Below are 484,765 nucleotides of genomic sequence, written 5' to 3'. Positions count from 1 at the left end.
GATTCTTTGTAGTATATTTATCAATTCATTTGATATGTTAGTATTATTAATAATTTATTTTTATTTTTAAATTTTCCCATTTGGAAAGTATGGACCATTTTTGCCTTAGCAAAAAAAAGGCTAAACATACAAACAACACCACGTTGTATGTACTATACATATGAATTAATAAGAAAGTTACAAATGCAATGATCTCAAATTATTGCATCAAAGTTTTCACCTCACCACACAAAAGATGATAACAAAGACAGCATTTGAAATGACAAGAAAGCCCCTATAGATAGAACCTCCATTAATCTTATCCTTTATCCATCCCATAAATTTATTTCTGTAATGAGATGGACAACTTTTACATAAAAACATAAGTGGGAGTACTATATATACCATGCACATCCATATATACTTTAGAATTTCAAGACCCTACCAATTAAAAAATCGTCATTTTGATAATTAAGTACACTAATCTCACTACAACAACTTGCATAAATTTGGTGAAATCTTAGCTCATTGTATGATCACTTCACGAGGATTACGAAAGCGCACTTAAGATCGATCAGTTCAAGGTTTTGCAGAATCTGCACATGATGAAATACACTATGTATTACACATAACACACACATTAATTTATATGTATGTGTATTTAGTGGATACTTATTTATGTAGATCTACGGTTTAAACAACAACTAGAGTTCAACATGTTTAATTAGGTTAATTTCACTTTATTCATCTAACAATAGTATTTGTGGTATCAAGATTTTCTCACATAGAGTTATATTAAACATTATTATGGTTATAAAAAAAATGTATAATTAATTAAATCGACATGTATATGACTTTGAACGACGACCGGAGTACGTAATTCATATATATACTTGCCATTTTTAGAGAGAGAGAGAGAGAGTGATGTTATATTGAATGCTTTATTAGTAATAATGTTGGGAAGAAATGTTGGGGAAAAACAGCAAAGGTGGCCGGCAAATTTAAAGTTGGCTGCTGCCTTATGTCCGGTTAGCGGCCAAAAGTGGGGGACACAATTTTGTTTCATATTTTTGCTGCTATTATTACTACTTCATCCTTAATTATTCACTAATTATATATTATTCAGTGTAGTGTATATATTTACTATAGCTAGATTTTCTACTGTGAAAGTTTGTTATATATATGTTGCAGAGAATTTGTATTAATGGCGGCCACAGCCCCCACATGCATCATAATACTTCTGAAAACTTGTATATTATACTTTAATAATGAAGACATAATGTAAGAGAATAGGCGTGTATGTATATGTTGTACGTATATTTAAATGGCCTTTAATTAAGAGATTCTCCTGAATTTGTATCTTCGTTTTTTAATTCATTATTAAATGAGTTAATTGAAAAATTGTTATTGGCTGAAACTGAATATAATGCGGGTGAATGGTGATAATGGGAAGAGAGTGAATAAGGTCAAACACTAAATAGCGTTTAAAAATTAAATTATTTATAAACTTATTACTAAATTTGCAAGTTGGCAAGAGCACTTAATTGCTAGTAGTGGTGGTCCAATTAGAAACATAATAAAGTAGTGTCTGCCTCAAAATTAGTGACACAAGAATTGGACATTTGAGTTATTAAGTGTTCATCACTTCATCTTGTAAGTTGTAACACCTCTTAATTATGCGTTAACCTAATCACGTGTGACATGTTTTTACGATTTCACCTAACAACCGTTGAAAAGATGATTCGAATAATCTGAGTCAATTAACACATGTTTACTTGCTGAAATCACTAGGTCATTTTTTACGGGACTAATCGCGACTTCCCTTAAAGAGTGATTACTTTATAATAATTGTTATACTATTATTTAAATTAATTTGAGCTTCCAAGGATATTTTTTAAGGGCAAATGGCAAAAAGGCCCATCACATGGGACTTAAATGCATTTTAGTTCAAAAAAAAAACAGTCTCTCAATTAAGCCTATCCCCATGTCTTTAGTCTAAAATACCCTCAATAATATAATTCTTAACAATTCCACCCATTATGCTCTAACTTCCTTAATATTACACATTGACCCCGGATTTAAACAAATATATCACATTAACCCCCAATACTTTTTTTTTTTTTCAGAAAATAATTTTTTTTCTGAAATTTTTTTTTCCGGCCAGATTCCGGCGTTGACCGCCGGAGACCGCCGGTCTCCGGCGTTGACTTTTTTTTTTTTTTTTTTGGAATTGTTTTTTCTTAGAAAAAAAATATTTTAATTAATATTACTGTCTTGACTACTAAATTACTGTCTCATACAGTAATATTACTGTTTGGGACAGTAATATTATGAATATTATTTTTCCGAACAGTAATATTATTAATATTATTGTCTAAGACAGTTAAATTACTGTTGGAGACAGTAATTTAACATCCAAGACAGTAATATTAATTAAAATAAATTTTTTTGTAAGGACAAAAAAAAAAATAAAAAAAAAAAAGTCAATTAACAGTTAAATTACTGTCTCCGACAGTTAAATAACTGCTGGAGACAGTAATTTAGCAACGAATACAGTAGTATTAATTAAAAATATTTTTTTTAAGAATAAAAAAGTCAATTAACAGTTAAATTACTGTCTCCGGCAGTTAAATAACTGCTGGAGACAGTAATTTAGCAACGAATACAGTAATATTAATTAAAAATATTTTTTTAAGAATAAAAAAAGTCAATTAACAGTTAAATTACTGTCTCCGACAGTTAAATAACTGCTGGAGACAGTAATTTAGCAACGAATACATTAATATTAATTAAAATATTTTTGAAGAAAAAAAAAAAAAAAACAGTCAATTAATAGTTAAATTATTGTCTCCGACAGTTAAATAGCTGCCGGAGACAGTAATTTAGCAGCCAAGACAGTAAAATTAATTAAAATATTTTTTTTAAGAAAAAACAAAATTATAAAAAAAAAAAAAAAAAAAAAAAAAAAAAAAAATCAACGCCGGAGACCCGGCGGTCAACGACCGTTGACCGGCCGGAAAAAAATTTCAGGAAAACAAAAATTCAAAAAAAAAAAAAAAAAAAAGTCAACGCCGGAATCTGGCCGAAAAAAAAATATTTCAGAAAAAAAATTTATTTTCTGAAAAAAAAAAGTTTTGGGGGTTAATGTGATATATTTGTTTAAATCCGGGGTCAATGTGTAATATTTAAGAAGTTAGAGCATAATTGGTGGAATTGATAAGAATTAGGGTTAAAATTGGGGTCAAAAATTGAAATTTGGGTTAAAATTGGTTAATTGATAAAATTGGGCTAAATTGGGGGTGTAAATCATGAAATTGGAGTTGAATTGGGTTTCAATGAATTGGGGGTAATTTTGGTATATATATATATAAAGGGATTTTCCTTATTTGCAAATAAGTTTGAATGGGATGGATTTATTTGAAAGACAAAAAAGTTGGATGTCCCTCTTTTAATTAAGTGCCCTTGTCATGGGCCTATTTGCCATTACCCCATTTTTTAAAGATAAGCTCAACGCCTAATAATTAACGTGTATGTATAATGTATTGCGTAGGCATGTGTAGTTTATCTTCTTCATTATCCTTAAAAATACATTTGAAATAATACCAATAATTAATTTGCTGCAAAAGAAAAAAAAAACAAATACCTAATTATTAATGGCAGATAAGAATAAATGGCTTTATCTAGAGCTGCCTAACATAGACGAAATATTCCCTTATTTACGTATTCTGAGAAAGACCAGTTCGTTATGATCACAGTGTTTGAATGTTTGACATAACTATATATGTATCTGAAATAAAAAATAATAATTTATCAAAAAAAAATGAAATAAAAAATAATTAAACTAACTAGTCGGATCAAGGAAGTTATATGTTACATCGGATATTTATTAATCGTAAATAACAATCCACTATGCAGAAATACAATGTGTGTAATTATATGTAGCTCTACGATTAACAAATACCCAGTATTAATCACCGATATAATTTTCCGGTCAACTATATATATCTGATAATTTTAGATACTTTACTTGAACAAATTGAAGAACACAAAACAAAGTTCAATTCATTGAAACGAGTCTGAAAATAAAGACCTAATGACTTTCAGACATCTCTTTCTACTTTACACACCTAATCACAATAACCCACAAAAAAAAATTAAATGAAACTAAACTTTCTTAAATACCAAAAAAGAAAAAAAAACTAAAGGGAATCTTTTCATGGCATTGACTTCTCTTTTGTTGGTCGGTCACTCTCAAATTATTTTATCCTTTTTTTCTATTATATTACCGACGACGTTCAGGGGTCCAACGTGGCAATGATGGGCTGAAGTGAGTTGACACGACTCGCGAGTCAAGAAGCTCCATGATTGGCGTGAAGCTCACGCACCTGGGCACTTTGTACTGGTTAATCGACGCGCCTCTTGATATCGCGTAGTCCATTAGCTCCTCGAACGTGCCGTTTCTCACGACCCGGATCTCCAGCGGCCCGATCGAGTTGTCCGCGACTCGGCACTGACGGTAGACCGAGTTGAGCGATTCCTCCATGGCCAGGCAGCACCTGTCCAGCACGCGCCCGCTCGGCGACTCGCCGGAGTCCTTCCCCAGCAACTCCCAGTATATGACATAATGCCCCGGAATGGTTTTCGTATCCGCGTAGCTAGTGTACTCCACAACGCTGGTGTTGGACTCCCGGAGGAGCCTCGACGCGTTCTCCACCGCCGCCTGCAGCTCCGCCTCGTCGGTCTTGTCGGAGTCGATGCTGAGCAGGACATTCTTCCGCCTAATGAACTGGAACTGCGGCGCCGAGTTGTGGTACCCGGTGACTCGGAGTATGTCCCCGACTCGGTACCGGCACAAACCCGCGTATGTCGTGATCACCAGCTCATACTCCTTGCCGATTTCCACGTCGGCAAGGTCAACGAGTCGCCGCGCGGGCGAGTCGCGAGTCGAGTTCGGCTCGTGCGGCAGGAACTCGAAGTAGGCCATGTTCGGCATGATTGTGTACGAAACTTCCGAAGGCTTGCACATGGGGTTGAGATTCAGCCCGAAGTAACACTCGGAAGATGCGTACATGGTGCAAGCCTTCGGCAAACCGCCGCTGTAGTAATCGAGCGTCGGAATATACTGCGCCATAGCGCCGGTAACGATCACATCCAAGTACTTCGTGTTAGGCCAAATCCGTGTTATAATCCCCTCCCAATTCTCCTCGGAGCATTCCCGGGCAATGAAATCAGCCAGCTCCGGGTCGGGTTTGGACATCATCCGGGTCATGCATTCGCGGACAGACGGGTCGGTTACTTTCGGGTTGAGCGACCCTGTCCGGATGTCCTCGGCCAATTGCTGCCAATTCAGCTGGAGGAAGCGGATTGCGCGGAGGAGGCCGGAGGCGAACACGGCTCCGACACGGAGGACTTGTTCGCGTTGGTAAAGGCCGCAGAGCATCTGTGTGTACATGCTCTGGAACGAGTCGGGGCAGAGGATGGCTTCATTGGGGCTGGTGTAGACGTTGTACGGGTCGTGGGGCCGGGTCTTGAAGTGCTCGCTCTTGTAGTAGCTTGTTAAAACGGGTCGGGCTACGAGCCCGCCCGGAGTCTCGGTTTCGGATTTGATGAATAGGAAGTAAAGTCCTTTGCCTTTGTCCAATCCCTTAACGTATCTGTTCCATCAAAAAAACACATGCATTCGTCAGAACAAAAGAAAAAAAAAACAAATTAAATTAAACGGACTCCATTTCATATATATGTATCTATATATATAGATATACTTACAGGTTCATAACAGGCATGAGAAGACTGTAGAGAAGCTGGCGACGGTCCAATTCTTCTTTGATTGTTGGCATAAGCTTTCTCTCTCCAGCTGATGTTCCAGAGCTGTTCATAAAACCAAAATTAAACAAAATAAAATTAGCCTCCAAAATATATTTCGTAAGACTGAATAATTTACTTCATAATGAATGAAAGTAAAATTAGTATGTGCTTAATCATATATTAATGAATTTTACCTGGTGAGGAATTCTGAAACAGGGTGAGAAGACAAAATTGGGGAACGATCGCCGTCGGCGATTCTCTGGATCAACGGCTGGAGATCTTCGTAGGTAACCATCGGAATTTTCGATTTGAAAGTTTCACGGTCGGTGGCTCCGTTGAGGTTGAAACCCTTGAGGTATTCGGTTTCTGCATTTCGGGTCAGGATTTGGGCAAGCACGTTCTCCTGAACCGAATCGGCGTTTCGGGTCATTTCTTCAACGAATTGAAGTGCCTTTGCGTCTTTCTCGCATGCCGGAGGACCCAACGGAGACGAAAGGATCGATTCGACCGCCATTGATGGAACGAATGTAGCTAAGGAAAAAGAAACAGAAACTGTATGTGTATTTTTAGAGAGAGGAGAGAGAGAGGGGAAGTAATTAAATTCAATTATTTATATTGTGAAGAAGGGTGTGAGAAGTTTGGGGGGAGGGGAACTGCTATTTATAGGAAGGGGAACACGGGTGCCATCTCACGTGCCATGTCACTGTAGGGGCCGAAGGCGAAAAACGTGCGTTGTACGAAGAAAGTCAGACTCGGAGGGGGCAAAATGGTAAAAGAACACAAGTAGGGGTATTACCGGAAATATGTTGTGCAGCCGGGGGAGGGGACAAGGTGGGGCCCGCACACGTCGTCCTTGTTCCACAGGAGGGGTGACGGTAGGGCCCGTTGGCACACGTCAGCAAGTCACAGGGCAGGGGTATTTTGGGGTTTAGGACCACCCTGTGGACTGCGTCAGCCAACAAAGCAGGCCTATTTCCGGTAAAAGTGTTGGTCCACGACAAAGATGGGCTGCCGGCGGGAGAGGCAATTTAGCACTGTTGCAGACGACAGTGTTACGTGACGTCTTTTAGATTCGTCAGACTTGTTTATTATATTCCTTTTTTTTTAAATTATAAAAAATAATGTATTTTTTAATTTTTAAAACAATTAATAATATTATCTTCTCGTATTTCTTTTCTTTGGATTAATAATAGTATTTGCATATGCATTTGTTTAATTTGTGTATGTGTGTTGTAGGAAGATGATAAGTTTGCTTTTTGTTGTTGTTATATGGATGTATGAATTATGATCAACATTTCGTCAATGGTGTGTTAGTATAATTTAGAAGTTGTCGATTAGTTTTTAATTTTTTTAATAAATGATGTTGTAAAGATGCTATAATTGCTAAATTACAAGCAAACACCGTTGAAAGGGTGTGTAATAGCTCACTGATCGAGTGTTCTTGCGCTAAAGATGAAGCAATTTGCAGAAGAAGTAGAATATAAAAATACATCGGTAGGGGAGCATTTCGCCTAATTCAGTTAGTTTTCTCATCTTTGATTTACAAGCTCACACACATATACATATAATTACATATAACAATATGTACAAATATATACGCGTGTATGATACGATGTACCGCATTGCAGCACATAATATAACATATCATAAAAATCTTTTTACTTTGGATAATGTCAAACTAATTTGGTGGTTGATGGCATAAATGCATGAATTGAACTAGACTTATGCTTCACCTAAAATAGCATAGTGGGGATAATTTGTACTCATTTTATTGGTAAAACGTCAAAAACATTTTGATGAGCACAACAATTGTCACCACATTTATAATATTGTCCCCTCTTTTTTTATAATCCTAACTACCAAAGCCTAGACATACATATTTTAGATAGATAAAATAAAATGATAAAATTCGAGCATGAAAGGAAAGTTTATCTTATTTGTTGCACTTGATTGCCAATTAATATTATCTAATCAAACATCATAATTGACGAACGATCGGGCACACTAAGACCAAAATCAATTGACTTAGGTCACAACTGGTTACGTATGATAAATTAGGATAAAATTGCGGGTTACTTCAATTTTCTGTACCTATCAAACATCAAATAATTAATACCATAGACGACCAATTTGATTTTTAAAAAAAATACATGTCATGGAGTTGATGATTGTTTGTTTTATAAGTATTTTTTTAATTTATATTATTGTGTATAATACACCAAATTAGAAGCTAGTATAGTACGTAGTTCCTAGTTTAGCTAGGGTAGGATTGTGAATATAATAACATATAGGTGTGGAAATTAATTTAAATTTATTTTTGAGAGAGAGAGAGAGAGAGAGAGAGAGAGAGAGAATTAATCACGTGGGTGGTGATTTCCAGCACAGTTCCTGGAATTTGTGTACAGCATTCAGCAGATGAAATCTCAGGAGTAGATTGTTGCTGGAATAATGATATACACATTTATGCGCACGGAATGGAGCCCTGTCTCACTCCCCCTTATTACGGAATTAATAATAATAATTAATATTAATAATAATGAATAACACCTACACCCCTGATGTATTCTAAAATAACTTTAAGGTCCTTGTAGTATCGGTAATTACAACTACCCCCTAAAACATTGTTAGAAACCCTAACGGAATTGTGCATTGGATAATTTATTAGGGTTCTTAACGGACTATTAGTTTCAGACAGTGGTGGAGACAACATAGAGCTAAAGAGTGACATGGTTCTCCTAACATTTCTTAAATCCTTATTATTTTAAATAAAATTTATGAATTTTCGTCTATGTTAGACTTAATGGCCCGTTAGGAAACAAATTAAGTGCATATCTGTCCCCAGGACATGAAATTTTGGTTCCGGTAATTGTTTCAGGGATATGGCTGTAATTACCACTACCACAAGGATCTTAAAGTGATTTTAACATATCTCAGGGATTTAGATGTAATTTACCCTAATAATAATAATAATTTTGAGGGAATAGAATCATTTTGATTTAATTATGCATACTAATTGTACAGTCATGACTGTTGAACATATAATTTGAAGCAGAACGTGTGTGTGCATGCTTTGTTATATTAAATTGAGATTATTATTATTATTTATTTATTTATTTATTTTATTTGTTTCTGAAATTGGATAAAAGGGAGAGGATAATGTAAAATCATTATTGTTGTAACAAATAAATCAAAAATAAATAAAATAAATTTTATTTATGTACTATGTTGTCAGCTTCCACGAACTGAATATCTAAGCCAATTGATGATTAATCTTTAAGAAATAATTAGCTAGTTATACTAATTAATTATTAAAAATATGTATTTTCTGAAGAAAAAAAATTGTACGTACTTTCCTGCAACCAGACAGCTTAGATAATTTAAACTACAGACTGGTAAAAAAAATTCCATATTGTATTAAACTTTGCTTAATAAACAACTGGTCCTAAGTATTAATTAGACAGAACTAATTGTGTTTAATATTTAATTAGCAGCTGAATTATATTAACAACCGCCCTAATAATGCAACCGACTGTTCAGAATAAATATAATTAATAAAATTACAACAACATGTAAACTGCTGCATACATAATCTTTGGTTTAACCAAGAAATATACCTGTTTATGCGGTTGGCTCTTTAAATGCACATGATTGCTAATCTTTAGATTTGACCTGACAGATAATTAGTCAGCTAATTATATTCGACCCGTTTTCGATTTCGTATTCAAATACGAAGTACCCAAGAAATGCACGAGCTCCGGTTAATTCGAGTAGGTTTATTTGATGTTACGCCTCGTGAATTTTTTTCGACATGTTGTGTTATTAGTTTAAGTATTCCAAGGTTTGAGTAATTAGAGGAGTACTGTTATTATCACTAATAATAATAAAATTTCCGTTTTCTTGATTAAGTGTTACTGTCACTAGTCAACGATGCAAACAAGTTTACTTGAAATGTGATTAATAAAATGTTATTAATTTATTTCGTGTACGTACATAATTAATATGTTGAAATATAGATTAGAATTATATCCTAACTTAGGGTTGGGCTCGATTTATCGGCCAACCGATCACTTTCAACCTGCTTTTTTTTTAGCGATAATTTTTTTGTCGGACCGGTGATTTTGACCGACCCACATGTAAATGGGCTGGCTGGTAGTTTTCAATTTACTCAAAGTCGATTGATCGGGTAATATTCGGTCAATCAACTTTTTTAATAATAAAAAAATATTATAAATATTATCAATATTCAATAAAATCAGGTGGTCAAATCGGATAAGTAATTGACTTATAATTGCCCGATTCGACCCATTCACAACCCTATTCTAATTAACACATTTAGTTTAGTGGGTTTTTTTCCTCTAAAAGAAATCAAAACTATATATATACACCGACTGTTGAATAAATATCGTTCTCGTACAATAATTCACAAATCAAACCATACAAGCTAATAGATAAATGTTAGACTGAAAAATTGTGACAAAAAAAAAAATCTAATTCTACTTAATTTGGGATTTTTTAAATTTCATGGGAAATGTGCAGCATTTAATTTCGCTTTCTTTGACTTTAATAAGACATTGAGAAATTAGCACGAAACAACTAAATTTGATTTGGCCGAATTAGACGAGTCAAAAAGATTGTCCACGAATTTCAAAGTAAACCCTAATTATTGATACTAATAATTAAATAAACTTCTACTAATAGTTAATCAATATCTCAAACCACAAAAATTGAAATAGTTCCATTCAAAGTAATTAATTAATTAATTAATCAATCTGGTGTGACAACGTATCCCATCATGCACGCAAAATAGTTTCTTGTTCATGTCAAACACTCCATTTTGCCAAACATGTAATAATCACCTACCCTTGTGTGTGTGCGTGTGTGTGTTAACCAGTCAAACGTTAACTGCAGTTAATTAATAAACAAAGTTTCATTTTTCCACAGTTACATTAGTTTTGTTTTTCTCCCTTAGAGTTAGGCTTTCGTTGAAAATTGTTGCATGGGGAGGTTGACTGTGTTAATCGAGGTCTACGAAATGCTACACCTGATGAAAAATATCGGATGATTTTGCACCCGTGTATCTATACAAAATTACAAATAATCATCCAATAAACACACATATACACGTGTATATCTGTGTGTGTGTGTGTGTTATTATTTGTAGAACAATGGTGCATTATCGCTCGATGTATTTAATTGGGTGTAGCGTCTACAAAACTGTTAATCGATTAGAAAACTTCTACCATATATATATTCCAGAGTTTCAAATTATATTATGGAGTAATTTTCATTTCGATTTTCACTTATTTTTCCAAAGAAAACAAAAGGGGTGGACTCGAATGAAATTGGGAATTTTTATTTAATTATTATCCTGTTTTTATTTTCCAAAATAAATTCGAAAATTTCTAGAAAATATAATTAATTTTACTTAATGACCCATTAAATAAATTGGAAAACCATACTACCGAGCCTAGGAATCGGGACGATGTTTTCTACAATTTGATCAAAATTATTGAATCGAATTAAAAGTTGGAATTAATTTTCACCAAAATAAATATTGGAAATTACAGTAATTCGTTATGCCGACTTCCACCCCTGACTCCGAGTGACGATGAAAATATTATTCATTACAACCAATTTATTAACTCTAAAGAAAAAAAAAAGGCAAGAATGTGACATGGTAAAGGTTTGTTATTAATTTGTTGTTGAATCATATTTGGATATTTGATTTTTAATTTACCAAACAACAAATTGAAGTGTGACATTTAATTTAGACGAGATGTTGTTGTCGTTACGGGTGATTTATATTAATTAAATGGAACTATTCCGAATTAATTGATATAACATGAAACTATTGCTATCATGCTAATTAATTGGTGTCCCCTCCAATTTCATAAATACATTCACATGCTCTCATTATCTATGTTTAAACAATATAAAGCTAGTTTTTGCATGTTACATTTTTTCTGAGCCCTAAGTTATGTATTTAAATGTCTAATAGAGCTAGTGTTATGTTTTAGAGTAAGTTCAATTGCATTATTACTAAATGATAGTAGAGTGTGCATGTAGGTTTAGATAGAATTACTAGATACTCGATTCAAGATCGATCATTGAAAATTAAATTTGAGTTTCAATTATTAGCATGACGAACACATATATTCCGTTTTTTTATAAGATACAAAGCTCCAAATAGAATCAAAATAAGATGATAAAAGTATAGTTAAAAATAAAATCGAACTTTCCAAGCTCGTTTGGTATTATTTAGAGGTATAGACTGTTCCAGGTGTTTAGTAAATTTAAAAAAAAATATCTTAAAAATTATAAAATAAGCTGTTGAAGAGCAAATAATAAGATATTTTTTAAAAAGTACATACACCCCCACATTTTGATTTAAGGATTTTAGACATAACAACTTATCAGCTCTTAAAACATGTTATCAGACGTACGTTTAGCCAAACGCCGCCCTTAGATGAAGGGTTTAAGCTCATTTATGGTCTCCTTGACTGTAAACTATACCAAACTCCGTCTAAATCTCTAAAGTCGACTCAAATTCAAGTAAATTTACGCAAAATACACCACTTGGTCAGTAGTTTATACAATATTTATTTTTATACATCCTTCTTTTTATTTATTAAATCATTAATTTTCTTTTAGCATGAGAAAGGAAAGAAAATTGCAATTGGAATTACTCTTGTATCATAAATAATAGGACATTGTTATTAATTTGATTTGTGCCCTTGTAGCATATCACTGTCATTTTCTTCTCTCTACACAGAAGACCAATAACAAATTATTCGACAAACAATTAGGCTTTCTTGATAGGTGCATGCAACAAAAAAAAATAATAATAAAAAAAAAAAAGAAAAAAAGATTAATCAAATTTCAAAAGTAAGTGCCCTTTTCCTTCATCTTTTTTCCTAATTTGAATTGTTACGTTCCAATCAAATTAAAGGAAGAAAAACAAAATAATTAAATAAATAAATGGTCCACCAAATAATTTGGTCTGGTGTAAGGATATATGGATAGTCGTACTGTACTGCTAATGGGACAAACGTGGTGCTTTAATAATTCTTCTTTTCTTTTATTTTTTTTATTTTATTTTATTATTTTTTATTTTTTTGTTGATAGTCAAAAGTCTACATATATAGAGAGATGCACACGACTTTTGGGCACGTGAAACATTTCAGGAGGCAGTCACTATTCGATTGGAGCCGAGCCGACCGGGGTCTAGGAAACTTCCCTTTCTTAATATTTTTTACACGTATTTTTTTTTTCTTTTCCAATTAAATTTTAATATAATTGAGCTGATAAATTATATATAATATATGGTGATCAATCTTAATTGCATATCTACAATTAAAAAAAGATACAACTCATTAAGGAAAGAAAAGGAGAAAGCGGTTTTAATTGCAGGCACATTGTTTTGTCTTCATTTTTTATTTATAATATATTATTTTTTCATTTAAAAAAATGGTTATAAAAATCTAATGTCACAACGTTTTTAATGGGAAATAAGATGTTACTTCTGGTTAATTACACTTGGTGGATTTGAACCATAGATCTACAATTTGTATGTATATTTGTATTTAGTGAATAGTTACTTAAATAAATCTACAATTTAAATTTACCCAATGTAAATAATCAGATATAACATTTATCGTCTCTTTTGTAATTATTAGAAAAGAGTAAGAAACAAATATTCCGACAAAAGAACAATCAAACGGACCCTTTGGTTTCCCCTAAAGTTCAAATAGTATAAAGCTAAAGTTATATTTAGTGATGCTTCTTCGGTATTTACTTCATTGGCTGTGAATTTTCTAAGTCAATTCCTAAATATCTATGCAAAGAAGTGATGCATGAACCATATACAAGAAGATAAAAAAATCAAATCAAAGTAGAGAAAAAGCTACTCGAGTCTGATTTTTGTTTGGCTCGATTAAAATTCATTCAAAATCGGTTCGATTGCTTATAACAAAATCAAGCTTACACAATTTAGAAATTCAATAAGAATTCAAAAAAAAAAAAAAAAAACGAATCTCATGCACTCGGCCCGACTTAGTTGTTTTTTCACAATTTATTGTCGATCAGAACAAGGTCGACCAATATATTTAATTAGGTCATAAAGTGCACCCCTCTTGAGTCTTCTTTAGTAATTCCGGTTACCAACAAAAAAATATCTTGGCCTAAAACTCAATTTACAAAAATTGAGATGGTTTCATATCTCACCGAATAGATAGTGATGGAGGTCGATTTAAACCTCACCAAAATTAGCTCTTCTTAAACAATTTTTCCAACTCTCAATCGATTAACAGTTGCTACGGTCGATTTAACCCTAACCAAAATTGACTCTTCTTAAACAATTTCCCCATCCCTTGATCGAAGAAAAATTGCTCCATTTATCTGAAATCTCAGAGCCTGAACACTGTGTGGATATTCCGATCAAGTTATAACAAGGAAAACAAATAAATAAGATGATGTGATGTTTCACTTCACATGAAATCCCGGGGCTTGAACCCCGTTGGGATACTTTGATCGTGTGTTTTTGTGTTTGTGGAAATAAGAAATTACGACGCGTATAAGCGTGTCATTTTTGTGGAGGATAAACTCGTAATTATAAGAAATACTTGGGAGTCTTTAACGAGTCCTCAATTGGACCAAAATTTGACGATCCAGTTAAATTGGACCGGGTTGGCGGGTTTTAATACGACCCATCAAACAACTATAAAAAAGATTAAAAAAATACGACCCATCAATATAAGGCCACGAAAACTCCACGACCCGTTAACCCATTTATAAAATGGGCCGAAACCCGAGCCCAATAATTTTTTTTTTTTTTTTGATAAGACCGAGCCCAATAATTTCGATGCAGTCGATAAGTTTATTTAAAAATAATTATTAAATGGACTCTGGAATAATCGGGTGCGCACAATAGCGGTTTGCCGAAAGCCCACCTCATTTCTCTGTGTCAGCGGTGAGCGGAGGGAAGGAAGCTCGTCGCTAAAATAAAGGATTAAAAGCGCGCACACGCACTCCGACGCGAAAAAGCACACACACTAATTTTGAGAGGCGGTTTCGCATTTTGCTCTGCGGTGAGAAGAATCTTCGGGTGAGCAAATCTTCTCAGCCGGTAACTTTACTTTTCCTCTCATTTTGCTTTTCATTGTTTTCGTCTCAGCTTTTGATAGGAAAAACTTAGGTAATTTGAGTAAAATTGTAGAAATTACAAGCATATGTGTTTATATACTTGATCTGAGACCGTAGGTAACTGTACGAATCAAGTTTTTTGCGTGTATATGTGTCTTTAGCAGCTTGGATACGATGTCAAAATTAAATTTCCTTTTTTTTTTTTTTTTTTTTTTGTAATTCAAGTTGTAGAAACTTTGGAAACTAAGAAGCTGTGTTTGTTGTTTGCTTTTGTTTAAGGAGTTGTAGGTGACATTGGAATAGCAAAGTGTTTGTGTTTGGTTTTTCTGTGGCATTCGGGCTTCGGGCTTTTGGTGGAGCTGGAAGGTGGAGTTCACTTAACTGCTAATCTTCATGATTGAGTTTGGGTTTTGGTGTTCTAATATTTGAAATTACGGAGGTGGTAAACGGGATATATAGTTGCAAGAGTACGGCGGGAATTCATTAGCAACCTGCAGTGGAAGGGCTGGGAGGAATATAGGTGGAATAGGGCTTCTTAGTTTTAGGGATACAAGTCTAGAAGCTTCGAACATTCAAATGGGAGGGACAGACAACAAGACTCATGAACTCGAGCCTAACGTGATAGAACAATCGAAAAGTTCTGAAGTTTTGACTCGAGATCCAAATTATAATGGATCGATACCAATGGAATGTGACAGATTGGTTACTGAGACAGTGGAGCAAAAAGAAGTGACTGCACCTCAGACTATCGTAAATGTATTAGTATCTACAGTAGAAATATCAGATAAAACTACAGAAATACAACCAAAGCAGGAAGATATTTCCCTTAACGCAGGTGCAGAAAAACAAGAACCGTTATTGGAAAATGTAGAAGAGTTGCCAGGTTTTGAAAATACGGAAGTAGCCTCCAATGGGTCGACAAATCATGAAAATTTGGGTACACCTCTTGGCGCAGCTTCTGATGATCCTAATTGTGGAAAAGTAGAACCAGTGCAGATTGATTTCACTAATGATTCTGGTCAGATTGACAATGAAGATGGCGCCGCTTCTGGGCAATCAAGAAAGAGAAAATCTAGAGTGAAAGGTCCAGTGATTAGTTCATGGTCTTTGCGTTCAAAATCGCAAGAGAGACCCAAGGCTCCTGAACCTGATGAAACTGTTAAAGCTGATGAAACTGTTAAAGCTGATGAAACCGTTAAAGCTGATGAAACTGTTAAAGCAGGAAGTTCTAATGGAGAAAAGAAAAAGAAGGGAAGAAAAAAGAAGCAGGTGAAGAATAATACTACTGTCAATGAATACTCAAGAACAAGGACACATCTGAGATATTTATTACACCGGATAAAGTACGAGCAAAGTTTAATTGATGCTTATTGCACTGAAGGTTGGAAAGGACAAAGGTTCGTGTCATTTTGGATTTTTTTTATGCATGATGCTGGTTTACTATTTTTTAAATTTCTGGCTGCTAGTATTCTTTATAAAGCAACTCTAATTGAATTTACGGTTGTGAATGTGGTATCTACCTAACGTGTTGACAACTTGGAAACTCTGATATAATATGGTCATGATAGATTTCTGAAATGAATTACTTCCATCTATTTTGTAAGATAGCTTCATATGCTGGCTTATCACTCCTGCCGTATGAATTTATTTTATCATCAAATCTTGTTTCAGATTACATGTTTATCCATTTGTGTTGATTTATATGCAGTCATCATTTCTACCTCGATTTGGCAGTTTCTGGTTTAGTTTTAATTTGTTTTAACGCTGATGGATATCTGTCTGGGGGTTATAACACAAGCATGTAATTCATAATACAATAATTTGATGCATTGTAGATGAGACAATGGATAAATTTAGAATGCAGTAATCGATGTTGGATGGACTTTTATCATGTCAGTCGATTTTCTTTGTTCTTCAACTTTGTCTGTTTGATGCCTGGCTTCTTCTTCAAAACATTTCTCATTTCTGCACATTTTACAGCTTGGAAAAGTTGAAGCCTGAGAAGGAGCTCCAGCGGGCAAAATCTCATATTTTACGTTACAAATTGAGAATAAGAGCATTGTTTGAGAACCTTGATCTGTCACTTGCTGTGGGAAAGCTTCCAACATCTCTGTTTGACTCTCAAGGAGAGATTGACAGCGAAGATGTAGGCAATTCAGTGTAATCTGTAGCTATAACTTTTCTTTATCTCTATTACATTGAACTGAGAATATGGTCACGTTGCTTAAATCCCATTGAACTATCTTGTGCATGTAGTAGATTCTGCATGCAGATTGTGCTAATGCTGCAAATCTGTTTTTTCAGTTATCCATTTTCCAAAAGAATCACTTGGATTAGCTTTTCTACTTGGCTATGTACAGAGTGTTCTTGTAGAGGAGTTTTAAGTTTCGGGGTTTATTTTGGAGAGTGGAAATAGTAAAAGAACAAAAAAATAGTCAAGGACTTCTCTTTAATCAATCTGTGGGTTCTTTTCGTTATCTTTGCCTCTGTATTGGACTGGAAAATATTATGTTTCTTTCATTTGTGCCCATTTATTATACAAAAAAGGAAAATATTTATCAAATTATTTGGTTGAAGTTTTTATCCATCATTTTCACGTCCAAATATTTATAGTCTTTTTAATACGACCATGTTCGTTTTCCGTGTGCATTGATGTTTCTGATACAAATGCTGCAGCTTTCTGTTAATGTTACATCTGAATATTATTTGGGTACTTGATGGTTTATAAAGATTCATTTCTACACCGATTGCCATTGTGAAAGCCTCACAAAGGTAGGTTTGGCTTGATATTATGTCGACAATTTCATCTAAAAGTAAATAAATTGAAGCAAAACTTTCCTGGTTTGCTAAAAAGTGTTATGTAGGCCAATGAATTTGAGATTTTTAAGTCCCATCCTTTAGGTTTGAGCCTTGTCTCGCAATAACTGGTATGCTTAGTTTTGCTTCTACAAAAAGCTTCCTTCGTTGGTGATATATCTTCGAAGAGGATTTGATGTTTACATTTTTATCCTAAATTTGGCATTTAGGAATCTTAAAGCCCTCTTTTCATTCTTGCAGATTTTCTGTGCGAAATGTGGCTCCAAGGAACTGCCACTTGATAATGATATCATTCTATGTGATGGTGCCTGTGAACGTGGATTTCATCAGTTCTGCTTAGACCCCCCTCTGTTAAAAGAACAAAGTAATTCATGCCCAGCCAGTTGATTGGTTTTCTTTCCATTATCTTAATTCATATCTAATTGTTCACTTTTGTTCCCTTTTTTTTTTCTTTTCGTTTGGGTCGTGTATATACATACAGTTCCTCCGGGCGATGAAGGTTGGCTTTGCCCTGGATGTGATTGTAAAGTTGATTGCATTGACATGCTTAAGGATTTCCAGGGAACAAAAATCTCTATCCTTGACAGTTGGGAGGTCTAGTTTTTTCCACTTGACGTGTTTTTTCCTATAATTGTCGAAATTAGTTGCTTATTGTTATGCTCTCTCTCGTCCACAGAAGATCTTTCCCGAGGCTGCTGCAGCTGCATCTGGAAAGAAACTTGATGACTGTTCTGGGTCTTCATCAGATGATGCTGAGGATGATGATTATGATCCCGATAAGCCCGATGCGGACGAGAATAATGCAGACGAGAAGGTTGAAGGAGACGAATCAAGTTCTGATGAATCTGACTACTTTTCTGCATCTGATGGTGTAGCAGCTCCTCTTAATAACGATAAGTATGAGGGGCTTCCTTCTGAGGATTCGGAAGACGATGATTTTGATCCATCTGCTCCAGATGAAGACGAACAGGTAAAGCAGGACAGTTCAGGTTCTGATTTTACCTCTGATTCGGAGGACCTAGATGCTCTACTTGAAGAAAATGCCACTGAGCCTGGTCAAGATCCTGGACAAACAGCAGATCAAAAGCAACCCTCCACAGGCTCTAATGATGAAAATCCTAAAGTGGGTAGGATGAAGAGGACATCATTAAAAGATGAGCTGGTTTACCTTATGGAGACCGATGCCCAACCTGTGGCTGGCAAAAGACAAGTGAAACGGTTGGATTACAAGAAATTGCTTGATGTGAGTTTCTTCTCCTAAGACTTTTATGTTTGACGTATTGCACTCGCAACATTCGATATTTATTTACGCTCCATAGTGAATTGTAGTATTAGGTTCAGTTTCAAGGTTGCTTGCTTATCTTCGTTGTCATTTTTACTGGATTTTTAATGGGATTCAGAAGTTTTTGTGGCACAACTTCCGTTTAATTATATTGTCTTTGTTAGTTAGAGTTTGGCCTACTCGACATATTCTGATAACCTTTATAGATATATCCAATCATGTCATTAAAAGTAAAAGTTATGAGGGTCTGATGACTTTTTTACTGAAATTAGGAAAAGGTAATTGTGGATAATGAGAGTCTGCACGTAAATAAAATTAGGAAAAGGTAATTGTCAGATGGTTGGTTTTTTTAACTGATTCACAAGGTTTTTCCGAAACTGATGAAGTTCGAAATAGTGGATAGTGCATTTGCATCAAATACAGAGGTCTACATTAGGTAGGATATTTATTCTTAAACATAGTACACTAGAGGCCTTGGTATAGTGTAGGACAAATTATGTGTTGTGTACTTCCCCATCATACATAGCAGAGCAGGTTCACAAGTTTCTTCTTTGAGAAATTCTGAGGTTTCATGTTGCGATGGTAAAGCAATGTGATAATATTTTGTGGTTCAGGATTATTGAAGACATAGAAATCGAGATGTCTAGCAGATGTTAATATTACATGACAGAAACCTAGGAATTGACTTGCTCTTTTGATGAAGTAGTGATTCGGAGTGAACAAAAAAATATGATGTTAATGGAAATTGCTAAGGTTACACAACTATACACCATTTCCTTCTGCCTAATAGAGTTACGAATAAATTTGTTCTAAGATAAATCATGATCGACGTGAAACTTGATATAAGACCCAAATACCCGAACTCCGTAAAATAGGTGCTGAACCAAACTTACTGAAATACCCTTGGCCTCTTCTTTGGAAAAATCTGGCTTCTTCAAGCACTTTTTAATTGTAAAGTTAGGACATTATTTTGTCCTAAAACTTTTCAAATCATGTAATTATATATTTGTTTATTGCATTTTGTTATTGTTTTAAGCACATGAAACTTTCAGTGGAAGTACCCCTTTTCTATGGAAGGAGGTACTTGATTAGTAATCCTATTATTTTACACAAGTAGCGGGAGATTATATTATGCTATGAAATGGATAGTCATAATTAAGTGCCCTTTTCTTGTATATCGACTAGCACATTACCTTTAGAAGTTCCGTCTTTATTTAACAATACTTCAATTTAGTACGTCCAGTTTGTTCCTTCTGTTTTATTTTCTAATTTCACTGGGTTCATCCTTTTACGGAAACTGTTGCGCTCTATCGAAGGAAACATATGGAAATGCTTCTTCTGATTCAAGCGACGAGGACTTTGATGATGGCACCACTCGAAAGAGAAGGAGGATTGATCCTGAAAAATCTGAGCGGAAGTCCCGTGATAAAACTCCAATTACAAAGAGTAACACGAACACCACGGATGAAAACCAGAAAGCAAGCAAACGTTCTTCTAAGCGACCTCGAAAAAAAGTTGCTGATGGGGGAACAAATGAGTCGCCAGCTAATAATGGTTCCAGTACGACCTCTAAAAAACGACCACTGAAACGGCTCGGAGAAGCAACAACTCAGGTATTTATCGCCAAAATGAGTGTGCTTCTAAACGCAAGCCATATCTTTTACAGCCATGGTGATTGTTTTCCTAATTTTATTGAAAAATATTTGTTTAAAAAAAGATATATGGACGAAAATATGGAAGGTACCTGTAGTAGTGTCCGTGATAGCTACACTATTAACAACTCTGTGAGCAACCGCCATTTGCTCTTTTGTTTTCTCAGCTTTTAGGTATATCTTGTGGTGATTTTCAATGATGGATATGTGTTGATGCAGAGACTTTATGTATCCTTCAGTGAGAATCAATACCCCCAAAGAGCTGCTAAAGAAAACCTGGCAAACGAATTAGGGATCACAGTTCGGCAGGTCTGTATATTTATATTCTGATTTCAGTTTTATATATTCAATTTTATCTGATTTTTTTTTTTAATTTTTTTTTCAGGTTAGTAAATGGTTCGAAAATGCTCGTTGGAGCTACAATCATAGACCACAAACGGAATCAAACTCAACTGAGAAGAAGCCACCCGAGCCTCAGACAAGTGTCGGCACAGAAGGTAACAATTCCAATCAGACTCTGGGATTGGAAAACGTGGTAAATAATGCCAGTGGAGAAAATTCCGGAATTCCGTAACTTTTCAATGGCAAGTTAATTAGCCTTTTTTTTTTGCTAATGAATCACCTTTTCTTATTTCTGAACCCATTCACCTTTCTCTCTAACTTCCGCCACTTCTCCGCCGCTGCTCCGGTGAAGATTTTCCGGCGGTGTGATTCCCAGCCACTTCTCAGCCTGCCAAAAAAGCCTGTTCTGTAAGCCTGAAAATTTATTTTGAAATAGTCGTATAAGTGAAGTTAAAAATATTGCCGGTGAGTGTTGTCATAGTCCGATGAAATTTGAAATCATGCAGAACTTGTTTGTTATGTTACGACGATCAAATCACGCTGCCTCTATAATACAATGTAGACCTGTAAAATTTTCGAGGGCATAGGTATTAGTTAATATTATTTCCGCTGACGTTTTGAAGTTATGCATAAATATTTATAATTTTTCTGATCCTCGTTTGATTGCCGATGGTTAGCGCTACCAGTTCAGGCAGACCACGTAAATACCAAGAGTCTGGGGACTGATTTGGAATAAGTGGTAAGTTTGATAGCCTGCTTACTGACTTGTATAGCTATTCTATACTTAACTAAAACCCAGACTCACTCGACATTGAACTCATTTCCCTTGGTTTGATATTTTAATTAAACATAAATCTATTATTTTGTAATCTACCCATTATACCCTTCTATTACATATCAATACACCATCCTACCCCAAATATTATCTATTTTTTTCAGAAAATAAAATCTTCTTTTGAAAGTTTGGAAAGCAATATTGTTTTGTAATTTCTATTGAAGTTATTTATTTATTTACTTTTTGTATTTTCAGAGACAGATTTAATCAACTACTGAAATCGTGGTCGATTAGTGTAGCCGACTGTTAAAATCATCATATTATTCAACTACTGATTCGTGGTATTACGCTACTAAAGTATAATAATCAACTACTAAATTGTGATAGTCGACATAAAATCATAGTTGAATACCACAAATTTGTTGCTCAATGCAGTGGTTTCAGTAGTGGTTTCAGTAGTGGGACTAAGCTAGTTAATTACGATGTCAGTAGTTGACCAGACCTGTCTAAATTAAAGAGAAAAAAAAAATAACAAAAGGACTAATAAATAAATTAAAAAGAAAAAGGTAAAATTAAAATTTCGATTATGGAACATAAATTGGAAAAAATTGTTGTGTGGAAATGGAAAATATAAGGGCAATGTTGGGATATGCAAAACGAGTATTCCAATTAAGCAAAATATGTTGGGTTTGGTGCTAGTTAATAATTAACCCCTATTCAATAGAAAAATAAAAATAAGCTTGAACACAGTAATCACTAATTTCTAGTGCAGAGCTGGTGGCTCAACGAAAATATTATATTTGATCCGGACCAAGACCTGACTCACAAGGCCCAAAGTCGAAAGTCCATTACAAGCAGTCCAGGAATGGCCCAACCAGCCCAAAGGAAAGAAAGGAGCCCAAATCGGGAAAAACCCAACCTCATCCCGACGGCTCGACTAGGGCTAAAAACAAGGGGAAGGATCAACGAATTGAGAACGGCGCTCGGGAATTCCGTCCCTACTTAAAAAGGTCTGGGAAAGTACGAAAAGGGAGATATAAATGCGCTGGCATGTTCGTCCAGGGGCACGTTAAATGTTCTGACAATGGCATTTAATGTTCGAATGACTAAGTGCGACCAATGACTTGGGGAAAGAACAGGCTAGGAGTTCTTTGCACTACATAGATGTGGTAAAGTCTGGAGTGTTCTGTCAATGACATTTAATGTCCGAATGACTAAGTGCGACCAATAAATTATGGAAAGGACATGCTAGGAGTTCTTTGCACTACCTAGATGTGGTAAAGCCTGGAGAGTAGAGATATCATCATGGCCCGAGCCACCCGGCCGAAAGGCAAACAGAACGGCCGAAGCAGGCCCGTCTAACCGGAATTCAAGGACACTCGGAGAGCGAGCCAGAGGGATATTATAAATATGCATGTGCCCACAAGAGGGCCAGATTCTTACGTTTTTCCTCATAATTACACATTATCTAATATCCTACAAAAATATACGTGATCCAATACTGACTTGACTGTCGGAGTGCTAACTCCGGCGTCAGTCCAGTCTTTTTCGCAGGTCCGTCCCAGAGCGACGAAGGAAGTCATTGGGCCACGTTGTTTTTGAGATGATCAATATTATATATAATTTTATACATTATTTAAATGTAACTAGGTATTTAGTATTTACAGTGTTAAACTAATGGGACTGAGATAAGAATCCGAGCCCAAACCTTAAAACTATAGCATCAATATCCAAAAAGGCTCAATATGAAGGAGATGCCCATCATTAGTTTTAGGCTTCCAGCCCATAATTAAATTAATTAAGTTTATAAATAATTTTTAATAATTATCAGATGTAATTAATATCCTTAATGTTTTTTGTTTGATTCGATTTAGCAAAATATACTATAAAAAAAAAAACTAAATTTATTAAATATTATAGTACAATTCCTCCCAAAAAATTAAAATATTATAATACAAATAGTAACAGAGAGACTGCGCGGTAAAACAGCTTTTTTGAAATCATAAAAATGGCGGCATTTGCAGGAAGTCAAACAGAAACAAAATCAGAAAAAAAATTCCGCCGCTTCTTCACCTCAGTTTTCCGTCCACCAAAACCCACTATAAAAATCCATTCACCTCTCCCACTCAAGCAAACGCACAGTAATCAGCGCCGGCACCTGGCTAAAAACCCTAATCCCATTTCCCGCAAGCTCTTAGAAAAGAGGGGCTTTCGATAAATGGCCGGCATCGAAAACCAAGTCCCCACGAGAAACAGAGCATCTCGTAAGAGACCCAATCAATCCGCCGGAACCAATCCGGCGAAAAAGAATCGGGTTGTATTGGGTGATCTCACGAACACCTCCTCCAATTCGTTGTCTCGGAACCCGGGTCTGGGGAAAACTCGCAAACTCAAACAGGATCCGGATCCGAAGAAGAGGGAAAATGAATTGAATCTACAATTGGTGGCTAGCCCGGGACCCGATGAGCAGCCGCCGCAGAAGTCGGGATACGCTTCTTCGATATTTCGACATCTACACTCTTTGGAGGTAGTATTCTACTAGGTTTTACTTTTCTCCTATTGCATTTACAATTCCCGATTTCGATTTCATTTTTCGCCTTTCGATTCAATAGATGGACTGTTGTATAAGTAGTCTTATGGATTTTAATTTTTTGCTGAATGAATCTGTTTTTGGTGCTTTCGGTTTGCGCGGTATTAGGTCGAGGCGAAACGAAGGCCGTTGTCGAATTACATCGAAAAGATTCAAAACGACATCACCCCAGTTATGCGATCGATTCTAGTCGACTGGTTGGTCGAAGTTTCGCAAGAATACAAGCTCCTTTCAGACACACTGTTTCTCACCGTAAACTGTATAGACCTTTATTTAACAGCCCATAAAATTACCAGGAAAAACCTTCAGCTTCTCGGTGTAGCTTGCATGCTTGTCGCATCGTAAGCCGATTATTCCCTTGTCCGATTTGTATCGTAATTTGTAATTTCAAAATTTCTTATATGGTTGACAAAAAAACTGCAGAAAATATGAAGAAATTAGTCCTCCGCGTGTCGAGGATTTTTGCTACATAACAGACAACACGTACACGAAAGAAGAGGTCTGTTTGTCTATGTAAAAAAACATATCCTATAGTGTAGTTTTAAGGTTATTGCATTACGTTTATTCACAAATGCAACGTAAACAGGTAGTGAATATGGAAAAGGATGTCCTTAATTTTCTCGATTTTCAGATGGGTAGCCCGACAACTAAAACATTTCTCAGGTTAGAATCTTTTATACACAGTCGTCCCTTTTCCTTTTCGTTTATTTCAGTTTTCAATGTGAAATCTCGTTCAGTATGTAACGTGTGTGTGTGTGTGTGTGTTTTTGACAGAATTTTTACGACGGCTGCTCAAGATAAACCTGTGGTGAGGCTATAAAAATCTATTCTCTTTTCTTGAAAATGCTGAATGTAATGCTAATAACTTGGTTATCGTCTTTTTTTTTTCCAGTTCTCGAATCTCAAATTCGACTATTTTTGCTGCTGTCTGGCTGAGCTGAGTTTAGTCGATTACGATTGTGTTCGACACCTTCCATCTAAGATTGCTGCTTCGGTCGTTTTTCTTGCGAGATTGACTATCGACCCGCATTTTCACTCATGGGTAAGTTTTTCATAGCCTTTTCTTTAGTTCTCACCATATTAAATGGTGTGATCGAACTAACTTAAAATTGTTTAGAACAAATGAAATCGATCGTATTTCTGATGATTTAAAATAATTTGCAGACACTGGATCTACAACAACATACGGGTTATAAACCGTACGAACTCAAAGATTGTGTACTCAGACTCCAAAATCTGCTACTCAGAAGTGAAACTTCTGCAAAAGCCGTTCGACAGAAGTATATGGATCACAAGGTATCTCGATTTTTATTTTATTTTATTTTTTTATTTTTTTTTCCTTTTTTTGAGATGGCAATAATGGAGTTATGTTTCTTCTTGGAACAGTTCAAATGCGTCGCCTCACTGAGTCCGCCCGGCGAAATTCCCGCATTATTATTCGAGGTTTGAAACGAATCAACTTTTTTTTTTTATTCGAAGTTTTGGATTTTAGGCTTAGCTATTATTGATAAGTTAATTATCGAAAACTGATTCTATGTTCCTTCTTTCTTGTTTCTCCAGGAGGGATTTCGGACACGAGCAATACCAGACTTTGTTGGTACACGTATGGAAGACATTGACTGAAATGCCCCTCTTTTTTCTTGACATATATTTTTTAGATTTTGATCTTTCTGGTGTTTCGAAATCGTCTCACACAGCGTTCCTGTAACAAACTTGTTACTAATTAAATAAAACTGTTGGTTTGTTTGGTGTTCAAGAAAAGGAAAGAGAAGACATTCTTGTAAGAAACACTGGTGATGTATATGATATGATATATATCCTTTTGGTGAAATGAATAAAGATTAGATTTATGAATAAGTGAACACCTTTGTTTTGAATAGTTTTCTTTATGTTTAAAGGGTAATATAATATGAAGAAAAAGGAGACGCGGTAGGTGACGAGCTGACTTCAAGACCATTGGAATGCTCGATCCGATGATTTCTCGAATAAATGAATTAAATAATTGAAAGGTCTCACGCGGCAATTGTCTAATAAGGATCAAATCTTGAACTAATTAAGGAGCTCTCAGATAAGAAATCTTGAACTCATCTTCTCCGGTGAAAGACCGGCGTTCAGTGCGCTTTTCCGACTATCAAAGGAATAAGTAAAAAACAAAAAGAGAAGGAAAAAGGAAAGAATATTAATGTAATGGGCTTTACTTCATTCGGCCCATTGTAGCAATCAACATTGGCTTGGGCCCGAACGATTTGTGACTGTTTTAAAAGCGTTAATCACTTTTAGTCAAAAAGCGTGATAAGCAAAAGGTCAAAATTAGAGTAACCCCAGAAAAGAACAGAGCGAAGAAAACTTTTTTCTTTTTTTTTTTCTCAACTGAAATTAATCGAAGATGGAGTATGAAAGCGACGAGACGGAGTTGAAGGCGGCCGGCGCGGTGGCTCTCGGCGGCGGACGACTAGGTTTTCTGATTCGTGGTTGGGAGATCGAGACTCGCAAACGTTCTATTCTCACCTCTTCTCTTGTCCAAGAGTACTGTTCTCTTACCCCCTCTCCTCTGTGTGTGTGTGTAGAAATAGTAAATGCTTGAATATGATCGTTAATTTCCAGTAAACTGCTGCGATTTCTCTATTTTAAACCAGTTGTTACTTGATCGGCGATGCTACTACTGATTAAGAATGCCTCACTGAACCATCACGTTGTTGGCTTCGTTTTTTTTTTTTTGCTGATGATTAATTGTTTCTGAAATTGGAAATATCAATTTTTCAGAATAAAATATGGTAATCTGGGTGTTAACTAAGTAACAGATGCAATGGAATTAATCATAATTTGACTGGTAAGATTACAATGTTTGTTCGATTTCTATGTAGGAAATTATATGCATACCACTGTTTCTTGTTGAGCAAATGCAACATCTATCATTAAGGAACCAAAAAAAGATTAAAAATATTGGAGTTCCACTCGGTTAAACTACGATTTTGTTACTTTAGTACATCTTCGCACACTGGTAGAAATATGTCATTTGTTCTACCATTAGTCTAGGAATAGTACTGGTTTTATTTTTTAAGTTGTTCAGCTACCAATAATATGTTAATTCTCGATATGACTCTTTCTTTGGATTAACTGCTCTTTCTCAAGCGTCATCACTCCGAATGATGTAGAATATATTATTCTTGTTAATATAAGCATTGCTCAGCAGGAATTATTATAAGTGCTAAATGTACCTGTAGGTGGGAAGAGAAGCTTAAGACATCTCACTTGCCAGAGATGGTTTTTGGGGAGAGTACTTTAGTTCTTAAGCATGTGAGTAGTGGCATTAAGATTCATTTCAATGCATTTGATGCTCTATGTGGCTGGAAGCAGGAAGCATTGCCTCCAGTTGAAGTTCCAGCAGCTGCCAAATGGAAATTTCGGTGGTATGCATATCGTTTCTCCATAAGTCATTTGAATAAAAAAGTTTTTATTATGTCCAAGCTAATTTATTTTGAGGTACTGAGATAGAATATATTAAGGTAAGTACCTCAGTTTCATGATCATAGTTCCCAGAGTTGAAGCAGATTTAGAAAAATCTTTCTTGGTTCCGAGAGTTGCCAAGACGAGTCAGACACATGATTGCATGCCTGCACCTGTCGAAAGAATCTTAACTGTCCTAGTGGTGTGATCACTAAATGTTAGGAGCATGCTCGAGGTTTTTGAGAAAGTGACTTCAGTTTAGAATAGAGTGGTCACTTTAGTGCCTTTGTGCAATTGTGTAGAGAGTATGACGCATATTACGCATGATTAAACTTGGGAAAATAATGGCAAATTACGCATGAAATAATGTCACGTATGCCATTCATCTCGCTATATCTCTTCTCATTACTGTTTTTTTCTAAATCCTGCAGCAATCCTACGGATCAGGTGATACTGGATTATGATTATACATTCACAACACCATACTGTGGCGCTGCTACTGTTGAAAACAATCCTGAGGTGTACTTTCTTTCTCTGGTGCACCTGATCTTAGTTTTGCCTGAAGTAAAGAGTAAAGTATTTTATTTTTATTGAATATGATTTAGTCGTAGTTTTAAAAATAGCAACAGAGATTAGTTGTCTGTTTTTTTTCTTGTTGGTTATGCTAATTGCACCTAATAATTATTTCTGGTGCAACTTTATATAGGCTAGGCTTGCCAGTTTTGCTAACCACATATTGATCTTAACGTTGATCTAATTGCTTTATACATTGAACTCCTAAGATATATTATTCTTCATTTATTAGTCTGGAGGAGATCCCGCGAAAAGCAGCTGTAATCCTCGTTGGGAAGACTGCCAAGAGCAGATCAATATTGCTGCATTGGCAGCTAAAGAGCCCATCCTTTTCTATGATGAGGTATGTAATTAGTTAATGAGTCATTTCTGGAGTTCCTAGGATCGGATGCTTCAGATGTGAAATTACTGTCTCAATTTACTTTCTCACACCATGGACAACTTACTTTATGTTTCAACAGGTTATATTGTATGAAGATGAATTGGCTGATAACGGTGTCTCTCTTTTGACTGTTAAAGTGGTAAAGTAACACCTTCGATTATCCATTATATTCATGTTTCCTGACAGAAAGGAGTGAGGATAAATTATTTCCTCTTAATTTGTGTGATAATATTGCAGAGAGTCATGGCAAGTGGATGGTTTCTTCTCTTACGCTTCTGGGTGAGTTTGTAAAACAAAATCTCATAAGATAATTCCTTGACAAGGGAGCATGCAGAAATTAGATATCTCTTGTTTTTTAATCGTCAGAAGTGTGCATCAAGCTTATCAGTAAATATTGTGTATCTTTTATATGTGAACTCTAGAGTCTCTAACTGTTATAGGATGATATTATTTTGAACTTATATTTCCCTGGTTATTCAGTATTTGACATTATCTTGCAGCTCAGAGTTGATGGAGTGCTTATGAGATTGAGGGACACTCGTATGCATTGTACTTTCAAGGAGGGTAAGGAACCGGTTATTCTTCGAGAAATCTGCTGGAGAGAAGCCACCTTTAAGGCCTTGTCTTCTGTGAGTGATGTTCTGTTCTTCCTTTTGATCAGTTCACAAATTATGATTTTCCGACGCAACCTCTTGAAAGTTTTAAGAGTTCTTTATTATAGCCTGGGTATCTGTAATTTCCATCTCTAGAAGTATTTGACAAGGTAGTTCTACTTTTAGGTTTACTATATCTGTTGCTGCTGTAATTAATTGTGAAGTACTTTTAAATCAATTAGCCTGCAAAGTATAAAGTTTTGGTCTCGTTATCTAAACTTGCATTCATTTTAGTAGGCCTCTTTCTATATTAATTGTTTTTTTCTTGGAAAGTCAATTTTTATTAATTTTTGCAGAAAGGATATCCTGCTGATTCTGCTGCATACAATGATCCTGGTGTCATCAGTGAAAGGCTCCCAATTGTCACGCGCAAGACCCAAAAGCTTATATTCACATAAATACTGTAAGCTGTAACGAGTCCTCAACATTATTTAACTACTGAAGAAATACTAGCGGATCTGCTTGAGAATTAAGAGCGACATATGATGTAGATCTTATATTAATGTGAGGAATCCATAATGTATTTGATGGAACTAAGATGGTTATTTATGACGTGAAAGTCTCTCACTGTAATTACTTTACTTAAAAGTTTTCTTAATTAAGTCATTTGCAATTTGGTGAACATTTGAGTTACTACCGAGTTGACTAAAGAAATCAGTTGCTACGATGGGGAATGTAATTATATATGTCTGTGCAACTGTGATTAATTTTTAGATTGAAAACACGAAACGGAAGAGAAATGTGATGAGTGTCTCTAAATTGGCAAAGTGGAATGGAGGACCGCTAGCCCATACACGAGAAAGTATGGCACTTCGGTCGACAATCGAAACCATTTATAACAGATATGCATGGCTAAGGGCTTCGCTTGAGATTCTAAAAGGTGAATAAGTGGAGAGGTAAGTTTTTTGTATACCCCACAGGTAATTTGGTATATTGGCCATGGTGCATCAGATGAAATGATAGTTTGTTGGCAACTTAACTAATTAATGAAAGGGTCTCATAAGAGGAGCCAATAATTATTTAAGCACATGCTTGTCAAGTCAAAGGCATACTGACTAAGTGGTGTTCTCTGTCATGTATTATTCATTAATATGAAGGGCCTTATGTGTTTGTTTTGGTTGATGTGAACAAATAAGGTTTAACAATAGTAGTAAATCCAGCGCTCCCCGCACTTATTTAGTCAGGATCGTATACTGAGCAGATTAATTTTTAGATGACTGGACTTCCCTTCATTTACAGCTAGTTCCTCAACTAACCAGCATTACCCTGTGCCACCATTATCATTTTCTTTCACTTTTCACTGCCACGACCTGCTACCTGAAATACTGGTAATAGCCAGTCGCCTTGCTCCTCACCATGATCAACCACCTCATTTTCAATCCTTGAAAAACCTGTTAAAGATAACATGCAATTGTGTATAAGTTTCCAAATAGGGGATACGTTGGGTGTGTGGTAATATATTATCCTCTGTTAATTACTCTTGCCGAGACGACTAAAATAAGATATGCATTTGTCATAAAGAACTAGGCAGATGTGCCAATTGATGGACATTCAGCTTGTTAAACTGGAGTCAGTCTTTGTTTTTCATATTTAGGGGTTCGTAACGCCTGCTTGCCTGCTTTACCTTCTATTTTCCGTCTTGCTGTGAATATCATCATGCCATCGTCAGAGTTTAATGCACAATTATTTTTACTCCTCTAGTTGATGACCGTGATGCAATGAATGCATAAAAATAGATATTTAATCTACTTTAATGTAGCTTATTGTATCTTATATGCAGAAGGTTAGAGATGCTTATTTGTAACATTGCACTTGCACCTAGGTTTATTCTTGCTATTATGCTTGTTTGGAAGTTTGTAGGGAATGAACAATTAAAACTTGCTTCATTAATTTGGTTGTTCAAAGGTGGGGTAGAGACCTGTGTATTACACATGTCTTCTAGATTAACCAGTTTTTGGAGTGAAGTTATGCTGGAGATTCTTCAAAAGCCTTTAAGATTTCAAATAGTTCATCCCCACTCAAAATATATGTTTTTCTCAGCCACCTTTTATTTGTAAGGGTAGTAGTTATAGTCATGAATCATTGAAACAGCTATCTACTCAAAATTTATGTTAGTTTAAGCTTCCTTTTCATTGTAAAGATAGTTATAGTCATGGATCATGGAAACAGCCACTGTTTTTCAAGATGATGTTCTGTATGAATTGACAAATAACATAATAAAACTGGAACGCAGGATAAAAAAGACTCAGCCAGAAATATAGTTCAGGTGCTTGGGATTAGAATATCTATAAACAGCCTGTAACTTATTGTTTTACTCATTACACATAAATAAAGAGCTGGAAGTTTTTTTTTCATCAAGTGGCATAATAAGCACCTCTGTTGGAATATAATACTGGGGCTCAGCTTTAAATAGCGACAGGCAAATCTCTGGAAGCATTATAGTAAGTTACAAGAAAAAGAAGAAAAAAACCCAATCGATAACAGATAAATAGCTGATTACAGTTTGAGATTCAAGTCGAGCAAATTCGAGTTCGATGATTTCAGCTCCGGTTGTGGTGGTGGATCCATCCGGAAACTTCCAGGCCACATAACATCTGCCGCCTCCACTGTGCCAGGCTGCCACGCCATTTCGTATCTCGTGTCAGCCTCGCCAAATCTCCCTGCAATCACCGTTCCATCTCTGCCTGGTTTGTGCACGAGGGAGTGGGCCCGCACCCCAAGTGATCTGAACATGGAAGTATGGATTGGCACTGGCAGAGTCATCATTTTGTGTGACTGGTAATGTCTTACTGCTCCTCTCTCTCTCTTGTGAGCATTCTGATGCCCACCCAATGCTTGTGAGCTGTAGAACTTTCTCATGCAGAAGTTGCACGAGAAAATCTTGGCTGAAGAAGCAGTTCTTGATTGTGCATCGCTGGTTTCCGTAAGTGTTTGTGACTGATTACTCCCTAGGCTCAGGTTCAGCCACTCTCCTGGATTTTTTTGTGCTGTTTCTTGATCACTAATTTCTTGCTTTGGCATCTTTTTATTTGTTCTAGCTCTGCCGATTGATTTCTTCGGTGCAGAGGAAGAAGAGTCTTCTTCTCGTTTGGATTCACTTGGTGGGATTTGAGGTACTCCGTTGAATTCCTACTCTGTTAAGACTCTTTAGATTGGTTCTATATATTATGAGAGATGGGAATAAATTGAGACTGACAAGATGAAGGAATTGTGATATAAGACATTTTTAGATCTATCATAGATGTCTGTTCACTTGTCCCCACCTAAACGATGCTTGGTTTTTCCCAAGGGGGATGCTTACGTCATCTTTCATTGTCGCCCTCTGTCAAAGCTTGAGATTCCCACTCACCATTTTTTTTCCTTTTTTTCTCCTTATCTGTTGAAACCACATCAACTTTCCATTGCGATTAGTTTAAACTATACTTATGTTGCCAATCTAATGACAATTCATTCCATTATGCAGTCATGCAGTCAAAAAACAAATCATCATGGTTTTTTTTATCTTTTTTTTTTTTTTTAACTTTTTATTGTCTGCCATGATTTCTGCTTGCCTACTCGATATCTCTTGTTACACTTTATCCGATGGTAAGGCAAAGATCTTTTTATCTGAATTTTATCGGCGGGCTGCTTTAGAACCTGATCTTGATCTGGTATGATATGGTAAATTCTTCTAACAGTTTTCATTTTTTTTTATTTTCTTTCGGAGGCTGACTATGGTTAGTTGTGAAATAGGGTATTGAGATATAATGGTGACAGGTCCCACGTAAGTTCAAAGTGTTCCCTATGGTAACGAAAAGGTGAGTGTGAATGATAAGCTTTGATCCAGAATATAGATTGTTGGAGCTAGTGGCTGCAGTATTATACCCATAGTGGGGTGTGTTCTGATATTGATACATAGAAAGTCTTTGGGAAAGTGGTAGGGTCTTGAAAATTAGGCAATAATGGTGGATATATAGAAATATTTGCGCGTATCTATTACCAGTTTCTATTTAGTTTTATGTGGAAACATGAGTATCTATGTGGGTGTCTTAGTGTTGGGTTTTCTTGGCAGTTTTTTTTATGCCCTTCTGGCATTTAAAATGGCCTGTGTTATTATATAGTGCAATGATGAGAAGAGGACAAACAAAACCTATTTGCTTACTGTGTGGGGGTGGGTGGGTGGGTGGGGTGGGGAGGTTATTTAATTTCTTACATATGCATACATACATACATTGGTTATCAACTGTGTTCTGTAGTGAGTGTTGGTTGCACTACTGACTTATATCCCTGTGTGAATATGTACATTAGACACACACACACTAACATGTGTGTGTGACAGTGTTGTGCACCTTTGTAAAGCTTTATGTGAAGGGATCTTTACTACTTACTAGAGTCAAAACTTGCTAATTTTAGGCAGGCTGAATTATTTGGATTGAAAAATTAAACAATACCTGCATGTTTACCTTGTTTGTAGGAAATGTGATTGTGTCAATGTATATGTAAATATGGTTTTTGTTCAGTAAGTTAGTTTCTTGATTGCTTCCAGGTAAAAAAAACCCTTCAAAAGTGCAAAGACGAGGTGATGTTGTGTTGACTTTCGCAACACTTTTGATTCTTTTATTATAAATAAGATATCTTGATGAAATCATTATGAATTAACTTTTTGAAATGGAATATGAAAAATTTAAATATCGTTTTGGGATAGAGAATCGGAAACGAGGTTAGATAAGATTAAGAATAGCGAAGTAAACTAACTTCGTCCACGGAACTGGTTTGTGTTCAAAAGCAAACGAGGAAAACGAAAGGGATTAGGTTAGCAGAATCTCCAAAGCTGATAGACTTTTTTTTGGTTGGCAACTTTTTCAACAGTTCTATGTGAAACTGAGCTATACGCATTCAAATTGAACTGCAAAATTCTCCTTTATCCTTTATGTATGTGTTAAATCATATTCTTACGTTATTATCTTGCTTTCGAGTAGCGCCACAATATTAAATTTTTAAAATAAAATAAAATAAAATATTCCATGGAAATAACCAATGGGCAATTATGGGTTATTTTTTTCGTTTTACGAGTTGGGTTCTATAGCGTAGCCTTACGATACACGCACCTGAAAGAATTTGGGAGATGCTCCGATGCTGCTACTTGTGCTGCTAAATAATAACTTATAGTGGACCCAGTGTAGAGGTTTTGTTCCATTGTGATAACTACTTAGCAAGAAGAATCCAGATTTTCCCTACAATGAAATAATTGAAGGCTAACTAAACAACACCTGCAAGGAAGAAGATGCTTCGTTACATGTGTTTTTTGGCCCAATATATTAATAATAATAATAATAATAATAATTTCCTCATATAACTATTACACCTAATGCCACAAATTTCACAGTTTATTTATAAAAGCTGTGGCCCCAAAATTATTGACAATGGAAGCTTACAGAAGAACCACTTTAATTGTACACATTATATTGCAGCCCTACAACAACTATTCATATCAGGGTTCCTTGTTTTCATGCAACTTGACAGTGAGTATATGTACTTCTTTTTTGACTTATACATTAAACAATCAAGTTCAAATTTCATTCTTTTTTTCTTGTGGAAGAAAGAGAATAGGAAGCAAGTTCATGCAATTTCCATTCTACCAGTAACCGTACTTGGTTCTTACTAGATCGAGTCTTAAGAGTCGGTAATATTAGCTAAAGCTCAAACTTTATACGATGCTAAAGCGTTAGATAAGATTAAAAACTATCAATTATTGCCAAGTTCAAGAAACTATTGCAGCAGGAATAATGAACATTTGTGCATAAATTGTTCAATGATTCACAAAATGAAGCATTAAAAATCGTATTTCCATATTCAGGTCAAATTTTGGCTATAACTAAGTCTCGTCCACAATTTAAAAAAAAAATGAAAATGCATAATCATTCTTTTATTGATATTTTCCGTTTCTCCTGAGGGAAATTCCTGCAGGATACCCCTTGCTGACAAATTTCCAGTTCTTTGAGCACTCACTGTGTGCTTATACCCCCAACAACAAGTTCAAGTACCTGCACCACAATGAAACACGGTTAATTCAATCATGTGAATGATGATTATAGAGAACTTAGAAAATCGTGTGTTTATTTGTCTGATATACATATCATTACATTATAAAAACATAGAGTTAGTCTTGTTAAGAAATGCTTGGTGAGGTGTCAATCACTTCAAGAAGCATTAGCATGTGTAGACCACTTTGTTTCGCACTAGTATAGTGGAACTGAAACAGACATGCTAAAGGCGACATACCATGTTACAAAGGTGAAGAAGCAACCATGTCCATTTCTCATTTCTTTGTCCAAGTTTCTTGCACCCACATAATGGGTTCAAGTAAGAAATGGAAACAGTTGGTTTTACCAGACTCTTGCAAATTTTTAAGGTTCTGGTCATAGATCAAGATACACATGAAAGGGCCCGTAAAAAACTGATATTGATGAAAAATCTATTAATTCACATACAGTTATTTGACTTGAATTCTCAATGACAAACATTATGCTAATATAGGATAACAAAGGTAGAAGGGCAACGGTTAAGACATACATAAGCTTAGTGGGCACATTCTGATAACGTTACTCATGTCTTACTATACAATGCCCGAAAGCAAATAATTTCATTTGAAAAGTTAAAGACATTAGAACCAGTTGAAAACTTGGAATACAAGCCAATTACACGGGCCACAGAATAGTCTGGAACGAGATATCGAACTTTAGGACCTTAGGCTAAGTTTGTGTTATTTCTTTCCATTTTGCCAAACATTTAATGTTCAAGGACAACAAAATAAAAAATAAATAAAAAAAAGTTGAAATTGAAGGAACAAAAAAAAAGTGAAAAGACTAATAAAATGTATGAAAGTTTGACTTCCACCTCACGCCATTCAGTTTCATTAGTTTATCACCGTTAAGTGTGACAAATAGAAGGAAATGAATAAAAGCATCGTAAAAGGTGCATTGCGAAAGTGTAGATTCCTAAATATTTGTGGATTTAGATTATTATATATTTAAATGTGCACATGAGTGTGTGTGTGTATCTGTTTAGAGAACATTAACAGTGAAACAAAGTAATTTTATGCCAGTATTCTACAAGTGTTCAGAAAGCTCTACTGTTGTATTTTTATTTTTATTTCCAAATTCCAACACAAGTAAAAAGACCCCAAAATCAATAACCCTCTTTCCAATTCAGTAGCATCAACCATTAAAATAAATCTACACTAGATCCAACTACAGACTCAGGAGAAAGTAAAATTCAACCTAAAAAAGTGGTGTCCTACGTTCGATTGCGGGAAAAATTGCTGACATCAATATCTTTCGATTCCTCCCAAACGATCCAAATTCTTCTAACTCTTAATTATCAACCAATCCTAATAAAGCCAAGTATTATAAATCACTTCACCGTCTAATTCATCGAATTATCTCGCAGGTGGCAATATTAGACTATCAGTTCAAATCAATTAGAGAAAGAAATACTCACAAACATATAGCAAATTTTTCAGTTTCTATAGGAGCAATTATTACGCCTAGTGCTAGCCTAACGACAATAGTATTATCAGACTCACAAAGAGAATACTAGCGATCCTGACAAGAACGTTGGAAGGTACCATTGTACAGCTCACAGTAAGCTCGCACATTGACCGCCAAGTGTGATGTCAGCCCTAATCCTGCCACCATGCTATGCATCGGCAGTAGCGATTGAGCGCAACCCAGCTCTCCCAGTGTCCTGCATTTCATTATCAACACTAATGTAACTCCTCAGCCAGAGAAACCGCATAATTTCATTAATTAGCGTTAATTAAACAATTTTTCGAAGCCAACAAAATAATTGAGTGTAATAAATCAGGCTAAAATCAATTAGCATCTCAATCATACATAGCTAAATCGAGATTTTAGGTTTTGAAACTACGGAAAATAGAAAAAAAAATAGAACAATTAGAACATGAGCAGTGAGATTAAGGCAATAAGTGAAAAATGAAAGCAGTGAGATTTGTAATTTAGGACCTTGGATTGGAAAAGGAGAGGCGGCGGGGGATGGGACGGGAGGACGGGGCGGAAGAAGGATTGAGGCGGCGGGGGGCGGAGAGCGGCGTCGACGAGCGGAATGCGGAAGACCTAGCGGTGGACATGAGCGACCTGGACACAGAACCACGCCACGCCATTGTTGCTGTTGATGCGGGATTTGGGAGAAATGGCGAGGGTTTTTACTTTTTTCTGACGAGGGTTTTTGAGAAATGATACAGTGCTACGCAGGAGAAAATAACTTTAGGGGTGTATCTTAATCTTTTCTTAGAATGAGTATGGAAAATTAGAATGTTCACTCGCCCGTTAAATCAAGGAATCGAATCGAATCGAATCGAATCGAACCAAAAATTCAGTACTAGTCAAGTACTAATTTGGTTCGATATTTGGTAAATATTTTTTGGAATTTTAGTATTTGGTATATATTTTCGATTTTACCGTTATCGAATCAAAAAAACCAAATTAATTCGGTAAAAGTCGTACCGAACTGAATAGTTCCATTCGATAAATGATACAAATTTTTGAAGTACCAAAATTTACCGAAATGAAATTTGGTACGATTCGGTAAAGGATTGTTTCATGTAAATTAATATCCAAATAATTGAATTTAAATCAAGTAACACTTCAAGTTCCATCAATCGTCAAGATTGCTTGCTTTCTTTATACAAATTCAGGAGAAAAAAAAAAAGTAATAATAATAATAATCAAGTATTTCGAAGTAATGATTCTTTGATTGTTTATAAGATCAACAGAATAAAATAAAATAAAATCGAATGATAAATCAATCACAAGAGTGCAGAAATCCTCGAGCATTTCAACTGCTTATCGAAAGTATAAACATTGCCAGACGAAATATTAGCCATAGCAGTAATTCCTCTGTAATGCAATCTCTTGAAAATATCTCCATTAATCGAAGACCAAAGGGCGAATTCGTAAAGATGGCCTTCACTCCAGCAAACACTGACCGTAACTCCACCGCGTGCCTTAATACCTTTAACGCAGCCGTTAGCCCATTTATCGCGTGGAAGTGCTGGAAGCAAGTACAAGTCTTTCACCGTGCTTTGAACCAGCATTTCTGCTACTGCTGCTGAAAATCTTTCACCATAAACAAAAAAAAATTGCATAATCAGAATATTTTTTTATGTTCGAGTTTTTCCGCTTTTGCAAAATCACTAGAGGAGCCGGGATTTTAAGTCTGAGGGGGCCGACTGCATTAGAAAAAATCTTGTTGGGGGGTGGGGTGGGCGTTAATGCTATTGTACACGATTTTTTTATTTATTTTTTCTATATAAAATAATAGAGATTTGAGAAACGTTGGGGGCCATGGCCCCCCTGACACAAATTTTGAATTCTCGAAATTTGGAAATTTTTTTACCCGAAATTTGCATCAATTTGGAAAGGTGGATGAGCAGTGAAAAGATTGGCGTATAGCCCTCCTTCGAAATCACTTTCGTGTTCGGGATCGACCAAATCAAATATATGCTTCACCATTCTATATGCATGCTCGGAGTTATGCAGGCGGGCCCACAGTGCCGCTTTCCATGTCGTTGACCATCCTGGACCCTCCTCTCCTATTCCATAACAAAATACTTCAAAATTATGATATATTGAAGAAGAAAAAAATCTTTTTTTTATTTATATTATTTAATAATGAATTGGAAACCTCGTTTATATAAGGTATACTCTGCTGCTTTACACAAATCGGGAGTTTGTTCGATATTGATAGTGTGCCCTGGGAATAAGCCAAACAGATGTGACAAATGCCTATGGTGCGTATCGGAATCGTCGAAATCTTGCGCCTGCTCATTTATTATAAATGAAAGAAAATTTAATTTTTTTTCTAGCAATCCAATATTTTTATTATCAACACGAAAACGAAAAAAAAAACCGCCAGCTCACCCATTCCATGATGGAACCATCCTTTGCGATTCTTGTCGGATAAAGACGCGCCTGCGCTTTACGAACTCTTGCAATCAAATCAGTGTCACTTCTCCCCAGTTCCTATATTTCAATATTTTTATTACCTTAAACACGAGATAGTTCATTCGAAAACGAAAAAGAAAAAAAAATGAAAAAATTAAGAGAAATTAATTTACCTCGGCAGCTGAAACGATGTTGTTAAAAAGCTCTCTCGCAATCTGCATGTCCATTGTAGACGAATTGCTAACACTCGCGAGTTTACCATCGGGAGCCGTAAACATATGTTCGGGCGAAGTCGATGGATTAGTTTCGAGATATTCTCCACGCCCTTCGATTAACCAGTCCAGTAGAAACGAAGCGCAACCTTCCATTAACGGATATGCTTTGTTCCTCAGAAATTCCTATATTAAAAAAAAAAAATTACATAAGCAATTTGTCTCATTAAATTCCGAAAAGCTACAAGCTTTTCATAAAATGGTTATAAAATCATTGCATTTCAAGAAAATCGAGCGATTTAATTTTTCGTACTTTGTCAATAGTGTAGGTGTAATGGTCCCATAAGTGTGTACAAAGCCAAGCACCGCCCATTTGCCATAGGGCCCACACAGCTTGACCGCGATCGGGCGATGTTTTCGCCCATATATCCGATACCTGATGCGCAACCCAACCGTTTGCTCCATAGTTCACCTGTAACATTCTGCACATAAATGCATTAAATTTGTACAAGCTAAATAATACTAATGCTTTTTCTTTTTTTTCTTTTTTTTCCTGTATTTAAAAAAATTTAGTGTTTTCAAGAAAATTAAATTTGTTAATTCTTTATTAGAAAATGTAAGATGAATAAATTAAAATTTGGAGAAAAAAAGAGGTCTTCACCTTTGCGGTTTTATTTCCGTTGATGGACAGAGACGAGATATAGTCGAATAAAGGCTCTTGGCACTCTTTTAAATTGCAAGATAATGAAGGCCAGTAGTTCATTTGTAGATTGATATTCAAGTGAGGAGCTCCACTAAATATTGGAAAAAACGAAAAAAAAAATTACGATTTATATTGGAAAATCCGAAAAAATGTATTGAATTAAAAAAAAAAAAACGAGAGCATACTCCCATGCAGGCTCGATATCCTTGTTCCAAATTCCTTGAAGATTCGAAGGCTGAGTCCCGGGTCGCGAACAAGCAATCAACAAGTATCGACCGTATTGAAATAGAAGCTCCACCATTGACGGATCTTCGTAAGTTTTGAATAACGTAACCCTCTGCGCAGTAGTAATCACCTCGACCTCGTTTTGCGTGCTGCTATTCGAGCTTCTAGAAAGTTGTAACGAGACACGATGAAAAAGTCCTTGATAGTCATTTACATGTCGCGCGTAAAGATCCGTGTAGGAATATCCTTTCGCAGATTCCATCGCACTTAAAGATTCTAAACCAGGATCCCTTTTCGAATCGATGGGATTAGTAAACGGCCCGTCGAACGACGACGACGCAGTGAGACGGATAACCGCCCAATCACAGCCGGACACCTGTAACTTTCTACCGTCAACAACACGAACCTCACACGCACTGTCACTAATCTGCAAATCAAGAACGGATGAAAATTGGATTCCTTTGGGATTTTCGTCTTCCGAATAAAAAGGGCTTCTTTTCGTTGGATTCTCGTTTCCGTATACTTGTGGCGGGATTCTTCTGCCCGGACAAGAACCTTCTAGAAGGATTTGGTTCTTGGCGTTTACGTACGAGTGGTGGTGCAATTTGCTGTCTAGAGAGACAGTGAAATTCAGCGACGACGTTTTGTTCGTCGAGAGCTTTATCACAATTGCTTGATCGGGTTTCGATGCGAAATACTCCCTCGTGTACTCGATTTTATCGGCCGAGTACTGCATTGTTACTGTAGCAGTGTCTAAATCAAGTACTCTTCGATAAGTTTCTTCGATATACGCTGCGTGAGAATCACTGAATTCGAGTTTTATGTCTCCCAAGAGCTGGTAAACCTGTAAACATTTATCCAAATATAATTCCGCATTCGGCATTTTCGAAACATGAACAAAATTGCTTTGATTTCATCATCATCCATTGCTCTTTTCATTAAATTTAAAAATTGAAAATTCAAGTAAAATAAGCAAAACATACATTAGAGGGCTCTCCGGATAAATTGAGTGCAGCTGAAGTAGCCTCTGCGTATAAGCCGTTATCGACTAGCTTTCTGACCTCCGATAAGGCGGTTAGAGCACCGGCGCCGGAATATTCGCCAGGTGTCCCTGTCCAGAGTGTGTCCTCTGCACAAAGTGAAGAAAATTTATTTATTAAAAAAAATTATAAAAAAATAAAAATAAATTTTTTTTTTTATTACCGTTGAGATTAATGGTGTCATTAGCAACACCACCCCAAATCATGGCACCGAGGCGGCCATTGCCGATGGGCAGAGCATCGGTCCAGTGCTTCGCAGGCGCATTGAACCTGACCTCGAGATTATTAAACCTCGTACTTGTGTCTTCTTCCAAACTCGAACTCCACACGTCACTATCTTTCACGGGAAAACCCACAGAAAATGTTGACTGGACGACAACAACAAAAACAAGAAACAAGAATACAGAAAACCCTTTTGGAACTATCATCATAAAAATTTCAACTTTTTAATTTTCTTTTTTTTTTTTTATAGAAACTCGGTTCTTGAAATGCAAAACCCTTTTTGGGTAGGCAAATCTTCGGCTCTGTATTTATACATAAAAAAAAAATATTGCGAGTACCCCTTGAGCAAATGGGCGGTGGTAAAATGGGATGTGAAGAGATGACAGCCATTTTGATTTGAGTGTAATGAGATGGGGCCCACCCACCCGGATTCTCTCTCTCTTTCTCTCTCTAATGTTGCAAAAAAGGCATGTGCAGTAGGCGGAGCTTTTACCCAGACATGCCTCATTTGTGGACCAATGGTGGATTTTTTTCATGGGACTTGGCTATTTAATTTCTTGTTGGGAATTTGTTAAAAAATTCATTCTTTTTGCATGAACGCATATTACTTTGTTTTTTAAACATACATCAAATGACTGACTATATGTATAAATACTATAATTATGTACTCTTATGTTGATCCTCTACCATTTCATGTTAATTATCGACTAAACATGCTGTTTGGTTAATAAACTCTTCGAATGTGAGCTTGTTTAGTGGACTGCCGTCAACAAAATATCCATGTTTCAATCAAAAGTTGATAATTTTATAGTAATATAATCTAATTTTGTTACGATGAACTTAGGGTGTAAACGAGTCGAGCTCGAGTCAAAGTCACCAGATTTTTTCGAGCTCGAGCTCGTTGAGCTTTCATTTTTATGAGTTCGAACTCGAGCTAGAGCTCAAGCCGGGTTGAGTCTGTCGAGCTTGAACTCGAGATTGAGCTCAAGTCGAGTTGAGTCTGTCGAGCTAGAACTCGAGTTTAGCTTATTTGATTATTCTTTTATTTTTTACATAATAATAATAATATTATATTTTATTAAAAATATTTATAATCTAAAAAGAAGGTTATGAATAAAAAATAAAATATAAAAAAACTCGTGAACTTATGAACAACTAATTTAAGGGCGGGCTCGAGCTCGAGCTCGAACTTTTATCGTACTGGCTCATTTACACTATATGATGAACTTTATTAAAAATAAAAATCTTGAATTTTTAAGGTTTACATTTATTGTAAATCCCTTATCATTATTATTTATTGATCCATCTATTGATATCGGTCTTTGTGTGCTTGGTCAAAAAAATTGCGTAGAATAACAAATAATTTTCTTATACATGCATATTAAGCTTGATGATGACATTCTCGAGAGAGATCAAAGAAAATCATTTTTGATTAAAATAAAAATTAACAAACGCAATTTCCCGAGAAGAACAATAATGGATGGTAATTATTAATTAATTAATTAAATGGAATAACAAGAAGCAAGGGGTGGTGATGTCATGATGAGATCATGACCTCAATCTCACACCGACAGTTTTCCACAACAGTTATTACCTCGACTGCACCAAATCTTTCTGGGATTCTTACACCACCACAACAACAAATAATAATACTAATAGTAACATAAATGAGATTAGGACAATAAATAATTGCAATCTGGGGTCTTAAATACTAGTTCTACTTCTTAACTGTACTAATTAAAGATAGTACATGTAGTGTGGGAATTAAGGATGCAAGATTTGATGGATAAGCTGTCATGAGATCCAAAACGCGCTTTCTAACCACGCAAATTAGTCCCCCCATCGTCCTATTGCCACGTAGCAGTGTAAATCAATCGAGCCGACTCGAGTCGAGCGGAAGTTTATTTAAAATTATTTGAGCTCCGTTTCAGAAGCGACCATGTCGAAGTTAAAGGAACTTTAATCAAATGAATCAATCTCGAGTATTCTTTTGTCATTTTTTTTCCTGATCGATACCCCGTGCGAGGAATCCTCATAACTTATCGAACAAAAATATGTATTTGAATTTTCAAATTCAAATTGGTCTCGATTATTATTATTATTATTATTATTATTATTATTATTATAAGCAAGCTAATGAATAATTGAGCCTAGAAAAATAATTAAAAGTGGATATATATATATATATATATATATATATATATATATATATATATATATATTGGGCCTTTGGTTAATCAACATAAGTTTAATATAAAAATTGGCCCAAATTCAGCCCAATTTTTGCATGGCTACCCAATTTTAGCAATAAAATAACTGAAATGCTATTCATAGTGCGGTTTTTACCGGCTTGCAGTGCGATTTATTTCATTTGTAACTTTCCTAAAAAAAAACCAAATTCGCCCGCTATTTCGTGTATTATTACACGAAATACACTCAATAATTTCGTGTCTTTTCACACGAAATAGCGGTGTTTATTGTTATAGAACACGAAGGACGAAACTGTTAGATTAAAAAAAATCGTGTATTTCGTGTAAACGTACACGAAATGGAAGAACATATTTCGTGGAGTTTTCTACGAAATGGAAGACCATATTTCGTGGAATTTTCTACGAAATGGAAGACCATATTTCGTAGATTTTTCCACGAAATATGAAGTGACATTTCGGTAAATTCAGTACGAAATAACTAAAAATTCAAATACAAATACAAATTGAACTAGAATTCAAATGCAACTAAAAATTGAACTAGAATTCAAATACAACTACAAATTGAACTAGAATTCAAATACAACTACAAATTGATCTAAATTTCAAATACGAATAAAATTGAACTAGATTTCAGATACAACTACAAATTGAACTACCGACCAGACTTTAATTGTTCGTACAAGAGTAGTCGGGGTTTGTACGTTTTGAGTAAGTGCCTCAAGTTTTTAGCTCTATGGTGTACCCATGCCGGATGGATTGGTGGTAGTGGACTATTTGCGACCAAATTAACAAACATGAAATGATTGTTGTGCAATGTCACAACAATCATACATGATAAGTGACCACTGCCAAACATAGGAAGGTAAGTCATACTCCCTACTTGAGTCAAAAGTACCACTAATGCACTGTATCTGGTAGCAATGGCCAATCCCATTTCATTCATGTCCATCCAATAAGCTTGTGGACAAGGCCCTGAGGTCCAGTCACACTTGCGTATGACCTCAACGTATCCGGTACTGCCAAACATCGCCGTGTAGACACTAGCATGCTCGTATAACTCAATAAGCAACTCCCCTCTCACTTGCGGCCATCTTTCTTGATCCCCGTACACGGCTTGAGCAACGCACCGGTACCCACAGTTGCCATCCGCCATCACGTTAACATAATCTTGAATAAGACGGACCATAAATCTGGGCACGAAAGAATAAAAGTCGATTCCTTCATGTGCAGGTATTGTAGGGGCAGCAGATTCTTGTGTGGGAATACGAGAACCACGACCTTTCATCTTCGATTGAGGCGTTCCATCAGTGCTTCTCTCAACCTTTGTTTTAGGAATCTTTGCACCAGATGAGGTTTGGCGACCCTTGGAACCACACGACGACTTAATTGTCTCCTCATCAATATGATACTGCCATCCAGAAGGGTCTCTCTTTGTCGAGTTATTCTTTGGTCGTCCTTTGGTCTTAACAAATGATGGCTCGGACAGATGCGACGTAGACGGATAAACGATGCCACGCAATGAGGCCACGGCATTTATCTTACTCGTGTAATTCATCTTCTTCAAATTGCAATTCAGGTCATCAATCTGTCTATCCACAATCTCCTCGCGGTTTACTTGATACTCAGGTAGCTCCGAAGGCTCAACTGCCATGGTACTCCAGAATGGATGCAAGTCTGAAATGACGAACGTGTCATTATCTTCCATTTTCTGCACAATTTTGCACGCGCATGGGAGCCCATGAGTATTCCAAAGATAGTGTGTGCAAATACTCGGATCTTGCATCGCCGGGGACTCCATCTCTTCATCCAATTTCTCTAATGCCAGATGCGTAACATAACAAATCAAACCCTGAAAACACGGCCATGCTGCAGTATGCTTCCTTATCTTGGATGATAATGAAAAATCGCACTTCAGCTCACTAATTTGGATATAAACTTGGTCCCGAAGTTTGCCTTGCACGTTATCCAGACCTCCGGTCGAAGCATTTAACCAACCCTTCGCTGAAGAATGAGCGCTCTCCACCCTATCCAATTACAACAACAATCAGAGCATACAACGACAATCAAATTACAAAATAAATATTATTTTTATATAATATCTTTTATCATTTAAATAACTAAAACATGTAATACCTGTTGGTGCTCGTGTTGCCAAAATGATACACATTGCGAGTATAGGCACGAACAAACTTCTCCTTGTATATCAACCACGTATCATTCAAATACTGTATCAGCCTAGGATACCCTGCATACCGTCCAACAATTTCATTGTAATTGTAATGATACTCTTCTTCGGTTTCTGATTTCACCAGCTTAGCCCACAGCACACGTCGGAATATTAGACCTTGGTCCTTGTTGCCTCCCATAAATTTCGTCGCATTTGCCTCAACATTTCTGTTTATATGGAATATACACAACATATGATACGAAAATGGGAAGACATTTGGCAGTGCTTTCAAAAGACCCAACTCTCTGTCTGTCAAGATCGCATCAGGTTCGACACCATCTAGCAACTCTTTCAAACAATTCAAAGTCCACTCGTAGGTGTCTGCATCTTCATGCGACATAAATGCAACAGCAATTGTATAATTCCTCCCAACTGGAGTTATCCCAATTATTTCCAAAAGAGGCATTCCATACCTACAACAATGTTGTTTTTACATATTTAAACAATACAAGACATTAAAACACAATAATCATAATTTGAACAATCGTAATTTTTACTTACTTATTGGTTTTGTATGTGCAGTCCATCAATATAACATACGGGAACAACCGTAATAACTGAATAGATTCGGGACATGCAAACATAATATCTGTAATCGTGTTGCTCGTTTCACTATCGACGCGATGCCAATATCGATACTCGCCTTTTTGAAAGTTATGCATCATAAACTGAATAACAGTCATGCCCTCCATTTCCTCAGATTTAATCTTGGCCAACTCATTGTAAACATGCTTCATAGAGGTTTGTATCGTCGGATCATCTTTTCTCAGTCTATCCATGATCAGCATTGGCTTCACGTGAGAATTTCGCAATTCTTTAATTCTTGCTTTCTGTTGCGGAGTTATACGACTAGTCGTACCTTGTCCGTGAGGAAACAAAGTCGGACGATGACTATGCCTGCCATCGCTGACAGTCAACCGCCATAATTCATCAAACCTTGACCTTTTGCCAATCAATTTGAACGGACAACCACATTTTTTTGTTCCTGAGTTTCTAGGATCTTCCACATCGATATTCGTTTGTCGGCCATGTCCGTATTTGTCACACGTCATGTACTGTGCATTCTCCCTTCTAGACTGACAAATCAAACGGTGACAATGACTAACTGCAGTTTCTTTCGCCCAGTTGATTAATTCTTCCCTACTGCCGAACACAATATCAACTTGGAAGAAGTGAGAGAAATCTTCATATTCCTTTTTATCCAAAACCGAGGGATCAAAATACAAATTGTCGTCATATGGCTGCGTAAATACAAAAAAAAGGTTAGATACTTGCACAAAAAAAATTAATAACAATACTAGGTATTTCGTGTAAAATCACACGAAGTATATGCATACATTTCGTGTAATTTTACACGAAATGTATTCATACATTTAGTATAGTACTGCACGAAATGAATAACAAAACAGTTTTACTGCTATTTCGTGTGACTTTACACGAAATAATAGGTATAATTTCGTAGTATTGTACACGAAATGACTGGAAAACACGAATAAAGTGTTCATTTCGTGCAAAACAACACGAAATGACTTGAATAATTTCGTGATATTCTACACGAAACGACTGAAAATCGAAAAAAATCACACTAAAACGTATTTTTTTACCTCATTTACGGGATCGATGTTGGCCATCTTGATAATCGTTGGGTTTTAACTGATTTCTACGAAAACAAATCACGATCTACGAAAGTCGAAATATTTGGATGTTGAGAGGATTTTGTAAAAGGTTAAAGTGTTTTTTGACAAATGAATTATTTCGCACTGTAGCTGGAAAAAACCGCACTGATAATAGCAAGCCCCTAAAATAAAATAGGTAGTTTAATGGGAAAATTGCAATTTTCGCCCCTCAAGTTTGCACCAATTCTACATTTGACCCCACATGTTCACAAAAAACACATTTGGTACCTAATATTTCCAAAATTAAACACTTAGGTTATGTTTGTTAAGCTTTCCAAATTCTTTTCACACTTTCCCCAAAATGAAAATTATCTTTCCACACTATTTTCAAAAAAATTCTCCAAAACAAATTCAAATATTTCTCTCTCTAACAAACATGATTTGACCGCTACAGTGAAAATTGTCTTCACTAAAATACAAAATCAAATCATTTTATCTTTTAATTTTTTCTTCCAAAATACCTGTTCCCAACACCTTTCAGACATGATTTGACTTGCTACAGTACAAATTGTCTCCTCTCAAAACACAAACAAACTTTATTTAATTTTCAAAATTTTATCCCAAAACATCTTTCCCCAAAATAAAATGGAAATGGAAGCCCAAAAGCTTACCAAACACAGCCTTTTAGTCTTTTCCGTCAATTTTCCGTTAGTACTAACTTTAACAGACATACTAACGGTAAAATGATGGGATCGACCAAAAGTGTTAAATTACTCAAACACGAAGGACCACACTTGATGGATGAAAATTGAGGCAATGTTTGGAAGTGGTTCCATTTTATTTTCATTGATTCCCCAAAATAAAATTTTATTAATTACTCTTCTCAAATCATTTTCTCAAAACAATATCAAAAATTTATCTCTCCTTCAGACATGATGCGACTGCTACAGTAAAATGATTTGACTGCTACAGTGAAAATGTCTTCACTAAAAAACAAATAAACATCACTTCATCTTTCAATTTTTTTTCTAAAATACATTTTTATAACACCTTTAAACATGATTTGACTGCTACAGTATATTCTGTCTCTTTCCAAAATATAAACAAACATTACTTTCATTCTCAAATTCTTTACCCAAAACATATTTTCTCAAAATGAAATCAAAATAAGTTCCAAAACACTTCCAAACATAGCCTGAATTTTCCCCTAGTTTAATTATATTTATTTATGTACACGTCCAATAATTATATTACAACAAAGTACATTATAAAATAAGAATAATATATAAAATAATAGAAAGTCTCAAGTTTTACTAGGAATCAAAGGCAAATCAACCTCGTCACACCACTCAATACACCTTGTCTCATAGTAAGAACATGCCACGTCATTAGGAAGATAGGTCACACAAACTTCCCCACCAATCCTCCACTTGAGCACACTCCCTTCCATCTCCTTGCTCAGCCTCCACCCCACACCTTCGCCGTACTCTTCGCCGGCGAATATCAGCCCCCCTGATTTCGTAAACGGCCGGCCACTTCCCGTGTACCGGCCCCGGAAGTTGAACCCCATTACCCCGCCCCCGCCGACGGGAGGCCTCCACGTGGCGATCTCCACTCCGGTGGTGTTGTCGCATAGAATCGCATCGAAAACGGCGGCGTTTCCTTCCACGTCTTGCTCGCACCTCCAGTTCTTGATCTTCGTCCTCGTCGCCATCTTCGCCGTCTCTGTCACACTGGGGACCTTTGAATTTCCGGAAGTTATACCCTTCAACGTCTTTTGCATCTCCATTTCTCTCTCGGTGTTGTCCGTGGACCGGGCCAGGCTAAGCCCGCCAACGTAGCCCGCCCCAATCTCCGGCCCGACCCATACTCGGATCCTCGATGGGAAATGCTTCTCGTCCGCGAGATTCTTATCGTGATCCGAGTTATTCTTGAACCCTAATTTCACCACGTGGATTCTTATATTGTCCACGCGCGCGTTGACTTGGATGAAGTTATCGAAGAATCGAACCGTATACTCCAGTTGGATTACAGCCTCGAGTTGCTGGTGGGCTAAAGCGTATTTCAGCAGGGATTCTCTGGCCTCGATCACGCCGGGGAACTGGCGATTTTTTTGGCCGGACGACGACTGCATGCACTGCATGGATTTCACCGGAGAGTAGCCCTTCAAAATCCACAGCCCGTGGGACTCGACGGCGTAGGAGAATCCGAGATTCTTGGAGGGCAAAAGCGTCAGAGATTTCAAACCAGCTTCGACGTCTTTTAAAATGAGCCACTTTGCTAACATGTACCCGAAGGTGCGGACGAAGCAGAGCTCCACGTCGGTCCCGACGGTGAGGAAGAAGTTCCGCAGCACCGGCGCGTGCTTGCACGAGAAGCCCTCGAGGTTGGGGGTGAGCATGGAGTGGAAGTAGAAGGAGCCGACTTCCGACGGCGCGTCGCACACGCAAGTCCAGAAGAGGCGCGTGAGGAAGATGAGGCTGAAGAAGCTGGAGAAGGACTCCGGCGAGTGGGAGTCGAGTATCCACGACACCGGCTCGGGCTTCAGCTTCTGGAGCTGCGAACGTGGGCAGGTGCTATCGTGCGCGTTGGGCGCACGCGTCACGATTTCCTGGAGGAGCTGAAGTACGAGCGGCAAGAAGGTGGGTTTGTCCTCGTCGGAGGACAGAGGACACGTGTCGGAAGACCAGATGACCTTTTCATCTCCATCGTCAGAAGAAGAACACTGAAACCCTCGGAGACAAACGGAGAAGACAACCGAAGGTTCGGAGTTCGAGCCGAGGGTGCGCTCGGCTCTGAGATGAATCGACTGAGTCGAATCGTTGTTCTTGTATGAACTCGGGCTGGAAGAAGCGAGTTGGAAAGTGAGCTGAGAATAATTCAACTCGTCCGAGTTGGGAAGGTCAGATATCCATGACCAGATATCCATTTTTAATTAGTTTTCTGAATATATTTTTTTGAGTGTTAGTGCATGTGAGTGTGGTGGGATATAGAAGTGGCGGAGGGAGGGCGGATTTATACAGAGAATGGGTGGCGGAGAGAATGCCAACACGGTGGTGGTTTTTTGTCCGCTGAGAAAGAAGGAAATTCATGAGGGTTACATCTTGGATGTATTAAATGCTGGAGATATGTATCTACATATGCATCGTTTTTCTTCATTTTGTTTTATATTCATTCTACCATATATTTTTCTTAGCAAATAAATAAAAATAAATTAATGAATGAATGGCCTGAATCATTATTATAATATTACTTACTAAAATATTACATATGTATACAAAATCGACATATCATGATTTGTACAATAGTAAACAAACATTACTTTCGTCTTTCTTTTTATTTTTGCAGAATAAATTGTTACTTACAAACAAAAAATCCCCAAGAAAGAGTAATTTAAAAAAAAAATGAGAAACTAATTAGAAAAGAAAAATATCTGTTTATATCAATATAAATGTACTTAGAGAGTGTAGCTGTGACATAAATTGGTAGAAAGCAATATATTACTAGCGGTGTATAGCATTGCACGCAGCGAACAAATTAAAGTCCTTGGGTGAACGGTCAACTCGTGAACAATGTACCTAATTATCCCCAATTCAACAACGTTGTACATTTCATACCACGCAAACCAATTTATATTGATTTTTGTGATCAAATATATATATATATATATATATATATATATATATATATACTCTAGCTCTAATGAATATAGTTATGTAGTACGGACACAGAAATGACGATACGGAACACGGCATGTTTCAAAAATGGAGATACGAGAATTTGGGGAAAATGTGTAAATATTAGAAGTATAGTGGTATATTCATAAATATGTTATATTAACATATATAATTTTTTTATTATCAACTATTAATTTTCAATTGATCATTAAATAATGTAAATAATTAGTGAAGCAACAAAAATATTTTGAAATTTGCTATTCAAACATATTTCGCAGAAACTGCAAAATGAATCATAAAGTGTCAAACAAATGTACTCAAATGTCGGACACAAAATATTTTCGAGACGCAAATACGTACACTAAAGTTTTCGTGCTGCGTAGGCAAATAGTAATTCTTTGGGCTACAATTGTTAGGTAGTGATTAAAGTGAGTGGACTGTATTTCCTGAAATAGCCCATACCGATGAAGCCCAATAGGACCATCATATAAATTAATATTATATTTTTATTTTTTAGATGAATTAATATTCTATTTGACTTGTAAGAAAAACGTTCTTCATTCAAATCCTCGTCGAAGTCGATCGCAAAATCGTCTCCTTTGCTAAGCAATTAACGTTACCGGGAAATTCAATTTGTTGAATTTGTGCTAATTAATTGATGGTGTACAGAGAAATGCAGAAGGTGTTAAGAGCGTACGGGGAAGTGCTGAGGCTGGTGCGCCGCCTGCCGGAGGATTCGAGGCCGTACTACGCCAAATACGCTCGCGAAAACTTCGTCAACTACAGAGAAGTCGATCCCGGCGATTCCGCCGCCGTCGAAGAATTGCTCGCCCGAACTTACAAGCATTCTCTCTGGATCCTCAACAAGGTCGCCTTTTTTTTTATCATTTCTGCGTGTCTGTATACAGATCTCTCTCTCTCTCTCTCTCTCTCTCTCTCTCTCTCTCTCTCTCTCTCATGTAGAAACTGATGATCAAATGTTTTGGGATTAATGGCAATTTGCAGTACTCGGTGGATGAATCTGCTGCGGGTAAGCTGAAGGAGATCTGCTCTGCTTGATGAGTTTGGTTTCTGCCTACAAACTGTTTGTTTTTATTCCTCACTGGAATTCGTTTCTTCTGTTTTGGGCTTGGATTTTGCCAACTTTTAAAATATTGGGCTTGTTTGGATTTTTTTTTGTTGTACGGTTCAATGTTGAATAACCCATTTCAATTATGGGGAACCCATTTGTTTTTTTTTTTTAGTCGTAAAATGTTGAATTTTATCAGCTTTATTCAATTTTAATTATAACCAAGTGTAAATTACGGCCACCTTAAGGTAAGGATAAATTACGAATAAAAAATCTTTCTATTTGGATGATTACAATAACCCTTTAATTATGAATTTTTTTACATGTCTACTCTTGCAATATCAAATTTAGTGGAATCTTTTACACTATGCGGAATATTCTCCAGTTTGTACCCGTTTTATCAAATTCTAACTCCACATTTAGATACAAGATGATCATCAGATGTGTATATTGGCTTGTAAACATCAGATTGTGGTGCATCATAAAATGTTGTTTTGCGCAAAATAAGTACTAACTAAAAAATATTTCACCGAATCGAGAAGATTATGTTGAATATATCTGACACCATAAAGTTAGACGTGTAAGAAATTTCATAGTCGGGTGGTTGTAATTACTCAAACATGAGGAGTTTTTCGATAATTTGATCTTATCTCGAGGACCGTAATATACCCTTATAACTAAATATATTATAGAACTTCATAATATTATAATAAGGTAAATATCAATTAATTCTTTATTTTAGCTATATATCAAGGTGCCACATACACATAAGCGTAATTTCCTACTTCAAAAGGGATATATCATCGTCCATAACTTCATACTTCACAGCACAGAAAAGGAAGGTTGTCAATACTGCGGTGGGTTACCTAAATTTATTCCAATTATCCTCACTACATAAATCAGCATTTCACACACAATAATAAAACCTAAAAGAACTACATTGAAACCCCAAAAACTACACAGCCATGGCAAAAAAATACCAATATCTCATCCTAATAACACTCCTCCAAATCACAGCACATTTTCCGGCAACAACCGTCGCCGTGAAGTACCAAGCAATCAACTCCGCCAAAACCACCCCCGGCGGGTCCCGCTTCGAATCCGAAATCGGCATCCCCTACACCCAAAGCATAATGCGCACAATCAACTTCTTCATCTGGGACATGTTCAAGCAGTACAGCGGGGCCGACAGGAAAAAAGTCGAAACCGTCAAAGTGTTCATCCACCAATACGACGGGGCGGAGGCCATAATGTACGGCGACACCATCAACGTGAGCTCCATTTACCTACAGGGCTACCAAGGCGACCTCAAATTAAATGGGAGTTCACCTCTCTCCTCCACCACGAGATGACGCACGTGTTCCAGTGGGATGGTGAGGGACGGGCCCCGATCGGACTTAGTGAAGGAATGGCGGATTACATGATATTGAAATCGAATTACTATCCGGCCGGTTTCGCGAAACCGGGAATGGAGGATAAATGGGATCAAGGGTACGATTTCACGGCGAGGTTTTTGGAGTACTGTGAAGAGACGAAGTCGGGGTTTGTTGCACGGCTTAATAATATGATGAGGTTTAATTATAGTGATGATTATTTTTTCGAGCTGACCGGTAAACCGGTCGGGCAGCTCTGGAGCGAGTACAAGGCCAAGTATTCGTCGTCGCTATAGTTATTATTTATTTTTACGTACGTATAAATTAATCGTGAACGCAATTTTATATGAATAAAAATACACGAGCAAAAAGATCAGAATAAAAAGAATTAGTCTTGCTATATTCTTAGAAATAATATAACTAACTATAATTATTAAGAATTAGTTAAGAAGATTATTTAATGAAAGAGTAAAAATCAGTTTGCCCCCTAAACTAAGGGCCGTTTTGCACTTTACCCCCAAACAAAAAAAAATTGCACGTTTTTACCTAAACTTGTTAATTCGTTGGACGGTGCCTCCTAAACTGAATTTTCCGATAACTTTGACCGGAATGCTAAAACATGTGCTTTGCACGTGATATTTGCAGGGATAAATTTGTCCCTTCACCTACATTCTATATATTAAATATAAAAATAATAATTGAAATAAAAAAAAGCATGTCATCTTCTTCCCTTCACCCACCACCCCCAAACGCATTCCCTGCCAAAAGTTTCGTCTGCCACCGTAAACCGGAACAATAGGAAAAATCGTAGGCTGCAACAAACCGATCAGAAAAATCCTAAATCCCAAATTCACCAAAACAACAACAAAATTCGAAGTCGAATCAACATTAAAATAAGCATTACAGGCCCAACACAGACAAACCACCGCCTCCGACCCTCTTTCTTAACAAACTCTGCTCACCTCCAAACACAATCAAGCTGATAAACGAAAGTGATATTTCGAAAGCGGAAGAGACGAACAAGAGGAAAACGGAGAAGATAAAGGAAAGAAAAACGGTGGTAAAAGGGGAAAAGAAAGAGGGTTTTGGAGAGAAAAAATAGAGAAGACTGATTGGAGAATCTACCATAGTAAGAAGCTATGGAATTGTTTCTTGATGATGGTCGTACGGGAGCCGCTGCCACCGGCACCGTCTTTATTCTTGAACAGTCTCCGGTCTATGGCGGCGGAGATTGACATGTAGTAGATTTGCTCCACCTCCATCGCCGCCGTCCTTACAATCCCTTTATCGCGGTTGCAGTCCTCTCAATCTCTCCAGGGCGGCGGAGAAGATTGACTTTTTGATTTGAGTTCGGATGTTTTTGGCAGGGGCTTGGGGATGGGTTGGGGTTTGGGATTGGGAGAGTGGTGCTGTGAGTTACAGCGCTTTTTTTTTTTTTCTTTCTTTTTTTTTCTTTTTTTTTTTGCTTATTTATTTACTTAATTTATTTAAATAATTAATTTATATTTAAAATATAGGATGTATGTGAATGGACGAATTTATCCTTGCAAATCTCACGTGCAATGCACATGTTTTACCATTCCGGTCAAAATAGTCGGAAAATTCAGTTTAGGGGGCACCGTCCAACGAATTAACAAGTTTAGGTAAAAATGTGCAAATTTTTTTTGTTTGGGGGGTAAAGTGCAAAACGACCCTTAGTTTAGGGGGCAAACTGCTTTTTACTCTTTAATGAAATGTATACTAATCTAATTTATCGGTGTATCGACAAGAAAAAAAGAATAACATATAAATAGCTAATTAATATACCTATGTAGTAGACTAGTATCCTACCAATTCAATTGGACGTATTTATGTCATATTTTAAGGGGTCTTTACAAATAAGTCAATCAATGGATACTTATTTATAAACACATCTACACAAAAAACTCTTTTACCAATAAGTCCACACATGGTTCAGATTTTTGTAAATGACTAAAATAACCCATTATACTTTAATATGCTCCAATTTCATCATTCAGTTTATTTAACCTCAATTTGACCCCAAATTTCACAAATTATTCAATTTTGACCCAAAACTTTTTTTTTTCAAAAAAAAATTTTCCCGCCGGATTCTGGCTTTGACCGGTCTCCAGCGTTGACTTTTCAAATTTTTTTTTTTCCTTCCAGATTTTTTCGCCGGTCTCCGGCGTTGACTTTTTCGATTTTTTTTTTCTTCTTTTCTTTCTTTCTTTTTGTAATTTTTTTTTCGTTTAAACAACAATATTGCTGTGATTGACAGTAATATTAACTATCTTACTGTTAAACACGGTAAAATTAACTAAACTATAGTTTAACACAGTAATATTGCTATATTAATCTCTAGCACAGTAATATTAAAACAACAAAACTCATTATTATTCTGTAATAGTAATATTACTATGTTGACCGTTCAACAAAATAAAAATAAAAACCAAAAGAATTAATATTACTCTGAGTGACAGTAATATTACTATAACAACAGTAATATTACCATCAAACACAGTAATATTATTACGTTACTCCATGAATAACACAAACAAACAAAAAATACAAACAAAATAATTATATTGATGTGTTTGACAGCAATATTACTATAACAACAGTAATATTACCATCAACCAAAATAATATTCTTGTGTTTACAGTAATATTACAATAATAGACAGTAATATTATTACGTTACTCCGTGAATAATTCAAACAAAACAAAAAACCCAAAAAAATAATAATATTAATGTTGTTGACAGTATTATTGTGTTTACAGTTATTTTACTGTCAACGACAGTAATATAATTACGTTGACTTGTCAACAAATCAAACAAAATAATAAAAACAACAAAAAATAAAAAATAATAATATTACATTAATTTACTGTCAACGGCAGCACAATTACATAAATGTATTGTCAACGGCAGTACAATTACGTTAATTTACTGTCAGTGACAGCACAATTACGGTCAACGTTTAGCGGCGGACGTAAAAAAAAACCAAAAAAAAAAACTTAAAAAAACACTAAAAAAAGTCAACGTCGGAGACCGCCGGAAACTGGCGAAAAAATCCGGAAGAAAAGAAAAAAAAAAAAAAAAAAAAGCAAAAAAAAAAAAAAAAAAAGACCGCCGGAAACCGGCGAAAAAATCCGAAAGAAAAAAAAACAAAAAAAATTTTTTTTTTTTGAAAAGTCAACGCCGGAATCCGGCGGCAAAAAAAAATTTGGGTCAAAATTGAATAATTTGTGATGTTTAGGGTCAAATTGAGATTAAATTAAGTTAATGATGAAATTGGAGCATATTAAAGTATGCTAAAAAAAACGCAAAATTGAATTTTTGTGGTCAAAATCGGATTTTTGTGGACAAAATATATTAAATTGAGGTTACAATTAAGAATTGGATATAAATGGTTGAGGGTAATATTGGCATATACATTAATGTTTCCTTTATTTATAAAATATATTAAAAGGATGAACTTATTAGTGAAAGAGATATAACCCCTAAAGCTAGAATAATAAACATGCTTGGTTGATGACTTGTGCACAAGAGCCCCTATTTTAAATGGGACGAGGGCGATGAATAGGTAACTTTGTGTATATTAAAGTTATATATACATAATTAAAAATTAAAGATAGAAAAACCGCATCGGACCTCGGTGATGAATAATTTTGTGTATATTAAAATTACATATACATAATTAAAAATTAAAAATTAAAAATAGAAAAACCCCGTCAGACCTCGGTTGTTCCCGTTCAATGTCTAGTTCGATTTTCAAGACATTGAATATTTCTCACAACTTTACATAAATTCTTACCAACGAACTTTCCTGATACTGTTCCACGTTGTCACGTTGACCAAGTCAAGATAACCAAGGGGATAACGTTAAGCTCAAAGATGTCTATATAAATGAATATTTGCAACTCCACATACATATTCACAACATAAGAAAATATTTATTTAGCAAATAAAAATGGCCAACTTAGGTTTAATTACGGCCTCTTCTTTGGCAATATTATTCCTATCATCAGCCATTCAACTCAGCTCCGCCATGGAATACAGTGTCACCAACACCGCCGCAGATACTCCCGGCGGTGCCAAATTCGAAACGGATATCGGCGGCGAATACAGCCTGCAAACCCTCGACGCCGCCACAACATTCATATGGGGAATATTCCAGCAGGACAATCCTTCCGACCGGAAAAGCGTTGACCGGGTCAACTTATTCATCGATGACATGGATGGGGTTGCCTATGCTGTCAATGACGAAATCCATGTCAGCGCCAGGTATACATATATAATATAATTTTGAGAAATTATAAAAACTATCCTGAACTTAGGCAAAATAACGAAAAACACCCCACATATCCGTAATATAACCAAAAACCCCCTCTAATTAACTGTTGATCGAGTTTTTTAACAGAAAATGTGTACAGTCAATTATACCTTCAGTTAAATATGTGAGAAATAAAAGAAAATGTCAGAAATTGTGTAAAACCTATTCCCTGAAATCAAAATAAATCCGCGAAAAATCACGCTGTAAAGGGTTGGTGTAACATGGAAACAATCCTCAGGGGTTTTTTGGTAATTACGAATAGATAGGGGCGTTTTTTATTATTTAGCCTAAGTTCAGGATTTTCGTGATTTACCCTATAATTTATGATTTTTTCCTTTTTCTGTATTTTTTTCCAAATAATAATCTGAAAAAAAATCTCCGATGACGGCAGGTACATCGGAGGTTACTCCGGCGACGTGAAGAGAGAGATCACCGGCGTTCTATACCACGAAATGACGCACATCTGGCAGTGGAACGGAAACGGGCAGGCGCCGGGCGGCTTGATTGAAGGTGTGTAGCCGATTATGTGAGGTTGAAAGCCGGCTACGCGCCGAGCCACTGGGTGGCCCCGGATCAGGGTGAAAGGTGGGACCAAGGGTATGACGTCACCGCTAGGTTTCTTGACTACTGCGATGAGCTCAGCAGTGGGACTTTTGTTGCTGAACTCAACAAGAAGATGAGAGATGGTTACAGTGACGGTTTCTTTGAGGACTTGCTTGGAAAATCTGTTGACACCCTCTGGATGGACTACAAAGCTAAATATAACAATTGACGGGGTCAATTTGAAACAAATTAAAAAGCCTTATATATGCTTGGATTTATATTTATTTATCAAGTAAGTATAAATAAATATTTGTAGAATTTTGAAATAAAAGTGTGCTAGTACTATGTTAGTATTTCTATGTCTTTCACATTGTATATACTATATATATACTTCGAATAATGCATTTTCATTCTTGTGTACTATTATTATGATGTAATTAAGGGAAAATTACAGTTTTCATCCCTCAAGTTTGCACCGATTTCATATTTGGTTTCTCATGTTTTCAAAAAACACATTTGGCCCTGTATGTTTTAATAATTTAACACTTTTGATAATTTTCGTCATTCACCGTTAGTTTGTCAGTTAAGGCAGCCATGAGAACACGCTTGGTTCCGTTAGTACAAACGAAAAATTGATGGGAATAACTAAAAATATTGATTTTATTGAACATGAGGTACCAAACGTGTGTTTTGAAAACATAGCGGACCAAGTGTGAATATATGTAAACTTGAGCGGCGGAAACTGTATTTTCCCAATTGTAAAATAACACAAAGTTAAGACTAAGGGGTCATGTGTTTATGTTGAAACTACAAGGGAGTCAAGTGCACAAAGGTCAAACCACATGTGTTTAAGTGCTATTTACCCTTAAAAAAATTAATTAAAAAAACTCTTTTTTCATCCAATGTGTTTGAAATTGTTCTGACCCAAGTTAAAATGGGCCGAATAATCACAATACAAAATGGCAAGGCCCAGTTCTAAAGGAAAGTCACGTGCGACATTTGACGCGCCCTTTGCTGCGCGTGTGAAATAGTTTTCAAAACCACGAAAATGGATCAGATGATGATGATACAGCCACCACAGCCGATCATCACACGCCACACTCCCCAACTGTTTCCACTGCGTCGTTGGAGGAGAGATCTCTTCCCGCCACCAGGAAACACCGTCCGATGGGAGTCTCAACGGCGGCGGCGGCGGCGATTGCTTTGACGGCAGCTCTCTTCATCTCGATATTCCTATCTACCGCCGTCAAGGCGGATGGAGATCTCATCGCCGCCTTGGACCTCCGTCGAAAGTCGCCTACAGTTGGTCTGTGCGCTTCCGTTATAGAGCCGTCGGGATTTCCTTGCTCCGAACACACTGTAAATTTCTCGCTTCAAATATACTTCACTTCGCTGTCAAATTTTAGTTCTCCATCTACTTAATTTATCGATTACTCTATTTGTTGGTGAAGAAGTTGTTTGATCCAAAATTGCCAACTATTTTCTGCAATAAATATTATTCAGATTGGGTAAAATTAAATATTGTATATTTATGTTTGCTTAAACCATTTATTTGTTGAATTATTGGTTAATAAGAGTAATATATATCTTTCGAATTGTTCCAGACTCAAACCAAAGATGGATACGTATTGGGACTTCAACGTGTTTCATCCCCGTCTGTGATTGTCGGGCAAAAGAGCTCTCCGGTTTTGCTAATTCACGGACTTTTTATGGTAACTATTGTTTTCGCTTAATTTTTTAGTGAATGAATATATGTAGTCGATGAATTTACATGGATATTATACGTAACGGAAATGCTTGTTTTGATTACTTCCCTTCTCCATCATGTATTATTCGTAACTATATTCAATTGTGGTTAAACCGTTGTTCTTGGTAGTAGGGGAAGTTTCTTTATACTATAATTTAGTTTGTCGTATAAAAAGCGCTCAATAGTATTTGTATTTATAGTATAAATCTCTGTTTTTTTGTGTAAATTTACCATGTTTTTGATTGTTGATCAAATTGTGAACAAACAAGTGAGATTTATGTGCTGATGTTTTCTATTTTGTGATTGTCCGTTTGTAACTCTGATAATCAAACAGGCTGGTGATGCATGGTTCATGGATTCCGCAAATCAATCATTGGGTTTTATTCTTGCCACACAAGGTTTCGATGTTTGGGTTGGAAATGTACGCGGGACACGTTGGAGTCATGGTCATGTGTCTCTATCAGAGAAAGATAAGGTTTACGTTTTATCTTTAGTTCTTCTTACATTGTCGATGTAACAAAAAGATAGAAATAATGAAACTTATATTTAGGTTCTGGTCCTTTATATTTTCAGGATTTTTGGGATTGGAGTTGGCAAGAGCTAGCTCTTTATGATCTGGGAGAAATGATTCGTTACGTGTATTCAGTTACAAACTCGAAAGTATTTGTTGTTGGACATTCTCAGGTCTTCAGTCTCTCGATACAACAATTTTTTTTTTTTCGTGTAATAGTGTGCTGATTGTTCGTCTGAATTCTTCGTTTTCTTCTTTTGTACTTACACAGGGAACTATCATGTCTCTGGCTGCGTTAACTCAACCAGATATAGCAACAATGGTTGAAGCCGCTGCACTTCTTTGTCCTATATCATACTTGGAACATATAACTGCTCCATTTGTTCTTCGATTAGTTAAAATGCATCTCGATGAGGTTTGTTAACTGCCGTCAAGTCATTTCTGTTTGGAAATGTTTCTTTCATACTGAAACAAATTACATTTTTTTCTAGGTAATTGTGGCGATGGGCATTCATGAACTCAATTTTAAAAGGTGCCACAATATTTTGATCTTTTGTCAATTCATTGCGTATCATTAGCCAGCTCTTTCTAAGATTTATTTCAGCTGATTTTTCAGTGACATGGGCACTCGGATAATGGATATGATGTGCGATGGACACTTGGAATGCGGTGACTTGCTTAATTCTATTACAGGTACTCGATTCTTACTGATTTTTCTTATCTCTTGTTATAGGATTAGAGACGGTTCCTTTAAAATTTCTGCTAGCTAGTAAAAAAGGAGAAGCTATCTTAATTTTTTTTTTTTACTTTTCGCGCAGGCGAGAATTGCTGCTTCAATAGCTCTCGGATTGATTTCTATCTCGAATTCGAGCCTCATCCCACATCCTCTAAGAACTTGCGTCACCTCTTCCAGAGTATGTCCTTTCTATATACCCTCTGTCTCGTCACCATCTTTACTCAAAAACCAATTGCAAGCTTCCTTTTTTTTACGACGAAAAAGTTTCCAAAATTCTGTTTATACTGCAGTGATCCGTAAAGGTACTTTTGCAATGTACGACTACGGGACATGGAAAAATCTGATATATTACAGCCAAATAAAGCCACCGGCATTTGATCTGAGCTCAATTCCGAGTTCGTTGCCGATATGGATGGGTTACGGGGGCAAAGATGCATTGGCAGATGTTTCAGATGTACAGCACACTCTCAAGGAACTGCCATTGAAGCCAGATTTGCTTTATCTTGAGAATTATGGGCATATTGATTTCCTTTTGAGTGTTAAATCAAAGGAAGATGTTTATGATAGCATGCTTGCCTTTTTCACCTCCCACGTGGGAACTTCTTCTAGCAGCAGTTATTGATTGCTGGTATATATCATGTGTATTGTTGTAAATTCAAAATTTCTCTACTCCTTTGTTGTATTGTACATATTTCATAATATAGAACATGATAATGGATATATATTTTATATTGTTATCCATTATTTAAACATCGTATGTGGTAGGGGTGGTAAACGAGCTGAGCTGGCTCGTGAACTCAACGAGTTGGCTCGATAATAGCTCGAACTCGAGCTCGGGCCCAATTATATATAGTTGTTCTACAGCTCACGAGCTTCTTATTTAATTTATTTTATATATATATATTATTATTATTATTATTTAAAGGTCGAGCTCGAGCCAAAAAATTTAACTGGTCGAGCTGGGCTTGTTAACAACTCTGGTACTGACACTAAATGGTACTATGGAGGCTGTGTTGTTATATCTGTATTGAGAAGAAAAATATGCACATAAACGTATGTGGTGGGTTTATTTCTATTTATATTTTTATTTTTATTTTTATTTTTGACCCCTTTTGTGTATTATGATATTTAAATATAGATTCGCATGGACAATTATGTCAAAAGTCAATGTACATCTTTTACTAAAGTTATCGTGCCGTGTTGTATTTGTGCAACGACAATATGTGTTGATTTATTTCTTCTGATAAATATAATGTGTGCTGATTTAGATTAGCAGCACTTAATAGACTTTAGAGAGCAATTACTATATCCTATCATTTTAGAAACTTGGGTAAATAACAATTTAACTTTGTGCACTTGACTCTCTATAGTTTGAATTTTGTACATATAACCCCTTGTACTTTTAATATACACACATAAACTGCCATATAGTAATTTAGTTGATAAATAATTAGATTTGTAATTTTTTTTGTTTTGTAGGGACTATTTACATATTTCATAACTAAGTTTCAAACAAAAAGTCAAAAAGAGAGTTTTCATATTTTATACATACTTCATAATTATTTTTGGTTTACCTAATTAAATGCTCCATAGATTCCAAAACTACAAAATCCATGCACTTCAAATTAAATAACAAGGTGTCGTATTACATTTATGATTTATCTTTAATAAAAACAAAAACGGTGTCGTATTGCATTTTGCATGAATAAGACAAGCCAATTAAAACAAAAAAAAATAACTATAGTGAATCTCGTGATCAATCGCTACCTACAATGTGGACAACAACCTCGTCCACAAAATCTTGCATGTTTCTATAAGACGAACCACCCTCCGCCACCGCCTCCTCCGCCGCCTTCTTCCACCTCAGCGCATTCGCCTTCATCTCCGCCGCCTCCGGGCCGGCGGTGGCCGCCCTCAAACACTTCTCAACCTCATCCCGGCGGACAATCCTACCCTCAGCCGCACCCCTACACATCCTAACCCCAACCTTAAAAACATCAACCAAGAACTTCGCGTCCGTCACCTGATCCCCCCACTGAGGAAACGCCACCACCGGAACCCCGCCGGCCAGCGCCTCCACCGTCGAGTTCCACCCGCAGTGCGTCACGAAACACGCCGTCGAGGGGTGCGCCAGCACCTCCTCCTGCGGTGCCCACGTCACCACCCTCCCCCTATATCCAACCCCCTCCAGAAACCCCACCGGCAGTACACGCGGCGCCGCCGCCGACTCCTTCGCCGGCGGCCGTAGAACCCAAAGAAACGAAACCCCAGATGCGAGAAGCCCGTACGCAATCTCCTCCACCTGCTCCTGCTCCAAACTCACAACACTCCCAAACGAAACGTACACCACCGTCGCCGCCGCCTTCGTATCCAGCCACCCAACACAACCATCCTCCGCCGTGAAAAAATCCGCACGGATAATCTCACCATCACCGCTGAAACCACCGAGTTCCTTGAAAAGAGGGCCAATAGTCCTGACGGGGCGGCCGCAAATTTCGGACACGTGGCAGATAATCTCACGCTCCAGCTCCTCAAAAGTGTCCATCAATACACAAAAAGTTTTGGACAAATTTTCAAACTGTCCCAAAATTGCCCTTCTCAGACAAGGGTAATCGGTGCTCGGATGCAAGAAACTCGGAACTTCGTCGTGCTTCAACAATGGCAGAAACGGCAACTGAACATCGATCTCTGGTTCTTCTTCACTAGGGAAAGGTACGAGGTTATGGCAGTAATGGTAATAAGCCGAGAAACTCGCGCAAGACTGAACCCAAAGCATCGCGCTAGGAATCCCCAGACTCTCGGCTACATCCGTAACCCACGGGATAAACGGGTTGTTGATTAAGCAGGAAACGGGTCGACCCGTTTCCTGGTGGTTACGGATCATCTGGGGGAGTTTCTCCCGGCCGACGAGCTCCAGCTGGGCGATGTACGCGTCGAGGCCGTTGCTGCTTTTCGGGCGGGTCGGGTCCCACCCGTCGTCGAAGAATTCGAACCGGATTTCGCCCCGGCCCGACCGAACCGGCTCGCCGTCGCTGGATTTACGGATGGTGACTCCGGCGGATTCGGGGGCGGCGAGAGTGACGAAGAGGCCGAAACCGGCGAGACGCTTGGCGAGGCGGAGGAGTGGGTTCACGTGACCCTGACCCGGGAAAGAAACCATGAAAACGTGTATGTTTTGCAGAGGTTCGCCGGAGTGAAGTCGGCTGCTGCCCATTTTTCCTCTGTATCTATAGTTTAGTGGACTAGGCTTGCTTGACCTATTATATATATATAATTGGGATAAGTATATATTATTACATATTAAATGAAAACAACTTGGATTTTATTTGTGTATCTCCCAAGGCCTATTTTGGACAATATTACCCCTGCAAAGTTGTACAATAGTCTTTCATTTTCCAGATCATTCCAAAATTTAATCAGATTTTTTTCTTTTTTTCATCCGTGTTCATAAAAAATAAGGAAGATGATTTTTTTTCTTTTTTGATTCTAATACTTAAAAAATGAGTAGCATTTTACTTATTCAAATCTCCAGATTATTTTATTTTAATCAATCAATTCATTAATTCATGCACAAAAATAATAAAATTCAATTCCACTGAATAAAAAATCAAAAAAAAACAACAACTTTCAATAATATATGATTGTCTGAGAAGCTGCATGCAACGTATGAATAAATTGTTTGTAGTCTACAAATTGAATAGAATAACCGGTCTAAAAATATTATGCAAATATTTTCTATTAACTTCGAAAAACATATACTACAACACATCAGACTGTACAAATAAAGTAATAACAAATATTTCAGCTGACATCTCCAGTACTCATATTCAAATAGTCTGGATAAAATGTGTTTCACATATATAAGGCTATTTCTTTAGACAAATAGATGATGTCAATAGAGATGTTTTCATCTAAATAACATAAATTAATTAACAAACTCAATCTAGGAAGTCAACCAATTAAGGGTATATATAATCGAGTTCAACGATTAAGAAATAACATGCGAGAAAAATCCACATGCTATTATTTATTTATAACACAAATTACAATCCAACTATTGGCAACACAAGTAATGTTCAATTTATTAGTACTCAGACTCCTCAAGTAATGTTCAATATTTTTTTTTATGTATTTTATATTTATTAAAAATGTAATGTATTATGCTTTTTTTAAGAATTACTAATTTAGCACATTGGCCATGAATCGAGATCGGGAATTTTTTATTATTTAAATAAGATATTAATTTATTGAAATTCTGTTGTATACAAATTAAAGGTAGAGATTCATGTAAGGTTGTCCTAATTATGCAATTATTTTTATATTTAGTGCATTAAAATTATTAATTTAAATTGATCTAATTCATGTGACGAAACAAAATTATAGTATTGGATTTCTTTATTTACTATTGATCCATGTCCACTTTATCTCTCTAGATTGAAGTTAAAGCCCAAACTTCTGGGCCTTGATTTAATGCCCGATATATGTTGAATAGGTCATATGGTCGTCGTGGGCTTAAGAACTTAAGCCCTTTTAAAATACTTTTAATTTTCTTATACTGTTTAAATTCGGTGACGATATAAGTGCAGTGGTAAATCTACACTATCGTATAATAGTTTGTAAATTTACGAAAGACGTAAACTGCACTAGGCAAACTATTTGTGAGAAGCTCGACTTAGCAATCGTTGACGAATGGTCAACTAACATAGACTCACTTGCTCCGACCGCTAATTTATTTAATGGGCAAATTTAGAGAATTGAAAGAGTTTTTTGAGAGGCAAAATACTTTGTGCCTCCATTAATGGTATTTCAGGGTATTTATAGGCAGAGTCGAAAATCAAACCAAACTACTCGATACTCGATTCAAAATCGATTGTCGCCACAACCCTAAACAATTCAACCAAACACAAATTGTCACATTTAAAAACCCAAATTAAATGTTTCTTTTATTCTTTAATCATTTTCTCAAACATAATCTTATATTGTATTAAGCCAACTACTTTTTTGCAATAAGAATAATTAATTATCCCTAAATAGATAATGATCCCATCAACTCCAGTAGTACTTCATGAAAACCCTTTAGTGCCTGAAAGTAATAAATAAAAAATAATAATAATAATAATAATAATAATAATAATAATAATAATAATAATAATCAAAGTGATATATACATACATACTATATATCATAATTACATATATGTATTGGCGGCATGCATATATCAGAGTCGCTTTGCCTCAAAGAATTCTAACCACCAACTGGGACCAACATTTTGGATTATGGCCATTTTTTTTTTATTTTTTTTTATACATTATTCGATTATGGTAAATACCAAATAAAAGAAATTAAATACATAATAAAACTCTTCCTTCGTTGTGAAAGAGTGCTGACGACTGTGTGACGTTGCATTTGACCTAACGATCTTATTATCAAAATTCAAAAGTAATACTCGATACTTTGCAGATTCTCATTTATATAATAGAAATTCTACTCTGAAAATTTAATTTAATTTAATTTAATTAAGTAAAATCAGCATATGAAATAAATTTCAAATATTTCCAGTCAAAACAGATAAAAGATTCATGCAATATTTTTTTTTTCTTTCTGAACTTAAAATCGTCATATTTACTAACATTCTTCAACAAATTGTTTACCTAATTTCCAATTGCGATAAATAAATAAATAAAAATAAATAAAAGGAAAGCAGCATTCACCAACCCCAATTAGCCCAACTGTACTTTGCTGAGATGTCGCACATTTGATTTTCTGTAAAAAAAAATAAAAATATTTCTTTTCCCATCTCTCTCTCTCTTTCTATATATATATGTAATAATAACATATGTCTGTACAGGCAGCATAACTGAGAAAATAAAAATAAAAAAAAAAATCAGAGAAAAAGAAAAAAAATGGGAAGTATAGAAATGGAGAGGAAAACAGTGGGATGGGCTGCACGAGATCCTTCTGGTGTTCTCTCACCCTATTCATACACACTCAGGTTTTTTATTTTCTATTTATTTCATTTTTCAAGATTGCTCCTTTTTTTTTGTTTAATTGGTCATTGATAAATAAATAAATATATATATTTTGTTTTATTACAGAGAGACGGGGGCTGAAGATGTATATGTGAAGGTGACATGCTGTGGGATTTGTCACACAGATATCCATCAGATTAAGAATGACCTCGGCATGTCCAATTACCCCATGGTTCCAGGGTATATTCTCCCTCTCTCTTTTTTTTATTATTATTTTATTTTAATTCAGCACGCAGTTGACGGTGTGGTGTGTGTGTTTTTGGACTTAATTCTGATTTCTGAGTCTAAGATTTTATTGACTTAATTAAACCTGCTAGGATATATATATCATTCGTCGCTGGTTGTCTTGGGGGTGGGTCCCACTTCTCTCTCTCTAACACTCCTTTCTCTCTCACGCACGCGCACACACACACACACATTAATCCTATTAAATGGTCATAGTTTACAGATTAATATAGATACACATTTAATTATTTTGTGTATTTGTGTAATTAATAATTAACATGAATGACAGTCATGAAGTGGTGGGAGAAGTGAAGGAGGTGGGATCAGGTGTGAGCAAGTTCAGGGTAGGAGATGTGGTGGGAGTAGGGTGCATCGTAGGATGCTGTAGGAACTGCAGGCCGTGTAATGCGGATATAGAGCAATACTGCAGCAAGAAGATTTGGTCTTACAATGATGTTTACACTGATGGCAAACCCACCCAAGGTGGTTTTGCTACTGCCATGGTTGTTGATCAAAAGTGAGCTTTTTTTTTTCCCATTTTGGAAAAATTATGTTTTTCACCCCATGTTTGCACTGATTTCACATTTGGTCTCTCATGTTTCAATAATTTGACACTTTGGGTCATTTTCGTTAATTTACTGCTAGTCCGTCTGTTAAGGCAGTGTTGGACGCATGCTTGATTCCATTATTATTAACGGAAATTCGATGAAAATGATTAAAAGTGTTGAATTTTTGACACCGTAGGGACCAAATGTGTTTTGAATGAACACGAGGGACCAAATGTGGAATCAATACAAACTTGAGGGATGAAATTTGTATTTTTTCGTTTCCAATTTCCATTATTTAATTATTATTTTTAATTATTTTACTAGCTTATTTAATGTTTTGAAAAACACACACAAAAAAAAGTTCATTTAGTACTTCTATTTTTTATATTGAATTATTAAAAAAGATCCTCGGAAAATTAAAAATAGTGAGCTTTTAGGGTGTAATTTGATGAAAAAAATTGACTCACGGGTAAATTTTGCTATTAAAGTAACAATGGAGGTCTTTTTGCAATTTAAAAAAAACACAGGGTGTTGAATGCAATAAACACCTCATTTTTTTTTACTAAAATTAACTTTAAGACGGAGGTTTATTTCCAACTGTACAGATTCGTGGTGAAAATTCCAGATGGGATGGCGGCGGAGCAGGCGGCGCCGCTACTATGCGCAGGGGTGACAATCTACAGCCCCCTGAACCATTTCGGGCTGAAATCGAGCGGGCTGAGAGGCGGCATTTTAGGTCTGGGAGGCGTGGGCCATATGGGGGTCAAAATCGCCAAGGCGATGGGCCACCACGTCACCGTCATAAGCTCCTCCGATCGGAAGAGGGCGGAGGCGCTGGACCACCTCGGCGCCGACGACTACCTAGTCAGCTCCGACGCCGATCAGATGGAAAAAATCGCCGACACCCTCGATTACATAATCGACACGATTCCGGTGTTCCACCCATTGGAGCCTTACCTTTCGTTGCTGAAAATCGACGGCAAGTTGATTTTGATGGGGGTTATAAATACTCCCCTGCAATTCGTCACTCCCATGGTTATGCTTGGTAAGCTTTTTTTTTTTAATTCTTGGGTTTAATTTAATTGCATTTAGCACCGCTGAATATACGTAAATTATGAAAACCCCCTAAACTTTAGACTAAATTATGAAAAATACCCACAACTATCCGTAATTACCAAAATTTTCCCAATGTTTGTTTCAATATAACATCAACCCTTACAGTGTGATTTTTTACGAAATGTTTTTTACTACAGGGATTATTCCACGAAAAAACGTCGACATCTATTTTAATTGTTGAAAAACTCCTCTCATTATATATATATATATATATATATATATATATATATTATCAAAATTTCCCCTTGTGGTTCAATTTTATTAGCAAACTACCCCTAATTGTTGCAAAAAAAATGCACAGTAAGGATTTATTTGCAATTCGAATTCGATATGGCACATGGTCGATATTTTTAATTTAATTGCCAGAAGTTACCTAACTTGCAACTAAATTTGTTGGTTTATTTAATTTTAATACCAACTGATCTTGACTATATTATGATTTATCACAAATGTTTATAATTTGGTGACATTAATTTTTTGAAGGGAGGAAAAGTATAACAGGGAGTTTCATTGGAAGCATGAAAGAGACAGAGGAAATGCTGGAATTTTGCAAGGAAAAAGGACTAACTTCAACAATCGAGACCGTGAAAATGGATTACATCAACACCGCTTTCGAGAGGCTCGAAAAGAACGACGTTAGGTACCGATTCGTCGTTGATGTTGCCGGAAGCAAACTTGATCATATCACTGAATAATGATAATAATAATAATAATTCCTAAGAAACACAAACACTATTATTTGGTTATTGTTTCATTATATATGTATTGGGACACATGTGTCTTTTTACATATTGAAGTCTTCTTCTTCTTTCTGGATCTCTGAGCAATTAAATTGATGTTCTTTTTTTTCAATGGAATGTGGCTTTTGTTTATTTTATTGGAAGTGGGATTTGGTTTTACATTGTATGAGTGGATAGAAGTTGGTGTGATTGTGAAAGCTAAGGTGGGGAAATATGTAGATATGGTTTCTTTGACTATATAATCAAATCCTTTTGGTTGGTTTGATTTGGATTACTTGTCTTTGTGAGTTTATCAACATAACAAGCTTGGGCAATGTTTGGAACCATTTCTATTTTGTTTTCATTGTTTCCCCAAAACAAAATGGGATTTATTAAACTTTTCAAATCATTTTCTCAAAACAATTTCAAAATTTTCTCTCTCCTTCAGACATGATATGACTGCTACAGTAAAATATGTCTTCACTAAAAAACAGATAAACATCACTTTATCTTTCAATTTTTTTCTTATAAAATATTTTTTTCTAACACCTTTAAACATGATTTGACTCCTACAGTGTATTTTGTCTCCTTCCAAAATATAAACAAACATTACTTTCATTCTCAAATTCTTCCCCCAAAACATATTTCCTGAAAATGAAATCAAAATAAGTTCCAAAACGCTTCCAAACATTGACTTGGCATCTACGTTTTCTTTGATAACTACACCAACCCCAAAAAAGGAAAAAATAAATATAAAAACGAAATTGAATTATTATTATTATTATTATTATATAGATGCAACCAAATTTATATTCTTTTTCAGATTTGGTGAGTGGGTAAGGTTTGTGATTGTGGTGTCATCATCTTTCCAATACGTGGGGTGCCCCACCACTTGATAAACTCTCACTTTTATCCACGTGTTAAAGATAATGTTTTGAATATTTATTTAACTTGTATTATTAATGGGTTAATAGAAATAAATAAAACATTTTGGATTTGGGCTTCAGTTGAGCGTTATGATAAACGGCCCAGTCGATATTAGGCTTTGTGAGTGCAAAACCCCAATAGCAAAAAACTACCCGAAAAAAAAATAATGGGCTTACAAGTTACAACCATCTCAAATTTAATTTACCCGAAAACTATAATAAATTATTTATATAAATATAAATATTTGAAAGACAAAATATTAAAGAATATTTATTAATACAATTGAGTAATACAGAATTACAGACATCTCACTTTATTTTTGAAGAAATTGAATTTATTTTGAAATTTGAAAATATACATAAATAAAAGACTAAACGAAAATATATACAAAAATATAATCACACTTACGGATGTAAATGGAATGGACCGGAACGGCATAAGCCTTCTAGAAAAACTCTGATTTTTTTACAAGTTCAAAACTAGTTCGAATTCCGTTCAAAATGGAAGGAAAATTGAAATCAGAATTTCCAAAATTGGAATTGAGAAAAATGAAATTTTTGGAGTCCAAATTATTTCAGAAAAAATCGAAGCTTGATATTTCAGAATTCAGATTGAAAAATATTGTTCCAAATCGCGGAATTTTCGAAAATCAGAATCGGCAGAAATCGAAAATCCCGGCCTACCAGCTACACCAAAACACATTCACATGAAACAAATTGCTCTCTTAATAAATTTCAACTAATTAGAATTCAAACAAATCAGGAATTTCTTCCTAAAATTTCCAAACCAATCCCAAACTTTCATCACTCCTAATAACCATTCTCACACTCCCTTCCGCAATTCAAGAAAATAAGATTTTTTCTTCATCTTATCTGCAAAAGCAATTAAAAAATGAAAAAAAAAAAAAAAAAAAAAAAAAAAAAAATAGAAGAGAGAATTTCAGAGGTGGTGGTTCTTTCAGGGACTTTTCTGTCAATACTAAAAAATTAATCAATAATCCTGCTTATGCCACTGCGTTTAATTCCGGGGTTAATCTCTCCATGTTCTGAAAGGTAATTTCTCACTTCCTTCCTGATTAACTCTTGCATTACCACGAGTAACTCCGGTGCTAAAGACGGCGGTTTATTTTCCTCTTCCTCCGCCGTGATCGGAAACTGGCTGCTCTCGCCGGAACCCTGACTCCGTCGAGATTCTCTAACACCGATCGACTTTTCAGATGAATCGCTCCTAGTTCCTGGCAGACCAAGAGTTAACGCCGTTAAATCAGTGTCGTTTATACTTTCCACATCCACCACCGTGGGTGGCGGTTTCCTCTGAGGCGCCGCCAATTCGCTCCTCGTCACCGGAAAATACAAGTTCGCTTTGTTATCGGAGTCGCTGGATTCTGAATCTGAATTGCTCTCGTGACTGATCAAATTCAATCCGTGCCTCATCGCCGCGGAAATATCTCGGCAGCCGCTCCGCCTCAAAACCTGCGTCCGCCGCTCCTCCTCCCCGCCGCCGCCGCAGGCCGCCGCATCCGCGGCGAATTTCCGCTTGAGCGTCGAGTTCCAGTGGTTTTTTATCGCGTTATCGGTGCGGCCGACGAGCAGCCTCGAGATCGACGCCCACTTGTTCCCAAACTCGGCGTGCGCCTTGAGAATAGTCTCGTCCTCCTCCGCCGTGAACGGGCGGTGCTGCACCTCCGGCGAGAGCTGATTGCACCACCGCAGCCGACACGACTTCCCCGATCTCCCCGGAATCGACCGGCATATCAACGACCAATTCCTAGCGCCGTGCCGCTCAACCAATTTCTTCAACAACTCGTCCTCCTCCGCACTCCACGGCCCCTTGATCCTGTCGCTAACCTCCTTCTCCGCCGCCATAGATCAAATCAACGCATACACAAGCCGGTAAATCCCTAATCGGAAAAAAATCTGAATATTTGATTCGAGCAGTTATATAGATACAGAGTCCTCTGTATATGTAATAGGGGTTTGAGTATATAAAGGGGATTTGGCAACTGATTGAACCGGTTAAGGAGGAGGAGCGGGGGAGCGTTATGTTGATCGGTTACGATACCTAGGCGGTTGGGTTATATAGGTGGAAGGACACGTGTCGGTTAAAACAATTTCGGAGGTTTATATTTAAAAAAATTAAAAAATAAAATCTCGGCGGTGGGGCGTTATATATACCTATTTGGACTCGTGCCGTTATGGAAGTTGCTTTAGAATTGAATGGAGGAGTCGTCCATATTAGGGAACCAAATATTGTTTCTAGTCGTTGGGAAAACTTTCCTATTTTTATTTAACTTGCTAACTAATTTCAAATTCAAATTTACAAAACTAATCTTATTAATTAATTAATATTCATATTGAAACAAAATAAAGAAGCAACATGGAACAATTTGTAAAAGAAAATAAAAATACATGTCCTTGTTCACAATTTTCTTCACTCACAAATGCATTTTTGTTTTAAGCCTTACATTACATCATCTTAAGATGTTTCAGTAACATTTTAAGGCAAATTCCGCGCCAAAATAAAGTAAATAATACGTGCCGTTTCAATCAACTCATATTTCGTCTTCCTCAAAAGGATCTCGTTCTGGAAAATCGCCAACCTGGAAATTGTGATAAATAAAACAACGATTACTGTATTGCCTCACCGAAAAGAATCGGGGTTTTTATTTTAAGGGTGTGGATAAAAATGGCAATTTGCAAAAATGTGTAGTTATTTAGGACAAACCTTGACTTTATCTGGTCTGACTATTCCTCCACAAAGAGGGGGGCAATCAAAATAACGCTTTCCTTTTACCCTGTAACCAAAAGGTTTAGTATAATTTACTATATATATATATATATATATATATATATATATATATATATATATATATATATATATATATATATATGTGTGTGTGTAGGAGATGCAATAGAGTTGAGAATTACATACATGCCATCGTGTTTACCCAAAGGTTCATCGTACTGAATCCCAACCCAAAAGCCAGGTGCAAGCGTTTCTGCTCGACCGACAAATTTGACAACACCTCTTTTCTCACCTGGTTCAACTTGACATCTCTCTCCAACCTTTTTTTTAAACCAAAAAAAATAGAGTTATAAAAAATAAGAAAAGCAATAAATAAAACCGAAATGAGTATAAGAGAAAATAGTGAACCAACCCTTATGTTCGTACAAAGATCCTCCATGTAGTTGTCCGTAATCTGCATGTAGGAAAGAAAACTAAGATAATGAGAGAGACAGAAATAAGAAACCAATTTAGCAATAATTTTCGACAACGTAAGAAATCATTACTGGTTGCATTGTAAATGATAAGTCTATAAGCTTCTTCACAGAAATGTGATTTCAGATTTAAGACGAACGGAATTCAAAAGAATTTACAGAGTAACGAGCAAAGAAATAATATATTTCTTTGTTAAGGAAGACAGGATAATTCTGAACCAATGAAATGAAGCTTGGGAAGAATCAGAAGATTATAAGCACATAGAGAAATGCATACTTTCGATTCGGGATTTGAATGTTGGGATCCCATTCTTTCCTTAAACTTTTTGTAAGTACCTGAAACAAACAATAAATTAATTATTTTGCATCCTGCCCTCATCAGTAAGCAAAATATCGGAAATAAAAGGCTCACGACTTACATGCATATTCTAGAAAATAAAATTTTAAGCAAGAAAAACGAGAGTAAATGTAGAACTATTATGATAGTAAAATTAAACATGTAGACATATAATCAAGCACCAAAAAAAATCAAGTAACTTGGCCAATTCCACAGCTAATGATTATACAGTAAAAACTAAATGCTATCTTACCCCGTATCATCTCTATTTCTACAACTTACCAACGAAGAATTTGTAGAAAGGAATAAGTTCTAACATGTTTTATCCGAGGCAAAGAATGTTGTGTGTAGACTATAGATGAATAACCAATGACCCAATGTGGTCCCAATTATTCAGACAAGGGTATAAGATAAAGAATTATCCCACCCGTTAAAGATTAAAACATACCATCAAGTTTGCCGTATGCTTCATCAGAAATTTTGTATTTCTCCACAAGGGATGTATCTTCCAACCAACCACCAGATGTTACCGATGATGGATCAAGATCAATGACGTGCAGCCGGAAACTAAGAAACAGCAAACAAATACTTAGAACAAAAGAAACTGTAGCAAGAATATTTTGAAATAATTGTGGTCACTATGGATAAAGATTCTTTTTATACAGCCAAACAACAGTTGTAATCTTATGTTATTAATCATGTACCATGAGTGACGAATGGCCAATGAACTGTGAAAAAAGGGCTGTCAAGTAAAACTAAGACACAAGCGACCCCAAATATGGCAACTAATACGAATAACGATTTAGCGAGAAATGATATTCACAATAAATTAATTCGACCGAAGATATTAAAATAATTGTCAAAAAATCGGAATATAGTTCAGGCGACGAGAGAAGAATGCAGGAAACGTGAAGTTTCTAAACTAACCCATCTTGTGGAGAGTAGAAACCAAGAGGTCTTGTGTCGTCGACTAGATCTGCGACTTTAGCACCTATTTCATCATAAAGCTCGAGGCGCATTGACTCAACAGAAGTGCCACACTTTCTCCATAATTTCTCTTTTACAGCTTCTACGGTCATCTGATAAAAAGTGAACATAATTACGCATCAGCCCATAAGAAGCAAGCTGAATAACTAATCTGTTTGGGATTTCAATTTTGTCGATTTCATAAATTGGTCAACACTGAAATCACAAATCAGATACATGTAACAAGAGCGGAAAAAAACAATCAAGCATCGGACAGTTAAAAGAAGATAGATAAAACTCCCTTACTTGTAGAGAGAACCGAACATCAGCAGAAAAACTCTTGATGTTGGAATGAGTGATACGTAAATGAACCGATTCATCCCCTTCAATCTGTAACTTGTTAGACATATCGTTCCTCTTTTGTTCACTTTGTATAACCTAGTCGACAAGCAAAAACAAGAAAATGTTAACCACTAACCTTCCTAATTACTGCTACTAATATTTTATTTTATTTTATTTAATTTTTGCAACCGAAGAGGTGAAGAACCGACAAATTTGAATCAAATGCCATAGAAATAAACATAGCCCTGCTTCAAAAGAAATTAAGGCAGTAAGCCAGTGGAAGTAACCCTAATTAAGGATTAACAGTCAATTAGTCATCCATAGTCAATTAACAGCTAACTTATTCATAAGCACAAAATCACCAGAATGAACGATGCCTCTCAATCTCAAATCTGGCGTTCGAACCAGTTTAAACTAAAAGTGAATCCTAGTGGTAACTGGTAAGCATATAATTAATATTTTACTTTATTTAAAAAAAAAATTATAGTTGAATCAATCGTTAATAAAAAATGCTGATTGTGAACAGAGAGCTGCTTCCGGATTAAATGATAGTGGTTTTTCGACTGTTCAACTGCAGGCGGGAAATCTCGAAAGATACGGCCAAACAATTAAAAAAAAATTTGAAGAACAATAAATGTAGATCGGTGCAAAGCATACCTGGAAATTTTCCGGTAGTGAAGAATTCCGGCCGGTGTTCTTTGGAAGGGGTGCCCGCAACCCTCCGTTAGATCGCTGCGAATTTACATATGAAGGTTCTTTTCTGCTTTATATTTCTTCACTTTTGAAAGGGTATATTTGGAATAAAATAGAAAGAAGTTCTTCTTTTATTTATTTATTTATTTTATTTTACCATTCTTATTTGACGAGAAAAATATTTTATTTTGCCCCAAATCATTATTCGGTGGGTTTGGATTCAGGTTCCCGCTGAACTCGTTGAGACTTCGGAATCAGTACAAAATCAATTCCCCAAATTTTGATTCTGGCCGACACTCTTACCGTGTAATCCCCAAATTCGAAACCCTAGGTTTCAGAAAAAAAATCGCAAATGTCATCGTCATCGGGAAGGACTTCCGTCGCTGCGGGAGATTTGCAGATGGTTCCGGTGGCGGAGAGGGCTCCGCCCGGTCTCCCGCCGCGTCATCCGCTGACAGTTCCTCCTATTTCTGCTTCATCGTCGGCTCTAGTTGAGTACAAAGCGCCTGCCGCCAACCCCGAAGACGAGGACCTTGAAATTAAGCTCCGGCGCATTCTGGAATGCGTCCCGGTTCGCGTCAGCAACACCTCCGGCAGTTCCGCCGGTTCCGGCTCTGGTGACTTCCATCAGGTACTGCTTGCTCTGTGTTCATTTTGAACACTATATGGTATTCAACGATTCTGATTCTCACAGCTTTGGCAAAGTTCGTTTGAAATTAATATTCACAGTGTTTGATTTTGACACTCAACTATCTTTTATTCCATTGGCTTAATTATGTGAACTGGTGTGGTTATTGATTATGATATTTCAAGGTTTCATTATTGATTTATACATGTTCTTATGGTATTATTGTGAACCTTCTTATTGATGTAAGAAAATGAGTATAACTATGTCTGTTTATTCCTTGAGATTGTCGAAAATATAATCGATTTATAAGCAGTAAACTTTTATGTCATAACTTAGAATCTTCTGAATTGATTTAGTGGTTCCATTAGTTTTAACGAGAGTAGTTGTTTCACTTCAATGTGAGGAAGTTCATTTTAGCTTCTTGTAGATATTACATTGAACAACTTTGGAAGGAATGGAATTGGTCGAAGATAATTCATTTGTTTTCTCCTTGACCAAACTAACCCTTGAGCAGAAAGGAAAAATTATGTGAACAGTCAATGTATGGAGAAGAGCCTATATAGAAGAATGAAAGGTGTGTTATGTGGACTATATAAATGTGATCGTTTTAATAGCTCGAATCCAGAAATTTTAGTGCGTGTGGGGAATATTGTGGTTGTATTATGTACAAAAACTGTGTTGCATATTCATGTATAACTATTTTATGCCTAGAAGTTGAAAAAAATTGTAGTTTTCAATACATATTTCGTTAAATAAATCGTGAACAGAATCATGGCTCATTCACGTCTAGTGCATCTCTTGGTTCATTTCGTTAATGTAGCCCCATTTAAGTGAGGGAGGGGTATAAAACAAATCTTGACTCTCTTTTTTTTTTCTCTCTTTCTCTTTCATAGTATCGTCAAATGAGACGGAAAGAACAAGATCGGCTAGCAAGAATGGATGTTGACTTCCTGAAAAGGAAAGAAGCAACTGAATTCGCCCAGAGAAGAGATGAAAGATTAAAAGCTGCAGAGGAGCGTACAGCGAAAAAGAGGTTGAAACGTCAGAAGAAGAAACAGAGGAAGAAAGGGAAGAAGACCGAACCAGATGGAGTTGTCGGTGAAGAGCATCAGAAGGAACAATCTTCAGATGAGGATGGAGATTCGGACAATTACTAATATCTCCAGGTTCTGTGTGTAGTTTACACAAATGTCATGTTGATTTTAAACAGTAGATTCGAGGAAATATTAACTAGTGTTTGGTTTAGAGTCATTATCATCGTATCTATCAAATGGCAAATGCATTGTCTTTTCGATTTGGTGAATTTTTTGTATCCTCTCAAATCTGCACTTAATTCGTGCATGTTCCGTTGCGTTTATTAGTAATATACTGGTGAATTGGTTCCAAATTATGTGTTGTGCTCTTGTTAATATGCTTTCTTTCTTCTTTTTCCACCCCTCGTTTTTTTGGTGATTTGATGTTGTTTACAGAAGCATTGGTTGTTCTCTGAACTATTTTCTGATAAATGAGAATAGATCGTTGAACCAGTTGCCCAGCATACACGCAGTAAAGCTCATGTATGCATGAAAGTTGAGTAAACTCGAAACCACCGTATGTTGGTTCAGCTTACCAAATGTCACTTGGCTTTAACCATTTTCTGGTGACAGGGCAATTTTTCACTTCACGCTTTCTTGGTTTTTCGAAGTATTGTGAATAATGATTTTGTATTTTTTCTATTTAAATATTTTTTGGAAAAAAGAGAATTGTCTGAAATTCTTCACATATAAAATAAAGATATTGTAAAATATAAATTTCGAAAAAATGGAATGTTTGAAATTATTTCAAAAATTTAAATCGGATGGAAAACAAGAATCTTGTATACATATTTCAATTTCGATCCTAAAATCGGAACTCTTTTGGTCAGATCTAATATGGATCATACATTGACTTTTCTGAATTCCTATTTCAAAATCTTTCCGATCGAAAACTGATGCAAATTGAAACTTACGATTCGATTCACACTCCTATACGAGCTATAGACGTATGAAATTCTACACCTGGCGAAATAAACTATGTGATTTTATGCTATAGATCTACATAAATAACTAACACATACACGTGTGTGTTATTTCACCAGATGTAAGTTCTACAAAAAACGAACCGTACTAGTAGACCATATTAACACGGAGGAAAACGTAGTGAAGAACAAACCAATACGAAGATGTGTATTTCTCTTTTTGCCAAATTACGGCCGACCCCTAAGGTAGATCAAATTACGAAACCCCATGCTTGGGTAATTACAACCATCCCTCAAGTTCACTTGTACGGTTGTAATTACTCAAACAAGAAGAGTTTTCGTAATTAGGCCTTACCTCAGGTTTTTTTTGTTTTTTTTTTTTTCCGTAATTTAACCTTACCTGAAGGTTTATTTTCGTAATTTGTATTAAATGATAAATAATTATGCTTCTCTTTTCAATGAGTATTTCTTTTCATTTAATCCTATTAATTATACTAAAAGTTGCCATACTTTACAACAAAACAAAGCTTTATAAACAGGGGAAGATGCTATTTAGCTCTGGAGCAGAAATTAATTAAAATCACACCTAATTTTACTACTCCCAGAGTAAAATTTCCTCTTTCCCCTTCAAATTCTCCCTCCCTTCGTCGTCTCAATCAAATCCCCCTTCCTAATCGAAGTATCCATTTTCAATCATCGGAAACCCTAATCGCCATGGGAGAACCTCATCAGTTCTCTGTTCATCTCGCGCTTGGTGGTGGCTCAGGTATTTTTCTATATATGCATGATCGTACCTTACCATTCAGTTACAATTCACCAGATTCATCGAAATTATATATGCGTACATTGGTTTGGTGCGTTTTTGATTCAATGGGCTGTTGATCCGTTTCAATTAGTTGCAGTCTTCTTTAATTATTAATTTTGAGCAGCGTTTAAGAATAATTGTTTCATTTTCTGTATTGCGTGATGCAGTAGCTGACGTGTTGTTGTGGAAGAAGTGGCACCGGAGCGTCGTTTTGCTTGTTACTTCGACTGCGTTTTGGTTCCTATTCGAGAGAGCGGGATACAATTTGTTATCGTTTATATCGAATGTTTTGTTCTTGCTCGTTGTGATCTTGTTCCTTTGGGCTAAATCTGCATCACTTCTCAATAGGTAGATTAATAATTTGTGCTTGTTTTATTATGATTGTTATATTCCTTATTCTTTACTCTTTAGATCTTGTTACTGATTTTGTTTTTTCGAGTCTTACTCTGCAAACTAATTCATGCTTCTTTCTTAAAATGTACAAGGGTTTTCGTGTTTGGGGGTTTTTCATTGGTTTGGTGTTGTGATTTGTAGTTTGTTTTGTTCGATTCTGATTGAATGAATTTGTCTCCATGGATTTAGACCTCTGCCACCTCTCCCAAATCTTGATGTTTCCGAAGAGATTGTCGTAAAGGCTGCCGACGAGATGCTAGTATGGGTAAATTCTGCATTATCAATTGCGCACGACATTGCAATTGGTGGAAACTTGAGACTCTTTACTCAGGTGCTACATTTTTCTCGTCTTCTTGAATTACTTCTCAATAATTTATCGATCGAGTGGTAAAAATTATTCGGTTTCTTTATCAGCTTGCAATAGGATTGTGGATTGTATCCTACATTGGCGGTTTATTCAACTTTCTTACACTCCTCTACATCGGTAAGTCCGAAATTTCTCTGCCGTACAATATTTACCTTTTCGGTTTTTCGATTAACAGTCTGTATTTTGTGATGTTGCTAAAAAAAACAGGTGTTCTGCTTTGTCTATCGCTACCCGTAGTGTATGACAAATACCAAAGTGCAATTGATATCAAGCTGAGTGCGGCATATAAAATAGCTCTGGTACAATACCGCATGATTGACGACAAGTTACTCAGCAAGGTTGTATGGCCTTCAAACAAGGAGAAGAAGACTCAGTAGATTCACTGTAATATCTCTATTTCCTCTCTCTCTCTATATATATATATCAATCGCTCTATCTGTACATGTGTTTTAGGTGAGCCTTGTGCTTGTGTTTTATTACAAGATTGCCATAGCTTACTTTGTATGCTTCGATGAAAGGATCTACGTTTGTTTGATTTGCTTAAACTGAGTACTGGAAACTTTGCATTTACAAGTGTGTAATTTGCTTCAGATTACATATACACAACAGTTTATTTATTTTATTAATGCAACTGTGGTGTATTTGTGTCTGGTGTGTTTAATATGTCAAATGCGATTTGTAGGTACCTTTATGCTGATTGCCTAACATTTTAGCCTCCGATGAAATCGATATTGAGATCCTTAGCAGAAGAAGGCTGTAGCCTGTATGCGTGTGCGGCTTGTAAAGATTTCAACTTTCACGATTTTTGAACTCCTCTTGATTGTAATTTTTGTCATTCTAAGCAATTTACTGGATATGTTGTTGGTGCTAATGTGAACATTAGTATTGATTCTGCAGTTTTGCCGCTTCGGGTTACTCCGGAATTTTCTTTTACATCCATAACCCTGAATCACAACGAAAAAAAAGAGTATTTCACGATGTTCGAGTCCTATGTTATTAAATTCGGAAGGGTCTTTAACTAAGCGCTTTTCCGGTTGTAAAAAAACAAAATTAATTATAAAATATATTATGTTTCAAGTTATGAAACTTGAAACATGATTTTTTTTTTTTTCTAATAACGCGAAGCAATTTATTTCATAAGCTGAAACAGTTTGTAGTTTCAAATGTTCTCTACTTCTCTTTTGTTGGGATTGTCTTTCTTGAGGTTTTTCTATTTGATTTCAAAGGGAATATTACAGGAACCTCATTTTCTTCAACAACACTATTGCAATGTCGGTACACTTCTTGGATTGCTAATATGAACTACCATGGTATACATAGGCAATTTTTTAAAAATTTGCGCCCAAATACTTTCAACCTGTTCCACGTTGCAGGGGTAGAATTGGCATTTTTCAGTGAATATTCTCTGGTATAAAAAAGATTCCGTGAAACACCACACCACAATGGGGCATGTGTAAGATGGAAACAAATATCGGGGGGATTTTGGTAATTACGGATATGTGGGGGCATTTTTTCGTAGTTTAGTAAGTTCGAGGGAAATTTTTGTAATTTACCCTAAATCATACTCTAGTAAAATCTTATTGGGCTGTAGCTAATTGCTTTTTTCTTCAAATAATTAAAGCCCATGTGTACCTCAAAACCCAGCCAATTTTTTTTATCGTTGTTTTTTGCAACCCATCCCTACTCCGATCGGTTGTAAATTAGACAGAACTAAAACCTAGTCATCAGCGATTCCTGCCAACACGAAACGGCGGCGACCGGAGCGAACGACGGCGACCAGTGCGTAAGGCAGGGAACGGTGACTTATCCGAACGCCGGTGAGCATAAAAAATCTTCTCGTTACGTTTTACAAAATACTTTTCAGTTCAAACGATTTCGATTTTTCTATTTTACATAGAATCCCAATTTTGACTACTTGTTCATGCGGAATCAATTCAAACTCTTCGATAATTCATTTTCAAGGAATCGGATTAGGTTGCATGTACTGGAATTATTTTTTTTTTTTTAATTTTTATTGTTTGTCAAAGCTAAGCAATTGTTAACTATGCGTTGCAGCACAGAAAACAGCGGCATAATTAAACCATTGAGATGAACTCAGAAGACATAAACAGATGCCAGATTCAAGAATGGTACCCGAAATTCAAACCCGTATCCGTCAAAACCAGAATCCACAAGCTTCCGGAGTCATTCATCCAGTACCTTCTAGATGATTCCGGCCCCTTCCTTCTCCCTCTTTCAATCACGAACGACGACGCCCTTCCGAACAGACTCCACAAACCCGAAGAGGAAGAAGATTTCGTTGTCGAAGAAGGATCAGAAGATGAATCTGAACAACCCTCACCACCCCCTTCTTTCCCCGAATTGGAAGCCGAAATCAAAGCATCCATCGAAACCCTAGGCGGTGCTGTTTTTCCTAAGCTCAATTGGAGCGCACCGAAGGACGCCGCTTGGATAAGTTCGATCGGGAATCTCAAATGTAAAAATTTCTCCGATATTGCTCTTCTTCTAAAGTCTTCCGATTCTATTGTCCACGATCTTTGCCATGCATACGACGCGTGCGTGGATAAGGCTTCGTCTAGGCCGTCCAGTTTCTTCCTTGCTCTTCGTAAATGGTACCCTTCTCTTCAGCCGGAGATGGAGTTTCGTTGCTTTGTGTTGAATAAACTACTTGTGGGGATTTGTCAAAGGGAAGTGACCAACTTTTATCCTACTCTTCTTGAAAGGAAAAGTGATTTAAAAGCTATGATTTTGGATTTTTTCGTGGAGGAAGTGAAGGGGAAATTCGGGTCGGAGAGTTTTACGTTTGATGTTTATGTCACGAAAGATGGGCGGGTTAAGGTTTTGGATTTCAATCCGTGGGGTGCTTCGACTCTTCCGTTGATGTTTAGTTGGGAGGAATTGGAAGATGAGTCGAGAGAAGAAGGTGATGAATTCGAATTGGAATTTAGGATTGTGGAGAGTAGATGTGGTATTCGACCGGGTTTGAAAACTGCGGTTCCGTATGATTACTTGGATACGAGTCCCGGGAGTGGGTGGGATGAGTTTTTTAAGAATGCTGACGTGGAATTGAAGCGCCAGTTGTCACTTACCGAAGCAGGGGCTTGAGCTTGAGCTTGTGCTTCAACATTTGTTTTTTTTTCGTTTCTGTTTTGTTTTGTCGAATTCAACTCAGGTAGTTAAATCATATAGTTGGGATGTGGATGGTGTTGATTTTTGTATGCAAATTGAATGGATTGTAATGATTTTTTATGGCTCGAATTTAAGCTACCAAATGAAAATTTGGCATTACAAGATTCCGAATCAGTTCTTACTTAAGATCAAAATCTAAAGCAGAATTGGCATTGAAAACAAAGTCAATAATTGCATAAAAATACAAGATCCCCGATTGGTACAATTTAAAACGAATTCAGACGTGTTGCGAACAGCTCCATTTCTAAGTACCTCATGCAATCCTAGGAATAGGAACACCTTCCGAAGAAGTTGGCAATGTAACCGAACGCAATAGCTCCAACGAGCACACCAGCCCTATAAAATGCGAAAGTATGGTGTTTGCAGATGCCTGCAAAATCCAGCACACACGAAATGCAGATGCCAATAGTTAGCAAAATTCAAGAATGATTTCAAGTGCAAATATGCGATGAATTAAATAAAGGTTCGGAATTGTGTTAGTGAAGGTATATTATATTATACCTGGACCAAGAAGACATCCAATGCAAGAACAGGACTGCTCCCAGGAGAGATGCCCTGGTAATAAGGAGTGGCTGAAGTAGTGAGGGCTTTCGCCACCAACAAACCTACTGTTGCTTGCATGCCAAGTATAGCAGCACCCATGCCCAATAGATTTACGCTTATACCGTTTTTCAGGCTTCTTACAACCTCTGCACGAGGAGGTGCCTGAAACCACAAGATTTGCTTCGAGTTAAATTTAAAAGAAAAAAAAAAAGCAAGTACATTGAGTTATTATGACACACTGCATCTACTTTCTTAAACTGCGACCAAGTTGTTATACTAGTGGGAGTTAGAGAAAATTGGCCAGTATCAAAATCTAGTTAACTAGTGGTAAGAGAGTGTGCAAGGACAACTCTCTTCTGAATAGTAAAAGTCAAAGTAGAGGTCAAGAACGGAATTGCCATGACTAGTGACGCTCAGAAACGCCATTGATTGGGAAATACTAATAAACTTCACTTTCTAGTGTAATAAAAGAATCAATTTTTCCTTTAACTATGGAGATTTATTAAATCTTGATACTTTGCAGGAATTCAGTATCTTAGTAATTTGTGTTTGTTGTTAGGACCTATTCATGTGTAATTTAAACAGAGTGCCGAAATACACTAGGATCTTTAAAATCTGCCGTAACTTACCTTGACAGTTAAAACTAGAAATTTTAATTCGATTTTCTTTCTTCCGAGGACCCTCAATCACACATCTTCAAACCAAAAGAACCGAAATCCTGGAATATGACTATCACCCTCTTTACCAAAATAATAACCAATTCAAGAGTAATGCCCCGTGAACATAAAATGGCTACGCTATGATATGCTACGATAAGTGGATCTTGAAAGAACGTATTCCTTTCAAAATGAAGCTAAAATTCTGGAATCTAAAAGCAATGCAAAAATTTGTGATCGTTAATTACCTTGGAAGGGTCATTGGCTGTTTTTCGAAGTCTGTCCGCTAACCGAATGTAGCCAAATGACCAAAACACAGAGACGAATGCCGCTGCAACGCCGCCAGCAGTTGCATAGAAGGTAGCAGGTGAAGTGATTTTCCCAGTAATAACTATAGAGAATGAAAGTATTACAGCAGCAACAACTGTTAAAACTAGCTGTCCCCAAAATCCGAAACTCCCCAATCTCTTGAAAGATCTCGAAGTTTTCTCTAATCTCTTTGCAACCTAAACAAATATACAGTTTAAAAGAGGTGCTGGTAAGGGCAAATCAAAGATTTAGGTTAATACCTAGCAACAATAACTGAGGCGTGTGGTTTAAATCCTGGATCATAATCCGCTTCATAATTTCGGGATAACAAAAGCATCATTGATAATTAAGATCGCCAGCTTGAACTAATTTATGTATCCAATTACTGTACCAAATTAATTATTATCTACACAAGTTAATCATGTTCTAAGGGGAACACACTTGCATTCCTTGAAATGCTCAGAAAAACTAACCAAATTATGAGTTTCAATCCTTGTAAAACCACTAATCAGTAATACTAGTGTCGCTCAACACACACACACACACACAACTTAAACCCTAGATTTAAATTATACAATTCAAAAAACAGAAAATTCTCAGCTCAGAAATCTCGTAAAACACGCAATCGCGAATTTCGCATTCCCCAATTCACAAAATTACACTGTTCCAACACACAGAAATACCTGAGCAAGTTTCCCCTTTTCAGACTCATCACTCGGAGAAGTGTAAGCAGCGGCAATGGGCGAAGAAGATAGGGTTTTTACGCGGCGGCAATTGAGATTTAAGTAAGGTGAGGATAAACTTTTGAGTGATTCCGATGAAGAAAGAGACGAATGAGGAGAATCGCGGTTGCCGTTGAAACGGACGAAAGTAGGAGGCGAATTGCACAGTGTGATTTTCGAAACCGCCTCCCTGTACGGCGGAGCTGGTGGTGCGACGGAGGAGCGACCTGCCGGAAGCAGAAGGGTTTGCATTGTAGCTTTTTTCAAGTACTAAATCGTTTTTGGGTAGGAAAGTGTGTTCTTAGCTATATATATATGATATATATATCGATAATTGATATATAAATATCAACACACCTGTATAAAATAATAGATTTTAAAATTGAATTTCACAAAATTAAATTCATTTAGCAAATATACATAGGGCTGTGCGTTGGTTGGTTTGGTTAAAAACCAGGCATAAAACCAACCCAACCCATCCAACCAACTTTGGTAAATATTGGAAACCGTTATCGACCCAACTTACATGGGTTGGATGATGGTTGAAAACCAATTTAATGGGTTGGTTGGTGGTTTGGTTGATGGGTCATCCATCTAAATATTTTTTAATTTTTTTTAATATTTTATTACTTGTTACAACGCTATATCTTTTATAAATTAAATGCGACTAGTTCAATAATATTCAAATAAAAGATTCAAAACATTACGTGCATATATATTGCAATTAAACATAACTAGTTCAACAAATAATAATCGTCCAAATATTTAGATTGTATGTCTTAAAATTAAAATAGTTCAAATTAGATAATTAAGTTAGATTTATTGCTTTTGGGATTTTGGTCAATATTAAACAATTTAATAAATGTGATATAAAATAGAAATTTGAAATTAAAAATATTAAATATTTTAATTAAAATTAACAAATAATAAATTAATGAATAAAGTTGGTTGGCCGATATTAACCGACTAACCAACTTTTTAGCATATTAGAAACCATTATCGACCCACCTATACATGGGTTGGTTGACATTATCGACCCAACTTAAATGGGTCGGTCGATGGTTGATTAACCATCATAAATTGTGGGTCGAAAATGGGTTGGTTGATGGTTAAAACCGATCCATGCACAGCCCTAAATATACATAATCAAATCATTATTATTTTATAGTTTCATTTTTTTTTTGTTCACCCAAAATTAAGAATTGGGCTGATCCATAAAAGGGCCCATTTACAAAAGTATCAATTGACTGGGGGCCAGTTTGGCTCATATTTATGTTTTGCAATTTTGTATAATTGTACACTTCATCTAGGTAAATAATACACAAAGTGACTAAAACAAAATTTTGCATTAATTATTCTCTTACTTAATTTCAATGATTCTATATCAGTTAATTAAGAGTGATTTACTTATCAAAAAAAAAAAAATTAAGAGTGATGAACGGCAAAATCGAGAGAAATACAATTAAAGCATCACTTAGCGTGTGGATGTGGAAAGATATGAAAACTGATCACATGCGTTGGATCAAGGTTTTTTTTTTTTTTTTTTTTTTTTTTTTTAATCTCTTCTCTTAAATACTTTCTACTCCTCTCATTTTCTCTCTCTCGTTTGAAGCCTCACAAACTCAACCCGAATTTCTGTCTTTCTCCTCTTTTCTAACGACTCCGTCAACTGCGAGTCAAACGTCGTCGTACGACATAGTTTGAGTCTCTGGTGATACCTTCACCGGCTACTATTGACTCGAGTCCTATATATAAGGAAATAACACTGAGTGGAGGCGGTGAAGATACAGATAAGAACCCTAATAAAACCCAAATACTGAGGCTATGTTTGGTAACGTTTTCGAATTCTTTTCTCATTTTCCCCAAAATGAAAATTATCTTTCTACACTATTTTCAAAAACTTTTCCCAAAACAAATTCAAATATTTCTCTCTCTAACAAACATGATTTGACCGCTACGTGAAAATTGTCTTCACTAAAATACAAAATCAAATCACTTTATATTTTAAATTCTTCTTTTTGACTTGCTACAGTACAAATTGTCTCCTCTCAAAACACAAACAAACTTTATTTTATTTCTAAATTCTTCTCCCAAAACACAATAAATGGAAATGGAAACCCAAAAACTTACCAAACATAGCCTGAGTTGTTCAAAGCTCAATCTTCTCGTTTCTATACAGTCCTTTTCTGCTTCACCGTTGTAACATTATTGCATGCTCTGTAATTAATAACTATATTATATATTGAGTTGCTTTGTTATTCAAATTAATATGCAAAACTTGAATGGAAACCCAACATGCACACATTAAGAAGGTGTTTGGCTAAATTATTTTAAACAACTGATAAACTCTTACGTCTGATAAGATGTTTTTAGAGCTAATAAACTGTTACATCTTATTTTTAGGATAAATTTTTAGGGTGTTTGGATAATGAGCTTATTTCCTATTTTTACTCATTAAAAGATCTTAAATAAAAAGGTGGGGTAGAGGTACTTATTTAAAAAGATCTTATTTACTCTCCAACAACTTATTTTAAAAAAAAAATAAGATCTTTTTTTTTTTAAATTACATCTTATAAGCTCTAAAACATCTTATAAGCTCATTTTAACATTTTATAAGCTATAGCCAAACACCCTCTAACTAACTAATTTATATATTAAGCTTGTTTTAGATTAATTTATTATTACATTCCATTTGAAATTCCTAGCTAGTTCGAACTAATTCTAACGTTTGAATGAATACGGTGAATTTGGAGACCGTCACTTCACCGTGAACGCATTGCCCGCGAGTGGCGAGTAGTATTTTGATTAAGTGAGGAGGCTAATATCTATTAGGTCAATGGTTCTATATTCTCGTCGGGTTCGTGATCGTAAGCCAATTTATAAGGCCAAAGTAAAGAAAAAGGGTTGGAGACTTCTTTAATTTTATGGAAATATTACAGCAATTTCTTCAAGATTTGTAATCAAAATTATATTTTTCCAACCCAAATATATACAACCCTAGAAGGGTTTCTTTAGTCTTATAATATGTGTGTGTATATAGGGTTTTAGGTAGGATGAATTGTCTATTTGAAAAGGAAAAAAGATAACATCGAGTTGACCCTTAACAACCTATACTAACTTATAATTATAAGGATGCATTTGTATTATAAATTATTAAAAATGTATGGGATAATATCAAAATCATAGGCAGGTGAGGTGAATTATTTAACCAAAACCACTAATTATTTAAAATAAATTAATTAAATAATATATTTGAGATCTCCAAACTAATTTATTATTTAATGTCTCACCTAAACCATTCTAAGTTTAACAGCAAATAAACTGTACTGTACGTTGATAATTGTGCAGATGCTGTACAAAATATGTTTGATGGACGTTGTCTTTTGAATTAGATTAGTTAGCCAAATCACATGCACGTGAAAATTCAATTAATTAAATAATTAGAGTTTGACGTAGGTCTCTCTCTCTCTCTCTCTCTCTCTCTCTCTCTCTCTCTCTCTCTCTCTCTCTCTCTCTCTCTCTCTGTAGTTCTGTTGATACGCGAAAAAAGATAAATAAAATATAGTTTACCTGCTAAGTAATATTTGTTTTATACTCCTGATTTTTTATGAAAATATATACTTTTTGACATTTTATTGTTTTCAACTACGGTGAAATCACCAGCTACATGATTGCACTACCACCAAATTTCATTCATTTATCGATGAATTTTTCAAATTTCAAATATATACGAGGGTTTTGAATTTGAATTTAAAGAATCAAGTAAAATATGATTCTTGAACTCACTATATTATTTATTTATTTATTTTCTGATAAATATTAATACTTGTATATTAATTATTAAAACTCACCCAGCTTCTTCAAAAGACGCCCATAACCTACTGCATGAAATATGCATGGGCTGTAAAACAAATTTAATTTTTAGGGTTTCACCATCATAAATTTAGGAGCATGGTTATTAATTACATTAAATTTTGATCACTTTTTACAAAGAACACTCCCATATTGTACTTTGTCTACAATACAAGGAAAATTTCAATCTGCTGTCAGCCCCCACGAGCTACACTAAATTATATTTAGTAGTTCCAAGAAAAAAAAGACACTGCAAAAGCCTAAAAAAAGTCATCAAAACTAAGCAATATATAGAGTACAAGGTTGTCTTGAAGTATTTTGTTTAGAATTTTTTTTTTAAAACATAGGCATCGTTCGATGGTATAATATATTAATGGTATTAGAGGGCGTTTAATTTGACTAAGAGGGTGTTTGGCTAAGCTTATAAGATGTTAAAAGGAGCTTATAAGATGTTTTAGAACTTATAAGCTCTTCCAAAGTGTTTGGTAAATTTAAAAAAAAAAATCTTAATTTTTTAAAAAATAAGCTGTTAGAGAGCAAATAAGATCTTTTTAAAAAACTACATCTACCCCAATTTTTTATTTAAGATCTTATAATGAGTAAAAATAGGAAATATGTTCATTATCCAAACACTTTAAAAATTAATCCAAAAAATAAGATGTAACAGCTTATCAGCTCTAAAAACATCTTATCAGACTTAAGAGATTATCAGCTGTTTAAAATAAGCTTAGCCAAACACCCTCTAAACTTATAAGATGTTTAAGAGCTTATAAGCTCTTTCAAAGTGTTCGATTTTTAAAATTCAAAAAATAAGTTGCCGAGAACAAATAACTGAATAAGATAATTTTTTAAAAAGTATCTCTATTATAATTAGTAAAAATAGCTTATAAAATCATTATAATTCAAACACTTTAATAATAATTTTAAAAGTAATTCCTAACAGCTTATCAATTCTTGAAACATCTTATCAGATATAAGAGTTTCTCATGTATTTAAAAATAAATTTAGTCAACCAGACTCTTGATCTGAATATTATTGAATTATACCAACTCCCCTACTAGTTATTTATTTTTCTCATATTAGAATATATATGTATTAAATTTATCCAAACCTATTTCTAGATGCAATTTATATAAAATTTATTGTTTAACAATAATTTGTATGATATTTTATGGACAAAATTGTCATTTCGAATCCTCCTTAGCCAAATATATATCCTTTACTAATTAGTTAATCATATTCAATAACAACAATCAAACAAAATCATGGTAAAAAAATTATTATTAAAAAAAATAATTTTTTATTAAAAAAAAAACGGACTAGTGGTATGGGGGAAAAGAAAAGTCATTAGAATCTGGACTTGAGCTACTCCACATATAATCTGGTGGGGCCCAAACTCATCTGTCAATGTCTTATTACAAGAACACAAAAAATACTACAAAGATTCCACTTTCTGCTTTTCCTTCCTAAATCAATGCAACTAGAACTAAAGTTCTTGCAACAATTCAACAGAGTATTGACACCAATAACTACAAATATTTCAACACTAAAATAAAAATAAAAATATATTTAATAGCCATTAAACTCCAACACATTTCACTTTCAAATTATCCTTCATCTCTTATTATTATTAATTATCCATCTCTTCACACCAACTTTCTCTATCATTCCCCATCTCTTCTTTTTCTGGTTCACCAAAACAAACATCTCAAGTAGTTGTTTACCCTCTCTCTTTCTTCCTCATCAAATAGGGGCTTTCTCTCACTATGCATTTCTATGTGCTTTAATCTTCTTGAAAAAAAAAACAAAAAACAAAAAAAATGAACTCGAAAAATGTGCATATTTGCACTTTTTTTCCTCTGTTTTTCCTCGTCTTGGTTTCGCCTGCATTCGGGCTCAACTTCGACGGGAGTCTTCTTCTCTCTTTCAAATACTCAATCATCGACGACCCTTTGTCGGTTCTCGACAACTGGAATTACAACGACGCCACTCCATGTTTATGGACCGGTGTGACGTGTGCCGAGGTTCAAAGCTCCATCGGCGTACCTGATATGTTCAGAGTCGTCGGCCTAACTCTCCCGAATTTCCAACTCCTTGGTGTCATACCAGCTTACTTAGGTTTCATCCCGCATCTGAAAAAACTCGATCTCTCGAGCAATTTCTTGAACGGGACTTTGCCTATTTCACTCTTCAACGCCTCGGAACTCGAGGTGCTTTCTCTGTCGAACAATGCGATCTCCGGTACGATTCCGGAGTTTATTACGGCCTCGAAAAGCAACCTCAAACTTCTCAATCTATCAGATAATGCATTCACGGGGACTATCCCTAGTGGGATAACTTCTCTGCAGAATCTCAGTGTGGTTTCGTTGAGGAGTAACTATCTTACGGGCTTCGTTCCTAGTGGGATTCGATCTTTCGAAATCTTGGACTTGTCTTCGAATCTGTTGAGCGGGTCTTTGCCTGTCGAATTCGGTGGGGTTAATTTGAAGTACTTGAATCTTTCTTCGAATAAGATATCTGGTTTGGTGCCTCAAGAATTTGCCAAGAAAATTCCTGCAGATGCTGTTGTTGATCTTTCGTTCAACGATCTTTCGGGTGAGATTCCAGAGGTAGTGCCTTTGACCAATCAGAAAACGGAGTTTTACGCAGGAAACGAAGGCTTGTGCGGTAAACCGATGAAGAAACTCTGCACGATTCCTTCAACACTGTCGACACCACCAAATGGCATTTCATCAAACACTTCATCTACGTCTTCGCCGGCAATTGCAGCTATACCTAAGACAATGGATTCTTCTACGGTTCCGGATTCTACCGGAACAACGGCGGCCGGGGCTGGAATTCCGCCGGCGAAAGGGCTGAAACCGGCGGCGATAGCGGGAATCGCGGTGGTGCCTTTGGCCGGAGTTGGAGTACTTGCTGCCATTTTTCTGTTCATCCACCAAAAGAAGAAGAGGAAATTGAACGAAACTGAAACCAAACAAGGCGCAAGCTCAATTACAACAATCAAGGCGTACGAATTCGAGAAAGATTCCGACCAATCAACGGTGAAGGAGACGAGAAATCTGCCGACGTGGACTTGCCTGAGAATAACGAACGGCGAGGAAACGTCGGAGGAAGCAACAACGGAATCAGAAAGCGAGGATCAGAGCAGCACAAACTACGCCGCCGAAGAAGAATCAAGTAATCGAGAAATTAGGTCACTCGTGATGGTTGACGGCGAAACCGATCTGGAAATGGACACGCTGTTCAAGGCTTCCGCTTACGTTCTCGGATCGAGCGGCGCCGGCGTCGTCTACAAGGCAGTGCTTCAGGATGGGACGGCGTTCGCCGTGAGGAGAATCGGAGAGAGCGGCGGCGGCGCTCGGAGATTGAAGAAATTCGAACAACAAGTTAGGGCGATTGCTAAAATGCGCCACCAGAATCTAGTCCGTGTCAGGGGTTTCTATTGGGGAGATGACGAGAAGCTTGTCATCTGTGATTACGTCAGCAATGGCAGCTTGGCCAATATTGGTTACAGTAAGTTTTCTTTTTTATTATTATTATAATTCTATTTATTCAAATTATATTCAAATTCTTCAAATTTCGGAATTAAAACATTTTTTTAATTTTTTTTTTTTGATACATAATCATAGAGAAACATTCTCATTGTAGGCATTGCAAAGTCTCTTTCAAACTATAGTATCCATATTTTAATTTTGATTTTGTGAGAAAAAAATAATAATAATAAAAAAAAAAAAAATAGATAAGACAATATTTTGGGACCTCATACTAAATACAGTGTGTTCTTCCCCATGCGAGGCTAGCTCCATGTGAGGTGCAAATAAGGTTGAAAATCTCTACACAGACAAAACACATAGTAAGCCAAAAGCATGACCTACCTTACCTCGTAGCCCTCCGTGCCCACGCATTCACTGTGTGTGTGTGTGTGTGTGAGAGAGAGAGAGAGGGAGAGAGAGAGATGCATAACTGATAACTAGTTATCTAATTAGGAGAATGATTATTAATGGAAATATCGAACAAAAATAGAGATTTTTTCGGGTAATCTTCTTATTATCTGAGTTTGAAAGCAAAATGGTGATCAACAACACTCTTTGAGCAAATCTTGAGATGCAAGTCGAGTTTTCCACGATCCACGTCTTTTAGGCTTTCAAAACGACATTTTTGCTATTGTAGGAAATATTTGAAAATTTATATATAATCGGATCGATTACAAATCCGTGTTGTTTCTAGGAATGCTATTAGAATTATGACTTTTCTTGTTTTTTTGCCATTTTTCGTAATTTTTCTAGTTTAATTATCATTTTCAGTTAAAATAAGTGTTTAGGGCTTGTATTCAATAGATATAATTTTGAATTTAATTAAAAAAAAATAAAAAAAATTGAGAGTTTTATCAATTTTCTGTTGAATTCTAGGGGTGCGTAATTTTATACATCTCTAAAACTATATTGATATAACAATGCCAATAATATTGATATATTTCATGATCAAATATATTTCAGGGAAAATCGGGTCATCACCGTACCACTTGCCGTTCGAAACGCGGCTCAAGATAGCAAAAGGCGTAGCCAAGGGGCTAACCTACATCCACAGCAAAAACAACGTCCACGGCAACATCAAACCCAGCAACATTCTCCTAACCCCCGATATGGATCCCATAATAAGCGATTTCGGGCTGCACCGCCTCATCCACGGCAAGTACACCCGCAAATCCGACGGCCCGGCCCGGCATTACGGCAGCATGAGATCAACCGACCTGCCGGTTCACGGCAGCCCGAATATGGGCCGGGCCGGGTTCGTGGGCTGCACATCTCCGTATCACGCGCCGGAGTCGCTCAAGACCCTCAAGCCTAACCCCAAGTGGGACGTCTATTCTTTCGGAATCGTGCTGCTGGAGCTGCTGACCGGGAAGGTCTTCTCCGACCGGGAGTTGGGCCAGTGGACCGCCGGTTCGGCTGCGGAGGATCCGGCCCGGGTTCTGAGGATGGCTGATGTGGCGATAAGGGGTGACGTGGCGGGCAGGGAGGAGGCTGTGTTGGCATGGTTTAAGCTAGGGTTTAGCTGTGCCTCGTTGGCCCCACAGAAGAGACCCTGCATGAAAGATGCGGTTCATGTGTTGGAAAAGATTCCATGTTGTTCGAATTAATTAATGATTGTTTATTTTTAATTTTATTTTAAGAATAATTAATGATTGTTGTTTGGGAGGAAGAGAAAAAGGGCATAAAAAAGGAGTCTCCTCCTTTTTTGACTTTGGAGTGTGAGAGTGGTGAATTAATCTTTTGTTCATAATTAATTAATTAAGGTGATTGATTAGATTTGTTAATTAATTTAGGGTTATTGAGATGGTGAGTGTCATTAAATATTTGCTTTGTTGTTAAGAAAGTAAACATGATTATTAAAGTTTATTGCATTTTCTTTGTGAGAGTTGTTGGTCAATGTGTTGTGAAAAAAAGAGGAGGAAAGTTGATTAGTTGATGGCAAGTTTAAAAGCATGTGAATTTTCCTCTCACTTCTTTTGTCTGATTAATTTGCCGACAAAATAAATTATTCCATTTTATGTTAATATTTATTACCCTTTTCTTTTCAAATTAAATATTGTTTAAAATTTCGACGTATGTATTATAAAAATTGATCCGGATAAGAACGCGGCTAGGAGGCGAAGCCCACTAAGGCCCATCGAGAGGTCCAACCCAAAAGATAGCTCATGCCAAGGTCCCCTCATCGTCTCATCAAGTCCGAACGAGGGGAACTGGCCGCACCGGCCCGAATGAGTATATGAACTACGGTGCTTGTAGAGTCGCCGTGATAGGTATGTTCAGGGTATTAATGACCATGGCAGGTACGGAGGGGCGCATTAATGACTCTGACAGGTGCATTGTGCGTCTTACGCATACGCTGGCAAATTAAATACGCTGACACCAACATTTAATGCCCGAGTGACCAGTGATAGTCGAAAAAGGGTAAAAGCCTAAGAAGACGTGGGGAAAGGCTACCCACCTAGGAATCTTACAAGGCAGGGCCGACTGATTAGATGAGAATGATAACTTAGGCTGTCTGAAGAAAGAAAAAATGGTAGGGAGGGCAACCGAAGCGGCAGCAGGTATAAGCTCGCCCCAATTTTTAAGAGCTTGCCCCCTCCTATGTAAGGTAAGTTTTTATATACATATCAAGTCCAATCCATTTTCTTTCTCCTAAAATATACACAAATTCATCCTTAAAGTATCTATAATTCCCTACTGACTTGACTGTTGGAATATTAATTCTATCGTTAGTCCGGCTCTCCTTTCTTAGCAGTTTGATCACAACTTCTACTGCAGTTGCAAATGGGGCTCACTATGGTTGAAGTGTTTTTCGTGCGGATCAAAAACTATTAAATATGTATGAAGCTTAAATTATATATAATAGGACCGAAATATTAGAAATCTCTCTTTATTGATTGCTATTTTTCTTTGTGATAATTAATATGAGCAAAACTGAAAATACAGTAATTAATTGCATTAAATTGCATTCTTTGACCCAATGTTTGATCCTTCACTTAGAATAATAAAGCCCATATTGTTTTTTTGAATTCAATAAAGCCCATACTCGAGTGAGCTGCTAGTCCAACAACTTTGGGGCTGTCAATATAAATTACAAATAGCATCACAATCGAATATATATTGCTATATCATATTCCTATTACCAAATTTAGAATGGATGATTTCCCCCCTAAATAAACTTCACTTAATTTTTAATTTTTTTTTTCTAATTTTTGTTTTTATTTTAATTTTAATTTTTAATTTTTAATTTTTAATTTTTAATTTTTTGAGAAGCCACCAACTCCCACCATTAATCATAATTGATAAATCAACTTGAGAAGAAAGTTGATATTTTGGACCTCCACCATCTTTTGTGGGTCCCATTAGATTTTCCAAAAAAACAAATTATTTTAATTCGGAATAATTCGTTTAGCAAAATAGGGAAGGAAATTAACAATAGTATCTTAAGAAAAAGAGCTTCAGTCTAAGAATTTAGAAACTTCATTCAAGATTTAATATTGGAATATTAAATTAACCGATAGGAAAAAAATTAGTCAATAACAATAAAAATAACAATTTCATTATTTTTTGCTAAACTAATAATTATTTTAATAATTTATTTCATTTTTATTTTGTGAGTAAAACAAATTACTAGATTACATGTAGTGATAATTAAGAACAATTTTTTATTTTAATTTTTTGGCATAAATAGTGAAATACTTCTCTCTTTGCCTACAAAACCCCAAACAGCATATATCCCAATTGCGCATCTCATTTCTAAACCCACACACACACACACACACTTTGCATTCCGGCGCAAGTTAGCTCACACCACCGTACGAAGCAGATTCTGAAATGGCGGCATCAGCTTCGTCGACGAGCCTTAAACCCTCAGCCGCATCCACCAACGGCTTATGGCTGAGCCAGCGGCGCCCCCTCTCCACCACTTTCGGCGTCACCGCCCTCTCCTTCCGCGACCAACCCCGCCGATTCGTCGTCCTCTCGATGGACGCGAAGCCAACGATTCTCGTAGCCGAAAAGCTCGGCGAGGCGGGGGTGAAGCTCCTCAAGGAATTCGCTAACGTGGACTGCTCTTATAACCTCAGCCCCGAGGAGCTCTGCACCAAGATCTCACTCTGCGACGCGCTGATTGTCAGGAGCGCGACCAAGGTGAGCCGGGAGGTGTTTGAGTCCTCCGCCGGTAGGTTGAAGGTCGTCGGAAGAGCTGGCGTTGGTATTGACAACGTAGATCTGGCGGCGGCGACTGAGCACGGATGTCTTGTGGTCAATGCGCCGACTGCTAACACCGTCGCTGCGGCGGAGCACGGTATCGCTCTAATCACTGCCATGGCCAGAAACATTGCTCAAGCTGATGCCTCTGTCAAAGCTGGTTAGTAATTAATTCTTAATATTTTGCCTGATTCACTTTTTGCTTCTGTTTCCGGTGATGTTATTCGAGTGCCAGAACTCTGTCAGGCATTTCTTCGAACAGTATGCTTTAATTGCTTTTAGGATTATTCTAATGAGGTGGATTTTACTTTTGATTTGTGAATTTTTTGTATTTAGATTAAATTGGAAATGCGGGTGGTTGTTCTGTTAGATCTGACTCCTTTTGGAATTTGCAAAAGTTGTAAAATAAAAAGATCCTCAAAAGTTTTTCTATTATAGTGAGATGGAAGATACTATAATATAATCTGTAGATCAACTGCGGAAGTAACTCTGCTTATATTTCTTTCGACTCAAATTTAGCATGTGATAGTTGAATCGTGGGTGCGACTGTCTTTTTTATTTTCAACCAATGTCATTGAGCTTTCGAATATCTCACATAGTAACGATTCATTTTACACGAGAATACCTTTGAATAATCGTCATTCATACGAACTTTATACCCTCTCATATGCTCCATATATCCTTTGTTTTGTACCGTGTCATGCATCTCTATCTTTCTCACCCAAAAATGCAAAACTGGATTATAATGTTTGTCTAACAATTGGATTGAAAATACAGAAATATAGGAATTATACATCAAGGGTTGTTGACTCTTTTTTTTCCATGATACAATTTATTGGACTTTACATATTAGCCTATTAGGTGTAGTGGTTGTGGGCACTTGTTTTTTAATTTTTTTAAATAATAAGAAATGATATATTGGAGAAATTTCTCAAGTTATTATGTTGTAACTAAACTAGGTAAATGGTTGAGGAGCAAATATGTGGGTGTATCTCTTGTTGGCAAGACACTAGCTGTGATGGGATTCGGTAAGGTTGGATCAGAAGTTGCCAGGCGTGCAAAGGGGCTTGGTATGAATGTCATTGCACACGATCCCTATGCCCCTGCTGACCGTGCACGCGCCATAGGTGTAGAGCTCGTGAGCTTTGATGAAGCTATTGGAACTGCTGATTTCATCTCCCTTCACATGCCACTTACCGCCGCTACCTCGAAAATTCTGAACGACGAAACTTTTGCAAAGATGAAAAAGGGTGTTAGAATCGTTAATGTTGCGCGTGGAGGTGTGATTGATGAGGATGCACTTGTGAAGGCCATTGATGCTGGCATTGTGGCTCAGGTTTGTTCTTTGTACTCGGAGAAGAAGAAAGAATCGTTTATTTTATACTAGAGCTCCAAAAAATCCTAAAGATTTTAAAATTCTTTGTTTTCATTTGCTTTTGCATTTTCATTTTCCTCGTTTCAAAATCCATGAACTAAACAGAGCCTAATGCTAATTATGCACTGTCATTTCAGGCAGCACTTGATGTGTTCACAGAAGAGCCTCCGGCAAAGGATAGCAAGTTGGTACAAAATGAAAATGTAATTGCAACTCCACATCTTGGTGCCAGTACAATGGAAGCTCAGGTATGCTGAATGCAGCTCTCTTTCTTTCTCTCTCTCAAAATATTTTTTGTGATGATTGTGTTTGAATATATACACAGGAAGGGGTTGCCATTGAAATAGCTGAAGCTGTTGTTGGAGCTTTGAAGGGGGAGCTTGCTTCCACTGCTGTCAACGCACCCATGGTTCCTGCTCAGGTACACCTTCAAATTACTTTTATGTCCTTCATTCATGCCAACTCTTACTTGTTTCTATTGAAGGGCGAGATTTTCTCTGTCTTGTTAAAACATCCCGAACCCCAATATTATACAGATTTCGTAACAGGAACATATATGAATCATAAACTTCTGAACACAGTGTTTACTGTCAGGTCAGAGGTAGTGTATCTTTAATGTACTGGACATTTCAACCTTTCGTTTTGTACATCAGATATTGGTCTTAGGTTGAAATATGTAGTACCAAAAATAAAAGTTATTGGACTAACCAAACATCCAATAAGGTCCAATTATTTAATTAACCATGGCTAATCTTACCAACTAAATGAGACCTAGATGGATTTGCATTATCAAGAAAATCACTGAATTTTTTTTTTGTAATATAAATCCCAGGTCCTCACAGAGCTGAAACCCTACGTAGCCCTCTCCGAAAAACTCGGCCGCCTTGCCGTCCAACTAGTTGCCGGAGGCAGCGGGGTCAAAACCGTAAAAGTGACCTACGCATCCGCCCGAGCGCCCGACGACCTCGACACAAGGCTCCTCCGAGCCATGATCACAAAGGGTCTAATCGAGCCAATCTCGAGCGTTTTCGTAAACCTAGTCAACGCAGATTTCACCGCCAAACAAAGAGGAATCCGAATAACCGAAGAAAGGGTCACCCTAGATGGTTCCCCCGAAAACCCACTCGAACTAATCCAAGTCCAGATCGCAAACGTCGAATCGAAATTTCACAGTGCCATGTCAGATTCGGGTGAGATTAAAGTGGAGGGGCACGTGAAAGATGGGGTCCCACATTTGACTAAGGTGGGGTCGTTCGAAGTGGATGTGAGCTTGGAGGGGAGTATTATACTGTGCAGGCAAGTTGACCAGCCAGGTATGATTGGGAAAGTGGGGAGTATTTTGGGGGAGGAGAATGTGAATGTGAGCTTTATGACTGTGGGGAGGATTGCTCCGAGGAAGCAGGCGGTTATGGCTATTGGGGTGGATGAGGAGCCGAGCAAGGCGGCATTGAGGCGGATCGGCGAGATTTCAGCCGTCGAGGAACTCGTTTACCTCAAATTGTAGGGTGTTTGTTTTGTTTTCGCCAATTTTGATGGATTTTTTTTAGTTTGTGAAATTAAATAATTGAAGTATGTGTTTTGCTTTGTTGGGGGTGGTCGTTGTATCAAGTTTTGCAATTAGACCCTATTTTAATTTATTAGTTCTCAATTTGAATTACTTCTTAAAATTCGTATTTGGTATGGAGTTAATTTAAGTATGTTTGTTTTAAGCATTGTCTTTATCAAGAAACACTAAATTTATAATTAATTCTAAAATAATAATAATAATCATAATAATAATTAAAAGAAAAAAACAGGAAATCACAGACAAATGCAGGCATTCTTGAACAATCTTATTTTTACACAACAAAAAAGTCGATGTTACATTTCCACAACAAAATTTGGAGGGCTTTTTCGTAACCGACATCTTCGCTTATATAATGTACGGTTTTGCCCTTGCTCTTGCCCTTATTGAGTGTCTTTGTCTAAGCAAAAAATATACAGACAACAAGTTCACTATAAAGTATAAACTACAGAATTACATACTTTTGCTACAGTTGATAACATTAACAGATCAACTCCCTTCGTTATTTACGAACCAGAAAGAAACGGAATCTCAGCTAGAGTTGTCGGAACCGAAATACTCAGACTATGAACAGCAAGATATGCAGCAATCCCAGCAGCATAACCAGCAAAAGCAAAGCCAGTTACCTATTAAAAAGATAAAATCAAAAATCAAAAATCAAGAAATTTCATTTAGCCACAAGATGATATTATTGCGTACATCAATCAAAATATATATACCTTCTTGAAGTACCAAAAGAAGTCGATTTTCTCCATCCCCATAAACGCAACACCAGCAGCAGATCCGATGATTAGCATGGACCCACCTGTACCGGCACAATATGCCACTAGCTGCCAAAATTCCGAATCTCGAGGAAAAGAAGTTAAGTCATACATTCCCATTGTTGCAGCAACTAACGGCACATTGTCTATAATTGCTGATACAACCCCGATCGAACTAGCAATCAGTTCTATATTCGGAATATGCGAGTCGAGGTAATTCGCTAGTTCCCGTAAAATACCTGCTGCCTCCAGGCTGTCAAATAAAATAAAATAAATTATATAATATAATATTATATATATTACTCATGGTATATAACGGGCGAAGAGTACCTGCTGACAGAGAGGAGAATACCGAGGAAGAAAAGAGCTCCTTGAGTGTCGATTCTTGATAAAGCCTGTGGTACTTTCAAACGTTGTCTCTCGGATTCACCGTAGTGAATGGCATCTGTGAGGATCCAAAGAACTCCGAGGCCAAGAAGCATGCCCATGTAAGGGGGCAATCCCGTTAAAGATTTGAAAACGGGGACAAAAACAAGAGCACCGATTCCTACGGAGAAAACGAGCTTGCCTCGTGGTGCCATTTGTTCGGTTGCCAATACATCTGCTGCATCCTGCCCTTTCCCATTTACTTCACTGGATCAAGATAAAAGAAAAAAAAAAGATTATAGCTATCTTCTTTTATCAAGAATTTATATTACTCGAGAGATTTTTTTTGAGAACTTTGCATTTATTATGCTTTCTGAAAGGGAAAAAGTACCTTGTGAAGGACATAAGAGCCAGAGGAACAGCCAGTGAAACGATGGATGGTATTACTAGGTCCTGTAGGCCCGTACAAGAAAACGGAAATTAAAGACTATTTTTTTTTGTTAATTTCGAAATAACAAAGCAAAACGAAAGTTATACAAGCTACAGCTGGAAGAGTCAACACAGAACAAGATGTGAAAACGGGAGTGATTTTTTACGAACTTCAACGGATTGAGAGAATTTCAATTTTCTATACCGCGAGTGAACCTAATTCATTTTGGTTCATCGAAATGGTGAATTTTGATTTTTAATATATGATTTTTGCGTTTGTTTCTAGTAACCCGATTTTACGAAACCAATTTCAAAGATTCAATCAACATCAAATAAAATACTAAACGAGATCTGCTAAAGAAAGAACCGAGTACACGATAACATAACAAAAGTACCTTCATCGTCTGCAATGTGGATATTTGACCATGTATCCAAAGCATAGTAGTGGTTACATCACCTATAGGTGTCCAAGCTCCACCCGCATTTGCTGCTATAACAACCACAGCACCCAAAATCCTGTCAAACAGATTTATTCAATAAAACCCCTTCCTTTTATATATATATATATATATGTATATATATATATATATATATATATATATATATATATATATATATATATATATATATATATATATATATATATATATATATATATATATGTGTGTGTGTGTGTGTGTATTAATTGAATTGAAGAACTAAACCGAGTGGCTTTGAGGTACATACTTTCGATATTCTGAAGGAGGCACCAACTTTCTCAACAATGACACCATTACAATGGTAGATGTCAAGTTATCAAGAACTGAGCTGAGGAAGAATGTCACAAAACCTATCTGAAGTTTAGTAGCAACACAATTAGCAAACACCGTACGATAAAATCTCGTTCACAAACATGAATTTTTTTAGCAAACTAATTAAAAAATTCTTGCGTTTGTCAAGAAACATTTACCACCCAGAGCAGAGTCCTCGGTTTGCGAGTGGTGATATTATCCGTGACCAGCTTGAATCCTTGATGAGCATCAACTATCTCGACAATCGTCATCGCACCGAGCAAGAAAAACACTATTTCGCTGACCTCAGCAGAAGCATGAGATAACTCCGAAACAGCTACTTCAGTTGAAGGGGCCTGCCGAAAATTTGTTCTATTCCGTTATTTCATTGAGAGCGCACGAAGTTTGTAAGGCCGTACATAAATTAAGTTCAACATTATATTTAAACGACGAAGAAAAAAAAACTTACCCCAATGCTTCTTATAACCCACAAGCTAACAGCCATCAAAAGCCCGACTCCACTTTTATTGAAGGCGAGAGACTCTTCGAATATTATTCCGGCGTACCCGAGTCCAAATAACAATGCCATTGCAAGATCCTGATTCACCCACCGAACAATTATTCCGACAATTGAATTATCATCAAACGATTTTCTTCCCCCTTCTTTCCATTCATGGGGGAAATTAGAAATTACGAGACAGCTGGCGACAAACCTGATTTTCTGCCACCCAAGAATGATTGATTGCGACTGCTCCGGTACCCGCAGCTGCTAGAATCGCAAAAGCTTTCAACGAATCTGTCTTGGCTTGGTTAGTGGTGACTTCGAAATCTTCGGAGCTTGTTTCATCGACGGAACACAAAGGGTCACATGTTCCAGATGGATTCAACTCCTACGTCGACGTGGTTTTACAAACTTGCTTCAATCAGATTCGAAAAACAGGACTCCAAATTGAATATTTGAATCATATATCTTTTTTATTTATTTTAATTTTATTCATGGTAAACCATATCAAAATTTCCTATTTATCCCCAAAAAAAGAATCTCGGATTAGCATTCATTCACCAATTTCATACCAAATACATATACAGATACACTGGATCAACTTATCATCAGAGCAATGAATAAAATAAAGAAATTCGAATGTGAACTATACTTTTAGAGAAATAAAAAATACGATCTGCCGAGATAATTAATTGAGGAAATAATTTAAACAGAGATAATAATAAATTAGGACCTCAAGCTGATTGTCTGAGTCGGATTGGGGTTGAGTAGAAGAACTACCACGGGCCTTGTCTTCGGCCCGAGCTATAAAAAGCCCATTTCTACGCGACGAGAATTTTGGGCAGTAATCTCTTCGCATCAACAAAGTCGACGGCGGAGGTAAAACAGCCGCCGCCGCCGCCGCCGGCGGTGGGTGTTTCTTAAATTTGTAAATTGATGAATTACAGAGATGGATTCTGACTGGATGGGGAAGAATAACAGACATTGCTATTGTGAATTTGTTTCGAATAAATGGATTTGAAGCTTCTGAAGGTGACTGATATGGAGGTGTGGATGGGATTTTGGAGTGGGCTTTTGTATCATGAGAGAGAAAGAGAGAGAGGAGAGAGAGACTATATATACTGTACATTACTCGGCATATCCGTCCGTTGGCCGTTGCAAGTGTCGCTCTTTGACTAAATAGCGTTTCTTCTTCTTTCTCAGCAAAACGCGCTTTTTAAATAAAAGAAAAACAATAATACACTTTACTCCCTGAACTATATTATTTTTATGAAATACTCCCTCAAAAATTTAAGTATTATCAAATAAACCCCTACACTTAAATACACATACAAAATACCCCTTATACAACTAAAAAACGCACCAGCTATTATGCGACTTTAGTTGTTTTAAAACGAGTATATAACTTACACGAAAGCGCGCGATTGAGGGCCATAATTTTTTAAGTGCCTCCAGACGTGACACGTGTCCACATCCTCTTCTTTCTTCCTGGTGGTCTTTCAGTTTTCTACAGAAGTAAAAAAAAAAAGCAATTCCACCGGATTATCAATTGAGAGGTCTCAGCTGAAATGGCCGCCGCCTCCACCGCCGCCGCGGCGCAGATTTGTTCCTCCCCCCGCTGCTACTACTCAGTCCGCGGTGAGATTCGAACTCCTCCCCTCCCCAATTCCTTCCGTACAACACTCGATGCTTCGCGTACTACAGTTTCAATTTCACGCATTGCGCTGTAATTATATACATATTGTACGTTCAATTGCAGATATTTGTTCCCTGAATCCATCAATAACTGCTTCCTCCGCTCGTTTCCCGCGCAAATTTGGAACCTCTTTCGCCACCGGTTCCCCTCTTTGTAAGCACTGTTTTTTGAATTGGTCCTTTTTCAAATCTCTGCATCTTCTGAATTTTATGTAGCTGTCAACTGTAGTTTCCAATGGTGGAAAATATTAATTTTTCAAAAAAAAATAAAAATTGATCTGCTGGTAATTGCCAAAATAATTGCCCTTTTTCAGTGATTGAGAAACCCTTGCACCAGAGGAGAAACTGTGTGTACAAGTACAGCAATTCAAAATCAGTTTCCATAAGATGTGAGCAGAGCAGCAAAGAGGGCAGTGGTATAGACGTATGGCTCGGCCGATTCGCAATGGTCGGCTTTGTTGCTGCCGTTACTGTTGAAATCGCTACTGGCAAAGGACTCCTCGATGTAAATAAAACTGTCTGATAACCCTTATTTAATATATTTTTTATTTAACTCCCCCGATTCTGTTAAGTTACGTCTCGGGTTATATTCGATATTTCACTCTGTCGTTTATCATATGCTATTGCATATACTCTAATTGTGTTTGAAATGTAGCATTTTGTTGCCGAGTATTTTGAGGTATTGCAGGTATTTCTATGCCACACCGAGTGAAGGTTACACTGGGTGGATTTTTACCATTGATCTACACACACCAATGTGTGTGTGTGTGTGTGTGTGTGATTGTGTGTATACGAATGGTAAAGATCTACCGGTGTATTTCACCTGGTGTAGCATAGTATAGACCAGGTGATGTATATTGCTTAAGAATCTAAGTCTACTGATTTTGGTGTAATAAGCTACATGATAAAATTAGGTTGCAGGCAATGAATGATTTCCATGATATGTTATTGTTGTCTCGTTTTCCTATTCGATCTTATAGATAGATAGATGATGAAGTTATATCATTTACTTTGTTCCGTTTTGGTGTTTTACTCAGTCAAATTTTTTCGCTTCAATTGCAGAATTTTGGGCTCACAGCTCCATTGCCGACAGTAGCATTGGTTGTTATAGCGGTGGTGGGAGTTCTTACTGCAGCTGTCATCTTCCAATCTGCATCCGATACTTAGACGAATCGGTTCACATTTTCCGGTTTGGTTTTTGTAAAATGCTTTCATCTGTGCCTGTAATTTTCATTTTCATTTTGATTACCAATTTTGTCGTATATATAATGATCGATCACAAACGCTATTCTTTTGTTTCTTTGGTAAATTATGCAGACAATTTGTTGCCAAACAGTATGCTTCAACCTCTATTCTATATGTGAAATCATTTTAATCTCATTGCATCTATTAGAGATGAAAATAGGATGGATTAAACTTTTTTTCTGATATTCCGTTTATTTCAAATTCCATTTCTAAAAAGATTCTGAAAGTATCTAGAATTAGAATCTTGAAAATTGAAATATTTATTTTTTAAATTATAAATTTTGGATCTAAATTGTTGGAATTAAAAAAAATAAAAAAAATTAAACCTCACACCAATAATAAATCACCTTAAATTTCTAAAAAACAAGTGAAACAAGTTCCACTAAATAAATACCAAAAATAGAAAACAGAAAAACGGCAAACTAAAAAAAAAAACCAATATCATTCATTCATTCATTCTTCCGCCATATAGGAGGAGAAAAACAAGAATAATCAAACCACCCACCCACACACACCTCCGCTCTTTTCCCGTGGGACACGATGGCGAACCCGAGGAATCTCACCGCCCTAGCGACGGCAGTGGTGGCGGTGGCGATTCTCTCGTCCTCCCATCGCGCGGCGGCGTTCGACCTCTTCCCTGAGCTGGAAGTGACGCTGGCGAACGACGGAACGTACCCGATTTGGTTCATGTGCCAAATGACGGACAAGAGCAATTCCCTGTTCCAGCTCCAGCCCAACGCCACCTACCGTTTCAGCTTCCTCCAGGTTGCTTTCCCGATGCGTTGGTGCTACCTCTACATCAGCCCTAAAAGCCACGGTTTTTTCTGGGCTTACACCGTTCGGTCCAGGTGCACCAAGTGCTTCTGGAGCATCAACAAGCACCCGTCGTTGTACCGTGGCGACAAAGGCCGTTGGGAACGCCAGAAGCTTTTTATGCCACCTGGCTTCAAGATGGATCCTGTTTCCAATGACAAAGATAAGCCCGCTGTTTCCGCTCGCCCCAACACGTGACCGTTTATTTTATCGTTTCTCATTTTTTCAATTTTTTTTTTGTTATGGAAATTGATTTCATTTTCTATGATAATGGAAAATTTTCTATCGAAAGGTCGTTGCGTACGGGTTTAATTTATTATTCGAAATCGTTGTGTCTAAATGAATACTGATGAGCCGTGTGGCGAGAAAACTTCAATTTTTCGTGTCTGATACTCGATGACACATGCCGGACAACTTATGATTAATTAATGATAGATATTTGCATCCATAATATTATAATTAGAAGTTTGTTAGATTTTATAATTACCAAAAGATGCCATGAATTGATTGGAGAATCACAATGCACCAAACCATAATGAGTAAAAGAAGACAATGGCATGTGCTTTCATATCTATAAAGATATCTTTGTTTCTGAGTCATGTAAAAAATCTTCCCTACCAAAACAATTATTAATTTATTAACCCCCTTTATAGTTCAATATGTATTGATAATGTTTGATTGTTCAAAAGATATAATTATTTTTCAAAATATGTGCAGTTAGATATCTATAAATCAATACATTAGGATGAGCTCGAAATGTTTTTGAACATACAATCCGTGAGTCTGGAATCGATTTTTATTTTATTTAAATGAAATAATTAATTTATCAAGATTTTACTGTATTTTGATCATATTTATTAGAATAGTTGGAGATAATATTGCGTAACAACCCACTAGTCTGTTGACATTCAATATTCGTAATACATATGGCTTACATTTAAGTTACGTTGTCGTACACGGAAATTTATGTCCTGAATAAATACTTGTATATATATATTTGAAAACAAAATTTGAATTGAGATTTATTTTATTATTTAAATAGCAGCATCTGGCTGTTATAGATCGAGTCCCTACCAACTTTCTTGAGGGAATACAAATATACATTTGTTGCAGTGTGTGTATATATAAACTTGGAGATTCTTCATACTTCAATTAATAAAATGTTTTAGTCAGAAAGGTTTGTTTTGTTGGTAATTTAATTGGTCACTGCAATTATCAGAGTCTTCTGACATCCAACACAATTATAATTTAATGATTAATTAATTACTACACCATATAGAGACTGATTTTTTTCAAAAAAAAAAAAAAAAAGAGTAAATAAATAAAATCAATAGTTAATAATTAACTCAGCGAGTTAAAGAAATTATTTTTGAACTTTTATAATAGTAATGCTTTTGGATAAAATTTTGAATATTATATCACAAATATGAAATTTGTGAAATTATAGACAATTAGAGAGCGAGTCACAATTAAAGCGAGCGCTCTCAAGTAGAGATGTTTGATTTATACTATGTTACATAGAGTGAATTACATCGATTACATCTTTACATTCATATACACACTAACGAGCGCTCTCGTAAGTATATGTAGATCGACGGCAAAATATCAACTGATGTAACATTTATTGGACGATGTTATTGTTACAACATTAATAATATCTATAAACTACATAAAATCTTAGTCCTAACAGCTACATTTGTAATAAATAAATAAATAAACATTTGTACTTACAATACCTAACAAAAAAAAAATTTAAATATTTAAAAAATAAAGTAAAAGAAGAAAACAAAAGCACAGACAAATTGACTGACACAATCAAGACTTTGGTTTCCCACCATATGCTTGCTGGCAAATCGAAACTGGTTTCTGTGATTTCAAGCAAAGCTCCGACGAAACCGGGCAACTCTGCAAGCAGTTGTCCCCCAGGCTGCCGGAGATCGGCCCCTCGCCGGAGAAAAATCCCGACGGCGGAGACCCGTTCAGGTAGTTCCCGTCGAGGTATAGTCTTTGAAGAGACAATCCTTTCTTGCTGTACTGCCATGGGATTGGTCCCCGGAACTTGTTGTAACTCAACGCCAGTGAGCGTAGCATCGAATATTCCGCGAAGTTTACGGGGAGCAGCCCTTCTATTTTGTTGTAGCTCAAATCCACCGCCACCAGCTCGGTGTTGGGGTTCGCCGGCGCCGGCGCCGGCTTGGAGACGGATACGCCGGTGAAGGCGTTCTTCGCTAGGTCGACTTGCTGTAGAGAAGGGAGGAGGAAGAGCCATGGCTCCACCGTTCCGGTGAACGAGTTTTCGCTGAGTTCCACCACCATCAAACGAGTTAACCCGTCGAACGAGGACTGAGTGAGGGGCCCTGAGAGCGAGTTAGCCTTCAGAGCTAACTCGTTCATGTTCGGTGGGAGCTTCGGGAGTGATCCGGTGAGTTTGTTGTAGCTCAGGTCGAGCCTCGTTAGTCCGGCGAGTGAGTTCAGGTTCGGCAACGAGCCGGAGAGCGAGTTCCGGGAAAGATCGAGGGTTTGGAGGGACTTGAGTGCGGCGATTGACGGCGGAAGAGCGCCGGAGAACGAGTTGACTCGGAGGATCAGGTTCTTCAGATTGGGCAGAGATGAAATGGAAGAAGGGATTGCGCCGTAGAAACTGTTGTCGCCGATGTCGAGGTTGATGAGCTGGGTGAGCTTGGAGATGAGCGGGGTGAGTTTTCCAGCGTAGCCTTGTGAGTCGAGGGTGAGTTGAACGACTCGGTCGCCGGAGCAGGTGACGCCGCAGGTGAAGTGGGTGATCCTGGGGACGGCGCATGGATCGGCGGAGAAGTTCCACGTGGCGAGGCAGGAGGTGGCGGGAATGGATGCGGGTTTCACGGCGGATTTGAAGGCGCGGAGGGCGGCGATGTCCGCCGGAAAAGTGGCTGATCGGACTGTGAGAATAGATGAGAGAGAAAGAAGGAAGAAGAGTGAGAAAGTGGGTTTGGGGTTTGGCATGGTGGAAAAAATTAGTTGGGGGCCGGAAAAGAATTAGTGGGAAATTATTATTATGGTGTGTTTGGTTCGTTTTTATTTATTGTGTTTCAAGTGTGTGGGGCTTTTTGCCTTAGTTGGACACAGCAATGTACCACTACTTAAAATTTTGTAAAAATAAAATTAAACTATTAATTATTTTATATTTATTTATATTTCTAGTACTCTCCTCAAAATATACAAAATTATAACTTAACATACAAAATGTGTCTAATGTAATATTTAGTGCTAAGAATGACTTCTAATCATTGATGTAGACAAATTACTATCCACTAAGTATCCTTACATTTTGGTAAATATGTGTGATTATGTGTAATAATCATTATCGCCCAGCGTATTTCACTTTATCGAGTGTAGCATCAAATCTTTTCGAAAAATAAAAGGTAGAAAGTGATGACGAGTCAAATAAAAACACACAATGTTGACTGGGATTTATCTAATCCGTACCAAATTACCAATATTATTCTTGCGGAATCGAATGAGCTGGCTTAGACGCTTAGTAGTTAGTTCAACGACTTTATTCCATTTTTCAGTTCAAATAACTTTTATTTCACAATCAAGAGACAATTAAAAAATAAAATCAAATAAACAATTTATTTTCTTTATTTCAAATAATAATTAAAAGGGAAAAATAAAAGTGCCATTTCAATTTGGTGTAAAATATATATTTATTATTTAAAGGACATATCGTTTTCGGACAAGCACTTGGAAGCTGGATGCAAAAGTCCTTGTCTTAACCCCATGTCCCTGTAACTAAGATATTTCAAGCTTTTTGCATTTATTTCCCACCACCAATTTCATTTTCTCCAAATTCCACCACACATTTTTTTTTTTGCTCTTTTTATGTATTTTTATTTTTATTATTTTTACGTATAAATAATTGGGATGTACCAAAAACAATAGATTAGGCCCCTGACCCAAAACTGTATGATGTTCATATTATTTTGGCCCAACGATTATTGGACTTCATATTATTATTGATGTGGGCTAGACGAGCCCACATCAGTCCCATATACTGAAATGCAAATATGGTTTTAACTCTTGAATTTGAACGTGATTTTGATCATTTTATAATGATTTTAGCATGATCCAAAAAATAAAAAGTATAGTCATTCGTGTTAACTTTCTATTGCAACTTGAATCAGCTAGATTGGATGTAGCGTGAAGAAATTATGCATGGAACAATGACATTTTGAATTTTACATATATCAAAACATCAAAGTTGTGAACATTGTTCAATGATTCATTCATATATTTCTCATCCGATATTCAATCTTGGTGATTCAAGTTGCATTAGAAATCTAACTCAAAGAACTACAAATTCCGTGTATAGAGATTTGCGAAATACGAACTAAATAATGGTTAAAATCATATTTGAAGTCGAAACAGTATTACTAAAACTGAGAGAACATTCATCACGTCCCTCGCATATATCATCTATTAATTTTTATTTGAAACTAGTTATATCTATTATAATACCACATAAAATTACAATTAATTATATGTTAATTTATTATTAATGTTTTGTTTTAGAATATTATTTATATAATTAAGTGGTGCTTATCTTAGGGCCCAAAATTTCAGTTCAAGTTATTTAATATTGCAAAGCCCAACCCAATTGTTGGATAAGGTTCACCTGAATAGTTGACCCGACCCGTTCGAATTAGAAGTTCCACTGCACATTTTCACTATCCCCAAATTCTTCTACTTTTGCCGGCCAAAATTTTCCGTGATGACGCCGTTGCAATCCTTCCTGCTAACGTGCGCACTGGCGCACGCGCTGCTGCTTCCGTTCGCCCTCGCCACCTCCAACGCGGCGTATCCTCCTCCGTACGGCCTTGATCAGACCTTGACCACTACTACCGCGGCCACCATCTCCGCGGCCGATGACCTCGTCCCTGTCCGCCGTGAAGTGTACGGAGGTGGTCGTATCATTGACATCAGCCACAGGTACCATTCGGAGATGCCGTCGTGGGAGTCTGACGGCGGCGTAGGGCAACTCCTGTGGCTTCCTAAGAGCATGAAGAATGGCTCGCTCGCTAACAACTCGGAGATGAAGCTCCCCACTCACACCGGGACACACGTCGACGCGCCGGGGCACGTGTTCGATCACTACTTTGATGCTGGTTTTGATGTCGACACGCTTGATCTCGAAGTTCTTAACGGTATGAATTCAGCCGTCGATTGGTTATTTTTTTTTTTCAATTTTTTTTTTTGTTTTTGCTTTCGCGCCAATTTTCATCTAGTAGACTAGCTTTTGGCTCCCATAGCACCACCACATGGATAGATTGCAGCTCTTGTTGAAACTTCAGTTCGCATGTGTTGTCTGTGTGTACGCACTGGTGTTACTAAACTAATCAATTTATTGAAGGCCAAGTGTTCGATGAAATTACGCAACTAAATTAATCATTTTTCAAGGTCATACTTACCTGATATTCTAATTATGCCGGAGATAGAAAGATGCCTGTAAATCTTTTTTGTAATGACGCAATTGACCCAAATTTTGTTTTGTTCTGTGTATTAATGAGCCCACGTGGTTTGATATTGGACAAGAGATCTTATTGTTGAGATCCCTAGCCAAGTCCAACTTGTCTGCGCTGAATTTTTTTATGTTGAAAAATCTTCTTAGACTGCTACCACTTATCGACAACAATATATACAAGTCAATACTGTATTCAAACTTCAGTAAGGAAAAAAAAGAAAATTCTGAATTTGCTTCAGAAGGGAGATAGAAAATGGGATCTCTGCAATTTTTGCTGATTTGTGCTGTTGTTCAATCAATTCCTTTCCTTTCTTTGGCTGTACCGTCACCCGATTCTGCATACCCGTCTGCGTATGGTGGTGGATCGGGTACTTGTGTCGGAGTTAGTGACCCGAAGTTGCAGCATATCACAAGAGAAGTTTATGATAATGGATGCATATTCGATATTACTCATAAATTCACCCCTCATACTCCGGTGGGTATTTCTAACGAGGGTATCGGCCAGTTTCTTACACTGTTGTTCAGTATGAAGAATGGCTCTCTCTATAATTTTTCCGAGTTGAGATTACCTGCACACGCTGGTACTCACGTGGATGCACCTGGACATATGTATGAAAACTACTTCGAGGAAGGGTACGATGTTGATACTCTTGACCTCAAAGTCCTCAATGGTAATATATGGTGGTTAAGGGTGTTTTGTTATATATTGATTTGTTTCCATGTTCTTCTTTGCAGTTCTTTCGCTTGTGCCTTGTTGTGTATATATTATTCATTTGTGTTGCTTTAAAATGATTTAATTGCCTTATTTCGTTCTTCATGACATGTTTTTGTTTAACAGGTCCTGCATTACTTGTTGATGTTCCAAGAGATCAAAATATAACCGGTAAGCAGAGTTCCTTGTTTTGTGGCTAACTTTTGAATTGCATCATTTGCATGCTCAAAATGATTTAATTAATTAGTGATCATGGTATAGCTGCTGAATTTAGCATAAAATATCTGTTTGAAGTTTGGCATCTGTATTATGTGAACCAGAAGATTGAAAACAAATTATGAGAGGCACTAATGCTTTTTCACCAAGTCTTTATTGGTTGATCTGTTCCAAGTTGCGATGATATGAGCAGCAGCAGTTGAACATGTTTAACTCCGATTGTAGCTTTGCTCATGCTTTATACCATGAACCGTTTGTTGCTAAAGTGAACTCCATATATATATATATATATATATATATATATATATATATAAGCTGTTTTTCTGATGATCTGTTTCCATGTTTTACCTTGAAACAAAGCAAAGGCTTCTGAAATATATCAATATATACTTATATTTATATGCAGTGCAGCACGTAGGTGATGCGCTTTACCATGCTTATATAAAATTTTGACTTGTCTCTCTCTCTCTTCCATTTTCAGCTAAAGTTATGAAGTCCTTAAACATTCCTAAGGGAGTAAAAAGAGTACTTTTCAGAACACTAAATACAGACAGGTAATTATATCAATAGCAAAGTATGTGTATCTTGGATATCTCCTTTGACATCTGATTAATACATATTATTGTTCTGTAAAACTGTATTTGTCTCTATGGTTAAACATAGACAAACAGTATTTTCAGTATTTCTCATTTGTCATTCGGCATAACTTAGATACAAGACCTAAGTTCTGTGAAATGTACTATTTTTCTTCTGTTGAAGCTTAAGATAGTGGCAGAATTCTACTTGAGCAGGGTATATACATATGGAATCTATATATATATATATATATATATATATATATATATATATATATATATATATATATATATATATATATATATGCTTTATTGATATGTGTTGTGTCATGGATTGTTTTGGTTGTCTCTGAGAGAGTTGCTAATTGAGAATATACACGTGAATATTAGGGGTCTCATGTACAACAAGGCATTTGACACAAGCTATGTGGGATTCATGAAAGATGGAGCACAATGGCTTGTAGATAACACTGATGTCAAGCTCGTGGGTAAGATTTAATATTATTTTCAAATTACTCTTTTTTTTCTCCTGCGAATCGGGTTTCGCTTGTTTGTAATGGATAAATTTGTCGCTAATTGAACATTTCCACCCTTTTGTTTTATCTTCCTTGTAGGAACCGATTACTTGTCCGTCGCTGCTTATGATGATCTAATCCCTGCTCATCTTGTTTTCCTCAAAAGCAGGGTAAGCCTTTTCTTCAACTAGATATTTGTTATTCGGACAACATATTTTACCAACAAGATTTCTCTGCTAATAAATCACCAACAAATTTTCCTCCACGTGCCACAGGAAATCATCCTAGTCGAAGGGCTGAAACTTGATGACGTTAAAGCAGGAATATATTCAGTGCATTGCTTGCCGTTAAGATTGGTCGGTGCTGAGGGATCACCCATTAGATGCATCCTCATTAAGTGAAGCACATAATTCTCGTAGGTAATTCCAATCCCACATCGTTTTTATTTCCCAAAATTCGTCTGCTCGATCATTTCATTTGGTTTCTAATATATAAAAAAAAATTAAAAAAAAATCTTAAATAGTAGCTAATTCGATTTTCGTTTGTGCAATGGTGCAGGAAAACCGAAGGAAGAACTGCAAGGTTTTGAGGTGGAGGAAAGAGCAATGGGTTTTTGTGCAGATAAGCTTATAATAGCTAAATCACAGATATTTATCAGACTCTCTCACTCTCGTTTTATATTTTTAATGCAATAATTTGTGGTGGTGGACCAAATATAATAATAAGCTTATTTTCAGTATACATAAATAATAATGCTCATTCAGGATGGCAAAAATGTGTTTATTTTCTTTTCATCAACTTGCTATTTATTTTTTTCTAAAGCTTTTGCAAGCATCACTTAAATACGAGATAAAATATTAATAAAAAGAAGAATTTAGCTGTGAGGTTTGAAAATTGGGATATTGGTTTCAGGAGGTGACGTGGCTTCTTGGGGATCAAACAGGCAGATTTAGTTTAGTAACAATAACAGTAGGAGACTTTTATCCAATTTTTCATACATACTATTAAATTCAAAGTGAGTAATTAAGGCATCTCTACAGGTTCATAGGTTTATAAGGAGCTACACTTGGTGTGATTATTAACTACTGATCTGATCTGCACATAATCATACATAATTTCACTGGGTGATTACTAAATGTGATATGCACACAATCATACACAATTTTTTCACTATGTGATTACTTACTGTGATCTGCACATAATCATACACAATTTTACCAGGTGATTATTAACCGTTGATCGATACATAATCATAGACAAATTCACTGTGTGATTAATTATTAACGATCATCTGCACATAATCATACACAATTTCACCGGTTGATTATTAACCATTGATCTCCACATAACCGTACACATTCACATGCATGTGTGTTTAGAGGGAAATTATTTCACCACATTAACGGTTAACAATTATCCCATGTATTTCAGCGAATACAACATCTTACACATCCTTAGGCGCTTAAGATGGCAATTTAATAATTTGATAACATGTGCTGGAAACATTTAAATAAAAATAAACATGTGCTGGAAAGTGTTCATTTATGAACTTGATGGTGAAGTGATGCCAAATTCACTTCAAAAGCAACTGCCCCCAAAAAAGGTTGGGTTGGCTAACCCTAAAATTTAAAAACACCACACTAATAGAAACGTTGACTTTATTAGAAGATGGCCATTTGAAGAAACTAAACCCCCTTACTCAATCCATTAACAATGCCAAGTATTGATCCACAATATTAGGAACCCCACACTATCACTCACAAGTACGTACTCCTATAAATATAGGCTTATTTTTGCCTATTTCAAATATCCCATTCATAAATATTATTGCAAACATACATACATACATACATACATACATAATAGGGAATATATATACTATTGATTAGGGTTAAACACTAGTTAGTCTTTTTATTGATTTGATTTGATCAATGGCTAAGCCATTGATGAGTAAGAATGTGTATTGGGTGTTGTTGGTTTTGGTGGTGATTGCATCGATGATGGCGGAAGCAACTCCGCCGGGGATAGCGAACAATCCGAGCCATGCAAGGTGCTTGATCAAGAAGTATAAGCTTTGTTATAATTTGGAGCATGTTTGCCCTAAATTTTGCCCCGATTCTTGCTCCGTTGAGTGTGTTTCGTGTAAACCTATTTGTGGGCCGGCTGCTCCGTCTCCGCCGGAGGAGAGGGGTGAGGGAAAATCTCCTCCACCTTCTGACGATGGGGGTGATAAAGAAGGCAATGGTGGGAAGGTTCCGCCACCGGAAAATGATAAGGGCTCGTCTGGTGATGGCAAGGGAAACGGAAAAGGAGACGGGGGTGATGGCAAGGGAGATGGCAGTGACGGGAAGGGAGACGGCGGTGATGGCAAGGGGAATGGCGGTGGCGATGGCAAGGGAGACGGTGGCGACGGGAAGGGAAATGGAGGAGATGGAAAGGGAGACAGCGGGGATGGGAAAGGAAACGGGAAGGGAGACGGCGGCGATGGCAAGGGAGACGGTGGCGATGGGAAGGGAGACGGCGGTGATGGCAAGGGGAATGGCGGCGATGGAAAGGGAGACGGTGGCGATGGGAAAGGAAACGGAAAGGGAGACGGCGGCGATGGAAAGGGGAATGGCGGTGGCGATGGAAAGGGAGACGGCGGCGATGGGAAAGGAAACGGGAAGGGAGATGGCGGCGATGGCAAGGGAAATGGGAAGGGAAATGGCGACGATGGCAAGGGGAATGGCGGTGACGGCGGTGACGGGAAGGGAGACGGCGGCGATGGCAAGGGGAATGGCGGTGACGGGAAGGGAGACGGCGGCGATGGCAAGGGAAATGGCGGTGGCGATGGAAAGGGAGACGGTGGTGATGGGAAGGGAAATGGAGGAGATGGGAAGGGGAGTGGCGGCGATGGAAAGGGAAATGGAGGAGATGGGAAGGGGAGTGGCGGCGATGGGAAGGGAAATGGAGGAGATGGGAAGGGGAGTGGCGGCGATGGGAAGGGAAATGGAGGAGATGGGAAGGGGAGTGGCGGCGATGGGAAGGGAAATGGAGGCGATGGGAAGGGAGACGGCGGCGATGGGAAAGGAAATGGAGGAGATGGAAAGGGAAACGGTGGTGACGGAAAGTCGCCTCCACCTACCCCAATAGCTACACCACCATCTCCACCACCACCTCCAACGCCAACCACACAAGCATCTCCGCCGCCACCAACAACACCAGCATCTCCACCCCCACCTTCTGCAACAACACCAGCATCTCCGCCGCCACCTTCTGCAACAACACCAGCATCTCAACCGCCACCAACAACACCAACAACACCAGCATCTCCGCCAACGCCAACTACACCAGCATCTCCGCCGCCACCAACGCCAACCACACCAAGCTCTCCTCTTCCACCTGTTCCAGTGACACCATCACCCCCATCTCCACCACCAACTATTCCATCTCCGCCTACCCCTACTTCAAGTCCACCACCACCCCCAACCGATGATTCGTCGGAAGCAGCCGCCGGACAAAGAAAGAGGTGCAAGAACAAACTCTTCCCCACTTGCTTTGGTTCTGAACACGTTTGCCCTGCCTCTTGTCCCAACACTTGCCAGGTCGATTGCGTCACCTGCAAACCCGTTTGCAGTAAGTCTCTCTCTCTCTCTCTCTCTCTCTCTCTCTCTCTCTCTCTCTCATCTTCATTCATGCATGCATGCAAAAATAAAATACATTTAATTAATTAATAATTGCATGGGTGGAGTGCAGAATGTGATATGCCAGGTGCAGTGTGCCAAGACCCACGTTTCATCGGCGGCGACGGCATCACCTTCTACTTCCACGGCAAGAAAGACCAACACTTCTGCCTCCTCACCCAACCCAACCTCCACATTAACGCCCACTTCATCGGCCGGCGTAACGTCAACATGCAAAGAGACTTCACCTGGGTCCAATCCATCGGAATCCTCTTCGCCAACAACCACCGCCTCTCCCTCTCCGCCGACAAAACCTCCACCTGGAACGACGCCGTCGACCGCCTCTCCCTCTCGTTCAACGGCGACCCCATCCCCCTCCCCGCCTCCGAAGGCTCCACGTGGACACACGCGGCGTCGTCAACCACCGTGGAAAGAGACGCCGCCGCAAACAGCGTCGTCGTCAGAGTGGACGGGCTTTTCGAGATTTCGGCGAAGGTGGTTCCGATCACACAGCACGAATCGAAGGTCCATGGTTACGGGATCACCGGAGAAGACTGCTTCGCGCATTTGGAACTGGGTTTCAAATTCTTTTCTTTGAGCGGTGCGGTGAACGGAGTTCTTGGCCAGACTTACGGTGATGGCTACGTCAGCAGGGTGAAGATGGGAGTTCCGATGCCGGTTCTCGGAGGAGAGAGAGAGTTCGCCGCTTCCGGCCTTTTCGCCGCCGACTGTGCTGTTTCTCAGTTTTCCGGCGGTGAAGATTTCATGCAGCGTGATCGTCAGGTTTCTGGTTTGGAGGTGATGCCGAGCATGAAATGCGGCGGCGGTGGAATTGGTGGGAGAGGAGTTGTTTGCAAGAGATAGAAGATTTTTCGATACTGCTACTAATTAAATAAATAAATGAATAAATTGCATGTTGATGAATAATTCTCATTCAAATGTGAAATTAATCTGTGCTTTCTTGTTTAATAAGTTGTCTTTGTTTGTAATTTGTGAAACTAGTATTTCACCCGTGCGATGCACGGGGCATTGAGTTCTAACAAATATTTGATATTAAAAAAGTTCTTGAAATAGTAAGATGAATGGTTGATATGCAATACAAAGTATTAGAAAAATATTTAATAAAAAACTATTTCGTATGGTGTAAGGGATCAATTAAGCCAAAATAAGTGGAAAAGTTAACAATCGAAGGTTTTTTTTCCGTATACAAAGAGTGAATACATCGTTGGTCCCAAACTTATACAACCATAAGGAACAATTAATTCAAATTCTTAATCTGATCCAAACAATTATTGTTATTGCGTTTGATAACAACCGCCATAACGCATGTATCCAATACAATGCGAGTAGCCTACATATTTTGTACAGTGGTCATACGAAATAACTAACAATTACCAAAACAACAACAATATAAATGTTTAATGAAATAAAATCATTTTACGCTAAATTTACCTTGATAAAAAATCTTGAGTGGAAGCGATAGTAAGTTCATAGTACAATACAAATTACGAATAACCGATACATATAAGTAATAAAAAATTAAAGGTTGTTATTTAATAATGTATACAATTTTACATAGTTACCTTAATATATGCTGAAAAGTTTCAAGGTGTACCACATTGTTTGTAACGTTGGTCGTATCGGCAGATTCCTACTTGATAAAAATCTTACATAGGGGTTATTTAATTGAACAGGTTGCACACCAGATTGGAATAAACAAACTCGATAAGATCCAAAAAATGATTCGAAAGAATCACGAATCAGCAATGTCATCGGGAATTTCAATTCCAGTACTGTTTTTATATATCAATCCTAATCATAATCCTCAATTTATTTTATACTACACCCAATAAAATACACCTGGTAGATCTTTATTCATTTATATGCGCAAACAAACAAACACACACATTGGTGTGTGGATCAACGGTAAAAAAATCACCCATTGTAGTTTTCATCGGCTGTAGCAGAGAAATAACCCATAATCCTTATACTAATACTAATACTAATAATATTATTACATATATCATATGATAATGCTAACTTTAATATACTAATGTCAATAATAATACTAATATTAATATACCAATAACAATAACAATAACAATATCAATACCAATAGCAATACCAATACCAATACTAACACCAATAGTAATACCAACACCAACACCAACACCAACACCAACACCAACACCAACACCAACACCATTACCATTACCATTACCAATAACATTACCATTATTACCGTTACCATTGCCCTTACCATTGCCGTTAAAATTGCCATTACTATTGCCATCACTACTACCATTATCAATACCATTATCATTGCCATTACATGTACCATTATCAATACCATAAAAATACTAATACCAATATCAATACCAATACTAATACCAATACCAATACCAATATCAACACAAATACATATATCAATACTAATACCAATATCGATACCAATACTAATACCGATGCCAATACCAGTATCAATACTAATACCAATACCAATAGAAATATCAATAACAATAACGATACCATTACCAATACCATTACAATTAACATTACCATTACCATTACTAATAATCGTAATCCTAATCCTAATTGAAATTCAATCCTAATTATAATGCTAATGTTAATTATAATACTAATCATAATTCCAATCATAATAAAAATACTAATCATTATCCTAATTATAATCATAATACTAATGCTAATGCTAATACTAATACTACTACTAATACTAATAATAATATGAATATCAATATCAATACCAATATCTTTACCAATAGTACTAATTTCATTATCAATACCATTACCATTACCATTATCATTACCATTATCATAACCATTACCATTATCATAACCATTACCATTACCATTAACAATACCATTACCATTACCACTACCATTACTATTACCATTACCAAAGCTAATATACTAATGACAATCATAATGCTAATCCTAACATAAATGCTAATGTTACTCCTAACCCTAATCATAATTCTAATACCAATTCTAATTATAACTATAATCCTAATCACAATCCGGATCATAATCATAATCTTAATCATAATGCCAATGCTAATCTTAATCCTAATATTAATTCTAGTCATAATCCTAATCCTAATAATAATAATAATATTGATCCTAATAAAAATCGAAATATGCTAATGATAACAATATTCTTAATACCAATCCTAATATGCTAATTCTACTGCTAATCATAATCTTAATTCTAATCATAATGCTAATACTAATACTAATACTAATTATAATTATAAAGCTAACCCTAATACTAATATGCATACTAATACTAATTATAATCATAAAGCTAACCCTAATACTAATATGCATACTAATATTATATATGCTAATGCTAATGATAATATTAATGCTAACAGAATGCTAATATTAATACTATTACTACTAATACTAATACTAATACTAATACTAATACTAATACTAATACCAATACTAATACCAATACCAATACCAATACAAATACCAATACCAATACCAATACCAATATAATACCAATACCCAATACTAATACTACTAATACTAATACTAATACTAATACTAATACTAATACTAATACTATTACTATTATTAATACTAATACTAATACTAATACTAATACTAATACTAATACTAATACTAATACTAATACTAATACTAATACTAATACTAATACTAATACTAATACTAATACTAATACTAATACTAATACCAATACTAATATTAATATTAATACTAATACTAATGTCTAATATTAATACTAATATTAATACTAATACTAATACTAATACTAATACTAATACTAATAGTAATACTCATTTTAATATTGTTACTCATACTAATATTAATACTGATATTAGTACTAATAATGCTACTGATACTGATATATACTAATACTGATACTGGTACTAATACTTATACTAATACTAATACTGATACTTGTACTAATACTAATACTAATACTCATACTGATATTAATATTAATATTAATACTAATACTAATACTAATACTCATACTGATATTAATATTAATATTAATACTAATACTAATACTAATACTCATACTGATATTAATATTAATATTAATACTAATACTAATATTCATACTGATATTAATATTAATGTTAATACTAATACTAATACTAATATTCATACTCATACTGATACTAATGCTAATAATAATAATAATACTGATACTGATACTGATACTGATACTCATAGTAATATTAATATTAATATTAATATTAATACTGATACTCATAGTAATATTAATATTAATATTAATAGTAATACTAATATAATATTAATATTAATATTGATACGCATACTGACACTCATACTAATACTGATTCTCATACTCATACTAATACTCATATTATTACTAATATTGTTACTCATACTAATACTGATACTAATACTGATAATGATACTAATATTGGTAATGATAATAATAATATTGATACCTATATTAATACTGATACTGATATTAATACTGATTCTGATACCGATATTGATAGTGATGTTAATACTGATATTAATACTAATATTAATACTAATACTAATACTTATAATACTAATACTAATACTAATACTAATACTAATACTAATACTAATACTAATACTAATACTAATACTAATACTAATACTAATACTAATACTAATACTAATACTAATACTAATACTAATACTAATACTAATACTTATACTAATACTAATACTAATACTAATACTAATACTAATACTAATACTAATACTAATACTAATACTAATACTAATACTAATACTAATACTAATACTAATACTAATGCTAACACTATTACTATTACTAATACTAATATTAATACTAATACTATTACTAATATTAGTACTAATACTATTACTAATACTAATATGTTAATATTGTTAATGTTAATGCTAATGTACTAATGCTAATACCAATTTTAATGCTAATGCAAATCTGGATATGCTAAAGCTAATTATAATTGTAATCCTAATATTATCTAAATCATTATCGTATTCTTAATCCTATTCATAATACTAATCATAAATCTAATGGTAATTCTAATCATATTCATAACACTAATCATAATTCTAATCATAACCCTAATAATTTTAATACTAATAATGCTAATGGTAATGGTACTGCTAATGTTAATTATAAATATAATTCTAATTCTAATCTTAATTCTAATCATAAACATGTCACTGTAGTACTAATCATAAGCATAATTTCAATTATAATTCTAATAGTAATATAAATCATAATCATAATTCTAATATTAATTATAATACTATATTAATCCTAATTATAATTCGAATCCTAATCCTAGTATTAGTACTAATACTAATTCAAAGAATATTAAGTATAATCCTAATACTAATCACAATCCTAATTTTGTTTTTGCATTATTTTTTTTCCCAATGATCTATTATTTTGTATCAAAAATAATTTTATTAAATCACGCGACTTTTATTTCAATCCTTATGCGTGGTAGCTGAAGCATCAAAAAACACATATTAAATATATTAGAAAATAATATTTAATTATATTATCAAAGTGACGTTAAAATTATTTAAAATATTATCAGGACATAAGAAAATGTTAAGACGTAAAAAGAACAATAATCGTTGTTAGTAGGATAAATTATGAAAATCCTCTTCAACTTAGGCTAAATTATGGAAAACACCCCACTAATCGTAATTATCAAAATCCCCTTGATGTTTTTTTCTGTCTTACAGGACCCCCTTATGGTGTGAGTTTTTACGGAATATTTTTTATTCCATGTAATTAATATCCCAAAAAAATGTGGATTCTACTCTTGGCGTCGTGAAATTTATTTTATCCTACTTTTTAAATACAAAAAAATATGATCAAGGGAGGTAATGGTAATACTTAAAAGTTGTGAATAAGAAGAATAAATATTTCGTGTAAAGTCCCATGAGGGCAATTTGTGTATTTAAAAAGTACCATAAAGAAATGTCGCCTGTGCAGAGTAGAATTGGCATTTTTCAGGGAATATTCCACGTAATAAAAAAAATTCGTGTAAAATCATATCATAAGGGGGTCGATGTAAGACGAAAACGAACACCCGGGGAATTTTGGTAGTTACGAATATGTGGGGTGTTTTTCTTAATTTAGTCTAAGTTCAGGGGTTTTTTGTAATTTATCCTTGTTAATATACAACTTAAATTGATTTACACGTATGATCATATGTTAGAAACTAACATAAAGGAAAGGCTGATGCTAATGAAAATAGATCAAATTTCAAGTAAGCAAAAGTCATTATAAAGTGCTTATAAAAATAATAAATGGAAAAAAAAATTAATTGGATTTTTGTGTAAGTCAGTCGAATATATTGTGATATCAAAAAATAAAAAATGAGATATAAAATAGATATTAGATTATTATAAGTATTATAAAATATATAATTTTATTTTACAAATATTTTAAAAATGGAAATTAAGAAAATAAACTTATCTTATTATATTTGATGGGGAAATAGCAAACTTAAGAATATTTCACTAACTTAGATACATAACTTGTAAGTTAGACAAAAGAATTCATGTATTATGATATGAAAATACGGTTTTAAAATATTTAAAAATCAATTATTTACGCTATAATGCCCTACATTAATATTTTTATTTTCATATGGTTTAAAATTTTAATTTTAAAAAGTAGTCAGCATATTAGTAGCTAAACATATTTTTTTTTGCAATGATAGGTTGTATATATGTTTACCAACACTATAATGGATCATAGTAAATCTCATATAAGTTCGATTTGGTACCAATATCGTACCAAATGAAATGATAACCATTAATTTTGTTTTTGTTAGATAAAAACTTTTGTTGGTATACTATGATATTTGATAACTTTTTCCATTCATAGCCACAATATTGCATCAAAACTTTCTCAATTTGAAAAGACACACACATACTTATGCAATTACATTTCATATAATTGTAGTCTTTTATGTAATATATAAATATCTTATTGAGTTTATAACTAAAAATGGATCATAGAAACTACTGATTTGCCAATTGATATTGTATTTGTTAATGTAAATTATCAAAACCTTTAATCACCATTTTCATATTAAAAAATAGTAATTTTTAATTCCAACAGAAGTATGAAATGAGGATTGTATTTTGATATTTCATCTTTCGGATTGTAAAAATACATCATGCATAATAAAATATCAACCATGAGTTATGAATTTAACCACTTCAGTGTCCATTTAGAAAATGACATGTCGCAATTAGATATATAAATCAATTTAATTATGTTTAATTAACATCAATATAATATACACATATGGTTGGAGCAAATACATTTAGATAAATATCAAAATAAAATATTAAATATCACATAAATTTTTGCAAACTCATTTTGATATTTTTGGGTTGGAGTTACTCTAGATGTGTACTTCATTATATTTATCACAGTGAAATAATTATTAGTGGAATACAATATATAGTATATACGATCATTATACATTTTAAATAAAACAATTGGTATTCTTAATCTTTTTTTCTTTCAGAGAGATATTACTAATCTTTGGTATTAAATAAAGTGAATAAATAAATAACACCAAAGATTTAGAATAACATTGTTATATTTTGAAATATATAAAATCAATTCATATTTTTTTTTATCAACTAATTAAACTTAACTTAAGTTATTTAATTTAGTAGTATAATCATAAGAAAGTTTGTATGTTAATTAGTATATAATTAAAAAGTTAAATCAATCATACATTTTTGTCACTGGATTCAATGAACAAAAAACAAAAGTTAAAACAATGACATGAAATTCAAGTAGTATAATTTTCAATATGGTAAATAATTGACAGCATGTTAGTGTACACATGGCAGACCAAAAAATGAGTGCCAATTTTCACATTATTTATAATATGGTCATGTTTATATAAAATATATAACATCAAATGATTTTTTTTTCAATATCTTTTTTTTTTAAATATAAATCCATGTTTTTTTTTAATATAAATCCATCTTTTTTTTAATACCAATCAAGGAATTAAAATAAGGGAAGATTTGAAATTGCATTTAACTAAATTCAAATAAAATTAATTATTATTAAAATTAAATTAAATTAAATTCAATCATAAATCTATTTAGAGTTTGCCAAGAAAGTTGATATATTTAGAACATTTTATAAATGATAGGATATAAATACATTAATAAAATAATTAAATATATTTAATTATCTTTAATTTTAGAAAACGGTAACATATTTTTTGATGATTTATTTTCACCAATTAATTTGCCACATGGGATGAAATTGAATACATGCCAAATGTCAAGCAATTGAGGATGAAATTCAATTTTTATATATTATATAACATAAGTTACATTAGATCTTATTATATAATGAAATATTACAATAAAACATAAACAGAACGAAAAAAAGAAAAACATCCATTGAACAAACTAAATGAATTTTTGTACAAACAACATCACACACTTGTTATATAAATTACGGAAGGGAAAAAAACACATGACTATATCATGTGAAAGTAAAAAAACACTATGTGGAGTAAGGATGCTATGTAATGGGTGAAAATGGAGGGTATTATACTTAGTTCTCTCTCACCCATTTTCTAACCAAATCACGTAAAAGTTGTGTTTTTTATATATAAAAATCCATCAAATATTTTCACCAATTGCAATAAAAGATCTACCAATTGGATAATTTGATAATAAAAGTTTATGAGAATTTCTTTTATATCTCACGTGAGAAAATAAAAATTTAAGTAATTTAAAGAGACTTTTTTTTTGCCTTGTTCGCTCGAAATTAGGTTGTACTCAATTAGAATAAATGATATTCTAATTTTGTATAATGTATCTCGAAAAACAAAATCACCAAAAATATGACCATTCCCTCATAAAATTTTTAAAAAAAATATTATAGTGTGCAGTGTGAATGATATATTGTGGTTTGAGTGTGAAAAATACTAATAAATATTTTTTGGGGTGCAAAATGCCAAAAGACTACATGTTTACGGGTGAATCAATGAGTTTTAAATTTCAAAACTATTTTGCCAACTAACATATTGCGGTAGTTAGCATGAATCATATTATAATGAATATGTATCTAAAACATAAATTTATAAAAATAAATATTCGAAAAATCCGCAAAAAATGACTATATTGTCAAAAACCAAAAAAACTCAATCGATTTGATTAAAATTAAATACCTTTGAAATGTTTATATCAATTTACAAATGTATTCTACTTTATTAACATATACTAACACTACATTCTAAAACACAAACAAATCTAGAAATGGAGAAGAACAAAGTCATGTAACCATAAAGTGTCTCCTTAAATTAGTAAGAAAAAAAAAATAGAAAACAATAGAAGAAGATTTAATAGCAAGCGTCGTGTGCTCTCTTTCATCTCTTGCATGTGGAATCATTAATTTTGTTGATAAATTTGATCAACATGTTCCTCCTATTATAATCAAAATAAAATAATGATATTGGTATTTATAACGGAACATTTCGAGAAAAAAAATAATATAGAAAAAAATAATATGCATCGAACGAACTAAAATAATAATTACACAAAAATAAATGTAAATCTCTATAATTGAATACAAATATGAAAAAAAAATTGTGTTGAATCTATAGTGTTTTCGTGTGATTCCAAAAAGTGGGGTGTAGAGTATGAATGTGATTGAATGTGTTAGGATGGAGGGTTTTTATACTAATTTTCGGAGAATAAAAAAGTAAAAGAAAATTGTTATGAAGGAAAGAGAGATTTAATGCCATATATTTAGAAGATAATTGAGGAAATTAATTTAAATTACACTTAGTGAATAATGACTAATTGACAAAATAATCAATTCCTGTGATATTCCTTGTGAAAATAAATTTCCGGAGACTTGATTGTAATAAAAAAGATTTGATTTTGATATTAATAATATATAGGATGTAAATACCATTATGAAAAAAATGAGGATAATTAATTTTAAATTAAGCATTCATTTCATTATTACAATTTACAACATTGATTTTGATTTTATAAGGAAATATTTTAAATGTTTAGTAATTATAGAAATGTGCATTGAAGAGCTTACTAAACATTTAAAACCAATGTAAATTGATTTGATTCAAATTATCTATAAAAATAATTGACACCACTTAATACACAAATCCGGATAATTTTATTTTTTTTTTGGGTTGAGTTTTCAGTTTTTTATTTGAATTGAAATTGTAGGATTTTTAATCCGGAAATATAGTTAAAAAAAATCAAATTCTATAATGGACGACAATCTATAAATCGGAATTAATGACAATTATTAGTTAAACACATTTTATGAAAATCAAAATTGAATATTTTACATATTAAATTAATATGATAAATATTTTAATTGATATTAATTGATTACGATTAAAGTTTGATACCATGGAATATGGAAAAGATTTTAAATATATTTGGTAAATTGTTATGACATAAGATATTATTTCCATGTTAAAATACTAATTAATGATTCGGATAATATTTTTGGCAAGTTTAGCCTAATCATCAATTAATGATGATAAATAAAAATAGAAGATATCAAAGTAATAAATAATGACATGTGTAAAATGAGTTGGATGCCATGTAGATTCACACGTGTCGATGACATGGATGCCAAATGTCGGATTTCTAAGCTATGAGGGTTTCAATTTATATATTATATAGATTCAACAATTTGAAAGTAATTAGGGTTTGCTATTTGCTAATGAATGTTCATCATGCCTTTTGTTAAAACAAATTTTATTTAAAATTGGGCCCAACGGGCTTAAGAACGGGCTCTGAGCTTCTAAGTCAGTGTTGGATCCGGCCCATCTAAAATACTTTAATTGCTACAAATTCTATATCTTAATTTTCAGAAGATTTAGTTATTTTTTTCTTTTTTATTCATGTCAATTTAATTTTTTTTTTTTAAATCCAATCTAGTTCAGAAAATAAATTAAAAAATTAAATTTAAGAAGAATCTATGCTATTAATGGAAACCAGACGATCATCGAAGCTGTCAGAAATTTTGCACGCCTTCAACCGCGCCGTAACTCCCAGACACTACACGTCACATCCGAAAAGACGGCATTACGAAGTGAACAAACACCCGCCATTCCCCAAAAAAATCTAAAATAACCCGTGAAATTTTAACTTTGGAAAAAATCAAAAATCAAAATATTAAATAAAAGTTGGAAATATTTGAATTGAAATTCAAAAAATAAATTAAAAAATCCGGGTGGTGGATGGTGACACTTATCTTTTTTCCATTACTGATCAGTTGCCAGTTTTGGAGGTTAGACCTTTATTTAAAGAGTGGGCACTGTACTGTATATATTTTTGTAAATTGAATTGAAGGGTGGGTCCCACAGAAATAGAGCCTGGCCAATAGATGCCCAGATCTTTGTCCGATAGACTCAGACATGCATAATAGCACCCACCCAGTTTTAGGACACCCCCACTCAATTCTCTTGTCTTCTTTTCTTTCCTTTTTTAACCTTTCATTTTTCACTATCTACATTTCAAGTAACCACATCCTATATAGCCTACTCTTCCATTAAATTCCCACTTTATTACCATCTAATTTCAATTTTCAATTAGTATTTCCTATTTTATAATATTTTATATATATACACACACGTGTGTGACAATTTATACGTGTGTATATAATGAGAAATATAAGATTTAGTTACAATCTAAATAGAACTCATAATCTAAATATAAATCTTTAAATTCTATACTAATAAACTCCTAATCATATATTAACAATCCACCTCAAAGATAAGGTGGGCGATAAACCAACTTGAGGTTGTCAACCAGATCACAGTGACATTTTTTCAGATGAGGCGCGTAGCATCTGATGCTTGCGGGCGCTGAATTTCTGAAAACTCAGATAATCGTTTGGTTTTTATCGATCTGCGTAGATCAACTAACGACGATCTCGACGGTAGCTTGATCACTATGTTGATTGGAACGTCGAGAACATGGATGAATGTAGGACAATAATATAGTATTAAGATATATTTGTGACTAGGGGTGGTAAACGAGCCGAGCCGGCTCGAAAAAAGCTCGAACTCGAGCTCGGGTTTTTCGAGCTCGAGCTCGAGCCTAAAATTAGTTGTTCGGCAGTTCGCGAGCTGCCTTCTCTCTCTCTTTTTTTTTTTTTTTCTTTTTACATATATATATATATATATATATATATATATATATATATATATATATATATATATATATATATATATATATATATATATATATATATATATATATATTATTCTTATTCTTATTATTATTATTATTATTATTATTATTAACTAAATAGTAAATAGTCTATAATAATAAATATATCTAGTATTTAAATAGAAACAAATCTATATTACTTTTTTAATAATAATAATAATAATAATAATAATAATAATAATAATAATAATAATAGAAAAAATAAAAAATATATATAACTAGAGTTCATTATTTATTTTTTAATTTTTTTTATTTTCCTATGAATAATTTTTAATAAAAAAATGATTTTAATATATATATATATATATTAAATAAGCTCGAGCTCGAGCCAAAAAAATAGGCTCGATGAGCTCGAGCTCGAGCTCGAGCTGGCCAAAAGAGCCGAGCTCGGCCTGAGCTCGGCTCGTTCCCACCCCTATTTGTGACATAGAAAGATAGATTGTGGTTTTGTTTTGAGAGATAATGCAATATTTGGACCACATATATACCATAAAGAATATGAACTTAAAATTCATTTAATGTTTATCGTCGTCTTCTTTATCTAACCCAACATTCTCTTTCTCAAATTGAGTCGACAAAACTCTTTGTATTTCTTAGGGTTCCATTTTGTGGGCTCTATGTATATTAATTTATGTCTCACCCTATGTTTTCTATATATATGTATATATATTATTATTTAATTTTATGTCCCTCAGTTTTATTTAATTTTCAGGAGTACTACTACTCTATCTTCTGATCTTCAAGTATTAATTAATGTTTCTTCTGTCACGGAAAAAATGGCATATAACTAAATGAGGCATTTAATGTATGTTCTTGATGATCATATTGGAATCCTTATCTACGTTATTCATAACCAAATAACCAAAATTAATAAATAAATAAAATAAATGAATTAGGGGATGGAGTGTAGTGAAAAAAGATATTGGAAGGGCAATTTTGGAATTAGAAAATATCAAGGGTTCATTTCCAAGAGAAAAATATGAATGGACATCTCCATGTTATAGTAATGTTTGAGTAATTTTTTCGAGCCCTATTATTTAAGCCTCGAGACTGGTTATAACTATTTGGTTAATCACACTTACCCTATGTAGCAGGGACACATGTCGGACATCTTATGGGTCATTTTATAATTTTTGAAAAGTTAGAAACATGTTTGAATAGCAAATTTTCAAAAAAAAAAAAAAAATCTTCTCTAATTATTTACATAATTTAATGAGCAATTGCAATTTGGTTGATAATAATATACATTTTGAATATATATGTATATATCAAAATGTATATAAAATAAACTCACATATGTTATACCCCTATACTTTTAATATTTACACGATTCCCCTAAGTTTTTATATCCCCATTTTCGGGACATGCCGTTTTCCTGTGTCCATTGCTAGTAATGATAAGAATATTTTATTCCCTTTCAATGTTATTTTTTATAATTTATGCATATACATTTAATCATTTTCTTAATTACACTCAAATATGTTGAAGTAAAAATATAATAAAATCGAGACAATAGGGCCTGTTTAGAAATAAAAAATAAAATAAAGGTCCCACATAGAAATAGTAGAAAATGATATATGAGAAGTGGGGCATGATTTTCTGAAGATTGGAAATCCAAAAAATAAATGCACGAACAAACCAAACCGAAGCTTCTTATCACGCAGAAAATGGCATTTAGCTAACTATGCTCTTCAATGTGCTTCCTGTACCATCATTTTCCACTCTTTTTTTACCCTCTTCCACTTGCTGCATTTATTCATCAATTAATAAAACAGTGGTAATTTTTTTTTTAATTTCTTGCAATATTTATCAGTAACTTTTCAATATATATACTCCATCTGTGTTATTTTAGTAATTTTACAAAAAATACAATCTCATATTATATTTATGATATGTCGTTTTGTACAAAGAATAATTTTGAATTTTCTTGTTGGACTCAAGATTTTATTTAATGTAGGGGTAAATTGCGGCCAACCCTCTGAGGTAAGGTCAAATAGCGGAAAAACACCTTCTTGATTTGGTATTATAATAACCTCCCTCAACTATCTATTTTTTTACGAAAAAGCCCATCATTTAGTTGGTAAATTTGATACCGTAAAAATAGAAGTGTAAGACAATACATAATTAAAGGGAGTGGTTGTAATCATCCAAACAGAATGACCGTTTCCGTAACTTGATCTAACCTGAAGAACTCGACTGTAATTTGCCGGCCGTTTTGACATGTTAACGTATGTTTTGATATTTTTTTTTTAAAACGAAAGAACAGTTACTTTTGTCTCGAATAAGATTAATCATTCAACTAATATGTATAGTTGATATTGGAAAATAGTTTTCCGATCTTGGAATTTAATTCGAATAATTAATAGAATGTTTAATAAATGATTGATAATGTTAAATGTAAATTGTGACTAAAAAGAATAAGACAAAATGGTGAGTTAGATTGAAAATAATTGTCGTGGTTGACGATTTCATAGGATGCCGCTTCTGTCGCACATATCTCAAACAATAATTAAATGTACGTTCAAATTTGAGACACAAATAAATACAAATTATTTTTAAATAATATATAAATAAATTTAAAAATAAAAACAATTATTTGACTCACGCGAGGTGTGTGAGGTCAGTTTCCAGATACGTTGTGGGCCCACAGACAAAGCCCAACTGGGTTATGGGCCCATTTGGATTTCCCAATTTAATGCTTAATAATATTTTATTCATTATGCTGTTTCTTTTTTTTTTTTTCAAATAAATTGTGCATAAATGCTGTTTCTTTTTATTTAATCTTTTAATAATTATTTAAAATTTATATATGAGGTGTTATTATGGTTGAGGCATTAAATTTTACGTTGTACTGATCGTACTCAATTAAGATCATCAAAAAATTACTAATATAATACTTCATCAAATTAAATATTTTTTTTTACTAATGTCAGATATATGTATGTATATGGAAAATAAAGTATTTAGAATTAAATTTTGAATTCTGATATTTTTTGGAACATAAATTAGAACACATTTTATACTTTCGAAAAAAAAAATCAGAAAAACTATTTTCAATTTGTTCAGTTCGATTTCCGCCCCTACATAAAACAAATCCTTAAATTATTGTCACTTTCCCAATAATCATATATAAATATATAGCTCAAAGAAAATATTATTATGCTTCTTATTACAAAGTCAAAAGAAAATAATTCTGACCATAGTTATGTATATAAAAAGGTACTGACTTATGAACTGCCAAACAAATCTTTCCTTGTGAGAGTGAAAAAATCAATAAGTAGACATAAATTGAGGGACCAAACAAAAAAGTCATATTATTTGGAATTTTGTTTTTATTTATTTACTTTGATTTTTTTTTTGGGACTAAATTTTGATTTAATTTCTGTTCTTTACAGCTTTACAGCTGTAAGTGGAAGGGAAAAGGTGAAAATTCCATCAAGGGTTTTTTTACTTTATGTTCTTTATTAATGATACAATAACAAGCAAAGTTAAAAAATAATAATTAAATTACAAAAAAAGAATAGAAAATCAGGTCAATAAAAAAAGAAAGTTTTAAGATGAATAATAATAATTAATTATACAATTATTCTACAATTATTGTGTGGGGGACAAAACTGACCTTGTGATCTTTCATTGTTTGGACTTCTCTATTGTCATTCTTTTTCTTTTATTATTTTTGTTGACTTTAATCTTCAAAATGTGATTTTTTTAATAGCATTTTTTGTATTATTTTTTTATTTTAATTTGGTATTTATCTTTTAGTTTATAGACTTTTGACCCCCCAAAATTTATTTTATACACTTATAGTCCAATTTTTATTTTTATTTTTCTTAAATCACCCCATGTACTAGCCCCAAACAAAAAACCCTAAGTCCTCCCCTATATACCAACTCTTTGTGGTGATTGGTCAACAAAATTTGAATACTTAAAATCATTATTGTTCAAACTTCAAACCACAATCATAATATATTTTCCATGAACGACTATCACAAGCATGCATCTCTCTCTCTCTCTCTCTCTCTCTCTCACACACACACACACACCATAAAGAAAAATGAAATTAAAGGTGGGACAGAGGACATATTCCACAAAATCAAAGATTTTGTCACCCAAATTCAAATCTTTTTTTAATTTATAGGAAGAGCCAAATTCAAACCAATACATTTAAATAAAGGAGATATTTTCCCTCAAAAAAAATAAACAAAGGAGAGATTTTTTACAATATTTACTATCATAAAAATATATATTATATAGGACAAGGTTCGTACTTAACTAGTGTGGATGATAAATTAAATATTTTATTTGGTGTGAAATATTATTTGATGCATGATGTAAATTAGGTCACATTGCCCAAACATTTGGGCATGAAAATAATCAAAAATTGAGACGTGGCTCAAGAATTATAGGTAGATGATGATCATGTAATCAAGCCAGTTGTCACCCACGAATATGTATATATAATATATAGTTAATTAAAATGAAATAGATTTCTTGTAAATAAAATTGATTTTGAGCAAAACACGTGAAAAAAGCTAGAGCCAAATAAGAAAAGGCCAAAAGCGTGATTTGGCACGCTTCACATTCTCTACACAAATTTACTACATTTGACAAAGCCAAAGAGGGTTTCAACCTTTTATTCTAGTGCTCCAATTAAAGGGTAAAAAAGAAAAAATAAATAAATAAATAAAGGAAATAGTATTGCTAAAGCGAAAGTTTAGGTTATTTTTACCAATATATTTTTGTTTTTGATAATGAACTAATAATAGCTTACAAACCCGACGTATAATAACTTGTAAATCATGAATAGTACTAATATGACACAAGATATTTATTTCATTAATTAATGTAATAATAACAAAGAAAACGAATAGTCAAATAAATATCCTTTATTCTCAATAACAGTAGCATGCGCATGCAACAAATTTCATACATAATCATCATCCACGCATGCATGCATGCGTTAATACATAAAAAGCTGCAGAAATATATATATATAGGTTAATCAAAGATTTAACACAAATCTAAGAAAAGTATTTTCATTTGGGAATTAGTATATATATATATATATAATGTCAGAATTATATTTAGCTTTAATAGCTCTTGGAAAATAAAAAAAATGGTTACTGTCATCTACGAAATACTGACACAACTAAAACGAAAGGCAGCCATGGAAAGAGAAGACAAACATCATTAGAACAGAAGAAATATATATATATACATTATATATATATAATTACAGAAAAGGGACCATATATATATATATATATATATATATAAAATTGATAAATTGAAATTTGGAGCTAGGTCAAAACCCACTGACCGACAGCTCTTTATATCAAATTTCTTCTTTATTTGTTGCATGTTTCGTTTTCACATCACATGCAAGAGAATTTTGCAACAAGAGAGAGAGCTTAAAATGGAAACAGAAGATCTATTATATCTTACAAACTACATATATTATTTAACATTAATATATATATAAATATGGTCCAATAATAATAATTCTTGAAATATATATTGTACGTACGTAGTCTTTGATTCTTGAAAGAGACAAAAGAGATGGATCGATGAAAATAAGGAATTAAAAACATAAGTAGATAGAAAGAGAGAGAAAAAAAGAAAATAAAGAAAAAAAATTGCAGATATACTTCATTGCTTCTGTGGCCTCTTCTCTTTCTCTCTCTTCTTTCTCTCTCTTAATTCTTTCTGTGTCTGTAAATTGCATGCCAGCTGCTCTTTCTGCAGCAGCCAATACTACCAACTCTCAGCAGTTTCTTCTTTTCTCATTTTCTTTCCCTTTCTCTTTCCTCTTCTTGCGCGCAGTTTGCAGAGTTGTTGACGAAAGGCGAATTAATATATTAACTTTAATAGACAAATGATGAATATAGAAAATTCTAGAGAGAGAGAGAGAAGAGAAGAGAGAGAAAGCAAGCTTTGATTTGATTAATGAGGAGTGACAACAGCGTCCACAAAAACTGATCTGCTCAAAGATGGCAACTGATGATTAATGGCAGCACCAGCACCAGCACCCCTTTTTATTTTCTTGTTCGGAATAATAATATTTGAAGAAGACGATGAAATGCAAGACAACGATGATTCTTGATCATCAACTGATGATAAGATTCCCCATGAATTATTAGTATTATTATTATTATTGGTTTCTTGATGAACTCTGCAACTTTTACGTTTGAGATGATGATTAACGTTGTTGTTGATCGAAAGTACTTCAGATATAACCTCGTAACACTCATCAACTTCCTCCTGTTAAATAAACAAAACCCACAATTTAATTTTAGAAATTCATAAATAAATAAAACACATAATATAATATGAGAGAGAGAGAGAGAGAGATCTAGCTAGAGAGAGAAAGTACCTTGCTGATGTTGAGAACACTGAGAAGCTGGTTTTCATAGGCAACAATGGCGTTATTACAGGGCTCAACACGACGGATAACGTGCAGCATTGTCGCAGTAGCCAATACAGACGGCATGTAAAGCATGAATCTTGGATCTGTATTATGTATGTATACATCACATATTAAAATTAAAAATCTCTTCTCTTTTTTTTTCTTTCATAAAAATTCAATCTTTAATACTATTTAGCAATTACTTACCGGAGACGAAAGAGAGAAGAAGATTTTCGGAGTTCCTAAGGAAATCCCAATGAAGATTGCTCTTCAGACCAAGCCTTCTTATTACATGATCAAGAAACGAAAGTGGTGTCACCGGATTCATCCGCCATTTCAGCGACGAAAGCACCAAAATCTCCATTCTTTGTATCGTTTTCGCCTCAAACACATACTTCGTACCCTCCACCTGCAATTTAATAAAAAAAAAAAAAATAAATAAAAAATCAGAAGAAAAAAAATGGAATCTTTTTTTATTTTTTGAATTTCAGAGAGAGAGAAAGAGGCAGTACTTGAAGGTCTAAGAGAAGAGGGACATGGGTTTCTTCAACTTTAGCAGCAAGAGAGAGACACGTGGCAGCACAGAGCTGCATCATCCATGGCGGCTGCTTCTTCTCCTCATTAGAGAAGCCCTGCAGACTTGAAAGAAACCTATCCAGATAGTTGACCGCAAGTATGGCGGTCAACGGCGAGAACCCATAACGGGCATTGATCTTGAGAATCCATTCCACAGCTTCTTTTCTTTCAGAGGAGAGAGAAGAAGAAGCAACAAATCCTGCTTCTCTGGGTTTCAGACAAGTTTCTCTCTCCTTGCAGAATAGGGTTTGCAGTTCTTCGTCGTCCCAGAATAAATCCTGCTCCAATAAAAACAGAGGACGACGAAGAACAGAAATATTATTATTAATATTATTTGATGTGATTTCGCTCTCTTCTTCTTCCCATTGTTCTTCTTCTTCACAGTAGAGAGCGTCGAGCATTGATTTTTGTGGGGTTTGGTCAATAGCCATTGTTTGTTGTGTTGTTGTTGATAAGAAGAAGGGTTTGTATTTCTTCTTCTTCTTCTTCTTCTTTTCTGTTCATTGTACAAGAAAAGAAGCGGAAAGTAATAAAGCGAAACCCATTCTTTGATTTCTTTTTTTTCTCTCTCTCTCTAGATTAAGCTTTTTGTTGGTTTCTCTCTCTAAATCTGAATGGTGGGAGTGGAATGGAGTGATGAGGGAGGAAACTCGGTTCTCGAAAAAACAGAGAGAGATATAAAGGAGGAGATTTTATTCAGACTAGTTTTGTCACGCTTTGTCTTTTCTCTTTTATGCAATATTTTACAAGGTAAATGTAAATGTGAATTTACTTGTATTATTAATTAATTATTTAATTATTGTTTTTTATTCCTCTTTTACTTTTTTACAAACTTAAAAAAAAAATTTGATGCTCGATTCGAAATCGTTCATTAGGAATTTGAAAAGTTTCATTTGTAATAAACGAATCGTTTTGAGTTCGAACCCAGGCTCGATCAGGACTAGCATTACTTGTTCAATCTCGACTCAGATATCGCTTATCAAACCAAACTCAAACACAATTTAAAAAAATCGATAAAGATTCAAATAAACTTGAATAACAATGTGCATGTTCGGCTCGATTTGATTCGTTTTACACCCTGACCCACATGTCGCAACCGCATATTACTAATGGGTAAATACAGCTCTCGTCTAAATCACACAAGATATGTAAACCGACTGGGAAAATCGAATCGGAATGGCTAATGTTGCACTATTTTTTACTCCAACAATTAGGTAATTCTTATTAAAATAAAAAAAAAAAAAAAAATTAGTGTGTGTGGTGAGTGTGTGTTTAAGGTGTAAAATTGTTGGCGGGAAGAGAAGCAAAGGCACACATACCAAGCAGGCCCCGCGAAAAGTGCCTGTTATGGAAGCAAACATTAAGAGACACTGCACAACCAAAAAGATAGATCTATTACTATTGCCTAACCCAAATACTCCTACTATTTTTATTTATTTATCTCTCCGATATACACAATTATAAATTTATAATTACCAAAATATTAATAAATAAATAAAGAATTAAGAAATCTTGTCAATTAAAATACGAAAATGTATATTTAATCCATCGATTTTTAAATTATCGATTTATGTTTTTCAGGTTTTTTATTATCGATTTTCTTTTTCGGGTTTTTTATTGTAGATTTTTTTTAATAAATATAATAATTAACCACAATTTTCTTGAGCCTTGACCGATAAAAGTAAAGGAACTTTTTATGGTGTGAATAGTGATAGGTAGAGTCATGTGGCTATGGCTTGTGTCTCTCACTTCTCAATTTTGGGCTTAATGAAAGCCATTAATCATGCCATCTTGTCTCCTCATTTTTGAGCACTAATAAATATAACAAGTGGGAGTAGGCTTTTATAATTTAGAACCAAACATATATATAGCCCAAATAATAGGTTGAAGCTTTAGCCTTGTAGTTTTTTTTTTTGTTTTTGGTATATATATATATATATATATATATATATATATATATATATATATATATATATATATATATATATATATTCTAAGGAGTAATTGCACATTAATTGCTTTTAACATCTAAAAAATGCTTGTTAGTCACTATAGATGTTACAAAAGTGTATCGGTCCCTAACGCAGAAGTTTATCATGCACTGGATAAATCTATACTCTCGTATAATAGCTTATAAACAATACGAGAGACGTACACCACATTAGGCTAACCATAGGAGTATATGATAAGCCCCACCAAACGATAGTTGACTGAGGAATTCGAGCTGGTCAATTGATACAAGCTCACTTGCTCCAACTGCTAAATCATTCTTTAATCGCACGCACTCTGATTTGTTATGGTGGCTGATAGTTAAAGCTGAATTTCAGTGGGGTTTTTTTCCCCCAATTACATTACAATGGGGTTTATATTGTCAAGGATGCCAACTCAATCCAACTAAACATGAATAAACAAGAGTAGGACCATTGAATTAAACAGAGTAGCTTTAGTTGTTATCCATTTTAATCCCCCATTAAACCACTAATTATTACTCCCTCTGTCCCATATTATATGTTTTTTTAGAGAGTTCTTTTTGTCCCAAATTATTTGTCATTTTAGATTTTCAATGTATCATTAATTGCACTATTTTCAATTTTACCCTTTATCACTCTTAATTACTTAGTGTAAAATAATTAATGTCAGGGATATATTAATATTTTCCTATGATTTTCACTATAATCTATGCACATTTATTGATTTTCTTAATACGTGTGCAACAACCCAAAACGTCACTTAAATTGGGACGGAGGGAGTACAAGATTCTATTTATTAAAAAAGTCAAAGTCAAAGCGAGCCCCATGTTACTTATTTTCTGTCTTTAATGATAATTAGGAGCAACCTCAAAATGAGCCGGCCCCAATTGCTTTTTTTTTTAATCATAATAATCTCCAATCATTTCTCCCTACTTTCCACATCCCAAAATACTAATTGCTTTAGCATTATTGTTTTTGTACAATTTATATACAAATAAGTACACAATGATAACAATTAATGTCGATATTGTAATTATTGTATATTTCCCTTGTACGGGAAATTAATATATTTCACAAAAAAATATTTATTTCCTTTTCGTTAAATAACTTCAGATGTAAAGAAGAAAAAAACACAAGAAATTGAAATTCATTATAAAATGATTTCATGCTGCGAAATTCAATAAATGTGTTTTTATTTCATATTAATACTAAAACGTCATGCAAATATACATTTATTTCAGAAAGCATCAAATATTGAAAAAGCCCAACATAAAACCCTGGAAAACTTTGGGCCTAATATAAAATTTGGAAGAGAAAAAAAAAATGGAAGATCACAAATTCTTAACTTCTATTATCAACATTTTTTCCTTGCATAAAAACAAATTCATCAACCAAGAACCACAACAAAACCGTAAAGTTACAACGAACAAAGAAATTACCAAGCAACTAACCAATCACACAACACAATCAGACAGTGATTGTCTGATTTTCTCGACTGCCTCGACAAAAGTGTGTCTTAGTAGTGAGGAGGTGGGTAAGGAGCCGGAGGATATGAACCTGCAACAAAGCAAAAAAAAACATTAATCAGTATTTCGCTTTAAAGATTACGAAGAATGTCGATTCTGTAAATGTAAGTGAGAGAAACACTTTAATTTAAATATTACCTGGAGGATAATTGTAAGTGTTGTGAGGTGGCGGAGCAGGATAAGTCGAATGTGGCGGAGGAGGATATGATGAAGTGGGAGGGTAAGTTGGAGGGTATGCGGATGGCTGAGGAGGGTATGCGGATGGCTGATAAGGGTATGGTGATGGAGGATATGGAGAAGAATTTGGAGGGTATGAATGAACGAGTGGTGACGAGGCGAAGCTCGTTTGATGGTAGGGTGGTAATACTGGAGGTGCGGAGTATAGCGGAGCATGAGGCGCTGGTCCACCTGTATACGGTGGAGCTGATGGAGTTGGTGCTGAAGCCTGTGGTTTGGCTGGTTTCTGAATTGGAAAATAAAAAATAAAAAGTTTATATTCCACAATTATAATATTCCCGAGGATGTAAATAATCGAATGACAAAAGAAAATATATGATAGGAAAAAAGTTGGTCTAGCTTACACTGGCATCAGCGTAGTGCATTATTAATCGAACTTCTCCGGCGTGCCTATAGATATAGAACACATATTATTAGATGTATGATCAGCAAGATTTTACAATGATATTCCCGAGATTAAAACTGACACGTACCGCAAAAACAAAATAAATTGTAGTTTTACATATTTTTCTCGAAAAATGTCGAAGACATTTACGAGCGAGAAGATCGATTATTCATTGACCTTCTAGAAGGTGTGATAATTCCTCATTTGAAGCCATGGGATCAAGAATAAGTTATCATTTTCGTAATTAGGCTAATTAATTCTTAATTCATCAATCACCTTAACTAATTGTAGAGCAATAGAACCTTCTTAAACACTACAAAGCAGTTAATATTCTTAAAATACAGAGAACAAACACAACTCGAGAAAAAAACATTATACACATATGATATACCACTTGTTCACAAAGCTCGGAAAGTATTTAGTGATGTAGATCAGTTCAAATTTATTATTTATTATACCTTCCGCGTTTATCCTGAAGAGACCACGAGCTATCGTCGTAACCCTGAGACAGAACTTTCTGCAATTGAATCCTGAACAAAACCGAGATCGTAAATTAAGATTCCGCAATCAAATAATACATAAAAATCGGAAAAAAAAAAAAGGAAAGAGGTTAAAATATTACTTTCCGGTGCCAATGAAATCGTCGAAGGTGAGAGTATTGCTGTTCCAGACTACAACGGAAAATTCACGCAACCCTTCGATCAAGGTGAACACGAATTTCTCTTGAAACGTGGGATTTTTCCCTCCATCTAAACAAATTTTAACCCCAAAAACAAAATAAAAAAAAAATTAAAAAAAACCTTAAATCATGATTCTTCTTCTACAAAATCAAACTAATACAAACGAATTAAGAGTTGGTGTGAATTTATAAACAGTAGCTCTACCTGTGTGAGTGCGAGTACGATGCTTGGTGGTCGCATATTCGAGACAAACGTAGGGATCCTGCCTAGAAATCCACTCGGTGTTTTTCAATTTACTACAACCAACAACTGAGATCCAGAATAAAAAACCACAAATCAATCGCACAAACAGAAAATTTCACAGCATAATCACTAAACCAATAAATCACCCAAAAAAAAAAAAAGGAAAAAAAAATGAACAAAGGAACATACCAGTAACTTCGAGAAGTTGACCATGGATGCCAGAAATCGACATTGGAGGAGAATTAGAATATGAGGAAAATGAGGGTTTAACGTGATTATGTAGCTCCAAGCGCAAAAGAGGGCAGACTTTATTTATTGAAATTTTTTGAAGTCAAAAGAGATTATTTAATTCAGAAGAGTTGAGGAAATCAAATCTGGATGGAGAATTTATTGAAATTGTGGCTGACGATTCTTTCTGATTTGGGGATTTCTTCTTTACACGCAAAATTGATTAAATAGGGTTTTTTCGCCTCCGCGTAAATTATATAGTCTCTGAAGTAACCGAGTGCTTTCGTATTTTGGGAGCGCGTAAAAGTAATTTGAGGAAATGGTGTATAAATATATTTATATATTGTATATATTATATATTATATATATATTTCTTCTTCGGCCCCACTGGCCCCACTACCAAGTCAAGTTGCATTTTGGTTGACTTCTTACGATTGTTTACTCTTAAACATCTTAATTAAGGGGTTATATGAGATAACCCCCTCATACAATTTCCATAGAGGCATAAATCCATTTTTTAATTCACTATTAGGGATAACCCCCTCAGTTACCATAATATCCAATTTACCCTTGTTACATTCATGGATTAATATAAAAATCAATTAAAAAATCTGAAAATATGCAAACGTTCAGATTCTTTTTGTTTTCTTTTTATTTTTTATTTATTTTCTTTTTACCGATTTCCTTTCAAAACAATGTTTTTTTTTTAAATATCTACTTAAAAATAGTTATTTATTTTATATTATTTTTAATTTTTTTAATTTTTTTATTTGTTTATTATTTTTAATTTTTTGTTTTCTAAAATATTTTTTTAATATTATTTTTTTTAAATATATTTTTTAAAATATTTTTTTAATAATTTTTTTTCCAGTTTATTTTTTTAATTAATATTTTTTATTGATGTTTTTCTTCAGTTTATCAAATTGAAAATCCACTATACACGTACGAATTTCACTATAAATATTTCAAAATTTAGTGAAAATAATTTTTTTTCCAGCAGATTTACTAAAAGATGAAATTCGCTACACATCAAAATTTATGAACATTCACTATAAAAAAAATTAACGTAAACTCCACTAAAAGATTATCGTAATCCACTGTAAAATTAACGTAATCCACTATTTACTAATTCACTATTCACTGTCCGAATTTAAAATCCACTATTCGAAATCCACTATTCACTGTTTGAAATCCACTATTCACTGTTTGAAATCCACTATTCACTGCAACCCCTCTAACGTAATCCACTATTTAATGTCACTTGAGAATTCGAAAACCACTATTTACTATAAGCGCATCGACATCCCCTCCTCTATTGCTCGCGCATGCGTCAGGTGGGTATATTTTGTCTGAAATCCACTAAAAGTTCATCAAAAACCACTACAAAAATATAGAAATCTACTACAAAAGATCCCCTTTACAAAGAGAAAATCCACTAAAAACTTGCCTAAATCCACTACGAAAATCCCCTTTAAAAAAAATGTCATGACAGACAATAGTAGAGTCACCCGAACATCACCCAACCTCGTCCCACTTGTTGCCATCACTCCACTTGTGCAAGAACCTGAATCAAAGAAAAAAAAGACAACAACGTGTAAACTTAATTCATTCAAAACAAAATCAGTTCACAAAGCAAGAATTTTAAACCTACTACAATCTCATCCAAAACCATTACAAAAAACTATCATCATCCACCAAAATATTAACATAATCCACTACAAAATTAACCTAACCCAATACAAAACAATTACAAAAATATTAACATAATGGTCAATTGCACTTATCTTTTACCAAAAGATCCAAAACTATCATTCAAATTCTCTATGCTCACATCTTTCTTTACCCCTGTCTTACCATAATCCAATTCACACACAAATTATAATTACCATTCATCACCGCACCAAAAAATAATTAAAAAAAAAAAAAGTTATCTTGTCTTAACAAGAGAGGGGCCAAATATGTATTTAATCGGTTCCTGCTACTAAATCACCACTTTCCAGTAACAAAATCTTCAAACAAGATATGCAAACTCTAGGCAAAAAAAATAGCCAATAATCTGAGAACAAGACATGCAAACTCTAGGCAAAAAATTCACATAAGCTCTAAAAATTATCAAAACTGATGAAGTAATTGAGAATTTCGAAAATTGAATTTAAATCAAGAGAGACCCCGTAGAACTCCATCATCCACTATACATGAACAAAAAAGAGCCCTCTATTTTTCTCTGACTCTATCAAAGAAATCAAAACCTTATCAAAAATCAAGAAAACTGATGTAGACAACAAAAACAAAATTACGAATAAATAAATAAATTTGAAACAAAATACAGAAAAATAAATAAATTATATTTTCAGGATCGGTGTACCTTAGATGCAAAACAAGATTTTGCGTAGTCAATTGCAACCCTTCTTGTGCTGACCATATCCACCGTCAATGGCGGCGACGATTGAAAGGAATGAGGGGCTGCCAAATTCAAGATATGATCAATGCATATCGGATCTCTTCTCCTTTCCTACGTGGACCATATCTATCGGCACCGGACATGCCGTCGCCGCAGATCTGACTCCGGCCATGAGGCTCGGTAGCGTTTGTGAGGGGGAGAATATATGAGAGATAAGACAAAACATCAAATTAGAGGGTTTGGGAGGAAGAACCCATACGTCTTGCCCCGTTTTGGGGGCTGGTAAGGGAGGCGAGGGGGTGAGCGTGAGTTGTGAGTTGTGGAGAGAAGGGAGAGAAGAGAATGAGAGAGACGGCTAGAGAAGAGACATGGGTAGGTTAAAAAAAAATTAAGAAAGGGTAAAATAGGTTATTAATAATATAATTTGCTGAATAAAATACAATTGGATTTATCTCAAAAATGGGAAAAAAAAGAGGATCTAGTCTAATATTACAATGCATATGAGGGGGTTTTCTCAAATAATCTAATTAAATACAGGGAATTAATTAGCTACAAATCGCCTCATAGATTTTTCTCTCTTTCCAATAAATATTTCTTCGATCGTTCGTTTTTTTATTAAAAAAAACAGATTAATGATAATTTTAAAAACGAAAAAAAAAGACAGGACATCTTTATTGCTTATGACTCGCTCCGTCGGAATCGGACTGTCTCGTAATGTGTCTCTTTGCATAGTTTCATATGTTGTGAGGGTAAATTAGTGATTTTCGATGTCTTTTTTTTGTTATGAGTTATGCATAATTATTAATTTTCATAATATACGTGCAATTACTATATAATTATACGCGTTTGATAATGAATCGATGGATATAAAGTTGACATGCTCATGTTAATCCCAAGTTCTATAGCATCTAATGAGAAGAAAAAATAAATGAAACCAAGTCAATTTGAGTTGACTTTTAATTTATTTAAAATCAAAAGGAGTTTTCATTTGTTTTTGCTAGTCTTAGTTGACCACTTCACATAACGTTGTCTTCTTTAATTGTTAGATTATATCAATTTTGCTAATGTAGGAATATACTTGCAGTCAATCATGTCTAATTTAATTGGAAAATAATAAATATATATATATATTGAGATGATGGGTGTAACTTGTAAGTTTTACAAGAGAATATAATAATTTCATATTATTTAATTAGTTTTACAAGTAATCTATGTAGACCTGGATAAATTAATATTTGTAAATTAATAACTTCGCATAAATAAAAATAGAATTATCGGCTCAATAAATTTTAAAATTTTTATAAATTTATAGAATTTTGCTAGTCCCGACTGTATTAATTTGTAGATGTGTAAATGTATAGTTGTTACTACCAAAACAGAGTGTAAGTAACAAACTAGAACATGTCTCGCAATATGATTGAAATAAATTGTGCAACAGTACACATTTCCCTCAACAACAGTCATACAGATTAAAGTAACACAAATAGTTGAGAGAACTATAGCCAATCAGCAAACTCCGAATAATCCGAAACAGACACCGTAATTTATAAAATCCAATAAATGAATAAACCACGAAAGCCGGACTTTTTATGAAAAATATTCACAAAGCAGAGCATAATATATATACACACATCTCCAAACCAACAGCCCGTTACTCGCTTTCGTCATCTTCATCATCTCCAAACGAGAAAATCGATGCATCGGCAGCCATTGCCTTGAACTCACTCACCTCACCCACCGAACCAACCGCCACGTCACTCCCAGATGCAACACTATCCTTCTTCTTTACCTCAGTTTGTGCAGTAGTAGAAGAAGAAGCTGAAGTATTCCCTAAGGAGACTTGCTCTGCCTTATGCGTCAGATTAGCAATTTGGTCGGAATTTTTTGCAGCTTTGACATCAGTTTCGTTGTCAGATAATTCATCATCGTCTTTGCCTTCTTTGTTCGAGTTCTTTGCAACTGAAGCTTCTTCGACTGGACCGGGATTTTGTCTCGACCCTGTATTTGCACCTGGATTTTGAGTCGACTCACTAGCGGTTGTTGTCTCTGATGGAGACGTTGCTGGAAGAACAGTAGCGGCGTCGTAATCCACAAGCACAACTTCCACTTGGAAGCCTGGTGATGGTAGTTTTCTCTGCACACGATGTCAAATTTATACATATTTGCGATCTAGTCCACATGAGATTTAATAAATTCGCACAAAAGTCCATCTTACGGTGGGAGAAGCTACTTCTTAGTATAATGCATAGCATATACATTACCTTGTCGAAACCATCAAGATCGCCTGTGTTTAGAACTTTGCGATTTTCTATCATTGTTGTGTTTAACCAGCTGACCCAAATTAAAAAAAAAAAATGGTGTTACTAAATACGAGCCATTTGAAGTGAGCATACTAATGTACAAGAAATTATCAGACAGCAGTAACCAATTATACCAATAGAAGTCTCCTTGGCCATCGTGAAAATGGACTTTGAAATCACCAGATAACTCTGTCAGGCCAGGCTCCCCAGGAAGAGCGAATACCATTATTCCTTTCTTCGGTGCACTGAACCAATAATCTTCAGGCTGAAAAAACAGTACAAGGTCAAATTGAACATGCCTAAGCCATTACTTTAAACCCAATCTCTGCAAAGCAAATGTTCCAAATAACTGGTGGCTAAACGTGACGAGTTGGTGAATTTTTTTCTCTAAAAACTGTAATCTAAGGCGTATGCAGTGCAACTAGAAATGAGCAATCTCTTTGAAAATGTTGAATCATCGGAAGAAGTATTACAGGTCAAAGTATGATTGGCAGCAAGGGTCATTATAAATGGTTGCATAAATTGCCCTAGAAGTTTATAAAATTATTAGTTAATTAACAAACACTGGTTGAAAGAAGGATAACAGACCGATAAATCCTTGGTTCTTGGATGCTTTTTTGTTGAAAACAGCACACCTACAGATAGAAGCATCAGTTAAGATAAAAATTTCGTTAGAGGGGAGAGAGAGAAAGAGAGGGAGAGAGAGAGAGAGAGAGAAAGAAAGAGAGGTAACCATTATGATCAGAGACTGTAATGGAAGGTCTGATCCAGTATGGGCACCTATGCAGCCGAAATCCCCTGAGCATGCATCTGCATTATGCAATTGAGTATGATTTTAAAAATATAACACAGGGCAATAACATATATACTTTTTCATCCATCATCTCATCCTACAACAATTTCCACAATAATATAAGACAAGATAAGACTTATGTTGTCAAACTTATTGATCAACTTCATTGGATCAGAAAACTAAATGATAACATACCTACGACCTGGCTGGTTTTCTCCGTTGAAGTATGCCAAAATGCGTTCAAAATACTTGACATATCTCTATAGATAAAACAAAATATATATATATAGTTACTAAACAAACATAGCAGGAGTAGTCAACATATATTTAAAAGGACTAGACTTACTATCTGACTAGGCAGAACAAGCCCTTTCCCATCGATACACCTTTTCTGATTGTAAAAATCAATTGACTCCTCAGCTGTGGGGAAGAACTAAATGAAAAGCAATAACGATGCAATTAGTTTGTAAACATACGACCATATTCATTAGAAAATACCAGCGTCGTCATTTTTGGGTCCAAAGAAAAATCATGATCAATTTACCTTCAGAAACAGAAGAAGACTAGAAATCATCAATCCTGTCCTTGCCATCCCAGCTTTGCAATGTACGACCACGACATTGTCAATATCTTCCTTCAACCATGAATATGCACTTTGGCAAAAGGATATGATGAGTTGGATAGGAGGGCAGTTGTGATCATCAAAAGGAAAACTAGCCACCTGTGGAAAGTTGAATGAAGAAATATATATGGGGAAAAATCAGGGTTACATGACTAATATAAGCATTCAATTAGGCTATCAACAGATAAGGTTGCATAAAGGATAACAAACCTTTCCCTCTAACAAAGATGCATCGTACAATCTTTCAGAACAAAGGTTGTACACTTTGTATTTTCCCTGCATAATTGGAATAAATCAAAATTTAACCAGTAAATATACAGGTTACCACATGTAATAACAAAATATGAGGTGGGCGAATGGAGCATAATTTTTTTATGTTTGGGTGGTAACAGCAAGATGCAGTGCCCATGTTTATCATGGTAAAACTAATATCGATAAACATTGTAACGCAGACAATACCTTGTGATAAGTTTCAAAGAACCTGATGACTTCCTCCATGTGATTCCGATAAAATCCCTGAACCACAATCACCATTGAGTTCAATTTAGAAAAAATAAATAAATAAATAATGGTTCGTATGTATCTCAGATTAAATGAATATTATACCTCAACGTAGCCAAAGAAACCAGAGCTAATATCACCAGCAGGGAAACCCATAGCAATAATATTCTCGGTGATGTATGTCATATCCAAATCAAATCCTCCTTCCTATAGAACCCAAACATTTCCCAAGCCATACACCAAATCATTAAGTTATCTAGACAACATTAGATGAGAAATACATGGTACTTTGCATAATAAGGTGCAGAAAACTATTCCAAGAAACGGCAAATTACATTTCTCATAAAAATAATGAAATAAATCAACAACAACGAGCTTACCAATTAATTGAGCTTGTAAAAGAGTAATATTTTAAGGTAAAACAGTTTTAATGGCCTACTACTTCAATCTTGACTAAAACTCAATAGTAAACATAAAAAACGTACCTGGTATCTTCGCTTATTTTGAGATACAACATGACGAGCTTTGACCTGCACAGCTTTCACCGCATTTTTAGATGTGTCAACTATTCCCTTTGTGATGGTTCCAAGAAAGCCTGGTTGTGTAGTTGGTGAAGATCCACCTGAACTTTCTTCAGATTGAGGAGATTTGGGAGATGCGCGCAATCCAAACCCACTCGTAATACGCGAAAAAGGTGACTTCCCTGAGTTCCCAGACGGGGAAACTTCCTGGGTTCCAACAAATGGCTGGGGAATTTTGAGATTCTTTGCCCAAGTGGATATGCCAGAAGCAGAGAATTTTGAAGGGGCAACCTGTTCAGAATTATCTGGTGCGGATTCCATCGGAGTTGATATTTTTATATCACGAGACTTGGTATCCAGTGGATTTGACGAATCAGGAGTTTCGGAACTCATTTCTGAAGCCCTGTTAGTATTTTACAGAACTATTCAACAATTAGATAAGTTTTGGAACCTTGCAGCAACAATTGAATAAAGAACCTGCCATAAAAATAGAAATCCTTTTTTTATATACATAAAATGTATCACCGTAGACAATAGAGTTTCATTAGCTTCGTTAGATGTAAAAGGCAAAATTAATAAGGTGTAGATGACCCTCCATATGAAAGTAAGCAAATAAGAAACCGGCAATATTCTTTGAAAAACTAAATTTACTTCTAACTTCTCCGAGACAACGTGATCCACGAAACGATGTCACTAGTTAAGATTTTATTCATTACCAGAAACACTACATATATTAGTTTATGCCGTGGCGGACAGAACTAGAACAAATATGAAATTCAGCTCGATATGAAGGATATCTGATAGACCAGATGTCAGGAGATAAGATCACATACTGATTATTTCCATTTCTCCACAGCTCAACCAATAATCACAGACAACAGTTCACAATATTCTCAGAGTAAACGCCTAAAAGATAAATAATTAAAATTTTATCGAAACACACCGTACAAGTTTTATTTCAGCTAAAAAACTTGTATATACTTTGATCATACTCATAAATTGGAAAAAAATTACAGTCACAGAATGCATAGACTCAGCGACCTCAAAAAGAATCTTATGTAGCAAAGCTTATGAACGAATCCAAGACGAATCACTAAAATTAACAGTGTGATGTATAAGAGAAGGAATATTTTCGGCAAATTCCACCAATTCCTCACTTCAATTTCGAATTTCCATGAATTTCTTCAATCAATTCGTTTAACGATCCACAGTATTTATATATTCCGAAAGAGGCGAGGGCAATCACATCTTTCAACTGATATGCAATATAGCACATCAATATACACACTGAAAGCTGAAGAGCAAAGATTTGCTGAAAATTACCTCAAAATCGGAGTCAACGGCGCGGCGGCGATGATAGGTTGAGGGCGGCGGTGGTTGATGGGGGCTTTTAAAACGACGTCGGATGTGTCCCAATTTGGTTTTTGTAAATGGACGCAATGGCACGAGCAGTTGAAAGCCTTTGCCTTATGCTTGATTAGATGTAGATTGCAATTGTACACAAAGCATTACTCAAAAAAAAAAAAAAATTGTACACAAAGCTATTTTTGCAATAGCACGAATAAAAATTTAATAAAATTATGACATAATTCCAAAAAATATAAAAATTACAAATAAATACATAAAATAAACACTTCTGTTTATTTAGGATTATTATTGTTTGAATTGAAAAATATTCGGTAAAACATAATTATCATTATTTTAGCGAATCAATCGTGTGAAAAAACTTGATATAAAAAGCTTTGAAATGGGACCAACTAGGCAGGCTTACGGCCTTACCGACAACCATAACTATCACATTTTTTAACGAAAAGAACAAGTAGTTAACTGTATAGGTATATTGGGTAAACTTACATTATTTGAGTCAATTAACCCAAATTCTTTTACTCTACGGGACAAGCTGCTATAGAAATTGGTAGACATACTGCTCTTAGGACGTAGTGTTATAACATCTCGGTTCAAGTCCGAGTGGTGACAAGTCATTACTTAAAAAAAAGTAAATATTTTTAAAACTATTGCAACATTTTTATTGGGATAATTTAGAATATATTGCTCAATAACCATTGAGCAATATGACCATAATGTAGGTTAAATAAGTTTTACAACCTCACCCAAGCCACAATCATACATATAATCTACTAATACTAAGGGCAAAAAATAGAAAATAAGTAGTTAATTCATCATTAAAATTTCAATGTGATAGGTAAAATATTAAACAAAAAAAATTCCAAGTTAATTTAGAAATTTTCAAATCTTGATTTCTTTCATCTTATCTTATGACATCATTAATAAATGTGTGTTTATGCCCTTGAAATCCAAGACAATAAAAAATGTAAAAGGGAAAAAACATAAAAGAGAAACCAACCACCAGAAAGTATTGAAGTAATTCAGTCATTGCATAATCACAAGCAAGAAATTCAAATTGCAACAGTAAGAAAAGGCCCCCAAATTTCTAAAACGAAAAAAGTAAAAGCAAATAATTTATTTACAAATACTCAGATAAATAGCTCTCAAGCGCTGCTAATCTTCCTACCGCCATTTTGACTCGACCAGTGCGGCTTCGCATCGATTCGTTTCAACGCTTGTATTCCCATCGGACTGTTCTTACTCTGTACACCAATCCACACACAACAATATATCAGTTAAAAACACGAAACACTTAAAAAAAAAACAAAAAAAAAAGTCGAATTATTTCTTACCACTAAACAAGTGCCGGCTTTAACATCACAAACAGGGTATTCATGCGGGCAGCAGCTCGAATGGTCATCACAGCAAGTAGCAGACTCGAGCGGGCAGCACCCCCACCCGAAGCAATATTTGCCGTACTCGTAAACACAGCAGCATGTGGTCCCCTCGGGGCACGTGTAGTAGTCGTCGCACACGGTGGCTGGTTTCACGGGTGTTGGCGGTGATGGGGCGGGCTTGGGTGGGTTGTTGTCGCCGTTCTTGACGGGGTAAGAGGCTTCCACGGCGATACCGCACTTTCCCGTGGTGGTGTTGGCAAGGTTCCGTTCGAGCCTGATGTACCCATTTTCTCCCCAGCTTGAACCCCACGAGTTTCTCACGATCCAGTAGTCTTTGCCATTCTCTGTGCCGTACCCCACTGCAGCTACGCCGTGGTCTAGGTCGGTCCCGCATAGACCGGTGAAGACACCCTAGAGGTAAAAAGTAAATCAAATTAGTTAATCTAAGAAAGTTTTTTTAGCAGATTTAGGCTCTTTTAGATCAACGAAAAATGCTAAGAGTAGTTCACCTCAATGAGTAAAATAAACTAATTTTCCAAAAAAATTCATCACCATATTCCTTGGGAATCAAAGAATTCCAAATTATTTGTTTTCATTTGCTTTTGAATTTTCGATTTCCTCGTTTCAAAACCCATATACCAAACCAAACAAAGCCTTACTGTTTTGATTACGCATGATTCATAACATTAACTGAAAAGCAACCCTAATCATTAAAATCTTTCAAATTGGTAATTGTATGAGAATATGATTCAATACCGATTGGTAGAGCTGGAAAGCTCTGCCCCCAGCTTCAATAGCAACGCTAACGGGCTGACTTGCGACAGCTTTCATCAACGCTTGTTCGTCGTTTTCAGGAACATCCTCATAAGAATCAATAGAGACGACATGGGCGTTTTTCTGAAACATACAACCACAATTCACTTAAAACTATAATTAAGGTACAAATGACTTAATAAAAATAAAAGATCGTAATTTGGATTCATACCCTCTGTCGGTCACAAGTGCCGTCACGAGCTTTGTACGGATAATCCTCCTCCGTGTCTATGCCACCATTCTTGATCACGAACTGAAAGGCGTAATCCATAAGACCGCCATTACAGCCCTGGTTGTAGGAACTGTCGCAATCGACCAGTTCTTGCTCGGACAAAACTATCATATCTCCGGTTTTTATCTTGTTTACTCCTTCAATGGCAGCAATTGTTGAGAATGCCCAACAGCTCCCTTTTTTAATGGAAAATTAACAAAAAAAACTATGCATTAGTATATTTTGCTTCAATGTGTATAGAACCAATACATTCGGAACAAAACAAGGTTGTATGTATCACATGGAGAAAAAGAAAATAAAATAATCCCCAAGCATTTAAAAAATTAATAAATAAATAAATCATAAAAAAATAAAAAAATAAAAAAAATAATCATAAAAAAATAACAAAAATTCGCCCCCATCTTTGGAGGATCCAAACTGAACAATCAAACAAAGACTCGTGTCAAATCACGATTGAAACCCCACCATTCGAATCATAAGATAAACTATGCTATACATACAGATGATTGTATGTATACGTTAGCTCCAAAATATAATCAAATCACAAATATATAAATAAAAAAGGAATTACCGCATTGGCCCTGATCTTTGACCGGAGCAACGGCGCCTTTCTCCCTCCAGTCAACAAACTCCGGCAATTTCTCCCCCGCCTTGAGCGCGTAACGATCACTCGCCCTCCGGTTCATGAGGCGCGCGTTCCTGTCGAGCCTCCCGCGGACGAACATTGACCGGTACTCCTCGTTGGTCAGATCGGCGAACCGGTTCATCCCCACCTTGTACGGCCGGTCGGCGGAGTTATGCTCTTCGACGAACATCAAATTATCCTTGAAGATCTGGAACCGCTTCTCCTTCTCGCCAATGGCGTTGTACGCCTTCCCGTGCTTCACGAGCCACGATTCGTACATCGCCATGGCGTCGCCCTCGGAGCGCTGGTGTTTTTCGTCGTAGGTTATAATCGACATGTCTAGGGCGGAGGAGAGAAGGAATGATAAGGTGAGTACAGCGACGAAAAACGAGAGCCTGAGAGGAGAAGCCATTGTTGAAGAATTAATTCACAGAGGAGGAAGGGTTTGATGAAGCGGAGAGAGAGAGACGAATGGGATTTTTTTATGTGAATTTATTATTATTATTTGTGAGGAAGAGAGAGAAATATATTGTGAGAGGGTCCGTGAAAATAGGAATTGTTATGGGATGAGAGTTTTAATGTTAATAGGACTAAGGAGACTCGCTTTTTCCAGAGGCGGTCCCACTTCCTATAGAATGTTTGGATAACGTGTTGTTATTAAAATTGTGGTAAATTACAAACACCCCCTAAACTTATACTAATTATGGAAAACACTCTCATTTATTTGTAATTATTAAAAACCCCACCCCCTTGTGGTGTGATTTGCACGAAATCTATTCCAAAACTGACAATTTTACCCTTGCTGACGTGACATTTCTTAATACTACTTTGTAAAGACAAAAATTACCATAATGGAACCTTTACATAAAATCTTTATTCTTCTTAAATAACACAATTTAGTATTACTATACCCGTCTAAGAGTAATTTTTATCTTCAAATAGAATAGAGAAATGTCACGTCTGCAAGGGTATAATTGATATTTTTCTGAAAAATTCCATCGAATCAAAAAGATTCTCTGCAAAATACAAAGTAGAGGGGTCGATGTAAGACAAAAACAAACGTTGGGGATCTTGATACTTACTGAGCTTTGAGAGTTTTTTATTATTTAGCCTAACTTTAGGGGGTTTCGTAATTTACCATTAAAATTAATTTTTCATAGATGATTATTATGCTATTTTCATGTTAAAATTAACATTTTATATTTCGTCGAATAATGAAGAGAGAAAATAAAGTTAACACATTAATTAACAATAGATAATCATGAGTATATAACAATAATGGTTATTTGAAAAACAATGTCAAATAAAATCCGGAACTTTAGTCACAAAATCCGATTAAACGGTTGCTCAAAACCAAAATATCAGAGCAATAATTTACATGCTTAATTGTCATATTGCAATTGATTGTTGGATTTTTATAATATAAGAACGCTAGAAAGAAAAAAAATAACACCGAATTCGGATTTAGTTTTACCATGATTACGTGGTTATTAATTAAAACAAATTAAATTCATTACAATATGAGATTATTCGAAAAGGCTGAATATATATATTATCAAAAATTTAAAATTGTAACTCAAAATCCATATATTAAAAGATTTAGTTTCATTTTCGTGCATGATGGATAAGGTTCACGTGCATGATACTGTATTCTGATTCTTGCCCACATCTAACGTACTAATTAATTATGATTTCAATTGATCCCTAATTCTACTTTATTTGGGCTAAATTGGCCCAGCCCAAACTGGGCAAAATCCCATATTAAAACCCAAAGCTGATTTTAATTAAAAGCCATTTTATTAAAAACCCAAAATTAGTAAAAATAGTGCCCAAGATCACAATATAAATATTCTAAACTTTACAACATCCGACTTTTATTTTCACAAACTTTTGCAAACACCACCTATAAGGCAAATTATACAATGCCTCAAAAAAAAAAAAAACATACTTATATTACAAGGTAAATTACAATTGTCCCCTGAGAGAGAAGGTTAATTTACGAAAAACCCCTCATTGCTTCAAAATTACATATACCCCTTGAAATTTTCAAATTTCTCACATTAACACCTTGTAGGGGAGTGGATGTAAGAATTTACAAACTTCAGGGACCTGTATGTAGTTTCTACAAAATGAGGGCTTTTTTTGTAAATTGACTTTGCCTCAAGGAGGCAGCTGTAATTTACCGTATATTAAAACATACTATAGACTATTGATCATTTTTCACCTCAACGATGAAACATCCTTAATTCTGCCATGAGAGACTTCAAATCAATGTCGGAAGATCCACCTTCTTGAACCGCCATTTTCGCCAAATCCCCAAATTCTCTAGCCCTAATTCTCATCCTCTCAGCTTCTTCTTCCCCACCCATCAACTGCGCCACCGCTCTCTCTATACTCTCCCCCTTTATAACCTCTCTCTCATCGGTTCTTTTCGTCCACTCCCGAGCACCCACCGGAATTCCAATCTTCAGAATCTCCGCCACCAATTTCTCATTGAAGAACTGCTCCGCCGACAGCGGCCACGTGATCATCGGAACACCGGCCGCCACCCCTTCCAGCAGCGAATTCCACCCACAGTGCGTGATGAACCCTCCGACGGCTTCATGGTCGAGAATCTGCACTTGCGGGGCCCACCCCCTGATTATCAAACCTCGCCCCTCAATCCTTGCTTCGAATTCTTCATCTAATTGTGCGTTTTCTTTAACAGCCCATACGAATTCCCGGCCGGAGTTTTCGAGCCCCTTTGCAATCTCATGCAGCTGAGGTGTTTGAAAAAATGCCATACTGCCAAAACACACATACAAAACCGAGTTCGGTTTCTTGGAACTCAGCCAACTCGAACAGTACTCATAGCAAGATGATTCTTTCCCCCTACAAGCTTTATCTTCGTTGCTTCTATTGAAAAGCGAAACTGGACCGATATGCCATGCTCTGCCGCCATCGAGCCCCTTGTAATGCTCTGCATAAGCCGGTTCCATCTCGTAAAAGCTGTTCACTATCTTACCGTAGCTCGCTAATTCCGATTCCAATACCTTCCTCACAAATTCTGCCATTGGATTGTTATTATAATTGTCTCCGTCTTTTAACTGGTCCGGTATTTGTCGTCTCGAAATCCTCACCTCATCGGGCAAACCCGGTACAACGAATTCTTCGAAATCCGATCCAACTTTCTCGTGAGGTTTGTTATCTCTCAAGCTCCTGTAGACACACATGGGGAAAAAACCCGTCCCGTAAAAGGTCAGCCTCGGAATATTCAACTTCAGTGCCATGTCGTTAGCCCACGAGAAGAAAGCCCCTGCAACTATACAATCCGGATGGTTTCCCTTTTCATGCAGAAGCTTCTCGACTGGTTCTCGAAGTAAATCAATGGCCTTCATGAAATTCATCGACATTTCGAGGGTAGTGGTGGAAGATAGATTCTCGCAGCCATCGGGCAGGCCTGCTTCTCGGCAGGGGAATTTGACGAGGGAGATGCTGATCTCTGAGCCGTTTCTCCTGTCTCGTTCGATTGTTTGGGAGAATTGAGACGCGTTTGAGGGTGTCGTGATGATGGTTGATTTCGCACCGAGCCTCGCGAACTGTCGGGCGATGTCTATCATTGGAATCATGTGGCCAGGTGCCATTACTGGAATGAAGTATATGCTAAGAAGTTGACGCATTTCCGAGTCCATTGTTAGCAATTGTCCGAAAGAAGAAGTAGTGGTATTAAGTTCGGTTTCAGTTTCGGTTTAATATTGCAAGTATGTATAAGCTTTTTTCCAGTGTGTGTTGTGTGTGTTTCTTGGAAGGACCTTTCAGAAAGAAGAGAATTGTTCAAAGTTGATTATTTTAAGTTGACTAGTCCTTTGCCTTGGCCAGCAATCGCCAATCAGTGCTTATCTTGACTAGTGCATGATTTTCCAAGATTTGATGGTCAAGTAATTTATTATCATTGGTTCTTGTCTAGACTAATATACTCATAGTTGTTATGCCTAGGTTTAATCTTAATACATAAAGGCGTTGTTTGGTGGTTAAGATAAGATTAAATAATCTAACGACAATCCAATTATTTTAACGGATCTTTGGACATTCAATAGAAAAATTCGCTACAAGGCAAGATAAGCCATGATAAAATAGTCTTGGGGGTTGAACTGGCTAGTTATTAGCGATATCGAACATTAAATAAAGTCTAATTATTTAGTCAATTATTGATAATCTTTCCACCGAACGAAAGAGTAGAGCCAATCATGATCTTGACTCATTGACATTCGCGGAAATAAACAAGTATTCTCTAAACGAAAACCACCAAACATAAGGACGTTAAAGTGAATAAACTAATTTGTAGGGATCAGCTCGATTCATGTTCCGTATGATAAACGTTCGTTCGGTTGTTTATTAAACCAAATTCAAACACCACTTTGTGAGCTACATAAAAATTCAAACAAACTTGAACACACATGTCCAACTCGACTAAATTAGTTCACACCCCTAGATGCATGTCGATTAGAATTTATTATGTTTTTTACATTGTTCAGAATTATTGGTACGAGGAATTAAATCAAAATCCAAGAGTGATTTTGATTAAAAGCCATAAAAAAAAAAAAAAAAAAAAAAAAAAAAAAAAAAAAAACACTTGATACATACTAAATCATTTTTCACCTCAACGATGAAACATCCTTAATTCTTGCATGAGAGACTTCAAATCAATGTCAGAAGATCCACCTTCTTGAACAGCCCTCTTCGCCATAGCCCCCAATTCTGTAGCCCTAATTCTCATCCTCTCAGCTTCTTCTTCCCCACCCATCAACTGCGCCACCGCTCTCTCTATATTCTCCCCCTTTATAACCTCTCTCTCTTCCGTTCGTTTCGTCCACTCCCGAGCACCCACCGGAATTCCAATCTTCAGAATCTCCGTCACCAGTTTCTCATTGAAGAACTGCTCCGCCGATAGCGGCCACGTGATCATCGGAACTCCGGCCGCCACCGCTTCCAGCAGCGAATTCCACCCGCAGTGCGTGATGAACCCTCCGACAGCTTCATGGTCGAGAATCTGCACTTGCGGGGCCCACCCCCTAATTATCAAACCTCGCCCCTCAATCCTCGATTCTAATTCTTCATCCAATTTCACCCCTTCCCTAACAACCCATATGAATTGTCGGCCGGAATTTTCAAGCCCCTTTGCAATCTCGTGCAGCTGAGGTGTTTGTAAAAATGCCAAACTGCCAAAACACACGTACAAAACCGTGTTCGGTTTCTTGGAATTCAGCCAACTCAAGCACTCGTGGGAGGATATATCATCTTCATTGATCCTATTGAAAAGTGAAACAGGACCAATATGCCACGCTCTCGCACCGATAATCTCCTTGTAATACGTTGCGTAAGCCGGTTCCATCTCGTAAAAGCTGTTCACTATCACTCCAAAGCTAGCCGATTCCGATTCCAAAATCTTCCTAAAAATGTCAGCCATCGGATGATCGTTATTATTATTATCATCTCCTTTGAGTTGATCCGGAATTTGCCGTCTCGAAAGCCGCACCTCATCAGGCAAGCCCACGACGACGAATTCTTCAAAATCCGACCCAACTCTCTCATGAGACTTATTCTCCATCAAGCTCCTGTAAACACACACCGGAAAAAAACCCGTTCCGTAAAACAACACCCTCGGAATATTCAGCTTGAGCGCCACATCATTAGCCCACAAGAAGAATGAATCCGCAACAATACAATCCGGATAACAATTGCCCTGTTTCTGCAGAAGATCTTCGATTGGTTCTCGAAGTAAATGAAGGGCTTTTATGAAATTCATGGACATTTCGAGGGTAGTTACGGAAGATAAATTTTCGCAGCTCTCGGGCAGGCCTGCTTCTTGGCAAGGGAATCTGATGAGGGAGATGCTGATCTGGGATCCGTTTTTTCTGTCTCGTTCGATTGTTTGGGAGAATCGGGCTGCGTTTGAGGATGTAGTGATTATGGTTGACTTTGCACCGAGCCTAGCGAATTGCCTGGCTATGTTTATCATCGGTATCATGTGGCCCGGTGCCATCAGCGGAATGAAGTAAATGTGGAGAATCTGATGAGATTTTGAGCCCATTGTTAGCAATTTTTTTTGAAGTAGTTGTGGTTTTAGTTATTTCCACTGTGTGTTGTGTGTGTTTTTGTTTGTGAAGAAATATGAAGTCAAAAAATTCAAGAAATGTATTATCATTGGTTCTTTGTTTAGTATATACTCATTTGCTAAGCTGGTTTGATCTGTTCTTTGTGGGGAAGGCGTCTTAAATTTGGGCAAATTACGGTCAACCCCTAAAGTAAGGTCAAATTACGAAAAAAAACTCTTCTTGTTTGGATAATTACGATCATCCCCCTCAATTATGTATTGTACTATCGTCTAACAGACTAACACGTCCACCTTTACAGTGACAAATTTATCTACTGAATGAGGGGTTTTTTCGTAAGACAATGCATAATTTAGCGGAGTGGTTGTAATTATCCAAACAAGAGGGGTTTTTTTCGTAATACCTCAGAGGATGACCATAATTTGCACTATACATTTTGAGTTTCCTACTTGAGCCTTCTTTTGTACTCTTTCTTATGGCAAAATGCACAACTAATATTCGTTTGTCTTAATCATGACCAAATATTAGGACCGAAAATGAATAAACTATCTTACAGTGATCAAATTAATATACTAGGGAAAGTAAATTGTTATATCTTAGGTAGAGTGATGAAAAAGAGAGGAAAATTGTGAGGTGAGAGTCGTAGTATAATTTAATACGGTTTTGTTGGCCAGATTCTGGCCAACCAGAAAAAATGCATTTACCAATATATCCTTCAATTGTAATTTGACTTTTCATATTGAATTTATTTAATTTCTGTTAATCCCCTGCACATTTTATGTAATCTAGAAAATTAATGAATGAGTTTAGGGGATTGAGGAGCAACCCAAACTCCAATTGTGGCTGTAGAAAAGTACCGTAGTAATAATAAATAAATAAATAATAATAATAACAACAACAACAACATCAACAATAATAATAATAATAATAATAATAATAATAATAATAATAATAATAATAATAATAATAATAATAATAATAATAATAATAATAATAATAATAATAATAATAATAATAATAATAATAATAATAATAATAATAATAATAATAATAATAATAATAATAATAATAATAATAAACAAAACTGAAAGTTAAAATAAATAAGAAGTTTATTTAAAAAAATAAGATTATAACTCATTTCAATTAATTTGAATCCATTAACTTCAATTATTGACAAGAACATATTAGAATTATTGATTATATTATTATAGGACAATTATTGATAAAAACAAGTTAATATAAAAATTATTAATTATTTTAGTATAGGACAATTATTAACAAGAACATATATATAAACAAAAAATATAGATGATATTTATTTTTAACAAGAATAGATTATAAATCATTCCAGTTAATTTTCCTACTTTAAAAAAACTATAGATTATGAGTATAATCAAAATATTATGTTGTGATTATCTTTTAATACTTCGTTTAATAGTATTTTAAAGGGATATATTATTGACAAGAACATATTAATTGAATTGACTATTTATAATTAAAGTATAATTAATATCTTTTAATTCAATTTTATCATAAAATAATAAAATATAATTCGTTAAAATCGTAAAAATAAATTTGTTAATCGTAAGATTTAAATCGATTAAGTTCAAGTTTTTTTCAATTCGTAAGCTTTATTCAAATATTTGAATTGATTATGTTCAACTATTGACAATGACGTATTAATCAAATTAACTATTTACAATTTAAGTAATATCATTTTAATTGAATTTTATTATAAAAAATAATAAAATTTAATTTGTAAAAATCATAAGAACCAAATTGTAGATTGTAAAATTTTATTAATTTGTTTACATTTACATTTTATTCAAATATTTAAATCGATTAAGCTCTAGTCCTTTCAATTTCTTTTTCTTTATTTTAATTTTTTATTATATAACATTTTTTCAATAATTTAATTAACATTATAATAATAATGAATATGCTAATTAATAATCTATTTAACATTATTTATTATAATTATTTTACACTTTTTCTTTACGCTATATATAGTGTTGCTAGTTACTGTATCAATATTTGCTATGTCACAGTGGTTAGGGTTGCTATTTGTTTTTAAACAACCCGCGTTCGACCCTCAGCCATGTCATTTTTCGAATTAAAAATTAAAAATCTGCCATGGATCCTGCCCGAAACCGTCATGACCCGCTCCGGACCGGACCGGATCTGCCTCCCCGTGTGGGTTGTGGTTTCGTGGGCCACAAAACTCGGGCCAACTATTAAATTTGGAAGCAACACCCTATTAAGGGTATAAATGGTATAAATTTTTAAAAATAATAAAAAATTAGATTCTGGCTGGCCAGAATCTGGCTATTTAGAGCAACTCCAATGCTAAACATCAAAATTGGATTATCAAATACTCATTTGATAATTAAAATAATATTTTAATATCTATTTACAATTTATCTACTCCAACCATGGTTATCAAAATTAATAATCAATTGGAAGTTTTTCAGTAGTTTTATTTTTAATTACCACGTGTCATTTTGTGATTGGATGTTTAGGTGGTTATTTTTTTGATAACTCAATTTCCAGGATGTATTTTTACATTCAAAGATGTGGAATATCAAAATACTTACCCATTTTGATACTCCCATTGGAGTGGAAATTTTTAATTTTGAGATATCAAAAAGGTGGTTTATTGGTTTGATAATCCATTTGATACTCCCATTGGAGTTGGTCTTAGCAATGTCCAATTTAATATTCAATTGTGACAATTTAATTGAGTTTGAAAATTCAGATTTCCGGTTTTTGAATCGGAATTGGAATGTATATAAGATTCTGATTTTCGTTCCGATTTTATTATATCACGCGCTTCATAATGTTAAAAAATTCAAGTCTTCGATTTTCGCAAATTCCGTTCAGAAGAATTTTGATTTTAGAACAAATTTTCTATCTTTTTCGAATCGAAATTAGAATTATTTTTTCTAATTTCAAGAGTAGCCACAGCAAGTGGATTTTTTTTAAAATAAAAAAGATTATCAAATCCTAAAACAACGAGAGGTTTGATCATCACGAAAATGAGAGATCAATAATTTCTTACTTTCCGACAAATCACTCCAAATTTACATACGTCAAATTCCAATTGCCCGTGAAGATTAGTTGCCTATCTACACATTATTCACCCACATTTTTTTTTATTGATAATTTTATGTTATAAAAATTAAAAACCTCGTAATCATTTCACATAAACAAACTTGAAAATTAAAGAGAGAGAAAATTGGGTAAGAGAGAGAGAGATGTTGATCCACTCTAATGTTTGTCTTGCCTTACTTCTACTACTAGCAATTTTTTTGTTCCATGCAACATGTTTGAACACCAATCAAGCACATCCAATAATTGCCAATGGTAGAGAAGCCCTAGAAATAATCATCGGCGGCGGCGGTGGTGGTAGTTATGGCCCTCCTCTTGCACCACCACCATCTTATTACCCTTTCGAGAGCAAGCGAATCGAAATAGTCTACCCCGTAATCCAAAAATTCAAGCAAAAAATCACGAGCGACCCATACAACATCACGAACACATGGGTGGGCCCCGATATATGCAATAACTACAAAGGCTTCTTCTGCGACACCCTCCTCGACGACTACAACTCTGTCGCCCTCGCCGGAGTAACGTTCAACGGCTTCAACTTCGACGGCCCGGATCTCAGCCTCGCCGGATTCATCGACGAATTGCCCGACATAATCGTTTTCCATGCCAACTCCAACAACTTCAAAGGCTCATTCCCTTCCAACATCTCCAAGATCAAGTACCTATATGAACTAGACCTAAGCAACAACAAGTACACTTGTGAGTTCCCGCACGAAATTCTCGGCTCGCAGTTGACTTTCCTAGACCTCCGATACAACGCGTTTTCCGGTGCGGTCCCGCCCCAAGTTTTCACGCTCGACGTCGACGTCCTCTTTATCAACAACAACAACTTCATGCAAAAACTCCCCGACAATTTGGGTTCAACCCCGGCCCTTTACGTAACCCTAGCTAACAATAGGTTCACCGGCCCGATTCCTACGAGCATCGGCCGGGCGGGCAAAACCATAATTGAAATTATCTTGTTGAACAATGGATTGTCGGGGTGCTTGTCGTGTGAAATCGGGCTTCTGGAGAAGGCCACCGTGTTCGACGCCAGCCGCAATTACCTGACGGGACGGATTCCACTTTCATTCACGTGTTTGGGCATGATCGAGATTTTGGATTTGGCCGATAATCAATTATATGGGCATGTACCCGAACTCGTGTGTGAGTTGCCTAATTTAGATACCTTATCGTTGTCTTATAATTATTTTACGGGCATTGGCCCGAAATGTTTGGAGTTGGTGGAGAAAAATGTGTTACATTTGAGGATGAATTGTATACCGGGCCTACCGGACCAAAGAACGCGGGCCCAATGCCAAGCGTTCTTTTCGACGGCTAAGAGGTGTCCCAGGTCGAATTGGATTCCGTGTAGTAGTGGCGGTGTTATTCGGAGGAACTCTCTTGAGTCGTCGTTGGATACTAACGGTATTTCAGCAGTGTCGGTGAAGTCGAAGTCGCGTGCTTATGCCGCTTTAAATCGTCGCCTTTGACTGCATTTGTACTAGGTTGGATTGAGTGCTCCTAATTTAGTATTGTATCAAGATATTTGTATTTTGCATAAAGAAGAATGTGTAAAATAAATAATAAGGTTAAAAATAAATAATAAGGTTAAACTCGTGTGCTTTGTATTTGTAAGTTATTGTACGAGAACGAAATTTACCGGTGTGCACGTAATTGTGACTATATGAGTTCTTTATTCAACAAAATGCACATAACGAAAATGCCCACTCATTTTCTTTCGTACCTAATTTTATTAATTAAATTAATAGATAATTTTAGGCTGCGGCTATATGCAATACTCATTCCACTTGTGCAAGACTAAATTAAAGAAAGATTCCAAAAGATTCTATTTTATTAAGATGGAATGACAAGTATGCCCATAAATAAAATTGGCTTTTTTTTCTCATGTAAGACCAAATACAAATAATGAGAAAAAAAACAAAAATCGACATCAAGGTGTCGAAAAACTATGCTACAAATCGACACTTAAGCGTCGAATTTCATAGGTAAAAATCGACATTGACATGTCAAATTTATAGTACAAATTCAAATGTCGAATTTTATACCTCAAAATCGACATCTAGATGTCGAATTTTATACCTCAAAATCGACATCTAAATGTCGATTTTTAGCTGTAAAATTCGACCTGTACATGTCGAATTCGTTTGGAAAATCGATATTCTCGCTAAAAGAACCCATAAATGCATACATTATTGGGTTCTTCCATCGTAGAATCTTCTATTTTGATGTCTTCTGACTCCATACTTGCCATCTTTGTAAGATTTGTTGAGTTATGATGATTTTGAATTTCTAGGTTTTGTGGGTTAATGAAGGAAGAAGGAGAAAGGTCTTGTGGGTTTTGGAAGATGGAGAAGATGATAATTGATCATGTGGTTTTGTGGTCTTGTGATAGGGTTTTTTGTGTTTTTGAATTTTTGATCTTGCATATTTGGAATTTTTATTTTTTTAATAAATAAGGGTATTATAGTATTTATACATTGAAAATTTTAATTTGGTCTTGCACAAGTGGAATTAGTCTTGCATATAGCCGCAGCCATAATTTTATTGTTCCTAGTGCCTATTATTTGCTGAATTTATTGACCATGTCCCCTCGCCGACAAGTTCTAATTAAACTTCAAATAGTAAGTTATATTTGTCATTTCATTTTATAATTACAGTATAAGAATTGTTATTTTAGTAATTAATATAAGAATCATTATTTACCAAGTGTGTCAAATAATTACTTTAATCTTTTTTTTTTTTTTGATAAGATAATAATTACTTTAATCTATAATAGATCAATATTGTTTTTAAATATCTTATTTATAATATATGAGCTTTTTTGTCACGTGACTGTGTAATAATAAAGTAAGGACCACGTGAAATTAACTGAGTATATAATCCCAAAAATGAGTTCCTCTCTTTACACGTTCACAAATGCTAGTGATGTTGACGCTGTTAATCATAAATCTATTTCAATTTTTTGTTTTTTTCATAATCAGTATAAATTAGAAGTTCATAAATCTATTTCAATTAATAAAAGTTCATGTTACAAAGTTTTACGCTGTAATAATGTATTTAATTGGGCTTTGGCTCAACGGACCTACTTAAATCATAAGTACATATCAAATTCTTGTATTGCGGGTCCTACAAAAAGGCCCATACAAAAATACATTTTATATTGTAAATCAGTATTAAAGTTGGTCTGAATGTATTACTTTTAGGGATTTGCTTTTTACCGTTTGAAAAGTGCTATTTACCGTTCAAAGACTCTCTCTCTTTCTCTCTCTAAAAAAATTCGCTCTCAAGACGATTTCATCACAAATCATACTTATTGGTGTGATATACGAACATAAATGAGTTCATCGGATGAAGATCTGGATAGCGGACACAACGAGGTAAAAATTCCGTCTTTTCGATCGAAAAAAATGGGCTAAACGTTCAAAAGCCCAACTCGGGCGCCCGAAGGTGCAGTGCACGCCCATGTTGGGCGTGCAGTTGGCTCTTGCACGCCCAACATGGGCGTGCACTGCACCTTCGGGCGCCCGAGTTGGGCTTTGAAACGTTTTTTTTTTTTTTTTTTTTTTTTTTTTTTTTTTTTTTTTTTTTTTTTTTATCAATTTTTTTACGTTTTTTTCAGGACGATACGTCTACAATTGAAGTTGATCATACCGATTATTTTACAACAACTCAGTTGTTTGACTCGAAGGATGATGTAGTGGTTTGGGCGAGGTTCGTTGCAAGAGGTCTTTTTGTGAAAATGCTAAAAAAAAGTTGTTCTAAAAAAAGGATTTTTCTGACTTGTGACCTATACGGGGAGAAACGAGAATGTCCATCAACTAACCCAAACGCGCGCCCGAGAAGGACTGGTAGCAAAAAAAGAAACTGTGGTTTTCAAATTGTCGGAAAGCTACGGTCGGACGATAGATGGGAGGTCAGAGTAGTATACGGGAAGCATAATCATTTTCCAATATATGGGAGGTCAGAGTAGTCTACCAAAGGCGTTGCGGAGTCGACGTGAAGCGTGAGATATTCTAAATAGTGTTTGATTTAGTTTTTTTTTTTATTGGAATGAATGTATTACTATTGACATTGTATGTTATTATTATTATGTTATGATGTTATAATGAATGTTAGTATGTTATTATTATTATTATATTATGTTCTAATAATAATAATAATAATAATAATAATAATAATAATAATAATAATAATAATAATAATAATAATAATAATAATAATAATAATAATAATAATAATAATAATAAGGTTTTGAACAACATATTTTATTAGGGGTCCTTTCCCTTTTTTAGTCCGAATTTTTTCGCCCAATTAGACATCCAACATAAATTATATTAAATTTACTAACTTATTTTAATTCAGAAAAAAAAATATTTTATTTTAAAACAGAAAAAAAAAAAAAAAAAAAAAAAAAAAAAAAATTAATCGAACGCCCGGTTTGGGCTTTTCCCGGCCGAACCGACGCCTGGACCGGGCGCCGGTTCGCCCGGGAAAAGCCCAAACCGGGCGTCCAAAAACTATTTACACGCCCAAGTCGGGCGCCCGTCGCCTGAACGGACGCCCACTTTGGGCGTCTGTTCAGGCGGCGGGCGCCCGACTTGGGCGTTCGTCCATTTTTTTCGAAAATTTTAGGAGTTTTAGAGAGATAAACACTTTTTTGTTTTGAACGGTAAATAGCACTTTTTAAACCGTAAAGAGCATTTTCTTACTTTTATTATTTTAAAACATAATAAAACATTCTGATAAAAATATATATATAAAAAATCGCGAAATCAGTCCACCGACACCCAATCTCCACAACTATAACAAATTGAAAATAAAATTTCAAATTCCACCACACTACACAAGAAAAAAGGAACATCTAAAATCCAGCTTAAAAGTTGCTGATGATAGTAATACAGTATGTTTGGAATTTTAAATCCTATAAAATCTGGTAAATTACAACTGCCCCTGAGGTAAAATCTATTAACAAAAAAACCCCTTATTTTTTTCATAATTACATCCACCCCTGTAAATTTGTAGATTTCTTACATCTATACCCCTTTTACGGGGTGAATGTAAGAAATTTACAAACTTAGGAGGCTGGATGTAATTTCTCAAAAGGAAGAGTTTTTATAATTTACCCCAGGGAGGAAGTTGTAATTTACTCTATAAAATATTACACAATCTAAATGTATACCTGAAAAATAAAAATATTAAATATAAATAAATAAAATCAGAAAAAAGCAATCAAGTTGATTTAGCTTTAGGAGAAACAGATGCACCGGAAACTGAACAAAACCCAAACCTCCGGCGATCGGCCTCCATTTTTCCGATCACAAAATGCCCCAACGAATCCTTCACTTCAACCAAATTCTCTCTGCAGAGAAACTCATCGCTGCAGACTCTCTCCACTTCTCTCTCGAATTCGTGAACAAACACGTGCGTATCACGAGCGCCGCCCCTTTTGCTCCTGGCCAGAACTCCGGCGGTGAACACCGCCATCATTCTCCCCGGCGCCGCGCCGGAGTATCCCCGGGGGCCGTCCACGAGAATCGCGTCCCAAGCGACGTCGTATATGTGGTTGGGCAAGTCGTTTATGGCCAATTTGCAGTCGGAGAAGAGGAGGTTCTGCACGGGGCGGCACTCTTTGGTGACTTCCCCTTTGTAGTGCTCGATCAGATCGTACAATTCGCTGACCTTCGTCGTGAATTGAACGTCGTACGCTTCGATTGAGGGGTGCTTCTCTTCCAATTTGGAGATTAGATACGCGCTCTCGTCGACGAACACGGTGCGCCCCTTGTGGTTGAGGGATTTCCAGAGGAGGGTCTCGTGCGTGAGGCCGAAAACGAGGAGGTTGCAGGGGGCGGCGCAGCCGCGGAGGACGGAGGCGATGTGGCTCATCTCCACGGATGACATTCGGCCGGAGGAGGTGGCGTTCGCGGCGGCGTAGTGGAGGAGGGCGTCGAATACAGGGTCGGGTAGCTGGGATTTGGCCCTCGCGGCGGCGCTAGCGGCTGCCTTTGCGGCGGAGGCGGCGTCCCTGGTGGTCAGGAGCGTGAATGCGAAACTGAAGATGAAGAACAGGACGAAAACCGCGAGCCACGCCCGGTGGGAGGCGGCGGTGGGGCCTCCGCCGCCGCCGGCGGTCTTGTGTACGGAAGGGTGGAGAACGATGAACTTGGCGCTGGTCTTCATATGAATGAATGCAGGGAAGGTGTTTGATAAAATTACCAGGAGAGCAAAAGAAACTGAAAAAAAGGAATTGATTAGTAGTGATGGAGGAAGGGACAAAAGGCTTCAGTTTCTCTCTTTAAATCTCACATGCTACGAATTTAAGATACTGGCACTGGTTACTATGTGTGTGCTCTGTGTGCTGGTACTAATATATTCAATTCTAACTTTTTCTTTTTACTTTTTTTTTTTTTTTTTTTTTTATGAGATAAATAATGGGGAAATGATTTGATATGCAAATAATGGGAAATTTGAATTTGGGCCCAAATTTTAAGAAAAAAGGGAGGAGGGGCCGGAAAATAAATTCCACCGACTGATTGACAAATGATTTCAATGAACACCACAAATTTTGTCTATGCAAATTCTAGTCATTCTTGAAATTGTACCACAGTACAAATTTGATTGATGGATGGGTTTTCTCAGTATAAACTAATGTTAAATTACGAAAAAAAAATCATTTTTACAGCGTTAAATTTACCTAAATATAAGGGGGTTTTCGTAATTTAATTTTACTTCAGGGGGCGGTCGTAATTTGCCTGAATAAATATGACCAAAATAAATTTACCTGTAGACGAACCAAATAAAAGAAATATGGTGTGCTTTCGATAATAATAATAATAAGGCGAATTATGAATATCTGGATAATTAAAATGAAAAATTGAGTAAAATAACTATTTGAAATTCTTTTTGGTTACAAATTTAATGGGGCAAGAAAAAGAGAGAGAGAGGGGTCAAAGTGAAATTTAGTGCGCAACTACATGTGCAGAACCATTTGGTGAGGAATTTTAATAGGAATTTGTGAGTGAAAAATGGCTTGAATTAAGGGAGTGTGCCTGCTTTGCTTTTATAGCCACAAATTATTAAAAGTTCAATAAATGGAGAATCCGAATATTATTAGGAAGGAGTTTAATTACATTATCAGAAATTACTAAACACGAAAGATTATGCTAATCCCCATTCATTGGATTGCTATTGATGGGAGTCAATTTTGCCTAATTTGTTTGATTTCCCCATGATTAAATCATGTCTTATTTTATCCCAACCAATGTTTCGACTCAAAATTAAGAAACGTGCCTCGTTTTACTTTTTTGTTTTATTTTCTAACGAAAGAATCTATATAGGTGTATTGGGTAAACCTACACTCTTGTGAAACAGATTACAAATTATACGAGAAACATAAACCACAAACTTTTTTCGTACAACTGTTAAGTCATCCCCTGCAGAACACGTGTTTTTTAACTTGTCGTATTATTTAAGTTTAATGTGGTCAAAGAGTAAGATATACGCACCTATTAGCATCATGGGGCAGTGACAAAACATAAGTATAAACATGAACATGTAACATCAATATTAATTATTATGAGAACCCAAAAAGGACTTGTGTTAAAATGATATGATGACTTTTTTTTTATTAGCCATGCCTAAATGGATAATATAAATATTATCATAACGGTCAGTAAACTGAGACAAAATTATGATAAACCAAAAAGTTGTTCATATAAATTTGAAAAAAAAAATAATTGCATTGATATATTGTTTAATCTTTGTCATTTTTTAATTAATTAATTAATAAAATAATAAACCTAGAATAGGTTTTTAAAAGATTTGAACTTAGGAACTGTGAGCGAGGGCAAAACTTAGAAGGCCCAATAGTGCAGCGTCAACATTTATCCAAGCCCATAAAAATATTTCTAACGTTGTACGTGTTTGTCTATAAGTAAATGGGCTCTTACATATTTCCCTTCATAAACACACATTCGTATTTATAAGCCCAAATTACGGCTCTCATTGGGACAATGTCAAATTACAAAAAACTCCTCATAATTGGGTAATTACAATTATTACTTAACTATAAATTTTTGGGCACATCCATCCTTATGATTTTAAATTCAACATAATCTTCTAGATTCCGTGTAATGTTCTCTAATTTGTACTCGTTTTGTGCAAAAATACAGTTTATGATGCACCAACAACCTGATATTTACAAGCCAAGACACACATCTTATGATCATCTTGTTTCAAAATGTTGAGCTCGAATGTGGTAAAACGGCTACAAACTGGAGAATATTCCATATAATCTAGAAGATTTCAATAAATTTGACACCGCAAATGTAGATATGTAATAAGATTCATAGCTGAGCAAATGATTGTAATTAACCAGAAGAATTTTTTTCGTAATTTCATCTTACCTCTCTGATCGTAATTTAACCGTAAATAAATGGGCTAAAAGCCTAAAGGCTAAAACCATATTTCATACAAAGTTCATAACCATCAAAAGATATATTTTTGTACTGCCGAAATACAAACCACAAAAATCATTCAACCCCTGTAAGAAATCAAGGGGTGTCCTGTTTTTTAGGAGGAGGAACATAAACACTCAATTCTTGAATCAAATCATTCAAACCCTTGTAAGAAGATCCACCTTCTCCAACAGCCCTTCTAGCCATCTCCTTATATCCCTCCACTCTGTTCCTCATCTCCTCCGCCTCTTCCCCCACCATCACCCGCCGCACCGCCTCCGCCACCGCCTCTCTCGAAACACCCTCGCTCCCCACTCTCATCCACTTCTTATTCCCAACCGAAACCCCGACCCTCAACACCTCCACCACCAGCTTCTCGTTATAAAACTGCTCCGCGAAAACCGGCCACGTCACCATCGGCAGCCCCGCGCATATCCCCTCCAGAGTCGAATTCCACCCGCAGTGCGTCACAAACGCCCCGACCGCCGGATGACCGAGGATCGCCACCTGTGGGGCCCACCCCCTTATGATCAGCCCTCTTCCTTTCACTCTCTCCTCGAACCCTTCCGGCAGCCACTCTTCGTCGTCGTGCTTCCCATTTCTGACAACCCAAATGAAGTCTTGGCCCGAACCCTCGAGCCCGACTGCAGTCTCGTGTAGTTGCGCGGGAGTGAATGTAGCTATGCTTCCGAAACATGCGTAAACGACCGAATTCGGCTTCTTCGAATCGAGCCACGACAAGCATTCGTGTTCGTCGATAGCGGATTCCTTTCCCCTGCTCTCCGGTTTTTCTTCGTCTCCGTTATTGCGTAACAAGAGGGGCCCGATATGCCATGCCTTCCTGCCCAAGACTTTCTTGTAGTGATCGACGTAGTCTGATTCGAGCTCGGTGAAGCTGTTGAAAATAACGCCGTAGCTCTTCTTATCCGATTCCCTCATTTGCTTCCTCAGCTTCGAGAATTCGTTTTCTTCGTTTTCGAATAGTTCGAACTCGGGCACTTGCGACCTAGTAAACATCAGCTCGTGAGGTAGGTTAGGCACGGAAAACGGCTCGGCATCCGACGAGACATTCTTGTAAGGTTTGTGGATATGCATTTGCTCCGTGCCGCATTGCGCGAAGCAGTTGGTTCCGTGGAAGACCAATCTCGGGATACCGAATTTGGCGGCCGAGTCGGCAGTCCAAGGCAAGAACATGTCCGAAACTAGACAGTTCGGATTGAGTTCTTGCAGGAGTTTCTCGACCGGTTCTCGCAGCAACGACAGGGCTTCGACGAACTTCGGGATCAAATCGGGAGTCGACATTTGGTCGAGGCTGACTACGTTGTCCGGCAACGAAGATCCTTTTGGCGGGAACTTGAGGATGCTCAAGTTGATGCCGTGGCCGGATTCTTGGGCTTTCGTTATCGGGCCCGCGAATGCCGGAGTGGCGATTATGGTGGTTTTCAGACCTCTTGAAGTGAATAGCTTAGCCATGTCTAGGGTTGGGATTGTGTGCCCATGTGCCATTACCGGAAGAAAGACAATGTGTAGTTGTCCCATTTTTTTTTGGTATATGATATGATGTAAGAGAAAGTTTGTGGAGTGAATTGAAAGAAAATGAAAATTGTGTGAATGTATATATAGAGTTGGTGAACATGTGATTCTTTTGTTCTTGAATTGCTACATACATGGGGGATAAGAAAAATGTAGGATTTTTTTTTTCGAGGATTGTGTTTGTGGAAGTTGGGTGACGTAATTGCTTACGTAAGGGGGGCACTTGTTGGGTAGTGCTAAAGTTGGGGGGCCTGCCAGCAAGAAGACACTTTTTTTTTCTCTTCGAGGAAATTTAATTGACCAATACCATATAATATTGTAGTTCACATGTTGTGGGTTTCTCAAAATGGATTTCAATTTCGTTCTTGCTTCCCTTTTTACAATACTTTATTTTATTTTATTAGTAGTAATGTTTAGTGGGGGCCACATTTTAATCATTCTCTAATGGCCGTTTGATCTCCAATTGTTTGGTGACAACTTCTTTCTTTTTCGGCTAAAAATCATTTTGCACCCTAAAATATAACAATGGTAGCAATATGCACCCTCACAAATGAAAAAAGACAATGTGCACCCTCAAATTAAGAGTAATTTAACAAAATGCACCCTGTAGTTAAAAATTAACGTTTTCATATATTTTATGACAAAATCCTAATTAGTAAGTAAGGGTATATTAGCCATTTCAAATTTATTTTCACTCACGTGCTAGACACATGAATTTGAAAGGGGTAAGACTGTCATTGACTGAAAACCTATTTTACAATTCTATTTTCTTCTTCTACCCAAGTGACCATAGGTTTGACAAATACAAAAAAATTGCAGGGATTATGGGTATACCATATACATAATATATTATATATATATTGAGGAATGTATTCGTACCAGTTTTTCCCATCAATTTCATTTACTGTAAAATTAATAGCAAAATGGATGAATTCAAATAGAATTGAGATTGTATACAAGCTGTCTATGGAGTTAAGAAATGCCAATTTTAATAAAAAAATCACTAAAGTATTGGAGAGCTCTAGGGCACTTCTATTATTTGTCGATTGATAGTTGTTGGTTCTCGTTTAATGAGAAATTAGTTTCTGCATTGCACAGAGTAAACCTTATTTTTGTTGTATCATGCTATCCAAAGGAGAGAGCTAGAAAAGAAAAAACTTAAACAGAGACTTCTAGAGCAAGAAAATTATCTATCAAACTAAAAATTGTGAAGTATCCATTCTCATCAGAATAAGAGTTTGGCATCCATGAAAACAAATTACTAGTTTTCATAAAAAAGAACAAGACATGCAACACCCTAAAATCAATGTATCGAAACAATTTTCACAAATTATATCAGCTATTGGTCTTCATTGCAGTAGAATTTCCCGTACTTGACTGAGCCGCAAAACTACCATCCTCCTATTCGTGTATCCTAATAGAAGATGCAACATTAATGGTAGACCCCTACAAAAGATCCACACAAAAAAAAGTGTATTAATTGTTGATTGTGTCAGTATAGCACCACCATAATTATTGTAGTATTAATAAACATTTACACCAACATTAATGTTTGAATCAAGAGGCTGATTAGATGTAGCAACTTTCTTCTTAACCTGCAGGTTATAAATTTCATCATATTGAGAGATACAAGAGGCATGTAAATTTTGACATAACTTAATTATAAAAAATAAATAAACACAAAAAATATAGTAACTTACAAGGAGTTTAGTTCTTGATCTTTGATTGCAGTGATTAATTGGTAAACTAGATCGTGGTGGCTCCTTGCATGCTCTTTTATTGTGTCCTACTCTTCCGCATTTCGAGCACATGTACTTAGATCCTCCTTTTCTCATTTTTTTCCCAATCTCTTGCTGGATTATTAACTCATCCAGTTCTTTCTTCCTTGCATATTTGCATGGCCTTCCAAGCTTTTTGGTCTCTAAAATCCATGGTACCAATGGTTTTAAATTTGAATGTGGCCACTCCTCCCTACCTCTTACAGGTTCCATCACATGCTCATATGCCTTAAAAAATGTATCTTTGGTATACCATTTATCTACATAATCTTCCACCTTAGCTCTATTGTGGAATATACAAGCAATGCCATGAACACAGGGAATACCTGTAAGATCCCACCTTCTACAACTACAGGTTTTATTTTTTACATCAACAATAAATTGATCACCAAGCCAACTTTTAACTTCAAACTTATGGCTTCCGTTCCAACTTAAGATATATTCATGGGCTTTTTTCTTATTTTTTTCTAATATTTTTTGCACATTAGGACATATTTCACCTTTAGACTTCAAAACTTTATCCCTTTGCACATGAATTCTCTTCATCAACAGTAATCTGATTATCTCACACATTGTAATTATTGGCTTATCCCTAGCTTTCATAATCACCCTGTTGAAACTTTCGCACAAGTTGTTCAATAGCATGTCACACTTAGGCCAAGTACTAAAGTGGGATCTAGACCAATTCATAGGAGATTTCCCTTTCAACCAATCAAATGCGGCAGAATCAACTTTTTTAAATTCCTCCATCACTCTGTTAAAGTCCGCCACTCTAGTCGATGTAGCAGCCCTCCACAACAAGTCTTTCAAAGCTAATCCTTTGTGCTTCATCTTAAAGTTGTTGTACATGTGTCTCAAACAGAATCTATGTTCAGAATTGGGTAATAAATTCTCAATCGCCTTAATCAGACCCTTCTGCTTGTCAGAAATTATCGTATACCCAAAACTATTTTTAATTCCCAAGTCATCAATAAGTAAACTTACAAACCATTCCCATGTTTTGGTATTTTCCTTGATAACCATAGCATATGCAAAGGGGTACATGCAATTATTGCCATCAACACCAATTGCAGTTAACAAAACACCTCATTTGGCAGTTTTCAAGTGAGTCCCATCCAAGCCAATGATCGGTCTGCATCCCGCTAAAAAACCCTTCTTGAGAGCACCCCAACAAATGTATAATGCTTTAAAAGTTGCGGTTTCAGAATCCATCGCACTTTTACATTTAACCTTGATGGTGGTGTCGGGATTTTTTGTCTTCATTTCTTCAATGTAATCCCACAGTTTGGCATATTGTTGGGCCTCTGTTCCCTCATTCAATTTCAATGCCTGTTTTTTTGTTCTGTGCATCTTCGAAATTGTCAGATTAGTTTTGCATTCCATCTGCATTATTTCTAGCATTGAGTTGACAGGCCACTCGGGATTACTTCTCAAATGACTTACGTACTTGTTATCGAGATACTTGGAGCTACAATGCTTAGCGAATAAAGCCCTGACGCAAGTATGTTCACCATTAATTGTCTTCACTTGAAATGTTTTATCTACTTTAGAAACATGAGAAGCAAAAATTTTCCAACCGCATTCACAAGTTACTTGAACTTTGTTACTGCAGTTCTTCCTAAAAACCAAAGGCCTTGCTTGTTTAGTAGAATAAGTTCTAATCGCCTCTCTAAACTCAGCTGCAGATTTAAAGCATAAACCCACACTAAACTCAAAATCAGAATGTTCTGCATCGCCATGATACACTGGAAATTGTGTTCTGCTGCCACATGATCTCGGGGGTACTGATAATGTGTTTATGTTTAGTCTAGTATGCTCAACTATATTTCCTCCCCCAATATTGCCTCTTCCACTAACAATATCAGATTCTCTAATGCCACTCCATTCAACCTCTTTATCAATGTTGTCATCATATAATTCATCATCATCTTCAAATTCACTGTCATAAAAACCATCCGAATAAAGTGGATCTGCCTGGATATCCTCATCAGTTTGCTCATCAACACTAATTTCTGAATTTGTTTTATTTTCAACCTCAATAATTCCTGAGAAATCAAATTCACTAGCCTTGTAGTGCATGTCATTCTCATAATCTATATTGATTGTATCATCTGCATCATCTTGACTCTCGTTGATAAAACAATCCATATCAGCATCATAACCTATATTATCTTCCCCAGCATGAAGCACGTGTGATTTTTCTGTCAATAAAAAAATTAGGATTCACTTTTAGTACCCCGAAATAAAAATAGTCACTATTTTCATTGCATTACAATTATTAATAATTCATATATATACTCAGACTGTATGCGTGCTCCATTAAATTCCCACTACAATATCTTTAATATGCTTATTATGTATGCATGAGAAGATGTAGACAAAATAAACAAATGCTTGGAACAGAGACCAATGCGAAAATAAGAAATAAATCTAGTTAAAAATCATATGATTTGGTCAATACCCAACTATTTCATTGATAATTGATAATACAACTTTTACCCTCTGTAACTTATGTGTGAATAATACAAGTATTTCTCTAACTTACTGCAATATAATCCACCACCCAATGATAAATAAATCAAAATAATAACTATTACATATAGTCATATACATTTAGCGTCTGTGGAAAGGTTTGCATTAGATATATAAATGGCACTATCATCTCACCGTAGTTTGGGGATTGGGCACACATCGGTTCGCTCGGATCATCTCCATTTTGCAATTGTTCTGTCATTGTTGTTAGAATACTACAACAGAAAATATGTTATAATAGTTCTGGTTCAATATCATTTCAGAAACAATTAGTAGAAAAAAATGAGTTGGATGAAATTTGTTTACCTTAATATGAAGGAATGATCTTCCGCAGTGTGGTGGCTTGGCCGCTTGGGTACAAAAATACTAACAGAAGAAAATAGAATTGTAAAATAGGGTTGAAGTCAATGACACTCTTACCCATTTCAAATTCACGTGTCTGGCACGTGAGTGAAATTAAATCTGAAATGGCTGATATACCCTTCCTTGCTAATCTGGATTTTGTCGTAAAAAATGTGAAATGTTAATTTTTTACCTATAGGGTGCAATTTGTTAAATTAATCTTAATTTGAGGGTGCACCTTGTCTTTTTTTATTTGTGAGGGTGCATATTGTTGCTATTGTTATATTTTGGGGTGCAAAATGATTTTTAGCCTTCTTTTTCTTCACACCTCATCGATGACGAATCTTCTACTTGAATATAACAATTCTTTTTTCATTTCACCTTTTTCATTAACAATTTTAAAAGTTTATTTTCTCTATAGACATGAGTTAACTGATACAGTACAACATTTCACAATTCCTCAGATTTGTAAATTTATCGAATCACAATATCCAATTGTGTAACTCTAAAAACGAAAGAAATAAATTTACTGTAATGTTAGGGTTTAAATTTGGACGAAACTAATTTTCAACGGACTATGCAATTTGTTAAGAACAATAAATTGAACCGTCGGATCAAAATGATTCATAACGGCTCTTGGCCTGCAATATGAATTTGTCAAAACTTCTCCTCCTTCTCATCTTTCTTATTCATTGGTCTTTAGGTATTTTGTCCGTCTATGCATGTCGATAACTGGTTCGTCGTTCCACTTGATAGGGCCAACCATGATGATTAGACAAATATGTATTAATAAAATAACATGTTAAATTGATACAAATTGAAGCAATTATAGTTAAATTTACATAAGAAAATTGTAGTCTATAAATGTAATTAGTACTTATAGTTGCACAATTTAAAAAAATAATTAAAAAAAGCTTTCCATTTTTATAATTGGAAAATGGTCATTTTGAAACTTCCCTAGTTGAATTCCCCCGGCCCGAATAAGGAATATGCCCGTTGGACCAACTGAAGCTTCCATTATACTAAAGCCCACAATTAACCATAGCAAGCCCATATCCAATTGCTAGTAAATCAAGGCCCAAATTTATGACACATTTTAAGTTTTAATTCATAAAATTATTAATTTTATTATAATTTTGCTAATTTAATTTAAAATATATATGTTGCCAATTTGCCATACATAATAAAATTTATTGCCTATTCATATAATCAAATTATTATTGCAAGATTGATTTAAATATGACAGCATCTCTTAAAAGCTTTACAAAATGAGATTTTCCAATTTTAAAATATGGAAAGCTTTAATTAATCATATTTTTAGAATTTAAAGATTACGTAATTATTAACTAGAATCAATAATTTGCTTTTGATAATAAATAATTTGTATTATTTAAATCATTCTACATAGAGAATTTGGGGTTACTTCATATCATCTCAACCCGCTTACCATAATCCAACGGTGTAAATTCGTAGTACAGATTATCTAGGATAGGACCGCTGCAGATGATTATTCCCCAGCGGCCTACTATAAATTACACCGTCCCAATTTGCGCAGTAGTAATACCGCACTCCAATTTTTCTCTCCTTTTTCCGTATTCGCCATTTTCCGGCGTCAGCGGCCGCAGCTGCAGGCGGCGCTCCTCCTACCCACCGTCGGATATCCGACCAATGTACCCTTCCCTCTCCTCTATTTTTTAAGAACTGAAAAAAAAACAGGAAAAAAAGAAGAAAATCCGACGAAAAAATCCAGAAAATCTCAGCCCGATTTTGTTTCTAGCCTCTTTCGCGCAAATAAATCTTATTTACAATTAATTTTTTTTTTATTTCTTATATTCCGATAATAAAAGAGGAGAGGGAAGTAATTAGAAAAAAAATAAAAAAAAAATTACAAAACTCTTCAAAAGGAAAAAAAAAAAAGGAAAACTCCGCCCCCAATTATTTTAGGTTTTTATTTCTGGAGAGATGGCGGCGCAGGTTCAGGTGCAGCAGCCTCAGGTGCAGGTGGCGAATGTAGCGTCTTCTGGTGGCGCGCCGCCTGTGACGTCATTGTACGTCGGCGATCTGGAAGCGAACATCACCGATTCGCAGCTCTACGATTTGTTTCAGCAGATTGGGGAGGTTGTCTCGGTTAGGATTTGCAGGGATTTGACTAGCAGGGAGTCGCTAGGGTATGGCTATGTCAACTACGGTGACCCTCAGCATGGTTAGTACTCTAATTTTCCGCTCGTATTAGCTCATTAAGTGTAATTAGGTCAGTTATTTGTGCTGTGCTGTGTTCAGTTTTAATGCACATTGTTGTGTTGGTTGCATCCGTGATGCAAATTGTTCAATAATTTCATCTTGAGTAATTGGCTTGCATGTCTGTCTCGTTTGTATGTAATGATGATTTTAGAGAATTTTTGTGTTTCGAATGTGCAACTACTGGAATATTCTGAAAATTGCATATCCAAGTAATATTGGGGTGAGGTGGGTGCATATATGGGCTCGGTTACATATCCAGTTCGAGTCAATCTTTGGGTATGCAGTAGTTCTTATCGAAGACTGAGCATAGGGCAGCATTTAAGCTACACAGAGAGATGAACAAAATTTCCTCAACCTTCTCCTCACGAAGATTTTCATTGACAAAGCATCTAACGATTAACTTCAGCTATCTATATAATTGTGTTTCTTAAATTATCGGACTACATTGTATTTAGCATTTTTTGTTGTTTGTTTATGCTATGAGTGACATGGCCTTCTTGTTTAAGTATTTTCGTTTTTGGAATATTGTGTCCAAGTCACGAGTCTTATTATAAATTTTGGTTGATTTCTTTTTGTTGGTCATGTGGTCTTGGCTATTGTTATTCTTGTTGAGATTGAGACCCGCCCTTGCAGTTGTTTTCACATAGATTTTGTATTGTTCATATCACAAGCTAGTTTACGAGGAAAATCGACTATGCTCGTCTAATATATAATTGATAACTCCCTTATCCAACAGGAATTTAGCTTTCAAATTGCATGGTAGTTGAATACACAGTTTTTTTTTTTAAAGAGGATTGGGGCACATGGCTTGTTATTCATGACATTACCTTAGATTGAGAGAAAAACATATGCCCTTGAGAAGAACATGTTTTAGATGGCGTGCGTTTATATCAATTATTCCAGCCTCAAAAGATATATGTTTCCAGTCAGATCTGTGGAATTGCTTGGTCGTGTCAATTTCTGACACAATTTAAGTTGATTGCATTTGTTGCCATGGTTGTTAATTAGATTATTATCGAATGCATTTTAAATTATATTATACAGATCTTCACCTATTTCACCATACAAATGTAATAAGAGTTTTTTTTCATGTTTATTTTAGCTGAGAGAGCACTGGAGGAGCTGAATTTCACTCCTTTCAATGGGAGACCTATTAGAATCATGTATTCCCATCGAGACCCCAGTGTTCGTAGAAGCGGTGCTGGAAATATATATATTAAGGTAATATTTCCCTTCCTAGTTTTTATTAGGCAGCATGCTTTGAATGTTAGGTACTTAGTTTATGAGATTCCGTATTTCTGGGAGTATTATGATTGAAATGTTATTGCGCTGCAGAATTTAGACAAGGAAATTGACCATAAAGCTCTACATGATACATTTTCGACCTTTGGGAACATTCTCTCATGCAAAGTGGCGACAGATTCTTCTGATCAGTCAATGGGATATGGCTTTGTGCAATATGCTAGTGAGGATTCTGCCCAAAGAGCAATTGAAAGCCTCAATGGCATGCTTCTGAACGGAAAGCAAGTCTATGTGGGACCATTCCTGCGCAAGCAAGAGAGAGAGATGTCAGTAGACAAGACAAAGTTTAAAAACGTGTTTGTAAAGAATTTGTCTGATTCAACAACTGAAGCCGATCTTGATAAGATATTCAGTGAGTATGGTTCGTTAACCAGTGCTGCGGTGATGAGAAATGAAGATGGAACCTCCAAATGCTTTGGATTCGTGAACTTTGAGAGTGCAGAGGATGCTGCTAGAGCTGTTGAATCTCTCAATGGCCAGAAATTTGATAACAAGGAATGGTATGTTGGTAGAGCCCAAAAGAAATCTGAGAGAGAAATGGAACTGAAACACCGCCTTGATCAGAGTCTGAAAGAAGCGGCTGAAAATTCCCAAGGGACTAATCTATATGTCAAAAATCTGGATGATGGCATCGATGACGATAAGCTTAAGGAGCTGTTCTCTCCATTTGGTTCAATAACATCATGCAAGGTTAGTGGACGATTCTCTCTTTGGTTGGAAATTATCAGCACACATCATTAATAAATGTAATCATTGATATAGGTGATGCGGGATCCAAAAGGAATAAGCAGGGGATCAGGTTTTGTTGCATTCTCGTCACCTGACGAGGCTAATAGAGCTGTGAGTTTAATTCTCTGCACTATCCTCGTTTTATGCTTCCTTACATGATTATTTATTAATTAAGGGAACTTCAATAATGTTTTTTTGTAGCTTTCTGAAATGAATGGTAAAATTGTTGTGAACAAACCTCTCTATGTTGCTCTCGCTCAAAAGAAGGAAGATAGAAAAGCTCAGTTACAGGTACTCCATTTTTTAGAGGCTTTCTTGTTCTTCCATTGAAGTGTCATAATTGAAGTTCATTGCTGTTTTTGTTTTCATTCTGCAATTATAAAGGCTTTCTTGTTCTTATGCGAGTGGCCCATAGCCTTGGTGTCCTCATGTTATGCTTATTGAAAACAGCTTTAAACAGAGTTATATCCTTATGATTTGTATTACAAGGTATTATTAGCATTCAAATATTAATGTTGGCAATCATTTTATCCAGGCTCAATTTTCTCAAATGAGGCCAACTGCAATGGTGCCTTCTGTCAATCCTCGTATGCCAATGTACGCTCCTGGTCTAGGGCAACAAATATTCTATGGACAACCTCCACCAGCCATTATTCCTCAAGTAATTATATTCTTCACATTATACTTGTATTGTTAATATTTCCGATTAAGTTGGGTATCGAATGTTAAGAAATAAGTCTTCAATAACATAACCTGAAGTATGTTTATGTAGGTTAAAGTTTTCAGTGGTACCACATAATGTTTCAAAATGTCCAGTTGCAACTGAATTTGAAATGCATCTTTTTCTATCGAGCTACTCAATTGATATAAATTTTAGACAACATTAAAATGATTGAAATATTTTGCCAACTCATTTATCTATCTTTAAAATGTTTCTGTTCAGCCTGGTTTTGGGTATCAACAGCAACTTGTTCCTGGTATGAGGCCTGCTGGGCCTTTTATGCAGAATATGTTTGTACCTTTTGTCCAACAAGGGCACCAAGGTCAACATCCTGGTGGCAGGCGAAACAATGCGTTTCCAATGCATCAAGGCCCGCAGCCAGTCCAAGTTATGCCACAGCAGGTTTGTTTGCCTCAATTGTGTGATTTCTACTTGGAACTTACCCGAAAATCCCATTTTCACTAAAAACAATTTTGGATGTGTCACACATTCTAATGGATCTTTTTTCGATAATTTGTAAGAAACTGTCTTTATTAAATAAGTATCTTTCATGTAGATGGATGAATAAGTCCATTGATTTAGTTTTACATACCTTTGACATATTCCATATACTCGCTCATATATATTATTTATATTTTTATTTCTAACAATTATAATAATTTTGCGAATGGAATTTTAAGAGTTGATATCCTTCTAATGCAGATGGTTCCGAGAGGGCGTGGGTATCGCTATCCTGGTGGACGGGGCATGTCTAATGTTTCATCGCATGGAGGGATGTTTTCTGTACCATACCAAATGGGAAACATGCCATTACATGATGGGGGAATGTCTCGCCCGACCCCAATTGGAGCTTTGACATCCGCTCTTGCAAATTCTTCACCCACTGAACAGAGGACGGTTAGCATTCTTAGCTTCTTCTTGTAGTGTAGTCGTATATGTTATTAGGCTTTGCTCAATATGGTATTTTAACAAATTACCAAAGATGGAATATTTTGCTTTTTCCTGGTGCTTAACTTCAGTGTCTTTTCAATTGTTCTAGCCATGAGATTTTCCCCGTCTCGAAGTGCGTAATTAGGCTATTAGGCAATGTTACGGTAGCATCACCCTTCCGCAAAATATGAATCTATATATTTTGAAGTTTTTTAAAAACCTTGTCCAAAACGATTACAAAAAATATAAATCAAGTCCAAGTTAAGCGCATGAACAACTTCCAAATTCTTCCCCCCAAAACATGTTTCCCCAAAATGATATGAAAATGACCCCGAAATGCATTGTCAGTGCTTCTAGTCTTTTAGCAGTTCTACATGACATCTATGGTGGAATTTTGTGCTTTTGCTGTCTTGTCTAGCTGATTTCTTGAACATTGATCGTGTGTGTGTGTTGTCGTGGATGTAATACTGGGCCATGTTTAAAAAGCCAACATATTTGATAGTTAAAAGCAAAATGATGATATAATCAGACTGATTTCATATAAAGGATTCAGTCCAGCTGATATTTTTTTGAGCTCAAATTTGTCTAATGCAGCCTTCAAATATTTTTATAGAAACGAACTTTAGATATGGTTTTTGCAACTTCTTGAGAAACATTTACAAGTTAGCTTAAAATTATAATGCACCAATTCCTATGAGAACCATCTCATATGCAAGATGTCTAATATTGAGATATGTGCCGTTCTTTTAGTGCGAATGATATTGTATTTGATATGAAACTGAATGATAATTGCACTCTCGTTTCTGATGGTTTTACAATATAATTTATAGACAGCAAACATGAATATCTGTTTTATTATGCAGATGTTGGGCGAAAATTTATACCCACTTGTTGAACAATTGGAGCCTGAGACAGCTGCTAAGGTGACTGGTATGCTCCTAGAAATGGATCAGACAGAGGTTTTGCACTTGTTGGAGTCACCAGAAGCACTCAAGGCTAAGGTTGTGGAGGCTATGGAGGTTCTGAGGAATGTGTCTAATGATCAGGCTACCAAGCAATTGGCTTCTTTGTCATTGAAAGAGTGACACCCCACTTATTTCACTTATTTTTTTTAAACATGAGGCTTCTAAACTATGACATGAATGGTTTCAAAACTATTTGGTTTTAAATCTTGACTCTGGGAGCAAATTGATCTTTTTTTGTCTAAGGTGTTTTAAAGTTCGGGATCCAATTCGTGTCTTTGACATTTGATTGTTGGCTGATTGAATAACTATGGATTTTAATTTACAATGCCGACTCTTTTGGACATTATAATCGTGTTTCTATTGGTATATCTTTTTTTTTATATTTTTATTTTTCGCTGAATCTGCTTCGAGAAGGCCACGCACTAAGATCCAAACTGCTGCGCACATCCCTACACTGTATTTTGCATACAGTTATGCTGTTGTCGGTATCATACTTAGATTTAGAAACAAGATTCTGCAATGTCGTGTTCAAAGAAGAAAATTAAAATTTCATCCAGCTTTGTTAGATACGAATCATTGGAAATCGACTCCAGCACACTAAATACTAATTATCAACACCAAGTGACCTCTTCATTCACACAGTCGAACTAGTCAAAATAAGTTCTCTCTCTACAAGACTTTGACGAGTCATATTCACAAATAACTATTTCTTACATTAGTTTTTTGACCAGCTCTCTGCAAACGCCTACTAACAAGAGTAAAAATCGACCATTTTGAACCGACAATGAAATTCAAGCATCTTGCCTGACAACAACATGCCTCTGCCTCATACCTACATCATCAGCCGCAGCAGCAGCTGCTTCCCAATTATTTTGATTCTCACCAGCAATTAAAACTTGGTTCTCAGATGCTGCAGATGCTGCTGCAGCAGCAGCGGCACTCCTCCTCGCTAAGGTCTCCCCATAATTATGAAGTCTACGCCCAATCAAGTAACGGTCATCGCGTATAGAATTATGGAGATTTGTGAACCAAACATGGAAACGCTTCCCGCAGAAATACACCACGCTGAATATTAGACACCCTAACCAGGCGAATCGGTAGACAGCTGAATTCACCACCAATGGGTACCCAAAAATAGGGAACACCCCTCGAGATAATACGTAGGGAACACACAGTGCGGTGAGCAGCTTCATTATTATTGGAAATACAATCTCGCGCAGAATCCAAAAACCTTGCAGCCTCGAGAATCCGTCATCCCTTACCCTCTCGAATTTCAGTCGCCAGCTCTCGTCCATTAACGGCATCATGTGATCCAACATAACCTATTAAAAAACAAAATTTAAATCCAATAACGAAGCGAAAACACAAATACTTCTAGTAACATGTGTAATAATGCAAAAATAACAGTATATATGCTTTGATGCCCTCACCATTCTAGTCCAGATCTTCAAAAAGATTAGTCCAAGAGCCCAATCCTGATACAAAAGGAAAACTGGGCTTTCGTCCACAGGGACCCGCATTGGAACGATGACGAGAAGCTCAAACAGCAGCCCAATTAATACTGGAATAACGAATATCTGACACACCGAGACAATATACATGTTAGTTTAACTATATAGTCCAGTGTTATTTATTCATTTAAAAAAAAGTAACTTACCCATATTGACAACAGAGCAAAACTCTTGAGAATAATGCCACACCATTTCCATATCTGGTTCAGCAGAAATCTAGTTCTCTTTGTTCTGACGAGGTCAACACAGTATCTTGCTCCAGCCAACCCAGTCCAAATGACATAGCTTCCAATGACAAAGGCGTAAAGGTCTGGAGAAGTCCAAGAAAAAGGATATAAGATTTATGGCATTTCAAAGAAAATGTAGGAAACTTGATTGGGAAAATCTTACCATTGCATTTGATGCCGTGAGTTATTGGGAGAAGTGGGAGGACATTGAAAAGAGTTCTTCCAAGTGAAATAGGTATAACTACCAGAGCGGAGTTGAATACAAGCAACGTCATCCAAGCCACCACCAACAATAACACAATTCGGAGTACAAATGCCCACCTGCTAAGAGATTCAACGAAACAACATAAGGCAGTGGTCGCGTGGTACCAAGGGGTTACAACAATGAAGAAGCTACCCACAAGTGTGGTACCAAAGTTCATCAAGAAGCTACCCACAAGCAATGGCTCCAAATACAGAAACTAAAAACAACTATAGATACTGATACCAAAAGGTTCTAAGACAATTATTGATGAACTTTTCCAACAAAATCAGAAGTGAATAATTCCTCGAAAGACGTAAAACAAAGCCCAACATATAAAACAAATGTTTCTTAATATTTACCAACCAGTAAAGAAGAGAGTTTCTTTGAAGAACAAGGAGAAAATATAAGAGAGACAGAAACATATAATAGAGAAATTCACCCTACTGATTTGCCAAAAAAATCACCTTATGCAACAATTCTAGAAAACAAGAGAATCATAAATTAGTTTTATCCAAGACTTCACTATTACCAAAACTACAAGAAACCGACAATTTCATCTTAAACTTCTACAAAAAAATTCACATAGGTCAATAGATGTTGAATTTTGGTGTGTGCTACATCAGAATGACAAATATTAGAAGAAAAACAGCAAACAAGACAACAGATAGATGCAATCTGGTCAACTTGGTGCTCAAACCACATTAATGATCTAAATTACATGCATTCACCTTCCAGATCAGTTAATGAATACATGGAGAACAGAAAAGGTCTTAACACAGAACTTACTCTGGGTCAGCTGGTTCATCAATGTCAATCTCTTCCGCAGAATTGGGATTTGGCACCACATGTCTGGCCATGTTTACATCATCAAGAGCTAGAACTTGTTCCTGACCAACTGCCGGTGCATGTCCTCTATCATGTCTTCCCTGATCCCCATTCCCATTTTCATGTCCAGCATTATCCTCTGGCTTTGGAAGTAGAAAATCTGTCAAACCAAGTGCCCAGCCAACAGCTGTGAACCAGTACCGGAGAAGGGACTTGAGAGTATGCCGTAATTTGAAATGCTCAATAGCAAACGGAATGCATATTTGAAAGAGAAGCATGTCAGCCGGAATTTCAGTAAAAGGATCAGATACACTGCAGAAAAATAAAGTCCCCAATGATTGATTAGTTAGAATAAAGATGGTATTTAGCAGAAAAGTGAACAAACTTCATTAAACATCAAGCAATCTTACGAGATATCCAGAGGGAAAATTGATGGAACCATACGCATCGCGAGTTTAACTGGCAAAAATACTAGCATTACTATCAAACTTCCGTATACAGCAACAGAAAGTAAAACTCTACGAGCATGCTTGTGCACAGGGTCATCAATCAGATCACGGAATGGGTTATAATTAGGATCAGCAGGATCTCGAAGGAAGTACAGAACCCCATTGCGCAAAACCTACAGCATATACACATGGATTTAGAAATATAAAAAACGCTTTAATGTGACAAAAATATGCATTAGTAGCTAGTAAAAAATTATACCCCTCGGAGAAGGCTGACGAAGATACTTATTTGCAGCATGTAAACAATTCCCACGACCCAATGAACCAAGGAGCTTGCCAGTGGCGAGACTGAGAAGAACTCAACTCTCTGAGAAATTGACTTGCCAAACATCCTTATAGTACAAACATCCAGCCACCACCCACACATCAGAGGGAAAACCCCAAGCTCAATGACCAGAAGGAAAGCAACTTTGATCATAGTCATCAAGTGTCTCATGGCTGCCACAAACTGTCTGAAGAGGGATGGAATAGTTTCCGCAATGGAAGCAATACCGTAGAACCTTCCCATTGTCAAAGGCTCTCCTCTCGAGTACCGGATTAATGTAATAATCCCAAGGTAGAATATGACAAGAGAAAATATAAACATGTAGCCAACAGCAAGAGTTGTAACATCAGAAAGACGTGATGCTCCAAGTGACTGCACTTTCAAGATGTCAGTTGCCATTGTAGAGTTAACGTTGTTTGACAGCTCAGTTTGTCCGGTTGCATTTGCTTCTAAAAACTCCGCAACCTGGCCGAGCAAACTCTTCTCCTGATTATCGGATGTCAAATTCACAACTGCGGTCAACGCACTTTTCAATGTAATATTGGCCAAAGAAAGTGCTGATTCAGTAAGTGGAACAACTGTGGATAAGACTGGATAGGTGGCAGAAGCCACAAGCCATGACAAATAATATAGTATAACCCGTCCTAATGAGAAAGGCACAAAGATTACAACTCCAAGGAATATCATATTGCTTGCAAGAACCTGCAAGAAAGAAGGAAAATGTGGGGATGAATCAACCATTCTGAACATAAAAGAACATATTGAATGCAAATCTGAGTGTTTGCGCAGTATGGCAATTATTAATTACAAAAACACGGCAGTATAGATCGTGGAAAGAAAATAAGGTAAAGTGAGCCAGAGAAAGCATTCTATCCAGCAATGAAGATTCAAGGAGAAAACAGATTCATGTCCTCATTTAGGGCCAAAAGAGACTGAATGAAGTAAATATCAAAAGACTCACCGTGAATGCATTTTCAACCAGATGAAAAACAGGTCCCTGCATGCCAACCAGTTCATCAAAAGGTACATCCTCGGCACCATCAGCATCATCCAAACCATCAAACATCTGCTCAACCTGGGCCTCAAGCCGAGCTGCTTGCATCTCCCACCGAGCTGCAACATTTTCTGCATTCCGACGGATCATCTGACCAGCACCTGCAATTCCTTGAGCTCCACCAGCATCCTCAACATTACCATCAACAGCAATATTTCTATTGGCTTGAGCTGCTTGCCTTCTTGCAGCACGAGCTCCATTTCTATCTGCTTCATCTTCTCTGGCAGCATCTTGCCCACCAAGCTCTCGTAAATGTCTAAAGTAATCTCTCAGGGAAGTTGCCCCGAGAAAAATGAATACAATGCTAGCGGAGAGTAGAAATCCATGCAAACAGTCGGTGAGAATGACGGTTGTAGATAAGTGGCTCAAGAATAATCTTTGGGCTTCTCCAAAACTTCTAACAAATGCCAATCGCCAAATCCAAAACGTAATGAACGGAATAATGATAAGCCAGACAGAGAGTACAAAACTTAGGCGCAAAAAGAATTGCAGAACATGGCAGGCTTTCATAGCTATCCCAACAATAAATTCTTGGAAAGGAAGCCTTGCAGGGGCATTTTCCGCATAAACTGGAGAAAATGAAAACGGGTGTTTGCATACCTGCATCGCGCATCAAAATACAAATGTCAGCCATGGATTATACGTTCTCTTGACCACAATGATTCAATAAATCCAAAAAGGAAGAGAATGGCATCACTAGCCATAGAGAATTCCAAATAAAGAGAACATAACTCAGCATATAGCAGTACATGGGAGCACTTAGCTGCTAAGGTCACAATGTTCGACACGTGTGTGTGTATGTTAGTGACCTGGATACTGTATTTCTGTACTTCATTCAGACATAAGTTTCAATTGGATATCAAGCTCAGTTCTAGATATATTATGTTCTGTAGTAGTCTATACAAATTCCTACTAAACATTCAAAATCTATAATATTTACTAATTACTTATCAACCAAAAAATGAAAGAACAACAACAACAATTAAATTAACTAATCAATAATAAATAAATAAATAAAACAAATCCATCTCTCCCATTTAATAATTACTTTTAGCTAAAAACTGAATTTACTTGAACAAAAGAAACTCCGCCAAATTTCATCATGCCACACTAATACCACCAAAAAGAGCAAACTCTATATTTCAACGAACAGATGAAATCAGTCAATTCAATTACCACAAACGCAAGAAATACGACGCCAACTAAACAGCTAATTACGAAATTCGCAAATATAAAACTACCAATTCTACTAATCAACAACTGGTATCACGCGAGTCTGAGAATTCGAACCTCGCACTGACGAGCGTTGCTGTGATTGAGCCACTGAAGAAGGCAATCCTGATGAACAAACTTGATGCTTCCGCTGCACGCGCACGGATATCGCAGCGGATTATCCGCGTCGCCAGGGTTTCTACAGATCCGGCAAACATCCTCGTCGTCGTCATCCAACAAATCATACCTGCCAACACCATTATTGTTGTTTATGTTATTACCGCCGCCGCTACTATTCTCGCCCGGAAAAGCACCGATCGACGACGTTGACGTTTCTAAAGGGGCTGCAGCAGCAGAAAATGACCTGTCAGCCGCCGCGGTCGCCGTCTCCGGTCCGATCTCCATCGAGTCGGTGGAGAAACCGGTGGATCTCCTTTCTCTCTCTTAGGGTTTGTAGAATTTGTTGACGCCGTGTGAGAAGAAAAATAAAATCTAGTGCGGGGGTTAGTTATGAATTTATGATTTTACGAAATATGAGAGAAATATGGAATACGATTAACATTTTTTTGGGGGGTCGGGACTAGTGATTGTAATTTAAAGGTTACTGCCGAGGAGCAAATGACGGATTTGCCCCTGTTTGATTGTCTGGTGATGTAAGGGTATATTTGGAAAATGAAATGCGATTCTAGTCGGTAGAATTTTCTTCCGGTCAACTGCGTTGATGAGAGAAGTTTGACTATTGGGCCGACTTTTTCTAGAGACTCTAAAATGAGTATTGGGCCGATGCCCTAAAGTAATAAATAAATTACTTTGGGCTCAAATCATACTACCCAATAAGATATATTTAATTACAATTATAAATGTCATTAACATAAACAAAAAGCCATTTACCACAATCAATAATTTAAATTAATAATGAACTGTGTTAATGATCATGTTCCAAAATCTATATCTAACAAATATCACATAGTTAGTACACTTATGACCTGTTTGGTTGGCAATATAAGATTAGTCAAGATAAAATTAAATAATTTAATGAGACCCAATTATTTTATTGGAGCTTGAAACGTCCATTAAAAAAACTCATTAGAATGCAAGATAAACCAAGATAAGGCAAGATAAGTCATGATTATATAATTTTGGCGGGTCAACCCGGCAATTTATTGAGGATACAACATCAAATTAAGTCCAACTATTCAGTTAATCATGATTTATCTTGGCAACCAAACGGGGCCTAACATCTTTAGAAGATCCGTATGCGTGTAGGGGTGTGAACGAGTCGAGTTCGATTGTTTTGGCAGGCTCGGGTCGGCTCATCAAGGTCACGAATTGGCTCAGCTCTTTTATCCCCATATGTGCGTGCTTGTCAAATTAAAAACTTATATCTAATTGTATATTTTTATAATCTTAATTTGTTTAGCTCCAAACCATTACAACTTATGGCCCGTTTGATTAAATTTATTTTAAACAACTGATAAGCTCCTACAATCGATAAGTTGTTTTAAGATCTGATAAGTTATTACATTTAGTTTTACGACTCGAACTATTATTATCTTACTATGAGTTTTGTGAGCAATGATTAAAGCTTTGGAATTAGGAGGACTCAAACTCAATTAAAATTTACCACCACACCAAAGATTCACTATAATCCAAACGAGTGAGATGTCAAGTCACATAGGAATTTCTTCTTCTTCTTTATTATCCCTTTTTCAAAAGATAAACAGCAAAAGTATATTATCTACTCAATTAGAGAAAGAAAAAGAAAGAAGCACCCAAGAGAAGAAAAATAATATTTTAATTAATGATCATATAAAAAAGTTTATCCCAAAACACAGTTGATTCCATCCTAGGAAAAAGGTGTGTCCACACTACCACTTTCAAAGGGTAGTAGGACAAATGTTGCTTTAGAAAAGGAAAAATATTAAATATTTACAAAATCATTGTGTCGATAAAATGTTCGTTTTTAAATAGTCGAAGTGTTTGCAAAAGCTTATTTAAAAATAATGTAGTAAACTTTGAAATAATTGTTTGTTTCTAATAGTTGGAACTGTTTGTAGATGTCCTTAAAATCGAACTGATAATTTATATGGCCATGCGCTTGTAAATATAACTTTATTTTTTTCAATTTTATTTTGATTAATTATTTCAAATTTATATTTGGATTAAAAAAAAATTAACTAGAGTGCAAATATCCTATGAAATGAAATTAAATTGATGACAATATAGACTTCAAGACTTTATTATTATTTAATGAAATGACATCCGTTAGGTAAAGGGACATAATTATTTGTAGTACTTATTTGTCAACATATGGATATCTAAGTGATTATTAAATTTTTTCTCTCTCCCAATAAAATAAGAAATTAGAATTAAATTTCACTAAAATTATAAACACGTACTTCAAAACTTGTTTTCCTTAATGAAATATCTTTGATCTTTCCAAAATTGAGGCGGAGCTAGGGGTGGTAAACGAGCCGAGCCGACTCGTAAACTCGACGAACCGGCTCGAAAAAACCTCGAACTCGGACTCGAGGTTTTCGAGCTCGAGCTCGAGCCGAGCTCGAGCCGGATTTTAGTTGTTCATCAGCTCGCGAGCCGGATTTATTATTATTTTTTATATGTTATTTTTATTTAAATAATATATAATAATATAAAATATTATAGAAATAAATACCAATATTAAACAAATATAGAATCACAATTTAGTTTTTATTTCGTATTTTTTTAAAAATAATTTTTAATAATAAAATAATAATTAAAAAATATTTATAAAAAAAAAAGATTGGACTCGAGCTCGAGCTCGACAAAATTAACACGAGCTTGAGCTCGAGCCAAAAACAGAGGAACTCGACGAGCTCGAGCCAGCCAAAAAAGGCGAGCTCGGCTCGTTCACACCCCTAGGCGGAGCCAATATAGCGATTTGAAATTTCTTAAATATCTATTATTATATATATATATATATACTTAAAAGAATTCCTCATAATTTTTTTAATGCATTCGACTCGCTCGACTTAACATTCTGGTTTCGGTGATACAAGTAAGTGCAATTTGTAAAACAATTGCAAAATATATAAGATTTTCTTATTAAAAAATTATAATATATTATACATAAAATGAATCATCATACATAAAAAGCCCTGAAAACCTCACATTCGACATCCTAAAGAAATGATGCAGTGTCTTTTCACATAACCTCAACACGTCACAATCATGCATGTATTTTTGTTGTATTCCAACTATTCGTATATATACTCTCCCAAAAGAATAAGAAATATACATACATACATACATACATATATATAAAATATAAATACATACAAAGCTTATATTGTAAATTTCTTAATCTTCAAATTAATTGAATTGTTTGGCCAACTAATTTCCATGTCTTAATATTATTATATGTCATTTAATTTCAATAAGACATTTAATTACTATTTTCTCAATTTTATATAATTATTTGCACCACTTCATTTTTTTTAAATACTCTGAATTCTATTTTAGGGTAAATAGCATTTGACCCCTAATAGTTACAAGTTTTTATAGATGAGTCCTTATACTAATATGAGCACATAAGTACTTTTGTGGTTGATTTATTTTTCTGTAATTGAATGATATATAGCCATATAACATTTTAACTACACATAGTACTATTTGTTTCAGTTCCTCATTCTTAACAGTTCACCATTGTTGTCGGTGGAGTTCAAAACCACACTTCAAAAAAAGAAAAAAAAAAAAAAAATTAAAGGCTCTGTTGTGTTTTTATGACTCTCATAAGTTTCTGCGGTGGTAATGCATTAATTACACTCCAGGTTTTCTTCTCATCTATATATTATATAATATAATATTCTTTTTACATACATTTTTTTCCTCAGGCTGTGATAACGGCGTCGTGTTGCTCACTGAACCATACATGAATGCACAAAATTCTGCATATTTTACTTCTTTTTATATATCTCCTCCTATTAATATAATTATTAATGTTTTTTTTTTTTAATTCTGATGATGTAAGCATGCAGCATCATCTTATTACATGAAGTAATTATGAGAGAGTGTTTTTCTCAACTATTATAATTTTCATATATTTATTTATTAATTATAATAGTAGAGGAATGGAAAATTAAATTGTTGAGCTTTGGTTAGTTGCTCTGTCTTTCTTTAAAGGTATTCTGTCACTTCTATATATATATATATATATATATATATATATATATATATATTGGCTTATATTTTTCTGCTTATTTTTTTGTGCAAACTTTAATGGTTTTTTGCTATTAATAATTACATTTATATTTTTCAGCTGGAGAACACATGTTGTAAAATGATGGTGGTTTCCTTTTGAAGAGCAAACCAAAATAATTTTAAAAAAAAAAATCAGCAATAAATTTCGGCTATTCGGCTTTTCGACTGAATCATGGACCAGAAAACTTGGTTATGGAGAAAAAGGTCATCAGAGAAGAGTATTGTTGCAATTGGAGAAGAAGTGAGTGAAATTGTTCCAAGTTTCGTTTTTTTTTTCAAAAATATATGCCCTTTCGTATTTTTCTCGTAAAATAATCGGATTTTTGTAATGTATGTGTTGTTTATTTAGGTACAATCAATTCCAAACCAAAAGGAGATAGATCTAGAGAGTACTGTGGAAGCATTGAATGAGGAATTGGCTTCAGTTCTTGATGAATGTTCAGCCAAACAAGAACTTGTCGAAAAATACAAGAAAACGGCAGAAAATGCTATTGCAGGTTGGACTATGATTTACGACATTCTTATTTTATTCGTCTTTGTTTTGAAAATTATCGGGTTAATTTCGTTGGCTTACTTGAAAATCGTACTCCAGACAAACACAAAGCAGACGAAGAAATCGAGCGCCAAAAGCACGAACTGCACGAAATTCGACAGCAGAGAGCAGCCGAAAGCGAAAGATTATTTACAGATTTAAATTCCGCCTTGAAAGATTGCATGGAGCAGCTGAATCAATCTCGAAAAGAGCAGGATCAAAAAATCGAGTACGCGGTTAGTGAAAAATCGAGAGAGTTCGAAAAATCACGTAACAAGCTCGAGGAAAAAATCGGAAACCTAACTGCAGAGAGTTCGTATCTCAGTAAAGCTCTCATCGTGAAAGAAAAAATCATCGGAGATCTCAATCGCATCAAGAATCAAACGGAAGGCGAACTTGAAGTACTAATGAAAAGATTGGATTCGATCGAGAAAGAAAACGCTTTCTTAAGGTACGAGTTTCGGGCGCTCGAGAAGGAGGTTGAATTTGGGCGTTGTTCTCTAGAAGCTTCGAGAAAGAAGCACTCGGAGAATTTAAAGAAGATAAAGAAATTAGAAGGAGAATGCCAAAGACTGCGCGGTCTTACACAAAAGAAGCTTCCGGATTCTTCTAGTACGGTTTACTTGCCCGAAAACACGAGAAAAAAGATGGGTTTATTGGTTGATCAAGTGCGTGATTTAGAGAAGGAAAACAAGGTTCTCAAAGAATGTTTGGCTAAGAAAGAGGAGGAAGCTTTCTATAGTCGGAAATCATTTGAGGAGAAATTTTCGTCGGTAAATTCGAACGAAGTTACTAGTTCTCGTTCGTGGGGAGCTTCTGATATGAGCCTAATGGACGATTTTGTCGAAATGGAGAAGTTAGCAATTATTGCAATCGACTCCCCATTTGTGGCTTCGGATTCCAAGAAACCGAATGATTGGCTTCAAAATGTTAGGGATGCGATTTTGGAGCAATGTAATATTTCTAAAAAAAGCGTCGAAGAGCTTCTTGGAGAAATCAGAATGGATTTGAATAGTACTATTAATATTCAACCCATTAGTGGCTATATTACTTGGAAATTCCCGAGCTCAAAATCGACCGAAGAGTGGGGCCCGCATTGTGACTTGAATAAATCCATCGACGAAATCATTGAGATTTTTGGTAGATTTAATTCATCACATACAGACGAAGACGAGAAGACAATTCATGTCTTCAAATGTAAAGGAAGTGAAGTGACACGTGTCATGCAAGAATTCATACACAGTTGTAATAATCTATTGGACGGGAAGATTGATATCGAGAAACTCGCAAATTATTCGATATCTTTTATCCGATGGATTATCGAAAACTGTATTATTTCACATCAAGGTGATTTTAGTGTTAGGGAGGAATTTGAGAAGCACTTGGGTGGTGCGGGGCCCGGAACTGCGTTGGAGCTTGAATCCGTGCAGAGCCTTATGGTTGAAATGGAGAAGAAGTTTTCGACTTTTCGAGTGGAAATTGAAGGGCTGAATAATGAGTTGAATGTTGTCAAATTGTCGAATAATGAAGATCGTGAGATTGAGAATCTGATAGTGATTAATGAAGATCTCGATACTCGATTGACTGTCACGAAAGCTAAATTGGATGAAGTTGTGCAGAAATTATCTTGTGTTGAGGTTGAACTGGATGATAAAAGCCGTTCCTGTGATGAATTGGAAGAGAAACGCCGCGAGCTTCAACTTCAACTCGAAAGGTACATTTTTTATTTATTTTTTGTTAAATATTTTAAACCATACAAAGAAGATCATAATTCATATACAATTTACTCCAATCATTTCAAGAAGGAAAAAAAATGTACTTTAGTCTCTTTATCTGATTTCTAACACAGTATTACGAGCAACCGGCGCTCTGAGGACAATGAAAACCGAGAAGAGCTTCTTCAAACCGTAAGTTTTCACAAGAATTATATAATATACTTACACTATTTTGGATAAATGTTAGTTGGAAAATCTGAATAGTCGATTCGCTCGATTATCAGATTTGGAATCCAATAAAATTGAGGGAAAATAAATAATAACCATAGTATTGAGAAATTACTCGTGAAAAATGCAGGGATTGGAGATTACAAAAGCCTCGGTCATTGGAAATCAACGGTCATCGTTGCGTGATCACATGCAATGCGAAGATAGCGCAGAAGCGGACAATCTTCTCTCCCCGGAGACGAAAGAAATTATAGATACGATAGAAATGAACGCACAATCTGTATACCCTGCAAACTTTTCGTTCAAGAATGGTAAAGAATACATTGGGACGAAAAGCGAGGGTATAAATGGCAATGCCGGAGCTTTGGTTATTGTTCCAAGTAAAAAGAAGGGAGGAATTGGATTTTGGAGGAAGGTGCTGCTTAGAAGGAAGAAAGCTAACTGCAAGAATGGTACCTCTATTTACTTCAGTAAATAAAGGTAAGAGATTCAAATAAAATATGTGGTCTTCATTGTTAATATGTTTCTGTATTTTTGGCTTATTAAATATATGTATCTTTTGTTGAATGTTTGTATTGAAGATATTAATAATAAAGAACTTGGGTTTGATTAGCTATATATTTTCGACACATTTGTTATTTTCGTCGGTTGATACAAATGGTACCGAGTAATTTTCGTTCAATCCAAATAAAAGATAACATCAACGCTAACCACAAAACAAAAACAGCACTTCGTATAAAGTGTTGAATTCAAAATTTTCCTCAAGGAAGAGATCTAATCTAGCATATCAAGATAAAGGAATGAGAACAATGCATGAATGCACAAGTTGCGGAAACAAATAACCAATTGTACTGCAAAAAACTTCATCTAAATGTCATCCGAATGCAATGAACCGAAACAAGAAAATCTAAACATGGTCCTAGTTATGGTGCTGCGCACTACAACAGTGCCAACACTGAAAGGGTGTGTTCAAATTAAACGAATGACAGCCATTCATTGAAATTAAACAAGCTACATAACAAGAACACGATCAAACATGCTACTAAGGAAATATTAATTTTTGAAACTGAGAATGATATAAAAATAAGTTTATAACAATTAGATATGAATAGATAATGAAATCATCTGAAACTAATAGCATGTAACACTTATGGTTGATTACCCTCCAAATCACGGAACAGAGGAGAATAAAAAATTCAACATGAGCATATTGACACAAAAATTAGCCACAAAGATCCACACTACATTCACAAAGAAAGATGATCGAGCAAATTCATCTCGTACGAAACGAGATTTCAATACCAACAACATAAATTACGCAATAAACAAATAGAAACAGGCACCAACAAATGCAGTCATGTATCTTAGCTAAACTTACATTGTATGCATTAACACAAACATTTGCAAATTATATGGCGACGAGATTAACAGGTATAATATCTAAGATAATCACAGAAAATGAAACATTTCGAGCAAATTAAATAACAACCACTGATTAAAAGAACTACTGATTAAAAGATGGTCTCAAAAACTCTCTCATAAGAACCTTCAGCAAAAACAAAAGAAACTCAGAAAATATCCAAAACGATAACAACTCAAATTTAATTTAGTTCAAAAGCATATAATAAAATAGAATAAAAAAAGCAAGAGGTGACGACTAACAATTCTTCAACGGTATGATTTCTGGAACCTAGCACGAGCACCACGCCCACCGAACTTCTTCGGCTCGCAGCGCCTGGGATCGGCCACAAGCAGAGTCCTGTCGTACCTGACGAGGATATCCTTGATCTCCTTCTTCGACTGTTCGTCCACGTACTTCTGGTAGAAGGCGACGAGCGCTTTCGAGATGGACTGACGGATTGCGTAGATCTGGGATGTGTGGCCTCCGCCCTTCACGCGGATGCGCATGTCCACTCCGGCGAAGCGCTGGCGGCCGAGGAGGAGGATCGGCTCGAACGCCTTGTACCGGAGGATCTCCGGCTGGACCAGCTCGATCGGAACGCCGTTCACCTTGATCAGGCCGCGGCCGCGCTTGCAGTGTGTGACTGCAACCGCCGTCTTCTTTCGGCCGAAGCACTGCACGGACTCGGTGGTCGGAGTCGCCGTCGCCATGATTGCGGAGGAGTTTTTTTTTTTTTTTTTTCTGCTTTCTCTCTCGGAGCGGCGGGGGAATACAGAGGGGGGTTTGCAGGAGAGTGTGAGTGTAGGGGAGGCGTTAGGGATTTAATCAATTAGGGTTTTGGATACCTCATGAAACCAGCGATAATTACATTTATGCCCCTGTTCTGTTTTGGGCTTTGATTGACCGATCAAATGTGGGCCCGAATACTTTTATTTGGGCTTTTAGGTTCAATAATTATGCCCATTTTCTGTTTTGGGCCTCGATTGATCTACCAAATTTGGGGCCCGAATACTTTTATTTGGGCCTTTTGGTTCAATAATAATGGCTTTGTTTTTTAAAGCCCAATAATTATGGCATTTGACACCATTCAAATTTGGCCCAAATAAATTATTAAATATAAATGAAGCAAAACTAAATTATGAACTCAAAAATAAAGACGGTAATACATTTTGTTCTTGTATATGCCACGTTGGCTTAAATAATTTGGGTATTATGCAGTTGTAGATTTATTTAAATCGCGTACAAATATACGTAGATGTGGGTAAAATGTGTGTTGTGTATTTCATATCATAAAAGTTACCGATGAAACCCATGACAAAGCTCATTTCCGATTCTTGCCTTGGGCCTATCGAACCGTGTGATCGACATGTGTGTGTATATGCGTTAAGTCTATTGTGATTTAACTCTCATATGGTCACGATAGTAGATGTATAATATATCATCAAAGATTCGAACCAGACTCGAACTTGGCTCATACGAAGATTCAAGCTCGATCTCATTTTTTTTAATTAATATATATTAATTGTATTTTATTGTAAAGTCACAAACCACGTGTATTTATTTATAGGCAAACTATAATTGTAGTCTGACTGGTTCTTCCATTTTAAATTTGTTTCCTATTCTAATTGCATCCATTTACACATATGTTTCTTGTAAGTGACAACATTATTTTTATTCTTTAATTATTCTCTCAAAGCATGTTTTCCAAAATAAAATAAAAATAACTAGATGTACCTCGAAGAAAACCTTTTATATTTCCACTAGGGTAAATTAGATGTTTTTATAATTAACCGACATTGTGAAGAGATACAAATAGTCGAATACCAATACAATTACAGAATATAACAATGGGAGACAAAGGAAATCCAATATTTAGCATAACAATAATATTTTTAATAAAGTCGGCCCCAATCAGCTGATGCGGCGGCACAGGGTAATCCCATCACCCACCGGCAGCTGGCAGATCTCGATCCTAGGATCGGCGGCGAGAGCCTTGTTGAGCTCAAGCACAAAATCCCTGTAGTACCTAACGTACTTCCTCAATGGTGCATCTGGTGGGGCCACCACGGATCCGTTCCACAGGGTGTTGTCGTAGCCGATTACACCACCAACCTTGACCAGATCAATTAGCCTCTTGTGGTAGTTGATGTAGTTGTCTTTGTCAGCATCCACAAATATGAAATCGAATGTCCCATGATACTTGCCCTATTTTTTCGAAATGGCAATTTCGTAAATGTGTGTAGGGGTGGAAATCGTACAAATTGGATCAACACTTTTTTTTTTAAAGTTCGATTTATTTTTTCTTCCGAAAGTGTAAAATTAATTTCAATTATGTTTAATAAAAAAAAGGCAAATTACTGCACCAGGTATGGCCAAATTACGAAGAAAAAAAAATCTTATTGTTTTGGTAATTACAATCACCCCTCATTTTAAATATTTTTACATAAAATTTATGTAATTCGATTAATTCCGTACCAAATCGTATATTCAGTTCGGTAAACGGTATGAAATGTTGGCGTACCGAAATTTCGTTTCGGTTTTACGGATTTAACATCCCTAAATTTACCGCTGGAGGGGTATTTTTGTAAGATAATACATAGTTGAGAGGATGACTGTGATTACTAAAAAAGATGGGGGGTTTTCGTAATTTGACTATAACTCAGGGGTGGCCGTAATTTGCCCTATAAAGATGAAAAAAATGGAACGAAATCGGAAATTCCAGTGCCCTATATGTAATTTTTGAAAAAAAAAAAACAAAATCGGATTCTCAAAAATTAATATCCGAATCGAAAAATCGAAATTGAATACATATTCAATTTTCATTCCAAAAAAAATCGGAAAATTAGAAATCCACGGAAATCGAAAATAATATTAGAGAGAGAAAGGGAGGTCTTACATCAGCAATCATTTGATCAAGAACAGGCAAAGCAGGGCCTTCTCTGAAGTCAATTTTGTGGGCAACCCCAGCTTTCTGAATCACAGGCAATCCCAACTCATAGTTCTCTTTGTTTATGTCCATTGCCAATATCTGCACCAACCCAAAATTGATTTTTTTTTTCATTACTCATAAATAATATCAAATGTTGGATTAATCTCGGTTTGTTCTATGCTAGCTACCATAAATGCGCAGACATCCATACATATTTTACACACATCCACGTGTATAACATATAAGTGCGTGTAAATCATGAGGTTTAAAAGACCATTAATCTCCTTAATTAGAGTTAGGTTACCTTTGCATTAGGCCTAACTTTTAGGCAAAAGTATTAATTACTAAATTACATTTAAAAAAAATAATAAATAAATAAATAAAAGAAAAATGAAAAAAGTACCTTTCCATCATGTGGAAGAGCAAGGGCAGTAGCCAAGAGAGAGTAGCCAGTGTAAACACCAATCTCCATTGTGTTTTTCGCATTTATCAGCTTCAAAAGCATGTTCAAAAACTGCCCTTCATCCGCTGATGTAGTCATAATATTCCTGTTTTCCATTTTAATTTAATTAATTAAATAAATAATTATTTATTTGAAGGAAAAAAAAAACCAATTTAGAAACTAACCAAGGGTGCTTAGCAGTAATTTCCCTAAGCTCTTTCATTGACTCCGGCTCCTTTGGATAAACACTGGTTTCAAGAATGTACTGTAAAATAAAAAAAAAACTTTACAAATCAGTCCCTCAACAAAATCAAAATTACACAAAAACCCCATTTTCTGTAGATATATATACCTGGTAGAGGGCATCGCTTTGGAGAAGGCTCTTGTGCCCAACTTCTTGGTGCCTGCCTGCTTGATTTTCTGCCTTCTCACCATTTTCTGCCATTTTCTTTTTTCTAAATCTGAATTGTTTCTTTCCTTAAATGATCACTTGTTTTGAAATATTATGGCAAATGGAGGTGGATTAATATATAGATATTTTGTATCCGGTTCAGACCGGTAGGGTTATTATATTCGTGGGGGGGTCGAACCGGTTCGGGTGGGGGTTGGTGAAAGTGGGTTAAGTGGAGCCCAATTGAAGTTGGTGGGCTGGGGTCAAGCAAAGTGGAGTTGGGATTGGACCTCCATCATTAGGTGAACGGCTTAATTTCACTTTGGACCCTTGAAATGTATCATTTTGGCAATTTGCACCCTCAAAAATAATTTATGTCATTTTGCACCATCGGAACATGTTTAATCCTTCAGATTGTATCGTATTTTCGATAATGAATTTCCATTGTTAACCTACTTTCTAATTATTAACGCAATCATTCTAGCTCGAAAATACATTAACACTTTTTACCCTAAAGAAAATATCAATTGAATAGTCAAATAGATAAAAATGACCATGTTGACGATCAAAAAATAAGTTGACGACGGAAAATTATGACCGAAAAATATAATATGATGCACTTTGACGATTAAACATGTTTAAAGGGTGCAAAATGCCATAAATTATTTTCAGAGGCCTGAAGCGCCAAAATGGTACATTTTAAGAGTGCAAAGTGGAATTAAGTATATTTTTTTTCCTTTGCGCGGACGTGCAGGATGATGATTGGTTTTAAATTCATGTGAGTGGGGAGGTAACAAATAGGAGAACTCCACGTGGCAATATTGTTTGGTGAATAGATGGTTATGATTTAAAGAGGGTCAAGATTCTTCTCTCACTTTGGTGCTTATTTGGTGTACCTGTACACATGGCATTGTCAAAACTTTTGATGAATTTAATTTATTTTAAAAATAAAATTAAAATATAAATGTATTTTTCAAAATTATTACATTCTAAACATTTGTAGACACAACATATAAATGAGGTGTGTGCAATGAAAAATAAAAATAGTAAATGAAAGTGAGGTTGGTGAAGTCGACCAACCCCATGAACCAACTTGTATTCTTTTACACTCCAAGTTTCTTTCATCTATTGTTTTTTTTTTTACACTCCTAGTTTTCATCACCCAATTTAATTTTATAGTTGACTTTCTCATTTACAAAATTTGCCAGTGAAGCATTTAGATTTGGTTATTTTGATGTTATACCCAACGAATGTTACACGAGGATGATTTTTTATCGTTAATCTACACACCAATGTGGGTGTGTGCGTGTTTGTGTGCTTATGAATGGTAAAGATCACATAACTAGTTCTGCTTCTCAACAAACACTCGGTAAATCGCAGCATTTTCGCAAGACCAAAATTTACTCGGATGCTATAACCAATATTAGTGTATTCCATCAATAGTGAATTATTAGACGAGCAATAAGGCGAAGCCGAAGAATAAATTCCCGATTCACCATTTAAGTAATCAAAAGCACATCTCGATTATTTGCATAACACAATGTACACAAGCTGCAATTCAATTCATGAATGGTGCTGAGAAGAAGAAAAAAATGATCAGTTAATTTACCATTTTACCTCCTTAAAAAATCGAAGAAACCAGCCACTCGTCATTCTTGAAATCGACCAACTCGAATAACATCTATTTTTTCGCTCTTGTAGCCAACGCTTTTCGTATAACAGAAGCCTTCCCTCCAATTAAACCCCCCTCCAAACAAGACATATTCAAATTATTATCCAATATCCGATCATCAACCTCGTCACAAAAGGCCGAATAATCCTCCCTCGTAATCAACATATTATGTAAAATCGAACACGAACCAATACAAGCCACTCCCATCTTATAATCGGCTTCGATCGGTCTATTCAAAACACCCCAATTCCTCAAACTCGCATTGGCTTTCAACCAACAAACATACGTTAAACGATGCGCATTGTTGAAATTCTCCTCAACCGATCCTATTTGAGGATCGACAAACGGTAGCAATAACCAAGGGAGCAAATCATACTCCCCGTTCCCGATTAAATACCGAGGTACATCCACACCGTTCACAATTACGGGCCTTTCTGAATTCAAGATGACCCCGTTTTCAATATCTTCGTACAAAGTCGAGGATTTCAAGATTTGTAGATCGTTTTTATTGCCACGAAAACCGGCTACTATGCTGAGAATTCTCGACGACGAATCGACCACGATTTGAGTGGCGATTGAATCGGAGTTGTTGTTGTTACCTCTTTTGAGGTTGAACCTAGTGCAGCTTATGACACCGCAGCAATTGGGGAGGCCGGTTAGGGTTTCAAACCGGGTTGACACGGAATCCAACTCGGAGTGAGTTGGGAACCCGACCCAGAACCGGTAATTGGTGCAGAGCACGCGGCAGAGGCGCCTGACGCAGAATTCGGAAACAGCTTCGGACACTCCGAAACGGGTGGAGATTTCGGCGTAATCGGCGCCGGTTGCGAGTCTGAACAGGCCGATTCCGAGGCGGGTCTCCGGAGCCAAATTGAGGGGCGACCCAACCGGGTCGCGGCAGTCGAGCAACGGTTCGAGGAGGCCGCAGAGCCACTCGAAAGTCGAAGCCTTCATCCTGAAGAATCGGCTAAACGACTCGGGGTTCCGGCTGACCGCCGGGCCGAGTCGCGACGCGGGATTGCTGTCGTCATCGTTGTCCGGGTCGTCGGGTCCTGTGGGGTGGGCCCGCTTGCGTTTTCGTGAAATTGAGAGGAGAGAGGCGACGGCGGCTGTATCGGCGGCGGAGAGGAAATGGCGGAGGAGGGGGGAAATGGATTGTTGGAAAATCTGACCGGAGGAGGAAAAGGAACTGGGATTTGTGATCGAGAGAGGGTTTGGTGGAGGGAAAACGAGGAAGATGAGTATGAGAATTTGAGAAATTAGAGATGAGATTAAACCCGCCAAAACCCGCGAATTCATTTTCTGGATTTTTGTTTTTCCTTCGTCTCGGGAATTGGGACTGGTTTTCTTTTTGTCCTTTTTTTTCTTCTTCATTTCTTTGTGAATTGAGACAAAGGAAGGCAAGATGACAAATTAAAAAGCACGTGATTTATATCTATACATAGTGGCAAATGCTAAATAGAACTAGTCTCTTTTCACAATCCAATCTAATTTTAAATTTTAAATGACGCAAGTAATTGTAACTTATGATGAACTAATTGGTGGATCAATAAAATGTGGACTGAAACGACCCGAATTCGAAATTTATTAGGTTATTGTATCGTCCAGTGTGTAGTTAACAAAAGAAAAATTTAGTCATGCTATGCTGCAAGGGATAATCGAGTTGTTGGAGCAATAAATCTTGTGTCTGTAAGTCGAGTTTGTCAAACATGATTAACTTAATTTACATTTTTCCATATAATTTGCAAGTAAAAATGTAAAATTCGCAGCTCCTACTCTTGTTATTTGGGCCAACTCTTCTCTTTGATGGGTCATGGGCTTTTGAGCCTTGGCCCGAAAGAGAAAAGGTACAATAAGCATAAAAGGTCAAAAGGTTAAACACAAGCCCATTATACGTGGTTAACTACAAGCCCGGCCCATTATAGCCTTGGGCTTTTGAACATATTGTATTATCAATTACGTATACATATTAATATGTGTGTGCACTTAACTTCAAGAAAATAGCCACTCGATAAAAACGAAGTCAATACCTCACTTAAGTGGCATAGAATACAAATATATTTTGGATTAAACCAATCACAAGGTTTTGAGGTATTTATATTTTTATACCCAAAATTTATTTTTCGTGCAATGTTAATCTTGACCGCAATCATTTTCAACAGTCTACACTATCTATCTTAATTTTGTTTGGTATTACATCCAATTCGATAAATTTTAATGTGTCTAATACTTACCATATACTATAGATATATATCATCAGATACAATATCTTCAAAACCATTTATCCCATCGAAAAAGTCTTTTTCAACAGTCTACATTATCTATCTTAATTTTGTTTAGTATTACATTCGATCCGATAAATTTTAATGAGTAATATTAACCATATACTATAGATATATATCATCAGATACAACATCTACAAAACCATATATTTCACGGAAAAAACTTTATTCGATTTTTTTGACTAAAGAAATTTATTTGTAAAAGATATCCAAATATATACACTAAATAGCAATCTATTTATTATTTTTAAAAAAAGGCCCTTTACTCTCAACACTTCAAATTTAAAAATCTCAATCATAAATTAAAAATTAAAAACCACCCAAAAATAATATTTCCCAAATAAATTAAGAGTCAAATTCTTTTAACCATATTTGAGACACAAAAGTCAAATATACTCTTAACCATTTGGTCAAATATTTTGATTTACCCAAAAAAAACACCAATTAATACAAAGGACAACAAGACCCCCCTACTACATTATAACTCACCGTTTCATCACCTCCTCTCTCTCTCTATCTCTCACACACAGTGTGTGTGTATACAGTGTCTAAAACACAACCACATTCTCTTTCATCCATCAGCCGAGCCCTGCTGCTTTGTCTTCTCGTGGGCATATCCTCTCTCTCTCTCTTCTCTCTCTCTCTCTACATGTGAAACCGTCGTCTCACCCTTAATTAAAAAAATAAAGAAAAAACAGCAAAAGGGAAAAATCATTTTCCTTTTTATTTTGGTAGCACCGAGAAGTTATGGAAATTGCTCAGATTTCGTAAAGAAACGCCTCTTATCTTCTTCACCTACTGCTATTTATCACAATTTTCCCAACCCCATAACCAAAAAAAAAAAACAGAAGCAGAAGAAGAAGAAGAGAACCCGATTGCCCGATCGCAATCGCCGCCGATCATTTTGTGCTTGTTCTAAGGTTTCATTTTTGACCCATCTGTTAATTTTGCTAATTTTTTTTTGGTGGTTGAATGATGATGAACTGAGTTTTGCTAAAAAAAAAAAAATTAATAATTATTTTCTATGTTTTTGAGATTGATTATTGTTCTTCCGAACTGCAATAGATTGAGATCGAAAATCTAGAGAGAGATCTGCTCTTTTAGGTGTGCAATCTTCGTTGTTTGTTTCGCCCCCTTTAATATTTATTAATTTGGCATAGTAGATTATAAATTTGTAAAATTATCTGATTTTAATTTTTTTATTTTTAATTTTTTAAATTTTTTTTTTTCTGGGTAATTGGTTGAACAGTGCTTCTGATATCTGCTGAATTAAGGTAAAAATTGCAGACAGTGTTTGAAATTTATATTCACTGCCACTCAAGAAATGATGCTTGCATTTTCCACTTGTTTTATCCGAATTCTGTTTCCACCTTCCGATTCTTGATAAATTTCTGATTTCGATCTTGATTTTAAGTGTATTGCAACCTCTGATTAACAATTTTAAGATCCTGGAGCGAAATTAATATCGTGGTTGATTTATTTAAATATAACTCAGTTCAATTTGTTGTGTAAGTATGTGTTGCTATAGCTGTTCGTAATAATAGATGCCGTAAACTTCTCTCATTCAACTTCATTGCTGTTCGTAATTATCTTTCTCAATCATCCACAGATTACGAAAAAAAACCGTTCGAAGCACAACAAATTAAAGATATGCAACGGGAGAGGAGTGCCCTCGATTCCTTTCTTGAACCAATCGATTTAAACCAAGGCTCTCTGCCCAACAACAACAACAACACCACTTCTTCCATGGATCACTCCTCCTCTTGGGATAACATGCTAAACCCAGTCGATAATCAGTTGCCTAATTACACGGGTCCCACTAATGCTGTAGACGCCGCCCAATGCTTCAGTGGGTGGGACCGCGGCGAATCCAGCTCCGGCACTGCAAACAATACCCAAGACGGATCTTTTAACGATGCTTCGAAAACAAACCTCGGATGGGCCTCTGTTTTCAAAGCTTGTTCGAATTCCGACACAAGGTCCGAAAATTGGCCTTACGAAACATCCAATACTCAAAATTACAGTTCAATCCACGACAGCCACAGAGCTATTGTACCGAAGCTGCCTCACAGCTTATACAAGTCTAGTAGTAGTAGTCATACAGAAACAGAGCAGATTCCGAGCTTCTACCCTTCTTCGAGCAATGTCAGTGCATCTTTCGCGGGCAGTTCTAATTCCACTACCATGATGTCTGAAAACAATGACGGCCCGCCTTTCGGTACTTGGGGCTCGTCTTGCAAGAGAAAGGCTCTCGAGAATACTTCTGGACAATTTTACCCTGGCGGCAGTTCCACCTCAAATCAGCCCGATCGTTACATTGCTCCAAGAAACCTAAGTATATCTCCGGGCCCACAAAACCCGTCTACCGGTAACCACTCGGAACATCTAAATCCAACTACTGGGGGTTTTTACCCCTCCCCAAGCGTACGATCGAATTACGGATTGAACGAGCCGGTCCCGCTAGATGCTTCTAGAAGCACTTCCTCGAGGAACTACGGGGGCTACCCCCGCCAGCTGTCGCGCGCCCCTACCTTGAACCCCGATTCTTCTTCGGAGATGAGGTCATCGATGATGTCGCCGCCGGTGAATCTGAACCGTCGGTTGATGCACGTGAACGAGGCTAGAGGAGGGATGATGCATCATTCTTCGTACCCTTGGAGCGGATCCTTCGGCTCTTCTTTGCCAGGTGGTGGAAGTTCATCGGGATCTTTTGGAAGTGGGGCCCGCGATGAGGTTAGTGTGAGAAGCTCTCGTAGAAGTAATAGAGAATATCCAGAGATTAGAAATACTGTGCACGAACAAATTGATTGGAGTTTCTCTCCTGGAAATTCGGGGAATTCCTCTAGAAACAATTCTTCTTCTTCTCCTTCTTCTTCAGCCAACGCGTGGCTGCCACATCAGATTCAGGCGACATCACAGCAGAGTCATCATCATCATCATCATCAGAGAATGACAGAATCTGCTCCTTGGGTTCAGTTTCACCATCACGCTGAATCTGAATCTGGGGTTTCGAGGGGACATTTTGGTCTCTTTCCTTCCGCCGCGTCTTCTTCTTCGGTGGATGAGGTGGCGGCGGCTTTGGGTTCGAGTAGTAGGGCACAGCAGCTTCAGTTGGATCAGAGGTCGGCGGCGATGTTGATGGATATGCCCGGTGACGATGCCAACGGCTGGCGTGCTTTGTCCGCTGTCGAGGGGAGACACAGACTGGTATCTTACAAACCCTATCGAATTTTTATTTATTTATTTACTTTTTGAATAGTCATATGCTCATTTAGTGTATAAGTTATGCTGAACGAATTTTATGAAATTATTGAACTCGGACCTAGTTCTTACATCACCTAGCTTTTAGACCTTTGACTATCTTCCAGTTCTCGTAAATAGCTGTAATTATATAAATAAATTGCCACTTTATTACACCGTGAAATTTCATTATTTAACTTTTTACCCTGCTTTGCTGAACAGATTCGTCAAGTTTTGAATGCAATGAGGAGGGGCGTCCACTTACAAGCTGAGGTTTGTATTCGATACATGCGATCATCAGCAATTAAGTATTTATCTAAATCCCCTATAAATATGGCGGGATATAAAAATATACCCAAGCCATTAACTTGCCCTTGGAACTCTACCGACACATCAAAATCTCTAAAATGCCCCCCGTGACTTTATTTTTCCGCTGGCTGCTTGAGTATGTAATAAGAAAAGAGCCTTACAAACTTATTATATGCATGCTATTGTCACTGAAAATTTTCAATTTCCGTTACGTTGAAGTTTTAAATTATTTGTTAGTTCTACAATTTGCTACCCTGCTTTTAATGCAGGATTATATGCTTGTTGACCCTTTTATGAATGGATTCGCCGAGTTGCACGACAGACACAGAGATATGAGGCTCGATGTTGACAATATGTCTTATGAGGTACTTTATTATTCCGTTTACCTGTTCTCTCTGAATCTCGATGTTCTCGTTTCGAATAAAAATGAAATACAAATTTATGGATTCTTGTTGTAAATTGTGGACAAGTACCAAAAAAACTATTAGCACTTTCGGAAAAATTCCGATTATTTCGGAAGTGAAAAACTGATTCCAATTCGATTCAAAATAAAATGGAAAAATCGGAAATCAAAATTTTTTGGATATTATAAGTGTAATTTTCGGAAATGGGAATCTCATATTTATTCCCCATTTTATCCCTATGCATAAGTAGTCACTCATCACTTATGTTCAAACTATGTGGTGTATGACAGGAATTATTGGCTTTAGAGGATCGAATAGGCAACGTGAGTACTGGTCTGACTGATGAACAGATAATGGGATTTATGAAACACCGTAAGCATGAAGCAATTCGAGCCTTGCCAAACTTGGAGCCGTGCTGTGTATGCCAGGTCAGCAGAGCCCCCCACCCCTTTCTCCCCCCCCCCCCCACACACACACACACACTTGTAAATAAATAGTACATCTTATATATTGCATTAACTCCTCGAAAAATCGGAATTTATTTCACAGGAGAATTACGTAACTGGAGATGATGTCGGAATATTGGAATGTGGGCACGAGTTCCATACAAATTGCATCAAACAGTGGCTCACTTTGAAGAATCTTTGCCCCATCTGTAAAACGGCCGCCTTGAAAACTTGAACCGCAAAAACAAAGTCATATATCTCGTGGGAGAGCAAAATGCACCCCCCACCCCACCCCCACCAAGAGGAAAAAGAAAAAAAAAAGTCCTATTGTTAAAGTTTGGTTTTATTTAAAGATTTGGTTCGACAGTTGGCTTGTGGTAATTTTGCTCCTGACCTGGAAAATCATTTCTCGTTTCTCGTTTCTTGCCCATGAAACTCGATGGGTTCGAAGGAGTGAAAGGTTGCAGTTACAGGGAGTGAGTGATGAAGAAGAGCCTTTGTATAACCTTTGATACTATTTATGTTTTAAACTCTGTGATTTATGAACAATTTTGTATTCTTCCATAAAACAAGAATTTAAAAATTGGACCTGTGAACATTTGGCTAAATAATACCCCTCTTTTTTTTTTTTAATGGACATTATTTTGTACTTGCAAGTTTTCGGATTTTTTTTCGTGGTTTATTACATGATCTATGTTATTGCAGGTTATTCTGGTTAATCTTATCTTGCCATAATAGTATATTAAAATCAATTAAATAGCCTCAAAGAGTATATATGTTTATATATAAATCTAATTTTTAATCAACCCCAAAAGGAATTTGGTTTCTTTGCTGTTGGGAAAAAAAAAAAAGTAATAGAGAAAAAGGGGGAGTGGGTCCAATAGAATAGTTGGATGCATGGCAAGTAAGGAAGAAAGTAAGAAAGAAAGAGACAAATATTTCATGATTAGGGTAACGTAAGCATAATAAGCCTTAAATAATGAACAAACCCAGTAAATTGGGCAGATAGATAGCAAGCAGTATCCTTCCAAATCTAACCCCACTCTCATCTTACGTCACCACACACCCACACACACACACACACACACACACACACAAACGAAACTCAATCCACCCAACTTGCCTTTTATTTGTTCCTTAATCATATATTAATCTAGCTAATTAATTATACATTATGATTTATGATGCAAATTTACACCCTTAAATTTAGACCTTTCTTCGAACCCTACTTGCTTGAACACTGAAAAAGCTCACCTATCGTCAGATTTAGGATCGGCGCGGAGACGAACAAGACTACTGGAAAATTGTAAATCTGTATTATTAATTTTGCACGTGTAACCCTAATAGGGTTTTGGTACATTTGTTTAAATTTATGATCCAAATCTTAATTTAAATTGATCATTTTTAGCGGAATTTAAATTTACTGTTAATGGCAAATTCAAATCTAAATCTGAATATTCGATTATATTTTTAATTATGAAAAATGAATTCTAAAAATGTCGAAACAATATAATTATTTGAAATTTTATTTATTTATTTTTGTAAATAGGTAGAATTATTTGAAATCCTTTGGCCAAACCTAAATTCATATGTCCAAACACGACCTATGTTTTTAACCTTTGAAGAGTGCGTGAAACTGTCCCGCCGGCGCACGTTGCGAAGAGGGGCTCTCACATTTTCAAAGAGGGTGAAAAACCATTTTAACAACTGTTTACTGCAAGTTTTAATTTGTTCTTTCTTTTTCTTAATACAACAAGATAAGCATTTTCTTTCACGTTAAACAGTAAAAAGTAATCACATTTTGTATCAAGTCAAGCATTAAACAAAGTATGCATAACATGAAACTCTTATGTGTCATTTACAATAATTACAGCTAATTAACATATCAAACCAAGTTAATATATATATATATATATATATATATATGTATATATATATAAATTTGGAAGTGCGTAAAATTGAATAATAATAATATACATTTTCGTTCGAGCCGGTTCATTTTTAGTACAATCTCGATAAATTAATATTTTTTCATTGTCCCAACGTGTTAAAAAATTATATTGTTAAATTAATATTTCGCTAAATTAACAGAATTTTGTCGATTACGATTGTATTAATTTATAGAGGTTTACTATAATTTTGAAACTCAGCTAACAATATGTGTAATTATTAGGGTATTCAAGAATTGTTGTCCTAGGATTAGATGAGAGTTACTGAGGTTTAAAATGGTGTTATAAATTAGAGCGCTTTTGGTGAAATAACTATACAATATTGCTTTGAATTAACCCTAGAAAAGAAATGCTGTCCTTAAACCACGTGTTTGCATGTAATCTTAACACGAGATAATAAAATAGGATTACACGGAAGAAAAGCGTTACAACAAACTAAATATGCCAAACGCGATTTTATCAAATAATTGCATAGATGGGATTAAAGGTAAGACAATTCTCAAGTATGGTAAGTTGGTGAAAAACCCACAGAACAAATAATGAACCTTCACTCAATTCCAAAAGCCACACCTAAATGGGATAACATTTCAGAATTAAAAAATAATAAATTATTTAAATATGTAACAATAATAATTGTACAAGAAAAAAATGTGCTCAATATGTATTGTAATAGTTCAAGAGCTCGATTGCGAGTTAGTTCATGAGTTTTGTTTTTTATTATTATTAATGAAATTATACAAATATGAGCCATTCTGATAATGGATTTTACGTCGGTGAATGCTATTAATTAGAGAGTTGTTTTAAGGTTTTCTTTTTTTTAATTATTAAATGATATTATTAAAAATAAATTTTGAAAAAAATAAAAAAATTAATAATAATAATATTTTAATGCTGAAAAAGGCAAAGTTGTGGGACCCACGGTGGGATATATTATATACAAATAAAAGAATTAATTGAGTAATGTGCTTTAGCTAGTATTTTTGTTTTAAAGGCAGTAACGGCATTTAGGCTTATGATTGTATTTTGGTTTGTTCTTACATTACCCCTCCTCCATATCATGCTTTCTTTCTACAACCTTACCCAAACCCACCCCCCAAATACATATACGTGTGTGTATATATATATGCACACACACACACATATATTTGATGCTTTTTTGCTATATATATATATTCCAACTTCACCCCCTCTAACTCTTATATTATACTTTTTATAACCACTGCTCATTCACACACACACACACACACACACATATATATACATACAGTGATACAGATATGTCTGAAGAGCTCCGCCATGAAAACTTATTATGGGACGACGATGACCAATCATGGGCATTTCCGAAATTAGGTTTTCACGGCGGCGATGATGATTGCGGCAAGAAGTTGGCGGCGGACACCACCAATCCCGATGGGCAGGCGGCGGCCAGGCCCGATGAGGGAGCTGCGCGGCCACCGGCAGCCAAGCTGGCAAAGAAGAGGGTCGGCGGCGGTGGTGGTGGTGAGGAAGGGAAAGGTGGCGGCGGTGGTGGAGAACAATCGGAAGAGCATGAGCTGCATATATGGACAGAGAGAGAGAGGAGGAAGAAGATGAGGAACATGTTTTCTAATCTCCATGCTTTGCTACCTCACCTTCCCCCCAAGGTATATACATACACATATACATACAAACTTTCTAAGATTTATATAATCAATTAATAATTCTTGCTGATTTTTTTTTTCACCTAAGTTAATGTGTGTTTTGTGTGTGTATAATTTAATTTCTTCTTCTTTTTATTTATTTATTTTTAAATGTTTTTGTGATACAAGTTTCCAGAGTTTGTTTCTTGAAAAAAGTTCAAACTTTTTGGTGGCGCACACACAATTACACACACACACACACATATATATATATATATAGCAGATAGAGACATATTATAGTTCAACAAATCAGAAAAGGGGGGTTTACTTTCCAGTTTTAATTCCTTGTATCCATGATTATTTTTTCTTGGGTGTTTGTCCAAATTGAGTAGTGTTCAGAAGAATCTTCTTGTCTAATTCATTTCTGTCAAAAGAACAAATAATTTATTTATTAATTGATTATTTATTTTTCTATTTTAATTAGCTTGTAATTTAATTTCATGCAATACATTTGATTAGAAACGTGCACAAATCTCTTCTTAACAATAAATGTGACTCAATTGGAATTAATATAATTAAATCGATCTCGGTCAGAACATTACTTATTAGCTATGTATCAAGAATTAAATGATAGAGGGTTTATTTATTTAATTTATTCATTTTTTTGTAATAATAATAAAATCTCAATAATTGCAGGCAGACAAATCCACCATAGTTGATGAGGCAGTAAACTACATCAAGAAACTTCAAGAAACCCTCGAAAAGCTTCAGAAACAAAAGCTCGATAAACTCCACAATACTAATAATCACGTAATCGCTCGCATTAATTACGACCCGCCATCACTAATCACACAACAAAACTTTGGAATCCACCAATCGAGGGAGGCCTTTCTAGCCGAGATGGGATCGACGAGCAGTATTATGTCGGCCGTCACTTTAGCAAGCCCTCCAAATCAGCTATTTTCAGGACCGGAATTATCGGCTATTTTTAAGACATGGACTTCTGCGAATGTGGTGTTGAATGTGTGTTGGAAAGACGCGCATTTTAGCGTTTGCGGATCGAAGAAGCCAGGGTTGTTCACTGCTATATGCTTTGTGATGGAGAAGCACAAATTGGATGTGGTTTCTGCTCAAGTCTCGTCGGATCGAAATCGATGCATGTACATGATTCATGCGCGGGTTAGTCCATAAAATCTTCCTTTTTTTTAATATATAGCAAATTAAATACACGCGTATATAAGTTTTGTTTTAGGGTTTTCGATATCGCGGATTTTCTTTTAAGAATTAGATTTTATACCTATAGTTTGAGCTTATTTAAGACTTCAATTGTATTTAAGAAATCATTTGCCCTAAAAACATTAATTAGGTTACTGATTAATCTATGTTTTATCTCTCGTAGATGGTGTCGCATTGCGTGTTTCGTAACAATTTTAATGCATATAACTCGTCGTAAATCAAAACAAACAAAGGAAAATGTCGATTGATTTCGTATTTTACCCAATTTCATTGCAATTAAATAAGTGGTTTCTTGAATTTGATCTTGTTATATATATATGCAATTATTGTTTAACAATTCTGTTTCACTCACTTTTGTGTTTTATTTTTTAATTATTAAACGCTATAATTAAAATATATTATTTATTGTCTAATCTTGATTACTTGTACTTGTGGTTTATATATATATATCAGGCAAATGGAGGATCAGACCAGTTCCAACAGGCATTTTCAGTTGAAGAAATATATAAGCAAGCAGCAGCAGAAATAATGTTGTGGGTCAATTCCTAATTTAATTTGGCTACTAATTAAAATTTAAAAGGAGATTAGTCCTTTGATCAAATGTATCATTAGCTAATTAATTAATTAGTATGCAGAAGAAATTTATTTCTAGTTTTTAAAATTCCCTGTGGTGCCCTTGAAAAGTAAAATAAAAATTAAGTAGACCCAATAAGATTATATATATATATATATATATATGGAAACATGAAATCAAAATAAAATTATTTATATTTCCTCCCTTTAGGTCAATGCTTACCCATAATTATATTCAATATTCAATATCATGGATATTAGCAATTTTTTATTTATTTTTTCTTACAGAGAACTGATTAATTATTTGAATACATATAATTATTATCAATTACAGTTACATTATACAGTAAAATAGTTATGTATATTGTATATGTATGTATTGATAAGAATATTAATTAACATATAGATCTATTTATTATACAATTTATTATAGTCAAAGTAGCAGTAACAATGGGCCTTACTTAAGAGATCCTATGTTTCCTAATGGGCCTGGGTTTGCATCGAAAGCTGCTTTTCTCGAAAACAAGCCAATAAGTCCAGTTATTTTTATTTCATGAACTACAGAAATATATACAATATAGTATATATTTATATTAATAATAATAAATCACACAAAATAATTTTGACATTGATTGAGGGAAGGCACACTTGCGGCTCAAACATATATAAGCAATCACGCATGCGGGCTCTTTTTATTCAACTAGGCTCAGCTCGCAAGAAACGAAACAACTCGCCAACAACACACTACATCTCGAAGTAACCACATCATTCCTACGTGTGATCTGACTGATAAATATAAATACAGTCTTGAGGTACAAGGAAAAACTCTCTCTATCTCTCTGATATTCCTAATGCACACACTACATACATATACTGTTTCTGCACGATTTTCTTGACCGTCGGAGTACTAATGCGAAAATTAAAACCCTTCCCGACACTCCTTTCTGCAAGTTTCTTAGGGACGCGTGGCTTTTCTTCTTAATTGAACTTCCTCAACTCGAGACACATTCTATTACTGTATATTTGATTGAGCATTTAGGTTACGTCACCGATTTATACACTTCATTTAGTGTAGCATGTAGGTTTGACGGTTAATATTTGTTGTGAGAAATTCTCTAACTATTACTATTAATTTAAGTAAAGAATTGTATTCTTTTCTCATATATTCTTGTTTTGTGTATGTATATGTATATATATTAGTGGGCCAAAAGTATGAGTTGGCCAGTTGGGCATATATCAGCAGTCAAGCAGCACCAAAGGCAATCAAAGAAAGGCAAAATTCCAAAAGCCCACGTGATATTCCATTTCCATGGTCTATTTCTAATTTCCAAAATACCTTTTTGAAAACAATTTTAATAATAAAATAATAATAATAATTTATCACTATAACTGAAACGCACCCACACGTTTCAATCAAACAACTATTGGTTAAATGATTTTGAGACTTTCCCTACAAATCTCATTTAATAGATTTATTATTTTAAAAAGAAATTAAAAAAAAAATTGAAGAATAATATTTTTTTTTTAAATAAATATCCACTCAATCATTAAATTAGAATCAAGATTTGGCACCAACATTCATTAGAAAATTCGATACCAAGTTTCAACTATTAGAGTAGAGGTTCAGAGTTCGAATCTGCCCCACCCCGTTTTACATATATCAACATGCAAGTAAGCGATTGTACATATCTTCAATACAAAATTATTCAATGCATTTGACCAATATAGCAACTTGGACAAACATACCTAAACAAAATAGGGATGCAAGAGATAATTATTAACCTACATAAAAAAAAAAAAAAAATCAAATATAAATAAAATAGGGACACACACACACACGCACATAGTTGTAACATGCTATTATTCGTAATAGACCAAACTTTGAATTTGTAAGCATGCGCCACTACCCCAGCAGCACCATTATTCTGGTCAGAAGAAGTTGAACCATCAATTTCTATTCCCTCTCTCTCTCTCTCTCACATATATTTCATGCCACCTTTTTTATCATCATACTTCAACCTAATTTTAATTTGACCAAACAACAAATTATTATTATAAATTCATTTTTATATATATAAAAAGATATTATATTAATTATAAATTCTGTTTCAAAAAAAAATTATAAATTCATTTTTTTTTGGTTTAAATTTCACGTCAAGATTTTATATCTTGACCAATTGAATTAAAATTAGTAAGACAATTAATAAAACATTAAATTATTCCCATAAATAAGCAGAAAATATAGACTTCCAAAATTTTTTCTAACAAAAAATATTTCGAGGTGAAAAAAATTACATACAATTACATGCACAATGCGGCCTTATGTACTCTCTTAACCTAATTTTTTCTCTTAATAACTGCAATTTTTTTTTTCTTTTTAATTAATCAATTTGCCCAGGCAATAAAAGAAAAGAAAAAAAAAGAATTAAAATGGAACGACGTCGCTTCCAGCATAATCATCCGAAAAGGCAATGGAATCATGGGGCCACGCGTCCCGCAGCAACTTCAGCAGCATTTGCGCTTTACGCTTCGCTCTCTCCGTGCAATCGCTCTGAACCAGCAAAAGCAACTGAGTCAACACGCCTGCCCCCACCGATTCGTGCTGTGCCCGCTCGGACGCCGAGCACAGCGACAGGAGCGCTCCGGCGGCGTACTCCGTCGCCCGATCCGAGATCTTCAATATTATCTTCACCAGCAGCGGGACCGTCAGCGCGTGCGACGCAAACGCCGCGCAGCCTGACGGAATCCTGCAGAGCAGCTCCACCGTCGCCAGCGCCCGCTCCGCATCGCACTTCTCGAACTCCGCCAGCCTGTCGATCAGCGCCTCCACCGCCCCCGCCGCTACCGCCTTGTGCCGGTGCTGTTTCACCAAACACAGAGCGAACAACGCCTTGATCCCGATCTTCAGCGCCCTAGGGTAAGCCACAGGATAGCTCAGAATCCCGACGATTCCCTCGAAAACCCCGTCGGAGCAACTGATTTGCGTCCGAAACTCCGGCGACCGTATTCCCGCCACAACATTCTCGATCACCGCCGCCGAGTTCACCCGGACGTCGATCGACGAATGGAACAGTAAATTCACCAAGTAACACACCCGGTCGGGATCGGAGGCCACGTACAAGCACTCCGGTTCAGAGAGCGTGAACATCGACAGAATCGCAATCGACTCCAGATTCAACTCCGACGGCTGCGAAACCACATCCGCGAAAACAACGGAGAGTAGAATCTCACGCGCGTTCAGAGCTGCAATAACCGACCGGTTCTTATCCGAGTCACGCGCCAGCCCCCTCAGCCTCCTCAAAGCCGAAACCCTCAGGCTAAACGGAGCCGATCCGGAAGAAGCCTGACTCAACAAAGTCCGAACCAAATTCGGTTCGGCAGGTTGCTTCGGAGTCGGTATCCGTTCAACACCGAAGGACCGGTTCGCAACGCACCACTCCTGAATCAACCGCCGTAGCGTGTGGTTCGGGATTAGGGTGAAATCGGAGAGCGGGACCCGGGTAACCGGACACGTGGTGTTCCCGGTACCCACCCACGATTCTATGCTGGAGCGGTCGTAAGTTTGACCGGTACAAACGGTGACCGGGTCACACATCAGCTCTAAGGAAATCGGGCACCGGAAATGGTACGGTATGTGCACGCCGATATCCAACGGCTCCAAACTCCCAGGCATGTTTCTACTCACACCTTCCCCCCTCCTTTAAATTCCTTCTTTCCCCTCCGCACGTGTTTTAAAAATTTGAAAAAAAAAAGGAGAGAGAGAGAGAGAGAATGTAAAAAATTGGAGGGACAAGAACTAGAGAGAGTAATACTAAAAACAGAGAAGACTGCAAATTCTCTTTAACTTTGTTGGGGGAGTGATGGGTTATATACGAAATAGGAACAGAGGGACATTTCTCTGCGTTTATATTCTGACGGATTTGTACTATTATATGCATACACACACACACACACCCATTCATCTCCCACACGTGTGGTTCAATGGTTAGGGTTTTTAACCATGGTTGGGTTGGTGGGGTTTGTTAATTTGATGGTCAAAGGGAATTTTAGTGGGGACTGGCTGACTGGGGTAGTATGACCGGATGAGGCTCATTTACTCTTTTATATTTACCGGAAAATCCAACTCCTGTTTACATCACTCTGAAATCTGAATTTAAAAATAAGTGGTCCTTATTTATATAGTCTCTAGTTTTTTTTTTTACTATTTATAGTTTTATTGTGGTTGTGAAATTCTTGATTTGTCCTCTATCTAACACACATTCAATTCATCTAATCTAATCTTATCTAATCTTACTGGTTTTGAATAAATGATAATGCATCTTTGATTTTTAATATTAAAGGTCATTTGAATATCGAATGCTACCGAGTTTGACTGTTTTCGCGAGCTCGAGCTTGAGCCTATCCAATTTTGTGTTTTTAATTTACTGTTTTATTAATATTATTATAAATTATAATAAAAAAGTTATGAAATAAAAAAATGAGCTGTAATTTATTTTAATTATTTATATGAATTTATTATTAAATTGTATATTAATTATATTTATAATAAAATAAAATACTAAATTAAAATTATAAAAAAAAAAAACCATGAGCTCGTGAGCTCACAAACAACTAAGAATAAACTCGGGCTCGGCTTCTCAGAAAGCTCGAGTTCGAACTTTTGTCGAGCTGGCTCGGGTCATTTACATCCCTAGGATATGCACCAAAAATTGGTTTTCCTTTGCCCCTTTTTGCCGTTGTTTTAGTTTGCTGCATCACATTTTATTTATTGCTGGCAGAAAAGATAATTTCTTTTGGTAGTTGAATTAAGTGGTTATTCAAAGATGGAAAGGGCAATATGCTATATTTATAATCTGCCCATACATTATATTTTTCTATTGCAGAATCAGAAAAATGGATGGTTCCACGAAAATACAACTACTATTTCAAAAGGGTTTATGCCAAATCGGTTAGTGTGCATTTGAATTAATAATATAGATGAGTTATGTTTCTCCCTGGCTGGTATTTTATATATATAGACCTGCACTTTGACCCAAATGTTGCAATAAATAACCTGAACTACCTTTCTACCACCTAATTTTTTTCATGTTACATCGAGTGAAATATGTCGCATTAATCTATATTAGTGTGTAGATAAACCATAATAGATATTTGAAGCTATCTCTCGGGTAGCCCGACTTGTTTATCTTCGAGACGGTCTAATGAGATGCTACACATGATGTAACAAACCTGGTAATTTTAAACTATGGATCTGCACAAATATCTACCGAGTAAGCACACGTACATATACGCGTGTGTGTTATTATGTGTAGATCAATGGTTTAAGATAATCCGTTGTATTTCACCGGGCGTAGCATCTACAAATCCGATTCGAGACGCCCGGGGGAATTGAAAAATCAGTAAAAACAAGTAGGAGTACTGTATTGTAAAATGCTCCTGTTTACCAGCACCAAATACCAATGCTGCTCCCTGTGATGTAAGCCATTGATTCCTTGAACCCAATCCTTTTTCAATTTTTTTTCTTTTTCTTTTAATATATATCAAACCTTAGGTTAAAGCTCCCTGCATTGTGGTTAATAAAAGCTGCAGTAGTAGAATAAAATATAGATGGTCAATTAACTTGAATTCAAAATCCAATTCGAACATAACTTGCCAAAAATGGGCTCACTGTGAATTAGCTAGGTCCCCAAGCCACACTACACTCAGCTACTAAGCATGCATTAAGTTTACAGATATTTAAAAAAAATTAAAAAAAATTACATGGTCAACCTTCTTTACTTGTCTACAGAAAGATTCAGATATACACATACATGCATCAAATTAAAAGTAGAGTAATTAATATGTGAATTATTCCAATGGTTGAGGGAAAATGACAAAAATGCCCATGAATTAGTAATAAATGGTTCTTGAAACCCGTTTGGTGGTTGGGTGTTTGGCAATAACAATGCATATATGCATGTAGTTGAGTTTCTACTGCTGCTGCTACTACTAACATTTATTTATGTATAGATAGATATATATGTTCCCAAGAAAATTCAAACTCTGTAATAACACTTCCCATTGGGCTTTTCTTGACCAATACTACTTGGTATTAAGACAGTCGTCATAGGTTTTGTTAGTTGGATATGCATTTAGTTCTCATCAATATACTCAAGAAAATCCATGAATATAAAAAAAAAAAAAAAAAAAAAAAAACACGAGTTTCTGAATCTTGTTTTAGAGACTTGTTTAGAGATCGACCTTTTGCGATTGAGACTTTGTAAAAATATATATATTTGAAAAATCTCCATTGATTCTAATGATTAAAAGAAACCAAGAATATTGCTTGAAGTGTAATGCAAAACAGATGATGTAAATACTTATTACATATAGTCATCAAAAATAGTGAGCAAATAATTAAAGTTAGAAAAAACATGATCGAAGATTTAGAACAGTCAAAGACAATAATAATAATAATAATAATAATAATAATAATAATACATAAAGCACAGCTAGCATTGGTTAATTCAGAGTGGGGTTTTGGTGGGGTGGGTAGGGGGTGGGGTGGTGGTGGTGGGGGGAGGTGGGGGGTGACTAGTAGTCAAAGGTCAAAGATGAACAGAGGAATGTGCGGGGGACAGCTTGTCTCTCACCCTACTTTATTTATTTAATTTATTCGGCCCCAATAAGTTCTCTCGTGGATAAACAATAGCATTACATTACAGATTTTTATTACTTGATTTTTCATTTTTTATTTCTATGTTCATTTTTATTTGCTAAATATATATTTTTTATATATTAATTATTGGCTTTTTGAGATGTTGGGTGGGACCTACCAAAAGAACCCCACCAAAGTCATAAACGATGTTGATTTAAGTAGGCCCCACACACACACACCACACGACATTCGGACCACTTGATGTCACTCACTCTATTGGAGTAGAGAGAATCTATTTTATCCTTTCACCTCTTTCTTTTTTATTTTCTATTTTTTTTTATTTTATATATATATATATATATATTTCAAAAGTTTTCGTCATACTTTTTTTTCAAAGTGATCTTTTTGATTTGAATTTTTTTTTTGTGATTTTTTATCTTTTTGTTTCTAATATCATTAATTTCTCGTTGATGTTAGGAATTATAAGATATACTTGGACAAAACAAATGTATTCTACATTGAGAGTGTAGAACTGTCACATATAATATGAAATAATTTATTTTATTACCAAGACATAATCTATAAAGAAAAGGAAGAAGTAATAAATGAGTTTAAATATTAATTTCACTAGCTAGATTTTCTTTCAGTAATTAGTTTTCTTCGAGCTCGTTCTGTTTGCTACTACTATGTTGGACAGGGCCGGTCCTGGGGTGGGGCGAGCAGGGCCCACGCCCAGGGCCCAGTTTTACTAGGGGCCCATTTTCAGTGTTTTTATATATATATACTAATACTTTTTGTGTGAAAAAAAATATATTTCTATTGTATAATTTTTTTTATTCATCTATCGTTTAAAAAAAATATATTTTCTATTTATAAATTTTAATACTTAGTTTACACTATATACAATTTAATATTTTTCATTTTATTCAAACAAAAATTATTTCCTACATTTCTAACATTTGCTTTATAAAACAAAATTTAGGTATACATTAATATTTTCAATATTTATTGATAAATAAATTTAAATTAATAAATATTTGTCTATATTATTTCATCAAAAAAAAAGGAAAAAAAAAAAAAGTCGGACCGAGACCTCATATTATTAAGGGCATAAAATATATTCTCGCCCCGGGCCCCCGAATACGCCGGACCGGCCCTGATGTTGGATTGATTAAATAGTAAGAGCTAATAAGATGTTTGGTTGGTAAGATTCAACACTACCCTAGCCCGTCACTAAAACGAAATCCCATAATTAAATAATTTTATTTTATGAAATTAGTAACATTCATCTCCTACAGTTAATTTTGTACTAGGTCAAAAAGAATATATAAGCTTTATCCTTAAAACAATAACTAAATTTTATTAAATAAAAAACTTAATTGACAATTAACATATAATAATAGAATTTAACTAATTAAAAGAACCAAATGCCATCAGCTATCCTCTCTGGAAAGAGTGTTGGATAATTGGAGTCAAACATTGAGTGAAGTTTAATCAATTTAAATACAAGTGGTAAATTGGTAATTATGATCGAGATGTGAGTTTAGGAAACATTACATTGTTTATTTGTAGGAAAAAAGAAAAAAAAATAAAAAAAATAAAAAACCTTTGGCACGTGTTCGGCCAGCTAAGCCACAGCCAATTCAAAGTAGTCATCTCTGCTGTTCTGTTTCCACACGAGCGTCTTGTCATTCCACCTCTTCTATTTCACTTCTTCCACTTTCTATTTATTTATTTATTTTATTATGTAACTAATTAATCCACGATCAGTGAGTAAATTTACACTCTCGTGTAATAGATTGTAAATCATACAAGAAACGTAAATTAATAAGATTAGCTCTTGATTAAGTTGATTACTCAATAAGTCATAGATAAAATTAGAATTTTTTATCTTTTTTTTGTAGTAATGTTGCAGATGGTGTGTGGGCAGAATGGGTATATATACATATATTCTGTCACAAAAGTTGTTTAACAACATCATGTGATAATTTTCGTCGGTATTATGTGTTTTTAAGTTTGGAGAATAAATTAAAATGAGAAAAAATCAAAGATTTCTTGACTGTCTTGTCGGAAAACACCAACAACAAACAAAACAAATTACCATAAAGTTGAAGAATCATCTAACAACACATGGTAATATCATATATTTACATTCAGACCAAAATAAAAAATAAAATAAAAAATAAAATGACAAACCTGCCTCCAGGAAGTAAACCCGTGAGTGAGTCTTTGATCAGGTCAAAGTAAGAAAACATATTTTTTTCCTTTAAAAATATAAATTAAAAATGCTGGAAAAAGGTGAAGGACTAGGAAAAGAATATCTATATTTAGTTTTGGGCAGTGGATTTGTTGAAGAGAAGTCAATAAATATGAAAGAGGAAAATGTGTGGACTTTCCCAATCTAAAATGACTTGCCTCCCAACATGTTTTGTGTTTTGTTCATGTCATGAGAGTTGTCATCTAATTATGAGAGAGAAAGCTTGATGATTTTGCTAATTAATTAAAATATTACTAACAACAATTAGGACAAGATTAATTAGATCTTTTTTCCCTAAACCTTTTACTAAATAAAGACAATGAGGTCTTTGTACATTTTTTTCGAACCAGCGAATTGTTTAAAGGATCGGATGCTTTCTTTCGGCAGTAGTCCGAACCATGCTTGGGCCGCTCCGGTGGAGGAGGAAAGCCGTATTGACGAATCCGCTCGAGTATTTTTTCTTAATACAACTAAAATCCACTTTTATTTCTTTTTTAATATATAATTCTTTCCGCAATGCTATCATTCTAAACATATCTAGTCGGGCATAGAAAATAAATAAGTACAGGCATACTTTTATTAATAAATCTCCTCCATCTCCACTCAAAGCTTATATGTAATTACTATTTCTTCATAGGCTTGTCAAAAAAGGCTACTCACTTGTGGATATTAAATTACGTTGATTCTTCGGCACGATAAATATAATTATATTGTGCTATTATATTGTTTATTTACTCTATAATATGAATAAACTTGTAGTATAAAAGCACTAGAATCTCAGCCTAAAGCAAACAAGCATTATGAGTTTCCTATATATATATATATATATATATTCTCCATGCATTATTATATATATATCACGGGTGATGATGACATATTCTCCGGCGCTGATTTGCCCTACCTAAAGTCGGATTAAATAGGCTAATTGTTTAAATGGTAGTCGTGGTTCGTTTAAGGAAGCAATTAGTCTCGATAAGTGTGCTTAATATGAAAGATTTAATTGAGTTTGCTGCAGGTTTGACATGTTATCTACATTGAAATTCAAGATTTTCAGTGTTTGCAGAGCCTTGAGCCCTGTGATTTTGCAATTATTAAATCCCCATCTGACATTAAATTTTACAGTTTAGTTAATGTTGAAGAATTTTACCGGGCCGAATTCAAATACTTTGATGCAATCCGGGCTTACCCATTAAAGCCTGTACTTTTAACAAAGCCCAACCCATTATATTTTCTTGATCCAATATTCAAGAATTTTAACGGGTCGAATTCAAATACTTTGATGGTATTCGGGCTTACCCATTAAGGCATGTACTTAAAAAAAAGCCCAACCGTTATATTTTCTTGATGCAATTGTTCATCTACCAAGCTATTTTCTTGATCCAATATTCGTCCTGCCAGCCTTGTCATATTGTACTATAAGATCGAAAATTTACAGTGACAGAGTTACCATGAAAAATAGACTGAAGATCCATTGAAATCGAATTGGTGTGCTGTCAAATATTGCGAAGCTGGTTTCGGTTTTGACTGCTGGAGTGGGGGCAATACTTGCCTCGGGTAATTCACATGCTCCGAATTTCATATTCTCCTGCAATAATATGATTATTGTACAGTTCAATATGTTACATAGGACCGAAAGCGACGATAAAAAAAAAATAAACGTAAGAATATATCTTTTAGGAAATTCGTCGAGAAAAGCAAAAAATTACCTTGCAAAAGGATATAGATTTGCAGCCACAAACGAGTTGACCATTAGCCATATCTACTGCCTCAGCTGCTCCTCCTCCATCACTTCTCTGCAATATTTACATTCCCAAACCATTTTGAAGATTTAAATTACCTGGTTTTTTTCTCGTCAAGCTATAAAAAAGAAATAAAAAAATAATACCTTGTAAAAATCAACTGCAATAAAATTAGGCCACCTTCCACCAGCTGCTTGATAACATGTGTTCATCATGGTAACTAAAGGCCCTGAATTTTGTTTGCAAGCTTGCACCACATCTGGATTATCGGGAAAATAGTTCATTACAACAAGTGACCTCGATGTTGCATTCATTGCAGGCGATTCTGCTCGGTTAGGACATGATCCAGCCACCATTCCACCATTACCATCTGCAAGTTCAAAAGAATCCAATAAAATTGATGGTTTGAAGATTCTTTTTTTTTTTTTTCTTTTTTTCTTTTTTTTTTTAATTTCTTACATCATAAAAGATGTTCGATTTTTAAGACAAGGGCTCACATTGATTTTCCTCAAAGTATCTCCAATCATAGGCAATGCCCTCCGAAGATTCCTTGGAAGATTTAGAAGTGAAGACAACTAAACGCTGGTTCTTTCTAATCATGTCATCAACTGTGGGCCAGTCGCCACCGTTTTTCGGCATTCGAGTTACTGGAAACCAAAATTCCTTCAACCCAGAGGCGTTAAAAACATTTGTCAAGCCCTTTGGAGATGTAACGTAATCTTCGATGATTATTGTGACTATTTCAGTAGGGTTTGCTTTGAGAAACTGCTGGACCTCTTTCAAAACATTTACGGCAGGTTGCTGGAGAGAGCAAAAGTCAGTATATTAGAATCAAATAACACGATAATATTCGTATCAACTAGCGTGTATATCATTATGAATGCCCCAATATAAATATCTATGTTCCATTTAAGAAAAAAATAAATATGTTCGGATTGCAGTTCGTTCTGTAGTGCTGTCTATTAGTGTTCATATACTTACAAAAGATGTGTAGTTGTAGCATTTGCCACCAAACGAGTGGCATAACCAAACATCGTTTTCGAAGTCATACATATCAAGCATCAACCCTCTGACCCCATTCTGCAATGCATAGATAGAAACCATCAAAGAATTGTGATAACAGCATTACGTCTGTCCTTTATAAAAATGTGCAAGAAGTTCAAACATATCACTTTTATCTCGTGCAGCAATCATGTAAATGGGATTCGGGAATGAAGTTCTCCCATTCCAATTTGATAAACTCGACTAGGTATTATTATAAGCATTAGTTAATAGTCAGCACTTATCGAGTCAGAACTTGGCTGAGTTTCGATTTCAATCAGAAACCAGTCCTATGTTCTAGGCTTCTAGCCTCGAGGACTCTTCCTATTGCTTTTATAGAACCGGTTCTTAGAACAGAAATCAAGCTTTATTCACAAATTTTAGAAATGTAGTATCAACAGAGTGTTCCTTTTAAAAAAAAATCAGCAAATTTACAGCATTCGATAATATGAATTTAGTCGAGTCAATATGATTGTTGAAAGTCAGGATGAAATGAAACCTTTGTTGACTGCCTGTTCAAGATTTCTATGGCATAAAAATACAGTACCGAAATTCTTGACAAATAAAACTATAATATTTTGGCATTCCTCTTACTGAAACTTAAATTTGTTCACCTAACTATGCACTTCAATATAAAGTGTAATAAGTGTGCACAATTTCCAGATACAGACGATTGATTCTACAGCTGCCAAAGCATTCACTCATGAAAAAAAAATTAATGTGAAGAGGGAAAGTTTACCACGCTAATTATTGCTATTTAATGTCAGACCATTGCTAGTAATTATTAAAAACATTAGTCCAGCAGCACTTTCACACTCAGACACAAGTCAAGTCATTTTGCAACAATATTTTATGCATTTGAACTAGTCAAAGGTTATTAATTGTTAATTAAGTCAAATAAGTACTATTAAAGAAACGGAATATTTAATTATCCAACAAAAAATCATTCATCATCGCTGGAAAAAAAAAACAGCAACATGGGTGACAACTTCATGCACACTCCCAACTACCCCAAACCTAAACTAACACCACCAGTTCCCTGATTTTTTTTTCTGGCTACAGCGCATATTCACATGGATATAGTGCAGATATAAAAATTACAGTATAACTCCTCAAAAAAAAATAAAAAATTACAGTATAAATTCAAAGGAGGAGAACTAAAAGCCTTACATTGAGCTGCTTAGTAATGGAGTCCTGTTGATTCTGTGGAGATAAAATCACGCTTCCTGTAGCTGACCTCGCCCCCAATCTCGCAAAGGAATTGTGAGTTGTTAGCCACGAGTACCGATTAAACGGCAATCCTTTCACCTAAAATTCGATCATATCAAAATTAATAACCAAACAAACTAAGACCAGAAATATATTTTACCGTCGTTAATTAGTCAACCTAATTAATTTTTAATCAATGAAATTAAGCTAATTTAAGAAGAGTTTAAATCCAGTACTACTGAACAACAAATCGATACTACTCTCTATCTTCTAATTTTGTATTCACCAAGTCAAAGAGGATTATAACCAGAAATTTTCAAATTTTAACTGCGGAGTATATATCAAGTACTAAATTCAAACCAATTTCATACGCGGTACGGATTATACAATAGTGACGAGTGGCAAACCTTAGAAAGGGGATTGATCGGCTGGATTCGAGTACACCGCGGCCTGATACCTCCATTCGCGATGCAAGTTTCGCAATGCAGTCCTGCGTCGCAGTTTTTGTCCGTGATGCACGTTTCTCCTTGCTGTAACCGCTCAAAAATCAAATTAAAATTCCATTCTAAAATCGGAAGGAAAAAAAAAACACAAATGCGAGAAACAGAGATCTACACACAGAAAAAACGAGTTTCCAGCATTTTTTGGCACCTGAATAGTGCAAATACAGCAGAATATGCGTATGAATAAATTACCTTAAGAGCAGAGGAATGGCCGAAGAGAAAAATCGCGAAGAACAGCACCGAAATGTAAAAATTCATCACAAATTCGTCCCTGCCGAAGGAAATATATTCAATCATCAGAAACAATGTCCAGAATTCTACTCCGAACAAAAATCCTAAGAGATCCGTACACAAAAACATACAAATGAGCGCAGAAATGTGTTTTATGTGTGGGAAGCTTTTGAAATATGCATGAAATTTGTTGCAGAAATGAAATCAGACGAAGAAGAATCTCTCTCTCTCTCTCTCTCTCTCTCTCTCTAAACGGCTAGAAAGAAAATCGTACGACCTTTTGCAATTTCAGTTACAGGAGGGAGAGACCTGCAAGCTTTGAAGTGTGTGTGGGTTTAAACTTTAAACTTAAGACGAGTAAAATGTGTTTAGTCCCCCGCGTTTAAAATAAAATAAAATAAAATAATTAAATTAATTGAAATAAGAATAAAATTTACTAGATACTCAATTCAGGATCAATACTTATTAAACCTGATTCACTGATATAAAATAACCAAATACCAATGTTAGATTTTTTTTAAAAACCACTACTAATATTCAATTTAATTAAAGTTAAGCCCGTTGATAATAATAAATTGAACAATTATGAATTTACGCCAAATTATATACGTTTATCATACAACATTGCTTGCAAGGGAATACCATACCAGATATCTTGCCTTCACATTTCCTTTTTGTATGTTTAAATTTTACTTTAATATTTTGATAAAACAATTTAAATGTGTTGTAGAATAAGTTAAATCAAACAACTCGTTTGGATAATAGTTTTCTGAATCAATTGAAATACATGAGTGATTTTATTAACCGTTGATTTGCACATAATAACACATATTGATATGTACGTGTGTCTACTAAAAAGTTATTTCGCCACATCAAAAGTTAAAACAAACTCACTTGTTGTATTTTATCGCGATTGTTAAGGTTAAAAATTCAAAATGTTTTTAAATTTAAATCTATCTCTTGAAATTGAGCCGTAAATTAGTGGTGCCGGAATATACGTTTAATTCACCATTTTTACGAGTAAATAATAACAAAACAATAACAGCACAACCGTCTGATCAACAAGACGGAATATATGTCTGCATCTTTTTGTCCCTTTCCTATTATTTATTTATTTATTTATTTATTTATTATATTTTATCCCCTTCACGTTTGTATTTCTTCAAGACAAGTCATAAACTTTACCCTTGAATTTTTTTAAAACAAGAATTGGCTAAAATTTCAAAATTACAAGCAACCCTTTGAGATATTATAGATTATATATTTTTCATTTCAAGATTTAAATTATTTTTTAGCAGATATTATTTAGACAGATGCATATCGGAATAAAGTTTGATGATCCATTTACAGAAGGCCCAGAACCCTAATTTTGGGCCATGGGGTTATAATTTTTAACTTGGGCCCATCAATACTATATTCAAGTAGGGGTGAGATCGGCTCGGATCGGGTCGGTTTTGGCCTCAAACCGAACCTGGAACCGAAATGGTCGGTTCACGAAGAACCAAAAACCAAACCGGTCGGTTCATGTCGGTTCGGTTCTACTCGGTTTTTCGGTTTTTTTTTTCGGTTTCGGTTTTTTTTCGGTTCCTAAATTTTCGGTTCGGTTTCTTAACGGTTCCGGTTTTCGGGTCGGTTTTCAGCCCTTTTTTTTCTCTAAAATAAATCTAAATAAGCCCAAAATATCCTAAAAATAATTCAGCCCATTTGGAACCAACAAAGCCCAAAAAAAAACGAGTTGGGGCGGGTTATTGGGCTGGGGCTGGTTATTGGGCTAGGGCACATTAAAATTCAGAGAAAAAAAAAATCAGGAATATATATTAGGCCCTATCAAAACGACGTCGTTTCGGGTCGGTTCGGTACATCGGCTCGGTTAACCACTTGAAAAACCGAGTGTGAACCGAAAATTTCGGTTCGGCGGAAATAAAAAACCGTATATGCGGTTCTTGCTTCGGGACGGCATACTTCGGGTCGGTTTTTCGGTTTTCGGTCCGGTTTTTCGGTTTTCGGATTTTTTTTCCTCACCCCTATATTCAAGAACTAAGCTAATTTGATTATAGAAAATATTCGGCTTAATTCCACTTTGCACCCTCGAAATGCACCATTTTGGCACTTTGCATCCCCGAAAACAATTTATGGCACTTTGCACCCTCAAAACATATTTAAACACTCAAAATGCACCCCTACTCTATTTTTCGGTCATATTTTCCGGTGTTGACTAATTTTCTGATTGTCAACAGGGGTACTATTGTCTCTGCACCTTATAATTTGAAGTCACAGGATGAGAATGTGCCGTAAAATTGATTTGTGTACAATAAAATAAAGATTGAAAAAAAATCAAAAAAATAAAATACATTTGTTTATCATTTCGCACCCTAGAAAAAATAGATTAGACACTTTACACCTTTGAAAATACATTAGCACTCTACACACCAAAGAGAAAATCGATAAAGAGGCAAAAGTACCCCAGCTGACAATCATAAAGTTAGTTAACGTCGGAAAATATGACAAGAAAATAGAGTAGGGTGCATTTTGAACAATTAAATGTGTTTTAAGGGTGCAAAGTGCCATAGATTGTTTTCGAGGGTGCAAAGTGGATTTAAGCCGAAAATGTTATGTTAAATCAACCTAATCTTTTCAGGGTTTATTTGGATTAGAGTGGTTCCATCAATTGATCTACATCAACTTGCGGTGAGGAACTCTCATGTAATCACACAAACAATTGGAAGATTACATATTACATAATTTCTCTCAACTACATAATCTATCTCTTTGATTTCAGAGTGTTTACAACTGTGTTACTCAAATTAGTGATCATTTCTCATATTATCTGTACAGACTAGCTTTCAAGCCTTGCATCTAAAAACCGTTCTACTTGCCACCTCAGCTTCTTTTGGAGATGATCATCTGTAGCTCAGCTCCTTCCAATCAGTTGCACTCTAGCTCATCAATAGATCATAGCCGTTGATCTATTCTTCAAGATCAATCATCACACTTCTATTATTGTTAGAGAAAAGAAATTAGCAATAAGATCACGAGAGCACACATTGGGATGATATATTGTTATTATAATAATCTTAACTTTTTGCAATGATATATCCTTGTGACTTATGTAGGCAAGTGATCAACGGCCATATGTGCGTGGCTGTCAAACTTGTCGAATCATCATCTTGAAATTAAGAAAAAAATAGGTACATTTTCCAGAAACGCGAAACCAGAAACTCGAAAACTTGAAACCCGAAAATTAGTACATCTAATATTAAATTTTAACAATCAGAGATGTTGAAAAAATAGCTTACACTAAATAAGTTGTAAATCTAGCAAAAGGTGGATATGGCCATGGACCCCACAAGTGAAGCTCCGGAAACTGAGCAAGAATATATAATTAGGGGAAATTCACAAATGCAATGCCCATATAACAACACTCAGATTCGTGTGGAAATAATTTAAAGAAGCCAAAGAAAGTGTAGTCTACACCAAGTCAAAAGCACCCCCACCCCCACCCCGCCCCCCTTCCGTTCATCAGACACTCCTTCGCACAATGTGCTAAAATACGCCGGTGCTTAAGCTCCGCCGCCGTGCACCACTCTCTTTGCGTGTCCATGGCACCGTACGGACCGGCCGGATTTATTGGTCTACTACTCTCCGCGGTCTTTCTCCAAACGCGAATTTCTTCAACAGTTGCTGCACTTGGTTAGCGCCGTTGCTTCCACAATTAATTTTTGCTGCGAATTTTCCTGCATAGGTTTAGAAACAATGCTGCATTTAGTTACTTGAAATTGCTAATTTCCATGGATTTTCGGTGCATGTGGCCGAACTCAGTTAATTTCATTGGTGGATTTTTAGTTCAAACTTCAAATTTGACATCTGTTATTTTCTATTTTTTTTTTTCTGAGCATTAATTGATTCCTGAACGAAGGTTTGGTGCTAATCGTAATTAGGTTCAAATGTTGAAGTTGTTTGTGTCTTCAATTTGCTAATGCATGTTTGTCAGTATTGATTTCATAACCCTGAATTTGGGGATGTTTGTTCTTCTACTAATTTTAACTTAACTTGTAAAACTTCATTCCAACTTTTTTTAAGTAAAATAATTAATTTTAACGATGTCTCGCATTTTTCCTCATTTTTATATGCAGATTGCCCCTTGGATTTGAGCAGGTCTAATTTCACACTAGCCGCCTCTCTTTGCTCCAACCAAGAAGATAAAGGAAAGTGCTGTCGTTATATCAATGCCGTCATTGCTGTTTCCGTCTCGCAGTACGCAAACACGACAAGCAACTTAGGTATCCCTTCAGATTTATCTGCTACATGCATCCACACCATATCCAAGACTTTTGAGCTCTACGGTGTAACAAGAAACGCCACAATAGTTTGTGGCTTCGGGACCAAAATACCCCTGAACTACGAATGCCAGGGTCGATCCACCGTGACTCAGATGCTCGAGTCTCCGAAATTTAGCAATGTTACCGAAAATTGCAAAATGCCCCTGTCGGGTGATAATAATAGTATTGCTTGTCGAAAGTGCTTGAATGCTGGTATTCTTTATCTAAGGAATTTGTTGGGTCCCGTTGATAATATTACGTTGAGTACTTGCAGGGATGCAACTTTCGTTGCTCTTGCTAGTGGGGTTGATTATGTGTCGAATATTGATATTGCGAGTTGTTTCTTCGGGATTAGTCTTCTCTCCCCTACAGGTGTGATGATTCTTGAAAAATTGCAAAACATATGATATGATTCTTATTTTATTTGTATTTATTTTCCAACTTTATGCTTGTGTTTTTATTATGGGATTTTAAAGAAGTTGCTGATTTGCTTAACTTTTCCTTGTTTATGTAGTGAATTTGCTGGCATTAGGTTTGATGAAGTATTCTCTTGAAATCTAATTTAAAACATATTTGATAGCTGTGCAGCTACAACCAATTTTCTATCAAGAGAAAACCTTTGTTTCATACTCCCTCCCTCCTATATTAAAGAAAATTGTTTTAATTACTCGTCAGTTTAGAATTCCAATTAAGCATTTATCATACTTTTCTCAAATTTTCCCTTATACTCTTATTTTATTGAGAGAGAATTAATGATTAAACAATGGGTATTTTAGTCATTTCATCTGGTTTTTTTTTTCCTTTCTAAGAATCCATGCACATTGATTAGTTTTCTTAATACGTGTGCATTAGCCAAAAACGACAAATATCTGAGCTTTTCTCCGAAATAATATAATTTGTGTGTAGCTACTTCATAATATTTATTGCCTATTTTTCAGGTTTTCCACCTTCACTTCCACCACAGATATCTCCAATTGCTGCTAGTCCAACTCAGCTTTCCCTAAACACACCTCTCAATGAAAATCGCCATCCCTACCATTTAACAGTAATTGCAGGCATAGCTATTGCAGTTACTGTTATTGCTGTCACAATGCTCGTGGTATTAATAGTCCTCATTCGTAGGAAAACAAAACAGCTCGAAAATGATAGTGATATGAACAATGACACAACATCCCCAAAAGCAATCGCCCTTCCTTCTAGAAAATTCCAAGATGGTATGTCCTTGTTTCCACTCGAGTTCTCTCTCCCTTAATATATATATATTATGTGTTATGTGCTGATTTTTATTTGTTGTCTGGTGTTTGAACTACATGAAGGACCATCGTGTATGTTCAGAAAATTCAGCTACAAAGAAACGAAGAAAGCTACGAATAATTTTGGCACTGTTATTGGACAAGGAGGGTTTGGAATTGTCTACAAGGGTGAATTTGAGGACGGTTTAGTTGCAGCAGTTAAGAGAATGAGCAAAGCTTCGGAGCAAGCGGATGATGATTTTTGCAGAGAATTAGAACTTCTTGCTCGATTACACCATCGCCATCTTGTTTCTCTTAGAGGTTTCTGCATGGAAAGGCGCGAGAGGTATCTCAATATATATATATATATATATATATATATATATATATATATATATATATATATATATATATATATATATATATATATATATATATATATATATATATATATATATATATATATATATATATATATATATATATATATATATATTTGACCAATAAATAACACCTGCAAGTTATTATTCTATCTTAGGTTTCTAATGTATGAATATATGGCAAATGGAAGCTTAAAAGATCACCTACATGGTATGTTATTACTTCTAATGTTTCTTTATTCTAGTTTTGTATTGTTTGTAGTGTGTAGTTTTAGTATATATTCAGAAGAAGAAACAAGATTTACTTAATCAGAATTCAAAAGTTAAAACAATTGTTTCTTATTGATTTGCTAAGTGGCTAGTTGCTTATGTTTAGCACAAGGTCGAACTCCACTGAGCTGGAGTACAAGAATTCAAATCGCAATTGATGTGGCAAACGCGCTGGTAAAATTCCGGGGATTATATGCTGATCTACACAAATTAAATAATTTCTTCAAAATGATTTTTGAAACATTGAGATCTGCGCATGATACATTTTTCATTGTGCAGGAATACCTCCATTTCTATTGTGACCCTCCATTGTGCCATAGAGATATTAAGTCGAGCAATATATTACTAGATGATAACTTTGTTGCAAAGGTAAATTCACTTCCTTTTTAAAAAGGCAAACTTATATATTAATTGTTTAGTTTCTTTTTTTTTTTCGCTATGCTCAGCTGATAAAAGAATGCTATTCTAGGTTGCTGATTTCGGGCTTGCACATGCTTCAAAAGACGGCTCGATTTCCTTTGAACCTGTAAACACCGATGTACGAGGAACTCCAGGTAAGCCAATCATCTTGCACTATAAAAGACATCTCCTAATGCCTCGTTTGGGTGGCATATAATTATGTATTATTTTGTGTTTGGTTAGTTCGATAACTGTGCATGCTTCCAAGATGGTCATTTTTTTTGGGAACAAATGTGTCCTTATATTGGTTTAATTGGGAATATGCATTAGATACTCTTAGGCCTCGTTTGGTTCCTAAGATAAGATTAGCCGAGAATAAGATCCAATTATATTGTTGGACCATGGGAGATCCAATAAATAATCTCCCAATTAGCCAGCATTAGAGCCATTTTTTCCACAATTGCCTCAGTTATTAAGCTCACAAAACATCCAATTCTTATCAACCAAACGAGCCCTTAGAAACTGGGTACGGGAGATCCTAAAAACTCAAACTATAATCTTATGTTGGACTAATTCTGTTGGTACAGCCAAACAAGGCCTTAGAAACTTGGTTTGTTCGATGCTAAAAACTCAAACATTGACAGGTTATATGGACCCCGAGTACATAATAACACAAGAGCTAACGGAGAAGAGTGATGTTTTCAGTTACGGAGTTGTTCTACTAGAGCTCATCACAGGAAGACGAGCCATACAAGACAACAAAAACTTAGTCGAGTGGTCCAAACAATTCTCTGCTTCAGAGTCAAGAATAACCGAGCTAATCGACCCTTATATTGGCGATAATTACGACTTTGACCAACTTCAAACCCTCGTGGCAATAGTCAAATGGTGCACGCAGAGAGAAGGAAGGGCGAGGCCTTCAATGAAGCAGGTGCTCAGGCTATTGTACGAAAGTGCGGACCCGTTTCAAAACAGTGGGTTCGTTGAAGCCTTGGAGGATGACGAGAGTGGAGGGAGTAGAGGAAGGAAGAGTAGGGGCAAAAATGTCTTTTCAAGTGGCGATGGGAGGTGTTTGGCTTCTTCTTCGAGCACAACCCGTTCGCATTGCAGTCGGAGCTTCCTCATCGAAAATGGATCCCCTCAGTCGCCTAACAATATATTTTCCATTTAAACCCTTTTCCTTTTACTGTGTGTTTCCACTTCATTTGTACAATTTTGGTTCAACCTGGAAAAAAAGTGTAGTAATTATTTTTAATACTTCCATTTCTTTTAAGACTCTTATTTAAACACTCATTTTTCATTTATTATTTAATTCCCTTTTTCACTATATAAAATAAATAAATAATGAAATTATCATCTTGTATTCTAAACTTTAACAATACAAATGAAAGCCAATGTACAGAAAGATCTCTCTGCCATTTTCTACTACAGTAATAACTTAAAAATAAACCTATAATAATAATAATAATCATTATTAATATAATACAAATTTAAGCAGACACAATTACATTTACTCGTCACAGTTTCTCTCTTCCAAAATTTAACAGAGAACAGGACAAGAACAAGAACAAGAAACAAGGTTTACACAAACTCAGAAACCTTATTTTTTCAGACAAACCAACTAACTAACATGAAGCAACTAAAAACTTCCTCTTACTCTCCGATTCCTCTTGCAAAACCACCACATCACTCACCTTCTCCAAAAGCTCCTCCAAACAACTCACACCGTACAACACGTAATCCAATTCCTTTTTATACCTCTGCTGATAAATCGCCTCGAAACAACCCAAAAAAATCCGACAGGAGTAACTCACCAAAATCTCCTGTAGCTCGTATCTGAAATTCTTGAGATTATAATCAATAACTTGAGAAGGTTCCGTAGTTTCCAAATCAACAGCCACCCTATCATCATCCGACAACTCGTCCGACGAACCACCTCCGCCTATAATTACATCAATACCACCATCTTCTTGAACCCCTTTTCCTTTCTTCTCTCTCCTCGCCAAAATCACGGGAGGATTAATTGATCCACCTTTTGAGCTACGAAGGCAAACAGTCTTTCTTTGCCCTTTCCCTTCAATAGCAATCGAATCTACCATCTTTTTCAAGAGATTCACGAGCTTCAACGCCCCGTATTCCGAAACATAAAGAGGTCGCCCGTATACCTTTTGGTACTCGGCGGGTAAACGGGTCAAAGGCATACTACCGCCAGACATTTCGAGCAATTTTACCATTTGGCCCTTCAAACCGTTCAAATCTCCTGGCTGGACCCACGCCAAGTCATTTTGCTCACGATTTTGCAGCATTAATATAGAACTACTACTAAACTCCGAGTGAGTGGAATATTCTCTTGTAGCATTATACGAACTCCTCGAAATCCCTCTATACACTATCGATTCCTCTTCATTTTGACCTTCCACATCGTCGTTGACCTTATTAGAACACCCCATCAAAAACCCAGAAATCTCAGCCGAGCCAGCATGATTATTAGGCATTGTCAACGCCTTCGGAGGGGGCAGAAACCCCTCTCCACGGGCAACACTAAGCCAATCCCAAACAAATCTCCCAGCATTACTCAAAGCAGACGAAACCCCCACACCAGAAGGAATCACAAGAATTACGGTGTAACCTCGCTGACCGAGAATATGCAGGGCAGGGGCAAAATCGACATCCCCGGATATAAGCATGATGGAGGAAGGAGGAGGGTTATCGAGGGCGAAAAGGAACATGTCAACCAAAATCGCCTTGTCAGCAGCATCCTTCCTTCCGTTGGGTACGTCTACGAGCTTGACACCTGTCCTCTGGCAGCCTTCTCTTAGCCGCCTCGGAAATGCATTAAAATCACCAAACGCTGAAAACATAGTGACTGCCCCGTTAATTACAGGGTGTACCCGCAAGGCCATTCTTATGTTGCCAGCTACATCTTCGGATCGGACATCGCTTGGAACTGGACAGTTTTCGATGTCCCAAAGAATTGCTACGGGGCCTTGTAATGAAGTTCGGTTTTGATTTATGTTTCGATTTGGGGTTGAGATTTGATGATGAAATCTTTGTTCGGAGTAATCCGGAGGCAGTGCTAGCGTGGATATGTTCGAGCTTGACATACTCTTCTTGTGTTAGATATGTGTACCAACAGAGTGTGATTGATCTGAAAAGGGAAAAACGGAATCGAACAATTCAAGATTTTATTTAATGAGTAAAACAGAGTTGAGTAGAAAACGAAACGAACAGCAACGCATACAACAGGAAAGAGCAGGCCAACACAATGTTTATAAAACAGACCAAATGAAATCTTTGACACTACGTGTATTATCTATATTAATCTTCATTTCACAGTTCCGTTTCTGCTGACGGAATGCTACAAATGAAATCAGTTCAGCCCATCAAACTCTCTCAATCGAAGGAGCTCAGATTGTAAACTGGAGATGAAGGGCCTTTACTATTTGCATCAAGGCTTCCTAAATTGAGAAAATTTAATATGGAGACATCTACGGGAAATGATATTTTTGTTCGTGGATATGATTTCCGGTTTGCCGTGAACAATTTAGCATCATAAATTGGGGATTAGGTCAATTTTGCCTATATAACCAATGAAAAACACCTTGCTAAGATTAAACTGCATACAAGAAAGATTCAAAATCAGCTCATGTAATTCCAAAAAAAAAAACGATCTTAATCAAAAGTTGCAACAGAAATTAGTTGAGGGTGGAATAAAGATTGCAGCTGCAGCTCCATAAAATCAAATTAAATCTTGCATACATAGGAAACGGAAAATTCAGTAAGAAATCCAACCCAGCACTAATACCCAGTAAAGATCAACTAAATAAACGAAAGGGATAGACAACCCAATCAATCAAGCGAAAATTCAATTCAATTCTTCATACTCGAAACGCATAAAGCAATTAAACGATCCAATTTTTTAACTGAAAAAAAAAAATCCTCAATTCAGAAACCCTAATCCGAGCACCTTATCAAATCAACGAATTGCGCCAATAGAAAATGAAATAAGAAGAAGAAAACTAACCTGAAGCGGATACGAAGCTTTTGTCCGAAAAAAGAAAGGGAAAAATAAAAATAGTAAGCAGTGTTCTTGGAGAGTGGATTAAACTACAATGATTCTTGGTGGGTATAGTTTTATTTAATTATTTCTGAATTGGAGAAAATAAATTTTAAGGGCTTTTCACTGTAAGGTAACGTAAGGTGTGGGGGCGATGGCCGAAAGGGGAAACGGAAAAGTTCGCACAAATTCGTTTGAGAAAGAAAGAAATACCAACATTAAAAATTATAGGGGACCGACATATCAATATATATATACGTTCCTTGAAACTTGAAAGTCTGCTTTGTGCGTGTTTCTAATTTTTGTTATTCTTTGTTTTTATTTATTATTATTTATTTATTTATTCTGGTTTACATTATATCCTAATTTCTAAGTATAAAAGTGTAAAGAAAAGAAAAAAAAAATAGAGATATGGAAACCTTAATAATTAATTCCGACACATGAAACTGTAATCGATTAAGCAAGTTAGTTTTCTATTGCTACTTTCTCGTTCATAATCCACCGGCGGTGGCACCTACAGTCCAACACACAAAGCACAATTCACTGGAACCCTTAGATTGGACTCGAATCACTCAGATTTGATCTTATCAAAATAAAAAAGAATCACTCGGATTTGTCCAATAATCTCTCACCCCAAACCCCCAATCGCACCAGATGGAAACACACTCGTGTGTATTACACTCGTGCAAAAAGTTGATTTCACTCGCTCGCCAAAATGGACTGGATTTTTACTAATTCAATTTAGGCCCAAAATCCAACAATAAATCAAGCCGAGCCTCACAAATTTGATAAGATCGAGCTGAGTTTGTCAAGCTCAATATGCATACCAAATGTGGTGTGTGTGATTTCTCAATACACACTAATGAAACAAGACCACCAAATTCACTTCAAAATATCACTACAAGTTCATTAAAAAGAACATAGTTCTTGAATACACTGAGAAACTGGCTTCTGTACAAACATTTGATGTGGAAGAAAAAAAAGAAAAATTTAATAGGAGAAGCAATGCTTCTATCAATTCTTGGAACCAAAAAAAAAACCCGAAACATTTCACTCTTAATAAGCTAAATCTATGAAGCCAAAACCCTGTCAATAGCTGCGACATAGAACTCTTTAGGCATGGTGCCAATAATAGACTCGAGTTTCTCACCGTTTTTGAAGAGCAACACAACCGGTACAGCCTTAATATCATAGTCCTCAGCAATTTGCGAGTCATTGTCTGCATCAACTACAAAGCACTTCAATATCCCTTTGTATTCAGTTGCTATTTCATCTATCACGCGATGAACCATTCTGCACGGCCCGCACCAACTCGCGTAAAATTCCACAAGCACAGGGGATTCACTGTCTAATATCAGCTTATTCCATGATTTGCCAGTAACCAGTGGAGCTGCAGAATTGAAGAAAAAACCGATTTAGAAGAAAGATTACAAGGAAAAATTCAATAATATGAACCTTAAAAAAAATCAGTTAAATCTACTGTATGTATAGGAGACGGTGCAAGAAAATCAGTTAAGATCGTCAATAAGAATGATGCATTGCTTGCTCATTTTTATACACGTCTCGGATTTTTTTACAACCACCAATCAAACCTAATTGGTTTCAAGTAATTAACTAAAGAACCATATCTTCCAAAGTGGGCCCCACATATGGCACGAGACATCGCTTGAAGTCGTAAAAACTCCATTTCCGTGCATCTAATTTTTTTTTTATTCAACAATCAGCAAGGACACTGAAATATTGCCACCGACTATGCAGATGAAGAGAGAGGAAGTAATTATCTTCTCAAAATAACAAAACAACCATTAGTCTTTATAAATTCAATATTCTACGGACGGGAGTCAAACTGGAAAAAATTGCAGCTGCATGTAGTTTACATCAGCAATGCTTTATTCAATATTTTAGGGAAAGACAGAGAGCGATCGTGTTAGTTACTGCATAAAAGAAAACGATATAACCATTTCTAAACTGTGGAATTCAGATAAACTATCATATAAACATATCCATCGAAATATATTGATAAGCATACATCCGAAAAACTAAGCCAGCAAAAACAAAAAGTCAAACTCGAGAAATACTACTAAATATATCTGTCTCCCCACCATCATAACCCAATCAGGCAACCACCTCCCCAATAAATTTATCCACAGAACCCATCAAAACACACAATTAACTCGATAATAAATAGATAACAATGCATAACATGATAGTCAGACAAGAATAAACATTATAACTAACTCTCGTGAACCAATGAAGTACCTATATTTGACGCATTAACAATTGTCAATCGCATATCGTATCTCCCTTTCAATCGATTCTTTTAGAGTTAAGTCCTTGTGAGCCAGCATTATACAATCATACAATAAGTGTCAACAACTATGGTTTCATATAACACTAAGGAACATTCATAAGTTATGAATGAACGTCACTAATCTGCAATATCAGATTCTTTCCTTAATTTACGAAACAAATCGAAATCAAGTTTCGCAGGGGTCCAAGTGCTAATTACAATTGGGGCAACCACGTATACATCTAGATCAAGGCATCGTAAAAACGAGTAGAAGAAATTAAGTTTTCAAAAGACAACATTTCTAATCTACATTGCAACAACCTCACAAAACTTCAAGTCTTCTTCACTGGACCAGATAAAAAAAATTCAGATCAATCAATTTATCCTAAAATCACGAAATAATAATCAGATCACGAATCAATGCAAATATTTCAAATTCAATCAATCAATTTATAAATCGAAGGAAGAAAAAAAATAAAAAACGCCAAATCTAAGATAGGCCGCCATAGGCAACTTTTGTCGAACAGTTGCAGGGGGTGAAGAAACTACCTTTGTTATCACCAAGGCAGGAGACGCGTAGGGATTTGGGGGCGCCGGGTCTCCTCTGAGCTCGGAACGAGAGATCGAACCGCTGAATCAGCTGCGGGTGACTCACTGAGTTCGACGGCGCAACTCCGTACCGGCGGCGGCGGAGCGCGAGCGAGAAGAGAGCAGAAGAAGAGCAGCATGATGAAGCGGACATTTTTTCTAGCGAAAAGGAAATGAAATGCAAAAACCCTCACTGATTCAATTGTGGGTAAAAATGTCGGCGTGATCTGTGTTATGTATAAATTGATTCAAAATATATGGCATGGAAAACGTTTTCGGAGTGGCCGCGTGGATGCTGAGTTACAGTTGCAGAAAAGAAAGCGATGGTGAAGTGGATTGTATATATGTATGTGTGTGTGTGTGGTGGAATGGATCAATGAGGCACGTGGGTATTTCAATTTTTGGGTGGAGATGGTGACGTGTAAATAACAAAACAAAAGAATAATAATAAACAATTTTTGGATTTCAATTGTTTTCTTTAGGAGTTGAGATTTTTATAGTAGGTTACAGGCTGGAATCCGTGAAGGGCCAAACATGTGAGATGCATTATTGGATAATTTTTTCTATAAAAGTCCATAAATGAGAAAATAAAAAATATTAAATATAATTAATTTGCTTTTAAATTTCACCTAACTTTTAAAAAAATATTTTAGCACACCCGGTGGGGATCGAACCCACAATCGCCTGATTAGAAGTCAGACGCCTTATCCATTAGGCCACGGGTGCTTGTTGTTGTTTATCTAGGTTGTTTAATATTAATCTAAAACTTACAAAATAACAAAAAATTAATACGATTGCACGCCCGGTGGGACTCGAACCCACAATCGCCTGATTAGAAGTCAGACGCCTTATCCATTAGGCCACGGGCGCTATTTGTTTGGTAGGACCCACCAGTATTATATTCATTTTAATAATAAAATAAAGCGAAAAAAATATATATCAAAATATAAGCCACGCCCGGTGGGACTCGAACCCACAATCGCCTGATTAGAAGTCAGACGCCTTATCCATTAGGCCACGGGCGCTTGTGATATTCATGAAGTTTTGTAGCTATCTATCTTCAATAACAAAATTATATCAACTGTTTTTGGTTGGCTTCGTTTCTCTCTCGGTTTCCATGTTCCATATTTCAATAGTCATCATATCAAAATTCAAAACATTGTAAGTGTTTATTTTTTTGATAAATGATTGATACTACACAGTATACACGATATCATCCACCAACGGTGTCTACAGACATTAATCATAAGATTGAGATGCTTTTTTCACACCATATTTTTTCTCAAACTGCATGTAGTGTCGAAATATACATTCACCGATCACAAGTTACACAATTTCCGCTCCTGCCTACAAGATCAAACTATGTTATCTTTGCTTCATCAGATTATTAATTTCTTCGATTTCTATCTTGTACAAACGCGTCTGAATCCCAACATAACAAACTAATACTTTCGACCATTCTACATGGCATCTTTCAAATCATTGAATATTGCAATGGAGACGGTCGTTAATCAACATCACATTCTGAAGACACCGTATTTGGTACTCTCGGGTTTGTTCTTTGTAGAAGCTGCAAGGCAGAGGCCTAAAATCTTTCTCGTATCTGCTGGATCAATAACGCCATCATCCCAAAGCCTCGCCGTGGAGTAATAAGCACTGCCTTCTTTATCGTAAGCCTCCACCACCCCTGCCTTAAATTTCTCCTCCTCTTCTTTACTCAACTGTACAATATTGTAATTACACGTTAATTATTGAATATTGATCAGATGTTGTAGGTCTAGCAGATTGACTAAAAGTAGAAATCTTACCTCGATTCCAGCCTTTTTCTTATTGCCTCGTTCTATTTGAGCCAGCACGCCAGCAGCCTGAAGGAACCCGTTTGAACTAATTAGGGATGAATGAAATGTGCTTTTCCAAAATATTGTTAGATAGGCGGCCACCTTATATAAGCGTGTTTTATCCTCGTAATTATTGGATTTGTCATATTTCATGCAATTGCCAACTTGTTTGATAGGCTTGATAGAGCCAAAATATACCAAACTTCAACACACTAACTGACCAAAAATCGTAGAGGACGAATTTATATAATAGTTAGTCCTAATTGTGGCACTATCCACCTTTGTTTTTGTACATATTTAAAAAAAACTCCACAAACTTAGAAGTGTGAAAGACTCGTGAAAAAGTAGAGAAATTTCTAGGAACTTTACTTCACTAAATATTTTGTAGTATACTTTTAGAATATTCCGGCAAAACTCTAGAGATGTATTCATAATCGATGTATCGTTTCAATTTATAATGTTCATTTCTGATAAATATATGTAGTTGTTTCATTTGTGATTATGGAAGAGTTCAAATTATAATAATTAGTACCTGAGCTCCGCCCATTACAGATATTCTCGCATTCGGCCAGAAGAACATGAAATTAGGGTTGTATGCACGTCCACACATTGCATAGTTTCCAGCTCCGAAGCTTCCACCGACAACAATCGTGATTTTGGGAACCTAAATGGATTATAGTAGCAAGTAAAACAGCCATTAGAAATTGAATATTATGAAGATGATAATCAAGTGTTCATTGTCAAAATAAAAGTCAAAAAACTCCAAACTTTTCAAGCAAATCGTGACGGATATTTTGTCGCCCACATTTTGCAAATTATTTATAGAAATTCACAAAAAACATATAAGTATAATAAATATATAGAAAACCGACCTTCGCACAAGAAACTGCCATTACCATTTTAGCTCCGGATTTTGCTATACCGTTGGCCTCAGATTTTGAGCCAACCTGCAGTTGAAGAAGATATAATTAATTTTTATATTCATAATCACATTTTCTAAGTATAAAAACCTCATGATTTGATCAACCTCTCCTAGTTTGGAAACTCAAGAAAACTGGAATGTTTTGTCATATTATTGAAATTTGCTAGAACGTGCCATCATGTTGACAAAGAAATTTGATTCATCAACTCATTTTCAAACACAAACTCATCCCGGAGACATCTTCTAAGTCGAACTGAGCTATTCGTCTAAACTAAAATAATTCTACATCCAATTAATTGCAAATCATTTATGAATGTGATGTCAAATCCGACAGTGTATGTATATATTCCACATAGCACATGCTCATTGTGAACCAATTATGATCAGGAATTAACAAAAAGAAAAGGCCATATAAAGTTAACCATGTCTTTACTCACTAAATAATTGTATAAGTATAAAATCTACTATATCATTTAAAGTAATTAGTAAGTGTGGCAATAGTTATTGCATACCATAAATCCAGTGATATTCTGAAGAAAGATCAACGGGATGTTACGTTGAGTACATAATTCAATAAAATGAGCCCCTTTCAACGCAGATTCGTTGAACAGTACACCGTTATTCCCAATAATTCCAACGGGTTGCCCAAATATTCTCGCAAATCCTGTTACAAGTGTCTATTCGTTGGAAAACAAAAGGTACAATTACAAGATACTGTTAGAGTCCATAACAACATATACCGATAGAATCACTATATATAATTTGGAGTTAAAAGAGCCTTACAGAGCCATACAGTTTCTTGAATTCATCAAATTCGCTACCATCAACAATACGTGAAATAATCGACCGGATGTCAAATGACTGCTTGAGATCCGTTGGTGCAATAGCACAAAGTTCAGCCGCATCATACAAAGGCTCCTTGAAATCGGGCATTACATGACGTTGTTCACCCGCATTTCCAGCCATGTGCAGATTTTTCACTATGTTTCTTCCTATAGCAAGTGCATGTAGTTCGTCTACAAGATACACGTAATTTGCACATCGATGATTTCATTAAATTCAACATAAAGCATTTGACTTAAAAAAAAATAGCAAATATTTACCTTGTGCAAAATAGTCTGAAACACCCGATGTTTTACAGTGAACAGATGCACCACCAAGGTCTTCTGCAGAGACTTCCTCTCCAGTAGCAGCCTACTAAAACTTCAAATAAATTATCTCTTTCAAAAAAAAATAAACGAGTACACAGCTGGAAAAAAAACAAATCGAAAACAAGCTTACAAACGCATCCAAACATTGCCTTAACTAACCTTCACAAGAGGAGGTCCAGCGAGAAAAATGGTACCGTTCCCTTTCACCATCACGCTTTCGTCAGCCATAGCAGGAATATAAGCACCGCCAGCTGTGCAAGAGCCTAGTACCAATGCTATCTGCGGGATACCTTCTGCCGACATCACAGCTTGATTATAGAAAATCCTACCGAAATTTTCCTTATCGGGAAAAACCTCCGCCTGCTTCGGAAGAAAAGCGCCTCCACTATCTACAAGATACATACAGGGGAGTCTACATTGAGCGGCAATCTCTTGTGCCCTAAGATGCTTCTTAACCGTGATTGGATAGTACGTTCCGCCCTTCACGGTGGGGTCGTTCGCGACAAACATACATAGGTTTCCGTGAATGGGACCTATGCCGGTAATTACTCCACCGGATGGTAATGGAGTATCGTATAATTCATGGCCAGCAAGCTAAGTTTAAGAATTACGAGTATTATTATACAGTGTTAATTTTTGCAGTGATGATTGAATTTGAAAACAGAGATATTGAGGTGAAATAATTGAAGAGAAATTAATGAATTGCAATATTTTTTGGGATATTAAAATTAGAGAGAGAAATGAAACCTGGGAAAGCTCGAGGAATGAAGAACCGGGATCGATCAAGCGATTGATTCTCTCTCTAGGAAGAAGCTTATTCCTGCTTTTGTTCCTCTTTACAGCTTCGGAACCTCCGCCATTCATCACCTGCAACACACACATGCAACACATAGTACACGCGTCAGTGATGTCAGTGATGTGAGAGAGAGATAGAGAGAGAGAGAGAGAGTGGGGAGGGAGGCGATACCTTTTCAATGCGCAAGTGAAGTTGAGAAATTATGCCTTCCATTGCTGCGGAGTTGCGAGCGAAAGACTCGGAGCTCCGGTCGAGTGTGTCGGGCAGGATACTGGAACATAAGCTTCGGGTCGGGTCGGCGGGGCAATTCGGGTGCCGCAGCCGCCGGGAGATCGATCGGCTCGAAGCCGATGATGAAATTCTTACGGCCAAGTTTCTGAACATTTCTGAATTTCTCTCTCCTCTCTCTCTCTACTTCGTTTTAGCTCTCTTACGGTGTCGTTTTATAACTTTCTAGTTTCTGATTAAAATAATACGGCAGCTTGAGGGAAGTGCTTTGCCTACAGCCTAATTGGAAATAAGACTCGCAGCTTGTCCTAGCTGTTGATCATATCCAAACAAGTCCTTCATATCCACATTTTTGTTATTTATTGAACAAATTTGGATTCTATTCAATTCGAAATATAAATTACACTATCCTTAAAATTGTTATTAAAGAAATCGAACTCGATTGTCGAAATTAAAATCGATTGCATTTCTGAATTAGCATTTTTATAATAAAAAAAAAAAAAAATCAATGTTTTTTCGTTGGGAATTGCACTAATTTCAGTTCCATTCAAATAAAAATTCGAAAATTTAAATGAAAAACTTGTGTCATAATCAAAAGCATTCGGATCGAATACACAGAAATTCGAAAATTCCGGTACCTATAATATAAATATAAAATATATAGATATTGACACTATAAGAAGCATGAGAGATAATTGTGAAATAGAAACCACATTGAAATTTAATGCTCTTAAATCAACTAACTAAATCAAATTAAATTTGTGCAACTTAATGAATCAAAAGGGCATTACCAGAACAAAAGAAGATAAAAATTAATATACTGTTTGCAACACCAATACTGTATTCTGCTAATACAAGGATCCACGATGTTTTTCTAAATAAATATTAATCTAAATATTAAACAAAACGAGAAGCAAATAAAGGTCGTATATTCCGACACCTATAAGAGCAGCACCATAATAATTTACAGCAATACACTCTTTGCTTCGGTACGCTGTTCAATCCTATGAAACACACTAAGCTTTCAGATTTTGTGATCTAATATTACTACCAAGGTCCAGTCACAGTCCTCCTTAAGCATCTTCTTTTACCTCCCCACTGTTTATTCATCGTCTCCAAAATCTGTACACCCACAAATAAAAAATAAAAGTTAAAAAATAAATCGTAGCTAAGTCCGCTAGGTACCCAAAAACCAAGGAAACTATCATCTTATTAACCATGGTTATAAGATGGATTAACCATGGTTTGTTCACTGGTTTATGGTTTACAAGATAATGTGTTTTTACATACTTGACCGGTTTGTTGATTGATGACTACAATAAAATGTTATTAAATATATCGAAGTTGCGTGGAAAATTTACAACAATTTATGACTTTTAAAGCAGCGAAAGAATCACACACCTGATTTTTCTGCATCTCCACGAGTTCTTCCTGTACAACAAACATGATAAAAATCGTTGTTAAAGCCGCCGATATTAAGTTTGATCCCGTTGACTCTATTTTGACTGTGAAAATAAATATACCTGCTTTTTCTGCAACTCTTGGTTCATTTCTTTGAGCTTTGCTATTTCCGATTCCAATTCCAGAGTATAGGCCTGCATTTTGGTCGTTACACCGCACGCGTTATTAATCGGGGTGATGAATTATGTGATTGAAAGTTTACTCAGACATTGAAAATTTACAAAGGTGAACTATTAAGTATTATTCCACAATCGCGTCATGGCAAAATCTGTTGACCCCAAAAATTCCCGAAGCATAAAAAGGAAATCCTCCATATGTATCATCGTTTACCAGTCGATCGTGGAAACAAATTAAACCAGATATTGATACCACAACATATAGAAGTCAAGTTAAAAAATGGATTCGGGTAGTCAACTAAGTGGCAAGATCTTCAAATCAAGAACGAGAGCACATTTACTTCTCAATCATTATTTAATCACCTGTTTTCTAGCTCGTGACCTGGCGGCAGACTCTCTGTTTTTAATCATTCTCCTCCGCCTCCTCTCCACCACTTTCTCCAACGAACTAGAAGACCTCCTCCCTCTTCCACCTTCCCCGACATGATAAGGCGTAGGCGAAGCAGATGAAGAGTCCGTATCATTCTTACCGACAGAATCCGAATACATATGATTCCTTGGAGACCCCCCTGCAGCAACAACCGCCGCCGCCACTCCATTGCTCGATCCACCGCCCATCACCATTTTCCCACCTTGAACGTTTACACCGTTATTCAAACCATTCCCCATTCTGCCCTTTGCCACTGGGCTAGATATATGAGCATTGCTCACAATTTGTGTCGGGGAGGAAAAAGCCAGAGTTGTTTGCTTAGGAAAAAGAGGCTGTAGCTGTGGCCTTGGCGGCGGTTGAGAAGTCGTTACACCACTCATATTAATCCCCAAATTAGGTGGATTAAGAACGATGTTGTTCTGAGACGGCTGTTGAAATCCAATGGTAAAACCAGCGTTATTATTACCGTTTAACGGAGATAAACTACTGTAGAAGCCGGTTCCAGTGGGCCCCACAGAAGGTTGGTTATCTTCTCTGACAACACCAGCTCTAGATAAGAACTCTTCGAGTGTCATTTCGCCCAAAGTGGGCTCTCTTGGCCCCAAACCCGAACCACCGCCACCGCCACCGCCACTAGGCTCTTTCAAGACATCCCTCCACACTTCGTCGACGGTTTTCTGGCTAAGCGTACGAGGTAGCGTTAGAGAACCCTGCCTCTGCAAGTTGCCAGCTGGCGCACCTCCATCTCCACCACCTACAGCCTGGCTTTCTTCAGCTGTCCAAATGCTCTTCAACAGATCCTCCATGTTCATTGATCCAAAATCCTTTCCGGATCCACCCAACGTGCTCTGAAACTCATCGAACGTGAGGGAATATACCGACGACTGTCGAACCAGTGGGTAATTAAAATGAGGCACTCCATTTCCATTTCCACCACTACCATCTGCTTCTCCTGAGTTCTTGAAGTTCATGTAAGACTCCATTGTTTCAAATACCCAAAAAACTGAGCCACTAACTAGCAAAAATGCAAAATTAAATCATTAGTTAGTATATCAATTAATGACAATAAATACACATATTCCTCCTTTTTTCCATGCTAAGGAAGAAACCAACCAGCTCTATAAATAAATCAAGCAGATATCACTAAATTTAAAATTAAAAAAAAAAAAAAACTTGAAATATTAAAAACTCGAAACAGGTCGCACTCTGTGCAGTTAAATAATAGTAAACAACTGAATACTTAGCTTTAAAGAATTGACAAAACTATACAGCGCAGCAGCTTCCACTTGAAAAAACTTCCGAATTCATACTGACAGAGAGTAAAGCACTCAATTACTGACTACAGTAAAATCATACAGGTATTTCTATTTCAGATTCTCAGTCACTTCTTCAAGTTTTATTTTCTTTAATTTCAGATCTAAAAACGAAACAAACACAAAATCTAACCAGAATAAAAACTGAAAAAAAAAAAACTCCACTTTCTTAAATCGATATGCATACTTCACTATAATAATAAATAATTAAATAAATAACAAAAACGAGATCTCGGAAATCCAATAGATAATCATCTTCATAATTATTTATAACTAGATTCGTTTTCCGTCTTTTCGCAGAGCTCATTTCGCAGCTCAAAGATCAAACGGCCATAACAAAATCTCAAAATCTCCTATGATCGGACGGTTAATCATCGTTCTTTGATGAACTATATTAAAAAAAAATCAGAAAAAAATCAAACATTTCTATGAATCTGAAGAATTAATTCCTAACTAAATGAAAAGTGAAGATTAGAAATTGGCGAAGAAGAAAATTGATTAGGCAAAGGATAAAAACATAAAAAGGAGGAGAAAATTAGGAAATTCCAGAGAGAGAAAGTGCAAGATACGAGGACGGTTTTACCCTTATAGAGAGAGAAAAATGGCGATCGTGTCGTTTCCTTCTTCTTCGCCGGTGTTGATGCCTGTGTGGAGTCGACAAGTGTCTAGTGTCGCTTTGACACGACTCTCTAATTTAAATACCTCAGATATTTATTTTTTTTCTTTAGGGTGAATTGCGTTTTGCACCCCAGAATTAACACTGTTTGCAGTTTTGCACCCCAGAATTAACACTGTTTGCAGTTTTGCACCCCAGAATTAACACTGTTTGCCGTTTTGCACCCTGTCATTTAAAAATTAGCAAAGTTCACCCTTATAAAATATATCTCGTGGCAAAATGCACCCTCCTCAATTTCTTGTGATGTTTTAGCCAAAACTCGATAACATATCGCAATATTTTACACATTTGAAGAATTTCCATTCTTCTTTATGTTTTTTTATTACTTAATATTTATTTTAATTAGTTTACTTGTATATAAATTAAAAAAAAAAACATAATTGTTGATTTATTTCACATGTTTCACATCGAATTAATAAATGCATATAAAATTTCTAGTTCAATTTAATTTGCAAAAAATCCTAATTTTACATTGAATTAATACATATTAAAAAAATAGAATGAGAACTGTTGGACATTATTATTATTTTTTTAAATGAGTAGTTGATAAAAATTAAAAGGATTAATAAAATATAAAAACTATAATATACCATCAAGCATGAAAATCATGTTCAAAGGTTAATTATCGTGATATAATGATTTTTGGGTTAAAATCTTATAAGGAATTGATTTGGGGTGCCTTGTGCCATGAGAAATATAATATGAGGTTGGACTTTGCAATTTTGAAATATTGGGGTGCAGAGCGCCAATTAGAATTAATTATGGGGTGCAAAATGCAATTCACCCTTTTCTTTATTTTCATTTTCCCTTTTCTTTTAATTTATTTTCCTTTCTCCACGCGAAAAGTGGACCAATCAAGGTGCAGCATGAGTTCGATTGATGCGACGCTATAACCAATAATATGAAGCAACGTGGAGGAATCCCGGCCGTTCCTTATCCCCGACAACTTGTGGGATGGCGGCATCTGATTGGTCGATATTCAGGTGCCGTCAGCTGAGATTACGCGCGCGTGTGCGTGAGAGTGTCAGTGAGGCAGCACTATTGTGTGGGAGTGCGCACAGAACAATGTGGTGGGGTCTTATCTTAAGGGAAAGTTGGGTAATCTGATGATGATTGGTCGATGTGGCTGATCTGATCCCCTTTTGTTTGTGGACCTGCTTTTTGGGCCGCTTGGTTTGTTTATAGGACAATTATATGTTTGTTTTTATGTTTTTTGATATTTTGGGTAGTGGTGTTTTTGGATATATTTATAAATACTTTTCTATTATTTTATCTTTATATAATAATTATTTAGAGATACTTTAGAAAGAAAAAAAAAATGTATAATTGTTTTGAAAAATATATCAAAGAATGCATTTTATTTATTATGAGAACTAGATATGTCATGATTAAGTTATGTTTGAATTCACATGTTTTGAATCAACAATGACATAAATAATAATAATAATGTTGTTGGACTTTTGGAAGCCATCTTATCCAAAATTACTAATTAGATGGTTTTTAATTATGTTTTAATTTCACTTTTATTCTTTCTTCGAGATAAATTGTGTTTGTTTAGTTTTTTTTTTTTTAAATCAGGAAACAATTTCTAAAGTTACTCTCTCGATATACATAATTTGACTGTTATTTAAAAAAGAAATTGACTAGTACAGTAAAAAAAAAATTATATGTGGGTCAGTGGATACATGAATTTGTATAAGTTAACAGGAAAAAAAAAATCATCTAATGCATTTAACGAAATATAGCATTTAAGATAATACGAAATAAACCAACTTCGTATATATTGCACTAATAAGAGAAAAAAAAAAAAAAAAGAGGACCCGTAATTACCTACCCATCTACCATTCTTCATTTCTTGATGTTTATCTTCAATAGTTAGGTTCAGTTTGAACTATTTTACACGTAAAAGAAATGATGACTCTAGAAAATCTGTTGCCCATACTCAATATCAATTTTGTGATGTAAGTTAGTTATGATCGATTATCCTACCCTACGTAATATAGTCCTTGATTTTAGCAAGGAAAATTTTTAATATTTGCATATGATAGTCAAATACATGCTTTTATTGTTTAAATGCACCCAACCCTACATACAGTTCGGACACTTGATAATTAAATTTCGAATAAATAGGTTTCGTAAATTCTTGACGAAGGAAAAAAGGTAAAGTGGAATTAAAATTCAACCGCGTATTTAAGGACTAATAAATAACAATGCTATGAGTATAATCACAATATTATCTATGGTTTTCTGAAAATTTTAGATGTATATTTATGATATAAATAATATATAATATTAATAAAAAATATATAAAAATCTAATATGTATTCGAACCTGGGTCAATTGACATATGCCTCACTACCTCAACCTAACAACATACAGTTAAACCTCTATGAATTAATACTGTTGGGACCATCAAAATTTCATTAATTTAGCGAAATATTAACTTATCGATAAATAATAATTATTAATTTATACATAAATTAATGAATTATTAATTTATGAAATTACTTTTATTATTATTTTCAATAAATACATTTTCTTTTTATTTTTTTATGTGTATTATTATTTGTACCATTAGTTCAATGCATTATAGAGCCCGTTTCACGAACGGAAGCTCTTAAAGCAGCAATGGTATATAACGATTTTATGTTGATTATGACAAAACAATACCGAAAGTTCTAGCCATGTTAAGAAAAGTGAGGGACGAGATTGATGGAAATGTGAACTTCAACAAGAAACAAGCAAGAATTAAATTATATTGTATTAAGCTTTCATAGATCTATATAATATGTACTATACCATGTAATTTAAGAATTATTTTTATGCATTATTAATTTATATATTATATGGGGCTTCTTAAATTTTTCGAATGTGTATTGTCTTATAAATTTAACGAATTATTAATTTAGCACGTTGTCCCCGAGTCGGGACCGGGAAAATTTATTATTTAAGCGATGTTATTAATTTATCCGGTATTAATTTATCGAGGTTCTACTGTAGGTGTTATAGGCTAATTTATCAGATATTATAATTTATTCGGCCCAACAAATTCGGGCCTGTATAATGGGCCATCTTAACAGAATTAGAATCGGGCCAACAAACTCGGGCCTGTATAATGGGCCTATCTTAGTAGAATCAGACTTGGCCCAATACAATTCATAAAACCCTTTTAAAAAGTTTATCCCAAAACTCTAATACAAGTATTATAAACAATAAAATAAAAAAAAATAAAAATTGAGTGGGCTTATTTTAAATAATTCTAAATTCGCCTTGAAATTCAAAACATTACTCTCTTAACTGAATCAATTGTGTTGACTGTTAAAGGCTTGTGAATAATTCCCAACATTTGGTGGAGTATAAATATTAGAAATTAATGAACCTAAAATTTTGAAACAAATTCAAATTTTTGTTGCATAAATGCACCACACAATAAAATTCAAACGTTTATAGTAAATTATAACCAATTAATGTAAAATTCATGATGGAAGACTTGATAATATTCAAAAATATTTGAACAGAAATTAATACTCCAATATATTTGGCCAAAATAAGAAAAGATATTACTGAAGGCACCACCATCATTAATTTACCTTTATCCCTAAATTACTTTTTCCCCATTTGCATTTAATTTGACTTTTGTCCAATTTTTCTAATTATTTCCGCATTCCAAAAACATGATTGAAGATTAAATTGTATGTAAAAAGAAAAAAAGTTTATTACATTTAATACCCATGTACTATACCAAATTGTCAAAAACACCCCACATTATTAATGTTAACATCAACCTTCTATGTTGCCCTTTTTCTATATAATAACAACCCCCTAATAGTTTGCTAAACAAATTTATATCACATGTGGCTGGCTGTTTGCTAATAGTAATAGATAATAACGCAGTTAAATCTCTATAGATTATTATGCAAATTGTTGTCATCCCATGAAATAAGGTTTAGTTATAAAAATAATTCTTTTTTTGGATAATTACTATCAACACCTCAACTATGAATGTTCTTGCACGTCTATTCTGATCGTGTCAAATTCAATAGAATATTATACATTCTTTGGAATGTTCTCTAGTTTGTACTTGTTTTGTGCAAAAATATATTTATTACTTTATGGTGCACCACAATTTTATATTTACAAGTCAATAGATACATCTTATGATCATCTTGTTTCCAAATGTTGAGCTCGAATGTGGTAAAATTGGTACAAATTGAAGAATATTGCACATAATCTAGAAGATTCCACTAAATTTAAATCTGCAAGAGTGGACATGTAAACATATTTAATAGTTGAGAGGTGATTGTAATCACCCAAACATGGTGGAGTTAGTAATTTGGTCTTAACTCATGGGTGTCCGTAATTTACCCTAAACTAATATAATCGGGACTAATAAAATTCTATTAACTTAACGAAATGTTAAATTATCGATCTAAAAATTTAATACGTTCTTACTGATTCAGAACCGAAAGAAATTATTATTTAAACGATGTTATTAATTTATCAAATTGTTATGCATTTTTTTTCTAATTACAATAGATATAGGGTGCTGAATGCAATAAACCAATAAAAAGAAACGTAAAAGATTAAAAAAAAGAAGTATAGAATATTCTGGGAACTAAGAAAGTCGACTCCCAGCGGCGAATGGTGGCGTAGACCCCACGGGAGACAACTCAGCCCAGCCCACCTCCTCTCCTTTATATACCAAAGATTCCCTTTCCCCACTATTCCCGCTCCAAACAAACATACCAAAAACCTCACGGAGGTAAATCCACCCCCACCCCCCCCCCCCCCCCCCCGCCCAACCCCCGCCCGAACCCTGCGCCTCTACGGCGGCGTGTGTTTTCCATGTCGGGATCAGAGAATCGACTCCGCAGCGGAGCTCCGACGGCTTTGCTGAAGCAGAATTCGTGGTCTCCCGACATTCTCCGGGACGAGGCGTGGACGATTCGCCGGAGAAATCACCGGCTGCGGCGCGGCCGCAGCGTGACGGACGATGACCTAGACGAGCTGCGCGCCTGCTTTGACCTGGGTTTCAGCTTCGATTCGCCCGATTTGGATCCGAAACTCCGCTCCACTTTCCCCGGACTTGATTTATACTACGCCGTGAACCGCCAGTACAGCAATACTCTCTCCCGAACCTCGTCGGCGTCGTTTTCCGATTGCGACTCCGCTTCGTCGTCCGTCGGCAGCCCTAAATCGATCATCGATCCAGGTAATAATTCAATTTTATTTTTCAATTAAAAAAAACAGATTCCTGATTGTTGAATCGAGATTAATTTGGATTTAAGATAAATATTTTCGTATTAATAATTGCAAATAAAAAATAGGTGAAGAACCAGAGATAGTCAAAACGAAATTGAGGCAATGGGCGCAGGTGGTGGCGTGTTCGGTGCGCCAATTTTCGCCTAACCCGTGATTCGATGGCGACTCATAATTTAACAGCCGAAAGCCCCCAAAAAAAAGAAAAAAAGAAAAAAAAAAAAAAAAAGCAAAAGGTAGATTTTCTCCTTTTTTTTTTCTTTTTTTTTTTGTCCCCCGCTATCAATCTCTATCTTTGTCTCTAAGTTTAAATCATTGCTGCAAATGGCAATTGAATTTCTAGATTTTTTTTCCTGCTGGTTTCAGTGGTTGAAGATTGTTGTTGGTTTTTGCCCCATTTACTGTGGGGTTTGTATATAATTTAATTATTTCCTATATCTGCTTTTGATTTTCTGTGTATAATCTTCAATTATATGTTTTTCATTTTTTTTTTTTCAAATTCCGACCTTTGTTTAGCTGTCGAATATCGACTCTCGAGTAAGAAGGTAAGTATGAATGTGGTTCAATGTTTTAGCTACTTGATTTAGAGGGTAATTTTTCGTGATAATTATGAGCAAATCAGACTTGAAAACTTGTACAAATTTAAATTACATTCTATACCGAAAAAGTTGTGAATAAGAGTTAGGTGTTTAAATTAGCTGAGTCGCCTCTCGAGTTCGAGTTCGATCGGCCGAGTTTGGCTTGTTCACACCCGTAATAGCAAAATTGAGATAAATAATTTAGAAAATAAATTTGGTCAAATGCGACAAGTAGGATCAGGTTTGACCCAGCAACCCACTAATTATAATAATGGGCCTTGAGAAATTATTGAAGGTCACATGGGGCTTGACCTCTTCCAGATAATTTCCAGCATTTCAGAAAAATCATTTTTATTCTTTGCTCAAATAAAAATGAAGAAAAACAGCTTTCAATACTTGTTTGATTCAAGATTTACTTACTGTGTAAATGGGTCGAGTTTTATTATATATATATATATATATATATATATATATATATATATATATATATATATATATATATATATATATTTTTTAATGGATTTAAACTCAAGCTAAGCGAATTGGATCGGAGCTTTTGTTTTATTTTTTTAAATTAGTACCACTATCAATAATTTGTTATATAATAAATAATCTTTTATAAAATAGTTTGCTGGTTTGTGAGCTAAGACTAGCAAAGTTCTTTAATTTAACAAATATTAAATTATCGAATTAATAACTTAATACATTATTATCGACTTTAATTTATTGATATTCTACTGTAATTTAATATATTTACATAATCTAAAGAATTTGGACCCCTATATTTGGATTTATACACTAGTCAAAATGCTCAAGATAGAGTTTGTAATCTTGTGCATTGTCGTCCAATGGAAGATGCGTTAATCTGGATCAAAAAACATCTTGTCAATGACTATCTTTGTACAGCAATTAATTGGACTTTGAAAAGTTCTGTTGCTTATTCATGTGTTTTTTAAATAATAATAATAAATAAATAAATAAAAAATGTAGATGTAAAAAGAAGAAGAATATCCTTTTTGAGTGCAATGTATATATTCCACTTTAATTATCAATTGATTATAAAATCCCCTGCTTGTGGTCATTGTTATATATATATCAATGGTTTGGAGTGATAAGACAAAAATTATATACCACCAATTTATACTTTTTTTACTAAAAGAGTTTAGTAATGATATACATTAAGTAATATTAATACAATTTAGTACAATCTATAGATTAATGCATTTTGGATTAGTGAGACTGTATTAATCTAGTGAAAAAATTAAATTATCGAATCAATAATTTAGCACTGTGTCACAGAGTCAGGACTGAGAGAAAATATTATTTGAAGCGAGGTTATTAATCTATTAATTATTATCGATATTTTATTGTAATATTAAACGAAACGATGTAAACAATTTTTATAATTAAGAATTAAAACATCTTTATTTGTAGAAATTTGACGTGGGCTTCTTTATGGGCAATGAACCCACTTGAGCATGTTGGACTTTGAGTCCATCACATATTTTTATGTACAAATGAAATGTTACATACATTTCTGCAATTCGGTAACATAACTAAAAAAGTCTTTGACTCATTAGAAAAATAAAATATAAATATAAAAAGTTATAACGAAAAATAAAAAAAAAAACGAAAATAAAGTCTAGGGAGTTCATGGGAAAAATGGGACCACGAAAATTAGTTATATATTATTATCACAAAACTAAAATATCTTGTTCCATATCAAAATGTCAAGATTTAAATGATGAAAAGATGGACAATTATTGATTTGTTTATTAGAGATAAGCATTATTTTATTTAATACTAATACGATAAGATCATATAACTATTGTAGTCTTCTAATTAAAGACTCGTAACCCCAGTCAACTGATTTGATAGGCATTATCTATCCCTTTTAGAAAATTGAAATAATGTGATAGTTAACAAATACATTGATGAATTCCAAAAGTTTTAGAGATACCACAGATTCAATGAATTTAACAATAACACGTGGATTTGAAAAATTATAAATTTGTAACTATTTTTATATACACTAGAAATTTTCCTCATTTGATGGACCCGGTAGCATTGCAAAAAGTTTTAAAAAAAATAAAAAAGTATATAATAAATAAATTGTATTAAAAATTAAATCATGATTGGTGCCTTTAAGACAAAGAAAAAGAGGAACCGATTAGTATTTTGCTAGTAGATTTGCAATGAAATTCATAAGAGAATTTTACAAAAATTACAAATACGCCATTATGATTTCTTAGATTGACATATCGTTACTTAATTTTACATATAAAGACGTTAAAAGAGAAAAAAAGCTAAAAGAAGAGAAAAAATATCATAAGTTATTAGAGACACATGAATTATTTATGAATACAACATCAATTATATAAATTATCCGATAAAACTATGCACCTTAAAATATCAAGATCAAATGATATTATAATTTTTTATGATATTTGTAATAATAGTTTTATAAATAGAATTGTTAAATAGGATATACATAAAATACTCTTTTGATAAAATATATATACAAGTAAAAACCAAGGTCCACACATACACCTCACATCACCACACACGCACACACTACAAACAAAGCGCCGCTGCTTGGGCCAAAAAAAAAACAAATATCTGGCTGGCATTGGGCTGAAGATATTTATCAGCCCGTCCGACGTGGCAACCAGTCACACGTGTAAAAGCGCTTCCATGTGGAGGCTTTTACTTCATTTTCTATTTCACCGCCTCTCTCTCTCTTCTCTTCTCTCTCTATAAGGAGATTTTCTTTGCCAAGGGTTTTATTTCCTTTTTTTTATTATTTTTATTCAGATATTTTTTTTCCGCTTACCAGTTATCGTTAAGCATTTTGATATTGTGAGGATGGAGGATTGTTGCCTGCCGGGAACGCCGCATCCGCCGTCGGCGGCGGATATAGTCTGCGACCATGAGTTGACTCGGTCGAACTCGGACGCGTCATCTTTGACTGCTGAGAATTGCCAAGATATTTTTCGACGCTCGGAGAATGAGACTGCGCCGCCGGTAAACCTTTTGTTTTTTCCGTCATCTGTTCTGTAATTCTCCGATTGATAATGTGGTCTCGGTTATTTTGTTTTTTCTTATGTCGATCTGAGGCTTACGATGCAGTAGTTTTATGTAATTAAATTAAATGCGATCCTGCGTAGTGTTTCTGCTGTGAATTTTGTACCTGAGTTAAGTGTAATTGAATTAGGGATTGCTGGAGTAATTACTCTACGAATTTCTCGTGATCTATTTAGATTTTGCGTTAAAAAGGACAAAAACACAAGTGATTGTTTCTGTATATTTGAAGGAAGGAAGAAATAACTCTGCAATGGTCAAATTTACGGCTGAGTTTCGATTCGGTTGACTTTGTGATTATGATTTTTTGCTGTGGTGTAGAGATAAATTAAGAAACATGAATGTCGATCGGCTTAGAGCGAAAAGTCCATTGCTAAAACGAACCTTTGGTGTCGGTTTTATGAAAATTGCAATCATATCTTGTACATTATTTGATGAACACACAATTTAGTATCTATTTGTTACAAAAGCAGGAATAAATTTTCAGATCGAACCTTATCTTGATCATAATTTGTCCCCTCCATGTAAAAATGCAATGGTTTAGTGCTTCTATTTTATCAATTATCGAATTCACAGTTGATTTTAGTTTCAATTTATCTTTTGTGTGTTGAAATCTATATTTCTTATATTTGCAGGTTGACCGCACAGCATGGACAGATGAGAAACACAATTTGTATCTACATCATTTGGAAGCATCATTTGTTAAACAACTGCACCAGACAAAGCGTTTGCTTGCAAAATGCTCAGAGCAAAACCTGATAGACATTAATGTATCTCGGAAACGCTCGATTAATGTGAACAATGCCTCTGAGAAGGTAGATGGTTACCTTTGCAGCCCTTATTTTAATGTTTTATGCCGTTTTAAAATCTCTTTCGTCATTGCATGGCCATACTACCAAACGGAAAATAATTTGTTACTTTTTTTTTCAGTTCAATATTCTCCGGAATTGCTGTTCGCAAAAGACTGACTGTGTAAGGGGTGATACCTACACTTCTCTTAAGAGTAAAGGGTTGAATAATTGCAAAGAGTTTCTGAAGCTTAGCGGTACAGTGAAGCACGGGAAAAAGATAAATTCTCATGGCTTAGCAACACGTTCAAAGGAACTTTCTTCCAATACCGAACGCCACATGGTTTTATTTGACCTAAATAAAGGTTATATTCAGACTCATCCTCGTCGTTCACTAGGTCTTAGTCTTTGTTATTCCTCCATTTAAGGGGTGGGGTGTTTTGAAATAAGGCACGTGGTGTTTTAGTGATAATGAGGGTATATTTTTTCTCGTTTTTGAGTTGTTAAGATGGCAAGCAGACGGATATAGAAGATAAACTTATCCACATCTTACTTATGTCATGTATGTAGTTTTGATAAGTAAATGAGGAAATTGGTTACTGCATAGTTCATCCTTTGTACTTCTTCGCTATCGAGTTATTAACATTTATTGGATTTTTCTGCAGAGGGAACAGGTCAGAATTTTTTGTATGATTACAATCGAAGTACATCAAATATCGAGTCTCGGGCGAAACGATTGAAGACAGCTTTAGCAGATAGTTCAAGTCAGGATCAAGTAATGTGCAGACTTAATTTTCGATTTTTGCTACTCTTTTTCAAATGTACCAGAGTTTTTTAGATTCCTTACTGACACGTGTATTTGTTCTTTTAGATTGTTCCTTCCGGTGGATCTCCTACATACGATTCAGTGATAAATAGTCCCACGCTCGGAGAAGAAACTAACACCTCATGAATTGAATCCTTCAACTTGAAATTCTTTTCGACATGGGAGCTGCTGCAAGACTTCTTTTGACAAATAACAAGAACGACTTTCACGAATACGAGCCTTTTAATTTCTTCTGCCAGTGACTAATGATCGAAGGAACACTCACAAAGCCAGATTTAGGTGACGTAAATTTGATTTCTTTTTTCTTCTGGAAATATGGATTTTTGTATGGTTTCGGGTCATAGTAGGAAAGTAAATTTCATTTTTTTGTAGATGTAAACGTAGAACATATATATATATATATATATATATATATATATATATATATATATATATATATATATATATATATATATATATATATATATATATATATATATATATATGTATATATCTTTTATGGCTAAATTTAGGTTCCGATTTTAAATGTTTGGGGGTTATTTTGTAGTTAATTAAGTGCTGGGGTTTGTGGATTGCCTACTCTAAAGGCATTTATTTTCGTCTAATCTGTATCGATAATCGGATATCTGTTTGAGTAATCTAGGTTTAAATTATAAAAACCACCTTGTTTGGAATCTAGTATTGTTCTTCACATTGTAATCATTTTAGTTAGGTGACAAAGAATGAGGTATTATCACGTGTTAGGTTAAACCTCCTTTTTTCTGTTTATGTAATTATCCTAAAGCTAATTTTATACCATACATTTTGTTTTTATATGTTTTTCTAATCTGGAATCCTTGCCCATGAAGTCAAGCCATCAACAAACCAAATTCGATAAATTATGAATTTCGGCTTGACCTCCTCGAGCTCGATTCGTTGTTCGGCTCGATTAAAGCCGGTTCGAAATCTACTCTATTGTAGTATGGTTTATCAAAATAAGCTCAAACACAATTTTTAAAAATTCTTTCCAAATGCAAACAAATTAAACTAAATTACGAGCCTTTTTCCACTTCATTTCATCATTTGTATGTATTCTGCTCCTAAAACCCCCTCCTCTCTCTCTCAAACACACACACACACACAAACCACAAACACACACAGTGGAGCTCGTTTAATTTTTCCATGAAAATAAAATTAATATAATATTCCAAAAATTGACAATAAGAGGAATTAATTTCCTAAATCGGAGTTGATGGCTACTTCATCAAGTTCCAGTCACAGGCAACACTCCAAACCCGGTGAATTACCCGATCCGGATATTCCATCAACATCTTATTCATCATCGTCAGCATCTTCTCCTCCGAATCCGAACAGGAAAAAATGGTCGAATTTTCTACCGATTCTGGTTGGTTTGGTGGTGATTGGAGAGATCGCGTTCCTCGGCCGCCTCGACATGGTGAAAAACGTTGACCTAGTCAACTCATGGGCCGACTCGTTCTACCGCTTCACTCAGACGACGACGGCGACGACAGCAAAAACGGCGTCGTCTTCCTGGTCGACCCAAATTGCTGGGTCGGGTCACGACCCGGTACCCGACCCCGAGGACAGCTGCGAAGCTTGGTTGGAGAAGGAGGACTACGTGCCTTATTCTAGGGATTTCAAGGAAAACCCCATTTTTGTACACGGTGGTGATGAGGTAGTTTTTTACTATCATTTTATGTTTTGTTACTTGTTTCTATTTTTTGTGTGTTTTGTTTAGTTAGTGAATATAAGGAATGGTGCAATTACTTTGTAGATTACTTTGTGTTTCATTGACATTTGTTGTAATAGTGGCCTGTGATTATTTATTTTAACAAAGCGAATTTGGATTACAGTTGAGTTTTCCACATTATTGAATATTGATTACCATTGATGAACTCTTTTATCTTTTTGTGAGTTTGGCATGGTGTTTTCTTTAGTAAGTGAATATTTGATGTGGAGTATTTGCTTTGTAGATTATTTGTGTTTTATTGACATTTGTTGTAAAAGTAGCCTCTGATTATTTATTACAATAATCCAATTTGGATTACAGCTGAGTTTTCGACATTATTGATTGATTACCCTTCTATGTTGTAAATGATAAGCAAGTCTCATTAAATGTGATGCATAAACAATTCCAATAGATGTTGATCATTTTTCTTGCATTATTATTATTTTTTAAATTTATGTTAGTATGATTTGTAGGAGTGGAAAACATGTGCGGTTGGATGTAAGTTTGGGTTTGAAGGTGGTAAGAAGCTTGATGCTGGATTCGGGATGCCTCAGAAATCCGGTACTGCTAGTGTGCTAAGGTCAATGGAGTCGGCTACATATTATGCCGAGAATAATATTGACATGGCAAGACGGTGGGTAAGCACAAATGTGGTTGCTTCGTTTTTTTTTTCTTAACCTATATCCATATATTTTCATACCCTGAATTCCGTAATTCTGCAAGAATAAATAAATATTCTGGATAATTTATCTCTAATCTCGAATTAATGATAGAATGGTTACTGAGATTGATGTATTTGTGCTCTTTATATTGACAAAAAACAACATTAAGTACAATAGAGAAGTCGATCGAATAAAAAGGAGGAAGTTATCTTAATAAGGATTAGATTGGTACGTAGAGGCCTCGTTTGGTTGGGGAGATTAACCACTATTAACCAAATAACAGGACTTTGATGTTCGGTATCCAAAAGAACTTGCCCGGTCGACCCACAAATATGATGTTATCATCGTTTATCTTGTCTTATCTTGCCTCTTAGGAAGCTTTTTTGTTGGACATCCCAGGGTTCGATAAAATAATCGGGTTTTCATTATATTATTTAATCTTATCTTGACAACCAAAACGAGGCCAGAAAGTATAGGGGATGGGATTCTAGTAACTATGGCTAATAGTGCTTTCTTGGATTTTGTAGAGCTTACTTCTTTTTTCTCCTCGTTATTTCTAATGGTTTTTACATTTTCATATTATTATGTTCTACGCATTACTAATTTATTATGGTATGTTTGTTATGTCACAGAAAGGGATATGATGTTGTTATGACAACAAGCCTTTCGTCAGATGTGCCGGTCGGGTATTTCTCTTGGGCTGAATATGACATAATGGCTCCAGTTAAACCAAAGACCGAAAGTGCTCTTGCTGCTGCCTTCATTTCTAATTGCGGTGCCAGAAATTTCCGATTGCAAGCATTGATTGCTCTTGAGAATGCAAACATTAAAATCGATTCTTATGGGGGTTGCCACCGAAACCACGATGGAAGAGGTGCTTTATTTTATTCTTTTTAAACAGTCTTCTGGTTAAATAATGGAAATTGGTGTTTGAATTTCTCTATCATTTTTTTTTCCGTTTTCTAAATACGTCAACATAAAAGATAAGGTTTCATTTCACTGAGAATCTTAAATAACTGCAAGTGTCGAGTGCAAAGTTCTGCGAAAGTAGAATTGAAATTCTTTAATTAATTTTCTGGTTCAACTTGTGTTTGGATTTACATGAGTGGATTTACATGAAGATCTTTTGTATTTTCAGTGGACAAAGTGGAAACACTGAAGCGGTACAAATTTAGCTTGGCTTTTGAGAACTCCAACGAGGAGGACTATGTTACCGAGAAGTTTTTCCAGTCTCTTGTAGCCGGTAATGTATTATATTCTTTCATACTCCTTTGCTTTGTTGATGAACAAATTGAACCACACACACCCACACAACACACACACACACACACACACTCATACACATATATATATATATTCATTATATAGGTTCTGGTATGTTTGCATCGTGTAAGAAATTGTGTGATTTGAGGTGCACAAGTTGAAACAGTGACCTGAGAATTACAGAGTTGAATTTCTATTAACTTTTGGAATATGGGATGCTTGCTTTGGAGAAAGTGAAATGCACCTAAGAAACTAATGAGTCGAGTTTCGGATGTTCTATTTTAGTGTTTTTTTTTTTTAATTTGATTTTTGTCTGACAAAAAGCATTTATCGCACATTTGCAGGTAGTGTTCCAGTTGTAATTGGGGCCCCTAATATAATGGATTTTGCACCTTCTCCTAGTTCAGTTTTGCATATCAAAGAGGTCACAGATGCCGATTCTATTGCCAATAGGATGAAGTATCTATCTGAAAATCCGAGTGCATACAATGAATCATTAAGGTCCGCAAATAAGTCACCACCTCTGTGAATTTTCCCGTAAAATACTTTGTTAGTAAACAAATCGATCTAAATGGATCATTTTGAAAAGTTGAGGATTTTTAATTTTTTTTTTTTTTTTTTGTGCAGGTGGAAGTTTGATGGGCCGTCGGATTCTTTCAAGGCACTTGTTGATATGGCTGCAGTACACTCGTCATGCCGTTTGTGCATTTACTTGGCAACCAAGATCCAGGACAAAGATGAAGAAAGTCCAGAATTTCGAAAACGCCCCTGCAAGTGTACCAGTGGCTCGAATACCGTGTATCATATATATGTAAGAGAAAGAGGGAGGTTTGACATGGAATCCATTTTCTTAAGGTACGTATTTGTGTAGCATAACAGTGTATTCGATTGAATTTCCGCAGATGGCTTTTTCGTAAGGTACGTATTTGGAACTAATATATGGTATTTCATGCAGGTCGGACAATTTAACCCTGGAGGCATTATCTTCTGCTGTTTTATCGAAGTTTAAGTCTCTGAAACACGTACCCGTTTGGAAATCAGAGAGGCCCGAAAGTATAAGGGGAGGAGACGAGCTCAAAGTTTACAGAATATACCCCGTTGGAATGACAGAGAGACAAGCACTATATACATTTAGGTTCAAAGGAGATTCCGATTTCACTACCCACATAGAGAGTCACCCATGTGCCAAATTCGAAGTCATATTCGTATAAATGATTGAAGTTCTGGAATCTTCTTCTTCTTGGCTGCTGCATTTGGAAATTGTAGAAGGAATCTCTCGAAGCTAGGGGTGAGTTTACTAAAACTCTTCCCTTTATTCTCCTAATTGCTTTTGCTTAACAATGTATTGATTAGTTTTCACACGAAAAAAAAAAGGACGAGATTATTACATTTTTTTTTAATCTTAGTTTTGTCATCAGTTTCGATACTTGTTGTTTAAGACATACGGTGCTATTTGAGGGAAAACCATGACAGTGCAGTCTATTTAGTTGACCATGCAAAATGATAGAAGGTAAGAAAGTTAACCTGTTCCATTCATTAGCCCTTTTCTTCGGAACACTTTGATATTTTGTTCAGATAATTTGTTTGATCTTAATTAAATTTATCGACCACTTGGATAAATATCTATGTATGCACCGTAAGGATTAAATTCATCGTTATAGTGATCGAATCTATTTAGTTTTAGACAATCGAAGTGTAGGAATCCAGTGGGATTTGAGGTGCTCGTCTGATTCGAGTTTCCTAAGAATCAGTTCTTTTTTTTGTTCGTCTAATGTTTCGGAGAGAACTGAGTTGTGTTCTTTTCGGATGATACTTTTGGAAAGAAAAAAATGACTTCATTGATTCGAGCACCTCTTTCTTGATATTGATGGAACAAAGGTAGGAATCTGTCTATTTCCTGGGATTTTATGTTATTATTATCATCATCATCATAAATTTTATATTTATCAACGGTCTGAAATTCCGGAAATGTCCTTGTTGCAATTTAGTTTCATGACACCCCTTTGGTGGTGGGGACTATTTGTAATTGTAATCTGTGCACACAGCCACCCGACTTCCTTACATTATCTTGTCTAATGATTATTGTTTTTTTTTTTTTTTTTCCTTTTTTTTTTGCTTTCGAATGTAGCTCATAAAAATCTAACAATATATATATAAAAATATTAAAACCAAACCCGCACGTAAGCATTCAAACAATAAAAATGAGCTAGAGCTGGCTCGCAGGTCAAAACACATGTTAATTTTCACACATTTGTAAGGGTAACTAAAATGTTACATTGGATGGATTTATTTAATCAGATATACTGTCGAAATTCACCCGATGTAAATAGTCAGGATTCAAGTGTAACATCTAACTCGCTCGTTTGTAAAACGTACCATAAAAAAACCATTGCGCCACATATTTCGAAAACCGCAACTTGATGAAAACTACTTTGGCTAATTATAATATAACACTTGAAAAAATGAGGCGGCTCGATAGGTACGTCATCATCGATGTTGCCTCCTGTCATGAGTCTTGGCCTTTCACTTTCCAATGAGGCCACCCGCCACACTTTCCTTCTCTTCTTATTTAGTAGTACTCCTACTACTTTTGATTTCCTTTTCCTTTATTTTTCTAATCTGAACCTTTTCATACTTTAATGCAATTATTTTTTAATTTTCTGTAACTTAAATCCCTAGTTGACCAATAATACGGACAGCATTACATTGTAATTAGGACACTGGAGTTAATTTATTGAGCCGAAAGGGCAGGAAAATTTTTTTAATTATACTGATTTTATGATTATTATAGTCTAGTGCCTAACTCTATCATGAAGACTACTAACCCAAATTTATTTCGTCCTTGAATAACCATTCCAGTTTAAAAAAAAAAATAGTAAAGTGAATTATTTGATATTTCATAATTCTGCAATCCCTTATTTTTTTATTTTTTTTATTTCATCTCCTTCTTGTTTTATTTATTTAGTTAATATTATACTCGAAAGAAATGAGAGATATTTTTTTATATATGTCAAAGAAATTGTGGTCGGTGAACTAAGGAACAGAAAGAACCCAAATGCAGTGCCAAGAGACTCCCATTCCACTACTTTCATTATAGCCTGTGGCTCTCTCTCTCTCTCTATATCTTTCTCTCTCTACAATTTTCTTATCTCCAAGCGTCGCCACCGCCACAAGCCATTTTTTTGTCGCACAATTCCCATAATAACCCCACCCATTTCCACGCATTCACGTGGAGCACCTTCTGGGACCCACGCCTGATAAAATAACTAACACAGGGGCATTTTCGTCAAAGCACACCAACTGTCAGCATTAGCATAGACAAATGGCCTTTAGCAGTAATCAAGAGCCCAATACACCATTCCCCCACACTACAAAACTATCACCTCAGCCCATTGTCCCTCCACCACCACCACCATCACCGCCGGAACTAGTTGAAACCTCCACCGCCACTGCCACCGCCACAGCATGTCATCACTTTCAGTGAGATTCCTGGCACCATCACTGCTGACGAACTCCAGCAACAACAGGTTCAAGAGCACCAGGCTCCAGGCCACACCGCCGCCGCAGACGGCGGCGCCGCCATCATCCGGTGCGGCGGAGGTAGACGCTCTCCGCCTCGAGCCGAGAGTAGAGGAGAAGGATGGTTACTTTATCCTGAAGGAGAAGTTCAGGCAAGGCATAAATCCACAGGAGAAGGTGAAGATCGAGAAGGAGCCGATGAAATTGTTCATGGAAAACGGAATCGAAGACCTCGCCAAAATCTCACTCGAAGAAATCGAAAAGTCAAAGCTCACCAAGGAAGACATCGACGTCAGGCTCAAATGGCTCGGCCTCTTCCACCGCCGAAAACACCACTGTGAGTGCGTGTTTCTGTGTGTGTTTTTTTAGAGCTTCAATTCAATTTACTGTAAGCTGATTTAAGATCCACGATTTAGGATCTGATTTTTTTATTTTTTATAAAATAATTTAATTAATTTGTGATTTGGTGATGACGATGATGAGCAGACGGTAGATTCATGATGAGGCTGAAGCTGCCAAACGGCGTGACGACGAGTGCTCAGACTCGGTATCTGGCGAGCGTTATCCGGAAGTACGGGGAAGACGGTTGCGCTGACGTCACGACACGTCAGAACTGGCAGATACGCGGCGTGGTTTTGCCAGATGTGCCGGAGATTTTGAAAGGGCTGGACGACGTCGGTTTGACCAGCTTGCAGAGTGGGATGGACAACGTGAGGAATCCAGTGGGGAATCCTCTTGCTGGAATTGACCCACACGAAATCGTCGATACGAGGTCGTATTGCAATCTCCTCTCTCAATACATTACCGCCAATTCTCGTGGAAATCCCGCTTTTACCAACTTGTAAGTTCTTATTCCACACCTTTTTTTTTTAATAATTACATTTCTTTTGATTACAATACAGTCGGGAATCGGGATCAGTCAAATTCTATTAATTTAGCGAAATATTAATTTAACGAATTCATTTTTAGCAAGTTGTCCTCGAGTTGGGACCAAGAAAACTTATTATTTAAACGAGGTTTATTAATTTATCGAGGTTTTACTGTGGTAAGATTAACCATGATTTAATGAAATAATTATACTTTATTGCATATTTGGTTCGTCCAATAATTTTTCGAGCCGGCCTGCAATTGTGAAAAAAAAAACAGTTCTAATCTTGGCTAATTGGGAAATTATTTATTGTACCCGCCCGCCACTGTCCAATAATACAATTGAGTTAGGAACCAACCGAGGCCCTAATGTAATGTGGACAAAGAATCGAGAAATGTTGTGTTGGAATGATATTTTGGATTTTTGTTGCTGAAAATTGTTTGTTGTGGTGATTGTTTTGTAGGCCGAGGAAGTGGAATGTGTGTGTGATAGGATCGCACGATCTCTACGAGCATCCACACATCAACGATCTTGCTTACATGCCGGCCACGAAGAATGGACGGTTCGGATTTAATCTTCTAGTTGGAGGGTTCTTCAGCCCAAAGAGATGCGCGGAGGCAATCCCTCTCGATGCGTGGGTCCCAGGCGACGACATACTCCCGGTTTGCAAAGCTGTACTCGAGACTTTCAGAGACCTCGGCTTTAGAGGGAACAGGCAGAAAACAAGAATGATGTGGCTCATTGATGAACTTGTGAGTTTATAATATTAATATGATAATAACTTAAGACCTCGTTCGGTTAGTAAGATTAGCCATATTTAATCAAATTATTGGACACCTATTGGCTAATCTTATCTTAGAAGCCAAACGAGGCCTAAATGAATTAATATGATTTGCCAAATATATTTACAAAATTTTGATTTTATTCAATGATGCAGGGGATAGAAGGATTCAGAGAAGAAATAGTGAAAAGAATGCCACAATTAAGTTTAGAGAGAGCTTCTTCGGAAGACCTCGTCGACGCCCAATGGGAGAGGAGAGACTATTTTGGAGCTCACCCACAGAAGCAAGAGGGCCTTAGCTTCGTAGGTATCCACATTCCAGTTGGGCGGATCCAGGCCGACGACATGGACGAGCTGGCCCGTTTAGCCGACGAATACGGGTCGGGCGAGCTCCGTTTAACCGTGGAGCAAAACATCATCATCCCAAATATCGCGAACTCCAAACTCGAAGCCCTACTCAACGAGCCCCTACTGAAGAACCGGTTCTCACCCGAGCCGCCCATACTCATGAAGGGGCTAGTGGCGTGCACGGGCAACCAGTTCTGCGGGCAGGCGATTATCGAGACCAAGGCTCGAGCGTTGAAGGTGACCGAGGAGGTGGGGAGGCTGGTTTCGGTGGTGAAGCCGGTCAGGATGCACTGGACGGGCTGCCCGAATACTTGCGGGCAGGTACAGGTGGCGGATATAGGGTTTATGGGGTGTATGACGAGGAACAAAGACGGGAAGGTGGTGGAGGGGGCGGATGTTTTTCTCGGGGGGCGAATCGGGAGCGACTCGCATTTGGGGGAGATTTATAAGAAGAGTGTGCCTTGTGAGGATTTGGTGCCTTTGGTTGTGGACTTGTTGGTTGAGAAGTTTGGTGGTGTTTTGAGGGAGAGGGAGGAAAGTGAAGATTGATTTTTTTGCTTCCAAGAAAATGGGGAAAAAAAAAGAAAATTTGCAGTTTCTAACTTGGTTGGATTTTGGTTGTGAATTTGAGTACTTATTATTTTTAAGTGAATAAATTGTTAATTGGTTCTTATAAGATGGGATGGGAGTATTGTGTATAAGTACTGTATTCTATACAGCTCACTTTGTAATTTTCTTCTCAGTTATATATATCAAAGAAAGAAATTAGCTTTCATCTTCGTTACCATTTATATATACATAAACACAAATACTCACATTGGTGTGTGCAAATCAACGGTAAATAAGCACCCGATGTAACTTTCATCGGTTGTACTATAGAAATAACCACAGCTATCGCCCAAGAGTAGGTAGGCTAACCGGGCCCATTTTATCGTAAAGTTGGACCCGAATAAAGATATGGGCCTAGAGTATCGCCCAAGAGTTGCTGGGCTAACTGGGCCCATTTTATCGTAAAGTTGGACCCCGAATAGATATATGGGCCTACATTATCGCCCAAGAGTTTTTGGGCTAACCGGGCCCATTTAATCATAAAGTTGGAGCCGAATAAATATATGGGCCTACATTATCGCCCAAGAGTTGCTGGACTAACCGGGCCCATTTAATCATAAAGTTGCACCCGAATATTATCAGTCTTCTATTCACAAATCATACACGTGCATATATTACATTATCTTTGTTGTTGTCTAATTCATCACACCAACACAAAAACAAATTGTTGTTATATGTTGTACGAATTTTAGTTGTAATAATTCTTGTACGTGTCCAGAATGGAAAATAAAAACACCTTGAACAAGGGTAATAAGGATTTGTTTAGTTGCCGAAAAAGATAAAATTATTCAATTTTTTTGTTATAATTAAATTTGTATATATATAATTGTACTAATACACAATTCCCATTAAATAAAGAAAATGACAAATTATCTGTAAGGGCCATCAAGTTGGTAGAGTAAAAGAGTGTAAAATCTAACACTTCATACACAATGATGTACATACAGTATATAATTTGCGGCTTATTGCACAAGAGTCGTTGAGCTTATCCATATATACATATGTGGTTGTGATATATATAGCAACTTATTACAATGCCGTCATAATTATGATTTGTTCGTCTTTCTTTCACCGGGAGCCGGCAGACATTTAAGTTTCATGTAAACTTTGACGGCACAAAACTGAACCATAGAAACCGATATATACACATAGGGTTGTGCATGGATCGGTTTTAACCATCAACCAACCCATTTTCGACCCACAATTTGTGATAGTTAATCAACCATCAACCGACCTATTTAAGTTGGGTCGATAATGTCAATCAACCCATGTATAGTTGGGTCGATAATGGTTTCTAATATGCAAAAAAGTTGGTTACTCGGTTAATATCGGCCAACCAACTTTATTCATTAATTTATTATTTGTTAATTTTAATTAAAATATTTAATATTTTTAATTTCAAATTTCTATTTTATATCACATTTATTAAATTGTTTAATATTGACCAAAATCCTAAAAACAATAAATCTAACTTAATTATCTAATTTGAACTATTTTAATTTTAAGACATACAGTCTAAATATTTGGACGATTATTATTTGTTGAACTAGTTATGTTTAATTGCAATATATATGCACGTAATGTTTTGAATCTTTTATTTGAATATTATTGAACTAGTCGCATTTAATTTATAAAAGATATAGCGTTGTAACAAGTAATAAAATATTAAAAAAAATTAAAAAATATTTAGATGGATGACCCATCAACCAAACCACCAACCAACCCATTAAATTGGTTTTCAACCATCACCCAACGCATGTAAGTTGGGTCGATAACGGTTTCCAATATTTACCAAAGTTGGTTGGATGGGTTGGGTTGGTTTTATGCCTGGTTTTTAACCAAATCAATCAACGCACAGCCCTATATACACATATTAAAATTCGGTCAACAATATTATCCGAGAAAATTCATTCATTAGTCGGTTTCGGGACCAATAAAATAGCAATACTAAACTTGTGATATTCAGACATTACAGGAAAGAAAAAAAAATGATGTTACATGCAATTGAAGAAGTCAACTAAAGACACACACAGAACGTGAACTAGTTTTGGAATAATTGGTGTTTGGTGTAAATAAGGAGGTTGAGGGTTGTGGCATTAATGAAAAGACAATTATTAAATTAAAATTAATAATCATAAGAATTTGAAAGAGAGGTTGCTGCAAATCCACATATCTTATGATGATTACGATGAGACATGAAAAGAGAGAGAGAGAGAGAGAGAGAGAGAGAGTCAATATTTGAAGTGCTAATTAATTTTGTACATGCTAGAATGAATGGAATTGCCAGCTTTAACAACTTAATTTGTGTTTGAACACTTTTCCGAATTCCGTCAATTTTCGATATAAAAAAAATTCCAGATTTCATTTAATATCTAATCATGCTTAATTAAGTCTCAATGTCTCATCTTAGACGAGCTGAGTCAAACTCATACACTTCGCTATATATTCAAGAATAATATAAATCAATAGATATATATTCTCGCATATTCAATCATCATTATTATTAGATAACTAAGAATATATATACATATCTTACAAGAATAGAGAAATATTCATGCAAGTGTAACCACCAAAACGAACCACTTGCCCTACAACAATTCGATTTTCGAAAAGTTAAATGGATCGAAAGTATTCATCGAATCGAATAATGAATCTAGGTTATAAGTAGGAGAGCTAGCCACATATATATAAATGAATATGCACACCACTTTTTCTATTCCCCTTATCCCTAATCGAAATTCCTCGGATATATGGTGACAAGGCAAGTACGGCGTCGTCATTTCATTTTTAAAATAGAAGATAGGGCAAAACGAAGTCGTGCTTCTTGTAGCACGACACGATAAAAGACGTGTTGTCCGTATATTTGTTCCCATTTTTTTTGCTCGATTCGTTTCAAACTGTCAACTGCCATTACGTGGAGCAGCTGACATTGTACCAAATGTTTAATGTTACGTGACTGTTTTTTTATAAATTAATTAATTAGTAGTTTCTTTTGTTTTTTTGAGAATAAATTTATTAATAATTTGACTACAATGATCTAATCTATCTCAAATTCAAAGGAGGAAGAGAAAAATTGGAAGTGTGGCATTTTAAATATTTAATGTCACAGTCGGTAATGATATCCCAAAGATTCTTCTTATTCATGAAATCCAAGAGCCGTGCCGTATTTTAGTCACCATTTCCAATTATTTTCATCCCTATATAAATGCATTGCATTCAATTTCAAGAATCTAATAAAGAAATAGGATAATTTACAGTACCGAGATAAGTTTAAATTATGAAAAAAATCTCTCATGTTTGGATTATTACAATCACCGCTCAATTATGATTTTTCTTGCATTTCCATCATCGCAGTGTTAAATTAAGTAGAATCTTGTAGATTAAGTAGAATATTCTCCAGTTTATAACCATTTTACCCCATTCGAGATCCACATTTTGAGACAAGATGATCATAAGATGTGTCTCTTTGGCTTGTAAATATCAGATTGTGGAGCATCATAAACTGTATTTTTGCACAAAAGAGGTACAAACTTGAAACTAGAGAATATTTTACAGAATCTAGAAGATTCTGTTAAATCTGACACCATAAAGATGAACGTGTAAGAAAATTCTTATTTGAGGGGAGTGGTTGTAATTATCCAAACATGAGGGGTTCTTTTTTGCAATTTGACTTTACTTTAGGGGGTAACTCGTAATTTTTCCTGAAAAATTCAAAAAAAAATTATTATTCCCCCATGGTACATTTGTAATTCTGATATGCTAAATCCCACATCAATTTTACCAAATCATACACACAATTGAAAAATTTTCTTTCTCTAAAATCTCATTTTCTCCTTCCCCACCCTTCTTCTTTTTTCCTAACTTTTTTTCACAAAATCACACACTAAAACATCCATATCATTCCAAGTTCGAATTTGAGAAAAATCTTCATGTGTTCAAACTAAAATAAAGTTGGAATTTGAGAAAAAAAATCGAATTGATATGAATTTAAATAATTAAAAAGGCATAATGAAATTGAAAAATATTAAATAAATCTAAACTCACTTTTTATGATTATTCACGTGAAAGATTAACGAATTTTGAGTGACTTGGAAAAAATCATCATAGAAAAAAGTTAGAGAAAATATAAGTAGAGAGATTTTTTTTTTTTAAAATTTATGTGTGGGATTTAGTAAATTTTAGTGTAGGATTTAGCATGCCCCTTTGTAATTTGGTATATATCTTTATGAAGTTCAATCGATTACCAAATTTTGTTACTATCATGACATTGTATTTTTTCTTTCTTTTTTCTTTTTTCTCAATAAAGATTGAAATTATGACCCAGGCGTGATAATATATCCAATCACATCACTGATAAGATAAATTATCCACCAAATCATGTTAAAAATTCCCAATTGGAAGTTGGCATTTAAATATTAAAAAAATTGGAAAGAAGAAGAAGATAGCCATTAATAGCAAAGTCAGGCAGCCGACATGTTGCTAAATTAGGTAACCGGTTAACCTTTCTTTTCTGTAGTCTCGCCCACACCCAACCCGCACCTTCTCGTCCTATATAACTACTCCCTTGGACACGTGTCGCCTCCTCCATCTTCCAATGGCTTAGTGTGAAAGCCTACTTGTTAGAGTGAAATTGACTTTGTTACTCAAATTAAGTCTTAATTCCAAAATGAAACTTGTACAAAAATGTGAAAATTCTTCGTTCAGGGCCCACATTCCTTGGTCCGATAAAATTGACGAACAATTTCACGTCACTGCACTTGTCAGTACTCCATACTAGGTCCTTGTACTAATTTATCACCTCAAAACCACTTGAGCTATCACGAGGATTCTATTTTTTTTTTTTTCGAGGTCATAAGGACTCTATCAATTTAATTATATATAACTTCCACTTGTTGTAACTTGATGATGCTAGAAATAAACCGCCTTATGAACTGAAAGAGCAGAGTGGATCACTGGCTCACGAGCTTGATGACCTTGAGATACCTGCGATCATAGAACAAGTAAACTAAGCCGGAGGTTGATCCGGCGGAAACCCCTCCGACGCTCAAGTTAGACATGCGGATACTGGAAATAGGCCAGAGAATACATATTATAGTATTACTCAGATAATAGGACGTACCTTTAGTAAAATGAATTATATTGTTATTTATACATTAGTCGAGATTGTTGGGCCCAAACTTTATTTGAAGATGATTGGACCTCGATGATAGTGGTCTTCAATATTGGAATCGTGGGTCAGTAGGTAAATAAATTGTAATCCCGTTGGATTATAACAATTAGGCATATCATAAATATAAGAGGAATTTAGTCCATAATTAATTAAATAACGTAGTTCGACTATTTTAATGTTTTAGTAAACACAATTAAAAAAAAATCGGACCAACCCGAAAACATAATTTTAGCATTGAATTTCTTGACTTTAAAGGAGATTGATTATTTATTTATTATTTATTATTTATATTTTTATTTACGATTTAACAAGTTAGGTTTATCCATATGGGTTAAAACTCATCATAAACCCCATAGGCTGGCCCTAGTACAGGTTGTCCGCACACACACTCGCGAAGGTTCGGATTCCGTACATCACCGACGCTGGTCCATGATATGTTGACGTGATGTAACAGCCGTTGGATCTAGAAACTGTTAGATCACCTCCAATGAGCTGGAACCCTTTCTATGTGTTAATGCAATCGCCCCGTGTTTTCAAAGATCCGCACTTAAATTCTTACACGCTCACCTATGGTGTCAAATTGAACATAATCTTCTAGATTCTTTAGAATGTTCTCTAGTTTGTACTCGTTTTTGTGCAAAAATGTAGTTTCTGATGCACCACAATCTGATATTTACAAACAAAAAAAACACATCTTATGATCATTTTGTTTCAAAATGTGGAGCTCGAATGGGATAAAACGGGTGACAAACTTGAGAATATTCCATATAATCTATAAGATTCCACTAAATTTGACACCATTAGGGTGGATGTGTAATAAGATTCATAATTTTGTAATTACCCAAACATGAATGACTTTTTTTATAATTTGACCATACCTCATAGCATTGGTTGCAATGTACCTTATGTATATAAATCTACCATAAATTAAATCACCAAGGGTAAATATGTCATTATCATCCACTTTCATCTCGTTGCTCTATATAAACAACAACAAACCTTCTCATATCTCATTGAGAAATTAATTAAATTCCCCAAAACACTCTCTCTCTCTCTCTCTCTCTCTCATAAGACTTCACAAATTATTAGAAGAGAAAGAAAAGAAGAAAAAAAAAAACAATTTCCTCAAATGTTTATAATGGAAATATTTTCCACTACATTAATTTACATCCTCCTATTTCTTATAACTCTTCTCTATTACAATCTATCAAAGAAACAAATCCTCATCAGAAAACACAAGCAAATACCAAAACTACCCCCAGGCTCAATGGGTTTGCCTTACATAGGAGAAACTCTCCAATTATACCACAAAGATCCCAACATCTTCTTCTCCGACAAGCAAAAAAGGTTCTTATTATCTTCTTCAACAAATTAATTAATTTTCCATTAATAACAATAAATAAATAAATTAATTAAATAAACAAATTTTTATATATGCATGCAGATATGGGGAGATATTCAAAACACACATTCTAGGGTGCAAGTGTGTGATGCTGGCAAGCCCGGAGGCATCAAGATTTGTGCTTGTGACTAATGCAGATTTGTTTAAGCCCACTTACCCTAAGAGCAAAGAGACGATGATCGGCCCGTGGGCTTTGTTCTTCCACCGCGGCGACTACCATTATCGGCTGAGGAAGCTTGTTCAGAGCTCTTTATCTCCTGATCCTATTAGAAAATTCATTCCAGGAATTGAATCCATAGCCATTTCCACTTTGGATTCATTGGCCAGTGATCACAAGAATAAGGTTGTTAGCATATTCCGAGGAATGAAGAAGGTGCATGTTGCTCTCTCTCTCTCTCTCTCTCTCTCTCTCTCTCTCTCTCTCTCTCTCTCTCTCTCTCTCTCTCTCTCTCTCTCTCTCTCTCTCATGCATGGCATGGTTTTGTATGTATAGTTCTCCTTTGAAGTGGGAATATTGGCTATCTTTGGAAACTTGAAGAAACAATATAAGGAAGAGTTAAAGAAGAATTATTTTATAATGGAAAAAGGCTACAATTCTTTCCCCACAAACCTACCCGGAACATCATATCACAAAGCTTTGATGGTAAGCAAAAAAATTAAAAAATAATAATATATATATTTATTTATTTAATTTATTTCCGTATAATTAAGTTGACGCAGTTTTTCTTGGTGCAGGCGCGAAAAAGGCTAGGTCAGATACTTGAGGAAGTAATATGTGAGAGAAAGGAGAAAAAAATGGTGGAGAATGATTTATTGGGGAATCTTCTTAGCTTGAAGAATGATGAATTAAGCGACGATCAAATTGCGGATAATGTTATCGGAGTTTTGTTTGCTGCTCAAGACACTACCGCTAGTGCGTTAACATGGATCCTTAAATACCTTCATGATCATCCTAAAATTTTCGAAGCTGTTAAGGTAAGTAATTAATTAATTGCTATAATATATATATATATATATATATATATATATATATATATATATATATATATATATATATATATATATATGTTGTAGTACATAATATATGTTTTTTTACTTGCCAATTAATGAATTAATTTATGTATATATATACAGGCAGAGCAGAGAGAAATATACATGTGTAATGAAAAAGGAAATAAGAGCTTGACATGGACTCAAACTAGAAATATGCCACTCACTTATAAGGTATTATATTATTGTGCTATTTAAAAAAAAAAAAAAAAATTAATTTAAATGATTTTTTAATTCCATTTTTTACAGAATACATTTTTTAAAAAATATTTTTACTGTGCATGGCAGGTAATATTGGAGAGCTTAAGAATGGCAAGCATTGTGTCTTTCACTTTCAGAGAAGCTGTGGTTGATGTTGAATACAATGGTAACAATTCTGCATATCTTGACTTTTACTTTGACTTTCTCTCTTCTGTGTGTGTGTATGTGGCCTTCATTTAATTTTTGAATGGAAATACTTTAATGAGAATAAAATGTCAATTTATTTGATTTTTTTATTTATTTTATTTTATTTTAATGTAGGTTATCTTATTCCGAAGGGGTGGAAAGTTATGCCATTATTCAGAAATATTCACCACAATCCTGAATTTTTCAGTGAGCCTCAAAAATTTGATCCACATAGATTCGAGGTACAAGAAAATATTCCATCAATTAAGTAATTTTATTTATTCCAATTCCATATATACCCTTCTAAATAATTAGTAAAAGAAAAAACTAAATATAATGATGATTTTATTTAATTTTGCTGACGTGGCTGTGTGATTCAGGTTGCTCCAAAGCCCAATACATATATGCCATTTGGCAATGGGGCCCACTCTTGTCCTGGAAATGAACTTGCCAGGCTGGAAATGCTGATTTTAATCCATCATTTGGTAAACAGATTAAAGTAAGAAAATGGAAAAAAATAAATGAATAATATTTTATGCAAAAAAATATGAATTATTAACTAACAATTCCATTTCTACCCTCTCGTTTATCTGCAGATGGGAAATCGTGAGCTCTCGAGATACGATACAGTACAGCCCATTTCCGATTCCTTATAACGGGCTTCCGGCCCGGTTCTGGAACGAGCCGGACAACGAAGAGCTTTGCAATTAGCAAGAAATTACAAAACAACCCCTAACAAAATATATATTATTAGAATGCACCCCTCAAAAACCCTGTAATTGTTTTTTTATAATCAAGGGTCAAATTATATATAGTGTGCTACTATGTTGCTGGGGGCAATATTTATCTCCACATATATATTGTACCTATCTAAATGTGAAACTTTTATTGTGAATGAAATAATATTTTATTATGTTATAATGTTATTTAGTTTTTGCACGATAGAATATTATTGAATTAACCAAACACTAAATAATACTTTATTTATTTATTTAATTTATCATATATATATATATATATATATATATATATATATATATATATATATATATCGACGTAATTGAGAATTAGTCATTGCTCTAAAACGAGAGTTTAACTTGATTGCATGTAATAAAAAGAGATTGTGAACTAATTGGAAGAAGAAAAAAAGTGAAAAAAAATATATTTTAAAGTGTGGTAATGTCAAATTACGGTTATTCCTGAGGTAATGTCAAATTACGAAAATAATTCATTATTTTTCAATAATTACAACCACTCATCGACTATAAATCTTCTTACACGTCCACCCTTACGGTATCAAATTTAGTGAAGTATTCTCCAATTTGTACCCGTTTTACCCCATTCGAGCTCCACAATTTTGAAACAAGATGATCATAAAATGTGTCTCTTGACTTGTAAATATCATATTGTGGTGCATCTGAAACTGCATTTTTTGTACAAAACGAGTATAAAACTAGATAACATATCACGGAATGTAGAAGATTTCACTAAATTTGACACCGAAAGGATGAACGTGTAAGAAGATTTATAATTGATAGGCGATTGTAATTATCCAAACATGATAGGTTTTTTCGTAATTTGACCTTATATCAGGAAGTGACCGTAATTTGACGGTAATTTCTCAAAATTATTGAACACAACCAAGAATAACATTCTTGTACTTTGACAATGTATGATTGTGGGGGTCAGCATCGATGAATAAGAAGATCAAGAAAGTCATTTTTTTAATTGGCTGCACAAAATTAATTTAGAAATTCCTTTTGGGTAAGGGAACTCTCTCAGGTGCACATAATTTTCTAGTGGGTCCTTTGATTTAAAAACACTATTGTATTATTATTTCTATTTGTGACCACCATTCTTATGTCAATTTTTCTGTAGCTAATGTAATTTGGTCGGCGCCACGTCATGTGATGTTTCAATTTCTTAAGAATAGACATTGTGCAAAAAATCACCCACAATTTCTTTTTTTAGGGATTATTTAGTACCAAAATCATTAAATTCAGAACAAAAAATCTCAGAATTAATTCTACAGTTGTAGTAGTTTGGATATGTTTCTTTGCATTTTAGGATTTCTTTAATTTATTTTCGGGAAAAATAGTGTTTTCGAAAAATAATTTCATAGAATTATTTTTCTATGGTGGTGTCGGTCGTTCAACATGGTATCAGAGTTCGAATTCTACTGCTAAATTGTACCTAAAACTTTTGGAAATTGTTGGTTTAATTTGTATCATTATAAGATATATCAATTATCAAAAATAATAAAAAAAAATAATAATAATACTTTGTTTAAACTATTGGCCATAAATCCCATAAAGAGAAAAGTCAACGAAACTACTAGTGACTCAATCAAAGAAGCTTAACAGCACATGCACTTACAGTTAATCACTTAATAAAGTCATTAGTGATAATCCCCTTAAAATTGATTGATAACAGAGACCCTTCATTGTCAAAAGTTAGTTTATAAACATGATTAAGACATAATGAACTTTTAAACGAAGACGATAGGTCCTGCACGAACCTTCAAGATTTTGGATTATTTAAAGGTAGAATGTTACACTAAACGGTCTTTCTTTTTATGGAATCATTATCTATCGAAATACACTTAAAAATATTTCAAACTACAGTCGTCTTTTCTTGATTTGTGCATTCCACGTTTTCTCTTTTGTTTCAAGTATATCCAGAAGTTTGTCGCACTCAAAATTTTAAGGGTGTTCGTGTTTTGAGGTCTCCTAGACTTTTGTCAATCGATTATCAGCATCGTAAATTCGAACCTGAGTGAATCGACAAAACATTTCCGCACAAAAGGTCATTGTGAATAACCAAAGTTACCAAGATGGGCCTTGGCCCACGTAGGCGCAAATTTTAATGAGCCCAAGCCCTATGCCAACAAGCAAAATAACCAAAAAGAAACCCCAACGTAATTATTTTCCCTTTATAAATATTAAAATTCACGAGTCTAAATTAAATATTATTATAATCAATTCCCAAACAAACCTGCCGACATGCCTATTCCCAATTTCATTAAAATATTATTATCCGCCATCTCAATTATCTGACATTTCTATCTTACTCCATGTTCCTCCTGAAACGAAAATGTTTTTGCCGTTGTTTGTTTGTGTACTCGGAGTTGAATTAGGATCCCGATAAATTTGGTGTTATCGGGTCGCGTTACTCATACAGACATATATTATACATACATATGGAAGACATTAAAAGTATAGAGAAAGGAGATACACAAACGCGTATAGTTCTTACACATGGAACTGTTCGTTTTCAAAACGGTTCAGTTCCATCGGGCATAAGTCTGAGCAAGTGAACATCCACGATTAAAAGGAATAATTATGATGGTCAAGATGAAAATAGTTGACTATGAGCTGGATTATAAAGTGTGGGCCCAACCCAAAAATTCATATTGAAGCAAAATGGCGCCTTTTCTATCTTTGCCGCCAGATTTCGGATCGGGTATATATGTCGTGTTCTTCTTTCTCTAAATAAATAATTAATATATATACACATTACACACACAAAATAAATAAATAAATTTTGTTTCGTTAATTAATTTATCCAGTGACATTTAAAAGTTCAAAAAGCACAAAAATCAAAGGCGTTAAAAAAAATGTGCGCGGCCATATTAACTAATATAAAATTCCATGCCCACGTGAATTATGAATTAAAAACTTCACAATATATCTTATACGTATCACACACTCTCTCTCTCTCTCTCTCTCTCCCATGGCTGTACTACTACTGGGTGTTGGAAGATTTTTAATGTAGAGCCGTTGTGGTGTTGGATTACTTTACTTTATATATACACCATGAATGTGTGTGCATATATCTATATTCTTTCAATTGATTGATTGATTGATTGATGCTTTTGTGGTTTGTAATTGAGATTCGAATCTTGTGATGGAGGAATCAATCTGGAAGGACAATGAGGTCACCTGCGCTTGGAATTTCGTTGAATCTTTCTACTTCGCTTTCGCGTTCGTCGCAGCGAGGTTTCTCCTCGATACTTTCGTCTTTCGTGTGAGCTTTCTCGACATACTCTCTTCGTTTCTAATTAAATCTTCTAGAATTAGAATGTTCTAGCTACTTGAACGAGCAACTTAATTTTCTTGTACTTGCTGTCTTATTTTTTTTACATTTTTTTAGCCAATTGTACTTGTTGATTCATGAATGAAATTAAATTTTATCGCGTTATTGCATTTATTACCCATGTGTAATATCGAAAACGCATAGGCGTGTCGAATTCAAATTAACCCGACATTTCACGGAATGCTTACTTTTTGCGATTCATTTTGTACAAAATAATAGTGATTCAACCTTGATTAATATATAGAATGGTTCAAATGTTTGTGGGTGCAGTTATTTTGACTATAAAATAAATGTGTATATATGTATGTATCTATTACAGAGGATGTCCATCTGGTTGTTGAGGAGAGGAACTCCTAATTATAAGTTGAAAGACGATGAATTAGTGGCGAAAATAGCGAAATGTTCGGAATCTCTGTGGAAGCTTACGTATTACGTTACCGTTGAATATTGCATTTTGGCAACTGCATACCAAGAACCATGGTTCGCAGACGTAAAGCAGTATTTTAGAGGCTGGCCTAACCAAGAGCTCAAGTTAGTTCTCTGACTATATATATCACTAATACATATGAATATGCATAATTCTTCTAGATCTTGTTTTAGGAGATATAAATATTAAATAATTTCCGTGTCACTAGCAACTTGAACTTTTTGGTTGAGGCGATGATTCAGCACGTGACCAGAGTCAGATCAAATGAAAGGTCTTATATATCTGAAAATTGTTAATTTTTACTATTGTTTTTAGGCTTCCGTTGAAGCTAATCTACATGTGCCAGTGCGGGTTCTATATCTATAGCATTGGTGCACTCCTCATGTGGGAGACGCGTCGCAAGGATTTTACTATAATGATGTCTCATCATTTCGTCACCGTCGTCCTCATTTTGTTTTCGTGTTTCGCAAGGTATATTTTGTTGCATTCTCGTTTTTTTTTTTAATTCATCGATTAATTGGGATTTTTATTTTAATGATTGTGGCAAAAATTGATGAATCCCGCAGGTTGTTTCGAATAGGGGCGGTTATCCTTGCGCTGCACGATGCGAGTGACGTGTTCCTCGAAGCTGCAAAGGTTTTCAAGTACTCAGGGAAAGAGGTCGGAGCTAGTGTGTGCTTCGGGTTTTTCGCCTTGTCTTGGCTTCTTCTTAGGCTTGTTTTTTTCCCCTTTTGGGTTATAAGATCTTCAAGGTTTGTTTTATTATTTCAAACTAATTTTTTTCTCATAATTTTTTTTTTTAAATATTAAAAACACTTGTTTAACTACTGTTGATATATAATCAATCAGCTACCACTCATGTGAAGTGATGAAGCTATCAGAGCCGTTCATTATGGGAGTATACTACACCTTCAATACAATGTTGGTCACCCTGCTTGTTTTTCATGTTTACTGGTGGAAATTAATCTGTGCTATGATTTTAAGACAGCTGAAAAGTAGTGGCAAAGTTGGGGAAGATATAAGATCAGGTTTGCATTTTATTATTTTTTCTTTTTTTACTAATTATGATTTTTATTTTATTTTTCGACTTGTAATAAGAAGGAAAAAGATACATGTCAACATTTATTAATCCTTCGTGCAGATTCGGAAGAGGACGAGTAGGTGGACGATTATATCCTTGGATAAGCGGTTTTTGGTGTCGAAATTTGGCTTTGATTTCTTGTAAAGACTGCAAGTTTAATTTATCCATTTCGTTTTCGTAATTTTTGTTTTGATTACTAATGCATTGAAAAGTTATTTGTTTTTTTTTTATATATCAAAATTTAAAGATTATATCGAATTTTACCATGTATTTAATCTACAATAGATGTTTTTCACCAGATGTAGCGTCTCGTAGACGACGAAACATGCCCACTACACTTTGATAAGGATTCGATCAAACTCGCATATGACGCTAGATTCTAATTTGTTGAAGAGAATACATACTACTAAAATTTCTGGTAAGTAGTATATTTTTATAATAATATTGCATAAATATTTATATATATATATATAAAAATTTAAATATAAATCAATTTCAATGTAGGATCTAAAATTGTACATTATAATAAAAATTAAATAAAAAAATTATCTTAATAGATAGTGATTTATAAAAATTGGGAAAAGCACCAAAAAAATCAAGAGCATCGGAAAAAAATAATAAATAAATAAAGAAAAAAGAGCGTGGGAAGAACCGGCCGGTAAAACGTGGGCGCAGCGCGCGTGACTATAAGTTCACGGCCATATAAACTAGAACTCCATTTCCACATGAATAAAAACTAATTTCCCCCATTCCTTTGTGTTCTTTTAATTCTCTCTCTCTCTAGCTTCTCCCCTATCGCTGTAATTTCATAAATGTAGAGCCGTTTTCGTGTTGATTACGTTTCTACACCATTTTTTTTTAAATTTCGGTAATTAATGCTTGTTGGTTGCCTTGGAATTCGCTAATGGAATCAAATTGGAAGTACTCCAATGGCTTACCCAGCGCGTGGCATTTCATCGTCGCTCTCTACTTCGCCTTCGCGTTCGTTGTCGTGAGGTTTTTCCTCGATCGATTCATCTTTCGTGTAAGTGAGCCTTTTTTTTCTCTGCGTGGTGATTTTGCGTTCTAATTAAGGCTTTTCCGATTTTACGGCATTCGAACGTGTTTAACTCATGATCTAATTTGAGCATAAATAATCCATAAAGCACTAACTACTGATTTGTTTATGTATCGTAAATCGTGAGGTGAGTTTTCATTTGTTTTTGTTGAATGATGTTTTATGATTACGCGTTCGAATTAAGGCTTTCCGATTTTACGGTATTCGAGAGTTTAACTTATATTGAGCAAATAACCGATAACGAGCTAGCGATTTGTTTTTCCAGTTCGTTTCTCACAATTGACTCGATCGTTTACAGAGGCTGGCAATCTGGTTATTGAGCAGAGGAACCACTCAGCTGAAACAGAATACGGCAAAAATAGTGAAATGTTCGGAATCGATGTGGAAGCTTACGTACTATTCTACTATGGAGTTTTGCGTTTTGGCAACTATCTATCACGAGCCGTGGTTTAGAGACGTAAATCAGTGCTTTACAGGCTGGCCTAACCAAGAGCTCAAGTAAGATTAATCGAATTAGTGATGTGCTTTACGAACAAAATTGATCTCGGAGTTTTCTTATATACTAATAAGGGACTTCATAAATTTCGTCGGTGCAGGCTTGCATTGAAACTTATCTACATGTGCCAATGTGGATTCTACATATACAGCATTTTCGCGCTCGTTGCGTGGGAAACGAGACGGAAGGATTTTTCCGTGATGATGTCACATCACGTTGTTACCGTGACTCTGATTTCGTATTCGTACGTCCTGAGGTATGTATTTTTATTAAACATATATATAATTGCGTCAAATTGCTTAAGTTTTTTTTAATTCGACGAGCTTTTCTTGCAGGTTTTTTCAAATAGGAGCGGTTATTCTTGCGCTGCACGACGCGAGCGATGTATTCCTCGAAGCTGCAAAGATTTTCAAGTACTCGGGGAAAGAGGTTGGCGCTAGCGTGTGCTTCGGTTTGTTTGCATTGTCGTGGCTTCTACTTAGGCTTGTCTTTTTTCCGTTTTGGGTTTTAAGATCAACAAGGTTAATTAATTTGCTTTCCAATCGATTAAAATTTCTCGGTTTTTTTTTTTCTTTTTTGCTGGTATTTTGTCGCATTAAATCGGTTTCTGATTATTGTTGTTGTTTTTGGTCAGCATTCACACATGTAAAGTACTGAAGCTGTCTGAGACTTATGTTATGGGAGCATACTATGTTTTGAACACAATGTTGTTCACTCTTTTTGTTTTTCACATTTATTGGGGGAAATTAATTTTTGAAATGATTTTAAGACAGCTGAAAAATAGAGGCAAAGTTGGGGAAGACATAAGATCAGGTTTGCATTTTTTATTTTTTTTACTTATGCTAAAAAAAAGAAAAAAAAAACCCCGAAAAATCGGATTATTCTCCGATCCTTATTACTAACACTTCTCGCTTATTAACACAGATTCAGAAGATGATGAATAGTCAGAATGATTTTGTAGACACTGCACCCGGGTGACACACCATTAATTTTCACATAATAACACGTTAGTGGTAGTTATTCTTATAAACATATGGTACAAAACCACCCGATGTTTTTCAACAGATGTAGTATATCTCGTAAACCATGTTAATGTGGTATTTTTTTTTTTTTTTTTGTAATTTTATATATATATTTGCAGGTTTCAATAATATTCTGCTACAAGATTGGGCTGACAGTGACACCAAAAAGAAATAATAGTGTATTAATTTCATACTTGTTGAATAATGTTTGACTTTTCCAAGTCGGAAAAATCAATCATTAATTATTATAGTTATATAAAATATTAAGAGGAAACTTTTTTTTCTTGATAGGAAAAAAATATATAAATATAAATATATAGATATATATTAGGAATTATGATAGGCTATAAATTATTTTATATTTTACAGACACTACTATTGTTATTAATTTTGTATTGATATTTTACTTTAAAGAGTATAATATTATTATATTTTATAAATATTTGTATAATATTATTAATATGTATAAATTATGTTGCATATATAAATTACATATTACATGAACAATATAGTGTGGTAAAGTTTGATTTGCAAAATTTGTAATTTAAAAGTCGAATTTCCGTAATAAAATTTATTTTCACTTTTTTTATACTAATGCCCCTCATCTTCCGTCATATTATACAAATGGACTTCCGTTTGATTTCTGTAAGGCATGACGTCATCCCGTCCCCACAGGCAGTCAAAAAATCACCGTGTGAACTCTCCACCGGATGACGTCATACTGCCAGCTAATCAAATAGTCCACCACGTGCCAACAAAAATAGCTTTTTCTAAGCTGAAAACACACCGTGTAAAACTAGTGTGCGAGAGACTCTGAGCTGGCATCTCTCTGGCTTTTTCGAGGACGCCCCCCCGTATATATATATATATATATATAACGCCCCCCTTTGACCTTATTTTCCCCACATTCCTAAAAAACAAATTTTCAGACAATACTAAGTTTTAGTATTAATTCAAGAAGACGAGAGAAAAAGTCAACTTATCTGAGGACGGCGGACATGCAGAAGTCAAACAAGAGAATCAAGCAGGACCAAAGTACGAGTAGTAACTGTACCAGCAACGGCGGCTCAACGACGGCGCCGCTTCATTTTTCGCCGCCGCGTCTCACCAGTGAGGAGGAAGTTTCCATCATGGTTTCCGCCCTCAAAAACGTTATCACCGGCGCCGCCGCCGAAAACGCGGGTTACGAGTTCTGTGGTTCTGATCATTTCAGACGCGCCGCCGCCGGTGGTGGCTTTATCTCTGTTTCCGATGATTTGGAAACTTGCCGCTTCTGCCGGATAAATGGCTGCTTGGGCTGTAATTTCTTTGACGATCAGGAAAACAAGAGTAGCCACAACAACAGCAACGCACCGTCTTCAGCAGCGACGCCGCCGCCAGTGGCGGCGGCGGCGGAGGATGGGAAGAAGAGGAAGAAGAAGAATTACAGGGGTGTGCGGCAGCGGCCGTGGGGGAAGTGGGCGTCGGAAATAAGAGACCCACACAAGGCGGCGCGTGTGTGGCTGGGAACTTTCGAGAACGCGGAGGACGCGGCGCGTGCTTACGATAGGGCGGCCATCAAGTACCGTGGGCCCCGAGCGAAGCTCAATTTTCCATTCTCGGACTACACTGCCGGCGGCGTTGGTGCCGCCACTTCTTCCATCGCCGCCGTGGCTACGGCGGCGAGTTCCTCTTTCTGCCATCAGCAAGAAAATGTGGTGATTGAAATGCAGAAGAAGCGGAAACAAGAAAATTTTGGGAAAATGGAAATTGGATCGAGCAGTAATAATAATAATAATAATAATTATGAGATAAATAATTACGGTGATTTGGTGATCGGAGAAGATGATATTAAGGAGTGGCTGATGATGATGGATTTCGACAATGGCGGGAGTTCATCGGACTCTGCTAATGGCGGCGGAATTAATGCTCATTGCGTGTAGTGCAATGCTAATTAATTACATTATTTTATTATTTACTTTTTTTCTCTTTCTTTTTCTTTTTTATTAGAGGTGGTGCTATTTTTTGAAACAATTTTAAAATTCAAGAATTGGGATTCTCCTCTGTTTTATAGCTAGTTCAATAGTAAAAGAATACTATTTAGGGAAAGTATATATACATTAATGATTCTCTTTGATGGAAATTTTGAGTTACATATAATATAAGTGGATTTAATCTTTTTTTTTTTTTTTTAAATTAAGTGTTGGTGAATGAGAAATTCAGTAACTATTTAAATAATTTAGTTATGGAAAATAATAGGTGAAAAGTCACCTGTAAAAAATGAAGGTGTTTGGTTTATATAAAAATGTAATGTATTAAAGACAAAGAACCGAATTCTTGCTTCGACCATTTGTTAATATAAAAAATCTTTATCTTCGCGTATACATTTTGAAGATTGTAAATTCTATTAAATTTAAAGTAAATCAATGTTTATTTATAGTTTAGGTGGAAAAAAATATATTAAAGTGCTCAATATTTCAAATTAAAAAACAAGACAAAAGATATGCCATTGATGAGACAAAGTTGAGATTATTGGAATATACATACTTTAAACCTTTTTATAATTACCATAATCCAATATTTAAAGACTTTAACTGCTTTCTTGGACAAAAAGTGTCATATTTGAAATCAAATTCTTGTAATATTTTTTTGAGTAATATGACCAAGTTAATAAAATATTTAATATTTAACACATTTTCCTTTAAGAACTTCAACTATTAATGATTTTTCATTTTAATTTTACCAAACTATTTTTTTAATTAAAAAATCCACAAAAGAATAAGTCGTTAATTAAATAATTGAATCTTATTTTAATAGTTCCCACGAATTATGATGAAGAGGTCGACGAGTGGGGCCCACTCAATAAAAAAATGGATAGAGCATAGCACCTGAAAATGCTTTTTAAGACGGATAAAGGCGACGTGTAAATTAACACGTGTGCTTGAATCCTCTAAATTTAGTGGTGATACTAAGTTGTTATTTCAGGCATGTGCTGGAATTCTGAATAAAAATACACTACCAGTCACCAGATTTAAACAAACATTTAACACGTGCTTCTAAGAAACAATGAAGGGATACTTCCACGAGTGTTAATTACTCCGAGTATGTGTATGGGTATATTTTCCAATCATTGTATTTTTTGTTTCTTTAGGGAGTTGAGCCCCACTGCGATTCAATCACATCACAGAGTAAGTAGCCTTATCGAATTTTTTAGCTTTGAGATATAATAATAAATAAATAAATAATAAAAAATAAAAAATATATATAGTTACAGTATAACCTCGATAAATTAATAATTTCGCTTAAATAATAGTTTTTTTTATCCTGACTCGGTAAAAATCTACTAAATTATTAGTTCAATAATTTAGTCTTTCGCTAAATTAATAGAATTTTGCTAGTTCCGACTGTATTAATTTATACAAGTTTAAGTGTATATATGTGGAGGGCTGGTTTACACAAATGTGACCCACTCCGAACCCGTTTTCGGGGGGAAAAATAGAATTCGTTCCCTAACCATTTATTTGCGGGGCGGGCATTGCTCTAGAATTTCGGGGAGAGTCGGGTCGGATAAAGATGGTCTTCCGTATATTAGCGGGATAATTACAGTTTTGGTCCCCCAAGTTTGCACGTTTTTTATTTTTAGTCCCCCATTTACCGCCATCAACAAAATACACATTAATGTTGTCACATTTTAACACATTTAGTCCCTCCGTCTGTTTGACCGTTAAGTAGTAACGGTCAACGGCTGAATTTGGGATTTTTCTTTGAGAAAATTGCAATAAGACCCCTGTATTCTTTCAAAATATTCTGAAAACCTCTATAATTTTATCCAACCATAATTTAACCCCAATTTCATCAATTAACCAATTTTAACCAATGACCCCGATATTTCAAAATTGGGTAATCCGACCTTGACTTTCTTTTTAACTCGGTTGACTCTTTTTTCGATTGATTTTTTTGCCACTGTTGACCGATGTTGAATGTCGGGTTAACAGCGTTGACATTTTTCTCTTGATTTTTATTTTATTTTTATTTAAATTGTTGAGTAATGGAAAAATGTAATTTAAAAAAAATTCAAAGCTGATAATCGGCAAGAAAAAAATATCATAAAAAAAAGTCAAAATAAAGAAAAAAGGAAAAAGCCAACGCATCTCAATAACGGAAACAATTTAAGACAAAAAAAAAAGATAAAAATTAACGGCAGTGTTAGCCCCAAAAACCGTTAACCTAGAGTGGTTATCTCATTCCAAATTACTCCGCACATGCCTAATTCATCTTCTTCATATTTTTTTGGGAAGAAATTTGGGATGCACTAGCGGTTCCACGAAGAAAAAAAATGAGGGGAACAAATTATGGATTTTATATTTTTTTTTAAATTGTAGTTAGGCCCTAGAATTTTAGATAAAAATTTTATTAGAAGTTTGTAATTTTAATATTACGATACTAGATATAGTATTATTATTGTGTTCTACGGTAATTGTGTTGATTAGAAAAAAAAAGTCACAAGAAAAAAGCTCATAAAAAATCAAGAAAAATAAAAACAATCAACATTGTTAACCTAGAATACAATGTCGGTGAACGGCGTCAAAATCATATTAAATTAAAAAGTCAATGCCGAAAAAAAAAAGTAAAAAAAAAAAAAACATCGGTCAACGGTCTGCGGAAATGCTGGTAAAAATCGCGGTCGTTTGTCAAAATTGATTAAATGGTGAAATTGGGGTTAAATTAGGGTTGAATAAAATTTTAGGAGTTTATAGAATATTTTAAAATAATGCAGGGGTTTGAGTGCAATTTTTATCTATGAAAAATCTCAAATTCAACCCTAATTCAACAGTTGACCGTTACTTCCTGACGGTCAAACAGACGGAGGGACCAAATGTGTTAAATTTTGACAACATTAGTGTGTATTTTGTTGACGGCGATAAATGGGGGACCAAAAGTAAAAAACGTGCAAACTTGGGGGATCAAAACTGTAATTATCCCTATATTAGCTGTTAAAAATAACCTTTAGCCAAACAGGCCCTAACCCTCCAAGTTTATTTATTAGTTATTGGGCCTTGAAATAATTGCTGGTCAAAATTCTCTTTTGCAATAAGTGAGACTCGTCTTTTATTTAAGCCCATTGGTCCAATCGTAGGTAATTGGCCCAAAACTTATTTCAATGTTCACAACAAAATTCTAACCTTATACGTGAAATAAATTCATATTTTTAAGAGCCCTTTAAAGATATTTTAAATATAAAATTCTCATTAATAATATTTAAAAAATACTTAATTTTATTTTTTTCTGAATACATAAATAACTATATTTTTTTTTAAATATAATCTAATACTCCTTCTGTTCCATAATAACTATCTCTTTTAAAAATATTTTTGTTCCATATTATCTGTCACTTTATATTTCCAATACTGCATTAAATGCATTTTTTCCTATTTTAACCTTATTAATTCAACTACTCTGTTATCACATCATTAAATAATTAAGGTTATTTTAGTCTTTCTAATATATTTTACCTAAAATCAAGACACATTTATTGAGCTTCTTAATACTTGTGCAAAGCAAAAAACAGTTAATAGGGAACGGGGGAGTACATAATAAACAAAGTCCACTATAAGAATTGAAATTTGCCATTAAATGGTATTATATACTAAAATCACTAGTAAATATTACATCTGTAATTATTTTGTGAAATACTATAAATTATAATAAGATTACTGTTACCGAATGTCTCACTAATTATATATAACTATTTTTTATTTAATTGAATTCAGGTTAATTAAAATCAATCTGAATTAAAATTTTAATTTTTTAGGAGAGTCGCTAAAGCAAACATCACGATTTACATGTGCTTCACCACGCTTTCTCCGCGCATCTCTCTTTCCTTCATCACCAAGCAATGAGTACACGTGGCGCCTAAGATCTACGCCACCTGTGATACCCGGCCAGTATATAAACTTTACATCCCAATATTTTCATTTTTTTTTCACTTGCCATTTTCTCTCTGCAAATCTCCTCAAAATCAACGCCTTCAAATCCTTCTATCACCTAAAATTCAAATCACTATCTGTTATTGATTATCGTGAAACTATTCGAATTTCGATTTCCAGAAGTTTGAGACTGATTTTTTTTTTCGATCAATTAAGAGCGGCGGAGCGCCACCGTCATGGGCGGTTCACAGAGTCGGGAAGGTCTGGAACTCTCCGATTCGGAGTACTCCGACGACGATCGGGAGGAGCAGGATTCCGAAGATTACGCCGACGCAGAGGATCGTACCCCGAAGGTGAGTTCAAAAACCCTAGACGAAGTTGAATCCAGGCTGCAGGCGTTAAAGCTGAAATACCCGAAGAGCGCCTCCCCTCCCCCTCGGAAACCTAATTCCGATCTCAGAAATGCCGTTAAGCTCTACATTCACATCGGCGGCAACACTCCGAAGGCGAAATGGATTGTTTCGGAGAAGCTCTGTTCTTATAAGTTCGTTAAGAAGTTGAAAATTGACGACGAGGAAGACTACGACGCCGACGAATTGGGCCGGGGGGAGGGGTTTTGGGCTTTGAAAGTGGGGAGGAAAATTAAGGTTAGGGTTTCCACCGAATTGCAGATGAAATTCTTCGGGGATCAGAGGAGGGTTGATTTTGTGGACGGTGGTGTTTGGGCTCTGAAATTCCTCGCAGACGACGAGTACAGGAGCTTCGTCACTAAATTCCAGGAGTGCTTGTTTGAGAATGTTTACGGATTGAAACCCACAGATGAAAACAAAGTGAAAATTTACGGGAAAGATTTCATAGGCTGGATGAAACCTGATGAGTCAGATGATTCTATGTGGGAGGATGCAGAGGATGGTGTGTGGAAGAATCCGGACAAACGACCCGTCGATTTCTCAGAGAGGGAGAATCAAGATTTGTTGGAGGAATTCGAAGAAGCCGCCACAGGTGGTGGAATACAGAGCTTAGCTTTGGGGGCATTGGATAATAGTTTTTTGGTTAGTGATTCAGGGGTTCAAGTTGTGAAGAACTTTAGCCATGGAATTCATGGGAAAGGAGTGTATGTAAAATTCGACGACAGTAAATTGGGTTGGAGTGGTGGAAACTCCGGTACGCCGAAGAAGGCACTTTTGATGAGAGGAGAGACGAATATGATGCTCATGAGTCCCTTAAAGGATGGGAAATCTCACACTAACTCCCCTGGTCTTCTCCAGTTGGATATCGAAACTGGAAAAATCGTCACAAATTGGAAATTCGAAAAAGATGGTGCTGATATTTCCATGAAAGATATTACCAGTGATGCAAAGGGGTCTCAGTTAGACCCTTCTGAGTCGACTTTCTTGGGTTTAGACGACAATAGATTGTGTCAGTGGGATATGCGCGATAGAAAGGGGATTGTTCAGAAGATGGCGGATTCGAGCTCTTCGCCCGTGTTGAATTGGACACAGGGTCATCAGTTTTCAAGAGGGACAAATTTTCAGTGTTTTGCTACCGCTGGAGATGGATCCATTGTTGTTGGATCGCTCGATGGGAAGATAAGGTTGTACTCGAGAACTTCTATGAGGCAGGCGAAAACTGCTTTTCCAGGGCTTGGTTCGCCTATTACTTCGGTCGATGTTACTTACGATGGGAAGTGGGTTTTGGGTACAACGGACACGTATTTGATCTTGATCTGTACTTTGTTCACGGATAAAGATGGTCGGACGAAAACTGGCTTCAGTGGTCGAATGGGGAATAAAATTCCAGCTCCAAGATTGTTGAAGTTAACCCCTGTGGATGCGCATTTAGCTGGAGCAAATAATAAGTTCCACGCAGGCCATTTCTCTTGGGTAATTTACTATATAACACGGTTTTTTTTTTTTTTTTTTTTTTTTTTTTACGGATTGAATTGGGAATGTAGCTTGTATTATGATTCTAATTTATTTTTTTATTGACAGGTGACGGAAAGTGGGAAGCAAGAAAAGCATTTGGTGGCGACGGTGGGGAAGTTTAGTGTGATATGGAATTTTCAGCAGGTGAAGAACAGCGCGCATCACTGTTATCAGAATCAGCAAGGGCTGAAGAGCTGCTATTGTTACAAAATAGTGTTGAAGGATGAATCTATTATCGAGAGTCGGTTTATGCACGATAAGTATGCGCTTGATAATTCTCCAGAGGCTCCGTTGGTTGTGGCTACTCCTATGAAAGTTACTTCCTTCAGCATGTCGTCTGGCAAGCGGTGAATGACGTGGCAGGGTGGCTGGGTCGGGGGCTTTGTTTCTTTATTAAATTTGTGCTAGTCGAGTATTTCTCTTCTTTTTTTCGAGTGGTGGGTTCTTGATGTTTTACTGGAGAACAGTGTGTCTTGTATTTAAGGTATTCTGCAGATATTGTTTGGTTTATATTGTTGAAGCATTTTACTAATGTATTTTGTCCAGGTCATGTGTTAGCTTCTTAATGTATTTAAAATATGCCTCTCTCTTTCAAAGCTTATAAAATGAGAGAGAACAAAATTGGCATCACACATTAGAAAACGATGTAATAAACATTCAAATTGAGACAGAAACTTGTTCTAAGCATGTAAATTATTTTTTGACTGAGCAGATGTAAATTATATCCGGGGTTCATCAAATGGAGAACATAAAGTTGATGTAATGAAAACGTTGTATGAAGTCACATAAAAAAAGGAAAGGAAAAAAAAAAGGAGAAAAGCGTGTTAGAAATGCTGAACAGCGCTTTTGTACTAGGTGTATATATAGGTGTTAGAAAAGCGTTGTAAAACAACACGCTTTTGTACAGGGGAGTCAAAAAATAATAAGACGCGCCAGGTAGGGGTCGAACCTACGACTTTCTGCTTAGGAAACAGACGCTCTATCCACTGAGCTACAGGCGCTGTTATTGTTAGAAGATGTTTAAAATTATATATACCCACATTGTCGACATAATAGAAAATAAAAGTAGGGCAAAAGAGTAATTACATTGAGAATGCAATGAGGCTGAGTCAATTATTATCTGGCAAATCTATCTCCATGCACAACCCTTGATCTATACCATCTCCCTAAACTCATGTCCCACATTTCATTCTTATTACATCATTTTCTCTCTCCACACCCTCTCTCCCTTCCTCTCTCTCTCTCTCCTCCCTTACCGGAAACTGCCGCCACCAATCTCCGCCGCCATGTCCACCTGCATCTTCCTCCTCTGGCTTGTCAGCATCCCCCTTTCAATCCACGCCACCCCACAACCTAGAGGTACACTCACATTTATATATATACCTAATTTCCTTTACATATTCAATTCTTTGTTCTTTAATATATATATATGCATGCATGCATGTAGGTAATTACCTCCTAAACTGCGGCGCGGGCGAAAATGCCGAAGAAGGGCCTCTAACATACATCCCCGACGACAACTACATATCAACCGGCAACAAAACATCCTTAAACAGAACCGACATATTACCTCGTTTACAAACCCTCCGTTTCTTCCCTAACGAAAACGCAAGAAAGTTCTGCTACACCTTCCCCGTCATCAAAGAAAAGAAGTATCTCGTCAAAACAATCTATTTCTATGGAAGATTCGATGGGGGTATCGACCCCCCGATTTTCGATCAGATGATAGATGGGACGAAATGGAGCGTGGTGAACACCACGGAGGATTACGCGAGTGGGGGCTCTTCGTACTATGAGGCTGTTGTCGTTGCTCAGAATAAGTTTCTGAGTGTTTGTTTGGCGAGAAACGAGCACACCGTGCATGGCTCGAGCCCGTTTATTTCGTCGCTCGAAGTCTATTATTTGGATGATTCGGTTTATAATTCGACCAATTTCGAGAAGAATGTTTTGGTTAGCGTTGCGAGGAATAGCTTCGGCTCGGAAGGTGACATCATTAGGTAAAAAAATACATATATATATATATATATTAGAACCTCGGTAAATTAATAACCTCGCTTAAAAAATAGTTTTTTTTTTTTTTTATCCCGACCGGGTAAAAACCTACTAAATTATTAGTTCGATAATTTAATATTTCACTAAATTAATAGAATTTTGCTAGTCCCGACTGAATTAATTTATAAAGGTTTAACTGTATATAATTGGTTTTCTTATAGTACAAAAAAAAATAGTTTGTGATCTAATTTACGTCGAAAAAATCAGTTTTCCGGACGACAATTTCAATCGGTACTGGCAGCCATTCAAGGACGAAAACCCGTTCGTATCGAGCCAGTCGAGCGTAAGTCCAGGAACATTCTGGAACATTCCACCACAGAAGGCTTTTTCATCAGCACTAACAACAAGCAGAGGAAAGAACCTCGTACTAAACTGGCCCCCGTTTTTGCTCCCGAACGGACTTTATTACATCGCATTGTACTTTCAAGACAATCGAAATCCAAGCCCTTACAGCTGGAGAGTCTTTGACGTTTATATAAACGGAGTTAAGTTCTACGAAAATCTCAATGTCACGGATAGTGGACTTAGTGTTGTCGGTGCCGAATGGCCTCTTAGTGGCAAAACCGAAATTACTCTTATTCCGAGTAGCGGAACTCCCGTTGGACCGTTGATCAATGCTGGTGAATTATTTCAGATTTTGTCCTCCGGAGGAAAAACCGTTACTCGAGATGGTAATAAATAACTCTGTTTTTTCATAGTATAATGTCTTAAATTTTCTTGATTTACTTTTTTTTTTTAGTGGTGGCGATGGAGGAATTACGAGAAAAACTATCTAACCCGCCGGAAGATTGGGCGGGCGATCCATGTCTGCCTAGACAGAATTCTTGGACCGGTGTTTCGTGTTCGAAACAAGCTCCGTTTCGAATTCTTTCTTTGTGAGTTCTATTTAAAGAAATTAAAGTAAATTTTTTTTAGAAGTTTAAGTGTATGAGGAATTAATTCTAATCTTTTATTTGGAAAAAAAAATGGATGAAGAGACTTGACAGGATTCGGATTGTATGGATCGTTGCCTGCAAGTATATCTAACTTAACTGCATTGAAACATCTGTAAGTAATTAATATTTAACAAAAAAAATTATTTTTTAATTTTTTTTATTAATTTTTGTTTTTTATAATGATGTTGTAATAACTGAAATTGTATTATTCAGTTTGCTTGGAGACAACAGATTTTCAGGGACAATACCTGATTTGAGTGCACTAAAGTCTTTAGAAATTCTGTAAGGGAAATGATTTATGATTCTCACTTATTTAGTTTTGTAATGATTTTGTGTAAATTAATTAATTAATTACCTTGAATTTTAAAAAAATGAAGGCATTTAGAGAACAATCATTTCGAAGGAGCGGTTCCTAGTTCGCTAGGCCAACTACCGAATCTTCACGAAGTGTAAGTATTTTCTACAAGTACGGGTGATATTTATATCCGTTTACGAGATGATTTTGTAAGGCGCAATTTGATCGCGTGCTGCAGATTTCTACAAAACAACAAACTCGACGGTAGTAATATTCCCGAGTCTCTGACAAAGAAAGACGGTGTTAGTGTTCGGTGAGTCTTGATTTTAAATTTTAATACATCCTTAAAATACTTTGTTTTTACTGCATTTATTTGTGTCTGAATTTTCTTAATGTTATGTGTATTAGGCTGTCATAGAAAAAATGATGGTGTGGAGGCAAATTGAAGGGAAAATGAAGCACTAGAGTTGCAAATGGGAGAGGGAAAGAGAGAGAGAGAGATTGCAATGAAGATTTATATTTAGGGCAAAGGTTGTTTATTTAGTTTTTTTTTTTCTTTTGAATTATGATTGTTGTGTATATGGGAATTATGTGACTCCTTTTGTATTGTAGATTTATGGTAAATATTATCAAATATGATTAGTGCATAGTATTTATTATTACATTAATTTTCTACAATGAAGGTGTTTTTTTTTTTAACCATCTTATGTGGAAGAGGTTTCGATACCCCTTAAGCTAAGTTTTAGTGATCGATGACGTTTTCAGGACTACTTGCATGATTTATAAATCCCGCTTTAGTGGAATCAAATGTTAATAATTTCAAGAACGGGAGTAAGCAATAGCTGAACGCATATTTGTTCAAATTTGTTTGATGTTTTTCAAACATTCATAATTGTGTTTGAGTTTGGTTTGATAAACTATCAGATCAAACTCGAATATACTTTAATCGAACTGTTCATAAATTGAGCTCATGTACTTTTTTTTTGCCATATTTTCCTTTTATTTTCTTAATTGAGCTTGAGCTCGAGCTCGAGCCCGACTCTAACTTTTATAGCTTAATTAACGAAAATACGCGTGTTCAAATTTGGTTCGTTATATTAACAAACTTCATTTGGTTCTAATTTGAAGTGTTGAATGAATCTATGAATTTAAAGAGAAAAATAAAAAAATCCTCTTTCTGGTAGCTATACTGAACTGACGACGCTACCTAAGTCCTAACCCACACCATACCATTCACTCTCCGCCAAACCAAAATTCATTCCAATTGTCGTCTCTCTCTCTCTCTCTCTCTCTCTCTATAACTATATATCCAGAAAACATTTATATGGAATGTGGCCGATAAACCCTACCTCAATTATCCCCATTTCCACACCTCCACTTGTCTCACTCCCCGCTCTCTCCCCTTCCTTCGCCGCCTTCCGCTGCCGCGCCGCCGCCGCTGACAACACTTACCCCCGTCCGTGGTTCAGTTTCGCTTCAGCTTCCGACGCCGCCGGAATCAGAATCGGCAGTGGTTCGTCGGATAATACAGGGTCGGGGATTTCGAGTAGTAATAACAAGGATACGAAGATTAATGCGAAGAAGGAGAACTGGTCGAGAGATCGGGAGAGCTACTTCGCCGACGACGGCGATGCGCTTCCTCTCCCCATGACTCATCCGAATTCTTCGCCGGTGTCGCCGGAGGAAATTGATAAGAGACTCAATTGCGACCCTGTAACGCAGGTACGTCGTTTCATTCGTCTCAAAATTGAAATTCAAAAATCAATTTGTTCATAAATTGATAGAGGTGTGAACGTTAGCAAATTATTTGGTGAGAGTGTAGAATGCTTTCATGTTGAGTGTTTCATTGTTCATCTCTGTAGACATTTTTTATGTTCTTTGGAGTTTTAGCATATTTCTCTGATAAGGAAATAAACCACTCTATTGAATTCACTCTATTGAGTTCCATTTAAAGTATGAATGAATATTCATAATCGAAAATGGATAGTAATTTTAACTGTTAGAGGTGACTGGATATTCTCTCTTCGAATTGGCTGGTTGTGAATTAGATTTCTTCTGTACTATCACTACAAAAGTAAAATCGGGGTTTTTCGTTTCTCATTTGATTGAATTTACAAGTTTAGTTGGGGGTTTACAAATGAGGAATTTCTAATTTGAAATCAATGTTTTAACTTGCAGCTAAGCAATTGTAATTGAATCTTCTAAGTTACAGAGTTAAATCTTCCATTGAAATTGATTAGCTTCAACTTTGATGTGATTTTATATGGAAGCAATGTACTTCTGATTTTAAGTTATTATCTTCTGCGCAGCTGTTGTTGTTTCTAATCTATAGATGCAACAAAGGAATTTGTTCTTTTAATTGGTACAATATATCTGGATACAATACTTTAACTAATTCGAGTTTCGACTTAAGCATATGTTTCCTTCTGGAGTTCTGTTTGCTGTAATTGTATTGTTTTATCATGGAGCTGCAGGACTGCAAGCCAATGGTTTACGAATGGACTGGGAAATGCCGTAGTTGCCAAGGATCTGGTTTGGTCAGCTACTATAATAAACGAGGAAAAGAAACCCTCTGCAAATGTATACCTTGTCAAGGAATTGGTAATATTTCTTTTTAATATTAAAAAAAGAAGGAAAAAAAATCGTAATAATGTGACGAATTAGTTTTAGCGTTGTCCTAACAGCGATGCTACATTCTCCTATTGGAATTTGTGTCCAAATATTATCAATTTCTTGCACATTCATAATGGCTAAAAGGTAAACCTATCCATGATGATGCCCTTTTCTTGCAATCAAAATAGCTTTTGGATCGAACTTCATCATTGCTTGGGCTTTTCATATATTCTCTTTTAAAAGATAGACGATCTTTGGTAAAAGTTTTTATGCTTTTACTCATTCTTCAGCTGTAATTTTTTCCTGTCTTAATCTTAAAGTTGCAGGTAGTTCTACTTGAAGTTCTTCTATCACATTTGATCATACATCTTTTTTGGTATTATGCTTCACTTGTCTTTGATATTTTGGCAATATTTCGTATCAGATTTGTTCTGGCAACAAAACTTTTAGTAGAAATTCATCATTCCTGAATGTTTTTGACATTTCTTGTCTGATAAGTTGTATTCTGGTACGTATGTTTCACCTTACGCTAGTAACTGTTTAAGTATCATATTTTGCGAAGCTTTCCACTATAGAGTAACTGTTTAAGTATGGAAAACTGATGTACATGTATTTGTCTTAGCAGGATATGTACAGAAGATAACAGCACGCAAGGATATCGATGTGATGGAAGACTTGGATAATTAAAAGAATTTCTTCACCTCTTATTTAAATTACACTAGTTTTTCCAACCCCAGTTTTCCTTGCAGTTGGGGACATTCTTTAAAGACGTGAGATTGTTGTATTTTTCCAGTTATTATAGGCAAATAGCTCATTGTATTCGACCCGACTAGTTGTAGAGAAATCGAAATAAAATACCTGGTATTGACAAAGATGCCCTTGCACGAAACAATGTATGGAGACAGAACCAAGGATAAGAATGTCTTTCTGTAATCTCACCCCTTTGCACTTTATTCCTCTTTTATCTATTAACATAAGAATCTTGATTGTGTGATTTGAATGTAGTCCATGAATAAAGTTATTCTTCTTTTATGATTTACGCAATCATGATAACTCAAAAACGCGTTTCTCTCGTAAAGTTTGATCATGCCCCTATATATATTTGTTCAAAGACTGTTCTTCAACCAAAAGAGCAAAGCAAAAAAGAAAAAAAAGAGAGAAGAAAATGATGCCAAGATTTAGTTTTCTGGACATGCAGTACAACCTTTCAAAAAAGAAATTCTTGAAAAAACCTTCAAGAATGTTCTCCCAAAACTCCGGTACATTGCCCATGTACTTTCCCAACATCGAAGAGCTAAAGCAGGTATTCAACAAATTCGACTCCAACAAAGACGGCAAAATATCACCCGAAGAGTACAAAGCTGTACTCAAGGCGTTAGGTAAAGGAAACCTCCTCACAAAAGAAGTGCAGAATATTTTCGAGGTTGCAGATCTGGACGGTGATGGATTCATCGATTTCAACGAGTTTGTGGAGGTGCAGCGTAAGGGCGGTGGGGTGAAAGCAGCAGATCTGCAACGCGCTTTCCAAGCCTTTGACAAAGATAACGATGGAAAAATAACAGTAGAAGAAGTTCACGAACTGCTAAAAAAACTTGGAGAAAGATGCAGCTTTCGAGATTGCCAGAAAATGGTCAGAGCTGTGGATGCTAATGGAGATGGTGTCATTGACTCGGACGAGTTCATCACTATGATGACTCGCACAATGACTACGTATTAATTTAGCCGAATAACCTAACTGTTTGTGAAATGAATTTACGTTGTTAGCAAATTCAGAAATACATACCTGTATTTGTGTCCTTGCAACCAGCAATAAGATTTAGCTTTTGTATATTTCGAGTTAAATTCAAACCTAAACTATTAAACGTACACAGTACCAAAGTTCAGCGTATGCAGAAAACAGAAGATGAGAAAATACGTCAAACGTGAAGAAAGAACTTAAAACAGTATTATCTCAGATGTTCGGGAAAAAAAACATACCTACAGTAGGCACCTTACAAACTAAACTGCCAGTGAGAGATAAATAAGAACTAAAATAATTTCACCTCCAAAGCTCCACATCGGAAATTACAGTACCGCCCTTCCAGACATCACCTGATCATTGTGAACTTACCAGTAGTCATTGCAAGAGCATTTGCCATCCTTGAAATGATGAAACCTTTTGTTGTCCCTAACAATCAACTCTCTCCCGACTATTCTTGACATTATCTTGATCGCATTGTGACAGTCACCACAAACTCGTAGATTCTTAATAATACGCAGTGGGGTCCGCGCAGGAGTACTAATGAGACCGTAAGCAATCGCCAGACGCTCGCTGTGGTAGAGCAGTGCCTGCTCTTTCGCCTCCTGATCAATGTCGTGAAGAACATATCTTGTGTCAGGCACATATGCTTGCTCTTTTTTCGCAGCCCTCAATTTTTCGTCATCCTTGTACAGAGTAGGGTTACGAAACTCGGGTATTCTGTTCCTCCCCACAAGCATGTTGACAGCAGATTGCTTCTTCGGTGGTGGAGTGGGAATCTTGTTTGTGATAGCCTTCGAAGGGTCAATGTTGACCATCAACTCCTCTGCACGGTCTTCGAGGTCAATATCTCCATGTATACGAGCATAGTTCATTAATGCCTCCCAAATAACAGTTGTGGGTTCGAACGGAAGAGTTTTAATATAAGCCTCGGCTTCGGTTAGATGTCCCGATTTTCCAAGAACACCTAATAGTGCCAAGTAATGCTCAATACCAGGAGAAATACCGTAATCCTTCATTGCCTCGAAATGTATGAATCCCTCTTCGATTGCTTCGGCGCTGGCACAAGCTTCTAGAACAACGAGGTAAGTTTGCTCGTTTGGTGGCAAACCTAACTTCCTCATCTGCTCAAACAATGCCAGTCCGTCATCCCCAAGACCATTCACCGCGTACCCATTCATCATCAAATGCCAAGAATCCATGTTTCTGTCGGTCATATGATCGAACACTCGGCGTGCATCTGTCATGCTCCCACACTTTGAGTACATCTCCAGCACCTTATTCTGCAATTGCAAATCGCTCCTGAAAGTCGACCTCAAGAAATAGTCGTGCACCTTTTTCGCATCCTCAAATTTCTTCGAATTGCCGCATAACTGGAAAAGCAAGCTGAAACACTCGGCAGTTGCACGCACACCCTGGTCCAGGTGTTCTATCACTTCCTTAACCTTACCTTCTCTGCACAAACTCAGTAAATCGACAACATCAGGTGGGCCCGCCTGATTGGTGGCGACCGGACCTTGGTTCTGGAGCTGATTATTTCCAATGAGCTGCCCTTGTGACCCCCACTGGTTCTGGTTTTGTTGCTGTTGTTGTGGGTAGCCCATATTAGGGTTTTGACTATATTCATTCTTCCATTGATTTGCACCTCCATTTGGAAGCTCACGGTTCTGATTCGGGCTTTGCGGATAAGCCTGGTTCTGAAACCCTACTTGTGGAGGATAATTCCTATCCGGAATTGGAGCAGGGTTTCGGCCATATCCTTGATTTTGATTGTTGCTCCACTGGCTAACATTTCCACTGGGAGGAGGGTAATTCTGGTTCTGCCGAAACCCTTGATTGGAAAAATTAGGGCTAGGGTTTGCTGCCCGTTGTAATGGATCGCCCTGACCCGAATTAAAACCTCCTTGACCCGGGTAACCCTGATTCACTCCACCATTGGTGTAACCACTACTACTATATCCCTGATTCTGCAAATTACTGTTCCGCTGATTACTAGGGCTCCCGAATTCATTGTTCCGTGGGGCCCACTGATTATCAGGGTTCTGATTGTAATTGAATGAAGAGGTAGAGGGCTGCTGGGTATTCGGCCTCTGGAAATTGTCGGGTATGGCGGAGGTTGATAGGGTTCTGATGATGGGGAAAGAGGGGCTTCGGATTAGGGTTTTGGGAACAGAAATGAAGGGGCGAGAAAATCGTACCTTGCCGTGAGAAGATGCGGCGATGGTGGAGGCAAATCGAACTCTGAGAATCGACGATAGAGGCGACGCCATTTTTTCCGATTGAGGTTGTTGCGGTGGTGGTGGAAATGAATGATTAAACCCTTTGGTCAGTGATAAACCCTCTTACAGTTAATAAAATATATATAATTCATAATATAAAAATAGAAAATTGATATTTTCGATAGCCTACAAGTAAAAAACATTTTAAATTAATATATAAATATGGTATTTTATTGATAATTAATTACGGAAAATAAAACTTTCAATATTTACAATTCATTCAATTTCCAGCTTTACCGCCAATTTTTTTGTAGGTTTATAAGGATTCAGCGTCGCAGAAACGCAATGAAGCGAAAAAAACATGAAGATGGAAGACGACGACGAATCCCCATCGCGTTCCGGCGATTCGTCGGGGTCCGGATCCGAATCCGAATCCGAATCCGATTACGATCTATCACCCGAATCCGTATCCGAGTCTGCCGGCTCCGAGTGCGACAACGACGAAGAAGAAACGGCTGCAGCGCCGTCGGCTCCGCCGCGAAACCACCAGAGGAAGTCACAAAACGTAGCCGCGCTTGTGAGGTTCGTTAAAACTTCACTATTTATTGTGATAACGTTGGTTTGAGTGTTTGTTATAATCCCAGCGACATTGTGAACTACCTGTATGTTGGGTAATTGGGTCGATTGAAGCTAGGGTTTGATGGTAATTGGGTCGTTTGAAGCTAGGGTTTGATGGTTCCCGATTTGATTATGGTTTAATCCTTATAACATAGATTATGATGTTTATAAATCAGGGGAAACCTAGAAGTGAAACGGCAGTCTCTATTTCCTCGAGTTTATTCGGTAATAGATGGAGATGCAACCTCAAGGAAGCCCTTCAAGCCGCCCTCTTCCAGTGGTTACTCTGATAAAGAGCAGCTGGTGCGTCGGCTTTGTGCTCGTAAGAGGTTTGTGCCATGGGGTTCCAATAAGCCTGTATTAGTCAACATTACAAACATGCTTATTGCTCCCAAAACCATTGAGAATGATGAACCAGAGGAGTCTGTATCACTGCCTCCAGGAATCGAGCCTCTGGTGTTATGGCAGGTGGAAGAATCCAAAGAGGGGGACAATGATTTTGCTTCTGTAATTGTAGATCCCTTGCTCGTGAAATTTCTCCGGCCCCATCAAAGGTACAGTTAAACATGGTTTAAGAGTTCCATGGGTTCTCCGCCTTCAATATTTTAGGTTAAGATGTGTAAGTTAGTGAACTAAAATGTAATTAATCTTTCAAAACTAAGGAGGGAGACGTGATAATTTCAGGATAAACATTGTCTTTAACATCTTGAAGATTTTTGACGCGTAATGAAGTATTTTCTGCAATAGCTCACAAGAAAAGAAATAGATTAGCTTTGAATGTATTAAATTGTTGCAAGAATTCTGAATTTAATAGGAGATATAAATATTCCGATGATTCTACTGAAATGGAAGGTTCACTTGATTTTCACTTGCAGAGAAGGGGTTCAATTCATGTTTGATTGTGTTTCTGGTGCTCTTAGTGCTGCCAATATCAATGGGTGCATTTTGGCTGATGATATGGGGTAACCTTTTATGCTGATAACCTTTTTATACTAACTTTCTTGGCTTTAAAAAGAAAAAAAGGTTTTCTTATTTATGCTTCCTGTCTTTGATGTTCTAATTATTTTTGGGTTGTTCTCGTTTAGATTGGGAAAGACCTTGCAGTCGATCACACTACTCTACACTCTTCTTCGTCAGGGATTTGACGGGAAACCAATGGTCAAAAAAGCAATAATTGTGACACCTACTAGTCTAGTGAGTAACTGGGAAGCTGAAATCAACAAATGGGTTGGGGAAAGAGTGAAGCTTGTTGCTCTTTGCGAGAGTACTAGAGAAGATGTTGTCTCTGGCATTGACAGTTTCATTAGTTCTCGCAGCCGTGTACAGGTGATTCTCTGGTACTGCCTGAAAACTAGAAAATCATTATAACTCATAACTCAGTTGGCGTCCTTACAGGTATTGATTGTTTCATATGAGACATTCCGGATGCATTCTTCAAAGTTTAGCGGATGTGGATCGTGTGACCTACTTATATGTGATGAGGCTCATAGGCTAAAGAATGACCAAACGTTGACCAATCGGGTAAGATAAATCAAATTCTTTCATTTGAGCTTACTTTTCCTGTATGAGATCATGCTGATTGGATTTACGATGACTTTCATCAACTTTTGGACCAGGCTTTAGCTGCTTTATCATGCAAACGTCGGATTCTGTTGTCAGGGACTCCAATGCAAGTAAGAACAACCTAAGAATCCTTATAGCTGCATCTTTTATCATACTACTTTCCCTATTTTATTGTTGGGTATTAATCAAGCTTCTGTATTCTTCAAATCTAGAATGATCTTGAGGAGTTCTATGCCATGGTTAATTTCACAAATCCTGGAATCCTGGGTGATGCTACATATTTTCGGCGTTATTATGAGGTATGCTAAGTCTGGATTTTTTGAAAAGTGGAAAATAAACATTAGTCTCTTATAAGTATTCTCTCTAGCAAACTTTGGACCCTGTCAGGAAGCATGTCTTTGAACAATAAAGATAGAATCAGCAATTCACATAGGAACGCACATTTTTCTGTTATCAAGTCTCATTGTTCCTCTGCAGTCCGTAGCAATTAAGTCCAATCCATTTTATAGCATACATTTATCTATAACATTGTTTTCTATAATTCTGAAGATGCCAATTGTTTGTGGTCGAGAGCCAACGGCTTCTGAAGAAGAAAAGCGGCTTGGTTCAGAGCGATCTATGGAGCTAAGTGCAAAAGTAAATCAGGTAACTACACAGTTTTTAATATTCTATTCCAGAAACTGCTGACTTCGTTCAAAATATCTTGTTTGTTGGAGCTAATGCATGGGTTACAGTACACAACTTATGATACATAAATTTAACTTAAATTCTTAACGAATTCCATTGGTTGTGTTTCAGTTTATACTGCGGAGGACTAATGCGCTACTGTCTAACCACTTACCACCAAAGGTACTCTAATCTATCATGATTATGATCCTAGCATTGTATGGCATACTTCATTATATTATTTTAGATCTATGCTAAATGAGTTTAATGATTAATTGATCTACTATTTGACCTTGCCAATCATTTCATTAAGTTTCCCTTCAAGACCTTGATATTTATTAAATTATCTGTTAATCTCGGGTTTAGAGTGTTTCCCGAAACAAGGTAAGAGGCTTTGAGATCATGTTTAACTGTTTAAGGTGATGTGTTGCGCCCACATCTCTAGACGACTGTGTTGCCTATGAAGAATTATAAAGGAACTTGTATAAATTTGCATGATATATTTTTAATTGTGGAATGCCTGAATCATGATGGTGTGGTTGAGAGGTGGCTGGCAAGTATGTTTTTTATGTGTTAAATTAAAAGGTTATCATTGTTGTTCCTGAACTCCCGTCTTTTTCATATCTACATTTTTTTTATACTTCTGTGCTAATATGTTGATTGTTTAATTAAGCCAATCACTCACTTTTTACAGATAGTTGAAGTTGTGTGCTGCAAGTTGACGCCTCTGCAATCTGAGTTGTACAACTATTTTATACATTCAAAAAATGTAATATTTAGTTCACACTCCGCATAAACTTCTTTTTGTTCTTGACGAAGTACAGGAGAAAAACGTTTTAACTTTCACAACTTTCAAGCACAGGTTAAAAGGGCAATTTCTGAAGAAGCAAAACAAGCAAAAATCTTGGCTTACATAACTGCTCTTAAGAAGCTCTGCAACCACCCAAAGGTATACTGTTATTTAAGGGAATGAATCTATTGAGTAGAAACAAATTGCATCGTTACAGTTTACATTAGTGTGTTATGGATCTTATCGTGATCTCATATGAAACACTGATGTGTTTTGTGAATGAAACTGTTCTGATATATTTAGTTTCCTGTTGCAAACGAGAAATGAAGAATCTAGATGGCTCACATTAAAAGTTTTACTTGAGGCGGTAATGGAATTAAAATCAGAATAAAATGTATCATATCATCATTGATTAAGTTATATACATTGCTATGTGACAGTGATACAGAAAAGATAATGCTAATTTGGTTACACGTCAGAAATAATGTGTGAAGTTAGTTGAAACATCTATCTCGCGCATGGAGGTTTCATCATCTTGATCTCAACACCTAATTCTATAAAAATCTTAAGATTTTCTTTTCATTTGCAATTTTTATGATTTGATTGCAACTATTATATTACTAACTCCATATAAATTGATGTTGAAGCTAATATATGATACAATAAAAAGTGGGAGTCCAGGAATATCAGGGTTTGAGGATTGTCTGCGTTTCTTCCCACAAGAAATGTTCTCTGGAAGGTATGCTTCCTAATTCTCATACTAATGTTTTTTTCACTGATTTTAGTTTCACCTGGTGGTAATTTAAACAACTACACCCTAATGTTCTGTTAGATCTGGATCTTGGACTGGTGGCGATGGGGTATGGGTTGAACTATCTGGAAAAATGCATGTCTTAGCCCGGTTACTTGCTCAACTTCGTCAGAAAACGGATGATAGGATCGTTCTAGTTTCAAATTACACACAGGTTCTGTCTATTTGTCAAAGTATATATTTAATTATGAAGGACTTTAATTCTTATACGTGGCTTGATTTGCTTGTTTGTTACGGAACCATATTCTGTTGATTATCATTTTAATTTCTAATTCCGAGAACATCCTTTTATGAGAATGATCGTGTTCTTTGTTCCTTGAAGTACATCCATATTAATTATCTTCTCCTTTCTTAGACATTGGACCTTTTTGCTCAATTATGCCGTGAAAGAAGATACCCTTTTCTAAGACTTGATGGGACTACATCAATCAGCAAAAGGCAGAAATTAGTTAATCAATTCAATGATCCCTCAAAGGTATGTGAACTTCGTGTTTAAAAATCATGTTTATGTGGTATGAGTTTTACTATCATTGGGTCATATTGATATATCATTTTTCCCAGGATGAGTTTGCGTTTCTCTTGAGTAGCAAAGCTGGAGGTTGTGGCCTCAATTTAATTGGTGGAAATCGACTGGTTCTTTTTGACCCTGATTGGAATCCAGCCAATGATAAACAAGTACTTTTTCCTTCTATAAAAGATTATTAATCTCATGCTCTGACTGTGGAATTTTATTACCATGTTATTATATATTGAAATTGCTCGTTTCAAATTTTCAATCCTCTGAATTTTGCAGGCTGCAGCAAGGGTCTGGAGAGATGGACAGAAGAAGAGAGTCTACATCTATAGATTTTTGAGTACTGGAACAATCGAAGAAAAGGTTTGGAGCAGTAAATTATTGATGCATCAGCTTGTTCATATACTTTTTTAAGCAATTATGCATTGTTTCTAATTTTTCTGTAGGTGTACCAGCGTCAAATGTCAAAAGAAGGACTTCAACAAGTTATTCAGCGAGAGCATGTAGACTCAGAGAAGGTATTTTCTTCTGTGTCCAATTGTTTCCATCGAGTGCTTTCTTAAAATTCTTTGTGCATGATATGAAGTTCTCATCACAGGGAAATCACCTTTCAACAGAAGATCTTCGTGACTTGTTCTCATTTGACGAGAGCATGAGGTGCCATTTAAGTCTACATAACGTTTATAAAAGAATTTTTGTGAACTTGTTGATATTTAATGGAGGTAGTGTTTTTTTACGTCTTGATTTAGTTCGGAAATTCATGAGAAGATGTGCTGCAACCGTTGCAAGCAACATGAAACGATGCCTGGAAGCAGTTCTCCACGTAATTACACAAGTGAGAGCTGCTCGACTGGTGAAGAGGATATAGGGGGATTTGCAGGACTTGCTGGGTGCTTCAACAATTTAAAATCCCACGAGAAACAGGTTAGTGACCCTCACAAATATCCCGATTCTTGTGAACGCAAAATTTTATTTTGCTAAAAAAAAATTAAAAAAACTTCAAGGTCGGAACTCCAAAGGAAGAGGATTTAGCTAGCTGGGGGCATCATCATTCTCCATCATCTGTGCCTGATTGCATACTTCAGGCTTCAGCCGGAGATGAGGTCAGTTCTCCCGTGAAATAATTTATACAATGTAAAAAGTAATTGTTCAACCCCAATCGAACCCTGGTTTACAACTACGGTCAAGAAACGTCAATTTGTCCACGGTCCAATCTTGACTTTCGGCCATTAAACCTGGATAAAGTCCTGTTACAAAATAGGACCTTAACTAAATCTATTCATTTCACTAAGAGACCTCTGTATATCAAAATTGAAGCAATCATAAACCGATTCAAGTTTAACTGTCTTATCGACTGTTTATCATTTTCGCCTACTGGATGACATGCATAATTTTGTTTTACACGCCTGCAGGTTTCATTTGTTTTTACAAATCAAATAGGCGGGAAGCTTGTCCCGATCGAATCAGCCGTAAGACCAAAGGCAGAGGCGGTCAATGAACATAATAAAAACCAGACCAATTTCAGAAAAGTTCGAGCAGTATCGTCCTGTAAGCATGACAACACACCGCCGCAACCGATCTCTCTTAAGAGGGATTCTGTAGAAAGACCATTCAATTTGAAACCTCTAACCAAGCCACGCTCAAAGTTAATGAGAACTTCACAAGGTAAAACTAACCTCAAAGTGTTGCCTATAATTAATTCCCCTAGTATTCAAATACCTTCAAATTCATTGTCTTCTGCTTACATAAATGACGATGATTTTGCTTAGCTTTTGAGATTTTTACCCTCTTGATTTTTCGTAACCTAATCAACAAACTTCCGTATATATACTACCCTGATTCATCAATCACGTAGTCATCGAGTCCGGGTCTAAAAACGAATAGATTTGCCGTTCGGATATACATAATTTGATTGTGCCGATTCTTGTTACGTAGCAATAGTAGCTAGTAAATTTTATTGTATGTATGAGAATTCTTACTACCCATAGGAATGTAGTCAAAACAACCATCTTACAATAGTTCAGTTTTTCTTCATATGACATAGAGCATCCGGTTTGTTCTATATTACACTCGGTGAGCTTTACCGAGCTATCGAACAAAACCGATCACGCCACAAAACAAACGTAAAAACGAAACGAGAAAAAAAAAATAAGATTATGAAAGAGAAAAAAGTGGGTAACAAGACAAATGCTGCTCACTGTATTGGAGACAAGAAGAAACACAATTCCCAAGTCTCTTCCACAATTTGATGGAGATTATTTTGTAACAGTAGTGTAGTGCATGGGGGAATCAGCCACGTGTAGTAAACTGATTTGACTAATCCAAACAAGATTAGTGTTAACCATGTGAGCCTCACTTGTGGCCGTCCATTGAGTAATTTGGAATCTTTTCACCCCCAATCACATATTTTATGTTGGATATAATAATACACTATTTTCATATTTTTCTTTCTTTTAAGAAGCTTTTTATGTCTCAAATATTATAATGAATAAATTATCAAATATAATTCAATTATTTAATTTAATTACCACCCAAATGAATGTTTAGCTATAATTTTATGGTGGAAATATTATTCACTGATAACACAACATGTAAAATTGTTTGAGTTTCCAATTTGCAAACAAATATATATATATATATATATATATATATATATATATATATATATATATATATATAGAGAGTACGTGTATATGTAGTGTATGTACAGGTGTTGGTCAACATACGGTGGAGAGTAAAAGTAGTGTTTGTTTTGTTTTATAGATAGTGTCGGTCAGAGTTGAAGTAGAAGTGTCCGAAACTGCACATGTTTGCCAGTTTGGCTCTAGAGATTCTGGTCAAGTCTATCTATATCGTATTAATTACTTTATTAATTATTATAAATCTTCGCAAAACGACAAATGTGTCTAGATATTTAGCGTAAATTACAACCACCTCCATGTTACAAAGTTTAATTACAACAAAATCCCTCTTTGTTTTTTTTGAAAAATTATATACAACCCCTTCAGTTTGTAGATTGCCTTCTTTTTTGTTAATGTAAGACATCTACAAATGTGTCTTACAAATTACAGGAATAGATGTAACTAAGGAAAGACGAGGTTTTTTTTTTGTAAATAGACCTTACCTCAGGAGTGGTCGTAATTTAACAAAATATTTATGTTAATGTCTATATATATAAAAGTTTTTTCCGAGAAATTAGATATTACACGTGATTATTTATACTGAGTGGATTTGAACCGTAAGTCTACATGTGATCACACACACTAATTACGTTGGTCAAAAGAAACTTAGGACGACCAAAAGTTTGTGTATTAATAATTTTGGCAATAATATTTAATTGAGATAATAAAGAATGCACGTCCCTTCTGCTTCCCATGTGGATCAGTGTCTAATTATTGCAACCTTTCTACTGCAAAAAAATGTCTAAAAGGCAGACAGCAGATGGTGAGCGTGTAATTAACTACTCCCTCTGTCCCGTATTATATGTCTTTTTAGAGAGTTTTTTTTGTCCCAAATTATTTGTCATTTTAGATTTTCAATGCATCATTAATTGCACTATTTTCAATTTTACCCCTTATCACTCTTAATTAGTTAGTTGTAAAATAATTAATGTCAAGGATATATTAGCATTTTCCTATACTTTTCACTATAATCTATACACATTTATTGATTTTCTTAATATGTGTGCAACAACCCAAAACGTCATTTAAATTGGGACGGAGGGAGTATATTTTAACTTTGTTTAATTAGCAAGAAATAATACATCTTGGAACCCTAAATAATAGTTTTAGTAACTAATTATTAATCCAGTGGTAATAAATAAATTAAAAATGCATAATTTTTGGATATTCGTTGTGTAATCCGCAGCTAGATCGATCTCGTAATTGTGGGAGTTCGTGTATTGTAAGACCGTTTGTACTATTTAACTAACCTATATGCATATGCAGTGTGTAATTGTGTGTAAATCTATGATATGATGCTACCGATGTTAGCGCGGATGATAGACGAAGATGATGCCAATTCATCTAGGCATGCCGAGATGGTTTTGTGCCTTATATGAAAATAGTATGAATTTTAAAATATATAATAATAAATAATTAAAAAAAAAAAACTTTGATTGCTTGTGTATAAATTCATTGACTTGCTATGGTGATGGTAGTAGTAGTGTTTGAATCCTTGATTTCAGAAATTGGCTATAGATGTAGCTTATTAGATAGCTTTAACTTCACTACTAATTAAGATCTGGATAACATTATAATAACTCTCTCTCTCTCTCTCACACACACACACACACACACACACACAGATTTGAAAATTGCAAGAGGGGAAAAGCATACTGAGAATATAAAAGTTGTATCCTTTTTTTTTTTTGGTTTTCAATAAATAAAAAATCATATCTAATTACATGATCCAGCATGATATAGATCTGACTAAGATATTAATATATACTATATGATCTTTGAATAAATGTCATAGAATTGTTTATATGCATTTATGTGAATTGGCATATTATAAACAACATATATATATATATATATATATATATATATATATATATATATATATATATATATATATATATATATATATATATATATATATATGTGTGTGTGTGTGTGTGTATAAATTAAAAAAAATAAACAAAATCCTAGAATGCACATGAAATCACCACTCTCCTATATAAGGGGTTCTCACATTATTGCATGTGAACAACAACCAACACTAAACCAAAACCATTAAAGAAAATCACCACTGTTCTTAAGTTAATTTCTGCTTCAAATTATGGCATGCGTAAACATGTTCAACAATGAACAACACCAAGGCCTCTACAACAACAACAACAACAACACCATGGGTCCAAGAATCTCGTTCTCGAACGATTTTGCCGATTCCCAACAGCCCAGTACGAAGCTCGAAAACAGCTACAGGGAAGCCCCCGTTTCTTCGGATTTCGCGTTTTCCGTACCTAACTACAGCATGATCTCTGCTGACGAGGTTTTCTTCAAGGGCAAAATGGTCCCATCCAAAGATAATAACAATTGCGCGAAAACCACTACTCTTAGGGATGAGCTTCTCGGAGGTAGTGACGACGATTATGATGACGTGTCGTCCAGGTTGGTGGCGAAAGGTAGTTGCCGGTGGAGAGAGAGATTAGGGTTGAAGAGATCTTCGCATGTTGTCGTAGCTAAGAAATCCGATAAGAGTATTAGCGATGGATCTAACTTGAAAAGTATCGACGAAATGAAGATTTCCGAGAATGCTTATTGAGGATGATGTTCATGTCACCTTTAAAGGTATGTCTTTACTATCGAAAATAATATTTTTTTTATTTTTTTATTTTTTAATTAGATTTAAAGTTTTAGTGTTGATTTGATTTTTATTTTTGCAGGGACTTTTCTGCTAATGTCGAGAGAAATTAGTGCAGCAAGATTTGGATTAGTATAGAGATTTTGTTGATTTTGATCACTTGTTATTTTCCCTTAATTGTTTTTTTTTTATTATTTTTATTTTTGTACAAAGGTTTGGAGTTGGGCTTCTAATGATGATGTAATAATTTGCAAGTGTAATAGAATTCTTCTGATTAAGTGTTATTTGTTCGTTCCTTTGGAAATGAATCTTGCTATCCATGTTGGGGTTGGGGAAAGTTCATTTGTTTCAATTTGCACTTTACCCCCTAGACTAAATACTTTTTACGTGAACTCATTAAATTGTGGCACGATATCTTAAATTTACCAATTCCATTCGATACTCTGCCGAAATCACTTGCATGTGTGTGGCATGCGGGTTTTTTAAGGATAGAAACGTCATTTCATTCAAAATATTACGCCACAGAATTGAACGGAATAGATAAATTTAAGGCACCGTGCCACTATTTAACGAGTTTAGGGGGTAACGTGCAAAATGCATGATAGTTTGGGGGGCAAAGTGCTATTAACCCTTTAATTTATCAGTTGGAATATGAGTGTATATAACTACAACAATTCAGCATTAAATATTGAATCAGAGCAAAACCAAATGTACCACAATCATAATTACATTTCAATCAGGTTTAATTACAAGGCAGCTGGGATTGATTTCTTTAAAACACACCATCAGATTAATCACACATTTACATATCTACAGAATCTGATTTCTGACAACAAAAAAAAAAATGCCTTTAGTTGACTCCTATCTGTACATCATATATACATCTGTACACCTGTAAACAATATGTATATATATATATCCATGTAAGTTAATAAATTCACCAAAAATGTAATTAAACATGCCATTCTGTCCCAGAATAAATCTAAATGACACTTGCACAAAAACAGATTTAAAATATGTTATAAACCAGTCATGAGATTAGCTTGTATATTCGAGAAGAGCTCGAAGTCACAAAAGTGCAAGAACTCTACCTAAAAATATGCTTTCTTTTTTAGCTGTGGGGTTTTCGTCTTTGATACGACTGTGATCTTATTTTTGCCGTTGCCAATAACTGCGACAACCGGAAAAAATTGAAAATCGATATCAACCATAACAGGTGAAGTAATGAAACTGTAAATCTATTTCTTTTGTGCCATACCTACTGCCTCGATTCCCGAGGTGGAGTTCTGCCTGAGTATTTTTCCATGGACTCTCTTTTATGCTCAGGGTCAAGACTGCAATTTAAAATAAATAAATAATTAAGTTGCTACGATATGGCTCCATGCATGGCAAATATTAAGAAGGATAACTGGAGGGATCGTATAGTACACCTGTTTCTGACCCCAAGAAGAGCACAATGCATTGCACCTGCAGCAGCAGTAGCAGGTGCTATAGCTGCTGCTGGAGTAGACCGGAAAACAGTTGCCATAGTGGACCCCACCCCAGCACCACGTTGGAATTTTTTGAAAGGCGTTTGTACCAAAGCAGAAGCCGATTTTCCCAGGCCATCACTAATGCTCTGGCAAGCCTGCCGACAGAAAATTAAGACAAAATTGTAATTTTATTTATTACCCGTTTACAAATGGATTATATGATTCTTTCGAACTCTTTTGAACTATGGAAAAACTACTATACTACAGCAATTCCTTCCAAGCTAACGGCATGAGTATATTGCAGAAATTAATAATTTGAAAAATAAAGAAAGATAGCACCAAAGTGGACAACGAAGAGTTCAAAACGAGTTGGGACTATATTAACCTGTTGAAATCCCTGTTGAGCATCATTGGGTTGATTTGATCTCAAATTGGTAGCCATACTGCTCTCTACTGGCCACGGTACAGAAGGTGGAATACTGGCGAGGATATATTCTGCTTGAAGGAGGATGTTATGAGCTCCCGCAGCCAAATGTACTCCTAGCCCAATGGCTTCAAGCGAAATGCTTCTAAGAAATGTAAAAGTGCCTATAATAACAGTACATTTACAGTGTTAAATTTATTCTTGAAAGAGCAAGTTTAAGACACGGATGTCTATAAGTGTTGGTTAGGAATCGAAAATAGTTACACGCTCCGAATTTTAAGTGGTCTGGAACTTAGGTAGAATAAAAGTTATATCACTAAAATATGACTTGCACACTAAAATATATGAGTTATATCGCTTGGAATAGTTTACCTCTTTGCATTCCTTTGAGTAATCTATGATCTTCTCTATAGCTCTTCATAGGCAGAGACACCAGCTTTGCAGCTCCAGAACCAACAGCAACCAGTGATTTAATTGGAGGAAGGCCTCTCAACAGCTTATGAATCTATTGGAAAAATGCAGTTTGTCAAGTCTCGTGCATTCAAGAATACGAGAATTCATAAGAGAAGAAACCCGACCAAATTTAACTAAACCTGATTTTGAGAAATGTCTTCCAACCACTCCCCTAATATCGTTTCACAAACACTGCTCCAACCATAGAGACCAACTCCTTGCACATGTTTCAGTTGCAATTCCACACCCTACATCAGAAGTCATTAGAGATGGATTTAAACAGTAAAACGATTTTTTGCTGTATGGGGTCAAATAGCTCTCCTGCACATTAAATTTTTATTTTGAAAAAATCAGCACATCCAGTTTCTTCATCACTTTCGTTAGTCAATGAGTTCATATGGCCGATAATGATTCATATGATACACAGGAGGAAGCTCAATAAGAGTAAAAGTTACTCAAAAACCAGGTCAGTGCATCCTGCCTCCTTTATTAAGTTTATTTACCCAATCATAGGTCTTGCATCGAGTTAGACAAAAGGTTTGAAAATCAGACAAGCCAACATAGATCAGAAAATTACCTTCCAAGGAACAAGGTTAACAAGTTCAACATATTTGCCACCCCTTAGAGCAGTCAAGTCAACACGGCAAGGACTGTAATCAACTCGAATCAGCATCGGCCATATATCAAATTTCTGTACAAAAGCAAAGAAAAAAAGATCGGCGAAACATGGTTAAGTAGCCACACTGCGATCGGTTAAGCTAAGGGCGACATCGTAACTCGTATGCCAAAGTGCTACGGTGATATTGGAACTTCCAAGTAAAAAAAAAAATCTCAAAGCAGCAGCAATATGAGTAGAACACAGATGATAAATTGTCGATGCTGATTAAGATAAAGCTGGCTATCTTCCACACGAAATATACACACTTAATCGAGTGATCGTATAGTCAAGTAATGAAACTTTAAACTAGGTCCATTCATAAAAATACGCTCAAAATTACCTGGAAGTAAGGAAGAAATGCCTCCTCGCTGATGCCAAGACCATGTTGATTGTCACTCTTCTGAAATGGCTCTCCGGATTTACTTAAACCCGCATCAGTACTGGGGGAGGAATCAGCTGATGAATTTTTTCCTCCAAAGAAGCTGATGAGAAAGTCAAGTTGTCTCTGGTGAAGATGCAAACGGATTGGAAGTAAAGCGATACGTAACCTGGAAAGTGAAAAAAATAAGAATAAGCACCAAATGTTCATTGTACTATCGTCAATATAGGGAGAGGTTCAGACGAAATGATGGAGAGAATTTAGAGATTGACAAAATTTTAGACTTCTGATGACAATGATACGACAAGCTAAAGAAATATTAAATTAAATTAACATATGAAAAAAAACAGAAGAAACTTCTCTAACAGACACAAAATGGTTAAAGAAGAAAAGGTAAAAGGAAAAGCATACCGATTTTCTTCTATACGAATTGAAGGGTCTGGTCTGAAAGCTTCTAAATTTAGCTTCACTGCTTTCGAAGAGGACTTTCTTGGATGCTTTCTCGATTCGTAATACCCCAGAACCTTACAGTCAAAGAAAAATTTAAGTTAGGGTACGGTGCTATAAAAATCAACAAGCAGACTGAAGTTCAGAAAGTTGAGCTATACCAGCTTCCATGGCGCATCATCACTTCTATCATTGAGGCAGAAATCCTGAATGGTGAGAGAAAGACTAGATGCAGATATTTCGCCATCAGGGTAAACATCGTAGTCAAACTCTATACCAGATAATGCGAGCTCAAAACAATCAGTCGCATCCCTTGCAGAAGCCGTTACAGAAGCCTGAGAAGTATTCTGAGAGTTCGGCCAGTCAGAACCGCCATACATTCTCCAAATGACACTCATATTCTTAAGAAGTATGCGACCTTCAGCCTTCCCACAATCAACATGTCCAGAATCACTTGTAGAAGCTTCTAACTCTACAGGTGTTAGCACAGTAGCCTGCTCCACTTTTGAAGCATGATTCTCTAATATTCTTAATGGCGTATCTGCATACCATCCACCATTCCCTTTCCGAGTCTCACCGACAACACCAGTCTTGCAACGAAGAGTATCGGATGACCGGCTTCCCATAGAAAGTTCTGAGAGAGGGCGTAGATCTGACAGGAAATATTCTTCTATAATATCGGGGATGCTTTCTTCTGATGATGAAGCCCCACTAGCTGCAAGAGAAGTACCACTGACCGAAGCACAAAGATGAGACTCGAAGATTTTACCTTGACCATCAGACTTCCCATCCAACTGAAAGACATCTTCACGTATTTCATCCATCCAATTGCCTACCTTAGATTTCTTATCTAGACCAGAAGACTTTGTCCGAGAAACTGAAGAGGAAAGCTCGCCACACACTGTCCTCTCGTCACCGATCTCGTGCACCTGCTGCACATTATTCCACCTATTCTCTAAGTGCTCAACATAATCTTGCATATCAGGTGCAAACTGCTTTTGGAGTTGAGCAGCCAATTTAATAAATCCTAATGTTGTGTCATGGCACGTATTTAACGTGATGTGTGACTCTGTACATTCTAATTCCCACGAATGTCCATTCTCACAGTTAGTCCTAAAAACTGCTTCCATAAGTGCCTCTTGTGCAACTTTCACATAACCAATCTTACTTAGATGTTCTGCACTGTAAGAATGGCCAGCTAATTGAGATTCCGACATCGGACATATAAGCAAACCTAGATCATGAAGCCTAATTTTGTATTCCTCTTCAGTGCAATCAACCACAGTTTTACTTGAAAGTTTCAAGGAAGAAGCAGCCAACAGACAAGCAACATAGAACTCATCATTAGATTCGTTGGCATTCAAATGAGAAGATTTGAAATCTAGACCTTGATTCGCCATTGATTTTTCAATGTATGGCTCATAACTTAAGCCTACATCCACCAAATTAAGAATGAAAGAAGATCCACTCTTGTTGCCCTGACTATTATCACCTGATTGCTCGACTTCAGAAGATGGTAGACTGAAAAAGGAAATTATTGTTGTGAACCAATCCAGGCAACCCCCAATTGCAACAATAGTGGCACATCTGACAGTAATTGAAGTAAAACTACAATTGCTCTCTGGATCCAAGAAGTTTATGATGTCAGAGCCCGAATGCCTAGAAGATAAGACGTTTGAACCTTCTCCATCACCACGACCCATTGTGGAGTCACTGCATGATATCAGCAGAAACTTCCGATGCAGATCTTTAGTATTTGAACCCCATAAACTCCCCTGACGATGGGCCAACCACAGGAAACTGGCGCTCTTTATTCCACCAATATCAGATACGGAAAGTAACTCAAACTTCTCGATTTGTAGAGTTAGTCTAGACCAGGATCCAGGAAGTTCCGAGTGTATAGAGCATTTAACATCCCCTAATGGCTCAATGGCAATTGAAACTGTTACAGAATCGCATTCTACTAGAAATGATTTTTGCAATGTGGACTGCACTTCCCTGGTTCTCACTGGTTTAGAAATGACGCATGAGAAATGCTCAAACGTCTGATTTAGGAGGCCACATAGGTTCTCATACTGAGTTTTGTGCAGATTTATTCTGACAGGTGGTAATTGCACATGCAAGAAAAATGCAGAGCTTGATAATATCTCTTGTCGAGTACGACTCTTGAAGTCTTTGCTGTCTTTAATAGTTGTTACTGAGGCAAACTCACAACCTTTTCTAACAACATTATCTTCACTCCTTCCATTCTCTGAAGACGCCAAAAGCTTGGCTTTCCTTGCAATCGAAGGGCCAGTAGCCGGACCTTCCTGCCAATATATAGAAACGAGAGACAGATGACCACTTTTATTCACAGCAGATATAATCTTCTCAACAGAAAAGCTAGCCCCCTTCCTGTTGTCGGTTTCACTTCCTACAGCCATCTCTGTAATGGCCGAGCTGATGGAAAAGAGATAAAAGTCACCGAAGTTCAAACTGACGGAGCATGATACAGTGTGTCTCTTATTGGAACCAGCAACAGGTGTCGGCTTAGCAGATCGAATAGCTTTTCCCCCAATTGTTTGGGAAACAATATCAAAAGCGATAAACTGGTCGCAAGAAGAGTAGCTCCTAAGATCTTTATGTTCCTTTTGAGGGAAACACAGTATTATCCTAGCATTTGGCAGGAAAATGCTACTCTCCAGGATTCTTTTGGTTGATGCATTGGTGGATGGTGCATCTGACATTTTTCCTTGATCGCTCCGAGTTGAAAAGTCATATTCTTTTGATTCTGACTGCGGTACAGTACCAGCCCCCGTTTCAATACAATTTTCCAAATCTTCTAGAAATCGAAGTGTCATCATAATTAGATCAAAGTTTATCCAGCAAACAAAAGGGGGTAGCTCTAAGGAAAAAGATGTTGATGCCATTAGTGAGCCACCACAAGAACCCGACTTTACCCTGACATGGCACTGACAGACACCTGAGGTCCTGAGCAAAGTTACACTGGCATCTTTGCCACAAATATCTTTTCCGTTTGTCATGTGACAACATCCATTGATATCCTGCGTGCTCAGAGATATATCAATAGAATAATCACCCCGGTGGTTAATTCCAGTTTCTTTGTTGGAATCTTGAAAAGTCAGAAGAGCACCTTGCACACCATCTTGCAATTTCTGAATCAAGGCAATCTCACTTTCAGAATTGTCATGACACCCGTGCACTTCATAATCTACCAAGTCTTTTATGGAACGTAAGTGATCAACTAGTTGAATATGTTGTACAATCACTTCAACACTCATTTCTTGAGGACGTACCTGTGGACCTTGCAATATTGTTATGTTAATGGAATGAATTATTACATAAATCAAGTAAAATTGAATTAGAATTACTAAGTAAAGACAGCATCACCATGTTCTTATCCAAGAAACAACAAGAGAATTCCAGATATATTTACCTGCAGTGTAAGATACAAGTCAATAAACTGTGCACACACACTATGAATAGGGAAATCAATATTGCCGTTATCATCCTTCATTTTTGGAAGGTGTTTCTGATCTTCTTCATCCATGAATGACAAAAGGAGAGATACTTTTGCTATGGATGCATTAAAGTTTGTTTCAACATGCTGCTGCCGCTCTGCAACCAGGTGAAGAGAAAGTAATATTAGTTTCAGAGATAATAAAAAACTGAATGAATGGTTAAGCAGTAAAGCACATACCAGAAGGGACATGTAAAGATCCAGAGGCAAGATTGGATGCTGCAGTTATTGCACTAAACACAGAGCAAGTCCAATTCCACATGCCACTATTCCCCAAAGCTGACTGTGAATTTCTTAGTCCATCAAAGCACTCAAAAAATTGGTCCACGCTGCCAAGCAATCATTGATAGAACAACAGGAAGTACTTTAGAACAGTTTCAAGCAAGCCAATTTAGATTAAGAAACTTAGCAGAATTTTTTCACTATCCACAAAAAACAGAAGAATAATGTGCTTTTGAGCAATCAGAACTATCTGCTAACAAAGGGGTGAAAGAATTATGGACCAAGAAGTAAAGATTGATCAATGAATTGCATCGTTCCAACAGGTAACCATGATTGCAACTATAAGATGGGGTTGAAGTAAGAGGTTACTATCTAAATACCAACTGATTAAATTTAGCTATGATCATATATATACAAAAATAAACTTATGGACATTATAATGTTCTTAGGAAAAAAAAAACAGCAATTATAAATACCAACCTTTCCCCAAAATCTGGTTCTTCTTCATATTTCTCTTTCTGGCTCTTACTAACCCAATCAGATATAAGATGCGATTCTGATAGCAAAATATGTCCAGGTTCTTTCTCCATGAAGTAGCTATTGGTAAAGCCTTCATTACCAAATATCCCCTTGTCAGGATTACGCATGAAAGAGCTTGTACCTGACAAACTACCTGATGGATCATAATCACCGGGTTCCTTAGTCTCATCGCCTATATCTTTATATAGATCCCACATGAAGATTAAGCATCTGATGGTGCTAGGTTGAAGTCTTAGTTCAAGAGGCTCAATATAAAGATCTGCCTCCACTTTGCGGATGTCTAGTGAACCATTTTTCCAAGGTAAACTTAACTTAAGACTCCCCGAAAAGCCTCCCTTTTCTCCAGAAATTATCGTAGTCATATTACCAGATGAACAGTATCCTGAAAACCAGTTGCCAGTAGTTGTTTCAGGGGAAAATTCAGGTGGTAATTGATGTTCAAGACCATCCACATTAACTAATTCAAGTACGGCTCCGTGAAATTTTACAAAGTTTGTCAATCGACTTAAACCGAGAAAATTATGAGGCGCAGTGGAATTGCCAGGAGAAGCATCTTCAGAAATATGTGTTCCACATTCTACTTCACTAATTCGAAGAACCAGAATTCTGTCCAACCCATTTTTACTTCCTTTTTCCGAAAGCGGATCAAATGCCACTATTAGTTTCTTAACTTTCACATGAAAGCTAGTCAGTAACCACTTCACCATTTTGGCAACGGTTTTTACTCCTTCATGAACATCAACAGAAGCACTTGCCACCCCACTGTTGAGAGCCTCGTTGTCTAGCTTTCTGGAAAAATGGCTGGAAGCACTGTTTTCATTTTTACTCTGACGGCAATCTTCAAATTCATCTCGAGAAACTTTCCCTCTTCTAGGAGCAAGAATGAGCTCAAGTTCATCCACCTCAATTCGACAACCACCATCCTTCCAGGGCATAGTTACCATTAACGATCCAACAGATCCCTCTTTCACTAAAACTGCTGCATTTCCTAGCTGAAAAAATAATTGAATTAACAAAAAGCAGTAATAACTATTCGAATTACTAGCACTACACTCCCCCTTCCCCGACCAACCTTCCCCTCCAAAACAGAAATATATAATACTATTTAAAAAGACTTCACCTATTAATTCCAAATTAATTGCTTACCCCTGAATTCACTTGTTCAAACAATTAAGAATCACCAGACTCAAAATTGTTCTTTGTTAAATTTACCAGCTAAGTAACCAATTCAAGAATTAACCATATTCCACTCAACTAACTAGACAATATACCAAAAAAAAAAAGCAGAAGCCTTACAGAAACAGAAAAAGAAATGGTATATAATCGGAAAAAAAAAATAGGGGGAAAAAGCATCAGCAAAACTATGCCTTACCTTCTCGTTTATGTAATCAACATTAAGCGCAAGATCAGAGAGCTGAATTGTGCCTGCACCAAGCTGAACATCGAGCTGATTAAGATCAATATCTCCCAGTATAAACTTCCCCAATTTCTTCTTCAGCAGAAATTTACAAACACGCTTTACAGCCCACCGCGAGAACATCGCCTCAGCGGATTTCGAGAAACTCCAGGAAAACATTATTCCTTATGTATATAACCTATATATACACACACACACACACACAAAATATTTGAATTTTATTTTTTCGGTACTCTTTTTCCCCCAATTTTAGGGTTTCCGAATCCGGTTTTGATGGAGGCACGAACCTCCATCCAATCGAAACTCAGTAGATTGAAATACAAAAGGAGATTGATAATGATTGTATCTCTCTCTCTCTCTCTCTCTCTCCTTTTGTATATGTGTTTTTGTAAAAGAGGGGTTTATTAGATTGGGGAGATGTTCATGTTTAGAAGACTTCTGTTTGTTTTTGGGAGAGTCGTGTTTGGATAGGCAATCAATCGTGTTCTGTTCCGTGATTAATGATTAGGAATTGAGATCATTCTTTTGTTGGATTGTAATTTATTAATTGGGATTGTGATATGATTGAAATCAGGAGGGATTAATTAATATTTGGAGTATTGAATTTTTTTATTATTATTGTTGACAAGGTTTTTTTGGCGCTAAATGTACTTCGTGCTAGCTGGTTTGCACCTTGGATTTGGGAGAATAGAATACTTTTTTGGTGGTTGATTAATTATGGTTCAACTTGCTTAAGGGACATGGGGCCCACCTTTATGAGATGACTCGTAGTAGCATAGATACGGAAATGGTGATATGGGAAACTGGAGAAACGGACACGTGAAAACGGCATGTCTCAAGAATGAAAATACAGAAACTTGTGGAAATGTGTAAATACTAAAAGTGTAAGGAGTATATTTATAAATATGTTATATAAAATCTTTTTATGTATATATAAATTAATTTAATCTGTTTCCATACAAGTATATTGAAAATAAATGTTAAATCAACTATCAATTTGCAATTAATTATTAAACCATGTAAATGATTAAGGAAGTAATAAAACATTTGAAAAATCGCTATCGTACGTATTTTTATCTTTTCAAAATTTGCAAAATGACACACAAAGTGTCCGACAGGTGTTCTCGAGTGTCGGACATGAAACATGTTTGAAACATAGATACGTTAAGAATTTGAAGTTAATGTGGTACATAGCTCGTACCCGTTATTGTAAATTCGAATAAAAAATTCATTAAAGGAAAAACATAATTGTGTTAAATGAAAAAACTAATTGCATCCAACCAAAATGAACACTTATTACTGTAATGGGCCGATGATGTTAGCCCAATTGTACATCACAATTTATCATTGCAACATAATTTATTTTAACTGAAATGATTTACGCGGCAGCAAAATTACGAATGTCGTTCACAATAGTCTTTTCTTTCTCTCTCTAAAAATCCTCAATTCCACCCAAACCCCAAAATCCCCAAAAGCCCCAAAATTCACAAAAACCCTCAACCTCTCTCACAAATCCTCCAAAATCAGAAAATTTCTTCAATTTGAAAGGTAATTAATCATCTAAAATAGTTATATATATTGAATTTGTGGTTAATCATGTGAAAATCCCCTGAAAATCGCGATTTATGGCTATTTTTAGTGTTGGATTTTCGAATTTTCCACGCCCAAAATGGGTGTGGGAAAGCAGTTTCCACGCCTGATTTAGGCGTGGAAACAGCTTTCTCACGCCCATTTTGGGCGTGGAAAATTAATTCGGGCGTCCGGTCTAGACGTTGGTTCTGGACCGGTCGTCCGGTTCAATTTTTTTTTTTGCCCAGTATAATTGAAGTGAATAATTATATTTAAATAAGTATAAATTTATAAACATGCTGTAGTTTAGTTGGTTAGGCCTTTTGTCTAACAAACAATAGGCCCGTGTTCGAGTCCTTGATGCAACGCGTATTTATTAATTTTTTGCCAGTATAATGAAATAAATAAGAATTTGTAATCAAAACGGCAGTAGCCTACTTGGTTACGCAAGCAGGCGTTTACATTGCAACAACCCGGGTTCGATTCCTTGTTGCATCACAAATTTTTTTTTTTTTAAATTAAAACACAGTCAGCACTCGCACCCAAACCGGGCGCGGAAAGCTGTGTCGCGCGCCCAAACCGGGCGCGGGAAGTACTTTTCCGCGCCCAAACCGGGCGTGAATCGAGATTTTTTGCGCCCAGTTTGGGCGTGAAACGTATTTTTCGGCGTCCAAATTGGTCGTGAGTCTCGTTTTCGCGATTTAAAGAACAAAAACGAACAAATTTTACCTCATTGGATTCCGTATCTCGATCCTCATTCGATGCACTCATTTTTTTTTGCAAATGGCTACAATAACATGAGTTTTGGAATGATTTCTAATATAAAAGCTAAAATTGTAGAGAGAGAAAGAAAGATAGAGAGTGGATTTTTTAAAACGACATTCGTAATTTTGCTACCGCGAATATCACCTCCCTTTATTTTAATTAAGAATATACCTACCTATACTTATACTGACATTTATATTTATATTTTTTATTTGGAGAAAGAGAGGAATTTTAATTTTGAAGAGAAATATAGGGAATTATAAAAAAGTTTTTTTTTTTTGAAGTTTAACAAAAAAATTGAAATTCGTCATTTGCTAATGGGCCACACGATATTCGACGAAAATAGCGATTTTCCCCAGTAAATCCAATTCTACTTATAATAACGAGTGTTCGAGGCACATTTTCGCACAGTTTTTACCAACAATATGTTGCATTTTGCAACCCAAAAAAAAAATACAGAGTCACGTTCGATTTCTTCACATGTTAAATTCGCTGCCATCAAGTATAAGCAACATGAATAAGAACTTCACATACAAGGGCAAAATAATATTACAACGATTTAAGTTTATATACACCAGCGGACGAACGAATCAAGTGCTACATCGTACATACAAAGTATCTTACAAGACAAAAAAATTGAAATTACAAGACGAACAGTTTCTTTTCCGTTTATATCAAATTAAATTTTACACAATAAAAGATGACGACGAAAAAAATAAACACTAGGGAAGCAAAAGCGCTCCTCTTTCTAGCACTGCGCTTTTCACGGTTTTCAACAGCCAGCTGGACCTGCAAAGCCTTAATCCGCGTCAACAACAAACCATCACCTGTATCCTCCTCATCAGTCATACCTTTAAATAAGTCCCACATGAAGACGAAGCATCTAACGGCACTAGGTGAAAGACTTAGTTCGTGAGGCTCAATGTAAGCATCTGCCTCCAATTTCCCAATGTCTAGTGAATCAATTTTCCGAGGTAAGATTAACTTAAAATTCCCCAAAACACCCCCTCCGTTTTGTCCGGAAACTATCCTAGTCATGTTACCGGTCGTTGCTCCAGGTGAAAATGCAGGTCGTAATTGATGATTAAGACCATCCACGTTAAGTACTTGAAGCACTACTCCCTCGTAGTTTACGACGGTGGAAATGCTAGAATCAGAAATACGTGCTTCGCATTTTGCTTCACTAATCTGGAAAACCGAAATTCTGCCCGTCGATGCTGTGTTACCTTTTTCTTCTTCAAGAAGTGGATCAAATGCAACTGTTAGATTCCTAACTTTCACGTCATAGCTAGACCCTATCCTCTGCACCATTGTGTCAATGGTTTTATCAACTCCATCGCCGACATCAGCATCAAGTTTGTCTGGTGAAAGAATCTTCACCCTTCGAGGAGCAAGGACGAGATCGATTCCATCCACCTCGATTCGACAATTACCACGGTCCTTCCAAGGGAAAGTTATCTTTATTGATTGAATAGATCCTTCTTTCAATAAAATTGACGTTTTTCCTAGCTGAAAAAAAGTAATTGAATTATTAGTAAAAAAAAAAGAAGGCAGTAGAATTAATTTCGGATTATTAGTACTTTGATCCCCATCCCCATCCTCATCAAGCTTCACCTCCAAAGCAGGAATATATAAATTGGGGTAAATTACGAACATCCTTTGGGATAAGACTAAATTACGAAATAACCTCTTTTGTTTGCGAGATTGCATTTACCCCATTTGATATAATAGTCCATCAAAGTTGTTTTCAGAGTCGATAAAAAATGTGTAAATTGTCTATAAGACCACAAGGACCAACTTATTAATGAATTTGTGCAACTAAAAGGCCAGACAAGGATCTGTCTTACCTAAAAGTCCATCAATAACTAAAATGTACTCGAACTCTATTGTTACTCCAATTCCGTCTATCAAACCTTAATTTAAATAATATAATAAAATAAGTCAACGCTGTTCACCGGCGGTGAATGGCGATCGACGGTGGTCAACGGCCATGAATTGGGCGTGTTTAAAGGATTAAGAGTAATTTTGTCATAAAATACTTAGTTAGTAACTTGTGCGAATATAGTTATGAACTCTAATGGACTTCTCTGTAAACCTTAAAAATGGTTAAATTGGTTGTCGTGGGGGTTTTAAATCAAAAATATTCCTTGAAAATCCATTTTATCCCAACAAAATTTAATCGTCTATAAGTCACGAGCTATGATCTCTCAACAAAAACAGGCATCATATAATCTCACACAAACACTTACAGAAACAAAGAAAAACTGATCTAACGATCAAACAATTAAGAAGGGAGAAACAAAAAAGTAGGCCTTATTTATTACCTTATCGTTTATGCAATCAACATTTAGATGAAGATTGGAGAGCGTAATCATGCCATCAAAAAACTGGAAATCAAGTTGTTTACGGTCAATATCTCCCAGTATAAACTTACTCAGTGCATCCTTCAGCCAATATCTACCAACAGCATTTACAGTCCCTTCTACAGTATGTTCTATAGTCCGTTTCATAGCCCACCTCGTCAACACCGACCGCACCAACACCAACCCTACCAACATGATCATTATTTGGAAGTAAAAAGGAAAAACAAATTAAAAGTTATAGTAGAAAGAAAATATGTGAATGAAGGAAACCTCTTACAACATTCATGCATTCATATACAGTATAGATATACATATATATAGTTGGGATGCATCTAGCTTGTTTTGTGCTCATTGACTATGATTTCAATATTGTGCTTATTGAGTACTTTTATTATTATTATTATTATTATTAATTTTACTAGCAACTCCATTGACTTATTAATAATAATAAGACCAAGACCGTGTCTGTTTTATATTTATTTAGTTTAGTTAAAAAACGACACTTTTTAAAAAAAAATAAAAACAAACTGTTCATTCTCAGCTCCAACATGATCTTGTTTATCATTTATAGAAAATTTGCACCGTCAAGACCATTCTTAATTCACATTACATAGAATGATCATTTGCATTACTTTATTTTTTTCGTTGTATTTAAATAATAGAACTTACTTGTTCATGCTTAATTATCCCATATTGTCTTCCAATCGGGTCAGTTACCTGAATCCGATCGAGGCAGCTCTGAGTTTCTTTAATTTCACAAAATCTGGAAGATGTTTGATCTCCCCAATGAATGGCATCTTTATTGTATTCAGCCATGCCGAAACAAGACAAATATCCTCTTCGGCCTTTTTTATTTACTCGAAACTTCTATCTTTTTCATTTGTGTTCTCAATATGTATAGATGAGTTGATAGTAGAGCTTTCTTCATACACCGGTGAACTGCCATTAAGGAGATTAGTGAAACTCCCGTAATAAGTTGAATCCATCTACAAAAAAAACAGTACGAGATGATTATAAAAAAAAAAAAACAATGAAACCAAACCTTCAAGTGCTTCATATTAATTATGACAACAAAGGTTCAACCTTTCAACCTTTCTAACATTTCAACAATATATGTTACATATTCAATCCAGATACAATGCAAAATACTATTACAACGATCACGACACTTGCGAACGAAGGTGCGTAATACAAATACTCACGCCACGGAATAACTTAGAAAACAGTAAATTTCAAATTACACTAGTAACATTTTTTATTTATTTTTTCTGTTGATGTCAAATTCCATACAAATTCACATACTAGAATGATTATGAACAAAACAAACAATAGGGAAACAACAACATTGCTCATCTTTCTAGCACGAAGTTTTTCACCCATTTCAACATCCAACAGGACTTGCAGCGCGTTAAACTTTTCCAATAAACCAGTACTCGTGCCCCTGGGCATATCATTAAATAGGGCCCCCATGAAGATGAAGCATCTGATGGTGCTAGGTTGAAGCCTTAGTTCATGAGGCTCAACGTAAAAATCCACCTCCACTTTGCCAATGTCCAGCGAACCATTTTTCCAAGGTAAACTTAGCCTAAAATTCCCCAAAATACCCCCTCCGTTTTTTCCCGAAATTATCCTAGTCATGTTACCAGTAGTTCTTTCAGGTCGTAATTGATGATCAAGAACATCCACATTAAGTACTTCAAGCACTACTTCCTCGTATTTTACAACTGTGGAAATGCAAGAAGAAGCGTTATTGGAAATACGTGTTTCGCATTCAACTTCACTACTCTGGAAAACCAAAATTCTGCCCAATGCTTTTTTGCCTTGTTCTTCTTCCAGAAGTGGATCAAATGCCACTTTTAGTTTCTTAACTTTCACATCATAGCTAATCCCTATCCACTTCACCATTCTGCCAATAGTGTTGTTGAATCCATCATCGACATCAAAATCAACATCAAGTTCGTCTGGAGAAATAATCATTACCCTTCGAGGAGCAAGAACAAGCTCGAGTCCATCCACCTCAATTCGACAACTACCAGCATTCCTCCACGACAAGATTACTCTTAACAATCCAACAGATCCCTCTTTCAATAAAACTGTTGTTCCTAGCTGAAAAGGTACAGTTAAACCTCTATAAATTAATACAGGACTAACAAGATTCTATTAATTTAGCGAAATATTGAATTATCGAACTAATAATTTAGTACATTTTTACCGAGTCGGAACCAGAAAAAAATATTTTTACCGAGCAGGTTATTAATTTATCGAGGTTCTACTGTAATTGAATTAGTAAATAGCAGTATAAATTACAAAAAACCTTTCAGGTAAGACCAAATTACAAAATAACCTTTCTTGTTTGCATGATTAAATTTACGCTTCCTTGAATTAATAGTCCGTCAAATAATTTAACGGACTAAAAAAATGTCTATATTGCCGATTGTTCAATTTATTTTTCTATGGAAATCGTGACAGATCTAAATTGCACCTACAAAAACACCAAATACTGTAATTACAAAATTTATGTTATGCACTTATGTTATTATTTCTAGAGAAAATAAACAGATTTTGTCCGCAGAAATCCAATTTCTCCCAAAAAAAAATTCAGCTAAATACCTATTTTACCAACTAAATACATAACTCAGGCTTAACCATATTCCACTCTATCGACTAGGCATCATATAACCTTACAGAAGACTTATAGAAACATAAAGAAACTGGTCTACGAAGAAACAAGTAAGATCTCAAAATAAAAAAAAAAATCTCACTTTACAGCGTTAAATTAAAAAAAAAAAGGTGGGCCTTACCTTCTCGTTTATGTAATCAACATTTAGTTTAAGATCGGAGAGCAGAATTGTGACAGCACAGAGCTGAACATCAAATTCAATCTTGTTAAAATCAAAAAATTTCCTCAATATCTTCTTCAACAGAAATTTATGAAAACCTACTATAGTCAGAGTTGTAGCCAACAACAGTATTATAGCCCACAAGTACAACATCAACATATTATTTGAAAATAAAAAAGTTATAATAGAAAGAAAATATGAATGAAGGAAAACCTCTTATCGTATTCATACTTGCATATATAGTATAGATATAGATATAGATATATGGATGTCGATATGCATCTAGGCAGTTTTGTGCTCGTTGACTCTGATTTCAATACTGTGCTTATTGAGCAATTGCATCATGGTCAAGTTATGAAAAAATGTCGACTTTTACACATATTTAATTTAATACTGCAAACATCTTGTGTACGTTGATGTTTTTTGACAAAATTTCACGCGTTTTGATCAAAAGCAAGCTCCAATAGCTGTTTATAATTTAACACACTTGATTAATTAAATGGTGAAATCAAATGCTGTGCCGAAAAGTATAAAAAAAAAAATTAAAAAATAAATAAAAATCAATGAGAATACCTGTACAGATTCCAATATCCAAGCCTGAAGCCCCAATTTTCCTGAAAATAGAACCAACAACAGATAAATTATTTTTTTCTGCAAAACCTGAAAAGTAGATTGAGTCGAACAAACAAACATAAAATAAGGAAATGGACGAACCTCCATTTTATTGAATCACGCCACCACCTCTGTCGCCGTCGCGCCGCCGCCGTATGGTAGTGGAGTAAAAGCTTTCTGCCTTCTTCTCCGTTCATCTCGAGCAGCAAACAAAATCGTTGTGTGAAACGGCGGCGAAGTAGTTTATGGTGGTGGTGGTGGTGGTGGAGTTTAGGGCGGTGATTGGGAAGAGATGAGGGGTGGGCCCGCGGTTGGAATTCGTTATTTACTAATGGGCCACACGAAAATAAAGCCATATATCTTTAGCCCAATTAAAATCTCTTATTTAAATTCTATTATTATATAGAATTCACACATAAAATCTCATATTTAATAGAATTAAATCACAGGGAGAAATGTGCTACTAAATTAATTAAGTAATAGCATTTGTTAACGAACTTTAATTTTTGTAGCGATTTTGAATTAGTACAAATCTTATAAACCCAACATTGTTATTAGCCTATACTATTTAGCCGGTAGAAGCTTATATTAGTAATCGAACTAGCAGGATAAAACATTATGTTAATTTGTATATATAACTAATTTTTAAATCAAAATATCCAAACTTAAAAACAAATAAAATAAAATATTACCCGCGGCGCGATTTTCAAGAAGGGTAAGGCTAACCGACGCATGAGTTGGAACACCAAATTGGAAATCCCCTGTACACTTTCCATATATATATGTAGATGGGTTGATGTGTATTTACATTCGAGAGTACTGTTACGTAATTATCTATGCATCGGAGTCAACACTGAAAACGACAATAATCAAACCCTCCCCGTCGAACACCGCATATGGAGCTTAAGCCCGGCCTCTCCGCTCTCGTCACCGGCGGCGCCTCCGGCATCGGCCGAGCACTGGCGTTGGCCCTAGCGCAGAAAGGATTCTTCGTCACTATCGTCGATTTTTCTGAAGAAAGGGGGAAACAAGTTGCGTCGCTAGCTGAAAAGGAACTCTCCAAGTTTCACGGCGGACTTGGATTTCCGCCCGTTCGATTTATCAAATGCGACGTTACTGAATCTAGTAAGTGTGATTGATTGATTGATTGATTGATTGATTGATTGATGTTCGTATTTTCGCACTTGATTTGTTTTAATGGAATTAATGTGTTTGGTTTTATGTTCAGATGAACTTGCTGCGGCTTTTAAGAAGCATGTTGAGACTTACGGAGGATTGGATGTCTGTATTAACTGTGCGGGGATTGCTACTCCGATTCCGTTTTACAAGGATCAGACTGATGGCTCTAAATCCTGGAGACGCGCTGTTGATATCAATTTCGTTGCGGTTATTGATTCCACTCGCCTCGCGGTAATGAATTCGAATATTGGTTGTTTTATTTCGTCCAAATTTTCAGAACTGTGAAATTGAAATTGCGGGTAATGAATGTGGTTGATTTTCAGATTTTCTGCTGTGGTTCAATGTACTAATTTTTGGTTTGGTGCACAGATTCGAGCAATGCAAGTAGCTAAAAAGCCTGGTGTGATTATTAATGTCGGCTCTGCTGCCGGGTTGTATCCAATGATTGCTGATCCTATTTACTCTGGCTCCAAAGGTTTGTTGCTCTTTGTATTTGTGTATACTCAGATTTATATTTCTTTGTAATTTTATATGTATAAAGATATTTGATATGCTTATTTTTCATGTAAGTTTTTTCTAGTGTCTATATTACTTCTCTCCATCTCTATCCTCATTTTTACAGGGGGAGTAGTTCTATTTACCAGAGCAATGTCTATTTACAAGCGTCAAGGAATCCGTGTTAATGTACTTTGCCCTGAGGTCAGCTACATTTTTTTTTAGTATTCTTCCTCACGAAAACATATCACCAACTTTGGACGCTTAATAAATTCTTGCTTATCAGCTTATGTATTACTGGATTGAAACTGTTTACCCACCTTGTTTTGCATTTTTCAAGTTGAAATTAATATTCAATAAAGAAAAATTAATCAATGTATACACCCTTGGGCTTATGAAAATTGCTGGAAATCCATTTGTAAAAAACACACTTGAACTGTTCTTGCTCTAACCAGACAGTCACTTAGATCTAAACCTTGTGAAGGATCATGTCATCTCGTTTCCAGTATCTGGAACCGCAAGACTTTTTTATCCACTATTCCTGCTAGAAAAGAACCAGATACATATAGGTAAATTATGTAGCTGACGAAGAACAAAAAGTACAGAGTAGTCGAAGTCAAAAGACATGCCAGATACTGCTTCAAATTCTTCAAATTTTGATGTTACTGCTCACACAGAGCTTCTAGAGCAAAATGAACTTTGGGCATGACTTAAGGACTCCAGGTGTAACATTATATGGTCTTTCTTTGAGAGGTTTTGATCTTTTCCAGAACTCGTATTACTTGCATAAGATGGCTTATAGAATGGGTGAACTTTGATGTGGTGGTTGCTTCCTTTTCCCATTCTATTCTTCAAGAAACAGGACATACTGGGTAATTTGAAATATAATATACTGATATTCAGCTCATCCTACCGAGAAGTTATATAACTGATAACTGTTTTCTAAGACTGTACATTATATAGCTTCCAACTACTTCTGCAGTTTGTTGAAACCGACTTGGCCTCCAAGATGGACTCTAAGTTTATTGATATGATGGGCGGCTTCATGCCCATGGAAATGGTTGTGAAAGGTAAATATTGTTCCAACTAATATTTTGTCTTTCTTATCTTGGATTGACTTCATTTTCCTTATGTCATCTTAAATTTATATTATTGAGGAATGAGCTTGCAATTAACTCTCTTCTTTCTTCTCTCATCTTTACAATCATGATCAGATTGTACCTCAACTAGAACTGTTTGTCCTATTTGGAGTAACTTTAGCATGAAAAAAAAGGAACAATGTTAAGTGCCTGATTACACTTCTTCTGTTTGCCTCTATCTACTTAAAGGTTTACTGCTGCTCCATATAACGCTAATGCATGATTTCTGAAACCACCTAGAATTAGTTATAATATTAGTTCATGGTTTGTTTAAAGGGAAAGGAGGAGATCAGAATATATAATACTATTTTACCAACTCTGTGCTTACTTTCAAATTATGATACTTAAATGTTGCTTAAGACGTATTGGTTTCTTTGAAATCTTCCTTTTTTATATGATTTTGCCAGCAATTATGATTGTTTACTTCAGATGGCTAGCTTAGACAAAATTGTGTTGATTGCGTGGTTTCATCCCTCATCATGTGAGTGAGAGTTTTCATTGGGAATGCAGATAACTTTCTAGGATTATTTTCTCATTATCCTCAACACTCTTATAGATGTGGCCAACATTAACTCAGTCCTGAGCAGTGGGTCATTACAGAACAAACATGTGATTTAGAATAGTCTACATTTTGTCAGCTTGTTGGAAGAATTTTATGCTCTTCGTTTAATAAGTCGCGTTGTATGTTGACATTTTCATTCCTAACTGTGTAGGTGCCTTTGAACTTATTAGCAATGAAAGTAAAGCTGGGTCTTGCTTGTGGATATCTAACAGAAGAGGAATGGAGTATTGGCCAACTTCTTTAGAAGAAGAAAAATATCGTGTATTCCCCAAGACTTCGATAAGAAAATCTGCAGATGTCATCCCAGTGAATATTCAGATCCCCTCAAGTTTTGAGAAAATGTAAGTGAATATACATTAGTATGGCCTCATGAAAGGCTCGAATTAACACTCTGTTTTCTCGGAATTATACTCACTCTGTAAATCATTAACAGTTATGTAATTGCTGTGCAAATCATCTTTACCGATCTTGAATTTTTAGGAATTGTGAATTAAGTAAACAAACTATGAAAACCTTAGTATTGAATTATGTAGCCAATGTGAGTATAATTGCTGCCACATTTTCTCCTCAGTCGTTTTGAATCATCCAAATAGAAATTTCATCAAGAACAATAATAAATATTTCTAACTGTAATGAACTTTTCGATTGTAGAGAGGAGTAGTTTATGACTCTATAAACATTATTAAATGGAATGAACTGTTCGATTTTTTGCTTAGATTTTGCTTCAGAAAGTTTTTCCTCGACCAAAACTCTGTTTTCTTGGACATGACCCCTGATTTTCTGTATTAGTTTGTTATCAGAACCTGCACCTGGTTTTTGCTTGTTATTTCTATTCCAGGTTTCGGAGGTGAATCTGCATTCATACTTCATATTTATTAGTTTCCAGTTCGCCTGCTTTTCTTTCCAGGCTATTTATATGAACTTTTTATCCTGACATTTGTTTTTTTTTTTTATGTTGTCATCTAGTGTTGTCCACACTCTAAGTCACAACTTCCGTAATGCGACAAGTGTAGTACAGGCGTCACTGAGATTGCCACTTAAACCAGATTATGTTCTTTTGAAAATCATATATGCTGGCGTTAATGCTAGTGATGTAAGTTCGTTGCACTTATCACTATCATTATAGTTATTCTATTTGATCTTGGTTTTGATTGGATTATGTAACAGTTGTAGAATACATTCATCTTTCGTACCACTTATTCTTTTACGAGCATCTTCAAATTTAGTCACATATCTTGATTATCTTATTTATTTGATTAAAAGTAAATTTTGGTTGTGTTCAGGACTATACATTTCTTTTAAGCTTGACATCTTTATTAATGAACTTCATTTCTTAACAGGTTAATTTTAGCTCTGGAAGGTACTTTAGTGGTGGCAGCAAAGACACTGCTTCTCTCCTTCCATTTGATGCTGGCTTCGAGGTAAGGAAAAATGCTAAGTTTCTTATTATATTGATAGATAATTGCCGAAACTCAAGGGAGAACAACTAAGCTTTAAGTCAGATCTTTCAGTTGTCCTGCTTTACTTTTCTTTCAAATTGTCGGATGATACTAGGGTGGTCTCCATACCTCCATATTTGCATAATTGCATTACTTGTGTGCATGTTATTTTGTGAAGTCAATTAGCAATTGCAAAAGAAAAGTTGTTCTGTAAAAAAGTAAGTCCCATAATTGCATTACTTGTGTGCGTGATCTCTTTCTGTAGGCTGTGGGTATAATTGCTGCTGTAGGTGATTCAGTTAAACGCTTAAAAGTTGGCACTCCAGCTGCAATCATGACATTTGGAAGTTATGCTGAATTCACAATGGTAAAACTTTGTCTGGCTTTGAAACTTGAAAATCTTTACCTTTGCCTTTTCTATTAGAATATTTTCGTTTGTTTCAGTTACACTTACAAGCATATGCTTCTGTGAATTTTAGGTACCCTCAAAACACATCCTTCCAGTGGCGAGACCAGATCCAGAAGTCGTTGCTATGCTCACTTCTGGTCTAACAGCATCTATTGCTTTAGAGAAGGTATTTCTTGACTGCTGGTTGAGATACATTTTTTCTCAGTTTTTTGCTTTTTCTTTTCGATATCCAACTTAAAACATTGTCTTGAAAGCGGATCTGGTAGTAGATCAATTCTTTTTATTTACAGGATTCCTTATTCAAATGCATTTAACTTGTTGAATGATTTGTTAATGCCGTCTTCCATATATTAATATCGCAGGCAGCACAAATGGACTCGGGGAAAACAGTCCTTGTCACTGCCGCTGCAGGCGGAACAGGACAATTTGCTGTCCAGGTATACTAATGAAGATGCAAGATATATCAAGTCTTCCTAGTTGTAGTCTGTGCTTTTTTTGGTTATTTTTTTGTATATCCAATCGAAGCTTCCATACCTAGCCTCTCTATCATGTTGTAGCATTTGTATCAATTTACTCTGTTAATTTAAAAAACAATGAACTGCTTTAGCGCAGCTGGCAAAATTTGCTGGAAATAAGGTTATTGCAACCTGTGGAGGAAAAGACAAAGCCAAGCTTTTGAAAGATTTAGGAGTGGATCGTGTTATCGACTATAAAACCGAAAATATCAAAACTGTAAGTCTCTTGATCTTTTTTTCCCTGATAAATTTTATAATGCATAAAAGTAGCTAAGTGATGGGAGAGTGTGTCGGCATAATCTTAATAGACTCTGGACCTAAATTTAATCCCGATTTTCTCTGGACTCCGAAGCAGAAATATGAGACGGAAGTGTTGAATCGTAACGTTTATTTCTTCTGTTCCCAGGTTCTAAAGAATGAGTTTCCTAAAGGTGTTGATATTGTATACGAGTCCGTTGGTGGTGACATGTTCAATCTATGTCTGAACGCTTTGGCAAACTATGGACGCCTTGTTGTGATTGGAATGATTTCTCAGGTTTGGGATTTTGATTCAAACACATTAAAATATTAAATGCCTTTTGCCATCCAATATGTGTTTATTGTACACGGATCATAAGATTAATTCACCGACAGATCAGAGCAAGAAATCTCTCTCTTACTCTTGAAGTCATTGCATTGACATAAATATATTTGTAGTATCAAGGAGAAGAAGGGTGGAAGCCACAGAATTATACCGGATTATGTGAAAAGATTCTCGCCAAAAGCCAGACTGTGGTGAGTTATATCTGCATATTGGTTGACTTTGGTAGTTTTCTGAATTCAATCCGGGAATTGTTTTGGCTTTTGTTCGAATAAAGTGGTATTTTCATTCAATTTTTCTCTTAACGGTGATTCCAAATTGTGTTCAGGCTGGTTTTTTCTTAGTACAATATGCTAACCTTTGGCAAGAACATCTAGATAAGCTAGTAGATCTACAATCCTCGGGGAAGCTCAAGGTAAAAATATAAGCTTCACACGTTTTAATGCCAATAATTTCTCGGTTTTATCGTGACTGAATCTTCTTCGTTTATATGTTTGACAGGTTTCTCTAGACCCGAAACAGTTCTTGGGCGTTCGTTCTGTTGCCGATGCAGTTGACCATCTTCATTCTGGTCAAAGTGTTGGCAAGGTAAGTTTCATATCCTTGAAAACAGTTTAGTTTTTTTGTTCCATTTTCAAGAAAAAGGTAAAAATAATTAGTTTGTTGCAGGTTGTTGTTTGCATTGATCCAAGTTTCAGCCCTCGTCCGGCTAAATTGTGAAGGTCATATTAATTAATTGGCAAGTATTTAATTAGCTATTTTCTCATGCAAATAAAATGAATAAAATAATGTGGCTTGATTTCACACACGCACGCAGCACGTGTAATAAAGAGAAACAATAACCATAAGAATATACTCCTATATTATATACTATTTTCTCGTGTATTATTTTTTTAATCTTTACAAAAAAAAATTAAAATATCAATATTTTAATAATTACCGAACTTAATATTTTAAATTCGGAGCATTTAGAATTGAATTTTTGGCGTACTGAATTTTACATACAATTTCATAAAATGAACACTGCCTCTAATATATCTAATTTAATTAAATATTCTACTATGATTGAATCTACAAGCACATAAGCATGAACTATTGAGCTTCTTCTGGCCAACATAAGCAAAGCTTTTTCGCCTCGTGTCTAAAAAATGTGGCCAGAGTACAAAATACTTACGCTCGACTTAACGATACGCTAAATTCATCAGTCGCTACTTTCACCCGAATCATTTACCCTTATGATATAAACCTGTACATATATAACAGCGCAATAAGAAATCACATTTCATCGAATATAAAATGGAGCAGACGTGATTCGCGCAGAGACAATTAATTACCTTGAAGGTTGTTCGATCGGTTAATTGAAAAACGAGGGCATCACCATCGACGAGTTCATGATCAATGGCAAAACCTCTCCATCCACCACTGAGGCCTCTTTTCAGAGCAAGATACTTGGTCGGAAACACTTCCCCTTCTTCATCAACTAAATCCATCATTTCATCGCTTTTCGGAAGGTGTTTATTGCAGAAATGAACCGGGAGACCCTATTGAAAAATCAACACAACTTTTTTACACCGTTCCGAATTCAGCCATGTTAAAAATCGATATAATTGTGTTTGACCAACATTAACGTACCAGCCAAAATCCACCGGTGACGTGTGATTGAAGCATAGGCTTCACAAAGACTGGCATATTGTCTTTATCCAGACGCGATTCGAGATCCTCTGCCCGTTCGATAGCGTACGCTCTATCTTCATCCGAGGCGTAAACTCTGTTCGACAAATCCCTTCTTCGACCACTGCTGTAGCTTTAAAACAGATCCAACACCAAAAGAGTTGGAAATTATTATTACTATTAAAAAGGAACTAAGAAATGTAGTGAAATGAAACAACATATTTACCTCCTTGCCCTCCCCATTGGCACAACACTCAGATTCTAATAAGAAACAAGAAAAACATAACTCAGAACAACTTAAGCAAAATTGTCTGACTTGTAATATTATCAAATATCGATGAGGCACCCCATTGTAATATCAAAATTTCTAGTGATACGTATACCACAAAGACACACGCACAAACACGTATATGCAATTATACAAGTAGAAACAGAGAGAGATGGGGTCATCACCAGAATATTCCAGACTATTGATGGTGTATATACACACATTACATATATATATATATGTATACACACACACACACACAGAAACAGAGAGAGAGAGAGAGAGAGAGAGAGAGAGAGAGAGAGAGAGAGAGAGAGACTTCTTTGTAGGTGCGAGGAGGCAAATCTGCAACACGGTTAGATCTACGAACAGCAGAGAGGTCCAATGGCTGCTTCGGAACCCTCGGCTTCACCTTCTTCATCTGTAGAGACCACAAAATAAATAATAATAAAATCCTATTTTAAAATCTATGAGTGTATAAAAAAAAAAAAAAAAAAAAAAAAAAAAAAAAAAAAAATCGATTTTGAAATTGGAGCGTACCGGTGAAGATTTGGGGGTGGTGAGAGCTTGAGAGAGCTTGTTGAGATTGAGTTCTTCCATTCTTTTCTTGTTCTCTTCCAACCTCTTCTGCCTGCTCGCCTCGTACGCTGATTCTTTCGCCACCACCATTTTTTTTTTTTTTTTGATTTTTTTTTTCAATTCCGCAAACTTTGATTTTCTATCTAGGGTTTATGGTATCGTTCAGGAATCAATGAATAAAGAGAAGGTTTATTGATTGATTGATTGATTGATTGATTGATTGTAAGAGTAAAAATGAAGGGAAAAGGAAGTGACCGTTGAGGGTTTTGCCATGGAAGTAAAACCTTCCATCTCCCTCCTAAAACCCTAGGGCTGGAGGCCCACTTCCCAATAATTCAAATTCAAATTTGTTTATGGCTGTTGGATTTTTATTTATTTTTAATTATTATTATTATTTTATATATTTGCATGAAAAATGACGATTGACTTTTTTTTTTAATGGAATTTTTAAATTTTGTAACAAATGAAATAGGGTCAATAATTGAACCATAGATAGGGATTGGGTTGGTTGTAACTTGTATCTAATTTATATCTCATTTACTTATCAAAAAAAATAGGGATAATTAGTGAAAACCCCCCACATCATTTACATATATTAGGGTGGGTTTAACCCCTTTTTTATAATTAGTGAAAACCCCCCATGTATTAAATTCGAATTTTTATGAATAATTTCATAATTGACATTTACATATTCACCCTTCTGTAATTAATTTATTTTAAACACGTGATTTGAAGAAAATCTTTGAGATCACGATATATCGGCATATTCCATAATCGCCTCATCTCTCTCAAACATCGTGTTAATTTTTGAACTGTTCCAAAGGCGCGTGTTGATATTCATATCTCGTTCCGTTCAGAGAGTCGACGAATGTAATTGAAGAAGGCGAGTTTTTTTTTTTTTTTTTTTTTGCAACGCAGTTGTGTTTTACTGCTGATTCGATGCATCAAATGTGAATTCATATATATGGTGAACTGATGTAATTGCAGAAAGTGGCTTCTACTTGATTTCATATATGCGAACTGGTGTTTCGTTCTTTGGTTCAGAGGATCTCATCGAGTTCATCGGCGATTTTGTAATTGAAGAAGGCGAGATTTTTTATGTTGTTCCTATGTGTGAACGATTTTTTTTACTGTTGCTTTTATTTTATAAATTGAAATTCATCTTTAATTGCATTCCGTACTAATTACATGAAGTTTTTTTGTAATTGGAGATGTGCGAACGATTGTTCTGTGTTGATTATGCGGAGGCTTTATAGTCGATGTATGCATTTATGTTTATACAGTCGATTTCTATGCTGGTAAATAATTTAATTTTTATGTTTAATATGTCTTGTTAGGTATTTGAATATACTTTAATTTGAAAATGTCCGAAACCTTGTTGTAGAGCTCTATGGGAGAATGCACCAGAGGAGATTTTCATATTTTTCTACTGGCTCCATAATATTTGTAGTTGTTTTGGGAAGATTGTCATTATTTTGTTACTTTTGTATTTGTTTATGTCACTTTTGTAATTGATTTTGACTTTCATAATTTTCTTTTTGTAGTATTAGAGCACTGGAGGCTAGGGCTTCTTGAGGCCAACATTGTTGGGAGTTGTGAGATGACATTGGCCTCTCTCTATGCTATGGCAAAGAATAGAAATAATGAATTTATAGTAGTTTTCGTTGGAAATTTGGGTGTTTTTTTTTTTTGTCGTTGTTTTCGACAATTTGTAGTTGTTTTTGTTATGTAATCATGTCATTATAATTTTGTTAGTATACATAGTTTATGTTGATTTAATTTTTAGAGGTGCAGATATTTTGACACATAGCCGTTTACTAGTTATTTTTCCAGAATAGTCTTTTGATAACAATTAATTTGGATATAGTTGGATTCATACTCGTTTTGCTAAAATTGTGGAAATAATCTTTTTGATAATATCAACAAACAAATTTTATCCAAATGCAAGTTCTTGCAAACCGACTATTATCATAAAAAACAACTATTCTAAACAACAACTATTAACCGAAAACAGGTATTACCCAAAACCTGCTATCATCAGAACATATATTCATATTGTCGAGCAAAAAAGTTGTTAGAAAAAAGAATGTAGCGTTGTGCAAAAGGTCTAATTCCAAAATCATCTTCATGAAAAACAACTCAATCAAAAAATACTCCATATATCAACATAGAAACATCAAAACAAAACAAATGATAAGCAATTTTTTAACAACACAAAACCAAAACAATCAAGCGGCGTTATCGTTCGAACTAATCTTCTTGATGTGCTTATGATTTCCCCAACATAAGAAAATCTTCACAATTTATGTCCGCAACTTGGAAAAATAACAAAACGGGTACTTGTATCGTTGCCCGTCAGTGTCGGCTTCTTCTTTTGCCCTCTGAAAACAACTATCCTATTTAATGACGTCGTCTTCTTCTTTTGCCCTCTGAAAACAACTATCCCGTTTATTGGTGCCGGCTTCTTCTTTTGCCCTAGGAATCGTTGCCCAAACAGTCGCTGCCCATTCTCATGTCTGATTATATTTGTCCCAAAAAATCTAGTCAGAATAGTATATTTACAAAATAGTTAATTTACAGAATAGTCTATTTACAGAATAGTCCATGTACATACTAATGAACTATTTGCAGGTAGAATAGTCTATTTACAGTTCAAGAATAATTCCACATCACTCAAGACACCCAAGCAAATAGACTATTTGGCATCACAATGGCATGGAGATTGGCTTATTTTAAAAAAAAAAGTATATTCACAAAATAGTCAATCTATATCTAGGCAGAATAGTCTATTTACAGTTCAATAATAATTACACATCCTTCAAGACAGCCAAGCAAATAGACTATTTGGAATCACAATGGCATGGAGATTGGCTTATTTTCAAAAAAAAAATTTATATTCACAAAATAGTCAATTTATATCTAGGCAGAATAGTCTATTTATAGTTCAATAATAATTACACAACATTCAAGACACCCAAGCAAATAGACTATTCTGCCTCACAATGGCATGGAGATTGGCTTATTTTCAAAAATATAGTTAATATACAAAATAGTCGATTTATATCTACGCAGAATAGTCTATTTACAGATTGTCATGTAAAACTACTGCATTATTACCTAAATAGTATGTTAAAAGTTACCAAAAACAGTTCACTAATAAATCCCACAAATTATAGCAGGGATTCAAGTCATACAAACAAATCGCACAAATTATAGCAGGAATTCAAAATAATTACCTGCGTCGGTTAGCCGAATATCGTTCAATGCTTTCGTCCTGCGTTCTCCTGTTCACAAAAACAAAATGTAAAAAACCACATTTGAAGGCTGTGTTTTTTGATATAATCGAAAAGAGGATATGAGTAAACAAGACTATTTCAGGGGGATACTTACTGCTTCCAGGTGTTGCTTTATTTCTCGACTGCGATGTGTTCATAGCTTCAAGAATTTCACTTTTTTGGGAGTTTCGTCGCTCTTTTTTTTTTTTTTTTTTTTTTTACCCAAGGAACGGAACAGCGTGGTTGTATCGCTGATTATGGTGGGTGAGTGAGTTTAAGAATTTGGCAGCGATTCAATTTCTCTACCCATAGGTTTTGTCGCCGGCGTAGTTGTTTACGAGAATTAGGGTTTTGCAGTGGGAGTTATGAAAAGATTAGGAAGAGCGAGATTTGGGGAGAAAATCTCACACGTTTCAGCAGTTTATTTTCCAGATTTTTAGTGATTTTTTATTAGACATAACGTGGCTCCAAAAAGGCTATTTTCGGGATTAATTAAAACAGTGGGTTTCCTACCAATATTGAAAATATGGCTGGATCCCCCATTATTAAAAAAAACACTAGAGGGGTTATGACTAATAGTCCCAAAAAAATAATTTATATCTCATTGATTATTGAAACTTGAAAAGTAAATAATTAAGATTGTTATTAGATTATTCCAAGGAAAAAAAAAAAGGTAAATAGCACTTAACCCCCTGTAATTTTTAACTTTATGCATATAATCCTCTTATATTTTCAATACAACAATATACCAAGTGAAATACAAGGGGGAGTCATGTGTACAAAGTTCAAATTACAAGGGGAGTCGTGTGCACAAAATTCAAACTATAAGGGGGAGTCGTGTGCACAAAGTTCAAATTACAAGGGGTCATGTGCACAAAATTCGTATTACAAGGAGGGTCATGTGCACAAAATTCAAATTACGGGTGGTCATGTGCACAAAGTTCAAACTACAAGTGGGGATCATGTGCACAAAATTCGAACTACAAGGGGAGTCATGTGTACAAAGATCGAACCATGAAAGCTACAAATGAGATAAAAGATGTAACTTCTTAATTTCTATTAAAAAAACATGTAAAATTTATCATGTAAACCTTTAAACACTACTAACTAAGACTCTTACATTTGTTCCTTCAAAATAAACAACTTTACTATGAAAGGAAAAAGAATACCGATTCACTTTCGTTCTACCTTTCGATGTTCAATGCCGGTGTATATTCATATGTCGAAACCCTAAAAAACTTTCAAGATGTAAACTCTAATATATCACCTTTTGCCCCGATTCGTCGAGACTATTTACATCTCTTACCCCCCGCGAAAGAAAAGAAGCTCTTCACATTTTCTCCTACATACACGAAACACCCCACAAGAATGTGTTCCTCTGTTTTTCAGCTCGTTAGTCCGTACTTTCGGAGCCTGCAAACACAACTTCCCAAAGTCAATTAAACAATTTTCAGGGATTAAAAGAAAATTCATTAATTCTTGAAATAATTCTAAATCTCCGATAACCTTCAATCACTTCGGAGCTAAAACCATCACTATTACTACTCGAAGACTTTGGTACGTCTCTTTCTTCGACCTTCTCCGAAGGCATAAGCATTTCGAACAGAGCAGGGTCCACGTAATTTCTTCTCCTTCGTTTCCGCGTATCTTTCTTCTCCGAATCTTCATTCAAATAATAATATTATAAAAAAAATTTACAATTTTATACATATAGAAAAGAGAGAATTTTTAATCTTGAAAATGTAAATAATGAAAAATCGGAAAAAAAAAAAAATTAAAAAATGTGCACAATGAGAAAAAAACCAACCGGAATCATTCCCTTCACAAGAAAAACGCAAATCCATGAGGCAAAGTGCAGCAAATAAGACTTCTATGTCATTTACTCTCACAATGTGCACCTACAACGCACAATAATAGTAATAATAATGCTCATCAAAATACCGAAAGCAATTTAACTACTTGAAAAAATAATAAATTGGTTCAAAATCATTAACGTTATAGATTAAACTGCGATATTAAAAAAAAATTAAAAAAAATTAAAAAAAATGAATAACCTTAAATTTGCAAGGCTCGGTCAAAAGGAAAATGAGTAAATCTCCTTTAAGTAATTTGTGTTTCATAGAGAAAGCCCTCCATCCGGCACTCAATCCATTCCTCCCCAAGAGATACGACGTTGTGTGCTCCCTCCCTAATTCATCCACAAGTACAACCGGCGTATCTTCATTCGGCAGATTAACCGTGCAGAATTTCTTCGGTAGATGCTGCCATAACAACCACTTGCCCATTAATAAAAAAAGTAAAATTAATAAAAAATAAACGAGGATATCATTCAGGTAAAGCATACCAGCCAAAACCCTTGGGAAACATTTGATGGGAGCATACACTTAACGAAGGAGGGAAGGTTATACTCCTTTGCCAAACGAGCTAGCAATTCAGCTGCTCGTTGCATGACGGAGCGCTTAGCTTCTTCGTCCTCGTATATGTCACAATCACGAGTTCGTTTACGCTCACTTCATGTTGCACGTAAATTTCACAGTCACAATTTTTTTCAAATAAATAGATTCTTTTTTTTTCTTTTCTCCGTAAACAAAAAAAAAAAAGAGATTTTTTTACCTTTGTGGTTTCTTGGAGTTATCCGAGCACACCTGTTCGGGAATTTAAGAAGAAAAAAATGTGGGGCGGGTTGGGTGGGGGTGGGGGGGAAGTTTAGTGCAAGTAATTCTTGATTATTTCATTATACTATCATCATTTATCAACTCATCACAAGGGCATGATTTCAAAACAAAATGCACAAGCAACGAAATATATATATATATATATATATATATATATATATATATATATATATATATATATATATATATATATATATATATATATATATATATATATATATATATATATATATATATATATATATATGTTTTAGGACTCATTCGTGTTCGTAAAAAACCGGGGGTGCAAGTGGGGGGCGGGGGGTGATTAAGGAGTTCACCAGCTGTGCAAACCAAACTCAATGAGATGATACAAAATGGAAGAAAATGAACATTATGCACTATGTCGATTTCTATTTTACGGCAAATTATCTTTAGATTATTTCAGTCAATTGCACTAAAATTCAGTGAAAAATATATTGCGCAAATAATGCAAGAATGCTAATGAAAATCGTGCCCCATGCGTTGACAAATACGAATTAACCAAATCCAAGAGCATCATAAATTACAATTGAAAAAGTCGGCATCTTTTCAATTTCGAAAACGCTTTTAGGGTTTCAATACGAATTAAGCAAATCCACGACCAACGCCGCATCATAAATTACAATTAAAAAAAAACAGCATCTTTTCAATCTCGACAACGCTTTCAGGGTTTCAATACGAATTAATCAAATCCACGACCAACGCCGCATCATAAATTAAAATTAAAAAGATCCGGCATCTTTTGAATTTCAACAACGCTTTTAGGGTTTCAACACAAATTAATCAAATTCACGACCAACGCCGCATCATAAATTAAAATTAAAAAAAAAATCGGCATCTTTTCAATCTCGATAACGCTTTTAGGGTTTCAACACGAATTAATCAAATCCACGACGAATGCCGCATCATAAATTACAATTAAAAAAATCCGGCATCTTTTTCAATCTCAATAACGCTTTTAGGGTTTCAAGAAATTCCGAATTACGGAAACATTGATTTTTTTATTAAAAAAACCCGCCGCCCTCGACAAAACGAAACGAAACGGCTTTAAATCTAGATCTTATCGCAAATCGAAAGAAACCCACATGAAAAATTGCCCTCTAATGCCAAATCTATTGACAAAAAAACAACTTGTACAACACAATTAAGCACAAAAACTTGACATGCATCAATTCAAACTTGCACATATAACAAAATCAAGAACACTAATGGATCCAAACACCAAAAAAATCACAAAAATAAATAAAAATAATAAATAAATAAATTCTCACTTCTTTGTCAGATTTGAGTCTTTCAGACTTTGCAGAAACACCCATGCTTGTGCTTTCAAATTGCATTTTAGTCCTCTCCTTCCTCTTTCTCTTGTTCCTTTCCTGAACACCAAAAAATAATTATAATAAAAAAAAATCATAAAATGTTTTAGTCAAAGAACCCACACAGACAACAAATAAATTAAAATAAAATAATAAAAGCTAATTAAAAGATTAAAAAAAAAAAAACCTGGGATGAAGAAGTTGTGGGGTCTTCAGGACAAAAATCAGAATCAGAATCAGAAGTACAGTACTGGGTCTCATGTAATTTTCCTTTGAGTTTTTCTTCGTCGTTGGTTTTCATTACAGTACTTGTTCTTCTGTCTTCTATTTCCTTCGCTATCGTTAACAAAACTTTTTTACTGACATTACCTTGCGCATACATTTTTCTTTTTTCTTAATTAATAGTAGTTTTAGAGAGAGAAAGAAGAGAGAGAGAGAGAGAGAGAGAGAGAGAAAAAGGCAGCTAGATTATTAGTACACAAAAGACAGCCAAACGCGGGGCCGTAGAGAGAGAGTTTTACAGAGGAAATATAGCGTTGCTCTAAAAGTTTTTTTTTTACTGCTAAATATTATATTATGGGGTGCCACCCCCTATTTAAATACAATTATGTCGGAGAAAATATTTTTTTATGTGCCCTCGGGATTCTGTTTTATTGTGAAATGGTACTCGTAGTTTTGTATTATTTCATTTTAGACCCTTTATTTTATGTGACATGGCTCTTTTTGTATAAGTATTTCTCTTTTAGTAATTATAAAGTTTAAATATGATTTTCTGATTTTTCTTTTTACTTTTAGGTTTGTGTTGTTGTAATATATTATTTTGTAAGATCTTTTTCTTCAATTGTGATAATTGGTTTGGTCATTGTAATATTTTCTTTCGTATTTTCGTAATTCTTGTGTTACGATATTTGTAATTTATTATTTTCTAGATATGTTGGTAGACAAAAGTTGGTCTCCGAGGATTATTATTGGTGAAAGTGGGGGCGAAATGAGAATATGCTAGACTTCGTTACGTATTAGAAAATAGTGGAAATTTGACAGCTCAGGACGTTGTTTTTTCGCGTGCTTTAGGTACATCAAGATAAACAATTATTTAATGGCGTTAGGTGAGTGACGGAAGGTGAATTAAAGTGAATAGTCCTGAAATAACGTGAGAGTCTTTGACTCGTCGAATGTAATAAATGCGACGATATTATATATTTTTTTGAAATTCAAATTGAAAATGTCGAAACTATATTTTTCCATCTTGCTAACAAAGGTTGTACATAATATTATTCTTGTAATTTTTTTTTTCTATTACTTTTGAAAAATCCGTGTGACGTTTGTATCGGTCGATAATGAAAGTCAATATTATAGTTTTTTATTTTCATGTATTTAAATAATTCTTGTGTTACGATATTTGTAAATTTTTTTCTCTAGATATGTTGATATAGTTAAAATAAAGCCTAGATGGTAGACGAAAGTTGGTCTCCGAGGATTATTTTTTGTGAAAGTGGGGCGAAATTAGAATATGTTAGACTTCATTACGTATTAGAAAATAGTTATAATTTGACAGTTCAGGACGCTGCTTTTTCGCGTGCTTTAGGTACATCGACATAAACAATTATTTAATGGCGTTAGGTGAGCGACGGAAGATGAATTAAAGTGAATAGTCCTGAAATAATGTGAGAGCCGTTAACTCGTCGAATGTAATAAATGCGACGATATTATATATTTTTTTGAAACCCAAATTGAAAATGTGGAAATTATATTTTTCCATCTTGCTAACAAAGGTTGTACATAATATTATTCTTGTAAATTCTTTTTCCATTACTTTTTGAAAAAAACGTGTGACGTTTGTATCGGTCAATAATGAAAGTCAATATTATAGTTTTTATTTTCATGTATTTAAATAATTATTTTCTTCTATCCGCAACCATAGGGTAACCGAAGGTCATTTTTGGATTCTATTGTTTTTTAAAAATCATATTAGAATAGGTCATATAATAAAGTTTGAATTTTGATCATTCACATTAAATACAATGGTTGAATCATATACTCGGTCCAATATATATACAGAGTTCATATGTTTATAACATGAAAAATTTGAGTAATTGCAATATTGGTGTTTATATATGCTTCCATTTGATGCTATCTAACAAGTTCTTCACAATAAATTGAATAATAAAAATTAAAAATAAAGATATATCTTTTTGTAGAAAACAATTTACAATTTAATAGCAAAAAATATAGTTTTCATCCCTTAAATTTGCACCGACTTCACATTTGGTCCCTCATGTTTCAAAAATTCAACATTTTCGTCATTTCAGTCATTTTAGCGTTAGTACTCATGGAATCAAGGCTGTGCATCACCTCCTTAACTGACGGACTAACGGTAAATTGACAGAAATTACAAAAATTGATAAATTATTGAAACATGAGAGACCAAATGTGTTTTTTATGGACATGAGACCAAATATGAAATTGATGCAAATTTGAGGGATGAAAACAGTAATTTTCCCCAATTTAATGACACCACACACTTGGCCTTTTCAAATACTGAAATGATTTGTGCAGGCCAAAATTAAACATTCAGGCACATTTTTTATCATTTTTCAAAAAACAAAAAGTAAAAAAACTCAAAACTCTCTCAACCTTTCGATTTTCTTTCGCAAAGCCCGTGCAAATCGTCAACAGATCGGAGGTAATTTTTACGTTTTTACGATCCTCTTGTTATGTAGATTACGAATCCGGAAAAAAAAAACGAAAAAAATCACACGTTGGCCTGCTCGTGTGAATTTACACGAGCGCATCCACTGTGCTCGTGTAAATCCACACGAGCAGGCATTTTTATTATTTTTTTTTATTTTTTTTAATTGCTCGTGTAAAAACACACGAGTGGTTGCAAAGTGCTCGTGTGAAATCACACGAGCAGTTTGCAACCGCTCGTGTGTTTTTACACGAGCAGATTATTATTAGTTTTTTTTTTTTTTTTTTTTGATTTATAAGATGCTCGTGCAAAAACATGCGAGCATTTCAACAGTGCTCGTGTGAAATCAGATGAGCACTGTTGAAATGCTCGTGTGTTTTTGCACGAGCACAAAAATTTAATTTTTTTTTTTTTTTTTTTTTAATTGGGTAGGAATAGTACAAAAGGTAAATAGTTATGGTAAAAAGGTAAAAAATCATGGTAAAAAAGTGCCTGAATGTTTAATTTGGCCTGCGTATATCACCACCCTTTCAAATACATCATGATTCAGGCCAACTTAAGACAACCTCTGAAGTTCAATTTCCTACATTACATATAAATAAACATATAACCAATGTTATCAGAACCGGACCGGACCGGCCGGTTCGACCGCGACCCGCCGGAAAACCGGTCCGGTCTAACCCCCAAACCCACATAAACTCAAAACTGGGGTCAACTACTAGAAATCTGGTCTGACCGGGTGGAACCCAGGACCCGGCGAACCGGCTGCTGACCCGGGTTCGATTCCTAAACGCTGCGTTTTATATTTTTTTTTTTTAATACTTTATCAAAACGACGTCGTTTTGATTATTAGGTTTAAAAAAAAAAAAAAATTGAATTAAAAAACACGTTAAACGTCAACACTCAACAGACTTGTTTGACAAGTCTGTACATCTTCGCCTTCACTATTCCCGCTCCCAGCCACGGCCTCCCAATCCTCCAGCCGCCAGCCACCGCCGCAAACCACCAGCCACCGCCGCCCCCGCAACCTGCCGGTACCCTCTTTCATGTAGATGAATCGTGCAATTTTTAAATTCTTTTGTTTAATCATGTGATAATAATTTTGTTTAGATTTCAATTCTTCAAACAAAATTTGTTTAGATGTGAATTTAAAATTTCTATTTACACTTGTAGTTTTTTCACCATTTTATATTTTAAATTTTAATTATGTGATGAGGATGATTTTGATGAGATACATTATTATTATTATGGATAATTTTTTGGATTGAAGTGAAGTTTTCATATGTTGTTTAATGTTTTAAATTTTTATTTGGATGTAATTATGTGTATATAAAATTAAAAAATAAATAGAATATATAAAAAAGTAAAAAACCCGGGTTGACCCCGGTTGAACCGGTCCAACCATGACCCGAATACCTCGCCGGTTTAATGTCCGGTCCGGTTCTGATAACATTGCATATAACATCAATACATTATTTTCGACAAGTTATTTATATTAAAAATAAGGGTGTTTCTACCATAAGATTATGTGTTCTAAATTCTAATTATGCATCCTAGGTTTTAAACTTTTATGAGATACCCCTTCAAATTGCGACACGTGTCCCAACAAAAAAACCTATTTTTTCCTCATTTATGTATTGTCGCAAATACCCTTTTTATAATTATTATTTTAAAAAAATCAGCAATTATAAATTATTAATGAAATGTCAATTTTACCCTCTCTATTTTAATGCAATTTTAAATATATATTTATTGCTGAATTAAAATTTATAAAGTCAATTATATCATTATTCGTAAAAATCATTAAACCACTTATCTAAAATTGCATCAACCTGGATTCAAACTTGTGATCATCTGAAAACATACAAGAATACTTACCATTAAGACACAACACATAATTGACAATAAACTAACAATACGGATATATATCATAAAGCTACAATTTATAATGGTTATAAAACTTATATAAATAATGTTAAATAAATTATTAATTCTCATATAATTATTATTATATATTAAAAATATTCCATACTAATAAATCTTTATATAATATAATTTTAAAATCTAAGGAAATGATGTTCAACTCGTGTAATTTAAAAATGAATTTCGAAAGAATTTGAAGTTTAAATTGAATCGTATATTGTAAGATTTGATTAAATCGTAATATTTGAATCAATTAAACTCATGTGTTTTCAATTCAAAAACAATATTCAAAGATTTGATCGATTAAGCTCAACTCATTTCAATTCGCAGACAATATTCAAATATTTGAATCGGTTAAACTCAATAATTTACAATGGCGTATTAATCAATATGTGTATAGTTAAAGTTTAGTAACCTTTTTTTATGGATAAAATAATAAAATTTAATTCGTAAAAATCGTAAGATTAAATCTTACGATTTACGATCTGATTCTTGCGATTTTACGAATTAAATTATTATTTTGTTGTTAAAATTGAATTAAAAGGATAGTAGACTTTAATTATAAATAGTTAACTCGATTAATACGTTCTTGTCAGTGGTTGAACTTAATCGATTCAAATTTTTGAATAATATTTACAAATTAAAAGGATTTGCGCTTAATTGATTCAAATCAAACGCTTTAATTAATCTTATGATTTGATTCTTGCGTAATATAGGAATTATTGTTTTATGAAAAAATTGAATTAAAAATGTGTTACACTTTAATTAATAATAGTTAATTTGATTAAGACGTTCTTGTCAATAGTTGAGCGCGCTAATGAATCGATTCAAATATTTGAATAATGTTTACGAATTGAAAGGACTTGAGCTTAATTGGTTCAAATATTACGCTTTGATAAAATATTATGATTTACGATTAGGTTCTTACATGTGTTAGGAATTAAATTTTTTATTTTTTATGACAAAATTGAATTAAAAAGATATTAGACATTACTTATAAATAGTTAAATCAATTATGTAACATGTTATGTCAATAGTTAAGCAACCGATTCAAATATTTGAATAATGTTTACTAATTGAAAGGATTTGTACTTCATCGATTCAAATCTTACTAGTTGATTAAATTAAATATTAAAAGAAAATTCACAATATAGTATTTGTAGTATATAATTTTATTTTAAAGTAAGAAAACTACTAATTGGAATGAGTTATAATTTTTTCTTCTTCTAAATAAACATATTATTTTATTTTTTATTTGGATTTGTCACACTATCGATTAAATAACATAAGTGAGTTTGAATTAAGTTATTTGAGCATTCTTTACATTTCTAAATGGTGGAGTTTATTAATACTTCTAATATTATATAATTAATGATATATGTTTGGCGTATTGAACTGCAATTCTTTATATTTTTCAAATTTTATTTTATTAAATTTTTTAATAATTTATTTAATATCATTTAACAATAATGAATGTTGCAATTAATATTTGAATTAACAGTATCTATACAATTATGGTTAAATATATCATAATAAGTTAATGTGCTTGGATGGTTAGGAGTGGTGAATGTATTAGGAGGTCACAAGTTCTATTCCTAATGGATGCATTTTTCGATTATTTATCAAATAAAACTCGGTCACAATAAATTTAAATTAATTATTTAATTAAAATATAGTAGGGTCTAAATTAGACAATTCAATGTTAATCAATTTTATATTAATTTAATAAAAAAAATAATCGAAGGATAATTTGGTAAAGTACTTCATTTTTTAGAACACAAGCCATGTTATTTTACTAGGGTCCAGATTTAATCTTAGAAAAGTAATGATGATTAATGCATATCTCATATAAATTTAGAACACATATGGTCTCACCCTAGAAAGACCCTAAAAATAAATAAAAAATTACTCTACAGTTCTTCTGTACATTAGCTGTTTTAAATAAACTTCTACCCAAAAAAGTAATAATAATAATAATAATAATAAACCACCACTAAAAAAACACGAGTTATGCTCGTAAATCAAGGTTATCTGTATCCGCTTTTGCATAATGTAACATTCTTTTCTACCATGGAGCTCGAGCAAGCTCACGGAATTCAAACTCGAACTTCTCGTTTTTCCATCTGAGAGTCTCGATTTCGGCCTCTAGACTTCCTATAAGTGCTTCGACATTCAAAGTAGTCTCAAGATTACCGCTCACGTGATCAGCTTGCGCTCTCATTGTCATCTTCGACTCGTTATTCGATTGTGCTTCGCGCAAAATTTCCAGTAATTTATGCAGCCTATTGCGTATAAATCCAACGGCCATTCCTAAATCCTCGAAAGCTTTCAAAGTCTTCTCCCAGCATTCCAAATGATGAAGAGAAGTCGACACGTCAGCAGATCTCACAGCCTCGGATATATTGGTAGTTTCGGAAATCATTACAACGGCTAACTTGGTGCTGAGACCATTTATAAGGTGGTCGTGCAGAAACATTCTTTGACTGCAGCAGAGGTTGTAATATTTTGCTATGATATTTTTAGGCATCTCCGAGTCGAGAATTAGGCCACCCAATTGGATCTTGAAATCCTCAAAACCACTTATATCTTTAAACTGATCGATGCTATTGGCAGAGTGACTGAGTGATGCATGTGAATTTCACTGTCGGGTGTTAATCTTGCCTTTTTTGCTTCGTGATGGCTATCTACTACTTCAAGAGAGTTTAGGTACACCTGCCTTGCTGTTTTCCCAGTACATGCATTTTCTTCCATTTGGTCTTCCATTTTCACTGGTCAAACATTTTTACACTATGTTTCTTGACCAATGTTGCAATTATAGAATTACAAAGGTAAGAAAAAAAAAAAAATGACACGTGAGTTATCTTACCGGCACTAATTGGCTTAATGTTCTGAAAATCATAAGTCTGAAGGCCGATTGCCCCTTCGTTTTCTGTTATTTTGCCTGCTCTCACAATGTATACCTTAAAAAAAGCAAAGATTAAGCTGTCAAAGACCCTAATCGTGTTCTGTAAATTAGGACGAGAATAAGATAAAGTGGTAAAGGCACATGCATTATGAGTTTATGACAAACGCATTAATCCGACACTGGACTTGTCAACTATTACACACAAAAAGGAATTCTAAAAGTTACGTGGTCATGTATATTCAGTTACGAATTGCAACTAATATTATACGAAATGAACCAGAATATAACTTGATTGAATCTAGTACACATTCAGACACCAATAACCCATAACCTTTAACTGTCTAGGTCATAATCCAGCTGTTTCCATCATTTACGATGCTTAATATGCATGAACACCCACATTTAACTAGATAAAGATAAAAATATGCATGCAAAAACGAGGCTTGAAGAGTTACCCTAAACTTGCAAGGCTCGATCAGATGGAATACTAAACGCGTCGCCCTCTAGCAATTTGTGTTCAATGGAGAAACCCCTCCAACCACCACTCAGTCTATTTTTTCGAACAGAGTACTTTGTATTGTATTCTTGATCGTTTTCGTCAACCAATATAATACTTCCATCATGGTTTGGCAAATGTGCATCACAAAATTTCTTTGGTAAACCCTGTCACAAAAGAATAATTCTCCATAGTTTGACGCATTAAATAACGTTTATATGTCTATAGAGAACAAAACTTCAACTTACCAAATAAAATTTTCCAGACAGATGCGATTTAAGCAACTGTTTCAAAAAACTAGGGAACTGTTCAAACGAATTCGCTTGAATCCCTTTTGCTTGGTCCAGGGCAGAGGAATTCACATTCAGACAACCGTCGGGATCAGCGGTTGTGCTAATTGTAATTTCATTACTATAAGACCAGATAAAAACCGATGTAAGAAAACACATATTGATAACAGAAAGCACCACCTGCCTACCTCAGGTGGGAAACTATATTTATAGCCCCTCAATGAATATTACTTATGTCTTTACACTAGTATCATTGATCATTGAAACTTGAAAAGTATATAATTGAGATCGTTATTAGATTATTCCAAGAAAAGAAAAAGAAAAAGGTTAAATAGCACTTACCCCCCTGCAGTTTTTAAATTTGTGCATATGATCCTCTTATATTTTCAATACAGCATTATACCAAGTGAAATACAAGGGGGAGTCATGTGCACAAAGTTCAAATCACAAGAGGAGTCGTGTGCACAAAATTCAAACTAAAAGGGAGAGTCGTGTGCACAAAGTTCAAATTACAGGGGGTCATGTGCACAAAGTTCGCACTACAAGGGGGGTTCATGTGCACAAAATTCAAATTACGGGGGGTCATGTGCACAAAGTTCAAACTACAAGTGGGGATCATGTGCACAGAATTCGAACTACTAGGGAAGTCATGTGCACAAGGCTCGAACCATGAAAGCTAAAAATGAGACAAAAGATGTAACTTCTTAATTTGCATTACAAAAAAAAAACATGTAAAACTTATCATGTAAACCTTTAAACACTACAACTAAGACTCTTACATTTGTTCCTTCAAAATAAACAACTTTACTATGAAAGGAAAAAGAATACCGATTCACTTTCGTTCTACCTTTCGATGTTCAACGCCGGTGTATATTCATATGTCGAAACCCTAAAAAACTTTCAAGATGTAAACTCTAATATATCACCTTTTGCCCCGATTCGTCGAGACTACTTACATCTCTTACCCCCCGCGAAAGAAAAGAAGCTCTTCACATTTTCTCCTACATACACGAAACACCCCACAAGAATGTGTTCCTCTGTTTTTCAGCTCGTTAGTCCGTACTTTCGGAGCCTGCAAACACAATTCCCAAAGTCAATTAAACAATTTTCAGGGATTAAAAGAAAATTCATTAATTCTCGAAATAATTCTAAATCTCCGATAACCTTCAATCACTTCGGAGCTAAAACCATCACTATTACTACTCGAAGACTTTGGTACGTCTCTTTCTTCGACCTTCTCCGAAGGCATAAGCATTTCGAACAGAGCAGGGTCCACGTAATTTCTTCTCCTTCGCTTCCGCTTATCTTTCTTCTCCGAATCTTCATTCAAATAATAATATTATAAAAAAAAATACAGTTTTATACATATAGAAAAGAGAGAAATTTTAATCTTGAAAATGTAAATAATGAAAAATCGGAAAAAAAAATTAAAATAAAAAAATGTGCACAATGAGAAAAAAACCAACCGGAATCATTCCCTTCACAAGAAAAACGCAAATCCATGAGGCAAAGTGCAGCAAATAAGACTTCTATGTCATTTACTCTCACAATGTGCACCTATAACACACAATAAAGTAATTATTATGCTTATAAAAAATACCGAAAGCAATTTAACTACTTGAAAAAATAATAAATTGGTTCAAAATCATTAACGTTATAGATTAAACTGCGATATAAAAAAATTAAAAATTAAAAAATAAAAATAAAAAAAAATGAATAACCTTAAATTTGCAAGGCTCGGTCAAAAGGAAAATGAGTAAATCTCCTTTAAGTAATTTGTGTTTCATAGAGAAAGCCCTCCATCCGGCACTCAATCCATTCCTCCCCAAGAGATACGACGTTGTGTGCTCCCTCCCTAATTCATCCACAAGTACAACCGGCGTATCTTCATTCGGCAGATTAACCGTGCAGAATTTCTTCGGTAGATGCTGCCATAACAACCACTTGCCCATTAATAAAAAAAGTAAAATTAATAAAAAATAAACGAGGATATCATTCAGGTAAAGCATACCAGCCAAAACCCTTGGGAAACATTTGATGGGAGCATACACTTAACGAAGGAGGGAAGGTTATACTCCTTTGCCAAACGAGCTAGCAATTCAGCTGCTCGTTGCATGACGGAGCGCTTAGCTTCTTCGTCCTCGTATATGTCACAATCACGAGTTCGTTTACGCTCACTTCATGTTGCACGTAAATTTCACAGTCACAATTTTTTTCAAATAAATAGATTCTTTTTTTTTCTTTTCTCCGTAAACAAAAAAAAAAAAGAGATTTTTTTACCTTTGTGGTTTCTTGGAGTTATCCGAGCACACCTGTTCGGGAATTTAAGAAGAAAAAAATGTGGGGCGGGTTGGGTGGGGGTGGGGGGGAAGTTTAGTGCAAGTAATTCTTGATTATTTCATTATACTATCATCATTTATCAACTCATCACAAGGGCATGATTTCAAAACAAAATGCACAAGCAACGAAATATATATATATATATATATATATATATATATATATATATATATATATATATATATATATATATATATATATATATATATATATATATATATATATATATATATATATATATGTTTTAGGACTCATTCGTGTTCGTAAAAAACCGGGGGTGCAAGTGGGGGGCGGGGGGTGATTAAGGAGTTCACCAGCTGTGCAAACCAAACTCAATGAGATGATACAAAATGGAAGAAAATGAACATTATGCACTATGTCGATTTCTATTTTACGGCAAATTATCTTTAGATTATTTCAGTCAATTGCACTAAAATTCAGTGAAAAATATATTGCGCAAATAATGCAAGAATGCTAATGAAAATCGTGCCCCATGCGTTGACAAATACGAATTAACCAAATCCAAGAGCATCATAAATTACAATTGAAAAAGTCGGCATCTTTTCAATTTCGAAAACGCTTTTAGGGTTTCAATACGAATTAAGCAAATCCACGACCAACGCCGCATCATAAATTACAATTAAAAAAAAACAGCATCTTTTCAATCTCGACAACGCTTTCAGGGTTTCAATACGAATTAATCAAATCCACGACCAACGCCGCATCATAAATTAAAATTAAAAAGATCCGGCATCTTTTGAATTTCAACAACGCTTTTAGGGTTTCAACACAAATTAATCAAATTCACGACCAACGCCGCATCATAAATTAAAATTAAAAAAAAAATCGGCATCTTTTCAATCTCGATAACGCTTTTAGGGTTTCAACACGAATTAATCAAATCCACGACGAATGCCGCATCATAAATTACAATTAAAAAAATCCGGCATCTTTTTCAATCTCAATAACGCTTTTAGGGTTTCAAGAAATTCCGAATTACGGAAACATTGATTTTTTTATTAAAAAAACCCGCCGCCCTCGACAAAACGAAACGAAACGGCTTTAAATCTAGATCTTATCGCAAATCGAAAGAAACCCACATGAAAAATTGCCCTCTAATGCCAAATCTATTGACAAAAAAACAACTTGTACAACACAATTAAGCACAAAAACTTGACATGCATCAATTCAAACTTGCACATATAACAAAATCAAGAACACTAATGGATCCAAACACCAAAAAAATCACAAAAATAAATAAAAATAATAAATAAATAAATTCTCACTTCTTTGTCAGATTTGAGTCTTTCAGACTTTGCAGAAACACCCATGCTTGTGCTTTCAAATTGCATTTTAGTCCTCTCCTTCCTCTTTCTCTTGTTCCTTTCCTGAACACCAAAAAATAATTATAATAAAAAAAAATCATAAAATGTTTTAGTCAAAGAACCCACACAGACAACAAATAAATTAAAATAAAATAATAAAAGCTAATTAAAAGATTAAAAAAAAAAAAACCTGGGATGAAGAAGTTGTGGGGTCTTCAGGACAAAAATCAGAATCAGAATCAGAAGTACAGTACTGGGTCTCATGTAATTTTCCTTTGAGTTTTTCTTCGTCGTTGGTTTTCATTACAGTACTTGTTCTTCTTGTTTCTTCTATTTCCTTCGCTATCGTTAGCAAAAGTTTTTTACTGACATTACCTTGCGCATACATTATTCTTTTTTTATTAATATGTTGTTTTAGAGAGAGAAAGAAGAGAGAGAGAGAGAGAGAAAGGCAGCTAGATTATTAGTACACAAAAGACAGCCAAACGCGGGGCCGTAGAGAGAGAGAGTTTTACAGAGGAAATATAGCGTTGCTCTAAAAGTTTTTTACTGCGAAATATTATATTATGGGGGTGCCACCCCCCCTATTTAAATAGCATTTTGTCCGAGAAAATAATTTTTTTTTATGTGCCCTCGGGATTCTGTTTTATTGTGAAATGGTACTCGTAGTTTTGTATTATTTCATTTGGAACCGTTTATTTTATGTGACATGGCTCTTTTTGTATAAGTATTTTTCTTTTAGTAATTATAAAGTTTAAATATGATTTTCTGAATTTGCTTGTTACTTTTAGGTTTGTGTTATTGTAATTCATTATTTTGTAAGATCTTTTGTCTTTAATTTTGATAATTGGTTCATATTTTCGTAATTCTTGTGTTACGATATTTGTAGTATTTTTTTGTTAGATATGTTGATATATTTAAAATAAATTCTAGATGGTAGACGATAGTTGGTCTCCAAGGATTATTTTTGGTGAAAGTGGGGGCGAAATGAGAATATGCTAGACTTCGTTACGTATTAGAAAATAGTGGTAATTTGACAGCTCAGGACGCTGCTTTTTCGCGTGCTTTAGGTGCATCGAGATAAACAATTACTTAATGGCGTTAGGTGAGTGACGGAAGGTGAATTAAAGTGAATAGTCCTGAAATAACGTAAGAGCCGTTGACTCGTCGAATGTAATAAATGCGACGATATTATATATTTTTTTGAAATTCAAATTGAAAATGTGGAAATTATATTTTCCCATCTTGCTAACAAATGTTATACATAATATTATTCTTGTAATTTTTTTCTATTATTTTGAAAAATCCATGTGACGTTTGTATCGGTCGATAATGAGAGTCAATATTATAGTTTTTATTTTCATGTATTTAAATAATTCTTGTGTTACGATATTTGTAATTTTTTTTCTCTAGATATGTTGATATACTTAAAATAAAGCCTAGATGGTAGACGAAAGTTGGTCTCCGATGATTATTTTTGGTGAAAGTGGGGGCGAAATGAGAATATGTTAGACTTCGTTACGTATTAGAAAATAGTTATAATTTGATAGCTCAGGACGCTGTTTTTTCGTGTGCTTTAAGTAAATCGAGATAAACAATTATTTAATGGCGTTAGGTGAGTGACGGAAGGTGAATTAAAGTGAATAGTCCTGAAATAACGTGAGAGTCGTTGACTCGTCGAATGTAATAAATGCGACGATATTATATATTTTTTTTTAAATTCAAATTGAAAATGTCGAAACTATATTTTTCCATCTTGCTAACAAAGGTTGTACATAATATTATTCTTGTAAATTTTTTTTCTATTACTTTTGAAAAAATCCGTGTGACGTTTGTATCGGTCGATAATGAAAGTCAATATTATAGTTTTTATTTTCATGTATTTAAATAATTCTTGTGTTACGATATTTGTAATTTTTTTTCTTTAGATATGTTGATATAGTTAAAATAAAGCTTAGATGGTAGACGAAAGTTGGTCTCCGAGGATTATTTTTGGTGAAAGTGGGGCGAAATGAGAATATGTTAGACTTCATTACGTATTAGAAAATAGTTATAACTTATAATTTGACAGCTCAGGACGCTGCTTTTTCGCGTGCTTTAGGTACATCGAGATAAACAATTATTTAATGACGTTAGGTGAGTGACGGAAGGTGAATTAAAGTGAATAGTCCTGAAATAACGTGAGAGCCGTTGACTCGTCGAATGTAATAAATGCGACGATATTATATATTTTTTTGAAATCCAAATTGAAAATGTGGATATTATATTTTTCCATCTTGCTAACAAAGGTTGTACATAATATTATTCTTGTAAAAAAAATTTCCATTACTTTTTAAAAAAAACGTGTACGTTTGTATCGGTCGATAATGAAAGTCAATATTATAGTTTTTATTTTCATGTATTTAAATAATTATTTTCTTCTATCCGCAACCCTAGGGTAACCCAAGGTCATTTTTGTATTCTATTGTTTTTTTTTAAATCATATTAGAATAGGTCATATAATAAAGTTTGAATTTTGATCATTCACATTAAATACAATGGTTGAATCATATACTCGGTCCAATATATATACAGAGTTCATATGTTTATAACATTAAAAATTTGAGTAATTGCAATATTGGTGTTTATATATGCTTCCATTTGATGCTATCTAACAAGTTCTTCACAATAAATTCAATAATACAAATTAAAAATAAGGGTTAATATGTTAAGAGTCCCTCAACATAAATCTAATTTGAAGTGGATGACAACCTCAAATGAAATATATTAACTAAATCCTTAATTCAAAATAAAATTTGACCAATACCCTTTTATTTTTGTTTAACCCGAAAATACCCTTAATATAAATAATAATAAATTAGGTTTTTCTCTCATTAATCACTCTCCCCTCTTCTTTTTTCCCAGCCACCCCACCGCAATCGTGTGTCTCGTCTTTTGAACCGTTTCAATCCTTTCTCTACTTTTCTCATATTTTTGCAAACTAAAGATTTCGGTGCCGTCGAAATTTGAGAACCCAACCAGATCTGCCACGGAGGAGTAGAGAATGCTGAAGAGGGAGATGTGGAGATCTGGGTTTCAACTCTTTCTCGACTCCTCTCATATATTTGCAATCTGAGGATTTTGGTGCCGTCGAAATTTGAGGACCGAATCCAGATCTGCCACGGAGGAGTAGAGAAGGCTGAAGGGGAGATACGAAGATCTGAAAATTTTGAGGTTCTAGGAGACCTCGGCGGTGATGCGGCATAGGGGGTGGGCGTAGAAGGGGGCAACGGAGGTGGCAATGACGGTGGTGGTCGTGTTTACAGAGGTGATTGTTATGGTGGAGACGGTGGTTGAGATTAGATCGATGGTGGAAGGTGGTTGCATTAATCTAGGGTTTATAACGCGTTAGGATTTTTGTTGACGGCTAGGGTTTTGTCGATATGAGTTGGCAGCGGCTGCAAGTTGTTGGCTGCTAGGGTTTGGCGACGGGGTGAGAGCTTGTTTTGCTGCTAGGGTTTGGAATAGTACGCCGTAGTAAACCATAGTACGCTGTAGTATATCATAGTATACTAGTATATCATAGTACACCAGTATATCATAGTACATCATAGTATATCATAGTCTACTACAGTATTAACAGCAGATAAAATTTAAAAAATATAAAAAAATACGTAAATTAAATTAAAAAAATGAAAAACATATTTTTTTTTAACTTTCAATATTATATAGAAAAACAAAATTATTTGTTTTACAAATAGTGTAAGAAATGTTAAAAGATGAAAGGAAAAAAACACGTGTTTGTTGTAAAGAAAAAAATGAAAATATTAGATGCAAACTAAAAAGATGATAAATGCAATTGAATTTTACTTAATATTTCATCAAAAAAAAATGAATTTTACTTAATACAAAATTCGAATTTGTGTATTGAGGGGTATTTTTGTAACGAAATTTATAAAGGATGTGTAGCAAATGTTTAGTTAAGCTTGTCATTTAGTTCTAATAAGTTTTGTCACTAGGGACTTATATCTTAAGCCCCCTAAAAATAAAGATATATCGTTTTGTAGAAAACAATTCACAATTTAATAGCAAAAAATATAGTTTTCATCCCTTAAATTTGCACCGACTTCACATATGGTCCCTCATGTTTCAAAAATTCAACATTTTCGTCATTTCAGTAATTTTAGCGTTAGTACTCATGGAATCAAGGTTGTGCATCACCTCCTTAACTGACGGACTAACGGTAAATTGACAGAAATTACAAAAAATGATAAATTATTGAAACATGAGAGACCAAATATGTTTTTTGTGGACATGGGGGACCAAATATGAAATTGGTGCAAATTTGAGGGATGAAAACAGTAATTTCCCCCAATTTAATGACACCACACACTTGGCCTTTTCAAATACATCATGATTCAGGCCAACTTAAGACAACCTCTGAAGTTCAATTTCCTACATTACATATAAATAAACATATAACATCAATACATTATTTTCGACAAGTTATATATATTAAAAATAAATAAAAAATTACTCTACAGTTCTTCTGTACATTAGCTGTTTTAAATAAACTTCTACCCAAAAAAGTAATAATAATAATAATAATAATAATAATAACAATAATAATAATAATAAACCACTAAAAAACGCGAGTTATGCTCGTAAATCAAGGTTATCTGTATCCGCTTTTGCATAATGTAACATTCTTTTCTACCACGGAGCTCGAGCAAGCTCACGGAATTCAAATCCGAGCTTCTCGTTTTTCCATCTGAGAGACTCGATTTCGGCCTCTAGACTTCCTATAAGTGCTTCGACATTCAAAGAAGAAGTCTCAAGATTACCGCTCACATGATCAGCTTGCGTTTTCACTGTCATCTTCGACTCGTTATTCGATTGTGCTTCGCGCGAAATTTCCAGTAATTTATGCAGCCTATTGCGTATAAATCCAACGGCCATTCCTAAATCCTCGAAAGCTTTCAAAGTCTTTTCCCAGCATTCCAAATGATGAAGAGAAGTCGACACGTCAGCAGATCTCACAGCCTCGGATATATTGGTAGTTTCGGAAATCATTACAACGGCTAACTTTGTGCTGAGGCCATTTATAAGGTGGTCGTGCAGAAACATTCTTTGACTGCAGCAGAGGTTGTAATATTTTGCTCTGATATTTTTAGGTATCTCCGAGTCGAGAATTAGGCCACCCGATTGGATCTTGAAATTCTCAAAACCACTTATATCTTTAAATTGATCGATGCTATTGGCAGAGTGATGCATGTGAATTTCACTGTCGGGTGTTAATCTTGCCTTTTTTGTTTCGTGATGGCTATCTACTACTTCAAGAGAGTTTAGGTACACCTGCCTTGCTGTTTTTCCAGTACATGCATTTTCTTCCATTTGGTCTTCCATTTTCACTGGTCAAACGTTTTTACACTATGTTTCTTGAACAATGTTGCAATTATAGAATTACAAAGGTAAGAAAAAAATATAATGACACGTGAGCTATCTTACCGGCACTAATTGGCTTAATGTTCTGAAAATCATAAGTCTGAAGGCCGATTGCCCCTTCGTTTTCTGTTATTTTGCCTGCTCTCACAATGTATACCTTAAAAAAAGCAAAGATTAAGCTGTCAAAGACACTAATCATGTTCTGTATATAAGGGCGAGAATAAAGATAAAGTGGTAAAGGCACATGCATTATGAGTTTATGACAAACGCATTAATCCGACACACAAAAAGGAATTCTAAAAGTTACGTGGTCATGTATATTCATTCAGTTACGCATTGCAACTAATATTATACAAAATGAACCAGAATATAACTTGATTGTATCTAGTACACATTCAGACACCAATAACCCATAACCTTTAACTGTCTAGGTCATAATCCAGCTGTTTCCATTATTTACGATGTTTAATATGCATGAACACCCACATTTAACGAGGCTTGAAGAGTTACCCTAAACTTGCAAGGCTCAATCAGATGGAATACCAACGCGTCGCCCTCTAGCAATTTGTGTTCAATGGAGAAACCCCTCCAACCACCACTCAGTCTATTTTTTCGAACAGAGTACTTTGTATTGTATTCTTGATCGTTTTCGTCAACCAATATATTACTTCCATCATGGCTTGGCAAATGTGCATCACAAAATTTCTTTGGTAAACCCTGTCACAAAAGAATAATTCTCCATAGTTTGACGCATAAATAACGTTTATATATTTATAGAGGACAAAACTTCGACTTACCAAATAAAATTTTCCAGACAGATGCGATTTAAGCAACTGTTTCAAATAACTAGGGAACTGTTCAAACGAATTCGCTTGAATCCCTTTTGCTTGGTCCAGGGCAGAGGAATTCACATTCAGACAACTGTCGGGATCAGCGGTTGTGCTGATTGTAATTTCATTACTATAAGACCAGATAAAAACCGATGTAAGAAAACACATATTGATAACAGAAAGCACCTCCTACCTCAGGTGGGAAACTATATTTATAGCCCCTCAACGAATAAATTTTCTATTATGTTCTGGCCTACTTATGTCTTTACACTAGTATCATTGATCATTGAAACTTGAAAAGTATATAATTGAGATCGTTATTAGATTATTCCAAGAAAAGAAAAAGAAAAAGGTTAAATAGCACTTACCCCCCTGCAGTTTTTAACTTTGTGCATATGATCCTCTTATATTTTCAATACAGCATTATACCAAGTGAAATACAAGGGGGAGTCATGTGCACAAAGTTCAAATCACAAGAGGAGTCGTGTGCACAAAATTCAAACTAAAAGGGAGAGTCGTGTGCACAAAGTTCAAATTACAGGGGGTCATGTGCACAAAGTTCGTACTACAAGGAGGGTTCATGTGCACAAAATTCAAATTACGGGGGGTCATGTGCACAAAGTTCAAACTACAAGTGGGGATCATGTGCACAAGGCTCGAACCATGAAAGCTAAAAATGAGACAAAAGATGTAACTTCTTAATTTGCATTACAAAAAAAAAAAAACATGTAAAACTTATCATGTAAACCTTTAAACACTACAACTAAGACTCTTACATTTGTTCCTTCAAATTAAACAACTTTACTATGAAAGGAAAAAGAATACCGATTCACTTTCGTTCTACCTTTCGATGTTCAATGCCGGTGTATATTCATATGTCGAAACCCTAAAAAACTTTCAAGATGTAAACTCTAATATCACCTTTTGCCCCGATTCGTCGAGACTATTTACATCGCTTACCCGCGCGCGAAAGAAAAGAAGCTCTTCACATTTTCTCCTACATACACGAAACAACCCCCACAAGAATGTGTTCCTCTGTTTTCAGCTCGTTAGGACGTACTTTCGGAGCCTGCAAACACAACTTCCCAAAGTCAATTAAACAATTTTCAGGGATTAAAAGAAAATTCATTTAATTCTCGAAATAATTCTAAATGTCCGATAACCTTCAATCACTTCGGAGCTAAAACCATCACTATTACTACTCGAAGACTTTGGTACATTTCTTTCTTCGACCTTCTCCGAAGGCATAAGCATTTCGAACAGAGCAGGGTCCACGTAATTTCTTCTCCTACGCTTCCGCTTATCTTTCTTCTCCGAATCTTCATTCAAATAATAATATTATAAAAAAAAATACAATTTTATACATATAGAAAAGATAGAATTTTAATCTTGAAAATGTAAATAATGAAAAATCGGAAGGAAAAAAAAATTAAAATTAAAAAATGTGCACAATGAGAAAAAAACCAACCAGAATCATTCCCTTCACAAGAAAAACGCAAATCCATGAGGCAAAGTGCAGCAAATAAGACTTCTATGTCATTTACTCTCACAATGTGCACCTACAACGCATAATAATAGTAATAATAATGCTCATCAAAATACCGAAAGCAATTTAACTACTTGAAAAAATAATAAATTGTTTCAAAATCATTAATGTTATAGATTAAACTGCGATATAAAAAAATTAAAAAAAATTAAAAAAAAAAATGAATAACCTTAAATTTGCAAGGCTCGGTCAAAAGGAAAATGAGTAAATCTCCTTTAAGTAATTTGTGTTTCATAGAGAAAGCCCTCCATCCGGCACTCAATCCATTCCTCCCCAAGAGATACGACGTTGTGTGCTCCCTCCCTAATTCATCCACAAGTACAACTGGCGTATCTTCATTCGGCAAATTAACCGTGCAGAATTTCTTCGGTAAATGCTGCCATAACAACCACTTGCCCATTAATAACAAAAAAAAATAAAAAAAATAAAAAATAAAAAAAATAAAAAAAGCGAGGATATCATTCGGTTAAAACGTACCAGCCAAAACCCTTGGGAAACATTTGATGGGAGCATACACTTAACGAAGGAGGGAAGGTTATACTCCTTTTCCAAACGAGCTAGCAATTCAGCTGCTCGTTGCATGACGGAGCGCTTAGCTTCTTCGTCCTCGTATATGTCACAATCACGAGTTCGTTTACGCTCACTTCTTGTTGCACGTAAATTAAACAGTCACAATTTTTTTCAAATAAATAGATTCTTTTTTTTTTCTTTTCTCCGTAAACGAAAAAACAGAAAGAGAGATTTTTTTACCTTTGTGGTTTCTTGGAGTTATCCGAGCACACCTGTTCGGGAATTTAAGAAGAAAAAAATGTGGGGTGGGGTGGGGGTGAAGGTGAGGGGGGAGTTTAGTGCAAGTAATTCTTGATTATTTCATTATACTATCATCATTTATCAACTCATCACAAGGGCATGATTTCAAAACAAAATGCACAAGCAACGAAATATATATATATATATATATATATATATATATATATATATATATATATATATATATATATATATATATATATATATATATATATATATATATATATATATATATATGTTTTAGGACTCATTCGTGTTTGTAAAAAACCGGGGGTGCAAGTGGGGGGCGGGGGGTGGGGGTGGGGGGTGATTAAGGAGTTCACCAGCTGTGCAAACCAAACTCATTGAGATGATACGAAATGGAAGAAAATGAACATTATGCACTATGTCAATTTCTATTTTACGGCAAATTATCTTTAGATTATTTCAGTCAATTGCACTAAAATTCAGTGAAAAATATATTGCGCAAATAATGCAAGAATGCGAATGAAAATCGTGCCCCATGCGTTGACAAATACGAATTAACCAAATCCACGAGCATCATAAATTACAACTGAAAAAGTCGGCATCTTTTCAATTTCGAAAACGCTTTTAGGGTTTCAATACGAATTAAGCAAATCCACGACCAACGCCGCATCATAAATTACAATTAAAAAAAAAACAGCATCTTTTCAATCTCGACAACGCTTTTAGGGTTTCAATACGAATTAATCAAATCCACGACCAACGCCGCATCATAAATTAAAATTAAAAAGATCCGGCATCTTTTGAATTTCGACAACGCTTTTAGGGTTTCAACACAAATTAATCAAATTCACGACCAATGCCGCATCATAAATTAAAATTAAAAAAAAAACGGCATCTTTTCAATCTCGATAACGCTTTTAGGGTTTCAACACGAATTAATCAAATCCACGACCAATGCCGCATCATAAATCACAATTAAAAAAATCCGGCATCTTTTTCAATCTCGATAACGCTTTTAGGGTTTCAAGAAATTCCGAATTACGGCAACATTGAATTTTTAATAAAAAGAAACCCGCCGCCCTCGACAAAACGAAACGAAACGGCGTTAAATCTAGATCTTATCGAAAATCGAAAGAAACCCACATGAAAAATTGCCCTCTAATGGCAAATCTATTGACAAAAAAACAACTTGTACAACACAATTAAGCACAAAAACTTGACATGCATCAATTCAAACTTGCACATATAACAAAATCAAGAACACTAATGGATCCAAACACCAAAAAAAATCACAAAAATAAATAAATAAAAAATTCTCACTTCTTTGTCAGATTTGAGTCTCTTAGACTTTGCAGAAACACCCATGTTTATGCTTTCTAATTGCATTTTAGTCCTCTTCCTCTTCTTCCTTTCCTGAACACCAAAAAAAACAAAAAAAAAAACATATGTTTTAGTCAAAGAACCCACGCAGACAACAAATAATAAAAATAAAATAAAATAATAAAAGCTAATTAAAAGATTAAAAAAAACCTGGGATGAAGAAGTTGTGGGGTCGTCAGGACAAAAATCAGAATCAGAATCAGAAGTACAGTACTGGGTCTCATGTAATTTTCCTTTGAGTTTTTCTTCGTCGTTGGTTTTCATTACAGTACTTGTTCTCCTTGTTTCTTCTATTTCCTTCGCTATCGTTAACAGAAGTTTTTTACTGACATTACCTTGCGCATACATTTTTCTTTTTTTATTAATATGTGGTTTTAGAGAGAGAAAGAAGAGAGAGAGAAAAGGCAGCTAGATTATTAGTAGACAAAAGACAGCCAAACGCTGGGCCGTAGAGAGAGAGTTTTACTGCGAAATATTATTATATTATGGGGGTGCCACCCTCTATTTAAATACAATTATGTCCCATAATTTTTTTTTATGTGCCCTTGGGATTCTTTTTTATTGTGAAATGGTACTCGTAGTTTTGTATTATTTCATTTGAGACCCTTTATTTTATGTGACATGGCTCTTTTTGTATAAGTATTTTTTTTTTAGTAATTATAAAGTTTAAATATGGTTTTCTGATTTTGCTTGTTACTTTTAGGTTTGTGTTATTGTAATTCATTATTTTGTAAGATCTTTTGTCTTTAATTTTGATAATTGGTTCGTATTTTCGTAATTCTTGTGTTACGATATTTGTAATATTTTTTTGTTAGATATGTTGATATATTTAAAATAAAGCCTAGATGGTAGACGATAGTTGGTCTCCAAGGATTATTTTTGGTGAAAGTGGGGGCGAAATGAGAATATGCTAGACTTCGTTACGTATTAGAAAATAGTGGTAATTTGACAGCTCAGGACGCTGCTTTTTCGCGTGCTTTAGGTGCATCGAGATAAACAATTATTTAATGGCGTTAGGTGAGTGACGGAAGGTGAATTAAAGTGAATAGTCCTCAAATAACGTGAGAGCCGTTGACTCGTCGAATATAATAAATGCGACGATATTATATATTTTTTTGAAATTCAAATTGAAAATGTGGAAATTATATTTTCCCATCTTGCTAACAAATGTTGTACATAATATTATTCTTGTAATTTTTTTCTATTACTTTTGAAAAAGTCCATGTGACGTTTGTATCGGTCGTAATGAAAGTCAATATTATAGTTTTTATTTTCATGTATTTAAATAATTCTAGTGTTATGATATTTGTAACTTTTTTTCTCTAGATATGTTGATATACTTAAAATAAAGTCTAGATGGTAGACGAAAGTTGGTCTCCGAGGATTATTTTTGGTGAAAGTGGGGGCGAAATGAGAATATGTTAGACTTCGTTAAGTATTACAAAATAGTTATAATTTGACAGCTCAGTACGCTGTTTTTTCGTGTGCTTTAGATACATCGAGATAAACAATTATTTAATGGCGTTAGGTGAGTGACGGAAGGTGAATTAAAGTTAATGAAATTGAAATAACGTGAGAGCCGTTGACTCATCGATTGTAATAAATGAGACGATATTATATATTTTTTTGAAATTCAAATTGAAAATGTGGAAACTATATTTTCCCATCTAGCAAACAAATGCTGTACATAATATTATTCTTGTAATTTTTTTTCTATTACTTTTGAAAAAATCGTGTGACATTTGTATCGGTCGATTATGGAAGTTAATATTATAGTTTTTATTTTCATGTATTTAAATTTTAAATAATTATTTTCTTCCATCGGCAACCCTAGGGTAACCGAAGGTCATTTTTGTAATTATTTTTTCTATTATTTTTGGAAAATCATATTAGAATAGGTCATATAATCAACTTTGAATTTTGATCATCCACATTAAATACAATGGTTGAATAATATACTCCGTCCAATATATATACAGAGTTCATATGTATATAACATTAAAGAATTGAGTAATTGCAATATTGGTGTCATATATACTTCCATTTGATGCTATATAACAAGTTATTCACAAGAAATTCAATCATGAAAATTAAAAATAAAGATATATCATTTTGTAGAAAACAATTCACAATTTAATAACGAAAACTATAGTTTTCACCCCTCAAATTTGCACCGACTTCACATTTGATCCCTTATGTTTAAAAAATTTAACATTGTCGTCATTTCAGTCAATTTACCGGTAGTACTCATGGAATCAAGCATGTGCCCATCGTCTCCTTAACTGACGGACCAACGGTAAGTTGACGGAAATTACAAAAAACTGATAAATTATTGAAACATGAGGGACCAAATGTTTTTTTTGTGGACATGGGACCAAATGTGAAATTGGTGCAAATTTGAGGGGTGAAAACTGTAATTTTCCCCAATTTAATAACTACACACACTTGGCCTTTTCAAACACATGATTCAGGCCAACTCAAGACAACCTCTGAAGTTCAATTTCCTAGATGACATATAAATAAACATATAACATCAATACATTATTTTCGACAAGTTATATATATTAAAAAAAATTACTCTACGGTTCTTCTGTACATTAGCTGTTTTAAATAAACTTCTACCCAAAAAAGTAAAAATAATAATAATAATAAACCACCACTAAAAAACGCGAGTTATGCTCGTAAATCACGGTTATCTGTATCCGCGGTTGCATAATGTAACATTCTTTTCTACCATGGAGCTCGAGCAAGCTCACGGAATTCAAACCCGAGCTTCTCGTTTTTCCATCTGAGAGACTCGATTTCGGCCTCTAGACTTCCTATAAGTGCTTCGACATTCAAAGAAGTCGTCTCAAGATTACCGCTCACATGATCAGCTTGCGCTCTCACTGTCAACTTCGACTCGTTATTCGATTGTGCTTCGCGCGAAATTTCCAGTAATTTATGCAGCCTATTGCGTAAAAATCCAACGGCCATTCCTAAATCCTCGAAAGCCTTCAAAGTCTTCTCCCAGCATTCCAAATGATGAAGAGAAGTCGACACGTCAGCAGATCTCACAGCCTCGGATATATTGGTAGTTTCGGAAATCATTACAACGGCTAACTTTGTGCTGAGGCCATTTATAAGGTGGTCGTGCAGAAACATTCTTTGACTGCAGCAGAGGTTGTAATATTTTGCTCTGATAGTTTTAGGTATCTCCGAGTCGAGAATTAGGCCACCCGATTGGATCTTGAAATCCTCAAAACCACTTATATCTTTAAATTGACCGTTGCTATTGGCAGAGTGGTGCATGTGAATTTCACTGTCGGGTGTTAATCTTGCCTTTTTTGTTTCGTGATGGCTATCTACTACTTCAAGAGAGTTTAGGTACACCTGCCTTGCTGTTTTTCCAGTACAGGCATTTTCTTCCATTTGATCTTCCATTTTCACTGGTCAAACGTTTTTACACCATGTTTCTTGAACAATGTTGCGAACATAGAATTAAAAAGGTAAGAAAAAAATAATGACACGTGAGCTATCTTACCGGCACTAATTGGCTTAATGTTCTGAAAATCATAAGTCTGAAGGCCGATTGCCCCTTCGTTTTCTGTTATTTTGCCTGCTCTCACAATGTATACCTTAAGAAAGCAAAGATCAAGATGTAGTTATCAAACGTTACAAATCCCTAATCATGTTCAATATATAAGGACAAGAATAAAGATAAAAGTGGTAAAGGCACATGCATTATGAGTTTACGAGAAATGCATTAATCCGACACTGGACTTGTCAACTATTACATGGTCATGTATATTAAGTTACGCATTGCAACTAAATATTATACAAAATGAACCAGAATATAACTTGATTGAATCTAGTACACATTCAGACACCAATAACCCATAACCGTTAACTGTCTAGGTCATAATCCAGCTGTTTTCCATTATTTACGATGCTTAACATGCATGAACGTTACTTCAATCAACAATGTTCATCGGAATGTAAAATCACTCAACATATCCACACCATTGAACTGCCTCTTCCGTTTAAATCAACAACCACATTTAACTAGATAAAGATCAAAATATGCATGTAAATACGAGGCTTGAAGAGTTACCCTAAACTTGCAAGGCTCAATCAGATGGAATACTAAGGCGTCTCCCTCTAGCAATTTGTGTTCAATGGAGAAACCCCTCCAACCACCACTCAGTCTATTCTTTCGAACAGAGTACTTTGTATTGTATTCTTGATCGTTTTCGTCAACCAATATAATACTTCCATCATGGCTTGGCAAATGTGCATCACAAAATTTCTTTGGTAAACCCTGTTACAAAAGAATAATTCTCCATAGTTTGACGCATAAATATCGTTTATATATTAATAGAGGACAAAACTTCAACTTACCAAATAAAATTTTCCAGACAGATGCGATTTAAGCAACTGTTTCAAAAAACTAGGGAACTGTTCAAACGAATTTGCTTGAATCCCTTTTGCTTGGTCCAGGGCAGAGGAATTCACGTTCAGACAACCGTCAGGATCAGCGGTTGTGCTAATTGTAATTTCATTACTATAAGACCAGATAGAAACAGATGTAAGAAAACACATATTGATAACAGAAAGCACCTCCTACCTTACGTGGGAAACTATATTTCTAGCCCCTCAACGAATACATTTCCTATTATGTTTCGGCCTACTTATGTCTTTACACTAGTAACTCACTGTTTAATGATTGATCCCCACTGCAGCAGCATAGAGATTATATGGATTCAAAGCATTGAATAAACAGAGTACAAAGAAAATGCCAAGATGAAAATGGAAATCATACAACCAAGAAGCGCATTATTGAATTTAATTAATTAAATGATTAATCAAGGGTAGGCTTCATCATAATAAAAAAAACTTTTTTATTTGGAGTACCGAATATGCAAAACGACTACCTTAAGACTGCAAGCGACCTACAAATACTTGTCCATGTGTCTAATAAGTCGGACATAATTTCAGTTCATGTGGATGAAGTAGAAGAATTTCTAAAACCTTCTTAATCATGAATCAAGCAATACCAAGTTAGAACGCGTTTTCAAGGAATTCATATCTCATCGTAATTCATACCTCACAAGAGCAAGTCGAAATTAAATGTTTCCACAACCTCTTTACGAAAAATCAATTCAAGATGGTCCGAACAGCATAGTGTAACCATTTTCACACACAGTAATCGGCTAAATACGAAATCGAATGAAGTCTAATTCTCTCTCCAGAAAATAATAAATAAATAAATTAGATAACTAAGCGATATTGTAAGATCAAACACCATTACTATTTCAATGCCACAAACAGAGAAGAGAACACGCGTATTTCTACTTTACACTACAAATCCACCATCCAATGCTTAAAATTTCAACAAAATGCTACAGACAAAAATTGCAACCAACTGTAATTCGAAACGAAATCGAATTTTATCTGCATTGAATTCCAATTGAAAACAATTTTTTTTTCTTTCTAGTACAGAGATGATTAAACCTGGGGAGAAGAAGAACCATGACTTCGTTCATAATCGCAGATTGTTTCTCTCTCTCTCTTTCTCCAATCTTCCACCGCGAGAGAGAAGCTCGATCATCAGCGTGCTGAGAGTTTTTGGTATTATCGAGGGCTTCGTGACGGCGTCGTATAGCGGTTCCTTGTGGGAAGTAACTACTGTGCACCAACTGGCTAACCGCTACTGGGCACTCTTACTAATCTGCTCCTTTATGGGTTTTTGTTTTAATGGGTCGGATCTTATTTATGCTTATTGGGCTGAAATATTGGGTTTTGAGTCCAATATATCTATTGAATTTTTTTAATTTTTTATTTTTTGTAGAAAGTGGTGATTGTAAGTAAAAGTAATATAATTTTATTAGTGTCTTGCAAATATTTTGAAAATTTTAATTTAAAAAAAAAAATTAGAAGTTGTAATGTACTAATATTTGTGGCAAAAATCAATTTTAGTTTTTTCAAATACCTTATATATCTATCCTAATAAAATAGATATTATATGAAACGATGAATGATACAAATGCTTGATTGATTTTGTGGTTGAATAACGGGCTTCACTAAGCAGTTTTATGTTTGATTTAGTTGACCAGTGTTCAATTAAATGGCTAGAAGTTATTGTGAAACAAAAATGAATATGTTGATATTGTTGAGTCGAGTTTTTTTCCCGTATGCAACAAATGCAATGTTCGTCGCATTATTTGAGCGGAATATCAATGGGTCGGGCAGCTCAAGCAAGCAAAATGATATGGTAAGTGCAAATTTGATCTAATTCATTGAGTTAGCGAGACAAGTTTTGGAACGGGGAGCTCCGGAGTTTATGAAATGTTTGACTAAATATGATATGATATATGACTCTAATTTTCTGTTTGATCATGTAAAAAAATGATCGACTACTTATTACTGCCGTTTGCGAGTGTACATGGACTCTAAAAATCGTTAGCATTAGAGAGTTCATTCTCCCATTAATGATTCCGATCGGGTTTTCTACATTATATTTATAATTTATTTATTTAAGGGACCTTATCTTCTAGCAATTTGTTTTTCTACATTATATTAATTAATTAAGTCGATATTTCCATTAAAGAAAACATATAGTATTATATATTTATTTTCAAGTGCAAAATAGAGTGGTTCAAGAATTAAGAAGAGCATCAAGTATTTATAATGGAAAATATATTAAAATTAAATAGAAATTGAACTAAAGTGCAAAAATAAATTTAGAGGTAGAGAAGCTTGCAAAACGTTTCACTCATGACCATAAAAAAAATTGCACGCAATTTCCTTAAATTATAGAAATCAAGCAACTAAAATTTACATAAGAAACTAAATATTTTAATTCTTATTCCCCAAGAAAAGCACCACAAGTTATTGATATTTATTTTTCCCCTTTCTTCCCTAATCACAAAACTCAGAGTAGATAATATTATTATATACCTATTATCAGTTTCCATTTACTTCTATCAGCTCTCATCTTCTTCAAACCCTCCGCCATTTTTACTTTCCTCCGAGCAACAATGGAGCGAGCGGCGCTCCTCCGCTCTCTATCCTCCTCCTCTTCTTCCTCCGCACTCGCCTCCACCAGATTATTCTCCCGCTCCGCCCATCGCCTCGCTCGCATCCCTAAACGGCATCGTTTGGTGCCCAACGTACACCAGCGCTCAATCCTCCGCCGACACCTCGGCGGCGTCGGCCTATATTCGTCTGTTTCCGGTCCTTCTGTCCAGCTGAGAAGACACTTCAACCCCATATCCGTGCGCGCAATCGCCACCTCGTCTGCGCAGCCTTTTTCTGGTAATTGAACAACTGTTATGTTAAGTTTCGAACTATTTTAACTGATTTTAATGTTTTTTTTGATTGATTTTTTGTAAATTTTTTTTAGAGGTTTTGGGAGCGGACGATGCCGTTGCGGAGAAGCTTGGGTTTGAGAAAGTGTCGGAGGAGTTCATCGAGGAGTGTAAATCTAGAGCTGTGTTGTATAAGCACAAGAAGACTGGCGCTGAAATTATGTCGGTGTCCAACGATGACGAGAATAAAGTATTCGGCATTGTTCTCCGCACTCCTCCGTAAGTGTTTCTACTGATAATCAATTATTATTATTACTACCATGTTAATTATATTGCGGATTGATTATTTTTTTTGTTCAATTAGCAAATGCTTTAATTATTCTTATTACGAATTTTCCAAGAAGTCGCCATTTTCCATGACAAACACAAGGTTGTAATTCATGAGAGTCGTTACTTAAACTGCATGATTCAGTGATTTGCTAATATTTAGAATGGTACTATGAAGATGAAGGGGGAAAAGAAGCCTAACATTATATACTATCAAGCAAAACTTTGCTCTAGTTGAAAAACGAATAGTCAAGTGTGAAACTGCGAATAGAGAGGTGGGATTTTGCAAACATTTGGTAGATCCCTGGAAAACTGTATATCTAGTCCAGTAAGTCAGCTTCAATTGTCCGAACTCAATGATCCTGGTTGTGGTGATCAATAGAGGTTTCCACTTGGTGTAACTCCTTATGGATCAAGTTTCATGTGCTTGAAGTACTTTTATTGCAGAAACTTGCTGTGTTTGAATCTCTGATGGTTGGATACTCTTAGAACTAATCTCCCTCTCGTGTTTCGTGAGAGAAATTCTGATTCAGTAAATGCAATTATTATCAAGAAAGAGTGACTTTATTAAAGAGTCTAAATTACTTGTTCTCACCAAAATATGTTTCTGTTTTCTGATTTATTCTGAACAAGCAACTTAATCAAGTTCAAATATGCCGATTTGTTGATGCAGAAAAGATTCAACAGGAATTCCTCACATCTTGGAACACAGTGTGTTGTGTGGTTCGAGAAAGTATCCTTTGAAAGAACCGTTTGTTGAGTTGTTGAAAGGGAGCTTACATACATTTCTGAATGCTTTCACATATCCTGATAGGACTTGCTATCCCGTTGCTTCCACGAACACAAAGGTCTGGTTCTTCAATCCTATTAAAAAAAGCACAAATATTTCTCTCTACAATCTTGTTTTAAATATCTTATGTCTAATTCTTTTGCAGGATTTCTATAACTTGGTTGATGTGTACTTAGATGCAGTCTTTTTCCCTAAATGTGTGGAAGACATTAAAACATTTCAACAAGAAGGTTGGCATTATGAATTGAATGACCCCTCGGAGGACATAACATATAAAGGTTGATATATGCCTATGGCATTTTACTCCTGGTGAATGTGCCAATCTCCATATTTCTTAACAATTCATACAAGGGTATGCAGGTTCATTACATCACTGATATTTGTTCGTGTGGTTTACTCCAGGTGTTGTTTTTAATGAGATGAAAGGTGTTTATTCTCAGCCCGATAGCATACTAGGCCGAGCTTCCCAACAGGTAAGCTTGATTTCAAACTACATAGAGGTTAAGAATTATTTGGACTCCATGATTCAGCTCATGCAGAGTACTAGGAAAATGAACTATGTTGGTTTTAATTGTTATAATACTTCTCTGTAGGCCCTTTCTCCTGACAATACTTATGGTGTTGATAGTGGCGGTGATCCGCAAGTTATTCCCAAACTAACATTTGAGGAATTCAAGGTTGGTTTCCTCGTCATTTTTACATTTTAAGTATTCCTTTTCAGTGTATTGTTTGTCTTCTACTTTCATGTTCATTGACTAGTGTAGATGTATGAAAAAGGACTTGATATCTGGCCCATATCCTTAGAGAGTGATTTTGTTCTTCATGTGTCCAATTACAGGAGTTCCACCGCAAATATTACCATCCCAGCAATTCCAGGATATGGTTTTATGGTGATGATGATGCAAATGAAAGGCTACGTATTTTAAGTGGTACATAATCTTCTAATCTGTTGTAATTGTTGATTGATTTTTTCCAATGGAATTCAAACATATGAAAGAAGTATTAGTGACTTGGACATACATAAATGGACATTTATTGAAAAAATTACGTATTCATTTGTAGGACATATGTTGCGACTCCGATATATTTACATAAAAGGACTTATGTTGAAGAAATTACGCTTTCATCTGTAGGATATTGGTTGCTGGAACATTTTCATCTGACGAAACCATTCATGGTGTCCTTAAATTAAAACTCAGAGTTTTGTTTGTATTTTTCCATTTTTTCTTACAGAATATCTAGACATGTTTGAAGCAAATTCAGCTCCCGAGGAATCAAGAGTTGATTATCAGAAACTGTTCTCAAAACCGGTTAGGATTGTTGAGAAATATCCCGCTGCTGAAGGGGTGGATTTGAAAAAGAAGCACATGGTGTGCCTCAATTGGCTCCTCTCTGAAACACCTTTAGACTTGGAAACTGAGCTGGCACTGGGATTTTTGGATCATTTAATGATGGGAACTCCTGCTTCTCCTTTGAGAAAAATCCTGCTGGAGAGTGGTCTAGGTGAAGCTATTGTTGGCGGGGGCATTGAGGACGAACTCCTTCAGCCTCAGTTTAGTGTTGGATTAAAAGGTGTATCAGATGATGACATTCAAAAAGTAGAAGAGTTAATCATGACTACGCTTAAAAAGATGGCCGAGGAAGGCTTCAATTCCGATGCAGTGGAAGCATCAATGAATACAATTGAGTTCTCTCTCAGAGAAAATAATACTGGGTCATTTCCGCGTGGTTTAGCACTGATGCTTCGCTCCATGGTGAGAAATGCTTTCTTTTAAATATCTTCATCAACTTTGTCTTTCCTCTACTCTTCCTTTTCCAAGTCTAAAATATTCTCATAATATCTTTTTGTCTGCCAGGGGAAATGGATATATGATATGGATCCATTTGAGCCATTAAAGTATCAAGGACCTTTAAAGGAATTGAAAGCTAGAATAGCCGAGGAAGGCTCTAAAGCAGTATTCGCTCCCTTAATAGAAAAATTCATTTTGAATAACCAGCACCGTGTAACTATTGAAATGCAGGTAATGTTTTTACTGTTGATGTTTGTTAGGTGCAATATTGCATGGCTTTTTCATATGCTAATTGATGTTATTAACAGCCTGACTCAGAGATGGCTTCGCGTGACGAGGCAACTGAGAAAGAAAATTTGGAAAAGCTGAAAGCTAGCATGACTGTGGAGGATCTTGCTGAACTGGCTCGTGCAACACATGAACTGAAGTTGAAACAGGAGACTCCAGATCCACCAGAAGCTCTCAAATGTGTACCAAGCCTTTCTTTGCAAGACATTCCCAAAAATCCTATACACATTCCTACTGAGGTATTGAGATGGTGTAAATCCTCCTGTAAATTTCTTATTTATCTCGTGAGTCAAAGTTCATTGCCCGCACTTGTAGGTTGGTGAGATCAATGGGACAAAGGTGTTGCAGCATGACCTTTTCACAAATGATGTTCTATATGCTGAGGTTGTATTCAAAATGAGCTCTTTGAAGCAAGAGCTTCTTCCTTTGGTACCATTATTCTGGTAAGATAGCAACTACTGTTGAACTCTCTTTTTGAAATTGGAAGAATTCCGTATTCATGTTATATGGGGGATTGACTTGAATATATTTAGAGGTTGCAGTCGAGTTTGAGCTAGGTCAAATTCATTTTATTTTTTCTGTTCTTCTATGATAAACTTAATAAATTAAAATTACTTAAATAGTTAATGAAAAAAGACGAGGTAGATGAAATTATGTCCTATTCGTACTTAATCAAAGTATGAGATTAAGACATTTTTGGTTTTTGAGTCATTTTTTGTTGTGTTATGTATAGTATTGTTTATTACTGGACACTGTTTCTTTTTTCATTTCTTGGTGAAGCCAAATTATAAATTAAACCAATCATATCCTTATCACACGTGGCTTCAATTGAAGTCAACTTTTCATGACCTTCTACTCATACTTGGTTCGGTTTGAAAATTTTAAAAATTAGCAAGATGAGTTGCAAATTTTGAGCTAACCTGGGTTATTGACCTGTCATCGTTAAAAGTTCAATTATTTATGATTTGTGGATATTTAACAGCCAGTCACTGCTGGAGATGGGTACAAAAGACTTGAATTTTGTACAACTGAACCAATTAATTGGAAGAAAAACTGGTGGAATATCAGTGTATCCTTTCACATCATCAGTACGAGGGAAGGAGGATCCATGCAGCCATATAATTGCACGAGGCAAATCTATGTCCGGGCGTGCCGAAGATTTATTTCATTTGGTAAAAAGCTGATCCTTCTTAGTAATTTAATTAGCATAAAAATTAAATACGCTTACCATTGTCACTTGTCAAGTCGTTGCAGGGTTTCTAACATATCTCATGACAACTGATAATCGTTTGTATGTAACCTGGACTCACTGCTACTGTGTTTTTATTTCCTTTTTCCTTTCCCCAGTGTGATAAATATTTTGAATGCGCAACCACAAGTTCACAATTCACATCTGTGATTTGGGTTCCCAATCTCATTGTTTATAATTACTGTGTCCGTTAATCCCTTGTCCTCCGATACCCCTAGTCTAAGCCATAGTCAGTTTGTTATAACTCGTTGGGTGCACATTACATAATATATTTCTTCAGATTCATGTCATTGTTAAGCATGCAATTCTCTATATATTACAACTTTTGCTAAAGGGGGACCAATCAGCTTGTCTATTTACATCATATGCTAATCATGGCTCGGCCCTCTATAAGCGTGTTGCTATCTATTCCTTTGTTTCTATCTAATTTTCTGGGAAACTGCTGGAGATTGATTAACGCCTTTGTCAAACTTACCAAATGTAGTTCAACCGTGTTCTTCAAGACGTTCAGTTGACGGACCAAAAGCGTTTTAAGCAGTTCGTTTCTCAGAGCAAAGCAAGAATGGAGGTATCTACTGTACCTGGCAGAAATGCGAGTGATATGTTTTTTAAGGAAAAAAAAATTATTTCATACTAATTGTTGGTTTTCAGAATCGATTAAGAGGCAGTGGGCATGGCATTGCAGCTGCAAGGATGGATGCGAAGCTCAATGTTGCTGGGTGGATCTCTGAACAAATGGGTGGTATCAGGTTAATTTTTATAGAGGCTATTTCTTAATTTTATAATTTTGCAGTTTCTGGAATTTGGAAAGCCTTTTCATTTTATAAATTATGATAAAATGAACGAGTTATACGAATAAGCTAGGACTGTTTATTTACTGAATCTTGATAATTTTCTTCGATTTTGTAGTCTTTGTAAACTCCTCCTGTATAGGGTGCGCTGACCTTTGCTTGTAGTTGTCGCCACTTTTCACTATCATACACACGGTTCATAATACATAAGTTCCTTATGGCCCTCTAAATATTGTTCACATGTTGTGCTTGCAGTTACCTGGAATTTCTACAAGATCTTGAGAAGAAAGTTGATGATGACTGGCTTGGAATATCTTCTTCTCTCGAGGAGATACGAAATACATTGATTTCGAAAAATGATTGCATTATAAATCTGACTGCTGACGGGAAAAATCTTAAGAACACAGAGAAATATGTCAGCAAGTTTCTTGATATGCTTCCTAACACTTCACCAGTCGCGTCACCTTCTTGGAATGCTCGACTCCCGCTCACAAATGAAGCTATTGTAGTACCTACGCAGGTTAGTAGTAATCAAATGTTGACCTATTAACTTGTATGTCTAACTCCTCTGTTAGGCAAATTGAATTAACATAATCAAGTAATATCTTTACACAGGTAAATTATGTTGGGAAAGCAGCTAACCTTTTTGAGACTGGGTATCAACTTAAAGGCAGTGCATATGTCATCTCGAAATACTTGAACAACAGCTGGCTATGGGATCGTGTACGTGTCAGTGGTGGAGCTTACGGAGGATTTTGTGATTTTGACACTCACTCAGGTCCAATTGAAAGCACCAGTGTTCTTTTACATAGTCACATTTGCCAATTTCTCACTTTCCTAACCATGATTTTTTTTTTGGGGTCTTGTTCAGGTGTGTTCTCATTCTTGTCTTACAGAGATCCCAATTTGTTGAAGACACTTGATATTTATGATGGAACGAGCAACTTTCTGAGAGAACTTGAAATGGATAATGATGCTCTTACTAAGGCAATCATTGGGACTATTGGAGATGTTGATTCCTATCAGCTACCTGATGCCAAAGGATATAGCAGGTAAGCATATTGCTATGCTTGCCCTGAATTAAATAATTACTCTACATGACAGAGCAGTCAAGACAGGATTAAGCCCTGTGATAATTTTTGCTTCTTTACAACTACCAAATTAACACATGCTTTAACAAACGTACACATTTTCTTTCGATTTACAAAAATATTGAAGCAAGTTTGCAGACTCCTATTTTTTCCTACTTTTGATGCGTTTGATGTCCATGTTGTGACATGAATGATATGATAGGCAACATGAATTAGATCGTTATTAATCTAGTGTTTTACTTTACCTTTATTTATTTTTAGATTACTGCGTGTACTGTGGAAATTTATTGATATTTTCACTTCTCTTTTCAGCTTATCGAGATACTTGTTAGGAGTCACCGAGGAGGACAGGCAAATCAGACGAGAAGAGATTTTGTCAACGAGGTACTTATATTTCTACATTACTACATATATAATATATAGATCTGGATGATTGCAATATTCTGTGAAAACAAGTGCTAAATTATGAATACAGAGACGCTCATTTTCAGTACAGGGGAAATTGAGTTTTCTTGACACAGTCATGCATATCAAATTGTGGCTGCGAATCATAGACTAATAAAATGACTTATAGAGATGTTATTGATTTGAAGCTCGTGACATATTTTGTACGTCTATTGGTACTAAAAATATCTAAAGAAAATGACTAGTAAAGCTGATAACTGACTTGAAGCTCCTGTTGTGTACCCTCTTTTATATCACACATTCCCGAGTAAAGAATAAATAAGTCTCTTTCCCAGTATACCCATGAACTCTTTCCACTTTTTAGTGCTTGAACATGGTATTTCATACCATATCCGTAAAAATGGTCTTCATTTTCTTCTCTCCTATTTAATATTTATCCAATTTTTGGCTTTTCTGTAGGTTGGAAGACTTCAAGGAATTTGCCGATGTTGTTGAGGCAGTTAAAGACAAAGGTGTGGTGGTCGCTGTAGCCTCTCCAGATGATGTTGAAGCTGCTAATGAGGCTCGTCCCAATTTCTTTCAAGTGAAAAAGGCACTCTGAAGATATTCTAAACTCAATATCAGGCAATGCACCTTTACCCCCAATACATTTCCATCTCATACGACGTGAACGACTATTCCTATTCTGATGGTAAAATAAATTCCAATTTTTTTTCCCGTCATTTGGGCGTAAAATGTTGAAGCAAATCGATGTGGTATCATAGGACAGTCAGATAAGTCACAAGTGCGCACATTATTGAACTTTTAAGAACACTTTCTTCCAGTGGCACTTGTCTATTAGGTTTCACAACTCATACCCACTGCGTTATATCGGAATTGTATTTGTACCTCTTCTCTTCCCCACATTTATAGACATATATATATTTTAGATATAACGTAATCGTGTGTTTCGGTTGTAAAATTTTAGAAATCCTTTTAGCTTATGTCGACTCGCAGATTTCGTTTTACATCTGGTACAGCTCGTGCTGGTGGGCTGGTGGCGGCCATTGGAATGTGATTCTGCTTACCAGGTAAATAATCTAGTCTAGCCAAATTCCTTTGGCTTGAATTAATTATGTTAAAATCTAGTTTCTCTCTCTCCCACACACACACACACAGACACAGACACACACACACACACTGACACATGTATATAATATGCATGTATTGGCAGTAGGTTAATTTTGTAACAGTGAAAAGAGTTAGAAAATGGCCAGGGTAAAAAGTGAAAAAAAAAGTATAAAAAAGTGCACGAGGGGGAATTGAAATAAGTTAAAAAGATGGCCCCCATAATAAAGACTACTGCAAATGGAGTAGCAGAGCAGTTAGGCTCCCACAAGAAATGCTTGTATTTGTTTAGTTTTGTTATTATCCTCTCAGGGAGCACACTGCCAAAGGGCCTGCCACCACCGCCATTGTAATTTTGCTTATGCTTCATTTTTTATTTTATTTATTTAAATTATTATTATTATTATTATTATTATTTTCATGGTAATATTGACAGGGACAGAGCCCCTTGTTTTTAGGGGGAAAAGAAAGGTTGGCACTTGCCAGTTAGAGCCACAATTGTTTTATACTAATTGTGGGCCCACCTTTTTTTTTTTCTCTCCTCCCTTTACCAATTGTTTCCAAAGGAATCCAATGTTTGTACCACCTCATCTCTCACTACTCTCCAGATTCATTTTGTTTGCTTCTCTTAAAACCGCGTTTCTTATATATTTTCTCCCTCTCCACTAATCGTTAAATTTGTTTAACAAATATCCTTTCAAACAGTAAAACAGGTGTCCTCTTGTAAGACAACACGTGTCATTTACATGTGCATGTCTATGTATGATAATATCGAAAAATCCAACGAGAACATGCATTGTTGCTCGGTGCTAGTGCTACGTCGAGTGAATTACACCATGTATGTCATTATCATTCATTTACACATGGAAATACACATTCCTACAATTACCCCTGAAACATTGTTAGAAACCCTAACGGAATAATGCATTGGTTAAGTTATTACGTTAAGGTTCTAGTGGACTATTAGTTTTAGATACTGATGGAGACAACGTAGAGCTATGGGGTGGCATAACTCTCCCAACATTTTGCAAGTCGTTATTATTTAACATAAGATTTATAAATTCCCGTCTATGTTAGCATTAACGGCCCAGCGAAAAATAATTATAGTGTATATCGGTCTCCATGACATGAAATCTTGGCTCCGGTTAATTGTTTCAGGAGTGTGGCCGTAATTAATAATAGCACAAATATCTTAAAATTATATTAGCATACTTCAGCGGTGTCGGTGGGGTGTCGGTGTAATTTAACCTTTAATCAATGACACTCTTCGACGTTGCCTAAACAAATTTGGAATGTAATGATCAAAGATTTATTAATATCCTTTACTCAAACTAAATTATTAACATCTGGCTCTGGCTATTCCAACGGATGAAATTCAAAACACACACACTCATTCACTCACACCAACACACACTCACTCACTCACACCAACACACACATGCACGTATGTACGTTTGTATGTATATATGGAGTACAATTTCATTGGAAAAAAATAATTTAAGACCACATTTATAATACATGCCTAACAAATCATTAATACGATATCGGTAAAAAAATGATAATGGTGACCACCACCCTACATATTTGTTTTGACATCATTAAAATCTTGGTAAATGTTCAATAAAAGCAAACATTTTGGAGAAACTTGTTTAATTCCTACCATATATATATACACATTATGTGGTCCTGAAAATTTAAATGATCATTTACAATCTATCTACACATATTCCAGTTAATTACTTTCAACCACACCTGGATTGTAATAAAAACCTTGAGGACACATTTCGAATTTGTAAATTATTAAATACCATGGTTTCTTGATTGCATAATGTATGAAACTCATCTACCAACACTACCCCCGTAATGGTGGTGGTTGATGCTGTAATTACTCTCTCTCTCTCTCTCTCTCTCTCTCTCTCTCTCTCTCTCTCTCTCTCTCTCTCTCTCTCTCTCTCTCTCTCTCTCTCTATTCATACAACAAAAAGATTGGATTTTTGGTGATATAATTAACATCACATTAATGACTTGTCATTGTAACGTTCTCCTCCTAGTTTTTTTTTTTTTTTTCTTTTTTTAAGTGTGATGATTTGATAAAAGGAAGATGTGTGTGTGTAATATATATATTCTTCTAGCTGCGTTTCAAATTAACTATCGCTTTGGATAAATTATTTTGTATTTATTTCAGATTTTCAATGATGCATTCACTATTTTTCTGATTTTACCTTAATAGATTATTTCAAATATTAGTTTCTCAAACAATAAAAATAATAAATGGGGGGTAAATTAGTGAGAAGAACCTTTTAGTTACATATTTATATATTTATTTCCTAAAAAATTAACATTGATGATCCGGGTCCTTTTTTTCACGACCAACTAGTTAATGGGCATTTATTTAAAATAAAATAAAAAATAATTAAAGTCAAGCCTTATTAAAAGAAACTATTCATTTTATTCCTCCTAAATCTTGAATTGCTTCAATTTAAATGTATATATTTCATTCATTGATCCTAATGAAGAGATGTAACGTATTTTTCAGGATAAGGAATTTCAATTAAATGCTGAAATTATATTTTTAATTTGTTAGCTCTACCAAACTGAACAAATATCAAATAGTAACACCAATAATAATTAATAATATTAATTAAATTGAAGAATATAAAAGGAAAAGAATAAAGAAAGATTTTTGAATTAAAAACGATTTATTTCATGGAAAGAGTAGTAAATTAATAAATATTAAAATGGACGAACAATTAACCAAAAATTTACTCCATTTAATGCATAAAATGCGTTTTTAAGCCACTCCAGCTACTCTGTATTAATTGCAATATTTTTATGTGTATAACGCAAAGTTGTTAAAACGTAAGACACGATTCAGATAATGGTAATTTGTATTTCAACGATTTACGAACAATATTTTATATTTATATTTACATAAAAATAAGGTAAAATTACGGGGACCTCTAAAGTAAAGTTAAATTACGAAACCCCCATAATGTTTGAGTAATTATAATTACTCTAGTCAACTATTAATTTTCTTGCACGTCCATTCTTACGGTGCCAAATTTAGCAGAATATTTTATTATATGGAATATTCCCCAGTTTGTACCCGTTTTACCCCATTCGAGTTGGGTATTTTGAAAGTCTCTTGGCTTATAAATATCAGATTGTGGTGCATCTGAAAATGCATTTTGTACAAAACGAGTATAAATTAGAGAACATTCCACGGTATCTAAAAGATTATGTTGAATTTGATACTATAGGAATGAATGTAAGAAATTTTATAGCTGACAGGTGGTTGTAATTACCCAAATATAAGGGGTATTTTCGTAAATTGACCTAACATCTGTGGGTGTCCGTAATTTTATTCTAAAAATATATGAAAACATTTCTGTTTTTAATCATTATAAAATTATAAATAAAAACATTTTAAAATTTAATTATCAAAGCTACATAATTCAAAAAATAACATATTTTTTAGACGACCAAAATTCAAAATTCAAAATCACTTTTTGGGTACTTTTTGAAGAACATAACCAACCGCATGAAATATTTCTGGCAGTGATTTTCAGTTATGGCTGTAACAAAATCCCAGTCATTACAAGATTCCCGGTAACCCGACCGGCTACACCCGGTCGCACTCCCTACACTACACGCGTCCTCCACCTATTGGCTCGTTAGTCTGTACTCATTCTATATAGGATCCCGATCTCTCTTAACGGCATCGCCATGTGCCTGTCACCGTTAACAGGGTCAGGACCACATGTTACGGTAACCGCCTCATTTAATCTCCACCGTCCGATCAAATCCCCATCATTTTCGGATTTCCGTTTTTGCCCCTACTTTTCTCTTCTCTAATCTAGTAATATAGATAGCATCAGTGGTAAAGTGGTGCGTGAGAAAGAAATTGAGCTTTCTACTTTTTTGCAGGTTGCTGTTGATCACCAGCCCACACACACACTCACACACACACATATATATACACCGATTTCACACACACAAACACACAATTTTCACCTATATTTATATATATGTATATATTATATACAGATGTAGCAAAATAGGTGTGTTGGTAGAGAGAGCTTAGAGAGAGAGAATGGGGGAATACCTGAAGATATGTGAGAGTGCTACAATGAAGAGTGCTAGAGCGACGGAAGAAGAGGCGCGGTTGATTTCCGGTAAGAAAAGGAAGTTTTACCCCGAGCAAGAGGAGGCGTACTGCGGCGGAGGCGGCGGCGTGGAACCGTCGGAGAATTCAGTGTCGCCGGCGGGTTCCAGGACTTCGGATTTCTCCGAGCATGAAGACTCGAGCGACGCCGGAAAGAAGAGCTTGAGATCACCAGATCTGGAGGTGAAATTTTCGAAATTCAAACTCAGTAGCTTTGAATTTTTGTTTCGTGAAACCACAATTTCAGCTGGTTCGTCTTTTGAGGAACTGTTTATTTATTTATTTTTAATTATTAATCTGTTCTTCTCTGAATGCTTTTTTCAGAAAGCTGATTTGCATTCCGAGGGTTTTGAAACGGAAATTTCCACTTGTAACGATGGCGTTTTCAGGTCAGCAATGAATATATCTTCAGCTGTATATTTTTTTTTTTTTATTTCTCCGTTCATAATTTCACTTTTTCGTTTTAATTTCTGGTAAATTGCGAAAAACTAAAATTAAAAATTAAACGAATTTTCCTTTACTAAATTTCTGAATTTCGTTCAATTTTTAACGTTTTACTGTTAATTCACGAACTAAAATAATTTTTAAAATTGATTAATTAGTAGTATTCAATTTTTCAGTAGAGAGGCGACTCCAACCAGCGATTTTTACGGAGATTCAGAGCAACTGTTAGCCTACTCATCGTCACAGTCAAAGAACAAATCATCAACGCCTCCTCCTCGCCGGAAAATTCAAACTCCTCTCGCGGCAAATATGCCGGCGGCGGCGGAGCTAGAAGAGTTCTTTGCGGCGGCAGAAAAGTACGAGCAGAAACGATTCGCTGAAAAGTGAGTACAGTACAGTACACATATACACACACACACACACTATATATATATGTATATATATATACAAACAATGATTACATGTGTTTCCAGGCAGTGAGATGCGTACGATAAGAAAAGTACGCAGGCTCACACACACACACACACACACACTGAAATAGTGCACCCTGCTCATTTTAGCGTGGGCCAATTGATTATTCGTAACTGAAAAAAGGGGGGAATTGAAGTAATGATTTGATTGTATCGCTTTCAGGTACAACTTTGATATTGTGAACGACGTTCCTTTGGAGGGGACGTATCAGTGGGTTCGTTTACAGCCTTAAATGAATATATCTCCACTTGAAGCAAAAACGCATCTTTTCTTTATATATTCCCACTTTTTATTTAATTTTTAGTTTCTTTTTTATTTTCTTAGGTGGGCCGGGGCTAAGTTTAAAATTAAATTATATATTATATTACCCTGTTGCAATTTTAACATTTTTCTCATTATAGCTAATTAATCTGCCTCTTATGTGTATAGCAATTTCCTTATATATTTTTATGTAAAGAAGCTCCTAGAATTCTCTAATTTCCATATTTATATATTTATATATATATATAGTCATAATTAATTTCTTGAGCTCTTTTGTCAGAGTTGATGATATTGACGTGGGCAAGTGGGTTTTTAATTGCTTTTTGTTACTTTGCTTTTTTCTCGAAAATATTGAAAAGGCTATTTTTGTTTGAGCATATTTTGGATTTTTTCTTCATGGATGCATGTCACCTTTTTTTTTTTTCTGTATGAAATTAATTAATTAATTAATTAATTATAAATATATATATACAACATATAAAAATGAAAGGCGTCTTGGTTAATGGTTGCATGGAGTTGTTGGACATGGTCATGAAGAAACACACACACATGGTGGAAGCTAATCATGAATACTTGCAGACACGTTGTGTGTGTGTGTGTGTGTGTATAATTATATATATATAAATACATGTTTTGTTTGTGTGGTGTACATACAGTAGTGGGGCATGTGAATTGATTGATTGAAAGGTGTGTCTTGTGCAGTTGGAATATGGGTAAACGATGAAAGAAATACAAAAAAGAAAAGAGAGAAGTATCCAAACCGGCCGAATATTTATATTTCTTTAAATAGATCTGTGATCTCAAAATCGGCGGAAAAATTATTATTATTATTATTATTATTCCACCAAATTAAAACTGTACATACGATCTTGTTTCAACTCGTAGTTAGGCAGTGTTTGGATAATATTTCATGATATCCCTTGTCTTCTTTTTCATAATTTAATAATGCCCTTTTGAGTTTGGAAACTGTTCAATAAATCAGAGAGGTCAAAACTTCTGTTTTCTGCAGCCTGCAGCTTCTCTTAATCCATATATATATATACAACAATTAAAAAGCCGCCTAGATCTCTCTCTCTCTACATAAATATTATATATATATCAAGAGAAAATAAAGGATGGAATAAACTAATTAATTGCAAGAAATTAATTAATTTTAAAATTTGTAATATATATATATGCATGCAGTTATTTGAGAAGGTGCAATATAAATATGTATCCATCGGCCTGTCAGAGAAACTTGGTTGCAATATGATGATTGGTAAAACGACGTATGAACAAAGAGAAGAAGCCAATTTTGAGTACTAAAGGACTTGGTACTAACATACGAGCTAGTGCATCTTCCTCAAGTACAAAATTACGTACTATATATTACATTGGCCTAGGATTTCTAAAAATAAAAATAAAAACATTAAAAAAAGATTAAAAAAAAAAAACATAAAAATGGTACCTTAGATATATATGTATATATATATACAACTTTACCGAATGTAATTTGGTGAAGATATATTTTAGCTAGCTAGAGAATAGCAACATCTATAATAATAATAATAATAATAATAATAATAATAATAATAATAATAATAATAATTAATACGCATTTTGTAATGGAATATTCTCCTAAATAATATCCTAATTAGCTACATATATACCAAGGGATTACTAGTTAGTAATAAACAAGTAGATGGAAGATATTCCCAATGAAACATTCTTAGTTGTGATGTGTGTGAAGATATATACTCCATTTGTATGCAATTAACACATTATTTATTATTAATTAGAAATAGTTTCAATTTATAAATTTGATGCTACTATTTCATCACTTTCCATGCCATCTTAACCAAAAAAGAAAAAAAAAAGGTTGTAAATTAGTTTGCACTTTGCAATGTAATAGTAATAAACAAGAAGTAGACAAGAAGTGTGCATGTGCACGTGCCGTGATGGAGTGGTCGTCAACTGAGTTCCATGTGCTTTGGATCTGATGCATAACTTTTTTTATTATTACTAATGCTATTACCAACACAATTAATGAAAGAGAGAAATTAGAAAGAGAATGTTGCAGGTTTAATCTTAATTAATTACTAGTAATTTGTAGTTTAAAAGTGAGTGATAAAGGAAGGTTTTTTTTTTTTTTGGTCCTTGATTTCAACACCTTCACCACCACCCACACTAGCTACTAGTAACTATTTTATTTTTGTTTAAATAAATAAATAACTTTTCTTTTTCTACTTTATTTAACTTGTATAGTATATATTGGATCTGTGATTACTGATTATGATGATGCAACTTTGTTACTCCCCATAGTTAAGAAGAATTTCTGCACGGCTTTCTCTTTCCCCTTCTAGATTTTTTGATTTCTGCGCCTCCACCCACAACTTAGCTTTTATATTCTATTTTTTTTTTATTTAATTAAAAATTATAACATGAGACTTTTATTGGTTGGGTGGTGGGGTGTGGGGTGGGGTGGGGTGGGGTACACTTTTTACTTTCATCTATGATCTGATTTCCCTCTTTTAGAAGGTTAGTTTGACCTTTTTACATTTAAATTTTATAATATTAAAAAAGTTAATTAATTAGTTATTATTAGTATTAGTAGAGTGGGCCTGCAAAATAGCATGGCAAGAGCAAATTATTCATACATTAATTTGGGCTATCTTCTTAAAACCCAAAGCCCAATCACAATTAACATGCATTAGCCCGAGGCCGAATACGACGTCGTAGAAGTCTACCGCGCGCCGGATGTGGCGCATGATAGCCGAAGGGAATATGCGCATTGTCTGACGTGTCACATAACGCAATCCCACTCGGCGATCCACCACCAAACAACACAAATCATATTTCTCTCTCTCTCTCTCTCTCTCTCTACATTTTCCTATTCTCGCACAACGGTCAATAAACCAGGCACAAAACCCCCCAATTTATACAAATTTTTTTTGAAATATCGATACGAGGATGAGTAGTAGAGGTGGGAGATTCTACTGGTTGCGGAATCGCGAAGAAGGATTCAAACCGAAGGGAATAATCGTTGTTTTCTCGTGGATTTCGATCAGCGATTTTCAGTTGAATGATTTCGCTCGTCTCTACTCTTCTCTTGGTTGGAACTCTCTCGTTTGCCGCTCCGATTATCTCAATCCGTACGTTATTTTTCCCTCTAATTTACTGTAGTTGTTTTTCCGGTTAGTTCGATGCTGATTTTGGTTTGTGAATTTTGAAGGTGTATGTATATGTGTATGTAGGTAGTGACTGTATACGAAAATCACCAGTTTTGTAATGACATTCAGCTGCCTCCGATTCTGTTAATTTGAATATGCGTACGAACAATTGGTTTGTTGTTTGTGCAGATTCGTTCCGGAGAGAGCTACATCACTGGCTTTCTCTGTCGTTGTTGAGCTTGTTAAGGTCAGTTGGTATTGCATTGTTTATGTTGGAAAAAAATGCCGAAATTGAACATTAAGTTATATTGCATACTTTAATCATCAATTCATGTTTGATTCTGTTTCCCTTCGTGCTGTTTTTGTAACTATTGCGCTGCCTGAGAAAATGCGAGTATAGTAATGCAAATCATCATTTTCTACATCTGTTTTATTGGCTTCCTGATTACGACACAGCAGAAGTATTTCGCTGGTCGCAGTGGAACTTATTACAATTTATCATGCGTATTAAGTTTGTTACATGTTCTGATTAGTGTTGGTTACATTTGGCTTATCGGTATTCTCTTGGATTTTTTTTATTATTTTTTGTTGCTGAGTGTTTGTTCTTTTGTATGTATAGGAGCTTAGAAATGGACCATGTCCTGTGGTTCTTGCATCTTTTTCTGGTGGTTCTAAAGCGTGCATGTATAAGGTTCTCCAGGTAATTTCAATTTACTGAGAAACGAGAATGATTGATTCATGTATACGCATCACTAGATTTGCGTTGGTACTTTTTTCATGTCTAAAAATCACATTTTAGCAACATCATGCATTTATTTCAATTGAACCTTAGACTGGTTTGTTGATGGAGTTAGTTCGTTTCTGTGTGGTGCAGATCGTAGAAGGATGTTCCGATGTGGATCTCAGCCTGGTAATTTCTTTTGTTGGGCTTCAAATAAAGTAATTGTTATTGGTGGATAAGTAGACCTCAGATTAATTTTTTAATTTTATTTTTGTTACATGAAGGAGGACAGTAGATTGGTTGTGAGCTGCATCTCAGGCCAGATATATGATTCCGATCCTATAGAATTCACTAGCGACTTGGGTGCCCGATTTTCTTTACACCGATCCATTCTGAAAATGCCTGGATCATCAAAGCTAGTATCATTGTTTGCAAAAGGTGTTACTTCAAGCTTGGACGCTCTATTTATCACCAGTTTTGGATCCCAACGTGCAGATTACTGGGAAACACTTTATTCCTCAGTTGTAAGTTAAACATTTATTTAAACTATTTTCTCTCTCTTTTATTTATTGATCCTTTTATTCCTTTTCATATGCTATGTGTAGGGTTTGGAGGCCCCCTTTCTGATTGTATTCTCAGAAAATGATGATGTAGCTCCATTTTCGACTCTGTGCAACTTCGCTCAGCAGTTACAGGTTTTGGGTGGTAATGTAAAAGTTGTGAAGTTGAGCACCTCTGCTAATGTAGGTTAGTCTTAAGTTCTCCTTATATTTCGTTGTGGTAAGACATAAAAAAACGGGTCAGATTTATCTTACAATGAAAGAATACGAAAATTTATTTAAAATATGGACCTCTTAGAACCTCGATCTTTTACCATTCACTTCAGAAAAATATTGTTCTGCTGTATTAATTTATATACAGGTTAGTCAGATAGAAGATATAAAAGGATAAAAATGAGATTTGTCACATGAAACATCTTCAACTGCGTTGATCGTTTGTTACAGTATATGACTTGGACATCCCGTTTCCAAACTTACCCACGTTATCTGCCTTTGCAACAGGTCATTACAAGCATCAAAATGTACAGTACACAGCTGCTATAAACGAGTTGCTTGAGAAGGCAATTTCTAATTTCTCCGAAAAAATTCAGAAACTCGGCGAAAAGTCGAACCAAAGCTTCAGAAGAGTTTCATTTGGGCAAGATGATGACCACTTCTTCCTGCCAAGTTCATCAGATTATCGAAATAGCAGAGATTTCGAGCCTATACAACAACAACATGACCCCAAAGAGAGGCTACCTCATCGTTCTAGCCCTTGTCTCAGTGCAAACAGTGTTCTTGGCCAAGCACTATTTGATGTGTGTATTCCGAAGAATATTGAAGGTTGGGATATTAAATTCTCCGGCTCCTTAAACGGAGAGCCGTTCGGTTCTATTCGTAGGAGGTCCACTTTTAGTGGGATGAAGCAAAGATCAAGATTATGAGAGCTCTTGAGGTACAAATTCTTATATTACATACTGCTTAATTTTCAGGGTAAAAGTGCAAAACCATATTTAAATTCGGCTAATGAAATCCCGGGTATTTTGTTTTTTGGCAGGCGGTATGTTTTTTAGCCAAATGTTGAGCTTATTTCATGAATTGTACATAAATGTAACCCTGTATATTAAGTGCCTCTTAAACCTGTCATGTGGAAGGTAATTTGCCAGCTTTGTCTTCCACTGATTTCACTTTGTACCGGCAAATGTGGGTGAGATTTGACCAATACTGTAAATCGTAACAGTTCGAAAGTTAATTTTGTACTTGCAGATCCGTTTATATGTATACATATTCGTTCCTGTTTTATAGTTAAGGAATGAGCAATTGTGAAAGTTAATGTTGTAATTTGTGTAGGATGAATAAGTTTTCTTACTAACAAAACCCCGCAGAACCGAGCCACTGTGAACCATTCCGAATTATGAACTGTTGATATAGTTTTTTTTTCTTTTTTTTTTTTCAAAGTCGAACGTATTGGTTCATGTTCAGTGTTGTGAGTAAAAAAACGATTATATGTACAAACCGGAGAATATTTCATATAATCTAGAAGATTCTACTAAATTTGATATCGTGAGGGTGGACGTGTAAGAAGATTAATACTTGAGGGGTGGTTGTAAACTTGTAATTACCCAAAAATAAAGGGTTTTTTTTTGTAATTTGACCTTATCTCAGGAAGTGAACGTAATTTACCCATGAGTTAAATGATCTTGTAGATACTAAACTCTGGTCAATTACACTGTTTAAGATTTTATTATACACATACTTAGATAATTACCAATTTTGTACACACGTTTGGGTTTTCTTTTTTTTTTTTTGATCAGTACACACACGTTTGGGTTTGTGTATGTGATTTTGCGTAGAAATATAAACCCATAAAAATTGAAACATTAATTAACACCGTTTGATTTATTATAGTTACCCAGAATGCACAGCCCATACATTGGGGCTAAATTGGGCAATCAGTAGTGGATTAGGGGTAGATTCGTGATTGAAAAGAAAATCAGGGGCAATTCGGGTAAAGAACAAATATAAACCTGACTGATTAATTTTGCTTCCTTTCCTCCTCTTTCGATCTGACCTTTCTCACTCTCCTTTCAAGCTCCACAAGCTTTCTGTACCTTCATCCACCACCGCCTCTCATTAGATCCCTAGATTTAACCACAATAATTTATTCCAGCCACCTCCGCCACCGCCACCGCCACCGCCATCGCCACCGCCACCCAACCACCTCTTCGAACCAACATACGAAATTCTCATTTTATTTATTTATTTATTTCCCGCTCGTTCGCACCGCAACGCTGCCGTTGGGCACTTTGAACTTGGAGATTTTTGATATGTTTCCGACAGTTATCAACTGCTGAATTGGAAATTCGAGCTCCGTATCAGGACTTCACATTGCAATTAGGAGTTTTTCGCCTCTGCTTCGCCACATTGCAGTTACATTTGCAATCGATTGGATGAAATTGAGGTAATTCTTCTCTCTCTCTCTCTCTCTGATTTTCGTCCTAATTTTTTTCTCGATGCAGATAGCCTGATATTGTTAGACAAAATCGTGATATAGGTTTCTAAGACTTGGATATTTAGTTAAAATTGAGGCGTATTGCATATACATGTTTGACAGTGAGTATGTTTCATATATCTTATAAGAAATGAATACAAATGTGATTGATTGAGTAAAACTTGCATTATTTGGTTACCAGTGAGATCTGATTTAGCGTCAAATAACTCTCATGAACTTGATAGATACTTGATAATTTTTGTTCAGTTTGAAGTAACAACTAAATGTGTAGTTCGTCGAAGAATTATTGTATCATTTTGTACGCTAATTTCTTGCTACATCATGATCAATATATAATCTCCTTCAGCCTCTTCGATGGACTCCATAATCCCTAATACGGAGCATTGGAGTAGTTGGCTATGTTTTTATATCCCTTTTGATTCAATTTTGGCAACTCAAATCACAAATTAGTTGACATGACATCCAAAATCATTGAAACTTTAAGATACTTGGCTCAAGAGCTATTGCATATGTATTGATGTTATATGGTCTCTGTTTTCTTCTTCTTTTTGTTATTTTATTTATTTATAATATGGTCCCTGTTATTGCGGGAAATTGCCTATATCAATCTGTCTGTGGTTTAACAGTCATTTTATCATTGATGTGAATTTTCTGAGAAAGGTAGACTCCATTTCAGATAGAAAATTAACATCTACAAGATTCATTTCAGGTACTGAAAATCTGCCAGCTAAGCATAATGGCATTGTTTGCATCAAAGGGAGTGGTGATTTCAGTTCCGGTCCTTGTTCTCTCAGTATCTGCTGCCGCAACCCTCCTATTCTTCTTGCTCTTTGCCTCTTCATCCTCCCCTCCTTCTTGCTCTTGCCCCACTCTAGCTAACCGAAATGCGGAGCGCGTCTCTACTTCAGCTGAGGATATAGATTGGGTGAAGAGCCAAATTGTAGCCAATGGATTGCACATGCAACAGAATATTCTACGTAAAGGCATAAACCCCCGCACACGTCAGCAGCAACTCGAGGACCTCATTCATTACAAAGGCATATCGCACTACGAAGGAGAACAAGAAGCAAACAACCACACCGCCCTTCCTTGCCCAGGCGAACTACTCGTCGAAGAGCACCACAGCAATTACGGTGAGCCTTGGGCAGGTGGAAGAGACGTGTTCGAATTTCTCGCAGAGTCGGCCAAACTGAAACCCGATTCGAAAGTGCTCGAGATTGGATGTGGGACACTTCGTGTCGGGCTGCATTTCATCCGGTTCTTAAACCCCGAGCATTTTCATTGCCTGGAGAGAGACGAGCTTTCTCTGATGGCTGCGCTTCGCTATGAGCTTCCTTCTCAGGGTTTATTGCACAAACGCCCTTTGATTGTAAGAGGCGAAGATATGGATTTTAGCAAGTTTGGTCCTGATGGTACTATGTACAGTTTGATATATGCCAGTGCTGTTTTTCTTCATATGCCCGACAAACTTGTTTGGACTGGCTTGGAGCGGTTGGCAAGTAGACTGAAACCTTTGGAAGGTCGGATTTTTGTCTCGCATAATATCAAGTTCTGTTCTCGTTTGGGAGGTGATGAGTGCACGAAAAGGCTGAATGGTTTAGGGCTTGAGTACCGTGGCAAGCACATTCATGATAGTTTGCTCTTCAACCACTACGAGATATGGTTCGAGTTTAGGCGATTTAAGGAGGCTTAAAGTTTAAAGAATCAATGTGGTATTTGTTTATTTGTAGTTTGAAGCAAGCAACCGGCGGTGACAAAGAACATTATTTGCTGAAGAGGCAAAATTTGGCGGTATATATGCTCTCTGGTTTTGTTTAATCGTTTATTCCATTCACAAGCAAGAATTATTCGTTTTGATGTAAGATTGTTGAAAAGAGCGAATTGAGAACAATATTGTTGTAGTCACAGGATGAACCATCAAGTGGAATATTCATTTTTTCTTGTGTGTATCTATCTACATATGTTGCTGATCTCATGTTTGCAATTCCCTTTCTGTAGAATTGCGTAACTTTCGGTTTTCTATAGGTTTCATGCATGGAATTGAAATGGTGGCACACTGAACGAGAATTTGTTTCGTTTCTACTAGCAAGGACGAGGGTTAGAAGAAGACGTCAGAAAGAATGCTCCGTCGTCCCTGCACAAGTAATTCACTTTGCCTTCTCTTTTTATTTTGTTCGTTTAAAGTCTGTTGAGTATTTTAGGACGATATACTATAATGTCTTATTTCTTCCTCCTCTTTGCCCGTTTTAAACTAGTAATAATACGTTCTTTCAACTCCATGTAAAAGAATATGATAATAATAGAGAAACGGAAACTCCGAAAGATTTGGATCCATGGCTGGATTCAGTAACGGGTCGTCCAAACCTGTTGAATTAGGATATGCGTGGACCCAAATACTTGTCTTAGTGGATTACCACCTTCATTCCCAGTCGGATCCTTCCCCCAGAAATGCGAGCAGTTTTAGGGATGGCAAAAAAACCCGAACCGCTAGCTATTCGCAGGTATCAACTCCGTTTAAAACCCGTTACCGAAACCATTGGGGTTTGGTAATGGTTTTTGTAAATGAAAAGAAAACCGTCGTGGTTTTGATATGGTTCTGGTTTAATATATATATATATATATATATATATATATATATTAATTCAACAATATGAATAAAAATAATAATTTGGCAAAATTTTAAATAATTTAGGGAGGATCCTTTTTTTCTTCCTCTTTTATGTGAGTTACTTAAACGTTATCGGACCTAAAGTTATCTTTTATTACCATAATTTACATGGTAACTGGGTACCCATGGGTACTCAGATATTCGTGGTAATGGTTATGGTAACTTTTTAAAATGGTTTGGTATGGTCATGGTTTGAGCTATATTAGATTGTAATGATTCTGGTATTGCACTTTTTTGAGGGTACCCGCTCCACAGCCATCCCTATGTAGTTTAGAAACAACCCATCAAGTACAACCCGACCCGTTTCATTCAACCCAACCCGGATTGCCATATTGTGTGCAATATTACCACAGGCACTATCTCCACCTAAGTAGACTTTCCCATAATCAACATAGTTCTTCAGCCATGGATCAATGCCAGAAAATACCCCATTGGAGGACAAGCCAAGAATCTTCATAGCCAATAGGAAGAGGGTTTTCAGGGGCTAATATGTAATTTACGGAAACTGCAACAACGTTCGCTTTGGGCGAAGGGCGAACCGTGGAATTATACTGTAGCAAATGTGACTGAAATCAAATGAAAGATAAGTGACAAGCGTAGAGAAGTCTTCTTGCTAGACATTGTGATCAATTGAAGTTGGGAAAATTTCTATAAATAACATAGAAATTTATAGAAACAATGTTTAGAAATGGGTACAAGAAGTAGGAAACAAGAAAAGAATAGCATTTGCAGCAACCTCCATCTCTAACAATTGTTTAAAAATCGATTGTCTATATCTATAATTTAAGAGACGAACATAGACGAATAGTGTTATGCAACACCACTTTTAACATTACACTCCAACAACATTGTTTATAGTTTACACAATTATCATATTTTATTATTTTACAAAAAAATTAGTTTTGAATTAATTTTAATAACTATCATTTTAATTTCACATACATACATAGATCTTGTTTTAGTTTTTTACTCAGAAACTTGTTTGGAAAAGGAATTAAAATATATTGCAAAGGATAATTTAATATTATACATACATATATTTAAAAAAAAAAACTAAACACTCTCTATTTTATTAATAAAAATTATACATGGAAACATATATATGCAAAATAATTACTATCTGCAAAATAATTACTGTATTTAATTATAATATATAAAAAATAGCACTGTGGAATTTTTATTATTCTTTATTTTTACACAATTTGTTAAATTGTAGTTTTGGTTTCTCAATTTTGGATATGCAAAGTTAAAATGTAACAAATTTTGCTTTTTCCCATTTTGTTGTTGGAGATGTGATTTTAGGTTTAAAATGTGTAAAAGATGTAAATTATAGGTATATTGTTGGAGATGCTCTATTTAGAGTTGAAGAGTTGACTGTGACAATACCAATGGAATGGTTGTTGCACAAAGCTTTAGATTTGATTGAAGGAGAATACTCTATTGGAATTTTACATCATTACCCTTTATTTATTAACACTCGAATTCGATATACAAGATAGAATGCAGCTTATGAACTTATAAGCTACAATAAAATATAAAATAAACAGCTTACCCCTCAAATATAATTAAAAGTTAAAACCTCAAGGGTAATTAATTATAATAATATGATTAAGGATACCATCATACGTAGGGGTGTAAACGAGGCGAGCTCGAGCTCTTCGAGTATTATTTTTCTAAGCTTGAGCCTGAGCCATTTTGTGTATTTCTTTTAATATTATTAGAAATTATAACCAAAAAAATGGAAAAAAATGACTTGTAATTTATTTATTTTAATTATATATATGAATTTATTTCTTATTTTATATTAATTATATTTGATACAAAAATAAACTAAAATGAAAAATAAATAAACTTGCGAACCGGCTCGCGAGTTCACGGACAACTAAAAATGAGCTCGGGCTCGACTCGTCAGAAAGCTCGAGCTCGAAAAATTCGGCTTCGAGTTCAAGCTTTTGTCGAGCCGCCTCGGCTCATTTACACACCTAATACCATTAACGTTTTTCCTCATGAAACACCATGTCCAAACACAAACTAACACGCATAAAACATGATACCATTATTCAGTTTGCCCTACTTCATCTTGAGGGGCAAACACACACACACACACACACACACAGTAAATGTATTTCTGCACTCAATCTCGATTGAGAAACGAAGCCAAGTGGTTCAGCACTTTCATGGCCTTGGTGGTGTTCGGAAATCGTAAATTAAAGACGTGATCTTCACCCTTCACCTCCACAGCTTTCACGATTCCATTCCATTTACTCCTCCTCAATGTTCTCTTGTAATACAATCCCCTATCCTTCAGTATATCCTTTTCAGCGACATAAACCAAAACCCTTTTACCATCCATCTTCGAAAGATTCGGATCCTTTGCCGGGTTCGACAACGGGTCGTCGAAACCCGTTGAATTCGGGTAAGCATGGATCCAAATACTCTCCATTACAGCTCTCCTCTGAGGGTCGCCGCCCCCTTCACTCCCAATCAGCTTCTTCCCCCAGAAATGTGGGCAGTTTAAAAACATCCCAAGTAGTTTAACCCGGCCCGTTTTATCCAGCCCGGCCCGGATAGCCATGTTGTGTGCAATATTAGCACCAGCACTATCTCCACCTAAGTAAACACGCCCGTAATCCACGTAGCTCTTGAGCCACGGATCGGTGCCGTTACCACCTTCAGAATGTGAAAACACCCATTTTAGGGCGAGCCAAGAATCTTCGTAGCCAATGGGAAGAGGGTTCTCGGGAGCTAATCGGTAATTTACCGATACCGCGACTACGTTGGCTTTTGCCACGAGGGAGTTCATGTGGTTGTAGTAAGTGGGAGAGAAGGCGGATTCGGTGAAAAACGCACCGCCGTGAAAGTACACTAACAGAGGGAGTTTCTTTTTCGGATTAACGGTGTTTTTAGGAAGATAAAGTCTTGCCGAGACATTGAGTTTGGGGGCAATACCGTAAATGTCTTTGGATCGAACACCGTTGATTGGATCGAGTGATGGCGGGAGAGTTTGTGTACCGATGAATCTTTCGACTGTGCCGTTTTTGTACACTCTTACGTAGGGGTAAATGTCGTACAATATATCCGAGGAATTTGTTGCAGCAAGTGTGAATGAGAGGAGATGAGAGATGAGTAAGAAGTAGAGAGAAATCTTCTTACAAGACATTGTGATGAATAATGATGTTTAAATTTGAAGTTTGGCAGTAGTTACATAGCAGAGTGGGTCTATATATACATACATATTTAATGCCCCAAAAAAAAATAGGGTTTTTTTTTAATGTTGAAAGTTGACTCAAAGGAAGTTATGAGATAATTCATATAAGATTTAAGGGGGGGAAGAATAGGATTGGGGCAGCCCAGGCCATGTTATAGCATATATTAATGTAATATCTTAATAACATGATCCTCTGTCGAAATATCTTCTTTATTTGGGCTTTGGCCCCAAAAAGGAACATTATTGAAGCAGATTTATTTATATTATATCGGGTGTAATATATCAGATTCGTTAATTAATAATAATAATAATAATTCATTCAAGTAAAAATAATAGCATTCATACTAGTATATATATATATATATATATATATATATATATATATATATATATATATATATATATATATATATATATATATATATATATATATATATATATATATATATATATATATATATATATATATTTAAAGGGTAAATTACAAATACCCCTGAGGTATGGTCAAATTACAAAAACCCCCCTTTTGTTTGGATAATTACATCTACCCCTCAATTATGATTTTTTCTTAGACCTCCACCTTTATGGTGCCAAATTCAACATAGTCATCTAGATTCCGTGAAATGTGCTCTAGTTTGTACTCTTTTTGTGTAAAAAATACAGTTTCCGATGCACCACAAACTGATATATACAAGCTAAAAATCACATATTATGATCATCTTGCTTCATAATGTAGAGTTTGAATGGGATAAAACGGGTACAAAAGTGATAATATTCCATATAATCTCGAAGATTCCACTGAATTTGATGAGTTGAGGGGGTGGTTGTAACTATCCAAACAAGAGGGGTGTTTTTGTAATTTGACCATACCTCAGGGGGGTGTTTGTAATTTACCCTATATTTAAATTACGGCCACTCCACTGAGTTAAGGTTAAATTACGAAAAATCTCTCTTATATGGATAATTGTAACCGTTTTTGTCAATTATGAATTTTTTACATGGTCATCCTTATGGTGTCAAGTTCAACATAATCTTTTAGAGACACATCTTGATCATCTTGTTTCAGATGTGGAGCCCGAATGAGATAAAATGTGTACAAACTGGAGAATATTTCATACAATCTAGAAGATTTTGGTAAATTTGACACCGCAAGAGTGGATATGTAAGAAGATTCACACTTGAGGGGTAGTTGTAACTTGTAATTACCCAAACAAAAGAAGTTTTTTCGTATTTAACCTTATCTCAAGGGGACCGTTATATATATATATATATATATATATATATATATATATATATATATATATATATATATATATATATATATATATAAACCATCAACAATGTATCAAGTGGACATTTCTTAAGGTGATGATTTAATGTCTAACTCTCAAGAACCGATTTCGATCTGACCTGTCCGATTTATAATTTTTAATTAAGGTATAACAAATTATTTTTGGTGGTTTATATGTTAATCATAGAAAAATTCACATGGTAATTGGTTATATTCTATCATATACATATATTAATTCACACGTAATTTATCAGATGTAGCATCTAGATACGCAATCTTAATTTATTTTTAATTTCACAAGCATTACAAATTCAAAAACACCCTAAACCAATTTCACTCATTATTAATAAAAGAAGCCACTTTTTTAAGCATAGCCATACTATTTTCACTCTTGGGAAAAAGCACACTAAAAATGTGGTCTTCTCCTTCAACTTCAACAACCTCAATATTACCATTCCACCCTCTCTTCATCATCGTCTCTTTAAAAAGCCAACCTCTTCCCTTCAACACATCCTTTTCGGCTGCATAAACCAGCACTCTCGTACACCCGAATCTCCAAAGATTCGGATCTTTATCCGGGTTGACCCGTGGATCGTCCGACCCGGCCGTATCCGGGCATGCATATTTCCATATTTTATCCAAATAAACTTTAGGAAAAACTTCGTGTTTGTCTTCGTTCTCGAGCGGATCCACACCGCAGAAGAAGGGGCAGTTTAGGAAAACCCCAACTAAATTAATTCCGGCCAATTTTTCCTTTCCTTCACCGCCGAATCGTACGGCTAAATTGCTGGCTATGTTGCCGCCCGCGCTATCTCCGCCTAAATATACGCGATTTAAGTCGGCGTATTTTCCGATCCATTCGTCGTTATAAATGGATTGCGAAGCGATCCATTTGAGGACGTGCCAGGCGTCCTCGTAGGCGGCGGGGAGAGGATACTCCGGCGCCAGTCTGTAGTTGACCGAAACCGCAACGACATTGGCCTCCGCCGCCAGTAGATTGAGGTGGTTATGGTACAGCGGCGAGAAGGCGGACTCCACCACGAAGCCGCCGCCGTGGAAGTAGACGAGGAGGGGGAGTTTGTTCGCCGGGTCGGCGTTTCGGGGGAGGAATATTCTGGCGGAGAGATCGGTCTCCGGCGAAATGACGACGTCTTTCGACTGAGTGAGGGTTTCCGCGTCGAGTGACGGAGGGACGAGCTCGGTCGCCCAGTACCTTTCGACTCGGCCGTCTTTGTATTCCCTCATTAAGGGGAAGAAATCGTGGAGGACTTCGTTTGAGGTTTGTGGTGCAGCCATTGGAGCTCTGCTTTAATGGAGGTTTTAGATTGATGAGGAATTATGGATTGGAGGTTTGTTTGTTTATATATATATTAATGGAGAAGATTTGGAGGGATGTGAAATACCGACATCAAATTTAAATTGGGTCTACCTTTATAATCCAAAAATGTGACGAATTCCATGAACCAAGCGTTTGGTTGACAAATCAATTCCAAATTCCCAACTACTCTTGTCATCAATTCTTGATAATAATTCCAATTTTCCCGCGGGAAACAGCATTGTGACGTCATATATTTGGACAAAGACACATTGGGCTTGTAACAAATTAAAAAGGCCCATTATTATGGCTTGGACAAAAAGGCCCATCTTTGTTGTAAAATATTAGGGGTGAGAAAAAAACCGAGAAACCGAAAATCGAAAACCGAAAAAACCGAGCCGATATACACCGTCCCGACTTAAAACCACATACACGGTAATTTTTTTTGAAAAACTGAGAATATAGGTTTGTGTATGGAGGATAAAAAAATTACCGAACCGAACCGATTTGTACAAAACGACGTTGTTTTGATATTTCGTATAATTATTTGCCGTCTTCCCCTAGCGCGCATCTATCCTTCGAACGCCTCAATGTGACATGTTTTTTATTAGTTAATTTTGGATTGTGACATGTTGTTTATTGGTTAATTTTGGATTGTTATTTGTTAATTTTCTCAAACAAATGTAATGAAAGTCCAAATTTATTGTTAATCAAATATCAGTTTTATGCCGAACCGATTCGAACCGATAGATGAAACCGAAACCGAAAATAAACCGAATTGTTACCGAAATGGTTAACCGAAAACTGAAAAACCGATCAACACCGATCCGTTAAAAACCCGACAGAGGTGGAGCAGTGCTTTTATTGATCAAACGAACACGAATTACAGAGTACGAGATCTACGGAAGAATTACAGAAGAATCTCTCAAGAACAGCTATTTTTCTTACAGTTTTCTCTCTCTTCTCTCTCTCTCATTGTGCGTGTAAATTGTGTGTTCTAACTAACTAACTACATCTGAGCTAACATTCCTTTTATATATGCAAAGGGAATCCTTCTAGAAGCTTTTCCAAAACTAACAAATTCAGGTTCAATTTCTCCAATGATGACTTGACACCTAAGTCAACGTAGGTCAAAGAAATAACTATCTCCGGTGTCGATCTTCTAAGTTCAGTCTGTGGTCGTAGAGTAGGTAAATAGCCTCATTTCGGGGTTGGGGATAAACGAGAAGCAGCAGTGTCGTTAAAGCCGCAAGTACTTATCGTAGCACATAGGCCGTTGAAGAAATTCGATAAGCCTTGGTAAACCCCACTTGCACGTGCATTAATTTGAGTTAGTTATTCCGGCATGACATCAATTGTACCTCAGGTGCAATCTCAATACTTTAACATACATGCATCAATATAATTGCAACCAAAAAGAAAAATGTACACAAATTCAACCCAACAAACTATTGCAATTTTATTATTTCATCATAAAAACATTTATTACCACCTCAGACTGCCACTCTTGTTGCAATAACAAACCAAATACAACAAAACAACTATTTGTTTTTCTTTTTTGAATAAATTACAAGAAAACAAGTATTAGTGATTGATAAAAGAAGCAACTTTTTTAATCATAGCCAAACCATTTTCACCATCAGGTGAAAACACACTGAAAACATGAATCTCCCCTTTAACCTCGACAACCTCGATTTCTCCGAACCAACCGCTCTTCTCCAACGTCTCCTTATAATACCAACCTCTATCCTTCAAGTAATCCTTCTCCGCCACGTAAACCAGCACTCTCGAGCAACCCAAACCGGAAACCCTCGGATCCTTCGCCGGATTTATCCACGGGTCATCGTAACCCGGAAATTCTTTCGGGTGAACAAAAACCCATAAATTATCCACGAATTTCTTCCACAAAACCATTTCTTCGGAAGATTCAACCCCAACCGGATCCTTCCCGCCGAAAAACGGACAGTTGAGAAAAATCCCACGTAAACTGATGTTCGCACCCGTATTCTGTTCCGACCCGACCCGTATGGCCAAGTGGTGCGCAATGTTGCCACCGGCACTGTCTCCGCCTAAATAGACCCGACCCAGATCCGCGTAGTCTTTGATCCATTCTTCATTCTGCGCTTCATCCGAGAAAACCCATTTAAGAGCGAGCCATGAATCATCGTACGCGGTCGGGAGAGGGTACTCCGGCGCCAACCTGTAGTCCACCGAAACAGCGATAGCGTTGGATTCCGCCACCAGGTAATTGAGGTGCTTGTGGTAGAGCGGAGAGAACGGGGACTCCACCGCGAACCCCCCGCCGTGGAAGTAGACCACGACGGGGAGTTTGAGTTTCGTGTCCGGGTTGGCATCCCCGGGGATGTAAATCCGGGCGGCGACGCCGAGCTCCGGCGAGATATGGACGTCCTTGGATTTGACGCGTGTCGCCGGATCGATGGATGCGGGGATGAATTGTTCGCCGGTTAACCTTTCGACGCGGCCATTTTTGTATGCTTTGAGCATGGGAGTGAAATCGTAGAGAACTTCATCTGAGTAGTTTTCAGCCATTAGTGAATGAATAATTGAGATAAGAGATTTTTTTTTTTGTACAATCTTTTAAATGGAGAATTATCGAACAAAAAGTGATAAAGAAAAGTCGGTAGAAAGAGTTAATTCTGGTCCCTACCGCTCAATAATTTGCGCCTATACAATCAAAATATAGTTGGTTGTATTTATTTCGTTGAAAATTACTTCATATGGACGCCACTATGGCTGTTGGGCTTGCCTCTAGAGCACAAATTAGTTATAATAAATTGGATTTTCCTACAATGCTATGCATAGCTTCCTAGGCCCACAAGAAATAGAATAAAGTTTTTTTTTTCTTTTTTTGGTTAATACAAATAGATGAAATCTTTAACTTATTCACATGGCATTAATTTAATGTTTCATCTAGTGAAATAGTGTTGGGTGAAATATTAGTGATCCATGCTCAAGGGATGAGATAAGAATGGGGTCCGGATTCATTTGCCCATTTTATTGTATCTTGATAACGATAGCCCAAAATATTGAGATATGGTAGGTGACAAGCTACGAATTGAGAGTAGTTGATGAATTGGAGAGGTGGCGAGCTACAAGCTGAGAGTAGTTTGATGAATTAGAGAGGTGGCGAGCTACGAACGAGGAGTAGCTGACCAGCTGACGAGGTACAAGCTAAGAGTAGCTATAAGCTAACGAGTAACGAATTGAAAGTCACTGACAACATGACGAATGACATACAGAAAGAAAGTAGCAGGTGCCACTTCATGATTTGGAGGCTTAGAACAACATTGTAGTAACTTAGACACTAAGGTTTACGAAAGTTTCATGTGTTTGAAATGAACCAATTAATAGTAACTAATGGTATGCGGAATGCCTCTTCTATAAATAAAAACGTCCATAACCTCAAGGCAAGCCATCGTAACATCAACATTGATCTTTCTCGATTATATGTTTTTTTTCTAAATTTGTGATGTGTTCTAACTTGGGCACAGGAATGCTAACGCAGAACACCTCTCCCAACTCCTTTTACAGCTCCACAATGAACATGCCCAAGACGAAAAACGAGCTTGAAAATTTGGAATTTCTTTAATCAATTTTTGAGCCGCATCAATTAGAATATACATATAGATCAATTCACATACTATACATACACACAAACAATCACAATTTATTTCATGAAAAAAATCATATGTATCACCTCAAGAAAACAACAACTAGTGATTAATAAAAGAAGCAACTTTTTTAATCATGGCCAAACCATTCTCACCATCAGGCGAAAACACACTGAAAACATGTTCTTCCCCTTCAACTTCAACAACCTCGATTTCTCCGAACCAACCGCTCTTCTCCAACGTCTCCTTATAATACCAACCTCTATCCTTCAAATAATCCTTCTCCGCCACGTAAACCAGCACTCTCCGGCAACCCAAACCCGAAACCCTCGGATCCTTCGCCGGATTTATCCACGGGCCATCGTGACCCGGAAACTCTTTCGGGTGAACAAAAACCCATAAATTGTCCACAATTGTTTTCACCAAAGCCATTTCGCCCCCAATCGGATCCGACCCGCCGAAAAACGGGCAGTTTAGAAAAATGCCACGTAGATTGATGTTTGAACCCGTATTCTGTTCCGACCCGACCCGTATAGCCAAGTGGTGCGCAATGTTGCCACCGGCACTATCTCCGCCTAAATAGACCCGACCCAGATCCGCGTAATCTCTGATCCATTCTTCATTTTGAGCTTCACCGGAGAAAATCCATTCCAGAGCGAGCCATGAATCCTCGTAGGCGGTCGGGAGAGGGTGCTCCGGCGCCAGCCTGTAGTCCACCGAAACGGCGACGGCGTTGGATTCCGCCACCAGGTGGTTGAGGTGCTTGTGGTAGAGCGGGGAGAAGGGGGAATCCACCACGAAACCGCCGCCGTGGAAGTAGACGACGACGGGGAATTTGAGTTTCGCGGCCGGGTTGGCGTCTCCGGGGAGGTAAATCCGGGCGGCGACGCCGATTTCCGGCGAGATTTGGACGTCCTTGGAATTGACGCCCGTTGCTGGATCGAGCGATGCGGGGACGAATTCGTGGCCGGTTAATCTTTGGATGCGGCCATCTTTGTAGGCTTTGAGCATTGGAGTGAAATCGTAGAGTATTTCATCTGAGTAGTTTTCAGCCATTGATGAATACAGTCAACTTTTTTGAAAGAACTAAATTACGAAAACACCCCTCTTAAGAGTTGAGAGAAGTGTACTAAGCAAAATTAAAAAATTCCGTTGCCGGGACTTGAACCCGGGTCTCTCGGGTGAGAGCCGAGTATCCTGACCAACTAGACTACAACGGATTCACATTCACTACTTCTATATAATGATACACATGTCCACATAATTTCGGAACTACATTCAGAAATTAAATTGAATTGGTTCTTGAAATCTATACATGTATTTCAATTTCGTTCCAAAGCAAAATCGAAATATCGGAAGTCATGACTTTCTGATTTAGGAATGAAAAGTATTCTTCCGAAATCGAAAGTATTAGAACGGGATTGGCGGACTTCGAAAATTCTATTCCAAAATATTGAATATTGAACTCCAACGACAAAAACATTTGTGATAAAACGTCTTATAACGAATGTTTGTTTGTTCCAAGCTACTCCCCGTGAATTTATCGGGTTATACTTTACCTTAGAATTATACACACCACACACATATACATGTGAATGTGTGTAAAATATGTATAGAAGAACTATACACGTATATGGTACGAACAAACCGTTTATTTGATTATGTCTGTCAAAACAAAGATCTACACTCGACACCAAGTCAACCAACTTCACAAAAAATTCATTGGCATCCCATGGATATCAATTGCCAACATATATGAACCACAAACACTCATATTCAACAACTCGAAAAAAGGCTAAATATTCAGCCAACATAAACGAAAAAGAAAGAAAAGAAAAACGGGGTTTCGATATTCAAACTGTCTAATGAAAAAAACATATTTACATGAAAAAACCACGGAAGGACGAATGCTATTACCAGACAAGCCATCAAGAAGTTACGTACACAATGGCTGCCCGCGTGAGCACTGTCTGTTTTCGGCCGAATAAGTGCTATTGCCAGTATCACCCGATACACGCTCTCGTTCCACTCTTCCATGAATCCGTTATGATCACTAACGCCTGTTATAATGTTTGCCGTTTCACCACATATTCGTTGCACTGATGTCACCGAGCGTTTAAATATTAAGATGAAAAAAGGAGTTTTATTGCAAGGAACTTCACATAAATTGGATTAGAAATGCGACAAAACATGAACTCCACCAGAATCAATGAACCGGACAATCCGGTTCAACAAGGCAACAGCCTTCTCGCAAACCGGGTCTATCAAATGAAAGACGTGTTCTTTCCCTTCCGTCTCGAAAAACTCAATCACACCTTTCCACTCACTCTTCTTCAATTCCTGGTAGAAATTCAAACCTCTTTTCCTCAAGAAATCTCTCTCCGACACGCAAACCAGTACTCTCTCGCAATCCAGCTTCGATAATAGATCCGGATCCGCAGTCGGGTTCAGTCTCGGGTCATCACTACCCGTTGTATCGGGGCAGATGTAATTCCACAGCTTGTCCGGTTTACCGATCCCGAAAAACGGGTGAATCAGTATCAGGCCCGCGAATTTGAAATTCGGGCCGTGTTCTGGATTGTTCTTCGCCCTAATCACCATGTTGTGGGCGATGTTGGCGCCGGCGCTGTCTCCGGCTAAATACACCCGTTCGAAGTCGGCGTACTCGTTTATCCACGGGTCGGGTCCATTTCCTGGTCGGGAATGCGAATCCAGCCATTTAACGACGGCGTACGAATCGTCGTAGCAAGCTGGGATCGGGTGCTCCGGTGCGAGCCTGTACTCGATCGAAACGACGACGGATCTGGATTCCGACGCTAGCGAAACGGCGTAGTTGTGGTACGTTGAAGAGAACGCCGATTCGATTGAGAAAGCGCCGCCGTGGATGTAGATCAGTAGCGGGAGCTTCGAATCTCCACCGGTGGTTTTCGGGAGGAATATTCTGGCGGAGACGTTGTTTTCCGGCACGACGACGACGTCTCTGGAATTAACGCCGGTCAACGGATCGTGCGACGGCGGCACGAAATCGTGTTCGATGTATCGTTCGACGTGGCCGGTGTTGTGGACGCGGAAGAAAGGCGGGAAGTCGTGGGTTATTTGGGAGGGTTTGGAATCCATCTCCGGCGAAACAGAAATCTGAGAATGGAAAAAGGTGGATAGAATAATCAGATGAGGACGAGGGGTTTTATAGTAAATATTAAATAGACTGCATCGCTGTATCACTATCATCATTTGTACTTTGTAGTTAAGAGTAGGTGAGTGAGGGTCTGTTTTCTAAATATAGCAAAATTACGAAATGGGTTTAAGAAAGAAAAATACAGTAGAACCTCGATAAATTAATACCCGATAAATTAATAACCTCGCTTAAATAATAAATTTTCCCGGTCCCGACTCGGGGACAACGTGCTAAATTAATAATTCGCTAAATTTATAAGATAATACACATTCGAAAAATTTAAGAAGCCCCATATAATATTAAATTAATAATGCATAAAAATAATTCTTAATTTACATGGTATAGTTCATATTTTATAGATCAATGAAAGTTTAATACAATACAATCTAATTGTTGCTTGTTTCTGTTAAAGTTCACATTACCATAAATCTCGTCCCTCACTTTTCTTAACATAGTTAGAACTTTCGGTATAGTTTTGTCATAACTCAACATAAAATCGTTCTATACCATTGCTGCTTTAAGAGCTTCCGTTCGTGAAACGGGCTCTATAATGCATTGACGAATGGTACAATAAATAATATACACGTAAAAAAATTAAAAAAAAATGTATTTCTTGAAAATAATAATAAAAGTAATTTCATAAATTAATAATTTATTAATTAATGTATAAATTAATAATTAATAATTTATCGATAAGTTAATATTTCGCTAAATTAATGAAATTTTGATGGTCCCAACAGTATTAATTTATAGAGGTTTAACTGTATGTGGGGGGTTTTTGAACTTTTGGAAATTGTTAACTGGGGCACCGCTTATTGACTTTTTGCACCTCTGCCCCTAATTTTCCACTCCCACAGGCCACAGTCCTACCTATGTCATCTAATTTGTTATGTTTAATTATTATTTTTTTGCAATGAATATTTTTTATTTAATTTTGAAATTTTCATCATATATGTTCAATCCATTAAATTCATCAACAAAATTACACATTTGAAAATTAATACTATTACTTACTATTTTAATACACAATCTAGGTGAACCAACTCCAGCAGAATGCAAGGCTATTAATTATTTTGAATTTTTATCCAACTTTGAAATTTGTATTTTTATCCGGGCCAAATTATGACAATCCTTATGGGTTATGGTAAAATTATGAAAATACTCATTTTATTTGAGTAATTATAACGAACCATTCATTATTAAATATTTTTACATGAAATTTATGTAATTCAGTTATTTGTCGAACCAAATCGTATATTCAGTTTGGTAATCGGTATGAAATGTATCGAAATTTCAGTTCGGTTTTGTCAATTTAGCATCCCTAAATTTACCTCGGAAGAGTTAATTTCGTAAGATAATACATAATTACGATTTACTTTCTTAAGATAATACATAATTACGGAGTGAGTGACTGTGACAGAAGGGGATTTTTCATAATTTGACCATAACTCAGAAATTGCCGTAATTTGGCCTTTTTGTTTAAATTGATAATCTATCGAATCAAATCCGAACAAAACCTTAATCAACTCGAACACAAATCAAGCTCGAGAGCCAACTAATTAGCAAAACGAAGAAATATGTATTCAAATTTGGTTCGTTAACACTCGAGTTCAACGGACCCTTTAACGAAGGATCTTGAAATAATAATTAGGGTAAATTCCACTTTACCCCCTCGTACTCTGCCCAAGAACCACTTTACCCCCTCGTACTCTTAATTTTGTCGATTCACCCCCTTGTACTTGTACAATTTCCTAATACAACCCTCTTCGTCAATTTTTTTCGATTTTGACTCTGACGCCATTTGGTCAAGAGTCAAAATATTGACGTAAATATTGATTTTTTTTTTTGACTCTCGAGATTAGAAAAGAGAAAGTTTCACACATTCATATATTTTTTTCTTTGCACTGGGTGGAATCGATCAATTTTTTGGTCTTGATTTTTACTAAGTTAGGGGTTCAATTTGGGGATATCTTGGAAGGGGAAGTGGTGGGAGAAGAAGAAATGACAATATTGACGGAGGAGAAACGACGCGTTATAGGCAGTGGCAATTTTGTAATTTACAGAGTTGACCAAACGGCGTCGTCAGAGTCAAAATTGACAAAAGTTGAAGGAAAGGGCTGTATTGGGAAATTGTACAAGTACAAGGGGGTAAATCGATGAAATTGAGAGTACGAGGGGGTAAAGTGTTTCTCAGGCAGAGTACGAGGGGGTAAAGTGGAATTTACCCTAATAATTAACAACAATTTTTATTTGAATTAATTGACATAAAAATACTAACAGGTATTAAACAGCTCAACCAAACGGTGAGTTATGGCAACAGCTTTATCACTAGTTGTATCGAACAAATGAAAGCAATGCCCCACTCCTTCACTCTCCATAATCTCCGCCTCTCCCGCCCACGCGCTCTTCTTCAAACCCTCGTAGTAACCCTTCCCCCTCTCCCTCAAAAAATCCTTCTCCGCCACCAAGAACACCACGCGCCGCCCCGCCATCTGCCCGATCCGCGGATCCACCGCCGGATACAGCCGCGGATCGTCGTCTCGGGCGCTGCTCGTCGGACACAGCGACTTGTACAGCTTGTCCTCCTCCTTCCCGCCGAAGAAAGGATGCACCAGGAAGAGCCCCACGATCTCCACGCCGGCGAATCCGCGAACCCCAGCCCTAATCGCCACGTCATTCGCTATTGTGGCCCCCGCGCTCTCCCCACCGACGAACACGCGCCGGAAGTCGGCGTGGTCGTTCAGCCACGGCTCGGGGCCGCCGCCGTCGGCGGCGGCGTGGGATGCGATCCACTGAAACGCGGCCCAGGAGTCATCGAATGGGATCGGGAGGGGGTTTTCGGGGGCCAATCTGTACTCGACGGCAACCGCAACCACGTTCGCCTTTTCCACCAAATTGGAGATGAAATTGTGGAAGACCGGGCTGGCGACGGATCCTACGCAGAAAGCGCCGCCGTGAGTGTAAACCACGAGGGGGAGCTTCTGCGGCGGATCGCGACGGCGAGGGGCGAAGATGCGGACGGAGACTCCGGTTTCGGCGTCGACGGTGACGTCCTTGGAGCGGACGGCGGCGTTGGGGTCGTCGGAGGGAGGGAGGAATTGGGCGGGGCCGATCCTCTGGCATGTTCCGTCGCGGAGTAAGCGGAAGAACGGCGAGAGGTCGAGGACGATCTCTTTGGGATCTGAAGCCATTGAAGTGTGTGAGTGTGGTTTTCGAGGAAGTGAGGGAATTTTATTTTGTCCACTGTTATTTATAGGGTGTAAACACCAATTTATTTTGGACCATACACGTGGCAACAATATGTGAATGTGTAAAATAAAAAATAAAGGGTAAATTACAAACACCCCTGAGGTATGATCAAATTACAAAAACACCCCTCTTGTTTGGATAATTACAACCACCCCCTTAACTCATCAAATTTAGTGGAATCTTCGAGATTATATGGAATATTATCACTTTTGTACCCGTTTTATCCCATTCAAACTCTACATTATAAAGCAAGATGACCATAATATGTGATTTTTAACTTGTATATATCAGTTTGTGGTGCATCGAAAACTATATTTTTTACACAAAGAGTACAAACTAGAGCACATTTCACGGAATCTAGATGACTATGTTGAATTTGGCACCATAAAGGTAAGAAAAAATCATAGTTGAGGGGGGTAGATGTAATTATCCAAACAAGAGGGGGGTTTTTGTAATTTAACCATACCTCAGGGGGGTGTTTGTAATTTACCCAAAAATAAATCATGTTTTTTTTTTTTTGATAAAAGTGTACAATATGTATGAATTTATATAAGTGAATGCTAATATAAAATGTCATGTAATTCAATAATGTAGCATAGAACAAGTAAAATAAAGAGGATTATGGATGAAATTTGTTTTCAATTTGAATTATTTTGATGTTTTGCGTAATAATAATACTAAAAAGAATGGATTCTTCTCCTACTTTAGAGTACAATTATTTAATGAGGGGACGAGCTGGTAACCGATATATTCAATTTATGAAGCTGGAAATTAGGTCGCCAAATCCAAATTAGACAAGTCAAAATAGGAGTAGGGTTGACCAAGTTCGACCCAAACAGACCAACTGGGTTTTGCATATAGTAATGGGTACTTATTCAAGGTCCGAAAGACTTCTACCCGACCCATAATTTAATGGGCTCCGTCGGCCCATATTTTGAAACGGTTCGCTTTTAAGCTGCATGACTTAATTGAGCCCACATTTTTTTTTATTATTATTATTATTTGTAAATAGTAAGATAATATTATGAAAATAATAATTTTACTTTTTTCTTCGTATCATAAATCATAATGATAACGACCATGTAGTAGTTTATAAACCTTAAATGTCATAATTGTACTAATATCTCATAATTGTTGCGTTAATCTTTATTTAGAATTTAAATCTATCAATGACAAGAAAATAAAAGCTAATTAATTAATTATTTATTTATTAATGGGAAAACAAAAAAGTTATGCATAAAGTAGAATCCGGGAATATATATGTGTAAGATCTATACATATACATAAAAGCTAATTAATTAATTATCTAAAATTTTATTTATTTAAGTAAAATCTTTTATGTCACCGCATGTGTAAGATCTATACATATATATTCCCGGATTCTACTTTATGCATAACTTTTTTGTTTTCCATTATAATTATTTAAAAAAGATTGGTTCCTTTTCTTAATTGAAAATAATTAGCAATAAAGTTGATTGATTTTACTTTAATAATTAGCAGTAAAATAATTATGTATGTATATTCACTATGTTTTATAATTAATGTATTAGTGACATATATCTGTATATATGTTATTCAACCTATTCTTTATGTCACGTAGTAACGGTCTCTTGTTAACAATAATTCTTGTTATATTTTTACATTTCTAATATTGCATCAGATACATTTTTTCTTGTTTTAATCTTCTTAATTAGATTTTAAATATTAATTCTCTATTATCACATCATTAAATGATCAATATTATTTTTAATTTTTATAATATGTTTTTTTTTCTTTTCTCTAATTGATATGCAAAGCTGAAAAACTACAAATGATTTGTAATCAGGGGAGTATGTGTTATAGAACTTACTAGAAATTCCAGCTCAAGACCAATTCAAGTAACTCGTATCTTGAAAAACTCGGCCATTCATTATTACCTATTTTTAGAGATATATATTTCATGTTTAACTGTAAATTAATTTTATTGATAGAATATATATATATATATATATTATATTTCTAAGTATAATATTGAATTTTGAATTTTCCGAAGACAAAAATGAATTTTAAATTGAAAAAGTAATATTATTTTGTTTGGGATGTAATGGTAAATCTCAATATTTAATTCCAAGAAGAACAAAGTAGGAGATAATTAACTAAGACTTAGATCGATGATCTTAATTAGCACTAAATACTAATTGATTCCAATATTGACAATTATACTCGAATGACACGGTGTCGTTTTGTGGGGTTACCTGGATTCTATTTCCCCTCCACATCAGAGCTAGCTAGAGAGAGAAAGAGGAGAGAGAAAAGAGCAATAAGGGAGGAGTTGTAAATCTGATTGAAACATTGGGAAAAAGAACAGTGAGCGCGACAACGGTCATCATCATATTATATTGTTCTTCACCATTAAAAGAAAAGATCAAACGTTTCTGTTTCTCTCTCTCCACCGATAGATACAAATTATACACGTATTTTCTCCATGCAAAACTTTTTACTGGAAAAGAGAAAAAGGCTTTTAGTATGAACAAATTAAAAAGGAAAAGGGTGAAGAATACTTGAATCTGAGCTCATTTTTTAATATTTTTTTTCGCACAAACTGAAGCAGCAGATATGGCAGAAGATCTCTGTTTATCGGCAAAGGTACGCCTTTCCCCCTCCCCAGCGCCGCCGCATTTCAATTTTTATTAGCTCGTCGGAAATAATATTTTTTTTACTCGTGTTGGATAATTTTAAGGCAATGCCCTAATATCACGCTGATTTTGTTTGGGTAAATTTTCTTTTTGCATCGTTTTAGTATTTACAAACCACGATTTAATATAGGTCGTTCAGGATATTGAAAAGTTGGTGTAGTTTTACCTCCCATTGGTGTGATTTCTGCCATTAATGGAAGCAATCAAGCAATGTGTGTATATATATTATTCTATTTTAATTTTTATCTATCATTTTATTATGATTAGAAAGGGCTTTTCACTATTTGGGCTCATATGAGCTGAATTTTATATTGCAGGGGCTTCTTTTCAAGTTTATAATAGTTGGAGGGTTATAATCATATATTATATGTATAACCTTGTTATTTTTGCTGGAAATTGCAGGATAGCTTAATAGTAAAGCAGCATCAAAAGAAAAATCCACTGATATTCAGAATGTTGGTTTTGATGGTGGTGATGGTGTGTGGAGTTTACATATGTTCGGTTTGTCTTAAGCAAATCGGTGGACAGTCGAGCGTACGTCTGTTAAGTATCCATCAGGTGGTTGAAAAACCGTGCGTAGCAACTAATATCGAACCTTCAGAAACGGCTTACGTACATTTCCCCAAACCAAAGACTTTCAATAGGTAAAAAAAACACATTGTAGTTATCGAATAATCAGCTCTGAATAATTGATGGAATTATTGGTATGTATTGGTTGATTGATTTTAGGGATGAATGTGCGTGCAATCCTGTAAGAAACTTTGCGATCTTGTCTACACAGAGATCTGGAAGTGGATGGTTTGAGACATTGTTGAATAGTCATATGAATATAAGTTCCAATGGGGAGATATTCTCGGTTAAGGTCCGGAGAAGTAATATTTCCACGATTTTTGAAACTTTGGATAAGATTTATAATCTTGATTGGCTTACTAGTGCGTCGAAAAACGAGTGCACCGCTGCTGTTGGATTGAAATGGATGCTTAACCAGGTGAGTTTATATCCTATGTGTTATAATTTCTATGTTTTATGTTCAAACTGTTAATAAGTTTTTTCGTCTCAATTTGCGACAATCAAGAACTTTTCTGGATAATCGACTTATCTTTATTTTTTAGGATTTCAAGTATGGAAAATAACCAAACCTTTAAAAGTTGATTTGTGTTCCCCTGTACATTCAAAAATAAATCGTTAAAATCGTTGGCTCCCCAGTTTATCTTGTTTTCAGCCGCCTAGTTCTGTTTGTGGACTTTATCAGAACAGAGTAATGAAGAGAAAATCAAGATGAAATAATGCACCCATTCCCGGTTTCCGACAACTTAACTGCATCTGGATCTTTCTTATAATATTGGAATATTCTTAATTGCAGGGCTTAGTGCAGCATCATGAAGAAATAGTCGAATACTTCAATGCGAAAGGAGTTTCTGCTATTTTTCTCTTCAGAAGGAATCTTTTACGCCGCATGATTTCAATACTAGCAAACTCTTATGACCAAAACGCCAAGCTAGTAAACGGGACTCACAAATCCCATGTCCACTCTCCCCATGAGGTCCTCTCTCTCTCTCTCTCTCTCTCTCTCTCTCTCTCTCTCTCTCTCTCACACACACACACTCACCCACACCCACACCCACACACATACTCACACACGCACACACACACACACACACACACACACACACTTCATTACTCTGGTATTGAAGTTAGTAAAAACCGGGTGCAGGCTGAGGTTCTAGCTAGTTACAAGCCGACTATAAACACGACTTTGCTTATCCCCAATCTGAAACAAGTGGAAGATATGGTTAACAAATCATTGGAATATTTCAAGAGCACGCGCCATATTATCCTCTACTACGAGGATGTAATAAAGAATCGAACTGTAAGATACTCCTCTCATCAACAAACAAGAAAGAATCTATCGTGCATTTTTTCGTCAAATTTTTTTCTTTTTTCAGAAATTGGTAGATGTTCAAGATTTTCTGAAGGTTCCGAGACAAGAGCTAAAGAGTCGTCAGGTGAAGATACACAAAGGATCTTTATCTTCACAGGTCGAAAACTGGGCAGACATAAAGAAGACACTCAAGGGAACACATTACCGGAGTTTTCTAGACGACAAAGACTACAGGTTGTGAAATGTGCATATATAGTTTCTTTAGATTTGCTTTTGTTTTATTCATTAAATTAATTCTTTCAACTGCAAATTAAAAGCTTAGTGAAATTTTGATGGGGTTACTTTTAGAAGACAGTTTGAAGAGAATTTAAAGATTTGTTTCTTTTTTTTAAATTGCTCGAGTCCGCTACTATAGTAGAAACCAGCAATTAAATGCTACTACTTCATAAAATTAGGATTAATATTGTAGGGGTGATTAAAAAGGGAAATTACAATTTTATCCTTCAAATAATAAATTAATTTTGTGTAGTAAGAGACTTTAGACTATTCATCTATAATACATGAATCTGACAAATTTACTGCAAGATGTAAGCTAAGAAACCAAATATTTTGTAATTAAGTATACTTATTTAATCCTTAGGTATTTAATCCAATCTAATCTAAATAAACAATAAACAGTATAAATTGAAGAAAAATCAAGGTCTATTTTTATTATTATTTTAATGACAACTAGAATGAACCACTAAGGAAAATAAATTAATAAGAAAAGCCATAAAACCGACTAATAATTATTATAACTTTAAACCGATGAAATGCATCCGTTTATGAGATGTTATATTTGGAGAAATACATTAAATAATTTTAAACTATAAATTTATACAACTAATCACCTACTAAGTACTATCTTTTAAAATATTTCAGACGGTGTAGCATCTACAAAACCACATTTTTCGGCTAAAAAACACAAATTATTGAAGTAGGAAGATTTTTAGGTTTGATAAATTCACCAAACCCCAATGAAATTATGGTAACCAGCCATTTTGGTTGACCAAAAATTGTAAACACACAAATATTGAACAAATTGGATGTGACATGGTGGCCATAAACATCTCCTAATTTTGACCACGACCATGCCCAAAGTCTCCTTTAAAATATTAAAACTGTATTATTATTCCATGCAACAACGTAAGCACTAAGCACTATCCCAAGATTTGTTTGGAGTGGTGGAAAAAAAATAAATAAATAAAAATAAAGACATGTTTCCCCATGTTTAATGTAAGATTGGAAATTGACAAAATTATTAATGTCTGATGAACGATATCTGTCATGTGGGTAGGTTAAAAAGTGGTCTCACTTAGAATGAATTGTAGCTTTCTTTATTTAATTAATTCAAATTGCATTAATGTTGCTACTTTTCGTGATTATTATGTTTAAACATTTTTCTATTTTAAATGACTTGATAAATAATTTAGAAAGTCCAATTTTGTAGACAAATAATGAAAAAAAAGAAAAAGAAAACGAATATTTTTTTAATTAAAAAATGTTTTTCTATTAAAGAAACACACACACACACACACACACATATTTATATATATAATTATTTATATATTACAAAAATACCAGGGGTGGACTCTTATTGCCCAAGTTTTACCCTAAATAACCAGACAGCAACCTCCAGCCGTCAATCCGGAAGTAGCAGCTGTTCCCGTTACAAATCCAACCGTTGGATCTAAAATAGAACGGGACCCGTTAAGGTACCGCGTATCTACCGGGCCCACCAATAGCTGTTTTCCCACAATCCACGGTCCGTATCCAACCACGCAACTAATTGACGGCCGAGATTTAATACCGTCAAATACAATGCAACACGTTGAATCCACCCTAGATCCGTCAATACTTCCCTTTAATTCACTCATTAGCCGACTTCTCAAAAAACCCCTCTCTCTCTCTCTCTGAAAACCTGGTTTCTCCGACCAGGTATATTCCAACTTAGCGGAGGGGTAATTTCGGAAGAGGAAAAAATGAACGGCGGCGATGTGAACCAGCAGCAGCAACAGCAACAGCAGCAGCAGATTCAGCACCAGCAATGGGTGGCGATGCAGCAGCAGTACCAGCAGCAGTGGATGGCGATGCAGTACCCTGCCATGGCGATGCAGCAGCACATGATGTACAATCAGCAATACGTGCCGTACTACCATCCGCATCAGCAGCCGCCGCAGCAGCAGCAGTATCAGCAGCCGCCGCCGCCGCCGCAGGCGTTGAAGCAGAACAATCAGATTCAGAGCTCCGCTGAAGATAACAAGACGATCTGGATTGGAGATCTCCAGCAATGGATGGATGACGGTTATCTGCAGTCGTGCTTTGCTCAATCTGGGGAGGTAATATGAATTGTCTTTCTTTCTTTCTTTCTTCAGTTTGTTTGTTTTAATTTTGTGTGTATATTGTGATTTTTAGTATGCTATAAGTTTACGGAAGTGAATTATCTGTTTTTTATGAAGAATTGTGGTGATCTGTCTGCTTTTAATCTATTTTTGAAGGTTGTGTTTTGATCTGTAAAAAACCAAATTAGGAAATTTTAGATGTCAATTTGACCGGTGACTTGAAGGTGTTTGATGAAATGCCGGATTTAGTTGAGATACTAGTTTTAGAAAGTTTAGAACTGAATTTAGACCAATTAATATTCGAACAATAGTCGTGTGAATCCGTTTTTGTACGTCTATAAAGTAACTATATGTATGCATCGAAGGATGGCCAGTTAAAGACTAACCTAAACTAACACATCTTAATGTAATATTGAAAGACACATGCTCTTAATTTCTGTAAGGGATTTAAATGTAAACATATAGTAAAGGTGTATGTTTGAAAAGGGAAATATTATATATTTAGTATATTTGCATATTTGAAACAGGACAAGACTATAGATGCAATTAATGTGCTAACATGATATACGAGCAATGATTTTGAACTCTCGAGATTTATTAAATCGGAATTGGCAAGTTTCGGTAAGGATCTTTTTTATGAATTCATGGCACTTAAGGGCTGGTTCGTTTTGTGTACACTTGATAATAGTAACATGACATGATTGATCTGTCGTTTTGAAAATGCATTCCTGGTTGTGTAAGAATAATTTGTAATATTTGAAATATCTAATCTTGCAGCGATTAATTCTGTATTAACACGATCTTGATGAAGAACTATGTTATGCTTAGGGCTGGCAATATGGGGTGTTTGTTAATGTATCATAAATGTACAAAATGAAGTTTAGTGTTATAACTTATACAGCAGTTGTATTTTTTACTTGTATGTTAATCACTTCTCTAATCCAAACAAACAGGTCGTTTCAGTCAAGATAATCCGCAACAAGCAGACCGGTCAATCAGAGAGATACGGATTCATCGAGTTCAACTCTCATGCAGCAGCAGAGAAAGTTCTGCAGAGCTACAATGGCACGATGATGCTTAATACAGAACAGCCCTTCCGCTTAAACTGGGCAGCGTTTAGTGCGGGTGACAGGCGCCCCGATATTATTCCTCCTCCTACTACCCCTGGTTCTGATTTGTCGATATTTGTTGGAGATCTAGCTACTGATGTCACTGATGCACTATTGCATGATACCTTTGCCAGTAGGTATCCATCTATCAAAAGCGCAAAAGTTGTGGTCGATGCAAATAGTGGTCGCTCCAAAGGCTACGGCTTTGTCAGATTCGGTGATGAAAACGAGAGAACTCGAGCCATGACTGAAATGAACGGTGTGTATTGCTCTAGCAGACCTATGCGAGTTGGCGTGGCAACTCCCAAAAGACCCTCACCACAGCAGCCACAGTATTCTTCACAAGGTTCGACACAATTTTGTGCTGCCACGTTTGAGCTTTTTATTTAATTCGATTTAACATTTTTTGTTTCCAGCTGTTGTGTTGGCCGGTGGTGGATTTGCAAATGGTGTTGTGCCACAAGGCCAAGCTGAGAACGAGTCATCTAACACAACAGTAAGTCTGGCTCCTTTTCTGAAGTCAGTTATCGAAAAGTCAAGATATTTCACTAACTCGTACCGCATTATATTGTAGATATTTGTGGGAGGACTTGACTCTGATGTTACTGATGAAGAGCTGAGGCAGGCTTTTGTCTCGTCCGGTGAGGTTATTTCTGTAAAAATACCAGCTGGAAAGGGATGCGGCTTTGTACAATTTGCCAACCGGTAAGATTTATAAAATTTGCTGATTAAATGCTATTCGAATAGCCTTAAAGAAGAGGTTTACCATTTTGCTATTTCATTCTTATGGGACAAACAAAAGTAGTACGAATATGAAATATTTTTTTCAATTTTCAATTGGACAGAAACGGTGCAGAGGATGCTCTTGAGAGATTAAACGGAGCAGTTATCGGCAAGCAGACAGTTCGTCTTTCTTGGGGTCGCAATATGGGAAACAAGCAGGTAATTATACTTTTTCGATCTTCAATTTTCTTGCTTTCGGATTGAAATAGCCCTTGTTTTCAACGGCGTTTTAAAAAAAATGAATATATATTACAGTTTAGGACGGATCAAAATGGTCAAGGGTACAACGGGGGTTACTACGGAAGGCAAGGTTACAACGGGGGGTATGGATATGGACCGTCTTCAAACGGTCATGGTAACCATCAGCAGACTGTCAGCTAACCCGAACCCGCCTATATAATATGCTCTCTCTGTATTGAGCTTATGTATCCACAAAACCCAGAAATCTGTGGGTAAAAGAATTTTGTAGCTTGGATTAAAATATCACGTCCGACGAACCGTTTTTTTTTCTTTTCTTTTTTTTTCGAACTTGTGATTGAGATATGACTTTTTAAACAGTTTGTTATAATGGTTCTAGTGTTGGTAATTATTTTTTCTTCTGATTTCTGAGGGCCTTACTAAAGATTAATCGGACATTGTTTTATTACATATACCTACTTTCCAAGAAAATGGTTTGATCATTGTATTTGTATACGAGATAATAACAGGTCGTTTTTATTTATTTATAGGGTAAATTACAAACACCCCCCTGAGGTATGACCAAATTACAAAAACACCCCTCTTGTTTGGATAATTACAACCACCCCCTCAACTCATCAAATTTAGTGGAATCTTCGAGATTATATGGAATATTATCACTTTTGTACCCGTTTTATCCAATTCAAACTATACATTATGAAGCAAGATGACCATAATATGTGATTTTTAGCTTATATATATCAGTTTGTGGTGCATCGGAAACTGTATTTTTTACACAAAGAGTACAAACTAGAGCACATTTCACGGAATCTAGATGACTATGTTGAATTTGGCACCATAAAGGTAAGAAAAAATCATAGTTGAGGGGGGTAGATGTAATTATCCAAACAGGAGGGTTTTTTTTGTAATTTAACCATACCTCAGGGGGGTGTTTGTAATTTACCCTTATTTATATATAATAACAATTTTTGATTACCCTGAATTTTCCCCAATTGCAAAATACCCCCCTGAAATGGATATGTGAATTCATGTTTTTTTTCTTTGGCTTTGGAAATGTTGCAATGAGGAATTGAATGATATTCTTATATATTTCAAAGTCGTGCAATTTTTTATTTAAATTGAAATTAAATGAATGACATTTGTTTACTAAAATTAGTCCTGTATTTATCATTTCAGTTTGCTAAATGGCAAATAATTTACAAACCCCATCAGGCCCTAATTTCAGATTAATTATTTTCTTAATTGTAAATCATTTACAAACCGATTGTGCACAAATGTCAATAAATTTAAAAAGTTTGGGCCAAGACAAGTCCATTCTCTAAAGTCCATTAGGCCCGAATTTTAAAGTAATTAGTTTAAAGAATTTTAACATGAAACTCTCTCTAATAATCCACAATAAAGGATAAAAATAAGCTAAATTCTTTGAAAGCTTAATTAATTAGGATGGTGATACAAAGCTCAATGTTTCATGAACAATAAAAAATCCCAAGAGGCCCAAGACTATTGTAGATAAAAATTAGAGATACGCCCAAACACCAATTCAATAAAAATGTTTTTTTATGGCAAACACATTTATACGCTTCTATTAAAATTAAATTTATTCAATGGAACTGCACCAAACTATACTCAAACCAGGGATTTTAATTTTGTTGAGTAGATAAAATAAGAGAAATGTTTTTTTTAAGAACGGCGAGGGGAAGCTTCCCCTCGAGGAAGGCTGTGAAGAGAGCAAGCGCACGTTTCGGCTGGTAGCTCGGGACCGAACGCCCTTAAACATTTGATATCGTAAATGTCGTCGATGTTGATATCCTTGACGACTTCATCCGCCTCGTCAGTAATGTCAGCACAAGCGCCGACATAGACGTCGGATGAGAAGTTACAATTTTGAATGATACCTTCATATATTTCGTCTGACAACCCGTGACCATTTGAAGAATATCAAGATTTTCTTTTGAGTATAAACATACAAGTAAGTGTTCATATGTGACATGGCTACTTATTGATGAATTTTGTTTCACATTGTTTTAATTTTTCAATATCACATGACTTGTTAATGAGTTATGTTTAGGTGTCATGTGACATTTATATCACAAAATAAAACTATATACAAATTATGATTCATTTCATGTGCAACACACGTGCATATTTCTAACAATACAAACGAACCCTAATTTATTGTTTTTGGTTTTTTTTTGAAAAAACGAAGAATGACAAGTATCAAATGAGGCATCAATAAATCGGACAAGAACAAATGATTGTTTTGGACTTTCAGAAATTTTAGAAAGAACGAATAATTTTTCATTAGAGCTACATTGTTGTACTAAAAAAGGGCACGTACTTTGTACGTATCGTATATTTTTACGTACTATATTTGATATATTCTTATGGATATACCAAAAGGTGTCACTATGTTAAGAATGTTATTTTTATGGTTAATTACTTCTATGAATACTTATTCTTCTTACATATTGAAATCCTACTTTTAGGTTGTCATCTATTAGAAAAGTGCTCGTGCATTGCACGTGTTTTATTATTTTTTCTATTTACTTCATCATTTTGCTTTTTTTGTTTTTATATCAAATAACCCCTTAATTAATTGACCCACGAATCATCGTGGTCACTTGATATGTTGATGAGATCAACATGCGGATTTGGTGGCGCAATATCTGGCTCAACATGGGAGTTCTCCTTGTAGATATTCTCGGATGCAGAATCAACAACATTCGTCACTCTTCCAGCCAAATGTATGTTTCTCGCTGAAGATGAACGACAGTTTCTTCCACTCAGCATCACCCCATGGCTTGTATGCACGACCTATCTTGAAACGCTATGAAAAAATAAAAAGTCAAATATATTATAATATTGAAAAACAGTTTAATATACATAAATTTAAAAAAATTAAAATAAATAAAAACCAGATTACTTACATAAATGATGTACTCCCAAGTCGACTCTTTTGCAATCACGAAATTGATTTCCTCATCGTACTCAACACCCGATAAAGAGATGATGGCCTTAAACGTCCGATATCTCATTTCCATGAACTTCAATTTCTGTTCACACTTGTCGTAGGTAAATGTTGTTCCAAATTCCTTGTTGATGGTACTTAAACCACGTAGGATAGTAGCACTGTTTTTTGTACCCCACCAGAAGTTGCCCTTCTTTGCATCTTCCACCACAACTTCCATAAAACGTCGATCCACACGCCAAGTCCATTCTTCATCGTAGAAGAACGCATCTTGATGCCATTTCGGAACTGGAGCCATTTACAGTTGATAAAATACTGTAATTTAAAGTAAAAAAAAACTGCTGGTGTTCTTTCATGAAGAGTTGGGCTCTATTTATAATAGAAGTTTAATGAGTGGTAGGTTTACTACACTTAATGCAGGACCAGGTGAAATGATTAACATTCTCCTTGGAAACGTATGAAATTTAATACTTATTATCAGCTTGTACACATAAATGGGTAAAATAAAATACACTTAATGCAGCCAGAGGTGAAATAAAGTGGAATGATTAACATTCTCCTTGGAAATGTAAAACAGCAAAAAAGAAATTTAAAACTTTTTTTTCACCTTATACGCATAAATGAGATTAAATTACTACACTTAAATGCAGGCAAAAGAGAAATGATTAATATTCTCCATGAAAACGTGTAAAATCAAGAAATGTATTAAAAATTCTCACCTTATACGCATAAATGGGGAAAATTTGTTGTTTCCCAACTACATAGCATTAATTATGTATCAGAAAATAAAAAAAAAATCAATTTGACATGACAAGTCTAATTTAATTTATAATAAACAACAATAAAAATGAATATAGACTAAATCCATGTTGATCTGCACAAATTAATACTTCAAAAAAATGGAGGGGCTGCAATTTACAAAATCAAATATAAACAATTATGAAACAACATCCTGCAATTAATTAAAAATGATATGTTCTTTTAATTTGCATACACACCACACCACCTATGACATGGTCATCATGATAAACATTAAGAACAACATAACAATTATAGAAATCCAAGCAAATAGCTTAATTGATTTTACTTTATTTTTATTCAATAGTACCTGGCCTTCTAAAGTAGATATCTCTTGTTCGTATCCATTAATCTTTGCCAACAACCCAGAAATTACCTCAATAGACGTCGGCTCGCGAGTGGAATCGTCACACCATTTGAAGAAGTTACAACGATATTCCTACAAAAACCAATTTTACCACAATAAAATTAAACCCAGTATACTTATTAAACCAAGATTAATGAAAAATGACTAATAAAAAAAATACAGGCACAAACTATTTGAATTAAATAATTTCAATTATAAGAACTTGCCTTTGTCAAGGAACAACTGTAAAAAAGTCTTCCTAGGTTTTTTTCCGTCCTCGACGTTTTTGTTGTTGTTTCCAGACCGCAATGACAAAGGAAAATTGACCCATAATAATTTGGATTAGACGCCACACTGTGATTCGAACTGCTGCTTGCCCGATTACGCACATTATTGGAACTCGAACTCATCCTGTCAAAAGATTTCATGAGCATTGTAATAAACGTTCAGATTGATGAATGTAAAATGCATTATCCTATACAAAAATAAATTTAATTTACCTAATTCGGATCCAAGGTTTCTCTGTTGCAGGGGTTGAAGGAAAGAAAACCCTAGATTCAACCGTAGTGGAATTGGGGGCGTCTTTCGGTTTTTTATTTAATAAAATTTTACAACTCTTTTTTTAAGGGTGTATTGGTATTCGGGTATTTTTTAAGGGTGTTTTCGTATTTTACCAAACAATTTCAGTAAACAAATTAAATATTATGATTTTAAACTAAAAATCAATCACCCAAGCCAAACACGAGATAACTTGGATTTGAAAAGGTTTGAACAGTACAATCCTTTGACTATTTATCAATCCTTACAATCCCATAACCCAAACCAAACGAGGCCTAATAGTATTTGTGCTCCTGAACCTGATTAATGATTGTGCACGAATCTACGAAACTGCCCCTGAACAGCTAAAAGACGTCAAATACCCCTATGCAGAAAATTGACGAAATTACCCTTCAACTGGCGAAATTGACGAAGTTGATCCAAATTGCTAACAATCTTTGAAGCAAATATTTGTTCTCATTCAATCCGAGTTCAAAACCCCGTGCAATAATCGAAACCACCCTACTATACCCTCGTATATACGATGATGTAATTGTAATACAAAAATTTGACAATCGAGAGTAAAATAATATAATAAAAAGTCTTAACGAGAAAGAAAGCACTTGTGATTGTCAAGTCAGCCGACGAGATCGATGATGTTTTGTCGGATTAATCATTTTAACAATCTCTTAAAACTATATATAAATATATAAAATAAAATGTAAAAACAATGTCACAAAATTGACATATTTAAATAAATCAGTGAACCACTTTATTACACCCTTTCCGAATTCGTTTTAACAAAAATAACCGCAACTACAATAAAACTTCGGAGCAAAATGGGGGTATTGTATGCACTCCCCCACTGGATTACGACCCCCACCCCCATACTTAGAGATGCATAGATCCATACAACATTGTTCGGTGCATGAGGTAATAGGACACTTGTGACTCGAAAGAGTCTTAACGCACCTCATGTACGGCTTCATTTCATCGCCTAAAACTTGTAACATTTCGCCACCTACATATTTTAATTATTATTATGATTATATATATAAGTTTCATGTGTTAGCACACTTGATATACACTACAATTTTATTTCAATACGCGGCAAAAAGAAAAAAACTTCACCTGAAACGAGGACAAGAAGAAAAAACAATGTTAAGACGGTCGTCGTCCTTGCCATTTTCTTAATGATTATATATATATATTTTTATTTCGATTTAATTTTTGTTGTCACTTATGCGTTTGAGGTTTCTCACATATATATATAGTGTTCTCGAGGGTATATATGGTAGAAGAATTATGTTTACCTAGTCAAATTAAAAGTTTTTTTTGTTAGTAAGTTCATAATTAATAGGATATGCAGCTATTTTAGTTGTGCCACTAATGTTTATCTTAGCTCTGATCACCTACAAACGGATGCACGCAGAGAAACAGATCCAACGGTCTTCGCCTTTCAATCAGACGGCTCTCCTGGCGGGTACACAATTATACCTTTTGGGCTCCAGATTTTGGTTTCCTGGGCTACCACTCCATCCTTTTGGGCCGTATAAAATCAAAAGCCTTTTACTCCTACATAAATGGCTGCGCAAGGAAATTACAAAACTACCCCTCAACGGCTAAAAGACTGAAATACCCCTATGCTGAAAATTGACGAAATTACTAGTGGATTGGAAAAAAGGTCGAAAATACCCTTGATGAGGTCGATCCAAGTCGAAAAGAAGAATCACCTCGTTGCGATGATCGGAAACAACTATACCCCATACAATGATATTGCAATACAAAACCACGACAATTGAGATTTGAAGACAATCGGAGTAAAAGTTTTAAGGAGAACTGAAGCACTCGTGATTATTTAGCCGATGAGATTTTTTTTTTGTCCGATGAATAATTTTAACAATCGAATGATAAATATATAATGTCATAATCTCTTAAACTAATATGCATATATGGAAAATAACATTGTAAATAAACATGTCACGGAATTGAATTATATAAATATAATAGTTCAACGCAAGTGAACTTTCATGTTACACGCATCCTTTCCAAATCCACGTTATAACACGTAAAATAAATTAATTTTAGCAAAAATAACTGCAAGCGCAATAATACTTCGGAGCAAAGTGAGGGTATTGTATGCACAGTCCCACTGGATTACGACCCTCACCACCATATTGGGAGAGGCATAGCTCCGTGCAGCATTGATCGTTGCATGCGTCAATCGGACACTTTGGACTCGAAAGTGTCTTAACGCACCTACTATACGACTTCACTTCATCCCCTAAAACATGTAACATCTCACCGCCTGCATTTTTTTTTAATTATTATAGTTTGATATATATAAACTTCATGTGTTATATATAAAATAAAAAAATAAAAAAAATAAATACAAAATATTCACCTGAAATTAGGACAAAAACAAACAACAATGTAAATGTGTTCGTCCTTGCCATTTGCTTATGTGATTATATTTTTTTTTTTCTTCTAATTTTGATTTAATTTTTGTTGTGACTTATTTGTGTTTGAGGTGTTCTCATCTATAAATAGTGTTGTCATGTGTAGTAAGGTTATGACACGTGGCTAATCATATTCCAAAACTATCAATATGTTGTGATTGATATTCCACAAAAGAAAGATCACTATCCGGCAATTCAGATTTCCTACATTTTAATTTGCAAAGGGTTTAAATTTTAACAGATCTTCCAATTCTAAAAATCATTACTCAAAATTATTGTAATTAACCTTTTTTTTTAAGGGGTAATGACGAAACAATGTGATTTTTGCGTTAAACAATTGTGAAACACTTTCCGAAAAAAGGTTGTCCGAATACATAAGTGCAAAGGTTAGTAATCACCCGGTGTATTTCAGTACAAGGTGTAGCATCAAATAACTGTAGAAAGAGTTATTGTATATCTTGTTTGATTTATAACTAGAATTCAGGTAATTAATAATTATATTGTAATTAGTTTTGTAATATTTGGAATGTATCAATTATCATAAATCATCTTACAAAAAAATAAGAGATACACTATATACATATATACACCACGAGAGACCTCAAACTCATATATATATTGCACTAATTAAATCAAAATTAAATAGAAAATTAAATGGCAAGAATTGCACTAACTTTTTGGTTTATTCTTGTCCTCATTTCAGGTAAAAAGTTCTCCTTTCACCCTATTCAACTGAACATATTTATATATAAATATATTTATTTAAAAATAATTAAGTAATTAATTAATTAATGTGCAGGTGGTGAGATGTTACATGCTTTTAAGGCCAGGTGTCGTAGGCCGATAATCAATTTGACGTGCAGTATTGAAGGAAGATGCGGTTCCGATTGTTGCAATGCGCTTTGCGTCTCCAAACATAAGGGCCGTAATCCAGTCGGTGTATGCTCACACCGAACCAATGATACATGGCTTACTTGCGCTTGCACTTTTGATTGTAATATTTAGGTTCATGCTATGCTGCATCGGGCGAAACGCATCAGACACATCTTTATCATTTATATACACACAGACACATACTGGTGTGTGTATATCGATGGTAAAAATTCACCTGATGTAACATTCACTGAGTGTAGCATATAAACAACTATATAATAAGGATAAGAGTTTATTGTGTTAAAATGCACATGTGTTGATTGGCTTCATGAATCAATAATTTGGCTTGCATTAAATTAAAATTCCTTTTGGTACTATTACTTCAATGTCCAAATTTGACAAGAAACATATGTGCTGCATATAAACTATAATCCAACAATGTTTGTCTTTCCAAAGCCTGCACAATATTTGTTAAAATATTATTTAAATTAATTATTAAATTTACTTCCTTCAAAATTTTGTTCTTTGAATTATTAAATTTACCATTAGAGCCAGCAGCTACAAAACAACCAATTTGATAAATAATGTGATAGAAACAATTTTTGCCAACTAATTTAATTACGAGTGTGGACTAAAAGTTTACGAGGGATTTGGGGGCATCGGAACCCTTATATTATTTTTATGAGCTATTTCGAAAAATAGCTCATATATGTGTATATTTTAAATTAAATAATATAAATTAAAATAGAGGAATTGAGTGAGCTAGAAGCCTGCAATCAATCAATATATATATATATATATATATATATATATATATATATATATATATATATATATATATATATATATATATATATATATATATATATATATATATATATATATATATATATATATGTATATTTATGGAAAACTAATATTTATTAATAAATAAAAAATAAAAAATGTTGCATTTCCAAATCATAATTTAATTTTTCTTTTAAGGGTTTATTAGGGATAACCCCCTTGTTCATATTTTCTAATGAGGTAGATCCAATTTTTTTCCCCCTTTTTAAGATAGACCCAATTTTGCCAACTTGGCAAAATATATTATATAATTTTCCTTTAATACCCCTGTTTTATTTTTAAACGGCATTTATTTCCTTTACTACGTGATTTGAGATTTGCTGATACGTTGCCTAAAATCACGGAATAAAATTACGTGAGATCATTGGCGTTTATATCAAATCGTGTACAATATTTTTCGAAGGTTCTCTTCAGCGTTCCAGCGGTTTTTTATCGTCTTTGAAGATTTATGCACCGTCGTTGAAATAGGATCGAGTTTGAGCGTTCGTTGTTGGACGTTGTTAACCGGGTATGAATGCGTTATTCGTTTTTATTTTTCGCTCAATGTCTAGGATTGTCGATTACAGTGGTTAGAAATTTTTAAGAGTTGTGTTGATACTTGATTCTATTAAGTAGAACGTTTTTTAACACAATTATTCCGTCATACATACATCGTTATTTTTGGCGGATGATGTTTGTTTGAAAGAGGATTGACAGAGTTAGATGAGCATGGTTCACGCATATCGAACCAGAGTTGTTTTATATGAACATCGTAGTTGGTTTACGCATTAATTGAAATAACTGTCCGCTGTCGTGGAGTTCATGAGTCTGATCCCGGTCGATAGTTGGTTTATTTGTGTATAACAGCGGATTTTAGGACGCTGGGTAGTACATTAAATTATATTTCGTAGTATTTTTTGGGATATCGTATGAATTTTGCATTTTAAGTTTATTTTTTATCATATTAATATATTTTTTAGTATTCTGCATTTTTAATGTCGTATCATGATTCAAGGTTTTTATCGATGGCGAATTTTGTACGGATCTTGTTGAGATTTTGCATTTTAAGTTTATTTTTGATGATATTAATGTATTGTCATTCAAATGTATTTGCAGTCTATTTAATCATTTTTTTGTATTCTGCATTTTTAATTTTGTTTCATGATTTTAGGTTTTTTCGATGGCTAATTTCGTACGGATTTTGTTGAGGTTTGGTGGGTTGGTTGCTATAAAGAGGTGATTACGATGTAATGGCTCGGTAACTTCGGTTAAGTTTTAAACCGTTGTAATACAGTAGTATACTATTATGAATACCGTATGATACTACCATTATCATTTTATTATACTATTATGAGATTATTAATGTACTAGAGTTTTTTAACTCGACATATTGGTTTGATTGTGTTATGATGTGTTTTATGTATTTTATCAAAACCCTAGATTGAAATTATGAGATTATTAATGTACTATTTTATTGGTTATGTTGGAATACTTTACGTTGGTGTTGTTCTCAATGTTCTTGTCATTTCAGTGGTATATTGTTTGTAACACAATTCATATCACTACTATAACCGTAATATACTATCATAGCAGATCAATGTACTATATTGAAATTATTAATATACCATGTGGTCGAATAATACGGGATCCATAGTCGATTAACGAGATCCATAGTCGAATTAGATCAATAAGATAGTCTATTACATGATATAAGGAAAATTACCCTAATTGATTAGTATTTCAAACAAACATATTATTCAGTTTCCATATATATTATTATTTTTTCATATATATTATTATTTACCTTAATCGTTTTCATATAATAAGGAAAATTAACCTAATTGATTAGTATTTCAAACAAACATATTATTCAGTTTCCATATATATTATTATTTTTCCAATAGTCAATTAACTAAACGCATAGTCGAATTAGATACATGGGACAGTCTATTAAAAGATATGAGATAGTCTATTAATTTTAAAATACAAATCCGCCGCCGTCACTTCTCAAATCTAGGGTTTTGATGATTCTTCGGCCCATAGTCGATTAACGAGATCCATAGTAAAATTATACCAGTGGGATAGTCTATTAAATGATATGGGATAGTATATTAATACAGATGTAATTCGACTATGCATCTCGTTAATCAACTATGGGCCGAAAAATTATCAAAACCCTAGATTTGAGTAATCCTAGATTTGAGTAACCCTAGATTGGAGCAGTGACGGCGACGGCGACGGCGGCGGCCAACGACGATATCACTTCTGGTGGATGTCCTGCTCATCAATTGTTGCAATATCACTGATTTAGTGCTCGAATTCGGTATGCGATTATAACATATCTGCAATTACACAAACGTGATAGTCGATTTAGCCAAAACATATCAACAAATCGATGGATGATAGCGATTCAGCGAGTGGCGACGACGTACCTACGACAGCTTGCTCGGAGTGCACGAAAATCGTCGTTTCACGGCAGTGCATACGTCTTCCCCTTTCAATCGGCCGTACCGGGAAGTTGTTCTGGGAGGTTTTGCAGTTTATTCGATAGTGGGTTTGGGATGATAGTGATTTAACGGGAACATAGGAAGGGATTTGATTTTATTTCAAAAGGTAAAGTAACGGGTTTTGTGAGATTTGATTGAGGGTAATTATGTAATTAGGAAAAGTTTAGGCTGTTATCAAAATAACAAATATAAATTTGGGTCTACCCCTATTATTTGAATGTTTAAGGGGATATATCTAATAGACCTTTCTTTTAATTGAAGTAAATGTTAGAGAATTACGTAACAATTTATCTAGTTTAAGAAATATATTCATTAGATATACATAAGGAATATTTTGCAATAACCTCATTAGTCATAACAGCAAGCATTTTAATTTTTTAACAAGTTATGGAAATACATTTTGCGTCTGGGAATATTTTTTTGAACAAAAAAAGAATGATTAATTTTTTTTTTATGCGTCTCTTGTTAATAATTCATGTGAAGATATTCAATAGTGGAGTATGAAGAGGCAAAAAACATCAATTTCATTTTCTGATTGGGAAAATTCATTAGTTGGAAAAAAAATTATCCAACAATTATTATCATAATTTTTGGATTCAAACAGTTCTAATCGTAAAATATATATAAATTCAAAAATACTATATATCTATTATTAATTATTATCATCAATGATTTAGAATTTACCTATATCTATTATTTAATAAGTAACTACTAACTAGTATTGTATGTGCATGACAACTCAAATAGATACACGACAAAGGTATATATAATTAATTAATTAATTATATATGGTCCCCAATCTGCAAATTTTTAAGGCCCAAACAATTATTTTTACTCTTTATTATACACAGCTAATATTTATTTGATTTAAGTTTAGTAGCAATTATCCCTGAGCGATGCACGGACGACCGGTAGAATTCTAAAAAGGGGATCACTATTTCAAATCCCAACTTTTGCTTACTTGAATACCAAAAAAATAAAAAATAAATAATTAATTGTAAATTACTTTAATACCCTTAATGAAATTAAAACTAAAAAAATATTACAAATACTATTTTTCTTTCTTAAATACCAAATAATCAAAAACTCAAAAAACCATTTCCCTCCTTCTCCACCTCCTTCTTCTCCCTCCCCAAAAACCCTTCTAAAAAATCTTCCTCACAACAAACCCTTCTAAAAAATCTCACAACAAACCCTTCTAAAAAATATCAAAACTAAAGAAATTAAAACCTCACAAAACGTATAAAATTGAGTTATAAGACAATAATATGGTAGTATATATGAAAGGAGAACACATTAAGGTAAGTATCGATGTCTTTTTTGAGCTTCGAAGTCGATTTTGAAGTTTTTTTTTTTTGAAACCCGTCGGCAATTTTCGACACATACAGGTCGATTTTTTGGTCAATTTTCGACACCAACGTGTCGAAAAAAAAAAAAAAAAAAAAAAACCAAATTTCGACACCTACCTGTCGAAAATTGTCCAAATTTCGACAGGTATGTGTCGAAAAAATACTGTTGGTAAAAAAAAAAAAAAAAAAAAATTTTTTTTTTTTTTTTTTTTTTTTTTTTTTACCAATAGTGTTTTTCGACACCTACCTGTCGAAAATTGTCCAAATTTCGACAGGTAGGTGTCGAAATTTGGTTTTTTTTTTTTTTTTTTTTTTTTTTTTTTTCTTTTTCGACACGTTGGTGTCGAAAATTGACCAAAAATCGACCTGTATGTGTCGAAAATTGCCGACGGGTTTCAAAAAAAAAAACTTCAAAATCGACTTCGAAGCTCAAAAAAGACATCGATACTTACCTTAATGGCTTCTCTTTCCACATATACTACCATATTATTGTCTTATAACTCCATTTTATAAGTTTTGTGAGGTTTTGATTTTTTGAATTTGGAGATGTTTTGGAGGATTTAAGAAGATGAAAAAGATAGGGTTTAATTGGGTTGTCGCGGCAGTTACGAGCACGTACGGTGGCGTTCGGCGGCGGCGGCGGCGGTCAGGGTTGGAGAGGAGAAGAAATGGTGGAGGTTTTTTTTAACAACAAAGGGTTTTTTTCTTTTTTTTTTTATTTGGTTTTTGAATAGGTAATTTCTAATAAAATTTGATATAATTGATATTTTGTATGAAAGGGTGTTTTTGTAATTTTCTTTTTATTTTGGTTTTAAAGTAAGAAAAAACTTATAAATATGTACTCAATTGTGGTTTTCAACTAGGTAGTATTCAACTAAGCAAAAATTAGTATTCAAAATAGTTGCCCCCTTCTAAAAAAGTTCTTAAAATAAGACAAGATAAATTATGATAACATAATATTTAGGGTCGACCGATAAATTATTGTGGATACCAAACAAAACTTAATTAGTGTAAACAATAGCCGGCTTTATTAATTTTTGGCCAGCTTTTTCTAGGACAAGTGAGTTTTTCCACGTGGCCAGATTTTTTTTTGTCATAATTAATATTGGATTATTCATACATAGTTGCCTCAATTAATTTTCACTAGGAACAAATATAGAGCTTAGGGAAAATCACCAAATGATTATATTATATGCAATATATGATTTTATTACCTAATTTACAATATAAATAGGAAGTAGGCAGTGTCTTAGATAAACATAACAAGGTTAGTGTACTAAAGAAAAAAAAATGAAAGGTTCATACATTTGGCTTATTTCTTTCGTGTTTCTAACGGTTTCCGTACAGTGTTACGGCGGGAGAAAATACGACCCTCTTCGAGAACTGATAAAAGCCCGAAGGGCGAAAAGGTCATCATCGGTTAATTATGTTTCCGAAGATGCTACATCGTCAGCGGAATATTCCCCTGTTTACGTACAGAATCAATATGGATTGAAGGAAGTTGACAAGATTCTAAGTTTGCCGGGTCAACCCCAAGTCAACTTCTCTCAATATTCGGGATATGTCACCGTTGATCCGATTGCTGGAAGAGCATTATTTTATTATTTTACCGAATCGGAAGATTCTTCGACCAAGCCTTTGGTTCTCTGGTTAAACGGAGGTTAGCGTTTTTTTGACACATTTTTTTTTGGCTTAAATTTTAACACGTTTTTTCGGCATTTTTTTTTTTTTTTTTTTTTTTTTGTGTTGAATTTAATATTTGATTTCGAGTACAGGGCCTGGTTGCTCGTCGCTCGGAGCTGGAGCGATGACTGAATTAGGGCCGTTTCGAGTGAATCCCGATGGAAAAACCCTATGGCTTAATAAAAATGCTTGGAACAATGGTAAAATTAAATTTATTTTTATTTATGTTTTAAAACTTTTATATGGCAATTAAATGATGTAAATGTTGATGAATGCAGAGGCGAATGTGGTCTTTCTTGAATCGCCAGCTGGAGTGGGATTTTCGTATTCGAACAGGTCATCGGATTATATTACAGGCGATAAGCAAACAGCAGCAGATGCTTACACTTTTGTAGTCAACTGGTTGGAAAGATTTCCCGAGTACAAAACGAGAGACTTTTACATAACCGGAGAGAGTTATGCCGGTCATTATGTACCTCAGCTTGCCGATTTAATCCTCAAAAACAACAAAATCACGAATCAAACCGTCATTAACTTGAAAGGAATTGCTGTAAGTTGATAAATAAAAAAAAAATTGACGATTAATTAGTAGCAAAAAATTCGAAGCATCTAAAAACTTTTTTAAAAAAAAATGCGACTCGATTTTTTTTTAAGATTGGAAATGCGTTGATCAACGACGAGGATTGGTGGAACGGTCAATATGATTATTTATGGACGCACGCTCTCATATCAGACGAAACTCACAACGGGATTGTAAAGAATTGCAATTTTTCTTCTCCCGATATTTCGGAAGCATGCGATAACTACGCGGGCGAGGCGGACGATGCCGTTGAGGATATCTATTTTTACGACATTTATGCCCCCTTATGCTCGTCTTCTTCAAATGCTCCCTCGGTACTTATAATATTAAAAATAATAAATATTCGTAGAAATATTTCATGTTCACGGAACAATATTCTAACTTTTTCCTTCAATGCATATTGATTTGGAAACAGATATCGACATTTGATCCATGCTCGGGTGATTACGCCTATACATACTTAAACACACCAGAAGTGCAGAAGGCCCTACATGCCCATGTAAACGGAACTTGGGAATCTTGCAAGTAATACAACGAACTACGAAACTCTTTTAATTTCTCGTTTTTTTTCTTCTCGTAATTTTATCGATCGTTATTTTACGTGTAGCTTCGAGGTGCATGCGAATTGGCAAGACTGGCAAACGACACTTTTACCTACCATTGAAGAGCTGATGGCTAGTGGTATTCGTGTTTGGATTTATAGGTTAGTGCACGTTACAACTAAATTCCTCGTATTCACGACGAATATTAGGTTACGTTACATATGTACATATTCAAAATCAATTACTAAGTAATTTCAGCTGATGAATTTTGCAGTGGAGATACGGATCGTGCGGTGCCAGTTACAACCACTAGTTATTCGTTGACCAAAATCGGTGCACCGATAACGACTCCATGGTACCCTTGGTACAGCCAAGGCGAGGTAATTAATTAATTAAAAAAAATCGAGTTTCTCTTAATTGCATTTTATAATAACATCCTAAATTCCTTTTTTTTTGTTACTTCGAAAGGTTGGAGGTTACGCGGTTGGATATCAAAATTTAACATTTGTGACGGTGAGAGGGTCCGGGCATTTTGTTCCAAGTTACCAACCCGAACGAGCTCTTGTCTTGTTCACGTCGTTCTTAGCGGGAAAACTTCCGCCTACCGAAAACTAATGTTGTTACTTGTTAATTAACAAGATAATAACTGCCATTATTATGCCTATTGTCCCTGGCCTTGTAATAGATTGTCCTAATTTCACCTATAATTGTAATTTTAATAAGGGGATAAAATCAAAATTCCTAAATTTTATTTTTTTTAATTAAGTTGAAATGCACGAATTTAAGCAATTTCTTATTCATAAAAAACGGCGACGTATTGATATTTATAGGTTAGGAGTTCACTAATTTTTATTTATTTAATTATTAAATAATAAAAAAATTAAATAAAAAATAATATGACAGCTGTGGGATTTGAACCCACGCCCTTTCGGACCAGAGCCTAAATCTGGCGCCTTAGACCACTCGGCCAAACTGTCATTGATGAACAAATATGAGACGTTTTGTTATTTTTCGTTCTTATTTCCATATAATATATATATATATCCATAATTTTTTGTTTCCATGCAATATTCTGGAATTCTTGATGGTATCGAGCTAGTTTTTTGGCTTTCTTTTTGCACAGGAGCCCTTGTCGTTTTAACTAATCACTCACAAATGATATCCACATTGTAAAATACAGGCTAGACTAAATTAATCAGTAACAAGTTATAAACTTTTTGTACGTACTTACGTATATTATTAATATGTGGGATATAACAAGTAATCTTAAATTTCGAACAATACAATATATATTAATGTTTTGAAAGTTGTATCGTTTAATTTTATAAATATGAATACGAATGCGTAGTGGAGATACATATAGTCGCTTCACCGATAACGACTCCGATCCATGGTGGTACCTTTGGTACATCCAAGCCGAGGTATGAAATTAAAACAACGATTTCAATCTCTTCAAGAATTTAATTAGCACTTTTTCTCTTAAACTGCATTAATTATGGACTATATTAATATCATTTTTTTTTAAAATATATATGAAGGTTGGAGGTTACGCAGTTGAATATCAAAATTATTAAAAGGGTTAAATAAAAAACACCACTGTACTATGGATTTTTTATCAGATACCCCTCTTACTTTACATAAATATAAGCCTATAAATATAAGATTTTGTTTGAGACATTTTACACTATATTTTTTAATATTTTCGGTCAATTTTAATTGGGAAAGTTTGATATTTTTATTTTTTTTCTCCAAAACATTTAATTACTTTGATATTTTTTTATTTTCTGAATAAAACCTTTTATTTTTGTCATTTTGAATTTCTTCATTTTTTTTCTTAAATGACTTCCGGTAGCTTAAATTTGCAACAATCATAGGATTGTAAAGATGTTTGCAATCTTAGGATGTTTGAACTACCGGAAGACATTTAAGAAGAAAAAAAATGAAGAAACTCAAAATGACAAAAATAAAAGGTTTTATTCATAAAAAATTAAAAAATCTAAGTAATTAGATGTTTTGGACAAAAAAATATATATACCAAAATTTCCCACGTAAAATTGACTAAAAATGGTAAAAATATATAATGGAAAATGGCTCAAACAGATTATATATATGCTTGAGTGGGTAAAATTCATTTTCGTCCCTGACGTTTAGAGTCAAAAGCAAAATAGTCCCTATGTTTCTAATTTTGTTTAATATCATCCTTTGGACACAATTTTACCGCAAAAAAAGAGCATACTTTACATAATGTCCACACTACCCTTCAAAACCTTGGGGATGAAAATGAAATGTACCTAATTTTGGGCTTTACACAATTTTTTTTCTTCTTTTGTTTGCAATTTTTTTAACATCAATTTTTTTGACCAATTTCATATTTTCGCATAATTACTTAATGCAAAGTTTTTAATAATTTTTAGTATTTATCACATGATCAAAACTTTATTTAATATCTGTGTGAAGCCCACCTATTTTTCTCAAAATTTTGGAAATACTTAGTGTGTATATATATATATATATATATATATATATATAAAGCCCAACTAATAGTAATATACTTATATTTTTGTTAAAATATTAAACATAAATGCTATAATTGTTTGGTTCATATAAATTAGCATTTAATATTTATTTTTTTATTTTGTTGCAAAATTTCTAAAACATAGTGTTGTGCTAAGTTCCTGGGATATCTATTTTTCATGCATATGTATCAGATATTATGATTTATTATGGCTTAATTCCACTTTGCACTCTTGAAATAGAGCTTTTTGGCACTTTGCACTCTTGAAAAATAATAATAGCACTTTGCACCTTCACATTAGAGCCTTTGGCAATTTGCACCATTAAAAAACAATAATAACACTTTGCAGCCTCAAAACACAATAAATCATTCACAATGCACCATGAATTGAATAATAAAGAGAATTTCATTTTTTATTGCGTTTTTTTTTTCGGGGTTCAAAATAACAAATTAAATTGTTAATTTTTTCAACCTCCAATCTAATAGCTGAAGGATTTTTTTTAGTAAAATAGTTTTTGTGATAAAAAAATATTTTTTAAAATATGTTGATGAAATATATTTTTATTTTTGCACTTTATAGTTTCAAAATGATTGATGAATAAAAAAAAAATTAATTTCACATTTGACATCCTAAAAGAATACCATTAAAAATATTCAATTGCCTTTATTTAGCTTTATAAATATATTTGGGGTGCATTATGCAAGATATATTGTGTTTCTATGGTGCAAAGTGCTATTAATTTATGTCAAGGGTGCAAAGTGTCGAAATGGTATATTTTAAGGGTGCAAAGTGGAATTAAGCTGATTTATTAAATTGTTTAAATAAGTATTATAATTTTAAAATTATCAAATTAGATATATTTCATTTTCGTCCCCAGGGTTTGAAGGGCAGTGTGGGTATTAAGTAAAATATATTTGATTTTAGTAGTGAAATTGAATTTAGAGGATGATATTGAAGCAAATTATAACCTGAGGGACTAATTTGATTTTGACTGTAAACCTCAGGGATGAAAATGAATTTTACCCATGCTTGAGTAGGGGTATGTTCGTCATATTTGGAAAAAGTGTAATGTGAGGGGGGTTTTTGTATTTATGTGTAGTACAGGGGGCTATATGATACAAAGTTCATAGTATAGGGGTGTTTTTGTATTTAACCCTTATTAAAATGATTCATGCACCAAATTTTTTTTTTGAATAATTATTTGTTATATTGTAGAATTAAAAAGTTAATAATTATACAATTTATTTGTAATGTCTTTGTGAAAACAGTATCTTATATTCAACTTGTAAGAATTGAATTACATGCGAAATGAAACTAAAAAATTAAAAACCCTAAAGTTATAAGGGTTAAATTAAAAACTAAAAAATTAAAAACCCTAAAGTTATAAGGGTTAAATTAAAAATTAAAAACCCTAAAATTATAAGGGTTTGCATGTAAATTAAAAACAATCGCCGTCTGTGGGAATCGAACCCACGACCACATGGTTAAAAGCCATGCGCTCTACCAGCTGAGCTAAGACGGCTTCTGTTCAAAAATATTATGATTGTATATAAATCCATAACTAAGAACGTAGGTTCTTATGGGAGATTGGAAATGCTTCTTATACAGAATACACGGATCACACATTTGAAATTGTGGAAAAATCACCAATCGAAATTATATTTTAATATGATATTTCATTTAATTATTTTTTAATTTGATGTTGCACATACACAACATAACTATATTCGATATTTACTAGTGTGCGCGGAGTGTATCGATCACATAACTTACGACTACTAGGTTATGACATAAAAAATGAATATGCCTATCAGAATTCGCATTTTGTCGTACCGTTGTACTATACAAATCACGAATATATATGTACAAGTACATGCTAACGGTAGGTATAGTGTTCATATCAAACAGTTTGTAACTTGTAATTTTTTGTTAAAAAATAACTGGTTAAACCATCTAGTTTTCTTAAATTATAATTGATTTATAATTAACTATTAATTTGTGTTTAACACGTCTATGAGAGTGACAAACACAAGGTTAAAAAACAAATAATAAATTATAATATAAAGAATAAAAAGGGCAATATAATGAGGCCTGCACGTTAGCAGAAACAAACACGTCCTATGAAGAATTACCAGACTTTGTCAATCAATTTTAATCTAATTTATTTAAATAGGGATAAAATCAAAATTATTAAAATAAATTAATTGTTGATTTTCTTTGTGATACTTGTCTAATTTGATGGCCCGTCTTTGTAATTTAATTGGCCCAAACTCTGCAGGGAAAATAAAAATAAATTAATTGAAAATGAATATATATTATCCAATTATTAATCTATGGGTTGTAAATGGTTCGAACAACTAAAAAGTTATTTTATAATTAATCGAGTCCCATTCGAATAAAATATAAAATTCCAATTTTTTAAAACAATACTAATCAATTTGAGACCAAACATTTTTTTAAAATATAAATAGAATATGATATATACCTTAATATATATTTTACAAATACAAGAAGTCGAGTTGCACTCAATTGAGGTTGTCTGTAACGTGTTACGTTTAGGATCTGACATATGCAATATAATATGCTTTACAAATTTATTCGTATATCCCGCTTCTCAACTATCAATTATTAATTTAATTTATTTGAAATATTATTGTTTTTATTTTATTAAACAAAATAAAATAAAATAAATAAAATGTGCAAATTAGAATAGAAGTTATTAGAGGTGGTAATCAACATATTAAATTGTCACGCAAGTGTCAATAAGCCCAAACTAAATTTAGGGTAAATTACAACCACACCCTAAGGTATGGTCAAATTACGAAAAACCCATCTTGTTTGAGTAATTACAACGACCCCTCAACTATAAATCATCTTACACGTCTAACCTTGCGATGTCAAATTTAATGGAATCTTCTAGATTATATATAATATTCTCAATTTTGTACCCGTTTTATCGTATTCAAGCTCCATATTTTGAAACAAGATGATCATAAGATGCGTCTTTTGGCTTGAAAATTTCAGATTACGGTGCATCAGAAACTTCATTTTTGCACAAAACAAGTACAAATTAGAGAACATTCAACGTAATCTGAAAGATTATGTTGAATTTGACACCATAAGGGTGGACGTGTAAGAAGATTCATACTTGAGGGTGACAATTGTAATTATCAAAACATAAGGGTTTTTTTCATAATCTAACCATACATCAGCGGTGTGGTTGTAATTTACCGTTAAATTTAAATTAAAAAAAAATGTCAATAAGCCCAAACAAAACCATCAAATCTGTGATCAGCAAAGAGGCGGCGGCGGCTCCTCCACCATAAGTCAAATTTCCGCCCTTCCTCCTCCCTTCCCCCACCGCCAACATATATATAAACAAACTCAACAATCCATTTTCTTCTCTTCTTTTTTCACACACAACACACATTAACTAGTTAACTAAAATGGAGACGGAGGTGATGGCCCCCTCCTCCTCCACCTCCGCCCCCCCCCCCTCCGCCGCCGCCGCCGCCGCAGAATTCAACTTCGACAGCACGTGCACCACGCCGTACATAAGCGCGTCCTCCAGCCCCCAGCGCTTCCCCACTACCTTCTACAGCCTCCCCGCCAGCCCAACCCGCATCTCCGCCTTCTACCACCAGTTCCACGACGGCGCCGCCGCCGCCGCCGACGACTCCATGTCGTCAATCCCCTTCCACTGGGAAGAAAAACCCGGAACACCCAAATCCACCGCCGCCATCAGCTCCACCGCCTCCTCCAACTACGGCGACGCTGATCAAGAACTGAACGACGCCGATTTCGCCTTCGACTTCAGCGGCCACTTCAGCTCCTTACCCGCCGACGAACTCTTCGACGGCGGCAGAATCAAACCGCTGAAACCACCCCCAAAGTTCCTGTACGACCAAAACAGACCCCTGGACTCTCCTAAATCACCAAAATCACCCAAAAACTTCATCATTGAGGCATTTTCACCCCGCAGAAACAGACCCGCCGACGATTTCGACCCCTTCGCCGCCGCCATCGATCAAACCCGCAAAGAAAAACTCCAAGAGAACAAAACCGACAAAAGAGGAAGAGAACATTCTAGAACAACAAACAATAACAAAGGTTCAAGATCCGTTTCCCCACTCCGAGTCTCCGATCTCTTATTCGACAACGACGACGACGACGACGACGAACACGAACAACAACAACAACAACAACCCACTAAAACCAATCCACCATTATTATCTTCCTTCTCTTCATTCTGGTACAAAAAATGGAGGATCAAAGACCTCTTACTTTTCAGAAGCGCATCCGAAAGTCGGGCCAAAGACGAAGATGAACTCAAGAAGTACACTATGTTAAGAAAACCACCTCCGCCGCCACCGCAGGAAGAGGTGAAGAACTCGAGTTTCAGATCGACGGAAAGCGTGGGATCGGTTTCGAGCAGGAGGAGGACATCTGGGCCGGCGATATCGGCGCACGAACTGCATTATACAGTAAACAGAGCGCTGTCGGAGGAAATGAGGAAGAGAACAACGCTGCCGTACAAAAGAGGGTTTCTGGGTTGTCTAGGGTTTCATCCGACAGTTTCTGAAATGTCGAAAGGAATTGCGCCGATGTCAAATGGTTCTTTGTCTCGTGGCTGATTCATTCATTCATTTCTACGTTGATTAATCTCTCTGGTTTGTGCTTCTTACAAGAATTTCTGTTTTTTTTTTTTTTTTTTTTTTTTTTTTTAGAAAAAAATATTTTTAACTATTATTTATTATACTGTAATTGAAGAATAATACTTTGTTTATATGTATCAAAACAATTCTATTTGATGACGTAATGTTAATTTGTGGAAGACGAACTATTCTACTTTAAATTGCTTACAAAATTCAACATGTTATTGATATTAGCAAATAGAATATATTGTCACAAAAATAATGAGTTTTAGGGATTTATGTAATAAAAATAATGCAATGATTTTTTTATTTTTTTTCAATAATCATGGTAAATATAAGAGTGCCACATGCAATAAAGAACTACGAACGTGATCAGTCACAAAAGTCAATGAGGTTTAGCCATTCACAGAATGTTGTTGTCGTGATATCATTGGCTTTTCGCTGACCAGTCTTACACGTATGGGGGTATAATCGTCAATAAAATCTTTTTATATTAATCACAAAATGAACAAAAAAATTCTCTAGTATCTTTAGAGAAGTCGGTGAATTTAATTTAGGGTGAATTAGGGCCACATGAAATAATGTTAAATTATGAAAAAACTACTTCTGTTTGGGTAATTGCAACTATTTTCTTTAATTATGAATTTACTTGTACGTGCATCCTTACGGTATGAAATTTTATGAAATATTCGAGATTATGTCAATATTCTCCAGTTTGTACCCGTTTTACCCCATTCGAACGACACATTTTGAAACAAGATGATCATATGATGTGTCTCTTGGCTTGTAAATATCAAATTGTAGTGTATCAGAAATTGCATTTTTGCACAATATCAGTACAAACTAGAGAACATTCTATGGAATCTAGAATATTCCACTAAATTTAGCACCGCAAAGATGGATATATAAGAAGATTTATAGTTGAGGGGTGATTATAATCACCCAAACAAAAGGGATTTTTTGTAATTTGACTTTTTATCTGGGATGGCCGTAATTATGAAGGGTTATTAAATTTTTGTTTCAGAAAAACAAAAAGAAAAAAGAAAAAAAAACAACAGTTGTTCTTTCAAGGAAAAGTTGGAACCAGCAAACATTGCTCTAATTAGCTTTTTATGATGAAAAGGTTAATAATGTTCCATAATGCAGGAAAGGAATTCAAATTTAAAATCCTGTAATTGTGCTAACTTTTAATTTACACGAGGAGAATATTCGATTCCACCAATTAGATTAAGAGGATACATGAACTTAATTCATTACACTAATGGTGGGTGTAATCATTTAATCCCAGGGTGTTAGATTCATTAATTATTCTCTTAATTATGACACCTGATACATCATATAAAGTCTCTTATCTAGTTTACAGCTCAAAAAATTACTTTCTTCCTTGGTAGGGGCGGAAATCGAACAAATCGAAAAAAGAAACTGGAAATCAAGATTTCAGAATTCTGAATGAAAAAAATAGAGTCTAAAATCGAAAAATATTCGAATCGAAATCGTCAAAATTCAGTTTCGTTCCCATTTCCAACGGTAACATCGTTGTCAACAGTCGATTTCATAGTCGTAAATATATAAAATTTTAAAATAATAATGAATAGTCATCAGCAAAGCCTCTCGTTTTCACTCTGTTAATTTATATTAAATTTCCCACCCACCCCCACCCCCCAAAACACCCACCCACCCCACCGTCAAATGTTAACTGGTCAAGAAATGAGTAGTAGACTCTGAGAAAACAAATTATTAATATTTTGGAATTGGGATATTGGAAAAGTCTAAGCTGTTGACCAGTAGAAAGTTGACATATGGTTCAATCTGTGGATAATGTGGGCATTTTGTGAAAAATTATTGATTTTGGCGGTAAAATTGTGTTTCAGGGATGAAATTGATCGAAATCAAAAAATACATGGATGAATCTGACTATGACTGCAAAGTTTAGGGACCATAAAATGAATAAGTCGGTCAAATATTAATATGTCATATCTTGTTATTACGTGCTATAAGTACTAGACTCTGGTTTACATGACAAGAACAAAAATTAGGAAATATGTGGCAATAATGAGGTTTATTAATTCTTTTTTTCCTGACAAAATTGACTACAAAATTAAATGTCAGTGTGAAACGTTGACATATATAACAAGATTACTGCAAAAATTTCAACACGTGCGACACAATTCAGAAGACAAAACAGACCCACCACCACCACGTGCCGTCGTCATCTTATTATTACTCAAAATCCTGTTTTTTTTTTTTTTTTTTTACTGGTCTGAGAAAAAGAAAAATTGTAAATCTTTTTTCTTACTACAAAATAAAAAATAGTTATTTAACATCAATCATTCCAATGCATGAGACAGAAGATTCTGGAATCAAAATGCCACGTCAGTGCCTGTAAAGACCAAGCAAAGGTTTCTCTCTCTCTTCAACTCTTTTCCGAGCAGCCTCCCTAGCCTTGAGAGCAGCTGCTTCCTCTTTCGACATAGCTTTCGGCTTCTCATCGAGCCTTTTTCTCTTGACGGCAACCGATGATGTGGCGCCTTTAACGGGTCTCATTGGATTGAGTGGCTTCGATACCACACGCCCGGGTGGGGGCCCACTTTCAGAAGTTGAAGTTGAAGCAGTTTTACTTTCGGTAACTGATTGTGGCTTCCCGAAACTGGGTTTCTTTTGGATAGTCCCTGAAGAATCTTGAATTGCTAATAGGGCCTCTTCTTGCGCCACCCATTTACCTGCTCCGTTTGAATAACAACCGTTAGAAAGCAGCATATGAATGAAGAATCTTGTCGGTAGAGATTATTACGGAAAATGTATATATATATACCTAGAGCATCTGTATAGTAGAAGCCGGAGTTAGGGTCGTAGTAACAACTTGTCTTTTGGTTATAGTAGTATCCTGATGAACTTTCGTACTCCCATTCTGCCCGTCATAAAGAAAACGAACAAGACAATCAAATAAATTGAACCAAAAAAAAAAAGTCGAGAAATAGCAATTATGTTTAATGATTTATATTATTTTATCATGATTTGAAAGTGATAATTTTGAGCAGTTGGTCGGTGTACGAAAGTCATTTCATATGACGAAACTAATTAATATATACAATTAAACAACAAGTTTTTATTACCTCCAGGCATAGAGGAACCATGACCAGTTCCTTCGTCATTATCTTCAGAAACGAGTGCTTGTGCATTCGACTCTCGTGCCTCCTTAAAAGTAGCTAAATCCTTCTGATAGCTGCGCTTCGCTTTCTGACAGACAAACAGTAATTGTAAGAGAACCGGAGTAACACAACACCAAATAAACAGAAGTAGATGTTCTCTAGAATATCACCTCCAATACATAAACAACCGAGGTGCTTTAATTTAGATAGTAGCTGAATATCAGAAGAAGAAAAAAAACGTGTATACTGAATATTGTTAGGCCTCGTTTGGTTGGGAAGATTAGCCATGATTAACTAAATAATCGGACTTTATTTGATGTTTGGTATCCACAATAACTTACTGGGTCGACCCACAAATTTTATGTTATCATGGCTTATCTTGCCTTGTAGGCATCTTTTTTCATTGGATCTTCCGAAGTCCAATAATACAATTGGGTTTCATTAGATTATTTAATCTTATCTTGGCAACCAAACGAGGCCTAATAATTTGGACATAGCTACTTGTGAGTGGGGTAAGGCCTTTAAGCATAATAACCAACGAATAAACTTAAAACATAAATTCATCTCGTAAGCATGCATCATATAGATATCTAAATGGCATAATCTCTTAACGACTGTCACAAAAACCGAGATAATTAAAATCACAAACATTAATATTTTAGATATTATGCTAGACAACTATCGGGAAATTTATAATTTACTTACGGATTCTATCTGCTCCAGGACCCGAGCTGTTTGCTTTTCTTGTTTGTCTTTCGCAGCTTTATCTTCGCGCATAGTATTAAGCCTCTTTGTGACATTTTCTTTGTGTTTCAGTCCAAGCTCGTGGTTTCTAATGCTGGCCGGATTGTTCGATATGTAAATTTTGCAGGTGTCACACCATTTGTTACCCTGACTTACCCAGTACTGCAAAATAGACGATAACCGAGTTTTCAGATCAAATAAACAACATAATGCAAAATTACGATGATCTATGAAGAAGATCATCTTATTCTCTCGAATATGAACAGAAATTTTGGGCTGCAAATTTGAAAAATCTGGTCAAAATTATCAGCACTTGAAAATATTCTACGTGGAGTGGCTAAAAATCGGATGTTCGAAAAAGCTGTTTTCCATATGATTACGATTCGTTAAGTACAAGGAAGGATTAAACAATTTAAATATAAGAAAAGCTACTCGTGAAATGCAGATTTGGAATTCAAATTGAAAATTTCGCAAATGAACAAAAAGTAATGTAATTTATGCTCGTAGTACCTCCGTCATGGCTGCAAATAAACTTAATCTACTTCAGGTTTCAGAGAAGCAGCAAATGCAGCACTTGAATTTCAAGGATTCGATTGATTTTTCCTCTTCCGGAATTCGAAGTTCTTGACGCTTCTCAAAAAACCCTAAATCTGGGATTCTTTTTCCCCCTTTTCTCTGTTCTCCCTCGCAAAGTGACGGCGTTTTGAACTCTAATGATTTCATTTACATTTTACTACTATTTAGGGTAAATTACAAAAACCCCCTTAACTTAGATTAAATTACAAAACCACCTTCACCTATTCGTAATTAAAGTTTGTCCCGTCTTACACTAACCCCTTACGATTTTGATTTGTCATTGGTATTTTTCCTTTTATTTCGAAAAATAGACTTTACACAATTTCAGATATTTTCTTTTATTTCTTACTTATTTAATAGAAGGTAGTACACATTTTTATGTTAAAAAACTCGATCAACAGTTAATCAGAACGAAATTTTAGTTATTACAGATAGGTGAGTGTGTATTTCATTATTTAGCCTAAGTTCAGAGGTTTTTTTGTAATTCCCTACTATTTATATATTACAATTAGAGTATGATTATGGCTTATCCTCAAAATTAAAGTCCACGTTTGGTCAACGATGTATCTTTACATTTTATTCCTCATCCATAGAACAAAAAATTTAAAATAAAAATAAATTACAACTATGCAAATTTGCAATCAATTGTAATACAACATTTAATTTACTTGAGTTTTAATTTTAAACCTTTAATTAAAAAATGCAGCTGCCACTGCAAGCAGCAATTAAAAGCTCCACCGTATGCAATCATCCAACTATCCCAAAACGGTGTCGTATTGCCGTCGTCGTCTCCTTTTTTCTGCCGATCTAACATCTGCTCTCCAGAACTCAACACTTTCTCTCTCTAGGGTTTTCATCTCCCCCAAAATTTTCACAGAAATCAGACCTCAATTCTCACCGGAAAAAAACATGGATCAGTCTTTCCTAATGATGCTATCGAATCTCCTCCACCTCCACAACTACCTGGACCCCACCACCTCCCCCATCCTCTCCTCCACCACCCTCTCCTCCTCCGCCGCCGACGCCACCTCCACCTCCGCCGCCCCCCTCCTCTTCTTCACCCTCGCCTCCGTCCTCTCCTACCTCGCATCCCACCCCCCAACCAAAAAAACCCCCAAACCCTCCTCCGCGTCCCCCTCCTCCTCCTCCGCCGCCGTGAAACCCCCATCGGAATTCTCCGTCGCCGCCTTCCGCGCCCTATCCACCGAGCACATTTGGGCCATGGAAGCCCCCCTCCGCGACGCACAGTGGCGATCCCTGTACGGCCTCTCCTACCCCGTCTTCACCACCGTCGTCGAGAAACTCAAACCCTACATAACCCAATCACAGCTCTCCCTCCCCTCCGACTACGCCGTCGCCATGGTCCTCTCCCGCCTCTCCCACGGCCTAACCCTAAAAACCCTAGCTTCCCGCTACTCCCTCGAACCCTACCTAATCTCCAAAATCACAAACATGGTCACGCGCCTCCTAGCAACCAAACTCTACCCCGAATTCATCAAAATTCCCGTCTCACGCCGCCGACTGGTCGAAACAACACAAGGGTTTCAAGAGCTGACATCACTCCCGAACATGTGCGGCGCCATCGATACAACTCCAGTCAAGCTCCACAAAATCAGCCCCAACACCCTCAACTCTTCAATGTACACCTCTAAGTACGGATTCCCATCGGTTCTTCTTCAAGTTGTTGCAGATCACAAGAAGATATTTTGGGATGTTTGCGTAAAAGCCCCCGGTGGATTCGACGACGCAACCCACTTTCGAGACAGTTTACTATACAATCGTTTGATTTCTGGTGATATAATTTGGGACAAGGCGGTTACTGTTAGAGGGCAGCCAGTGAGGCCGTACATAGTCGGGGACTGGTGTTTTCCAATGCTGTCGTTTTTGCTTACTCCGTTTAGTTACAACAGAACGGGAACCCCTGCACAGAATGCGTTCGATGAGGGTTTGATGAAGGGGAGAAAATCTGTGGAGGAAGCTATTGGATTGTTGAAAGGGAGGTGGAAGATTTTGCAGGATATGAATGTGGGATTGAATCATGCTCCTCAAACAATTGTGGCGTGTTGTGTTTTGCATAATTTGTGTCAGATTGCGAGGGAGCCCGAGCCGGAGATTTGGAAGGAGCCGGAAGAGAATGGGCAGCCGCCTAGGGTTATGGAGAATGAGAAGAGCTGTTGTTATTACGGGGAGAACTTGAGGCAGGTTTTGGCTGATGATTTGTATCAACGTCTTTCGTCAAGATAATCAAGAAAGGTCATTTAACGACTTGCATCGTTTTTTACTAACTGAAATGTAGCCAATTGTTGACCCCTTTTTTTTCCGTTCTGTTGGTAGTAATAACTGAGACAAGTTAGATTTTGTTTTGGGTGATATGAAATTGAAAAGGAATGTAGCTGATCAAATTTGTTGCTCAAATCCGGTGCTGAATGAAATGCGTTTTTTTGTGTTGTATGTTTATGAATATTCGTATTTGCTGATAGTGTTGTATGTTGGTTTAATTTTGATGAATTATTATGGCTTGTGTTGCTAGACTAATTTCAGACGTATATCGACTATCGAGTATACGTCTTTTGGTTCTCTCTTGATTCTTAGGTAACAAAGATGATGATACGGTCTCATTTTGTGGACCTCCTACAAATTAATTTCTGAATTCGACAATTTTGGAACCTCGTTCGCTTGTAGTAGTTACAAGTTACAAGTTCCTCAAGCACACGGTGTAAAAAATGTGGTAAGGAATATCGGTTAAAATTCTTGGCAATATGATATTTACTATAGTCGAAAGAATTATTTATTTCGGTTCTGTCTTCATCAAGAATTCGGCGTGTTTCAATGCAATAGTTTCACAAAGCCATGAAAGTTGAGTTTCCCATCACAGTGCCTTATCCACTCTCGAAGAACGGTATGAACCGGAACAGAAGGACTAAGCCCCAGTTCCTGCAAATCACACACATACGACATTAAAACACGTTGTAGAAAATAAAATAAAATAAACGAAAAGAAATAAGAAACACGGAAAATATTACTGATGCTAGTTCATGGATAACAATTGCCCTGTTTCCATCTTTCTCAAATATCTCGTACGCAGAGCGAGCTCGTTTTTCCCAATTGTCGAGTGCATCCATTTGTCGGACACTTATAGCAGCTGTACAGAACTCTCCAAAATACAGCCTTCTATATTGCAGTGCGTTTAGCTGCATTTGAAATACGTAAAGAAAAACGGGCATTCCTACATTAATTTCAACCACATATAAAAAATAAAAATTAAAAAATTAAAAAAAAGAATGGTGTTATTACAGGATCAAGGAAATCAAGAACACGAGACCCGTTAACTGCAGCTGTAGCATTTTTCGTCAACGCCTGCTCAAACCAAAACGATAGCGAGAATTTTATTTATTTATTTAAATCACTTATTATAATTAAATTACATACCATTTTGATGGTCTGAAGAGTAATGCCTCCATTTGCATCTGGACACAACAAAGAGAATTGCTCCTTAAGATAAAAGAGTTCATCTTCTGTTAATGTCTTCGACAAGGCCTGTAAGAAGTTGTTAAATACAGTTATCGCTTTGTTACCAACTTTAACCGGAAAAAAAACACAAACTTTTTGTATTCTTTATTTCAAAATCTAGGTTATATATACACACCCTTAAGGCAGCCTTACGCAAAGATGACGATCGCATATACTCTTTCATGAGTGTCAATATAAGAACATCAATCAGGAGTTTGACTTTAATGTGATTTCGTATCCACGGATGACCTGCAAAACCGAACATTTTATCTGCTCAGGATAAAAATTAAAAATAATAAAAAAATAATAATAATTAAATTTATCCGGCTTAATTCTCCGGCGAAAGAAATGACTCACATAAAGCCTGAGCAGCAGTTATTCTTCTCTTAGGGTCTTCACACAATAGGCGCCTCACAAAATCCTTTGATTCGCAAGAAACCGAAACCCAATCATTTTCTTCAAAACTTGGATCAGCTTTTGTAACTTCTCGAAAAGGGCGGGTCCCACATAGAAGAATATACGCTATAACACCTGTACTCCATATATCTGTCTCTCTACCGTACGATCTTTGTAGAATTTCGGGCGCAACGTAATATGCGCTTCCAACAATTTCAGTGAGCTTTTCGTCTGTGTTTTTTGAAGTTTCGTAATACTCGAATTCTCTTACATAATATAAAAGTAAGGAAAAAAAAAATGAAACTAACCTGGTGTGAGAAAAACCGATAGTCCAAAATCAATAGCTTTTAACTCGGAAATTTCATCGTTGGATGTGAATATAAAATTCTGGACAATGAAATAAAATGCGGTTACTTTAATAAAACGAACTATTTTATTGGTATAAAGTTACTTACCTCTGGTTTAATATCGCGGTGCACTATGCATTGGAGATGGCAAAAAGCTACGACATTTAGAATCTGTACAATAACTTCTTTTGCATTATCTTCCGAGTATTTCTCGTTTCTAGTAAAAGTAAGTGATTACGTAAAAACCCGATCATGCAAAGAGAAATAACTAAGTAATGAGAGAGTTACATTATCAAGAAAAGTACCTCCTTATTATCTTATCTAGGAGCTCTTCCCCCTCACACAACCTATAAAAAAACACGAGCAGTAAAAAAAGTTTGCGATTCATAAGAATAAAAATCGAGCTATTTTTTAAATCAGATTTGCGAATCGTCTCAAATCATTCTCGATTACTTGCTTACTCCGTTACTATATAGACATTATCAATGTCTTCATATGCATCGTAAAATTGTACGGTATTAGGGTGTCCCGTCAATACACGCAATATTTCGACCTCTCTTCTAACGGCTTCGATAGCAATAGCTGTTGTAACCTGTTGAGAAAAAAATCAAGATATTCGAATAAAAACCAAACAAGAAAGAAAAAAAAAGAACAAAAAAATTTCAAAGCACACGAGCTGAGAATGCTTTATTTGCTTATATTGCTTAAATCGCGATATTAGCTACCAAAACTACTATATAAGAAAAGAAAAATAATTTTAATATTTACGCTAACGAGCATCGGTATATGTGACACTTTCTACACGTTTAATATTAGTTCCTTTATTTTGTACACACTTGGTTGAAATATCTAGCTGTTTTATGCTTTGAATAGTCGAACTCGAGAAAACTATCGGTTATGCAAACTCAACCACTTCTTCCTCACCATTACTTCGGAGGAGCCCCTTTGTCGAAGCAATCGATCTAACCGTGACAATGTACTTAAGAAGTGGTTTTAATAATCGAAAATTCACACCTCAGTAGAACCTCGATAAATTAATAACCTCGCTTAACTAATAGTTTCTTCTGGTCCCGATTCCCGATTCAGTAAGAACCAACTAAATTATTAGTTCGATAATTTAATATTTCGCTAAATTAATAGAATTTTGCTAGTCCCGACTGTATTAATTTATAGAGGTTTAAGTGTACATCACATTTTCTTGCGAAAGGGACTATTCAAATAATCAAGACGACGACTGATCGTCACCCCAAAAACATCGAAACGAACACTAAAGAAACATGTTCTTGAATCAGGAGAGTGAATTTTTTAAATGCTAGCTTGCCATATGAGCATTTATTTATTTATATATAAATTGCTGACTTGGCAATTCTAGATTGTAGCCAGATGATCATTCTCATTAAACCATATATATGATTGCAATTAAAATTAAGTCCAAAAACATTTATGGGTTTTTTAATGTAGTTAATTAATCAGGATTAGCAAATTTAAGTCAAGAGATTAGCAAATAATTACAGACCTTAGATTTGGGAATGATCTTGACAGCAACTTTTTGGGCTTTAAGCTCACCCTTCTTGGCAATGGCGGAGCACGTGTACCCAAAATGCCCCTGCCTCACCTCATCCATTATTTTGAACCTGCTCGCAAACTTCGTGGAAAAACCAAATCTCTTATCCAACTCCGTCTTCTCCTCCGCCGCCGCCGCCGCAGACGGCGTTAGCGTGGTGGTTGGCGGCGGGTTTGAATATTCGGAGGGATCTCTTCTGGCGTAAGGGTTGGGTTTGGGAGGTGGTTTTTTGGAGGCGACGATTCCCATGGCTTCTTAGAGTGAAAAAAAAATGAGGGATTATTTGCAGCGGGGATTACTTGAGGACGACGATGGCTACCTAGCTTTTGTACTAGGAAAGAAACTTCTGTTCTTGATTAAAATTTGCGCAAATTACGGCCATAACCTTCAGTTATGGTCAAATTACGAAAAACCCCATTTGTTTTGGTATTATCTTATGAAAATACCCTTCCATAAGTAAATTTATTAATTTAGGGATGTTAAATTGGCAAAATCAAACCGAAATTTCGGTACGCTGGCATTTCATATCGTTTACCGAACTGAATATACGATTTGGTTCGATAAATTACCGAATTACATGAATTTTATGTAAAAATATTTCAAATGAGGGGTGGCTGTAATTTCCCAAATAAGAGGGATTTTCTTATAATTTGATCATACTTCAGGGTGGGTGTCTGTAATTTGCCCTTAAAATTTAACCAATACTGTCACAAATTATGAGCGTAAATTACAATCGCTTACCTAAAGTGAAGTGTAATTACGGAAAAAAATCAAGATAAGGTAGCCCGTTTGGTAAGCATCTTACAGTTATGACTATTTGGTTATAGGTTCGATATAGCAGTAACTATCCTCCTTTATCAAGAAAAAAAATTGAAAAAATTCTGTTGTTTTTGAGGAATGTTTGTAAATTTCTTATGTCCACCCCTATTGTGTATAAAAATGTGTTAATGTAAGAAATTTATAAATTAGAGCAAATATATGTAGTTATAGAGAAATGATGGGATTTTTTTATGGGTCCCGTGGTGCAATTAATGTTAATGTAAGTAGCAAAATTCTCCAATACATTGCTAGCACCGAAAATATGGTTGCAACACAATCAATCTAATGTATATGAAATAAATACACTAAAGTTGAGCCCGTATTTATTTAAAAAAAAAAAAAAAATTTTTGCAAGATTATTTAAGTGTATATTGAGTAAAGAATCTATCATTATATATTTGCAAACAAATTAAGAAACTTAATAAATAGCCTCCTTTTAATTGAAAAGTCATATTTGCCCTTTTGAAACTTTGAAGAAAGATAAAATAGTGGTACAAACAAATGAGCTTGAATTACTCAAAAAATAAATGAGCTTGAACAAGTAATGATATAGGGAAAAATTGGTTAAAACAACTATTATAATCTTGAAATTCTAATCTGATACTTAATACGTGAAAAACAATTGGTTAAAACAACAATTATTTTGAAACGGAAGAAATGAATTTAAATTCTCAATCAATATAATTTGTCTCGCCTCACTATCCTCGGCACATTGACCAATGTCAATAGGTTGAATTTAAGTCCATATTTAAAGTATTTAAGATCCCAAAAACTATCTTATCAAATTGGGAATATATAGATACGTCCAATTAGGTATAATCACGTGAAATCACGTGCAAATCACATGAAATCAGATTTTAACATAAAAATGAACCCACATTATTGCTGGGAGTTGTTAAAATCACGTTAAATAAATCCTTAAAATATGCAAGAATGTTTTGTAATAAAATAACCCACATTAGATATTTTTTAGAGAAACTAAAGTAGCATAGTGAGAGTGACAAGAGTAACCCGCAAGGGTGGCCTAGCGGTTGGAGCAAGAGAGCTTGGGTCAATTGACCCAAGTTCGAATCCCCTTGCCAACGGTCGCTAGGTCGAGTTTGTCACACATGGTTAGCCTAGTGTGGTTTACATCTCTCGTATGGTTTGCAAGCTATTATACGAGAGTGTAGGTTTACCCAGTGCACCTATATGGTTGGCTGCGGGTTCCTGCATTACCAAAAAAAAAAAAAAAAAAAAAAAAGTGACAAGAGTAACGCTGATTTCTTCGATAATGACAAATGTCACATTCTACCTAATACACAAATTAGTGCACATTAAGCAAACAACTCAACCATGATTTATAATTGCATTTTAATTATTAAAAAAAACCATGATTTATGAATTATTTGTGTGGAAATGGGCCCGAAGGATTTGTTCATTTTCGTAATGGGCCCAAATCTCGATCCACTTGACCGTCCATCTTGGGTAGTCAATTATGTCCGTCCATCTGGTTCCAAAGAAATAATTCATTTAAATTCTACACCATGCTTGAATTTTCGTATTCAATCCACCAAAAAAATGGTCGAGATCATACAATTTTAACACGTAACCATACAACTTTTAGACATTACGAATTGACAAATCGAGGCTAACCTCCAACGGACAGTCGAGATCAATCGATTGATTACCTGCGATCATCTTACAGCAAAGCACCATTATTCGATAAGATATATGTGATGAGTAGCACCTACGAAACAAAGAGCAAGACGTTCAATTTACATGCGGACAAAACATAAGGTTGTATTGCTCACAGCAACGAAAAAACTCCTTAAAAAATTTCCGGATACAATAATAATACAAGAAAAAGAAAATCATTTAATTGATTTTTACTATTTGTGTAATACGGGGAAAATTGTTAATCGAATTCTGAGTTACACTAACGTACGACATGTGTAACTATATGGAGCCTGTGGCTGCGACTGAATATTTAAATACGGAATCTCTTATTTTTTCCAGGTCCGACATTTATAGTCGAACTTCGATAACTGGTGATTACCATTTTAGACGCATCCATTACAAAAAAAAAAATGTCGTATTTCAATCTAAAGCTCAGATCATTCGTACGAAGAAGTATGCAGATTTTCAACATACCAGTCGTCAAATCAAACACTGTCATTCAAAACAACGTTGGGATCTTCTTCGTCGGAATCAAATTCCACCTGCAATAAAAACGATCAAAGCCATAAGTTCGTTAATCCGATTTCTCGAAAACTTATACCAACACTAACATATACATACTAAACCGACATTTTCGTCCTTGAACCATCTGCCACGGCCGTCGCGCTTCCATCCGGCTTCCGTGAATTTGAGTTCCCTCTCGTTACGCTCCCGATAATCCAACGGCTGCACATGTACAACAACCGTCTCGTGTTTTTCTTCAATTTTAATTGGATTGACGGTTTCCGATTTCACCTCCTTTCGAATAAATTCACCGGAAAAGACCTCGGAAGTAGCTTTACGTGTTCGTTCAATCAAGGGTTTGCTCGATGTTTTCCACGGTTTAATCGAAGCAGAGGAGGCAGAATTGATGCTAACAGAACCAGAAAATGCTAATCTTCTGTTAACTTCCTCTTCCCTAGCTAATTTTCTCTCTCTATGCTTCAATTCAGCTGATCTATGGCGTGCGCCATTCACATGTGTCTGTACAAAATAAAAATAAAAAATCCCCAAATTTTTTGAGCAATCAGAAACGGCGTCGTAAAACGGAAATGAAGAATGTAAATTCAACGTGATCTTACTGAGAGAGTTGTTGCGGTGTCGAGAACGGGATTGTTAGGGCAAACGAGGCAAGCGAATTTGCCGCTGGGGAGCTTCTTGTAGAGGGAAGCTTCGACGTTTTCGATTAGCAAATCGTCGACTCTTCTTTTCCGGTGCTGCGCCTCCCTCCCCCAGCTATCGCCGCCGAACACGCTCATCGGAAAATAATTGGGGCAAATTTCCGGCTGGAAATTGGGCTTGCGTTTTCGTAAAATGATAGTCCAACTGGAAGTAATAGCACTTTGGGCTGGATTTCAATTTAGCACAACTAATGAACTGGATTTCAATTTAGCACAATTAATGGGCTGGATCTGAATAAATTCATCCCGCTAACATTTTTTTCTAGAATTTCTAAATCATAAACACACCCCGCGCGCACAGTGCTCCTCTCTCTCTCTCTCTCTCTCTCACACACACACACACACACTCAAGGTGTAGTAGCATCATCGCGAACACAGGTCACCGACTTCCGGTGACAGATGGCCCCACCGAAGCGGGCGGCGCGTGCAGTATCGCAGCAGGCGTTCGACGAAATGGTGCAGGAAAACATAGACGATCTCGGTATGGACCCCACTGAAGCTCTCGAGGACGCAATCCAGACCCTCACTCTTCAAGGCGTCGATCTCTCCGGTTCGTTTTAACTCCGTCGGATTATTTCAATTCCGTCCTCCGATTTCACTCAGTCATTACGATTACACCACAATCACGGCCACTCAATTTCTTTTCATTTTTGTTTTTTTTTTTTAATTTTATTTTCCAGGTATTGTGACATGCGTTCCGGGAGAAAGCAATCCGGTGATGGAGTGTTTGGTGAAACTGAGAGAGGAGAAGAAATTTCTGGAAATTGTGGAACTGCTAGATGAATTGAGTATTCTGTGCAGCGATTTAGCATCGGGGAATGCAGCTATTGCCACAAAAAATGGAGCTGTGGAGTTGCTGATTTCCATTTGTTCGAAGCTGCGCGACGAGCGTGATCGGGGTTTGGCTTCAGGGCTGACCGCCATGGCTTCTGTGATTCATGGTATAAAACCCCCATAACATATTATTGCTTAGAAATACCCGCGTCTTATATTTAGATAGATTATTTTCATGAGCATTATGCAAATATATGTGAAAATAGTTTGTAGATTTATATCTATTCTTGAAGCTGTATTATACGAGATAGACAAAATTTGGGGTTAGTTTGCTGGTTATGAAGCCATTTTAGCTGTTTCGTGTTCTTGCAGATCTACAAAGTTCTGAAATATTCAAGGACAATGGTGGCCCTAAAATTGTTGTAAATATCATAATCGACGAAGCAAAAGATGTGAAAATCTTGAATGGTTGTTTCTCAGTAGTTGCTGCAGCTGCAACTGGAAACGAAGTTCTCAAAGAGTCATTCATGGACCTTAAAATTGACGAGTTAATAGTCAAGATCCTGAAAGAACAAAACGGAGGGAATATTCCCAGCATATTTGATGCTATACGAGTCATCTTGTCATCTGATGACAATCGAGTTTTAGCCTCACAAGTAAGTCGATTGTATTGGGAATTTATTTGCCAGAGTAGTTTTAGATAGTTGACTCTATATATATCATGACTTTATTGAACTAACTATTTGGTTTCAGGTATTTGGTTATGCTAGAAAATTTTCCAAGTTAGGGATAGCAGAAGTTCTTGTGGATTCAGTTCGTGAAGGAATCAGTTCTCCCTGTCTAATATCGGCTAGCATTGCTTTGAAAGCTGTGGCTGTCAGCGTAAGTTTTTACTTGTGTCACCAAGGAGAAATATGAAGTTTTTACTTGTGTCACCAAGGAGAAATATGACGGCATTATTTGATTGGTTAGTAATGCTTCATACTTTTTAAAAGGACTGAAGGTTTTCTAATTCGAAAAATTACGTCTGGTTCTTGTTGGGGTTTGTCCTGGTTGCACCATTGAAGTATCTCTACTGTAATACTAGAATTATAGTTCAAAAATTCTTGGTCTGGAATTCTTTCATCAATAAGTTTGATCTTCAAGGAAATGTGCAAAATGAAAAGTAAATAAGAAATCAAATGGCAATTTTCGATTTTCTTTTAGGTTTTTAGAATGATATAACTTTTGATTTGAAGCAACAACACAGTAAAATACCCTGTACTGGATTTCGACTTACTCTGTTTTTTTTTTTTTGTTGCAGGATGAGATTTGCAGGTCCATTGCTTATAGTGGGGGTATAGATGTAATTCTCCAGTGTATTGACGATAGTGGTCTGCAACGAAATGACGAGGTGGCAAGAGCATGCTGCTCTTTGTTGTCTAAGGTGCAAAGCAAATTTTAACCATTCATCACATGCAAATATGCTAGTCTCTTATCAGTCTACATTTTCACTTATTAGTATTTGTTCAAGAATCAAGACCACCGTTAAGTTTGTGAATCCCATTTAAAGGTGACTCCTAAATAGTGTGTCTGTTAGCTTCCCGATTCTTGTATATTCGTTTCCAAAAAGAACTCGTTGTTTAACATCCTTTTCATATTCATTTCGCCGGTTATTTCGAAATCTTTTAACCATAATGTGTTTGATTAGCTTGCAGGAAGTGATGCGAACAAGAGCACGATTGTTGAAAAGGGTGGAATGGACAGGCTTATAAATCTTTCAGCAAGATTCTCCGATGATTCTTCTGTGCTGCAAGAGGTAAGCATTTAGTTTGCTGCAGAAACAATGATTTAATTCATATTTTGTCATCGTGCATCACAAAAAGTTGCGTTGACTTTTTGCCAGATCATGTCCATTATATGTACTCTCTGTTTGAGGTCCCCTGAGAATGCAGCACGTGCGATCGAATCTGGAGTTGGAGACTTTGTTGTTCAAGCTATGCAGAAGTTTCCAGAATCAGATCTGCTGCAAAGGCACTCGTGTTTCATGATCAGGAATCTTGTGGCTAGAAATCTTGAGAATAGGTAAAAGAAAAAGAGAAAAAAACAGTCAAATTTTCTGGTGGAGTGTGATTAATTATTAAAATAATTTTCTCCGATATATTGATGTATTTGTTTGGTATACAGAAAGATTTTACTTGCTATTGGCATCGAGGAATTAATCAGACGAGCGAAGCAAAGGCATAAGGGATGCAAAGATGCAGCCACGGATGCGTTAAGGGATTTAGGAGTCGATAATTATAACTCCTGAAGCTGAGAAACAAATCAGGTTCTACTAAATCAATTCATACCTTTTTTTCTCCGTTTTCTTTTTGGCTGAATTGTTGCATTAAAGTCGCGTATTTTTTCATATTTTTATGTATCCTATTCTGTGATATGCTTTCTCCTCATATGGATTCATGTGTAACAGACTCGAACTTCTCTGCATACAAATTATGATTGGATTAGAAAAAGAAAATGTTATTTAAGGTTTTAAATTTAACAGGAACCGATATATAGATCTCTAGTGACTCAATTATTCGCATTTGACATCTTCGAAAAAAAAGTCCCTCAAAATTGCCGGTTAAGCAAAATGACTTGAGGAAGAACTTTTGGGGTGAGAATGGAACCAATTTTTCGAATTTTGGAGCAATATTTTTTTTCATATATATAAATATATATATATATATATATATATATATATATATGATTCTATTTCTGGTTTTCATTCTGATTTTAATTTCTGAAACATTGACTTCAAATATCAATATTCGTGTGTATTACTGTATTTAATATAATATTTGAATAAAAAAAATGGAATTTTCAAATTATGTCGATCCAATCCAAAACTTTCTGATCTAGAACAAGTTTTTTTCATTCAAAATTTGAATTTCTTATTTTAATTTTTAAAGAACAAAATGAGAATTAATTTTCACTTTGGAAAAATATTAGTCGGATTCCAACACTAGTCCAGATAGAATAAATAATATTGGTAGTCATCACTCATCAGCTAGTGCAAGTCTAAACAAAAAGAATTGTATGCATAATATATATAGAAAGTCCAGCCGAATAAATAAAAGATTTAAAAAATAGAAAATAAAGATTTGCATACTAAATATGGTGTACACAGAAAGATGTGGCCACCTCCCAATAGAAGAAAGCGGTGAGAAAGTGGGAAGTTGGGATCGGAGCCACGGCGGAACACTGCCGCGCCTCCGCCTTAGTGGCCGCTCCATATTCCCCGACAAAAAGCTGCTAACTCACATGGTCAAAGTCAAACCGAACCAAAGGAATCTCGATGCCAAAACTCTCGTGCGCGTCACGTGACATGATTGCCCCTGCTGGCCTGCATCATCACCACTTTGCCACAAATACTCCATGGTATTTATTTATTTATTTGTATTCCTCGATACGTTTCATTCTATATTTATATTAATTAATTTTCAGTCAAAAAATAAATAAATAGATTAAAAGGAAAGACCAAAGAATTTTGAGACAAATATAAATGGGAGTGGCGCCGCCCACTTTTCTAAAAAAGACACATTATTGCTGGAAATATTGACAATTCTTGATAAATTATTTCAATACACTTTTTCTTTATTAATTTTGTATTAAAATATTTAACAAGACGGTTTATAATGCATAATTTTACCCAAGAATACTACTCTTTCTTCTTTAAATTATTATTTTTTTAAATAAAATTTTAATTATAAATATTAAATTCCGTATGATAGTGGCCAATAACAAAAAAGGGGTATTTCCACTTTAATAGGCTGTCACTAACTTATTAAAATTGATTGAAATAAATAGTAAGAAGCAAGCTACGAATAGCCTACTTGCCTCTGGTTTATTTACATTTATATTTATATATATATTTCGTATTATTTTTAATTTTATTTATTCTATTAAAGAACAGCAATAACATTTAATTTTAACAAGTTTTGAACCAACCAGTGATTAAAAGCGGGTCAGTGATAGTACAAATGTAATAAAAGAGTGTAACTGTAGAATGTACTTAGTTTCTGTACTACTACTTAATATACTAATGGAATATCAGCATTAATTATTAAAAACATATTCCCATTTTCACTCCCTTAATTCTCTATAACTGCATAATGCCCACATTTATTTACTAAATTTAATTAAAACACTCGCACTTTTATTGTAGGACGTAATAATTAGGGCAAATTACAGCCACCCCTGAGTAAGAGTCAATTTACAAAAACTTCTCTCATGTTTGGGTAATTACAGTCAGCCATCAATTATGTATTATCTTACCAAACGATCCCTCTAGATTTAATTTAGAGATGTTAATTCGGTAAAATCAAACCGAAATTTTCGGTACACAAACATGTCATACCGTTTACCGAACTAAATATACCATTTGGTTTGGTAAATAACCGAATGACATAATATTTTTGTAAAAATATTTCAAATGAGGGGTGGCTGTAATTACTTAGATAAAATGGGGTTTTTCGTAATTTGGTCATACCACGTGGGTGGCTAATTTGGCCTAATAATTATTATTGAACTAATTAATTATGAAGATAAGCAAAAATATTTTAATTCAAAAAATTAATTTTCTCTTTCCCCCAAATAGAAATTCAATAATAACAATAAAATAAATAATAAATAAAAAAACATTTTACAGTGAAACCTTGGATTAACGTACTGCCTCTACTCGTGTTGACGTCGACGATTAACGTTAGCTTCCTCGTCTCTCTCCTCCGGCGGCGCCGCCCTGGCAGCTTCGGCGGAGGAGCTGGTGACACTATGCTCCACCACCATGCGCGGCGGCGGAGGCGGGTCGACCCGCCCGTCAATACAAGAAGAGCATTTAGTCTCGACCCAGCCTTCAAAATCGTACTGCCCATAACCCCTAACACCCCGACCCGAACAAAGCCGCCCAACCACCACCGCAATAGCGCCGAGTATAGTAATCACCGCAAGAACTCCGATAACGGGTCCGACCGACCCGTGACCCGGATTAGACGTGTACGTTTGTTGTTGTGCCATCTCCATCGGCGGCGGCTGCTGTAAAGGGTCCAACACCGGCGGCGAGGTTGACATATATAAGCACTTTTTTTTTCTCTGTCTAAAAAGTGCTTAAAAATTAAAAAGCTGTTGTTTTGTGAAGTGGGTTTTATATGGATCTAGGTTTGAGTATATTCTTTTGTTGAGATAAAAAAGAAGAGAGGAAAAAAAGGGATCAAGAAGGAGGAGATTTTAATTTTAATTTTAATTTTTTATTTTAATTTTCTTGGGATTATAAAAAGTTTGTTGATGCTCAAAAAAAAGTTCATGTGTTACTGTAATAAAATTTACCAATGTGAAAAAGAAGAGAATGCAAAAGAGTTGTACTACTCGAACGAGTTATACTAGTTGTTACTACTACTTTTAAACATTTTTTTTTATTTTTTCAGAACCCAATGTGTAATTATTTGAATGTCGAAACCGAAACCGAAACCGAACCCGAATACGAACAGCTGGAAAAAAAAAGTGGAGGGAAAGTTAATTATTTTTGTTTTTTATTTTATTTTGCATCTCTTAATGATTCATTTCATTAATCTTTTGGATGAAGTGATCGTTCAATAGTATGAATGCTGCGACGAAATTGGATCCATTTTTCGGTACGTAATCACCATATATATTTTTTCGCATTTTAAAAAACGTGATTTGATTCACAAAGGGATGTTTCTTGACATATTAATTTGGAAAAATAAATAAATAAATAATAAATTGTTGAGCATTTATTGAAAATAGTTGTGGAGATATATGCAGGTAGGAGCAGGCCTTGTTTCCACAGAGGCAAATTGATGCCTTTTTCAGTCTCATGTTCTGTTTACATCCCAATATTTTATTTTAGTATTCTCTATTCGGGACCACAATATTGTTATATTTGCCAAATTACGCCCACCCCTGAAGTATGCTTAAATTACGAAAGAACCCCATCGTGTTTCAATCACTACAATCAACTTCCTCAACTAAGTATTGTCTTACGGCAAAACCATTTATTCAGTAGGTGAATTCGACAGTGTAAAAGTGAACCTGTAAGACAATACATAATTGAGGAGAGTGATTATAAATTATAAGTACCAAAATATGAAGGGAGTTTTCGTAGTTTGAACATATCTAGGAGGTTGGCCGTAATTTGCCATATTATATATCTCTCGATCAGTTATTGTATGTTCAATTTTGATTTCAGACTTCGTTAAATTTTGATTTCAAACAATTTAGTCCCAAAAGATTGGAGTGACAAATTAAAACTTGTCAATTAGTGGATCTTGAGCTTAAAAATTGCAATATAAGAGGAGGTTTTATGCTAAACTTTAAAAGTCCGATGAATTTAGCAATTCGAAATAACACAGAGGGCCGTTTTTTGCACTCAACTCTTTTACGATTTCAAATCGATCTTTCTTGAATTTTTAATTTTTAATTTTTTTCCTGAATAAAAATGTGCAAATCTCACTTATTGATAATCTAAATATTCCAAGAAGATCTAACGAACGAAAGAAACAAAATAAGTTGTCAGGGATTTAAATAGCAGAGAGGGGCAAGAGAATCTCAGTATAAACAAGAGAATATTTATTATTTTTTTGGATGGTATATATGATTTTCGTCATATTCTTTTATTTATTATTTAATATTTATTAATTTATTATTATATGTTATAAGTTACAACACACACAGAAACACACAGTGGGATGTGAGATTTTCTTGATAGACAGACAAGAGGACAGAAAATCTCAATATATAGTACAAAGGTTTAGTCAAAATCAATAAACATCCCAAACAGCTTTTTCTTATTAATTTATTTCTTCTTATATTTATATTTTATAATTAACTTGGCCTTGTCGCTTTTCTATTGATTTCTTCTGCTTCTGCTCATATTCCTTTTATTTATTTAAAATATATATTTCTTTATTTTGTTGAAAATATATTTTTATATAAACAAGTACATATGAAGCAGCTTATATAATTATTTATTTATTTTCCCGGTGTGGTCAATTAACTCCTTAATAGTTGACTGTTTTAGTACTATGTTGAATAATCATGTCATTTAAATTTTTATTTTAAACCATTAAAAAATATTATGTTTTGTTTTGTTCTTTTATCTCTACTAATTTTGTAATTTCTTTTTCTTTCTTATCAGGATGAAAATGCAACTGCTATAATGAAATTTAATAGTAATTGTTCATTTTTCTTAGGCGACGGTTATATGCAAGCCCATTTTTTTATTAGTTCAAGACTTTCAACATAAAAATACTAATTTACCTTTAATGAATTTTAAAATCAAATAAAAAACACAAAATATTCAAAAAAAAAAAAAATCATTTCATTTATGCAAGACCAAATAAAATACATAAATCTAGGAACACCTCTTCATTATTTCACGACTTAAAAATCTCCTCCTCCTTATTTTTCACAAACCCACCAAGAGATTCTACACACCAAAATTATCATATACATACCAAACATTCACGATGGAACCAGAAAACAATGATATGGTGGTTTACAAGGGTGGAGAACACAATGAAATATGTTTTAACCGTTTATTTTTGCTTTTGGGTCGATATTTTTTTTTTGGAAAAAAATTCGACGATACCAAAAATCGGTCTGCAAATACCGATTTTTGTTACTAAAGTCGGTAACCACATTCCGATTTTTTAATAGAAAATCGGTACTTAAAAACCGATTTTTGTAGTACAAATCGGCATGACAACACCGATTTGTTTTTGTATTATCGGTATTGTCATGCCGACTTATACTACAAAAATCGGTTTTTAAGTACCGATTTTATTATCTGTGTTTTTCTAAGACCGTTTTCCCATACTTTCGTGTAGCAACATAGGTTGATGGAAAATTATTCAAATGAATTATCCAACGAATAAATATTTGAGACACGGAAAGCTCTACTCGATTGAGTTAAAGGAGTTCGTAGATATCACCGAATGGTGATAAACATTTTCGTTTCAAATATTTAAAAAATATCAATTAACCAAATATACAATGTATTATTAAAAAAAATCCGAAAAATATCGGTATCCGAAAACCGATTTTGTACTCAATAATCGACATTAGAACGCCGATTTCAACTTGTAAAGTCGACGTTTGTGTCGCCGATTTGGTTAATAAAAATCGGCATTGTGACGCCGATTTTCATGTACAAAATCGGTCTGGGTAAACCGATTTGGGAAACCAACGGAAAAAAAAAAAAAAAAAAAAAACCAATTTCAATCTCAATTTTTTTTTCCAAAATCGGCCAAAGCATTGCAACCCAACAAGAAATAAGCATAGATTAATGTTCATCCATACATATTTATTAAGATCGATGCTCGACTAATGTTTTCGAATTTACAAATAAAAGTCGTGATATTTTCTTTTTGTTTTTTTGTTTTTGTTTTTTTTATTTTTTTTATTTTTATTTTTTGGTCTTGAACAAATTAAAAATAGGATTTATTTGTATTTGAGTATTATTTGTGAATAAGGGTATATTTGTCCTCTTTGGTCTTGATGTAATAAAATTAGATTAATTTACGGACTTGAACTAATAAACTCCTTTATGTGGGTTTGAACTAATAAAAAAATGGACTTGTATATAACCGCCGCCTTTTTCTTATTATAATTGTTATTGTCTTGTATTAAATTATATGAAAATACAATAACCGCCATAATCAACAATTAACTTGCAATTTTAAAACAAAGATAGCCTTTTTTTTCTTTTTTTTTCAAACAAAAAAAAAAAGCAGTTGAAATATGATCAAGGGACTTTATTAATTGTATTATTATTATTACAACATATGATTATTCCATGCAAATTCCTAATCAATAAATTAAACCTAATTAACAGAGCTACACTTCTTTCTAACTTGTCCACCACCACCACTGCTAATCACTCCAATTCTACTAATCTTCACCATTGAAGCTGCGAAATCTCGTGCGAATAAATTCGGATCGACGCTATAATCCTTAACCATCGAAGCTGTTTTCGGATCTCCGACCAAAGCCTGGTCCGATTCGAGAAGTCCCGTGTTGTTAACGAGGTTCTTGTAATACATATTATCGAATCTGGTTATCGTTTGCGAATCCAACGGAGCAAGTCTTGTGTTCGATTTATCGGTATTCGGACAAGAACTCTGCAAACTAGAGAGGACCGAAGAATCGAGAGTTGGGTCCGGTTTGCCCGACCCTTTGAAGTTGAATAGCCTCCTCTTGAATGTGAAGCATTGAGCAAAACCTATAGTGTGTGCACCTGCAATAAATACATGTGTTACATAGAAATTAATAATAATAACTAGCGCAAATTACGGCTACCAGCTAAGGTATGATCAAATTACGAAAAAAACCCCTCTTGTTTGGGTAATTACAACCATCTCCTCATTTTAAATAATTTTACATAAAATTTATGTAATTCGGTTATTTATCGAATCAAATCATATATTCAGTTTGGTAAATGGTATGAAATGTTGGTGTACCGTAATTTCGGTTGGGTTTTAACGATTTAACATACATAAATTTACTTCTGGAGGTGTATTTTCGTAAGATAATACATAGTTGAGGGGATGGCTGTAATTACCCAATCACGAAGGGGATTTTCGTAATTTGACCATAACTTAGGGGTGGCCGTAATCTAAAAAATAAATTAAAAAAAAAAAGTAATATTAATAATACCTGATAAGACAACCACATCCTTGAGATCAAGACCCTTTGAGACAAATTTAGAAGTGATATTTTCAAGAGGTTCAAATGGTGAAGGCAATTGTTCATTTGCTGATTTTGCACTTGCTGTTAGCCCATCCAATCTTCCTAGTGGAACTTCCCAAAATGGCCCTCCTGACTACAATTAATTATAAATAAAAATATAATTAAATAAACTCCCTAGAGTATACAATATAATTAATGAAGTAATTAACACATAAAAGAATTTATCATACAAGAACAACAGCTTCTCTAGCAGCAAGGGCTAATATGTCGACACACGACACAATCGAGGGGCAAGATTTCTCAACCTCCGCCTTTATGTTTTCGATTACATCGTACCCTCTAACCGAATTACGGTTAGGCACAGCGTTCTTCTCTCCCTTGAAGCTTTTTGTGTCATCAAGAAGTATAGAACCTTCACAGCCCTATACATATACATACATATATATATGTTAAAAAATATGTAAACAACATAATTTATAAGTAATAATATTATTGATCAAGAATTGAGTAGTTATTACGTCTACGAAACAGTCGTGGAAGTGCATGCGAAGGAGCGAAGCTCCGATTCGGGTGTCGTTCTTGAACGCTGACAAAACACCCCACCTCACTATCATCGACAAATTAGGACAAGACTTATCGTAGAAATTGCAATTTAGTGGATCGTCGTCGGGTTTTTCGTAATGAGTACGGAAAGGTAGAGCATTGACCGAATGGAAGACCATGCACAGAAAAACTGCAAGATAAAAGGTTTTGTGATCCATTATTGATGCTTGATTGTGAAAGTGAAAATTAGGGTTTATGATATGATTTAGTGGTGGAGTTTGCTTCAATTTATAACCAAGAAAATAAATTAAAAAATATGGGATTTATTATTTAATATATATTATATTATATTATGTTATGTTATTGAAGAGAAATAATTAATTGGTGGGATTGGAGAGTGGCATTCCCACTTAGGTTCTTGAAGAAATTTGTTCATGCACCATGTTATTGATTAATAATGTAATTGATAAGTGTTTTTTTATGGATCCACTTAGTTATTATTGTTGATTTATAATTATTATTATTTTTATTTTATTTTATTTTTGCATGTTGTGAGAATTCTTGCACGTGACATAAGGCATAGGCTGCTTGTGATTTAGATAGATTAAATAAAATATATGTTGTAATTGTTGTTGTTTACGTATGATTTGCACACAAAAAATTAAAATATATAGTGCAACATGCGAACATATATGTGAAAGTGGTATATTGCCTCAGCTGTACTTATCTAGGATCTTAGTATAAAAGAAACTGATAAAAAAATAGGGTAAGTGACGGAAACCCCTGAACTTAGGATAAATTACAAAACATACCTCCACCTATTCGTAATTATCAAAAAATCACTGACGTTCGTTCCCATCTAACACCGACCTCTTTACTGTGTATTTTTCACGGAATCTTTTTTATTCCATTGAATATTTCGTGAAAATTGTTAATTCTACCCTTGCAGACGTGACATTTCTTTATGCTACTTTTTGAAGACAAGAAGTTGTGAAGGTTTTATTGAAGAAGAATAAATATTCCGTGTAAAGGATCCCCTAAAGTTAATTTTGTCTTTTAATTAAAAAGTAGCATAAATAAATGCCACGTCTGCAGGGGTACAATCAGCATTTTTTTCGGGAATAATCCCTCCACAAAAAAAAGATTCCGTGAAAATTACACTATAAGGGGTTCGTTCGGTGTAAGACAAAAACAAACATTGGGGGGCTTTGGTAATTACATATAGGTGGGGGTGTTTTTTGTAATCTAGCCTAAGTTATGGGGGGTTTCGTAATTTTCCCAAAAAATATTGAATTAACAGATTTTTAGCATGTGGTTAATTAACAAAAACAAAAAACAAATTAAAATAAATTAATTTGTGTGTGCAAGTGGAAATCAGATGTCAAAATTGCATTCAGTTATTGATGAATATTGTGCTTTGTGACAATGCATATGCTATTAAGGATACTGACAAATGTTGCACTTGCACCACTTTTGTTTTATTAAATCAAGAGAATTTAATCTAAACGGCTCTATAACTATATATATATATATATATATATATATATATATATATATATATATATATATATATATATATATATATATATATATATATATATATATATTATGAATTAATTGCAAAAAACTCCTTGTGGCATTTCGAATTTGCTAAAAAGTTAGCATGCTATATTTAATAGCATAATATCCCCCTATATTATGTTTTTTTAGCTCACAATTTCATGAATGACGAGTTTTTAGGGGTCTTTTTGTCTTTGATTTTCCAAACACCGATCGATGGGCTGTTTGGTAATAAAACTAATGCGGTAGTTTTTTTTAGCAAATATGGTAAATACAGAGGTGCATTATGCAATATTATTATTTTTAATTAGGGAGTATTTGGTAATAAAAAATAGATCTCGAACCCATATGGGCTTGATTGAGCCCAATAAGAGTATAGTGAGATTTTTTTACACATGCACGAAAAGCCCAAGTTATTGGGTAGAGATGGGCCGAATCATTTCATATTATGGGCTTTCATAAATATTAATAATGATTTTTTTTTAATTTAGAAATAACAGTGTAATTTTTCCACCAATAGTATGACGACATTTGGAAAGAAAAAGGTGATGGTGAGGTCTTATCCATCATAATTCATGTGAAATAAGAACGTGCACCATTTCAAATGTAGAATTTAGGATAATTACATACATAAGCATACAAATATCTTCAAATAAATAATTGCCACTAAATAAATATTTCCATATAAAAGAATATATTCCATCAAGTAGAATTTTCCACATGAATAATCGAGTATGTTTTTTTTTTGTAAGGTAATTTTATGCTCAAATTATTTTTTTATTGTTTATATGTTTTTACATAATGTTGGACATATTTATTGAAAACTAAGAAGAATAACAGATTATTCATCTTTTAAATGGATTTAAATGTACCTTCGTGTTCTTCTGTGCCAACATTCAGATCAATGTCCAAGAGTAGTGCGTTGCTTTGATTGCAGTCTTGGAGTTGGTTGCTGCATTTCGACGTGGATGATGATGTTTAGAACATTATCTGTTTATTTTTATGTACATTTTTTGTTGATAAAATAAGATACAAATTTGTTCATTTTTCCTCCACCGTACTTGTGTTCCATTCTCGACATTATTAGTGGGTTGATTTTCTACATTAATACATTTTAATTTTCTGAATTAATCCCAACATCACACGGGTGAATTACTAGTTTCCAAATAAAAGAATATTTTCCACTAATGAAAATATGGTTGTGAAAATCAATTAAGAATCACAAAGGGAAACCCTTGAGTGTAAGGAAGAGCTATTTAATTAGTTGGTTTTAGATCCCTATCACTAAAATTATCTCTAATTGTTGCCATCTAATCTATATTATAATGGATCTATCAATGTGGGGTTACCTCATTATATCTTGTCTTAAAGATTCGTTTTTCTCCATTATCTTGTTTGTGAAAAGGACTGTTTATCAAGTACTTTGGATAAGTATCACATCCCATTTCATTTTTTTTTTCCAAATTGCAATTTTATTCTCTTAGTGAGTAAAACGCTTTTGCAATTTGATCCTGCTCAAATGTCTATCGGGTAACTCAAGAGTCTTTGAGCCCACAAGAGTAGAGAATGTCGAGATACTGCCACGCGTCCGAGGTAACCATAGGACCGCTCCATTCTCTACTCTTGTGGCTCAAAGACTCTTGGGTTGCCCAATAGACATTTGAGCAACATCATTTTGGCGTCGTCTGTGGGAATGGAAACTAGATCGCATGTCACCTAGTGTTTTCAACTGTTTTGTAGGTTAACGAATGGAGCGGTCCCTTTGACTACCTCGAACGCGTGGCAGTGACTTTCGGCATTCTCTACCCTTGTATGCTCAAAGACTCTTGGGTTGCCCAATAGATATTTAAGCAGCATCACAATTTTTTTGAATTTAAAAACACAATTTAACGAAATCAAGTAAATACTAGGTTTGGAATATATCAGGCATTAAAAACTAGCATGATGTCACGACCCGCCAATTTTGGTCCAATCATTTGCCAGTTTCCTTTGGATTGGAAGATTAAGAAGTCAAAACTAAACCCAAATAGGGTTATGTCCAAGTTGGCCCAAATATATAGAAATATGTAGAGATTCTTGGAGTATTCTAGAAAGTTTTCTAGAACTAGTAGATATTTTGAAGAATTTTAGCCCAAATATATAGTAATATGTAGAGATTCTTGGAGGATCCTTGAAAAGCTTTCTAGAAGCCTCCCATTATAGATGTTTTATAGGAATTTTTTGGAGTGTTCTAGTAAATCACTCCTAGCTATTAGATCAAATAGATTTCCACCGTCCATTAAAGAGATGGTCTAGTACAAATAGGAATAGGGTTCTCATTTGTAATCATCCAACAATAATCCAACAAATCTTAGACATTCAAGCAGTAAAAATACTTTTCTACAAAACTCTCTTATCGTCTTAGGTCCTTTCTTTGTTTTCCATCACTTAGCCATGACAATGAGTACAACTTAATGGGTTCCGAAGTCTGAGAATGATAAGTTGTGAAGTCCTTTCTTTGTTTTCCGTCACTTAACCATGACAATGAGTACAACTGACAATGAGTACAACTTAATGGGTTCCGAAGTCTGAGAATGATAAGTTGTGAAGTCCTTTCTTTGTTTTCCGTCACTTAACCATGACAATGAGTACAACTTAATAGGTTCGGGATTCTGAGAATGATAAGTTGTGCAGATCGAGTACTATTTCTTTGTTGTTAAGGGAATAAGTCCATGACAATGAATACAACTTAATAGGTGCGGATCGAGTACTATTTCTTTGTTGTTAATAGGTTCCGACTTCTGAGAATGATAAGTTAGCGTGGGAATATTCAACTTAAACTTTGAATTAATATCTATAAAGATTGAAAAAAAAATTAAAAGAGAGTTTTAATACTTGATTATTAGTTTATTTAGACGGCCGCAATAAATTATTTAATAATTAATTTCCCTTAATCCTTGGAAAAGTAAACAATTAATTTCCAAAAGTAAATAATTAATTTTCACGTGTAAATAATTAATCCTTTGAAAAGTAAATAATTAATTTCCAAAAGTAAATAATAATTATTTCCACGTGGTAAATTATAATAAATTATTTAATAATTAATTTCCCTTAATGCTTTGAAAAGTAAATAATTAATTTCCACAAGTAAATAATTAATTTCCACGTCTAAATAATTAATCATTTGAAAAGTAAATAATTAATTTTCAAAAGTAAATAATAATTAATTTCCACGTGGTAAATTATAACGCTCTATGAGATAAGATCTATTTATGAAAAAATCTCTTATTTTTCTATAATTATGTCAAACCCCTTTCAATTTGTAGATTTCTTACAATAACACCCTGGTCCCTGAGATAAGATCTATTTATGAAAAAATCTCTTATTTTTCTATAATTACGTCAAACCCCTTTCAATTTGTAGATTTCTTACAATAACACCCTGGTCCCTGAGATAAGATCTATTTATGAAAAAATCTCTTATTTTTCTATAATTACGTCAAACCCCTTTCAATTTGTAGATTTCTTACAATAACACCCTGGTCCCTGAGATAAGATCTATTTGTGAAAAAATCTCTTATTTTACTATAATTACGTCAAACCCCTTTCAGTTTGTAGATTTCTTACAATAACACCCTTTTGTAGGGTGTGGATGTAAGAAATTTACAAACTGCAGGGGATGGATGTAATTTCTCAAAAATGAGGGGTCTTTCGTAATTAGACTTTAAGTGGTTGTGATTTAAACTTAAGTTTGGTAAATTAATCAGTAAGCACAAATGATATCAAGAAATGGACTTTAAAAAACTAGAAGTTCCTTATGAAACAAGAACAAACGATAGTTAAAAAAAACTAATTATAAATAAATAAAAAAGCCGGTAGCAGGTAGAAAAACCTGCAAAAATTTCTTACACTCTACCTCAAGATTTTTTTTATATGTATTGTATATATAAAATCGATTATTACGATCGAAGTCGTGTCCCGTTAATCTCTCTTGGTATCTGCAAAACTCATTGGTGTGATGTATATAAAAATTATGAATCTCTCACAGATAAGTGAGTGTGGCTCTCAGATTTGTCGTCGTCTTCGTATTCACTGCTATACCCTACAGATGAACCACCTAACTGAAGAGGTCCTTCAGGTGAACCAGACTGGCAGTTGTTCTGCTTTGACGATTCGCCGCACTGTTCTTGTGACATCCACATACCACCAGATTTTAATGTTGCTTTTCGAGTGTGGAGCCGAAATTTCTGAAATCGGAACAAAAATTAAAATAGCATGAGTTTTGCAGATGAAGTGAATGGAACAGAACAACACTACATAAAAAGAATAAAACGCACTTGCAAATGACTCTTCACTTCATCATTAGTGAGACCATCGACTTGCATATGGTCTCGGATTTGCTTAGGAGTAGCAGCTGTGAAGCAGAGAGCAAAATTGAATTAGAAAGCGCCACGAGAAAAAACTAAGGCTAATTCAAAGAACTGAACTTAGAAATATACATTCAACATTATTTCGATTATGAAATACAAGATGCAACACTGAATTGAAAATAAAATATTTTGAGGTGTTCCATACTAGTTACTATCCGCAATATTTTTTCGTCAAATAACTCAACTAAGATACCAGCAAGAACTATAGCCCTTGTTATAAGTTTTGCAATACGATAATCGAAAATACCAAGCCGAAAACATGAAAAGGAAATCAAATCCAAAATATAAAAACACTTTGCTTTAATATATCATCATAAATCTGGTTAAGATTTTATCCCAACTATTCTTGATCTAAACTAAGAATAATTAATCCAACTAACAAGTTTACGAGTTTCGAACCTTGAGAACCACCAAGGCTCTGCAGGGCATTGACAAACTTGCGATGCAACTCAGGCGACCAGCATCTTCTTTGCTTCCTAGAATTCTGCTGCTGTCCGGATTTCAAACTCGACCGAACATTAGTTGAGGAGAGCGATCCTAATTTGCTAGAACTGGATTTTGGGATAAAACCAATAGAAGTAATCGCATCCATCGAATTCTTGATTTCAGGTGTACAAAGCGACAGCTTCGGAACAGTCAACACATTCTTATCCTCCTTCCCCACAGTCATCACCGGAAAATTCGCACACCCTTTGAAAGGCACAAACGCCCTCCCAACTGTCCTGATTTTACCACTCTGGAATGAATTATCCATCACCCCCCGATTCACTTCTTCTTCCTTTCTCTATTCATCACACAAACAAACAAAAACATAAATAAACACAATTCTCGTAAAATTGACAAACATTTGTTCTTTATGTTGCTACCTTTTTCTTGTTCTCTGGTTTTAAGCTCAATTTGTTGTTGTTGTTGGTGTTGAAATCGGTATCTGGACTCTGGTTATTAGTGTCGGAGTTCCATAGCTGAACAGAGCTCATCCAATTCATTTTCTCTTTGCTGCTAACGTCCTTTTCTTTGTTGTTGCCTTCAACTTTATCATCATCCTTTTCATCGGTGCTAATTTTCTTCAACGGTATGAATTCTTCCAGCACCGGCGGCTCGGCGTTACATTTCTCGAGCTCAGCCATCTCCTCCTTCATCTTTCCAATCTCTGCAATAAATTGAAATCAATTACGACCTAAATACAGAGTTCAAAAAAAATCAACCAAAATCATTCGTTTCCACAAATTCCATACACACAATTAATTTCACGGAAGAATGAAAAAAAAATTCTGAAAACAGAGACAAACAAAAATAAAAAATCCGAAACAAAAAATAAATTAATAGATGAGAAAATGAATTCACCTTCCTTAAGGAGGCGCATGCAATGAGGGAGCTCGCGTTTAAAACCGCCGATCTTGTTCATCTCATCCTGCAGACTGTTAACGTAATCGACGAGCTCCGAAATCTTCTCCGATAGAGCTTCACTCCTCGAAACTTGTGCAGAGATTCCGCCGATTGTTTCCTTATAGCACGAATTCGGTGAAAACCTACAATCTAAGGTGAGTTCCGACGAAAATAATGATGCCATTATTCTGTCAGATCTCCGATCTTCTCCTAATTTTCGTTTTCTGCTCTCCGATCAATTAATGTATGTATGTGTGTATGTATATATTTTCGTGCGTTAAAAATGAGTGTGAAAATGGTGGGGAGAGAGAAAGAGTGGGGAATAATAATAATAATGGAATGGGAAAAGATTCTGTTGAACAACGCCGAGTTTTGACAGAGGTGAGGCCGATATTTTTGCTGCGTGTGCTGTGTGTATATAATAGATACAGATAATTCTATTATATATATAGTATATAAATATATTTTATTTATATTTAAATAGGAAAAAGGCATTTTCAAGTCCTCGCATATTTGTTTTCCTTTTCTTTTCTTTGTATTGATAATCTTTTGCGTTTTCGAATTTCGGATCTTTTATCTCAAAGAATATTCTCATTTACTTCCTTTTTTCTTTTAAAAAATAATAGAATAGTATTTTGACTAATTTTATATATATATATATAGTTAAACATCTATAAATTAATACATCAAAATTTCATTAATTTAGCGAAATATTAACTTATCGATAAATTAATAATTATTAATTTATACATTAATTAATAACTTATTAATTTATGAAATTACTTTTATTATTATTTTCAATAAAACATTTAGTTTTATTTTTTTACGTGTATATTATTTATTGTACCATTCGTTCAATGCACTATAGAGCTCGTTTCACGAATTGAAGCTCTTAAAACAGTAATGGTATAGAACGATTATGTTGAGTTATGAGAAAACTATACCAAAAGTTATAACCATGTTAAGAAAAGTGAGGGACGAGATTGATGATAATGTGAACTTCTACAAGATTCAAGCGAGAATTAAATTATATTCTATTAAGCCTTCATAGATCTATAAAATATGCACTGTACCATGTAATTTAAGAATTATTTCTATGCATTATTAATTTATATATTATATGGGGCTTCTTAAAATTTTCGAATGTGTATTATCTTATAAATTTAGCGAATTATTAATTTAGCACGTTTATCCCCGAGTCGGGACCGGAAAAATATATTATTTAAGCGAGGTTATTAATTTATCGGGTATTAATTTATCGATGTTCTACTGTACATATAAAAGAGTAGTACTATTTTAAAAGAAATAGTGGAATAAAAGTCGATGTTAAGATATACTTTTTATTACGACGTAGTAAATTCCACTTTATATCTTTGAAATATAGAATTTAAGTACACTGAACACAAAATAATATT

At 35.3% G+C, this 484,765-nt stretch overlaps 97 protein-coding genes, 4 long non-coding RNA genes, 10 other non-coding genes and 2 pseudogenes across 150 annotated transcripts; 50 read left to right on the top strand and 63 right to left on the bottom strand.

Moving 5' to 3' along the window:
* Positions 1 to 4,015: 4,015 nt before the first annotated feature.
* GH3.1 (Auxin-responsive GH3 family protein) lies at positions 4,016 to 6,418 on the bottom strand. Its single transcript, XM_012981431.2, has 3 exons — positions 5,979 to 6,418; positions 5,746 to 5,847; positions 4,016 to 5,633 (listed from the first exon to the last, which is right to left on the bottom strand). Exons 1-3 carry the CDS (start codon positions 6,296 to 6,298, stop codon positions 4,262 to 4,264), a joined length of 1,794 nt encoding a protein of 597 aa, XP_012836885.2. The 5' UTR covers positions 6,299 to 6,418; the 3' UTR covers positions 4,016 to 4,261.
* An 8,234-nt stretch (positions 6,419 to 14,652) lies between these two features.
* Positions 14,653 to 21,670, top strand: HAT3.1 (Homeodomain-like protein with RING/FYVE/PHD-type zinc finger domain-containing protein). Of its 3 annotated transcripts, none has more exons than XM_012981433.2 (9): positions 14,653 to 14,887; positions 15,205 to 16,322; positions 16,906 to 17,071; positions 17,983 to 18,106; positions 18,224 to 18,336; positions 18,419 to 18,985; positions 20,341 to 20,637; positions 20,896 to 20,985; positions 21,062 to 21,670. In XM_012981433.2, the coding sequence occupies exons 2-9, from the start codon at positions 15,502 to 15,504 to the stop codon at positions 21,248 to 21,250; spliced, it is 2,367 nt and encodes a 788-aa protein (XP_012836887.2). In that variant the 5' UTR covers positions 14,653 to 14,887; positions 15,205 to 15,501; the 3' UTR covers positions 21,251 to 21,670. The 3 variants fall into 3 exon arrangements, with proteins under 3 accessions (XP_012836887.2, XP_088679690.1, XP_012836886.2); XM_088823564.1 differs by having other exon boundaries at positions 14,683 to 14,887; positions 15,214 to 16,322; XM_012981432.2 differs by having other exon boundaries at positions 14,683 to 14,887; positions 15,208 to 16,322.
* A 2,147-nt stretch (positions 21,671 to 23,817) lies between these two features.
* LOC105957408 (G2/mitotic-specific cyclin C13-1) lies at positions 23,818 to 26,144 on the top strand. Its single transcript, XM_012981329.2, has 9 exons — positions 23,818 to 24,320; positions 24,492 to 24,724; positions 24,807 to 24,882; positions 24,970 to 25,046; positions 25,158 to 25,191; positions 25,276 to 25,425; positions 25,548 to 25,679; positions 25,770 to 25,826; positions 25,944 to 26,144. Exons 1-9 carry the CDS (start codon positions 24,012 to 24,014, stop codon positions 26,004 to 26,006), a joined length of 1,131 nt encoding a protein of 376 aa, XP_012836783.2. The 5' UTR covers positions 23,818 to 24,011; the 3' UTR covers positions 26,007 to 26,144.
* A 530-nt stretch (positions 26,145 to 26,674) lies between these two features.
* On the top strand, positions 26,675 to 30,060 carry LOC105957511 (TIP41-like family protein). The gene is made up of 8 exons (XM_012981434.2): positions 26,675 to 26,909; positions 27,608 to 27,793; positions 28,262 to 28,349; positions 28,636 to 28,746; positions 28,865 to 28,924; positions 29,023 to 29,064; positions 29,286 to 29,414; positions 29,735 to 30,060. Exons 1-8 carry the CDS (start codon positions 26,770 to 26,772, stop codon positions 29,834 to 29,836), a joined length of 858 nt encoding a protein of 285 aa, XP_012836888.1. The 5' UTR covers positions 26,675 to 26,769; the 3' UTR covers positions 29,837 to 30,060.
* Positions 30,061 to 31,673: 1,613 nt separating this feature from the next.
* On the bottom strand, positions 31,674 to 33,095 carry LOC105957512 (zinc finger protein 1). Its single transcript, XM_012981436.2, has one exon. The coding sequence runs from the start codon at positions 32,457 to 32,459 to the stop codon at positions 31,935 to 31,937; it is 525 nt and encodes a 174-aa protein (XP_012836890.1). The 5' UTR covers positions 32,460 to 33,095; the 3' UTR covers positions 31,674 to 31,934.
* Positions 33,096 to 35,147: 2,052 nt separating this feature from the next.
* On the bottom strand, positions 35,148 to 37,728 carry LOC105957513 (uncharacterized). Of its 2 annotated transcripts, none has more exons than XM_012981438.2 (3): positions 37,442 to 37,728; positions 37,045 to 37,163; positions 35,148 to 35,461 (listed from the first exon to the last, which is right to left on the bottom strand). In XM_012981438.2, the coding sequence occupies exons 1-3, from the start codon at positions 37,597 to 37,599 to the stop codon at positions 35,454 to 35,456; spliced, it is 285 nt and encodes a 94-aa protein (XP_012836892.2). In that variant the 5' UTR covers positions 37,600 to 37,728; the 3' UTR covers positions 35,148 to 35,453. The 2 variants fall into 2 exon arrangements, with proteins under 2 accessions (XP_012836892.2, XP_012836891.2); XM_012981437.2 differs by having other exon boundaries at positions 37,003 to 37,163; positions 37,442 to 37,726.
* A 420-nt stretch (positions 37,729 to 38,148) lies between these two features.
* On the bottom strand, positions 38,149 to 42,226 carry FUC95A (1,2-alpha-L-fucosidase). The gene is made up of 10 exons (XM_012981439.2): positions 41,726 to 42,226; positions 41,506 to 41,651; positions 40,483 to 41,366; positions 40,256 to 40,388; positions 39,908 to 40,066; positions 39,556 to 39,780; positions 39,359 to 39,460; positions 39,123 to 39,258; positions 38,835 to 39,030; positions 38,149 to 38,554 (listed from the first exon to the last, which is right to left on the bottom strand). Exons 1-10 carry the CDS (start codon positions 41,991 to 41,993, stop codon positions 38,245 to 38,247), a joined length of 2,559 nt encoding a protein of 852 aa, XP_012836893.2. The 5' UTR covers positions 41,994 to 42,226; the 3' UTR covers positions 38,149 to 38,244.
* Positions 42,227 to 44,460: 2,234 nt separating this feature from the next.
* On the bottom strand, positions 44,461 to 47,517 carry LOC105977367 (uncharacterized). The gene is made up of 2 exons (XM_088823545.1): positions 46,128 to 47,517; positions 44,461 to 46,018 (listed from the first exon to the last, which is right to left on the bottom strand). Exons 1-2 carry the CDS (start codon positions 46,625 to 46,627, stop codon positions 44,647 to 44,649), a joined length of 1,872 nt encoding a protein of 623 aa, XP_088679671.1. The 5' UTR covers positions 46,628 to 47,517; the 3' UTR covers positions 44,461 to 44,646.
* LOC148772097 (uncharacterized) lies at positions 46,719 to 47,852 on the bottom strand. Its single transcript, XM_088814854.1, has 2 exons — positions 47,826 to 47,852; positions 46,719 to 47,462 (listed from the first exon to the last, which is right to left on the bottom strand). Exons 1-2 carry the CDS (start codon positions 47,850 to 47,852, stop codon positions 46,719 to 46,721), a joined length of 771 nt encoding a protein of 256 aa, XP_088670980.1.
* A 1,176-nt stretch (positions 47,853 to 49,028) lies between these two features.
* Positions 49,029 to 50,973, bottom strand: LOC105957517 (uncharacterized). Its single transcript, XM_012981443.2, has one exon. It carries the CDS (start codon positions 50,764 to 50,766, stop codon positions 49,141 to 49,143), a length of 1,626 nt encoding a protein of 541 aa, XP_012836897.2. The 5' UTR covers positions 50,767 to 50,973; the 3' UTR covers positions 49,029 to 49,140.
* A 1,077-nt stretch (positions 50,974 to 52,050) lies between these two features.
* LOC105957409 (complex 1 protein, LYR family protein) lies at positions 52,051 to 52,785 on the top strand. Its single transcript, XM_012981330.2, has 2 exons — positions 52,051 to 52,382; positions 52,520 to 52,785. Exons 1-2 carry the CDS (start codon positions 52,173 to 52,175, stop codon positions 52,571 to 52,573), a joined length of 264 nt encoding a protein of 87 aa, XP_012836784.1. The 5' UTR covers positions 52,051 to 52,172; the 3' UTR covers positions 52,574 to 52,785.
* Positions 52,786 to 53,548: 763 nt separating this feature from the next.
* On the top strand, positions 53,549 to 54,252 carry LOC105957350 (uncharacterized). Its single transcript, XR_016030044.1, has one exon. It is a non-coding gene; the product is annotated as an uncharacterized LOC105957350 (transcript).
* Positions 54,253 to 57,893: 3,641 nt separating this feature from the next.
* Positions 57,894 to 59,169, top strand: LOC105957410 (uncharacterized). The gene is made up of 2 exons (XR_016033636.1): positions 57,894 to 58,243; positions 58,684 to 59,169. It is a non-coding gene; the product is annotated as an uncharacterized LOC105957410 (transcript).
* A 650-nt stretch (positions 59,170 to 59,819) lies between these two features.
* On the top strand, positions 59,820 to 62,579 carry LOC105957519 (lipase 1). Its single transcript, XM_088823531.1, has 9 exons — positions 59,820 to 60,194; positions 60,440 to 60,547; positions 60,917 to 61,057; positions 61,156 to 61,266; positions 61,365 to 61,508; positions 61,585 to 61,625; positions 61,710 to 61,786; positions 61,912 to 62,007; positions 62,120 to 62,579. Exons 1-9 carry the CDS (start codon positions 60,003 to 60,005, stop codon positions 62,449 to 62,451), a joined length of 1,242 nt encoding a protein of 413 aa, XP_088679657.1. The 5' UTR covers positions 59,820 to 60,002; the 3' UTR covers positions 62,452 to 62,579.
* Positions 62,580 to 63,423: 844 nt separating this feature from the next.
* LOC105957520 (gallate 1-beta-glucosyltransferase 84A23) lies at positions 63,424 to 65,201 on the bottom strand. Its single transcript, XM_088823525.1, has one exon. The coding sequence runs from the start codon at positions 65,041 to 65,043 to the stop codon at positions 63,586 to 63,588; it is 1,458 nt and encodes a 485-aa protein (XP_088679651.1). The 5' UTR covers positions 65,044 to 65,201; the 3' UTR covers positions 63,424 to 63,585.
* A 2,350-nt stretch (positions 65,202 to 67,551) lies between these two features.
* LOC105957521 (cinnamyl alcohol dehydrogenase 1) lies at positions 67,552 to 70,750 on the top strand. The gene is made up of 5 exons (XM_012981446.2): positions 67,552 to 67,821; positions 67,925 to 68,038; positions 68,373 to 68,600; positions 69,237 to 69,676; positions 70,231 to 70,750. Exons 1-5 carry the CDS (start codon positions 67,733 to 67,735, stop codon positions 70,440 to 70,442), a joined length of 1,083 nt encoding a protein of 360 aa, XP_012836900.1. The 5' UTR covers positions 67,552 to 67,732; the 3' UTR covers positions 70,443 to 70,750.
* Positions 70,751 to 72,100: 1,350 nt separating this feature from the next.
* LOC105957522 (transcription factor MYB73) lies at positions 72,101 to 73,433 on the bottom strand. Its single transcript, XM_012981448.2, has one exon. It carries the CDS (start codon positions 73,256 to 73,258, stop codon positions 72,380 to 72,382), a length of 879 nt encoding a protein of 292 aa, XP_012836902.2. The 5' UTR covers positions 73,259 to 73,433; the 3' UTR covers positions 72,101 to 72,379.
* Positions 73,434 to 73,778: 345 nt separating this feature from the next.
* Positions 73,779 to 77,046, bottom strand: EMB2804 (tubulin folding cofactor B). Its single transcript, XM_012981449.2, has 9 exons — positions 76,914 to 77,046; positions 76,221 to 76,352; positions 75,876 to 76,027; positions 75,397 to 75,515; positions 74,889 to 74,947; positions 74,551 to 74,592; positions 74,325 to 74,458; positions 74,118 to 74,187; positions 73,779 to 73,992 (listed from the first exon to the last, which is right to left on the bottom strand). Exons 2-9 carry the CDS (start codon positions 76,320 to 76,322, stop codon positions 73,945 to 73,947), a joined length of 726 nt encoding a protein of 241 aa, XP_012836903.1. The 5' UTR covers positions 76,323 to 76,352; positions 76,914 to 77,046; the 3' UTR covers positions 73,779 to 73,944.
* Positions 77,024 to 78,964, top strand: LOC105957524 (PRKR-interacting protein). The gene is made up of 2 exons (XM_012981450.2): positions 77,024 to 77,580; positions 78,471 to 78,964. Exons 1-2 carry the CDS (start codon positions 77,302 to 77,304, stop codon positions 78,732 to 78,734), a joined length of 543 nt encoding a protein of 180 aa, XP_012836904.2. The 5' UTR covers positions 77,024 to 77,301; the 3' UTR covers positions 78,735 to 78,964.
* A 1,100-nt stretch (positions 78,965 to 80,064) lies between these two features.
* LOC105957525 (reticulon-like protein B11) lies at positions 80,065 to 82,034 on the top strand. The gene is made up of 6 exons (XM_012981451.2): positions 80,065 to 80,339; positions 80,546 to 80,726; positions 80,961 to 81,102; positions 81,186 to 81,255; positions 81,346 to 81,522; positions 81,821 to 82,034. The coding sequence occupies exons 1-5, from the start codon at positions 80,288 to 80,290 to the stop codon at positions 81,513 to 81,515; spliced, it is 615 nt and encodes a 204-aa protein (XP_012836905.2). The 5' UTR covers positions 80,065 to 80,287; the 3' UTR covers positions 81,516 to 81,522; positions 81,821 to 82,034.
* A 713-nt stretch (positions 82,035 to 82,747) lies between these two features.
* On the top strand, positions 82,748 to 84,431 carry EDA35 (temperature sensing protein-like protein). 2 transcript variants are annotated; one of them, XM_012981452.2, is made up of 2 exons: positions 82,748 to 82,955; positions 83,194 to 84,431. In XM_012981452.2, exon 2 carries the CDS (start codon positions 83,227 to 83,229, stop codon positions 84,241 to 84,243), a length of 1,017 nt encoding a protein of 338 aa, XP_012836906.1. In that variant the 5' UTR covers positions 82,748 to 82,955; positions 83,194 to 83,226; the 3' UTR covers positions 84,244 to 84,431. The 2 variants fall into 2 exon arrangements, with proteins under 2 accessions (XP_012836906.1, XP_012836907.1); XM_012981453.2 differs by having other exon boundaries at positions 82,781 to 82,955; positions 83,199 to 84,431.
* TIC21 (translocon at inner membrane of chloroplasts 21) lies at positions 84,368 to 86,948 on the bottom strand. Its single transcript, XM_012981454.2, has 4 exons — positions 86,519 to 86,948; positions 85,775 to 86,032; positions 84,829 to 85,032; positions 84,368 to 84,697 (listed from the first exon to the last, which is right to left on the bottom strand). The coding sequence occupies exons 1-4, from the start codon at positions 86,807 to 86,809 to the stop codon at positions 84,581 to 84,583; spliced, it is 870 nt and encodes a 289-aa protein (XP_012836908.1). The 5' UTR covers positions 86,810 to 86,948; the 3' UTR covers positions 84,368 to 84,580.
* A 4,909-nt stretch (positions 86,949 to 91,857) lies between these two features.
* On the top strand, positions 91,858 to 95,828 carry LOC105957528 (Leucine-rich repeat protein kinase family protein). Its single transcript, XM_012981455.2, has 2 exons — positions 91,858 to 93,925; positions 94,909 to 95,828. The coding sequence occupies exons 1-2, from the start codon at positions 92,230 to 92,232 to the stop codon at positions 95,550 to 95,552; spliced, it is 2,340 nt and encodes a 779-aa protein (XP_012836909.2). The 5' UTR covers positions 91,858 to 92,229; the 3' UTR covers positions 95,553 to 95,828.
* A 1,823-nt stretch (positions 95,829 to 97,651) lies between these two features.
* LOC105957531 (D-3-phosphoglycerate dehydrogenase 1, chloroplastic) lies at positions 97,652 to 101,196 on the top strand. The gene is made up of 5 exons (XM_012981457.2): positions 97,652 to 98,314; positions 99,114 to 99,490; positions 99,667 to 99,777; positions 99,855 to 99,950; positions 100,362 to 101,196. The coding sequence occupies exons 1-5, from the start codon at positions 97,780 to 97,782 to the stop codon at positions 101,031 to 101,033; spliced, it is 1,791 nt and encodes a 596-aa protein (XP_012836911.2). The 5' UTR covers positions 97,652 to 97,779; the 3' UTR covers positions 101,034 to 101,196.
* A 152-nt stretch (positions 101,197 to 101,348) lies between these two features.
* LOC105957530 (sodium/proton antiporter 2) lies at positions 101,349 to 105,042 on the bottom strand. The gene is made up of 10 exons (XM_012981456.2): positions 104,655 to 105,042; positions 104,133 to 104,309; positions 103,889 to 104,017; positions 103,599 to 103,775; positions 103,376 to 103,482; positions 103,045 to 103,165; positions 102,612 to 102,673; positions 102,185 to 102,487; positions 101,813 to 102,107; positions 101,349 to 101,719 (listed from the first exon to the last, which is right to left on the bottom strand). The coding sequence occupies exons 1-10, from the start codon at positions 104,904 to 104,906 to the stop codon at positions 101,600 to 101,602; spliced, it is 1,743 nt and encodes a 580-aa protein (XP_012836910.2). The 5' UTR covers positions 104,907 to 105,042; the 3' UTR covers positions 101,349 to 101,599.
* A 303-nt stretch (positions 105,043 to 105,345) lies between these two features.
* Positions 105,346 to 106,949, top strand: LOC105957532 (stress enhanced protein 1, chloroplastic). Its single transcript, XM_012981458.2, has 4 exons — positions 105,346 to 105,559; positions 105,681 to 105,770; positions 105,931 to 106,121; positions 106,679 to 106,949. The coding sequence occupies exons 1-4, from the start codon at positions 105,490 to 105,492 to the stop codon at positions 106,781 to 106,783; spliced, it is 456 nt and encodes a 151-aa protein (XP_012836912.2). The 5' UTR covers positions 105,346 to 105,489; the 3' UTR covers positions 106,784 to 106,949.
* A 271-nt stretch (positions 106,950 to 107,220) lies between these two features.
* LOC148772096 (uncharacterized) lies at positions 107,221 to 107,965 on the top strand. The gene has a single exon (XM_088823476.1). It carries the CDS (start codon positions 107,402 to 107,404, stop codon positions 107,870 to 107,872), a length of 471 nt encoding a protein of 156 aa, XP_088679602.1. The 5' UTR covers positions 107,221 to 107,401; the 3' UTR covers positions 107,873 to 107,965.
* Positions 107,966 to 109,274: 1,309 nt separating this feature from the next.
* LOC105957533 (Leucine-rich repeat (LRR) family protein) lies at positions 109,275 to 110,822 on the bottom strand. Its single transcript, XM_012981460.2, has one exon. It carries the CDS (start codon positions 110,654 to 110,656, stop codon positions 109,490 to 109,492), a length of 1,167 nt encoding a protein of 388 aa, XP_012836914.2. The 5' UTR covers positions 110,657 to 110,822; the 3' UTR covers positions 109,275 to 109,489.
* Positions 110,823 to 112,353: 1,531 nt separating this feature from the next.
* Positions 112,354 to 115,967, top strand: LOC105957534 (cyclase-like protein 2). Of its 4 annotated transcripts, none has more exons than XM_012981461.2 (7): positions 112,354 to 112,857; positions 114,013 to 114,057; positions 114,584 to 114,656; positions 115,068 to 115,165; positions 115,292 to 115,362; positions 115,468 to 115,607; positions 115,751 to 115,967. In XM_012981461.2, exons 1-6 carry the CDS (start codon positions 112,425 to 112,427, stop codon positions 115,591 to 115,593), a joined length of 846 nt encoding a protein of 281 aa, XP_012836915.2. In that variant the 5' UTR covers positions 112,354 to 112,424; the 3' UTR covers positions 115,594 to 115,607; positions 115,751 to 115,967. The 4 variants fall into 4 exon arrangements, with proteins under 4 accessions (XP_012836915.2, XP_088679588.1, XP_012836916.2 ...); XM_088823462.1 differs by having other exon boundaries at positions 112,356 to 112,857; positions 115,468 to 115,611; XM_012981462.2 differs by lacking the exon at positions 112,354 to 112,857 and adding an exon at positions 113,015 to 113,845.
* Positions 115,968 to 117,036: 1,069 nt separating this feature from the next.
* LOC148772095 (uncharacterized) lies at positions 117,037 to 129,621 on the top strand. Its single transcript, XM_088823519.1, has 3 exons — positions 117,037 to 118,807; positions 118,928 to 119,855; positions 129,580 to 129,621. The coding sequence occupies exons 1-2, from the start codon at positions 117,124 to 117,126 to the stop codon at positions 119,716 to 119,718; spliced, it is 2,475 nt and encodes an 824-aa protein (XP_088679645.1). The 5' UTR covers positions 117,037 to 117,123; the 3' UTR covers positions 119,719 to 119,855; positions 129,580 to 129,621.
* Positions 129,622 to 136,626: 7,005 nt separating this feature from the next.
* Positions 136,627 to 138,818, bottom strand: LOC105957535 (cyclin-D3-1). Its single transcript, XM_012981463.2, has 4 exons — positions 138,052 to 138,818; positions 137,747 to 137,948; positions 137,507 to 137,643; positions 136,627 to 137,394 (listed from the first exon to the last, which is right to left on the bottom strand). The coding sequence occupies exons 1-4, from the start codon at positions 138,544 to 138,546 to the stop codon at positions 137,077 to 137,079; spliced, it is 1,152 nt and encodes a 383-aa protein (XP_012836917.2). The 5' UTR covers positions 138,547 to 138,818; the 3' UTR covers positions 136,627 to 137,076.
* A 2,443-nt stretch (positions 138,819 to 141,261) lies between these two features.
* On the bottom strand, positions 141,262 to 143,686 carry LOC105957537 (Calcium-dependent lipid-binding (CaLB domain) family protein). The gene is made up of 7 exons (XM_012981465.2): positions 143,346 to 143,686; positions 143,118 to 143,222; positions 142,856 to 142,982; positions 142,692 to 142,763; positions 142,193 to 142,238; positions 141,750 to 142,074; positions 141,262 to 141,642 (listed from the first exon to the last, which is right to left on the bottom strand). Exons 1-7 carry the CDS (start codon positions 143,386 to 143,388, stop codon positions 141,602 to 141,604), a joined length of 759 nt encoding a protein of 252 aa, XP_012836919.2. The 5' UTR covers positions 143,389 to 143,686; the 3' UTR covers positions 141,262 to 141,601.
* A 1,071-nt stretch (positions 143,687 to 144,757) lies between these two features.
* On the bottom strand, positions 144,758 to 145,860 carry LOC148772094 (uncharacterized). Its single transcript, XR_016033594.1, has 2 exons — positions 145,750 to 145,860; positions 144,758 to 144,948 (listed from the first exon to the last, which is right to left on the bottom strand). It is a non-coding gene; the product is annotated as an uncharacterized LOC148772094 (long non-coding RNA).
* Positions 145,861 to 147,172: 1,312 nt separating this feature from the next.
* Positions 147,173 to 152,309, bottom strand: PEN2 (PTEN 2). Of its 3 annotated transcripts, none has more exons than XM_012981464.2 (13): positions 151,846 to 152,309; positions 150,487 to 150,925; positions 150,107 to 150,208; positions 149,960 to 150,016; positions 149,711 to 149,776; positions 149,423 to 149,599; positions 149,225 to 149,311; positions 149,074 to 149,138; positions 148,819 to 148,895; positions 148,674 to 148,720; positions 148,220 to 148,350; positions 148,047 to 148,116; positions 147,173 to 147,919 (listed from the first exon to the last, which is right to left on the bottom strand). In XM_012981464.2, the coding sequence occupies exons 2-13, from the start codon at positions 150,913 to 150,915 to the stop codon at positions 147,437 to 147,439; spliced, it is 1,791 nt and encodes a 596-aa protein (XP_012836918.2). In that variant the 5' UTR covers positions 150,916 to 150,925; positions 151,846 to 152,309; the 3' UTR covers positions 147,173 to 147,436. The 3 variants fall into 3 exon arrangements, with proteins under 3 accessions (XP_012836918.2, XP_088679554.1, XP_088679557.1); XM_088823428.1 differs by having other exon boundaries at positions 150,487 to 150,944; positions 151,846 to 152,024; XM_088823431.1 differs by having other exon boundaries at positions 150,487 to 150,999; positions 151,846 to 151,994.
* A 562-nt stretch (positions 152,310 to 152,871) lies between these two features.
* LOC105957538 (cysteine proteinase mucunain) lies at positions 152,872 to 155,537 on the bottom strand. The gene is made up of 5 exons (XM_012981466.2): positions 154,883 to 155,537; positions 154,252 to 154,487; positions 154,023 to 154,163; positions 153,222 to 153,677; positions 152,872 to 153,131 (listed from the first exon to the last, which is right to left on the bottom strand). Exons 1-5 carry the CDS (start codon positions 155,346 to 155,348, stop codon positions 153,033 to 153,035), a joined length of 1,398 nt encoding a protein of 465 aa, XP_012836920.2. The 5' UTR covers positions 155,349 to 155,537; the 3' UTR covers positions 152,872 to 153,032.
* Positions 155,538 to 156,875: 1,338 nt separating this feature from the next.
* Positions 156,876 to 158,901, bottom strand: LOC105957540 (scopoletin glucosyltransferase). The gene has a single exon (XM_012981467.2). The coding sequence runs from the start codon at positions 158,605 to 158,607 to the stop codon at positions 157,162 to 157,164; it is 1,446 nt and encodes a 481-aa protein (XP_012836921.2). The 5' UTR covers positions 158,608 to 158,901; the 3' UTR covers positions 156,876 to 157,161.
* Positions 158,902 to 159,517: 616 nt separating this feature from the next.
* Positions 159,518 to 161,145, bottom strand: LOC105957541 (UDP-glucose flavonoid 3-O-glucosyltransferase 7). The gene has a single exon (XM_012981468.2). The coding sequence runs from the start codon at positions 161,004 to 161,006 to the stop codon at positions 159,576 to 159,578; it is 1,431 nt and encodes a 476-aa protein (XP_012836922.2). The 5' UTR covers positions 161,007 to 161,145; the 3' UTR covers positions 159,518 to 159,575.
* Positions 161,146 to 164,276: 3,131 nt separating this feature from the next.
* LOC105957351 (uncharacterized protein At4g06744) lies at positions 164,277 to 165,667 on the top strand. Its single transcript, XM_012981276.2, has one exon. The coding sequence runs from the start codon at positions 164,283 to 164,285 to the stop codon at positions 165,606 to 165,608; it is 1,326 nt and encodes a 441-aa protein (XP_012836730.2). The 5' UTR covers positions 164,277 to 164,282; the 3' UTR covers positions 165,609 to 165,667.
* A 3,273-nt stretch (positions 165,668 to 168,940) lies between these two features.
* LOC105957542 (protein IRX15-LIKE) lies at positions 168,941 to 170,472 on the bottom strand. Its single transcript, XM_012981469.2, has one exon. The coding sequence runs from the start codon at positions 170,314 to 170,316 to the stop codon at positions 169,369 to 169,371; it is 948 nt and encodes a 315-aa protein (XP_012836923.2). The 5' UTR covers positions 170,317 to 170,472; the 3' UTR covers positions 168,941 to 169,368.
* A 2,074-nt stretch (positions 170,473 to 172,546) lies between these two features.
* LOC105957543 (scopoletin glucosyltransferase) lies at positions 172,547 to 174,444 on the bottom strand. The gene has a single exon (XM_012981471.2). The coding sequence runs from the start codon at positions 174,129 to 174,131 to the stop codon at positions 172,689 to 172,691; it is 1,443 nt and encodes a 480-aa protein (XP_012836925.2). The 5' UTR covers positions 174,132 to 174,444; the 3' UTR covers positions 172,547 to 172,688.
* A 1,204-nt stretch (positions 174,445 to 175,648) lies between these two features.
* LOC148772093 (uncharacterized) lies at positions 175,649 to 176,926 on the bottom strand. Its single transcript, XM_088814853.1, has 3 exons — positions 176,404 to 176,926; positions 175,826 to 176,229; positions 175,649 to 175,720 (listed from the first exon to the last, which is right to left on the bottom strand). Exons 1-3 carry the CDS (start codon positions 176,924 to 176,926, stop codon positions 175,649 to 175,651), a joined length of 999 nt encoding a protein of 332 aa, XP_088670979.1.
* A 63-nt stretch (positions 176,927 to 176,989) lies between these two features.
* LOC148772092 (uncharacterized) lies at positions 176,990 to 178,815 on the bottom strand. Its single transcript, XM_088814852.1, has 3 exons — positions 178,742 to 178,815; positions 178,571 to 178,650; positions 176,990 to 178,104 (listed from the first exon to the last, which is right to left on the bottom strand). The coding sequence occupies exons 2-3, from the start codon at positions 178,635 to 178,637 to the stop codon at positions 176,990 to 176,992; spliced, it is 1,182 nt and encodes a 393-aa protein (XP_088670978.1). The 5' UTR covers positions 178,638 to 178,650; positions 178,742 to 178,815.
* A 1,375-nt stretch (positions 178,816 to 180,190) lies between these two features.
* Positions 180,191 to 186,014, top strand: LOC105957544 (polyadenylate-binding protein 2). Of its 2 annotated transcripts, XM_012981472.2 has the most exons (9): positions 180,191 to 180,980; positions 182,121 to 182,239; positions 182,354 to 183,010; positions 183,083 to 183,160; positions 183,251 to 183,340; positions 183,585 to 183,710; positions 183,993 to 184,172; positions 184,473 to 184,667; positions 185,564 to 186,014. In XM_012981472.2, the coding sequence occupies exons 1-9, from the start codon at positions 180,740 to 180,742 to the stop codon at positions 185,783 to 185,785; spliced, it is 1,908 nt and encodes a 635-aa protein (XP_012836926.2). In that variant the 5' UTR covers positions 180,191 to 180,739; the 3' UTR covers positions 185,786 to 186,014. The 2 variants fall into 2 exon arrangements, with proteins under 2 accessions (XP_012836926.2, XP_012836927.2); XM_012981473.2 differs by lacking the exon at positions 183,993 to 184,172 and having other exon boundaries at positions 180,317 to 180,980.
* Positions 186,015 to 186,270: 256 nt separating this feature from the next.
* On the bottom strand, positions 186,271 to 192,120 carry CER9 (RING/U-box superfamily protein). Of its 2 annotated transcripts, none has more exons than XM_012981474.2 (9): positions 191,591 to 192,120; positions 190,208 to 190,900; positions 189,181 to 189,948; positions 188,883 to 189,094; positions 188,434 to 188,784; positions 187,567 to 187,727; positions 187,323 to 187,486; positions 187,096 to 187,242; positions 186,271 to 186,987 (listed from the first exon to the last, which is right to left on the bottom strand). In XM_012981474.2, the coding sequence occupies exons 1-9, from the start codon at positions 191,915 to 191,917 to the stop codon at positions 186,457 to 186,459; spliced, it is 3,354 nt and encodes a 1,117-aa protein (XP_012836928.2). In that variant the 5' UTR covers positions 191,918 to 192,120; the 3' UTR covers positions 186,271 to 186,456. The 2 variants fall into 2 exon arrangements, with proteins under 2 accessions (XP_012836928.2, XP_012836929.2); XM_012981475.2 differs by having other exon boundaries at positions 187,567 to 187,724; positions 191,591 to 192,076.
* A 2,961-nt stretch (positions 192,121 to 195,081) lies between these two features.
* Positions 195,082 to 198,842, top strand: LOC105957546 (filament-like plant protein 7). Of its 2 annotated transcripts, none has more exons than XM_012981476.2 (6): positions 195,082 to 195,321; positions 195,810 to 195,992; positions 196,101 to 196,248; positions 196,344 to 197,997; positions 198,133 to 198,190; positions 198,357 to 198,842. In XM_012981476.2, exons 2-6 carry the CDS (start codon positions 195,924 to 195,926, stop codon positions 198,702 to 198,704), a joined length of 2,277 nt encoding a protein of 758 aa, XP_012836930.2. In that variant the 5' UTR covers positions 195,082 to 195,321; positions 195,810 to 195,923; the 3' UTR covers positions 198,705 to 198,842. The 2 variants fall into 2 exon arrangements, with proteins under 2 accessions (XP_012836930.2, XP_088679464.1); XM_088823338.1 differs by having other exon boundaries at positions 195,094 to 195,673.
* An 895-nt stretch (positions 198,843 to 199,737) lies between these two features.
* On the bottom strand, positions 199,738 to 200,465 carry LOC105957547 (small ribosomal subunit protein uS9). The gene has a single exon (XM_012981477.2). The coding sequence runs from the start codon at positions 200,336 to 200,338 to the stop codon at positions 199,895 to 199,897; it is 444 nt and encodes a 147-aa protein (XP_012836931.1). The 5' UTR covers positions 200,339 to 200,465; the 3' UTR covers positions 199,738 to 199,894.
* Positions 200,466 to 201,359: 894 nt separating this feature from the next.
* Positions 201,360 to 203,517, bottom strand: LOC105957548 (caffeoyl-CoA O-methyltransferase). Its single transcript, XM_012981478.2, has 5 exons — positions 203,352 to 203,517; positions 203,185 to 203,264; positions 202,961 to 203,105; positions 202,525 to 202,656; positions 201,360 to 201,833 (listed from the first exon to the last, which is right to left on the bottom strand). The coding sequence occupies exons 1-5, from the start codon at positions 203,442 to 203,444 to the stop codon at positions 201,540 to 201,542; spliced, it is 744 nt and encodes a 247-aa protein (XP_012836932.1). The 5' UTR covers positions 203,445 to 203,517; the 3' UTR covers positions 201,360 to 201,539.
* Positions 203,518 to 204,802: 1,285 nt separating this feature from the next.
* Positions 204,803 to 206,442, bottom strand: LOC105957411 (hypothetical protein). The gene has a single exon (XM_012981333.2). It carries the CDS (start codon positions 206,434 to 206,436, stop codon positions 205,072 to 205,074), a length of 1,365 nt encoding a protein of 454 aa, XP_012836787.2. The 5' UTR covers positions 206,437 to 206,442; the 3' UTR covers positions 204,803 to 205,071.
* A 1,348-nt stretch (positions 206,443 to 207,790) lies between these two features.
* MBR2 (RING/U-box superfamily protein) lies at positions 207,791 to 212,374 on the top strand. Its single transcript, XM_088823349.1, has 6 exons — positions 207,791 to 208,264; positions 208,954 to 210,551; positions 210,807 to 210,857; positions 211,163 to 211,258; positions 211,588 to 211,725; positions 211,847 to 212,374. The coding sequence occupies exons 2-6, from the start codon at positions 208,995 to 208,997 to the stop codon at positions 211,976 to 211,978; spliced, it is 1,974 nt and encodes a 657-aa protein (XP_088679475.1). The 5' UTR covers positions 207,791 to 208,264; positions 208,954 to 208,994; the 3' UTR covers positions 211,979 to 212,374.
* Positions 212,375 to 214,818: 2,444 nt separating this feature from the next.
* On the top strand, positions 214,819 to 217,208 carry LOC105957354 (transcription factor bHLH95). Its single transcript, XM_088823403.1, has 3 exons — positions 214,819 to 215,335; positions 216,008 to 216,490; positions 217,001 to 217,208. The coding sequence occupies exons 1-3, from the start codon at positions 214,970 to 214,972 to the stop codon at positions 217,094 to 217,096; spliced, it is 945 nt and encodes a 314-aa protein (XP_088679529.1). The 5' UTR covers positions 214,819 to 214,969; the 3' UTR covers positions 217,097 to 217,208.
* A 2,301-nt stretch (positions 217,209 to 219,509) lies between these two features.
* PUB26 (plant U-box 26) lies at positions 219,510 to 221,263 on the bottom strand. Its single transcript, XM_012981279.2, has one exon. It carries the CDS (start codon positions 220,791 to 220,793, stop codon positions 219,546 to 219,548), a length of 1,248 nt encoding a protein of 415 aa, XP_012836733.2. The 5' UTR covers positions 220,794 to 221,263; the 3' UTR covers positions 219,510 to 219,545.
* A 6,063-nt stretch (positions 221,264 to 227,326) lies between these two features.
* Positions 227,327 to 231,116, bottom strand: LOC105957550 (PI-PLC X domain-containing protein At5g67130). 2 transcript variants are annotated; one of them, XM_088823396.1, is made up of 9 exons: positions 231,015 to 231,116; positions 230,699 to 230,777; positions 230,411 to 230,533; positions 229,965 to 230,102; positions 228,735 to 228,833; positions 228,251 to 228,554; positions 227,900 to 228,123; positions 227,721 to 227,807; positions 227,327 to 227,599 (listed from the first exon to the last, which is right to left on the bottom strand). In XM_088823396.1, the coding sequence occupies exons 2-9, from the start codon at positions 230,762 to 230,764 to the stop codon at positions 227,444 to 227,446; spliced, it is 1,197 nt and encodes a 398-aa protein (XP_088679522.1). In that variant the 5' UTR covers positions 230,765 to 230,777; positions 231,015 to 231,116; the 3' UTR covers positions 227,327 to 227,443. The 2 variants fall into 2 exon arrangements, with proteins under 2 accessions (XP_088679522.1, XP_012836934.2); XM_012981480.2 differs by having other exon boundaries at positions 230,869 to 231,062.
* LOC148772091 (uncharacterized) lies at positions 227,843 to 228,394 on the top strand. Its single transcript, XR_016033585.1, has 3 exons — positions 227,843 to 227,969; positions 228,073 to 228,156; positions 228,268 to 228,394. It is a non-coding gene; the product is annotated as an uncharacterized LOC148772091 (long non-coding RNA).
* A 3,016-nt stretch (positions 231,117 to 234,132) lies between the features above and the next one.
* LOC105957552 (Protein kinase superfamily protein) lies at positions 234,133 to 238,693 on the top strand. The gene is made up of 9 exons (XM_088823343.1): positions 234,133 to 234,427; positions 234,871 to 235,428; positions 235,995 to 236,270; positions 236,373 to 236,634; positions 236,827 to 236,879; positions 237,045 to 237,112; positions 237,218 to 237,307; positions 237,408 to 237,492; positions 237,982 to 238,693. The coding sequence occupies exons 1-9, from the start codon at positions 234,337 to 234,339 to the stop codon at positions 238,506 to 238,508; spliced, it is 2,010 nt and encodes a 669-aa protein (XP_088679469.1). The 5' UTR covers positions 234,133 to 234,336; the 3' UTR covers positions 238,509 to 238,693.
* Positions 238,694 to 238,771: 78 nt separating this feature from the next.
* On the bottom strand, positions 238,772 to 241,650 carry LOC105957551 (Putative endonuclease or glycosyl hydrolase). Its single transcript, XM_012981481.2, has 2 exons — positions 241,362 to 241,650; positions 238,772 to 240,485 (listed from the first exon to the last, which is right to left on the bottom strand). The coding sequence occupies exon 2, from the start codon at positions 240,439 to 240,441 to the stop codon at positions 238,963 to 238,965; it is 1,479 nt and encodes a 492-aa protein (XP_012836935.1). The 5' UTR covers positions 240,442 to 240,485; positions 241,362 to 241,650; the 3' UTR covers positions 238,772 to 238,962.
* A 625-nt stretch (positions 241,651 to 242,275) lies between these two features.
* ATHM3 (Thioredoxin superfamily protein) lies at positions 242,276 to 244,663 on the bottom strand. The gene is made up of 2 exons (XM_012981334.2): positions 244,234 to 244,663; positions 242,276 to 242,784 (listed from the first exon to the last, which is right to left on the bottom strand). Exons 1-2 carry the CDS (start codon positions 244,424 to 244,426, stop codon positions 242,465 to 242,467), a joined length of 513 nt encoding a protein of 170 aa, XP_012836788.1. The 5' UTR covers positions 244,427 to 244,663; the 3' UTR covers positions 242,276 to 242,464.
* A 262-nt stretch (positions 244,664 to 244,925) lies between these two features.
* On the bottom strand, positions 244,926 to 244,998 carry TRNAR-UCU (transfer RNA arginine (anticodon UCU)). Its single transcript has one exon. It is a non-coding gene; the product is annotated as a tRNA-Arg (tRNA).
* Positions 244,999 to 245,069: 71 nt separating this feature from the next.
* Positions 245,070 to 245,142, bottom strand: TRNAR-UCU (transfer RNA arginine (anticodon UCU)). The gene has a single exon. It is a non-coding gene; the product is annotated as a tRNA-Arg (tRNA).
* Positions 245,143 to 245,224: 82 nt separating this feature from the next.
* Positions 245,225 to 245,297, bottom strand: TRNAR-UCU (transfer RNA arginine (anticodon UCU)). The gene has a single exon. It is a non-coding gene; the product is annotated as a tRNA-Arg (tRNA).
* A 214-nt stretch (positions 245,298 to 245,511) lies between these two features.
* On the bottom strand, positions 245,512 to 249,602 carry MCCB (3-methylcrotonyl-CoA carboxylase). Its single transcript, XM_012981484.2, has 10 exons — positions 249,151 to 249,602; positions 248,931 to 249,050; positions 248,343 to 248,777; positions 248,136 to 248,226; positions 247,816 to 248,048; positions 247,545 to 247,709; positions 246,983 to 247,057; positions 246,643 to 246,774; positions 246,081 to 246,137; positions 245,512 to 245,993 (listed from the first exon to the last, which is right to left on the bottom strand). Exons 1-10 carry the CDS (start codon positions 249,361 to 249,363, stop codon positions 245,790 to 245,792), a joined length of 1,725 nt encoding a protein of 574 aa, XP_012836938.2. The 5' UTR covers positions 249,364 to 249,602; the 3' UTR covers positions 245,512 to 245,789.
* Positions 249,603 to 249,994: 392 nt separating this feature from the next.
* ABF4 (ABRE binding factor 4) lies at positions 249,995 to 253,226 on the bottom strand. Of its 4 annotated transcripts, none has more exons than XM_012981485.2 (5): positions 253,111 to 253,226; positions 251,148 to 252,225; positions 250,731 to 250,802; positions 250,609 to 250,638; positions 249,995 to 250,329 (listed from the first exon to the last, which is right to left on the bottom strand). In XM_012981485.2, exons 2-5 carry the CDS (start codon positions 252,195 to 252,197, stop codon positions 250,255 to 250,257), a joined length of 1,227 nt encoding a protein of 408 aa, XP_012836939.2. In that variant the 5' UTR covers positions 252,198 to 252,225; positions 253,111 to 253,226; the 3' UTR covers positions 249,995 to 250,254. The 4 variants fall into 4 exon arrangements, with proteins under 4 accessions (XP_012836939.2, XP_088679441.1, XP_088679448.1 ...); XM_088823315.1 differs by having other exon boundaries at positions 251,148 to 252,229; positions 253,111 to 253,221; XM_088823322.1 differs by having other exon boundaries at positions 251,148 to 252,217; positions 253,111 to 253,210.
* Positions 253,227 to 257,839: 4,613 nt separating this feature from the next.
* On the top strand, positions 257,840 to 258,897 carry LOC105957413 (hypothetical protein). Its single transcript, XM_012981335.2, has 2 exons — positions 257,840 to 258,415; positions 258,531 to 258,897. The coding sequence occupies exons 1-2, from the start codon at positions 258,049 to 258,051 to the stop codon at positions 258,617 to 258,619; spliced, it is 456 nt and encodes a 151-aa protein (XP_012836789.2). The 5' UTR covers positions 257,840 to 258,048; the 3' UTR covers positions 258,620 to 258,897.
* A 2,871-nt stretch (positions 258,898 to 261,768) lies between these two features.
* On the top strand, positions 261,769 to 264,108 carry LOC105957555 (cold-regulated protein 27). Its single transcript, XM_012981487.2, has 5 exons — positions 261,769 to 262,064; positions 262,757 to 262,936; positions 263,052 to 263,274; positions 263,575 to 263,684; positions 263,781 to 264,108. Exons 1-5 carry the CDS (start codon positions 261,906 to 261,908, stop codon positions 263,859 to 263,861), a joined length of 753 nt encoding a protein of 250 aa, XP_012836941.2. The 5' UTR covers positions 261,769 to 261,905; the 3' UTR covers positions 263,862 to 264,108.
* A 144-nt stretch (positions 264,109 to 264,252) lies between these two features.
* On the top strand, positions 264,253 to 269,009 carry LOC105957556 (glycoprotein 3-alpha-L-fucosyltransferase FUT11). The gene is made up of 7 exons (XM_088823280.1): positions 264,253 to 265,410; positions 265,938 to 266,098; positions 266,759 to 267,000; positions 267,265 to 267,369; positions 267,734 to 267,890; positions 268,017 to 268,244; positions 268,345 to 269,009. The coding sequence occupies exons 1-7, from the start codon at positions 264,967 to 264,969 to the stop codon at positions 268,598 to 268,600; spliced, it is 1,593 nt and encodes a 530-aa protein (XP_088679406.1). The 5' UTR covers positions 264,253 to 264,966; the 3' UTR covers positions 268,601 to 269,009.
* A 1,202-nt stretch (positions 269,010 to 270,211) lies between these two features.
* NIR1 (nitrite reductase 1) lies at positions 270,212 to 273,654 on the top strand. The gene is made up of 4 exons (XM_012981489.2): positions 270,212 to 271,245; positions 271,395 to 271,749; positions 272,240 to 272,528; positions 272,714 to 273,654. Exons 1-4 carry the CDS (start codon positions 270,855 to 270,857, stop codon positions 273,452 to 273,454), a joined length of 1,776 nt encoding a protein of 591 aa, XP_012836943.2. The 5' UTR covers positions 270,212 to 270,854; the 3' UTR covers positions 273,455 to 273,654.
* Positions 273,655 to 279,701: 6,047 nt separating this feature from the next.
* CYP707A4 (cytochrome P450, family 707, subfamily A, polypeptide 4) lies at positions 279,702 to 282,436 on the top strand. Its single transcript, XM_012981490.2, has 9 exons — positions 279,702 to 280,031; positions 280,129 to 280,459; positions 280,580 to 280,729; positions 280,822 to 281,061; positions 281,221 to 281,310; positions 281,425 to 281,503; positions 281,659 to 281,765; positions 281,904 to 282,022; positions 282,120 to 282,436. Exons 1-9 carry the CDS (start codon positions 279,814 to 279,816, stop codon positions 282,232 to 282,234), a joined length of 1,449 nt encoding a protein of 482 aa, XP_012836944.2. The 5' UTR covers positions 279,702 to 279,813; the 3' UTR covers positions 282,235 to 282,436.
* Positions 282,437 to 285,218: 2,782 nt separating this feature from the next.
* On the top strand, positions 285,219 to 287,384 carry LOC105957415 (ceramide synthase LOH2). The gene is made up of 6 exons (XM_088823205.1): positions 285,219 to 285,549; positions 285,938 to 286,149; positions 286,361 to 286,516; positions 286,612 to 286,797; positions 286,895 to 287,073; positions 287,187 to 287,384. The coding sequence occupies exons 1-6, from the start codon at positions 285,430 to 285,432 to the stop codon at positions 287,204 to 287,206; spliced, it is 873 nt and encodes a 290-aa protein (XP_088679331.1). The 5' UTR covers positions 285,219 to 285,429; the 3' UTR covers positions 287,207 to 287,384.
* A 536-nt stretch (positions 287,385 to 287,920) lies between these two features.
* LOC105957416 (ceramide synthase LOH2) lies at positions 287,921 to 289,843 on the top strand. The gene is made up of 6 exons (XM_012981337.2): positions 287,921 to 288,150; positions 288,482 to 288,681; positions 288,780 to 288,935; positions 289,015 to 289,200; positions 289,314 to 289,492; positions 289,604 to 289,843. Exons 1-6 carry the CDS (start codon positions 288,031 to 288,033, stop codon positions 289,621 to 289,623), a joined length of 861 nt encoding a protein of 286 aa, XP_012836791.1. The 5' UTR covers positions 287,921 to 288,030; the 3' UTR covers positions 289,624 to 289,843.
* Positions 289,844 to 290,611: 768 nt separating this feature from the next.
* On the top strand, positions 290,612 to 291,823 carry LOC105957355 (ethylene-responsive transcription factor ERF109). The gene has a single exon (XM_012981281.2). It carries the CDS (start codon positions 290,700 to 290,702, stop codon positions 291,621 to 291,623), a length of 924 nt encoding a protein of 307 aa, XP_012836735.2. The 5' UTR covers positions 290,612 to 290,699; the 3' UTR covers positions 291,624 to 291,823.
* A 3,803-nt stretch (positions 291,824 to 295,626) lies between these two features.
* Positions 295,627 to 298,064, top strand: LOC105957560 (Vacuolar import/degradation, Vid27-related protein). Its single transcript, XM_012981491.2, has 2 exons — positions 295,627 to 297,490; positions 297,599 to 298,064. The coding sequence occupies exons 1-2, from the start codon at positions 295,844 to 295,846 to the stop codon at positions 297,881 to 297,883; spliced, it is 1,932 nt and encodes a 643-aa protein (XP_012836945.2). The 5' UTR covers positions 295,627 to 295,843; the 3' UTR covers positions 297,884 to 298,064.
* A 396-nt stretch (positions 298,065 to 298,460) lies between these two features.
* Positions 298,461 to 298,533, bottom strand: TRNAR-CCU (transfer RNA arginine (anticodon CCU)). Its single transcript has one exon. It is a non-coding gene; the product is annotated as a tRNA-Arg (tRNA).
* Positions 298,534 to 298,712: 179 nt separating this feature from the next.
* LOC105957356 (Leucine-rich repeat (LRR) family protein) lies at positions 298,713 to 301,506 on the top strand. Its single transcript, XM_088823268.1, has 9 exons — positions 298,713 to 298,891; positions 298,980 to 299,529; positions 299,792 to 300,255; positions 300,324 to 300,459; positions 300,560 to 300,631; positions 300,733 to 300,801; positions 300,897 to 300,968; positions 301,053 to 301,127; positions 301,223 to 301,506. Exons 1-9 carry the CDS (start codon positions 298,819 to 298,821, stop codon positions 301,230 to 301,232), a joined length of 1,521 nt encoding a protein of 506 aa, XP_088679394.1. The 5' UTR covers positions 298,713 to 298,818; the 3' UTR covers positions 301,233 to 301,506.
* A 458-nt stretch (positions 301,507 to 301,964) lies between these two features.
* SCO2 (protein disulfide isomerase) lies at positions 301,965 to 304,365 on the top strand. Of its 2 annotated transcripts, none has more exons than XM_012981494.2 (3): positions 301,965 to 302,536; positions 303,289 to 303,415; positions 304,053 to 304,365. In XM_012981494.2, the coding sequence occupies exons 1-3, from the start codon at positions 302,144 to 302,146 to the stop codon at positions 304,112 to 304,114; spliced, it is 582 nt and encodes a 193-aa protein (XP_012836948.2). In that variant the 5' UTR covers positions 301,965 to 302,143; the 3' UTR covers positions 304,115 to 304,365. The 2 variants fall into 2 exon arrangements, with proteins under 2 accessions (XP_012836948.2, XP_012836947.2); XM_012981493.2 differs by having other exon boundaries at positions 302,036 to 302,536; positions 304,050 to 304,365.
* A 153-nt stretch (positions 304,366 to 304,518) lies between these two features.
* CML30 (Calcium-binding EF-hand family protein) lies at positions 304,519 to 305,255 on the top strand. The gene has a single exon (XM_012981495.2). It carries the CDS (start codon positions 304,593 to 304,595, stop codon positions 305,142 to 305,144), a length of 552 nt encoding a protein of 183 aa, XP_012836949.2. The 5' UTR covers positions 304,519 to 304,592; the 3' UTR covers positions 305,145 to 305,255.
* Positions 305,256 to 305,345: 90 nt separating this feature from the next.
* Positions 305,346 to 307,566, bottom strand: LOC105957561 (Tetratricopeptide repeat (TPR)-like superfamily protein). The gene has a single exon (XM_012981492.2). It carries the CDS (start codon positions 307,433 to 307,435, stop codon positions 305,534 to 305,536), a length of 1,902 nt encoding a protein of 633 aa, XP_012836946.2. The 5' UTR covers positions 307,436 to 307,566; the 3' UTR covers positions 305,346 to 305,533.
* RAD54 (DNA repair/recombination protein) lies at positions 307,510 to 314,382 on the top strand. 2 transcript variants are annotated; one of them, XM_088823246.1, is made up of 22 exons: positions 307,510 to 307,609; positions 307,699 to 307,966; positions 308,179 to 308,556; positions 308,878 to 308,964; positions 309,088 to 309,328; positions 309,398 to 309,523; positions 309,619 to 309,675; positions 309,778 to 309,864; positions 310,115 to 310,210; positions 310,364 to 310,414; positions 310,926 to 311,000; positions 311,094 to 311,180; positions 311,669 to 311,760; positions 311,854 to 311,986; positions 312,188 to 312,307; positions 312,394 to 312,507; positions 312,626 to 312,709; positions 312,793 to 312,864; positions 312,945 to 313,003; positions 313,096 to 313,270; positions 313,351 to 313,449; positions 313,759 to 314,382. In XM_088823246.1, the coding sequence occupies exons 2-22, from the start codon at positions 307,746 to 307,748 to the stop codon at positions 314,113 to 314,115; spliced, it is 2,811 nt and encodes a 936-aa protein (XP_088679372.1). In that variant the 5' UTR covers positions 307,510 to 307,609; positions 307,699 to 307,745; the 3' UTR covers positions 314,116 to 314,382. The 2 variants fall into 2 exon arrangements, with proteins under 2 accessions (XP_088679372.1, XP_012836737.2); XM_012981283.2 differs by having other exon boundaries at positions 307,510 to 307,966.
* Positions 314,383 to 316,956: 2,574 nt separating this feature from the next.
* On the top strand, positions 316,957 to 318,016 carry LOC105957417 (uncharacterized). The gene is made up of 2 exons (XM_012981338.2): positions 316,957 to 317,640; positions 317,736 to 318,016. The coding sequence occupies exon 1, from the start codon at positions 317,129 to 317,131 to the stop codon at positions 317,612 to 317,614; it is 486 nt and encodes a 161-aa protein (XP_012836792.2). The 5' UTR covers positions 316,957 to 317,128; the 3' UTR covers positions 317,615 to 317,640; positions 317,736 to 318,016.
* A 348-nt stretch (positions 318,017 to 318,364) lies between these two features.
* On the bottom strand, positions 318,365 to 327,767 carry ATG2 (autophagy 2). Its single transcript, XM_012981496.2, has 15 exons — positions 327,141 to 327,767; positions 325,709 to 326,760; positions 325,187 to 325,335; positions 324,923 to 325,104; positions 321,648 to 324,782; positions 321,451 to 321,563; positions 321,001 to 321,208; positions 320,580 to 320,693; positions 320,143 to 320,250; positions 319,922 to 320,054; positions 319,511 to 319,713; positions 319,084 to 319,280; positions 318,912 to 318,987; positions 318,745 to 318,824; positions 318,365 to 318,545 (listed from the first exon to the last, which is right to left on the bottom strand). The coding sequence occupies exons 1-13, from the start codon at positions 327,342 to 327,344 to the stop codon at positions 318,912 to 318,914; spliced, it is 5,874 nt and encodes a 1,957-aa protein (XP_012836950.2). The 5' UTR covers positions 327,345 to 327,767; the 3' UTR covers positions 318,365 to 318,545; positions 318,745 to 318,824.
* A 2,257-nt stretch (positions 327,768 to 330,024) lies between these two features.
* LOC105957418 (autophagy-related protein 2-like) lies at positions 330,025 to 335,442 on the bottom strand. The gene is made up of 6 exons (XM_088814851.1): positions 335,437 to 335,442; positions 335,296 to 335,382; positions 334,684 to 334,746; positions 332,552 to 333,988; positions 331,844 to 332,067; positions 330,025 to 331,028 (listed from the first exon to the last, which is right to left on the bottom strand). Exons 1-4 carry the CDS (start codon positions 335,440 to 335,442, stop codon positions 333,125 to 333,127), a joined length of 1,020 nt encoding a protein of 339 aa, XP_088670977.1. The 3' UTR covers positions 330,025 to 331,028; positions 331,844 to 332,067; positions 332,552 to 333,124.
* Positions 335,443 to 335,995: 553 nt separating this feature from the next.
* Positions 335,996 to 342,458, top strand: LOC105957566 (ARP protein (REF)). Of its 2 annotated transcripts, none has more exons than XM_012981497.2 (17): positions 335,996 to 336,459; positions 336,563 to 336,744; positions 336,883 to 336,988; positions 337,136 to 337,212; positions 337,991 to 338,078; positions 338,861 to 339,050; positions 339,676 to 339,802; positions 340,050 to 340,130; positions 340,414 to 340,515; positions 340,628 to 340,723; positions 340,920 to 340,994; positions 341,170 to 341,289; positions 341,479 to 341,607; positions 341,769 to 341,846; positions 341,981 to 342,067; positions 342,154 to 342,240; positions 342,322 to 342,458. In XM_012981497.2, exons 1-17 carry the CDS (start codon positions 336,231 to 336,233, stop codon positions 342,370 to 342,372), a joined length of 1,905 nt encoding a protein of 634 aa, XP_012836951.2. In that variant the 5' UTR covers positions 335,996 to 336,230; the 3' UTR covers positions 342,373 to 342,458. The 2 variants fall into 2 exon arrangements, 1 of the variants encoding a protein (XP_012836951.2); XR_016033529.1 differs by having other exon boundaries at positions 336,008 to 336,459; positions 341,706 to 341,846.
* Positions 342,459 to 342,579: 121 nt separating this feature from the next.
* On the bottom strand, positions 342,580 to 344,631 carry LOC105957567 (B3 domain-containing protein At3g19184). 2 transcript variants are annotated; one of them, XM_012981498.2, is made up of 6 exons: positions 344,132 to 344,631; positions 343,911 to 344,012; positions 343,550 to 343,584; positions 343,285 to 343,456; positions 342,987 to 343,193; positions 342,580 to 342,898 (listed from the first exon to the last, which is right to left on the bottom strand). In XM_012981498.2, exons 1-6 carry the CDS (start codon positions 344,258 to 344,260, stop codon positions 342,854 to 342,856), a joined length of 690 nt encoding a protein of 229 aa, XP_012836952.2. In that variant the 5' UTR covers positions 344,261 to 344,631; the 3' UTR covers positions 342,580 to 342,853. The 2 variants fall into 2 exon arrangements, with proteins under 2 accessions (XP_012836952.2, XP_012836953.2); XM_012981499.2 differs by having other exon boundaries at positions 343,285 to 343,450; positions 344,132 to 344,502.
* Positions 344,632 to 346,309: 1,678 nt separating this feature from the next.
* LOC148772086 (uncharacterized) lies at positions 346,310 to 347,454 on the bottom strand. The gene is made up of 2 exons (XR_016030047.1): positions 347,407 to 347,454; positions 346,310 to 346,686 (listed from the first exon to the last, which is right to left on the bottom strand). It is a non-coding gene; the product is annotated as an uncharacterized LOC148772086 (long non-coding RNA).
* Positions 347,455 to 348,473: 1,019 nt separating this feature from the next.
* Positions 348,474 to 352,025, bottom strand: LOC105957568 (uncharacterized). The gene is made up of 8 exons (XM_088823194.1): positions 351,642 to 352,025; positions 351,413 to 351,514; positions 350,059 to 350,090; positions 349,790 to 349,955; positions 349,500 to 349,706; positions 349,253 to 349,343; positions 348,952 to 349,107; positions 348,474 to 348,858 (listed from the first exon to the last, which is right to left on the bottom strand). Exons 1-8 carry the CDS (start codon positions 351,834 to 351,836, stop codon positions 348,839 to 348,841), a joined length of 969 nt encoding a protein of 322 aa, XP_088679320.1. The 5' UTR covers positions 351,837 to 352,025; the 3' UTR covers positions 348,474 to 348,838.
* Positions 352,026 to 357,873: 5,848 nt separating this feature from the next.
* Positions 357,874 to 373,858, bottom strand: LOC105957570 (uncharacterized). Of its 10 annotated transcripts, none has more exons than XM_088823164.1 (12): positions 363,613 to 363,980; positions 363,384 to 363,485; positions 362,038 to 362,069; positions 361,769 to 361,934; positions 361,479 to 361,685; positions 361,224 to 361,314; positions 360,922 to 361,077; positions 360,605 to 360,829; positions 359,716 to 359,878; positions 359,427 to 359,634; positions 358,933 to 359,026; positions 357,874 to 358,834 (listed from the first exon to the last, which is right to left on the bottom strand). In XM_088823164.1, the coding sequence occupies exons 1-8, from the start codon at positions 363,808 to 363,810 to the stop codon at positions 360,810 to 360,812; spliced, it is 972 nt and encodes a 323-aa protein (XP_088679290.1). In that variant the 5' UTR covers positions 363,811 to 363,980; the 3' UTR covers positions 357,874 to 358,834; positions 358,933 to 359,026; positions 359,427 to 359,634; positions 359,716 to 359,878; positions 360,605 to 360,809. The 10 variants fall into 10 exon arrangements, with proteins under 10 accessions (XP_088679290.1, XP_088679295.1, XP_088679291.1 ...); XM_088823169.1 differs by having other exon boundaries at positions 360,684 to 360,829; XM_088823165.1 differs by lacking the exon at positions 363,613 to 363,980 and adding an exon at positions 373,530 to 373,850 and having other exon boundaries at positions 359,716 to 360,829.
* LOC105957358 (B3 domain-containing protein Os01g0234100-like) lies at positions 357,874 to 379,090 on the bottom strand (annotated as a pseudogene). Its single transcript, XR_016033517.1, has 5 exons — positions 378,873 to 379,090; positions 359,716 to 359,878; positions 359,427 to 359,634; positions 358,933 to 359,026; positions 357,874 to 358,834 (listed from the first exon to the last, which is right to left on the bottom strand). The product of XR_016033517.1 is annotated as a B3 domain-containing protein Os01g0234100-like (transcript).
* Positions 359,919 to 370,643, top strand: LOC148772084 (uncharacterized). Its single transcript, XR_016033525.1, has 2 exons — positions 359,919 to 359,950; positions 369,875 to 370,643. It is a non-coding gene; the product is annotated as an uncharacterized LOC148772084 (long non-coding RNA).
* Positions 367,843 to 369,878, bottom strand: LOC148772085 (B3 domain-containing protein Os01g0234100-like). The gene is made up of 4 exons (XM_088823146.1): positions 369,644 to 369,878; positions 369,357 to 369,563; positions 368,910 to 369,003; positions 367,843 to 368,812 (listed from the first exon to the last, which is right to left on the bottom strand). The coding sequence occupies exons 1-4, from the start codon at positions 369,842 to 369,844 to the stop codon at positions 368,115 to 368,117; spliced, it is 1,200 nt and encodes a 399-aa protein (XP_088679272.1). The 5' UTR covers positions 369,845 to 369,878; the 3' UTR covers positions 367,843 to 368,114.
* Positions 375,870 to 378,850, bottom strand: LOC105957569 (B3 domain-containing protein Os01g0234100). Its single transcript, XM_088823152.1, has 4 exons — positions 377,760 to 378,850; positions 377,473 to 377,679; positions 376,903 to 376,996; positions 375,870 to 376,807 (listed from the first exon to the last, which is right to left on the bottom strand). Exons 1-4 carry the CDS (start codon positions 377,958 to 377,960, stop codon positions 376,110 to 376,112), a joined length of 1,200 nt encoding a protein of 399 aa, XP_088679278.1. The 5' UTR covers positions 377,961 to 378,850; the 3' UTR covers positions 375,870 to 376,109.
* Positions 379,091 to 380,126: 1,036 nt separating the features above from the next.
* LOC105957571 (presequence protease 1, chloroplastic/mitochondrial) lies at positions 380,127 to 388,360 on the top strand. The gene is made up of 19 exons (XM_012981506.2): positions 380,127 to 380,675; positions 380,764 to 380,947; positions 381,669 to 381,843; positions 381,931 to 382,063; positions 382,188 to 382,258; positions 382,379 to 382,462; positions 382,624 to 382,714; positions 383,019 to 383,539; positions 383,642 to 383,806; positions 383,884 to 384,102; positions 384,179 to 384,306; positions 384,846 to 385,035; positions 385,597 to 385,680; positions 385,764 to 385,861; positions 386,159 to 386,423; positions 386,519 to 386,681; positions 386,775 to 386,955; positions 387,307 to 387,378; positions 387,859 to 388,360. Exons 1-19 carry the CDS (start codon positions 380,399 to 380,401, stop codon positions 387,998 to 388,000), a joined length of 3,243 nt encoding a protein of 1,080 aa, XP_012836960.2. The 5' UTR covers positions 380,127 to 380,398; the 3' UTR covers positions 388,001 to 388,360.
* A 3,869-nt stretch (positions 388,361 to 392,229) lies between these two features.
* ICK5 (Cyclin-dependent kinase inhibitor family protein) lies at positions 392,230 to 394,063 on the top strand. 2 transcript variants are annotated; one of them, XM_012981508.2, is made up of 4 exons: positions 392,230 to 392,854; positions 392,996 to 393,060; positions 393,292 to 393,498; positions 393,749 to 394,063. In XM_012981508.2, the coding sequence occupies exons 1-4, from the start codon at positions 392,600 to 392,602 to the stop codon at positions 393,816 to 393,818; spliced, it is 597 nt and encodes a 198-aa protein (XP_012836962.2). In that variant the 5' UTR covers positions 392,230 to 392,599; the 3' UTR covers positions 393,819 to 394,063. The 2 variants fall into 2 exon arrangements, with proteins under 2 accessions (XP_012836962.2, XP_012836961.2); XM_012981507.2 differs by having other exon boundaries at positions 392,399 to 392,854; positions 393,295 to 393,498.
* Positions 394,064 to 396,626: 2,563 nt separating this feature from the next.
* On the top strand, positions 396,627 to 399,675 carry LOC105957573 (uncharacterized). The gene is made up of 8 exons (XM_012981509.2): positions 396,627 to 396,978; positions 397,186 to 397,243; positions 397,616 to 397,696; positions 397,871 to 397,906; positions 398,002 to 398,241; positions 398,323 to 398,464; positions 398,779 to 399,211; positions 399,314 to 399,675. Exons 1-7 carry the CDS (start codon positions 396,797 to 396,799, stop codon positions 399,198 to 399,200), a joined length of 1,161 nt encoding a protein of 386 aa, XP_012836963.2. The 5' UTR covers positions 396,627 to 396,796; the 3' UTR covers positions 399,201 to 399,211; positions 399,314 to 399,675.
* Positions 399,676 to 400,286: 611 nt separating this feature from the next.
* On the top strand, positions 400,287 to 403,102 carry LOC105957575 (S-adenosyl-L-methionine-dependent methyltransferases superfamily protein). 3 transcript variants are annotated; one of them, XR_016033510.1, is made up of 4 exons: positions 400,287 to 400,717; positions 401,478 to 402,559; positions 402,794 to 402,910; positions 403,056 to 403,102. XR_016033510.1 is itself a non-coding variant. In XM_012981510.2 (2 exons), exon 2 carries the CDS (start codon positions 401,505 to 401,507, stop codon positions 402,459 to 402,461), a length of 957 nt encoding a protein of 318 aa, XP_012836964.1. In that variant the 5' UTR covers positions 400,287 to 400,717; positions 401,478 to 401,504; the 3' UTR covers positions 402,462 to 402,738. The 3 variants fall into 3 exon arrangements, 1 of the variants encoding a protein (XP_012836964.1); XR_016033509.1 differs by having other exon boundaries at positions 402,794 to 403,102; XM_012981510.2 differs by lacking the exons at positions 402,794 to 402,910; positions 403,056 to 403,102 and having other exon boundaries at positions 401,478 to 402,738.
* A 2,073-nt stretch (positions 403,103 to 405,175) lies between these two features.
* LOC105957420 (putative carboxylesterase 5) lies at positions 405,176 to 406,648 on the bottom strand. Its single transcript, XM_088823117.1, has one exon. It carries the CDS (start codon positions 406,594 to 406,596, stop codon positions 405,571 to 405,573), a length of 1,026 nt encoding a protein of 341 aa, XP_088679243.1. The 5' UTR covers positions 406,597 to 406,648; the 3' UTR covers positions 405,176 to 405,570.
* A 1,533-nt stretch (positions 406,649 to 408,181) lies between these two features.
* LOC105957421 (2-hydroxyisoflavanone dehydratase) lies at positions 408,182 to 409,337 on the bottom strand. The gene has a single exon (XM_012981344.2). It carries the CDS (start codon positions 409,229 to 409,231, stop codon positions 408,269 to 408,271), a length of 963 nt encoding a protein of 320 aa, XP_012836798.2. The 5' UTR covers positions 409,232 to 409,337; the 3' UTR covers positions 408,182 to 408,268.
* Positions 409,338 to 410,684: 1,347 nt separating this feature from the next.
* Positions 410,685 to 412,010, bottom strand: LOC105957576 (putative carboxylesterase 2). The gene has a single exon (XM_012981511.2). The coding sequence runs from the start codon at positions 411,798 to 411,800 to the stop codon at positions 410,835 to 410,837; it is 966 nt and encodes a 321-aa protein (XP_012836965.2). The 5' UTR covers positions 411,801 to 412,010; the 3' UTR covers positions 410,685 to 410,834.
* Positions 412,011 to 412,918: 908 nt separating this feature from the next.
* LOC105957422 (putative carboxylesterase 2) lies at positions 412,919 to 413,975 on the bottom strand. The gene has a single exon (XM_012981345.2). The coding sequence runs from the start codon at positions 413,936 to 413,938 to the stop codon at positions 412,985 to 412,987; it is 954 nt and encodes a 317-aa protein (XP_012836799.2). The 5' UTR covers positions 413,939 to 413,975; the 3' UTR covers positions 412,919 to 412,984.
* Positions 413,976 to 414,029: 54 nt separating this feature from the next.
* TRNAE-CUC (transfer RNA glutamic acid (anticodon CUC)) lies at positions 414,030 to 414,102 on the bottom strand. Its single transcript has one exon. It is a non-coding gene; the product is annotated as a tRNA-Glu (tRNA).
* Positions 414,103 to 414,516: 414 nt separating this feature from the next.
* Positions 414,517 to 416,172, bottom strand: LOC148772082 (putative carboxylesterase 2 pseudogene; annotated as a pseudogene). Its single transcript, XR_016033505.1, has one exon. The product of XR_016033505.1 is annotated as a putative carboxylesterase 2 pseudogene (transcript).
* A 2,007-nt stretch (positions 416,173 to 418,179) lies between these two features.
* On the bottom strand, positions 418,180 to 419,356 carry LOC105957359 (putative carboxylesterase 2). The gene has a single exon (XR_016033504.1). It is a non-coding gene; the product is annotated as a putative carboxylesterase 2 (transcript).
* Positions 419,357 to 421,580: 2,224 nt separating this feature from the next.
* On the top strand, positions 421,581 to 424,256 carry LOC105957426 (uncharacterized). The gene is made up of 6 exons (XM_088823103.1): positions 421,581 to 421,931; positions 422,384 to 422,625; positions 422,711 to 422,969; positions 423,345 to 423,524; positions 423,696 to 423,851; positions 423,928 to 424,256. Exons 1-6 carry the CDS (start codon positions 421,902 to 421,904, stop codon positions 424,102 to 424,104), a joined length of 1,044 nt encoding a protein of 347 aa, XP_088679229.1. The 5' UTR covers positions 421,581 to 421,901; the 3' UTR covers positions 424,105 to 424,256.
* Positions 424,257 to 425,545: 1,289 nt separating this feature from the next.
* LOC105957577 (polyadenylate-binding protein RBP47) lies at positions 425,546 to 428,738 on the top strand. Its single transcript, XM_012981512.2, has 6 exons — positions 425,546 to 426,241; positions 427,198 to 427,699; positions 427,770 to 427,849; positions 427,928 to 428,058; positions 428,199 to 428,295; positions 428,392 to 428,738. Exons 1-6 carry the CDS (start codon positions 425,885 to 425,887, stop codon positions 428,515 to 428,517), a joined length of 1,293 nt encoding a protein of 430 aa, XP_012836966.1. The 5' UTR covers positions 425,546 to 425,884; the 3' UTR covers positions 428,518 to 428,738.
* Positions 428,739 to 442,127: 13,389 nt separating this feature from the next.
* Positions 442,128 to 444,562, top strand: LOC105957578 (serine carboxypeptidase 1-like). Its single transcript, XM_088823101.1, has 8 exons — positions 442,128 to 442,656; positions 442,772 to 442,879; positions 442,958 to 443,229; positions 443,334 to 443,573; positions 443,675 to 443,784; positions 443,867 to 443,962; positions 444,076 to 444,181; positions 444,270 to 444,562. Exons 1-8 carry the CDS (start codon positions 442,287 to 442,289, stop codon positions 444,414 to 444,416), a joined length of 1,449 nt encoding a protein of 482 aa, XP_088679227.1. The 5' UTR covers positions 442,128 to 442,286; the 3' UTR covers positions 444,417 to 444,562.
* Positions 444,563 to 444,698: 136 nt separating this feature from the next.
* Positions 444,699 to 444,778, bottom strand: TRNAL-UAG (transfer RNA leucine (anticodon UAG)). The gene has a single exon. It is a non-coding gene; the product is annotated as a tRNA-Leu (tRNA).
* Positions 444,779 to 447,766: 2,988 nt separating this feature from the next.
* On the bottom strand, positions 447,767 to 447,839 carry TRNAK-UUU (transfer RNA lysine (anticodon UUU)). Its single transcript has one exon. It is a non-coding gene; the product is annotated as a tRNA-Lys (tRNA).
* Positions 447,840 to 449,570: 1,731 nt separating this feature from the next.
* LOC105957361 (uncharacterized) lies at positions 449,571 to 451,153 on the top strand. Its single transcript, XM_012981286.2, has one exon. It carries the CDS (start codon positions 449,764 to 449,766, stop codon positions 450,949 to 450,951), a length of 1,188 nt encoding a protein of 395 aa, XP_012836740.2. The 5' UTR covers positions 449,571 to 449,763; the 3' UTR covers positions 450,952 to 451,153.
* A 1,987-nt stretch (positions 451,154 to 453,140) lies between these two features.
* Positions 453,141 to 455,580, bottom strand: LOC105957579 (C2H2 and C2HC zinc fingers superfamily protein). The gene is made up of 5 exons (XM_012981514.2): positions 455,376 to 455,580; positions 454,827 to 455,027; positions 454,086 to 454,209; positions 453,785 to 453,880; positions 453,141 to 453,692 (listed from the first exon to the last, which is right to left on the bottom strand). Exons 1-5 carry the CDS (start codon positions 455,382 to 455,384, stop codon positions 453,346 to 453,348), a joined length of 777 nt encoding a protein of 258 aa, XP_012836968.1. The 5' UTR covers positions 455,385 to 455,580; the 3' UTR covers positions 453,141 to 453,345.
* A 516-nt stretch (positions 455,581 to 456,096) lies between these two features.
* LOC105957580 (PIF / Ping-Pong family of plant transposase) lies at positions 456,097 to 457,892 on the top strand. The gene has a single exon (XM_012981515.2). It carries the CDS (start codon positions 456,183 to 456,185, stop codon positions 457,683 to 457,685), a length of 1,503 nt encoding a protein of 500 aa, XP_012836969.2. The 5' UTR covers positions 456,097 to 456,182; the 3' UTR covers positions 457,686 to 457,892.
* A 151-nt stretch (positions 457,893 to 458,043) lies between these two features.
* Positions 458,044 to 461,609, bottom strand: LOC105957581 (CDPK-related protein kinase). The gene is made up of 11 exons (XM_012981517.2): positions 461,211 to 461,609; positions 460,156 to 460,286; positions 460,000 to 460,041; positions 459,803 to 459,911; positions 459,656 to 459,734; positions 459,309 to 459,578; positions 459,088 to 459,200; positions 458,871 to 458,978; positions 458,736 to 458,798; positions 458,465 to 458,632; positions 458,044 to 458,375 (listed from the first exon to the last, which is right to left on the bottom strand). The coding sequence occupies exons 1-11, from the start codon at positions 461,505 to 461,507 to the stop codon at positions 458,268 to 458,270; spliced, it is 1,488 nt and encodes a 495-aa protein (XP_012836971.2). The 5' UTR covers positions 461,508 to 461,609; the 3' UTR covers positions 458,044 to 458,267.
* A 1,360-nt stretch (positions 461,610 to 462,969) lies between these two features.
* Positions 462,970 to 465,034, bottom strand: LOC105957583 (uncharacterized). 4 transcript variants are annotated; one of them, XR_016033497.1, is made up of 5 exons: positions 464,858 to 465,034; positions 464,367 to 464,759; positions 464,211 to 464,278; positions 463,748 to 463,806; positions 462,970 to 463,286 (listed from the first exon to the last, which is right to left on the bottom strand). XR_016033497.1 is itself a non-coding variant. In XM_012981519.2 (4 exons), exons 1-3 carry the CDS (start codon positions 465,032 to 465,034, stop codon positions 464,222 to 464,224), a joined length of 627 nt encoding a protein of 208 aa, XP_012836973.2. In that variant the 3' UTR covers positions 463,568 to 463,806; positions 464,211 to 464,221. The 4 variants fall into 4 exon arrangements, 1 of the variants encoding a protein (XP_012836973.2); XR_016033498.1 differs by lacking the exon at positions 462,970 to 463,286 and adding an exon at positions 463,322 to 463,566 and having other exon boundaries at positions 463,713 to 463,806; XR_016033499.1 differs by lacking the exon at positions 462,970 to 463,286 and adding an exon at positions 463,394 to 463,566.
* Positions 465,035 to 465,152: 118 nt separating this feature from the next.
* Positions 465,153 to 471,173, top strand: LOC105957582 (ARM repeat superfamily protein). Of its 3 annotated transcripts, XR_016033490.1 has the most exons (10): positions 465,153 to 465,506; positions 465,637 to 465,897; positions 466,103 to 466,386; positions 466,484 to 466,612; positions 467,034 to 467,156; positions 467,421 to 467,528; positions 467,616 to 467,794; positions 467,897 to 468,038; positions 468,879 to 469,129; positions 470,400 to 471,173. XR_016033490.1 is itself a non-coding variant. In XM_088823070.1 (9 exons), the coding sequence occupies exons 1-8, from the start codon at positions 465,356 to 465,358 to the stop codon at positions 468,018 to 468,020; spliced, it is 1,359 nt and encodes a 452-aa protein (XP_088679196.1). In that variant the 5' UTR covers positions 465,153 to 465,355; the 3' UTR covers positions 468,021 to 468,038; positions 468,255 to 468,390. The 3 variants fall into 3 exon arrangements, 2 of the variants coding, with proteins under 2 accessions (XP_088679196.1, XP_012836972.2); XM_088823070.1 differs by lacking the exons at positions 468,879 to 469,129; positions 470,400 to 471,173 and adding an exon at positions 468,255 to 468,390; XM_012981518.2 differs by lacking the exons at positions 468,879 to 469,129; positions 470,400 to 471,173 and having other exon boundaries at positions 467,897 to 468,227.
* LOC105957427 (uncharacterized) lies at positions 470,309 to 470,818 on the bottom strand. Its single transcript, XM_012981349.2, has one exon. The coding sequence runs from the start codon at positions 470,816 to 470,818 to the stop codon at positions 470,426 to 470,428; it is 393 nt and encodes a 130-aa protein (XP_012836803.2). The 3' UTR covers positions 470,309 to 470,425.
* A 3,325-nt stretch (positions 471,174 to 474,498) lies between the features above and the next one.
* LOC105957428 (Peroxidase superfamily protein) lies at positions 474,499 to 476,267 on the bottom strand. Its single transcript, XM_012981350.2, has 4 exons — positions 475,972 to 476,267; positions 475,684 to 475,875; positions 475,421 to 475,586; positions 474,499 to 475,001 (listed from the first exon to the last, which is right to left on the bottom strand). Exons 1-4 carry the CDS (start codon positions 476,212 to 476,214, stop codon positions 474,589 to 474,591), a joined length of 1,014 nt encoding a protein of 337 aa, XP_012836804.2. The 5' UTR covers positions 476,215 to 476,267; the 3' UTR covers positions 474,499 to 474,588.
* Positions 476,268 to 481,316: 5,049 nt separating this feature from the next.
* On the bottom strand, positions 481,317 to 483,779 carry LOC105957584 (transcription factor HHO2). The gene is made up of 5 exons (XM_012981521.2): positions 483,309 to 483,779; positions 482,831 to 483,114; positions 482,364 to 482,748; positions 481,872 to 481,948; positions 481,317 to 481,781 (listed from the first exon to the last, which is right to left on the bottom strand). Exons 1-5 carry the CDS (start codon positions 483,532 to 483,534, stop codon positions 481,566 to 481,568), a joined length of 1,188 nt encoding a protein of 395 aa, XP_012836975.2. The 5' UTR covers positions 483,535 to 483,779; the 3' UTR covers positions 481,317 to 481,565.
* Between the last annotated feature and the right edge of the window lie 986 nt (positions 483,780 to 484,765).

Source organism: Erythranthe guttata, chromosome 2 (genome assembly GCF_056151865.1).
Source record: "Erythranthe guttata isolate IM_541 chromosome 2, IM_541, whole genome shotgun sequence".
In the NCBI taxonomy this organism is placed as follows: domain Eukaryota; kingdom Viridiplantae; phylum Streptophyta; class Magnoliopsida; order Lamiales; family Phrymaceae; genus Erythranthe; species Erythranthe guttata.
The sequence above is the reverse complement of the archived record's forward strand: the minus strand, read 5'-3'. Positions and strand labels throughout refer to the sequence as shown.

What these genes read in the sequence shown, in the direction of transcription:
- LOC105957548 (XM_012981478.2), bottom strand. Translation starts at nt 203,444, where the DNA reads ATGGCAGAAAATGGTGAGAAGGCAGAAAATCAAGCAGGCAGGCACCAA. An exon ending in AAAGCGATGCCCTCTACCAG is followed by an intron (nt 203,265 to 203,351) that starts GTATATATATCT and finishes TTTATTTTACAG; the next exon opens with TACATTCTTGAAACCAGTGT. An exon ending in ATTACTGCTAAGCACCCTTG is followed by an intron (nt 203,106 to 203,184) that starts GTTAGTTTCTAA and finishes AATGGAAAACAG; the next exon opens with GAATATTATGACTACATCAG.
- PEN2 (XM_012981464.2), bottom strand. Translation starts at nt 150,915, where the DNA reads ATGAGTTCCGAAACTCCTGATTCGTCAAATCCACTGGATACCAAGTCT. An exon ending in CATCTTTGTTAGAGGGAAAG is followed by an intron (nt 149,600 to 149,710) that starts GTTTGTTATCCT and finishes AACTTTCCACAG; the next exon opens with GTGGCTAGTTTTCCTTTTGA. An exon ending in GTCTTCTTCTGTTTCTGAAG is followed by an intron (nt 149,312 to 149,422) that starts GTAAATTGATCA and finishes CTTTTCATTTAG; the next exon opens with TTCTTCCCCACAGCTGAGGA.
- LOC105957355 (XM_012981281.2), top strand. Translation starts at nt 290,700, where the DNA reads ATGCAGAAGTCAAACAAGAGAATCAAGCAGGACCAAAGTACGAGTAGT.
- LOC105957560 (XM_012981491.2), top strand. Translation starts at nt 295,844, where the DNA reads ATGGGCGGTTCACAGAGTCGGGAAGGTCTGGAACTCTCCGATTCGGAG. An exon ending in ACGCAGGCCATTTCTCTTGG is followed by an intron (nt 297,491 to 297,598) that starts GTAATTTACTAT and finishes TTTTATTGACAG; the next exon opens with GTGACGGAAAGTGGGAAGCA.
- LOC105957413 (XM_012981335.2), top strand. Translation starts at nt 258,049, where the DNA reads ATGTCGGGATCAGAGAATCGACTCCGCAGCGGAGCTCCGACGGCTTTG. An exon ending in TAAATCGATCATCGATCCAG is followed by an intron (nt 258,416 to 258,530) that starts GTAATAATTCAA and finishes AATAAAAAATAG; the next exon opens with GTGAAGAACCAGAGATAGTC.
- LOC105957561 (XM_012981492.2), bottom strand. Translation starts at nt 307,435, where the DNA reads ATGGCGTCGCCTCTATCGTCGATTCTCAGAGTTCGATTTGCCTCCACC.
- LOC105957542 (XM_012981469.2), bottom strand. Translation starts at nt 170,316, where the DNA reads ATGAAGACCAGCGCCAAGTTCATCGTTCTCCACCCTTCCGTACACAAG.
- LOC105957535 (XM_012981463.2), bottom strand. Translation starts at nt 138,546, where the DNA reads ATGGCTATTGACCAAACCCCACAAAAATCAATGCTCGACGCTCTCTAC. An exon ending in CTCTTCTCTTAGACCTTCAA is followed by an intron (nt 137,949 to 138,051) that starts GTACTGCCTCTT and finishes ATTAAATTGCAG; the next exon opens with GTGGAGGGTACGAAGTATGT. An exon ending in TCTTCTCTCTTTCGTCTCCG is followed by an intron (nt 137,644 to 137,746) that starts GTAAGTAATTGC and finishes TACATAATACAG; the next exon opens with ATCCAAGATTCATGCTTTAC.
- ICK5 (XM_012981508.2), top strand. Translation starts at nt 392,600, where the DNA reads ATGGGGGAATACCTGAAGATATGTGAGAGTGCTACAATGAAGAGTGCT. An exon ending in TGAGATCACCAGATCTGGAG is followed by an intron (nt 392,855 to 392,995) that starts GTGAAATTTTCG and finishes TGCTTTTTTCAG; the next exon opens with AAAGCTGATTTGCATTCCGA. An exon ending in CAGAAACGATTCGCTGAAAA is followed by an intron (nt 393,499 to 393,748) that starts GTGAGTACAGTA and finishes TATCGCTTTCAG; the next exon opens with GTACAACTTTGATATTGTGA.
- ABF4 (XM_012981485.2), bottom strand. Translation starts at nt 252,197, where the DNA reads ATGGAGTCTTACATGAACTTCAAGAACTCAGGAGAAGCAGATGGTAGT. An exon ending in AAGAGTTGCAGAAAAAGCAG is followed by an intron (nt 250,639 to 250,730) that starts GTATATTTATTT and finishes TTTGTTGTACAG; the next exon opens with GAAGAACTCGTGGAGATGCA. An exon ending in TGGAGATGCAGAAAAATCAG is followed by an intron (nt 250,330 to 250,608) that starts GTGTGTGATTCT and finishes GTGGGTGTACAG; the next exon opens with ATTTTGGAGACGATGAATAA.
- LOC105957426 (XM_088823103.1), top strand. Translation starts at nt 421,902, where the DNA reads ATGGCAGAAGATCTCTGTTTATCGGCAAAG. An exon ending in AAACCAAAGACTTTCAATAG is followed by an intron (nt 422,626 to 422,710) that starts GTAAAAAAAACA and finishes GATTGATTTTAG; the next exon opens with GGATGAATGTGCGTGCAATC. An exon ending in ATGTAATAAAGAATCGAACT is followed by an intron (nt 423,852 to 423,927) that starts GTAAGATACTCC and finishes TTCTTTTTTCAG; the next exon opens with AAATTGGTAGATGTTCAAGA.
- LOC105957530 (XM_012981456.2), bottom strand. Translation starts at nt 104,906, where the DNA reads ATGTCTGTTATTCTTCCCCATCCAGTCAGAATCCATCTCTGTAATTCA. An exon ending in CCTCCTTCAGAATATCGAAA is followed by an intron (nt 103,166 to 103,375) that starts GTATGTACCTCA and finishes TCTGTTTGACAG; the next exon opens with GATTTTGGGTGCTGTGGTTG. An exon ending in CCACATTGCAGACGATGAAG is followed by an intron (nt 102,674 to 103,044) that starts GTACTTTTGTTA and finishes ACGGGCCTACAG; the next exon opens with GACCTAGTAATACCATCCAT.
- CYP707A4 (XM_012981490.2), top strand. Translation starts at nt 279,814, where the DNA reads ATGTTTATAATGGAAATATTTTCCACTACATTAATTTACATCCTCCTA. An exon ending in AAATTTTCGAAGCTGTTAAG is followed by an intron (nt 281,062 to 281,220) that starts GTAAGTAATTAA and finishes ATATATATACAG; the next exon opens with GCAGAGCAGAGAGAAATATA. An exon ending in GGTTGATGTTGAATACAATG is followed by an intron (nt 281,504 to 281,658) that starts GTAACAATTCTG and finishes ATTTTAATGTAG; the next exon opens with GTTATCTTATTCCGAAGGGG.
- LOC105957576 (XM_012981511.2), bottom strand. Translation starts at nt 411,800, where the DNA reads ATGGCTGAAAACTACTCAGATGAAGTTCTCTACGATTTCACTCCCATG.
- LOC105957421 (XM_012981344.2), bottom strand. Translation starts at nt 409,231, where the DNA reads ATGGCTGCACCACAAACCTCAAACGAAGTCCTCCACGATTTCTTCCCC.
- LOC105957566 (XM_012981497.2), top strand. Translation starts at nt 336,231, where the DNA reads ATGGAGCTTAAGCCCGGCCTCTCCGCTCTCGTCACCGGCGGCGCCTCC. An exon ending in TATTTACTCTGGCTCCAAAG is followed by an intron (nt 336,989 to 337,135) that starts GTTTGTTGCTCT and finishes TCATTTTTACAG; the next exon opens with GGGGAGTAGTTCTATTTACC. An exon ending in AATCCTCGGGGAAGCTCAAG is followed by an intron (nt 342,068 to 342,153) that starts GTAAAAATATAA and finishes TATGTTTGACAG; the next exon opens with GTTTCTCTAGACCCGAAACA.
- LOC105957573 (XM_012981509.2), top strand. Translation starts at nt 396,797, where the DNA reads ATGAGTAGTAGAGGTGGGAGATTCTACTGGTTGCGGAATCGCGAAGAA. An exon ending in CCGATGTGGATCTCAGCCTG is followed by an intron (nt 397,907 to 398,001) that starts GTAATTTCTTTT and finishes TGTTACATGAAG; the next exon opens with GAGGACAGTAGATTGGTTGT. An exon ending in AAACACTTTATTCCTCAGTT is followed by an intron (nt 398,242 to 398,322) that starts GTAAGTTAAACA and finishes TGCTATGTGTAG; the next exon opens with GGTTTGGAGGCCCCCTTTCT.
- LOC105957428 (XM_012981350.2), bottom strand. Translation starts at nt 476,214, where the DNA reads ATGGATCACAAAACCTTTTATCTTGCAGTTTTTCTGTGCATGGTCTTC. An exon ending in CTAGAGAAGCTGTTGTTCTT is followed by an intron (nt 475,587 to 475,683) that starts GTATGATAAATT and finishes AATTAATTGTAG; the next exon opens with TCAGGAGGGCCATTTTGGGA. An exon ending in GGATGTGGTTGTCTTATCAG is followed by an intron (nt 475,002 to 475,420) that starts GTATTATTAATA and finishes TATTTATTGCAG; the next exon opens with GTGCACACACTATAGGTTTT.
- LOC105957540 (XM_012981467.2), bottom strand. Translation starts at nt 158,607, where the DNA reads ATGGACTCGGAAATGCGTCAACTTCTTAGCATATACTTCATTCCAGTA.
- LOC105957418 (XM_088814851.1), bottom strand. An exon ending in GGATATTGGAATCTGTACAG is followed by an intron (nt 334,747 to 335,295) that starts GTATTCTCATTG and finishes TTTGATGTTCAG; the next exon opens with CTCTGTGCTGTCACAATTCT. An exon ending in TTGATTACATAAACGAGAAG is followed by an intron (nt 333,989 to 334,683) that starts GTAAGGCCCACC and finishes GTACCTTTTCAG; the next exon opens with CTAGGAACAACAGTTTTATT.
- LOC105977367 (XM_088823545.1), bottom strand. Translation starts at nt 46,627, where the DNA reads ATGCCTCTTTTGGAAATAATTGGGATAACTCCAGTTGGGAGGAATTAT. An exon ending in GGCAACACGAGCACCAACAG is followed by an intron (nt 46,019 to 46,127) that starts GTATTACATGTT and finishes GTAATTGGATAG; the next exon opens with GGTGGAGAGCGCTCATTCTT.
- LOC105957583 (XM_012981519.2), bottom strand. Translation starts at nt 465,034, where the DNA reads ATGAGCGTGTTCGGCGGCGATAGCTGGGGGAGGGAGGCGCAGCACCGG. An exon ending in ACACCGCAACAACTCTCTCA is followed by an intron (nt 464,760 to 464,857) that starts GTAAGATCACGT and finishes TATTTTGTACAG; the next exon opens with ACACATGTGAATGGCGCACG. An exon ending in GATGGTTCAAGGACGAAAAT is followed by an intron (nt 464,279 to 464,366) that starts GTCGGTTTAGTA and finishes TTTTTATTGCAG; the next exon opens with GTGGAATTTGATTCCGACGA.
- LOC105957512 (XM_012981436.2), bottom strand. Translation starts at nt 32,459, where the DNA reads ATGCCAAAGCAAGAAATTAGTGATCAAGAAACAGCACAAAAAAATCCA.
- MBR2 (XM_088823349.1), top strand. Translation starts at nt 208,995, where the DNA reads ATGCAACGGGAGAGGAGTGCCCTCGATTCCTTTCTTGAACCAATCGAT. An exon ending in TTGACAATATGTCTTATGAG is followed by an intron (nt 211,259 to 211,587) that starts GTACTTTATTAT and finishes GGTGTATGACAG; the next exon opens with GAATTATTGGCTTTAGAGGA. An exon ending in AGCCGTGCTGTGTATGCCAG is followed by an intron (nt 211,726 to 211,846) that starts GTCAGCAGAGCC and finishes TTTATTTCACAG; the next exon opens with GAGAATTACGTAACTGGAGA.
- LOC105957556 (XM_088823280.1), top strand. Translation starts at nt 264,967, where the DNA reads ATGGCTACTTCATCAAGTTCCAGTCACAGGCAACACTCCAAACCCGGT. An exon ending in GCATACAATGAATCATTAAG is followed by an intron (nt 267,891 to 268,016) that starts GTCCGCAAATAA and finishes TTTTTTGTGCAG; the next exon opens with GTGGAAGTTTGATGGGCCGT. An exon ending in ATGGAATCCATTTTCTTAAG is followed by an intron (nt 268,245 to 268,344) that starts GTACGTATTTGT and finishes TATTTCATGCAG; the next exon opens with GTCGGACAATTTAACCCTGG.
- SCO2 (XM_012981493.2), top strand. Translation starts at nt 302,144, where the DNA reads ATGTGGCCGATAAACCCTACCTCAATTATCCCCATTTCCACACCTCCA. An exon ending in ATTGCGACCCTGTAACGCAG is followed by an intron (nt 302,537 to 303,288) that starts GTACGTCGTTTC and finishes ATGGAGCTGCAG; the next exon opens with GACTGCAAGCCAATGGTTTA. An exon ending in TATACCTTGTCAAGGAATTG is followed by an intron (nt 303,416 to 304,049) that starts GTAATATTTCTT and finishes TATTTGTCTTAG; the next exon opens with CAGGATATGTACAGAAGATA.
- LOC105957520 (XM_088823525.1), bottom strand. Translation starts at nt 65,043, where the DNA reads ATGGGCAGCAGCCGACTTCACTCCGGCGAACCTCTGCAAAACATACAC.
- NIR1 (XM_012981489.2), top strand. Translation starts at nt 270,855, where the DNA reads ATGTCATCACTTTCAGTGAGATTCCTGGCACCATCACTGCTGACGAAC. An exon ending in CCACCGCCGAAAACACCACT is followed by an intron (nt 271,246 to 271,394) that starts GTGAGTGCGTGT and finishes GATGATGAGCAG; the next exon opens with ACGGTAGATTCATGATGAGG. An exon ending in AATCCCGCTTTTACCAACTT is followed by an intron (nt 271,750 to 272,239) that starts GTAAGTTCTTAT and finishes ATTGTTTTGTAG; the next exon opens with GCCGAGGAAGTGGAATGTGT.
- LOC105957511 (XM_012981434.2), top strand. Translation starts at nt 26,770, where the DNA reads ATGGAGTATGAAAGCGACGAGACGGAGTTGAAGGCGGCCGGCGCGGTG. An exon ending in CTGTTGAAAACAATCCTGAG is followed by an intron (nt 28,350 to 28,635) that starts GTGTACTTTCTT and finishes TTCATTTATTAG; the next exon opens with TCTGGAGGAGATCCCGCGAA. An exon ending in TTCTTCTCTTACGCTTCTGG is followed by an intron (nt 29,065 to 29,285) that starts GTGAGTTTGTAA and finishes ATTATCTTGCAG; the next exon opens with CTCAGAGTTGATGGAGTGCT.
- MCCB (XM_012981484.2), bottom strand. Translation starts at nt 249,363, where the DNA reads ATGTTCAGAAACTTGGCCGTAAGAATTTCATCATCGGCTTCGAGCCGA. An exon ending in TTCAGACTATTTTGCACAAG is followed by an intron (nt 248,049 to 248,135) that starts GTAAATATTTGC and finishes TGTATCTTGTAG; the next exon opens with ACGAACTACATGCACTTGCT. An exon ending in TCAAGAAACTGTATGGCTCT is followed by an intron (nt 247,710 to 247,815) that starts GTAAGGCTCTTT and finishes TCCAACGAATAG; the next exon opens with ACACTTGTAACAGGATTTGC.
- LOC148772085 (XM_088823146.1), bottom strand. Translation starts at nt 369,844, where the DNA reads ATGTGTTTTCTTACATCGGTTTTTATCTGGTCTTATAGTAATGAAATT. An exon ending in TTGAGCCTTGCAAGTTTAGG is followed by an intron (nt 369,004 to 369,356) that starts GTAACTCTTCAA and finishes GCTTTTTTTAAG; the next exon opens with GTATACATTGTGAGAGCAGG. An exon ending in CATTAAGCCAATTAGTGCCG is followed by an intron (nt 368,813 to 368,909) that starts GTAAGATAGCTC and finishes ACGTTTGACCAG; the next exon opens with TGAAAATGGAAGACCAAATG.
- GH3.1 (XM_012981431.2), bottom strand. Translation starts at nt 6,298, where the DNA reads ATGGCGGTCGAATCGATCCTTTCGTCTCCGTTGGGTCCTCCGGCATGC. An exon ending in GTTTCAGAATTCCTCACCAG is followed by an intron (nt 5,848 to 5,978) that starts GTAAAATTCATT and finishes TTTTATGAACAG; the next exon opens with CTCTGGAACATCAGCTGGAG. An exon ending in CTCATGCCTGTTATGAACCT is followed by an intron (nt 5,634 to 5,745) that starts GTAAGTATATCT and finishes TTGATGGAACAG; the next exon opens with ATACGTTAAGGGATTGGACA.
- LOC105957584 (XM_012981521.2), bottom strand. Translation starts at nt 483,534, where the DNA reads ATGGCATCATTATTTTCGTCGGAACTCACCTTAGATTGTAGGTTTTCA. An exon ending in CATGCGCCTCCTTAAGGAAG is followed by an intron (nt 483,115 to 483,308) that starts GTGAATTCATTT and finishes AATTTATTGCAG; the next exon opens with AGATTGGAAAGATGAAGGAG. An exon ending in AACCAGAGAACAAGAAAAAG is followed by an intron (nt 482,749 to 482,830) that starts GTAGCAACATAA and finishes TGTGATGAATAG; the next exon opens with AGAAAGGAAGAAGAAGTGAA.
- LOC105957547 (XM_012981477.2), bottom strand. Translation starts at nt 200,338, where the DNA reads ATGGCGACGGCGACTCCGACCACCGAGTCCGTGCAGTGCTTCGGCCGA.
- EDA35 (XM_012981452.2), top strand. Translation starts at nt 83,227, where the DNA reads ATGAACTCAGAAGACATAAACAGATGCCAGATTCAAGAATGGTACCCG.
- LOC105957532 (XM_012981458.2), top strand. Translation starts at nt 105,490, where the DNA reads ATGGCCGCCGCCTCCACCGCCGCCGCGGCGCAGATTTGTTCCTCCCCC. An exon ending in CGCCACCGGTTCCCCTCTTT is followed by an intron (nt 105,771 to 105,930) that starts GTAAGCACTGTT and finishes GCCCTTTTTCAG; the next exon opens with TGATTGAGAAACCCTTGCAC. An exon ending in CTGGCAAAGGACTCCTCGAT is followed by an intron (nt 106,122 to 106,678) that starts GTAAATAAAACT and finishes CTTCAATTGCAG; the next exon opens with AATTTTGGGCTCACAGCTCC.
- LOC105957581 (XM_012981517.2), bottom strand. Translation starts at nt 461,507, where the DNA reads ATGGGAATCGTCGCCTCCAAAAAACCACCTCCCAAACCCAACCCTTAC. An exon ending in AATGTCTATATAGTAACGGA is followed by an intron (nt 460,042 to 460,155) that starts GTAAGCAAGTAA and finishes GTTTTTTTATAG; the next exon opens with GTTGTGTGAGGGGGAAGAGC. An exon ending in TTATCCATGAACTAGCATCA is followed by an intron (nt 458,376 to 458,464) that starts GTAATATTTTCC and finishes TGTGATTTGCAG; the next exon opens with GAACTGGGGCTTAGTCCTTC.
- LOC105957578 (XM_088823101.1), top strand. Translation starts at nt 442,287, where the DNA reads ATGAAAGGTTCATACATTTGGCTTATTTCTTTCGTGTTTCTAACGGTT. An exon ending in GGTTCTCTGGTTAAACGGAG is followed by an intron (nt 442,657 to 442,771) that starts GTTAGCGTTTTT and finishes TTTCGAGTACAG; the next exon opens with GGCCTGGTTGCTCGTCGCTC. An exon ending in ATTCGTGTTTGGATTTATAG is followed by an intron (nt 443,963 to 444,075) that starts GTTAGTGCACGT and finishes TGAATTTTGCAG; the next exon opens with TGGAGATACGGATCGTGCGG.
- LOC148772095 (XM_088823519.1), top strand. Translation starts at nt 117,124, where the DNA reads ATGGCTAAGCCATTGATGAGTAAGAATGTGTATTGGGTGTTGTTGGTT. An exon ending in CACCTGCAAACCCGTTTGCA is followed by an intron (nt 118,808 to 118,927) that starts GTAAGTCTCTCT and finishes GGTGGAGTGCAG; the next exon opens with AATGTGATATGCCAGGTGCA.
- LOC105957356 (XM_088823268.1), top strand. Translation starts at nt 298,819, where the DNA reads ATGTCCACCTGCATCTTCCTCCTCTGGCTTGTCAGCATCCCCCTTTCA. An exon ending in CGCCACCCCACAACCTAGAG is followed by an intron (nt 298,892 to 298,979) that starts GTACACTCACAT and finishes GCATGCATGTAG; the next exon opens with GTAATTACCTCCTAAACTGC. An exon ending in CTAAAGTCTTTAGAAATTCT is followed by an intron (nt 300,802 to 300,896) that starts GTAAGGGAAATG and finishes AAAAAAATGAAG; the next exon opens with GCATTTAGAGAACAATCATT.
- LOC105957513 (XM_012981437.2), bottom strand. Translation starts at nt 37,599, where the DNA reads ATGGCGTGGCGTGGTTCTGTGTCCAGGTCGCTCATGTCCACCGCTAGG. An exon ending in CTCTCCTTTTCCAATCCAAG is followed by an intron (nt 37,164 to 37,441) that starts GTCCTAAATTAC and finishes AATGAAATGCAG; the next exon opens with GACACTGGGAGAGCTGGGTT.
- CER9 (XM_012981474.2), bottom strand. Translation starts at nt 191,917, where the DNA reads ATGGAGATCGGACCGGAGACGGCGACCGCGGCGGCTGACAGGTCATTT. An exon ending in TGGTTGAAAATGCATTCACG is followed by an intron (nt 189,949 to 190,207) that starts GTGAGTCTTTTG and finishes TCTTTCTTGCAG; the next exon opens with GTTCTTGCAAGCAATATGAT. An exon ending in TTGCTCTGTTGTCAATATGG is followed by an intron (nt 187,243 to 187,322) that starts GTAAGTTACTTT and finishes TCGGTGTGTCAG; the next exon opens with ATATTCGTTATTCCAGTATT.
- LOC105957551 (XM_012981481.2), bottom strand. Translation starts at nt 240,441, where the DNA reads ATGTCAAGCTCGAACATATCCACGCTAGCACTGCCTCCGGATTACTCC.
- LOC105957415 (XM_088823205.1), top strand. Translation starts at nt 285,430, where the DNA reads ATGGAGGAATCAATCTGGAAGGACAATGAGGTCACCTGCGCTTGGAAT. An exon ending in TCGATACTTTCGTCTTTCGT is followed by an intron (nt 285,550 to 285,937) that starts GTGAGCTTTCTC and finishes TATCTATTACAG; the next exon opens with AGGATGTCCATCTGGTTGTT. An exon ending in TGGGTTATAAGATCTTCAAG is followed by an intron (nt 286,798 to 286,894) that starts GTTTGTTTTATT and finishes ATAATCAATCAG; the next exon opens with CTACCACTCATGTGAAGTGA.
- FUC95A (XM_012981439.2), bottom strand. Translation starts at nt 41,993, where the DNA reads ATGATGATAGTTCCAAAAGGGTTTTCTGTATTCTTGTTTCTTGTTTTT. An exon ending in ACACCTACACTATTGACAAA is followed by an intron (nt 39,781 to 39,907) that starts GTACGAAAAATT and finishes TTTTTAATATAG; the next exon opens with GAATTTCTGAGGAACAAAGC. An exon ending in CAAATTGATGCAAATTTCGG is followed by an intron (nt 38,555 to 38,834) that starts GTAAAAAAATTT and finishes TTATGGTGAAAG; the next exon opens with ATTTTCAGCAGCAGTAGCAG.
- LOC105957519 (XM_088823531.1), top strand. Translation starts at nt 60,003, where the DNA reads ATGGGAGTCTCAACGGCGGCGGCGGCGGCGATTGCTTTGACGGCAGCT. An exon ending in TTAAAATGCATCTCGATGAG is followed by an intron (nt 61,509 to 61,584) that starts GTTTGTTAACTG and finishes ATTTTTTTCTAG; the next exon opens with GTAATTGTGGCGATGGGCAT. An exon ending in CTTGCTTAATTCTATTACAG is followed by an intron (nt 61,787 to 61,911) that starts GTACTCGATTCT and finishes CTTTTCGCGCAG; the next exon opens with GCGAGAATTGCTGCTTCAAT.
- CML30 (XM_012981495.2), top strand. Translation starts at nt 304,593, where the DNA reads ATGATGCCAAGATTTAGTTTTCTGGACATGCAGTACAACCTTTCAAAA.
- LOC105957580 (XM_012981515.2), top strand. Translation starts at nt 456,183, where the DNA reads ATGCAATCATCCAACTATCCCAAAACGGTGTCGTATTGCCGTCGTCGT.
- LOC105957575 (XM_012981510.2), top strand. Translation starts at nt 401,505, where the DNA reads ATGGCATTGTTTGCATCAAAGGGAGTGGTGATTTCAGTTCCGGTCCTT.
- LOC105957525 (XM_012981451.2), top strand. Translation starts at nt 80,288, where the DNA reads ATGGGAGAACCTCATCAGTTCTCTGTTCATCTCGCGCTTGGTGGTGGC. An exon ending in TCTGCATCACTTCTCAATAG is followed by an intron (nt 80,727 to 80,960) that starts GTAGATTAATAA and finishes CCATGGATTTAG; the next exon opens with ACCTCTGCCACCTCTCCCAA. An exon ending in ACTTGAGACTCTTTACTCAG is followed by an intron (nt 81,103 to 81,185) that starts GTGCTACATTTT and finishes TTTCTTTATCAG; the next exon opens with CTTGCAATAGGATTGTGGAT.
- LOC105957543 (XM_012981471.2), bottom strand. Translation starts at nt 174,131, where the DNA reads ATGGGACAACTACACATTGTCTTTCTTCCGGTAATGGCACATGGGCAC.
- LOC105957531 (XM_012981457.2), top strand. Translation starts at nt 97,780, where the DNA reads ATGGCGGCATCAGCTTCGTCGACGAGCCTTAAACCCTCAGCCGCATCC. An exon ending in ATGCTGGCATTGTGGCTCAG is followed by an intron (nt 99,491 to 99,666) that starts GTTTGTTCTTTG and finishes CTGTCATTTCAG; the next exon opens with GCAGCACTTGATGTGTTCAC. An exon ending in CCAGTACAATGGAAGCTCAG is followed by an intron (nt 99,778 to 99,854) that starts GTATGCTGAATG and finishes ATATATACACAG; the next exon opens with GAAGGGGTTGCCATTGAAAT.
- LOC105957354 (XM_088823403.1), top strand. Translation starts at nt 214,970, where the DNA reads ATGTCTGAAGAGCTCCGCCATGAAAACTTATTATGGGACGACGATGAC. An exon ending in TACCTCACCTTCCCCCCAAG is followed by an intron (nt 215,336 to 216,007) that starts GTATATACATAC and finishes CAATAATTGCAG; the next exon opens with GCAGACAAATCCACCATAGT. An exon ending in TGTACATGATTCATGCGCGG is followed by an intron (nt 216,491 to 217,000) that starts GTTAGTCCATAA and finishes TATATATATCAG; the next exon opens with GCAAATGGAGGATCAGACCA.
- LOC105957408 (XM_012981329.2), top strand. Translation starts at nt 24,012, where the DNA reads ATGGCCGGCATCGAAAACCAAGTCCCCACGAGAAACAGAGCATCTCGT. An exon ending in CTGCTCAAGATAAACCTGTG is followed by an intron (nt 25,192 to 25,275) that starts GTGAGGCTATAA and finishes TTTTTTTTCCAG; the next exon opens with TTCTCGAATCTCAAATTCGA. An exon ending in TTCCCGCATTATTATTCGAG is followed by an intron (nt 25,827 to 25,943) that starts GTTTGAAACGAA and finishes TTGTTTCTCCAG; the next exon opens with GAGGGATTTCGGACACGAGC.
- LOC105957533 (XM_012981460.2), bottom strand. Translation starts at nt 110,656, where the DNA reads ATGCCAAACCCCAAACCCACTTTCTCACTCTTCTTCCTTCTTTCTCTC.
- LOC148772097 (XM_088814854.1), bottom strand. Translation starts at nt 47,852, where the DNA reads ATGGCCAACATCGATCCCGTAAATGAG. An exon ending in ACATCGATCCCGTAAATGAG is followed by an intron (nt 47,463 to 47,825) that starts GTAAAAAAATAC and finishes GTATTTACGCAG; the next exon opens with CCATATGACGACAATTTGTA.
- ATHM3 (XM_012981334.2), bottom strand. Translation starts at nt 244,426, where the DNA reads ATGTCCGCTTCATCATGCTGCTCTTCTTCTGCTCTCTTCTCGCTCGCG. An exon ending in CTGCCTTGGTGATAACAAAG is followed by an intron (nt 242,785 to 244,233) that starts GTAGTTTCTTCA and finishes TCAATTCTGCAG; the next exon opens with CTCCACTGGTTACTGGCAAA.
- LOC105957422 (XM_012981345.2), bottom strand. Translation starts at nt 413,938, where the DNA reads ATGGCTGAAAACTACTCAGATGAAATACTCTACGATTTCACTCCAATG.
- LOC105957571 (XM_012981506.2), top strand. Translation starts at nt 380,399, where the DNA reads ATGGAGCGAGCGGCGCTCCTCCGCTCTCTATCCTCCTCCTCTTCTTCC. An exon ending in CTATTGTAGTACCTACGCAG is followed by an intron (nt 386,424 to 386,518) that starts GTTAGTAGTAAT and finishes ATCTTTACACAG; the next exon opens with GTAAATTATGTTGGGAAAGC. An exon ending in GATGCCAAAGGATATAGCAG is followed by an intron (nt 386,956 to 387,306) that starts GTAAGCATATTG and finishes TTCTCTTTTCAG; the next exon opens with CTTATCGAGATACTTGTTAG.
- LOC105957550 (XM_088823396.1), bottom strand. Translation starts at nt 230,764, where the DNA reads ATGAATTTTTACATTTCGGTGCTGTTCTTCGCGATTTTTCTCTTCGGC. An exon ending in CGATCAATCCCCTTTCTAAG is followed by an intron (nt 230,103 to 230,410) that starts GTTTGCCACTCG and finishes ATCGAATTTTAG; the next exon opens with GTGAAAGGATTGCCGTTTAA. An exon ending in GCTACAACTACACATCTTTT is followed by an intron (nt 228,555 to 228,734) that starts GTAAGTATATGA and finishes TGCTCTCTCCAG; the next exon opens with CAACCTGCCGTAAATGTTTT.
- EMB2804 (XM_012981449.2), bottom strand. Translation starts at nt 76,322, where the DNA reads ATGTCTAACAAGTTACAGATTGAAGGGGATGAATCGGTTCATTTACGT. An exon ending in ATGTTCGGTTCTCTCTACAA is followed by an intron (nt 76,028 to 76,220) that starts GTAAGGGAGTTT and finishes ACTTTTTATCAG; the next exon opens with ATGACCGTAGAAGCTGTAAA. An exon ending in ATCTTTGTACGAACATAAGG is followed by an intron (nt 74,459 to 74,550) that starts GTTGGTTCACTA and finishes TTTAAAAAAAAG; the next exon opens with GTTGGAGAGAGATGTCAAGT.
- LOC105957541 (XM_012981468.2), bottom strand. Translation starts at nt 161,006, where the DNA reads ATGGGCTCAAAATCTCATCAGATTCTCCACATTTACTTCATTCCGCTG.
- LOC105957427 (XM_012981349.2), bottom strand. Translation starts at nt 470,818, where the DNA reads ATGTCAACCTCGCCGCCGGTGTTGGACCCTTTACAGCAGCCGCCGCCG.
- LOC105957534 (XM_012981461.2), top strand. Translation starts at nt 112,425, where the DNA reads ATGACGCCGTTGCAATCCTTCCTGCTAACGTGCGCACTGGCGCACGCG. An exon ending in AAGAGATCAAAATATAACCG is followed by an intron (nt 114,058 to 114,583) that starts GTAAGCAGAGTT and finishes TTCCATTTTCAG; the next exon opens with CTAAAGTTATGAAGTCCTTA. An exon ending in TTGTTTTCCTCAAAAGCAGG is followed by an intron (nt 115,363 to 115,467) that starts GTAAGCCTTTTC and finishes CACGTGCCACAG; the next exon opens with GAAATCATCCTAGTCGAAGG.
- LOC105957528 (XM_012981455.2), top strand. Translation starts at nt 92,230, where the DNA reads ATGAACTCGAAAAATGTGCATATTTGCACTTTTTTTCCTCTGTTTTTC. An exon ending in CTTGGCCAATATTGGTTACA is followed by an intron (nt 93,926 to 94,908) that starts GTAAGTTTTCTT and finishes AATATATTTCAG; the next exon opens with GGAAAATCGGGTCATCACCG.
- LOC105957552 (XM_088823343.1), top strand. Translation starts at nt 234,337, where the DNA reads ATGGCACCGTACGGACCGGCCGGATTTATTGGTCTACTACTCTCCGCG. An exon ending in TAGTCTTCTCTCCCCTACAG is followed by an intron (nt 235,429 to 235,994) that starts GTGTGATGATTC and finishes CCTATTTTTCAG; the next exon opens with GTTTTCCACCTTCACTTCCA. An exon ending in CTTAAAAGATCACCTACATG is followed by an intron (nt 236,880 to 237,044) that starts GTATGTTATTAC and finishes GCTTATGTTTAG; the next exon opens with CACAAGGTCGAACTCCACTG.
- LOC105957570 (XM_088823158.1), bottom strand. Translation starts at nt 373,727, where the DNA reads ATGTATGCGCAAGGTAATGTCAGTAAAAAACTTCTGTTAACGATAGCG. An exon ending in CCACAACTTCTTCATCCCAG is followed by an intron (nt 373,413 to 373,529) that starts GTTTTTTTTAAT and finishes TTTGGTGTTCAG; the next exon opens with GAAAGGAAGAAGAGGAAGAG. An exon ending in GACTCAAATCTGACAAAGAA is followed by an intron (nt 372,005 to 373,319) that starts GTGAGAATTTTT and finishes ATTCCCGAACAG; the next exon opens with GTGTGCTCGGATAACTCCAA.
- LOC105957569 (XM_088823152.1), bottom strand. Translation starts at nt 377,960, where the DNA reads ATGTGTTTTCTTACATCTGTTTCTATCTGGTCTTATAGTAATGAAATT. An exon ending in TTGAGCCTTGCAAGTTTAGG is followed by an intron (nt 376,997 to 377,472) that starts GTAACTCTTCAA and finishes TGCTTTCTTAAG; the next exon opens with GTATACATTGTGAGAGCAGG. An exon ending in CATTAAGCCAATTAGTGCCG is followed by an intron (nt 376,808 to 376,902) that starts GTAAGATAGCTC and finishes ACGTTTGACCAG; the next exon opens with TGAAAATGGAAGATCAAATG.
- TIC21 (XM_012981454.2), bottom strand. Translation starts at nt 86,809, where the DNA reads ATGCAAACCCTTCTGCTTCCGGCAGGTCGCTCCTCCGTCGCACCACCA. An exon ending in AAAAGGGGAAACTTGCTCAG is followed by an intron (nt 86,033 to 86,518) that starts GTATTTCTGTGT and finishes ATATTTGTTTAG; the next exon opens with GTTGCAAAGAGATTAGAGAA. An exon ending in CAGCCAATGACCCTTCCAAG is followed by an intron (nt 85,033 to 85,774) that starts GTAATTAACGAT and finishes TTGTGGTTTCAG; the next exon opens with GCACCTCCTCGTGCAGAGGT.
- LOC105957351 (XM_012981276.2), top strand. Translation starts at nt 164,283, where the DNA reads ATGTTGATCCACTCTAATGTTTGTCTTGCCTTACTTCTACTACTAGCA.
- LOC105957521 (XM_012981446.2), top strand. Translation starts at nt 67,733, where the DNA reads ATGGGAAGTATAGAAATGGAGAGGAAAACAGTGGGATGGGCTGCACGA. An exon ending in AATTACCCCATGGTTCCAGG is followed by an intron (nt 68,039 to 68,372) that starts GTATATTCTCCC and finishes CATGAATGACAG; the next exon opens with TCATGAAGTGGTGGGAGAAG. An exon ending in GCCATGGTTGTTGATCAAAA is followed by an intron (nt 68,601 to 69,236) that starts GTGAGCTTTTTT and finishes CCAACTGTACAG; the next exon opens with ATTCGTGGTGAAAATTCCAG.
- LOC105957522 (XM_012981448.2), bottom strand. Translation starts at nt 73,258, where the DNA reads ATGGCGGCGGAGAAGGAGGTTAGCGACAGGATCAAGGGGCCGTGGAGT.
- LOC105957577 (XM_012981512.2), top strand. Translation starts at nt 425,885, where the DNA reads ATGAACGGCGGCGATGTGAACCAGCAGCAGCAACAGCAACAGCAGCAG. An exon ending in GCCACAGTATTCTTCACAAG is followed by an intron (nt 427,700 to 427,769) that starts GTTCGACACAAT and finishes TTTTGTTTCCAG; the next exon opens with CTGTTGTGTTGGCCGGTGGT. An exon ending in GCAATATGGGAAACAAGCAG is followed by an intron (nt 428,296 to 428,391) that starts GTAATTATACTT and finishes TATATATTACAG; the next exon opens with TTTAGGACGGATCAAAATGG.
- LOC105957568 (XM_088823194.1), bottom strand. Translation starts at nt 351,836, where the DNA reads ATGTATGCGCAAGGTAATGTCAGTAAAAAAGTTTTGTTAACGATAGCG. An exon ending in CCACAACTTCTTCATCCCAG is followed by an intron (nt 351,515 to 351,641) that starts GTTTTTTTTTTT and finishes TTTGGTGTTCAG; the next exon opens with GAAAGGAACAAGAGAAAGAG. An exon ending in GACTCAAATCTGACAAAGAA is followed by an intron (nt 350,091 to 351,412) that starts GTGAGAATTTAT and finishes ATTCCCGAACAG; the next exon opens with GTGTGCTCGGATAACTCCAA.
- LOC148772096 (XM_088823476.1), top strand. Translation starts at nt 107,402, where the DNA reads ATGGCGAACCCGAGGAATCTCACCGCCCTAGCGACGGCAGTGGTGGCG.
- ATG2 (XM_012981496.2), bottom strand. Translation starts at nt 327,344, where the DNA reads ATGTTTTCCTGGAGTTTCTCGAAATCCGCTGAGGCGATGTTCTCGCGG. An exon ending in ATTCGTATAGAAGAAAATCG is followed by an intron (nt 321,209 to 321,450) that starts GTATGCTTTTCC and finishes TTCACTTTCCAG; the next exon opens with GTTACGTATCGCTTTACTTC. An exon ending in CATTTCTTCCTTACTTCCAG is followed by an intron (nt 320,694 to 321,000) that starts GTAATTTTGAGC and finishes GCTTTTGTACAG; the next exon opens with AAATTTGATATATGGCCGAT.
- HAT3.1 (XM_012981433.2), top strand. Translation starts at nt 15,502, where the DNA reads ATGGGAGGGACAGACAACAAGACTCATGAACTCGAGCCTAACGTGATA. An exon ending in GAAGGTTGGAAAGGACAAAG is followed by an intron (nt 16,323 to 16,905) that starts GTTCGTGTCATT and finishes CACATTTTACAG; the next exon opens with CTTGGAAAAGTTGAAGCCTG. An exon ending in CTATCCTTGACAGTTGGGAG is followed by an intron (nt 18,337 to 18,418) that starts GTCTAGTTTTTT and finishes TCTCGTCCACAG; the next exon opens with AAGATCTTTCCCGAGGCTGC.
- LOC105957420 (XM_088823117.1), bottom strand. Translation starts at nt 406,596, where the DNA reads ATGTCTTGTAAGAAGATTTCTCTCTACTTCTTACTCATCTCTCATCTC.
- LOC148772093 (XM_088814853.1), bottom strand. Translation starts at nt 176,926, where the DNA reads ATGGTTATCAAGGAAAATACCAAAACATGGGAATGGTTTGTAAGTTTA. An exon ending in TAAAGTTTTGAAGTCTAAAG is followed by an intron (nt 176,230 to 176,403) that starts GTGAAATATGTC and finishes GGGATCTTACAG; the next exon opens with GTATTCCCTGTGTTCATGGC. An exon ending in GATCAAGAACTAAACTCCTT is followed by an intron (nt 175,721 to 175,825) that starts GTAAGTTACTAT and finishes TATAACCTGCAG; the next exon opens with GTTAAGAAGAAAGTTGCTAC.
- LOC105957555 (XM_012981487.2), top strand. Translation starts at nt 261,906, where the DNA reads ATGGAGGATTGTTGCCTGCCGGGAACGCCGCATCCGCCGTCGGCGGCG. An exon ending in AGAATGAGACTGCGCCGCCG is followed by an intron (nt 262,065 to 262,756) that starts GTAAACCTTTTG and finishes TTATATTTGCAG; the next exon opens with GTTGACCGCACAGCATGGAC. An exon ending in ATAGTTCAAGTCAGGATCAA is followed by an intron (nt 263,685 to 263,780) that starts GTAATGTGCAGA and finishes TTGTTCTTTTAG; the next exon opens with ATTGTTCCTTCCGGTGGATC.
- LOC105957361 (XM_012981286.2), top strand. Translation starts at nt 449,764, where the DNA reads ATGGAGACGGAGGTGATGGCCCCCTCCTCCTCCACCTCCGCCCCCCCC.
- LOC105957567 (XM_012981498.2), bottom strand. Translation starts at nt 344,260, where the DNA reads ATGGTGGTGGCGAAAGAATCAGCGTACGAGGCGAGCAGGCAGAAGAGG. An exon ending in CCACCCCCAAATCTTCACCG is followed by an intron (nt 344,013 to 344,131) that starts GTACGCTCCAAT and finishes TGGTCTCTACAG; the next exon opens with ATGAAGAAGGTGAAGCCGAG. An exon ending in CCAATGGGGAGGGCAAGGAG is followed by an intron (nt 343,457 to 343,549) that starts GTAAATATGTTG and finishes TCTGTTTTAAAG; the next exon opens with CTACAGCAGTGGTCGAAGAA.
- LOC105957416 (XM_012981337.2), top strand. Translation starts at nt 288,031, where the DNA reads ATGGAATCAAATTGGAAGTACTCCAATGGCTTACCCAGCGCGTGGCAT. An exon ending in TCGATCGATTCATCTTTCGT is followed by an intron (nt 288,151 to 288,481) that starts GTAAGTGAGCCT and finishes GATCGTTTACAG; the next exon opens with AGGCTGGCAATCTGGTTATT. An exon ending in TGGGTTTTAAGATCAACAAG is followed by an intron (nt 289,201 to 289,313) that starts GTTAATTAATTT and finishes GTTTTTGGTCAG; the next exon opens with CATTCACACATGTAAAGTAC.
- LOC105957579 (XM_012981514.2), bottom strand. An exon ending in TCCTGGAGCAGATAGAATCC is followed by an intron (nt 454,210 to 454,826) that starts GTAAGTAAATTA and finishes TTTGTCTGTCAG; the next exon opens with AAAGCGAAGCGCAGCTATCA. An exon ending in CTACTATACAGATGCTCTAG is followed by an intron (nt 453,693 to 453,784) that starts GTATATATATAT and finishes CAAACGGAGCAG; the next exon opens with GTAAATGGGTGGCGCAAGAA.
- LOC105957411 (XM_012981333.2), bottom strand. Translation starts at nt 206,436, where the DNA reads ATGAAGAAGAAAAAAAAGGACAAAAAGAAAACCAGTCCCAATTCCCGA.
- LOC105957582 (XM_088823070.1), top strand. Translation starts at nt 465,356, where the DNA reads ATGGCCCCACCGAAGCGGGCGGCGCGTGCAGTATCGCAGCAGGCGTTC. An exon ending in GCTGCTCTTTGTTGTCTAAG is followed by an intron (nt 467,157 to 467,420) that starts GTGCAAAGCAAA and finishes GTGTTTGATTAG; the next exon opens with CTTGCAGGAAGTGATGCGAA. An exon ending in ATTCTTCTGTGCTGCAAGAG is followed by an intron (nt 467,529 to 467,615) that starts GTAAGCATTTAG and finishes ACTTTTTGCCAG; the next exon opens with ATCATGTCCATTATATGTAC.
- LOC105957517 (XM_012981443.2), bottom strand. Translation starts at nt 50,766, where the DNA reads ATGGATATCTGGTCATGGATATCTGACCTTCCCAACTCGGACGAGTTG.
- RAD54 (XM_088823246.1), top strand. Translation starts at nt 307,746, where the DNA reads ATGAAGATGGAAGACGACGACGAATCCCCATCGCGTTCCGGCGATTCG. An exon ending in TAGTTTCAAATTACACACAG is followed by an intron (nt 311,987 to 312,187) that starts GTTCTGTCTATT and finishes CTCCTTTCTTAG; the next exon opens with ACATTGGACCTTTTTGCTCA. An exon ending in TAAAATCCCACGAGAAACAG is followed by an intron (nt 313,271 to 313,350) that starts GTTAGTGACCCT and finishes AAAAACTTCAAG; the next exon opens with GTCGGAACTCCAAAGGAAGA.
- PUB26 (XM_012981279.2), bottom strand. Translation starts at nt 220,793, where the DNA reads ATGCCTGGGAGTTTGGAGCCGTTGGATATCGGCGTGCACATACCGTAC.
- LOC105957538 (XM_012981466.2), bottom strand. Translation starts at nt 155,348, where the DNA reads ATGGCTTCTCCTCTCAGGCTCTCGTTTTTCGTCGCTGTACTCACCTTA. An exon ending in CAAAGATCAGGGCCAATGCG is followed by an intron (nt 154,488 to 154,882) that starts GTAATTCCTTTT and finishes CCATTAAAAAAG; the next exon opens with GGAGCTGTTGGGCATTCTCA. An exon ending in GCACTTGTGACCGACAGAGG is followed by an intron (nt 154,164 to 154,251) that starts GTATGAATCCAA and finishes TGTATGTTTCAG; the next exon opens with AAAAACGCCCATGTCGTCTC.
- LOC105957417 (XM_012981338.2), top strand. Translation starts at nt 317,129, where the DNA reads ATGGCATGCGTAAACATGTTCAACAATGAACAACACCAAGGCCTCTAC.
- LOC105957524 (XM_012981450.2), top strand. Translation starts at nt 77,302, where the DNA reads ATGTCATCGTCATCGGGAAGGACTTCCGTCGCTGCGGGAGATTTGCAG. An exon ending in GCTCTGGTGACTTCCATCAG is followed by an intron (nt 77,581 to 78,470) that starts GTACTGCTTGCT and finishes TCTCTTTCATAG; the next exon opens with TATCGTCAAATGAGACGGAA.
- LOC105957409 (XM_012981330.2), top strand. Translation starts at nt 52,173, where the DNA reads ATGGTGTACAGAGAAATGCAGAAGGTGTTAAGAGCGTACGGGGAAGTG. An exon ending in CTCTCTGGATCCTCAACAAG is followed by an intron (nt 52,383 to 52,519) that starts GTCGCCTTTTTT and finishes GGCAATTTGCAG; the next exon opens with TACTCGGTGGATGAATCTGC.
- LOC105957544 (XM_012981472.2), top strand. Translation starts at nt 180,740, where the DNA reads ATGGCGGCGCAGGTTCAGGTGCAGCAGCCTCAGGTGCAGGTGGCGAAT. An exon ending in CACCAGCCATTATTCCTCAA is followed by an intron (nt 183,711 to 183,992) that starts GTAATTATATTC and finishes GTTTCTGTTCAG; the next exon opens with CCTGGTTTTGGGTATCAACA. An exon ending in CACCCACTGAACAGAGGACG is followed by an intron (nt 184,668 to 185,563) that starts GTTAGCATTCTT and finishes TTTATTATGCAG; the next exon opens with ATGTTGGGCGAAAATTTATA.
- LOC105957537 (XM_012981465.2), bottom strand. Translation starts at nt 143,388, where the DNA reads ATGTCGATTTCTGGCATCCATGGTCAACTTCTCGAAGTTACTG. An exon ending in GATTTCATTGGCACCGGAAA is followed by an intron (nt 142,764 to 142,855) that starts GTAATATTTTAA and finishes GGTTTTGTTCAG; the next exon opens with GATTCAATTGCAGAAAGTTC. An exon ending in CACTTACAATTATCCTCCAG is followed by an intron (nt 141,643 to 141,749) that starts GTAATATTTAAA and finishes GCTTTGTTGCAG; the next exon opens with GTTCATATCCTCCGGCTCCT.
- LOC148772092 (XM_088814852.1), bottom strand. Translation starts at nt 178,637, where the DNA reads ATGACAGAACAATTGCAAAATGGAGATGATCCGAGCGAACCGATGTGT. An exon ending in TGCCCAATCCCCAAACTACG is followed by an intron (nt 178,105 to 178,570) that starts GTGAGATGATAG and finishes TTTTATTGACAG; the next exon opens with AAAAATCACACGTGCTTCAT.
- LOC105957546 (XM_012981476.2), top strand. Translation starts at nt 195,924, where the DNA reads ATGGACCAGAAAACTTGGTTATGGAGAAAAAGGTCATCAGAGAAGAGT. An exon ending in GGCAGAAAATGCTATTGCAG is followed by an intron (nt 196,249 to 196,343) that starts GTTGGACTATGA and finishes ATCGTACTCCAG; the next exon opens with ACAAACACAAAGCAGACGAA. An exon ending in CTTCAACTTCAACTCGAAAG is followed by an intron (nt 197,998 to 198,132) that starts GTACATTTTTTA and finishes TTTCTAACACAG; the next exon opens with TATTACGAGCAACCGGCGCT.